General features: G+C 37.9%; 1 protein-coding gene and 2 long non-coding RNA genes across 3 annotated transcripts; 2 read left to right on the top strand and 1 right to left on the bottom strand.

Moving 5' to 3' along the window:
- Nucleotides 1-114221: 114221 nt before the first annotated feature.
- On the bottom strand, nucleotides 114222-175079 carry LOC125126491 (uncharacterized). The gene is made up of 3 exons (XR_007134648.1): nucleotides 174811-175079; nucleotides 172747-172902; nucleotides 114222-114337 (listed from the first exon to the last, which is right to left on the bottom strand). It is a non-coding gene; the product is annotated as an uncharacterized LOC125126491 (long non-coding RNA).
- Nucleotides 175080-175116: 37 nt separating this feature from the next.
- SUCLG2 (succinate-CoA ligase GDP-forming subunit beta) lies at nucleotides 175117-437939 on the top strand. Its single transcript, XM_047778950.1, has 11 exons — nucleotides 175117-175270; nucleotides 230438-230579; nucleotides 303408-303507; nucleotides 304399-304489; nucleotides 311111-311263; nucleotides 313065-313154; nucleotides 319515-319611; nucleotides 330169-330330; nucleotides 332740-332882; nucleotides 417073-417193; nucleotides 436828-437939. The coding sequence occupies exons 1-11, from the start codon at nucleotides 175187-175189 to the stop codon at nucleotides 436941-436943; spliced, it is 1299 nt and encodes a 432-aa protein (XP_047634906.1). The 5' UTR covers nucleotides 175117-175186; the 3' UTR covers nucleotides 436944-437939.
- LOC125126490 (uncharacterized) lies at nucleotides 407658-410186 on the top strand. The gene is made up of 2 exons (XR_007134646.1): nucleotides 407658-407870; nucleotides 409819-410186. It is a non-coding gene; the product is annotated as an uncharacterized LOC125126490 (long non-coding RNA).
- Nucleotides 437940-576716: the final 138777 nt, after the last annotated feature.

Raw genomic sequence — 576716 nt, 5'->3', positions numbered from 1 at the left:
AATGAAATTGAATATGTCATAGAAACACTCCCTACAAATAAAAGCCCAGGACCAGATGGCTTCACAGGTGAATTCTACCAAACATGCAAAAAGGAACTTATACCCATCCTCCTTAAACTTTTCCAAAAGGCTGAAGATGAAGGAACACCCCAAAGACATTCTATGAGGCCACCATCACCCTAATTCCAAAACCAGACAAAGATACCATCAAAAAAGAAAACTATAGGCCAATATCTTTGAGGAATATACACGCAAAAATTCTCCACAAAATTTTAGCCAACTGAACCCAACACCATATAAAAAAGATCGTACACCACAACTAGGTGGGATTCATCCCAGGTGCAAAAGGATGGTTCAACATACACAAATCAATCAACATCATACACCACATTAACAAGAGTCAAAAAACCACACAATCACCTCAATGGATGCAGAGAAAGCATTTGACAAAGTCCAACATCCATTCACTGATAAAAACTCTTACCAAAGTGAGTATAGAGGGAACATACCTTAACATAATCAAAGCCCTTTAGGACAAACCCACAGCAAATATAACACTCAATGGAGAAAAGCTGAAAGCCTTACCTCTGAAATCTGGTACAAGACAAGGATGTCCACCCTCACCACTGTTATTCAACATAGTACTGGAAGTCCTAGCCACAGCAATCATACAAATCAAAGAAATAAAAGGCATCTAAATAGGAAGAGAAGAGGTAAAACTGTCACTGTATGAAGATGACATGATACTATACATAGAAAACCCTAAGGACTCAACCCAAAAACGACTTGAACTGATCAAGAAATTCAGCAAAGTAGCAGGATATGATTAACATTCAGAAATCAGACGCATTTCTGTGTACGAACAATGAAATATTAGAAAAGGAATACAAAAATACAATACCTTTTAAAATTACAACCCAAAAAATCCAATACCTGGGAATACACCTGACCGAGGAGGTAATGGACTTATATGCCAAGAACTATAAAACATTAATCAAGGAAATTAAAGAAGATGGAAAGAAATGGAAAGATATTCCATGTTCCTGGGTTGGAAAAATGAATATTGTCAAAAGGGCCATACTACCCAAAGCGATCTACAGATTCAATGCAATCCCTATCAAATTAACCATAACATTTTCCCCAGAACTAGAACAAACAATCCAAACACTTATATGGAACCACAAAAGACCCAGGATTGCCAAAGCAATTCTGAAGAACAAAAACCAAGCAGGAGGCTTAACTCTCCCAGACTTCAGGCACTATTGCAAAGCCATAGTCATCAAGACAGTGTGGTACTGGTACCAAAATACTCATACACACCAATGGAAGAGAATAGAGAATCCAGAAATAAACCCGGACACCTATGGTCATTTAATCATTGACAAAGGGGGCAAGAGTGTAAAATGGGCAAAAGACAGTCTTTTCAGAAAGCATTGCTGGGAAACCTGGGCAGCAGCATGCAAATCAATGAAACTAGAACATACCCTCCCACCATGCACAAAAATAAACTCAAAATGGCTGAAAGACTTAAACATAAGACAAGACACCATCAAACTCCTGGAAGAGAACATAGGCAAAACATTCTCTGACATCAACCTTATGAATATCTTCTCAGGTCAGTCTCCCAAACCAACAGAAATAAGAGCAAAAATAAACCAATGGGACCTAATCAAACTGACAAGCTTTGGCACAGCAAAGGAAACCAAAAAGAAAACAAAAAGACAACTTACAGAATGGGAGAAAATAGTTTCAAATGATGCAACTGACAAGGGCTTACTCTCTAGAATATACAAGCAACTTAATCAACACAACAGCAAAAAAGCCAACAACCCAATGGAAAAATGGGTAAAAGACCTGAATAGACATTTTTCCAAGGAAGATGTACAGGAAGATTTCATGGCCAATAAGTACATGAAAAAAAGGTCAACATCCCTGATTATTAGAAAAATGCAAATCAAAACTACCACAGGGTACCACTTCACACCAGTCAGAGTGGCCATCATTAATAAGTCCACAAATAACAAAGGCTGGAGGGGGTGTGGAGAAATGGGAACTCTCCTGCACTGTTGGTGGGTATATGAGCTGGTAAACCCACTATGGAGAACATATGGAGTTACCTTAGAAATATATACACAGAACTACCATACAACTCAGCAATCCCACTCTTGTTCATACATCCAGACAAAAGTATCCTTGAAAAAGACAGATGCACCCATATGTTCATTGCAGTGCTATTCACAATAGCCAAGACATGGAAACGACCCCAATGTCCATCAACAGATGATTGGATTAGGAAGATGTGGTATATATACACAATGGAATACTACTCAGCCATAAAAAAGAACAACATAATGCCATTTGCAGCCACATGGATGGAACTAGAGACTCTCATGCTGAGTGAGGTACGTCAGAAAGAGAAAGACAAATACCATATGGTATCACTTATATCTGGAATCTAATATAGGGCACAAATGAACCTTTCCACAGAAAAGAAAACCATGTACTTGCAGAATAGACTTGTGGTTGCCAAGGGGGAGGGAGAGGAAGGGGAGTGGTTTGGGATCTTGGAGTTAATAGATACAAGCTATTGCCTTCAGAATGGATTAGCAATGAGATCCTAGGTGTGTAGCACTGGGAACTAGTCACTTATGATGGAGCATGATAATGTGTGAAAATAGAATGTGTCCATGTATGTGTAACTGGGTCACCATGCTGTACAGTAGAAAAAAAATTGTGTTGGGGAAATAACTATTTAAAAAATAATAATAACAACAACAAAACCAAAAAACACAACACTAAAAAAGCAATCTAGATAGAACATGGACAGAAGATATTTCACCAGAGAAGACATACAGATGGTAAATAAGCAGATGAAAAGGTATGCAACATCATTAGCCATCTGAGAAATGAAAATCAAAACCATAATGCGATTCCAATGTATTCCTATCAGAATGGGTAAAATGAAGCACAGTGATGATACCAAAAGCCAGCAAGAATGAGAAGAAACTCAATTACTCAAGCACGCTAATAGGTATGTAAAATGGCACAGCCACTCAGGAAAATTGTTCATCAGTTTCTTAGCCAACTAAAGATGTAACTAGGGAGTTCCCTCAGTAGCTCAGATGAAACAAATCTGACTAGTATCCATGAGGAGGCAGTTTTGATCTCTGGCCTTGCTCAATGGGTTAAGGATCCGGTCTTGCCACCATGAGCTGTGGTGTAGGTCGCAGACACAACTCAGATCCTGCATTGCTGTGGCTGTGGCGTAGGCCAGCGGCTGCAGTTCCAATTCGACCCCTAGCCTGAGAACCTCCATGTGCCACGGGTGCAGCCCTAAAAAGAAAAAAGAAAAGAAAAAGAGATGTGATTAGCATACCACTCAGCAAATGATCTCCTGGACATTTAGCATAGATGAATGAAGAATTTGTTTTACATCAAAACCTGGACCAAAATGATCATAGCTGCTTTATTTGTAGTAGCCTCAAACTGAATAAACCAGGTGTTGTTGAACAGGTAAATGGTTAAGCAAACTATGGCACATTCATACTATGGAATACAACTCGGCCATAAAAGTAAATATACTATCGTTACATAAAATAAGCTGGATGAATTTCCAGAAAAACATGCTTAATGGAAAAAGCCAATCCTCAAAGGTTATATACTGTTTGATTCCACTTACAAACATTCTTGAAAAGAGAAAATTATAGAAATGGAGAATATTTTATAGGCTTCCTTAGGTTAAGGACAGAAGCAAGATTTGAAGAAAGTAAGTGTGGCTATCCTTGAGCTGATAGAAATGTCCTGTGTCTTGACTACATCAATGTCAATATCCTGGCCATGATATTGTACAAGACATTACAAGATATTACAATTTTACAAGACACTACAATTGGGGAAATAGGATAAAGGTTATACAGAGGTCTCCATATTACTTGTTACAACTTCATGTGAGTCTATAATTATCACAAACCAAAAAGTTTAACTTTAAAAATACTAGAAATAACTCAAATACTCGAGTAAACTGCAGAAATAAATTATGATATATTCATTTAGTTATTGGAATGCAGGCAAAAGCAAAAATAATAAATTCAGCAGTTCCCATCGTGGCTCAGTGGTTAACGAATCCGACTAGGAACCATGAGGTTGTGGGTTCGATCCCTGGCCTTGCTCAGTGGGTTAAGGATCCGGCGTTGCTGTGAGCGGTGGTGTAGGTCGCAGACATGGCTCAGATCCTGAGGTGCTGTGGCTCTGGCGTGGGCCAGCAGCTACAGCTCCGATTTGACCCCTAGCCTGGGAACCTCCATATGCCGTGGGAGTGGCTCAAGAAATGGCAAAAAAAAATAAGATAAATAAATAAATAAATTCAGTAAAGGGAATTATATCTGAAGGGGAGAGAAATAAATGATTTCAGAGGTAGGCACTTAAGAAGGTTTCAAAGCAAAAGTAATATTTTTCCTGATAAACCAAGTAGGTGTACATAGGCATTCATTGTATCATTATTGTTTAAACCTTATGTACATTTTATAATTTTTATGCATATTTTATAAATTTAAAATTACTTTAAATTTTAAAGTTCTTCTCAAAGTAAGGGAAAAAATTCTATTTTAATCTATTTTTAAGAGCATTTTAACTCTACCAATGATCCAGAAATTAAAGAGAAAGTCCACACCTCTCAGTTATATGTGCTAAATAACTTCAATAAATGTGTTGCATTTAGTGATTAAGATAAGAATTTATATTCTGCTTCTGAACAAATTGTGTCAGACACCACAAAATGATTTGATTGTAGTTAGAATCAAAACAGCAGTGAAATGTAGGATGAAAGATGAAAAGGGAACACATAATTTAAGGTTAAAAATGAGGCAATCACCTTCTAAATGTATGTACATATAGGTCTTAGAACAACAATTGGACAAGGGAAAACCTGTTGAAGTTCAAAAGCAGATGGGGCTTTACTATTTCAGATGGGGAGGACCCAGCAGGCCCTGGTCATCAATCAGATGTGTTAGCACTTCGCGTGTGAATGGCTTTAAGGAATAGAAAGAATATTTTAGAATATAGCCCTCAATGAAGGAAGGGCCTAGAGAATTCTGTGGATGAGGCAACACCAATTCATTAGGACAGAGGCTACCAAAAACAGAAATTTAGTGGAAGTGTCTGTCTAATTTTGAACGAAGTTCATATGGAGGAGGGAGAAGAAGTCTACAGGTGTCACGGCTTTTGGAGTTAAATGGAAATTAACAAATAATAGCTGACTCTTATTGAGCGCTTACTGTATTTCAGGCCTGGTGTTAAGTGATGTTCATGCACTGGTTCATTTGATAATCACAAAATTCTGCCAGGGGCTAGTATTTTCCTGATTTTATAGGTGAGGAATCTGAGACTTCATGAGGTTTAGAGTTTACCTAAAATCATGCCACTAAAAGGTAGCAGAAGCAAGTCACAGACCCAAATCTGTCAGACTCTATCCAGAGTCTGTGCTTGAAACCACTGTGCATCCTGCTTCAGCATCAAGAAATGGGAGGAGCAGGAGTCAGTGTTGTGGCCCAGTGGTTAACGAATCCGACTAGGAACCATGAGGTTGCGAGTTCGATCCCTGGCCTTGCTCAGTGGGTGACCAGCGTTGCTGTGAGCTGTGGTGTAGGTTGCAGATGCGGCTCAGATCCTGCATTGCTGTGGCTCTGGCATAGGCCAGCAGCTACAGCTCTGATTAGACCCCTAGCCTGGGCACCTCCATATGCTGTGGGAGTGGCCATAGAAAAGGCAAAAAGACCAAAAAAAAAAAAAAAAAAGAAAGAAAAGAGAAAGAAATGGGAGGAGTAGAGAAAAGCTGCAACTAAGGTTATCACCCTGCTTAGAAGTGAAATGAAGGCATGTACAGCAGACACACAAATAAGTTAGTATTAGTCTTTGTCAACTGCCATGAAGTTCAGCTGACATAATCTTTCAATTTTTTTAGGTGATTTTATGACTAAGACTCCCATCCTTTGTTCTTGATCTTTTTCATTTGCTCTCATCTGTACCATGGCTTAGATGGTGGAAAAAAATTATACTCTTTTACTGCATGCAAGTTGTTTCACATAAGGCAAGTGCAAAGGGAAGAGGGGAAGCTCTAAGGAACCCAGAAAGTATCAAATTGTAACATTCTTGCTGACTGCATGACAGGATTTGAGAGGAAGGAAATCCTGATGTAGTATAGGAAAGAAACTAGGATTTCTGAGGCAAAGAACTTGAGCATCTGTGTGAAAAAGAGCGTATATCACCTTTCCTAAGTATTTGGAAGGAGGTCAAAACCCCAACTTTTTATGATTCTTTGGAAAACTGAAAAGCCATTTTTCCAAGCAACATCAACATCCTGAAAAAGTAAGTTCTGCTCCCCAAAAGGGCAAAATGCTTTCTGACAGCACAAAACTAGGCTGCCCTTGGTGTAATTTAGCAATGCTCCTACCCATTGGCAGAAATAGCAACACAGTTCCTGTAGATCAAATTTGCAATTTCTTTTGGAAAATATCTTGGGTTTTGTATATGCATATTCATAAAATGAAAATAACTTGATTCGTTGGTACTATGGGCCTGGAAGCAGAGGGGTTTGGGGAGGAAATATTCCTAGGGGTTCAAGAAAAAGAGTAGGGCCAAAGAAGGCAAGAGAGTGAAATGAAAATGCAGGTCAGGTCTCTGGAAAGAGCAGGAAAATACAGATGTTAACAGTGCAGATGTACTAAGGAAAGAATACAGCTTTCCTATTCAAGATAATGATGGTATGAACTTGAAAACCCATTTGCCTGACCCAGATGGTGGAGACTCTCGCGCCTGCCAGGGCAGAGCTGAAGGTGTGTCTGCAAGCAAGCTGGCTGGGATTCCAGCCAGGAAGACAGCAGTGAAGCTGGGGATGAGAGGGAGACATTCTGAGCTGTTCTAACAGAGGTGCCCTTCAGAACAGGGTTCCTGTCTACTTTAGGCAGCAGTGGCTTGTAGAAAAGCATGGGGAATATCCCATATTCTTTCTCTGCCCCTCCAGTTCACTCTCTGTATTTCTCTATTATTATTATTTCTATTATTATTATGGATGAAAAGAGGCATCTTCATCGTATTTATTCCCCAGCTCCTTTCCTGCTGGGCTATGAGGCTACAGTGTCTGTATTCTTCTTCCAAGATCACAGCCAGAGTTGGGCAACAATAACTGCTCCCCGCTGTTGCTAGTCCTGGGGCACTTCACCATCTCTCCTGGTTTCTCTTAACACCACCCATACTTTCATAATGATTCTCATAATCTTCAACTCAGTTATCCCATTTGAATGTTTTATCCATTTCCTCCAGGTAGTGGATTTATTCTGGCTAGTAAATAGTTCCAAAAAGGAAATTTGAAGAGGAAGAAAGAGAGTAGTAGGGACAAGGGGAGAGAAACCTCCAGGACAACCTGCTGTTTGTGGTCCTTGGCTGTCCTCTAGGAAAGCAGCACTACTTCCTAAGCCATCTGGCTTAGGTTATGCTGTTGCAGAAATTAAGAAAATGACATTGGGTATTATTGGGAGCTTAGAGATGGGAGGCAGTATGAAGTTATGGGGAAAAAAAAATAAACAGCCTTGAGGGTCATACAGACCTGAATCTGTTATTTAGTACTTTTGTAGCCCAGAGAAAGTTACTTAAAAATCTGAGCCTCAAGGTTTCTTTTTTCTTTTCTTTTTTTTTTTTTTTTGGTCTCTAAAAAAATAATAGTACACACATCTTGAGGATTTTGTGTAATGATTAGTTATTAAGGTAATAAATATAATGCATCTAGGTTGGGGTCCAGGGCATTGCAGGTTCTACATCAATATTAGTCCCTTTCTTCCTTTCTTGTTTCCCAGCAATAGGACAAGGTCTGAGAAAGTAGATGCTTCTAGCAGGAAGAGGTGATGATGGTCCTGGACTATTGCTCTACTGGTAAAAGGCTGTGGCAGCCACTGGAAACTTCACTCCACCAGCATCAGATCTGGATTCAAGGTTTAGATCATCCACACAGTCAGCTTATAATGCAAGATATTTCTCCTCTTTGAGTCTCAGTGTTCCATTAGAAAAGTTAAGCCTTTGGTCCAGATCAGCTCTTCCTAAGTTAAGATAACCATCTAGAATTGCAAGGGAGAGAGGGGGAATAAGGATGGGAGCATGTACACACAAAAGGAAAATATAGATGGCAACAGAAATGAAACCTGTGCATTGAATTCCCTATAGCAGAAATAACGTGCTGGCAGGCCAGAAGCTAGATCGATTTGCAGATGTGTTTTCTTTGTTTTTGTGTGGTAGTGTTTCAAAATTTCATGTTATTTAACCACCTTTGAAAGTCAGGAGACATGATACAATAATTCAGATTATCAGCTTCTTTTGATGATCTGGCTATACTATCCCACCCCCACTACTACCATACAACTTTCTATAGGGTTATGGTGGCCAGAGCTGAGGAACCTCTGCCACCATCAGAGAGGACCTGCACCCCCCTGTTGGTGACAACCTTCACCTGAACCACTTCATTCATAGATGTTACACGCCAGGCTTCTAGAAACATTGGGTGCTTGATACCTAAAAATTGAAAAAGTTAGTCTTGATATTAAAGGCTTTATAGTAGCTTAAAGATTGCCTTTTATTGTCACTAAAACATAAAATAAAAATTAAAACCAAGAGTGCAGTGTTAAAATAAAACTGATAATTGACTCAAGGGACATTTCAATGATACTATTTTGCCAACAAGAGTTTGTTTGTGTCACCTCTTATGATATTGGTCACTTTTGCTAAGGGAACAGCCACATTATTTTAAAAATTAATAAATGGGGGGATAATCAAAGTTTTGAATGAACTCTATGTCCAGGTAACCAATAGTTGATAAGGGGAAGTTCCCCTTGATAGAGAAGTATTTAAGCTAAAAAATTGCAGAAGGAATGATAGAATTAGAATATAATCATTGTGTTATAGTTGATTAAATGATGATTTTTAGGAATAGAGTTATTCATTATTCTTTTATTGTCTTTTTAATGCTCATAGTTTCTGTAGTCATATCCCCTCTTTCATTTATGATATTAGTAATTTATGTCTTCTATGTTTTTTTCCTAGTCAGGTTGGCAAGAAACCCATCAATTTTACTGATCTTTTCCAAGTACCACGACCAGCTTTTGGTTTTATTGATTTTCTCTATTGATTTCTTATTTTCAATTGTATTGATATCTGCTTGAATTTTTATTTCATTAATTTTCATTATGTCTTTCATTCTAATCTATTACTTCTCTTTTTATTTTTCTGTTTTTCTAGTTTTATAATGAAGGAGATTAAATTACTACTTTAGATCTTTCTTCTTTTCTAATTAGGCATTCAATACTAGAAATCTCCCTCTAAACACCACTTTCACAGCATCCCACAAACTTTGATAAATTTCATTTTTCCTTTTCATTTAGTTCAAAATATTTTTTAATTTTTCTTGAGATTACTTTGTTGATCCATATGTTATTTAGAAGTTCATTATTTAATATCCAAGTATTTGGGACTTTGTAGCTATCTTTCTGTTATTAATTTCTAGTTTAATTTCCACTGTGGTCTGAGATGAGCATTATATGCTCTCTATTTTTCAAATTCATTAAAGTACGTTTTATGACCCAGAATATGGTCTATCCTGGTGAATATTCAATGTAAGCTTGAGAGGTATATGTCTTCTGCTATTGTTGGATGAAGCAGTCTGTAGATGTCCATGATATCCGGTTGATTTTTGGTATTGTTGGGTTCAAATGTGCCCTTACTGATTTTCTAACTGATGAAACTGTCCATTTATCATAGAGGGGTGTTACAGTCTCAAATTATGAGAGTAGATTTATCTATTTCTCCTTGTAGTTCTAGAAGTTTTTGTTTCTTATATTTTGATATTCTGTTGTTAGATGCATATACATTAAGAATTGTTGTGTCCTCTTGGCGTATTGATCCTTTTATCATCACATAAAGCCACTCTTTATCCCTTATAAATTTCTTTGCTCTAAAGTTTTCTCTGTCTGAAATTAGTATAGCTACTCCTACTTTCCTGTGACTAGTATCAGCCTGGTGTATTTTTCTCCCTATTTGTGATATCTAGTATTTCTTTCGGATTCTTTCGTGGAAATTTCTCTGATTATATTATCCATCTATTCATTCATGCTGTCTACTTTTCCAATTAAAGCCCTTAGCATATTAATCATAGTTTAAAAATTCCTTCTTTGATAATTCCAACATTTCTGCCATAGTTGACTGATTCTGATACTTGTTCTGTCCCCTCAAACTGATGTTTTTTTACCAAAAAGTGTACATAATGTATTGGATACAACAGGCCAGTGTAAACTGGCCTTTAGTGATGGAAGGAAGTGAGGGAGAAAAATGTTCTATCATTCTATGCTTAGGTCTCAGACTATGAGAATTTTTGCTGCTGGGCTGTGAACTTTACAAGTACTTCTCAGAGTTTCCTCCCCGCTCCCCATGCCCAGCAACTTATTTGGGGCAGGATGGCTACAGAGAGCTAGAGTTAGGTATTTCCCTGTGCCCAGAGGAGTTAGGCTCTGATTAAACTTCTGCAGGTTAGGGTCTGGTAAGATAGCTTCTCCTGAGGGCAGGCCTCATTGAGAGGAACAGAACACTCTGGTGTATATCAAGGTGATTCCTTTACTCTTCTCTCTTCCAGAAGTACATGGGGATTTTTCTCCAGTATTCACTGGGAGAAACTGATAGACCTCCAGGAGGTAAAACTAACAATAATGTGGATCCCCCTGGGTTCTTTGACACTCAGAGCAGTCCACACTGAGCCACTAGCAATTCATCAATTCCTACCTGGCATTGGTTCTTACTTCTGCTCCAGTAAGCTATACTTCTCTGTATATACTAATTTGTCTCTCAAATTTTGAGGCAGTGGCTTGTCTTGTAACCTCACTTCTGTGACAGATATAGAAAGAGTTGTTGACTTTTCAGTTTATTCAACTTTTGACTTATTGTTAGGATGGGGGGCAACTCCTAACTTGCAGACTAGAGACTAGAAGCCTACTTTGTTAGTTTGTTTGTATGTTTCTTTTTCTTTTAATGGCTTCTTGCTTCTATTTTTGTTTTGTTTTTTGTCTTTTTTGTCTTTTCTAGGGCTGCTCCTGCAGCATATGGAGGTTCCCAGGCTAGGGGTCTAATCAGAGCTGTAGCTGCCAGCCCACACCAGAGCTACAGCAACACCGGATCCGAGCCGTGTCTGCAACCCACACCAGAGCTCACGGCAACGCCAGATCCTTAACCTACTGAGCAAGGCCAGGGAACGAACCTGCAACCTCATGGTTCCTAGTTGGATTCATTAACCACGGCACCACAACGGGAACTCCATGGCTTCTTGTTTCTTTTAATGGCTGCTCCTATGGTATATGGAAGTACCCAGGCTAGGGGTCAAATTGGAGCTACAGCTGCAGACCTATAACACAGCCACAACAATGCCAGATCCAAGCTGCATCTGCAACCTATGCTGAAGCTTGAGGCAACAATGGATCCTTAACCCACTGAGCAAGGCCAGGGATCTAACCCACTTCCTCACAGACATTATGTCAGGTACTTAACCTACTGAGATACAATGGGAACTCCTACTTTGTTTTTGAAAAGAGTGGCTATTTTTTAAAAGTGAATGCAGAAATATTTATAGATAAAATGATATAATATCTGGGATGCCTCAAAATAATCTGAGAGAGTAGGGATACAGATGAAACAAGATTGGCCATGAGTTAATCATTATTGAATTGTTATTCAGTATATTATTCTCCATATTTTGTATTTGTTTTCAAGTTTTCAAAATACAGTTTTTAATGTGTCTTATTTTTCCCTCTCTGATGAACTTCTAATAGCTATTCCCCTCCAAAATTTAGGTCTATTTCTCTCCCTCTCCCCTCCCCTCTCTCTGCTCCCACCCTTTTCTCCAAATACTACATAAACACTGAAGACAGCTCAATAATGTCTTAAGAAAAAGAACAACAACTACACCTTAACAGTATTTCCCATACTTCATCCTTCACACTACATGCATATCTTGAACACCCCATGCAATTTTCTTAATATTTTACATTAACTTTTTTTAACTTTGCCTTAAGAATATTATACACGAGATCAAAAGAAAAGAGATTCTAGCAATACTTTAATAGATGTAAAAATTAATCTCTAACCAGTTAGTTAAAATGCACTGGTTAATGTCTCTTTAAATCAATTTGCACTCTACCAGAAAATACGTATGGTATGCTCTGGGAAATACTGCACCAACTTGAGTGTTGGTCACAATCACAGAGAGGTACATAAACACACCCCAGAGCACCCTCAAAAAAATGTCAGTCATGTTATACCTCCCCTTTCCTGTTCTAACATTTGAAAGATGATTAAGCAGCAGAATTAGAATATGTTACTTCTCCAATTTGCCTTAAATCTAAATTTCTAATCTGCATCCACTTTACTATGCAGATTCCCAGTGGTTTCAGAGAATTCAATTGTTCTAGCTGTCCAGCAATGAGAGAGGTATAAATACGTATTTGTATCTTGAGAGATATTTTGGAACTCTAACTAAAAGAGAGAACTGCTGCTTTGGATTCAATCTGTTTTTAATTTATCTGAAAAAGGAACTCAGAATGAATTGATCACAGAGGATGGTATTTTGTTTCTAAATGCAGTCATGTAAAAATCAATGTACATATAAATGTGGCAATCCATATCAACTGTGCCTGCAGTTTTGGTTTCCTTTTCACCTCCCAGATTGAGTTTTTTTTCATTGGATCAGAGCTTTAGAGACATTGAGGGGAAAAATAGAAGAGAGCGAAAGTTTAGACTCAGATTAAATCTTACAGAACTTAACAAATGACAAGTTTTTCTTTCTTTGGTCATTGCAATGCAATAGAACCAGCATCTTAGTGATTATAAGAAAATAAATGCACCAATATATTGGTCAGGTACTACCACCACCATTAAAACCTGAGCATTTACAGCTGGGAGCCCAAAAAAAATCCATGAAATCCATGTAAGAATAAGTTTCTTAAAATTGAATGATTATTGAATACTGAAACTTTATAACAAGCAACCAGGAAAACTCCTGTAAATGCACCAGAGTTTTTGAAATTAGCCTTAAAATAATAAACGTCAATTTTCAACCTTTTAAGACTATATTATATCAAAAAATGTGATGAATGTTGTAAAATCACTTTTTACTCTAGTGCAAAAAAATATCATTCTCTGTAGACATTACAACATAAAACAAAAATGCTTTTATTACCAGTACCAATGATGTGACAAGCCTGATAAATACAAGTTTAAGATTCCTTTGGGTTTTGGCATCCCTTCAAACTTATTTTCAAGTTACTAATAGATTCTGTAGGTTTGACTAGCCATCATTTAAGAGTGTCATTTAGTTTGAAATGACAGGAAAGTAAAATGTTCTTAAATGTTCAATTTTTCTCTATTCCCTGACCAAGTTTCTAATGACTAAGAGTAATATCTTTTATTCATGTTGTCTGAGTGATGAAATGGTCATTGCCAAATGATGAATATCAAGGAGAGATGTTTTCATTTAACACTCTTGAAAAAAACTTTAACAGGAACCTGGCTTCCCTATTTTAGGTGGTTTTTTAAAAGAGACTTGAGCTGACAGATAAATTCTTCCAACTGAATGGGCTTAAATGTCCCTCATGTGGAACTTAGATGTGTTACATGAAGCCTGCTACAAATGGCTTGGCTCATAGGCTAATTAGTGCATTGAAGACCAAAGCATGGTTTTACTATTTTTCTCTTATACAAAACAGGTTTCTAAATGGTGACAGTTGGGGACATACATGTAAATAGTTAATGACAAAACAATCTATTGCTTTCAAGAAGCATTTTAATTGTGAGCATATTTTATGTGATCATATTTGAAAAAATATATAACAGTCACATTGGGTATCTCCAGGGTGGTTATTATTAATTTCGAAATGTAAATAACCAGCTCTAATCCCTCAAGGTGTCCGGGAGGTTGAAATTTAACTCAAAATTTTGACTTATCATTTGGCAAAATATAACTTTTTTTCTTTACAGAGAGTTCAAAGAAGCATTAGGCATCTCATTGATAAAAAAAAAGCAATGCTTATCACTGTTGGAACTTTTCATTTTTTCATTCATTTCTTCATGTATTAATTCATTCCAATTCTTTTTATTTCAATTGCCTGTCAAGCACTGTTTTGCAGACAAGAGGAACAAGGGTGAACAAGGCAGACAGACTTCTTTTCCTACAAAAACTATACCAATGGGAATTTTAATAATGAGCAATAAATAAGGCAAATTCATGTAATGAAAGAGTGGCAGAAATGGATAGAAGGATGGATGATACTTTAGAGAGAAGAGTCAATAATGAAATCAATGACCAGGACCAGTGATGCTCAGAATGTATTCCCTGGACCAGCAGCATCTGCATCACCTGAGATCATGATGAAAATGCAAATTCTTGTGTCCCCACCCTTAACCTACTAAATCACAAGCTCTAGAAGGAGACCCAGCTGCCTTGTTTTAACAAGCACTGCCCCCCACCTCCCAAGTGATTCTGAAGCACAGTTGTGCCTTAAAGTTCAGGTAACTTAAGTAACATTCTAGCCTCTCTTGACCACACATCTTCCTCCCCTACCCCCCACTTTGAGTCATGTCCTATTTCTTTGGTCCTCAAAGAGAATCAGGTTCCTTTTCTGCTAATCTTTCTCAATCTTACTCCAATCAGATTTATGTCTATACTATTATGTCAAAAATGATCATGCCAAAATCTCCACTGACCTCACTTTGCTAAAACCAAAGGATTTTCATTGGATGTCTTACTTGACATGCTTATTCACAGGACTGGCATAAATGACCAACTTTTCTTCTTGAAGCACTTCCTTTTCTTGGTTTTCTCCTACGTTACTAACAGATTCTTTCCACCTGACCCTGTTATCTGCTCCATTTGTAAGTTGCAGTCCCCCAGAACTTAGACCTAGGACTTCTTTTTTACAATGTCTACAGTCACTTCCTTAGTGATATCAGTTAGTTTCACAGGTTTGAATGCCATCTACATGTTTTCAACTCCCAAACTTAGATATCTATCTTTGAAGTTTCCCTAAACTTCAGACTTCCACTTTCATGTAGATATCAAAAGATGCATCTTAAACTTAATAAGACTTTAACAGAACTGATTCTCTCCCTGAAACTTGTTTCTCCATCTTGATAAATGACAATTCCATCTTCTAAACTGCCCAGTCCTAAGTCTTGGAGACATCCTTGACTCTTCCTTTTTGTTCACCCAAGAGGGCTTTGCCCTCCAATTATATCTAGAATCCAGCCACTTATCCCAACCACTACTACTGTTCCGGCTTAAGCCACCATCCTGTCACACTTGGATAATTGCTCTATCATCCTAATGGGTATCACTGCTCTCACACTTGATCCCACAGTCTATTTTCCACAAGCAGGGTCATCCATTTAACTTAAAGAAAAAGGCAACATTTTTACAATAAACTATAAAGCCTCATGTGACCTGGACCCTGCTACCTCTCAGAGCTTCTCTTCTACCAACTTCTCCCTTCACACTGACTTCCAGGCTTTCCTCAAACGAGCAAGCATACTCCTGCCCCAGGACCTTTGCACTTGGTTTTCCAACAATCTGGAGTACTCTTCCCCCAGATAGTCTCATGGCTCATCCATGACTCCCTTCAGGGCCTGTTCCAATATCTTCTCAGCAATGACATGTGCCCTACTTTACTTTTCTCCATAGAATGTATTGCCTTCGGTGATATTATATAATTGTGTATGTAATTTTTATTATCTATTTCTCCTCACTAGGATTGAGGACAGAGACTGACACTTTTGTTCACTGCTTCATCTCCAGTACCTAGAACAGTACCTAGCATATAGCAGATTTTTCAATAAATATATGCAGAAAGAATTAATTTAATGCATCATCTTGGATCAAATGCTCACCTTCTGATGGTGGATTAACCCATCCAAAATACCTTTCCATATCCCCAGTCTCTAGGCCATTACCTGTTTCTCTGTCATGATTATGAAGATCTGCACTATCTTATGTATTTGTAATATCTTATGTCCTTTAATTGTATATAAATGTCTTTCTCCATATATACTAAATTATATATACTAAATTATATGATTGAGACCTCATCCATCCTCACAATGCTTAGCATAGCACCTAACATAGCAGTGCACCTCAAATATTTTTCATACAAGTGTGGAAAGAAATAAATTGCATTCTCTATTTTCTCTTGATATTATCCTGTTTAATCCATATATCAAGCCTCTAGGTGTATAATGCCATTCTATTAATGAGAATACCAGAGCTCAGGGGAAGCTAATAATTCACCCAAGGTCACTTAAAAAGCAAATCATATACAGGTACCCCAATGTTCACTATTTGCAATATTTACAATAGCAAAGACGTGCAAAAAACCTAAATGTCCATTGAGAGAGGAATGGATAAAGAAGATGTGGGAAGTATGTGTATGTGTGTGTGTGTATAGTATATACACATATATACACAATGGAATATTAGCCATAAAAAAGAACTAAATAATGCCATTTGCAGTTACAGGGATGGATCTTGCGATTATTATACTAAGTGAAGTAAGTCAGACAAAGACAAATATCATATGATATCACTTATATGTGGAATCTAATAAAAATGATACAAATGAACTTATTTACAAAACAGAAGCAGACAGATTTTGAAATCAAATTTATGGTTATCAAAGGGGAAGCATGGGGGGAAGGGATAAATTAGGAGGTTGGGATTAACACGTACAGACTACTATATATAAAATAGATAACTAACAAGGACCTACTGTATAGCAAAAGCAACTCAACTCAATATTCTTTAATAATCTATATTCACTTTGCATACACCTGAAACTAACATAGCATTGGAAATCAACTATTAATAAACAAAGCAAATGACAAAACCCAGGGCAAATTCTAAAGCCCACTCTCTCTCTATTACATTGTTCTACAGGGAAACCAGCCAAAGGGTCAATAGGATCTCTGTGACATAACACCCTAATTTGATAAAATAGATATTTTGTCTAAGATGCTAATAATCAATAATGTCTTTATGTCTACTCCTATTTACTGTTTTCAAAAAACTAATTCAATATTTTAACCCAAATGAATTATAAAGATATTTAGGCCTGTATTAGAAAGATATTTGGGGAAATAAAGCTTTTATTCATATTAATGACTGCAAAATGAGAGAAAAAATTTTTTGGACTATGTCTAGAGGATTCCATAGTGCAGGGAATATTGATTTGGAATCCAAGTCTAGCAAAGATTAGACTTTGAGAAGAATCACATCACCTATCTGCATGGCAATATCCTCATTTAAAAAGAGGATAAGATCTATTATGAAGAACTGCAGAAATAAAAGTAATGATAAAGCAGGCAAATTGTCTGTTGTCACCTTGACATCATTGTCACCCCCTTCTGAGCTGTCCTCTGCATTGCACAGAAGGAGCTAAAATAATTCTCACAATCCCCTTCTTGGAGAATCTCCAGGTTGGACTCTGCCAGGATCAATGGTAGGAGATGAGAGGAGCAGAAGGGAAAAACCTGTCATTGCTGCTGTGAAGAGGTGTTGCAAAAGTTGTGAGATTTGTAGCAGCTTCCTGGAGCACCCTGAGTGTCCCCTGCCTCAGTGCTATGGGTGCCTGAGGAAGCGAGCAGTGTCTTCTGGGACTTCCTCCCCTCATCAGGGCAGGCTAAGCTATTCAAGGGGGTTTCCTGGAGCTCTTAAGAGTCACAGCAGTTTTCAGTGAGTGTCCACAGCAGCCTGTTCAGGGCTGCAGGCTGAGGTGATTGGAAATGTCTTTCCTGACCTTTCCCCCCTCACCCTTTCCAAAAACTGCACAAGCCTCTAGTTCCCTAAATTCAGTCACTTTATACTGGAATACATAAAGTGATTTCTATTTACCCAGTGAAACCGTGAATCCCAAACAATAGTAACCAGGTACACATATTGAGTGTTGTCCAGCACCAAGCTATGTGCTATTAGGTGTCCTTAGTCCTTGAATTCCTACAATAGACCTGTGAGGGAGAGGCTGACATTGGGTCCATTTAACCTCTGAGGAAACCAAGGCTTAAGGAGTCACTTGCACTCAACTGAAGCATCAACATGAGGATGAAATAAGTGTCTTCATTCAGGTTGTTATAACAAAATACAATGGATTATGTGGCTTAACAGTTTTATTTCCCATGGTTCTTGAGGCTGACAGTCTGAGATCAAAGTACCTGCAGGTCAGATTCTGGAGAGGGTCTCCTTCTGGACTGCAGACTGCTGACTTCGTCCAGAACCCTCACATGGCACAAAGAGGGCAGGAGACAGAGGTCTCTGGAGTCCCTTTTATAAAAGCACCAATTCCTTTCATGGGAGTTTCACCTCATGACCCAATTACTTCCCCAAAAGCTCACCTCCTAATACCATCACACTGGATGTTGAGATTTCAATGTATGAATTTTGGGGAGGACACAGCATAGTGTACATAAGAAGAAAGTACATTATAAACAGAAAAGCACTGCACAAGAAAAGATGTGTGGCCATACATTCTTTCCCAGCAGAATTTCTCACAAGCATGAAAAGAGACACCCTCATTCTTCAAGGACAGAGTCCTTAAAGTTCTTCTCAATCCTGACATTATTGATGTTTTGGGTGGGATAATTCTTTGCTTTTGTGTGTGGGGAGGTGATTGTGTGTGGAGAGGTAGTTGTCCTGTGCACTATAGGATGTTTCACAGCATCCCTGGCTTCTGCCCAGTAGAAGCCAGAAGCACCCCCTACAGGTGTGACACCAAAAATGCCTCCAGGCATCACCAAAGTTCTCCTCACCCTCCCAGAACCACGGACTTGGACTCGGAGGCATTCTGTTCAGGGACTAGAATGTAAAAGCCATAGACTTAGCCTTTATTGTGACACCCTCACTAGGTTTCTATGCTCTGCAAGAGCAGACAGGCTCTGCAGGGAAGTCCATACTTTTACAAAACCTTCAGGTTTCTTTTCAAAGAAGATGCAATAGTGCACCACTTGGTTTCGAAACACTGAAACCTATCTACAGCAGAAAATATGAAAGATGCTCACATGCATTACATCAGGTATATGGGCTGGTGCAAAAGTAAGAGAGATGATGAGATTTTTCTAAAGCTGTGATTTGACCTATAAGAATGAGCAAAACCTTTCCAACTATTTTTCAAATCATTTTACTGTTGACAATTAAAAGGCAGTAATAATTAGAGCACCCAGTATGTGCAGATGCCAGTTAGACATGTGAAATAAACCAAGACGAAGTATATAATGTCCCTGCCTGAAGCCACCAATCATTTCTAGAGAGATCAGGACGTTTGAAAAGCTAAAAGAATGTTCTTGGAATGGTCTAGGAATGTCCTCAGGTGTTCTGGAAATGGGACCTCAAAGTTAGGAGCCCTAAAGCAAAGCACCAAGTGAGAAACTAATTCTGAATGCATCAATTCCTGGCATCCTAACAGTCTGCAATCACATCTTTTCTTGATTTCCTTATAATCAAGGTAACCACCCTGCAAGCTACTCAAATCAGGCAATAGCACCTTCGTTCTCCATATTCAAAGAACTAACAATTCCCTCTCTCTACTTACACCTTCCTTAAACCATTTTCTCCACTTCTGAAAAGGCAAAGTAAGTTCTACCTGCCCCAATGGAAAGCAGAAAGAACTATTGGTTCAATTAACACCATCCACTAGCTATATAAGAAATTTGAGTCAAGGACCATATTATTCAACTCTGGATGCCTGCAAATATTCAGTATGTTTCTCAAACCAGCTGAATTAAAATCCCTGGGCAAACATACTGAGTCTGAATGTGGGGGCAGGAACAGTGGTGCAGAAATCTGATTTGCAACAACTCCACTGGGAGATACTTTTGCACAGAAAGTATAGCATTTTTTATACAGTATGCATTCAATAAATATTTTTAGTCATTTTAAATTGATTCAGATGAAACCAAGTGAATCCTTCATAGAATTCCAAAGAATAAAGAAATGTGGAGTTGAAAAAGAGATTTTCAAGCTTGGCATTTCCCTTCCCTAAACTTCTGTGATTTGGGTAAAAGCAGGGTACCTTTCAAATTAAAGAGCAGTCTAAAAGGCCTTTAGAAATGGATATGACTTTAACATCATGGCAAATGGTCCCAAATTTCAGTAGACTTTGGAGTTCGAGTCTAACATCTGGGCAAATTATTAGTCAACTCTATTCCTCTGAGAAGTGTTTGAGAGCAAATAATTATTTAAAACATCACCAGAAGGTCATTTCAGCACCTTCCTAATTTCATTTTAGAGGATCTAAATTTCCTTCTACCTGGATGTCTGCCTGGAGCAATCAAATCATCTCCATGCCAGCCAGGTGAAGGGGATTGATATGTGAACATACTTCTAAGAGCATGTGAGCTTTCAAGTTTTAAGTCACTGAAGGTTTTAAGCTATGTACCAACTCAAAAGGGATGTGCTGTAAATTAGGATAGGCAAGGGGAAAACAGGAGTGTCTCTTTAAACCAACTCTAAAAGACGGCTAAAACGAATGAAAAGGAGCTTTTCAGCACCCAACCAACAGAAGGAAATAGGTTTAAAACAGTAAATAAACATTAATTAGTCTTTATAGGAAGGTTGTTAAATGAAATTTAGACTGAAAGGATGAAAATTTTGGAAAATGGCACACTAAAGACTTCATTTTAAATTATAAATTTTCATCTAAAGAGCAAATTGTATTAAAGGCCCCATTTTATTACTCAGCACTGTTTTCACTTTATGGAATATTCTGCATTATATTTTAATTAAAGTTATAATTACAGAACTAAATATAATTAGCTTCTTTCTTCAAAAGAAATTGGAAGTGAACTTACTTTATTAAATTTTCAATTTGTTTCCTTCAATGTTACATAGTTTATTTTAATTAATTGCAGAAGAGCTCATAAATATTTTATCAACATGAGAATATGATTAAAAACTCAAGAATTTTTCCCTTGATTTTTTTTTTTAATTTTATACCTTGAATTTTGGGGCTGCGCTCAGATGTATTCAGATGAAGTAGAAGAATGAAGCCCTCTCGATACAATTACCCTCTTGGCATGACACTTCCCATTCAGTCTGAGTACAGCATTTATTCCTCCATTTTCTTCCCTTTGGGGTTGGCATTTTTCGTTTGTTTGTTTTACAGACACACCTGCAGCCTACGGAAGTTCCTGGGCCAGAGCTTGAATTGGCGATGCAGCTGGGGCCTACACCACAGCCAAAGCAATGCTGGATCCTTCCTAGCCACATCTGTGACCTACATTGGCAGCTTGAGGCAATGCTGGATCCTTAACCAACTGAGTGAGGCCAGGAATCTATCCTGCATCCTCACAGAGACATCTGGTCCTTAACCCGCTAAGCTGAAACGGGAACTCCTGGGTCGGCATTTTGAAGTCTTCCCAAAGGAAAAAAGAGAGTGTATATTCATTTTTCTTGAGTGGCTACAATGGTGGATACCGTATTTCACTACCAGACATGACATCTCTGTCTGCCTCCACTGCCCCTACAAGCCCTCCTAAATCATAAATTCCACCAGATCAGGGACTTCATTTGTTTGGTTGCCTATCCATCCACACAGCAGAGTAAGTGCTCAGTGAATGTTTACTGAGTGCACAGACCCAAACTTACCAAAATTTGTTCTTCTAAAGATTAGTTCTAAAAGATAATGGAAATATTTATTCAGAGATATCTATGTCAAGTAAGTGATCATATTTAGTTTCTTTTAGTATTTCTGTTTTACTGAGGTATAATCAATACAAAAGAATTGTAAGACATTTAAAGTATACCTTAGGATGATTTGACATATGCATACATTCTAAAAGGATTCCTTTCATCTAGTTAATTCACATGTCCACCACCTCACATATTTTTTATTTTTCTGTATTTGGTGGAGGGTGGTAGGAACATTTAAGTTCTACTCTCTCAGTGAATTTTTTTATTTAAAAAAATTTTTTTTAATTTTTTATCAGTGAATTTCAATTATACAAATATGGTGTGATCAACCAGAATCACTATATTATACATGTGACCCTCAGACTTCATTCATCTTATAGCTGAAAATGTGTATGCTTTGTCCAACTTTTCCTGTTTTTCCCACCAACAGGCCTTGGCAACTACTTTTCTACTTTCTGTTTCTGTGAGTTAAAAAAAAAAAATCAAACTCATAGAAACAGACTAAGTTTCTTAAACAGAAAGATTTCTAGGAAGGGACTCAAATGTGTAGTGTTACCCATTCTTATCTAATCAGGAACAATTTTTTCCTCTAATGGCTATCTCATAACACTAGTGTTTTGCAGAACATGCATTAGGAAATGCTACTGTATGTCCGCAGGGCTTTGGGGAAAAAATGTTTAAGTACTTAAGTAGTCAATTATGTCTCTCAGTTTATGTACATTATCTTCACTGCTCAGTCCCCATCTTGATAAACTGATTGATTGATTCACCTTTAACCCCATTTCCTCTTTTCATTACCCAAAAGGCAACCATATTATGTTTAATGTGTACACTTTTGTTCTTTTATATTGTCATTTTGGCCTGGAAAGTGGAGGAGAAAAAAGTGACCACTCTGAGTATTCTCTTTGGGGAGTTCCCTTCGTGGCTCAGCAGTTAATGAATCTGATTAGTATCCATGAATATTCTTTTTGTGTATAGCTTGACTTTCTGAAGCTTTTAATCTTCTACATATTAATGCATACATATATATGTGTGTGTGTGTAATATATATATATAACATATACATGTGTGTAAATATGTATAATGTGTATATATATGTGTATACATATATATGTATGTATATATACACATGCATACATACATATATACATGTGGAAGGAAAAGGGGACTAAAACTGAAAGTAAACTGAACCACATAAATTCAATTGTAGTTCTAACTAACGCCACAACTGCCCTTAAGTGGAATGGAAAGAGAGACAGGAAAGGAGGAAAAGAAGGGAGGGAGGAGAGGAAGAAGGAAAGAAGGCACCATATCAAGCAATTGACTATACACCCTCAGTTTGCAGAATAGAGTGGAGTTGGGTGAGGGCAAGAATTGCAAACAAATCCTGAACTGGTTTTCCTAACACTTGTTTTCTGTAATGGTGGGGAGAAAGCAATTGTGAAACTATTAGCTGTATTATAAGATTGAGCAAGTGAATAAATTTGGGAGCCAGTTTTCTCAATCAGGAAGAAGGCACATAAAAATATGAAATGAGGAAAGACAAGAAAGAATCCTAAAGGCATGGTTTGGAAACTGGGGATATTGATGTGAATTCATAATTTTGAAATATGCATATGTACCTGCATATGCAAGTATATCTGTACATGTTTAAGCATATATTTATGCAAATGTATGTGTATAAATGTGTGCCTGCATGAATACGTTTCCTACCTCTGTGCACTGAAAGGGCTCAAATGCCATACCTCAGGTGCAATGAGTACACCTAGTGCCAAGAGCTACGATTGAATACCATTCCCCCTAAAACGAACCAGGGATCATCAGAGCTTAGGTGAAGAGGTATAAGATGAGTCTGGAACATCTTGTTACACTATGAAATAAGTGTTCAAATAACTGATGGGGTCATGACCCAGACATAGAAGCCAGCTTAAAAATGCTCCCATTAGCCAGATATGGGGCAATTTCAGCACCAAAATAATTTAACTATGTGCAGTAAACCACCAAAAGCCACTTGAAGAAAAAAAGTTCATTATTCCATATTGATAAAAAGTAGATAAATTAAAAAATAGGAGGAGGTTCTTGCTCATAGAATGCCATGTGTTACCTAATAAATGGAAGGAGGAGGTTCTTGCTCGTAGAATGCCATGTGCTACCTAATAAATGTGGGAGGAACACTGGGACAGAAAAACAGTATTTTGCAATAATAAAAATTGGATCAAGCAAGATTTATGAATGGATGCTAAAATCAAGGGGGGAAACGATGAGAAGCAGAATCTGTGTATGCACTTAAAGTGTCCCCTCAGAGGTTGTTTATACGTTGCAAGGGGGGAAATATTGACTACACAGTGGAGAAATCAGACAACACCTTGACTAAGTAGTCAAAATTAACACCCCTTTTAGGGCAGATGGGTGTTCTGTCTCTAAACCTGACATCTGAGAGTAACACACGATAACACCTATACAATGTTCTGGCCAAGAACACAATAATGAGGAAACATTAGACAAAGTCCAAATGAAGAACATTCTTTGAAACAAACTGGTACAGAGGAAGAATGCCATTTTTTAAGTTGTGGACATCATAAGTAACAAACAAGGATGGGGAAATGGTCCATATTACAGGAAGCAAAGAGAAGTGATAACTAAATGCCATACCAGACTCTAGACTGGATGCCATAATGGAGGAAGGAAAATGATATAAGACATCTTTGGGTCAAATGAAATACAACAAGCTGTATCGATATAAATTTATGAGATTGGTAACTATATTATGATTAAATATAACCCTATCTTTATTCTTAGGAAATATAGAGTGAAATATTTGGGGGTTAATGTCCATGGTATGTATAAATTATCCTCATACTGTTCATAAAAGTAAAATGTTGCTTGAAATTTGCCTATTTGTATTACATTATTCTATATAGAATGTTCTTCAGCTGGACTGCCTATTCGATTCTTATTTGAAATTATTTCCAAATTATAATGTTTAAATTAAAAAAAAAAAAAACAATGTTTCTTAAAGGAATAGTCTTTCCAGAATGGTGATAATATTGAAGCTGGGCAATGGGTATAAAAGAGGATCAATATTGTATTGTTTCCTTTTATACATTTAAATTAAATTTTTCATAATAAAGAGTTTTTTTGTCATTATTTAAGTTGTCATTGGTTTTAATTTAAATGCTTGGTTTCATGTGTTAACCATGAGGGCTACATTTTTGAGATATACAAACTCACAGGCACGGGAACAAGTGAATATCCATACCACAGAAAGCAGGGCTCCAAACCTGAAGCTGCACAGTCCTTGGGGTCTCTAGTCCAAGGCTGGGACTCTGGTCTTTGTTTTTTTCATTTGTTTTTTCTTTTTAGGGCCATACCTGTGGCATATGGAAGTTCTTGAGCTAGGGGTTGAATCGGAGCTGAGGCTGCAGTCCTACACCACAGCCATAGCAACCCTGGGTCCAAGCCACATCTGTGACCTATGCTGCAGCTTACAGCAATACCAGATCTTCAACCCGCTAAGTGAGGCCAGGGATCAAAGCTGCATCCTCATGGACACTATGTCAGATTCTTAACCCCCTAAGCCACAACGGACACTTCCCTGGTCTTTGTTTTTTTTATCACTGAGTCCCAAAAAATCTCTCTTGCTCCCTCCCTCTCTGTGAATAAAATTTAGAGTCACTTGTAACACTGGGCAGCCGGTGCTCTAAAACAGAACATATTCTGGCCTCTCCTTCTCCAGCTGTTTTCTCACTTTCATCTAGGTTTTTTTCAGTCTCTCTCTCTCTTTTTTTTTTCTCTTGTGTAAGATCACTTTATACCTCTAGAGCATAACTAGGCTTTTCCAAAACACTTTCACATACAGAATATCATACCCTCTGTAACCAACTGGGAACAGATATACATAAACATGGCAACTTGAACTAATAAGGGACCCAGAGAAGTAGATGGTGAGTCCAGTATCAGCAGCAGCAGGAATTAGAATCCAACCCATTTTCCTCTATGTGATACACTCGCCTGATTAACAGCATGCTACATCATGACGTTAAAGACAAATGGAAAAATTATTCATGGTCCAAGCCTATTAATAGTTTTGGGTAAGATTTTAAACAACAACACTGGGCTTGTTTTTAGCTGATGATCCAGTCCAATACTCATGTCTTTTTCTGCTGTGACTATGCATAGCCCAGCTTTCCCAGTCTTGGAACTGTGTCTTTTGAATGTGTCCATATTGATTTCACTTCCATATGAAATATTTACATATGTTTATCACTTTGTCATCATTTAGCATGGCATCTGTTTGCTGCAAATGAGTCAGGTCTCAGCCACAGCAGCTTGTCAGATTGGCGTGAGTATCTGGAGAGAAGGGGAAATTGCCTTTTGGTAGATTCCCTAAAATGTGGGTGACTTCATTAATTATTACCCGATGTTTCACTATTTTACACTCTCAAATGTGTTTCTGCATGTTTCCCTTCCTTTCAAACTTAGAACAACCCTGTGAGATAAGTAAAGCAGCTTTTATTATTCTATTTGATGGCTGTGAAGTCAAAGCCTTAGAAGGTGAAATGATTTGGAAAAGGCCACAAGGCTGAATCCATGATGACCCAGGTCTTCTGATTTTTTTTTTTTAAGAAATGATACTTTTACTTATTCATTTACTTATTATTTACTTATTGGCCATGCCTACTGCATGTGTAGGTTTCCAGGCCAGGGACTGAACCTATACCACAGCAGTGGCCCAAGCCACTACAGTGATAAGGCTGAATCCTTAACCCACTGAGCCACAAGAGAACTCCAAATTGTCTTCTATATTTTTATGCCTGTACCCCCAGCATATGCTAAGTTCTGCAAGCCAGGTATTGAACCCAATTTGCAGCTAAGGCAATGCTGAATCCTTTAACCCATCATGCTAGGCTGGGGATCAAACACTTGCCTCTGCAGTGAGCCACTGCTGTTATATTCTTAACCCACTGTGCCACAGTGGGAACTCCTCTCCAAGGTCTTCTGCTTCTTAGACCTATGATCTTTTCAACAAACATGCTGAGTCACATCATTAAACAGTAAAATGTGATGGCATTTCAAAGATGCTGGGAACCAATTTTATAATTAAATTAACAGCTACAATTTAATGAATTTTTAAGTATTAATTTAAATACATATATAAAAGAATATTAAACAGAATATTTTCTATGGCTCCTGGAAATCAACTCAGTATCGAAGGAGCAATAGGTAACCCTTTATTCAAAAAAGTGACTAACTTGATCCTAACCCTCACCCCCATTACTGATTCAGCCCATATAAGCAGAAGACTAGAGTTACGAGAGATTGGTTGAATTAGCATGGTTGCTGGCCTGTTAGCCATCCCAGAAGCTAAGTGAGGAGGTTTCCAGGAAGTAATTGGAGGCTGAATATAAGATGAGGAGACTAATGTTTCATTGTGTAAGAGACTGCTTTCAGGTCTACAGAAAATCTTAGCATGCCCCACCACTTCCCTATCCCCTCTTTACAGAGCTCAGTGACAAGACTGTTGAAGTTTGGGGGCATTTGTGAAACAAGAAGCTTGTATTCATTTTCCATTTGAAGCTGGGAGAGAATGCTGGCTGGAAGCAGTCCCAACAACCAAGAGGGGAGAAATCAGTTGTGGATACAGCCTGCACACCCAGGATGGCAAGGTTCCCATGTACCAAGTACCTCGGTTACCTGGCTCAAACCAAACTGAGGCGGTCACACCCAAGATCACTCCACCAGGTAAGCAGAGGAACCCCATAAAATAATCCTATGGTGTGGGCCACAGAAGGCAGTAGCTGGTCACTACTAGCAAAAATTCAACCAATGGAGGAAGAACAATGTTTCATAATTTCCCCCCAGTGACCCTGTCTTAGATCAAGCTCCCTAGAAGCTTGAAATCACTTGAAAAGGGATTCAGATGCATGAGATTCAGCAATGTAGATGCCTCATGAGGGACCTGTAAAGCATGAAATGAATGAATGAAATGAAAAGAATGAAACAGAATGAAATGAAAGAGATATAGGAAGGGGAAAGAATCAAGTTAGGTGTGGTCACAGGTAAGTCTAACCTTGGCCTTATCCATGACGAAGAGGGCTCTGCGACATAAATTACCCAGCAGAATTATTCCCTCAGAGGAATAAGGATGGTTTTTGTATCCCCATATCAGTCAGTCAGTACTGACTGTAATAGAGGGTGAGCTTAACTAAGGACAATTCTCCAGGGAAATGGCAGGGAGGAGCGACTATGAACCATACATCATTCAGAGTAACTAGAGGATATGGGCACTGGACCAGTAAAGTTATAAAGTTCAGGAACCAGATGTACCTACTATACTCCCCTTCCTCTAAAGACAGCATTCCTCTAAGTCCTGTTCCATGGGGTATTTCAGAGACATTGAGCGCTTGTAACTTATCTGTAGTGACATGTTCATACATAGCTTTTATTGACTATCATTTCATTCACTTGTACTACCTGGAACCACCTCCCAGACAGGCTACCTGCACCCAAATTCTTGTCATTTTGTGGAGAAAAGCCAAACTAAGACCATTTCCAGGAAGAAATTGTTCTTATCCATAAATGTTACCTATAGCCATGGGTTCCAACTAGTTAACCTTAAGGAGCAAGGATTGAAGATGGTGGTTGGAGAAAAAAATAAAGGATGCTCTTTCCTGTGTGTACCTCCCTTAAATTTAATTTGGTTAACAAAGTGATACACATGCATTATCTCATTTAATCCTCATAGCAGCTCTCTGAGATTGATGTAATTGTCTCTACTTTACACATAAGGTAACAGAGGTTCAGAGAAAATGAATGTGTTGCCCAAAGTTTCTCAGCTGAGATTCAAATTCAAGTAATCTGATTCCCAAGTCAATATTCTTATCCACTAAACCAAATCACCTTCCTTAAGGTTTCAGAAACATGACACTGATATTTATTTGCTCATTTCTAAAATTAAATGTTGGGCTCCTAAAACAGCTCTTCAGATGATGGTGGTGGGAAGTACAATTTTTTATGTGGTGAAGGGGTGCATTTTTCCTTTTCTAATATAGCCAGGAAGATGAAAAGGGCAGATAGCATGTTCCGTTGTTAAACTGACAGCATTATTGATATTTTTCAAATTATTACAAGAAAGACCCAGCATTCACATGTTTTATTTAAGGCAGTTCCTGCATTGTTTGGATATTACATTATTTATGTCAAAAATGGTATATTGGATGAGCATTTATTCACCCAGTAGCATTTATTAGTTACAACCAAGCAGTTTTAAGACCAGAATAAAAGATTGGAGAATGGAAGGAAATAAACCAGTGTCTCATTTCTCTGGCACTCTCCCTGACACAGAGACATTTTATTCAAGTTATAAAATATATTCCCAATGTTTTCTCTATAGGGTTGACACAACTCCCTAGGCGGCTAGCTTCTAGGAACAACTATTAAATCATTCAGGTGAGTGGAAAGATGTCAACCATGCTTTCCATTCAGGAGACCCTGCTGTATAGTGATTAGGGAACAACCATTGTTATCTGACAGTCTTTTATTTAAACCTGGCCTTGAGGAGTTCCCACTGTGGCTCAGTGGGTTATGAACCTGTCATGGTGTTGGTGAGGATGAGAGTTAAATCCCTGGCCTTTCTCAGTGGGTGAAGGATCCAGCATTGCCACAAGTTGCCACAAGAAATGCTGTGGCTATGGAGCAGCCTGCAGCTATGGCTCTGATTCAGCCTCTAGCCTGGGAATTTCCATATGCCACAGGTAAGGCCATGGAAAGAAAAAAGATAAATCAATTAATTAATTTAATTTAATAAACCAGGCCTTGATACTTAAGTGCTATGCAATCTTAGGCTAATTACTTATGCTCCTTAGGACTCAGTTTTTCCAAATGAAAACTGAAGGCAACAATATTTTCTCCCTGATATGGTTTGGGAAGGATCAAATGTATCAATGCATGTAAAGGGGTTACACCGTATCTGGCAACAGATGATCAAGCAGTTGCTAAATGTTATCCATAATCAATAGAAAAACATTTCTGATTAGAGTAGAGTAGAAGGAGGGTACTTGAATGAAAATAAACACAATTCATTTCCCAAAGATTTGGCCTATGTAAGCATACCATGCTTTCCTTCATCCAGTAGCTAGACGCCACACACAAATTCACTGTGCAATGTACATGGGAATGACTGCATTGCTGACACTCTCTACCTGAGACAATGCCACCTATAACACTACCCTACATGGTGCTTTTTGGAGATTAACCCCCTCCCAAGGGAAAGCAGCAGGAGAGATGAACTGCCAACAGTGGAGAGAGAATGTATGATGATTTGGAGTGCTGTAAACTTACATTACCATGAATCTGGGATGACAGCGTAAGTCATGGGTAGGGAAGTGCCAAATGAATTATACAGGCCTTCCCCAAGAAGTGGCAATAAAACAGTGGAGTACGCTTTGCCATCCCATATTTCATGTATGCCAGAAAAATTCAACTTGAGAATTTTGACTTAATTTTTCCCAATGTTTAGCCTGTTCTTATTCCCCTTGCAATGCGAATCTAAAATTTATTCTTTCATTTGACATATGTTTATTGAGTGCCTTCCCTGTTGTACAGAAGTCCCTACAGGGTGCTACCAAACTATAAGTACAAGCCATAGTGGTTATTTCCATGGATATCTCACAAACTTAAATTGTTTTCCTATTATAAAAGACAGACAATAGAGAGCCAGGTAAAAGTGTGTTTTTTAAACTTCATGTGTAATCATTCTCTAGCCAATACCATTATTTTATGCAAAGTAAGAGTAAATGTCAACTGATTTCATGGTTGCACTTGTAAAAATGTTAACAGTCTAACAAGGAAAGACACTAGAAAATCATCTCTTATTAGTTTGCTGAAAACACAATGTTGATTCCTCATAGGTATCTGGGGGATTCATAATTATTTGAACATGAGGTGATCTAGCTTTCCAAGTCATTCCAGAGGTCCATTATTTTCCAGATTGAGAAATGGCAGAAATGCAACATATGGTTCAGTGTCCCCACTGCACACACAACACATACACACACACACACACACACACACACACACAAACATACCTCCTAATAATGATCACTGTGTTTTTCCCAATGAATGTTGATACTGCTTCAGAATCCTTCTCAAACCAGCATTCCAGGAAACACCTTCCACTATCAATGTGGGCACATAAATTATTTCTACCAAGGATATAACAGTCCTTAGAGCTAATGGGAGAGAGAAGCCTTTTTAAACTTTTTGTCAAACCAAGTCCTTCAACTCCTTAAACATGTGCATCTGGATACACGTTCCACCCACAATTTTTTTTTTTAAAAAATTAGTGCTTTGAATTAAGCAAGTTTGTATTTAATATCATGATTTCAAATAATTTTAAGATGGCTTTATTTATGTATTCCACAAAGATTTTCATCCTGCTTTCATTCATCAGGGAACTAGAAAAAAGCTGGGGCAGCCATTGTTTACAAAAGCAGGCATGTGTAGCAACCACTCCTCACCTTGTCATGCTGTGGAAGTGAAACTCCTAATATATCAAACCCTAGATTCTGATTCTAAGCCCACAGTCTCAAAATCAACATAACATTTTCAATAATTTCCAGAACAAAGTCAAGGAATAAAAATACTTCCTTTTTAAGATAAAATCTCTTGCTTATTTATCTAAAATGAAAACTCTTAGTTATCCTTCAAAACTAGTTCAGATACCATTCCCTGTGGGAAGCCATCCTGGCTCATCTCCTTTGACAATTAATTAATTGTTCTAAGGGGTTTTCTCCATTCCTCACACAGATCTTTATCACCCTGCATGGTGTCCTCCACTAGGTGGGGAACGCATTGTGTGCCAAGTGGTGTCAGCCATTTCCCTTCCCTGAGCACCTAGTGGAGTTTCTGACCAAAAGGCTATACTCACTAAATGTTATGACATTGAAGTAAACAGTATGTTCAATCACAAACACAGGGAGTCACTTTTCTAATCAAATATTCTTGGGAGATAGCAGAGATGGTGAAAACATTAATGAACAATTGATATATAGAGGTCAATACCATGGAAGAAAAAGACCTAGTCATCCATTCATGACTCAGCAAATATTTACTAAGTGTTTATTACAACAAAAAGTAGATAGCATGGAACTTCTACCTGGTAGGAAATTATCTACCACCACTGCATCACAAGTAAACAAGTTTTTGATCATCAGCTACAAAGAAATTTGTGTAATAAGTAAAGGTGAATGGTTGAGACTCAAGAGCTTGAATATCATGAACTAGCTATGTCAATGACTATAATACTATAGTGATCTTATTCTTGGATATCCTATTAATTTTTGAAGACAATTACCAAGCCTTGGTTTCAGTCCTAAGAGTCATAAAAACTTTCACCATCACCTTATGTCTTTTGTTGGAGGAAGATGGTAAAGCGAAATGTTCACCTTAACACCATGAGAAAGTTTTTATACTGCTAAGTACATTTTAAAAATTAAAGCCTAGTGGAGTTCCCGCTGAGGTACAGCGGGTTAAGAATCTGACTGCAGCAGCTTGGGTCATTGCAGAAGCGTGGGTTCAATCCTTGGCTGGTGCAATGGGTTAAATGATTTGGCATTGCTGCAGTTTGTGGTATAGGTTGCAGCTGCTGTCCAGATTCAACCCCTGGCCCCGGGAATTTCCATATGCCGTGGATGTGGCCAAAAAAACGAAAAAAAGATAAAGTTTAGTAATCTAATCTTGTATACCAGCAGATACATTAACTTTCATTGTATTATACTTCTAAGACTTACATAATCATCTCAGTCATTTTTCAAAAAATTAGAGCAACTAAAAACCAAGGGGCCCCAATGTTTCTAATATTTGGAGCACACACACAAATCTGAATGCGTGTGCATGCGTGTGTGTTCACATCAGTATAGATACTCAGAAAAGCAAACAGAGCAAGGGCTTTGTAGTCAGGTAGGTCATTGTTCAATTCTATCATGGTCTTTCTCCAGGTGTATGATCTTATGGAAAATTATTTCACATCCTCAAGCCTGTTTCCTTATCTATTTATACGGCTTTTTTTTTTTTTTGTCTTTTTGCCATTTCTTGGGCTGCTCCTGCAGCATATGGAGGTTCCCAGGCTAGGGGTCTAATCAGAGCTGTAGCTGCCAGCCTACGCCAGAGCCACAGCAACACAAGATCCGAGCCCCGTCTGCGACCCACACCACAGCTCACGGCAATGCTGGATCCTTAACCCACTGAGCAAGGGCAGGGATCAAACCCTTAACCTCATGGTTCCTAGTCGGATTTGTTAATCACTGCGCCACAACAGGAATTCCTATTTATATGGCTATTTTAACAGCCACAATAACATATATCCTATTAGGTTGCTGTTTGGTATCAAAAGCTTACATGTGGAGTTCCCGTCGTGGCGCAGTGGTTAACGAATCCGACTAGGAACCATGAGGTTGCGGGTTCGGTCCCTGCCCTTGCTCAGTGGGTTAACGATCCGGCGTTGCCGTGAGCTGTGGTGTAGGTTGCAGATGCGGCTCGGATCCCGCGTTGCTGTGGCTCTGGCGTAGGCCGGTGGCTACAGCTCCGATTCGACCCCTAGCCTGGGAACCTCCATATGCCGCGGGTGCGGCCCAAGAAATAGCAACAACAACAACAACAAAAAAGACAAAAGACAAAAAAAAAAAAGCTTACATGTTAAACTCTTAGCAGAGAATGTGACATATGAAAGAAACTCAATAAATGATTGAGTAAAAAAAATTATTATTATAATTATGATTATTATATTTATGTACCTAAGCCAGTCTACTTCTATCATCTATGACCCCAAATCTTTCTTCATCCCCCACAGTCAGTAATATGTCACAGTGAATGGAGACGTCATTAAGAATAGGTGAAAATGGGAATTGAGGGTACCTTAGAATAGTGGAAGCATGAATATTAATAATAACTTTTGGATTACTTTCATGGACTAGAGAGATAAAATATTAATTGGAGATAAAATAATGCCATCTTTTCAAGCTTATTTTAAAGATAGCATATAGTGTATATATTTAGCTCCTGAAACATAGCAGACACACAAAAATGGCAGTCATACCATAAATATTATAATTTATACTATATGCTTATTGTTCCTAGGATGAAACGATGATTAAAATCTATCATTTGTTCCAAAGAGTCCTTCCAATGCGCTGTGATGAAGTGGTGATACTTTTTTCTCAAAATCCTCAGCACCTTTTGCAGCCCAACTCACCCTGTCCACATTAGTAGTTGTAGGATATCAAAGCAGGTCTGGAAAAGCTAACGACCTCAAGGAGACATTCCAGCAACTTTAGATGGAATATTCTATAAGCAGCTGTAAGCACATAAGAATCCAGGCATGAAGTGGGCTGTTCAACTCATAGTAAAGACCTTCAATTCTTTGTATTTTCTCCTTAATCCCCATGGCTTTGGTTTTAAGCAGAGGTAGGTCATATAGAATTTTAACAAAAGCTTCTCTGAAAATCCAAAAAAACTATACTCTCTGAGTAATTATGTAGCCTCTTTTATGAACTTATTATAAAGAGGTGTTTAGTTAAACAGGAATTTCTCTTCTACTTTACTTTTTTTTATGTCTCAGGAGTTTCTTAAATGCTTCCCAAATTGTGGTTCATTTAGCCCAGTTATAATTCTATGAACAAGAGAAAAACCACAATATGGAAATAAAAGACTGGGAGTGTAGAATGGTACAGCCACTCTGGAAAACAGTTTGACAACTTCTTAAAGAACTAAATATACAATTACCATAAGACGCAGCAATTGTTCACCTATAGAAATTTCCCAAAGAATGAATTTATGTTCACCCCCAAAAAACTGTACACAAACACCTGTAGAAGCCTTTTTTTAAAGTTGCACCTGCAGTATACGGAAGTTCCCAGGCTAGGGGTCGAATTGGAGCTATAGCTGCAGCCTACATCATAGCCACGGCAACACTGGATCTGAGCCACATTGCCACGCAAGCTGCAGCTTCTAGCAATACCAGATCCTCAACCCACTGAGTGAGGCCAGGAATCAAATCCTCATCCTCACAGAGAAAACATCTGGTCCTTAACCCACTGAGTCACAACAGAAACTCCATAGAAGCTTTATTTATAATAGCTAACAACTAGAATAGTCCAAAAGTTCTTCAATATGTCAATGGTTAAATAAACTGCAGCACATCCATGCCAAGGAATATGAGTCGGTAATAAAAGAAATAAACTACTGGTTGGTACAAGCAACTGTTTCAATGAATATTAAGGAATTATGCTAAGTGAAAGAACCAAATCTCAAAAGGGTACATGCTATTGATTCTACTTTGTAACATATTTGAAATGATAAAAGGTTTCAATGGAAGACAGATTAGCAATTGTTAGGAGTGGAGGGAGGGTAGGGGGAATGGTGGGAGGCAGGGAAGGGACTAGAGAAGGAGGCTAGCAAGAGGGAGTTCAATGCGGTCATAAAAGAGCAGCTTAAGAAACGCTTGTGTTTTTGGAACTGTTCTGTATCTGACTGAGGTAGTAGATACAAGAACATGTACATAAGATAAGACTGTATAAAACATGCAAAGGAGCAAAAACTGGGAAAATGGGAATAAGCTTGCTGATTGCATCACTGTCGATATCTTAGTTATCAAATTATGACACAACTTTGAAAAATGTTAATATTGGTTGAAAACTGAACATAATATACATAGAATCTTTATATATTATTTTTTATAACTGTCTTAGTCTACAGTATCAGAAAACCTCTTTTTTCAATTAAATTTTAAACTAGATGTATATAATAAAGATAATTATAGCCATTATCTTGTAATAAATTTTAATGGCTTATAATCTATAAAAATACTGAATCACTATGCTATGCACCTGAACTTAATATTGTAAATCAACTATATATACTTCAATACAAAAATTAAATTGACTGAAGGCACTAAGAAAAGAAAAAGGAAAAAAAAAAACTTTATACAATGTCAGTGTTGAAAGGAAATTATGCAGTTCAAACCCCTAGAAAATTCTTGAATTATTAGCTAGTGATTGCTTAACCTCTATTTACTTGAACCAAGAGAAAATTTACCTCCTCCTGAGGTAATCAGTAATGGTTTTCCTCAATCTGAAAAGCTCTTCCTGAAATTGAAAATGGAATATCTTTTTAAAGAGGCTGCATCCATTGTTTCTACAGAATAACTTTAAACCTTCATGCACATGGTAGCCCATCAAAATCATAAAAAAGCTCAATTTTTTGCTCTGAGTTTGATTTTCTTTATGACATTCTCGGTTATTTTTCCTCATATATCATGCTTTTATGGTCCTTCCCCATCCTAAATACTTCTTTAAATGCATCCCAAAGTCACCAGTTTTTTAAAGCAAGTGTAGTGTTCTACCTGTGATATAAACAGCAGAAAGTAGAGGAGCTGAGGTTGCCATTAAAGACAGGAAGTGGAAGAAGGGAAATAGGTGTGGTTATAAAAAGATACCTAAAATTAGGGATATTCCTTGTAATGGAATTGTTTTGTTACCAAGGTTAGTATCTTAATTATGGTGTTTTACAGTTCTATAAGATGTTGCTGTTTGGAGAAACTGAGTACAGGGTATATAGGATCACTGTATTATTTCTTACAACTAAACGTACATCTGCAATTATCTAAAAAAAAACTTAATTAAAATAAGAAACAAGGAGTGGGGCAGAGACTGCTTCAACTTATAAGCTATCAGAAAAAGGTGAAGATTTGTTAAATTATCATGCTAAGAGAAGTCAGTCAGACAATGAAACATCAACTTCAAATGCTGTCACTGACATGTGGAATCTGAAAAAAAGGACACAATGAACTTCTTTGCAGAACAGATACTGACTCACAGATTTTGAAAAACTTACGGTTTCCAAAGGAGACATTTTGGGGAGTGGGGGGATTCCCTGGGGGTATGGGATGGAAATCCTATAAAACTGGATTGTGATGATAATTGTACAATTATAAATGTAATAAATTCATTAAAACTTTAAAAAAGAAAAAAAAAAGGCTGAAGACTTGTGAAAAGAAAAAAAAGCAAACCAGAAACATCAAGACTCCAAACAACTCTAAGGGGGTGTGTCATAATCAGATGTTAATATCTGCCAGTCAGTATGGTGAAGTGGTTTATACTTGGCTTGAGATTGCATACCCCCCAAAAAAAGTATATGAACTCCAGCATCTGAGTATTGGCAGAAGTACACAAATTTGTAGTAGGCATTTGGAGAAGTATTGCATTATCTTCATCCTTTAGCTTTCCAAAATCATACCTAAACACACCAAAAGTTTTGAAGTCTGTCTTGATTGTTCTCATTCCTTGATACCTCATACCAATCTATCAGTAAATTCTATTGTCTCTGTCTTCAAAATATAACTGGAACTTTACTGGTCTCTTTGCTATTATTCAAAGATTCCAGTCAAGCCTCTGCCCCACAGCCTTTGCACTGGCTGTTCCCTCTACTTTGTATGCTTTTCCCCGAGATACCCACATGACTAATACCAAATGCCTACTAACTCCCACACCAGCTCTAGGTGTTTGCTTGAATGTCACCTTACTAACATTCTCTATTCCTTTCCCTACTTTTTTCCCATAGGACTTAATATCATCAGCATATTAGTTAATTTTTTATCATTGTTTGTTTATTACTTTTCAATTAAGTGTGTATTTTGCTCACAAGCTCAAGAACAATGCCTAGGACATATAGAAGACACTCTATATTTACTGAAAAAACTAATGAGTAGATAAAATGAAGGAATAAGGCATTTCCAGAATAGGAAATATTTGTTAGAAATTTTGATAAACTTCCCTTCCTTTAAATCTAAGCCAGAATCCCCTCTATCCCACCTATTGCTTTCCACAATGTACAACTCCTTCACTGAATTCATAAACTCCTCCACAACACTAGCAGCTTCATTTCTGTTCTATTTGCTCCACACATGGCTTGTCTTCTCAAGTAAATCAGAAGCTCAAGAGTCATGTTTTACTTTCCTTAAAAAAGACACATGCACTTGCATGTTCATTGCAGCTCTATTCACAATAGTCAAGAAATGGAAACAACCCAAATGTCCATTGAAAGACAACTAGATTAGGAAGAGGTTGTATATATACACAATGGAATACTACTCAGCCTTAAAAAAGAATGAAATAATGCCATTTGCAGCAACATGGATGGAACTAGAGACTCTCATACTGAGTGAAGTAAATCAGAAAGAGAAAGTCAAATACCGTATGACATCGCTTATATCTGGAATCTAATATATGGCACAGAAAAAGACAAATACCATATGATATCATTTATAACTGGAATCTAATATCCAGAACAAATGAACCTTTCCACAGAAAAGAAAATCATGGACTTGAAGAATAGACTTGTGGTTGCCAAGGGGGAGGGGGAGAGAGTGGGGTGGTTGGGGAGCTTGGGGTTAATAGATACAAACTATTGCCTTTGGAATGGATTAGCAATGAGATCCTAGGTGTGTAGCACTGGGAACTATGTCTAGTCACTTATGATGGAGCATGATAATGTGTGAAAATAGAATCTGTCCATGTATGTGTAACTGGGTCACTATGCTGTACAGTAGGAAAAAAAAATTGTATTGGGGAAATAACTATTAAAAATAATAATAATAAAAGCAAAACAAAACAAATTTCAGGACTGATTAAAAATGTTATTAGTACCATTAAAAAAAGAGAGTCATGTTTTAGTTTTTCAATCCTCCCCCATTACTGGCAGAAAGCACGGCATATCATAGGTTTTCAGGAGACAAATGCTTCTTAAGTTAATTCTGTCCCTGGATTTCATGCTCTCTCCTATATTGTTCTCACTTTGATACCTTTTATTTTATAAAATATTTTAATCTTCTGATGATTATGTCTCTTTTTCAAATGTAACTGAGTGCCAACTGCACTCTGGCTGCACAAGGTTTTCCATTGATGTGATTAAATATAACCTTCACCATCCACCCCACCAATGTTCCCCAGCAGTAGAATCTGTCACCATGTTCTTACCATTTTAGAAGGTAAAGGCTGTCATCAAGACTGTGTAAGTGACAAATGAAGGAGATTTCTTGGGAAGTTCATCATCGGGGAAGGGGAAAATGTTTTGTAGCTTGCAGAAACAAGGAAAGGTTTTCGATTAAATCCTTCTGGCTGTGGAAATTTTACATTGCCCTGCATAATGACTGAAGCAACCATTTCCACTAGGCTTTAGAAATGCAGATTCTGAGAATTCATTTTAGAGCAAATCAGAAACTTATCTTTTTATCTGACTCTTTCTATCCTTAAATGTCACTCCAAGTTTAAAGCTCTTGCATATTGTTTTATGTGGAGTCCTTAGAGATAACTTTGTATATTGCAAATTTGGTTTGTATAGCATTGAGTTTGAAGAAAAGGACTAGGGCAGTATGAAAAACGATAGGGAATGAAAATTCATAAAGCAGACTTTACTGATAGAAAAAAGGGAGCAGGCAGAAAAAAAACACACCACATTTTGGGGAAAGATAATAAAATACTGTAAGCACCAGTCTGGGGGTGGGGGCTCCTAAAATCATTTATTTCGGCCTCTTCATGTAACACATGCAAGTACTTCTGTCCAAAATAGTGAAATAAATTGCGGAAAGGTCAGAGTGGTTAAGGACAGAAATATGATTAGAATTTAGCTCTCCTATTTCACTTACAATTTTTTTCTGTGTCATGAAGGTTTCTGAACCTTGGCACCGCTAATATTTGGGGTCAGATAATTCTTTCTCATGGAGGCTGTCCTGTGCATGTCAGGATACTTAGCAGCATCCTTGGTTTCTCTCCATCCATGACCCCTCCCCACCTGTAACAACAAAAATGTCCCCAGACCTTCCCAAAGTTCCCTGGAAGCAAAACCGCTTCCCTGTTAATGAACAGTGGTGCCAAACCACTGTTTAACATGATCAACAAACAGGAATAATTGAGAGGTTTCCATTTTCAGTACAAGGAGTAGGTACATGTGCTAGTCAGAATTCTGGTGGAAGTGGCAGAAATTCATCTGAAACCAATCAGGATAATGCGTTAATTCACTGGCTTGCGTGAACAAAGCACAAAAGGCATGTGCTAGGCTGGCTGGAAGTACGCTGCATCCAGTATCTCTCCACTGATCCTTTGCTTGTTTCACTTTTTTCTTGTGACCTTATTGTCTCAGGCACTTCATTTGGGAGTGGACCCAGCCCCACAGATCTGGAGTCACTTACTTACTCCTCAATACCCATTCATTGTCGAGAAAGAATAATCCTGCCCCTTTAGTCAAGAAAGTTCTAGAAAGACAATGATGGGCCCAGAGTGGGTCATATGTCTGAACCTTGGGTCAGCATATGGTTTCTCTGTTTTCACCAGAATTGGAGTGGGCACCAGGGAGGGGGTGAGGGACTCTGATCAATAGCATACTAATAGCAATGATAATAATAATACCCTCTACTATGCCTTGAGAGTTATTAAAAATAACTATTCTAATTTACATTAGCATTTCCTTTAAATCCATATATATTGCTACTTTGGCTGGATGCTCTTTCAAACCAGATGGAACATTCATTTCGCAACGCCCAATTTCTTAGCATGGGTATTTTTGCTGTTAATAAAACCTGCCCCCAATATTGGCTGGGTCCAGAGTTAGGTGACAAATGAAACAAAATATTTAAATCTCACATAGCACACTAAGTGTTATATAAATGTAGTCTCTCTTTCCTCGTTGATGAATATGTTCTCATAAAGACCTGGAAGGTCAGATTTGAATTTAGAACTTTCAAAGTCCCGGTTGTTCTAAAGTAGATAGTGGTAGCATTGGGAGAGCCAGCCTCCATTCCCATGCCCCCTGCTCATCTTTCTTTCATGCCAGCAACTTTGTCTCACACTGTGATGGGCTACACAGCCAAGCCCTACCAGCACTCCCTGCAGATACCTGCTTCTGGTTCTAGTCTCTGGCAGCATAGTCTCTCTTGGGTGAAAGAGATTCAGAAAGGAAATCACACAGGTTCTGTAAGTAGAATAAGGACCATGAGGGCAGATAATTATAAGTCTAGGTAGATAGAGCATGTTCTAGAAGGTTGCACAAGGACCATGTATACACATACTTCTCAGGGTAAGGAGTTCATGTGATTAGGGGGATGTGTATACATGGTACTTGTGCAACAACAATTGGTACCTTGAAAGAGAACCTGAACAACTAAGAAATCAGCTCCATGAGATTGCCTTAGAAGAACTAGAAGTAAAGAAGAAACAATACAATACAAATGCTGGTTTGTGGGCAGAACCAAACTGATGGAAAAAAAGGTTCTGAATCAGTGTGGCTGCTGCTAAGGTGGGCACAGTGAGAAGTGCATCCTGCTGAAGGATAAGGGCCAGGCATGGTGGGGTTGCTTTTCTCTGGGGAGGATGTTGGATGCAGGCATTTACTTTCAAATTTTCTTTAAAATGGAGTTGAAAAGTCTCCTGCAGATGAACTGAAGGTCCCTCCTTTCCTAATGAAGGTTATCATTGCACTCCCATCCTTCCAGCTTCCCCTGCCCAAGTAAAGCACCTGTAACTCCAACATCACTTTTGGGTTAAATTGACATCATTACTTATTAACAATTGCATGTGAACTAATGAGCATTATGAAAACATGTAGTAACAGAATAGCTCATTTACCTATGTTATTAAACTAATTATTTCATTGATAATTACTGAAAGAATGAAATAGAGTCTGTCACCCAAATGAAAAATGTATTTCTATCACACAAACACATGCCAGACAATTCTGCTCTTTTTCAAGACCACATCCAAATGCTACCTTTTCCCCTATGCTTTCTTGACTCTTAGAGTGTAAAGTGATTTCTCTGCTTCTGCAAACTTGAAACATCCTCTGCCTACATGTTCTTTACCTATAGAGCTATACTCTCTATATTAGCTCACTCAAAACCATCCTAAAGGTAAGTGGCAGTACCACTCTTTCATAAATGAAGAAGCTGATGCTCAGAGACATTAAGATATTTGGCCAAGATGGCACAGTGGAGGTGATGGACCTCACAGGTAAATCCTCTGAATCTCAATTCCTAATTTATAAAATCAAGGAAAATACTTTCCCTGCTGACCTCACAGAACAATTGTGAAGTCGAAGTGAGTTGCAAAAACCCCAAGAAAATATAAATTTCTTACATCTGCAAAAAACGTTAGAGGTTTTTCAAGTGCTTTCACATGCATTAAGCATTTTAAAAGCCCTAGGGTTCTGTGCAAATGTAAAGTATTATTAATTTCTTATGCTGTTTTTAATCTCAAACATGTCTTAGGTACTACAAGATAATAATAGTATCAACAGCTAATATTAAAATATGCTAAGCTCAGTGTTAAGAGCTTTACACTGATTGTCTTAATTTATAGTAAGAAGAAAAAGGTTACTATGCTTAATAACCTAGTTTAGGTAAGAAAATATATGGAAATTAAGCAATTTTAAACTTAATAACACTACTTTAAAAAATAACATTTCATAACAGAATTCATCCAAGGTATCTTATAATTATAATACTGTGTAAAATTCAATCTATGTGTACTTATCATTGATAATGATAATCTACAAGTACAAATGGCTGGTATAGATGCCTAAACTTTGAATAAAATATGTCCTCTAAAGCACTCAAAAAAAAAATCTTAGCTGGATACTTGAAAAATTCTGTACATGTCAATCATTTCCATTAGGGGATGTCTCAATTTGCCCCAAAGTTATAATACTATAAAATTATATATTTGCTAGTAAAATATTTGTAAATAAAATGCATTGTGGATATGCTATGTAGAGCAGTTCTTAAATAATAATTTTATGAAATAACAGCCAAAATGTAAATTATTCTTCTAAACAATACAAGTTAAAATTATCATGAATAAAATGTTCTCAATACATGTTTTTAATACTAAATTTTATTTTTTTTGTAAATCAACTATATTTTAATAAAATGACTTTAGAAAATTTTTAAAATTACATAGAAAAGAATGGACTGCTCTTTCTTTTGATGTATAGAGGTCTGTGAATAAGAATGTATACATATATGTGTAACTGCATCACTTTTCTGTGCAGTAGAAAATTGACAGAACACTGTAAACCAGTTATAATGGAAAAAATAAAAATCTTTATAAATGAAAAAAATTTTTAAAATAAATTTTATCTTTAAAACAGCTTTGAAGTCACAGACACATTGGGCAGATATACAGGCAGTTTTCATATACTCTGCCCACCTAGCCTCTGCACACAGTTACCTTTATTGTTCATTGTTAGAATGGTATATTTGTCACAGTCAGTAAGCCAAAGATACATTATTATTAACTAAATCCCACACTTTATTCAGATTTCCTTAATTTTTCCTTAATTTTTTTTGTCTGTTCCAAGATCCCATCTCTGACATTTAGTAGTCGTATCTCCTTAAGTTCCTCTTGGCTGGGATAGTTTCTCAGACTTTCTTTGTCCTGATGACCTTGACAGTTTGAGAAGTACTTGTCAGACAATTTGTACAACATCCCTCTATTGGGCTTTGTCTGATTATACTGTGGCTTTGAGTTTTCAAGGGAAAGACCACAGAGATAAAAGGCTGTTTCCATTACATAATATCAAATTTACTTATTATCCACTTGATTTATAGTTGTTGATGTTGACCTTGAGTACCTGCCTAAAGTAACATTTGTCAGGTTTCTCTACTGTAGAGTTACTTTTTCCCCCACTCCATACTGTCCTTTTTTGGAAGGAAGTCACTATGCACAGCCCATACTTAAGGAATAGGAAGTTATAGTCCCATTTATTTAGGGTGTAACACCTACATAATTTATTTGGAATTCTTTTGCACAGGAGGTTTATCTATTCTCCCCCATTTAATCATTTACATTTAATCATCATTTACATGTTTGTGTGAATATTTATATTTTGAGTTATAATCCAATACTATTTTATTTATTTTCTGGCTCAAATTTTTCTAGCTCTTGTCATTGAGAGCTCTTTCAATAGGCTCCTGTGCTCCTTTGACAAATACCAGTGCAGTATTTCATGCTTTGTAATAGAGTCAGATTTTCTTGTCAAGTCTTCTCTGTTCCTGGGATCCCCTGACCTCCTAAATCACTTTTTAAAAATTCTTTTATTTTTACTGAAGTATAATTGTTTTACAATACTGTGTTAATTTCAGGTGTACAGTGCAACAATTCAGTTTCTCTCACACACACACATGCACACACACACACACATTCTTTTTCAGTATCTTTTCCCTGATAGGTTATTACAAAATATTGACTAGAGTTCCCTCTGCTATATAGTAGATCCTTGCTGGGTATCTAATAGTTTGCATCTATTAATCTCAACCTCCAAATTTTTTTTCCTCCCCCTGTCCCCTTTGGTAATAATAAATTTTATTTCTTTGTGAGTTTCTTTCTGTTTTGGAAATAAATTCATTTGTATCTCTTTATGTTTTTGTTCCACATATGAGATATAATATGATATTTGTCTCTCTCTGTCTGGCTTACCTCACTTAGTATGAAAATTTCTAGGCCCATTCATGTTGCTGCAAAGGGCATTATTTTATTCTTTTTATGGCTGAGTAATATTCCATTTTATATATTTACCACATCTTCTTCATCCATTCCTCTGTTGATGAGAATTTAGGTTGCTTCCATGTCTTGGCTACTGTAAATAACACTGCAGTCAACACTGGGGTGCATATATCTTTTCAAGTTATTGTTTTCTCTGGATACATGCCCCAGTGTGGGATTGCAGGATCATACAGTAGATTTATTTTTAGTTTTTAAAGGAACTACTATACTCTTCATAGTGGTTGTACATTTATATTTTTTAATTTACATTATGGTCTTTTTGCATTGTAAAGTTCTACAGATTTTGACAAATAGATAATCTCACATACCCACCACTTAAGTACCATAGAGAACAGTTTCGTAATTCCCACAACCTCCTGTGCTTGACCTATTCTTCCCTTTCCCTATAACCTTGGAAACCAATGAAATTTTTGTTGTCTCTGTAGTTTCATTTTATTCTAGTTATATAATTGGAAATCATATAACATATAGCCTTTCAGACTGGATTCGTTCATGTAACAATATGCATTTGTTTCCTTCATATCTTTCCATGTCTTGATATCTCATTTGCTTTCACTGCCAAATAAAGGTCCGTTGTATGGTGTATCACACTTCATTCATCTATTGATGAATATCTTGGTTCACCTTCTGTGAATACTATTTTATTTTCTGGATAGTGTAGGTGCCTTATAACAGTACTCTCACTTTTCCCTCCAGTCCCTTATAACATTTCTGTCATTTACTTTGCTTAGCTATATGGTATATTTTACTTCCATGCATTCTCTCTCCAATGTCCTTCCTTTCTTTACGTAGATCCAAGTTTCTGACCTACATGGTTTTCCTTCTTTCTAAAAACATTTCAACGTTTCAAGCAGGTAGATCCACTGGCAAAAGTTTCACTCAGTGTTTGCATAAGAAAATCTTTAAATATGCTTCGCTTTTGAAGAACAATTTTGATGGATATAGAATAATTGGTAGTGGCATTTTTTCTTCCAACATTTCATATATTTTATTCCATTCTCTACTGCCTTGCATGGTTTTAAGCCTTTTGACAAGAAATCTGATGCAATTCTTAGCATTTTTCTTCTATAGGTAAGGTTGTTAAACCTCTTGCAGTTTCTTTCAAGATTATCTCTTTGTCTTCAGTTTTCTCCACTTTGAGTATGATAAGTGTGCTTTTCGGTTTTTGGTATTTATCCTGCTTGGTATTCTCAGAATTCTGGATCTATGGCTTGGTATCCACCATTAATTATGGAAAATTCTTGGCTATTATCACTTTAACAATTTCTTCAACTCCATTTTCTCTTTTTTTCTCTCTCTTATTCCAGTTATGTATACATTATAATTTTTGTGATTGTCCTACAGCTCTTGGACTCTCTGGAGTGGTTATTTTCCATTTATTTTTAACTTTGTATTTAAGTTTGTAAAGTTTTTTTTTGACATATCTTCAATTTTATTGATTCTTTTCCTGTCTGTACAGGATTCTGATGAATTTGTCAGAGGAATTCTTCATTTCTGTTACAGTGTTTTTTATTTATTTCATTTCTTTTAGATTCTTTCTTAGCATTTTCATCTCTCTACTAATATTATTCATATGTTCTTGCATATCATCTCCCTTTTCCATTAGCACTCTTAGTATAATTAATCATAGTTATTTTATTTTTTTATTTTTGTCTTTTTAGGGCCACAGCCATGGCATAAGGAAGTTCCCAGACTAGGGGTCGAATTGGAGCTGCAGCTGCCAACCTATACCACAGCCACAGCAACACCAGATCCAAGCCACATCTGCAAACTACACCACAACTCACAGCAATGCTGGATACTTAACCCACTGAGCAGGGCCAGGGATCAAACCTGCGTCCTCATGGATACTAGTCGGGTTCAAATGGGAACTCAATCAATTTTATTTTAAATTCCCTATTGGATTTCTCCAAGTTCTGTCATATGTGACTTTAGTTCTCGTGCTTGCTTTGTCTCTGTATACTGTCTTTTTTTTTCCTTTTAATATACCTTACAAGTTTTTGTTTAAAGTCAAATGTAATATAACAGGTGGTGGGAACTGAGGCAAAAAGGCCTTTAGTGTGTGGGTTTATGTTAACCTGCACAGGAACTGGGTTATGCTTAATGTTTTCTGTAGATAGGCACACAAGATGCTTCAGTTTCCTCTGGTGTTTTAGTCGGCTTCTTAAATTGTTGGATTATTGTAAGAACTCCTTCTTAAATAGAGTCTGCATCCTGCAGCAATTTCTGTTGAAATCCGCTGTTATTATTCTGGAGTCTGTTGATGTGATGGTAAGATGTGGGGTGGACGGAGAGACATTCTACAATCTTATTACTAAATCTTGGTCTTGTAATGGGTCTAAGTCTCTGGGTTGTGACTTCATAAATATTTCTTAGCATTTTTTTTTCCTTCCTTTAGGTGATACATGAGGACTAGCAGGGTCTGGCTTTCACTCACAGTGCTTTCCTCAAGTCAAACAAAGCTCTGATAAAGTTGTTTCCCTTGAAGGGTAAGCCTTTGTTGTGGAAAACCCCCTGAAATTATATCAAAAGGGTAGTTTTTCCCCTTCACTTGAACAAAACAGAAAAGTTTTTGGGTTTTTTTGTTTGTTTGTTTGTTTTGTTTTGTTTTGTTTTTTTAGGATCATTGCCATGAAAACCTGGTGGACTTCCTGAAGGTGCCCCTGTAAGTTTCTTACTCTCAAGTTAGTCCACATTCAGTCTTCAGCAATTCATTCCTACCAATCTGTGGCTCTAACATCTTAAGTTGATCTTGACTTCTTGGTATTCCTTTGTCTCTTAAGATTTTCAAATACCAGTTTGACTTGGGATCTCAATTCTCTGATGCAGCTGAGAAAACTCACTGATTTTCAGTTTGTTTAGCTTTTGTTGTTGTTGCTGTTATTGTTGTTGTTGTTGTAAGGATAAGAGTGGTTGGTAGTGACTGTCAAGCATTTTACATGTTAGAGCTGAAGCTGAAACTCCATGCACTATATTTTTAGAGCACTCATTTTCAATTCTTTTTAGAGTTGTTTTTGTGTATTTCTAATTCTAATTTACAAAGCTGTTGGTCTTTTGTAAGGCTTAAAAAGGGTGACCCTGATATTATACTCAGGTCTCTTTTAACTCCATCATTCTAACATTAAATTATGTACCATAAGTCTATGAAAATTTTACTGCAAATGAGAAAGTTGAAGTACAAAAAGTTAATTCTAGAGCAGAAACTTCAATCTCTAGGATCTATGGACTCTTTGTGTAGTGGTCTTCTCTCTGAATACTTCCAAGGTAAAACTGTAGTCTACAATTTCCTTTCAAAACAATAGAAGATGGTAACCCTGCTAAACCTAGTGCACTTTCTATTAATAATTTATTTTGATGAAAAGAATTGTGAGTCTACATGAACAAATATCATTCATGTTCATTTGGTTCCCTTCTTTGAAAAGTCTACTAACTTATAATTAATGAGAAAACCATTTGAATGTATTAAAAATTACTTTTGGCTAGAGTAAAAAGGAGTAAGAACTATAATATAAAATTCCATTTTTCCAATTGACTATATCTCCACTTTAAATACTCTGGGGTCTGGTTTCATTCCTTTGGCTTTTAAGCAGTAAGTACTTCCTAAAACCCAAGTGACTATTTATTTATTTATTTAGTCTGTTACCATGGAAAAATTGCCAAAATGATAAGCATTCATGTTGGTAATGTTTGCAGTTTGTACAGAGAACATTAAAAAATACATGGAAAAGCAAGTGAATTAAATCAGCAGTATGTCTTTGAAAGGAGAATGTTGATTTTGGGGGCCTCTGATCTGTATGATACCTCATTTCTCTACTGACAATAAGCTTTTCGTTTTTAGGCACCTAAAAGTCTGAACTGTTACAAAGCTGTATTCCAGAATCAATGTTGGTTTTGTCTCCCACCCTTTCACAGACAGACTTTCTTTGAGATCAATTCCTCTTTGGGGCTAATTGTTTAAAAGCCATGACTTCATTTCCAGGTTAAATACATGTCTGTACTATTCTCAGAATTAAAAGAAAAAAGCAAAGGAGACAGAAAAAAAAATCAGTCTTTGTGTACTATGTTCAATTTATTGAAAGATATCTGGAATACCAAAGTATCTCCAAAGGCAAATCTGAGGTGTGACAGATGCATAATAACATCCATTGGCTGAAGGGTCTTAGAAAACCATCTTGTAGCTACTTTAACAAGAGTACTGAGTATCATCTATAATTCATGTAAGTATATTGAAACTTTCTGCTGCCATCCAAGAAAGATGGCTTTCAAAGCTACAGAGTGCAATAATCCAATACTCCTTGTAGAGCATTCCATACATCTCATATAGATTTTTACACTGGAGGTAATTTCCATGCTGAAATCCCCAGGAATACAATGCAATATTTTCAGAAAACACAGATTTATGCTATACATTTTGTCTAGAGGGTTGGAGGATGGTAATTAGACCCCCAAACTGAGGTTTGTATTTCTGGTTAGCCTTCCTCAACACTGCAGTGGTCACTACAAAACAGATAGGTGTCTAAATGCTCCAAGAACTTTGTTTTGTGTGTTCAATATATTGTTCAATGGGAAAATGAATTTGGAAGTCAGAGTATACTCCTGGTGAAAGGCAAAATGATCATGAGTGTAATTCAATCATTTCTTTTAAAAAATGGGACTTAGACAGTGAAAGACAAACATCATATGATGTCACCTATCTATTGAATCTTTAAAAAAAAAAAGGATACACATGTACTTATTTGCAGAGCAGAAACATACTCACAGACTTTGAAAAACTAATGTTTACCAAAGGGGACAGGTGGGGGGTGTGGACTGGGAGTTTGGGATTGGCGTATGTACACTGAGGTATAAGGAATGATTGGCCAACCTTCTGTATAGCACAGAGAACTCTACCCAGTACTCTGTGATGATGTATGTGGGAAAAGATAGATAATGGATATGTGTGTGTGTGTGTGTGTGTGTGTGACTGGGTCACTTTGTTGTACAGCAGAAATTATCAAAACTTTGTAAATGAATTATACTTCAAAAAAATTTAAAAATTAAAATTTAAAAATTAAAAATGGGGCTTAGGAAATAAGATCAGGTTCTGTTGAATTCTATTGCAGGCCCAAAGTACTGAGCTTACTAAAGTGGTTTAATTATTTGTCACTCTTAGAAAATGGTGGTGCCATAGTCAACCAGTAACTGGTAGTCTTTTCTCTAACACTATGGTACAGTGGAAGACAATGTGGTCAACAAAAGCAAAATGATCTTCAATGGACCAGTGTATGCAATACACTTTATTATGAGAATCCAATCATAGGAAATTTGCTATTCACAGTAATCTTCAAATAGCCCCCCCCTTTCTTTTATGGATGTGACCAAATGTCATCAATGTATCACACTGCCTAGAATTCTGGCCTACCCAACATAGTATACAACTTCTTCTCAGGAGTGTGCTAGTCACTAGATGGAGAAAATGCCCCCTATGGAGTTGAGGAGTTTTTATAACCTAGGACTATCTTTGTCACAAAGTAGACATGAAGGAACATTTGTGGAACTAAAGGTATCAATGAATAAACAAAGAAATGAACAGATGAATTGAGTAAATAGTTGATAAATACATTTTCTTCTGACTGGTTGCTTTCCCCACTTTTCATTTCAATACTGTAGGTTTAAAAAAAAAATTCATTACAGAATACATTTAAGTTTAAAGAAAGTTACTAAGATAGTACCAAGTTCCCACATGTCACATATCCTTCTCCTATCGTTAATAGTTTACATCAATATGGTACTTTTGTCATAATTAATGAATCAATATTGCAGTGTTATTATTAACTAAATCCCATACTTTATTCAGATTTCCTCCACTTTTACCTAATATCATTTTGTCATTCTAAGATCCCACCTCAAATACTATATTATCTATATTTGATATGTCTACAGATTCTGAAGAGTTAGGCTCCTCTTGGCTGGGACAATTTTATAAAGTTTATAATGATCTTGGATGTTTTAAGGAGTATTATTCAAGTATTTTGTAAAACTTCCCTTTATTGGGTTTGTCTGTTGTATCTCTTATGATCAGACTAGAGTTATAGGTTTTTGGAAGAAATACACAGAAACAGAGTGCTATTCTCATCACATCACACCAAGGGCACAAAGTCATCTCATGACTTACTACTCTTGTGCTTCATGCCAGGCTGAAGCAGTGCTTCTCAGGTTTCTCCGCTGTAGTTTCTCTCCTCCTTACTACTTTACTTTTTGGAAGGAAGTCACTGTACACAGCCCACACTACAGGAGTGGGGAGTAATGCTCCACCTCACTGAAGGAGAGTGTCTACATAAAATATCTATCATTTTCTGTTCAGGAGATGTGTTTATTCTCTCCAATTTATTTATTTGATATTTATTTTTTCATTATATACTCATGGGTATTTATTTTGCACTTTGGATTACAATCCAGTATATTTTCAACATCACTATTTTGTTGCTCAAGTTGTTCTGGTTTTTCCCACTGGGAGTGCTTTCATTTCAGTTCTGTGTCTCTTTAACATACCTCCATCACTGTAGGGTTTGTTTGTTGTTTTTTAATTTTTCAGAACATTTCTTTACTTCTCGACTCTACAAGATGCTCCAGGCTCATCCTGTTTATTTCCTGTCCTAGTCCTAGAATCAGCCATTTTTCCAAGAAACCTTCCCTTTTTTGGAGACTACCATTAGAAACCAAGATCTTGGCACTAGATTCTACAGGGTGTTGTTGCTGTTGTTGTTGTTAGCTTATGTGTGTGATCATAGGATATTGATAATGTCCTTCCAGTGGTTCCTTCCAAAGGTCACCATATGTAACTTTTGACAAATTACTTGGAAATGGGTATAATAATTCCTGTTTCATAGAGTTGTTATGTAACTTAAACTGAGTGACTAGGACAGTGAATATCGTCCAGTGTCTCCTTTTCTATAATAGGTACAATGGGATTTGCTCAATATAATGCCACAGGGTTAGTCCATAGGTAAAACTAACATAAATCAATGTTTATACAAATACATGGGTGGCAGTGTTACTATGATTTCTGGCATTATCATTAACCTCCAATTCTTTTATTGCTATCTTGCAACTTCACTTTTTTCTCATTTTCCCAAAAAAGTATTTACCATATCTTGAATCCTTCTCTTACTTATAAATTTGGATGATTCTAGGTTTTTAAAAACTGGTATCCAAATTTAGATGTGACAATTGCTTTAAAATTCTGTTACAACAAATATATATTGAGCAACTACATTAGATGCTTAAAATTTAGCTAACATTTTCCTAATTTGTCCGTAAACCGCATTTTAAGGTAATGAACCATCTCGGTTTCTCCTTAAGAAACTTTAATTAAACCAAGTGTAACTAAGTCCATTGAGTTACCTGGTCAAAATGAATGTGGAAAGATAAATGTTTGGCACAGCAGGGGATGACAGGAAAGTGTAGGATCTTGAAAATGCCCTCATATCAAATTACTGATGTGAAGCACTTGACTACTGTCCTCAGAGGCAGGGCCATCAACTGTCTAGACATGATCAGATATCAAAGTCGACGGGTTTTATAATCTGATTGCCTTGTTCTCCTTTTACTGAGGTAAAGCAAGAGGCTTCAGGACACCTGATAGACTACAGGCAGTGTCAATATTAACCCCAGGGGTGATGTTGACCTCCTGAGGCTGTATCAATCTTAAGAGACTGATGTCATGGTTTACCAGTCTGTTTGTTGGGGAGGATGGGTAAGGAAGAAAGAATATATGTCTTTCAGTCCTCTGACCTCACTTCCTCCAAGATACCAGTCATATCACATGCGAAAACATTCTAAGTGATCTTAAGACCTAAGGAAAACTGAACTAGGTTTCCATACTTGATGTGTTAAAAGTCACTGACCCCTCAATGATTTACTCTTGTGAATAGCAAATTCAATTTCAACTATTTGTAGGCAGTGACCTGTGATGTTGTTATTTATAGAAAATCTATTTGCAAGGCAGTAAAGTGGTTAATAAAATGTTTCCTGTGCATTATCTGATCTCTTAGCCCTATCTGATTTCTAAGGAGTCAAGTATAGAAAAAATGCTGAGATACATGTGGTCTTATTTATTGATAGATGTTTGCTTTAGGTTTGCCACACTTACATGTGTACATTCTTTTTTCGCACATTATCATGCTCCATCATAAGTGACTAGATATATTTCCCAGTGTTACACAGCAGGATCTCATTGCTTATCCATTCCAAAGGCAATAGTCTGCATCTATTAACCCCAATTTCCCAATCCAGCCTGCTCCCTCCCCCTCCCCTTTGGCAACCACAAGCTTCCTCTCCAAGTCCATAATTTTCTTTTCTGTGGAAAGGTTCATTTGCACCGTATATTAGATTCCAGATATAAGTGATGTCTATGGTATTTGTCTTTCTCTTTCTGACTTACTTCACTCAGCATGAGAGTCTCTAGTTCCATTCATGTGGCTGCAAATGGCATTATTTTGTTCCTCTTTATGGCTGAGTAGTATTCCATTGTGTATATATACCACATCTTCCTAACCCAGTCATCTGTCAATGGATATTTGGGTTGTTTCCATGTTTTGGCTACTGTGATTAGTGCTGCAATGAACATGTGGGTGCATGTGTCTTTTTCAAGGAACGTTTTGTCCAGATATATGCCCAAGAGTAGGATTGCTGGGTCATATGGTAGTTCTATGTATAGTTTTCTAATGTACCTCCATACTGTTTTCCATAGTGGTTGTACCAGCTTACATTCCCACCAATAATGCAGGAGGGTTCCCTTTTCTACACATCCTCTCCAGCATTTGTTATTTGTGGACTTATTAATGATGGCCATTCTGACAGGTATGAGGTGGTATCTCATAATAGTTTTAATTTGCATTTCTCTAATAATCAGTGATGTTTAACATTGTTTCATGTGCTTGTTGGCCATCTGTATATCTCCTTTGGAGAAATGTCTATTCAGGTCTTTTGCCCGTTTTTCCATTGGGTTGTTGGCTTTTTTGCTGTTGAGTTGTATAAGTTGCTTGTATATCCTAGAGATTAAGCCCTTCTCGGTTGCATCATTTGAAACTATTTTCTCCCATTCTGTAAGTTGTCTTTTTGTTTTGTTTTTGGTTTTCTTTGCTATGCAAAAGATTGTCAGTTTGATTAGATCCCATTGGTTTATTTTTGCTTTTATTTCTGTTGCATGAGGAGACTGACCCGAGAAAACATTTGTAAGATTGATGTCAGAGAATGTTTTGTCTATGTTCTCTTCCAGGAGATTGATGGTGTCTTGTCTTACATTTAAGTCTTTAAGCCATTTTGAGTTTATTTTTGTGCATGGTGTGAGGGGGTGTTCTAGTTTCATTGATTTGCATACAGTTGTCCAAGTTTCCCAGCAATACTGCTAACTATTTTTTAATTGATATTTAACTGTCCTACCAGAATGAACTTCAGTGGTGAATTAATGTCAAGGCCATACACAGATAAAAAAGCTAAAAACCCCACATTTACATGTTTCACCTGGAGATGAAGGTAGATTTCAGAGGACAATGGAAAAGACACATCCCCTCACTGATTATGAGTGTTGTGTTTGATTTATTTCTTGCTGCTAATGGCTTGGAAGAAGGGAAGAATGTGAGAGTTTCCGAGGTCAGGCAATTGCTTGAAGGATCTGAAAGCCTAGAAGTCACATTATCTGCTTTTTCACAATTGGAATTCGTGATGCATTGGTTTCTTTGTCTACCTTCTAAAAGATCATTAAAAACCAACCTGAGGATCACCAGAAAGTCTGGTGGACATGGTAGCAACTATGACAATGCAGTACATCCTAGTGCAACCTACTTTAAAGGAAATAGAGCAAATCAAATTGAGGGGTTATAAAATGTATGGAATTCATCCATGTAGCCCATTTTAAATGAAATATCCTTTGCCTCTCTAACTGGCCTACTTTAACAGAGAAAGGGGGCATGACCTGTCACTCTATGTACTTGCCTGAGGATGTTGTAGTTCCTAACAAGAACTTTCTTAGGAGAGTTGGAAGAATTCTTCACTGTTCAACAGCCATAATGTCTGGGCCTTCCTCTTCATGTAAGAGCAAGCATATTTGTATCCAAACTGAGAATCTCATCCAAGCCATGTTCTTTATAAAGTTAAGGTTTTAAATGACAAAGTCCCAATTCAATACAATTAAAAATGTACTGACATAGCTACACTTCCTTAAAACTAACACACATTTGGATATATAAAGAACTCTTTTTTTTTCCTTTATGAATGTATGTATGTATTTATTTATTTATTTATTATTTTAATTGTTATTTCCCCAATACAATTTTTTTCTACTGTACAGCATGGTGATCCAGTTATATACACATGTACACATTTTATTTTTGTACATTATCATACTCCGTCATAAGTGACTAGACATAGTTCCCAGTGCTACACAGCAGGATCTCATTGAATCAATGAGAAAAAGAGAGATAACCCAAGAGAAAAATGGGGAAAACACTTGGACATTTCATCAGAAAGGATGTCAGAATAGTCAATAAACATAAATAAAAGGTGCTCAACTTCATGAGCCATCTGGGAAATACTGCATTAAAACCACAATGCAATATTGCACCATCCCAAGTAGAAAGATTAAAATGAGTAAACTGAAAACTACAGTGCTAATGAGAAAGTGGAGTGATAAGAACTTCTCTACATCACTGGAGGAAGAGCTACTTAGGAAAACTGTTTGGTACTATCTGATAAAATTTAATATATGCATCCTCAGTGAACTAGGATTTTCATTCTGAGGAACATACACAGTAGAAATGGGGGCATATATTTATACAAAGACATGTTCAAGAAGTTCATAGCATCACTGATTGTAATAGACGACAACCAGAAATGTCCATCAACCATAGACTAACTACACTGTGTTAAAATTCACACAATTGAAAATTGTACAGATGTGCAAATGAGTAATCAAAATCCACACACAACAGCATGGAAAAATCTCATAAGCAGAAAGCTGCATTTAAAAAGTCAAATGAAAAAAAGGTACAGAGTATATGATTACAATTCTACAAAGTGCTAAAAGAAAAAGAATTAATAAATGCTGTTAAAATGCAAGATAATATGCATCTTGGAGTTCCCACCATAGCACAGCAGAAATGAATCTGACTAGGAACCATGAGGTTGTGGGTTCGATCCCTGGCCTCGCTCACAGTTGCTGTGAGCTGTGGTGTAGGTCACAGATGTGGCTCGGATCCTGTGTTGCTGTGGCTCTGGCATAGGCCAGCGGCAACTACTCTGATTAGACCCCTAGCCTGGGAACCTCCATATGCTGTGGATGTGGCCCTAAAAAAAAAGACAGAAAAGAAAAAAAATGATAATATGTATCTTTGGGGAATTGAAAGAAGGCAAGAGGCAGAGGCTTGGGAAAGCTATAAACGTTGGTTTTTTGTATCTGTTTTTTTTCTTTTTTGCCACATCTTCAGCATGTGGAAATTCCCAGGCCAGGGATCAAACATGCACTGCAGTTCCAGCCTGCACCACAGCTGTGGCAACACTGGATCCTTAACCCACTGCACCACATAGGAACATCCAAAACTTTGGTTTCTTGACCAGACCATGCTGGTTACATGGTTGTGTCCAATTACTTAAAACCCATCAACCAGGACTTATGATTTATGAGTATATATAATTAACAATTGACTCATAACTGAAATACCCAGGGTTAATCCTCAGAAATAGCTCCATAGATGCCATATGTGATATCTTAAGCATTCTCTCACTCTCTATCTCTCCTCACCTGTCTCTCTCACTCTCTCTCTCTCTGCTTGTCTGCCCTAATTTCTTTACTAGTTATTGTCTTGGACAAGGTCTCTCTGTATGATGTCAAATGTCTACCAGCAGCCCCATGTTTACATGCTATTCAGTTGGAAAAAAACAAGAAGAGAACTCCTCCACTCTTTATTACTATGAAGATCAAGGAACAGAGTCTCATTGGACCAGACTGCAATGTATGTCCATCCCTACATGAAGCAATATAGCCAGGGTGGTAGAACAGGAAAAGACCAGGACATCTTTTGCCCATGTCATATGCCCATCCCATCATCTCCCATATCCAGAGGTTAACTGCACTCAGCTACATGGGGAAAGGGAGGTGGAGTCTCATAATATGGTTACAGTCAGATAGAATTTGGCTGGGCTGGAATCATCTTGAAGACTTCCTCTTCATAAACTTGTGAGAAAAGACATAGACACCTGGGGCTACTTGGGCCTCTCCTTCTATCTCTACGTAGTCTTTCCTCGTGGCCTGCCCAGCATGGTGGCTTCAGGATAGCTGGACATGGTGGTTTAAATGGAGAACTAGATACCAAAAAAGACATACAGAGGGCAAATAAATATATGAAAAGGTGCTCCACATCATATATCATCAGGTAAATGCAAAATCAAACAACTGTAAGATACACTCCACACCTAATAGAATGGCCAAAATCCAAAACACTGATACCACCAAATACTGGCAAGGATGTGGACTTGCTGGAACTCTCATTTATTTCTGGTGGGAATGCAAAATAATGTAATTACTTTGGAAAACAGTTTAGCAGTTTCTTACAAAACTGAACATACTCATAACACTTGACCCAGGAACCATGTTCCTTGATATTTATCCAAATAACTTGCACACAAATATTTATAGAAGCTTTATTCATAATTGCCAACATTTGTTCTTCAGTGGGTGAATGGATAAATAAATAAACGGATACATCTAGCAAATAGACAATTTTCCAGTCCTTAAAAGATATGAGCTGTCAACCATTCAAAAACACATCAAGAAATCGTAAATGCATATGACTAAGTGGAAGTAGCCAATCAGAAAAGACAACATACTGTATTATTCCAACTATATGACATTATGGAAAAGACAAAACTACAGAGACACAAAATATCAGTGAGTGCTAGGGCTGGGAGGGAGGGGAATGAAGAGATAGAGCACATGGGATTTTTAGGGCAGTAAAACTATTCTGTATGACACCACGATAAGAGATGCATGTCATTACACATTTTTCCAAACCCATGGAATGTACAAAAACAAGAGTGAGCCCTCATGTGAACTATGAACTTTGGGGGATATTTTTGTATGTTAAGGTAGTCCCATCATTGTGATATAAAAAATGTACCACTTTGGTGAGGGATGTTGACCATGGGGGAGGCTATGGATGTGTGTGAACAAGGGCTATATGGGAAATATTTATACCTTCTGCTCAGTTTTGCTGTGAACCTAAAACTGTTCTAGAAAAATAAATCTGTATAGAGGAAGAGAAAAAGACAGCATGAGCCACATGGTCTTTTATGACCTAATGCCTACGTTGGCAAACTATGGCCTATGGATCAAATCTGAGCCTCCACTTAATCTTATCAAGTTTCATGAGAATACAGCCAAGCCCTTTTGTACTACATGCTAAAATGGCAGAGCTGCATTACTATGGCAGGGACCAGACGGTTTGGCCAGAAAAGCCAAAAATATTTCAGATCTGGAGCTTTACAAAAAAATGTTTGCTGACCTCTGACTTAGTCTCAAATATTACTCAGTGTCATTTATACTGCATTCTATTCACTACAGGTCAGCCTCTAAAGCCATCCCAGGCTCAAGGGGAGAATTTGTTGACATGGGCTAAACCACCCAGAGTGGGGTTACCTAGTATGTTCATAGTGAGGACAAGGATGGTGCTACTGGCTAAAGAAGGGCTGGATGCTGGTCGGACCCAAACGTGCTCTGAGGTGAAACGGTATGTTTCTAATTCTCTGGGCAGGTGAACTGAGTAGAGAAAGTGCTGATGGTGCATTCATTTTCCAAGTTAGTTAACACCATTGCCCACACTAGGGTGGTAAGAACAGAACTTGTTCCTTTCCAAAATTATACTTATTTCTCAGGGGCACTTACGTGGAATCATTCTGACAACTTTTACAATGCTCTAATTGCACTGCCTGTGCACAGAAGAATTGCTTTTTGCAAAGGGAAAATAGCTGGGAGAATTACAAAAATGGCATATCAGGGAAAAATGCAACATATTCTTGGGCTTTTGAAATGTCAGACTTCTGGGCACCAATTTATCTGACTTAACATTACAGGGCTACAAATAGTCAGCAACTCTTATTCGGTCATTTTTCACAATAAAAATACATTTCTAAGTGCTATTTCGCTCAATAATGATTGTACAGATCTATTTATTTTGCATTTATATGTGTGTATGTTGGAGGGGTGGTTCCCTAAGTAATACTTTGCCTTTGGTGATGTTGGGCAACAGAGGAGAATGTATTATATTAATCAGATTGGACCACTTGCTTAGTGAGAAGAATGTAATCTGGATTTTAAACACAATACAAAGCATTCAAAATCCACATGTGAAATTAAGCAGTCACTGAGTTCCTTCTACAAGAATATGTCACTGACATCATCTCTCCTGCTCCAGCGTAATCGAGAAGGCTCAAGGCCATTACTATAGTCATGAAGAGATTTCTTTTGATTGTATTATGCCCAGAGAGGCAGCTTAAAAGGTGGGCTGGAAATGGAGGGACATCTATCATAGCAGAAGAAGAGGAGGCTCCTCTTGATCAGTCATACTTCTCACATCAGGGGTGCATACAGAGCATCTTAAGAGAGAAATACTGGGCAGCACAACTTTATGAAACACAGGCCAGACATTGGCAGAAAAGGCATTTTTTCACCCATATTTCAAGCATTGGTATGATGAGATTTTTTTAAAAATTACCTTTCCTCAGCAAGCACTATATCTAATGAGAGATTTAGGCATGTGCACCACCCCTTATAATTCAAGTTATGATATGAGGAGGGCCTACCACAGTGCAGGTGGACAGCAAGTACAAGATGGCTGAGAATAAACATTTATTTAGGGCCTATGCATAGCAAGCAATATGGTAAAAAGATTTACACACATTCAAACCTCACAAAGCTTTTATCAACTATCTACTATTATTACATTTATTTTAAATTCAAGGAAAATAGGGATTCATAAAGCCAAGTAACTTGATCAAGGTTACATAAGTTTGATTCTGGTAACTGATTTTGAACTAAAGAAATATGGTTCCAGAGCTTGTGATCTTAACTTCTATGCATTACAGCTAGTGAATAGATGGCTAAATATGGGTAGAAGGATGAATAGGTGGATGAATGGATAGATGGATGAATGGGTGGGCAGATGGATGGATAAATGGATGGATGGATGGATGGACTGAAGGATGGATGGATGGACTGAAGGATGGATGGACTGGAAGATAGATTAACTAAAATACAGTGATCATGTAGAGGAAGGAGTAAGTACATCTGACTACCTGGTAAAGAAGGATAAACAGAAAAGGTGACATTTTTTAACCTAAATCTTGAAGAAGATATTTGTTTCCAGGTGGAGAAGAGAAAGATGGACTTCCCAGCCTGGCAGAGGAGTGTGAGCAAAGACACAGTCATCCAAGTCTCCATCAGTCTAGAAGATAAAAGGCACTCCTGCCTAACTAGGGCACAGGTCATCTGGACCAGCACCCAGAGAGGAGGCTACTGAGTGGGACTACTTGGTAAAGTAGTCTGGAATATCATGATGAGTTTGGATTTTATTCTTCTTCTAAGAAAACCTTCAAATATTTTTTTAAATGATGGATAACATTTATTGAGGACTTAACTTGTGCTGGCCATGAAGTGTTAAAATCCCCATAAGAACTCTATCAAGGTAGCTGCTAGCTATTATTCCTTTATTTTATAGCTAATGAAGTTGAGGTTAAATCACTTGCCTAAAGCCATAGAGTCTGGAACTATATGCATCTGTACTTGGATCCGGGCAGTCCTCCAGAGCTTCAGAGCTAAACAGAGGAAGAGAGTGGCATGATTTTATCTGTATTTAAAGAGAAAACCATAGCAGAAGTATGGATGAGGATGTAACTTAAGATAGAGAAACTAATTAGGAGGCTGTTTATGTTTAGACAAGAGAGCCTGATGAAATGAGCTAAGGCAGGATTTCTCAGTCTAGAACTAATGACATTCTTTGTTGTGGGAGCCTATCCTGAATATTGTACAATGTTTAGCAACATCCCTGGCCTCTACCCAACGTATGCCCTACGGTACCCATCCCTTCAGGGTTCAGCAAAGAAAAATGTCTCACTGGAAGGCAAACTCTCAGTAGTTGCGAACCAGTGAGTTAGTGCATTGATAGGGGATTAGAAAACAGGGAATATGATATTTCAGAAATAGGATCAACAGGACAAAGTGATCAAAAGATGAATAGCTTAAAGATATGTCTGGATGTGGAACAGAGTCCTGGTCATAGTCCCAGTATTTCATCTCACAGTCTGGATTTGGCAGGCCTGGGTTCAAAATTCAGTCCTACTATTTACCACTGGGTGAACTGGGGAAAATTTATTACACTCTCCAGGTCTTAAAAAGATCCTGATAGCATTTATTTCCAAACGTTGTTGTGAAGATTGTAACAGAATACAATTAATCAAGTGCTTAGCGGTGTTTCTGGCACTTAGTAAGGGTTCGATAAATGGTACTACTAGCAGGTAAGGGAAACACAGGGAAACTTCTTCAACTTGAATTTCTTGTGGCGTTCATGGTTTGAGAGTTTTTCAGGGAGCTGGCACTGTGAACTCTCTAAACAATTTTCCACTCAATGAAATAATCTTCCCAATTCATTAAAGTTAATTAAAAAATACATAACTAAATATTTAGTTTTAATTAATTGTGAGTGTCTGGTATATATGTATATATAAATGTGTGTACCTCTGGGTTTCTAGGTATACTGGTGCATGTACACATATACAAATGAGATCACTGGAATCACACTAAAATAATAATACTAATTATTACTGGATGTAAGATTATGGGTGAAATTTTTTTTCTTTTACGGTGCACCTGTGGCATATAGAAGTTCCTGGGCTAGGGGATCAATTGGAGCTGCAGCTGCGGTCTAAGCCATAGTAGCAGCAACACTGGATCTGAGCTGCATCTGCGACTTATACCACTGCTTGCAGCAATGCCAGATCCTAAACCCACTGAGTGAGGCCAGGGATCAAACCCACATCACCACAGGGATGTTAGGTCCTTAACCCACTAAGCTAAAATAGGAAACCTGATTATGGGTGAATTTAATTTTTTCTCTATTATTTCTAAGGTTCTTTATAAATTATTCTATAATGAATAAGTATTACTTTTATAAATAACAGACAAAAGTAAATGTTCTAAAATATCTTCCTCTAAAATATATGGATTGAGGAGTTCCTATCATGGCACAGAGGAAACAAATCCAACGAGGAACCATAAAGTTGTGGTTTCAATCCCCGGCCTTGCTCAGCGGGTTAAAGGATCCAGCTTTGCCATGAGCTGTGGTGCAGGTTGCAGACACATCTCAGATCTGGCATTGCTGTGGCTCTGGTGTAGGCTGGCAGTAATAGCTCTAGACCCCTAGCCTGGGAACCTCCATATGCCATGGGTATGGCCCTAAAAAGACAAAAGATTAAAATAAAATAAAATAAAATAAAATAAAATAAAATAAAATTACATGGATTGAAATTCTCCTATACGTCAGGTATTATGCTAGAAACTAAGGATACAATAATGAGAACCCCTGCCCCCACCCATACCATGTACACACACAGGGGAGCAATAAAAGCAACAAAAACGACCTTAAACATATGTGTGTGTGCCATAAAGCTGGAAGGTGAAAAATCAACTTCAAATGTAACTATGATACTCCAGAAGCAACAAAAATAGTGGGCTTTGGCAACATCATCCTAATCATGTTTTTAAGTCTAAAAGAAAATCTGAAATAATTTTCTAATTCTTTTGCTTTGCACAAATTCAGTGGGAAACCAAATATTCTCTCCTTTTTAAGATTTTACCTACCCTTATTTAGTCATTCCTATCCGGAAGGAATATAATACAATTTTGCAATGTCCAAATCAACCTTGAATCTAATTAGCAGGGATTGCTCCCCCAGAAACTACAATTTTCCACAGGCAGACTTATTTCAGTAACAAAGCCTTTCTCTAGACATATTTAACAGGTTTTCTATCTCAAAGTACAAATCCTTACCTCCCTGCACATTCAGGGAAATTTGGAACTGTATGTATTTTTCTGAGCGTCCACAGACTTACGAAAACAATTTGGGCCTCAGGAAACCGCACCAACATCCTGACTGTGTGTGTCAGTAAGATGGGAAGTACCTGCCTTTGACTCATTTAACAGGGAGATTCTGTCTCAGAGTTGTCACTCTTAGTTTCAGCTGGTGTCTGCATGAAGAGTAATGGAAATGATCAATTAAGGATGCTCACTCTACCCTCTGCATCCTTTTTAATTAAGAACATACCGAAATGATGGACTTTATACAGATGACAGTGTAGGCTTTCTCCATCTGCCCCCTGTCATTCATTCTCACTGCTGTATTTCTGGAATTAGGATTCATGTTCTGTCATCTTGAATATTTTAATACTTTACTGATCTCGAACGTGTTTAGCCATAGGAGGACAGCAGTAAAATAAAATTTTATAGCCAACAAAGTCCTTTATACCTAAAGTTTATGGAATATTTTATATTTTGTTTAACAACACAAGGCTCCTTGAGACTCTGAAATAAACATAGCTTCCTCAAGTTGTATCTGGCTTGTGCTCTTTCATTTCTTATTGAAAGTTTATTCCAACATTAGGATAGAAAGCATTCCTGATAATTGGCCAGAGTGGCTACAATTCTAATAGGCAGGTACGTCTTTCTCTAAAAGTGTTAAGATAAACTTAAAGCTCCTTTAGAGCTCTGTGTTAGAAAAATGCCCCATTTTATCTTTGCTCCCCCAATACAGATATTCTCCATTCAAAGACTTATTTAAGCAATAAGTCAGGGATAAGTCAATTGATAAAATTTGAAGGAGCACACTGACTCCTAAAGTAGTTGATATTTTCCAGCAAAAGTTTTTCTTCTTGTTTGGCTAGAGTCTGTAAAATTTTAGGATAGTGACAAAACTGCTGTTTTATGTAGTGATGATTTTTTTTAAGTAATTAGCACTTTCTTATTTTTGTTCTTTGGTTTGCAAAGTTGGCACTGTGGCACAAGAAATGAATAAAGAATTTTAATGTGGTACAAAACATCAGAGTAGTTTCTATTGTTCCCTAATTGTGCTAAATAACTGATTTTTAGGGTAGTGGGGGTTGGCTGTTGGTTTTTGTGCTTAGGAATAAAAAAGCAAACAAACAAAAAAACCTCTAAGTTTTTCCACAAGACAAGGTGTAGAAAGACTGGCATCCCAGAAGAGTATAATCTAATTAAATATCATTGAACTGGTTTTGATTCCCTGTTCTGACACTATTATTCACAGGGGTTAAAAAAAAAAAAAGCTAATTATCTAGTTGCCCCAAGAGTTAAAAACTGAATTTAAACAAATGGATTAGATTTATTTCTGAAGTTCTTTCCTATTCCAATTTTCCATAGTTCTGACCAAAATACATTAAACTTATTTGATCCCACCTGATTCATTGTCAAAATTTCATCTGTTCATTCATTTATAGCTCCTACCAAGATTTATTAAACAACCAACATCAATTCAGTCCTCAAATATCCTGAATCTGTCTTCACCGCTAACACTTCCCAACAGTAGATACTTCAGGATATCTGGGGGACAATGGGTTAAAGAGAACACTAACTGCCCTACAGAAATAAAACACTGATCTCCTTGGTCTTACTGAGCCCTTGACCTATTTTCTTGCCTGGATGCCCAGGAAGAAATTTCAAAAGACTTTAACCCTCCTCAAACTTAGAAACAGAATCTAAAAATATACGCATCCAATAAAAGTTTCTGACCACCCCTCCTTATCCTCAAAGACGAGATCACTGAGTCTTAGAATGAGCATGGTGTTAGAGGGGTCACTACTTCTGGATGCTGACTTTGGATTTTCAAGACTCTTGGGTCATTGCTGTCAGATACTGAGTTTCTACAAGGCCATCATAAGGATTGAAATATACCAGAAAGAGTGGAGTTCAGTCCTGGGATTTTTTTTAATAACTTAATTTCCCTGACATCCTTGTGGTTAGGAAGTTCATTAGCTTATCTACATTTTTGCCCTTCTAGTCTATCTATTACTGAGATAAAAATAATGCCTCCTGTGTCCCTTTAAGCAGCCCTTCTTACTCTTGAGTATGGTTGTTAAGGTGCCCTTCAACTATCATTACTGTAAGCCATGTATCCTTTGTGGTAAACATAATTAAAAATAGCTCCAGGGTCTTCTTAGAGCAATGTGAGATTTTTATATTTTTATGCCTGGCGTGGGTGATGTTAAAAAGTAAGACTGGAATGGGAAGGTAGGAGTGATGTCAAAAGATACCCTCCATCCTTAATGCTCCCTTGATGGAAATGACAGCTTTATTTGTTTTGTTAACCAGTGCATAATTAAAAGTCAATATTCAAGATCATAATAAAAATCTGTATAACTACTCATGTTGTGAGACTGAGGCTGGGAAGGAAAATCCATTAAAACACAGCCATGTGTAATTTACAAGAAATCAGTAATAAAATGTTTGTTTTCAACATTATCTGCAAAATGGTCTGTATATTACCAGAATAAATCCATATTACTTGGAGGCAGTAGATAAACATCCATAGGCAAAGTTCACGTGGAGGTTATCTGACTCACTCTCTGAACTGGGGAGTGCTATTTAGAGGAGATAAATTGTGGTTTACTTCTCCAAGTTCAAGTACATTGTGCAGAAATGAGTTTAGTTCCTGAGAGGGTATCTGTCATATCCAAAGAAGAAAAGAATACCATTACAGGGTTGCACCCATTGCAAAAAGAACATGGCTTTTGTCCTCAGTGAGAAACAGAAGGAAAATTCTTGATAATTAAAAGTCCTGAATGGAACTATTTGCTCCCATTCTGTATGTTGTCTTTTTGTTTTTTTATGCTTTCCTTTGCTGTGCAAAAGCTTGTCAGTTTGATTAGGTCCCATTGGTTTAACTTTTGCTTTTATTTTTGCTTTTGTATCTAAAATATACAAACAACTTATACAACTCAACAGCAAAAAAACCAACACCACAATTGAAAAATGGGCAAAAGACCTGAACAGATATTCCTTCAAGAATATATACAGATGGCCAACAAGCACATGAAGAAATGCTCAACATCACTGATTATTAGAGAAATGCAAATTAAAACTACCAAGAGATACCACCTCACACCAGGCCATCATTAATAAATCCACAAATAACAAATGCTGGAGAGAGTGTGGAGAAAAGGAAATCCCCCCTACACTATTGGTGGGAAGGTAAATTGGTACGACCAATGGAACTATGGAAAACAGTATGGAGGTACATTAGAAAACTATACATAGAACTACCATATGACCCAGCAATCCCACTCTTTGGCATATATCCAGACAAACATTCCTTGAAAAAGACACATGCACCCTCATGTTCATTGCAGCACTATTCATAACAGCCAAGATATGGAAACATCCTAAATGTCCATTGACAGATGAATGGATTAAGATGTATATATACACAATGGAATACTACTCGGTCATAAAAAAAACAATGCCATTTGCAGCAACATAGATGGAACTAGAGATTCTCATACTAAGTGAAGTAAGCTGGAAATAGAAAGCCAAATACCATATGATATCACTTACATCTGTAATCTAAATTATGGCACAAAACAACCTTTCCACAGAAAATAAACTCATGGACTCAGAGAACAGATTCATGGTTATCAAAGGGGAAGGAGAGGGAGTGGGATGGACTGGGAAGATGGGGTTAATAGATACAAACTATTGCATTTGGAGTGGATAAGCAATGAGATCCTGCTGTATTATAGCACAAAGAACTATATCTAGTCACCTGTTGAGGATAATGTGAGGAAAAAATGTGTGTGTGTGTGTATTTATATGACTGGGTCACTTTGCTGTACAGCAGAAATTGACAGAACGCTATAAATCAACTATAATGGAAAAAATTAAAATCATTAAAAAATAAAGAAAATAAAGAAAAAAAAGTCTTGAATGAACCTTCTGTTCACCAAAAAAGGAGATATTTGATGCTTTTTAAAACACTGATTCAGTGGCCAGTAGAGTGTTTGGATGTCTTATGTTAAGCCATCAGTGAATTCACTGCTCATGTATGTGATATTTTCATGAGGTTTACCTTGGATTCTGAGGTAGAAATATTTTTTTATGCATAAAAAAATCTAGTTGCGATAGGAGGGAATACTGAAAAACCCCTAGCAGAGAAGTTTTCATGGAAGGACTAATACATTTCAAGGCCAAAAAAAATTGGGCACTAGCTTTGGATTTAGCTCATTATCAGATATTTGGATAATATCTTATTCTCCCACATTAACTAAGATTTGTTGGGTTGCTTCCTGCCATTTAAATGAGACTCTAAGGCGGTGTTAGGGAGAGAGCGTAAGAACACTTTCTCTATTGTCATTGTGTCTCCTTCCCCACCCCTTTGTCACCTCTCTCCAGCAGCAGAAGAAATTTTTCATCTTGTCTGGTGATGCCTACTAACATCTATTTATGGTAAAGTCCTACTTTTAGAACTCCAGGCTTGGCTTTTGATATGGAAATAGAAGCTCCGAAATGTTTAAATCCCCTTTCTTTCTCAGTACACTTGACTTTAAGGAACTACTGTCCTCTCAAAACCAGTAGCACTGGCATCACCTGGAAACAGAAAAAAATACAAATTCTTGAGTCCTATCCCAGACCTCCTAAATGAGATAATCTGAGTGGGTTTCCATAATAAGGCCCACTAGTCTATCTCTTACCAAACCCTCCAGGTGATGCTAATGTTCACTGAAGTTGGAGAACCATTGCTGTAGGGAATCCAGAATATTCTCTCTAAGGCGGAGAGGCCAGCAATGATTTCTTTACCTGGGTAACATGTGTCCTTCCCTTAGGCCAACAAATGCTGTAGATTTCACTAATGGGGAATCACAGGGCAACATGATTTCTCAAACAGAAAATAGATATAATTTTATATTTCAGAAACATTAACTTCTTTACATATATCCTATCCTGAAAGAAAATTTTGGAAAGTCTCTTAGGTACATTTTCAGCTGGATTTCTTTTTCTCACAAACCTATGTCTCATTCTTCTTCATAGCTGTCAAAAAATACAGACATTCCAAAGTCATCTACAGCTCTAGACTAATTTTATATTACTTGGATTAGAGTAATTACAGTAATGATAATGAATATAAAACCAGCATTCTGATAACATAAATCTATAAACTGGGCCCCACTGAAATCACTAACCATGTTAGTAAATGGTCCTAATGAGGACCTCAAGACACAAGTGCTTCTGAATTACGAAAAATAAAAATATACCAAGCTACATTCGTTGACTCTAAACATAAGTACTAAGTGTGTCCTCTTATCCTCCCCAGATTGAATAGTCTGTCACCATGGTGTATAATGGATGTTGATTCAGTTTATCGACAACTGTCTGAGTCCACATTTGACCCAGCAAATCCCTGCATTCCCTGTCAGATCCAAGAAAACAGGACTTGGGGACTGAGGCCATGGCTAATGCTAGGAGCAAGCTTCCTGTACCAGAATGAAGAGACAAAAGACAGCTAAGGTCTTTGGATGCCAGACTGTGTACACACACCACAACAAACAGAAGATTGCTACGTGGTATTTTAAATTTGTAAGAGGAAGAATGGTGCTCCAGATCTGTTCACATTGTATGAATTACCAGCTTACAGTAATTCACAGCTTCAGCATTATCTCCAGCTCCTTTTGAGGACACCCTACCTTCACAAAGCTGGGTTTTCAGAGGTTGCTGTGATAAAAAGCTAGTGCCCTGCAAAAATCGATGTGGAACCTGAAATCAGAGTATCAGTGTCCAATCTGATGCCAAGATTTGAGAAGCTGTATAGTTCCCAGCAGGCACACATCCCATCAGTAAATAACTCTAATTTTATAAGAATGAAATAAACATTTTTTCACTCAATGTATGTGTATTTTTTTCAAATGGGGACATAAACACAACATACATTTTAAATTATTTGGATCTAGCTACTTAACAATCAAAACTATTAGGCATTTCTTTTGGCCTAGGAGTATTATGAACCAGGAAAGTTTGTGAACCTCTTAGGGAATTCTTCTTATCCAGAACTACAAAGAATAAGATATTCACCACAGAGGGGAAGGTAGAGGTGGTATGAGACAAAGACTCTCTGGCAAAAGCTCACATCCAGGGTCAACACTGTGGGGCTGCAGCTCTCTTAACTTCTTTCCTGGCCCAAAGCTTGTACTTCCATGATAGCCACTGTTTCTCACTGCCCTGTATTACAATGAAATTTACAAAACCAGCTTCATCCATTAGAATGTAAATTCCTGAGATCTTTCCTTATTTTCCCACTACAATATCTAGCATGAGATTGTCTTAGAATCAAGCAACTTTTAAATACAGGTTAAACAGATATCCCCTCAGCCTCCTCTTCAGCTATATTGGAACACTCAGATTTCAAGGGAATTCAGCATCTGTGATGAGGCCTCATGCTACTACCCCCATGCACACTAATGGATGAGCAGATGTCAAAATTCAAGGTTTCTTTAAGCTTGAGGCATGGGAACCAATGGCCTGGCTGGCTCCACCTTTCAGAGTCCTGGACTTGTGTTTACTCACTGAATGAATGCATGGATGGAAGGCTGGCTGGCTGGATGGATGGATGGAAGACATTCTCAAAAGGTTGAACTGTGTTTTAATATCATTCCCATTAGTCTCAAGGTCAGGAAACCAAAGGTAATAGACAAGCGTGGCCAGAACAAACATTGCTTGTCCATACCCCTGGGGACATCTCTAGTGAGAATTATATTCTTTTAAAGAGCTTCTCCAAAGCTATAAGCTCAAAGATTTTTCCTATCTTAAGAGGCATTAGAATTTTTTAGTCTTTAAGGAAATAAGATTTCCTGATAAATTTACTGAACATGTGGACACTTTCTTAATCTCCTCCTATACTAACCAGGGAGAGCAGTGAGTTCTGTTCTAGGCACAGTCCTCTCTAAGTCATACATACAAATAAATGTGATTGACCCAGCTCTTGTATGTCTTATCATATCTGCCCTGACTTTGCTCCAGGAAGACACCTTGTTACTGAGTAGAGGAGGAAGACTAAGATTATCAAAATGATTCCATGCAATTTAAGTTCACTGATGCATCTGCTAGATTTCTTAGCAGTATATCCATGCAGATGGATTGTATTACAATGGTCCATTTGTAAATAAGTTGCATGGAACATGAAATCCATTTTTCCATTAAAAAGTAGTTGTAAAAGATGGCTATGTTTCCAGCCTAGCCCCCAAACTTATTTAGCCTATAATTTTGCTAGAATAAAATATATTCACAAATGGGTCCATATTGCCTTTGTGTTCATGAGTAAATAAAGGAGAAAAAAAATTGGATAATAAGTTTCTGTTTTTAAATGTGTCTTGGAAGGTCATGTTTTGAAAAAGCTAGTTTTAAATAAAAGGGTTAAGACAGATGAAGACTTAGATTCTGAAACAGGTTTTGGGAAAAATGTGAACCTGTAGGATCCTATTCCCAACTCAGAAGAGATATTTAATCCAGCAATAGCAGCAAGGATAGGCTTGCCGTTCATGGGGATAATTCTCCCCTGCTCTCCTTTATTGCATTACCACTTCTTCCATGCATGGGTAAAAGATATACGTTGATATATCTTCCTTGCATCCCTTCCTCCTTCAGTCGATGATGGCACTCAATTTTCCTTCAGGCAATAAAATCCTACCCTACTTTTAGTTCAAGAAGTTTCTTAACTCCACTTCTGAATTTAGAAGGGTGACAGTTTGTCAGAGCATTTCAGCCTTCCACTAAATGATTTGTCCAGATATGAGCACGTGATCTTAGCAGTTCCAATCAGAACCAATGTGCGTGACTCTTACAGAACTTTTGGGCAAAAGAACTTCATTCCCCTAGAATTTCTAAGCTTGTAAGATGGAAGCCTGGTATTGCTTATAAAACAACAATAATAACAACAGAAAAAACCACAATTGCTCCTACTTGGAAATTAAGCCAGCACATGAAAGTAAAGCCAAGGAACACAGAAAGATAAATTCCTATATACAAATTTTAAACACCTGTGCCTCCAACCTGTCCCTTAAATACATGAGCCAATGATATTTCCTTGATGTTTCAGGCATTTTCGGTTGGCTGTCACTTTCAACCAAAAAGTTGATCTATTTTACAACAAATGTCAACTTAAAATATATGTTTTAGAGAACTTCTGTGAGAATACCAAGGAATTCACATACAGCCTGTCTCTAGACTCATACCAGAGAGACCAATCCAATCCAGAGATTTACAAGGGGATTTGAATTAGAGGTTCCTGGTTATTTTGTTCATATTTCTTGATTTGGGTCTATTCCTACCATTGATCACTCCTTGTTAGCGATGTTTATTCCTTCCTCCTCTGCCCCAGGGAGATTACAGAAATGTAACAAAAAGAGAAAGAGGGAATTATAGAAATATAACAAAGAATGTTCTTTGGTTAGTGAACTGGAGTTTCTGTCCTCTCTTTCCACAATCAATATACATATCTTAACAAAACCATTTTAATCTCTCCAGGTCTTTGTTCTCATATTTGTATAAGAGACCATGATTCTGAGATTTCTAAAAGTAACCGAAGCTGTAAGGGCAAGGAATTGTGGACCCAAGTTAAAACAAAGGCATGGCTAATCCCATTCCTGAGCATATACATGGAAAAGGAAAAAACTCTAACTCAAAAATATATGTGCACCCCTATGTTCACAGCAGCATGATTTACCATAGTCAAGACATGGAAGTAACCTAAGTGTCCATTGACAGATGAATAGGTAAAGATGATATGGTATTTATAAACAAAGGACTATTACTCATCCATAAAAAAGAATGAAGTAATTCCATTTGTAGTAACACAGATGGATCTAGAGATGAACATACCAAGTAAAGTAAGTCAGACAGAGAAAGAAAAATATCACATCACTTACGCGTGAAATCTCACAAATGATACAATTTATTTATTTACAAAAGAGAAATATACTCCTAGACATAGAAAACAAACTTATGGTTACCAAAAGGGAAGGGGGTGGTAAATTAAGTATTTGGGATTAACAGATACATAGTACTACATATAAAACAGATAAACAAAGACCAACTGTATAACATAGGGAGCTATATTCAATATCTTATAATAACACACAATAGAAAAGAATCTGAAAAAGAATATATAACTTAATAACTATGCTGTATACTTAAAACTATCACAAAATTATGAATCAACCGTACTTCAACTAACAAAAAAAAAAAACAGGAGTACCTGCTGTGGTTCAACACATTAAGAACCTGATATAGTGCCCTGAGGATGTGGATTCTACTCCTGGCCTTTCTCAGTGGGTTAAGGATCCAGCATTACCACAAACTGCAGCAAAGGTCACTGATGCAGATCAGATCCCATATTGTTGTGGCTGTGGTGTAGGCTGGCAGCTACAGCTCTGATTCAACTCCTAGCCTGGGAACTTCCATATGCCACAGGCTCAGGCCTAAAAAGAAAAAAATAATAAAATAAATAAATAAATAATAAAAATTTAAAAAACATAATAAATAGGTGAATTTTATGGAAAGCAAATTCTATCTCAATAAAGATGTTTTAAAAAAAAAAAGGCATGGGTACTAGTAAGAAAGCTATTTCCTGAGTATAATGAACTGAGCTGAGAGCAGTGAAAGATGGGAAAACTGGGCCTGCCCTGGAAACAATCCCAGCAAAGGGAAAGACAGTGATTGGGAGGAGACCCTGACCTACATGACTCCCTGTGGGAGCCCAGGGGACAGACATCAGCCCCAGGCATAATGCATTATAGATTCATAAGGAGTAGCCCATTGACTGAAGGCTGTAAGGTTCATTTTTGTGAATGCACCCAAGAAGTTTATGTTTAATATATTTCATCATTTATATCACTCCTATAATAAGCCCCAGATGAGGGAATACTTAAATTTTTATAACAAGGAGAGATATAACAGAATTTTTTTCTCTGAAAATGAATATAAACCTAGTTAAAATGAGGAAGGTTTTTAAACTTACTGAAGTAAGTGGCTAAAATTTAGTTATAAAATGAACCAGTTTTAGAGTGCTGATTTCTACCTTTTCTATAGCAAGTTAATGTCCACAGAAAGGTTTTAATTCCAAATGAAATGGGTTGTTGGTAGTATGTTAGTTAACAAGCTACTTAAGATAAAAAATAATAATAATAAGCAGAAATTTAAATGCATCAGTAAAAGGTCTGCCTTGAATTGCATATGTAATGTATTTGTCAACATTTCCTTTTGGGAGACTATGATGCTAACGTTACTGCAAAAGGCTGCTTGACACCTGTTCTAAGGTGTTCTCTTAACTCAGGTGATGAGCACATGAAAAGAAAATCTGTGTTTGTTTTTGTCTAATCTAGAGAAGCCAAGATGCACACTGTAATAAATTAAAAAGCAGAAGCCATTAAAATGACAGAGTTGGAGGGATTTCCATGCCAGGAAAGATGGAGTACACATACTTTTTCTTATTCCTCCTGCCAACTACGACTAAAAACCTTGTGCATTACACATGAACAAAACACACAGAGACTCAGAAAGGCAGAGAGAAGACAAATGAGTTAGGAACCTTGGGACCCAAGTGTTAAGTTCCCTGCGTTTGTTTAGTTTGGGGATTTTTGAGATTTGCTTTTTAGTTTCATACGTTCCAGGCAGAAGAAAACAGCAATCCAAAAATTCTAACAAGCCAAAAAAAAGGCAAAAAACAAAAACAAAAAAGAAGCCCCAACAAAATTCTGCTCTCTCCAACCGAAGGGCAGTAAAAGGGCAGCCTAATAAAAGAGGAAACTTTTGGAAAAGAACTGCTCTACTCCAGCCACACACCACAAAAATATGTAAATAACCAAATAAACTGTCATCAGCAAAGGCTGATGGGGGAGCCTAATGTCACCCCAATCTGGCTGAACAAAGCACCCCCAAAATTCTGCTGGGGTAGCACGAAAATGCAGAGAAGATAGCTAAGGCTTTTATCCCACAAGGGCAGTATCCCCCTCCTACACTCAAACATTAGTGGGGAGCTGGAACACCAGCATTTTTCCCAATAGTGCTGGGAAAGCCAGTTAAAACAGAAAGCTTAAGTAAGATCCAAAATCTCACAACATAAAATCTAAAATGTCCAGGTTTCGAGCAAAACTTACCCATCAAAATCAGAACTAGAAAGATTCCAAGATGAATTTAAAAATCGGAGTTCCCATCATGGCGCAGTGGTTAACAAATCCGACTAGGAACCATGAGGTTGCAGGTTGGATCCCTGCCCTTGCTCAGTGGGTTAACGATCTGGCATGGCCATGAGCTGTGGTGTAGGTTGCAGACATAGCTCGGATCCAGCGTTGCTGTGGCTCTGGTGTAGGCTGGCAGCTAGAGCTCCGGATTAGACCCCTAGCCTGGGAACCTCCATATGCCACGGGAGCGGCCCAAGAAATAGCAAAAAGACAAAAATAAAATAAATAAATAAATAAAATAAAATAAAATATAAATAGAGAAGCTTCTGTTGTGGCTCAGCTATAACAAAACCAACTAGGATCCATGAGGATGTGGTGCCAACAATGGCCCTTCTCAGTGGGTTAAAGGATCCAGTGTTGCTGTGGCTGTGGTGTAGGCCAGAGGTGACAGCTCAGATTCAGCCCCTAGCCTACGAGTTTCCATTTGTCATGGGTGCAGCCCTAGAAAGACTAAAATAAAATAAAATAAAATAAAATAAAATAAAATAAAATAATAGTAAAGTAAAATAAAATATAAAAATAAAATGAAATAGTTCCAACAATATGCTGACATAGATGTTAGAGTCATATGACAAAAGTTTTAAAGCAGTCACCATAGGAGTTCCCATCGTGGTGCAGTGGTTAACAAATCTGACTAGGAACCATGAGGTTGCGGGTTCGATCCCTGCCCTTGCTCAGTGGGTTAACAATCCAGTGTTGCTGTGAGCTGTGGTGTAGGTTGCGGATGCAGCTCAGATCCAGCATTGCTGTGGCTCTGGTGTAGGCTGGCAGCTACAGCTCCGATTCAACCCCTAGCCTGGGAACCTCCATATGCTGCAGGAGCAGCCCAAGAAATAAAAATAAATAAATAAATAAAGCAGTCATCATAAAAAGTTCTTCAGTGAGCAAGTAAGAACATACTTAAATTTAAAAAAGAGTATAACATCTCAGCAAAGAAATAGAAAGTCTTTCAAAAGAAAGAGAAAATGCATAGAAAGCAAAATGGAAATTTTAAACCTGGAAAATACAATAACCAAAATTAAAAACCTCAATGGATGGTCTGAAAATCAAGATGGAGAAGATATATGAAAGGTCATTGAATTGGAATATTAAGCAATATAAATTACTCCATCTTAATGGAAGGAACACAGCTTTTAAAAAAATGTAAATGGCAGCTTCTGTCATGGCTCACTGGGTTAAGAACCCAACGTAGTGTCTGTGAGGATGCAGGTTCAATCCCTCATGCTATTCAGTGGGTTAAGGACTGAGTGTTGCTGCAAGCTGTGGCATAAGTTTCAGATAAGGCTTGGATCAAGTGTTGTGGCTGTGGCATAGGCCTGCAACTGCAGCTCCATTTCAGCCCCTGGCCCGGGAACTTCCATATGCCACAGATGCAGCCAGAAAAAGAAAAAAAAATAATACAATGAAATAAAAAATAAAAATAAATAAACAGAGTCTCAGGAACCTATGAAACTACAAAAAAAAGAGAGAGAGAGAGAGAGAGATTTAGCAGTTAAGTCATATCATTGGCATCCCAGACAGATAAGAGTAAGACAGCAGAATATAAAAAGTACTTAAAAAAAATAATAGCTGACTCCGGGGGTGCTACACACCTGCAGAACAGCTGCCCAGAACTGCCAGTCCCCTGCAAGAGCCCCCGCAGCCCAGAAAAGCTAGAACAAGCTCGGTCGGGCCATGAGAAATCTGCCTACATTCTCAGGCAGTCCTTCCAAGTTGGGCTGCCCTGGGGAAGAGCCTTTTGGGTTCTCAGTGGCCCATCTAGCTTCTACAGCCCTTGGAAGGTGCTGCACTCCCATGGAACAGCTGCCCAGCCCCGCCAGCCCCCTGCAAGAGCCCTACAGCCCGAAAACACCAGAGCAAGCTCTTCCCAGCTAAACAAAATCTGCTTCCATCGCAGTGCAGACCTCCCAGTACTGTCTACTCTCAGGAAGTCCTCCTTTGCTTCAGAGAGACCCTGTCAGCCCCTCCCACCCTCAGGAAAAGCCATATTGCCTCAAAAAAGATTGACCAACAACGCCAGCCCTCAGGAAACATTCCACAGAAGTGACAAGGTAAACCCTGCCCTGCCACAGGCAGTACAACTCCACCAGGAAAAAGAAAACAATAAGCCAAATGAAGAAGCTGAGAAACCAACTCCAGTTAAACCAACAGGAAAACTCACCTAAAGCAGTCAACAATGAAACAGATCTCTGCAGTCAGACAGACCTGGAGTTCAAAAGAGAAATAGTGAAAATACTGAAGGAATTAAGAGAAGATATGAACAGTAATGCAGACGCCCTCAGAAAGGAACTAGAAAATATAAGGAGGAGCCAAGAAAAACTAGAACATTCATTTGCAGAGATACAAACTGAACTAAGGGCAGTAAAATCAGAATGAATAATGCAGAAGAACGAATCAGTGATGTGGAAGATAGAATAATGGAAATCACCCAATCAGGTCAGCAGACAGAAACCCAAATGAAAAAACATGAAAGCAATATAAGAAACCTATAGGATAATATAAAGCGGGCCAATCTACACATAATAGGAATTCCAGAAGGAGTAGAAAAAGATAAAGGGATGGAAAATATATTTGAAGAAATTATCGCTGGAAACTTCCCAAATCTAAAGGATACTGAGTTTAAGATACAGGACGTACAGAGGGCCCCAAACAAATTGAACCCATTAGACCCACAACAAGACACATTATAATAAAAAGGGCAAAAGTTAGTGATAAAGAGAGGATCCTAAAAGCAGCAAGAGAAAAGCAAAAAGTTACTATAAGGGAACCCCCATAAGATTATCAGCAGATTTCTCTACAGAAACTCTACAGACCAGGAGGGAATGGCAAGAGATATTTAAAGTGCTCAAAGGAAAAAATATGCAACCTAGAATACTCTATCCAGCAAGAATATCATTTAAAATAGAAGGGGAAATAAAAATTTTTTCCAACAAACAAAAGCTAAAAGAATACAGCAATACAAAACCAAGGCTAAAAGAAATATTGAAAGGGCTTCTCTAAATCAAAAAGAAAGGGAGGAAAAAGAAAAAAAGAAAAAAAAAGCAGGAAGAACTAGGATTGAGGAAACCACAATCAGAGAGCAGTCACTCAAATAAGCCAGCATATGATTTAATCATGAACAGTCTTCAAACAACATAAAATTAAAAAGAAAAGAAAGAGTCATCAAAATCATAAAATGTGGTCGAGGGAAGTAAGGAAATAAATAGACTCTTTTTTGTTTGTTTGTTTGTTTCTCTTCTTAAATTTAGTATAGTAATGAAGTGTTTGAACTTACAGGACCATCAGGCTAAAACACACAATTATAGGAAAGGATTAGCATACTTAAAAAACAGGGCAACCACAAGCCAAAACCAAATATTGCATTCGCAAAAAATGAAAAAAAAAAAAACAACAACACTCAAGCAGAAAATAACCAGAGACCATCCAACCAAAAAAAGAAAGGAAGAATAGAGAACCATAGAATCAACTGGAACACGAGGTTTAAAATGTCAATAAATAATCATCTATCAATTATCACCTTAAATGTCAATGGACTGAATGCTCTGATCAAAAAACACAGAGTGGCTGAGTGGATAAAAAGGCAAAAACCTTCAATATGCTACCTACAAGAAACTCACCTTAGGACAAAAGATACATATAGATTGAATGTGAAAGGGTGGGGAAAAATATTTCACACCAACGGACGTGACAGAAAAGCAGGAGTTGCAACATTCATATCAGACAAAATAGACTTTAAAACAAAAGACATAAAGAAAGACAAAGAAGGACACTATTTAATGATTAAGGGATCCATCCAAGGAGAGGATGTTACTATCGTCAACATATATGCCCCAAATACAGGAGCACCCAGGTACATACAACAAATATTAACAGACATAAAGGGAGATATTGATGAGAATACAATCATAGCAGGAGACCTTAATACCCCACTCACACCAATGGACAGATCCTCTAGACAGAAAACCAATAAGGCAACAGAGATTCTAAAGGAAACAATAGAAAAGTTAGACTTCATTGATATCTTCAGGACACTACATCCAAAAAAAGCAGAATACACATTCTTCTCAAGTGCACATGGAACATTCTCAAGAATCGACCACATATTGGGACACAAAGCTAACCTCAACAAATTTAGGAGCATAGAAATAATTTCAAGTACCTTCTCTGACCACAATGGCATGAAACTAGAAATCAACCACGGGAAAAGAAATGAGAAAAAAACCTACTACATGGAGACTAAACAACATGCTACTAAAAAACCAATGGGTCAATGAGAAAATCAAGAAGGAAATTAAAAACTACCTTGAAACAAATGATAATGAAGACACAACCACTCAAAATCTATGGGATGCTGCGAAAGCAGTGCTCAGAGAGAAATTTATAGCACTACAGGCCTTTCTCAAAAAAGAAGATCCCAAATTGACAACTTAACACTCCACCTAAACGAACTAGAAAAAGAAGAACAAAAAAGACCTAAAGTCAGCAGAAGGAAGGAAATTATAAAGATCAAAGAAGAAATCAATAAAATAGAGACTCAAAAAACAATAGAGAAAATTAATAAAACTAAGAGCTGTTTCCTTGAAAAGGTAAACGAAATTGACAAACATCTGACTAGATTCACTAAGAAGAGGAGAGAAAGAACTCAAATAAACAAAATTATAAATGAAAAAGGAGAAATCACAAAGGATACAGCAGAAATACAAAAAACCATAAGAGAATACTATGAACAACTATATGCCAACAAATTTGACAATCTGGAAGAAATGGTTCATTTTCTAGAATCTTAGATCCTGCCAAAACTGAATCAAGTAGAAACAGACCAACCGAACAGACCGATCACTAGAAATGAAATTGAAGAGGTCCTAAAATCACTCCCTACAAATAAAAGTCCAGGACCAGATGGCTTCACAGGTGAATTTTATCAAACATATAAAGAGGATCTGGTACCCACCCTCCTTAAACTTTTTAAAAAGGTTGAAGAAGGAATACTCCCAAAGACATTCTATGATGCCACCATCACCCTCATTCCAAAACCAGACAGAGATACCACCAAAAAAAGAAAACTATTGGCCAATATCTTTGATGAATATAGACGCAAAAATTCTCAAAAAAATTTTAGCCAAACGAATCCAACAACAAAAACATATGAAACAGATCATACACCATGATCAAGTGGGATTCATCCCAGGTTCATAAGGATGGTTCAACATATGCAAATCAATCAACATCATACACCACATTAACAAAAGTCAAAATTCATATGATCATCTCAACAGACACAGAAAAAGCATATGACAAAGTCCAACATCCATTCATGATCAAGACCCTCGCCCAAGTGGGTATAGAGGGAACATTCCTGAACATAATCAAAGCCATTTATGACAAACCCACAGCAAATATAATCCTCAATGGGGAAAAACTGAAAGCCTTCTCACTCAAATTGGGAACAAGACAGGGATGCCCACTCTCACCACTGCTCTTCAACATAGTTTTGGAAGTCCTAGCCACAGCAATTAAACAAACGAAAGAAGTAAAAGGCATCCATATAGGAAGAGAAGGGATCAAACTGTCACTGTATGCAGGTGACATGATATTATACATAGAAAACCCTAAGGACTCAACCCAAAAACTACTTGAACTGATTAATAAATTCAGCAAAGTAGCAGGATATAAGATTAACATTCAGAAGTCAGTTGCATTTCTCTATACCAGCAATGAAATATTAGAAAAGGAATACAAAAATACAATACCTTTTAAAATTGCACCTCACAAAATCAAATACCTCGGAATACACCTGACAAAGGAGGTAAAGGACTTATATGCCAAGAACTATAAAACTTTAATCAAAGAAATCAAAGAAGATGTGAAGAAATGGAAAGATATTCCATGCTCCTGGGTTGGAAAAATCAATATTGTAAAAATGGCCATACTACCCAAAGCAATCTACACATTCAATGCAATCCCTATCAAATGACCCAGGACATTTTTCACAGAACTAGAACAAACCATCCAAACATTTATATGGAACCACAAAAGACCCAGAATTGCCAAAGCAATCCTGAGGAACAAAAACCAAGCAGGAGGATCACTCTCCCAGACTTCAAGAAGTATTACAAAGCCACAGTCATCAAAACAGTGTGGTACTGGTATCAAAACAGACAGACAGACCAATGGAACAGAATAGAGAACCCGGAAAGAAACCCTGACAACTATGGTCAATTAATCTTTGACAAGGGAGGCAAGAGCATCAAATGGGAAAAAGAAAGTCTATTCAGCAAGCATTGCTGGGAAACCTGGACGGCTGCATGCAAAGCAATGAAATTAGAACACACCCTCACACCATGCACAAAAATAAACTCAAAATGGCTGAAAGACTTAAATGTAAGACAAGATGCCATCAAACTCCTAGAAGAGAACATAGACAAAACACTCTCTGACATCAACATCATGAATATTTTCTCGGGTCAGTCTCCCAAAGCAATAGAAATAAGAACAAAAATAATCCAATGGGACCTAATCAAACTGAAAAGCTTTTGCACAGTAAAGGAAACCCAAAAGAAAACAAAAAGACAACTTACAGAATGGGAGAAAATAGTTTTGAACGATGCAATGGACAAGTGCTTAATCTCTAGAATATATAAACAACTTATACAACTCAACAGCAAAAAAGCCAATCAATCAATGGAAAAATGGGCAAAATACATGAATAGACTGTTCTCCAAGGAAGATACTCAGATGGCCAGTAAACACATGAAAAAATGCTCAACATCACTGACTATAAGAGAAATGCAAATCAAAACTACCATGAGATACCACCTCACACCAGTTAGAATGGCCATCATTAATAAATCCACAAATAACAAGTGCTGGAGGGGGTGTGGAGAATAGGGAACCCTCCTGCACTGCTGGTGGTAATGTAAACTGGTACAGCCACTATGGAGAACAGTTTGGAGATGCCTTAGAAATCTATACATAGAACTTCCATATGACCCCGCAATCCCACTCTTGGGCATATATTCAGACAAACGTTTCCTTGAAAAGGACATATGCACCCGCATGTTCATTGCAGCACTATTAACAATAGCCAAGACATGGAAACAACCCAAATGTCCATGGACAGATGATTGGGTTAGGAAGATGTGGTATATATATACAATGGAATGCTACTCAGCCATAAAAGGAATGACATAATGCCATTTGCAGCAACATGAATGGAACCAGAGACTCTCATACTGAGTGAAGTAAGTCAAAAAGAGAAAGACAAATGCCATATGATATCACTTATAACTGGAATCTAACATACAGCATAAATGAACATCTCCACAGAAAAGAAAATCATGGACTTGGAGAACAGACTTGTGGCTGCCTGATGGGAGAGGGAGGTCATGGGAGGGATCAGGAGCTTAGGGTTATCAGATACAATTTAGAATAGATTTACAAGGAAATCCTGCTGAGTAGCATTGGGAACTATGACTAGATACTCATATTGCAACAGAACAAAGGGTGAGGAAAAAAAATGTATTACATGTAAGAGTAACCTGATCCCCATGCTGTACAGCGGGAAAAATAATAATAATAAATGGCTGAAAACTTCCTAATTTGGTAAACATAAACCTTCAGATTCAAGAATGTGAGTAATTCCCAAACAGGATAGATTTTTTGAAAAATCCACAGCAAGTGTATTAGTCTGCTGAGGCTACCATAACAGAATAACACACACTAGGTAGATTAAACAACAAAAATTAACTTTCTCACAGGTTTGGATGCTAGAAATCTGAGAGCAAAGTGCTAGCAGAGTGGTATTCTGGTAAACTCTTCCTTCCTGGCATGCAGGCAGCTATCTTCTCAATGAGCCCTCACAGGGACTTACCTCTGTGCACGCATGGAGAGAGAGAGACCTGGTATTTTTTTTTTTAATAAGGATACCAATTCCATCATTTAGGGCTGTACACTGTAACCTCATTAGACCTTAATTACCTTCTTAAAGGCCCTATCAGAGCTTCAACATAGGAATTTTAGAGACCATAGCACAAAAAACATCAAACTTTTGAAAATTAAAAACAAAAAATAACTTGTTTATGGATTTCTCATAAACAGCAATGGAAGGCAAAAGGAATTCCCACATTTTTCAAGTGCTTAACAAAAAAAAAGAAAAGAAAAGAAAGAAATGCCAAGCCAGAATCCTATATCAAGAGAAAAAAATCCTTTATAAATAAAAGAGAAATTAAGACATTTGTCACTTGGAAGAAAACAGAGAATTTGCCTCCAGTAGTCCTACCATAAAAGAACAGCTAAAGGAAATTCTCTAAACAGAAAGGAAATTATTTTAAAAAGGAACTTAGGAATATCAGGAAGGAAGAAAGAAATGGTAAGCAAAAATATGGATAAATACAATAGATTTTTTTCTTCATTTTTCTAATTTATATTTGATGGTTAAAGCAAAAATTATAATACTGATGTGGTTTTAAATGTATAAACAGGAAATATTTTAGAAATTATATATTAGAAAAGGTAAAGGGACACAAAGGCAAATTTGTCATACATACTTCACTCAAACTGGTAAAATGACATCAGTTGACTGTAGCAAGTCATGTCTATGAAATCTTTTGTGGTGGTTGTTTTTAGAGCAACCACTAAAAAATCTATAACAAAAAAAAACGCTCAAAAACACTATAGATAAGTTAAAATTGAATGCTAAAAAATGTTTCAATAACTTACAGGAAGGCAGAAAAAAAGAAAACCAAGAAACAAAACAAAAACAAAAGACAGAACAAAGAGAAAAGAAAAAAGAAAATAACAGGCTTAGGTGCTAATGTATCAATTTCATTAAATGTAAATGGTCAAAATGCACAAATTAAATGATAGAAATTATGCTGTATATAAGAAACTTACTTTAAATATGACAACAGAGGCAGAATGAGAGTAAAAGTTATGGGAAAAGAAGTATCATGTAAACATTAAGCATGACAAAAATTACTCAAATGGATCAAGATGTAAATGTAAGAGCTAAAATTATAAAAAGTCTTTAGAAGAAACTATAGTTGTAAATCTTTGTGAGTTTAGATTTGATTCTTAGACATACCACTTAAACCAGAAGCAAAGAAAAAAATAATTTGGACTTCACTAAAATTAAAAATTGTGCTTCAAAGGTCACTATTATAAAAGTGAAAATACAACCTATAGAATGGAAGAAGATATCTACAAATCATATAATCTGATTAGAATGATAAAGGAAAAAAGCAAGAGTGTACAAATTACCAACATTAAATGGAAAATTACTACAGACCATGTAGACATCAAAAGGAAAACAAAGGAATTCTCTACACACATAAATTTGACAACTTATACGAAATGGACCAGTTCCTCAGAAAAGCACAACCTACTACAACTCCTTCAATATGAAACAGGTCATTTGAAAAGCCCTATATCTATTAAGGAACCTGAAATTGTAATTTTTTTTTTTTGTCTTTTTTCCTTTACTTGAGCCGCTTCCGCGGCATATGGAGGTTCCTAGACTAGGGGTCCAATCGAAGCTGCAGCGCCAGCCTACACCGGAGCCACAGCAACGCAGGATCCGAGCCGCATTTGCCACCCACACCACAGCTCACGGCAATGCCTGATCGTTAACCCACTGAGCAACCTCAAGTTTCCTAGTCGGATTCGTTAACCACTGCGCCACAACGGGAACTCCTGAAATTGTAATTTTAAGACTCAGAAAAAGAAATTTCCGGGCCCAGATCATTTCATCAGAGAATTCTGTCAAATGTTTAAAGAAAGGATTTACATTGATTCTGTACAATCTCTTCCAAAACACTGAAGATAAAGGAACATTTCCCAACTCATTTTGTGAAGCTACTATTACCCAGATACCAAAATATGAGTGAAAAAAGTCAATCCCAAAAGGTTTCATGCTGGTAGATCCATTTATGTGACATTTTGGAAATGAAAAAATTATAGAAAGGGAAACATTTGGTGTTTGCCAGGCATTAAGAAGGGAGTAGCGGCAGGAAAAAGGTTGGTGTGGCTGTAAAAGGGAAACATGAAGAAACTGTGTCCATGGAAATGTTTTGGTTTTGATTATATCAATAAAAATATTCTAGTTGTAATATTGTACTATAGGTTTGCAATATTTTATCATTAGGGGAAACTGGAGAAAGAGTACATTGAATTTCTTGCAACAGCATATGAATCTACTTTTTGACATAATCATAATTATCTTCAAAATTAAAAGTTTAATTAAAAAAATACACTGTTCTCTATTTAATGGCATATAAGGCTTTCTTCTTTATAAGTTTTAGTGGCATAATACACACAATTTTAATATAATGCTAATTTTTAAAGGAAAATTGAAATGTAGTAGATAATACTAAATAGTAAAGATGAAAGCCATACAAAATGGGATAAAGTATAGAATAAATTTCCTATTTGTCTCAGCATATTTTCCATTCCACTTCTCCAAAGGGAGTCGTTTAATATGTTTCTTAAGATCCATGATATAATAATCTGTGTGAATGTAATTGTGTTTAAATATACGTATTTTATTTTGTAAAAAAAAAAAAAAATTTAAAGAACAGGCATTCTTCCTAACCATGCAAACCAATCACTAGATATTCGAACATGAAAAGAAAATCGTATACAGTGATGAATATATTTGCTTTGGAATTAGTTAACTAGCTAGTTACCTACAATTATAAAAGAGCTATGAAGATACAGCTGAAGGGTAAGATTTAAAATGTTCTTTAATTACTGTATGATAGATAGTTTCTTACCACTATGCACTCAGAATTGTCAATTCAAACTGTTTCCAATTTGAATTCTACCAAGTTTTCTTAATTAGTTTCTAACAAGATTTGCTTCATTAATGGAGTTTTTATTATTGCTGTAATTAAAAATAATTATGGGGAGTTCCCGTCGTGGCGCAGTGGTTAACGAATCCGACTAGGAACCATGAGGTTGCGGGTTCGGCCCCTGCCCTTGCTCAGTGGGTTAACGATCCGGCGTTGCCGTGAGCTGTGGTGTAGGTTGCAGACGAGGCTCGGATCCCGCGTTGCTGTGGCTCTGGCGTAGGCCGGTGGCTACAGCTCCGATTCAACCCCTAGCCTGGGAACCTCCATATGCCGCGGGAGCGGCCCAAGAAATAGCAACAACAACAACAACAAAAAAAAAGACAAAAGACAAAAGACAAAAGACAAAAAAAAATTATGGAATATGTGCACACTCCTCAAATAAAAAAAATAAAAATTTAAAAAAATTTTAAAAAGACACTGTTCTTTAGTATGAATGCAGCCATCTGCTAACAATAGGAGTGTCTACAGAATGTATGCTTAGCTCTAGTTAAAAATGAAATAAAGGACAACGTGATTTTCAAACATATACATCTATCTACAAATTAAATCCTGACAGTCCTGAGTATATTTTCAGCTGTTTTCAGCAGAGATTTGAAATATCTAGATCCATAAATTGTCAGTCCAACAGGCACATAAAATGGTTTAATTAAGCCTTAAATCACCTCACTTTTCTTTTGTCAAATTATTAAAAAAAAAAACAAAGCCTATTTTCTAAATGACCTGCCATAACAATACACGTGTAATATACATTATCTGATTTCCCCATAATTAGAACAACCATGACTAACCTGTTCCCTTGACACAAACCTCAAAATTACACTTAATAGTAATAAGTCAAATAGGTTGATTGATGAGACCCTCTAAGGCAGAACCCTTAGGGAATAACAGACAGCAGTTTCCTCAAATATTCTCCCTACCTGATTCCTGGAAGTAGCCACAGGGAGAAACCAGTGTAGGAAAGAAGACACATTTTTCTCCATACCACACTGGCTACAGTATGCATCTCTTTAACCACCATCAAGCCTCCTTCTAAGACTGAAACTCTGACAGGAGTGTACTGGCTGATACCTTCTGAGCACTTACAATATGCTGAGCACTGTACTAAGCATAGATTTAATGTTAATAGTAACCACATATGCCAGGTATACTATTATCTCCAATTTACAAAAGAAAAAGGAATGCAGAAAGGAAAGAAGGAAAGAAGGGAGGAAGAGAGGGAAGGAGGAAGAATAAAAGGAAAGGAAAGCACAGAATACTCTGTTCACAGGTCAAATAACTAAGCCAAAGTCTTGCAGTCTAGTGGTAAATCTGGAATTTGAACTAGAATCTGTCTGAATTTAAAGCTCAAGCCTTTAACTATTATTCTAGTGGTTCTCAAACTTTGTTGTACATTAGATTGATGTTGAATTTAGAACAGTCTTCATCCCAAGTCACATTCTACACAATGAAATTAGAATGTCTGGAGTAGAAGTTAGCTTCAGTATGTTTTCAAAGATCAAATGTGCATTCCAATGTGCATCCCATCTGGGAATCACTTTTCTATTAACTAGCCAAAAGATGAAAACCCTGACTGCCAAAGTGCATCCCATTACCAACCTTCATCAATAAAGCTCTGCCTATTCTACCCCCAAGGTTCTAGGTACACCTTGCCCAGTGAATCCCCTCATCCTGAATCTGGCCCCTGAGTAACTAACTGGTTAGAATTTATGGATTATACAGGAGACACATCTTCATTAGGGATTAAGCTTAACACCTTTCTGAATCATAGTAATGATTCATACTATGATGCTTCAGCCCCAGAGCAATAGGGAAATATAGATATTTATGGACCCTGAAGCTTTATGTATGGAAGGCAACTTCATAACTGACTTAGCAACAAACACATGTGAAGTAATGTGAGGCCCATTTATGAGACAGGACAAATTGGAAAATATGGACAGTGTCCCCACCATATAAACCACTGACTTTCATAAATAAAACTTCAATGATGATTTGCAAAGACTCACAGTATGAATTGTGTAAGGACAGAAGCGTTAATGCATGGTATTACTTGCATACATGCTCTCTGCATACATACTCTACATATTTATCCATGGACAGTGAACATATGTCATTTGGGCCATTAAGTTTCTTTTTCCTTGTTCAGCATGCTTACAGATACTGAAAAATTGGAGGAACATGCAGGTAATCAATGGGCACAAAAGATGGTAGACAGAGAACAGAAAAATAAAGAGATAATAAATTCCACAAACCCAAAAGCAATCAATAACAGTAAATGTGTATGGCCTCAAGTAAGTTGCATATGTAGAAGAAAAGGAATTTAGCTACTACTCTGTCTGAATCCAGCTGGGAAACAGGAAGAACACAAATTCATTCTTTCCTGTCTCTCACCTGCAGCAAGAGCAGTTGAATTCAGTAGCTTGTTAACAGAGGCTTAGAGAAACTTGGTATCTTGAAAATTTTCAGGACAGTATTAGCAACTGTTCCTTCACCAATTACCCTAGAAGCCATTTCTTAACTGGGTCAGCACTCCAGTTTTCCTTTTCCCTGTTAGTGACCATGTGTCCCTCTTAAAAATCTGTCAGATTAACACTCTTGACACTTTTTCTTTTACATTTAAACAACAATCAAGTCCTGAAAATATGTCTACCTCTCAAGAACTGGACTTGCCTGGACTGGTGATAGGAGGAGAAAATTGTTTCCTTCACTCAGCTGGTATGTAGATGGTGTGGAAAGGGACCACAGACAATGGGAGGATCAAGACTCACTGGCAAACAACCAATGGCAATGCTCCTTTGAGGCCAATGCTGGGAAATCCTGCATCAGAGGCAAGCCTCAGAGTTACCATCATGGCTCAGTGGTTAATGAATCTGACTGGGGACCATGAGGTTGCAGGTTCGATCCATGGCTTTGCTCAGTGGGTTAAGGATCTGGCGTTGCCGTGAGCTGTGGTGTAGGTCGAAGACGTGGCTTGGATCCTGCATTGATGTAGTTCTGGCATAGGCCGGTGGCTATAGCTCTGATTAGACCCCTAGCCTGGGAACCTCCATATGCCACGAGTGCAGCCCTAGAAAAGGCAAAAAAAAAAAAAAAGACAGAGAAGCAAGTCTCAGGCATAACTCTGCTCTTCTCAAGCAACTTGAGGCCCATCAAGTGACAGAGACAAAACTGAAGGAAAATGCTCCCTGGGTAGAGAGTAACTATTTGTAAAGGCACTAATCCAATGGGTTCATGAAGGAATAATTAACCCCACATCTGTCTCTTCAGAGAGCAGGTACAATCTCCTTCAAATATGGCCAGTTTCTATATAGTAGAAGGATGAAATGTTCATAACAAACATAACACATGATGCATTGTTCTCAAGTTTCAATATTATTGTATAGAGTTAATAAACATAACCAATAGTTCAGACAATAAATCCACTTATTCTGAAATAAGCAGATATTTCAGTAGAGAGCATACTTATGCATCCTGAAAAGTGAAACCAACATGCATGAGTTATCTATTGCTGCATAACAAATTATCCCCAAACATAGTAAGTTAAAATAACAAGTGTTTACTATTTTATAGTTTCTGAAGTCACAAATCTGGAAACAGGTCAGCAGGGTGCCTCTCACTCAGGGTCTCTCACATCTTGACTGGGGAAGAATCAGTCGGAGACCAAGCTCACTCAGTGTTGGCCAGTCTCATGGCCTTGATGTCTATTGCCTGGGACACATCATTTCCTTGCCACTTGGATTTCTCATGGGGTTACTCATAATACAGCAGCTTGTTGGCCCCAGAGCAAAGGCTGCAGAAAGGAGTGTAAGAGGGATAGCAATACAGAAGTCATAGTGTTTTATAATCTAATCTGAGGTGACAACCCATCATATTTTTTTTTCCTTTTTCTATTCACAGAAGCCATTAAGACTAGCCTAGACCCAAAGGAAGAGGAATATTTAAAGGTAAGAACACTCACAGGCAGGGATCACTGGGGCCATTTTAGAGTCTGCCTATCACACAACACAATTCCTTCTCCCCATATTAAATAATACTGAGGGAGTTCCCATTTTGGCTTAGCAGGTTAAGAAGCCAACATAGTCTCCATAAGGATGTGGGTTAAATCCTTGGCCTCATTGAGTGGGTTAAGGATCTGGCATTGCTGCAAGCTGTGGCATAAATCACAGATGTGGCTTGGATCAAGTGTTGCTGTGGTTGTGGCTGGGGCCAGCAGCTGCATCTCCAATTAAACCCCTAGCCCAGGAACTTCCATATGCCACATATGCAGCCGTAAAAAAAAATAAATTATAATAATACAAAGATGAGACGTACTTTCCCTACATTAAATAATACCTTAGACAAACAAATATTACTTAGAGGCCAGAAAGCACCTGCTCCTGGAAGTGTAAACTAAGATGGCTCACTCAGCAAGATGAAAATCTTTGTCATCAAGGTGTCTTCAAAACCCTCACTTCACTGCACCTAGCAGTCCAGAGTTGTTATGTCATAGACTCTGCCCAATTTCAAACACTATCCTTCCTGGAAAGACTGACCTAATAATCACCTAGTCTGTACCTTAAAATCACCTAGTCTGTACCTGAAAATGCTATAAATGTCCTCCCCTAATTTCACACTTTCAGACAACACAAAGACTACAAAGATGATCATCTCTCTTACTTCAGTACGTTTAATAATAACTTTGCCTGACCAACAGATTTTTCTGTGGGTCTTTTGAGATGTCAAGAGTAGACAATTTAAAGTATAAGAACAATTATTTCAGTTTCCCATTACCAATGAAATGTTGACCCATTGTCACTGTAGAATGACAAGTTATTTTAGTCAAACTCCTGCCGAAATAAAAAGGAAGTAAAATTGTAATTAATCTCTTCAAGAAAAGTTACTGTGGCTTTCATACATTTAATTGTTAATGCTTTATCATCTTATTTAGAAGTATATACTGAATTAGGAATTCCTGCTGTGGCTCAACTGGAGCACTGGGATGCAGGTTCAATCCCTGTCCCAGCACAGTGGCTTAAAAATCTGGCATAGTTCGCAACTGTGGCTCAGATCTGATTCCTGGCCCAAGAACTCCATGTGCCACAGGGCAGACAAAAAAAAAAAAAAAAAAAGAAGAAGAAGAGGAAGAAGATGAAGAAGACGTACACACTGAATTAGATTTAGATTTATGGAGAACAAAAGATCCAAATTAATGCCCATATTTTCTTCACATCATTATGGTTTTTCTTATTTCTTTATTAGTGTTGGGGATTTTTCTGCCCTTCCCTACATCTCTTGAACAAGGAAGTTGTAGAACTGCTAAACTGTCTTTTCTTCTACGCAGGCAAAAATTTCACTAGATCTATCACAAGATAAACTCTCTCATATCCTAAAATGTCGACTTAGTGTTTCATTGTTTTTAAAATATTTATAATAATATATTTAGAATCTTTCCTAACTTTTTTCAAATGAAAATTAAAGCATCAAGCTCTCTTTCCTATACCCAGTGCCAAAAGCAAACACCTGTGTCTTTCACAGCACTTATCTCTAACATGCTTAATTAAAATGAAAGCATTTTGTGTGGTATGGTGTTTTGTTGTCAATATTAGCCCATGAAAATTAATGGTGTTATTCATGTGAAAAGTATAGTTGATATTTAGAGGTCTAACATGATTGGGAAATACAAAATACAAAAAATTTGATGTCCTTCAGACTGCCTCTTATATTTAGATTTGTTTCGGAATATTCATCTTTACTTAGCAGTGGGCTTTCCTCTACCTAGTATCTGTCCTTACTCTGAGCTGCAGTGTTCAGTGGTAATGATGGATAAAATAATTTTAATGTATAAGTCATCCTTACATGCACTGTTTGTCTTCTAATAATGATTAATGCTGCTAATCTGATGGCCAATTGAATTTATGAATTTTAAAGTTTAGTGTTACTGCTTACATAGCTACATAGACCAACATCGTAAAGTAGCACCCATACATTTAGCCATGGGGAATGGAGAAATATTTTCCTTATCTCTAGATAATCAAGCATTTAATAGGTTAAAAAAACTATATATTCCAAATTTATAGCTTTAAAAATATATGTAGACAGATGGAAACATTATTTATCTCAAAGTAGGAAGTTTTGATTAAATAAGCATATACAAAAGAAAGGATTCATTATATTAGAGTAACTTTAGACCTTCCTAAGATAATTCCCCTTTCATTTTAGATCAAAACCATGCCCTTAAAGCTCAGAATACAAACCCATTGAGACTTTGGGACCTAGCCAACACTTTTAATGAAAATCACTATATTTTTTTCAAGTCCTAGGGTATTTTAGTCCTTGCATTCTAATGAGGAATTAGGACCATTACCAACCCATTAATCACACATATGGCTGCTTTAACAAGTAATTTTTCTGTGAATATAGCTTAAAGATTATGATTGAAATGAAAATGCCCCTGCTTTTTCAGCTTATCGATATTCTTGATGAATTAATTCAAGCCCTGTTTTTATATATTTGGAATTGATTTTATAAAATAAATTGTCATTTTTTCATAAACATTTATATTCTTTTTCATGTTCAATATTAAATCTGATCAAGCATTACAATGTGAACTATGAAGATTCAGTGAAAGGTCTGGATATCAACATGTAACAGGGTATATCATTTTAAAAGCAGAAATCTTTATTTTCACGTGAATCACTGTGGATTTACAAATATACCTCTAGACAGTTCACTACATAGATATTTAACATCCACATATGTATAATTCCTTCAACTGCAGAAATCCTGACCCACCAGCCTGCAGTCCTTCTGGCTTCCAACTGAGGAATTTAATAGTCTGAAAAAAAAAATCAAGTTCTAAACCTATTTTTTTCCCAAAACAGAAGTTTAAAGGACAAAACCCTCTTTCTTTCTCTCCAAGCTAATATTTATCTGCCTCACCACAACTACCAGGAGAAGGAACTGGTGTAGAAATGAACAACTTTCCATTACAATTCCTTTTCAGTGTCAAATCCCAAAATGTATTAAACTGTCCAAATCATAATTCTGAAACCAAGTCACTATTTTTAATCTTAATCTAATGAGTTTAAAATTTATTTTAAAATTCTAAGAAGTAAAACTTTGAGAAAAAATTAGTTAACTGAAACAGTGCATGAAATAAGCAACAAAACCCTCCTTAGCACACCCCTTTTCCCTTTCCTTCTCCATAATGGTAACCATCCTTATTTGCTTTCAAAGTTTTAAAATTAATTTTGAAATTATGTATATATATATATATATATATATATGTGCAGCATTTTTATTACTAGCAAAAGGTTAGGAAAAAACTTAATATTCATTACTAGGAGACTAATAAATGGTTGATTCACATAATAAAATTCTCTGAGGCCATAAGAGATAAGTCAGGAGAACTTTATGTGTAAACATGGCCAATTCTCAAATATACTGTCAAATGAAAAAAAATGCACGGTACAGACCACTGTGTAAAGTATACATCTATTTTTTATTTCTTAAAATGCATGAAAATATCTCTAAAAGTATTAAAAAAGATAAAGCAAACTTGATAATCTTCACAGAAAGGAATCAAGTGGCTGGGGCAGAGGTGAGAAAGAGTCTCAGTGTAGAAAATGTTTTGTATACATTTAAGTTAAATAAGAAAATGTATAATTAAATTTTAAATTAATAGATAAATAAATTTTAATTGGGAGTTCCCTTTGTGGCTCAGTGGTAACAACCCAATTAGCATCCATGAGGATGCAGATTTGATGCCTGGCCCCACTCAGTGGGTTAAGGATCCGGCATTGCTGTGAACTGTGGTGTAGGTCACAGGTGTGCTTCAGATCTTGCATTACTATGGCTGTGGTATAGGCCGGCAGCTACAGACCCAATTTGACCTCTAGCCTGGGAATTTCCAAATGTTGCAGGTGCAGCCCTAAAAAAACAAAAAAAAAAATTCTGTCTTATGGATTTTTTCCCCAACATTAATGGAATTTTCAATAAATGGATTGTTCTGTATTATGCTTTTTGTCACATTATGTCTTATAAACTTTTTTCTTTTCAATATAGAAGCTACTGAATTCTTTTTCAAAGATACATATTATTCCAACGTAGATAAAACCAAAGTTTATTTTAAAATTCCTCTACCAACATACTAAATCACTGAATTGGGGGCCAGTCAACAAATGCTTCAAGGCCCAATTTAAATAAGCTCTCTACTCTTAATTTACTATTAACTCCTCCTTTGGTCTATTAGTAGACAATAAATATGAAAAACAAGTATGTTCAATTTGACTAATACTAAAACAAATGAAAATTAAAATAACAATGGGAAAAAATGCATTATTCAAAAAAATCAATCCACTGCTTGTGAATAACAGGGCATCATCATACATTTCTAGTAAAACAGTACAGAAGAGCAATTTGGTACTTTGATTGAAAGCATTAATATTTAACATGTATACATGCATATATTTTTCTTCCATTAATCCCATGTCCATGAGTTGTTCTTTTTTTTTGCTTCAACTGTGGCATATGGAAATTCCTAGGCTAGGGATTGAATTTGAACTGGAGCTGTGGCCTATACCAGAGCTGTAGCAATGCCAGATCTTTAACCCATTTCACCAGTCTGGGGATTGAACCAGTGTCTCCACAGAAATAAGCTGGATCATTAACCCTCTGTACCGCAGCAGGAACTCCATCCAAATGTTATTATTATTATTACTATTATTATTATTTTGCCATTTCTTGGGCCACTCCCGTGGCACATGGAGGTTGCCAGGCTAGGGGTCAAATCGGAGCTGTAGCTGCCATCCTACACCAGAGCCACAGCAACATGGGATCCGAGCCGCGTCTGCAACCTACACCACAGCTCACGGCAACACCAGATCCCCAACCCACTGAGCAAGGTCAGGGACCAAACCTGCAACCTCATGGTTCCTAGTCGGACTCGTTAACACTGAGCCACGACAGGAACTCCTATATGTTATTTTTAATGAAGCAATTGGAAAAGTTGGCCAAAATAAATGTGCAGCTTTTATTACACCATTTTCATAAAAGTTAAAAAAGAAGACAATGAGAATATTTAATAATAATAGTAGGTGATCAGCTAATTTAGCACAGTAGGTCCATACAACACTGTAAAGCCATTTAAAACAAAGCGGCAGAGAATTACTTATTTAAATTGTTTTTAAAAATCAGATAGCAACAGTACATAAAAATTATCTCATTTTGAGAAAACAACATATTTGCAAAGAAAAATTCCTGAAAGAATATATACCCAAAACATTAAATGGTAACTTTTGCCCAAAAGTAGAAGCACAGTTAATCTTTTATTTCTTTCCTAATAAACATTTTATATTTTTTCTGAAATTAGCAGGCATCATTTATATCACTAGCATGTATCATAAAGAAATAATACAAGGTTTAGTAGTTGTTTAGTAAGCATATTCTATCTAACATAAATTGGACCATATCAAAAGCCAAATCATAAAAAGACTGTGTTTAATGATCTTCTACATTTCCATTTTAACACCTAAAACTTGCAACTATTTGTGTAAGGTACCCTTGTTCAAAAACACTTTAAAAATATAGTCACTAAAAAATACAAACCTTCAGTTCCAAGACTTCTAAGTTCTGGGAATCTAATGTACAGCATGGTGATTATAGTTAATAATACTGTATTACATACTTAAAGCTGCTAAGAGGGTAGATGTTAAATGTTCACACCACAAAAGGAAAATTGTAATTATGTGACATGATGGAGGTGTTAGCTATGGTGGTAATCATTTTGCAGTACATAAATGTACCAAATCAACACTCTGTTCACCTTAAATGTACACAAAGTTATATGTCAATTATATCTTGATAAAGCCAGAATAAAACAAAGTAAAATAAAGCCACAGTAAGGGAGCAGACAAATAAGGAATCCAACTGTAAGGATTAGGCTCAGCAATCTTCACTATTCTCCTTGAAGTAGACAAGTGATAAGACCTATTTTTTGGAAGATCTTTAACTGATGTAAAAGTAGAAAGCAACACAAAATTTCAGAACAGCAGAATTTGGCACAACATTGTAAATCAACTGTACTTTAATAAAAAGGAAAAGAAAATATATTATCCCTGGATCAAAAAGAATTTTTTTTCAGAATACCAGATATGCACAGCTAGTACCACATGAAAAATGTCTGAATTAGTAAGAATGTAGGTGAACTCTATGTGTGAGGCATACCCTAAGTAACCCACATGGTATGACTTTTTTTGGTAAAAATCCTCTGACAGTCTGTGAAGTCTTTATAGGACTCCCTTGCACACCAACATCACCCTAAGAGTGTCCAGAACAGAGCATTTATCACACCATGTTTATTACTGGCATAAACACATTCCTCCCCAAGGACTGCATGTAGAGTTTTGTGAAGAGACCCATAACATGGATTTGTGCTAAATATTTTCTGAAGGCTTTATTTTTGCTGTCTAGTTATTCTGTTTCTATGTGAGGCCTTAGAGAGATTGACAAATCATATTTCCCAGCTGGAATCTTCCCTTCACAATACATTTTTCATGGAAAAAAAAGGGGGGGGGGACTTATAAACAGTATAGATCATAGGATCAGTAGGATGCCAATTTCTTTAAAGAGCACAGTAACCTGTACACAAGGATGCCTTGCTATTCAAATCTCATCTCTGTTAGGGGGAGTTTACACAGCAATTTTCAATAATAAGGCTTTGCAAGTTATCCAAAATCTATTTGGTAGCCCTTTGGATAGTGAAAGAATGATTGGAAAATATATCCAAATCTATTCATTTTGTGAGTTCAAATAGAGAATGTTCAAAATTTAATTTAATATTGGATGTTTGTTACATCTTAATCATAACCAGTCAAGATGAAATTTCAGGAGATGGGGTGATTTTTACTTTCTTCTATATACCCTTTTTATTCTAGAAATTTTCTAAATCAAACTCGGGTGTTTCATTTTGGTTTAAGAAAAGATTTGAAGTAATAACTCGCATTTTAATATTTCTCTAAGGAGAAAGATCAAGTCAGTTTGTTGTGAATTGTCTAATTGATCATTGGATTGTTGCTCATTCAACATAAAAGCATCAAACAGTGAGAGGTATCTTGATCAAAATAAGCTTTACAATCAACTTGAACCAAAAAAAAAGATATGTTCTAAGAAATGTGTTTTCTAACTGCCCCTAAACTATTCTGCACAATTCTAAATAAAATTCATTACCTTCTTTATTTACTATATTAAGCCAATACATTTTTGAAGGAAAAAAGAATGTGTAATGAAATAGGAAGGAAAATTATTTTTCTCGTAACTACTATGATTTTTAATCAGGTCACTGAATTCAATAAAACCAATCTATTTTTGCTTCAACTGCCTTGTTGAGATCAATTCTTCAACCACAAAAGCAATTTAAAAAAAAACTTTTAAATGTCTGAATTAAAATCAATATAATTTATTCCAGAATCTGCTCCCATTTTCTTGAAATGATGTACCTAAGGTCTTTGGAGAATTCGTGCATGTCCAATGATGTGAGTGTAAAAATAAAGCTTATCCTAAACAGAGAAATGTAAATACAACAGTGGCAGAAAAAACAAGGAGACATCTATTATCCATACTATGTGGGTTATTTTAAGAAGCAAGAGAAAAGCAAATGTCTGGGATAAGAATGTTTAAGACTTTGTTGCTTGGCTAAGCTTTCCCTCTGAATTTCTGACCAAAGGAGAGCTTCTCCAATTTCAAAGCTGTCCTCACCATACTTTCTTTCTAAGCTTCAAATCATTGTACCTAAATTCAAATTACATTTCCCTACATTGACAGGGCTATGTCCCCAATGTTTATGCTCATGTGTAGGTCAGATGGACCATAGCACAAAAAGACATCATTCAGGGCTTACAGCAGATCCTGACAATAATGATCCCATGATGAGTCGCAGTGTCTGTGCCCATGCTCCTTTATCATAGCTTCTATCAAGAGACCAAGTCTATTTATCTACTCAGTTGAATTTTGGAAAGTCTTATGACTTTCTTTTACCAATAGAATTCAGAAAATGTGATGTACAGTGCATTCCAAAGCTTGTGTCTTAAAAAGCTCTGCGCCTTCTGCTTTTACCCTTTTAAACCCCAGCATCACAATGCCTGAGTAAATCAAAGAATAAGAGATGAAAGAATATGGAGAGAAAGAGTCTCGGGCACTCCATTTGCCCCAGTGGACCCACCCAGACCACCCACAGAAATCAGAAGAATGGCCTCACTATCCACCACTCTAGACAAAGAATACATGGGTTTTGATATCAGCTTTGTTTTGGGGGTAGTTTGTTAGATAGCATTAAGTAAAGTATTGTTTCAGCTATTTATTCATCCAAAAAACATTCATGGAGTACAAACTACTTGTTAGTCACCAGCACTGGGAAAAAAAGGTGAATATCAACAATAGTCTTTTTTTTTTCCTTTTTTTGGCCATACCTGTAGCAAGTGGAAGTTCCTAGTCCAGGGATCAAATCTGAGCCACAGCTGTGACTCCAGCTGCTGCAGTGACAACACCGGGTTCTTAACCCACTATGCCACAACAGAATTCCAAATTGCCCCCTTTATCCATGGAGTTTATGTTCTACTGCTTAAGGGTAGGGGAAGGGAAATACCAATAGTTAAAAAATGGTGAAACAGGCCTTCCTACTGTGGCACAATGGAATTGGTTTTGTCTCTGCAGTGCCAAAACTCAGGTTGAATTCTCCAACCCAGCACAGTGGATTCCCCATTCCCACAGCTATGGCACAGGTCTCAACTGCTGGTTGCAACTGATCCCTGGCCTGGGAACTCCATATGCCGAGGGGCAGCCAAAAAAAAAGGGAAAAGATTTAAAAAAAAAAGGTGAAATATTTTACATTGAGAAAAATAAAGCAGGATAAAGAGTTGGAGAGTGACCTTGGTGGGCAGGGGGACAAAGAAGACCATCAGAGAAAGCTTCTCTGGTTTGATGATGTTTAATCAGAAACCTCAATGTTGAGAAGAAACAAGCCAGCCCACACCCCTCCAAAAAAAATTAGAAAATAACAGCTTTCTATCAATAAGTGTTATCTATCAACAAATGTGGGATCAGGCATCCATGCTTGGGAGACATCAGGGGCAGGGGCAGGATGGCAATGACCACTGGTGGGTGGCTGAAGCTGAGTTCTAAGAAACAGGTGCTGAAAAGATGTGGACCATAATAAGAAGATCTGCTACATTTCAACTAGTGGGGAATTTCTTCACTTCTTTTTTTTTATTCTAAGCTACAAATATCCATTGCTATATATGATTCAACCAATATAGCAACAGGCTCTCCTCTCTATCACTAATAAAGTCAGCCTACTGTAATGATCATTTTGTCCCTTGATTTAAAATTTTAAGAAATCTGCATCAATACCAACTTTAGAAGATATCTACTGCATGGATTCACTTCTATGAACAAACAATTCATTACTGGATATCATGTCTTCAATATATCTTGTTTTTACCCCAGGAATCCCTAACAATGGAGAGAAATGTAATTCAAATTTGGGTCCAATGATCTGAAGCTTAAAAAGCAAGTACTCGATTTCTCTTTTGGTACAGTGAGTTAAGGATTCAGTATTGTCTCTGCAGCAGGTCATGCTGCTGCTGTGGCAAAGGGTTTGATCCCCAGCCTGGGAATTTCCACATGCCTCAGGGGTGGCCAAAGAAAGAAAGAGGGAGGGAGGGAGGAAGGAAGGAAGAAGGAAAGGAAGGAAGGAAGGAAGGAAGGAAGGAAGGAAGGAAGGAAGGAAGGAAGGAAGGAAGGAGAAAGAAAGAAAGAAAGAAAGAAAGAAAGAAAGAAAGAAAGAAAGAAAGAAAGAAAGAAAGAAAGAAAGAAAGAAAGAAAGAAAAAGAAAGAAAGAAAAAGAATTTTGAGAACAGCTTTGAAATTGAAGAAGCTGTCACTTGGTCAGAAACTCAGAGGGAAATCTTAGCCAAGTAACAAAAGCCTTTTCAGGGCTCCTCACACCATGCAGTTGAAACAGTGGTTGATTTTACAACTAATAAGGCATTAAACTGAATCTCTTAAGCTTTTCATATTGCAAGTAATTGTAAATTGAATTTGCTAAAACAATAACCTAAAGATGCAAGACTTGAATGTTGTCAGAGCAAATCAAATGAAGATGCAGAATTTAAAGAGCCACTGAAACAAGTGTCTTTGAGTACTTTATCGATCAGCCAGAAGCAGCTACAATGGACCCTGAGCTTTGCTTGGCAAGTGGAATTATTGTGCTTTGATTATTCATCGTGGAGTCAGGCTACAAGATTCCAGCTTCACATGGGCTGGTCATTTACATTTCAACACTTTGACTGAATAGAAACAATGTGCCTTAGAAGGAGTGGAAAGATAGAATCTCATCAGGGTTCAGAGGCTTCAATGGCTTGTAGAAACATTACTCCAGTCTCTGCCTTTCTCTTTGCATGGTGTCTACACTGTGGGTGTCTGTCTAAAATATCCACTTTGTATAAAGATACTAGTCATACTGAATTAGAGTTCTACTAATAATCTCATTTTAACTTTGTTACCTCTCTAAGGACCCTATATACAAATGAGCTCACACTCTGAGGCACTAGGGGTTGGGACTGAGGCATATAAATTTGGGGGTGGGGTGGGTGTGGTTGGCAAGAAGGCGCACAGTTCAATCCAAAACAGTGGTGATCCAAAAGAGCGGGGAATGGCTTAGTATTCTCAATTTTGGTTGTGCCTCATAATCTCCTGGCACTTTGAAAATACCTATGACTGGTTCCCACTTTTATTGATTTTGATTTAATTGGCCTGGGTTAGGGCCCTGACATAGGTATAGTAAAGAAACATCTTAGGTGGTTGTACAGTATAGGCAGAGTTTCATTTAGTAGAATATTTAAGGATAGGGTCTTCTATACTCAGTGGTGAAAAGTCAAAAGCATTTCCTCTAAGATCAGGAACAAGAAAAAGATGATCACCCTTGCCCCTTGTATTCAACATGGTTTAAGTCCTAGTCAAGGCAATCAGAGAAAAAGAAATAAAAGGAATCAAAAATGGAAAAGAAGAAGTAAAAGTGTCACTGTTTTATGATGACATGGTACTATACCTAGAAAATCCTAAATAAATTACCAGAAAACTACTAGAGCTCATCAATGAATTCAGCAAAGTTGCTGGATACAAAATTAGTACAGAGAGGAGTTTCCATTGTGGCGCAGTGGAAATGAATCCAACTAGTAACCATGAGATTGCAGGTTCAATCCCTGGCCTCACTCAGTGGGATAAGGATCCAACATTGCCATGAGCTGTGGTGTAGTTTGCAGATACAGCTCGGATTCTGCGTTGCTATGACTGTGGCATAGGCCAGCAGCTATAGCTCCTATTCGACCCCCAGCCTGGGAACCTCCATTTGCCATGGATGTGGTCCTAAAAAGAAAAAAAAAATTAACACACAGAAATCATTTGCATTCTATATACTAACAACAAAAGATCAGAAAGAGAAATTAAGGAAACAATCCCATTTTCCATCACATCAAAAAGAGTGAAATATCTAGGAATAAATCTACCTATGGAGGCAAAAGACATGTATTCTGAAATCTATAATAAGCTGTTGAAAGAAATCAAAGATAACACAAACAGATGAAAAGATAAACTGTGTTCTTGGATTGGAAGAATCAATACTGTTAAAATTACTCTACTACCAAAGGCATGCTACAGATTCAGTGCAATCACCATCAAAATACCCATGGCATTTTTCACAGAAATAGAACAAGGAATTTTAAAATTTGTATGAAAACACAAAAGATCCCAAATAGCCAAAGCAATCTTGAGAAAGAAAAACAGAGCTGGAAGAATCAGGTTTCTTGACTTAAGATTATATTACAAAGCTACAGTCAATAACAGTATTATACTGGCATAAAAACAGATATATATAGATCAATGGAACCAGATAGAAAACCCAGAAGTAAATACACACACTTATGGTGAACTAATCTACAAGATAGGTGGCAAGAATATACAATGGAGAAAAGACAGTCTCTTCACTAAGCATTGCTGGGAAAACTGGATAGCTACATGTAAAAGAATGAATTTACAACACTCTCTAACACCATACCCAAAAATAAATTCAAAATAGATTAAAGACCTAAATATAAGATCAGACACTATAAAACAGTTAGAGGAAAACATAAGCCAAACACTCTCAGACATAAAACCACAGCAGTATCTTCTCAAATCCACTATTAGAGTAATGAAAATGAAAGCAAAAATAAACAAATGGGACCTAATCAAACTTACAAGCTTTTGCACAGCCAAAGAAACCATAAATAAAATGAAAAGACAACCTACAGAATGGGAGAAAATATTTGCAAATGATGTAACTGACAAGGGGTTGACTTCCAAACAATGTAGTTTATACAACTCAATATCAAAAAAAAAAAACAATGTTATCAAAAAATAGGCAGAAGATCTAAATGGACATTTCTTCAAAGAAGACATAAAGCCAACAGGCACATGAGAAATGCAAATCGAAACTACAATGAGGTATTACCTCACTCAGGTCAGAATGGCCATCACCAAAAAGTCTACAGAAATAAATTTCAGAGAGGGTATGGAGAAAAAAGAACCCTCCTCCACTGGTGGGGTCGTAAACTGGTACAGCCACTGTGGAGAAAGGTATAGAAATTCCTTAAAAAACTAAAAATAGAGTTACCATGTGATGATCCTGCAAGCCCACTCCTGGGCATGTATATGGATAAAATTCTAATTTGAAAAGATATTTGCACCCCAATGTTCATAGCAATACAATTTATAATAGCCAAGATATGGAATCAATCTAACTGTCCACTGATAGATAAATGGATAAAAAGGATGTAGTATGTATCCAGAGTGGAATATTACTCAGCCATAAAAAAGAATGAAATAATGTTATTTGCAGCAACATCAATGGACCTAGAGATTATCATCCTAAGTAAAGTAAGTCAAAGATAAATATCATATGATATCACTTATATTTGGATTCTTAAAGACATAAGTTAACTTATTTACAAAACAGAGACTCACAGACATAGAAAACAAACTTATGGTTGCCAAAGGAGTAAAGGGTTGGGGGTAGTGGAGGGGTAAATTAACAGATTGGGATTAACATATTCATGCTATTACATATAAAATAAATAACCAACAAGGACCTACTGTATACACAGGGAACTATACTCAATATTTTATAATAATCTATAAGAGAAATAATCTGAAAAATAATATATATATACACTCCTATGCATATACTCATATATATGACACATAAATTTTTTGAATAACTTAACAAGTTAATGAATGAGATTATAGCCAATATTCCTTTCTTGTCTATTTATAACATGAAATGGGATATTACAATATAAGAATTAGCATTTTCAGTATACTGAAATGAATCTACTCAAAAATAGTTATTTTAAGTCAACTAAACTGCCTTTTGAGTAGAAAATTTTGTTTCTTCTTTCCTTTTTTCTTTGTTTAAGCACTCTTACATAACTAGAATTTGGGGCCATCCTCTTTTATTGAGCATAAAGATGCTTATATAACAGGTGACAGTCTATTGACACATTTCAGTATAACTTCATGATGTTTAAGAGTGGGCACTATTCTGAAGGAAAGAAAGATGGGCAAAATGCCCACACAAAATTATTATAAGAAATCCTTGCATTCAAAATAATACCATTCAGATGCCATTGCCAACAGAATAATACAATCCAAGATATAGATGTCAGGATTTATCTTTCACAGCATTAATTAGAGATGGACTTGAATGAAGAGATAAGAAACTACCTGTGAAATCTGATCCATTTTGATAACAGAACGAGATAGTAATTTTAGCTCAGTGAAAAAGTTTATTTGGCTTTTTAATAGCTCTAGGGATTATGGGAAACTTCATTCACAGACAAACAGTGTTTGTTTATCCACCCATTCAACCAGGTCTGCCTATACTATAGGCCCTATGGAAGTTGCAAAAAGGGCTTCATCTTCCTTGGTAAATAACTTACCAAACAGATACCTTTTCTTAGGACTACTACAGACTTACACCAGGGTACACATTGTGGCAAGCTATATTTTAGTGCACTGCCTCTTAGCTATGCCTCTTATGCCTCTTGTGTATGACGCTAATCATCATGTAAAGAAGCCTTGCATCCAATAAACATCTGTGAAGGACCTACCATGTAAAAAGACTGCTTGGCTCTGGAAATACAAAAATGTATGAGATATGGTCGTGTCCTTCTGAAAGTCTACAGTCCACTGGGGCAGATCCAAACCAAATGAATAACTACAATAATGTAAACAATGAAGGCAAGAGTCACCTGAGGAACATAGCCAAGGCCTAATGGGGGTTGTGAGAATATTAGAAATAGGTCTTCAAAGATGAGTAGAACTTTATCATATGGAAAAACAAACAAAAATAAAAACAGAAAGTGAATAGTAAATGCCAATGTGTGATCACATTTAGATATAATCAGGAGAAAGCAAAGAGTCCTAGAGAGTCAGGGAAAAAAAGACCGAGTATAATGGGAGTAGCTGGAAAATTAATTGAGTTGGGAAATGTACATTGGTGATAGATATCTCAGATTAGCTGGATAATAGACAAAAATGAATCTGTTCATTTAAGGTAGCAGACAAGATTGGCTTACCAGGGTAATGTAAGGAAGCAAGGAGGCTTAAGCAAACCAACACTGGGAGGGGGAGGTGTTTCATCAGTTTATCTCTGAAAGTGGGAAATTTCCATTATTGCATGGCTTCTGTTTTTTAAGCTCCATCTTTGAATTGCTTGGTTTATCAGGTGAATGGATTTTCAAATGTCCCATGTTGTATTTTATTGAAACTATGTTTTCACTAAAAAGAAACTGAGGCATCAACCCAGATTGGTCAAGCCATTTTGGTTTTGATTTTTAAATTCAACATATAGGATAATTTTCTAATAACTTTCTTTTGCAAGTAAAGAAAATAAAACAATATGGTTTCTTCTGTCAGCTTTGCTGATGGGGTAAAGACGTTATTAATCCTGGGGTACACATTGCTTTGCCCTGAAGCCAACAAATATTTTTCAATAAAGCTAGCATACACCCCTCTGAGTCTTTGGCTTATGACCATCTTTTGTTTTCTTTACTGTTTGACCTCTGCACAGCAGTAAGAGGTTGTAATAATTAACAAACCCAGTTTATGGTTAGTATTGATTTGACACTATGTGGTATCATAACAACTTGTGACTGTCCAGTTTCTATAAAATTTCAAATTCGATCACTTTTCAGTAAGGCTGTCAGTCTACACTCTTTTTTTTTTTTTTCAGTTGCTTGTATTTCTAGTGCCTTCAGGCTCTGTAAGTTCCTACTCAGCTAAAATAACATGGAATCTAATTTGAAAAATCCAGTGGAGTTTAACTATAAATTATTCTGTGTTATATTCAAAGGCTAGAGGTTTTGAAATTGATCACATCGGCAATGTTTGTCTCTAATTGCATTAGGTTATTTGATAATGTTCTAACAACAATTTTCAAAGAGTTGCTTGAAAGATATTTCTTTGGAATGAATGGATGCATTAGGCATTGAATGCCAAAGGAAACTGTCAGATTTAAAATCATTTACAGTCATATATAGGACCAAATTAATTGCCTTGTCAGACTATACAATTGACATATATCACTGCAACTCTGTGAACTGGGAGACTTTCAGCATTAATTATTTTTTAACAAAATTCTGCTTTGCTATATAGAAATATTTGTACAATGCTTTGTGAAATCATTGAGGGTAATTTAAACAGGACTCACCTTTATATATTTAGCACTTGACCTATGTCTAGTACATACTAGGTATTCAAAAAACATTTAATAAGCAAATAAACAATATTAATAACCTCTTTCTAGATACTCTGTGTAGAATGATTCCTGTGAATATGTTCATTAGCTCTTCACAATAATACCATGAAGTCATTACCATTGTTAATTTGACATATGATAAACAGGTTTACAAAAGTCACAAGGATAGGAAAGGATAAAGAATGGGTCTTGATAGCTCTAAACTTCCCATTCTTGGATTTCCTCTGTGGCTCAGAGGGTTAAGGACCCAATGCTGTCATTGTTGCAGCTTGGGTTGTTCCTGTGGTATGGATTCAATTCCTGGCCCAGGAATTTCTACATGCCATAGGTGCATCCAAAAAAATAAAATAAATTCTCCATTCTTAACTGCTATGTTCTATGAGGTGAGCATATAGAAGGTCTAAGCGAATAGAGACTGATGTGTGTGAATCTGTTTTTTTTTTTTTTTTAGCCTTTTTAGGGCCACACTCACGGCATATGGAAGTTCCCAGGCTAGGGGTTGAAATGGAGCTGTAGCTGCTAGCCCACACCACAGCCACAGAATTGAAAATTATTGGCTCTCCATCAGACTGCTACCCATCAATGATTTAAATTACACAAACCTAAAATAGTGTTTTAAAAGTGTAAGTAAAAGATGGAAATAAGACCATCTCTAGGACAGAGGTCTGGTGACATAAATAGGAAGTTGTCCCAGGGAAACATAATTTAACACTAAAAAATTATTTTCTGATAAGGTTTTTATATAAGTTTTCTGTTTGTTTGTTGTTTGTTTGTTTTCTTTTTAGGGCTGTACCCACAGCATATGGAAGTTCCCAGGCTAGGAACTGAATCAGAGCTACAGCTGCTGGTCTATGCCACAGCCACAGCAATGCCAGATCCAAGCCATGTCTGTGACGTACACCATAGCTTATGGCAATGCCAGATCCTTAACCCACTGAGCAGGGCCAGTAATCGAACCTGAGTCCCCACGGACATTATTTGGGTTCATTTCCACTGAAGTATGAAGGGAACTCCTGAATTTTCATCTACATAATGTGACCACAGCATCAATGTGTCTAGGAAATAAACTTCTCTCCTATCACACTCACAGCACCCTAACTAAATATGTGTGGGGGTGTGGACAAGGAGGGCTAAACCAAGCAATTCTCTCCAACACCAGCTGAATGCCCTACAATTCCATTCATTCTTACACTAATCAGAATTAGTGCAGATCCCATAGGTAAGGGCTCAGTTCTACAAGTCTGCTCCATCCCCCACCTCAGAGGCCAGTCATAAGTCCCAGGTTTCATACTTGTCAGTAACCAACTATAAATCAGAGGTTTCCATGACTCCCTTTTTAAGTTCAGTCATCTGCTAGAGTAGCTCACAGAACTCAGGGAAATAACATTTACTGGTTTACAGCATAATAAAGAATATGATAAAGGACAAAGATTGACAGCCAGATGAAGAGATACGTAGGGTGGGGTCTATGAGGGTCCCAAGCACAGGACCTTCCATTCCTATGGAAATGGGGTGTGTCACGCTCCCCAACTCCCTGGGAAATGGATGTGTGCACCAACCTGGAAGCCTTTTGAACACTTTATTGTTGGAATTTGAATGAAGGCTTCATCACATAGGCATGATCATCCATTAACACAATCACCAGCCCTTCTCCTCTTCCCAGAGGAAGTTTTCAAGCTTATAAGCTCTCTGGTGACAGCTATCCCAGAGCCCACTAACAGCCACCTAACTAGAATAAGTGACACTTCTACCATCTGGGAAATTTCAAGGGTTTTCAGAGTTGTGTCAGGAACCCAGGGCAGCAATAAGACCCTATATTTTATAGTATTTCATAGAACTATCCAGCCCACAACCCATATGTGATGATGAGATGCTACAGGTAGCAATAATACTGCTATTGAACAAAAAATAGGTATAAGCCTAAATCATGTTAAATGGTTATTCTTATTCATGAAATCATCAAGAAATTCTATAATTCGTAATTATCCCATTCATTTTTCCTATTGAAGGCATGAGGAATTCATCTAACCACATAGGCAAGTAGCAATCATGCGAAATAAGAAATTTTTTCCCAAATATCTTTTTATATATATATATTTTACTTTATTTTATTTTATTTTATTATTTTTTTTTCTATTTTTCCCACTGTACAGCAAGGGGGTCAGGTTATCCTTACATGTATACATTACAATTACATTTTTCCCCCAGCCTTTCTTCTGTTGCAACATGAGTATCTAGACAAAGTTCTCAATGCTATTCAGCAGGATCTCCTTGTAAATCTATTCTAAGTTGTGTCTAATAAGCCCAAGCTCCCGATCCCTCCCACTCCCTCCCCCTTCCCCTCCCATCAGGCAGCCACAAGTCTCTTCTCCAAGTCCATGATTTTCTTTTCTGAGGAGATATTCATTTGTGCTGGATATTAGATTCCAGTTATAAGTGATATCATATGGTATTTGTCTTTGTCTTTCCGGCTCATTTCACTCAGTATGAGATTCTCTAGCTCCATCCATGTTGCTGCAAATGGCATTATGTGATTCTTTTTTATGGCTGAGTAGTATTCCATTGTGTATATATACCACCTCTTCCAAATCCAATCATCTATCGATGGACATTTGGTTGTTTCCATGTCTTGGCTATTGTGAATAGTGCTGCAATGAACATGCGGGTGCATGTGTCTCTTTTAAGTAGAGTTTTGTCCGGATAGATGCCCAAGAGTGGGACTGCAGGGTCATATGGAAGTTCTATGGATAGATTTCTAAGGTATCTCCAAACTGTTCTCCATAGTGGCTGTACCAGTTTACATTCCCACCAACAGTGTAGGCGGGTTCCCTTTTCTCCACAGCCCCTCCAGCACTTGTTATTTGTGGATTTATTAATGATGGCCATTCTGACTGGTGTGAGGTGATATCTCATGGTAGTTTTGATTTGTATTTCTCTTATAACCAGCGATGTTGAGCATTTTTTCATGTGTTTGCTGGCCATCTGTATATCTTCTTTGGAGAAATGTCTATTCAGGTCTTTTGCCCATTTTTCCATTGATTGATTGGCTTTTTTGCTGTTGGGTTGTATAAGTTGGTTATATATTCTAGAGATTAAGCCCTTGTCGGTTGCATCATTTGAAACTGTTTTCTCCCATTCTGTAAGTTGTCTTTTTGTTTTCTTTTTGGTTTCCTTTGCTGTGCAAAAGCTTTTCAGTTTGATGAGGTCCCATGGGTTTATTTGTGCTCTAATTTCTATTGCTTTGGGAGACTGACCTGAGAAACTATTCATGATGTTGATGTCAGAGAGTGTTTTACCTATGTTTTCTTCTAAGAGTTTGATGGTGTCCTGTTGTATATTTAAGTCTTTCAGCCATTTGGAGTTTATTTTTGTGCATGGTGTGAGGGTGTGTTCTCGTTTCATTGCTTTGCATGCAGCTGTCCAGGGTTCCCACCAATGCTTGCTGAATAGACTTTCTTTTTCCCATTTGATGTTCTTGCCTCCCTTGTCAAAGAGTAATTGACCATAGTTGTCAGGGTTTATTTCCGGATTCTCTATTCTATTCCATTGGTCTGTCTGTCTGTTTTGGTACCAGTACCACACTGTTTTGATGACTGTGGCTTTGTAGTATTTCTTGAAGTCTGGGAGAGTGATGCCTCCTGCTTGGTTTTTGTTTCTCAGGATTGCTTTGGCGATTCTGGGTCTTTTGTGGTTCCATATAAATGTTTGGATTGTTTGTTCTAGTTCTGTGAAAAATGTCGTGGGTCATTTGATAGGGATTGCATTGAATGTGTAGATTGCTTTGGGTAGCATGGCCATTTTTACAATATTGATTTTTCCAACCCAGGAGCATGGAATATCTTTCCATTTCTTTACATCTTCTTTGATTTCTTTGATTAAAGTTTTATAGTTCTCGGCATATAGGTCCTTGACCTCCTTGGTCAGGTGTATTCCGAGGTATTTGATTTTGTGAGGTGCGATTTTAAAAGGTATCGTATTTTTGTATTCCTTTTCTAATAGTTCATTGCTGGTATAGAGAAATGCAACTGACTTCTGAATGTTAATCTTATATCCTGCTACTTTGCTGAATTTATGAATAAGTTCAAGTAGTTTTGGGTTTGAGTCCTTAGGGTTTTCTATGTATAGGATCATGTCATCTGCATACAGTGACAGTTTGATCTCTTCTCTTCCTATATGGATGCCTTTTATTTCTTTGGTTTGTCTAATTGCTGTGGCTAGGACTTCCAAAACTATGTTGAAGAGCAGTGGTGAGAGTGGGCATCCCTGTCTTGTTCCCAATTTGAGTGAGAAGGCTTTCAGTTTTTCCCCATTGAGGATTATATTTGCTGTGGGTTTCTCATAAATGGCTTTGAGTATATTCAGGAATGTTCCCTCTATACCCACTTGGGCAAGGGTCTTGATCATGAATGGATGTTGGACTTTGTCAAATGCTTTTTCTGCATCTATTGAGATGATCATATGATTTTGGACTTTCTTTTTGTTAATGTGGTGTAGGATGCTGATTGATTTGTGTATGTTGAACCATCCTTGTGAACCTGGGATGAACCCAACCTGGTCATGGTGTATAATTTTTTTGGTATGTTGTTGGATTCGGTTGGCTAAGATTTGTTGAGAATTTTTGCATCTATATTCATCAATGATATTGGGCGATAGTTTTCTCTTTTGGTGGTATCTCTGTCTGGTTCTGGAATGAGGGTGATGGTGGCATCATAGAATGTCTTTGGGAGTATTCCTTCTTCTTCAACCTTTTGAAAGAGTTCAAGGAGGATGGGCACCAATTCCTCTTTATATGTTTGATAGAATTCACCTGTGAAGCCATCTGGTCCTGGACTTTTATTTGTAGGGAGTGATTTTAGGACCTCTTCAATTTCATTTCTAGTGATCGGTCTGTTCAGTTGGTCTGTTTCTACTTGATTCAGTTTTGGCAGCCTGTAAGATTCTAGAATATTGTCCATTTCTTCCAGATTGTCAAACTTGTTGCCGTATAGTTGTTCATAGTATTCTCTTATGGTTTTTTGTATTTCTGCTGTATCTGTTGTGATTTCTCCTTTTTCATTTATAAGTTTGGTTATTTGGGTTCTTTCTCTCCTCTTTTTAGTGAGTCTGGCCAGGGGTTTGTCCATTTTGTTCACCTTTTCAAAGAACCAGCTCTTGGTTTTATTAATTTTCTCTATTGTTTTTTGAGTCTCTATTTTATTGATTTCTTCTTTGATCTTTATAATTTCCTTCCTTCCGCTGATTTTAGGACTTTTTTGTTCTTCTTTTTCTAATTCCTTTAGGTGGAGGGTTAAGTTGTCCATTTGGGATCTTGCTTCTTTTTTGAGAAAGGCCTGTATTGCTATAAATTTCCCTCTGAGCACTGCTTTCGCAGCATCCCATAGATTTTGAGCGGTTGTGTCTTCATTATCATTTGTTTCAAGGTAGTTTTTAATTTCCTTCTTGATTTCCTCATTGACCCATTGGTTTTTTAGTAGCATGTTGTTTAGTCTCCATGTGGTAGGTTTTTTCTCTTTCCTTTTCCCATGGTTGATTTCTAATTTCATGGCATTGTGGTCCGAGAAGATACTTGAGATAATTTCTATGCTCCTGAATTTATTGAGGTTAGCTTTGTGTCCCAATATGTGGTCGATTCTTGAGAATGTTCCATGAGCATTTGAGAAGAATGTGTATTCTGCTTTTTTGGGATGTAGTGTCCTGAAGATATCAATGAAGTCTAACTTTTCTATTGTTGCCTTTAGGATCTCTGTTGCTTTATTGGTTTTCTGTCTAGAGGATCTGTCCATTGATGTGAGGGGGGTATTAAGGTCTCCTACTCTGATTGTATTCTCATCAATATCTCCCTTTCTGTCTGTTAATATTTGTTGTATGTATCTGGGTGCTCCTGTATTTGGGGCATATATGTTGACGATAGTAACATCCTCTCCTTGGATGGATCCCTTAATCATTAAGTAGTGTCCTTCTTTATGTCTTTTGTTTTAAAGTCTATTTTGTCTGATATGAGCGTTGTGACTCCTGCTTTTCTGTCGTGTCTATTGGCGTGAAATATTTTTCCCCACCCTTTCACTTTCAATCTATATGTATCCTTTGTCCTAAGGTGAGTTTCTTGTAGGCAGCATATTGCAGGTTTTTGCCTTTTTATCCACTCAGCCACTCTGTGTCTTTTGATTGGGGCATTCAGTCCATTGACATTTAAGGTGATAATTGATAGATGATTATTTATTGCAATTTTAAACCTCGTGTTCCAGTTGATTCTATGGTTCTCCATTCTTCCTTTCTTTTTTTTTTTTTTTTGGTTGGATGGTCTCCTGTTATTACCTGCTTGAGTGTTTTTTTTTTCCATTTTTTGCAAATGCAATATTTGGTTTTGGCTTGTGGTTGCCCTGTTTTTTAAGTATGCTAACCCCTTCCCATAATTGTGTGTTTTAGCCTGATGGTCCTGTAAGTTCAAACACTTCATTACTATATTAAAATTAAGAAGATAAACATACAAAGAAACAAAAAGGGTTATTTACTAACTAACATCCCTTGCCCACATTTTATGGTTTTGATGACTCTTTTTTATTTTTTTCTTTTTAATTTTATTTTGTTTGAGGCCTGTTCATGATTAAATCTGTATGCTGGCTTATTTGAGTGACTGCTCTCTGACTGCGGTTTCCTCAGTCCTAGTTCTTCCTCTTCTTCTTTTTTTTTCTTTTCTTTTTTCTTCCCTTTCCTTCCTTTCTTTTTGGTTTAGAGAAGCCCTTTCAATATTTCCTTTAACCTGGGTTTTGTGTTGCAGTATTCTTTAAATTTTTGTTTGTTGGAAAAAATTTTTATTTCCCCTTCTATTTTAAATGATACTCTTGCTGGATAGAGTATTCTAGGTTGCATATTTTTTCCTTTGAGCACTTTCAATATCTCTTGCCATCCCCTCCTGGCCTGTAGTGTTTCTGTAGAGAAGTCAGCTGATATTCTTATGGGGGTTCCCTTGTAGGTAACATTCTGTTTTTCTCTTGCTGCCTTTAGCATCTTCTCTTTATCACTAACTTTTGCCATTTTTATTATGATGTGTCTTGGTGTGGGTCTAATGGGTTCAATTTGTTTGGGGCCCTTGTGCTTCTTGTATCTTGAACCCAGCATCCTTTACATTTGGGAAGTTTCCAGCGATAATTTTTTCAAATATATTTTCCATCCCCTTATCTTTTTCTACTCCTTCTGGAATTCCTATTATGTGTAGATTGGCCTGCTTTATATTATCCCATAGGTCTCTTAGATTGTTTTCCTGTTTTTTGATTTGGTTTTCTGTCTGTTGACTGGATTGAGTGATTTCCATTATTCTATCTTCCATATCACTGATTCGTTCTTCTGCATTATTCATTCTGGTTTTTACTGCCCTTCGTTCAGTTTGCATCTCTGCCAATGAATGTTCTAGTTTTTCTTGGCTCCTCCTTATATTTTCTAGTTCCTTTCTGAGGGCATCTGCATTACTGTTCATATCTTCTCTTAATTCCTTCAGTATTTTCACTATTTCTCTTTTGAACTCCAGGTCTGTCAGACTGCAGAGATCTGTTTCATTGTTGACTGTTTTAGGTGAGTTCTCCTGTTGGTTTGACTGGGGGTGGTTTCTCTGCTTCTTCATCTTGCTTGTTGTTTTCTTTCTCCTGAGGGAGTTGTACTCTCCGTTATCGGGCAGGGTTTGCCTTGTCACTGCCGTGGAATATTTCCTGAGGGCTGGCATTGTTGGTCAATCTTTTTTGAGGCAGTGTGGCTTTTCTGGAGTGTTGATGGGGCTAACAGTGTTTCTTTGAAGCAAAGGAGGACTTCCTGAGGGCAGACAGGACTGGGAGGTCCACACCACGATGGTAGCAGATTTCACTTGGTCATGCAGAGCTTGCTCTGGCGTTTTTAGGCTGTGGGGTTCTTGCAGGGGGTTGGCGGTGTTGGGCAGCTGTTCCTCAGGAGTGCGGCACCCCCTGGGGGCTGGAGCAGCTATCTGGGTCACTGAGAACCTAAGAGGCTCTTCCCTAGGGCAGCCCAACTCAGAAGGATGGCCTGAGAATGTAGGCAGGTCTTTTCACAGTCTGGCCAAGCTTGTTGCAGCTTTTCTGGGCTGCAGGGGCTCTTCTAGGGGGCTGGTGGTGCTGAGCAGCTATTCTGCAGGAGTGGGGCACCCCCTAGGGGCTTGGGCAGGTAGCAGGGCCATTGGAAACCCAAGAGGCTCCTTCCCAGGGCAGCCCGACTCAGAAAGACCGTCTGAGATCTTTTCCCGACTCGGCCAGGCTTGTTGCAGCTCTTCTGGGCTGTAGGGGTTCCTGCCTGGAGCTGGCAGTCCTATGCAGCTGATCCACTAGGGCACCCCCTGGGGGCTTGGGCGGGTAGCAGGGCCGCTGGAAACTGAAGGGGCTCCTCCCCGGGGCAGCCCGACTCAGAAAAACCAGTCCGGGAATTAGGCAGATCTATTCACTGCCTGGCTAGGCTTGTTCTAGCTTTTCTGGCCTGCAGGCCTTTTCTTGGGGGCTGGTTGGTGTTTGGTGCTACTCTGCGGAAGTGTAGCCCCTCCAAAGGGCAAGCAGACCTGTGCAGGGACAGCCCCTGCGGTGGTAGGCTTCAGGCAATTGTTGAGGCCAGCCCTCCTGGATGGCAGGCAGCCCCAGGTTCAGCGAGAGCGTAGGGGGTGGTGAGGGTGGGGGGAGGGGATGCACTGGGAAGCACAGCTTTCAGCTAGCTAGTGGGCCTGTAAGCTTGCTGTGGCATGGGGGGTATTCTATGGGGATCCACCCCTTCTTCTCTCCCCTCCCCAGCATGGGCGCAGACCAGGCTCTTCTCCCAGGTTCCCTCTGATGTGGCTTTCCACTTCCCCGCCCCTAGAGTATTGCTCCCTTCCTCTGCGACAGCTTTGTTTTCTAGTCTCCCGGGCAGTCTTTGCCCCATCAAATGGTTTCTAGACCTCCCAAGCAGTTTCCTCTCCACCCTACCCCTCCAGCCCGGGGACTAACCTCTGGAGCCGAGGTCTCGGTGCCCAGCCCCCACCCAGGCGTCCCCCGGCCCTTTCTCGGGGACTAACCTCTGGAGCCAAGGTCTCGGTGCCCAGCCCCCACCCAGGCGTCTCAATTTTTGGTGACTATGCCCATAGTTCATATGGTCCGTTTGGTTCTTGAACGGCTTTTCCATACTCCAACTTACTGCTACACTCTTCTCTGCATCTGGAGATTCCTCCGGTTCGTTTGATCTTTCCCCCGTGTAGGTGACTTTCCAGGGTGCGGGGATCCCTTTCTCCTCCTCAGTTCCCATTCGGGAGCGCCGGTTCCGCTCGGATTCACCTTCTCTCACTCTCCTCTTTTCTCCCGTTCTGCCCCGTAATGTCACGAACTTCTTGCCGTTATTGGAGTTTAGGTTCTTCTGCCAGCGATTGGTTGCTGTTCTGTGCGAGTCATTTATTCTGTAGATGTGCTTTTTTTTGTTGTGTTTGTGGGAGAGGGCGAGCATGTCCCCCTACTCCTCCGCCATCTTGTCCTCTCTCTCCAAATATCTTTTTCTTAAATAATAAAGGTCTTAGAAAAACGCTATTTTGAGTCAGATTTCCGGAAATAGGCAGGTAGTTACGAATTGTTTAATTACATTCAATTATCAAAATATATCTGACACGCCCACTCTTTCTTAGGAATTAAACTCCTGGAAGGCAAGACTATGACCTATGAAGTAACAAGTTCTGCATACCAGATAATCAGGGATTTCTTTTTAGATAGATAGAGCTAGAGATATGCAGTCATAACAACATGGAATTATCAGGAATTCTGATTCTCCTTCCTAAAAACAAAAAGAATCCTGACCTATTGATAACTGGTCTAAAACAGTAAGTAGTGAAGGAGGTTCTTACCTTAAAAATAATCAGCTCTGAATTTAAATCTAGGTTCTATCACTAACTAGCTGCATGTCTCAGTTTTTCTCAATAGCTCCATCATCAACTCCATGGATGTGGCAATCACATTGGTCATGGTCACTACTGCATCTAAAGAAAGTAACAAATAATAGTGAAAACAATAATAGAAAACAGTTTTGATTACTTTCCATCTGCCAGAGACTGGGCCTAGTACACAAATAAGCACTTACCCTATTGCTAAGGCACACTGTTACCATTCTCATTTTATGAATGGGCAAGTTTAGGCTTAGTGTTCAAGTGACTTATCTAAGGGTCACACAGATATGAAGAGACTGAAATGAGATTTGAATTCAAGCTATCAAATGTGCAAGCTAACCTTCATAAAATATTACTTACAATTAACAAATGTAGGAAGAGGGGTGAAATGAAGGAAAGAAAGAAAAAAGAATGAGAAATGATGAGCTAGAAGGAGAGAAGGAGGAGAAGATGGGAAAAGGGAAGTTTGGGAGATCAGGAGGAAGGATGGGAGAGAGAGAAAATAGAAAGAAAATAAGTAAAAGAAAAAAAAAGGGAGGAAAGGAAGAGAGGACACATCCCAAAGTTGTGTTGAGGTAGATAGAGCTATATAGAGATGGAGGTAGATAGAGATGAGATAAAGTTATCAAACAACATTGAGATACAGAAAGCAAATGTGCAAGGTACAATCGCATAATAGTAATGGTACATATCAGCAAGCCTTGGGAATGAAATGTCAATACCAGTGGAGAAAACAACTATAAATAAGGCACTATAAAGCAAAGCAAATTAAAAAGAATGACTTGACTGATTATTTACTGAAATTATAGCAAAAGGCATTCTCGTAACCCAGTCAGTGACACAGCCATGAAATATTCCCTTGTCTGTAAAGTGTAGAGGATGAATGCGCTTTAACTGGGGAAAAGTCCTCCCTGCAGTTTCATTCACAGCACAAAATGACAGCACAGAGGACCTGGCTGGAATCCTTTGGCATCAGAGAGATCTAAGCATTCTGATGTGGCAAATAGTCTGGAAAGACAGTTATTCCATAAAATTTACAGGCAGCCAATATGGCATTGGACCACCCTAAAACAGCCCTCCTATTTCCCCTCCACCATTCACAAGAAAATAAACAATTAGGTTTCAAAGAGTCATTTACAGGTACAGGTGGTAGCTACAGGTAAATGAATAGATTTCATACAAATGATTTACCACCCATACCAGAGATTCATTCAACAGGAGGAAATGGGACTCTGGAAGTAGTTTAAGTGCTAAAAAGTAAAACAGCCCTGGAAGGACATGGGTGGCAGTCTTTACATCTGTTGTTCTAAGCAAGTTTCCACAAGTGATCTTGAAACTGTAGCAAGATTCACCAAGGTACCTTAAGTGTCATGAGAAAAAGGGTGTGAAAATTCCATTATGTCCTTTAAGCCACTGTTTAAAAGCTACTTTATCAGAAAAGACTTTTGAGACTCAGCCTAAACTAAGTCCTCTGTACAAACAAACAGAACTCTCTGTTCCTCTACCTCACAGCATTTGAAGTAATTTGAACTCCTTGTACTTTTGTTAAAACAAATTTTAAAATACTCAAGCGTATTCCCTTATATACCCAACACAGATTCAACAATATTGGTAATTTTCCACATTGCTTTATCTATCCCTTTCCTTCTCATTATTCTTTTGTGTTGGTGAGATATTTAAAGCAAAACCCAGGTGTCATGTCATTTTATCTCTAAATACTTGAATATGCATGACTTAAAAAATGAGCCATTTACTACAAAGCTACAGTCATCAAAACAGTATGGTACAGGCATAAAAACAGATATAGAGATAAATGGAACAGGATAGAAAGCCAAGAAATAAACCCATGCACATATGGTCAACTAATCTACAACAAAGGAGGCAAGACTATAAATGGAGAAGACAGACTCTTCAATAAGTGGCGCTGGGATAACTGAACAGATACATGTAAAAGAATGAAGTTAGAACACTCTCTGACACCATATACAAAAATAAATTCAAAATGGATTAAAGACCTAAATGTATGACCTGACATTATAAAACTCTTAGAGGAAAACATAGGCAGAATGCTCTCTGACATAAACCACAGCAATATCTTCTCAGATCCTCCTCCTGGAGTAATGAAAATAAAAACAAAAATAAACAAATGGGGCCTAATTAAACTTAAAAGCTTTTGCACAGCAAATGAAACCATAAACAGGACAAAAAGACAACCCACAGAATGGGAGAAATATTGTAAATAAATCAATCCACAAGGGATTAATCTCCAAAACAAACAGCTCCTGCAGATCAATATCAAAAAACAAACAACTCAGTCAAAAAATGGGCAGAAAATCTAAATTTCTCCAAAGTAAACAAGACAAAAAAAAAACATGAAAAGATGCTCAACATCAATAATTACTAGAGAAATGCAAATCAAAACTACCATGACTATCACCTATCTCAGGGTCAGATGCCCATCATCAAAAAGTCTAAAAACAATAAATGCTGGAGAGGGTGCAGAGAAAAGGGAACCCTTCTACACTGTTGGTGGGAATATAAATTGGTACAACCACTATGGAAAATGTCACGGAGGTTCTTCAAAAAACTAAAAGCAGAAATACCATATGATCCAGCAATCCCACTCCTGGGCATCTATCCTGAGAAAGCCATAATTCAAAAAAAAACATGTACCCCAATGTTCACTGCAGCAGTATTCACAATAGCCAAGGCATGGAAGCAACCTAAATGTCCATCAACAGAGGAATAGATAAAGAAATTGTGGTACATGGATATGATGAAATATTACTCAGCCATAAAAAATAATAAAGTAATACCATTTTCAGCAACATGGATGGACCTGGAGATTATCATACTAAGTGAAGTAATTCAGTCAGAGAAAGATAAACAACATATGATATCACTTAAGCATAGACTCTAAAAATGGATTAAAATGCTTATTTGCAGAACAGAAATGGACTTAGAGACTTTAAAACAAAGTTATGGTTACCAAAGGGGACAGGTCAGAGGGAGGAATGGACTGGGAGTTTGGGACTGGCACATGCAGACTGTAGTATATGGGATGGTTGCTCAATAGGTAATTCTACCCAACATTCTGAGATAATGTGTATGGAAAAAGAATCTGAAAAAGAATGGATATGTGTACATATATAACTGAGTCACTATTTTGCAGAGCATAAATTATCACAACATTCTAAATCAACTATACTTCAATAAAGCTTTTTTAACAAATGATCCATTTATTTTATAACTATACTCTCAGCCTGGGTTCCCCTCAAAAGCAGAGCCTCAAACAAAGGCTTGCGGAATTAGGGGCTGGGAAGAGCAGAACGGGGAAGGAGGGAAAGCTATTCTAAGGATGCATTCTCTAAAAGATCAGCCCTGGAGGCAGCCAGGGCTTGATTCTGTGGAGGACTCTCTGAGGAGGTGTTGAATTGTATTCAAATTCAGTGATCAAAATAGAAAATGTTTATCCACTGGTTCCCTCATCACCTGTGGTCAGGGATGCCCTGTGGGGTGGTTGTTAACTCTCTTACATGCCCACATTTGCAATGGAATGCTTCAGAAGGAAACAGAATGGCTGGAAATGATGGTAAAGGTGACCTGCTGAGGGCAACAGTGAAGCTCAGAACAGAAGGTAAGAGGTCTGAGGTGCAGATTAGAGAGGGTGCTATCAGTTTCCCTCCTCACAACTCTGGGTACAATAGCAACAGCTGGATGAACATGGAGCTGAAAGGACAGGATCCAGGACACAAGAAATGCTTGACAACTATAAGGCCATTGCCATAGCCAACTAAAGTCATCCCAAATCCCACGTATCATCTAACATTCAGTCCAAAACCAAATTCCCCCAATTGCCTCAAAGGTATCTTTTAGACCTACAGCGTAGCAAAGGGAGATTTCAATGTTCTGTAATAACTTACTAATAATTTACTCAATGTTCTGTAATAACTTCTGTAATAACTCAGTGGAGGGGAAGAAGGGGTATATGTGAGACAGAATGATAATTCAGGTAGTTAGTGTAGGAAGATGGGCTTCAATATATTCTTTGATATGGTCATTGATTAAGGCCCATGACTTAAAGGTTCCAGGTAGTAATATCCCCACAGGACTAGTTTACTGTAGAGAGTACATCTGTTTTATGTCCAGATGGATGTTAATCTCTGACCCACTCCTCAACTGATAGAAAAGGAATGAGAGGAATGGTGGCTCCCAGTCTAGGGTAAAGCAGAACAAAGAAACCATAAAATGTACGGGACACAGCCACCTTTAAGACCCCTATTGGACAAGGACTGATATAGGTAAACTGGGCAAGGTCAATGGGAAAAAGAACTGATATCTGGACCCCACACTGGTACCCCCATCTTTAAGAGATAAAACATTAGAAAATTAGAGAAGGGGGGACTCTTCCTCCCCTTCCCAGTGTCTGTGCTGGAGCTATTTCCTTTCCCGTTATAAAGAATTTTAGCTTGTTTGCTGCCTGTGTGTGTTCACAAAGTTCATTCTTCGGTTCTGTGAACAAGAACCCAGATTCCAGAAACATATGTATATGTATAACTGATCCACTTTGCTGTAAACATGACATTAAGACAACATTGTAAGTCAACTATACCCCCAAAAAAATGTTATAAAAATAATTTTTTAAAAGGTGTCATTTTTAGCTACTTTAGTCTAATTAGGATCCAAACAAGGACCACAAATAATATCCTTAAAGAGTTAAGGTTATTATGTCTTCAAATGTCTTTTACTACACAAGAGTTCCCCATGATTTAAATGCTATTGATTTATACAAATACACGTTTGTTGTCCAACAGATGAACTGTTCTACATGTTGGTTTTGCCACATTGGAGAGTCATTTCTCTTATTTCTCTACCCCCAATATTTTCTTTATTTTCATTTTTATTTTATTTTATTTTTGTGTTTTAGGGCAATACCTGTGGCATATGGAAGTGCCCAGGCTAGGGGTTGAGTCGGAGCTGCTGCCTATGCCACAGCCACAGCAACACCAGATGCTAGCCACATCTGAGACCTACACCACAGCTTTGTGTAGGTCGCAGATGGCAATGCCAAATTCTTAAACCACTGAGCAAGGCCAGGGATCAAACCCAGGTCCTCATGGACACTAGTCGGATTCGTTTCCACTGAGCCACGACAGAAACTCCAACCTCCCTCCCCCATATTTTCTACACAGGATCTATAGGCTTTATTAAACTGAGGTATTATTTTACGGCAAGAAAACATTGTAAGTGATATGTCATGTGCTTCATGGTGCTTCCCATCAGAAGACACATGTATGGAAAGAATGTGGCCCCCCAAAAGATATATCTGCATTCTAATTCCCAGAACCTGTGACTATTACCTTACATAGCAAAAGATGTAATGAATTTAAGGACTGTTAAGAGTTTATCCTAGACCATCTGAACGGATTGTAAATTCAATCATGTGTATCCTTATGAAAGAAGCAGACGAAGTTCAGGCCAGCCCCACAGAGCCTATGTGAAGATAGAGGCAGAGACAATGATGTGGCCACAAGCCCAGAAACTTCCAGGTTCACTGATGAGTCTGGCCTGCATTAATTATTATTTAAGTAGAACAAAATGATGCTTTGTGAATTCCCTCATCCCTTTCCCCTTTATTAATAAGGTCGCTTTTATTTTACTTTATTTGTTTTTTCTTTTTAGGGCCACATCAGTGGCATATGGTAGTTCCCAGCTAGAGGTCGAATTGGAGCTGCGGCTGCCAGCCTGCACCACAGCCACAGCAACAGCAACTTGGGATATGAGCCATGTCTGCAACCTATATTGCAGCTCATGGCAACACCAGATCCTTTCATCAGTGACAGAGGCCAGGGATTGAACCCACATCTTCATGGATACTAGTTGAGTTTATTGCTCCTGCTTCACAATGGGGAACTCCAGTAAGGGCTCTCATTTAAAGAACTTTCCTTTATCAGGTTGGGCTCTTTGCTTATCCTAAAATGCTGTTTATATAAAAAGCAGAATAAATACTTAATTCTTCCCTTTTAATTGCTCTTTCCCAAGTAAGGAAATAGACATGATAATAATCTTTTTTAATTTTAAAATTCTTCTTAGGAGCAATTTTAGGCCCACAGCAGAACTAAGCAGAAAGCACACAGATTTCACATATACCTTCTGCCCCGCCAACGCACACAACCTCCCCTACCATCAACCAGACAGGGACAGTTGTTGCAATCAATGAAGCTACAGTGACACATCCTTATCTCCCAAAGTCCTCGGTTTATATTAGAATTCAATTTAGGTGCTGTAATTTTATGGATCTGGATAAATATATATAACAACATGAATCCACCATTATAGTATCATATAGAGTAGTTTCACTGTTCTAATACCCTCTGTGCTCCACCTCTTCCTGACAGTAATTTAAATTCTTATTTGTGTCATTGTTTAATATCTTCTTCCCCTGCTGAAATCTAAACTCTGCAAATAGACCATCTGTCAACCTTCTTTGCTGCCTAATAATCCGTCCAGCCTGCCACAGGGAAGGTGCACACCTATGGTATTTTAATAAACAAAAATTTCTACTCTCCCTAAAAAATTCCAGAGCCCCAAGAGCACTGAGAGCCCTCTCCCCTCCTCTTCTGCTTGCCTTTGCCTTTGATCCACAGAGTGGTGAAATTACCTTACGGGATTTTTTTTCCTAAGCCCTAAAACCAGGCAGCAAAATCCTCTCAGGCAACATCAGCAGCTCCCTGTGAAGAGAACCAAATTTTGAAGGGACTGGACCTCAGGGATGCTTAGGTGGAGTTTTGGGCATTATTTTTCTCACCAGAACCATTTTCTAGGATGTCAAGAGTGGGGAGGGATTTTTAACAATCATCTAGTTGAATGCTTTAAAAGATGCAAGAACAGCCACCACTGTAATGTAACAATAACAACAAAAACAATATTAATAATAATAATACATTATAGATTCCCTAGGATAACTGAATCAACTGCTTCAGGAATAAGACTATATATGTGCATTTTAAGGTTTTTCAGGTAATTCTGACTTAGCACATCTTTTCCTTGGGCTTGGAAAGTACTGCTATAGCTGCAAGGTTTTCAAGTTGATAGTTAATAGTAAAACCTTTGGTACAACTTCAATAGATGTCCAGTATGTTTTTAAAAATTAATTCATTCTAAAACATACTGTGAAGCTACTAAGGGCCAGTAACGATTCTAGAAACCAGGGATACAGAAATAAATAAAACCAAAACCAGATCCTTGCCTCCACAGAACTTATATTAGGAGAGAAGAAGTGCACAAAATGAGCTTAAAATAAATAACAAACATATCAACACATAGTGTAATGGTCCCTTGCATCTTTTTTAGAAAACTTAGAAATTTCTGGAGCTCAGTTTGAAAACAGTCTCTACAAAAAGACTTGTGATTGCCAAGGGGGAGGGGAGAGGGAGTGGGATGGACTGGGAGTTTAGAGTTACTATATACAAACTATTACATTTAGAATGGAAAAGCAAAGAGGTCTTACTGAATCCACAGGGAACTATTTTCTATATCTTTGGATAGTCCATGATGGAAGATAATATAAGAAAAGGAATATATATATATAAATATATATATATATATATATATATATATATATATATATATGACTATGTCACTTTGCTGTACAGCAGAAATTGGTACAACATTGTCAATCAACTCTACTTGTATAAAAAAAATTTTTGAAGGAAATAAAATGGTCTCTATAAGCACATGGTGGTGCAGAAAGAAGTGAGATACCCAAGTTCACAGAGCTAGACACTGGCAGATCAGGGCTACTGCATCACATTCCCTTGGGCCTTATCTGTGCAGGCTTCTTCTTAACATAGGAATCTAGACGGTTTGTCTGTTTCTTTGACTCAAGTTTTCACAAGTTAAGGAGGCTGAGGAGAAGAGGATCACAAATGGACAGCAGAATAAGAGTAAATCTGCATCCCAGCTGGACAGCCCCTCTCCAGAGGCACAGTGGTTTAGGAGCAGAGGTCTGTGTGGAGCGCCATTTAGTCAAGGGATGCCAAACTGAATCAGATTACCTAAAGACCCTTTTCTGAGTCCTAGAATTTTTTTCCTGTATATTCTTATTTGGAGACATGGGAGTGAAACCTGAGAATATGCATTTTTATGAATCTCTGTATCATAGGGTTTTGTGTTTGTTTTGGTGCAAGTAACAAAAAAAAAAAAAACCACTCTTGCTTACTCTAGAGAAAAATAAATATTTTGGGAAGATGATGGTATAGCTTACAGAATCAAAGGAAAGGCTAAAATCACATGCCTTTAAAAGGATAAGAACTGGGCCAGTTCCAGGGGACTAGACAGCACTAATTAGAGGCTGGATTCTCCATAGGACCCAGTTAGAAAGAATCGGTCCCTGTTATTACCCATACATTTGTCCCTCTACTCAAGATTAAATTACGGTGGGAAAAAGTGACTAACCTATTTTGGCCCACCTTCCTACTTCCTGGCCATGGAAGAACAGACAGTTCAACTGTCAATCCCATGAAAACTACAAATAATATAGTGGCAACTTATCAAAGGCAAAAAACAAGATGCTATATTACTAGAGAAGGGGGCAAGGTTACTGGCAGGTAAAAAGAGCTGCTGGCCACTTCTGCCTCCTTAAGTGAGGCCGAGACATAGCCAGGTTTAAAGACCAGTGGCTTGGTTCAACTCACAGCCAGATAGCTGAACTCTACCTACAACTGACATCAGTGTATTTGAATGTAAACTTCCCAACGTGACCCAAATATCTCTCTTCTTGGAGTAAATATATCTGTACCTTCTCCAAAGAAGTCTTCCCTCCCCGGTGACCCTGCTGCATAAACAGGTTGTGTCACATTATAGAGAGCATTGGCTGTTGTCCCCAGTCCAGCCAAGCTCATACTGGTATTTTGGCTTCCTAGGCTCTGCTCTAGCTGATCCTGAGTGGAATACTCTTCCCACAGAAGCCTGCATCTTGCTCTTTAACTTTCTTCATTCAGTCACTTGCTTTAATCTCACCTATTTAAAAATCAACCTCATCCCCCATTCCCCTATACTCTCCAACTCTTTCCGCTTTTTGTTTCCTCTATGCCAGTATCTGACATAATGTAAGTTTTCCTAATGTATTTTTTCATTGTCTGCCTTTCCTCTCTAGAAGATGAGCCCTTTGAGGACAGAAAGCTAGCATTTTTTTTTCTTTCTATAGCTACACCTACGGTATATGGAAGTTCCTGGGTCAGGCATGGAACCTGCACTCCAGAGTGACCTGAACTGCTGCAGTTGGTTGGATTCTTAACCCAATGCCCTATGACAGGAACTGTGAAAGCTGATATGTTTTATTCACCACTGTTTCCCCACACTTATCACAGCGCTTAGTAGTTTATAAATGCTCAAAAAGATCTAATAAGCAAATGAATAAATACATACATGAATAAGGTCCCAGAAACACCTGTATAAAAATCAGCTGTGCCATTTGTTTAAAATTCGGCTTTATGTCCATATCCCCCACACTGAATTGGAATCACCAGTGGATGGAGTTTAGGAATCTGCATTTAGAATCTTTCCAAGTGATGCTAATGAACACTAACATTTAAGAATTGCAGTTTAGTGTTTTCCAAAACCACTGTATAGCCTCTTGCATTGCACTCCATTAGACGCTTGAAGATAGTACTTCTAACCTCTTCTTCTCACTCACCACTGGGCTTTCTTGTCTTAGAAGGAATGGTTAAAGTTTCTACACCTGTCCCTCCTGGGAGATTCCCTCACTGCCCCAGGCAGTTCAGACTGTGTATTATCTGAATGCACCTCCCTTCATTTTCTTTCCTTTTAGAGTGATTTTGGCTGGAGAGTGAGTCTAACCAACTGCTCTGCACTCTTAAGACCTTGTGGAGCTTTTTTTTCCCTTCTTTTTCTTGTTAGGGCTACACATGCAGCATACAGAAGTTTCTGGGCTAGAGGTGGAATTGGAGCTACAGCTTCTGGCCTACACCAGATCTCACTGAAATGCAAGATCCTTAACCCACTGAGCAAGACCAGGGATCAAACCCTAAGCCTAATGGATACTAGTGGGATTTATACCACTGAGCCACAACAGGAACTCCTTGTGGAGCTTTTTGAAAGTTAGTTCTTAAACTAACTTTCAAAATTCCTAAAATGCTGCCCTATTCCCTTCCCCTGCCCCCTCCCTTGGGAAGAAGTGCAAAAGGATTGAAATGCTGTGTTGTTCAGGTATGTGATCTTAGAGTGGAAAACATACCGAAGCTGTGTGGTTCTACCCTGTTAGAGACCACATGGAAAGTCTATACATGAGCCTCCAACAAAAAAAATTGGAAAATGATGTGTGACAGCAAGGCAGAGAGTGCAAACAAGCTTGTCAGTTACAAGGAGGAGATGGAAAGGAACTATCATCAGAGTATGTGCTGGGCAAGAGGTGGACAACAATGGAAAGAATGACTTCCATTAGGGCCCTATATAGCATAGAGCCTGCACTCTAACCTAAGTGGGCTGGCTTTAGTTTCATCAAAATGAAAGGGAAAATGGCGCAGTTTCACTACAAGTCTACCTATTACATAGATGATCTGTGTTAGCTGATAGTACTACTGAGTTCTCTTACATAGTTTTTAAAAACAGAAAAGTGAAGTTGGCAAAATTCTGGAGCTCAGCTTTACTACAAACTAAGGTACGTGCTTGCTGACTGGCTCACAGAACCAATGTGAATAGACAAAATAATAGCTCTCCTCACCTCCTAAGACATTCATATCCCCATCCTCAGAACATGGCACAAATATGATACATGGCAAAAGGCATGTAATGTAGTGTATCCAGACTAATCGTGAGTCCTTAAAATCAAATAATCTTTCTTATGATGCAGAGAAAGATGTGACTATGGAAGAATTTTATCAGATATGCAAGGCTGTTGGCTTTGAAAACAGAGCAAAGGACCATGAGCCAAGGAATGTGGCAGCCTCTAGAGGCCTGGAGAGGTGAGGAAACAGATTCTCCCTTGGAGCCTCCAGAAACCAACACGGCCCTACTGACAGCTTGATTTTAGCCCAGCAAGAACTGCATCAGAAACTGTAAGATAACAAATTTGTGTTGTTTAAATGTGTGATAACCTGTTACAGAAGCAATAGAAAACTAATACGACCAGTGTACAAATGTAGTAATGAAATAAAGCAGATCAGGCATCAGGCTCATAAAAGCATTGTTAGTAAAAGCCCCCAACTGGAAACAATTCAAATGTCCATCCAGAGGTGATTATGGCCTAGATGTTGGTCACACAGTTGTAGCCAAGGTTTATGAAAACATCAAGCTAGTATATACAATACACAACCTTTTCTATATGCATGTTACAATAAAATAAAATGTATAAAAAGGCAAAGATGATACAAATATCCATATAATGGAGTATTGTGCAATTATTAAAAATATGGTTTAAAACAGAGGTCAGAAAATAATCTAGCTGATCTAAGCAGAGCCATAACCATTGATTATATAATTCTATGACTGCTTTCACACTACAAGGAGAAAGTTGAGAACTTGTGATAGAATTATTGCCTGGCCCTCAAAGCCTACGATATTTACTACATGACCCTTTTCAGGAAAAAAAGTTTGCTGAACCCTGGTTTAGAAGAATATTCAATGGCATTGTACTAACCCAAAAAATTAGTTTACAACAGTAAATAAATTGAATGATCCTACACTGAGATATAAAATAATACATATTAGGGAAAAGCCCATACCTCAAATGTGTTCTTCAGAAACTAGTTCTGCAGAATATTTTTAAAAAGCACTCTATGTATAAACAAACTTGTTTCTATGGTCAAACAATCTTGAAGACTTCTGGGCTTAAAGTTGATAATGTTTCTTGATCCAAAGCTTTGAAAATATTAATGACTTTTAAATACACAAAATAAAGGTAAATAACACAAATCCTCCAAAGTTAATTGATCAATTCGGTAGGCAGAATGCCCCCCCAAAACTTGTCCCCCACCTAATTCCTGGAATCTGTGAATATATTGCCTTACCTGGCAAAGGGGATGTTCTAGATGTGATAAACATTTCAGTCCTTAAAATAGGGAGAATATTTTGTATTATCTGGGCAGTTCCAATCTAATCATATGACTCATTAAAACTGAATGAATTTCTCCAGCTGGAGGTTAGAGAGGTGAGACAGAAGTAGAACTCAGAGAGATTTAAAGCATGAGAAGGACTTGACCTTTGAAGATGAAGTGGGTCACAAGCCAGGGAAGGAGGTCGCCTTTAAAAGTTAATAATGATCCCTGGCAAACCCTCCTACACTGCTGGTGCGAATGTAAATTGGTACAGCCACTCTGGAGAACACTGTGAATGTTCCTTAAAAAACTAACAATAGAGTTACCATATGATCTGCAATCCCACTCCTAGACATCTATCTAGAGAAAATTCTAACTTGAAAAGATGCATGAACCCCAGTGTTCACAGTAGCACTATTTCCAATAGCCAGGACATGTAAGCAACCAAAATGTCCACTGACAAATGGAAAAGATGTGGGACACATATTCATGTGTGTGAGATATATATATGAATATTACATACGTAATTGGATATTATTCAGTCATAAAAAAATGATGAGATAATTCCATTTGCATCAACATGGACGGACCTAGAAATTATCATCAATAAAGTGAGCCAGGGGAGTTCCCGTCGTGGTGCAGAGGTTAACGAATCCGACTAGGAACCATGAGGTTGCGGGTTCGGTCCCTGCCCTTGCTCAGTGGGTTGATTATCCGGCGTTGCCGTGAGCTGTGGTGTAGGTTGCAGACGCGGCTGGGATCCCGCGTTGCTGTGGCTCTGGCATAGGCCTGTGGCTACAGCTCCGATTGGACCCCTAGCCTGGGAACCTCCATATGCCGCGGGAGCGGCCCAAGAAATAGCAAAAAAATAAATAAATAAAAAAATAAAGTGAGCCAGGGAAATACAAATACGATATCATCTCATTTATGTGTGGAATCTCAAAACAATGATACAAATAAACTTACTTACAAAACAGAAATAGACTCCTAGAAGTATAAAACACATTTACAATTACCAAAGGAAAATGGTGGGGGAGGGATAAATTAGGAGTTTGTGATTAACGGATAAACACTGGGATAGTGGTTTTATAAACAAGGTTTCAGGAAAGTAATTAGCTCTTTACAAAGTTCATGTTAGTAGATAGCTTATCCACCTTACTACCCTATATAACTATTTATTTTTACTAAATTTGTAGGAAATATATAGTAAATGTACATCACAGAATGCATCATAGGTTGCTGAATATGTGCAGAACACTGAGATAAGTACTGCAGTGAATACCCAGGAAAGAAAGGCTGCTTGCTGCCTTGCTGCCTTCCAGTGAAAAAGAAAATGAATCCACAGTATCAGCAAACATTTTCTATGAAGGTACAGAGAGTAAATGTTTTACTGTGGGCATACAGTCCTATCACTGTTCAGTTTTGCCATTGCAGCCCCAAAGCAGCATACCTATAGATCATATATAAATGAATGAACACTGTTATGCTCTAATAAAACTTTATTCATAAAAACAGTCTGCAGACCAATGGTTTGCCAACCCATGTTATACACCCTCATATACCATATACTATCACATATGATGCCATAAACTATCCTTTATAGTTTCATCATATATTTTATCCTGTTCATATTTTTTACACAATGATCCCTATAATTTTGCCATGTCTAATCATTTAACTTTGGCCCTCCTAACTTTGGTTTCCAATACTCTATTAATATTAATATCTTGTTTGTGCAAAAAATTATACAGTGCAGTAAAATTTAAGATATAGCCTTACTAGAGTTTCTGCTGTGGCACAGCAGGTTAAAGATCTGGTGTTGTCTCTGTGGCAGCCCAGGTTTGATCCCTGACCTAGTGCAGTAGGTTAAGGATCTGGCATCGCTGCATCTTTGGCTTAGGTCACAGCTGTAGCTTAGATTGGATCCCTGTCCAGGGAACTTCCATATGCCATGGGTGTGGCCAAAAAAATAAATAAATAAAGCAAAATATAGCCTTTCTCCAGTGAGGGAATACACACACTTATATATTATCACAGTGCTAAAAACTACTGACAAATCCCTTAGGAGTTCCCAGTGTGGCTCAGCTGTAATGAAACTGACCAGTATCCATGAGGATGCAGGTTCAATCCCTGGCCCTGCTCAATGGGTTAAAGACTCGGCACTGCCACTGCTATGAGCTGCAGCATAGGTCACAGACACAGCTCAGATCCCACATTGCTCTGGCTGTGACTTAGGCCGGGAGCTGCAGCTCTGATTCAACCCCTAGCCTGGAAATTTCCATATTCCTCACATTTGGCCCTTAAAAAAGAAAAAAAAAATCTGGCAGCAAAACTTAGAGTTTTTGTTTTTTGTTTTTTGTTTTTTTTCCATTTTATAGTCACACCAGTTGCTTATAGAAATTCTTGGAGCTGCAGCTGCAGCCTACGCCATATAGTATGGCAACACCAGATCCTTAATTCACTGAGCCAGACCAGGGATCAAACCTACATCCTCACAGAGACTATATTAAGTTCTTAACTCACTGAGCCACAAAAGGAACTCCCAAAGCTTAGATCTTTACTGGGAAATACTTCCCTACCCACTGAATAGCCAGTAATGCTTAATGTCTAACCAGTAATTGAGTTTAGTGTGCAAATGCGACATTTATGTTTGGCTATTTCTGTTCTTGACTCTTCTTCTATGACTGTGATCTCAGTTTCAGGGCAATTAATACCCTTAAGTCTCAGGACAATCACACTTACATTATAGTGGGCCATAATCCAAAACCCTAAGTGTAGTACTAATGAAATAATTCTAAAACAATAAACATTCTTTAACAGTTCCATAACTAAACAACATCCCTTGCAACATGCTTTTACAGTTCTTTATACAGGGTCTAACTCCTTATGTGGCTACTGTCAGATCTTTCCCCTTCTAGGATGTTAGTTTTTCCACCCGAACTAAGGGTCTTAGTCTGTGTAGTATCAAGTAGGCTATCTTTGAATTCAAAAATGTAATTCTCTATCCACTTGACATTCTTTCTCCAAGATTTCCACTCTTACAGAGACAATCCCATGTGTTTTTCTGTGGTTTCAGAATGCATACTTCTTCTGTTGATACATATGTTAAACCAAATGCCCAACTTTGCAGGATTTACAGCCATAAAAATTAAGGTAAGAATCATTGCCAAACATAGAGGAGAAATTAATACCTGTGGCTATCTTCATTTCTAAAGAAAATGTAAACAAAGCCATGGATGACAAATTTTCATGGAGTTCACCAGTAGTATTCTGAAAATGGGAAGGGAAAATAAGGTATGCTAAATCTGAAATGTGAGCAGTTCTGTACAGATGGGAACATCAGTGAACAAGCACCCATATGTATGTTTCCAGGTCAGATGGAGAGCCACTGAAAATACATCAGAAAGCAGCAAAGTCTGATAGGGATTCATTTGAAAGAGCAGAATTTAAACTAAATCTCAGTGGGGAAAAAAAAAATACTCAACATCATCCTATGTTCCCTAATAAGATAGGACTCTGACATGTTGAACATTCAGAAAAAAACAGGATCCCAGCCACGGAGAGAAACACAGCTTTGGATAAACCCATCAACAAAAAAAGGGTTCCAGGCTTTCCTGAGAATTCATCAGTCCAATTGGTGATTGCTTTGAATGAATTGCTTTTGCCACACATAGTGAAGTGGAAAAAAGTAAGAACTTCTTTCACAATGCTGTAGTTATCGAATTTAGAGGATAGTGTTTTTTTCTTGGATTATGTGCTTCCTTCTTTGTTGCTATCATTGCAAAAATTCCTTTATTTTAGGTGAAATAATGAGAGTAAGTGGTAGTTGGATTGCTTTCTGTGTTGTCTTCGCTTAACAAAGTGAAGTCTGTAAGCTTTCTATCAATTCCATTACAAAAATTAAAACATTAAAATTATCTTAGCTCACAAAATCTTTAAAACAAGGGAGCCCGACTTGTGTGACACTTGGATGCTGTCACTTTGTGGACCCTCACTACAGCTTCATTGTTAAAGGCCCTGTTTGAATCATACACTTTACCTTTACTATTTATAATTGTTCTCTGAATCTTGTAAGATGCATTGCCATTTGCAGTTTACAAATGAAGATGCTGATGTTTGTAGAAGTCAAGATACAAGTCTAAGGTAAAAGAAAAGTCTAAAGCCATCCCATTTCATATGTTATCATGGAAATGCAAGTTAAAACAACAATGAGAAACTACTATACGCCTACTATAATAGCCAAAATTCAGAACCTTGGCAATATCAAATGCTGGTGAGGATGTGGAGCAGCAGGAACTCTCATTTACTGCCAGTGGGAGAGCAAAAGGATGCAGCTACTTTGGAAAACACTCTTGACTTTTTCTTACAAAACTAAGCATACTCTCACCATATGATCCAGAAATTTTGCTCTCTTCAAAGGATTTGAAAACCTATGTCCACACAAAAACCTACATATAAATGCTTACAGCAGCTTTATTTATAATTGCCACAACCAGAAAGCAAACAAGATGTCCTTCAGTACATAAATGTATAAAGAGATACATCTGGACAATGGACTGTTTCTCAGTGCTAAAAAGAAATGGGAGTTCTCTTGTGGTGCACTGGCTTAAGGATACGGCACTGTCTCTGTAGCAGCTTGAGTTGCTGCTGTGGCAGGGGTTCGATCCCTGGCCCAGGAATTTCCACATGCCTTGAGGACAGCCAAAAGAAAAAAAAAGTGAGCTGCCGTACCATGTGAAAAGACATGAAAGAATCTTAACTGCATATAAGTGAAAGCAGTCAATTTGAAAAGATTATGTACTGTATTATACCAACTCTGTGACATTTTGGAAGAGGAAAAACTATGGAGACAGTAAAAAGATCAGTGAGTGCCAGGGTTGGGGGAAAGGGGAGTGTATAGGTGGAGCACACAGGATTTTTAGGGCAGTGAAACCACTCTGTATGATCCTGTAAAAAGATACATGTAATTATACATTTGCCCAGACTCATAGAATGTACAACACCAACTTTTGGAGATTATGATGTGTCAAGGTAGTCTCATCATTGCGATGTAACAAATCTACCACTTTGGTGAGGGATTTGATCATGGGGGAGGCTATGCCCATGTGGGGGTAGGGGATATATGGGAAATCTCTGTGACTTCCCTTCAGTATTACTATGAATAAAACTGCTCTAAAAAATTGTTTTTCTTTTTTTAGGGGCCACACTTGCAACATATGGAAGTTCTCAGGCTAGGGGTCAAATCAGAGCTGTTGCTGCCAGTCTACACCACAGCAATGCTGGATCCAAGCCACATCTGTGACCTACACTACAACTCATGGCAACGCTGGATCCTTAACCCACTGAGCAAGGCCAGGGATTGAACCCACATCCTCATGGATACTAGTCAGGTTTGTTATCACTGAGCCACAATGGGAACGCCAGGTTTTTTTTTGTTGTTTTTTTTTAACATCTGTCCCCAATGGCTCTGTTCTTTCTCATACTCAAAATGCAGCCACATACAATCACAAGTGACAGAAATTTCAGTGGTGAACTAATGAAAATTGGCAAAAAAAAAAAATTATTTATTTATGTATTTAATTTTGGCCGTGCCCACAGCATGCAGAAGTTCCTGGGTCCAGAGATCAAATGCATGCCACAGCCGTGACAACACTGAGTCCTGAACCACTAAACCACTAGCAAGCTCCACAAAACTCATTGTTAACTTCAAAGGAAAGCCAAGGGCAATCAACAGACAAATATCCTCACCAGTAACTTCCATAAGTCAAATGTTAGGGTTTTCTACAAACAGCAAAGAAGATGTAAGTGATTTTAAATGTTTATGTGTCTTAATGTGGCTCAATCTTTCAGAATGCTCCCTAGCATTTTGGATATACTCCACTTTGAAGAATTAGGGAAACAGTTGGCAGCGTTTTGTGCATTTCATTTTAATTTGGAGGGGGACATTTGAGATCTGCAATTAAAAATAGGTTTGGCTGTGATGAATTGATGTAATTCACAATTTAGACTTGTTTCAGGAAAATAACAACAGTCACATTTGCCACGGGCAAAACGGGGATGAACAAAGGGGAGGGGGGACGTGCCAGCTTGTTGATAGTACTACTACAGATTAGGAATTTAAAGAGCAGGGCAAACATCCAGGGACAACAATTGGACATTTTATGAAATAAAATAGAGACTTTGCTTAGCAATATTTTCAAAGATTCATCCTGGAAGTTTTCATACTGAAAGCTTGTGTGATGCTACAACCTAATAATGGGTTCAGTATTGAAAGAAGGAAGTATTTCACATTGAATTGTTAAATTAAGGGTGTGAGCTGGAGCCGTGAGTGCTATGAAAAACATAGAACCAGTAATCCTAGAAGAAATCCTTCCATTCCATCCTTTCATAGGAGAAAACTCAAGTTCTTATGATTTGAGATGTTAAACCCTGGGAAAATTATAAATGGTTAGGCTGACTCGGTGAGTCATTCTGGGCCTGCAAAAACCAATATTTACCCTTTGAGTGGTTTTTAAGAAAGCCTATGTCCTTATAAGGCTTACTGCCACATTCTCACTCTGAAAAATCCTTTAGTGTTCAAGTGAAAAAAACAACGACAAAATGTGGTTTCCTTTCAAGTTTGGGAGCCGTAAAAAGGAGAATAAAGTTAAGTTGCATTGTTCAGAAGATGAATCCAGCTAGGGCTCAATGTTTTGAATTCTTCATTCAATAAGCAAACAAATACTGAGGGAATGAAAGTTTCAAATAGCAAACTGTATTTTGCTTCTTTGAAGGAAGGTGATTTCCCCCAGACATAGCCTTTCAGCCTTGAAGATTAGGTCAAGAAGAGGAAGATTAGCTCAGGGAAGGAGAAAGGTATGATATAAGACCAGATCTTTCCAAGAGGGACACCTGGGAATCTTTTGCAGAGATGATAGGAGTTTTAGTGGAGAACACAAAAAAAGGCAAAAACTCATATTGTTTTGTTTTCCCAGCCATGCCTAGTAGATTCAACCTAAGGAAGCCAAGGTACTAGATGAAACATGCTGGACATAGATAAAACCAGAATTAAGGACATTCACTTCAGATGCCAGAGTGATAGGTGAATACCCCAAAAGGGATGCTCCAGCAAGAAAAGCCCAGAGACATGGTCGGCAAGAATCCAGAATGGCACTGTTCAGTAAAAACATAATGCAAACCACGCACGCGATTAAAATTTTTCTAATAACCATATTAGAAAAAGTAAAAACAAACAAAATTAATTTTAATAATGGAGGTTATTTAACCCAACACAATAAAAATACTATCATGTTGATAACTAATTAACATGAAACTATTAATCAGATATTTCATATCTCCAAAAGCCACCATATATTTCACAAAATTTCATTAACAACATATATTGTTTCAGTTTAGACACATTTCAAGCAACCCATAGCCTTATGCATTGGACAGTACAAACCTAGAATAAACTGAGTGTGCATCCTGGGACAGTTAAAGTCACAAGAAACCATGTGGCTTTGACTGGAAAATTCTGTTTGCTGATTTTCTGCCACAAATCTAGAACAATTGTTAAAGAGAATGGAAAGACCAGTACTGGGAAATTTTTTTTAATCATGAGATTATATAATGTATAGTGATTGATTATACATTATTGATTATATAATTGATTATTCATTATTGATTGTATAATTGATTATACAATTTATTGAATTCTTCTGAGGTGCTACCTAAAAAATTCGACCCCACTACACACAAAAGTATTTAATGTCTTCCATGTGTAACAGACTGGACTGCACTATGGATTTGACTATGCAGATAAGTAAGGCATTCAATTGCTCATGATGCCCAGGGGTAGGCCCTAATAAAAAAATAAAGACATAATATAAGTGGAGACAAAAAAAACAAACTGGGAACTGGGGTAGGCAGTCATTAATTTTTCTGGATTATTCTAGGCCATAAATTCCATGAGGGCTAGAACCACATCTATCTTTTCAACACTTTCTCAACATTGCTGACAGAGGGCTCCATAAAAGTTTGGTGAGTTGTCAGTTCCCATTGTGGCTCAGTGGTTAACAAACCCAACTAGGATCCATGATGATGCAGGTTTGATCCCTGGCCTTGCTCAGTGGGTTAAGTATCCAGCGTTGCTGTGGTGTAGGTCACAGGCGCGGCTTGGATGCCACATTGCTATGGCTGTGGAGTAGGCTAGCAGTTGTAGCTCCGATTCAGTCCCTAGCCTGGGAACTTTCATATGTGGCCCTAAAAAGCAAAAAACAAAAAACAAAAAACTTTGGTGAGCAAATGAGTAACCCTCACGTTGGACTTGGTGCTTGTAATTGGTTTTGAAGAACAAGGTTGTTTTTTTTTTTTTGTCTTTTGTTGTTGTTGTTATTGTTGTTGCTATTTCTTGGGCCGCTCCCGCGGCATAGGGAGGTTCCCAGGCTAGGGGTCCAATCGGAGCTACAGCAACGCGGGATCCGAGCCGCGTCTGCAACCTATACCACAGCTCAAGGCAACGCCAGATCGTTAACCCACTGAGCAAGGGCAGGGACCGAACCCGCAACCTCTTGCTTCCTAGTTGGATTCGTTAACCACTGCGCCACGACGGGAACTCTGAACAAGGTTGTTCTTTACCTAGGAAAGAAGGATATTCCAGACCAAAGATCTGAAGGTCCTGGAAAGTGAGTATCTAAGGCACACTCAGTCAATGATATATGATGTTTTGAGGCAGGAGTATAGATGGGGATAGAAAATGAGATGAGGAATATAAACTAAGGCCAGGTGGTGAAAAATGTGGGAGGCTTCTTACAAATTATGTGCAGGATTAGTCTATTCTAGCCACATGCTGAGAGCACTACAGTGTGGAAAATATTTCCACAATGCTAAAATAGACTTATTTTGTAGCATATTGATCTCCTGTTTTTAGAGCCTTCAGAAAGCAATCAACCATCACACAGCCTAACAGTGGTGAGTGTGTATGTTCTTGAGCCTACTGTACATGGCTATTGAATTTTCCCCATCTCAGTTAACTGCTATTCTCCTCTTAAATAAAGTTACTGAGAAAACAATAAAAGCAGGGAAGAAGGTGAAAACGTGCTGGTTTACATTTCACCCCAAAGTAATAGAATGAATTTTTTTTTTAATGGGAGAGGAGTGGCAATCTTTGCTCACTGCTATCATCAAGCCTCCTTTCAAGGATTTCTTATCTACTAAAGTAATATCAAACACACAATCCAGCTGGTGATATTAATGCATAAATCCCTGGAATACATCTGTCTTTATGCTATAAAAAATAGAATGTTCCTGTCTTATACAGTACTATATAAATTCAATGTGCATTAGCAATAGCCAGTTTAGAGAGTGGCAATAAAAAAAAAAAAAAAAGGAGGGGAGGATAGTTTATGAAGCTTATATAGTCATTTATTCCAGCATTTGGGTAACTGGAAATCTGATTATAGCCAACACAATTTGGGTCCGTGTTAATACAGAGATGGTCCAGTGTGTGGTAAATAACATAAACATTAGAGTCAGACCAAGCAAGGACTCCAATACTGGCTCATTTCCTTGCTAGAAAGTGACTTAACTACCTGATACTCATATTTTTCATCTGCAAAATGAAATTATAAAAATAGTACCTAACCCTGAGGGTTCTTATGAACACTAAGCAATATTTTAAAGAAATGCCCAACACACTGTAAAAAGCCCAATAAATGATAGCTATTGTTTTTTGTTTTTTGTTGTTTTTTTTTAATTTTGGCTGCCCAGTGGCATATGGAGTTCCCAGCCAGGTATCAGATCCGAGCCAAATTTGCAACCTATGTGGCAGCTATGGCAATGCCAGATCTGAGCCAGGGACCAAATCTGTGTCCTGGAGACACTGAAATGCCACTGATCACATGTGCCACCTTGGAAACTCCAGCTATTGTTTTATTTTTGCCCATTGAGCAATTATTCAACAGCTACTATGCACAAGACTCCAGAAATTCAGAGGTAACAAAAGCCCAACTTGAAAAAGTTAACTTTTAACCTAGTATTTTCTATAAAAGCATCCATCAATACTTAGATATGATCTCTACCATAATGGCCATTTTTTCTCTTGTTGCACATAGCCCAGGGTTTTTCAACCTTGGCCCAAGTGATATTTTGTGCTGGTTAGTGCTTTGTTATATGGCTACCCTGCATGTTGTATCATGTTTAGACACACCACTGGCTTCTACCCACAAGATGCCAGTAGTATCCCCAGCTGTGATAACCATCGATGTCACCAGACATTGCCCAATGTTCCCTGGGGGTGGGGAGAAGGCACACGACCATGTATGGCTGAAAACTAGTCCTGCCTGATGGTAATGTGCTTCCAAGTCATAAATAGGGAGGTATAAAATGGCAGAACTACAAATAGAAAATATTTTATCACCTAAGTTAAGGGTTTTAATTCTTCTTTGTTAAGGAACCCTTGCCTAAATAAGCCAGCACAATTAAAGTTCTATTTAGTATCCAAACCTGACCCCGCATCTACAAATTGGATGGTGTGGTCACTTGCTTCTACAGTGTCATTTGAATCCTGCCCCTGCTCTATATTCTGAGTCTCTTTCCTAATTCAAGCACCTTCTACTCTTATCAGAGCTCCCCACGCAACCAACACATGGTAAGTGGGCTCATCTCTCCCAAACCCAGATCTGACTAAATGGTCTCCTCTCCAAAAACCTACCCTTATTCCAGGCAGTAATTTGTAACTGTTTTGTTGGCAGGAACAGTGTAACCAGTTCATCCCATTTTGTTCAAGGCTTCCCCAGTTTTAGAATTTTAGGATTGAAAGACTGAGGGAAGCAATGTCCCAGGCAAACTAGGGGGAAGGGTGACCCACAGCAATGAGCCCAGTTTATTTCCAGACAATTCTGAGGAACTCCAGAACATTCATAACAAATATGAATGTAGGGCTCCAAGTCAGGGGGATAGAATTTGTCATAACTATTTTCAAAATAATTCAGCCTTAGTTCTGACTGGTCATTTTTTTTTTTTTTCTGACTGTACTTCATTTTTCTAGAAGGAAAGACTACCTCACTAACCCATGACCTTGCCCCCAGGGTGAGCCACAGTGCTGGGGCCCTCAGCAGAGCCAATGGATGAGGGAGAAAGGGACTTCCCTGGCCCCCAGTCAAGTGTGGTGCCCAGGAGGTGGCTGCCAGGTCCTCCACTGGCCCTGTGCTCTCAGCTCCTTCCAGGGCAAAGGCTTCTGCTGCTTCCGTGTCAGGTCTGCCATATGCAGCCGCTGCCCTGAAGTTTGCTTCCTCCAAAGCAGTCTGGATGAGAGGAATTTGGGAGATTCATAAGCTCTCCCTTTGGTTCCTTACCTTCTGAACCTGGAGGAATCCACTCAGACTAGAAGGTAGAAGGAGAAAACTGAAAATGACCCCCTTGCTTCTTTCGTACATTTTAGTATATGTATAGATTTTGTGTTTGTATTTTTTAAATATTCTGCCACCTTCTTCACCCAATTATTCCAAAGTTTAGTCCAAAGGACATAAACTTTGGAGCTTGGGCTGATGATAGCCCAAGCACAAGTTCGTTGGCTTGTCCAGTGTTTCTACTTACTTGTTTGTTTAAATTTGAATTTTTTTTTGTCTTTTGTCTTTTTGTTGTTGTTGTTGTTGTTGCTATTTCTTGGGCCGCTCCCGCGGCATATGGAGGTTCCCAGGCTAGGGGTTGAATCGGAGCTGTAGCCACCGGCCTACGCCAGAGCCACAGCAACGCGGGGATCCGAGCCGCGTCTGCAACCTACACCACAGCTCACGGCAACGCCGGATCGTTAACCCACTGAGCAAGGGCAGGGATGGAACCCGCAACCTCATGGTTCCTAGTCGGATTCGTTAACCACTGCGCCACGACGGGAACTCCTAAATTTGAATTATTTAAAAGAGAAAAGTGGTTCCTAGTTTTCCACCTACTTCATCACTCCTTGGTTCTCCTGCACCCAATCCACTTGACCTGTTTCTATTACCTGTGTGATCTATCTGGAGATTTTAAGTTTCCAACTAGTGCCTGCAACTATGGAGAATGAAAACAGACAATAAGCACAGAGCAAATGTCCATGTGAATGAAGAGAAATATGAAGAGGAGAGATAACAGGTTCATATCTCCAGATACTGTCTTCCCCACAAATGAAAAAACAAAGTAGTTGATGTAGACAGGATGTCCAGGGCCCTGACATTCAGCCTCCCAAGTTAAAAAACCCCACTTCTGCTGAATGATTGCAAATCTTTAGGACATTGTAGCTGGCTCATAATACGACAGCCATTCCCTTTTGTCATCCTGCCTCTCTCTCAACCTCAACAATCAAGCTGTGTAACTTGCTCTTCCCTGTGTCTGCTCACTTTGTCCGGAATGACTTAGCTCATTATGTTTTCTCCATCCCTGAGTGTCATTCCTACTGATTTTTAGTCAGAAGCTTAATTATCCTTCAAGTAGGAACACAAAGTCCTATCTTCCTATGCTTTTACAAAAAGGTTCTTGTCATCCTTTCAGATGTATTCTCCTCCATCATCCCATTAGTTATAGGAATTCTTCAAGAATCCTAGGCCCTCTTCTCTGATCCTCAACTGTCACCCTCCAGATAGTCTCAGCCATAATCATAGTTTCAATTATGACTATTTTGCCAGTGGCCCACATATGTGTATTTCTAGCCCAGTAGTGACCACATATTGAATTGCCTGTTTGACATATCTTTTTTGGGTATTTCTTTTTTTTTTCTTTTTTCTTTTTTTCTTTTTGGCTGCCCCATGGCACACGGAAGTTCCCAGGCCACAGATCAGATCCAAGCTACAGTTGCGACTTACGCTGGCAATGTCAGATCATTAACCCGCTGGGGATCCAAACTGGGTCCCAGCACTCCAGAGACGCCACCAATCCCATTGCACCATAGCAGTAACTCCTCAATTTTGATATTTTAAAGGTATCTCAAGATCAACTTAACTCATAATTTTTCTCTGTAAAGCTGAGCTACTTTTTTACTGAATCACGGCCATCACCAACCAGCCATGCTGTTAGCAACGAGAAACCTAGCCATCCACTATTCAGGATGGGCCTTTCTTTCTTGCTTACATTCCGCATGTAAACCATCACAAAAGCAAGTCTTTTACAAGAAGGGGATGACCTCATCAGGCCAACTCAAAGTGGTCTTTCCCACCACTGCAGTGTACATTGTTGGCATCTGGATTTCCTTCTTCAGTGTTTTTGGAAAATATCACTCATCAACTCTGGGGCATTGATAGTTTGACTTTCAAAACTAGTCAGGCTTGGAAGAAAACCATGCAAGCCAATAGTGTAACTCTGACTCCAAGTCTAAAGGCAGTAAAAGACTGATGTCCAAACTCAAAAACACCCAGACAGAGAGAGACAATTTTTTTTTTCACTTAGCCTTCTGTTGTACTTGGACCTTCAATTAATTGCATGAGGGCCACACATATTGGAGAGGACAATCTTCTTCACTCTGTCTACAGATTCAAATGTTGATTTAATCTAGGAAAAAACCTTACAGACATGCCAAGCGATAATGTTTAACCAAGTTCTTAAGATCCTGCAGCCCAGTCTAGGTAACACATAAAATTCACCATCACACAAGCTAAATGTCACCATGTTCCTTCTTACCTGGCCTGGCCTTTCTAATTCAATGTATGGCTTCTACCCTCACACCATACCAAGTCCAGGTACACCAAACAGGCACACATCCCTTCTCCTAATCCTAATTACAACAAGGTCTGCCTCTTCCTGGAAGCAAATGTTGCCTTTTGGCCATTAACCTTTCTCCAAAGGAGAAAAGAACATCATGAAAATGCAGCATTTCTAAAAGTTAATTTTATGAAATGCCAGTCCCATGAGATATGCTGGGGAAAAAAGCTTTTCTTGGCAACCATGTGCTATATCCCCATATTAGTTTTCTAAGCTACATATCATATTACTACAAACTTAGCAGCTTAAAACAATAGCCCCTTATCATTTCACAGTTTCCATGGGTCATGAATGCAATCTTGTCCTACCTAGCTGGGTTCTCTGTTCAGATTCTCACTAGAGTTTCACCGCAGTATGGGTTGAGCTGTGTTATTCTCTGAAGTTGAGGTTCTCTTCCAAGCTGGTAGAGGTTTTTGCCAGAATTCAGTTCCTTGTAGAGATTGGATGGATGTTTTCCACAACTAGAGACAACACCGCTCCACTGGCAATCACACATAGCTGCTTGTTTTTCAAGGTCATTAGGACACCCTCAGTCCCTATTTTAAGGGATTTCACCTAATTAAGTCAGGTTCATCCAGGATCATCTCATTCTTTTTATTTTTTCCTTTTTAGGGCTGCACCTGGGCATGTAGAAGTTCCTGGGGTTGAATCAGAGATATACGCTGAGATATACGCCAGAGCCACAGCAATACCTGATCTGAGCTGCATCTGCAAGCTACACTGCAACTTGTAGCAATGCCAGATCCTTAACCCATTGAGCAAGGTCAGGGATCAAATCCAAATCCTCATGAAGACTATGTCAGGTCCTTAGCCCACAGAGCCACAGTGGGAACTCTTCATTCTTATTAACTCAAAGTCAACTCTTTGGGGACCCTGGACTTTTGCCACGTACCCTAATCACAGGTGTGATGGTCCATGAGATTACACTGGATTCAGTTTATATTATATTATATTGTCCAGGGGATGAGATTATACTGGATTCAGTCAACCAAAGGTTGGAATCTTGGGGCATATCTTAGAATTCTGCCTGCTATAACCCAGATTTATTTTTGGTTTAGCATGCTACGGCCTCTGAAAAATCCAAGAGGAAAAAAATTTGTTAACTTTTTTCTAACTATTTTTCTCTAAACCCATTCAGCCTCTATGAAAACGTTATTTTCATACAACATCTGTCATCAACATCCTTGAAATCAGTGCTCTGTTTCACCTGTGTCTTGGGATATACCAAAAGGGAAAAAACCTGGACCATGAAGTTAGTCCAAGACTCAAATTCCTGTCCTTGGGAAAAGAGAGAGAGAGAGAGAAGAAAAAGAAAGAAAAAAACAAAAAATAAATTCCCATCCTGTCACTTCCCAGTGGCTCTGGTTTGGGCAAGTTCCCTAGCCTCCCAGAGCCTTGGTAAAATGGCAGAATAACCTCACCTATTTCTTAAGGCTGTTATAATAATGCAATGAAAATAAATAACACTTTGGGACATGCCTATCACAGGCTAGAGATCCAAGAAGGTAAACAAGCCCCTCCCCCTCCATTTTCATATGAAATTTTATTAAAAATTCCAAAAATTATACCTGATAAATGTTAGAGTGTGTAAGTTTTAGACAGCAGATTTGAAGCTTTGTAACATCCTCAAGCTAAAAAAGTCTAAAATTAAAACTTGAGGAAGAGTATTTGCTCTGCTTATGATAATTAATTCATGCTTTAAACAGCCTTTCATCAATATTCTCAAATGACAATAAATCCAGAAATGATAATTAGTGTATTATGTAGTTGCTGTGTTCTTATTAACTACCAAAATATTAAAAACATGAAAAATTTGGAGGTTTTTTTTTTTTCCCCTTCTTTCTATGACAGCCACACCTGCAGCATAAGGAAGTTCCTGGGCCAGGGTCAAACTGGAGCTACAGCTTCAGGCCTTTGTCTCAGCCATGGCCACACCAGATTTGAGCCTCATCTGCAACCTATACCACAGCTTGTGGCAACACCAGATCCTCAACCTTTGAGCAAGACCAGGAATCAAATCCAAATCCTCACAGAGACCATGTCAGGTCCTTAACCCACTGAGCCACAATGGGAACTCTCAAATTTGGTGTTACTGTTGAAGATGAATAGGTCAAAACTGACTGAGATGTCACAAAAATGTTAACTATCAAGCAAAGTAGAATGGAAAGGCTTTCGCCATATAGTGTAAAGCATGAACTACTTGATGCTTGTAGAACAAGTGCCAAGTTTTAGAGACAAAGTATTTGACATTTAGGCTAACTTGAGGAGCAGTGTCTGTATGGCAAGATTAAATAGGACTGAATACAAATATTCAAAATGACAAAATTCGTAGGTAAAATTTAAATACTGTGATAAATGTGTGACCTTTGGTCAAGTATTTACCCTTTCCAAGCCTCAGTTTGCTTATCTAAAAATTGGGTATAATAATAGCATCTGCATCATAGGTACATTGTAAAGATAAAATAGATGAAAACTTAGTATAGTATGTTTTATTTCAGTGCAAATTTAATTATTGTGTAAGTTTAAGCTGTCGTTTGATTTTGGCTCTTGTGGTATTGTGCTTTTAAATCCTTGAATGAAAAGATGATGCTGAATTTTGAAAAACTCAGAAAACTTTAGACCAAAATTCATGTTGGAACTCTTGTTAAGAGGAAAAGAAAAACAGCATGCTTGTATTATTCAATGTCATTAGTCATTAACAGAAGGGAGAATAGTGCAGAGAATATATTACTCATGAACAAAATTCTTTGTAAATGGAATCCTTTGCAATGTATCCCATGAGGCATTGGTAGGTCTTTAGGGACACAAAACAATTTATTGAAACTTCTGTGCAAATTGAAACTCATATTTGGAGCAATACATTAAGAACCTACAAATCATTTATTTATGCTCTTCGCTAAAGGAATTGCAGAGATCACTTTTATTACACAAATGCTCATTCAGTGATTAAAATTCCTTTTCTTTGGTATATGAATGGAAAAGAAACAAAAGCAAGTGAATAACAAATGTGACCTGTTCTGATACTGATAGATAAATTGCACATATTCAAGAACAAGAAAAGTAGTGTGTGTGTGTTTTGTCATATTAAAAATATATGTATATATTGGAAACTCCTGAATTTCCTTCCTCTGTAATGATTGCCACAGAAAGAAAATGTTCACTTATAGCAATTTAATCAGCATACCATAAGTGAGGCCAGGGTGGATGGTTGAAAGAAATGTGAATAGGGTATCATTTTTATATTACTTCTGCAAACACAGCTAGGAGAGCTAACGCTCATTTTAAATTTCATGTCAAGGCTTAAAAAGAGTCACAACAAATAAAGGAAAAAAATTCTTGCACTTAAGTTTTTCCTGGAGCCACAATGCACCCAGTACTTTCCTGGGCACTATCAAACAAATAAGGAAAAAATGTTGGCCTTTCCCAGGGCCAGTAGGCGAGCTTATGTTAACTATGCAAGCCATGACACCAAGGAACCTAGCCTGAGTATTATGACAGGGTATAAAACATAGAATTGGATGGAGGTCCCATTGTGGCTCAGCGGATTGAGAACCTATCATAGCCTCCCTGAGGATGTGGGGTCGATCCGTGACCTCACTCAGTAGGTTGAGGATCCAATTTTGCCACAAACTGAGGCATAGGTTGTATATACGGCTCAGATCCCTTGTTGCTGTGGCTGTGGTGCAGGCCAGCCACTGCAGCTTGGATTCTACCCCTAGCCCAGGAACTGCCATATGCCACAGGAGCATCCACAAAAAGTTTAAAAAAAACCCCACAAAACAAACAAACAAAAACACAGAATTGGGAGTCACTCAGAACTAGAGGCGAACTTGACTCTGCCACTTAATGTGTGAAATTGGAATTTTCCTAACTTCAAGAGCTCAATTTCTTCATTAGTCCAATGGAAATAAAAATACCTACCTCCTTCATTAATTGTGAGGATTGGATAGCTTAATGTATATGAAACACTTAACCCAATATGCTGTAGAATTGCAACAGCGGTTGCTGCTAAGACTCTTCTAATGTCTGTTAATGTCTGTCTTTGGCTTTTCCCAATAGTAAGGTCTTAGACAAGGATTTTGGTGCAAGAAGTGATTCCAGAAGGCACAGGTAGAGGAGTTGTAAAGTGAGACATAGAAGGGAAGGAAAATATTAACAAGTGATATATGAGTAGGTGACTGTTGGGGGTCACTGGTGTTCAGTTCTTCTGGGGAACTCTAAGAGACAAAGTAGAAGAGCTCCAGAAATATCCTAGCCAAGAGGCCATAAAGCTAGGGTATTTATCCACCAACTCTCCATTATTGAGTGAGGACTTTTTCTGGGGACATTAATCCTGTACTTCTGGCTGGTCCTACGCACTGGACCAGTCTGTTCCCAAAGACAGAACAATGACCTCAGAAAGAATCAATGTGGTCTTTCAAAGTATAGAAGTGAGCACTTAGGGAATATTGGCAGAGCTCCAGGAGGATCTGCTGCATTCTCCTTAACCGAATTAGCTCATCTTCTTAACTCCTCAGCTATCACTACTTTATGATGCTGTTATTATTACATAGATAAATCTTTCAAACTGCATTCTTAGGCATCTTCTCATCTGAAGACTGTAGGTGGGCAAGATTAGAATGTATATACCCTCTTTTAGTTTGGATGTCCAGACTCTATACAATGTTGGTTTGGTAGATGCTCTCCCAGAATTTAGAAATGATTTGGAGAGATTGGACATATAGAAGTAATAAATGTAAATTTAGAAATTTAAGGGACCAAAGTAGGTACAGTGGCATTTCCTAAGAAGTGAAATGTGAGTTTTTGTCATTGGGAAATCTGCTGAAATTCCTAATGCTTTCATCTAGTATCATTTTCCATTTTACTCTGAAACTTCAAGGGACTAAACAGGGCACACATCTAGCACAGACTTCTTAAACTATTACCTGTGGAGCACAGGAGCAAAATGGACAAATAATTTGGTGTAGCAGAATAAAATGGCCAGATTGGATACTTGCTAAGAAATACCCTATTGAATTATTCTGTTTTGTGGTTTTTAGAAGGAGAGTAGGAAATGGGTTATTTCCCAATTGTGGCATGAAGAAAGCATCAAAGCTGAAGGCAAGACTTTTAAGTAAGAGTTTAAAATTGGAAAATATGTAAATTTTTCTAATTAGAGTGCATAACAATCAATTACTGAGTGTCTAGCTTGGGTTCTTAGAAAAATAGGGAGAACAGAAAACAGTACAGGGAAAAACCTGCCATCTAAGCTCTATGACTTATGAGCTGAGTGATAGGTAACTTAGTTCATCTTGCTAAGCCTTAATGCCTCTTTTGTAAAAAGGTATACAATAAGGCCTAACCCACAATACATATAAATATAAAACATAAACAGGCTAAAGTTCATCCACAGGCGAACAGATAAACAAATTGGGTTGTATCTTTATAATAAAGTGTTACTCTGCAGTAAAAAGGAATGAACTACCTATGTACAAAACATAGATTAATTTCAAACTAATCATGCCAAACCAACAAGAGTACTGAAGCATTCCATTTATGTAACATTCTAGAAAATACAAAATAATCTATAACAACATAAAGCAAATGAGCAATTGCTTGAGGATGAGGGAACTGGGAAAAGAGGGAGTGATGGGTTAGAATGAGAAACATCTATAGTGATGGAGATGTTCATTATCTTGAATTGCCGTGATGGTTTCATGGGGATATATATATATATATATATATATATATATATATATATATATATATATGTATATATCAGTCAAAATTGATCAAATTACACTTTAAATATGTGCCATTTATCGTGTGCTAATTATATCTCAATGAAACTGTTAACAGAAACGGTGTTGGTGACATAGTAGATATTCAGTAAATGTAATTTTCCTTCTCCAAATGTGTGTTTATCTGACCTTGACTCAACTTGCTTAGGGTCAAATTTGGTGAGTCCAAATGCAATAAAGCCTGCGTCTTCCTCTTTCTTGTTCCTGGAACAGGATCTTTCCTCTTTCAGTAAATATCTCTTCCTGGGCTCAAAAACATGGTTCTGGAGTTCCCGTCATGGCCCAGTGGATACAAATATGACTAGTATCCATGAAGATGCAGGTTCAATCCCTGGCCTTGCTCAGTGGGTTAAGGATCCAGTGTTGTCCTGAGCTGTGGTGCAGGTTGTAGACACGGCTCAGCTGCCTAATTACTGTGGTGTAGGCTGGCAGCTATAGCTCTGATTCAAACCCTAGTCTGGGATTTCCATATGCTGTGGGTATGGCCCTAAAAAGCAAACAAATAAACAAACAAAAAAAGCATGGTTCTGATTGGGGTTGCCAGCCACAGAGAATGAACACTTTGGCTATAGAGGGATGAGCATGTACAGCAAATACAAGTACTGGGTGCCTAGCTACCACTTCTCTGGCCTATGCTGAGAAAGGCTAGTACCTGCAACCTTCTTGAGAAGTTTGCCCTTGGGCTACCAGAGCTGTCTCACCTCCGGAGAGCCAGAGCTGAAAGTGCCTAGGGGATTATAGCTCCTAAAAGGCAATCTGAAGCCAATGACTGGTACAGAGCTGTAAAAACCAGCTCTCTTGCTTCCACTTGGGCACAAACTCTGATGTTCCAGAGCTCCCTGCTGGATCAGACAGAGGCTAGCACTTCATCTGAAACTGCACTTTGATAGACTCTCTATTTTATCCTGTTTCCCCCATTTGCTTACCATCTCTCACTGGGAGAACTTCCCTAATAAAAACCACTTGAACTCAACCTAAAACAGCATGGCAGCCCTTTTTTGGCCACAGAGATGTATCCAAAAATGCAACTGAGACTCTAGCTGGCTTCCTCAGACTCTTCCAGATATTTTTAGAACTTGATTGAGGTTGGGGGAGGGCTTTCCTTCCTCCATTAGGAGGTAAGGAAGTGACCAGGGAGTTCCTGGTACCCAACTTCCTGATCTTGTGGAAAAACTTTTTTTTTTTAATGGCCACACCCATGGTATATGGAAGTTCCCAGCCTAGGTGTCAAATCAGAGCTACAGCTGCCAGGCTATGCTACAGCCACAGCAACGCAGTATCCAAGCCACATCTGCAAACTACACCACAGCTCAGGGCAACACTTGATCCCCCACCCACTGAGCATGGCCAGGGATTAAAACCACATCCTCATGGATATTAGTTGGATTCATTTTTGCTGCGTCATAACAGCCACTCCTGAAAAAAACTTTTTTAAAAGAAGACAGTCAAACTGAGAGAAACTCAGACCAGAAATGAATAAAGAGATGGAGAGAGAAAGGGACATCATGATGGTTGGTTCCATGGTAGCAGTTATATTTTAGAATAGACACAATTTCTTTCTGAAGTGTTTTACATTGGCCAATAAATACCTTGAGTTTGGTTTCAGTTTCTGTCACTTGGAACATAAGAAGTTCTGATCAAAATTCCTGGTAAGCAGTGGAACTAGGACTTTCTGCCCCTGCTATGTTAAATGCATAGGTTAGAACAAATTGGATCAAACAGGTGAATGCTCTTATCAAATTGGGCCACAGGCAATAGCCTATATTCAATGTTCAAAATTTTGCCTGTCCAAATTAGAGTTCAAGTGGATTCCACTTTTTTTTCCTGGCATAGAAATACAACTTGTATTTTGAGGTATAATCAAATGCTTGGGCAATATTTCTCATACGCTCTGTCAGTTGCTTTTAATAATTTGAACTGATTTTCTTTAGAATACCAAACTCTCTCTTTGCACAGACTGGTGATATGAAATCACTTAGGGGAAATTTGGAGGCTAATCTTAGGTTTCTTCCATTAAAATGACACTTTTTCCTGAGACACAGAACAATATCATAAAACCCATTTTATCAGGGAAAAAATGATCCTAGTGGCACAGACTAATGGTGAGAGTATAAAAATGACTTCCTGGGAAAGTTTAGCTTACAAATACTCTGAACCTCTGCTAAATCAGAAGGAGAGCAGGACTATTAATGGCTTGGAGAACTTTCAAACTGAAATCTGCTATATTATGCAGAATATTGAAAGAGTACTTCCCTGGCTTGGCTAAAATCAAACTAATGGCATAAGAATTACTATTTTAATTCATTTAATGTTTGCTTTATGACTTAAAACTTTTTTGCTTCCCTCTTGCTATGACTTTTTAATGAAATTAACCTACTAAAGGATGAGATATATAAAATGTACAACATTTTATGCAATAATCTCTGTTGTTCTCAGTTGGTAATTTGGTGGGGGTGGAGATCTGGCTGGTATTACAGAAGTGCATAAAAAGGGAAATGACCATATTTAGCATTAAATTTCTACTCTAAGGATAAGTATTTATACCAGTGGTATAAATATTTATACTAAGGGAGGTTGTGCTCTGTCTCCCCACCCACCCCTTGCCCATCTCAGGGACCATGGGCAATACAGGGTAACATTTTCGACTGTCATTACTCATGGCTGGGGTGGGGTAGGGCCTTTGCTACTGGAATTTAGTGAGTAGAGGCTAAACATGCTAATAAATATCCTGCAATGCACAGGACAGCTCCTACAATAAAGAATTATGCAGTCCAAAATGTCAATAGGACTGAGGCTGAAAAACCCTAACTTAGATTCTTGCTGCCAAATTATCCCTTTCTTTTACCACTTCTGAGCTGTACATTGAATTAGTTAAGTGGTTACCATGTGGAGAAGATCTGTGTGCGTTGTACAATTTCTGGTTCGGACTCTGGATTCAAAAGTCAGTGCTACCAGCTCTTAGCCATATGACCTGAGGCAAATCACTGCCACTCTGTATGTCTTTTTTTCCAATCTGTAATAGGGGAATAGTATTTATTTCATGGGCTATTTTTTTTTTTAAGGTCTGCACCCAGGGCATGTGGATATTCCCAGGCTAAGGGTCAAATCAGAGCTATAGCTGCTGGCCTATACGCCACAGCCACAGCAACAGCAGATCCAAGCCACATCTGCCACCTGTACTACAGCTTGCTTTGGCCACTTGGGATTCTTACCCCGCTGAGCAGGGCCAGGGGTTGAACTCCCATCCTCATAGATACTAGTCGGGTTCATTATCACTAAGCCAGAAGGGGAACTCCTATCTCATGGGCTATTCTGAGAACTGAGTAGCTAGATACTCTTAGTAAATGTGCTTAACACAGTGACTGCATGTAATACAGATCCAACTCAATTTAGTTATTGCTGTTTTTATTACTATGAGAAGAATCTGGGCACAGGCATGGGAGAAGAAACAAAATATTTCGCTTGGCCTGTTTTTTGGTTTTTTGGCCACACCCACAGCATATGGAAGTTCCCAGGACATGGATGGTTTGGTTCGAACCCATGCCCACACAGCAGCAACCTAAGCTGCTGCAGTGACAATGCCAGATCCATAACCTGCTGCACCACAAAGGAACTCTTACTTTGTCTGTTTTGATGAAGCCACTTTGACACTAGGAATATTCTGATGTAGCCTAAAATATAAGACACTAGAATTTCACATTAAAATTTACTGCATAACTTCTGCTACAGACATTCCTAGTCCAGTCTTAAATCCTTTTCTCTCCCTTCTCTTTAAGCCTGAAAACTTAGCCATCCCTCATTCTCAACCTACCCCCATTCTACTTTTGAACCTCAGTGAACTCTCATCTTCTTCCCCTCTTTCTGCATCTCTGAACAGCACAGCCTTTAGGCAAAAGTTCCAAGCAGTTTATTTAGCCAGCCAGTATAAGCTGTAGGGCAAATTTCATCAGCAGTCTTGCTTTGTTTGGTCTGCCATTAAAAACAAATTCATTTTTTCATTTGTCTGCCTTTAGAAAGAAAACATACTTGTTGCCATAGTCCCCATGACACCTCATTCCCTTGTATGGCTTACTACTTTATTAATTTAGGTTTTCTTGCTCTGCCTTCTAAAGGCAAGCAGATTTACCACCCATGACAGTAGATGCTGCAGGAGGATGATGCTGTGGGAAGAACTTAGGAATGCTACTGGGAAGAGTGGGCACTTCAGTGGCAGGCTCAGGAAGGTGGAGAAAAGGATGGCATTTTCTACGGGACAAAAGCTATGACTAAGTGTGCCAAGGTAGAATTTATAAGGCCTTTTCTGAAGACAAAGAGTGATATCCAAGTCTGGCTGAGCAAACCTTCCATGAAGGAAAGCAATTGAGGAGACAGTCAGAAACAGTATTTAAACCCGAGGCTCAGTAGCCTTAAACACCAGGTGGAAGAATTTAGATCTAACTTATAGTAATGGGAAGTATTAAATGTTATAAAATAGGACATAGAAGTGACAAGATGAAAAGGATCTTTTGATTACTTTAAAAATACATTTAATTGTTCCTTTTACTATCAATATGTGTTCATTGTGATAGGTTTAGAAAATGGTAAAGATAGTAAGAATCACCCTAATTCCACCTCCTAGACTTAAAGATGTTTACGGTTAAACACACACTTTTAATTAAAAAAATTAAAGTAACAAATATTTTAGCTTTTTTTCATATTTGATATATCAGTAGGTTTCCCATTTCATTAAATATTTTTCAAAATACTGCTTCTGACATAACTGCAGAAGTAAGCAAATATCCATGTTCATTGCACCATTATTTGTGGCACTAAAAAATAACCCACTAAATGTGGAAACCAGCTGATTGAACATTAACAGGAGCAACTGATCCCATTACTTCATTCCACAAATACTTACTAAGCACCTACTATATGCCAGGCACTGTTCATTTGGAATATAATAGTAAGCAAAGCAGACAAAAATATTTGTAATCACTGAGCTAACATTCTCATGAGTTTGTATGTTGGCTCAGGGTTGGCAAAATTTTCCTGTAAAAGGCCAGATATTACATATCTTTAATCATAGGATCTCTGTTGCAACTACTCAGCTTTGCCATTGTAACTAGAAAACAGCCATAGACAATAGATAAACAAATTTGTGTGAGTGGGTCTCAATAAGACTCTATTTACAAACACAAGTAGTGGGATAGATAAATAGATAGATAGATCGATAGATAGATAGATAGACAGACAGACAGATAAAGGGCTAAAGGATAGATACATGTGGATATATATATAAGATATGTAGAAAATTTCTTGAAGAAAACTTCTTAAAGAGATAAACAGTTAACTAATACCTTCAGAGAATGAAAATGTCTAACAGTGTGCAAAGAATACTTTGCTTCTTTAAATAAATTTAAATTTAATAATATGTTTTTGGTGTTGTTCAATGTTCTAGAATGATGTTTTAATTAACTTTTCACCAGTATGTGGTTTCCAAATTTTCATTGTTAAATATATTTCTGCCATTAACATTTCTGAACAATTTTTTTCTTTTTTTCTTTTTTTTCCTTTTTTCCACCAACAGCATATGGATATTCCCAGGCTAGGGGCTGAATCGGAGCTGTAGCCGCTGGCCTATTCCACAGCCACAGCAACTTGGAATTCGAGCCACGACCTACACCACAGCTCATGGCAATGCTGGATTCCCAACCCACTGAGTGAGGCCAGGGATAGAACCCACATCATTATGGATACTAGTCAGATTCATCTCCACTGCACCACAGCAGGAACTCTCTCTAAAAGGTATGGAGGTACCTTAGAAATCTATACATAGAACTACCATATGATCCAGCAATCCCACTCTTGGGCATATATCCGGACAAAACTTTCCATAAAAAAGACACATGTACCCACATGTTCATTGCAGCTCTATTCACAATAGCCAAGACATGGAAACAACTCAAATGTTCACCAACAGACGATTGGATTAGGAAGATGTGGTATATGTACACAATGGAATAGTACTCAGCCATAAAAAAGAATGAACAAAAATCTTTGACAGCAAATTTAAGTATTTGATTAGGATAATCCCTAGAAATAAAATTATTTGACTAGAGAATTTAAACTCAGGCTCTGGATATATATTGCCAAATAGTCCTCCAGGAGCATGTAACAAATCACACTTCTACTGACGAGATAGAAAAGTGTTAATTTTCCCCTCGATTTTACCCACATTAGGCATTTTTCTTTGTTTAAGAAAATACACAATTTTAATAGGTAATGTTATCTTTTTTTTTGTTTTGCATTTCTTCAATGTAGGCATAAATTGACTCCTCTTTTTCTTGTTTATTAGCCTCTACCTCTTATTTTCTGAATTCTTTTATTAACATAATTTTCCCATCATGGTTTTTTTTTTTAATCTTCATAAGAGGTTCTTGATGGTTGAAATATTTCCATGTAAAATTTTTACTCTGGTCTCCCTTCATTTTCCCCTTTGTGGCATTATGGGCTTGACTCCTATGGACACTGTTGCCCTCATTTAGGGGTAAGGGTAAGGTTTACATATATATATGTATGTATGTATATAAATTTGTCCAGGTCCACAGCATGCATAAATTCCCGGGCCAGGATTAAACCCAAGCCACAGCAGTGATCTGGGCAAGAGAGTTGATAAGCCAGATCCTTAACCACTAGGCCACCAGAGAACTCCCAATTACTAATTTTTTTCTTTTTAGGGCCACACCTGCAGCATATATAACTTCGATCTTTTTAAAGTAGTATTTTCAAAAGGACATTTACAGAGGTTTGTAGCATGAATAAACCTATTCAGGAAGGTTCTTCTTTGAGGCAGCTAAATTCTTCTTCACATCCATGGTCAGCCATTGTCTCTGACATAAGTTTCACACATTTTTTTTTTTGGTCTACAGTATCAAGAGTGCATGTACTTTCAGTCCAAGGTTGTAGGAAACATCAGCTGATCCAGGTAGAGAGGCTAGGACTCTACCTACTTCCTTTGTAGAAGCCAAAGCATCACCTTCAGGAGTTGATGAGCCTTACTGACTTGGCTTTCAGTTGATTTACTTCCGTCATAATTACGTTTCCTCTTTCCAAGGGAAACAAAACCTTGATATCAGAGGAAGAAAAATCGCTATTGGCACTACTTCTATACTTATTTGTTTTTTGTTTGTTTGTTTGTTTGTTTGTTTTTGTCGTTATGCCTTTTCTAGGGCTGCTTCCTGCGGCATATAGAGGTTCCCAGGCTAGGGGTCAAATCCGAGCTATAGCCGCAGGCCTACGCCAGAGCCACAGAATGCGGGATCCAAGCCGTGTCTGCCACCTACACCACAGCTCACGGCTCACGGCCCACAGCTCACGGCTAACGGCTCACAGAAGCTGCCACCTCATGGTTCCTAGTCGGTTTCATTAACCACTGTGCCACAACAGGAACTCCTATACTTTTTAAAAAAAACTTATAGGTTTTTATTTTTTCTATTATAGATGATTTACATTTTTTCATCAACTTCTGCTGTACAGCAAAGTGACCCAGTCATACATATACATATACATTCTTTTTCTCACATTATCCTCCATCATGTTCCATCACAAGTGACTAGATGGAGTTTCCTGTGCTATACAGAAGATTCTCACTGCTTACCCATTCCAAATGCAATAGTTTGCATCTACTAACCCCAAACTCCCAGTCCATCCCATTCCATCCCATTCCCACCCCCTCCCCCTGGGCAACCACAAGTCTGTTCTCCAAGTCCATAAGTTTTCTTTTTTTCTATAGAAAGATTCATCTGTGCCATATATTAGATTCCAGATATGTAATATCATGTGGTGTTTGTCTTTCTCTTTTTGACTTACTTCACTTAGTATGAGAGTCTCTAATTCCATCCATGTTGCAGCAAATGGCATTATTTTGTTCTTCTTTATGGCCAAGTAGTAATCCATTGTGTATATATACCATATCTCCTTAATCCATTCACCTGTTGATGGACATTTAGGTTTTTTCCATCTCTTAGCTATTGTGAATAGTGCTGCAGTGAACATACGAGTGCATGTATCTTTTTCAAAGAAAGTTTTGTCTAGATATATGCTGAGGAGTAGGATTGCTAGATCATATGGTAGTTCTATATTTAGTTTCTGAGGTACCTCCATACTGTTTTCCATAATGGTTGTACCAATTTACATTCTTACCAACAGTGTAGGAGGATTCACTTTTGTCCATATCCTCTCCAGCATTTGTTATTTGTAGACTTGTTAAATGATGGCCATTCTGACTGGTGTGAGGTGGTACCCCATAGTAGTTTTGATTTTCATTTCTCTAATAATTAGTGATATTCAGAATTTTTTCATTTACCTGTTGGCCATCTGTATATCTTCTTTGGAGAAATGTCTAATCAGATCTTCTGCCCATTTATCAATTAGGTGGTTGCTTCTTTTGTTGTTGAGTTGTATAGGTTATTTGTATATTTTAGAGATTAAGCCCTTCATAGTTGTAATATATGAACTATTTTCTCCCATTCTGCAAATGGCTCTTGTGTGTGTGTGTGTGTGTGTGTGTGTGTGTGTGTGTGTGTGTGTTTTCCTTTGCTGTGCAAAATCCTTTCATTTTGATTAGGTCCCATTGGTTTATTTATTTTTTCTATTTCTGTTACCTTTGGAGACTCACCTTAGAAACATTTGTAAGGTTGATGTCAGAGAATGTTTTGCCTATGTTCTCCTCTAGGAGTTTCATGGTGTCTTGTCTTATGTTTAAGTCTTTAAGCCATTTGGGTTTATTTTGGTGCATGGTGTAAGGGTATGTTCTAGTTTCACTGATTTACATGCAACTGTCCAGTTTCTTAGCACCACTTGCTGAAAAGACTGTCTTATTCCCATTTTATATTCTTGCCTCCTTTGTCAAAGATTAATTGATCATAGGTTCCTGACTTGGTTTATTGGTTCTCTATTCTGTTCCATTGGTCTCTATGTCTGTTTTGGTACCAGGACCACACTTTCTTCATGACTGTAGCTTTGTAGTATTGTCAGAAGTCTGGGAGAGTTATGCCTCCTTCTTGGCTTTTGCTCCTCAGGATTGCTTTGGTAATTCTGGGTCTTTTATGGTTCCATATAAATTTTGGGGTTGTTTGTTCTAGTTCTGTAAAAAATGTTACGGGTAATTTGATAAGGATCACATTTAATCTGTAGATTGCTTTGGGTATTATGGCCATTTTAAAAATACTTATTCTTCCTATCCAGCAGTATGGAATATCTTTCCATTTCTTTGAATCCTCTTTCATTTCCTTCATTAATGTTTTGTAGTTCTTAGCATATAAGTCTTTCACTTCCTCAGTCAGGTTTATTCCTAGGTATTTAATTTTGGGGATTGCATATTAAAAGCTATTGTATTTTTATATTCATTTTCTAATACACTATTATTGGTATACAGAAATGCAACCAATTCTCAATGTTAATCATGTATCCTACTACTTTGCTGAATTCATTGATCAGTTCAAGTAGTTTTTGTGTGGAGTCCTTAGGGTTTTCAGTATATAGGCTCATGTCATCTGCATACAGTGACAATTTTACCTCTTCTCTTCCAATTTGAATACCTTTTATTTCTTACATTTGTCAGACTTCTTTGGCTAGTACTTTCAATACTCTGTTGAATAAAAGTGAGAGTGGGCATCTTTGTCTTATTCCACATTTTACTGTGGAGGCTTTCAGCTTTTGTCCATTGAGTATTATATTTGCTATGGGTTTCTCATAAATGTCATTTGTTATGTTAAAGTATATTCCCTCTATACCCACTTTGGTAAGAGTTTTTATCAATGAATGGATGTTGGACTTTGTTAAATGCTTTTTCTGCAACTATTGAGATGATCCTGTGGATTTTACTTTTCTTTGGTTAATGTGGTGTATGACGTTGATTTATTCGTGTATGTCGAACCATCCTTGTGCACCTGGGGTGAATCCCACTTGGTCGTGGTGTATGATCTCTTTTAGATGTTGTTGGATTCAGAAGGCTAAAATATTGTTGAGAATTTTTTCATCTTTATTCATCAAAGATATTGGCCTATAATTTTCATTTTTGGTAGTATTTTTGTCTGGTCTTGGTATTAGTGTGATAGTGGCTTCATAGCATATCTTTAGGAGTGTTTCTTCTTTTTCAACCTTTTGGAAAAGTTTAAGAAGAATGAGTGTAAGTTCTTTGTATGGTAGAATTTGCCTGAGAAGTCATCTGGTCCTGGACTTTTATTTGTGGGGAGTGTTTTTATGACATATTCAATTTCATTTCAAGTGATCAGTCTGTTCAATTAATATATTTCTTCTTAATTCAGTTTTGGTGGGCTCTATGTCTATAGAAAGTGGTCCATTTCTTCTAGGTTGTTAAATTTGTTAGCATACAATTGCTCATAGTATTCTCTCAAGGTTTTTTTGTATTTCTGTAGTATCCATTGAGATTTCTCCTTTTTCATTTCTTATTTTGTTGATTTGAGTTCTTTCTCTCCTCTTAGTGAGTCTGGTCAGAGGTTTGTCAGTTTTGTTTACCCTTTCAAAGAAACAGCTCTTGGTTTCATTGATTTTTTTCCACTTTTTTTTTTAAATCTCTATCTTATTGATTTCCTCTCTGATCTTTATGATTTCCTTCCTTCTGCTAACTTTAGGTTTTGTTTGTTCTTTTTCTAATTCATTTAGGTCATGGGTTAAGTTGTCAATTTGAGATTTTTCTTCTTTTTTGAGGAAGGCCTGTATTGCTATGAATTTCTCTGTAAGCATTGCTTTTGCAGCATCCCATAGATTTTGAAAGGTTGTGTCTACATTATCATTTGTCTTGAGGTATTTTTTAATTTCCCTTTTTATTTCTTCATTGACTCATTGGTTTTTTAGTAGCAGGTTGTTTATTCTCCATGTAGCCAGTTTTTTCTCATTTCTTTTCCTGGTCATGTTGATTTCATTATGGTCAGAGAAGATACTTGAAATAATTTCTATACTCTTAAATTTGTTGAGATTAGTTTTGTGCACCAGTATGTCATCAATCCTTGAGAATATTCCATGTGCACTTGAAAAAAATGTATATTCTGATTTTTTTGGATGTAATGTCCTGAAAATGTCAATTAAGTCTAACTTTTCCATCATGTCATTTAGGATCTCTGTTGCCTTATTGATTTTCTGTCTAGAGGATCTATCCATTGAAGTGAGTGGGGTATTAAAGTCTCCTACTATTATTATATGCCCATTAATTTCTCCTTTCATATCTGTTAGTATTTATTGTATGTATCTGGATGCTCCTATATTAGGGACATATATATATTGATGATTATAATATCCTCTTCTTGAATGGATCCTTTTATCATTAAATAGTGTCCTTTTTTGTCTTTCTTTATGGCTTTTGTCTTAAAGTCTGTTTTGTCTGATGTGAGTGATGCAACTCCTGATTTTTTTTGTTTTCCATTTGAGTGAAGTATCTTCTTCCATCCACTCACTTTCAGTTTATATGTGTTCTTTGCCCTAAGGTGAGTCTCTTGTAGATAGCACACTGTAGGCTCTTGTTTTTTTTATCCAATCTGCCACTCTATGTCTCTTGATTAGAGCATTCAGTTCATTGACATTTAAATTAATTATTGATAAATATCTATTTGTTGCCATTTTAAACCATATTTTCCAGTTGATTCTGTGTTTCTCCTTTGTTTCTTTTTCTTTTTTCTTTTTTTTGGTTGGATGATTTCCTTTTATTCTATGCTTGTGCACTTTTCTTTTTAATTTTTGTGAATGTACTGTTTGGTTTTAATTTGTGGTTGCCCTGTTTTTCAAGTGTGTTTCCCCCTTCCTATATCTGCTTGCTTTAGCCTGATAGTCATATAGACTCAAATACTCAAACATGTTTTAAAAAAAACAGAAAGAGAAAGTCTAGATTTTCTTACTTTCCTTCCCCACATTTTATGATTTTGAAGTCTCTCTTTTTTTTTTAAACATCTTCATGTTTGTCCTTTTGCTGTTCCTTGTGTTTATCATAACTTTTACGGGTTTTTTTTCCCTTTAGATCTGTATACTGGCTTATTTAAATGGTTGATATCCAACTGTGATTTCCTCCATCCTATTTCCTCTTACTTCTTTTTTATTTAGAGAAGGCCTTTCAGAATTTCTTTTAGAATGGGTTTAGTATTGCTGTACTCTTTTAGCTTTTGTTTGTTGGAGAAATTCTTTACTTCTCCTTCTATTTTAAATGATATTCTTGCTGGGTAGAGTATTCTACGCTGCAAATTTTTCCCTTTTAGAATTTTGTATATATTTTGCCACTCTCTTCTGGCCTGCAGTATTTCTGTAGACAAATCAGCTGATAGCCTTGTGGGGGTTCCCTTACAATTAATGCTTTTTCTCTTGCTGCCTTTAGAATCTTCTCTTTATTTTTAACTTTTGCCAGTTTTACTATAATATGTCTTGGTGTGGGCCTGTTTGGGTTCAACTTGTTTGGGGCCCTCTGTGTTTCCTATATCTTGATATCTGTTTTCTTTAGATTTAGAAATTTTCAGACATTATTTCTTCAAATATATTTTCAGTTCCCTTTTTTTTCTTTCTCCTTCTGGAATTCCTATTATGTGTAGATTGGCCCACTTTATAGTATCCCATAGATCTCTTATGTGGCTTTCTTTTTTTTTTTTTTTTCATTTGGTTTTCTGTCTGCTATCCTGGTTGGGTGATTTCCATTATTCTATTTTGCAAGTCACTTATTCATTCCTCTGTTTTATTCATTCTGCTCTTTAGTGCCTTTAATTCAGCTTGCATCTCTGCAAATGAATTTTCTAATTTTTCTTGGCTCCTCCTTATATTTTCTAGTTTATTTCTAAAGTAAATTCCATTACTATTCATATCCACTCTTAGTTTCTTCATATTTTCTCTTAATTCTTTAGGTTTTTTTTCACTATTTTCTTTTGAACTCGATGCCTGTTAGACTGCAGAGGTCTCTTTCATTACTTGCTCCTTCAGGTGAATTCTCCTGTTCTTTTAACTGGGAATAGTTCCTGAGCCTCTTCATTTTGCTTATATATTTCTTATTCTGTGAATTTAGGGAAAACTACTACTTTAGTTTTGGAGGGATATATATATATATATATCCCTCGTGTGTGTGTATATGAGTTCCCCTGCGTATTTTGTTAGGGCTTACTTTTTATTTTTTAGGGTGCTGCACCTGCTTCAGGGGGCATGGAGGCAATGGGCAGGGCTAGTAGCCAGTGCCTGATTGCTGGGCCCTTGATAGCAGCAAAGACCTGTGGGAAGGTGGCACTGGCTGCTCCTAGATGCAGGTCCCTGGGAAGTGACAATGATAAGCCATGTATAGGAGGTGCCTGTAGCATTTGGTAGTGGCAGAAGCAGGGCGGGTGTGTTCCCAGGGGAACAACAGCAACAAAAGGTGCTTGGTTGCAGTGACATCTTCTTTGCTAATCTTTGAGGTGACTGGGGCCACAGGTGGTACATGTTCACAGACCTCTAGTGGTGGCAGGCCATGCCCCTCTATGGTGTCTGAGATGACTGCTGTGGTTTGTCCTTATCAACTGTAGATCACGAAAGAAGTGCCACATAGCTCTTAGCCACCTGCTGCCCTTAGCCCACACCAGTGCTGCCTGACCACCTAGAGCCCACACAAGAGGTGCCCAGTCACCCATAGCAGGAGAAAGTGGCATCTCACCACCCGTACCCTGTGCCAGAGGTGTCCCGCCCTATGAAACTCCATGTAGGTGCAGGGAAAGATATTCCTATGGTGGTACCCCCCTCCTTTTCTCTGCCTCTCCAACAATGGCACCTTGCTTCTCCTGTGGGCCCAGACCTCTTCTGGAGTTACCTTAGCTGTGGCATTTTGCTCCCCAGCCCATGGAGAACTGCTCTCTAGCCCCACGGGCCGTCTCCACGTAGTCAACCCTAGTCCTCTCCCAGGAACTGACCTCCAGAATCTAAGTCTCAACACCCAGCCCCTGCCCAAGCATCTCAGGCTGTGGTGTTCTGGGGTGGTGGTACAGATGATTTGTGTGGCTCTCACTCTGCTTTGCCCTCCTCAATCCTACTACTGTGCTATTCTTCATGACTTTGACATCCCTTTGTCTCAGCTGATCTCCCCATTGGTTAGGTGGCTTCCCAGGGTGTGGGTTCTTTTCCTCTGTAGCTGCTACCTTCCAGAGGTCCCATCCTCACTCCTTTTCTCACACTCTTTTTTTTTCTTTTTTTCTTTTTTTTTGTTCTACCCAGTTACATGGAGGGTTTTTTGCCCCTTTTGGAGGTTTACGGTCTTTTGCCATCAGTAGATGTTCCGTGCAAATTGCTCTACATGTAAGAGGTTGTTTGTTTTCTTTTGTTTTTGATGTGTTTGTGGGAGAAGGTGAATACCACGTCTTACTCCTCCACCATCTTGATCCTTTCCCATTTACTTTTTCTTTAAAACTATTTTTTAATTTTTTTAAAACCACGTGTAAGTTCTTCCTGATTATCTTTTCTTGTCACCACTAAGCTTTTTATATATAGCAAATAAAACCCAAACAAACAAACACTTCTGGAATATTGCGTTGCTTCATGTCTCCACTGAGGAAGTCCAGGGTCTGCTATTTTATGACTACATTTTGAGGTCTAGACTGCAGGGCTATTTAGAGGCTCCATGCTAAGCTAGAAATGATACAGAATAGGATAAAATTTAGTAATTGAGGTGGTCAAGAAAACAGGCAAGAGTAGAGTTTGGAACTATAGTTTGGAAGCTTTTCTCTCTCTCTTTTTAAATAAATTTTAAGTAGCAGAACCTTTCTTGCCAACACAATCTCAAGTGTCCTTCCTCCCACCCCAGATAAAACACTGATACAAGCGAACCTCATATTAGTTTAAAGGGAGAGGCAGTATAGTTTTACTTGGGTCCACGGCCTACTGACCTCCCTGGAAGTCACCTGCAGTGTTGCAGGACAGTCCCTACCTCAGAGACCTGCATCTCTCTGCCCAAAGGCTTTGTCTAGCCCCAGGGACATGACTGTTCTGATGAGAAAGAGGCTAGAACTTTCTCCAGGACCAGATCTTAACCTATGAGGTTTTGTATTTGGTGGATGAACATGACCACCTCCTCACCCCTTGATGGGATAATTATGAGGTGCATTCCATAACATTCTATAAGAGTGTTCCTGAAAAAATGAAGTCCAATGGCCTTTGGTGTGTTCCACCTTCCCTGTCTCATTTCCCTGGTCCTTCACCTGCTGCCTAGGATCCTCTCTTAAATAAGGTATTTCTACCTCAATTAGGAACCGAATGAATAAAACTTGTACCTAATGGGAACCCAATTGAGAAAATAGTGGGATGGTGCAAAGTTTGTACATATTGTAAATAGTGTAGACCTGTGCGGGCCAATATGGCAGCCTCTAGCTATGAGTAAATATGCAAAATTAAATACAAATTAATTATAATTACATAAAGTGAAAAACTTATTTTCTTAGTTCCACTAGCCAAATTGCAAGTGCTCAATACCCATACATGGCAGATGGCTATGGTACTAGACAGTACAGATATAGAATTTTTCATCATGGCAAAAAAATCAAATGGATAGTGCTGACCTAAATTCAATCCCAGAATGATGAGATTGGCCTCTTCCTAGTCATGATCTCTAGCAACTTATTCTCTGCTGTGAGACTCAGTTTGCATATCTGTAAAAATAAGGCTGTTGAGATGCTTGAGTAAGATAATTTCTGTAAAGCTTTGAGAGAGTACATAGTATTCAATAAATATAGGGGAATAAGAGAAAGAGAGGTCGGGGGGGGGGTCTTGAAATCATCTAAGAACTCCAAGGAACAGTGAACAAAACCACTAGTGCAGTGTGTGACATTGCACAGGTTATTTCTCTTCATGAACCTCAACTTCCATTCTTGTTAGGAGGTACTGGTAGACTCCTAGACATCCATGGATCTTTAATTTTCTTATTAGGGTAAATTTGTACTGTTTTCATCTTCATTTAGTTATTCATTTAATTATCCAATTGTGCTGGAGTCCCTCCTGTCCTCCAGACACTGTACTGGGTACAGTGTCATGATAGCAAAGACAGTCTCTGTCATTGCAGATTTTTAAATCCTAAAGAAAGAAGCAGACAAGAAACCAATGGGGTAACTGCCTGGTGATAACCACTGAGAAAATCCCCAGCCTTGCTTTCTGGAAGGCCTCCTGAAGTGGGGAGAGGTGACTGAAACACAGGGGATGGAAGAGCCCAGGCCTGGTGGATAACAGGGAAGAGTGTTTCAAGCAGAGAGAACAGTTTAGAACATTCCTTTGGAGGCTTGTTCCATATTCCTTGTTCTCATGTAGTAGATTAGATATCAGAGGGGTAGGGAAAGGTTAACGAACATAGTAGAAGTGGGATAAGCAATGGAAAAGAGGAGTTCCAGCCATGGAACAATAAATTAAGAATCCAAATGCAGGGGCTCATTGCTATAGAGGCACAGGTTTGATCCCCAGCTCAGCATGGTGGATCTGGAGTTGTCTCAACTGCAGCCTGGGTTGCGACTGTGTATTGGATTCAATCCTAGGCCCAGGAACTTCCATATGGGTGCAATAAAACTAAAAAGAAAAATGAATAAAAGGAAAAGATAATGAGAGTAAAAGAAGAGAATTTGATGACTGTTGTCTTTTTCCTCTAGCCTTCTCAAAGTTGCACTACTGGGTCAGCGCTTCTTCAGTTATGGACAACAAATCACATACAATAAAAATGGTGGGATGGGAGAGTTACTTATAAAAATGCAGATTGTGGACAAGAGGGCGGAGGAGTAGAGGGACACACTCGCCCTCTCCCACAAACACAACAAAAAAAAGCACATCTACAGAATAAATGACTCGCACAGAACAGCAACCAATCGCTGGCAGAAGAACCTAAACTCCAATAACCGCAAGAAGTTTGTGACATTACGGGGCAGAATGGGAGAAAAGAGGAGAGTGAGAGAAGGTGAATCTGAGAGGGACCGGTGCTCCCGAATGGGAACTGAGGAGGAGAAAGGGATCCCGCACCCTGGAAAGTCACCTACACGGGGGAAAGATCAAACGAACCGGAGGAATCTCCAGATGCAGAGAAGAGTGTAGCAGTAAGTTGGAGTACGGAAAAGCCGATCAAGAACCGAACGGACCATCTGAACTACGGGCACAGTCACCAAAAAATGAGACGCCTGGGTGGGGGCTGGGCACTGAGTCCTCGGCTCCAGAGGTTAGTCCCCGGGAAAGGGCCGGGGGACGCCTGGGTGGGGGCTGGGCACTGAGACCTCACCTCCGAAGGTTAGTCCCCGAGAAAAGGCCTGGGGGACGCCTGGGTGGGGGCTGGGCACCGAGACCTCGCCTCCAAGAGTTGGGAGAGTTGGTCGCCGACAAAGGGCCGGGGGACGCCTGGGTGGGGGCTGGACACCGAGACCTCGGCTCCAGAGGTTAGTCCCCGGGCTGGGGGGGCGGGGCGCAGCGGAAACTGCTTGGGAGGTCTAGAAACCATTTGACTGGGCAGAGACTGCCTGGGAGACTAGAAAACAAAGCCGTTGCAAGGAAGGGAGCAATACTCTAGGGGTGGGGAAGTGGAAAGCCACATCAGAGGGAACCTGGGAAAAGAGCCTGGTCTGCGCCCGTGCTGGGGAGGGGAGAGAAGAAGGGGTGGGTCCCCATAGAATACCCCCCATGCCACAGCAAGCTTACAGGCCTGCTAGCTAGCTGAAAGCTGTGCTTCCCAGTGCATCCCCTCCCCCCACCCCCACCACCCCCTACACTCTCGCCGATCCTGGGGCTGCCTGCCATCCAGGAGGGCTGGCCTCAACAATTGCCTGAAGCCTACCACCGCAGGGGCTGTCCCTGCACAGGCCTGCTTGCCCTTGGGAGGGCTACACTTCCGCAGAGTAGCACCAAACACCACCAGCCCCCAAGAAAAGGCCTGCAGGCCAGAAAAGCTAGAACAAGCCTAGCCAGGCAGTGAATAGATCTGCCTAATTCCCGGATGGTTTTTCTGAGTCGGGCTGCCCCGGGGAGGAGCCTCTTCAGTTTCCAACGGCCCTGCTACCCGCCCAAGCCCCCAGGGGGTGCCTTAGTGGATCAGCTATATAGGACTGCCGGCTCCAGGCAGGAACCCCTGCAGCCCAGAAAAGCTGCAACAAGCCTGGCCGAGTCGGGAAAAGATCTCAGACGGTTTTTCTGAGTCAGGCTGCCCTGGGGAAGAGCCTCTTGGGTTGGCAGCGGCCCAGCTAGCCTCCAAAGCCCTCAGGGGGTGCTGCACTCTTGCAGAACAGCTGAAAAAGACTGCCAGCTCTCTGCAGGATGCCCTGCAGCCCAGAAAAGCTGCAACAAGCTTGGCCAGACTGTGAAAAGATCTGCCTGCATTCTCAGGCCATCCTTCTGAGTTGGGCTGCCCTAGGGAAGAGCCTCTTAGGTTCTCAGTGACCCAGATAGCTGCTCCAGCCCTCAGGGGGTGCTGCACTCCTGGGGAACAGCTGCCCAACACCGCCAACCCCCTGCAAGAACCCCACAGCCTAAAAACACCAGAGCAAGCTCTGCATGACCAAGTGAAATCTGCTACCATCGTGGTGTGGACCTCCCAGTCCTGTCTGCCCTCAGGAAGCCCTCCTTGCTTCAGAGAGATGCTGTTAGCCCCATCAACACTCCAGAAAAGCCACACTGCCTCAAAAAAGATTGACCAACAATGCCAGACCTCAGGAAACATTCCATGGCAGTGACAAGGCAAACACTGCCTGATAACGGAGAGTACAACTCCCTCAGGAGAAAGAAAACAACAAGCGAGATGAAGAAGCTGAGAACCCACCCCCAGTCAAACAAACAGGAGAACTCACCTAAAACAGTCAACAATGAAACAGATCTCTGCAGTCAGACAGACCTGGAGTTCAAAAGAGAAATAGTGAAAATACTGAAGGAATTAAGAGAAGATATGAACAGTAATGCAGACGCCCTCAGAAAGGAACTAGAAAATATAAGGAGGAGCCAAGAAAAACTAGAACATTCATTTGCAGAGATGCAGACTGAAGTAGGGGCAGTAAAAACCAGAATGAATAATGCAGAAGAATGACTCAGTGATATGGAAGATAGAATAATGGAAATCTCCCAATCCGGTCAACAGACAGAAAACCAAATCAAAAAACTGGAAAACAATATAAGAGACCTATGGGATAATATAAAGCAGGCCAATCTACGCATAATAGGAATTCCAGAAGGAGTAGAAAAAGATAAGGGAATGGAAAATATATTTGAAGAAATTATCGCTGGAAACTTCCCAAATCTAAAGGATACTGGGTTCAAGATACAGGATGCACAGAGGGCCCCAAACAAACTGAACCCAAGTAGACCCACAGCAAGACACATCATAATAAAAAGGGCCAAAGTTAGTGATAAAGAGAGGATCCTAAAGGCAGCAAGAGAAAAACAGAATGTTACCTACAAGGGAACCCCCATAAGAATATCAGCTGACTTCTCTACAGAAACACTACAGGCCAGGAGGGAATGGCAAGAGATATTGAAAGTGCTCAAGGAAAAAACATGCAACCTAGAATACTCTATCCAGCAAGAATATCATTTAAAATAGAAGGGGAAATAAAAATTTTTTCCAACAAACAAAAACTTAAAGAATACTGCCACACAAAACCCAGGTTAAAGGAAATATTGAAAGGGCTTCTCTAAACCAAAAAGAAAGGAAGGAAAGGGAAGAAAAAAGAAAAGAAAAAAAAAGAAGAAGAGGAAGAACTAGGACTGAGGAAACCGCAGTCAGAGAGCAGTCACTCAAATAAGCCAGCATACAGATTTAATCATGAATATGCTTCAAACAAAATAAAATTAAAAAGAAAAAAATAAAAAAGAGTCATCAAAACCATAAAATGTGGGCAAGGGATGTTAGGAAGTAAATAATCCTTTTTGTTTGTTTGTATGTTTCTCTTCTTAATTTTAATATAGTAATGAAGGGTTTGAACTTACAGGACCATCAGGCTAAAACACACAATCATGGGAAGGGGTTAGCATACTTAAAAAAACAGGGCAACCACAAGCCAAAACCAAATATTGCATTTGCAAAAAATGAACAACAACAAAAAAAAACACTCAAGCAGGTAATAACAGGAGACCATCCAACCAAAAAAAAAAAAGAAAAGAAAGGAAGAATGGAGAACCATAGAATCAACTGGAACACAAGGTTTAAAATTGCAATAAATAATCATCTATCAATTATCACCTTAAATGTCAATGGACTGAACGCCCCAATCAAAAGACACAGAGTGGCTGAGTGGATAAAAAGGCAAAAACCTGCAATATGCTGCCTACAAGAAACTCACCTTAGGACAAAGGATACATATGGATTGAAAGTGAAAGGGTGGGGAAAAATATTTCACACCAACAGACATGACAGAAAAGCAGGAGTCACAACACTCATATCAGACAAAATAGACTTTAAAACAAAAGACATAAAGAAAGACAAAGAAGGACACTACTTAATGATTAAGGGATCCATCCAAGGAGAGGATGTTACTATCGTCAACATATATGCCCAAATACAGGAGCACCCAGATACATACAACAAATATTAACAGACAGAAAGGGAGATATTGATGAGAATACAATCAGAGTAGGAGACCTTAATACCCCCCTCACATCAATGGACAGATCCTCTAGACAGAAAACCAATAAAGCAACAGAGATCCTAAAGGCAACAATAGAAAAGTTAGACTTCATTGATATCTTCAGGACACTACATCCCAAAAAAGCAGAATACACACTCTTCTCAAATGCTCATGGAACATTCTCAAGAATCGACCACATATTGGGACACAAAGCTAACCTCAATAAATTCAGGAGCATAGAAATTATCTCAAGTATCTTCTCTGACCACAATGCCATGAAATTAGAAATCAACCATGGGAAAAGGAAAGAGAAAAAACCTACTGCATGGAGACTAAACAACATGCTACTAAAAAACCAATGGGTCAATGAGGAAATCAAGAAGGAAATTAAAAACTACCTTGAAACAAATGATAATGAAGACACAACCGCTCAAAATCTATGGGATGCTGCGAAAGCAGTGCGCAGAGGGAAATTTATAGCAATACAGGCCTTTCTCAAAAAAGAAGCAAGATCCCAAATGGACAACTTAACCCTCCACCTAAAGGAATTAGAAAAAGAAGAACAAAAAAGGCCTAAAGTCAGCCGAAGGAAGGAAATTATAAAGATCAAAGAAGAAATCAATAAAATAGAGACTCAAAAAACAATAGAGAAAATTAATAAAACCAAGAGCTGGTTCTTTGAAAAGGTGAACAAAATTGACAAACCCCTGGCCAGACTCACTAAAAAGAGGAGAGAAAGAACCCAAATAACCAAAATTATAAATGAAAAAGGAGAAATCACAACGGATACAGCAGAAATCCAAAAAACCATAAGAGAACACTATGAACAACTATACGGCAACAAGTTTGACAATCTGGAAGAAATGGACAATTTTCTAGAATCTTACAGCCTGCCAAAACTGAATCAAAAAGAAACAGACCAACTGAACAGACTGATCACTAGAAATGAAATTGAAGAGGTCCTAAAATCACTCCCTACAAATGAAAGTCCAGGACCAGATGGCTTCACAGGTGAATTTTATCAAACATATAAAGAGGAATTGGTGCCCATCCTCCTTGAACTCTTTCAAAAGGTGGAAGAAGAAGGAATACTCCCAAAGACATTCTATGATGCCACCATCACCCTCATTCCAAAACCAGACAGAGATACCACCAAAAGAGAAAACTATCGCCCAATATCATTGATGAATATAGATGCAAAAATTCTCAACAAAATCTTAGCCAACCGAATCCAACAACATACCAAAAAAATTATACACCATGACCAGGTTGGGTTCATCCCAGGTTCACAAGGATGGTTCAACATACGCAAATCAATCAGCATCATACACCACATTAACAAAAAGAAAGTCCAAAATCATATGATCATCTCAATAGATGCAGAAAAAGCATTTGACAAAGTCCAACATCCATTCATGATCAAGACCCTCGCCCAAGTGGGCATAGAGGGAACATTCCTGAATATAATCAAAGCCATTTATGAGAAACCCACAGCAAATATAATCCTCAATGGGGAAAAACTGAAAGCCTTCTCACTCAAATTGGGAACAAGACAGGGATGCCCACTCTCACCACTGCTCTTCAACATAGTTTTGGAAGTCCTAGCCACAGCAATTAGACAAACCAAAGAAATAAAAGGCATCCATATAGGAAGAGAAGACATAAAACTGTCACTGTATGCAGATGACATGATACTATACATAGAAAACCCTAAGGACTCAACCCCAAAACTACTTGAACTTATTCATAAATTCAGCAAAGTAGCAGGATATAAGATTAATATTCAGAAGTCAGTTGCATTTCTGTATACCAGCAATGAACTATTAGAAAAGGAATACAAAAACACGATACCTTTTAAAATCGCACCTCACAAAATCAAATACCTCGGAATACACCTGACCAAGGAGGTCAAGGAGCTATATGCCGAGAACTGTAAAACTTTAATCAAAGAAACCAAAGAAGATGTAAAGAAATGGAAGGATATTCCATGTTCCTGGATTGGGAAAATCAATATTGTAAAAATGGCCATGCTACCCAAAGCAATCTACAGATTCAATGCAATCCCTATCCAATTACCCATGACATTTTTCACAGAACTAGAACAAACAATCCAAACATTTATATGGAACCACAAAAGACCCAGAATCGCCAAAGCAATTCTGAGAAACAAAAACCAAGCAGGAGGCATAACTCTCCCAGACTTCAAGAAATACTACAAAGCCACAGTCATCAAAACAGTGTGGTACTGGTACCAAAACAGACAGACAGACCAATGGAACAGAATAGAGAACCCGGAAATAAACCCTGACACCTATGGTCAATTAATCTTTGACAAGGGAGGCAAGAACATCAAATGGGAAAAAGAAAGTCTATTCAGCAAGCATTGCTGGGAAACCTGGATGGCTGCATGCAAAGCAATGAAACGAGAACACACCCTCACACCATGCACAAAAATACACTCCAAATGGCTGAAAGACTTAAATATACGACAGGACACCATCAAACTCCTAGAAGAAAACATAGGCAAAACACTCTCTGACATCAACATCATGAATATTTTCTCAGGTCAGTCTCCCAAAGCAATAGAAATTAGAGCACAAATAAACCCATGGGACCTCATCAAACTGAAAAGCTTTTGCACAGCAAAGGAATCCCAAAAGAAAACAAAAAGACAACTTACAGAATGGGAGAAAACAGTTTCAAATGATGCAACCGACAAGGGCTTAATCTCTAGAATATATAAACAACTTATACAACCCAACAGCAAAAAAGCCAATCAATCAATGGGAAAATGGGCAAAAGACCTGAATAGACATTTCTCCAAAGAAGATAGACAGATGGCCAACAAACACATGAAAAAATGCTCAACATCACTGATTATAAGAGAAATGCAAATCACAACTACCATGAGATATCACCTCACACCAGTCAGAATGGCCATCATTAATAAATCCACAAATAACAAGTGCTGGAGGGGCTGTGGAGAAAAGGGAACCCTCCTCCACTGTTGGTGGGAATGTAAACTGGTACAGCCACTATGGAGAACAGTTTGGAGATACCTTAGAAATCTATCCATAGAACTTCCATATGACCCTGCAGTCCCACTCTTGGGCATCTATCCAGACAAAACTCTACTTAAAACAGACACGTGCACCCGCATGTTCATTGCAGCCCTATTCACAATAGCCAAGACATGGAAACAACCCAAATGTCCATCGATAGATGATTGGATTCGGAAGAGGTGGTATGTATGCACAATGGAATACTACTCAGCCATAAAAAAGAAGGACATAGTGCCATTTGCAGCAACATGGATGGAGCTAGAGAATCTCATACTGAGTGAAATGAGCCAGAAAGACAAAGACAAATACCATATGTTATCACTCATAACTGGAATCTAATATCCAGCACAAATGAACATCTCCTCAGAAAAGAAAATCATGGACTTGGAGAAGAAACTTGTGGCTGCCTGTTGGGAGGGGGAGGGGAAGGGAGTGGGAGGGATCGGGAGCTTGGGCTTATCAGACACAACTTAGAATAGATTTACAAGGAGATCCTGCTGAATAGCATTGAGAACTTTGTCTAGATACTCATGTTGCAACAGAAGAAAGGCTGGGGGAAAAATGTAATTGTAATGTATACATGTAAGGATAACCTGACCCCCTTGCCGTACAGTGGGAAAATAAAAAAATAATAATAATAATAAAAAAAATGCAGATTGTAGGGTCCCAGGAAGGCCCTATGAAATCAGAACCTTTGGAGAATATGGCCCCAAAGACATTAAAAAAGGAAAACAAAAAACCTCTTAAAGAGGTTCTATTAAGAACCACTGCTGTAACTGCTTACTTCCTAGTGAAGCAGGGCATTTGAAATGGAATGCCTTTATTTATTTACTTATTTTGGTCTTTTTTTGTGTGTTTTCCTAGGGCTGCACCCATGGCAAATGGAGGTTCCCAGGCTAGGGGTCTAATCGGAACTGTAGCCTCCAGCCTATGCGAGAGCCACAGCAATGCAACCTCATGGTTCCTAGTCAGATTCGTTAACCACTGAGCCATGAGAGGAACTCCAGAATGCCTTTAATTTTTATTTGAATATTTAAAAGAAGGATGTCTTAATAACACTGAAAGTGCTAACTCCCACAGCTCCGCATTGAAGTGGGAATGTAGATTTTGTTTCCAAAGGGAATTTCTTTCCCACAACCTGGTGCCATTTTTTTTTCAGTCCCTGTTTATCCACTGTCTTTGTGTAAATGTTTTTCACTCTGCTTTTACCATCTTCTTCATCCACTTTCACATTTGCCAACCAATAGGATGAATGGGCTTTGTTTCTAGTGTTACATCTCTTGTTCTGCACCTTTAGTCTGCTGCTGACCTGGACACCGAATGCTCTTTCTCTGGGTTTCTGATGATCCTTACTCTTGCTCTTTTTCATCTTGACTTTGACCTATTACTTTGGCTCTAGCTTGGCTTCCCTGAATTCTCTCCACGATATAGTAAGAATTTCTCTTGAGCTCAGGGAAGTTTTGACAGAGGAACCATTTTAAGTTTTAAATCCCTTTTCGTCTATGCATCTTATAATTTAAATAATTTAAATAATCTTATAATTTAAATTAATCATTTTAATGCATTATTGAAGAGGGGAAAAATAACTTCAGCACAATGGAAGTTCTTTCTATGCCACTGGCAAATAACCCAGTTGAAGCATTGGTTAAAATAGCTGTCACGAACAGCAACAGAGATATTACCTATGTACATAATGAAAGGCCAAAGTGTCTTTGCCTGTAAATTCAAGAAATCTCTTATCCATTAAAAAAGAAATAAGCAAACAAAATCCATAAATGCCCTTTATTTCATCATTCTAATAGTGATTTTCATTCCTGACAAGCAGCAGCATGAACTCAAATATGTTATTCATGAAAACTAGGCTTATTTCTTAAAAAAATTCTATTCAGTTCTACTGATTATAATGAGTTTGCATTTGTCAAATAGTTTTATGCTTAAATGAAAAGGTAACGATAAACAACAATTGGAACTGCAAGATGCAGGATCCCTGTGCTAGGTTTCCTGACATGGCTCCTTGGCAAATCAGGGCCTTGGGAGTAATCAGGGTGGATATGAAAATGAACACATTATTTCACTGTTAACCTGCATGGCTAAGATGAAAGGGAAGGTGTGTGGGCCTATTGATGTTTTTATTTTCCTTCCTGGAACAATTAACTCAACAAGAATCAGTGTAGGCAGGGTGTGCTAAATCCAAAGTTTGGTCAAAGAGTTTCAGAATTTCATATTTCTGTTGTAGGTAATATTTATGAGAAGGGCTACACTGTTCACTCCCAGTTCAAATAAGATACTGTCATACTTGACCTTCATTTTACTAATGGGGAAATGGGCTTGTAAAGATATACAGATATAAATAGCAAAGAAATAAACATGAACAAGGATTTCCTAGTCAAGTAAACAGTCACTGGGATGTCAAGTGCTTGACAATGCACTGGCAAAATATATACTATTTTAATCCCCTTTTCACAGATAAAGGATTGAAGCTGGGAAATAACTGACCCAAGGTCACAGAGCTTTTACATCACAAGAATTAAGACTTGAACTGTCTGTCTGATGTCTGCTTCAATATGATCCCAGACAGTACAGAATGTTGTCAGTAGTGTTATTGCCAATGGCCACAGTTATACTCAAACAGTCCACAATTGCAATTTTTATAAAGAAAAAGCATAGAATAGCTGTAAATTCACCCTCAGCCAATGCTTTTACTTGTTGGGGCTGACCTAGACCCCTGGTAGAAGGCAGGTTTTGTGCTAAAGTGTCAAGACTCTCTGAAAGAGCATTTAGCAATCACCTCCATCTATGATTTACAGAATTTTCATTCTAAATTTAGAAGCCCTGTGGAAGAAGGCAAAGTAATTTGCATCTTAATTCACCAGGAAACCTGAAAGTTTGCCACTAAGGTTTTTTTTTGTTTTGTTTTGTTTTCAGTTCTCAAACTAAAGAACCCCAGAGAAAATTACTTAAAATGCATATCTTGGACTCCATCCAAAGTGATTCTGAATCAATAGGTCTAGAATGTAGCCTAGGAATACGCATTTGTGAAAGCTACAAATATAATGGTTTTCTGACCACTACTCTCCCCCTCATTCTTGGAGGCAACCACTTTAAACTCTCAATACTTTCACCTGGGTGTGTGTATCTCCACTGTTCTCTAGTACTATCAAGATAACTTATAAAGTTTCAGGAATCTTTAAAGTCTAATCTCAGATTGGCTCTGGTGTTGCACATTATATATCAAACAAATATTTATTAAGAACTTATTAGAGGAAGAAACATAACATTTATTAAGACCCGACTATGTGCAAGGTCTTTACATATAACATCTCATTGAATACTTACTGCCATTGTTTGAAGTAGGTAGTTTCCCTGGCTATAGGTTCATTAAGGGCAGAGTTGGGATTTGAATCCAATCAAGTTTCACTGAAAACGCAATGTTTGTCTCAATAAAGCACAGTGCAGAACTCTTTGGTGGAATCCTTGACCTCAAAGAACTTCCTATTTAGGAAAAAAAGAGTAGAAATGGAGACGTCTTAGCAGGAACTCAAAAAATGTGATTCATTCCACATATGTTTATTGCACACTTTCTCGAATCCTGGCTCAGTGCCAAGCACTAGAGATACTTTATGAAGGTCCTTCTGCTCCATCTCTTCTAACTTCATGGCTGCAGAGATGGTAGAGTAAAAGAATGTGGGTCGAGACACTCGGGAATGCCAAGACCAGACTTGGGCCCCACATCTGAGGACTTGGCTGTTTTTCCATTCAAACAGGAAAACTCTTATGCTACCCAGCCCAGAAAGTCTCCAGTTATATACTGGTGGATAATGAACCAATCAAAGATTGCCACATAGTCTTGAATGGCAATCAGAAAGCTTTGCCCACTCACATCTAAAAATCCTGCCCTAATAGAAAAATCCCATACTAATAGAACACTCATCATCCAAAGATGTCTGAAGAGGTTCTCCTTTCTCTATAAAATGTACTCTCCTTTCAGATGAGATCTGGCACATTCAGGGTGGTATGGCCTTAGACTGCATTCTCTTTGCAAACCCTTTCAAATCTCTGCTGAAAGGAAAGTGATAGTAGCCAACTCCCTTGCCATAGTACTGTCTAAATAAACAGCTTTGATTAATTCTACAGATGGTCAGCTTCCTTCTGCCAACATGTTCAAAGCTTTCACCAAGTTTAAACATTCAGGTGTGCAAACATTAATAAGCATCTTTGTTCCACCTTGGCTAGGTGGTTGACCTACTAGAAGTAATGATGGACAGATGGAAACTAAGATTCACTCATGTCAAGAGGAGGGTGTGGTCAGTGCCCAGCTTTGGGGTCTGATCTTAAACTGTGATCCTGGTCAAGTTGCATAATATTTCTGTGGCGCACTTCCCCTTCTGGTAAAAAGGGAATAAGAGCATCACCCCTTGTAAGGTTCCTGTGAGAATTAAATGACCTATATTCAGAGGTACAGAGTACATGTAATAGGAATGAGCATAGGTTTAGCACTGAATACAAAGGAATCCATGAGTCCATACTGATACAAGGGAATACAAGAACAAATAATTGTAGGAGATGGTGAAGCTCTTCTCAGAGTAGAATGTGAACTGAAAAATGTTGAAGGTAATGGAATTAGAAGTTATGATTTTGTAACCATCATAGTAATAACTGATTCAAGAAATAATCATCAACAGATGCTAAATCTAGCCAGTAAAATTATGATGAAGAATGGGCTATGAATCTACGTATCTGTATCTATCAAAAATGGGGAATGAAGCAAAATGTAAAGAAGTGGTAAAGAATGGCATTTTGGGATAATACTCTTGAAATTTTCTGTAGACTTGTCTTGTCAAAATAACAATTAAAAAAAATAGGTGGAAGCTAGCAGAAATTGTCACCTAGTTCTGTTACATTTTACCTTTCCTCATGCTCATAGGCTCAAGAGTAAGGTAAGGTTAAATAAGTTCTGAAATGGCCCTTAATACTGTGGGGAGAAGAAAGTATGACTTTGAACCTCATTTCACTCCTTATCAGATCTATGACCTTCTGTGTAAGTTGGGTAACCTCTCTGTGCCTAAATTTTATCTTCTGCAAAAATGGGGATTTTACATTAGTGGCTACTGGGGACGTTGCTATGAGGACTAAATGAGTTCATATTTACAAAGTGCCTGGCACATATTAAGCGACTGTGCTACAACTTTTTTTTTTTTTAATTATATATACAGTGCTTAGTCACACAAAACCTTGCTTTTATCCTGGTGATTACTGGTTTAAAATCCTTCCAGAGCTTGGCTTTAATCTTCGGTAAAAAATAAAAAATTCTTACTAAGGTGTAGAAGGTCTCCCCTCAAGTTGCAGCTCAACCCTAGAACAGCCTCTGGGACCCATGACTAGACCAGAGGCCTCCCTTACTTGGCATCAGCTCCGTGGGCCGGTCCTTAGAGCACTCACTGCAAAGACCAATACCGAGGCCTGTCGGTCCCTGGCGCAGTTTAAATCACACGACCCTAGGGCTCCGGATCTGTTTTTCCTCACCACGGTGACCTGAGGTAGCACAGTGAGAAGCCTAAGAGATCTCTGAAAGCTGAAACTGAACTTTGGCCGAGGTGGGCGGACCCAAGGCTCCAGAGGGTGCTCCCCCGCGGGGCGTACTGGGAGGACCAGGCCACCCGGGGCGGAGGGGGCGGTGCGCCGACGGCTGGGACCCGCCCCCTCTGGTCCCCTCCCCCTCCCCCTACCGCCCTGCCCGCGACCCGTCCTGCTCCCCACGCTGGGTTTCCTGGTTAAGATGGCGGCCCCCGTGGCAGCTCAGGCCCGGAAACTTCTGAGAGACCTGGCGCTCCGGCCCCCGCTCTTGGCGGCTAGGTCCCAGGTGAGCAGGTTCCTGGGCGGGAGCTTCGAGCACCCCAGCCGGGGCCTTACTGTCCCCCCTCCATCCCCCTCTTCCCGGCTTCGGGTGTGCGGCCACTGGGACGCGGGACCTGTGGAGGGGACCCGCGGGGCTGCGCCCAGGGCGCATGAGGGACCCCAGCACCCCCGCCCGTGTGGGGTCCTAGGCCCAGGGGAATGATAACCCGGGCCACCCTAGTGTCTGAGCCTCTCAGCTTTCGCTGACGTGAGCTTCTGGGGAAGGCGCCTGACCCTGTACCAGGTGCTAAAGGCAAGTTCAGGAAAAGTTTCTGGGACTGGGTTTTGGAGTCCTGAGGTTTTAGGATGTTGATAGAAAAGGAAAAAAAAAAGGCAAACCTAAAAGTTGAGATAAACATTTTCTTTAGGCTCTGGGAGCAGCCTCTCGCCTCTGAGAGACTGTTCCCACGAGGTAAGGGAGAAGCCAGGATATATAGGAGTTTTTGCTGAAAACAAATAATTGAACATCAGAGGATTACTGCAAATCACAAAAAACCAGATATCTCCTGTTAGTGACTTTAGTGGTTTTCTGTGTATGGAGAGGTGTGAGACCCTAGGCTCATTGAAATTATTCCACTGATATGCATCTTAACAGTCTAGGGCCAGTATCCGATTTGTCTCCATCCTGAATTCCCTCAGGGCACAACGTCTGGGGCAGCTGCCTTAGCTGCTGGTTAGATAGCAGGTAGTGAATGTTGTTTTCCTGAGCTGGTGAACCACATTTTTTGGTTTACAGTTACCTGCTTTGCCAGTTCTGCTTTTGAAACATCTCTCTTGAATACATTTGTTAGGCCACATGATGGATATTATGCCTAGCAGCCCACCCAGTGCTCCCTAGTATGAGTAACTTACCTCCCAAAGTGAGCTTTCAGCAGGCTTCCTGCTTTTGCAGACTTCTGGGGTACCTGAGTTGGTAAAATTCAGGGATCAAGGAGAAGGATGGGAATCATCCAATCTCAATTCGGTGAAAAATCAGTATTGGCACTAAAATACATCAGAGCACTGGCCCTGTCCTCTTTCTCTTTGTTTGTAGCGAATAAAAACCCAGACACATGGTGGAGATTCTAAAGTTTCCTGGAAAAAGAGGGTCATGTTCAGTGTAATGTCTGCCATGGGCTAGGGAATAGGGAGGTACAACACAAGAGCAGATGTAGGTGGAGCTATTCAGCAGGTATAGCTATTAACTGGATAGCTATGAGAACTTGGCCCCCAGTAGATTACCTTGTTTAGGTGACAGGAGTCACAGTAGTCAGAACGCCATCAGGGAGTTATGAGTTAGTGATGAGTCTTGGAGAAATCACTCAGCCATTCAACTTATTCTCCTTAAGTAATATCACTTATTAAGAAAGGACTGTGTGGGGCTCAGTCACAGCAGAGCATCGTCCTTGTCTGTTTTCCCATTTTTTTTCCCTTTCTTTAATTTCCTGACTTCTCATTTGTCTGTTTTTGTTATTGTAAATTTAAAAGGTGCTAATGCTTATTACTGTAGTATCTTTAATAGGAATTGACAGTATGGTGGGGTAGCAAAAGAATGGTGGTTTTATCTAATTAGAATCACTAATAACTGTTGTAATAGACTAAGGAGAATATCTGCAGGTGATCAAGTTCTATTCATTATTTAAGTGTTACAAAAACAAGAACTGTGGTGCTAACTATGAGAAGAGACTGAAATTGATGAGAAACATGGGGCCTAGGTAGTGAAAACTCAAGCAAAGGAACTAGTTGTGCAGAGAAATCCAAGTGGGCTTCTTGCCTTACCAAGAAATGGGAGCCTGAACACAAATGGGAGAATCTGGGTAGCAATATCCCAGTTTTGGCAAGAAAACAGTAAAAGGATCTCCTACCTCACTCCATCTGGTAACTTTGATTCACATACTTGTGGATAATGTGTTATCCTGTGAACTCAAGCTTAGGAGGTGAGAATTTTTTTTTTTTTTTTTTTAAAGTCGGGAATAATACACAGTGTTCGAGAACTGAAAGTGGGCATTAGCAAGCATCAGATCCAACAGCTCATTTTACAGGTAGGAAAACTGAGGTCTAAAGAAGTTCAAGGACTTGTTCAAAGTTATAAAGAGAGTTTGTGGCAGAGCTGATTCCAGACTAAAGGTTTCCTTTTCAGTTTACATTATGCAAAGCTGTGGTGTAGGTTTCCTCAAGAAAATACACTATCAGAAGGTGACTTAGTCTGCATAGCAAGAAACTATGCATTACTACTAACGTTTTAATTTTTTTCTTTACAAACATCTTAGAATTGGCAGTAAAAATAGGTGAGTATTGCTTGAGAAGAGGAACTCTTCATATTCTTGGATGTTTCTTTATATCTGCTCCACCTACATCTGCTTTTGTGTTGTACCTCCCTACTCCCTAGCCCATGGCAGACATGACACTTGAACATGACCCTCTTTTTCCAGGAAACTTTAGAATCCCCACCATGTGTCTCAGAAATATGTTGCCACTCTTAGCTCAGATCTTTGTACCAGGCCTTGTGCAAAGCTGTTGTGGGTACATAGTTAAAAGACCCAGTTTCTGCTATGAGAAGTAACTTGAACCACTCTCACAGAGGTATTATAGAATGGCACTTTATCTCCCCCTCCCCACAGTTAAATTTAACATCTGACCCTTATTACTAATGCTTAATATCATTGACATTTTTTTTTGTTGGCCTCACTGTTTTGCCTTTGATTGATGTTGTATCCTAATAGGCTAACCTTTAGCCATTTCTTATTTTATTTTTTGGCCATGCCCACTTGCATGAGGAAGTTCCCAGGCCAGGGATAAACCTGTACCTTAGCAGCGGCCTGAGCCACAGCAGTGACAACACCAGATCCTTAGTCCACTGTGTCACCAGAAAACTCCAGCCATTTTCTCATTTTATATGCACTTTTTTATTCAGCTGATACCCGAACTGTTAGAGGTGCTGATATATGGAAATAGTAAATGAGGCAGGAAGAGATCTTGGCCACATGATACTTTATTTTAATGAGGGTGAGGAAGATCTAGACTGTACATACATAAACAATGATGAAAATGCTTTCAGCCAGTGACGTATGCTATGAAGAAAATAAAACAGGGTCATGGGTTAGAGAATGAATAGCTTAGCCAAGTTGAGTGGGGTGTCTTGGATTGGATGATCAAAACCAATTTGACAAGATAATGTTTTGTTTGTTTTGAATTTTTTATTGCACTGTAACAAACATACTAAAGATATACATATTATAAGCGAATGGTTTGTTGAGTTTTCACAAACTAAACATGTCCACATCAAGAAGTTAGTAATTTGGCAGCAACCCAGAGGGCCAGAGAGACCCCTGGTGCTCCTTCCTGTCACTACCCTTACCCTCAAGAGGTAGCCAGTCCTCTGAATTACAACTGCTTTTGTTCCTTTTGTATTTTATGTAAATGGAATTATGCACTATGCACTCACTACTTAATATTATTTTTATAAGATCCCAGAGGTAACTTTTTGACATTTGGATGGAGACTTGAGTAATGAAAAGTAGCCACCCAGGTAACACTCTGGGGAAGAGAGTATAGCAAGTGCAAAAGCCCGAAGGTGGGACTGGGACTCAACATGCCAGTCAGTCGAAGAGGGGGACGGTGGTAGTGCTGGTTGTGGTCTGAGAGGTAGAGAGGAGCCGGATCAAGTGTGGACTGGTAGGGTCTGGTAAGGAGTTTTTGAAAGCTTAAAGTGCTCAAGTGACTTGCCCAAAGTTATTTAGCTAGTAAAAGAACAGCTAGCTGCCAAAGACCAGCCGTGTAATTACTGTCCTGTGTACTCCCTGTGTCAAATAGGGTAATACAGTAAGGCACAGCCTTGGTGGGCACAGGTGCCATTGCTTATGTCTTAGGGGAAATCTTGGCTGAGGGGCCCAAGTTTAAATGGTAAGTGGTAGTCTAAGCATGGTATTTTTGTCTTTTAATACATGATCCCTTTCATAATCTCATAATAGCTGGGTGAAGTTCACAGAACTGTTCAGTTGTAAGAGAATCATAGATATTTTGGGAAACACTGACACCGCCCCCCCCCCCCCCAGCTTTAGAATCCTTGTATGGTTCTCTACAAAGCCTGGAACGTCTGTCCAGGCATGTGTTTTATTGAAGGAAACTGAAACCATGCCCCTGCTGTTGTATACTTTATTTTTACATTTAATTTTTTTTTTTTTTTTTTTTTTTTGCTTTTTAGGGCCGCACCTGTGGCACATGGAAGTTCCCAGGCTAGGAGTTGAATCAGAGCTATAGCCGCTGGCCTGCGCCACAGCCACAGCTACGAGGGATGCGAACCATGTCTGTGACCTACACCACAGCTCACAGCAACGCCGGATCCCTGACCTATTTATATTTAGCAAGGCCAGGGATCAAACCTGCATCCTTATGGATACTAGTCAGATTCATTTCTACTGCACCACAACAGGAACTCCTGTTGTATACTTTAGGATTTATAGCTCCAGCTTAATATTTTGCTCTTTCCAGAAGTGGGAGGAGAAAGATGAATGCGTGGCTTGTAGAAGTGAAGGACGGAAGCTTATGTGCATGTTGTTATCAGCTAAATGAGGCTATGGAGGCTGCACTGGAAGTTGTGACTTACTTATATCTGCCCTCTTGCCTAGAATAAATACCTTTTTTCTTTTTAAAAATGAAGTATAGCTGCAGTTTCTGCTGTTAGAAACGGAAATCCATCTCAAATAATTTAGATGCTGAACTATTGACTTCTGTATGGGGAAAACCTTTAAGCGATAGCTCTTGTTCCAAAGTGGTTTTGTTAACTGTAAATGAAATATTTCTTCTATGGATGAGTCATGGAGCACACAGATCCATAGTAGTGAGAATTTTGCCACCTTTGTATCCTGGCCCAGTTCTATAGGCACAACGCCCAGAAACTCGCTGACTTAGATGGGGGGGAAGAAAAGAAATTAGATACGCAACTTTAGATCTTTGTCCTTCAACTCTCTTCACTATTCATTCAATCTGGAATTGTCGCTTGATACATCTGTTGTCGTTCTCTCTTACTTGATGGAAATGTATTGTCTGAAGAATTAGATATCTACATGTTTGAGTAAATGTTAAAGTCAGTACACTGATGACATTTTGGGAAATGACACCAGAGTTAGTGTGGTAAAGCCAGGTGGGGTGGACTATGTGCAAAGGTGGAGTGGGAGAGAGAAGATGGAAAGATTATAAGAGTCATTGGAAACACTTGGGTGTGGAAAAGGAGAGGGAGGTGAGTAACAGAAGTGGAGGGCTGGTGGTGATCTTTTAAGCAAATGAGGAAGGAAAGATGGGCTGTAAAAAGCCCAGAATTTGGCATGGTATAGAACTATATAGCTAAACACCAAGCAAATATTGTTCCCTTAGTAAATATTTTCTGAGTGCTTAGTCTTTGCCCAGTGCTATTTATTGTAAGCTCCCTGAAGGCAGAGACTATATTGATTTCGATCTTCACTGTAAGCCTAGTGTTTTAGAAAATACTGAGCATGCGGATGCCCTTAATAGATGGGTATTCTATGAGTAAGTGAATTCAGGAAAAAGATACATAGCTCTGCCCTCAAGAGGCACATAGTCTAGTGGCAAAATTGGCCTATAAACCAGTAATTACAATGCAGCATTCAGTAGAGCCTGTGTTCTTAGTCTTTTAAGACCCTGCGTGGTCCTGCATGGTCCTGCATGGAGCTTGCTGTTCCTGTCTGAAACACTGTTGCTTCTGATCTTGGGCCTTGTTCTTGGTCTTTCATCTTTCTGATTCAATGTGAAGTCTTCCCACAGGGCTTGCCCTAATTATCTGACTCACCCTCTCCCTGGAGATTATTCTCTGCCCCTTGCCTGCTTTATAACAGTTTACCTGGTGGTTTATTATGTGTTTTTAAATTTGTTTTATTATCTGTCTTCCTTCTTTCCCACAAATGTAACAATGTAAGATCTGTGAGGGCAAAGTTTTTTTTCTATGTGCTGCTTTTTTCCCAGCCTTCCTGACCAGGTATTCGGAAAGCTTTTGTGGTCTGAATGAATGTGTGAGGTACACAGAGAGGTGAGAGGCAGGTAAATATAGAGAAGCTGGGGGGGTGATAGAGATCATTTAGGTAAGTGAGGAATGAAGGTGCTGTAGAAAGTCTGGTTGTGAAAGATCTTTCATAATAATAGGACTGTGCATTTCTTATGTGACAGACCCTGCTCAAAGTGATTTCTCACACATTATGTCCTTAACCCTTATAACATTACTGGAGGGGAGATTGTCCTGTGTTCATATTACATAGAAGGAAACAGAGGCATAGAGGGGTCACATAGTAACCTGCTTAAAATCACAGGGCCTCATGCTGATAAGGTGCTTATGCTATTAAAACATTAAGCTACTTACCAGAGGGTCCTGTTGGGCTGAACTATCCGGTTCTACTGATAGTTTACCATTCCTGACTCTTTGTTCCTGAGAGATGGGCACCTAGGTGTTTGAGCTAATCCTGACATAGGTGGACAATCAACACTGTAGATTGTCCTCTTATCTGGCTCTTATCAGGCTCTTAGCTGACTCCCTCACTCCCTGGCTCTAGGAAATGGTAACAGAGGTGAAAAAGGTATGAATTCTGTGTCCAGCTAGGACTAAGTTCAGATTTTGGGTCTGCCAGGTACTTGCTCTGCAAATTATTGAATTTGACTGAACCTCAATTTATTGTTCTCTGAAAGGAAATAATTCTTACAGACGGTTACAAAGAGTGAGTAAAATGATATCCATGATATTTGACAGTATGGTTAAATGGTGGGCTCACAGTGATTATTTCTCTTGCAGTGAATTTGAAGCTAAATTTACTTTTGTTTGTTTTTGTCTTTGTTTTTTTTTAGGCTTTATTAAGCCAGATTAGTTTTCCTCTCCCAGATTTGATAAGCATGCCATGCATGGCAGAGAAGTTAGGTATGAGCTTGGTGTTTCCAGAAGTTTTATTTCACTTAGTCCTGCAACCATGTGAGACAGAGGTTCACATCTGGGGGACTTGAGACTCAAAAGGTTCAAGGCCTGTCTGCTTATCTTCATTATTCCACAGGTGGTTTGAAGATCTGGTGAAGCACGAGGTGGCAGTGGGGAGAGTTGCATGGGGAGCTCAGGTGACCATCCTGGATGTTGCTCATTCCAGAAATGTTTGCACAGTCTGATGTTGACTTAGTAGATATGACTTTTGGACCTTATGTGCATCAAAAATTTGAGGTGAGGGGACACCAAAAGACTAGACTGTAGTCACATCATGTACCAAAAGGCAACTGGCACATACCCTTCACTCTTTGCCTAGGGCACAGCACTGCTTTTAGGGTTTCAGGGATGCTGGAGAAATTGGAATTGCATTTCCTTGGAGGCTGAGTTTTGGGGGATGGTGACAGAGGATCAGGTTTCCTGGTATTCTGAGTTCAGACTTTGGCCATTGTGCTGATGATGTGGCCGCTTTTCCCACTTTCTAGAAAAGATTCCAAAAGAATAGAACATGGATACTTGTCACAAAGGCATAGATTTCTAACATTAGCCTCTAAAATTTAAGTTTATTTTTATTTTAAAATTGGAGGTATTTGATGTTATATATGAATTGATACTGGAGACAAGGCAAAGATTAAGGAATAGGTCTGTGTAAGTTTGGGTCCTGTGAGTGGGAGTGGGATGGGAGTCTGGCATCTCTTTTTCTACCCCTGTCAATTTCTCCATGTGTTAATAATCCTCATTTCTATTTCTAGGGTATCTTAGTCCCAGGGTTGTGACTTGAGGGCCCTGAGGAATTTCAGGAGGGTTGCTTTAGGGAGTTGGAGGTGGGGGAACAGTGAGAGATGAGGCTGGAGACATTAACAGGGGCAAAATTTTACTGATTTTGTGAATCTGGTTATGGAATTAAGTTAGTTCTTGGGGGCCATTGAAGGGTTATAGACAATGGGGTAGCTGGGGCAGTTTTATGCTTTAGAGTACTCTTTCCACATAGCATGGAAAGGGTTGGAGGGATGTAAGAGTGGAAATCTTTCGGGAAACTGTTGTACTGATTCAGTGCCAGTAATATTTGTGCTGGGATAATAGGTAGGAACTACAACTGGAATCATACTGCTTAGGTTTAAATCTTGCCTTCAACACTGTTTATCTTTGTGATGTGTGACAATTGCTTACATATTCTATTACAAGCCTCACTTTTTTCTTTTCCATGTTTCACCATCTCTGAAAACTGAATGTGTTTGTATACTTGTGTCACAGATTGAGTTCTTTTTTTTCCTTCCCTCCATTGGTACATAAAGAGGAAGAGGATGGTGGTGGTGGTGGTGGGGTTGGATCAAAATTAGGGTTACCATATAATTTACTATCAAATCAGGATAATTTTTTTTGTTTGTTTTTGTTTCTTTTTTTTTTGCTTTTTAGGGCCGCACCTGTAGCATATGGAGGTTCCCGGGCTAGGGGTCAAATTGGAGCTGCACCTGCTGGCCTACACCACAGCCATAGCAACTTGGGATCTGAGTCGTGTCTGCCACCTGCACCACAGCTCACGGCAACGCAGGATCCTTAACGTACTGAATGAGGCCCGGGATCAAACCTGCACCCTCATGGATGTTAGTCAGATTTGTTAACTGCTGAGCAGCAGTGGGAGCTCCAAATCAGAATACATTTGAAAGTGAATGTGAGCATCAGGACAGCAGGTGTAACAGAAACCCAGACTGTGCCTGGAAAACTGATATATGGTCCCCTTAACTAAAATGGATTAAATGGTGGCCGTAGGGATAGGAGAGAAAGATTGGCGTTATTAAGGAAATTGGCTGGACAGGACTTACGCTTTCCCTGCTGGGTCCCCATTTTTGGCCTCTTGCATCCACTGCCATATACCAAAAAGGTGATAAAAGGCTGTTTCCCGTCCCTGAGTGGAGAGGGTGTGAGGAGCTGGTATAGTTATAAAAGATCCCTGCTCATTTCTGCCATGGAACCATGTGCTCTGTCCTTAGGCCCAGTGTTCTCTGGATATGTTGTTTTGGCCTCAGAATGACAACAGGCACATAAAAGAAGAGAAATTGAAAGACCCATAAATATGCCATGCTTTCAAAGAGCAGGTTTTTAAACTTGAGCGCATTCAAGAGCTTTCCCAAGCCCCAAGCCTGTCTCATCCAGCGTTTATGGCATTCTGGGCCCTGGTGGGATCCTGCAGTCTGGCTTAGCTATTTCTTTCTGTGTTCTTAGTCCTGTGTGGATGATGCAGTTGCTTAAGGCGTCTTTGGTTGAAGGATCTTCTTGGACTTATCTCAGGGTTGCAGGGGGGTGGTTATTATAAGTGACACATACTAGAACTCAAGACTCATCTTCCTTGGTGTTGGCTCCTTCGTGCCTTTCCTGTTCTGTTAACTCGTTACTTACTCATGGTAACATCTCTTTATCACTTCTACCTGCACACAGCTTTGAGTGTCCATTCCAGGCCCATTCCAGCTTCTTAACCTAAACATATCATCCAGCTTCTGTTTCCCAGAATGTTACAGTTCCAATTATAAGAGCATCTCATTGGTCTAGCTCATCCTTCTGCACTCACATTTGGGTTGCTGGCAAGCTGAAGAGCTGGTTGGTTCTGTGTAAGTATTCACCTCAGCCCTACCACCTGTGAATGAAGTGGGCCATCTTGGAGAGCAGCATACCATGACCCCCCTGAGGAGGAGGACTTTGGGTGCAGTGTTAGTGGGGTGGTCTTATCCACTTAGATATCTTCCTGAACTGCTGCTAACTTGTCCATCTTCTTTTCTCCAAGTTCATGTGTTCATGATTGCTCTGTTTCCTTTTTCATGTTCTCAAATTTCTGAGGATTTTCTTACTATTCACTTTGCTGGTCTTAGCTGCACTGATTTACTAGAGATTAAGGTGATGGTAGTATACCATGTTTTAGACCATTTTCTTATGATCACAATGAAAATTTACTCTCAGAAGAGAATTATTCATTGGGGAAATGGGGTGTCATCGGAAGATAGCTGGTCCATCCAAATAGCCAAGTGAGTGTTTCCAAGACAGATGTGGACAGCAGGCTTCATATGGCTCTGGAATAATTCCTCATCTTGGCTTGGAGCAATATTCCGAGTTAAATAACTTAACCTGTCTTGGTTTTGCCACCACTTAGTAAAAAACTGTCGTATTACTCAGAGCTTCCTTTAAGCCAACTGCAGAGGCAGATGTTTCCCACATTAGTCCCTAGTGCAGTTAGCTAGGACACAGGGTATAGGGTTTATTTCACTCAAACCATGAGTAAGTAGGAAGACCATATATTTTATCCTTAAAACTGGAGCAGTTTTGATAGTTGAAAGGGAGCACTGTTAATACTTTTGCCAGGATCATAGGCATAAACCAGGACTAGACCCAGAGTGCCTAGATTCAAATCTTGCTTTCAACATTTAGTATATTTGGGATCTTGTAAAAATTGCTTATGTATTTCTTTGTAAGACATTTTTTTCTTTTTTGTGTTTCAACATCTCTGAATACAGATGTGTTTTATGCTTATGTCATAGATTGGCGGATTTTTCCCAGTGGTACATAAAAGTGGGACAAAAAAGTTGCTTATTCTTAAACTTGATGAAATTTTTGTGCCTCAGTTTTCTCATCTGTAAAAGGTAGAGTTACAGTATTCACCTCTCAGAGTTATTTTGAGGATTAACTGAGACCATGTATATCATCTTAGCACCATGCCCTAGGTGATCAATAAGTATTAGTTATTGGTTTTGGTATTATTATCACTAACTTTAATAAATTATAAACAGTTATTATATTTATAGTTAAATCATAGTTTAATATTACATAATATGATTAAATTACATTTAACTTAAATGTGTTGATTAAATACAGTATATTATTTAAATAATGTATTAGTTAAATAAAAATATCACTTAAAATATATTAATTGAAAATAGTTAATTAAAATATATAAGCCATGGTTACATAAATTATAGCCAGAAAGCTTTACTTGCGTCCTTCCATGTTTTCCCTGCCTTCCTCCTAAATCCCCTCAACACTGCAACTTGCAAAGGAGATGAGCAATGTAAGTGCAGAGCAGGGAATTAGAAGAGTCAAGGTGGAAAATGACATGGAAGGAGAGAGAGGCTACTGTAGTGCCTTATTGGTGTCAAGAGTTGAGAAATACAATGAAATATCTTGGGAAAAGGACTTTCTTGAACTCAGCCCCAGATTGGAAGTGGAGACCAGCCATTTAGCTTTATCAGAAAATATTACAGTCTTCACCTTATCTGTGAAAATCTCTTCACATTTTTATAAAGAAATGTGTCTCTGTCTTTTGTTTGATGTCAACATCTTCTGCTGATGCTCTCCTAATTGTTGTCAAGATGACCAACTGGACTTTGAAGGCCATATTTGGGTTAACATAACTTTGAAAAGAAGGGGAGGAAAACCGCATTTACTATGCATGACTATACCAGCCTTAGGGCTTACGTAGTCCTTTAATAAGTAATGTAAGGAAAGCTGAGTTATTAATTATTTTTGATTAAGTGAATAAACTATTAATGATGAGTGTTTTTTTTTTTGTTAAGATTCAAGACTCTTTTAAAAGTGATGTATCATTAAAATTGAAAACCAACAATACAGGGAAATAAATGCTTCTTTAGTTTTTAACCTTTTTATAATTAGCATGAAAAAAAATAATGTGCTATTTGGCTAATTAGATAACCTAAATAAATTTCAAGATAGTGAAGTTGTAAACAGACTATCCTCGCTAATTTAAAAATGATGAAGGATTGAATGGCTGAGTGTTGAGGAGGCTAGTTTGAAAGGAAAGCAGAAGGCTTGTGACTGGTTTCTGGGGAGGCTGAGCCTCGAGGTGTAGATTTTAACACCAGTTTTGATGTATGGGTTTTCCAGTACCACCCAGAAATTCTCCACCGGCGGGGTGTCCTATAGTCCAACTCATTTCTGAGGCTGTGGATGTGGAAATAGCATTAGATTCCACAAGTTAAGGACACAGTCTTATAAGACTGCCTTGATCCCGCTTCAGAGGCCAGTATCAATCTAGATTGTCACCTGTACTTCTGACCAATTGACTATAGATTGGAGATTCCTATGACTCCCTCAACAAGTTCCATTAATATACTAATTGAGTGGTTCACAGAATTTAAAGAAACATTTTACTTACTGGATTGCTGTAAAGAAACAATCGGGTGGAAGAGAAGACCCACAGCACAGTGTGTGGCGAAGGTTGTGGAGCTTCCAAGCAGACTCTCTGAGGAGAGCTCCCTAAATCTCCACATGTTCACCACCCCAGAAGCTTTCCACTCTCCTGGTATAGGGATCTTTTTGGAGGCCTCATTACCTGGGCAGGGTTGATTGAATCATTGGCTTTCAGTGATTAGATTTAATCTCTAGCCCCTCCCCCCTCCTCTAAAAGGGAAGGGAGGGACTAAAGGTTACTACTCTCTCTGCTAGGTTGGCTCCCCTAGCAACCAGCCCCTATCCTTAGGTTACCTAATGGCTTTCTAAAAGTTGCCTCACCCCTTTAAGGAAGACACTTTTAACCCTCTCTTAGGAAATTCCAAAGGTTTTAGGAGCTCAGTACCAGAACCGGGGATGAAGACCAAATATATATTTATTATAATTCACAGAATCACAGGGCGCTGTTAGGATTGGAGGACCAATTCCAAACTCTTAGCAGGCATGTTGTGAGTGTAATGGATACTTTCTCTTTTGTTTGATATAGGTTTATGGTGAGGCTTTCATGAGTTGTATCAAATTGATTTCATAACTATATATTATATAAAATGTAATTTTAATGTGTGAAAAACAGACTTAAACTTTAGATAGAGACAAGAGAGAGTTATTGTTTCCTTTTCCACTAAAGTGCACCAAATGGGTATGGCATTTCATTTCTCTTAACATTGACAGTATATCAATAATTTTATGTTTATAGTAATCCATGAATTAAGAGTATTCATTTCTTGAAGATATTTTTTTCTGTGCTGCAGTATGAATCTATTCCCCCCACCCCAGCATACTTCAAAGTCTTTTTTAATAGGTCAGAAAAAAATCCTTTTCCTGAAACTTTGAAGTTTTAAATAAGCCACACTGTCATAATTTAGTTAAAATTAATCATGAATGCAAAGCAGTGTTTTTGTGATTCAGTTTTGGGGTGTTGAGGCAAGTAGCAGAGGAATTGCTTTTTTTATTCAAAGTTTGGACCAGCAAATGCCTTTTATGTCTCTGAAACTTGTTTTTGCTCTCCAGCTTCTAAAGGTGCTAAAATACGAATGTATATAATTTTTAGTTTTAAACTTAAATTTTTTACTTTTTTGTGGTAAAATATACATAGCATAAAATCTACCATTTAACCATTTGTAAGTACTTTTTTGTGACATTAAGTATATTTGTATTGCTGTGCAACCATCACCACCGTTCATCTCCAGAACTTTTTAATCTTCCTCAACTGAAACTTTTGTATTCATTAAACAGTGACTCTCCATTTTCCTCTCCCCACCCAGACCCTGGAAATAGCCATTCTCTTGTCTGTCTCTATGAATTTGACAACTTTAGGAAGCTCACATCAAAGGAACCGTATAATATTTGTCCTTTGTTACTGGCTTATTTCACTTAGCTTGATGTCCACAAGTTTCATCCATGTTGTAGCATGTGTGAAACAAAATCCCTCTAAACTGCAAAGTTTGTGATTATTTCTCTATCTAAAACTTTATTCCCCTTTTGTCCCACACCTGTTCTCCTCAAGATTGACAAGTATCAAAGAAAAGAGGGCACTGAAGGTGAGCAGTTCCCTAAGGGGCCCTTCTTGGTACCACAGCCTGCCTACATCCCCTGTTTCTTGTTTGTAGGAGAAAGACTTCAGCCACCTAAACCTTCCCTGTGTTCCAAGGGGTACATTCAAGCAGTTACTAATTAGGGTAGTAAGGGAATGCAGAAAAAAAGAAAAAGCAGTCTAGAAACAGTAGTGCAGTGACAAGGCAGAGTCCTAGCTCCTTGTCAAGGACTGAACATAACAATCTGATACACATATTTAAGTTATTCTATAGGAACTAAGGCTCCCACCCCGGTAGAGCATGGCAGCTACATGCTCAGACTCCAGACTGGTTGGAACCAGAAGGTTGATGAATGAGATTTCTGGAACCATACCCTCTTACCTCACCACTGACCAATCAAAAGAAAGTCATACACCCTGCAGCCGTTACCCCAAATGTTGCCTTTAAAAATGCTTTGCAAAAAACCATAGGTGAGTTCAGGTCTTTTGAACATGAGCCATCTATCCTCTTTGCTTGGCCCTTGCAGTAAACCTTTCTCTGCTCTGAACTCCGTTGTTGCAGTTTGGTCTCACTGTACATCAGTCACACGAACTTGGGTTCAACAGCATGTGTCAGAATTCCCTTCCTCTTTAAGGCTGTATAACTTGCACTGTGTGTGTATATATACATATACACACACACATATATATATATACGTGTATATATATATATACATATATATATATAACATTTTGTTTATGCATTCATTTATCACTGGACATTGGAAATTTGGGCTGCTACCGCCTTTATGTATCTAGTCAAAATGTCTGTTAAGAAATAGCATTAAATTGATCCTTGGCCCCACACAGTTGCCAAAGCTGAGGCTCAGATCTGATCCCTGGATTGGGAACTCCATATTACATAGGGTGGCCAAAAAAGAAAAAAAGAAATAGCATTACTGTTTTATTAAATATTCACACTCACTTATGCTTCCATTGTGTATTTGTTAAATGCATAATAGGTGCACTCTTAGGCCTCGAAGATAGTGGGTTGGTAAGAAGCCTGGGCATATGAGACAGCTACTGCCTTTAAGGAACATACACACTCACCTGGTGCGGCCAACAGAAATGGGCAATTACAGCAAGAGGTGTTTGGTGTTCAGGAGGGCTTCCCCCGGCTCTCTGGATGTATTGCTTCTCTTGGACTCACCTGCTATTGATTATGTCTGTTGCCCATGTGGACATAGACACCTGACATTTATTAAGCACATTCTTTAGGCTAAGTCTTATACTGTGTACCTGAAAGTGATTGTCTTCTTGAGTCCTCATAGCAAACCTAGGAGGTAGGCATTCTTATTGCCATTGCTAAGCACATTTTAAAGTGAAACCAAATGAGGTTCAGAGACTTTAAACAACATCCCTATTGTCACAGCTCTTGTCCTGCACAGCTCCTGCACATTGGTCTCTTCACTTGTGCTTATTCTGGGTTGATTTGTGTCTCTTCCAAAATTCATACTTCGAGGGCCTAACTACTGGTACCTCAGAATGTGACCTTATTTGAAAATACGGTCTTTGTAGAGATAATCAAGTTAAAGGGATGGCATTAGGGTGGGCCCTAATCCACTAGGACTGGTGTCCTTATTAAAGGGGTAAGTTTAGACTCAGAAATACCAGCAGAGAGAATACCATCTGAATACAAAGAAAGAGTTATTCTTCTACAAGCTGAAGAATGCCAAAGATTGCCAGCAAACTACTAGAAGCTACTTGAGAGGCATGGAAGAGATTCTCCATAGTCTGTGAAGGAACCAACTGTGAGATCAACCCTTGATCTCAGAATCCTGATTTCCAGAACTGTGAGTCAATATATTTTTCTTTAAGCCACCCAGTGTGTGGTGTTACGGCAATTTAGGAAGTTAATACTGTGCCCCTTCGTGTTGTGTGCTATGTGTGCTGCTTGGCTCATCTTGAGGTTTTCCACTTAGACATTTTTGGAGCCTCTGAGCCTATCTTAGAGATGCACATCTTCTTTTATAGCTACTTGGGAAGCTAGCCCATGAACCATGACCACAAGTTGTCTTGCTTTATAGGGCTTCATATACTTGTTTTGTAACCAATACATTGTTTCCCACTGTCCTATTCTCTGGCATTATATTTGAGAAGCTCTGACCATTTTCTTAGAGTAAAATCATTTTAAAGGAAGAAAAGAAGAATATTCTAAGGAATAGGGCACAGGCTTTGATACCATTTCCCAAATAGGAGTTCTAGGAATGCTTTGAATGAGAAATTTTAGCAAAAAATTGGAATAAACACAAAGCCTTACTTATTCAGATGTGTCATTTGTGGCATTTTACATTTTGCTTAAATAAAATAACACTAAACGTCATTATTTTTTTATCTCACCCGGTTTTTAACTATTCTCTTTATGCAGACAGCTCATCCAAGGTTAAACAACAACAAAAAAACCACTACATTTTAAAACTTGTGTTACAGACCTTTTAAAAAACAGTTACATAACTTAATCCAGCTGATTTTGCAATCAGAAGCGTAACACCAAGCACTGTTTTTCTTCAGTAGTATAAAGTTGAAATTTAAGAATAATCAGCATGCAATCAAAAGCTGATTATAAATGAACAATAATGAACATAAAAGTGAAATCAATTCTCAGGGTTATAATGGAAAAAACAGGAGTAATAGCAGTAGTCAAAAAAGGAGTGTAATAAAAAGAAGGTATCGTTATGCTAATAGGGAAATAACAGATGAAAATCAGCTAGCAATGATATTCCATAGAATTCTCAAAGAGTTTTGAAGAGAATGGAGGCAACAAACATTTAAGAGTAAAAATCTATATAGTTGTGTGGGTTTACTACCATTGATGAAGTCATCTGGGAAACATCATAGTGGGTTTTTAGGAGTGAGTCATATTTTGGTTCTAGATGATGGTGGATGACATAGAAAAAAAAAGGTGCGTTTGTTTCTGTTTGAGATCAACACTGTGGCTCTAGGTAAGAATTCAGCTTCTCTCAGTTTCAGTTTACTCATTAAGCTGTTTTAACATTTATTGTACACTAACTATATGCCAGCGATTGTGCTGTGTGCTATGTACTAATGTTTCATGACTGTGTATATACACAGCCTCACAAAATGGCTACTAAAGCAATGCTTCCTGCAATGTGGAGTGCATACTATTGGCACTATATAAGACTAGGTAATATGGGGATGTGGCATCAAATACCAGTGAATCACATACTGAGTAAACTTCTTTCTTTTAAATATCTTTGAAACCTTCAGATTTTGTGAAGGAGAATTATTTGGTTCTGTGCCAGTGTGCTGTTAAGATCTTCAGTGGGGGACTTTTTGCCTGGACTAACCAGATTTGAATATCTTTTAATTCTAAATTGTATTCATATCATCTTCTAGTAATGCAGACAGCATGGGTAGTGATATAAAGTACTCTTTTAAGATTAAGTTCTTTAATTTAAAACTAGCCACAAAAGAAATTGATAATAGTATTAGTGCTCTGTGGATATAGCAAGAATTATGTGTGAGTGATTGTCATTTGGGGAACTTTAAACCAGTGTAACCCTTAAATTTCTCTTAGTTTGTGTTCTCTGGTAGCAGAGCCTGAGAAAAGGATTCATGTGAAAGTGATTTTAGGGGAAGGTATTCCTAGGAAAATCTTGAAGGTGATTGGGGAAGTCGAGCTAGTAGGAGGAGGAGATTGAGAAGGGTGTGTTAGTAAGCTGAGTTTCAAGGTGATAACTTTGCTTTATTTCTGAGCAGCTTTGGAGAAAGTGCAAGTAGATTACACCTCAGAGTTGTCCCCATTAGGAGAAAGAGAGTTGGGGTATTTATACACCCTCATCCATTTGGGATGTGAGTTCCCAGGCACTTACCTGTCTTCATGCTAAAGGGCAAGTTGGTGTCAGTACCCCTTAACAAAGGGGCTGGCTGTAGGGAAGGAGTGAGAGCACACAGTGTTTGTGTGCAAAAATGGTGGAGGGACCTGAGGCCATGTAGGTGGAGCACTGATGGCATCTACTGCAAGCTTCTTCCATATTTAAATGACATGTAAGCCACTTACTAGCCTTGTGCCTTGGACACTTGGTTTAAGCCATTTTGTCTTGATTTCCTCTTTTAGGTTAGAATTAACAGCAGAACTTGTCTGTGGGATTTTTGTGATTTTAAATAACAGTATTAAAGATTTAAGATTTTCTTGTAAATCTACTCTCTGTTTTTTCAAAATTTAAACCCTCAGTTAAGCCTTACCTTAAGCAATAATATCCTTGATATTGATAAATAATTGATATATATTTCTTTCCTAACATATATTAATCAGCACACACAAGAGGGTGCTGAGACAGTAAAAGCACTCAGGTCAGAATTATTATCTGTTAACTGGAGCTGTCTCTCCTTTTCTCCAGACAAGGCCTGCTGCATTTCTCAGCCTGCCTTACAGCTGGACATGGTCATATATCTGAGTTCTAGAGCAAGGAATGGGACTAGAGGTGGTGTGGGCCAGTCTAGCTCATGAAGAACTCCTACATGGTTACTTTATGCTTTTGTGCTTTCTTGTTGGCTGAGATGGTGATGACCGAGGTAATTTGGAAGCCTTATGGTTAAGAGGCTCTGTCACCTGGGTACGTGGGCAGCCTCCATGAAAAAGAACCCCGTATCTACCTATTCATCTTCCCAGAATTGACTTTAGCAAGAAGGACACTTTTGTTGTGTTGAGCTACATTGTGTAGGGGTGTGTTTGTTACCATGAACTCTCATCCTGAACTGATTCAGAGCTTAAAAAAATGTTGGATAAAATTCCACATATGACCTTGAGTGCATCAGTTTGCCTCATATATAAAAGGGGGATAAGTAGTGTGACTTCAAGAGTAGATGTGAGAGTCAAAATAGAGATGAGGAATGCTTGGTGGTCCACGTAGAAAGGGGTTTATTGTGGTCTTTCACTTTGTGCCTGTGAAGAGGAGGGAGTGGGAGATTCTGTGCCTTTCCAGCTGGGGTTGGAGGAGAGTTGTTATTTGGTTGCTATTATCTGTGAGATTTCTCTCAAGCTTAACCGTATTTAAGGGCTCCTCCTTCCATGTGACCCTCATCACTAGGTATGTGAACTGGGGAGACAGGAGAAGGCCAGGATTGGCCTTAATGTGATGCACAGCTAGTGGCACCAGGACTCATGTTTGGGATACCTCTGTGAACATTCTAAATGTTAATAGTTACGCATTTTAAAATAGAAAAAAATATATAACTCACTAAACCTGTAGTTTCATACATATTACTTAAGGTGAGGCTAAAGTGAGTATTCAAGGAAAACATAGGTAGTTGACTTAAAAAGTAAGTATTTTTTTGTACTTTTGGTAAGGAGCTCTAGCAAAAATTAAGGAAATTGGGTTTGGGAAGTACTGTAATAGGCTGAATCATCTTTAGTTCATCTATCTTTAGTTGATTCGTTCAGCAAGTGATATTCAAATGCCTACTATCATTTAGGAACATTTTTAGTTACCAGGGATAATAACAGAGTAAAACAGATAAAAAAATTTCTGCCACCTTCCTGGTGGAGAAAGAGGCAATAAACAAAGAACATGTGGCAGAGGATAATATGTGTTATTGAGAAAAATAAGGCAAGGAGGAAAAAAGAGTGTGGGTAATGGAGTTGCACCTTTAATTAGGGCTGTCAGGGAGGTAGTCATTTATAAGGTGGTCTTTGAGTAAAGATCTAAAGGCGGGAGAGCCACGGGAAAGTTTGGGAGGAGAGTGTTCCAGGTAGGGGAAGGGGCAAGGGCAGAGGCCCTGAGGTGGGGGCATGTGCCTGGTGTGTTTACCAATATTTCTGGAGAGAGAAAGGTGCTTGGCAAGATGGGCAGTGCATTATTTTCCTAGAGCTGCCATAAATTACCACCAATGAAGTCACTTACGACAGCAGAAATTTTTTCTCTTAGAGTTCTGGAGGTCAGAATTTCTTTTTTTTTTTTTGTCTTTTGTTGTTGTTATTGTTGTTGTTGTTGTTGTTGCTATTTCTTGGGCCGCTCCCGCGGCATATGGAGGTTCCCAGGCTAGGGGTTGAATCGGAGCTGTAGCCACCGGCCTACGCCAGAGCCACAGCAACGCAGGATCCGAGCCGCGTCTGCAACCTATACCACAGCTCACGGCAACGCCGGATCGTTAACCCACTGAGCAAGGGCAGGGACCGAACCCGCAACCTCATGGTTCCTAGTCGGATTTGTTAACCACTGTGCTACGACGGGAACTCCTGGAGGTCAGAATTTCTGAATCAAGTTATTAGTAGAATCTGAATTTTGTCATATGTTGTATAAGTGGAATTGTATATGATCTGACCTTTTGAGATGGCTTTTTTTCACTTATCGTAAATCCCTTGAGATGCATCTAAATTGCAAGTACTTGTTCCTTTTTATTGCAGAGTAGTATTCCATGGTATGGATGGATCACAGTTTACTCACATATCGGGTATTTTGGTTGTTTCATTTTTGTCTATTTCAAGTAAAATTTCTGTGAACATTCATGTACAGGTTTTATGTGGAGATAAGTTTTCATTCTGTGGGTAAATGCCTAGGAGTACAATTTCCAGGTCATATTTTGAGTGTATGCTTACTTTTAAGCAACTGCCAAACTATTTTTCATATTGGCTTTGCTTTTTTTATTTCTACCAGCAATCTGTGAGATCTATTTTCTCTGTGTCCTTGCTATCATTTGATACTCTGTTTTAAAATTTTAGCTGTCCTGAAGTTCCTGTCATGGCACAGTGGAAATGAATCCGACTAGGAGCCATGAGGTCGCAGGTTCGATCCCTGGCCTCGCTCAGTGGGATAAGGATCTGGAGTTGCTGTGAGCTGTGGTGTAGGTCGCAGCTTGGATCTGGCATTGATGTGACTTTGGCATAGGCCGGCAGCTGTAGCTCCAATTAGACCCCAAGCCTGAGAACCTCCATATGCCTAGGGTGTGGCCCTAAAAGGACAAAAGATCAAAAAAAATAAAAAAATAAAAAAAATTTTAGCCATCCTAATTGGTATCTACTACAATATCTCATTGTAGTCCTATTTTGCGTTTCTCTAATTGTTAGTGATGTACATCTTTTTATATGTAAATTTCCCATCTGCATATTTATTGAATTGTCTCTTCATGTCTCTTTTGCCTGTTTTCTAATCAGGTTGTTTTGTATAATGTTGTTTTTGGAAGTTCTTCATATATTCTAGATACTAGTCCTTTGTCAGATGTGTGCTTTGTAGATATTTTTCTCCCAGTATATGGCTATTCTTTTTATCTTTTAAACAGAATCTTTCAGAGAGCAACTTTAAATTTTGATGAAGTCCGGTTTAACTATTTTTGGCTTTGATGGACAGTGATTTTGATGTCAAGTCTAAGAAGTCTTCACCAAGCCTTAGATCCATAAGATTTTCTCCTATGTTGTCTTTTTTTTTTAAATGATTTTTATTTTTTCCATTATAGTTGGTTTACCATGTTCTGTCAACTTTCTGCTGTACAGGAAAGAGATCCAGTCACACATACATATATACATTCTTTTTCTCACATTATCCTCCATCATGCTCCATTGTAAGTGACTAGATATAGTTCCCAGTGCTATATAGCAGGATCTCATGGCTTAGCCATTCCAGCTATGTTGTCTTCTAAAAGTTGTTACAATTTTACATTTAAATCTGTGATCCATTTTTAGTTAATTTTTATGTGAAGTGTGATGATTTGATCAAGGTTCATTTTTTGCGAATTGGGTATTCAGTTCCTCCAGTATCGTTTATTGGAAAGTCTGTCTTTCCTCCATTGAATTGATTTTGCTTAGAAGACTTTTAATTCTCCTGATGAAATTGTGGAATTTTAGAACTGTTAGGCATCTTTAACACATTTCTTACATAATAAAGCAACTGAATTGCAAAGAAGTTAAATATGGGGGACCAGTTACAGTGGCTTTGTTAAAGCAAGAACTTGAACCCCTGTCTTCTGACTCCCATTCCAGGACAATTATGGCTTCTAACTCCAGTGAAGTAAATGGATTTGGGTGTTTGGATATTTTTTGTTTTTGATGTAAACTCAGTTGTTTGTGTCTTTACATGATATTATTTAGTTTTTTAGCTTTTCTGAATTAAGGGCCATTTGAGATTCTGGAGAGAGATATTGAACATTTGTGCTTAATATTTCTGTGGGCTCTGTGCTAATAAACCCTGGCTGAGCTCTTCTATCCATCTGTATTAAAAAGATATTACTCTCAAAACTTGGTATTTGGGTGAAATCAGTTTATATATTTTCTGGAGTTTTGTAGTGTAATAGACTGCAGGAACCTGAAGAATGTACCTATCGGTGATAGTCTCGGTAACTATCTCAGTAACTATTTATAGCCTGTTGATCAAATAAAAATTGTTGAAATGGGTTCAGGTGGTGTGATGACAACAGATTTGTTTCTCTCTACTTCTTTTCTGTGGTCCTCTCAGGAAAAAAATTACAGAAGCCTAAGTGTTCCTTGACTCTTTAAAGAATACCATACCTAGATTGTAATTCTACTTCAGTGGTGGTTTATGGAATCTTAGACTGTGAGGAACTTTGGAAATGATTCAGTCCTAACACAGAAGTCAGTGCCATTTTATATGGGCAGTGAAAAGCTGTTTATGGTTACTAGAAACAAAACTCTTGTGTTTTTTACTTTTAAACTAGAATATGGTGGTTATATGGAATCAAATTGGTATTTTAAAGCCTTTGTTTTTATTCAGCTTTAGTAGCAAAACTGTAACCATCCTCTGAAGCAGTATTCATAGTTTGGTGGGTGGGGCTGGAGGAAATAGGGAAATGTTGGGAGAAGGGTACAAACTTTCAGTTTTAAGATGAATAAGGTCTGAAGGTCTATTTATAACACAATGCCTATAATGCTTGTAATTGATAATATCGTTATATATTTGAAATTTGCTGAGAGAATAGAACTTAAATGTTCTCGCCAAAAAAAAGAAAAAAGAAAAAGAAGATAATTAACATGTGAAGAGATGGAAATGGATATGTCAGTTCACTTGATGTTAATCCTTTCACAATGTATAAATATATTAGATCATCACATTGTGTAGTTAAATATCTTGCAGTTTTGTCAATTAGGCCTCAGTAACTGGGAAAAATAAAAATTAAGCAATCGAAAGGCAAACAAAACAAACAAAAACACAGGCTCTAAAGGTAGACTTCTGAGTTCTAATCCTGTTTCTGACCTAACTAGATATGTGTTTTTAAGCAGATAAACTCTCAGAACTTTATTTTCCTCACATTTCCACTGAGGAAATATGAGGAAGTTGTAAAGACTTAAAAGGTTATGACTGGTCAGGATACATGGTAAGCACTCAATATATGGTGGTTATGGTGATGATATTAGTAGTACTAGTTGTTTTGTTAGGAGTGATAAAAATAATACATTTTGTTCTTTAAAGTTTAATAAGTTGAACATTTTCGTAATATATTGTTTTACGTATGGGGATGCTGTGAGGTGTTTTATATAGTATGTTTTCTTAAAATAGCAAGCTACATAACTTATTTTAAATACTGTATAACTGCACATCTTAGAAAGTAGGAGTCTATTCTAATGATACTGTTTCTTTGTCATCAGAAGCCTGTCTTAAGAGAGTCATCTTGGTCCTATGGTATATATGGACCACCTTCATGTTTCCTTTTTCACCTCACTTTGAGCCTCATTCTCTTTTCTCCTTCTGCATGTGAACTCACATGCAAACCTAAACTTCCATGTTCATATCACCTGAACTGTGAGGTCCCTTCAGACATTGGACTTGGATGTCCTTGTGTTTTTTGTTTTTTGCACATTAGGTTTCTTCTGCTGGAAATACCTCTTTCTAAAATCTCTGTTGTCTTCTAGATTTAGCCCAAAGGATACCTATAATGTTTTCTGTGTTTCTCACTGTTATCTTTCTTCCACCCACCTCCAGAGGCTGAATCTCTTTCATCTTTGTATCACTAGCTTCAAGCACACGGAGGTTCTGTAGAATGAACATATCCAATTGCTGGTTAACAGAAGCTTACACTCAACTGAAGGAAGCAGTTTTCTGCTTCTGATAAATAATTAGTAACTAAATTACCCAGGAAAAGTTTGGGTGTGTGGATAGCATCATCAGAACTTGGCAAGTTGAGAGAATATTCTATTTCTTATTTAATAAAAAAGTGCCCATGAATAACTGATAAAAATTTAATTGGGAGAATAATCAGATATTGCTTCTAGCCATCCCCCCCCCCCATGTGAAAAACCAATTACTTCACTCTTTTACCTAAGGAACTTATTTAATCAATGTGATTTGGAATAGACTGTAAAGGAGAAGTTAAGAGTTGGTAGTTTAATATCTGCTCTTAATTTTCAGGGCTGGGGAGCTTTGTGGTATGCCTTTAGTTGGCACTTTTAAAATTCTTTATAGTTATTAGCATGGTTTTCAATACATTAGAGTTTATTATACTAAATGGCAATATTGCAAATAAACAGCGGCATAGTTGGAAAAGCTTTTAGTTCTAATGTGATGTTAGCTACATTTATGGAGGACAATATTTGAACACCCCCCCCCTCCTTTTTTTGGTTGTGGTTCTAATCCTAGTTTTGTATTTAGTTTCCAAAGTTTACCTGTTTCTCATGTTGTCGTTTATTTTATGGTATAAAGTGACAGTAAGATAAGAAACTATTTGAGGGGGATAGCAAAGCCCAAAATCTCATCTTTTCTAAAATAGTTTCATTTGCTTGGATATGAAAACTATTTTGGGGATAACCTTTGATTTTTTAAAAATATTATTTTTGTCGGCTGGATAGTTTGTGCCTATTTGCCCAACAATTCTGTTTTTTTTTTCTGCCTAGTCTGTTTAAGTTTTTATTAACCATCTCAAAATAGGATGTCTTCTAGCTTGACAGGTAGCAATTGGCTTTATATGAAAAAAGTTCTGCTAGGAATTTGAGAGGATTTACAGAAAACTTTTTTTACAGATAAGTAATGTTTTAATGGTTTAAAACATTAATAGTATGTTGCTGATGTGAAATGACTGATAGAAAGCACAGTGTTGGTTTAAAAACTATGAATATCAGATATTTTGAATGTGTGGCCTAAACAGATAGTAATATTTATGTTTTTAAAATTTTTATTTCTGGATAAAAAAAATTTTAGTTGGATTTATTCTAAAAAATCTTGGAACTACAGCAAAATGTTAAAAGGTCATAAAGATCACCTGCAATCACCTATGCTCCAGAGAAAGCTATTGTGAATGATAGTGTGGGCCTTTTCATTATTTTGCATACCTGTGCTTTATGTATATGCATGCATCTTTTTTTAAACAAAATTAGGATCATACTAGTTACATAATTTTATTTGTTTTTTTTCCTCCCACTTGACATAAAATCAGGAGTACTAACCTATGCATTAAAACTTGTTGCAAATATTATTTCTGCTGCCAAAGGTTGTGAAGAAAAAGGAGGCTGCGCTCACATAGATGTTATTTGCTAATTAATGGGCATTTCTGTTATTTTTGATATTACAACTGTTTCAATGTTGTGATGAATATTCTTGTATATAAATTTGTTCACTAATCAAACAAATTCTTAAGCTGTTTTGTCAGACTGACCTCTAGAAAGACTGTAAAAATTTATACTCCACCTCATGATGACTGATAATGATATCAATAATAGTGACTCTTATTCATTGACAGTTTGTTATATATTATATGCTCCATCCTATTCTAAGCCCTTTATATAGATTAACTCACTTATTCTTCACAAAATGCTAGTCTCCTTTCAGTGATAGGGAGATCAACATACGGTATATGAGAATGTATCTTTTTGTACCCTGACCAACATCAAGTAACATACTTTAAAAAAAGTTTCTGTTTATTAGATGGGAAATAACTTCTCATTGTTTCAGATTGCATTTTTCTGATACTACAGAGATTGTGCTTTTTTTTTTTTTTTCAGTCTGCCCAAAGGCAAGCACTATTATCTTCCTCTGTCTTAGGAAGGAATTTATTCCTGAAAATCTCCTAACAAAAATTCTCATGAATCAAAAATATAGTTACTACTTATTTCAGTATAATGTTTTTTAATACATTCTTTTTTTTTGTCTTTTTTGTCTTTTGTTGTTGTTGTTGTTGTTGCTATTTTTTGGGCCGCTCCCGCGGCATATGGAGGTTCCCAGGCTAGGGGTTGAATCGGAGCTGTAGCCACCGGCCTACGCCAGAGCCACAGCAACGCAGGATCCGAGCCGCGTCTGCAACCTACACCACAGCTCAAGGCAACGCCGGATCGTTAACCCACTGAGCAAGGGCAGGGACCGAACCCGCAACCTCATGGTTCCTAGTCGGATTCGTTAACCACTGCGCCACGACGGGAACTCCAATACATTCTTAAACTCCAAAATTAATACCAATTTATGCTGAGCAACACAAAACCCTGTTAAAATGGACACAATTTCTTCAGGAATTAATGTCAGGCATCATAGTGTGACATAACAAGACGGTTTCCTTTCATTATTTACCCTGTAACATGACTGTTCCCTATGTTCCTTAAGCTTTTCTTAGCTTTATGTAGAGTGCACTTAATATTCTACTTATCAAGTATTCATTGATACCAGTGTTTATGTAATTGAAACTTTAAGCTTCATTCAAGAAAAACTGTAAAGTGTACAGAAAAAAAAATCAATGGAAACAATGTGATACCTGAATTAATGCTCATGAACTATCAAACCACAAGCACACCTATATCAAACATGCAAATATAAGGCTTCTTGCATGATGTCCATTGTTTTTTTGGCACACCTGCAGCATATGGAAGTTCCCAGGCTAAGGGTCAAATCGGAGATACAGCTGCTGGCCTATACCACAGCCATAGCAATGTAGGATCTAAGCCACATCTGTGACCTACGCCACTGCTCACAGCAATGCCGGATCCCTGACCCACTGAGCGAGGCCAGGGATGGAACCCGAATCCTCATGGATACTAGTCAGATTCATTTCTGCAGCGCCACAGTGGGAACTCCCAGCATGAAATTTCTGTTTCCCAACTTTTGGCTGCTCACAAAGTATGAGGTACCAGAAATGATTCTTGTAAATGTAGACAAATGCCATGTAAGCAGAACCAGGTTTGGAGTTCCTGTCATGGCACAGTGGAAACGAATCCAACTAGGAACCGTGAGGTTGCGGGTTTGATCCCTGGCCTTGCTCAGAGGATTAAGGATCTGGTGTTGCCGTGAGCTGTGGTGTGGGTTGCAGATGCAGCTCGGATCTAGCATTGCTGTGGCTGTGGCATACGCTGGAAGCTGTAGCTCTGATTTGACCCCTAGCCTGGGAACTCCCATGTGCTGTGGGTGTGGCCCTAAAAAAAAAAAAAAAAAAAAAAAAGCTGAACCAGGTTTATTACGTGAAACTTTTCATCAAGTTGAATTCTTGTAACCTGATGGATGTATTTTAGGGTCTTACTGTATTATAAATAATTGGGGTTGGGGAGAGGGATTGAAGGTTATTTCTTACTTTGTTGCTCAGGTAAGCATTTTAATTGAGTTTCACAAATGGAGGTTTTGGTGCAAAGAGGCTATGTGATTAGATTTCAGTTTTTAAAGAACTGCGTTGACTCTTGGTTGGAGAGGAGACTGTAGCCACAAAAGTAGAAGTAGTGAATCCAGAGTTAGGAGGCTGCTTGGAGAGTAGAAAGATTCAGGTGTGATTCTTAGACCACCTGCTTCAGGATTACCTGGGATACTTGTTAAAAATGCAGATTCCTGGATCCCCTTAAATATAATCTATGGCCAAACCCCAGGAATCTGCATTCTAACAAATATCTTCCACACTGGTGTTTGCAAATCACTGATCTAGTGATCTGTGGAGTCCATTTTAGCCCTGACAAGGGGGGAAAAAAAGACTCTTGGGTCTATTTTATGAGTTTTTGCATAAAGTAGAAGAAATATTTTAATACCTTTTCATGAGAACTCATTTGGAGGTCGTATTTTGAAGAAATAGGGGTTGTTTATTGGATACTTAATAGTCACCAGGCATTGTCCCAATTGCTTTAGATACTTTTTTTTTCTTAAACTTTCCACAACTGGGAAAGCTCAACATTAATGACCTAATTTCTAGGTGAAGAAACTGAAATTCATAGACTCTGAAGTCATTTTCAATAAGAATGCTTTTGTCTATAAGGAAAAAAAATCTTGACTCAAACTGGCTTAAGTAAGAAGATTTCATTATCCCAAATATCAGAGACTCTAGTAGGTTATGCCCTAGGTTGGGTAATTCGTTGGCTCATGTATGTTATTGAGATTCTAGGATCTTTGCTTTTCTCTGCTGTGAGGTTTTGGCACTGGTTTTACCTTCACTTTGGAACTAAGGTGACTTTAGCATTACTAGAAGAAAAAGAACATCCAGAGGAGGAACAGAGATGATCTCTTTTTGTTACTCTTCTAGGAGGGGGAAGTTCTTCCTATAACCCTCCCATCAGGCTTCCTCTTACTTGGCTCAGAGGAAGATTAGGCCATGTGCTCATTGCTGAACCAGCAGAGATGGGATTCCCGTCATGGGCTGGGATTTATGAATGATTTAGAAAAGATACTGGAAGTCATTTATAGTATCTACTTTGGCCACACTGCTGGTGAGAGGCAGAGCTAGGATGTGAACCCTCTGTCTGTCACACTTCAAAGTCCACATGAGTGCTCCTATGCCATATGCCTCCTTGAGTATCTGTCTGCTTGCCATAAAGTCTTCCAGTACAGCTTCCTTATTGGTTTCTTTCTGGGATTAGGCCAATGGCCAGTGGTCCCAAATTATGCTCAAGTGTCCATTTTGCTGGCTTTCCCTGTGGACCAAGCCTGCCCTTCCCTAGGCTGTGAGGGTATCTACTGTTCCCTGGAGCTCATAGCCTAGGTAAAAGTAGTGCATTTATATTCAATGCACTACCCCAAGGCAATTTGAACAGTGGCACACTGTCAGCTAAGAAGTGAAAGGTCAGTGTAACTATAGGATGGAAATGTGATGATGTATGTCAGGCTGGAAATGATGCAGGAGACATCATTTCTGAGGTTTTGTAGGGAAAGCCCAGCCCAAACTGGGCCTCCTGAATGCCAGGTTAAGCACTGTAACTGCTTTTTCTTTTTCCTTTATTTTTTTCTTTTTCCTTTTGGGCTACACCCATGGCACGCAGAAGTTCTTGGGCCAGGGATTTAACCTGCGCCACAGCAGTGAGAATGCCTGCTGGATCCTTAACTGTTAGGCCACCAGAGAAACTCCTGTAAGTGCATTTTCTCCTTCACATTCAACCAATGCTATGATATACAATCATTGTTAATATCGATCATTTTCCTTATTTTACAAAAGAAGAAACTAAAGCTTAGGTGGGTTTAAGTAGTTTGTCTAAATTCACCAAACATATAAATGATAGGGCCCGGATTTGAATTCAGGGCTGTGGGACTTCAAAGCTTACACTTTTACTTTAAGCTCTTAAAAATTGTGAAATACAGCATAAAATACTGAAAACAAATCTATGCAACATATGTCTAGTTGAATTTGTAATTTTAAAGTGAACATCACTCCCAGGACCAAAATAGAAAGTTATCAATATTCCAGAAAATCCCATCCTCACTCTTTCTACTGATTGATTTCCATACTGCTAATTTTTGTCATACTCTTTCAATTGTGAAACTTATACTCTTGTCTCATTATCCTCCTTAGTAAGTCATAATATGGTATGTGGAGGAACCTACATGAACTAGAAATCAGAGGCTTAAATGTTCCCCTTTTGCAATTGTATTTACCTTGACCAAGTCACTTCTCTCCAAAAAAGACAGGCATAAGGCCAGATAGTTTCTAAAAAACCTCATACCACCATTATCCAGAAAAGGAATTGGTTAACTAGAACATGAAAACCAGATTAGAGGTCAGCATTAGCTTGTTTTTTTTCTTGTTAATTTGGTATTATGTTTATAGAAACCTTTAACAATTTCTGTGGCAGAATTCACTCATTTTGAATAGCAAGTATTTTGTTCACTTATGTAAGTCAGTAAATTGCCCTTATACCTTATTGATTAAAATGTCCTAGCTCTTGAAGGACTCACAAGTATAATTTCTCTGAGACAGACTGTACTTGAGTTTTTTAAAAATCCGCCGTTGAAGTCTGTGCATGATAAAGTGGAACCAAGTGGTTATTAATTTTTCATTGAAATCTTCTGAATAAGTGTTTTCTCTTGGTTGGTTTCAAAAGGAGTCATATTCCTGAATCTAATTAGAGGCAGTTCATGTACTGTGGGCTTATTAAGATTCAGGACACTTTTTTATTTTAGCTTGTCTGATATCCCTTTTTAATTTCACTTAAATTTGAATTACTCTAAACATCATCTGGGCATATTGAAGATACTCAGTGTTATTAATAATGATGATGTTGACGAATCTGTCCCATCTTCTTCTCAAGTTCCATAACCTTATTCTTGATCCTGGCTTGCAAGTACGTGGGACTGCATCGTTTCTCTTTTCCTGTGGCAGACATCAGAAATCAATCATGGCACTGTTCTGTTGAGCCCATACAAAAACTCTGGAACTTTCTTCACAGAGCCCACCAAGCAGCTATTCCCACTTGGTCAGAGTTAGCAGGCTTCTTGCCCTCCTGGTCCTAATGTTGAGTATCATTGATTTAGATTTGTGTGTCCTTTTTTTATGACCTATTGAGTAAGTTATGTTGTCAGCTGCTTGTTGCTTTTTCTCAGTTTCTGCCTTGAACTTGCATTTTTTCTACCTATTTAGATAAAAATCTTTCCTTTTATTAGACCTCTTTGTATTCTCTTACTTCCCATGTATACTCAGGTCATTCATGCTGCCTGCATAGTGTGTGTATTTCAGAACAAAGTACTGGATTTATCCCTTTACTGGTCTTTGTTCATTCCTTTGGAGTTGATTACTGAAAGTGATTTCTTGATGGAAGGTAAGAATTCTTTCTCATTTAGTAACAGGAACCCTCAGAGTACCATCTCTGCTAATGAGTTACTGTTTTCTGGCTGTTAGGAATAGAAAAGAACCTCTCTTCTTGAATCCTTCCTGCGCATGTATCAGACGGGCTCCATTTTCAATATGGCCATATAAGTTCTTAACAGACTGAACTTTGCATAGCTAGTGAACAAAATACAAAAACCAAGAACTTGAAGGCTCTGGAGAGTGAAAAAAAAAAAAAAAAAACAGGGAGATTCTGGAGGGGAGTTGAAATTTGAAGGGACAGACATATCTAGTTTCTAGTTTTTAATTTCAGGTTTTTTTCTTGAGAACAGGTCACAGTGGTATCCAAAACATCATAAGAAAACCTATCATCTTTCTGCCCTGAAGAACCAGAGTACAGAGTTTGGGATAACCACAGCAGCTAGAAGTGAGGGGGTATCCTGGAAAGGAGAGAGGTGGGGAAAGGGCACTGGGGCATGAGTCCTGGATTCTCTGCATAAACCCTGCCCAAATCAGAAGGTATCTCCTGAAGGATATATGCAGGAGGCTGATTGCAGGTGGCCCAGCTAAATGAAAGAACTGAACTAACATTTGCGCTGCTGCCCAAGAGACAGAGTTTGCAGTCTGAGCCTGTATATGTGTCACCCATGAATCACTCTTTACTGAGAACTCAGCCTTCACTTGCATCTGATACAAGCAGTGTAAATATGCTCTTTTCTCACTGTTCAGTTGCCTCTCTGAGTTTTATAGGTTTTGTTCACAATTCACAGTTGCTGGGCTTAGAGGGCTGGTAAGAAGTCTAAAATGTTTGTAACTAGTGCAAAGCCTCATCCAAGGCAGGAGTTCACTATGAGATCTTAAGGATGATGGTTCTACTGCTGTTCCTAGTTCTTTTGCACAGTTACTGGCATGTTGTGAATATTGCCCTCATGCATTCTAATGTCTTGGGATGCCTCCTTCGTTGGCCCTTCATTATGGTCTTAGAAGCAGTGTTAACTATTAGGAAAAGCACAGTAATAATAAAAAGCAACAGGTAACATTTCCTGAGCTCTCATTACACTATAGGCACTGCTCTAAGCACTTTGTATATAGTAACTCATTTTATTCCCATGACAATCCTATTTTATCATTCCTGTTTTATTGTTGAGGAAATAAAGGTCTAGAGGTGAAATAAATACATAGCTATAAAGTGGTGAAGCCAGGGGCCAAGTGGAAGAGGAAGATAGGTTGGTAATGTTCATTCTCATGTGCATACTCTCAGAAGTTTGGTTTGAATTGGGAGATAGGTATCCTTTGGGCTGAGTTCCAGTAGACTCTTGAGCAAGGTAGATGTAAAAAATACCATTTCCTTGTTTTTGTGTCCTTTTAAGGTTACTGGCATGAGCTTGATAGGGAAAAAATTAAGAAATACTGTGTTGGCTTAAAGATTGAATCCTAATTTAGTTAAAGGGATAATTAACGAGTATTTAGCTTATCTCAGTTGAGTTAGGTTTCATCTAGGCAATTGTTTATTGACTCTTGTAGCTAAAATACCACTGAAATTGTTGAGTGTCATCATTTGGAATGAAAAGAAACTACTTAACACAAGAATGAATAGTTTACTTTGTTTAGATCAAAATTCTTAAAATCTGCTCAGAGTTCTGTAGGCTTTTGACTAGAACTTTGATGGTGGTAGTGGTTCTTGTCAAGAATTGGCGAAAGAGGAGTTCCTGTCATGGCGCAGTGGTTAACAAATCCGACTAGGAACCATGAGGTTGCAGGTTCGGTCCCTGCCCTTGCTCAGTGGGTTAAGGATCCGGTGTTGCCACGAGCTGTGGTGTAGGTTGCAGACGCGGCTCGGATTCCGCGTTGCTGTGGCTCTGGCGTAGGCCGGGAGCTACAGCTCCGATTCATCCCCTAGCCTGGGAACCTCCATATGCCGCGGGAACGGCCCAAAGAAATAGCAAAAAGACAAAAAAAAAAAAAAAGAATTGGCAAAAGAAAGAGGCACCAAGGAGCTTTTAATAATACACTGAGCACTGCAGGATACAGGTTAGATGACATGGGATCTTTGTGGATACAAAAGGAAACTGTTGCAGTATTAGGTTTAGGTGCTATATAGAGGGTGTCCAGGATGTAGATGTAATGTTTCTGCTGTTCCATATTGTTCAGATCACATTTGGAAATTTATCCTCTTCTGAACACCATGGTTATGGAATGAACACTTTGTTCCAGTAATGGAGTAGCTTGTATTGAACTAACATGTAGAACAGTCATAACTTCTAGAAAAAATATGAAAATATTTCAAAAATATAAAAATATTTGGCTATAGAATAATCACAATAAGCAGAAATTAGAGAGAATTCCTCCTTGAAGGAAGAGAGTTGTACTGAACAAGAGTCAGATTTATACAACTTTTCCTTTGAGGACACTTCCCAGCCCACCCAGTGCATTAAACAACTATCTATTGAAATCTTATTTCTCTTTATTTGCCTAGACAAATTTAGGCTTTACTATTGCCAGGAAAACCTGTTAACACTGATAGGAAGCATGGTTCTTTAACTGATGTTTATTATAACTAGATATTTTCCTTGTGTTTTATTAGGGGATATACACTGAATTCATATAGACTTGGGGACTTACACTATTCTATAGGTTATAAGACATGAGAAAATCAAATATAGAATGAACGAGTGAGTGTATTAGCTATATGAATTTTGGTTTAGAACTTATATTTGAAAATACTCAAAATTCATTTGCATTTTCTGTTTTTAAAGGTTTGACCTCTGTGTAAATGACTTTACTACAGAAACTGATTGCTGTGTATTGCAATGTTTTTGAATATTGATATAATAAATATTTAATGGATACATTTTGCTAGTGAGTACTCTGTCTAAACTGGAATTAGACAAATTTTACCTGAATCAGCCTGTGAAACAGCCAGAAAACATAATCATGTCCTTTTGAATAACCTTAAAAACATTTTACTTTTCATTCCTAATTTGTTCTTGCTTTTTGGTTTTTGGCTTAGGCACATAAATTAAAAAATGCAGTAGCTGTACATTCATCCTTTTATAGTTGTGGATTCTTGCAATGAAGGCAGTGGAAAAGCAAAATTGTACATCTTGGATTTGTATTTATGAAGTATCTTTGTACACATTCATTAAATCTATGAAAAACCAAATAGATTTCTTTTCTTGACTGTGTAGATGTTTATGATGATGTAAGAATTACAGTATTAAAAGCATTTATTGAGTGGTTGTTGAGTGTTAGGTGCCGTGAGACATACTTCAAAGGAAGGATCTCATTGATGACAACGTGACAGTGTGGTGATTAAGGTCTTGGGCTCCACACATTTGGTTTGAATCCTTGAGACCTTGGAAACATGTTTTAGTCTCCCTGTGCTTCAGTTCTCCATCTGCATTTGGGGATAATCCTTTTTCTACCTTCCTATTTCTATAGTTATGCCCTGGGACAGAGTCACCTCCCCTGGTCATGGGCATCATCATGGGGCAAGGGCTCAAAAGCTGGTCTCTCTCTCCAAAGTCCATGATTTTAATCACCTTACTGTGTGTGTAAGCATGCCTGACACATAATAGGTGCTCAGTAAATGTACTCTGAGGTATATCTTCCCTGTAGAATTTGTGTTTCAACTGCCATTTGTAGATTATTTATGGCAGAATGTAGAAAGGAGCTTCTCAACTTTGGAGTCTTAGAGATAAATGATGGGCATATGGAATGAGATTTGTATTGTTCTAGAAACATCACTACTGAAATATTAGCCCAAAAAGTACATGGCCTTGTTTAATATATTTTATTGTCATAAGAACCATTGTTATTTGTCTTCCATGAAGGCAGTTTGGTGGCTCCAGTATTAGGTTGAGATAGTTTTATCTGTGGTCTTTTTATCTAATAAATTAATTGTCATTTAGCAAGTTTTTACAAAGTATCTCATACACGCGAGGACTGTCCAGGCACGAGGGGATGCATTGGTGAACACATTCTTCTGGTTTGTGCTTCTAAGACCATCATAGTGCCTTGGGACGCACTAGACATTGAAGAATCACACAGATACATAATCAGCTGCACTTTGAGAGAGACTGTGAAGGAAAGGGATGATGGACTGTAGTGAGAATGGTTAACCTGAGAATAGAATGCTGATGTAAGTTTTGGTAGGAGTCAGCAAACTTTATCTGTAAAGGACCATATAGTAAATATTTTAGGCTTCCATTCCTATATTCCTAGTTGCAACCACTCAACTCTGTCACTGCAATGTGAAAGCAGCTCTTGATAATATGTAAGGGATAGGTTTGATTGTATTCCAATAAAACTTTGTTTACAAAAATGGCAGGTGGGCACTTATGTCCAATGGGCTATAGTCTGCTGACCCCTGCTTTAGGGAGTCAGGAAGGATTTTCTAGAGAAAATTATTTATTAGAAAAGGTAATCTATGTCCTTGGTAAAGAATTCAAATACATAGGGTATTATAGTAAAGATTAAATCTGTGACACTGCATGTCCTTCCTCAGAGGTGAGTGCCCTTGCTGGTTTGGGATGTAGTGTTCTATGTATATAATTTATTTTGTAAGCCACCTTTATAAATTTGAATACACGTTTTAAAGGCCATTTATCCAATAAGCTGATTTAAGCAATTTTTGGGAAAAACTTGGTGCTGTTTCTGGCTCTGTTGCTATTCAGTGATGAGATGAAACTAGGGAACTGTACTCATATTTAGTCTTCTTTTTCCATCAGTAATGAGACACAGTCTTTCAGTCCTTAATATAGATGAGGTTTTGTGAAAAGTAGTGTCTGCTCCTGAGACATTCTGATAATAAAACTCACATTAGTGTAAGGAGAAGGAGCAACTCTGGAATTGCCATAGAATGAATGGCTTAGAAAAATGAAATTTACGATCTGGTGCTTCTTATGCTTCTTTCACTTTTGTAGTTTTAGAGAAGGAACTATTCTCAAGAAAGCGGACTATGCATGGCAATCTGTGGAAAATGTGCTCAAAACGTGGATTTGATAGCCCCTGGTTAAAAATTTCTGTCTTTATTCCCTGTCTTGGAATCACATGCTGAGTTAATCCATGGCTGTTTTGCATTTTCTCAGTTGGGAAATGAAGTAGCATACCCAGAACTCCCCTCCTTTTTTTCTTTTGCGCTATCGCTCTAAAAGCAGACCTTTTCTCCCATGATCTGGACTGGTGAGAAAAGGACATTGGGGCTAGCAGGGTGTTTCTGATGACAGTCAGAGAGGCTCATCAAAATCCATAGGTTGTTTTTACGTAGTAAAGTGGTATCTTGTATAGCTGCATTGGAGAGCCACTTGAATGTTTTCACTTAGCTAGTGAGGTAAAAACTGTCCTGTGGAACTCTCAGTGCTGGTATGAGAGGACATCAGGGTGCAGTTTCCTCCTCTGGACCCTTAGGTAGTCTATCCTCATCTTTCATATTGAGGAGTTCAGTAGCTATTTTAGGCCTTGCAGCCGTGAAGTCTCTGTTGTGGCTACTTACCTCTTCAACTGTAGTGAGAAAGCAGCCATAGACAGTATATAAACAGGAAATCTTGCTGCTGAAAGCTTGTATATATATTGTATGGTAGTTCAGAAGAGTTGAATAAGACTTAGTACTCCAGGCACTATGAGTTGAATGTATGAGTTGAATGTTTGCCACCCCCCCAATCATCTGTTGAAGCCCTAATTTCCAATGTAATGGTATTTTAAGGTAGAGCCTTTTAGAGGTAATTCATTCATAAAGGTGGAGCCCTCATGAATGGCATTTGTGTCCTTCTAAGAAGAGAGGTGATTCCTTTCTCAGCCATTAAGGGTGCAGCAAGAAGGCAGACACCTACAGGCCAGGAAGAAGGTCCTCAGGAAAATCTGAGCTGACCATGCTGGCACCGTGATCTGGGACTTTCCAGTCTTCAGAATTGTGAAAAATAAATGTTTGCTATTTAAGACACCCTGTCTATGGTGTTTGTTACAACAGCATGAGCTAAGACTCTGGGCAGGTATTCCAACTCTTGTGGGTGGTGTCCATGTGGAGCATTGTTTGATGAGGATTCTGAGACTAAGGCCATCCTTTGGGAAAAAGGATGTGATTGATTAATCATACCTGTCATAAGCTCAGATTCGGGAAAGACTGTTAAATGTGTTCTGAATCTTTCTTCCTTGCCCCTAGGAATGTCTTGAGAACAGACTTTGCCATTTATCTTTATATATCAGGTACTTATAGTGCATTTTGAGTTTATTTTTGTGTGTAGTGTTAGAGAATGTTCTAATTTCATTATTTTATATGGAGCTGTCCAGTTTTCCCAGTACCACTTATTGAAGAGACTGTCTTTTCTTTCTGCATTGTATATTCTTGTTTCCTTTGTCTTAGAGTAATTGACTGTCAGTGTTTGGGTTTATCTCAGGGCTTTCTATCTTTTTCAATTAATCTGTATTTTTCTTTTTTTTTCCCAGTACCATACATTTTTGATGACTGTAGCTTTATAGTATAGTCTGAAACCAGGGAGTCTGATTCCTCCAGCTCCATTTTGCTTTCTTAAGATTGCTTTAGCTATTTTGGGTCTTTTGTGTTTCTCTATACATTTTAACATTTTTTGTTTCAGTTCTGTGAAAAATACCATGGATAATTTGATAGAGTTAGCTTTGAATCTATAGATTGATTGCCTTGGATAGTATGGTCACTTTGACATATTGATTTTTACAATCCAGGAGCATTGTACATCTTTCTATTTGATATTTTCATTTAAATTAAGTAAGTAAAGTAAAAGGTCATGAGCCAATAAGTGGCAGGGCACCAAATATTTATCCCTACTCTTTTCTTACTTTCACCCATTTCTCACTTTCAACTCTTGAATCCATCATCATGTCATGACCAAGCAGTATGTCAGATTTTGCTCTTTTATTTCTCATTTTCTCTGTTAACTTTTGGTTTGGATCAGTTTTTAAGTTGTACTAATATCATATAACACTTCACTATAGCTTCCTGAAAGAAAAATGACTAGGATTAAACTTTCTTAAGATTTCTTTAGTTTTTTGAATTGTACAATTTTAGGAGGATATAGCATGATTAGAATATTATTTTCTGTGCTGCTCAGATATTGTGTCACATTGTCTATTTTGCAAGAAACCTTTGTGTGTGGATTTTTCAAATGAATAACAGTATTTCTTTCAAAAGTTTCCTGGAACAAAGTGAATGTCATATATGCTACACTGTGGTATAAATTCTCTCTTCAGGGATTATTTTGAAGTTTCATTTTCATGTTATCTAGTTTTCTGAAAGCTTGCCTTGAATTTTAACTTCCATGGGTTATTCACTCAGATATATGTAAAATTGTGTGATTCTATGCCTTCCCAAGTCTGGTTAAAGAAACTTAAATTATTGCAGAGAAGAGATGACAAATATGAGTCAAAAGTCTGGTATGTGCTTTTCTTTCATAAGTAGGACATTTTATATGGATTATTGGGTAATTGGATTTAATACTTGAGATTGTAGTTTCTCCTATAAGTGGAAGTTCTGACAATGGAAATGTGAAAAAAAGGGACACCTTCTATAATGTTGACATCTTCCCTAACAGACAATTCTAAGATCTCACTTTCCATAGTACTAATATTTCATTTATCAATAAGAATGAAGTCTCCTTATAAACACAAATAGTGAGCTTAGACCCTTGCAGGCACCAGTTATCATTCTGTATTGCAAACCTTCAAAATTTCAGATGATCTCAGGAATTTCCCCAGCATAGGTCGCTCATTTACTGCACTTGGAGTCATTTTTCAGCATGCCAGGACAGGCGAACCTGTGAGATTGAGTTAGCTAGGTCACTCAAAATTGCCGCTATAAAGAAGTCATGAGAAGTCTATTTCTATCAGGTAAATCCCATTAAATTCAAATGTAGCTAAACTATTAAGTGCTATTAGATTGTGAGAAGGAGCATGAGTAAGTTGATTGAAATAAAGTCTACCCCTTGCAAGCTTTCAACTGAGTTTATTAAAAGGGACTTCAGGGAGTATTTAAGGAGGGCTAACAAACTGGGAACAGAAGAGAATGGAGCAGGGAAGGTGTCAGGTCTTTGTTGGGGAGCTGAATCTGATGCCCTGAGTTGACGCATGTAACTTATTGTAATGTCCATACTGAACTCATGAGAGAGCACCTTCACATACTTTATCCGTTTTTTATCTTTTCAGCAATGCTGGAAAGTTGGGTGTTCTGCTTTACTCCTATCCTTGCTTTACTTCCTCAGTATCACAAGCTCATTCAAAGGGGAGATCTTGAAAAATACCCCATAAGTCTTCTCACAGCAGTCATGTTTTGGGCAAGGTGGCTGAAGAAAAACATCTAGCACTTTTCCTTTCTTGAGCATTATACATAGTCTGTTCTGATGGCATGTGTAAATGTGTAACTTCTTGGATGGGGTTAGCTGAGTAATGGCCCCAGAACAAGGTTGAGCCTTGGCTGTTGTGTTATTATTTTCCAGTGAGCACTTAGCCTGAAGACTGTTCTTGGAACCCCAAAGCCCTTCTTGCTACCTCAGAGACTCACTTGAGTGAGTAGAGGAAATCTCTCTCTCTCGCTCTGAGTTTCTAAATCTTTCTGTCTCTCTCTCTCTCACACACACATTTTTAGAGGTGAAACAAAGACCTAATTTTCAGGACGTTACTTCCAGAGTTACTCAGGCTAAAAATGAGCAGAAACTTGACTTTTATGAACATGAACTTGACTTAAGAGTAAGCCACCTGACATACACCTGAGACTTCAGGGATCAAAACCTGTATGCGCCCCCCCCCCCCCCTTCCCTGAGCTCTCGTGTTCTGTAACGCCTTGCACTGGTGTGCTGGAAGGGCCCAAGCGCACGGATGGACACTTCCTGCTGGCTGGATGAGGCTGTGCCAGTTTTGTAGCACAGGGAGTAAGGCCTCCAGAGTTCAGTTACTCATGTACAATATGAGCTGTTGGCCCCGCATGATCTCAGATTTCTTCTAGATCTAAACTTTTACTTTTTCTGATGAAAATTATTTTTTCTAGCTTGCCCTCATATTTTATTGGCTAATAACTCCATCTTAACTCAGGGAATTAATCATAGTTATTAAATGAATTATATTAGGTGTATAACTTTATATTTAGAAAAAATGGGGAATGGTGAGATTAATGTCAAGTCGTCTGTGTGTCCAATATGAAGAAGTTTCGACTGTTGCTTTCTTCTCTTGTTTGCTAAGATCACATTTAAATAAAAGATTTAAAGTCATTTGGTGCCCCTTCCCAAAACCCTTGTCTCTCTCTGTCTTACCTAGTCACTATTGGAAACTTAGCATGTCATGTTTTAAGCTATTTTGATATGTCAACGTACATGTGTTGGGGACCAGAAAACATTTTTCCTCTACCCACCTTAGGTTCATTGTCTGGGGTACAGAATTAGGCTGACAAAAATAAAAGCAAAACAGAAGTTTATTAAGAGGTGCAGGGTGCGTACACATGGGGGCACTCAGTGATGAGTGACTCAAGGGGGTGGTCACAATGCGGCTTTTGTAGCATCTTAACAGAACAGTAAATTTGTAGGGGAGTGACAGGACAAATGAAGACAACTTTGAGCTTCTAAGGGTAGCAAATTGTGGGAAGATAAATATATGAGGGACATTGATGGGAGGTAAGGACTAATTAGTGAGATTCATTGTGTTGGTCCCTCTTGGTCTATGTCTGTGCTGAGCGTAGATTTGTCTCCCCTGATTAAGAATCATCCTGTTCTTCCTGGTGTATATGAAGGTGGGATGGTAGTTGGAAGCAGATTTTTTCTTGTGTCTGCTTCTTTGTGATTGCCTTTAGCTCAAAATAATCCTTATATCCTGAATGATATACTTTAGGGGTGACATATTCTGAACCCCTTCATTTATCTCCATAAGATTAATTTTTTTTTCCTGTTATATGTCCCTCTTGTCTGTCACTTGCTTGCTTCTCTCTCTCTTTTCCTTTGGAACTATGTCTGCAATCATCTATTTCAAGTGTTAGCTTATTCATTTGAAACATTTTACAGAATTCCATTGGATATGCCACATATCATTAATCCTTAGTTTTTATTTCTTCCTTTTCACTATTCTTGCATGCTGTCTCTTTAATCAAGGGAGGCCTTGTGTTTCCTCCTTGGAGAGAAGCTGCAGATGAGCCACTGTATCAGGATACTACTATAGCAGAGCAGTTTGCCTGTTGCCCGCTGGGATCAGTATTAAATAATGGAAGAAGGTAATAAGATCAAAGACCCAGTAGCTCTGATGTGGTAGAATGATGTACAGGAGTGTCAATTATTAAGTGTAATGCAAGGCTAGTTTGGGCAAAAAAAAAAAAAATCCAAGGTTAAGATTGTTTCCGAAGAAATACTTTTTATGACTAGCAGGTATATAAAACTAACCAGGCTTAATGTACTAACCTTGTAAAGTATGTGTTTATTGTGTGCATGTATATGTGTGTCTAATAATACTAGATTTCTTTTTATTTCATATACCCTACATCTAATCCATGAATAAGATTTACTTCATCACCAAACTTCTACCCAGAATCCCTTCATTTCTTTTTCCGCCTCCACTACCTTCTCTGTGATCTAGTTGAGGAGTCTGTTAGCCACATCCTGTTTTTGTAAATAAAGATTTATTGCAACACAGCCCTGCCCATTCTTTTATGTATTGTCTAAGACTGCTTGTTAAATAGCAGAGTTAGTTTAAACAGACTGTCTAGCCTCAAAGCCTAAAATATTTACTGTTTGGTTATTCACAGAAAAAGGTTGCAGATTCTCCCCTGGTTTAATGCTGTTCTCTTGTAACTATTCTGTAAACAGAAGACAGAGTGACTTTTCTAAATTGTGAATTCGATCCCCCCTCCTGCTTAAAATTCTGAGTGAAAGGAATCTAAACTCCATACTGTAGCTTCCAGGCACCTGCATGATCTGGTCCTTGCTTATCTTTCCACCCTTGTCCCTTCTAGGATTCCCCTTTTTTTCTGGTCATACTAAGCCTTTTCTGCTTCTGAGCCTCAGAACATGCTGCTTGGCTTCTCCTCACAGTTTCTCCACACATCCACCTCCTTTCCATCCTCAGGCCTCGGCACAGATGCTACTCCTCAGAGTTGACCACTTAGTCTACAGTTGGCATCCATTTTTCATTATGTATATTTTATTTCCTTCATAGCACTTCTCACTCTCTGTAATAACACTCTTCATTTATGTGTTCACATTTTTCTTCCTTGCCTCCTGTCTTAGGACACAAACTCTGTGATGACAAAAAAAAAAATCTTGCCTGTGCTGTTGATATTGAACATCAAGCCTAGTTGCCGCCATGTCATAAAGCCCAGTGGAGAACTGGTGAACGAATGAACAAGGTACAGGTTCTGCCTGTTTCCTTGATAGGAATTATGCAAGTGTATGTTTATGTTACCTTAATTTGTTTTCTTTTTCTATATAAATAATTCTTGCCCACTTCTGTTCACAGTGTAAACTTAAGGTAATTTTCTACTACTTCATAATCGAGCTGGCATACTCTTCACCAGGGAACAAGCAGGCATTTTGAAAGGATGCTTCTGAGGATTTCTAGAGCTTTTTATACAGTTGTCTCTGCTTTGTGTTAATATGCTAATGTTTATCATGATTGCATTTTTTCCCATCCTTTCTTCCTTGCTGCTGGTAGAGCAGCAGTATGGAGTTTTGGAGTGAACCCTCCTCTGGGCATTTGTCCTTACTACAAAGAATTTTATATTTCTTTGCTCCTTAAAAAAAAAAAAAAAAAAAAGGTGCTCCTTTTCTGCTGAACCTAGGATAAAAAGAATGTGGCTGTATCTTTGAGAATCTTAATTCTTTTGACTTGGTGAAAACCATCCAAGGAAGCTCTCTCATTTAGAGCTTCTCATTTCCCCCCAAACCTCATTTTCAGTTCAGCTCTGTACTTTGCTGTCTTTAAAGTCCATAAACCAGAGCCTCCTGCCCCAGTTAATTTCACCACTTAGGACCCACTTTTTTAGCTGGGAGGCAGTTCTCCGTTTCTGCTTTACTGAAAAGCATGGACTCTGGGGTCAGGCACACCTGATTTGAATATGGCTCTGCCTCCGACCCCTTTTCTGAGTGTTAACTTGCTTATCTGTAAAATGGGCTTCTTCAAGTTTCTTTCTTTGTACAGTGGTTGTGAGAATTAATGGACATAATAACCTGCCTAGTGTCTACCACAGCTTCTGCAGCTTCCTAGCACTTATACATGTCAGCTGGTATTTAGTGTAGTTTTAAAATATAAGACTTTGTCAAGGTACTTTAAAAAGAATTAATCTAAAATAGCAACTGGCTGTGATCCAGTGTTTGGATAGTCTGAAAGCTCAACTTTAATTCTTTCCTTATAGGACAGATTATTTTATTATTTTAACAGATGCTCCCCCCCTTTACTGTGGGGCTTTAGAGAGGTGGTACTATCGGAGATGCATTAAAAGTGTGGTACAAGTGACCTCAGGCTCCTAGTCTGTTCCTATTCAGTTTGTTGTAAAGAGTTCAGGGATTATTTCTCTTGATCAGTAAAATTTGAAATACTTTTACTCTCTAGCCATCTACTCTAATTAAATTACATGTCCCATCAACGCTTTTTTTGGGGGTACCACACCATCTTTATTAGTGTTTCCTATTTTTGTCAGCTGTTTAATTTCCCCTTCTTTTAAATAGAAAGTATATTTTAAGGTCAGGAGTGGCAGTATAGTTTTTGTCTTTGATGGTTCCAAGGATTGACATAAGATTCATAGAGATAATTTTTTAAAAAGTCCATTGTAATATTGGAAATCTTATAGGTATTTTAAGCAGAGAAACTTGGATTCAGATCTTGACTCTCATTTAACCAGCTGAATGCCTGTAGACACGTTTCTCACCTTCAGACTCTCTCAACTTCAAACTTCCTCATCTGTGAGATGGAGATATTCTGGCTGAAATGAGATGGAAAGTAAATTTCCTTAGCACAAATAGCCCATTTTAAGATGCTTACTGAATTTGGGAATTGTGTGGTCTTTCCTTTTGTAAATTATTGTTTGGTCTCTTTCTGTGATTGTTGAGTAAGTATAACTTCCACTATTAGAGTTTGAAACTACCTCCCCAAATACATTTAAAGTGAGCAGAAGGACTCTTCTTTATCGTTTATATAAGTGCCTACTGTTTTTATTCCAGAGAGTCCTCCTGTCTCCTCCTTATACTTTTCTCCCCCTTGTGTTTCTGGATTAAATAATTTGCTAAGCTTTTTGGGGGGTACCTATGATATGCTGGCCATTGTCTAATTGATTTGGATGTGTGAACTCATGCATCCTCACTTTAGCCTATGAGGATGTGTCTGTTAAGTGTCTGCTCTTTTAAATGAGGAAACTCATTTCAGCTGCCATTTCTCTCATCCATACAGGGTAGTGTCCCTCTGTACCCCTGCTAGAGTTCAGGGACTCAGCCACAGGCAGCTCATTAATTGGTTAATTAATTTCCTGAGTATAACATAAATGGCAAGCAGCCAATTCTGGACAAAAAAGATGCGATATTTTCAAAGGTAACCACATGAAGGCCCCACACTTCAACCTAGTAAAAAATAAATCCACATTCCTGCCCTTTCTTCTAAGTCTGACATTATTTTTTCCTTTCCATAACCTGGGGCTTTTAATCACAGTGCTTCTTTTTCTTTATCTGTTTCTTTAACATGTTTTCTTTGTGGAGGAGTTGATGTGCTGACATTATCACATTACGGGCTAAACAGAAAAGTGCTATTCTTGTTATTATTATTTTCCTCTTCAAACAGGATTCCAGTTAATCTCTTTTCCTAAGGCAATAGTGAAGTGGCTTCTTCATCAGAGCTGTTTTAAGCAAGATTGCCTTTTACTTTATGATAGTCATATTGAGACATATTGAGTTATATCTATCTTTTCATTTGCACCAACACGTTTATTTGAAGCCCAGTATTTCCTAGGTAACGTGACTAAGGTAGATTTATGGGTGCTAATTTGCATACGGAATAACATTGGCAAAAGCTAAAATATAACAAACACATACCAACTCTTGGCCTGCTTCTGCCCACCAAGCATCTGCCTTCCTTGCCTGTAATGAGAGGGAAATATATTTTCCTCTGAGTTTACAGCTAATTCCTTGTTTGTATTCCACTGTTGTCATTGTTATCGAGAGATCCAAATGAGGTTTAAGAGCTTCTTCTTACCTAACAGCAGGAGTTTATATGAAGGTAGTAGTTCTATGTCACAGAGAAGGCAAGCTTTTGCTTTCCCATCTCCATTCACAGTGCATTTGAAGAATTTCCACTACATTTAAGTAAGGGTGCAAGCCTTTCATTTTCCAGGCAAGTTAATTGACTTGATTGAGGCCATGCATTTGGGTTAAAGCCCAGTTTTGATTACTTTCTCTCAGTGTTGTTTTTGAGCAGATTGATTTTCATTACACAAATAATAAATATTTTTTCTGTAAAATTTTTAAACAATCTTATAGATTAGGTTAAATCTTCCTTTGATCACCATATTCTCAGTCTGCCCTCCTCAGGTTTACTGACATTAAGTTTGGTGAACTTCATCTGGCCCTTTTTCCTGTGTTTACTTATACATATGTCTGTCCTTGAAAGCTACAGAATATTGCTTTGTGTGTGGACATATGTGTCTGAAATGTAAATGATATTCTACTTATCATTTATAAATGATAGTGAAAGGAAATTGTTGTTTTCTTCCAGTAACATGCCTTGGAGAACAATCAATATTAGGCTGCTTATAGTTATTAGGGTAGACTAGTCAATGAGGAGGTTATTTCTGAAATTTCTGTGATAAACACATCAAAGGTTTATTTCTCGTTCATGTGAATGTGGGTCAAGTGACTCTGAGGCAAGAGTCTTCCATGTAGTAACTTAATAATGCTGCTTTAACCCTGCCACTCCTCCCTCTCCACATAGGGCTTCCAGGTCCTAGCAGCAACGGCGAAGGACACTGTAGGGTTTGTACATGGTTGCCACAAAGTTTTGTCACGCCAAGTACAAGAGAACTGAGAATGGAGGAGAACAGTGGTTTATGGTTATTCTGTGTTCACACAAGTGTTTTCAGTGCTTCATGTAGTTTGACTGTATTGTGGTTTAATTAGCCACAATAATTAGCCACAGTTTGATGGGCATTTAGATCACTTCCAACTTTATTCTTTATTATGTACAACGCCAAATAGCCTAGTATGTATCCCGAATTCACCATTTGAGCGTTTTACTAGTTTAAACACTTTTTTTTTTTCCCAAAAAGCAGACTTTCCAGTAGAGAAGTTGTTTTCTATACCATCGGTGCTGTCACATTGCTTTTGAAGGTGGTCATCCTGGCATTTGATTTGCATTGGTAGCATGTGAGAAAGCCGGTGACATCAAACCTTCATTTCTCTCCCATCCAATGACATCTTTGTTCCTTTTGACACAGTGGCTTCTCATTTCTGTCTTCCTGCTTACCAGTGAATTTTGGGCTCTTTCTCACACTCCATTATGCTGCCTTCCTGAGTGAAGCAGCACTGTGGAAAGTCAGGCAGAAGAAAGGCAGAGGAAGTGCAGAGAGCGAGTGGCAGATGTGGCTCACAGATTCTCCTTTTGGGGGCACCTAGCTCAATGACATATCTTTCTATATTCCCTTTATTGATTTTTATTCCTCCTCTAGTGTTATCTCAGTAGTCTCTACACCTCTAATTTAAAACCATGGGGTGAAGAATGCCTTCTCCATCATGTCACTTTTTGCTGTGTAGCTATCTAATTTTGTGCTTTGAGTTTTCTTATGAATTTTTGCCTGCCTAGTCATTTTTTTTTTTTTATCTCTTGGTTCTTTTTGTCCTCTTCCTCATTTTTCATTCTTTTTCTTCTGCCTCTGCTCCCTTGTTCCCATAGGCCCTTAAATCTTCATGTGCTGCTTTTCTTTTAAGTTCTATCTTCCCCTTCCCCTCCAAGCTTAAAAATCCTTGCTCTGTCAAAGAAGCATGGAAAGGAAGGGAGCAATGGAAAGGTCAGTGTACAGATCCAGAAGGAACCAAACCCAGGTGCCAACCTTCTCCGGCTGTTTTAAAAACATGATACTGTACCTGATATGGTCACTCTACCAAAATCTCTATGAAAAAAGGAAAGAAAATTGTCATTAGTCCAGTTCTCATTCTAACTCTGACTCGCTGTTGGATCCCTAGCCATGTTACTTCCCATCTTTAGGCCTAGGTTTTCTGAATGTAAAATGAGTAGCCCTTTCATACCTTGGAATCCCACTATATGAAATATGTGGGACACTGCTGCAGAGTTAAGTGCCCAAAGTCATCTTTATAATGGGCCATCACCATTACGCTTCTGTGATGTCTCAGAGGGGCACCTTTAAGCTCTGTTGAGCACCAGGTCATTTTTAGTAGGATTTAACATTACAAAAATGTTAGATCAATTAGAATCCAAACAGAGCTGGGGAGGAAACCAGAGACTGCAACAGCAGGAGTCTTCTACCAGTCTGAGGAGTGGTGGGAGTGAAAGGTGGTCATGTTGGCAGAGTCTAAGCCAGCTTCTGGGTATAGGAGTCATGGTTGGAAGGTAGCAGGAGCTGGAGTTAGGAGGGCCCTGAAACTTAAGAGGAGATGCACTCACTGCTGGCTGGAGTGGTAACCTGACTCAGAAAGAGGGAGCCAGACCTGGTTTCCTCCTCTCGCTGCCCAGTCTCCAAACAGTCTCAGATTTAGGCAGGAGCCAGTTGACGAAGAGCACAGAGAGTGATCTTAGGACAAGAAGGCAAATAACTTGCAGAAACAGTTGAAAGACACTGGGTCAGATGGTCTTTACACTCTCTTCCATTATTCACATTCCAGAGTTCATAGATTCCCTGCAGTGAAGATGTTATAAGGCTTTAATAGATAGCTCTAACTAGAAGTTGAAATGGACTACTTTTTGTACCATTCTAGAGTCTTAGTACAGCATCCACTCACATCTCTTCCCTTCCTCCGCAAGCCTGGAGCAGTTACATTTTTCCTTGAATGTGCAGTGCCAGTGTTTCATGAGAAGCCTATTTCTTGTATATTTTTGGCAATTTTTTTTTTTTTGGTCTTTTTAGGGCCTCACCCATGGCATATGGAGGTTCCTGGGCTAGGGGTCGAATCAGAACTGTAGCCACCGGCCTACACCACAGCCACAACAATACCAGATCCGAGTTGTGTCTGTGACTTACACCACAGCTCATGGCAATGCTGGATCCTTAACCCGCTGAGTGAGGCCAGGGATTGAACCTGCATTATCATGGATACTAGTCAGATTGGTTTCCACTGAGCCATGATGGGAACTCCCAATTTTTGGCCTTTTGAAGACAGGAATATTATTTTGCACATGCCAGTCTCAGTCTTTATCCCCAGGAGGCTCTGGGATTGTGAGTCTAGAATACAAACAAAGGGAATCAACAGTATTACAGTCAATCAATATTGCTGATTAGAACAGCTTTGCTGTTTTATAGTTGTCTATGATCTTGGGCCAGTGACTGATATTTAGCCTGGGTTTCCTAATTGGCAAGATGGTTTTATTAGGACAGACTGGGTGCTATTTAGATGGGCTAGGTTCTGCAACAGTAACAGATAATTCCCAAAATTTTAATGGCTAAGAGTCCACAAAGTTTTGTTTTTCACTGCACATTCATTATATTCACTTGGAGATGTTCAGTCCTCACTCTAACCATTAGCTGATAGATCAGCTGCCATCTTGAATATTGCCAGTCCCCAGGTCAGGAGAGAGAAGGCTTAAATGGGTGGGAAGTGTGTTAATCAAAGGTTGGGCCCACTCCTAAAAAAAAAAAAAAAACCCAATGGGTCAACAAGGAAATCAAAAGGGAAATTAAAAAATACCCTGAGAGAAATGATAATTGAAGACCAACCATTCAAAATCTATGGGATGCCACAAAAACAATGCTTAGAGGGAAGTTCACAGCAATACAGGCCTTCCTCAAAAAAGAAGAAAAATCTCAAATTGACAACCTACCACCTAAAAGAATAAAAAGCAGAAACAAAAACCTATAAGTCAGCAGAAGGAAGGGAATCATAATGATCAGAGAGGAAAGCAATAAAATAGAGATTCAAAAAACAATAGAAATAATAAAATCAAGAGGTGGTTCTTTGAAAGAGTAAACAAAATTGACAAACGTCTGCCCACACTCACCAAGAAGAGGGGAGGAAGAACTCAAATCAACAAGATAAGAAATGAGAAAGGAGAAATCTCAATGGATACAGCAGAAATAAAAATACAGAATACTATGAACAATTACATACCAACAAATTTGACAAACTAGAAGAAACCAACAACTTTCTAGAGACCAAAGAATAAATAGGTCAATTCAATTAAACAGACTGAGCTCTAGAAATGAAATTGAATATGTAGTAAAAACGCTCCCTACAAACAAAAGTCCAGGACCAGATGGCTTCACAGGTGAATTCTACCAAACATACAATGAACTTATACCTGTCCTTCTTAAACTTTTCCAAAAGGTTGAAGAAGAAGGAACACTCTTAAAAACATTCTGTGAAGGTACCATCACCCTAGTACCCAAATGAGTCAAAGATACTACCAAGAAAAGAAAATTATAGGCCAATATTTTTGATGAATATAGACACAAAAATTCTCAACAAAGTATTAGCTATCTGAATCCAACAACATATAAAAAAGATCATACACCATGACCAGATGGGATTCATCCCAAGATCACAAGGATGGTTCAACACATGCAAATTAAAGTCATACACTACATAAAAGAAAAGTCAAAAACCACATGATCATCTCAACAGATGCAGAAAAAGCATTTGACAAAATCCAACATCCATTCGTGATAAAATCTCTTACCAAAGTGTGTATAGAGGGAACATACCTTAACATAATAAAAGAGATTTATGACAAACCCACAGTCAATGTAATACTCAGCAGAGAAAAGCTGAGAGCCTTTCTAGTAAAATGTGGAACAAGACAAGGGTACCCACTCTCACCACTTTTACTCAACATAGTATTGGAAGTCTTAACCACAGCAATCCAACAAACAAAAAAAGCAAAAAGTATCTAAATTGGAAGGGAAGAGGTAAAATTGTCATTGTGCAGATGACATGATACTATATGTAGAAAACCCGAAGGATTCCACACAAAAACTCCTTAAACTGATGTATTAATTCAGCAAAGTAGCAAGATACAAGATTAACATTCAGAAATTGGTTGAATTTCTGTATACTAACAATGAAATATTAAAAAAGGAATATAAAATACAATAACTTTTAAAATCGCACCCAAACAGATTAAATACCTAGGAATAAACCTGACCAAGGAGGTGAAAGACTTATATGTTGAGGACTACAAAAGATTAATCAAGGAAATTAAAGAGGATTCAAAAAAATGGAAAGATATTCCATGCTTCTGAATTGGAAGAATTAATATTGTTAAAATGGCCATGCTACCCAAAGAAATCTACAGATTCAATGTGATTCCTATCAGATTACCCATGACATCCTTCACAGAACTAGAATAAGCAACCCCCAAATTTATATGGAACCAAACATCAAGCAGGAGGCCTAACTCTCCTAGACTTCTGACAATATTACAAAGCTACATTAATCAAGACAGTGTGGTACTGGTATAAAAACAGACACACAGCTCAATAGAACAGAATAGAGAACCCAGAAATAAACCCGTGTACCTATGGTCTATTAATCTTTGACAAAGGAGGCAAGAATGTAAAAAGTGAAAAAGAGTCTTTTCAGCAAGTGGTGCTGGGAAAACTGGACAGCTGCCTGTAAATCAGTGAAACTGGAACACACCATCACACCATGCACAAAAATAAACTCAAAATGACTTAAAGACTTAAATAATACAAGACACCATGAAACTTCTAGAGGAGAACATGGGCAAAACATTTTCTGATATCAACCATACAAATATTTTCGTAGGTCCATCTCCAAAAGCAGTAGAAATAAAACCAAAAGTAAACCAATGGTATATAATCAAACTTACAAGCTTTTACACAGCAAAGTAAACCATATAAAGAAAAACAAAAAAACTACCTACAGAATGGGAGAAAATAGTTTCAAATTATGAAACTGACAAGGGCTTAATCTTCAAAATATAGAAACACTCATACAATTCAGCAGCAAAAACCAAACAGTCCAACTGAAAAATTGGCAGAAAACCTAAATAGACAAGACATGCACATGGCCAACCGGCCATCAGAAACCTAAATAGACAAAGAAGACATACACATGGCCAACAGGCACATCAAAAAGTGCTCAACATCACTAGTTACTAGAAAAATGCAAATCAAAACTATAAGGAGGTACCACCTCACACCAGTCAGAATGGCCATCATTGGTAAGTGTACAAATAACAAATGCTGAAGAGGGTGTGGAGAAAAGGGAACACTCCTACACTGTGGGAAGGTAAATTGGTATGACCACCATGGAAAACAGTATGGTGGTACCTCAGAAAAACTAAATACAGAACTACAATATGATTTAGCAGTCTCACACCTGGGCATATATCCAGACAAAACTTTCATTGAAAAGGTACATGCACCCCTATGTTCCTTGCAGCACTGTTCACAATAGCCAAGACATAGAAACAAACTAAATGTCTAACAACTGATGAATGGTTTATGAAGATGTGGTACATATACACACAATGGAATACTACTCAGCTGTAAAAAAAAAAATGCCTTTTGCAGCAAAATTGATGGAACTAGAAACTCACATATTAAGTGAAGTAAGAGAAAGACAACATATGATATCACTTATATCTGGAATCTGATATACAGCACAAATGAACCTATCTGGAGAAAAGAAACACACTCATGGAAATGGAGAATAGGCTTGTGGTTGCTGAGGTGGAGGGAATGGGATGGACAGGGAGTTTGGGGTTAGTAAATGCAAACGTTAGCATTTAGAGAGGATAAACAATGAGATACTGCTGTATAGTACAAGGAACTATTTCTAATCACTTGTGATGGATTATGATGGAGGATAATGTGAAAAAAATAATGTTTGTAAATGTATATAACTGTGTTATCTTGCTGTATGACAGATGCCGACAGAACATTCTAAGTCAACTATAATGAAAAAAAAAATGTTGTGCCCAGTGTGTCACACACCATATGTACTTACACCTTATTTGCTGGAATTAATTACATGGCCTCACTTACCTTCAGCCAAGGCCAGGAAATGCCTGTATGGAGGAAGGTTAGGAGTATTTGTTAGTTTGCATTAATGATAGTTGCGAAGAAAGATAGTAATACTTGACTTTTCATGATTTTGACCATTAGATAATATGAATGCTTATTATGCCTAACCCATGGGAAGTGCTCCATCAATAATAGAACAGTTATTGTTGTTGTTTTTATTATTTATCAGTTGAATACATTTCCAGCATATTTTACACTGTAAGTCTTTCTCTTTTTTTTTCTCCTGAAAATCCAAAAGTCAACCTGTTCCTCTATGTATATCTCAGTTCTTAATTAATAAAGTTGAGTTACTGAAATTTTAGACCTGGTCAGGGACTGTATTCTTCCAAATTTAGAATTGACAAATATAGGTAATTATTCTGTAAGATGATCACTTTGTAGAGTGATAGCTTAAGTATCAGCAGTGGCTTCAGAACTATATTCACTGTGTTGGTTTTCAATTTAAGAGCCACAGACTTAAAGCAGCTTTTCATTTTGAGTCAATGCAGAAACAGTCAATAAGTATTACATGTCTATGAAGCTAGGCTCTGGATCAATTGCAATTAGTTTGTAGCAGATTGCATTAACATACCTAAAATTAATACAGTGAGTGTTCTGATGAAAAGAAATTGACCAAGACCACACTGTGGCTCTTTTTAGTCTTTTTCAGATGTTCTTTTCAAAGAATATTTCTTTTATTCTTCTGTTAATGGCATTAAATTGATACCTTAACATACACTTAATCTATTGATCCTTCCCCATTTGCCTTTTAAAAGTGATCCCAGAATATGGTATATATATAATGTTCAATCTTTCCTTTCTTTAGGGGACTTTTACTCAATTTCTTGAACCTGAATTTTTCTTGGCATGTTACATGAAGTGCTATTAAGACTACTAAGTCAGTGAATATGTTCATTTTTGAAATGTGTTTTTCAAATTACTAGTGTTTCATTAAGACCTAAAATTTCATAAGTATGATTAACAAATCATATATGGTTAAAAATTATATATAGTAATTGTAAGCTTTGCTTGTCTGGCTGTTTATTTTTATCTTAGCATTATTTGTTTCTAAAGAAGTGAAGGCAACTTCAATTTTAAAAATATCATTGCCAATATTTATAAGGATAGAACAAAGAGAGAGGTTGGGGCTTGCACATGTTGAAATTTGAATTTTTTACATGTGTATGTAAATTATGCTATGTTTATTTTAGGTCTGAAGGACTTTTCTATTTTTAGAGAAGGTCAGTTTCTGCAAATGAAAACATCTGTATCAGGGGACAAAAAGACAAAAGGCAGGGTTTATGTATTTGGCTACTTACCCGGTAACTTTTGAGTATCTTCTCTGTATGCCAAGCACCCATGGCATTCTTCATTAAGACACAAAAAAGTTGGAGACACACTCTGCCCTTGAGTAGAATTCAATCTAGCTGTGAGGTTCTGGAGTCTCTTTGGAATGCCTTTTGTCCAAAATGCTTCATGAGTGCATTGTAGCTTGGAGATGCCAGAAGAAAAATGCCAGTTTTAAGGATGTATTAGAAGCCCTGAAAGCTAATGGTTCCATGTGGTAGAGCCCTGTGGACCTCAGCTTATGGTTTGTGTGTTACTGCCTTGGACATCCACCCAGGCCCTTGTCCAAAGCCTCTAGGCGGTGTGTCAGGTGATCTTTTGCCAACAGTCTTGTGATCCAGTTGTTGCCTGATATTTTGGTTGGTTATTGCATTAATGGCATCGTCGTACCTCCTGTGAGTAGTGGTTCCTTTGCATCTTGGATTGAAATGAAATTAAGTATATCCATTTCTTTCTTTCTTTCTTTCTTTTTCTTTTAAAAACAAGCCTTATGGATTTGATAGGGAATATGTTGATCTTACTGGATAAAATGCGACGAATATATTTGTTAATATTATTCTGTCCTATGAATATTTTCTTTCAGCACAAATGTGAATTAATTGTTTAGTGCATGTTGGAAAACCTCTTCTGTATGATACTTAAGAAGCAGCGTTACCTTAATACACATGTTGCAGTTTTTTAGAAACAAGTAGTTTAATTAATGGTGAGTCTGTCAGGTTATTTCACTCAATATTGGTATATGAAAGAGATAATCTCATTAAAAACATAATAACTGTACCTAGAGTCCATTAAAAACCACAGCAAAGAAATGGATTACTCTGTGGCCCATTGACCTCAAAGAGTTAAAACAAATTTCCTGAGATATCTTAAAATGATTAATGATGTGTATACAGTTATTAAAATAATACAATGAGGAGTTCCTTTCATGGCTCAGCAGTAATGAACCCAACTAGTATCCATGAGGATGTGGGTTCGATCCCTGACCTTGATCCAGTGTTGTCGTCGGCTTTGGTGTAGGTTGCAGACATGGCTTGGATCCAGAGTTGCTGCGGCTGTGGTGTAGCCTGGCAGTTGTGGCTCCGATTTGACCCCTAGCCCAGGAACTTCCAGCTGCATCAGGTACAGCCCTAAGAAGACCAAAAAAAAAAAAAAAGCAAAAATGAGGTTTATGTACTAGGGGTTGAAATGGGGTAAGATATATAATGTTATATGATAGGGTCCTTAACATCTTTTTGTTGAAGTACCTGTAGATTCATAGGGAGCTGCAAACATAGGGCAGCAGGAGTTCCAGTTGTAGCTCAGGGATGTTGTCTCTGAGGATGTGGGTTTGATCCCTGGCCCTGTTCACTGGGATAAGGATTCGGTGTTGCCACAAGCTGTAGTGTAGGTCACAGATGTGGCTTGGATCCATTGTTGCTGTGGCTGTGGCTGTGGCGTAACCTGCAGCTCCAGTCAATGTGTTTATGCCATAATTCAGAATATGAAGGTAAAGTTAATTTTACTTTAAAATTAAAATTGAAAGCTTTAAATTGTGTCTTCTACCTATTTGTTTAGCTTTTTTGCTTGTTTTTTTCGTTTTCATGGCTGGATCTACAGCATATGGAAGTTCTTGGGCATTGGGTTGAATCAGAGCTTCTGCCTCTGGCCTATACCACAGCCACAGCAACAATGGATCTGAGCCTCATTTGCAACCTATGAGGCAGCATATGGCAATGCCAGATTCTTCACCCATTGAGCGAGTCCAGGGATGGAACCCACATCCTCATGGATACTAGTTGGGTTTGTAACCCACTGAGCCACAATGGGAACTCCTGCTTTTTTTTTTTTTTTTCTTTTGCCTCTAAAATCTGTCTTGCTCTTGCCATTTGAAGGTACCTGTAAGACTGGCCCTATAGTTTGGCTGCTACTTTTCTTGCTGTTAATAAGTTTTCTTATCTCTCTCCCCCATTTCCTCAAGGTGGTTCAATTAACCCCCAGAAGATGGCTGAACCTGCAGGAATACCAGAGCAAGAAACTGATGTCTGACAATGGAGTGAAAGTTCAAAGATTTTTTGTAGCAGACACTGCCAATGAAGCTCTCGAGGCTGCTAAGAGACTAAGTAAGCTAATTCATAACAAGTGAAGTAAGCGTGCCCAAATGCGTGAATTCACAGGTCGTGGTGTCCCCTTCTTTGTGACAGATTATACTAACAGTGACAGGTACAGTGGAGAACTTTGAGTTGCAAGGGCAAAATCCCTAATTAAGAAAACTTTATTCTTTTACAGGAGATAGCTGCATGTGGGGTGTCACTCCATGGTAATTTTTCCAGGTTTCTCCATCACCATTTCACCTAGTTGTCTTTGGTTAAGTGGCTGGGAAAATATGGCTGAAGGGTGGAAGGTGTCATAGAGAAACCCATCACAGGATAAGTCAGATCAGATGGTTGGCATACTTTATTAAGCCTCTTAGAAACTGGGAAAGGTTCCCTCAGAGTGAATGGAGGAGAGAAAGGGAAGAATGTGCATTTTGAAGTCCTACTGACATTGATTCAGTGTTTTGCCCTTTCATTTATCAGCTCTGTAACTTAGCCTTTTCTGTGCCTCAGTTTCCTTGTCTCTAAATCAAGGCTAATGCGTTTACCTCCTAATGCTATTAAGAGGTACTAAGGGAACACTGTTGCATGGTAGATAATCTAACCCATTTCCCTAGTTAAAGATTGGGAAATTAGGACCCAGATCTTGCTATTTTTGAATGAACACTCCTTCTGGTGCCATATAGACTCTCTCATTGTCAGTCTGGACTTGTACCAACCATTAGAAATATAATGTGGGCCACAAAAATATGTTTAAATTTGAGTCACCTTGGAGTTCCTGTCGTGGCACAGCGGAAAAGAATCTGACTAGGAACCATGAGGTTGCGGGTTTGATCTCTGGTCTCACTCAGTAGGTTAAGGATCCCATATGAGCTGTGGTGTAGGTCAAAGATGTGGCTCCGATCTGGCATTGCCGTCGCTGTGGCGTAGGCTGGTATCTGTAGCTCTGATTAGACCTCTGGCCTGGGAACCTCCATATGCCGTAAGGTGCAGCCCTAAAAAGCAAAATAAATGAATGACTAAATAAATAAATAAATAAATGAATAAATTTAAGGCACCTTAATAAAGTAAAAAAGAAACATGTGAATTAAATTTAATACTCTATTTTGTTTGTCCCAGTGTGTCTAAAATATTACCATTTCAAAATGTAATTAATATAAAACAAATGTGATTTATATTTTACATCTCTGAAATATCTCATTTAACACCAGCCACATTTCAGGTGCTCAAAAGACACGTGTCTCATGGATGGCTGCCCTCTTGGATAGTGCAGATGTGGACAGTAGAAGAATGTGCATGTGCATTCTTTGCTTGGAACCTTGGAGAGCAGTTGTTTCCCATTAAAAAATAAACAGTAGAGCATCTGCTCACTGACCTTGCCCAGGCAGCTGTAGCACAGTTTGAGAGCGCAAAATAGAGGCAGGCTCCATATTTCTTTTTTAAATTAATTTTTTTTTTTTTATCTTTTGTCTTTTTAGGTCCACACCCATGGCATATGGAGGTTCCCAAGCTAGGGGTCAAATCGGAGCTACAGCTGCCGGCCTACACCACAGCCACAGCAACACCAGATCTGAGCTGCATCTGCAACCTACCACAGCTCATGGTAGGATCCTCACCCCGCTGAGCAAGGCCAGGGATTGAACCCGAACCCCCATGGATGCCAATCGGGTTCGTGAACCGCTGAGCCACGACGGGAACTCCATGAGACAGGCTCCATATTTGAATATTCAAAATTTTTTTTTTTTTAACGAATAATGAGGTACTTCACCTAGTAATTATTCTTTTATCTCCCTTTCCCAGTTCCCCCAGGTGCTTATATGCCAGATCCTTTCTCTGTCATGTCAGTTGAAATATGTACTTGTTCTTTATTGCAACAAATATTTATTGGCAACTACTTATTTTAGGCACAGTGGATGCAGTTGTGGAAAATGAGTGAGCCCCCTTTCTTCTTTGAACGTACATTTTAGAAAAGAATGAATTTTCAGATGCTAAATGTAGAAACAGAACAATTTGTATGTTAAGAAATGAAAATTTGTTTTATTTTCAAAAACTATCAAAATTGGTTTTTATGCTTAAAAAAATAAAACAGTAAAATTAGACCTACATCTACATGAGAGCTCCTCAGTGAACTGTGGTAATAGACTCAGTAAAGGTTAGTATTCCAACCTCTTCATGTGAAAGGATAATTTTTTTTTTATACTCCTGTGGTTTGAGGATTGGGTAATGAGAGCAAGAAATATAAAGTTCACGTAGGTCTTTGGTCTTTATTTTCCTGATTATTTTCTTAAATGAGCTGACACACTAGTAGTTCAGGTCTAAGGATCCTTCTTAAGGGAATTCTGAAAGCCAGGTGATTACCTCCCATCCCCCTTAAGGTGGAGCACAGGTAAGAGGACTTACTGTTTAGATTTTCATAGAGATTTGGACTTAACTGAACTAATTGGCTTCCTAGTTATGGGTTTATTTTATTAGCATTTATTTAGCTACCACTTTGTGGCTGGGGATTGTATTCTCTGTCAGAAAGGAATTTTGCTCTGGAGGAATTAGCAAGGTGGTGTTTACATACTAAGGCAGAGTGAATGGAGGAGAAGAGATGGACAGTGAAGCAAGCTTAAATAAAAGAAAGTTAAAATTAAAAAATAAAAAATCTGGAGTTCCTTGGTGGCTCAGTGGGTTAAGGATCCAGCGTTGTCACTGATGTGGCACAGGTTCAATCCCTGGCCTGGAAACTTCCTTCCACATGCCGCAGGTGTGGCCAAATTAAAAAAAAAAAAAAGCAAAAACTGAAAATCAACTTAAAGCCATTTTATTTCTTGAGAAGTGGTTTTTAAGGAAAATTAAACTGGATAAAAAAATTGAGAATGATGTGGCTGCATGTGTTTCGTGACCTGGGCATACCTGTGATAATCCTTTAGGTGGGGTGCCCATGGGAAGACCTCCTTCTGACCCTGCTTGGGAGATAACCTTCCTCTCACTCAGAAAGTAGTTTTGATAGAAGGAAGATCTCTGATTTTGGTTGTTGAATAGACAGTTTTGATCAGAGAGAAAATTTATACTATTGGAGGAGGAGATGGTACTAAGTTTAGTTGGTTAAAAATGAAACAAGTTGATAGTAAATATGAAGGGAGTATACACATCACTGAGGTTATTTGGAGAGAACAAAATAGGAAGAATCTGGCAAAACTTGTCACTATAAGATTGACAAAAGCCAAATACACAATTGGAGTTTTACTAGATAGTTTTGAGTTGAAGGTTAAAGCTGATTGCATGTATCTTTCTAACTGTTCCTAAAAATGGGACCTCTGCCTTACAATATTTTGATTGGGAAATATTGCATGAAAGAATAATATGTGTAATGTGCTATATAAGATTTTATTGCTGAGAGCGGCAGCCTATAATTCCATAGGGTTCACTGCTGTCATGATTCAAACACAAACAAATCAGAGACTTGTTAATCAGTATTCTGTACATTATATGTTAGGAGATTTCATAGTCTAATTTACAAAGTTTGTAAATTATTGAAATTATTTGTTTACCTTACTATACTTTATTGGTATTGGGATGTTTGAAATAAAATGACATTTTTATAAATGTTTTGAAAATAAATGTTGATATTAGCCAGGTCTGTGATTCCCATTGTAATTTCTGTGTGATCATCACAGATCCCTTTGTGTTTAAACTCACAATCCTGGTTTTCTCTTTGTCATCCACTTATGGGTGTCTCTGACTTTCCTGGCCCAGCTGGAATTTGTCATCTCTCGGTGGTTGCTCCAAAATTTTATCCCTCTTAGCTCTTACTACTTACCCAGCTGATATACCTCTGTATCATTTTTAATACTTCTTGCGTCTGTCATATTCAGTCATTTGCCTGACATTTTTAGTGCACCATTGTTATTTTGCTAAAGCAAGAAAATAGGCAAGATAAGATTTAAAAATTGCCAAAGTTGTACAGCTAATAATTGACAAAGATGGAATTTCTACTCAGCTAGATTCGATTTAATCTCTTCCCCAAGCATTTTTCCTTTTTGCTAACTTGATGATGATGTTCTTGGGAGATTTTAGTATGTTAGTCAGCATTTTTTAAGATAGGAAATACATATTAATAAAATTAGAAGATTGAATTAAAACTAGATGGGGCAGGTTCTCAGGTTCAATTTATAGAAATTGTGTAATCTGTAGATATTTTCTTAATGATTCATTTTGTTATATCTATTTGGGCAATGCCATGTCTTGCTGTATAGCTATGTAAAGCTTATTAATTTGAACATTTGTTTCAAATGGGTAATTCAAACCTTTTGTTTTTGAAATACTTAATAATGATAAGATATTAAGCAAGATCCTCATTTTGTTGCATAGAAAATGGACTTATGTCTAATTGAGAGAGTAAATTTGTTTTGGCAAATTAAGTTTTTAATGGATAATATTCATTTCTGAAGCAGTTTTTATGCACTACCTTTTGTAATCATGATTTCAGGAAGGAATTATTTCCCTTGCCTATAATTTTCTTAGGAGATTTAATTAATTTTATGAATTTCTCCTATATGGATTGCATTTAATGTATACAGTTAACAGATAATTACAGAATACCTACTGTGTGCATGACTAATTTTTATGTTATCTTTCAGTTAACTTTAAGAAGGAGGGTGTGGAGAAAAGGGAACCCTCTTACACTGTTGATGGAAATGTAAATCGGTGCATTCACTCTGGAAAGCAGTATGGAGGTTCCTCAGAAAACTAAACATAGAGCTGCCGTATGATCATGTGACTTCCACTGCTGGGCATATTCTGGACTAAATTATAATTCAAAAAGATACATGCACCCCTATGTTCATAGCAGCACTATTTACAGTAGCCAAGACATGGAGACAACCTAAATGTCCACTGACAGAGGAGTGGATAAAGTGTGGTACATATATACAGCGGAATATTACTCAGCCATAAAAAGAATGAAATAGTGGCATTTGCAGCAATATGGATGGACCTAGAAATTATCACACTAAGTGAAGTTAGACAGTGAGAGACAAACATCATATCACTTATATGTGGAATCTAAAAGAAAAAGATACGAATGAATTTATTTGCAAAAGAGAAATAGACTTTGAAAAACTTATGGTTTCCAAAAGGGACAGGTAGAGTGGGAGGGTGGGCTGGACTAGGGAATTGGGATGGAAATGTTATAAAAGTAGTTTGTGATGATGGTTACACACTATAAATATAATAAAATTCATTGAATTAAAAAAGTGAATGAAGGCATGTGTGCCTCACATAACTCAAAACGCCTGTTTTAAAGGAGTATGTACATAAAGGCATAGATGAAGCTTATCTAAGACTACCACTTTTTAGTTTTTGTAGCCTCCACAATTTATTGATTATTCCATTCATGTTTATATGAGACTCTCAACATTTGATTAAGCAAGAAGATTGTATTTCAAAACCTCACAGTTTCATTTTTTTTGCCAGTAAAGGAATTGAAAAATGAATGGAGAAATTAATCTTTTTTGAGCTAATGACATGCATCCTAAAATGGAGATAAGGAGCTTTTATTGAACTCAGCTAGCTTTGGATTGCTTTCAGCTACAACATGTTTCCATTTGTCAATATGATAACTTATTCTTTTCGTTTTATATAATCATATCCTAAGGCCTGGTGAATTACTTACACCATTAAAGAATTGTATTTTATATAAAAAGGGAACTGCTGCCCATTGACTACTGATTGGCATTACTATTAATCCTATAGCCAATTAAATACCTCACAAGGCTCCTTGATTGTTGTGGCTTTGTCATATCGCATTATGTGGTTAGGATCTTGCAAAAAGATCTTGTAACCTTTTGTGGAGATGGTAATCATTAGTGTGTTATAATGACAGGCAAGGATATAAATCTTCATTTTTCTACCACATTAGCTGTCTGTTATTTTGAATCGGCAGTCAGGAATGCAAAGAAGCAAGGGTAATGGCAAATGTGGGCCATCAGAGGTTGAAGCAGTGCCTGCTTTCCAGGAATCATGGTGGTGACTCATTCAGAAGGTGTTTATCATTGCTCCTGAGACTTAGTAAACGCTTAATAAATATCATTGTTACTCAGGAAATTTTCATTTGGTCACCTTTATTACTTATGCTCCTTAAAAGAACACCTGAATTGACATTAAAGGCTTTCCATAGCTATGTCTGTAAAGAGTGTCCAATTCTACATATTATATACCCTTTAATAATATTTCCTATTGTATATATATATTGCAAAGAGACCCCCTCCCCTTTATAAAAGGATAAAAGGTTCTTTTCTTCCTGAGTCTCATGTATAATTAGGCTTGTTTGGTCATCTCAGAATTCCTCTGTGCTAGAATTTTTTTTTTTTTTCTGGTCTTTTTGCCATTTCTTGGGCCGCTCCCACGGCATATGGAGGTTCCCAGGCTTGGGGTTGAATTGGAGCTGTGGCCACTGGCCTATGCCAGAGCCACAGCAATGCGGGATCCGAGCCGCGTCTGCAACCTACACCACAGCTCACGGCAATGCTGGATAGTTAACCCACTGAGCAAGGCCAGGGATTGAACCCGCAACCTCATGGTTCCTAGCCAGATTCATTAACCACTGAGCCACTAAGGGAACTCCATAGAATATCTTTTCCTAATTGTGCTGTTCACTGAATAGAAGGGACAGGTGACCCATCAAGTGAAGGGCGAGATCAGGAAGGTTGTGAGATTATGGGCAGGCAACCTTTATGGAAGTGTACTTGGAGCTTCCTGTCAGTTTCCTTAGAAACAAATGAGAACAGGACTTTGAAAGTAGATGCCTCAACTTAATTTCAGCTGTATAATAAGATAAGGATTAATTCTTTTTATATTTTAGCCAATAAAATAATAGCAGTGGAGTTTTACCTTTGGCCTCTTCCCAATGTTCCTGGTGTCATGCTGAGCATTTTGGAAGTATGATTTCATGTAATCCTCATTTAAACCAAAAGGAAAGCTTTCCTTTAGGGGCTGGTTCCAAATATCATCAGATCCTGTGTGTCCATGATTATGTATCCACGGTTACTAATATGATTTCCTTTTGTTTTTTCAGTGTGTAATTAATGGAGTTACTAATTTGTTTTCTAAACCTACCTCATTATGAATGAACAAAGAAATTTTGTGCATGGTATCACTTTCCAGGTCTTTCCTATAAATTATTTGTTCCTGGGATCTTTAACTCACCTAATGTATATTTTGCCAGAGAGTACCTTACGGAGTTGTAAATGTAGGAAAGCTTTGCCTGGGATAACTGTGCAAAAGAGCTAGCTTCTATCCATCTGTCAGGACATACCAGCCTTTTTAAAGAAATCTTAAATATAAAGAGATAAATCTTTTCTGATTATCAAAGGAATATGCTCTTTATTTTGATTTTGGAAAATATAGAAAAGCACAAAGAAGGAAAACTTCCTGTATCCCATTACCCAGAGAGAACCTGCCTTAAGATTAACATCTTTCCATCCATTTTTCTTATGTATTCATTCAGTCAGCAACATTAATTTCTGTGCACATATTTACATAAATGTAATTGAGAGAGTATATGTATTTTTAACATTGGAAAAATACTATGCCAGAGTCTTGTAAGCTACTTTTAAAATTCAACATTATAGCGTGAGCATTACCTAAATATTAAATATGTTTTTCAGAACTATTGTTGTAATAGTTGTATATAGTCCCTGGATTGTCGGTGTTATTTCCTATTGTGACTTATTTAGATTGTCTTTTCCATTTTTGTATGTTAGGGAATGCTAGCTTATGTAGCCCATAAACTGCCTGATTCTCAGTAGATTAATACAATAAAGGCGTTCTTAGTGATGTAAAAGTCCAGTGTGGTGGTCTTGGTCTGCCTCTAACTGGCGACTCACAGATCTGGGCTCCTTCACCATTTCCTTTTGGTCTTTTCAAACATGGCTCTGAAAGATGGACCTGGGGATTGTGTTTGTTCTAGCTATTTAAGAGAGAGAAAGAGCCTGGAGGATTGAGTGTGGAGATTTTATTTACATGGAATGCAGCACTTTGGCCCACATTCTGTTGGCTAAAGTTCATCAGAAGGTCACAGTGAACTGCAAGAAAGACTGGGAAATGTAAGCTCAATGCATGGGTAGGAAAAAGAGGAAATGGGTTTGGTGGTCAAGGTAGCTATTCTGTAGCTCTTAGAATTTGGGGGGAATTTTTCTCTTTGCTTCTTGGCCTGGAATGGACATGGACTATATAGTCAGAACATCATCCCACAGAACATCTACTTGGGTTACCTAAGCCACAATTTACTTGACTATAAAATCAAGCCCAGTAATACATACTTCAAGGAATGATTCACATTTAAAAAAAGACAAATGTGGCACATGCTTTATATAAATGAGGCACTCACCCATTTACCTTAATTCTTTCCTTCCTTCTTTTTTAGTCTTAACAGAGTGAATATTTCAAGCCATTATAAAAGAGATATAACACTATTAAAAACATCAACAACAGATTAAAAAAAAAACAATGCTCAGTGCTTTTGAAGTAAACCCAACTGTATTTAGTGTACAGCTTGTCACATGATGTGATAATGAATATATTACTTGTGTACTCTTGGTTGATGTTTTCTAGGGAGATGGAGGTATATGAAGTCAAAAGTTGCATAATTTTGAAAGAAAATGAAAATCATTCTTTTACTGTAACTGAATAAATATTACCTGAAGAATTATGCTTTTAAGATGCTATGCTAATCCCCGAGGTGGTTATTACAGGAGTTGGTAGTGTTTAACATATGTTCATAAATAGTACTAAGTTCCAATTGAGTTTTTTAGGTTACTTTCAAAAAGTCAGGAAATGAACTGAAAAAATTTAAAAAAAATAGTGCTTGATCTACCTAAGGATGAAAACCAGATGAGTAAACAAGCTACCTTCAATTATGTATCTTTTTCTCCTTTCATTCAACAAGGAACAAGCTAAGGGATTTGTGAATGTAATTTCTCTCAAATTAAATGTGGGCCAAGTATTAGAATTTTTTTTCTTCAGGCTTTTATTTGAGCGAATATACCAGCCACTTCAGTATGGGGGAAAATAAGTAGATGGGATGTGGATAATGGGAAAAATAACCATTATGATAATGGGAAAGTGCTAAAATTTGCTGTGCAAAAATCAAACCATTCCCAGAGTCTTCAGGTGCAACATGTGGTACTGAAAAACAACTCTACATAAATATATGTTTTCTTTATGAATAACCTACATGAGCATCATAAACATGAGAAAATCTCATCCCTTCATCACTTTCCTCTTGCCCAGAATCCCTTACTGGTTTTCCCTGTTTGAAGATTCACAGTGATCAGATTAAGGAAGTTCCCTTTAATTCCTTGTTTACTGAGAGTTTTTAATCATTAATTGGTCTTGAATAGTGCCATGGATTTTCTGCACATGTTTAAAAAATCACCTGGTTTTTCTTTATAGTTTATTAATGTAATGAATTTTGTTGATTAATTTTTAAATGTTAAACCAGGCTTGCATTCTTGGAATGAACCTTCTTGGTCAAGATACCTTATCTTTTATTTATTGTTATTTTGTTTAGAATTTTTGCGTCTATGTTTCTGAAGGCTATTGTTCTCTAGTTTACTTATTTTTGTGATCTATTTCTCTGATTTGCTATTAGGACAGTACTAGCTGCATGAAATGAAAAAATGCTACTACCCCCCACCCCACCCTTTGCTTCCTCCTCTGGCAACCTCCAATGTCTTCTCTGTATCTTCGAGTATGGGTATTTTTTTTAGATTCCATGTATAAGTGAAATCATGCAATATTTATTTCTTTGTCTGAGTTACTTCACTTAGCATAATGACATCAAGGCCCATGCATGTTGTCATAAATGGCAGAATTTCCTTCCTTTTTATGGCTGAATAATACTCTTTTATATTTGTGTGTATGTTTAAATATTCTTTTTTCATCCATCTATGGACAGTTAGGTGTCCGTCTTGGCTGTTGTAAATAATGCAGTAAATGTGGATGTGCATATGCCTTTTCAAGTTAGTATTATCATTTCCTATGGATAAATATCCAAAATTAGAGTTGCTGAATCATATAATTGTTCTATTTTTATACTATTTGATGGACCTCCAAACTGTTTTTCATAGTGACTGCTCCAATTTCCATTCCCACCAGCAGTGCAGATGTTGTCATTATATTGCTATGGTTTTTGCTGTTATGATAACTGGTGTGCTCAACATCTCAGTGTGCATGGGGTGCAGGTAGAGGCTATCATTTAATTTTCAGTGCCTGTTTCTCAGAAAGAGGAAGCACATTACTTATGACATAGTTGTGGGCTGACCTATCCACACAATACTCTTTATATAAGTAAGACATTGTATGTGTTCCCATAAACCAGGACAGGTTTCAAGGTTCATCTGGCACTTAACATTTTCTTAAATGTCTCAAGTATAGATGACCATCCCTATTGTTTTGTCTGGGAAGACTTAGGTACATTTTTTTGTTCCAGAACTATTACTATTATTTTTTTTTGATTTTTATTTTTTTTCCATTATAGCTGGTTTACAGTATTCTGCCAATTTTCCACTGTACATCATGGTGACCCACTTACACATACATGTATATATTCTTTTTTTCTCATATTATCATGCTCCATCATAAGTGACCAGACATAATTTCCAGTGCTACATAGAAGGATCTCATTGTTAATCCATTCCAAAGGCAGTAGTCTGCATCTATTAACCCCAAACACCCCATCCATCCCACTCCCTCCCCCTTGGCAACCACAAGTCTGTTCTCTAAGTCCATGATTTTCTTTTCTGTGGAAAGGTTCATTTGTGCCATATATTAGAGTTCAGATGTAAGTGATATCATATGATATTTGTCTTTCTCTTTCAGACTTAGTTCACTCAGTGTGAGTGTCTCCAGTTCTATCCATGTTGCTGCAAATGGCATTATTCTATTATTAACGGCAATCACTTTTACTCTCACACTGTCTTCATTTAAACAGTGAAGTACATGATCACCTTACTTGAAGAGTAATTTTAAGAATAACTCCTAGATAGCACCAGTCCTGGATATAAAGCCTGTTTTGTTTTAACTTCTGTAGCTAAAAGGCCAAACAACTTTTTATTTGTTCAGCTTCCTTTGATTTATGCAAAGTAGCTTTAGTGGTGGTGGGGAGTGTTACAGGAATTTGATCATGAAGTACTCTTTCATTTGGAAAGAGTGAGATCACTAAAAGTCTCGTATAATTTTCTCTCTGTTTTTTATAAGTTTATATCTGGCTAACATCCCCCCATTAAATCTTTTTTGAACTTTTAATTTAAAAACTGTATAAATGATGGATAAACATAATCTATAGCATTACTACCTTATTGATTTTCACTTTCTGTTTTCAATAATAAAAATCTTTTACAAAGAGCAGGAAGCTATCAGGTTAACAGATTTTCTGGATCACTGGGTGCCATTCAGTTGATATTCAGTAACTTATTTAGAAAATATTGAATATTTGTGCTTGGTGGGAATACAGAGGATAAAGAAATTAACAAGTCATATGCAGAATGCAAAAAATGCTGTGACAGAAATAAGCAAGTGGGTAAAATCATGGAGGACTTAGGATGGTTAGGAAAGTCTTCTCAGAGGAGGTGATTTTAAGCTGATATGTAAGGATGAAAAGGAGCCAATCTTGAGAAGAACTGGGAGCAAGATGCTCTAGGCAGAGGCAGCAGGTGAAGCTGAGATCTGAGATAATGTGTTGGAAATAACTTTGTCAATTTGAGAAACTGGAAGGAGACCAGTGAGGTTGAAAGGCAATGGGATGAGAGGGAGGTGAGAGCTCAGATCATGCAGGGTTTTGTGGCTCAGGTAAGGACTTTATTCTAGGTAAAATGGGAAGCTGCTGAAAGAGTTCTGTAAACCCCATGTCAGGAAGGTATCACCTCAGAAATTCTGGATACCAAACCATCCCCAAACTTTAACGAGTCATTTGTTTGTGCTCAAACATCTGTATATTGGCTGATCCAGGGAGGCCTCACTGGGCTTGGCTCCAAGTTGCTGTCTTTAATCCAGGTCTACTGCATGTGTCTTTCATCCTCCTTGGACCATCAGGCTAGCTGGGGCATTTTCACAGGAAAATGGCCAATAGGCAAGAGACTGAGCCCATCCTCCAGCAGTTATCAAGCCTCTGCTTGCCACACCATCTGCTAAAATCCTACTGACTGAGCCTGAAGACACACAACCGGGGCTTCTGGTGGAAGAAACTGCAGGAGCACATAGCAAAGGGTGTGGATCCAGGGAAGGGTGAAAATGGGGACAGTGATTCATTTGACCACAAGCAGTGACCTGATTTTATTTATTTTATAAAAAGTTCACCAATTGAACTAGAGTGACTATCTTGATTGCCCAGGAACAAGTGATTTCCTAGGCTGTCCATCTTTCAGTGCTAAAGCAAGAAGGTCCCAGATAAAGTGGGATGAGTTCGTTGCTCTATGACTATGGATTGTCCTACAGTGAGTTGATTGACTGGGCTCTAGGAGAAGTAGGAAAGAGGTAAGCTGTTAAGATTATCTAAGTGACAGAAGATTGTGGTTAGATAATGAGGGTGATGGAGGAGCTGAGGAGAAATGAGTGTCTTAGGGATATATTTTAGAGGCAGAGCTCATGAGTTTGATGATATATGGGATGTGATGGATAAAGAAAGTAGGTGGGGATGTGTTAGATCTATTGAATATTCTGTTTGCTGGAGTATGATGGTCTGAGTTACCTAAAGAGTACGATAACAAATTTTAATAATTATTGCAAGATTATGGCAACAAACTAGTACTTGAAAATACATTCTGTATTATAGGCACCCAGTATTGTATTTCTCCTGGAAACCACACCAGCAGAATCAGTGGAGCGAGCAAATGTGGAGATTGCTATGTATAGATCCAGTCCCATAATAATATAAACAAACTATCAGGAAAATGATTGGCACTGGCCAATGGAATCTTCCTAAGTAGTCTGCATTTGCTACCCCAACTCACCATAGCACTTTGCTTCTATAGTGAGCAAGCAAACCATGGCCATTGGAGGATGAATGTGTTCTCTTCATTTTGATTTGTTGAGGCCTCAACCTGTCTTGATTTATGGTCTATATTTACATCATAACACTGTCTTGGTTGACATTGTGCTTGGTGTGGTAGAAAGAATGTTTGAACAGGAATCAAAAGGTGTGAATTTTAGTTGTGGCTTTCATATTCACCATTTTCTCTTATTTTGTAGGGAGGGGAACATTAAATATGATTGTGATTAGACACTGCCACTTCCTTTTCCCCACCTGTCTAGTTTGACATGCTGACTGAGGAGGCATACCTATTCCCCAGAACATTCAGAGACGCTGGATGAATTAACATAGAATTAATACCAGTTTACATGTGGGCATTGCCACTGAATGCCTTCGTGATCCTGAAATAACTTTCTTAGCATATTTGGACTTAGTTTGTCCTGTATGAGCTGGGAATTCCAATTTAAAGATGTTGTGAGGATGACATGAGAGATGGTATATGAAGATACTCTGTGAGGTCCTATTGACAATACTGCTTCCTTTTCCATCAAGACAATCACGTTCTAGGCCTGAATTCATATTGGCCTCACTTTTTTTTTTTTTTGTCGCTGTGCTTATACCCTTACATGTGGTGGTAATGAACACATATTTTTGGAAGGCATGGCAGATAAAGTTATAATAGTTCCTGATTCTTCTGCTTACCTCTCTGGACTGTTAGCTGCCTCTATGAAGCCAGACCTCCTGAATTTTTCTTACAATTTTCTGAGATGAGATCTTACACAAGTTACTTACTTCTCTGTGCCTTAGTTTCCCCATCTAAAGACTAATAATATTTCTTATATCAGAGACTTGCTGAGTCTCCTCCTTAAGGTAGTTGTAATAACTCATGTTAACATTGCATGGAAATTATAATTGTTCAGTGAGTGTTAGCTCCTATATTATTATTGCTACTGCTATTTTTAGGTAAGTTTCTTGCTGAATTTACTTGATTTGTAGACCTATGAGTGAGATAGAACTATCTGGTTATGTAGAAAAGTGAAAAGTCTGTGTCATCATGAACTCTAAGGGGGTACTTTGATATAGATTTCCATTATTTATTTTTTGGTGATTTTCCATTGGTGAGTATACCCCATTTGATGAGTTTAATGGGTTGTATAAAAGGGTTTTGGTCATCTAAAATGCAGTCTTTTTGAATCTTAGTCCATGCAAATCTAATTTTGTTTTCCATTGTCCTGTATTGTCCAGAATCTATTTCAGCTTTTGCTGCACTCTAGCCAGCACACCCCTCTGCTCTTTTTAAGTTTCTCTTTATTTGTCTTAGCTTTTTTATAGGTTCTGTTTGTGCTCTTGATTTATTAAATCTCTAAGATCATCCTTTCTCTGGGATGGGAGGAAAGGCTTCTCAACAGACATCCTGGGAGATCTAAAACAGCCCCAGGGGTATACTTCATGTTCAGTTCATTCTAGCAGCTGATGAGAGATCAATAAATGCACAGCACTCATGTGTATTATGTGCTTTTCCTGGAAAACAGATTTGTATTCAATGAGCTAAATAGAAGAAGAGGCATTTTTCAGTTGGCATGCCTCTATAACTATAAATAACTGTAAATGATTCTAGAATTTTTTTTCTTTAAAAAAGAGAAAATTCTTTTTTAATATGTAAACTCTTGGGCAGTTTGGTTTCTTTTTCCTTTTGGAAAGATGTGAAACTTTGAAGGACAGAGTAATTTTATGAATACTTAACACTGAAAAAAATGAAATGAATAACAAAACTCTGTCTAGTTTCTCAAAGGCCACAGCAGCTTTGAGATGGCAATGGAACTTGTCATTGTCCTCATGTGCTAGAATATGTAGTGGGGCATGAGGAAAAGAACACAATACAAATGTTTTAAAATTATGCTTTTCATAGATTTTTCAGTATGTTATAGTTTATTCTTCACATAACATGGGGTATGGACAAGACAGGAATTATTTCTCTTTCTCCAGTGAGGAAACAGTCTCAGAGAACTCAAGGAACTTGATCAAGGACTCACAGTAGCCCACCTCCAGCATTTGTAGGACCTGATAGAAACCCACATCCCATATGTTCAAAATACAGAGTTAAAATCAAGTTAAAAGTCTATCCAGGAGTTCCCGTCGTGGCGCAGTGGATAACGAATCCGACTAGGAACCATGAGGTTGCGGGTTCGGTCCCTGCCCTTGCTCAGTGGGTTAACGATCCGGTGTTGCCGTGAGCTGTGGTGTAGGTTGCAGACGCGGCTCGGATCCCGCGTTGCTGTGGCTCTGGCGTAGGCCGGTGGCTACAGCTCCGATTCAACCCCTAGCCTGGGAACCTCCATATGCCGCGGGAGCGGCCCAAGAAATAGCAACAACAACAACAACAACAAAGACAAAAGACAAAAAAAAGAAAAAAAGTCTATCCAATAAACTAACATATGTCCACAGTGGAAGTAAAAAAATTCTTACCTAGACAAACGTACTTTCATAATAACCTGAACGCTTGGCTTTAATTTCATATTCCTGAACTTTCTGGAGTTCTGTGAAACCATGTGTAGCATGGAGATTACCACCCCTTGATCTCTGGTTCCTCTTTTCACCCCAGCTCCATCCAGTATTGTAAAGTGCCTCATGTGCATTCATACCCAGATCCATCCACCTTTCCTGCAAATAGCCACCCCTTCAGCCTGAGAGTGTACGTGGGGTTACCATGTTCTTCTTTTGAAAGGCCAAATCTTGCAAAGAAGCCCATATTGGGCTGTTTGGGCACACACGTCAAGGGGGTAGATTCCTTATCCCATCCTATTATTGAGTCTGAATGGAGACTAATAGTGGGGTGTCCAGTATACACATTGAATTCAAATGAATTGGCCACTTCAAACACATTATTAGTTAATTTAGAGGAAAACAAAGTTTCATCCTTTATTCAGTATGCATGTATTATGTGCAGGTACTTAGGACTGGAAATGTAGCTGTGAATAAGACATCTTTTGGGAAGAGCTTTAAATTCTAGTGAGAGGAGACAAAAAAATAACATGTAAATTACAAAATAATGTCTGAAAGTTATCGATGACATGAAGAAAATAAAGGAAGATAATGAGCTAGTGATCCAAGGAGAGGGGAGGGAAAGAATTGATGGTCAAGGAAGGCTTCTCTGTGGATGTGACATTTGCCGTGTGAATGCTGCCAGAAAATCTAAGGGAAGAGTGTTCCAACCAGGTGGAACACGTGGGTCCTGGCCCTGAGCTAAGAGGCTTCAGGGGACAGAAAGATCACCATGGTGGCTTGGGTGTGGTTGCTTGGGGAGTGGAAAGAGATGAGGTTGGAGAGACCAAAGGGTCTAGGAGGTCACTGCGGCGTTGTCAGCCCTGTAAGGGATTTGGATTTTTTTCCAGTAAGATCTTTGGATGATATTAAACAGGGGAATGATAGTAAAACTTCCCAATGCAGTCCACTACCTAAGTCCACTACCAGGTGACCTGTCAAATTTAATTATTTTCCTAGTATTAAAGGAAGCTCCCTTCCATACAACCCCCCCCCCGCCACCAATGGTAGTTGAATGTCATAGATATATTTTATGGACATTTTGAAGACTTAAACATTGGTGCTCCTGGCAAGTAATGTGAAAAAAAATGACTGTATATTTAGCTATCAAGTTTCATGTCTTTTGCTAAAAATATAGAACCAAGAGAGCTCTGAGCATAAATATAGACATGCTCTTGGTGTTGGTTATTTCATAACTATGCGTAGGTGCCAAATGTCTTCATCTTCATGCGATTTATAGTAATGTAAGTAATGTGTTGGAGACTAACAAATCAAAATCTCATTTCAGATGTGTGACACAAATGTTGTGTGTTGACTTATTATTTCATGTGTTAGATTTCTGATACAGTTCCTAAAATACCTTCTCATAACAGGAAGAAACAATTGTGGTGCCAGATATTCTGCTCTGTGTACTTTCCTATTGGTAATAGATTGCTAATAAATTCTGACTTGTGTTAAATAGCATATTAGTGTATCTGAATGTAGGGACACTCAGTAATTTAAAATCTTCTGATAGTAAAGAATTAAGAAGTAGTTTGATGCTTGTTAAGAAAGAACAGAGACCAATTTTAGTTTTTATTTATTGTAATTCTTTTTTTCACTATTAAAGCTGTTTCCTGAGCAATAACCAGATGTGTAACATAGAAGCAGCTGCATGAAATTTTCATTTTTATGCATAATATTGGAAATCTTAGACAAGGTTTATTGTATGTTTGGAAAATGAAATTATCTTTTCCTAGTCTGAACAGCTGTGTAAAACAGAATGATAACATCTTCTCCTGTCTCCAAGTGACCATCTGTTTTTATGGGATTTGACAGGTAATTTATTAATTTTAAGAGGTTTGTTTTAGTGAAATGTTGGCAAATGTGCTTGTAGCAGACTTTTAGGGAATACTATAAAGCTCTGGAGTTTTTTAGGGCTGTCCTAAAGGTCTGATAGAATCTTGAAGAATTTTTTTTTTCTTGCCCATTTTGAATAGATAAAAATATTTTTCATTGAATGATAAAATAGGGACGGCAGGCATCAGTGACACATTTGATAGTCCTTCATTTTGGTTTTGGCTTGATTTGGGATATTAACTGTTCCATTAAGAAAGAGTTTACTGATTTTTTTTTCTTTCATGTTTCTTTTGTCTTTTTAATATAAAAATTAAAACTTGAAATAAGTGGTAAGTTGCTTTTAAAACTGACATCCTCCATTCTAGCTGTCACTGCACTTTGCTAGGGTCCTTGTGGCATATTCTCAAATCTTGCAAGAGATGTCAGCTCTTTTTCATGTTCATCTGTCACTTTTAAGGTGTCACAGAATTACCCAGGCTGAATGCAAAACGATACGAAATACCACAGTTATTATGCTGACTGCAGACGCATGTGGGAATTCTTTATGATAGGCCCTTACTCATGTCTTAATGCTTTATTTATTCCAGTGTGCTTTGCAAGCCAGCCTGGCCTTGTTTTTCTCCCAGGTAGAACAGGAGGCTGGAAACTGTCCTCCCTGTTTTTATTTGGGAAGCTGAATTATTTTTGAGATGAGTGATCATGCTGGGCAAATAGAGTCGAACTTCATCAGTTCTATCTCTGCCTCTCAGTTACTGAGTGATGCTAGAAGATTTAATAATTTTTAGCTCAGTTCCACAATCTGCAAAATGAGGTTTATGACATTTTCTTCTCTACTTCACTGGACTAGCATTGGAAAAATGAATGAATGTGGTGACTCTTTATTTTATTGGATGGCATTTGCTGAATGTGGCTTTCAGAGTTTGAGACATGATCATTTAAACAAAACAGTTAAAATTAGTATCTATAATACAGTTCTCTGAGTATGGCGATGGGATCATGATGATGGTGGTATTGGCACTGGTGGAAGAACAGGAGTAATTGTGGTAAATGGGAGACATCTTAGAGCAGTGACTAAGCCCATGGACCCTGGGGCCAGACTGTCTTAGTTTAAATCCCTCTCTTGTCAGTTACTAGTTGTATGACCTTGAGCAGGTTACTTAAATCCCTGAAACTAGTAAAAGTCAAATTTGGGAGCCTGTCCTGTCATGAATTCTTAACCATGCACTATGTTGCCTTCAAAACAAAAAGCATGTTCTAGAGCATTTGAAAAAGTCATTTGACAGCATTTAAAAGTAGCAGAAGCCAGGGAGTTCCCTTTGTGGCTCAATGGTTAATGAACCTGAAGAGGATCCCTGGCCTCGCTCATTGGGTTAAGGATCCAGCACTGCCATGAGCTGTGGTGTAGGTTGCAGATGTGGCTCAGATCTGGCATTGCTGTGGCTGTGGAGTAAGCCAGCTGCTATAGCTCTGATTTGACCCTAGCCTGGGAACTTCCATGTACCGCACATGCAGCCCTAAAAAGCAGAAAAAAGAAAAAAAAAGTAGGAGAAGCCAGAGATATCCTTATAGTCTTTAAAATATTCATTCAGAATTTTTGTTTGTTTACTTTCTTTTTGGCCACATCTGTGGCATGTGGAGTTTCCCGGACCTGAAGCTGTGCCATGGTAGTGACCCAAGTCACTGCAGTGACAATTCTGGATATTTCTAAATTTCTAAAGATACTCCACAGAGGTATGGATATTAAGTCAATTGAGGAAGGTAGATTAATTGACTCCCTTAGGACTGAAGTTGGCATATTGGACTCTGGCATTGCTGTGGCTGTGGCGTAGGCCAGCAGCCACAGCTCTGATTCAACCCCTAGTCTGGGAACCTCCACATGCCTCGGGTGTAGCCCTAAAAAAACAAAGAACAAACAAAAAAAAATCACCACGGGGGAAAGTCTATAAATAGATAAATAAATAAATAAAGCAATACTCACTTATTATCTCACATTGTTTACTGGTCTGAGGTCTTTGCACAGATTTGCAATGCACAGAGTGAGGCCAGGGATCAAACCTGCATCCTCACGAGACTAGTCAGGTTCATTTCTACCGAGCCACAATGGGAACTCAACGTGTAGCTTTAAACCCCTAAGTTTGTTGTAATTTGTTACAATAATAAAAGGAAACTAAGAGAGTAGATCCCTAGCATGGGCTTGCTGGGTCATATGGTAAATTTCTACTTTGAGAAACTTTGCATTGGTTTTGAACATAGGATTGACATGACGATTTGAAAGGATCCTCTGGCCGTGCTTAAACAGACCTGTAGAGGGGCCACTTGAGGGAAGAAGCAGGGAAAACAGTCAAGACAAGCAGTGATGGTGGCTCAGACCAGAATTGCTCCACCTGAGTTGTAATCAGGACAGAGCCATGGATGACAGAGGCATCTGGCATGGTGGGCCTTCTTTCGGAGGTGGTGTGGTGGGATGTGACGGTAGGGACTAAGAGCCCTCGGGGACTGAACATTCTACAGTCACTGAGTCCTCAGGGGAGATGAGCTCAGTGGTGAAAGAAAGGCACTGTATATTTTCTCTTTTATCACTGCATGTCAATAAATATCCCTTACTCTCCAGTCTGAGATGAGTCATTGGTAAAAGTTATGGAAGTTTGACAGAGGAAGATTAACCTCAAAATGAGTAGACTAGGGGAGTGCCTTAAGGGAGAAACATATGTGTCATGTAAGAAAAAGTGGTTTTGAGGGTGGAGAATATATTATGTGGTTTATTAATATGTCATATATATATTGCAAAATATTCCTAGTACTTACTATCAAGAGTTAAGTACAAAACTTTCAAAGGACATATTTAGCTTGAGTTGACCTGAGACAAGCAGACTGCCTAATTTGGCTTCCTAATTTCAGTGTTGTAAGTTCATATTTAGTTCTCCAGAATTTTTGAAGTGTATTGATGACTCACTCACTATTTCGATGCATGTCTGACAGTTAACCATTCTGGTAGTTGTCAGCCTACATGACTGAATTCCCTAAGTTTCTTAAATACCTTTGGGCCTTTGCATTTCCGTTCTCCTTCTCTCTTTGGTACTTTAGTGTTTACTTCACTTCTTAGGCTAACAATCCAAGAAACTTCTCTGACCTTCCATGTTCAAGTTAGGTCTCTTCTTGAGAAGCTGCTGCTCTAGACACCTTCCTCAGCATAAGCTGTTTTTTCTCTGTCTTCTCATCTTTCTCCCTAACTTGATGTCTGGCTCTGTAAATTGAGAGCTCTACATTCACCATTGCACCTGTGGTGCAAAGAACTTGACACAGGGAAGCGCTCAGTAAATATTTGTTGAATAAAGCACGAATCACAGCTGTAACTTTATTGCATGTCCTTCGCTTAAAAAAATTAACATTTAGTCTTCTAGAGAAAGAACAAGTATTCAGCAACAGTCACTTGTGATTGACAGATCTTCCAATCCTTTTTGACAAACAACTGTGAAAGAAGAGAGTATGTTATGTTGATCACACACATGTATGCCACATCTGGTCACTAAGATACTTTTCAGTGTAAAGGAAACAAGCCATGTGCTAAGAGCTTTTGGTCTTGTGCCTTATTAATTTGGCTGGATCTTTGGAGTTTGCTGTTGAGAAAAAACTGCCATGGGAAAGTCTAAAAGTTGTGTTAACCGGCATTGGTTACATGCTTTACTAACTCCCCTTGCATCACTGAACAGTGAGTGATGTGTATATGAAATGTGTTTATAAGAAAGTGACTGGACAGCCAAGTATTTAAAGGATAAAGTAGTCTTCAGAGGAAGTTAGAATCATTTACTGTGCAAGGATTATGGAGTGGGGGAAAGCCTTCATTTTAGGAACACAAATTCAACCAAATACATGGGCTCGCATTTTCAGAAGGTCTTGCCCAGGCTTCCCATTCATGCACCTGTAAGTTCCCACATACAATTCAATTTTATTTGACATTTATTGGGTTACACTTGACATTTCCAAATGCAGCAGATGTTTTTTTTTTTTTTTTCCTGACAACTCAGTTGTGAAACTATGATTGGCACTCTCTAATATTCAGCTCAATTGTATTCAGAACTAACCAATGGTAAGTTTAGAAGATGAGCCACTGTCAAATTTTGTGACCTATGAATAACATTCTCACCCTGAAAGGTGAGATAATATTAATGGTTAACAAGGGACTGTCTCTGCTGGTGGTCCAGGGCCTCAAGCTTCACTTCTGGACTCCATGCTTTGGCCAGCCTATGTATGTCTCTTGCCATCCTCTGAGGAGGCACTCAGCAAATAACTGGGTTAAAGAACAAATACAGCCATTTTGAGGATGTGTTTTTCATTATCTTTTATTCTTTTTTCTCTGTCTTTTTTTTTTTTTAGGGCATATGGAGGTTCCCAGGCTAGGGGTCCAGTCAGAGCTGTTGCTGCTGGCCTATGCCAGAGCCACAGCAACGCCAGATCCAAACCTCATCTGCGACCTACCCCACAGCTCATGGCAACACCAGATCCTTAACCCACTGAGCAAGGCCAGGGATCGAACCCTCAACCTCATGGTTCCTAGTCAGATTCATTTCTGCTTCACCATTATGGGAACTCCCTTTCATTATCTTTTAATTTACTTATTTAGCACTTTTTTTCCCCTCAATTCAAAAAAAAAAAAAGTCAATTGGAATCATCCCACCTAGAGATATTCACTGTTGTTAGTTTTATTTTTATTTATCAGATCTTCCAGACTGATGTATGAATATGGAAATGTGTATACACACACAGCCACAAAAAATGGCTTATAATGTACCTAACTGTTCATTAGGTTAAGGAATAAGGTTAAATTTCAAATAAGAAATCATGACTCTCCTTATTTGGGAAATAGAGCTCTATACCATAAATAGGCAGAAAATCATTATCTACATTTTTACCTTATTTTATTTAACCAATCCTGTTTTCTTAGACATTTAGAATGCATTTTTTTCTCTTCTAAACAACACTGCTGTGAACATCCTTAGTCCATAGATCCTTGTTCACTTTGGTGATTAGTGCTGTTGGAGTGGAATTGCTAGTTTCTAAGTATATGATCTTTACTTCCCATGAAAGGTTGTACCAGTGTTCACTCTTAATCAGAGTGAATGATTGAGTTATTCCTACAGTGAATGTGGCTATGCCTGTTTTCCCACATATCTCTGAAGTTATGTATAGTCATTAATTTTGAGTTTTTACCAGCATGTCTTATTTGTTGGAGACCACTACTGATTCTGATGGAGAAATAATATACCTAGCAAGATCATGTTATAGAGATTATGTGTTATATATTTGAGACCTAGCCGTATGCTATGTTTTTTAATTCTTTGTACTGGAGAGTTTAGATTGTTAGCTCTTTGAGAACATGTATATATTGAACCCGGCACACAAAACAGTATGTGTAAAGATGTACACAAATACATCTTTGATGGTCTCTTCCTTCCAGGGAAATAAACTTCACAATTTGTTCTTGTAAATGCCCCTGACCTTCACCTATAGGCATTCTCCCAATGTTGTCTTTAAAAATCAGGAGTTATCATTCCCCTGCATGTTTCTACTTGCTTCCTTCTGCTACTCTGATGGACTTTTTACACAAATTCTTTTTTTTTTTTCTTTTATGACCACACCTGCAGCATATGGAATTTCCTGGGCTAGGGGTCAAATCAGAGCTTCAGCTGCCGGCCTATGGCATAGCCACAGCAAAGCTGATCTGAGCTGCATCTGTGACCTATGCCACAGCTTGCAGCAACTCTGGATCCTTAACCCACTGAGCCAACCTGCATCCTCACAGAGACTCCATCAGGTCCTTAACCCACTGAGCCACAACAGGAACTCTCCAATTTCTTTTTTTGTACTGGAGTCTGGTCTATCTTCCTGCCATAATCCAACATATTTTATGCTATTCTGGATAACTGATTCTTTCTAGTATTTTCTAATATCTAAGGCTCCACATATAATTCATTTTGCATGGGACATTTATTTCATATTATTTATGCAAATGTTGCATCTCTGTAACATAGCTGAACACAGAATAAAACATGGATTTAGTAATGCTCTCAATTTTTTTCTTTCTGCTTCTTTTTGGTACCATTGTGACTTGAGAAAGTTAGAGTACCTCTCAAAACTCTTTACTAATACATAATTTTAGTAAAATAATATTTCTATTTCATAGGATATGGTGAAAATGAAATGAATATAATTTCATGAATATGAAACTCTAAAAATACTATAAAATAATAGAAAAATTACAGATTGTATTGTTTTACAAGGGAAAAAGAGAGAATCCAGTAAAACTGTGGACCAAATCCAGGAATGCAGCCAATTAAGAGGCGGAAAATATAGAAAATGGTTCAAGCTGAGAGGCCAAAAGTTCAGACAGTGGTTAATGGAGAAGCTCTGTAGGAAGTAGAAGACTGAGAATGGGTAGGAAAAAATTCAAAGTGGTCTTATGGTTAGGGAAAGGGCTTGATCTATATTGCCCTGGCAAGGAATATTTTATATATATTCACTCTTGGAAAATAGTTTATCTTCTCTGTGGTAAGTTGTTTGGGAACGCTCTCTTGAAATACCCAGCTGGATTGAGAGCAGGTGGAAGTAGAAAGAAAACTCACTTTTATTGAGGGTCTTTGGTATGCCAGATATCATTTTAAATACCCTCTCCATTTTCACTTTTTTTGAGTTCATGCAATCTATTGAGAACACTTTTTGGAGATAAGAACACATTTGGACATATTGTTATTATCCTTAAGGCTATAGTAGCAAATCATCACAGGTGTACACCAAATTATCATAGGTGTACAACAGCTATTCTCTCACATTTCTGGATACCAGAAGTCTGAAGTGGAAAAGCAGATATTTGATGAACATATTTGTGGGTTCATGCAGAGACAGTGGGACACAAGGAGGAATTTTAACAAATATACTCTGCTAGGTTCCTCCTTGTCTACCACACCGAGTTCATACTATAGTTACCTAGGTAGGATGTTAACTTTCTTCTTAGAACATGTCCTATAAATTCTTTTAGGCATTTGGAGGAAGATCAAAGGTTCTTCCTGAATCTTTTGAGCCTTTATTGTTTTCAGCTCAAATACTCTGCATACCAGAGAGACACATTTAGGTTGACCATTTTTGCTCCCCTCTTGTCCCTTCTGGAGACTCTGAGGTGAATTTCTATTTCATACCTCTTTGGTAGCCTCTTGTGATTGCCAGAAATCCATGGATTTCCTTGATTTGTAGATTCTTTATTTCAGTCCTTTCCTCTGTCTTCACATTGCTTTCACCTCTGTTTCCTTGTGTCTTTCTTTTATAAGGACACATGTCACTAGATTTAAGGCCCACTTGCATAATCCTGGATGATTGGAGATTCTTAACTTAGTGTAAAAACCCTTTTTCCAAATAAGGTCACATTCACAGATTCTGGGTGGCATACCTTTTGGGGAACCACCATTCAGCCCACTCCAGAAAATGACCACAGGCAAATTGGATAGTTATGGGGCAATATTTCATTGTTTTCTATAGCTGCATAATATTCCTTTGTGTCTGTCTCTCTGTCTGTCTATCTATCTCTATCTATCACATTTTCTTTATCCATTCATCTGTCAATGGACATTTAGGTCGCTTCCACATCTTAGCTATTGTAAATAGTGCTGCAATGCATGTTGGTGTACAAGTATCTTTTCAAATTATTGTTTTTGTTTTTTTTTTCCGGATAATAGCCAGGAAAGGAGTTGCTGAGCCATATGGTAGTTCTGTTTTTAGTTTTGTGGGAAGCTCTACAGTGTTGTCCTTAGTAGCTACACTGATTTACCTTCCCACCAACATTGTATAAGGATTCACTTTTCTCCAAATCCTTGCCAACATTTATTATTTATAGACTTTTTGATGGTAGCCATCAAAAAGTATATAAAGTCATGGGCATTTTTTTTTTTTTTTGTCTTTTTAGCTATTTCTTGGGCTGCTCCCGTGGCATATGGAGGTTCCCAGGCTAGGGGTCGAATCAGAGCTGTAGCCGCCGGCCTATGCCAGAGCCACAGCAATGCTGGATCCGAGCCACGTCTGCAACCTACACCACAGCTCACGGCAACGCCGGATCGTTAACCCACTGAGCAAGGGCAGGGACCGAACCCGCAACCTCATGGTTCCTAGTCGGATTCGTTAACCACTGCACCACGATGGGAACTCCCGTCATGGGCATTTTGATAGGGATTGCATAAAGTTTGTAGATCGCTTTGCATGGTATAGCCATTTCAACAGTATTGATTCTTCCAATCCAAGAGAATGGGGTCTCTATTCTTACATCATCTTCAATTTCTTTTATCAGTATTTTATAGTTTTAGAGTATAGGTCTTTTACCTACTTAGTTAAATTTATTACTACATGTTTTATTTTTTTGTTTTCTAGGGCCACAACTGCAGCATATGGAGGTTCCCAGGCTAGGTTAAATTGGAGCTGTAGCTGCCAGCTTATGCCACAGCAGCGTGGGATCCAAGGCATGTCTGTGACCTACACCACAGCTCACAGCAACTCTGTATCCTTAACCCACTGAGTGAGACCAGTGATCAAACCTGCAACCTCATGGTTCTTAGTTGGATTCATTTCCGCTGTTCCATGATGGGAACTCCTGTTTTATTCTTTTTGATGTGATTTAAATGGGACTTTTAAAGAAAGTACTTTCTCTTTGTGATAGTTCATTGTTAGTATCTAGATAAGCAACAGATTTCTGCATATTAATCTTGTATCCTTAAGCTGTACTGAATTTATTTATTAGTTCTTAAAGTTTTTTTTTTTTCTATATAAAGTATCATGTCATTTGCAAAGAGTGACAGTTTTATTTTTTCCTTTCCAATTTGGATAGCTTTTGTTTCTTTTCCTTGTCTGATCACTGTGGCTAGCACTTCTGATGCTATGTTACATAGAAGTATCAAGCGTGGACATCCTTGTCTTGTTACTGAATTTAGAAGAAAGACTTTTAACTCTTTACCATTGGTATGATGTTAGCTGTAAGTTTGTCATAAATGGTTTTTATTATGTTCAGATATGTTCCCTCCTTACCTACTTTGACGAGTGTTTTTATCATGAATGGATGTTAAATTTTGTCACATGCATTTTTTTTTTGCGTCTATTGAGATGATAATGTGATCTTTATCCATTTGTTTGGTAGTGTGGTGTATCCCATTGATTGGTTGGTGAATGCTGAACCATCCTTGTTGAACCTGCAATAAATCCAGATAAATTATAGTGTATGAACCTTTTTATATATTGTTGAATTTTGTTTGCTAATATTTTGTTGAGCATTTTTTCATCTATATTCATCAAATATTTTGGTCTGTAGTTTCCTGTTTAGTGATAGTGGAATTAAGTAAAGATTAAATAAAATAAGGTTGAACAAAATTATAAAACATCCCATAAATTGAGATTTGCCAGAGTATTTTCTAGTTTGATGGTTTCTCATTTCTTTCATTTTCCTTTTTTTCTGAATCTTTCATCATCCTGATTTTTAAATCTTGTGTTACACTGATTGACACCTATAGCTAAAATATTTGTAATATGTCTATTTATCTCAGAATAATGGACACTTTTTCACTTATAAGTCCTGCTCTGTGTTTCCCCTATTGAGTTTAGTTTTTTCCCTCTAACATACCAACATTATTTTAGAAGATGGCAATGTAACCTGGTTGATGTTTGACACGAACTCTGTTTTCCATAAATGAGTTCAAATTGTATTCTTCTGAAATCACCCTTATTTGTTTGAAAGTCTACATTGCTATGTCAAGGGGCATTAGTAACCAGCTTGGAATATCATTGTGCTCCCAGAAGCACAGAAGAGTCTCCTATCAGATAGGAAGAAAAGCCCTCTTTGGAGGTTTCTATATTTGGGACTTAGCTGCAGGAAGTTTATTGGAATCTGTTTGGATTTTTTTCCCCTTGATTTTTATATTACACAGAGTGTGAGTGATTTTTTTTTTTAAGTGATGAGAAATAAAACCTGTTGTTCTAAGCCACAAGGTATTAGACTGTGATAACTGTGTTAATCTCATCCAATTTCAAGTTTCATCTCAGAAAAACAAAGTTTTATGAGCACTTGGCATTAAAATTATATGTAGGTAATTTATTTCTCACTTAAATTAATGCCACTTGACATTCTAAATTCTCCTCTTCATCTTATAATTGCCTCATTTTGCCCCAATTTATAAATTGTGAACTTTGACCCTTTATCCTCTTGAAAACTCAATTGTAAAAGTATTAATCAGGAAGGAAAATTTTCATTTTGAAAAGAAATTATTTTATTTTATTTTCAGCTTTAATATAAATTTTGATAGTGCATGTACTGAAATTTCTAATTACTCTTTTAAAGGACACTTTACGATTTCATGATATAAATTTTAGCCTTTGGAAAATATAAAATCCTAAAAAATGCCATGGATGAACCCTAGTTTTATGCCAGACCAGGCACTCCTGGACCTTTTCACAGAGCTGCACCCTCCCCTGTGCCTCCCCCTTGTTGTGGACCTGGGTGGGTGCTCTTTGTTGCTTCTTAGGCTCAAGCTGAACTACTCCAGACCCTCTGAGGCTCAGGCTTTTCCCACCAACATTTGGCAAACTTTACCCAGTGAGAGAAAGGAGACAGAAGATAGAAAAAACCTATAGGTAAATCCCTTGCTCTGCCCTTCTGCCCTCCTCCTCCCTCAGGGCTTATTCCCAGACATAGTGGTTCCTGTGGCCTCCTGCAGACATCCCATCCTCGTTAACCAACCATCCAGCTGAAGCACTGCCACATTGCAGCATGCCAGTTTGGATTCCCTTCCTTCTTCTTTTTTTTTTTATAATTTTTTTTTATTTTCCCACTGTACAGCAAGGGGGTCAGGTTATCCTTACATGTATACATTACAATTACATTTTTTTCCCCCAGCCTTTCTTCTGTTGCAACATGAGTATCTAGACAAAGTTCTCAATGCTATTCAGCAGGATCTCCTTGTAAATCTATTCTAAGTTGTGTCTGATAAGCCCAAGCTCCCAATCCCTCCCACTCCCTCCCCCTCCCATCAGGCAGCCACAAGTCTCTTCTCCAAGTCCATGATTTTCTTTTCTGAGGAGATGTTCATTTGTGCTGGATATTAGATTCCCGTTATAAGTGATATCATATGGTATTTGTCTTTGTCTTTCTGGCTCACTTCACTCAGTATGTGATTCTCTAGTTCCATCCATGTTGCTGCAAATGGCATTATGTCATTCTTTTTTTATGGCTGAGTAGTATTCCATTGTGTATATATACCACCTCTTCCGAATCCACTCATCTGTCGATGGACATTTGGGTTGTTTCCATGTCCTGGCTATTGTGAATAGTGCTGCAATGAACATGCGGGTGCACGTGTCTCTTTTAAGTAGAGTTTTGTCCGGATAGATGTCCAAGAGTGGGATTGTGGGGTCATATGGAAGTTCTATGGATAGATTTCTAAGGTATCTCCAGACTGTTCTCCATAGTGGCTGTACCAGTTTACATTCCCACCAACAGTACAGGAGGGTTCCCTTTTCTCCACAGCCCCTCCAGCACTTTTTATTTGTGGATTTATTAATGATGGCCATTCTGACTGGTGAATGGTAGTTTTGATTTGCATTTCTCTAATAATCAGGGATGTTGAGCATTTTTTTCATGTGTTTGTTGGCCATCTGTATATCTTCTTTGGAGAAATGTCTATTCAGGTCTTTTGCCCATTTTTCCATTGATTGATTGGCTTTTTTGCTGTTGGGTTGTGTAAGTTGTTTATATATTCTAGAGATTAAGCCCTTGTCAGTTGCATCATTTGAAACTGTTTTCTCCCATTCTGTAAGTTGTCTTTTTGTTTTCTTTTGGGATTCCTTTGCTGTGCAAAAGCTTTTCAGTTTGATGAGGTCCCATGGGTTTATTTGTGCTCTAATTTCGATTGCTTTGGGAGACTGACCTGAGAAAATATTGATGATGTTGATGTCAGAGAGTGTTTTGCCTGTGTTTTCTTCTAGGAGTTTGATGGTGTCCTGTCGTATATTTAAGTCTTTCAGCCATTTGGAGTGTATTTTTGTGCATGGTGTGAGGGTGTGTTCTCATTTCATTGCTTTGCATGCAGCCATCCAGGTTTCCCAGCAATGCTTGCTGAATCGCCTTTCTTTTTCCCATTTGATGTTCTTGCCTCCCTTGTCAAAGAGTAATTGACCATAGTTGTCAGGGTTTATTTCCGGGTTCTCTATTCTGTTCCATTGGTCTGTCTGTCTGTTTTGGTACCAGTACCACACTGTTTTGATGACTGTGGCTTTGTAGTATTTCTTGAAGTCTGGGAGAGTTATGCCTCCTGCTTGGTTTTTGTTTCTCAGGATTTGAATATAATCAAAGCCATTTATGATAAACCCACAGCAAATATAATCCTCAATGGGGAAAAACTGAAAGCCTTCTCACTCAAATCTGGAACAAGACAGGGATGCCCACTCTCACCACTGCTCTTCAACATAGTTTTGGAAGTCCTAGCCACAGCAATTAGACAAACCAAAGAAATAAAAGGCATCAATATAGGAAGAGAAGAGATCAAACTGTCACTGTATGCAGATGACATGATCCTATTCATAGAAAACCTTAAGGACTCAAACCCAAAACTACTTGAACTGATTCATAAATTCAGCAAAGTAGCAGGATATAAGATTAACATTCAGAAGTCAGTTGAATTTCTGTATACCAGCAATGAAATATTAGAAAAGGAATACAAAAATACGATACCTTTTAAAATTGCACCTCACAAAATCAAATACCTCGGAATACACCTGACCAAGGAGGTCAAGGAGCTATATGCCGAGAACTATAAAACTTTAATCAAAGAAATCAAAGAAGATGTAAAGAAATGGAAGGATATTCCATGTTCCTGGATTGGAATAATCAATATTGTAAAAATGGCCATGTTACCCAAAGCAATCTACAGATTCAATGCAATCCCTATCAAATTACCCATGACATTTTTCACAGAACTAGAATAAACGATCCAAACATTTATATGGAACAACAAAAGACCCAGAATAGCCAAAGCAATCCTGAGGAACAAAAACCAAGCAGGAGGCATAACTCTCCCTTCCTTCTTGCCTCTCACCCTGGCTTCCCCAAGATTCCACCCTCAAATGTAGAATACACTTGGTATGCTTTTTAAAAAGTATGCTCTTGTTTTTTTAAATAAGCCAATCTAAGACATTTTGAAAACATAACATTTCATCATGTTTTTTGCCTGAGTATGTATTAGGTGACTAGGTAATTTCAGCAAACACAAACCCTTATTCTTGATTAGGAACCACAATTTCTTTCCCTCTTGGATACAAAAATAGCCTTTAAAATTGTATTTGTATGAAATATATATTACTGTGTGTTGATTATGTTATTGAATATATATTCTTTATTCATTATGCAGTATATAATTAATCATCTTAATGAAATGTAGGCATGTGATTTCTGAACTGACCAAATCAGAAAGAAAAGTACATGTAGAAAAGAAGATTAAAAATAATAATAACCCCCATGGCCTTCCGCCACCCCATCTAATCTCACCAAGCTCTCTCAGTGGATGTTTTTTGAAATGCACATTTGACAGGTCATTCCAGTTTCCCTTCCTCCAGTCGCTCTTAAGATAGAGAACTAAAGAAAAGTATCTTTTACTTTTGGCCACTGGTTCTTTGGGAAAATGGAGGTTTGATTCCATTACTCATTAAGATAAAATTAAATGGGGAAGTCCATGTAAGATATCTAGCATAATGGCAGACTGGACAAGAGAAGAGGTGTATCTGGCTGCCCTGGTTGAATAATCCTTTGTGATACTTTGGAGAGCTCTTGTCCCCTTTCTTTCTATTTCTGCCGTAATTAGCAGAGAAAGATTTCATCAAGACGGAAGCACTGGTACAAATTCTTTGACAATCTTTGATTTTTGCCCTGAGCATCAAAAAGAATTATTTTAAGTATTCACTGGTTAAAATGCCACAGGTTTTGAGTTTCTTCTTTATAATAATCAGAAGTCTTTTATTTAGCATTTATAGCTCTGAAAAGTAATGTTAAAATCAGATTTTCTTCTCACATGTCAGTTATTTTCTTTGTTCTTTTACTTAGTCTCTTTCACTTAATTTTTTTTTCTAGCTTTTGATTCTACTTCAACTTATTAACCAAACTGTTTTCTGAGTCCTAATTCTTTTGCAATGGAGAGTATACCTTGTTTTCCTAAAAAGCCTTTTATTTATCACTTCAGTATGACTGTGGACATCTCAGAGAAGTACTGTTTGTTTTATTTATTGTTTATTTCATGCTCAGGGTGGGGTCTTTCTTCACTCTTCTCTAAGTTTCTCCAGTATGAACTCTCTTCTTAATAGTTTATTTTTAGCACATAATAAACTTTACTTTTTTTTTTTTTTTTTTGGTCTTTTTAGGGCTGCACCCATGGCACATGGAAGTTCCCATGGAGCTGTAGCTGCTGGCCTATGCCACAGCCACTGCAACAGCAGATCTGAGCCACATTTGCAACCTACACCATAGCTCGTGGCATTGCCAGATACTTAACCCACTGAGCACGGCCAGGGATCAAACCCGTGTCCTCATGGATACTGGTGAGGTTCAGTACCACTGAGCCATGACAAGAACTCCCAATAAACTTTACTCTTAACTGCTACTAGTTAATTCTTTACTTTCTTAATTCTTTACTGTACAAATGGTTCAGGTCAACCTGTAAAGTTATTTACACTCAGGTGACTTATCCATTTTTATTTTTTTTGTCATTTTTTGGGGGGTGCTGTTTTGGTATTGATAGTAAAAGTTCATTTGAACAGTTTGCTTATTAATTCTAAGTAAGAATGAATCTAATGTATTTTCTGTCTTCTCAGCCTGTATGCTTTTTTCCCTCTTAACACAAGCGATATGGGATAATTTATATTTAACTGGCAGAGAGAAGTAACTCTCAACTGAAATTCTTTAAATCAACAGTTGGAAAAATCAGGCACCCAATAAGGTTCTTTGAGAAGGTTTCTATTTTCCTTGAGATAATCTCCATCTTACATAGCACAGCAGTTTTCTCAAGTAGAGAATGTTCTTGACATTTTCCCATACTGTCGCAGCTCCTCAAGATTGCTCTGGGAATTTAAATATGTTTATCTAAATTCATCTATTTGCTATTTAAAGAGGAGAATGTTTCAACACATTCATGAATGGGAAATACTTCTTAAAACTCCATTTGATTCTGAATCAGGAAAATTTCCTAAGTCTACCTTTTTTCTGTTAAAAATTGTGCAGAGTATTTGCTAGTGTATGTGAAGTATTTTTGTGTTTTGTGGTATACAAACCATATCATAGCATAATTTGTCTCTCCCTTCAAGTAAATCTTGGGGTTATGAATAAACAATATTCCTACAAATGCAGTGAATCTGTTATGAAGATAAGAATTGATTTGTGATTATGAGGACTTCTTCCACTGTTAACCATTCAGTTGACTGGTGAATAATTAGGTTCGTAGTTATAGTCATGTCCACATACAACTTTGGTGTCAAAATAGCAGGAACACATTTTTTCCAGTACATCCAGTCAGCTGTACTTATGCTAAAGCCAGGGTAAAAAGGACTCAGATGTCCATGGAGACAGAATGCCAGTCAAGCCTATTTTGTGGAGGTTCCTGTATTTCACGGGAGAATGGTCTGATGGGAAATGACTGCTTACCCTAGTCCAGTTCAACATGGATCCAGAGAACAATTGTTCAGAATTAACTAGACAATTGACTTCATGTCATTTATTTTCTTCAGACCTATCTGGAGGAAATTAAGCTTGTTTTAATCCAATGTTTTTTGTTTTTTGTTTTTTTCTTCAGTGTTAGTAGCATTAATTTTGATAATTTTCTAAGAGCACATGCTTCCTACTTTGATGTTTTTCATGAATTTCCTGGCTGTTTTTCTTTCTTTCTCCCTTTTATAGATCACTTTTTAAGCAACTTTGTAGAGAAAGCTTTTATATATCATAAACTTATCTATTTTAAATGTATACTTTGAAATATAATTTGAATTTAAGTTGTACAGACATCATCATAAATTACTTTTAGACATTTTCACCTGCCTCCCAGTAAGATCCCTGATGCCCATTTATAGTTAACCCCATTCTCACTCCTAGTCCAGGTAGCCTATGATTTACTTTCTATCTCTAGAAGTTTGCCTTTTCTCGACATTCCCATAAATAGAATCAAGATCTGTGGCCTTTGGGGGTCTGACTTCTTTCAGTTAGCATAATGTTTTAAAAGTTCATCCTGGTAGCACAGGCCAGTAGTCATTTCCTCTGTGTTGCTGAATACAGCTTCATTGTATGGGTAACACTATATTTTGCCTATCCATTCACCAGTTGTTGGACATTTAGATTGTTTCCAGTTTGTGCCTGTTGTTAATAATGCTGCTGTGAATATTCACCTTCAAGTCTTACCTAGGATTGGAAATACTGATTCATATGGTAACACTATGTTTAACTTTGTGGGAAATTGCCATACTCTTTTCTGAAGTAGTTCACTGTTTCACCTTCCTATTGGCAGTGCAGGAGGTTTCTAATTTCTTTATATCCACACCAGCATTTATTATTATTATAGCTATTCTAGTTGGTATGGTATGGAGTGATATTTCATTGCAGTTTAAATTTGCATCTTTCTTTCTTTCTTTCTCTCTCTCTCTCTTTCTTTCTTTCTTTTTGTCTTTTTAGGACCGCACCCACAGCATATGGAGGTTCCCAGGATAGGGGTCGAACTGGAGCTACAGCTGCTGGCCTACACCACAGCCACAGCAACTTGGGATCCGAGCCATATCTGCAACCTACAACACAGCTTATGGCGATTCGAGGCCAGGGATCGAACCTCATGGATACTAGTTGGGTGTATTTCTGCTGAGCCATGACAGGAACTCCTAAATTTACATTTTCATACTGACATCATGTTTGGCATCTTTTCATATACTTAGCCATTTGTCTAAATCTTTGTAAATGGTTTGGTTATATCTCTGCCTGTTTTTTTGAGGAGTTTTGTCTTATTGAGTTGAAAATGTTATTCATAAATTCTGAAGACAGATCCTTTGTTGTATAGGTGTTTTGCAAATATTTTCTCTCAGACCGTTGCTGGTTATTTAATTGTTCTAATAGTGCTGTTTGAAGTCCAAAGGTCTAGAATATTACTGAGCTCCAACTCATTATCTTTTTCCTTTCTGGACTGTGTTTTGGGTATTGTTTCTAAGAATTCTGTACCTATCTCAAGTCTCAAAGATTTTCTCTTGTATTTTTTCTAAAGATTTCATTATTTTTAGGTCTAATGTTTAAGTCCATGATCCATTTTGATTCCATTTTTGTGTATGATATGAGGTGAGAGTCTAAGTTTATCTTTTTACAATTTTCCCAGCACCTTTCTTTGAACAGACTCTACTTTTACCAATAAACTGACTTGACACCGATTTCAAAAATCAGTTGACTATAAGTAAAATGATTTATTTCTGGACTCTCAGTTCTGTTGCCTTGATTTATGTATCCATCCTTAAACCATATAGTAGACAGAGAAGAGGCCCCCAGAGATGTCCATGCACTAAATCACCAGAACCTGTGACTATGTTGTTTTATGTGGCACAAGGAACTTTGCAGATATGTCTAATACACCAAAAGAAACTTTGCAGGTATGAATGCTGAGACAGGAGATTTTTCTGGATCACTGGATAATCATATCAATGCTTCAAAGTAGAGAACTTTTCCATGAGATGAAAGTAGGAGGAAATACTTGAGCTTGATAGGGACTTGACCCACAGTTACAGGCTTTGAAGATGGGGAAATTAGCCATCAGCCAAGGGATGTTGTTGATCTCTAGAACCTGGAGACAACTCCCAGCTGTCAGTCAGCAAACAAACAGGGATCTCAGTACTACATCCCCAAGAACTGAATTCTGTTAGCCCAAATGATGAAAGGCATGGCTTCTGCCCTAGAGCTTCAAAAAAGGAATATAGCCCTGCTAACACCTTAACTTTAGCTCAGTGAGACCAGTTAAGTAGAATATTTCCATTAAGTGGTATTTGCTGTATTCCTGGCTGCTTTAACCTGGAGTATATGTTATAATACTGCAAAATGGAGAGCAGCTTACTTCCACCAAGGATCAAACCTGTTTTTACCGCTTTGGGATGTAGCATTTGTTAGAAATGGGAGAATACACTTACTCCTTGTGTGGCTGTAAACAAGTTTCCATTGTTGAACAGTTATGTCCTATGTGTATATTGTAAGAACACATATTTTAATTTTGTGCAAGTTCAAGCAGAAATTTGTAGTGGTGCTGCTTATAAACTAAAGAAAGTACATTTTAATTATTCATTTATTTGTTCTTCGGTTTGTTCCTCCATTTGCTCTTATACTTCATCTATTTGACCATCAATCTATTTGTTCTCTCATCCATCCAAGAGATAGGAGTTAACATATATAGCATGCCAGGTGTAATGATAGGTTTGGGGGCCTGAAAGGGAAAAGCTATGCCTTTTTTTTTTTTTTTTTTTTTGAGGAATTTGCTTTAGCAGAGAGGGTGGTAGAAGACATAGAGACAGAAAGAAACAAATCTTTTTAGTTCTCAGGTTTAACATGCACAAGTCTGTGGTGTGCCCTTAATGATCTCAAGTATTGGGTAATTTGTAATTTTCTGGGAGATGGTTATGTAGGAGGAGGTTGCTTACCTGGTGGTTGGATTTAACAGGTGCTTTTGTTCAGATGTCTGCCTAGCACTGGATTGGATTGCTTGGTTTATTTTCTTTGTCATTATCTCTAAAGTAACTCTGATGTATGATATAAACTTTGTTTCTTGGTAGAGAGGGAGCACACAAAAAAGCTATCACTTGTGCTGATGATGAAAGGAAAGAGAAAAAAAATCATGGGCAGAGAGGCAGTTTTTTGTTTTTGTTTTTTAATTTTATGGCTGCAACCGTGGCATATGAAAGTCCCCGGGCCAGGAATTGAAGCTGAAGATCCATTAACCCACTGTGTCATGCTGCAGGATCGAACCCACACCTCTGCAGCAACCCATGCTGGGGCAACCAGATTCTTAACCCACTGTGCCATGGTGGGAACTCCAAGAAGACAAATTTTGCATAGAAAGAAATATTTAGAAATATTTGTTAGAAATACAGAAATATTTGTTGGCAGTTGATATTTATGACACCAAGGAGTCATCATCTATTTATTTTGCATCAAATCAAGTAAAACCAATTATCAACCTGCTATTATCAGTGTTCCAGTCAGTGCAAGAAAAAAAATATTTTAAATGGCTTTCATTTATAAGGAAAATGAAGTGACATAAGAGTTTCAGCAAGTACTTACTTTGGTCCAAATACTTTGCTCACTCATTTTAAGACTTCTTCCATAAAAAATTCTGTGGGGTAAATCTTAATTATTAGTTTCATTTTACAAATTAGGAAATTGAGGGGCCAGAGGTTTAAAAGTTTGCCAGTTGTCAAAGCATGGTGGTTTAAGTGGAGCGAACATTTGAACATTGGCCTTTGGGATTCAGTTGCTGTCTCCTTACTACTTTCAGAATTGTCATCTCAGATTTGGGATTTCACGTCATGATTCAAGGACATAATGCAGGGGGTTCTCAAACTTGATGCCATTGACACTTTGGATCAGATAATCCTTTGTTGTGGGGGCAGTGCTGTGCATTGTAGGATGTTTAGAAACATCCCTGGTCTCTGTTCCCTAGACTCCAGTAGCATCCCCTAGTTGAGACCACCAAAAATGTGTCCAGATACTGTCATATATCTTGTGAGAGACAGAATCACCCTGAATTTAGAACTGCAGGCCAATTAGGATTATGTACTATGGTTCACTGAAGGTAATCATGATTAACGTTTTTGGGCATTTAGATGAAATGTTGCTATGGTAGTGTCTGAGGGCACCATCTCCAAGACTGTATTTAATTCTGACATCAACTTCAAATTTGAGGGTTTCCAGAAACTACTCTCAGGTTTGATGGTTTGTTGAGAGGGCTCATAGATCTCACTAAAATCTGTTACGCACCCAGCAAAAGATACAGATTAAAATTAGCCAAAGGAAGACATACATAAGGTAGAGTTTGGGAGGGATCCATACTTGAAGTTCCTTTGTCCTTTCCCCGTGGAGTCAGCACACGTTACCATCTTAGCATTAATGTGTGACATGACACATAGTATTGCTAACCAGGGAAATCACCTGAGTTTGGTGGTCAGAGTTTGTATTGGGGCTCCGTTATGTAGGCATAATTATTTGGTTGTTTGAATGCCCATCTGGTTGATCTCAGCCTCTGTGTAACCCAAATCCTAAGACATGAGTGGGGCTGGGCCCATGCTATCAACCCTCCTTCTGAACAAAAACATGATCAGGGAGTGCCTGTTGTGGCTTAGCAGGTTAAGAACCTGACACAGTGTCTGGGAGGATGTGGGTTCAATCCCTAGCCTCACTTAGTTGGTCAAGGATTTGGCCTTGCTACGAGTGATGGTGCAGGTCACAGATGCTGCTTAGATCCACTGCTGCCTTGGCTGTGACGTAGGCCTGCAGCTGCAGCTCTGATTCAATCCCTAGCCCAGAAACTTCCAAATGCTGCAGGTGTGGCTCTAAAAAGAAAAAAAACAAACAAAAACCACTGTCAGGTGTGACACAGATTACCTCCCAGAAGTCGAAGAAAAAACCCAGATAGCTCTTTGGACAAGACCAAATTCTTTACAACACAATCCCTGAGAAAAGGAGCCATTGCACGTTTGTCCCTAAAGGAGTATGGCATGTATACTCAGCCAGTAGTAGTTCCAGGATAGTGTAAATGGCAGGCATATCAGTTACTTAGGTAGCTGTAATAAAATGCTATGCACAAAGTGGCTTAAACAAAATAAATTTTTCTTACAGTTCTAGAGTCTAGAAGTATAAGTGAGATAAAAGTGTTGACAGCGTTGATTTCATTCTGGGGCCTCTGTTCTTGGCTTACCAATGGTCATCTTCTTGCTGTGTCTTTACACAGTCTTGTCTCTGTGCCCACCCATCCTTCTTGTCTTTTATAAGGACACTACAGAAAGGATTAGAGCTCTACTCTAATGTCCTCATTTTAACTTAATCAGCTCTTGAAAGACTTTATTTCTAAAAATGGTTATATTCTGTGGGACTGGAGGTTGGGATTTCAACAGTTGAATTTTGGCAGGCGCACAGTTCAGCCTATGACATTCTTCCCTCCATCCCAAAATTGATGTCCTTCTTTCATGTAAAATATACCTACCCCATCCCACCAGCCCCCAATGTATCAATCCATTCCACCATGAACTCTAAGTCCAAGAGTTCATCTAAATGTCTAAAAATCAACCATGAATGAGATTCAGTATGATTTGTCTTGAGGCAGAATTCCTCTCTAGCCACGAACCTTTGAAACCAGCCAAGTTATCTGCTTCCAAAAAGCTATGGTGGTACAGGCATAGGATAGAAATTTCCATTGCAAACGGGAGAAGGTTGGGATGAAAAAAGGAATTATGTATTCGAAGCAAATTCAAAACCTAACAGGGCAAATTCTGGTAGATTTTAAGTTTCAAAATTAATCCTCCTTATATCGATAATGCTCTGTCCTCTGAGCCTACTAGGATGATAGCCCTACCTTCTGTATTTCCTGGGGCACTGAGGAAATATTTCCTGTATTTCTTGAGAACACTGTTGCCCTCTCAGCTGTGGGCAAGCCTTACCCCCCCCCAACTCATAGCCAAAGTAAATATGTATGGATCTGTATATATGGAAGAGAAATATTGTCTTACTTGATTCTTACATGCTTAGAGGTTGTAGTCAAGATGGGTGGACGGGCATCTTCACACATAGTTGAAACAGACTCATAAATAGTAAGTTCTATGAGTGCTAGAGAGATTATCTTCTAAGAATTTAAAAATTCTGATGTAGAATATCCTTAGGAATATTTTGAGATTTTTATTAACCTCATTTTTAAAATAAGAAATGATTGAATTAATGAATCATGAAAGAAGAGAATTAATGCATTTGCTTTAATAAGTTTGATAATTTCAGGATTCCATATGGGATTAGGGATCATAATTGAAAAGCTAAACAGTCTGGTCATCGTTTCTAAATACGTTTCTAATATAATTTTAACCATAAATAATCTTCACTCAGATTTGGGAATGTTTTCCCTAAATAGCTCTAAATTTGTTCTGAGAGCTTTTGATGTTTATTTTTAGAAGTTTACTGCTCTTGGAAGAAAGAGGCAAGATTAAAGATCAGAGTTTGTATTCAGAAAATATTTATGATATTTCCTTAAAAACTTAAAGAGGAAACTTAAATGCATACCACTAAATAAAAGAAGACAAACTGAAAAGGCTCTATTTTCTGATTCCAACTGTATGACATTATGGAAAAGGCAGAATTTAAAAGATTAGTCATTGCCAGTGTTTAGCAGGAAGGGAGGAGTGAGTAGGTAAAGCAACTTTTAGGTTAGTGAAACTACTTTGTATGATACCATGATGATGAATACATGTTCTTATGCATTTGTCCAAACCTACAGAATATACAACACCAAGACTGAATCCTAATGTGAACTATGGCCTGTAAGTGATTATGATTTGTCAATGTAAGTTTATCAGTTTTAATAAAGATATCACTCTGGTTGGGGATATTGTTAACATGGAGGTTGTACATGTATATGGGAAATCTCTGTTCCTTCTGCTCTGTTTTGCTGAGCCTAAAACTGCTCAAAAAAAAAAAAAAATAAGATGTATTAAAAGAAGTCACTTAAGCTTTCCATGAGACCAAAATGGAAAGCATTTGCTTTCTCACATTTTCTCTCTAATTTGCCTCTTTATGTGTTGCTATGGAATCTCAGGCTGCATAGGAGCAAATAATCATGTTAGTTTTTTGACTTTTATTTATTTTTCATCCTTCCCTTACTTTGCTACTTTAAAATTTGTTTTAAATTTATGCCTTTCCTTCAGAGTTGTAGCTGACTGGGTTCTACCATTTGATAGAAAACCATGCCCCACGCTTTTCTCCTTTGAGGGATCATTTGGAATTCTTCTTATTCTGTTGCCTTTTATGTAACATGACTACCATTTTCTTTAGCATATTTAAGCCCAACAGTGAATGTTTCTTGAGTTGAAAATATTCAATGACTCTAATGCAGGTTCTTTTGCTGTTGTGATCTCCCTCTCATGCACAACAAAAGTCATGCAAGACCAGTAGTCTCCAAGGTATCTGTGTTTTAGATTTCAGTGGAGTGTCACTTTTGCCCCCTATTCTTGAGAGAGCTAATCAACACACATTCTTTGCTGAAGTGGCTAATAGTGTTGCCATCATCATCTTTTCTTTTTTCCCTTTATCTTTTTGGTGTTACATACAATTGAATTAACTTTCCAAAGCAATAGTTTCTGAAAACATTTTCTCAAGAACAAAAAGACAGATTTTCTTTGTGTATAAATAAAGAAGGTGGTTTATTCTAGGAGAATGAAGAATCTTTTAATAAAATATTGCTCCTCCTCTACTTAGGTTCAACTGGGAAAAAAATCAATTTTAGGTTCTTCAAGTGCAGAAAAAAATCAAAAGGAAAAGCTGACAGTGTCAACAGAGGGCATGGCAGGATTCTTGATTTGGGTCCTATCTCTCTGGTGGACTTTTAGCAACCTCTTTACAAATGGAATAAATTTAAAAGAGACTAGAATTTTCTTTTATGGGAGTGGTAATAAAGAGTGATATGAATGAAAATATTGTCAAAATGTTTTCAGATCACTTTTCTTTTAGTCTTGAAATTCTTGACATAAGAACTATAGTTCAGTCATAATAAAATGCAGCATTACCTTATATTTAAAAGTATTTTGTTAATTTCATTTATTTCCTTCTTCCTCTCCAAAGGAGATTAAACGCATTATAGTTATTAGGCCTTAAAAATGAAGAATAGAGGAAATCCACAATTATAAAGGTAACCATTAATCTTTAAAATCCTAGATAATTATATCTTTCGAATACTTAAAAATTCATTGTATTTGCTATGGAGAGAAGCGTAGTGGCTTATCTTTACTTCTGGCATATGTGTTTTTAATGAATACAATTCAGTTAAAAAATAGGAAAAGTGTATTTGTGGAAGATAGTGGAGAAATTGTTCTTTTGCAAAATTCACTGTAATTATCTGTTAAGAACATATGCTTTTTACTTTGTTTTATTTCCAGAATTTCTGTAAGTAATGCATGCTCATAGTAGAAAAACTTGAAACCTAAGAGAATTTTAAAGAAGGAAGTAAAACCCACCCATTTAACTTGTCCACAGAGACATAATAATTTAGTTTTTCCTTTTATTTTACATATTCAAGTATATACATATGTTAACTATTTTCATGTAGCCTTACTTCAAAAAAATTAGATCATGGCTCATATATAGTTATAGTCTGCTTTTTTTATATTAACACAGTATAAGAGTATTTTCTCTTATTTAGTTACCCAAATGTGTTTGCAATGATTGTATTAAAGTCCATCAGTTGAGGAATTAGAATTTATTTAACCATTTTCCTTCTATAGGATTTTCAAGTCAATTTCTCTAAATTGAATCTAAATTTACGGTCTGAAAAGACACAACTTTATAAGGTCAGAGACATGCTAAATGTTTACCATCTTCAGAGAACCGAAGAAGTCATAAAAAAGGCTCATCAGCTGCCTGGTGCTTGAGTGTCTCCCTGAAGATGCTTGTTTTGAGTTCAGAATCTTGTCTTGAGTGGACAGATGTGTGATTCCTTTCAGTAGTCTGTACTCTCTCTGACTGACGGAGCCAAGGTTATCACCACAGTAACTGGAATAGAATGCACCTCAGTAAGGCAAAGATAGAAGAAAGGAATGATTTTCAGATATGGTAGACAACTGAGGTGGATAAGAATTTTAGGCCATTCCTAGTTTAAGCCATCATTATGCTTTGTAGAACCCTGAAGAACAACTTTGAGTGACAGCTGCCTTGTAAGGTTCCGATCACCGTCTGTCACTGATGCATTCAGCAGACCTGTATTGAGTGATTGCAGTGTGCCAGGTACTGGGGATGGTTCTGGTGACGCATCAGGAATGAGACAGTTCCTGTGCCCAAGAAGCTCACAGGTTATAGAAGTGACAGATAACTCTAGTACAATGCAATAAATATGGTAGTAGAAGTATGACTAAGTTATTGTGGGAAGGTGGAGGATTACAAACTTTAGCTGGCAGGCAGAAAGACTTCTCACGGGTTAGTGGGATTTCTCCTGCTGATGGGTTGTGGAGGGTGTTTGTATGCCAGTGTTAAGTGGTTTGAACATGAGCCAGTGACCAGTAATATGTGTTACATTTTTAGAAACATGGCACATTTGTATTTTAATAGCCAAGATTGGATTATAGAGTTTGGGGTAAGACTGGATACTCGGAAGGCATCCTGTAATGCTACTGTACACCTGTTAAAAATAGTATACTGTATTTAGTAGAATTTTTATTACTATTTATAAATCAGGAACTAGTAAAAAGTATAATGTTTTCATCAAATAGTTTATGAAATTATTTATGGAGTGAACACCTCTTTCCTACTAGACTAGGACATAAGTCCAGTGAAAGCAAGGACCCTCTTTACTGCATTTGCTTCTCTGTTCCCAGCACCTAGTACAGTGCCTGGCATATGGCATATATTTAATAATGCATTCGCGTCAATTCTATTTAAGATAAGGTTTGATTGACTCTGTTAGGTTACCATTACTTTGATTTTTAAATGCTACAGTTTGAAAATCCATGTTCATTATTTTTTAAAAAAAATCTTGGGGGAAGAATAGAAATACTGTTATACAAGGTACATTTCATTTTCACTGGAAAGGAAAAATGTTGCTCTAGGATTACAAATAGCAATATATGCTTATTATGCCAGTTACTATTTTTTTTTAAAATTATGATATTTTTCTACTGGAATACCAGGATTTCAAGCTCTGGCTGTTCTGTGCACATTCTTTTTTTTAATTTTTAATTTTTTTTAATTTTTATTTTTTTAATTGTTATTTCCCCAATACAATTTTTTTTTCTACTGTACAGCATGGTGTCCCAGTTACACATACATGTACACATTCTATTTTCTCATATTATCATGCTCCATCATAAGTGACTAGACATAGTTTCCAGTGCTACACAGCAGGCTCTCACTGCTAATCCATTTCAAAGGCAATAGTTTGCATCTATTAACCCCAAGCTCCCAATCCATCCCACTCCCTCCCCTCCCCCTTGGCAACCACAAGTCTATTCTCCAAGTCCATGATTTTCTTTTCTGTGGAAAGGTTCATTTGTGCTGTATATTAGATTCCAGATATAAGTGATATCATATTGTATTTGTCTTTCTCTTTCTGACTTCTGTGCAAATTCTGAAACAGATAGTTAAGATAGGGTTGCAGAACACCCACAAGAGCGGCTCTCATTTAGGAACTCTTGTTTATTACAGTGAATGCAGAAATTATAATTGTGGTGTTTGGTTTCTCTCAGTTTTACTAGTGTAGGCTGCCACATCAACTTATTTCCTTCCTTATTTTGGAAGACTGCTTTGTAGGTTGCTGAAACTCTAAATCAAGTTCCATTATGAAATATATATTGCAGTGAATACTAGCAGGAAAAAAAAAAAAAACAAACCAACCCAGTGAGCCCTGTAAATCAGCTCAACAAATTGTCTATGCTGGGATCTAGCACTTCAGATATAATGTTCCAAGGGGAAGAAGGCTGTCCAAAAAAAAGTGTGATGCCTGCACTGTGCTCTGTTTACAAAAAGAAAAAAAGAAAAGATAAAAAAAAAGAGCATATGAGGTTGGTCAAAGTACATTGCTGTTGCAGATATGCTTGTTTTTTTTTTTTTTTCTAGAAGGAAATATTATTACACTCTTGAAGTTTTCATCTTTTTATTCTTTCCCTGTTATTCCTTCACACATATTACTTAATTGGCAAAAGAAAACTTCAGGGACAACTGGTACTTTTCTTTTCTAACATCTGCTAATAATTGAAATGCAGGTCCCCTAAGTACTTCTGCAAAAGCCTGGTCAGCCTGAAATGTGGAGTATTATAATTCTGTTCTGTACTTTGCCGTTTTTCACTGAACTAGAGATCATTATATAAGAAACTTCTTCAATTTTTTTCTAACAGTTCATAATATCCCAGTTTGTGGAAGTACCGTATTTACTTAAGGATTTCCACTTGCCCTGTCTTCTCCACTGTTCTTGTTGAAGGCCTGAAAGTATTACTCCAAGGTGGCTGAAGACTTGAAACTCAGGGAAATAGGGATAGAACATTTTACTGATGCCAGGCTTGCTCAGAGTCAGAAAAGGGTAAGAAGCATGGTTCTCCTATGGCACTATGCTCTTCTTTACTGTTCACAGCAAATTTCCAAAGAATTCCCTGAGATTATGATTTTTGACTCTGGCTTTGGAAGTACCCAAGGCCTTCAGAGTCATCTTTTTAATGAGATTTTCAGATAATATATATGACAAAATTAATTTACTATATTTTAAATAATAAACTATAATAAAATGAATTAAAGTGTAAATTATATACATTATTATTTGCCATAAATTTTATTGAATATGTAGTTGGTTTCATAATTCAAATAATTATGTAGCTTAGAAATTACAGTATTAAAATATATAAATAATATTTTTTATATGTGTATAAACACCTACAGCCCACTAATGTGCAGAAACCAAACTTTTTAGTCTTAATAAGAATAATATTTATAGCAGTAATGGGACCTACCGCCTCCTGACCACTTACTTTGTGCCAGGTGTTATCTTAGGACAGTTTGTAAAAATCAGGTCATTGTAATTCATCAGAAGACTTATGAGGTGAAAGATGTTGTCTCCATCTTATAGACCAGGGAATTGATGTTGAAAAAGTTTATGTAATTTGCCATGCTCTTGACCTATCATTCTGCTTCCTTACTACATAAAACTTGGGGACTTGGGTTCCTAGGCTGCATTTAAAGGGCAAGCATGAAGGAATTCCTTCAGGACCGAAGATTATGCAAGGAAGGTTTACAGTGAAAATGTATGTGCTCTGTTCTTCTGCCCTGGGGGAGGGTGCTGAAGGGGCAGGGTGGCTTTAATGAGCAATGACTTTTTATCTTCTCCCTGACTTATTCTCCTTACCCCATAAAAATGAAAAAGGAAATGGGGGCAGTGATGTGTAGGAAGAGGACTAAAACCATAGTGGAAATCAAATGCTAGTCTAGCCCAATCTTTGGGTTTAACTGTGATCTGAAGGCCTCCTGGATGACTGACTGATAAATTGACCTTCAAAAAATGGAAGTATTGACTTTCAAAAAATGGAAGATTGGGTTTTGGGAACTCCTATAATACACTGGGATAGCAGACTAGTAACCACTAGATTTATTTACCTAAGTTTATATTGTATGTGTATTTTTCTGCATTTTAAGCTAATAAAAACAAGAGTACAGAAATCTAGGTGTGCACCATTGAAAAATGATTGTCTAAGAATTCCCTAAGTTATTTTCACGGAGCTGGTGGGATAGAGTGGAGAAAAGGGAGAAACTGATTAGAGGGAATGATTGGTCAAGTGAGTATTGAGCGGGGAGGTGTTTGCTCAAACTTTTGTTTTTCCAAATATTTATTTTTGCTGGAATATGAAGATATACATAATCTTTCAGCTCATTTTGGTTTATACAGTTAGTTAGCAAAACAGGTAGGATGCTGCAGTAGCTAAGTTTTGTGCTGTTCTTTTGTCAGGCAAGAGGATTTTTTTTTGATAGTTGTCAAGCACTTTAACATTTGCTTGGTGTGAAATGCCACATAAAATGTTGTCTTAATGTTGGCAATGTTTAATCTAAAATTAATGTAAGAAAGCAAATGATATCATTTTCTTGGTGTTCATCAATGTCCACAAGCAGGGGAGTGAATGACTGCTGTGTTTAGTGGTTATTAACTCTTTAAGACAGAAAGATAAGAGACACAGTTCTTATGAATTTTGTTAGTACTTTTTTTAAGGGAACATTAAAACGATGCAAGTAGCCTCTGAGGATAAGACAGACCAAATATAATACTAAATGTCTGAGAAGGTTGTGTCACTTCTTATAGAAAAGTAAAGTTAGCTATCAAAAATTTTATATTCTGTAAGCCTCTGGCAGGGTCAGAAGTCTACCATTCTAGATGAACAAAGTACACAACTGTGTTAGTATTAATTTGCTGATTTCATGTTTTGCTGTTTTTATATTCAGTTTGTGAGTGTGGGTGAGGGTAGAAGGGAAAAAAATGGGGCTGTGTGGGGGGAGAACTTGTCCATTTAATAATGTTAATAGTAATAACTGCCACCTCGGGCATCTCAAGGTTGGGCAGAAAGGGATGGAGATTTTGCTATTTAGTAACTTGAAGGAAGAGGGGAGGTTGTTATTCTGGGGATGTGAAAAGGGAGATGAATGTGACAACCCAAGGATGTTGGAGTTACACTAGAAACTTTCTAGGCACTAGAAAGTTATCTGAGGTTATTACACAGTGACAGAGATTAGCTTACTCTTGAGAGTAGGAGTGATGATGAGATGTGTGGGGGTGCAGGCCCTTACCTGTATTGTTCTCACACATTGCTGTGAGGAGGGTATTGTTATGGCAGGGTTTTGGGAGAGAGGAAATCTAGTTCAGAGAATTTTCTTGCCCAAGATCACAGAGCTAATGGGTGGTAGAGTTAGGGCTCCAACCCAGGACTCATGTCTTTTACATACATGGCATGGACTGTATTAGTTTGCTAGAGTTGCTTTAGCAAAGCAATAGACTGGGTGGCTTAAAACCAGAAAAGTATTGTCTTACAGCCCTGGATCGAGGTGTGGGCAAGTTATCGCCTTTTGAGGCTATAAAGTAGAGTCTGTTCCCTTCCTCTCTTGTAGCTTCTGGCAGTTTCCTGGCCCTCTGGCAATATCTGGCTTGTAACAGCAGCACCTAATCTCTGCCTTTCTATTCACCGTGATGTTTCCTATGTGCATCTGTCTACAAATTCTCCCTTTTTTATAAGGATACCAGTCATATTGGATTAGGACTCCTAATCGCCCCATCTCTCCAAGAAAGGTCACCTTCTGAGTTACAGGAAATTAGGATGGAATGTATGAAACTGGTGTGGGGATGCGCACAATCCAACCTGTGACATAGAGTTTTTTTTTTAAATAGTCATTATAATTTTTATTAATAAAGTTTTTGATCTCAATTTCACAAAGCTTTACCTTTGAAAAATTTTTTTCTAACATGGACATGTGGATGATTTTCTCACTCACTCCCAGTCAGAATCTGAAGAGATGTCTGACTTTTTGCTTCTTCCTTATAGTTCCTTCTGCCATTCATGCCTGCAAATATTAGGAATAGAGGGGATTCATCATAAAGCAGGAAGTAATGAGATTTAGTCTCATTTTTCAGCGAACATTTAAGGATTCTTTTTTTGTTTTTTGTCTTTTTTAGGGCCATACTCACAGCATATAGAAGTTCCCAGGCTAGGAGTTGAATCAGAGTTGTAGCCACCGGCCTGTACCATAGCCTCAGAAATGCCAGATCCAAGCTGTGTCTGTGACCTACCCCACAGCTCACAGCAATGCCAGATACTTAACCCACTGAACAAGGCCAGGGATGGAACCTGCGTCCTCATGGATATTAGTAGGTTTCGTTACCAGGGGGCCACAACAGAATTCCTAAGGTATTCTTTAGAGTAAATCTACACTGTGGTATTACTTACTCTCACATAAAAACTGGACAGGTTTAGAGTTGATAGAAATACTAGTAAGTAAAATCAAGGATTTTTATTTTCTTTCAAACTCTTTATCTTGAATAGAGCCTTGATATGTTTTGCCTTTTTTTTTAACCTCTCAGCTGATGATTCTGCCAAAATCAGACCCTTAGGAATTGACAAAATTATACTCTATGCTAAGTATAAAAGGACCATCCATCCAATTAACATGCCAGCCTTAGTTTCCAGAGGGAGCACCTCTTTCCCCAGCCCTCCTCAGCCTAGGACAATTATAATTCACAGTTTGAAAAACATCCCCTGCTTTCACTTGGGACTGTGTATTTTACCTGCTGGGTTGGGTAGATGGCAACGTTGTTTCAGACATCACCTTTTGGAAATGGGTCAGTAGAAAAGTTCTATTACCAGAAATCACCTGTTTCAAAAGGAGACTATTCTTTCAGCCCAGCTCACTGATATGAAATGGACAGTCCAGCATTTTCTCACAGCTGCCCTGAGGCCAGGGGAAAGGTAGTGAGGAAGCAAACATGCAAAAAGCCAGGGGAGACCTCAGTCCTTACCCAGTCCCTGCCAAGCTGGAAGCTGAAGGATCAGGACATAAATGTGGAAAGTGGGGCATCTTCTTTCTAGAGAGCTGCAGATGCTGTTGAAGTTTCAATTTTCTCTGTGGCATTTTAAACCGTATGATTTTTTTTTTTTTGGTGTCAAAGAATAGAAAATTAGTTTTAATTGTTACTTATGAAGCACCATATGGCTACTCTATAATTCTGGCTTCCCATGGAGCTGCATGTGCATATGGAAAATGAAATTAATTGGAAATCACACCCTGAAATCTATTATTAAGTTAATATAGCTAACAGCTTGTGGGGTGTCCTCATACTCAGCATGATGTAATTGCACATAACAACAAGTAACTATAAACTCATCTAGAAGACCAGGAGGAATAAACAGAGGTCAAAGGGACAGGCTTTAGAATGGACTGACATTAATAATGGATATCACAGCACACATCTCATCGTCCACAAACCCAGAGTAGAAAGACGCAATTTAATTGTATTCAAATGAATTAATTAGCAGTCTTGTGAATTTCACAGTCAGGAGACTGATTTTTATTTTGCCAGCTAGGGTTATAGTGAGCTAAGGTCACTCTTGGTAGAAGTAGTGACAGTTATTTAAATCAGAAGTTTCCAAACTTAGCTGTGCATCGAAATCCACTGAAGAACTCTTAAAAACCATGAACTCTGAGTCTGATTCCTAGGATTTTGATTCGTTAGTTCTGGATTTCTGAATTATTAAGAGATGTTACAGGTATTCTGATATAGCTCAGACGTGAACCATGGAAACCATTTATGTAAGTGATATATCACAATGGCCTGATACATGTAAGTGATGAAGCCTACAGCTAGTGTGTGTGCAGTTTCCTTAATTTGGATTCCAACTTTAAAAATAGAATAAAGTAAGTTAAAATAGAAACATAACCTAAGGTTCAGTACCTCATTTGACAAACCTAGAAATGGTGAACAATTTGATGTCATATATGCTTTTTATTAAATTTGTTAGTTTACTTGTCTGTCTCCGTATCAAAATGGTTGATTCATCTTGGAGTTCAATGCTCAGAGTGGTAGGAATTCAGTAAATGTATAATGGAGTATGAATTTGTTTTCATTTTATTTTATGGCCACACCGGTGGCATGTGGAAGTTTCCTGGCCCAGAGATTGCCTCACAGCTACGGCAATGCCAAACCCCTTAATCCACTGCACTGGGCCAGGGATCGAACCTGCATCTCTGCAACAACTTGAGTCTCTGCAGTCGGATTCTCAAACCACTGCACCACAGCGGGAACTCCTGGACTATGAGTTTGAATGTGAAAAGAGGCATAGTGTTCATTTTTAGAATTAATAACTGTACATTCTCTTCATTATAGGCATCAGACACAATCTCTAGTCCTTGTAATTGACATTAATAATAGTGTTATAAATTGGTACACAACTTGTGTTACTAGTATCTCTTAACGTGTCCAATCTTCTTTTAGGTCACTGAGGACAGAATCTGTGGAATTGAAACTAGGAGGGAGATTTTTCGTAGTCTTTACCCTTTTATCCCATGAGTTGGGTCTGCATACATAAGTTACATCAGTAAGAGCAATGTCTAGAATTCTAGTTTAGAGACTCATTGATTAGACTTTTTGGGTAAATACCAGTCTAGGTGGGTCCCTATGCCAGTGGTAATTGTCTATGTACTTGGTGTAAAGATGGTTCATGGCTGTATCACTGAAACCGGCTCTCATTTCTGTTCTATCTTCTAGACTTTGTGCTGTCTCATGCTCCTCACATTGCCTGGGTATTACATTTGTTCTCTAATTTTTTTAGTATGTTCCTTCCATTCTTCTATTCCTGCTCAATTTATGCCTCAGGGCAGAATTGTGTCAAGAAGTTCTTAAATGCTATGCAGATTCTGTGATGTTAAAAACACCTTTTTATCTGTCTCAGAATGTATTGCCTATGGTAACTGTGACTGGTTTGGACATAAGGTAGGTTGGACTCTCGTTGATGGTCCAGGGGAAAGGAAATGATGTTAAGGCAAACAAAGTGAGACACTGGGAATAAGGATTATGTCTGTAGAGCTGCACAAAGACAGGAAAGATATGCATTAACGGCAGCATGATGTGTGGCCTGACCAGCAGGGGCCACCAGCTGTGTCTAATATCAGGGCTCTCCTTCCTGAATGATGGACCCAGGGAGTTTTCTTTTTTTTTATTTAGTACTTTATTTTGAAATAATTTCACATTTATAGAGAATTCTAAGTACCATACAAACACCGCCCCATCACTTTCAACCTGATTTCCCAACTATTAACATTTGAGAACAAGTTTCAGACATGATGCCTCTTTACCCTAAACATTGTGGTGTGTATTTCCCTCCAAACAAGGGAACTCTCCCACTTTGAAAACTGCTGGGCATATGGTTTTGCTCCTTATTGTTGAAGTATCGTGGCTTTTAGGCCATTTTAGGAAAGAGTTGGGTATGTATATGCATATAAACATACAAACACATACACATATATGTATAAATGTATACATATATATATGAAATACATTCATTCTGCTCTGCATACACACATTTACAGACAAACTCATATAACAACAACCATTTCTTTGTCTACATGTATTAAAAAAAAAATTATGTTTATGTCAGTACCTCCAATTCTAATCCTAAATCTCAGCTTTCTTTCTAGTGTCCCACCTTTCCTTATTTGGAAATACTGGCCCTCTTTTTCTTCTATATAAACTTATTTGCTCAACTGATGTATTGTAACCTGTGAATATGACATTTTCCAACTATACTCTCTGCCTACCACCTCCACACCTTCCAAGATCTTTAGTTTAGGGATGCTGTCAGATATGTCAATGCCACGTCTCTGTGAGGTACCCCTGCTTCCCTTGATACCTGCTTTCCCCAGGATGCATGTGCCATTCCCCTTCTCTCCTCAGCCCCCCTTGTTCTCAGGAACCAGGGATTACTCAGTTTTTCACTAAGTACATGGCTTCCTGGAGCAAAAACCGTGTTTCTCAATCTCTTCCACAGCTAACTGTGGGCTTATGATTTAGGTATAGCCAATGGCAGCCAATTTAACCATGAAGTCAAAGTGATATGTTGAGGGGCTGTGGTGGTTGTGGGATTATGATACCAGTTTTTAACAGGTCTTCTTGGGACTTTATGTGAGTGGAAAATAAACTTCTATCTTATTTAAAGTTTTAAAATTGTTTAGGGAGTTCCCATTGTGGCACAGTGGAAACGAATCTGACTAGGAACCATGAGGTTGCAGGTTCGATCCCTGGCCTCGCTTAGTGGATTAAGGATCTGGTGTTGCCGTGAGCTGGTGGTGTGGGTTGCAGATGCGGCTCGCATCTGACATTGCTGTGGTATAGGCTGGCAGCTACAGCTCCGATTAGACCCCTAGCCTGGGAACCTCCATATGCCTTGGGTGTGGTCCTAAAAAGACGAAAGACCAAAAGAAAAAAAAAGAAAGAAAATTATTATTTAAACATTTTTTGATCCCTCAACAGCTAAACCTAATGCTAACTTATACTGCCTTTCCTAGGCAAGAGGAAACAAAAATAGTTCTGAATTGCTTCAGGCCGTAGAGAGTTGTGTAAAGGAGACCAGAACCAAAGTGATAGAGGTCCAGTGAGTGCTGAGTTTATCTCCTTAAGTCAAGTGTCAAAATTTATAGACATTTAGAAGTATTATAGTAGAATATGAAGGATCTTATGGAATGGCATGAAAGTTCTCAAGCAATTAAAAAGGCACCAGAAATTCCTAAAAAGCTAAATACTACCCCCAAAACAAAACAAAAAAAGTCTAAAACATAACACCATGCATGCAGAAAGTGAAGGTAATAGCTGAAGCCTTACAGAAGGTAGCTGATTTCTGTCCCTGGAATCAGATGCAATTTGGCCGAATTTGGTAGTGGTATATAGCAAGAGTGATTCTGGGTTATAAATAGGCCATGAGACCACCTTGCTTGAGGATCTCCATTTGTCTTGGCACCTATCAGAAAAAGTTTCAACCTCTCTATCAGGAGGCACATAAGAATCATTCCTACCCTGCCTGAGAGGTGACCTTAATTCCTTGGCGTTGTGATCCCATCTATGACGTGGGATTTAAAAAGTATTTCCTTAGCTATTACATTTCTTTTAACTCTAGGGAGATTGATAACTTAGTAAACAGATGATGAAATTTCTAAAACCCATATTATTAATCCTAATCAGTTGTTAGTTATCTGTATATAGTGTTTTAGTTGATGTGCTCATAATATTTAAGAGATTTGACCAGTTAAAGTAACAGAGTAGGTTGCAGACATGGCTCGGATCCTGCGTTGCTGTGGCTCTGGTGTAGGCCAGCAGCTACAGCTCCGATTAGACCCCTAGCCTAGGAACCTCCATATGCTGCGGGAGCGGCCCTAGAAATGGCAAAAAGACAAAAAAAAAAAACAAAAACCAAAAAACAAAGTAACAGAGTAGACATTGATTCCACTTTATATGTTTAATTGAATAACTGAAATTACTCATAATTTTTATGTTGAAAGATAAGCCTTTTCAAAAAGATTCTAAATAGTATGGTAATAGCTTTTATTTATTTATTTATTTTTCTTACACACCAGCTGGGTTTTTACTCGTTCCCTACCCGGAGCGCATTCTGGGCGCGCGCGAGAAAAGGAAAAAACACGTACCTGGTGGTGCTCCGAGGGCAGCCTCGGGGGCCCGCTGCTGGTGAGGGAGCCCCCAGAAGCCACTTCCCGCCCGGCTGATCGCCCCTCCCTCCCTGGTGACGCACCCCGCCGGTAATAGCTTTTAAAATTTAGTGAATCTTTTCACTTATTAGGGAATTACTGGTGCATTTTAGTACTTGAGACTGTTTTGCTTCTCTGGTCAGACAAAGTGCTTGAGGAAAGAAAATGAATACAGTTTATAAATTCAGACATTTAAAATGTCTGAGAAAAATTAAATGTGTACATGATACTGATTGTTGATAGGGAGTTTAGTATGTCCAGCTTGAGTTATTTGAACCTTAATCTTAAAAGCACCCTGAAAAGTGAATGTTGAAATTTTAAACTTAGTAGAATGGTAAGTATTGCAAGTTGAACTCAAAGGCTTATGAAAAAAATGGGTTTTTAAAAATATGTCTCTTTAGTAAAGCAAATAATTAATTTAAAATCACAAGTGAGCTCTTCTTTGCAGCAGAGCCACCCTAGGTCTCCTAAACTCATTGATACAGGGAGTATTCCTCAGCCATAAGGCCATAACCAAAGATCTGTGGTGGACAAAACTATAATACTGGCAGGGCCTGAATGCCGGCCTGAATGCCAGACTGATTGAGAGAGCAGATTTATGTCAGTGCCCTTCAGGCCATGGTGAGGTTGGGGGACTGTCAGCTCTCAGCGGAGCTGCTGTCCTGGACAGCAAGATGACATTCACATTTCCCTCAGTTGGAATGGAAGGTATAACAGAAAATGCATGGGCTGGAGGTCATATTCCTTAACATGTCACTTATAAACTTTTGAACTCCAGTATTTTCTCTGTAAACTGGGGACAGTAATTTCTTAATGGTGGAATTATTGGAAGGATTGAAGATAATAGATGCAACAGGATATTATCTGCCACCTAACAGAGGCTCAAACAACAGTGACATTTGTTAGAGGAAGATATGAAGCCTAATAAATTTATTTAGAGACTGTATGATGCTAGATCAGATGATATTAAGTCATAGGGTTTTGTTTGTTTGTTTGTTTGAAGTGAAAGCAAGTTTTCTTTTTTCTTTTTTTTTTTTTTTTTGAGAGATACACACTCCATAGGCAGAGTGCAGATTATCTCAGAAAGTGAGAGCTGGTAGTTCACATTCTTTAGTCACCTGTTGTGTTTCCAGGCATTGTTCAAAGTTCTCACATGGATTACATTCTTGAATTTACCCAGTGACTCCTTAGAGATTTAACTGTCATCCTCTCCATTTTACAGAGGATAAAACCAAGATTTAGGAGGTTAGGTGACTTTCAAGATTTTACACAGCTAAGTAAAAGAGTTGAACCAGAATTTGAATCCAGGAACCCCAGTGCTAGAATAGACTGTAGTCCACACTCATGCATTCCTGTGTCGTGGACACCCTTGTCTGTGGCAACAATGCCGCATGAGGAGGGGCCAGTGTCAGATGCCTTTGACTTTATAGAATTCCTCTCTGCCTTTTGCAGTCTGTCAGCTTAGAATGCTGAGGTTTTTTTTGTTTGTTTTGTTTTGTTTTTTTTAACATGCATAATAATAAAAAGAATTACTGAGAGGTACACTCATGGTGTAGGCTTTGTTTTATTACAAAATTATCAGGTACAGTACATCACAAAAACATTTGGTTGTGTAGACAGTGAAAGGGATCGTCCTTGAAGCTGTTAATCATTGAGAGCTACCTGTTGGGCATAGCCTTTCATTTGGCTCAAAATAGAGGTTTTTGTTTTTGCAGTTATTGGGTCGTTACTTTTTCTTCATTTTATTTGACAGACCCTAGAATCCATGGTTAAGAATTTTGATCAGATTTGAAAGTGGGTGGTTCACCTTCTCTCTGACCCCTGTCACCTCACTCCACTTCCAACGTCATTCACTCCTCCAGACATGAATGGGTGAGAGTAATAGAAGGTCATACTCAGATGGTGCTGTTGGAGCTTCAGCTCGGCTGGAGAATGTGCTCTGGAATTTACAAATGTGATCTTGGACAGGGGACCTTATTTCTTTGTGTTTCAGTGATATCTAGGAATAATGGCTTATACACAGGCCTGATATGAAGATTAAATGAGATGAGGTGAATAAAGTCCTTTGAAAAGTTCTTGGTAGACAGTCAGTGCCGAAAACATGGTGTCTTTGCAATGCATGACAGCAACCTCAACCATCATAGTAACAATAGTAGCAATGGCAGTAATGACACTAGACAACAGAGAGCTATGTTTCCTAAGACTGATATACGAAATGCCAGCCAAGCTTGCTTCCCAGCTCATTTTCCCTCCCCTGTAGGCTGCCACAGAGCTGGAAGGGACGCAGCATCAGGGCTGGGGGAGGGTTGTGCTGTGCTGGTTCAAGCCTCAGCGTGCTAATGAGGTCTGAAGTTGAGCAACTCCAGATGGAGTCAAGTGATGTGCTTTCTGCCAGGAAGTGTGGAAGATGGGCCAGGGCCATTCATTCCAGGCAACAGCCCTGGATATCAAAGGGAGATGGGCAAAAAGTAAGGAAACATTCAGGCCTTGGACCTAAACTAACTATCCAAACATAAATAAAACATGGCATGTATTTGTGGCAGAAAAATCCTATCTGGGATCCAGAGATAATCAGTTTACTTACAAAAGCAATAGTCCATTTGGGAGGTGGCAAGGCAGTGCTAAATGTCTATAGATTTGGTCTTCTATTGAAGGTATCTATCTGGCCTTTTTAAACTTGATGTGAACTAGCACTTTCTTATCAACCATGACTGTATTTTATTGATCATTTTTGAATGATTAGAAAAAAAATAAGATTTAGATATCTTATTTATTCTTAATACTTGTAAAAGTCAGTAAGCCTAGATTTGAATTTACTATAAAATGTTTTTTGCCCAGTGGATAGCATATTCATCTTTATCATCATCTACTATCTATTTTAAAATTACAATGTAAATATAAGTAAGAATGTAAGCCAAACATTGTGTTAAATACTTTAATACATACTTTGTATATGACTCCTGCCCCCATCAACTCCTAGCATTTAATACTTACAGCAACTCTCAAAGGTAAGCGCTACTTTGATCAGCTTCATTTCATAGATGAGATAACTGAAGTTCTGTTATCCTTTGACCAGGGTCACTCATCTGGCTAGTAATGAGCAAAGCCTGAGTTCTGATCCACAACTGTCTGACCAGTGGCTTATGAACTTATCCATATACTTTGATCATCTCCAGTATGTTTTGTTTTTTGGGAGGGACTTATGAAGGATGGTAGATGTTATGTACTTAGGAGACATTTTAATTTTTTTTGTACATACATATGAAGGGCTGAATGGCACCCCAAGAGGGCACGTTACCCTTGGATGCCCCCTTTAAGGAACTGGTTACTTGAGGTACACAGACTTGTTCTGAATCTCACAGGGATAAATGTTCATGTTTCTTGCCAGGATCAGATGCAGCTAAGTCTGCCAAGTACAGTGTGTGCCCCCAGGCCCAAGGAATGCCACAGGCTAGCTTTGAACTGGAAGATTACCTGCTACATTGAGAAGTGGCAGTGTTTTGCCTGTCCTCCATTCTGAGTCACAGCTCCCATGAAATGAGGAAGTGGTGCTAAGGCCAGTAGAGCAGAATGGCAATGTTCTGTGTATATCTCAGATATCACTATAATCTGATGTGTAATAAACTTATTAAAAAAAAAAACCTCTTCTTCCCCCCATTTACAGAAATAATATAGTTTTGTTCTTTGTAGCAACTTTGCAGTCAAAAAAGAGGAAAAAATTACCAGCTATCTCCAGCCACCCTCCAAATAATCATAGTTAATTCTTTGGTATATTTTATTCCAGATTTATTCTCAGTATACTTATTATATATGCATATATGCATACATATTTAATTAGCAGTAATACTATTATTGTTCTTACTGACTCAAACATCTATTTTATTTAAAATTGAAAATAATTTTTCTCTGATTTTTAATGACATAAGCAGTCATTGTAAAAAGTGCAGGTAATATCAAAACTGTAAAGAAGGAAGTAAAAATCATTTAAAACTTCATCCTTAATAGATAACTGCTTAGCTGGACTTCGTATCACTTTAAACTTATTTTTCAAGCATTTCTATCTGTATTTTCTAAAGTTTGCCTAAGAGTAATGTACCCTAGGTTATAACACAGGTATGTTTCGGCTTTTATCTTCTAAATGTTTTCTTTTTTTTTTTTTCCTCCCCAAACCCTGGAAGCTTATGGAAAGTCTCAAGTTGCAACTGCTAAGCTTCAGGCCATTGACAGTGACTTGACAGCCTAGAAAAGCTTTAGGTTTAAAGATCATTCCATCACTTAAAGATCGTTTTTATCGCTCCGTTACTTAATCATCAGACCAAGGCTCCAAACATCATCCTGGCTTTTCTGGGGCCTTTGAGAATCCCCAGGAGAATTACTTTCTCTTTCAAAATGGAATAGCCACACCAAAATGCCAAAATACCAAGACATACATGTTGCAAGGAAATGCCTTTGGCACAGCTATTGTTGATAGTTTCCCTACAAAATATCAGTGGTGAAGAAGTTCATGTTATAAAATAACGAGTTGTTTTCATAAAGATATATATATGCTCCTGGTTAAAAAAATCCCTTTCGATGTCAGTACTTTGCATAACTCTGACTCTGACCTAGGAATGTTTCAAACAGGATTCTGATTTGGAGGTGGGTGGGTGGGGACTGATTGCTTTTTACACTCGTTTGAATGGTTGCCTATCTGTTGGTGGCATATGGTAGGCCAGACATTGAACTTTGTGCTAAGGTGTAAGAATTTAATATTTGGTTATGTTTAGTTTCAGTGAAGATTCAGTAAGAGACTCAAAAGACTCCATTGTCGGAACTCCTTTATTTAAATATTTTGTCCTAACGACACTCTTGTAATATGCTCTAGCAAACAATATTTTCCTTGATTGAGATTTGACTTGTACTTGTACAGGTATGTGCATTGTCAAAACCTGTTGAATGGTACATCAGATTTGCGCATTTCACTGTATATAAATTTTCTCTCTCCCAAAAAAGAAACTGTAAACAGGTATCAATTTTAGTTATTGATATGAGTCCTGAAGAGTTTAAAGGCAACTGCACTGATATTTGCAATTTACGTCAAAATGCGTAAAAAATAAGATGTGCTGTGATGGATGGAGGGCTATAGGATAAAGTAAATGTAGTGAAATGTTCGCAGCTGTAGAATCCGAGTTATGAGTGTGTGGATGTTTACTTATTATTCAACTTTTTTATAATATGATTGGAAATTTTAATAACAAAATGTTGAGGTAAAGACCCAATAATGAGCTCCATGTTAAGGGGTTAAAACAGTCTCTAGAATTGTTTTTCTTGCTCAAGTATTCTGACTCTGCTTCCTGCTAGCTGTGTGACTCTGGATAACTCAACTTCAGTGGAGTTATTTGGATAATTAATACACTTAGCACAAATCTTATTCCACAGCAAACACCATGATTATGATTTCACAATGTGAAGGAAGTGATGATTATAAATGAATGACTGTGAGCTGAGGGCCTACTATGTGCCTGGCACTCTCAGTTGGTAATTTTCAGGGGATTGAGGCAATCTCATTCTGCATCACGCTGCCTGTACCCTTAGTAGTAACAAACGCTAGAGATGGCATAAGGGGCATTAAGTATGACAGAGCCCCTCACCAGCACTGTGGCTCCCCCTTGGCATGGCATCTCCTTTGAACTAGAAGGCCCTTCAGAGGAGAGATGGCATCTGCTTTGTTAGACTCTGTAGCATTCCTGAGTCGATGTTAATTTAATTCATCATAAAAATTGCTTCCTTTGCGGCTAAGCCATCCTGTTTTGAGGTTATCATGTTTTTAGCTTTATGGACAAGTGTCCTGGGAAATTCTTCTAGGCTAGTAACGTCTCCCTCCCTCCCCACAGTGGAGTCATGTTTATGCATTACGACAGCCTGTTTCAAACACTTGCTGAGAGGCAAAGAGAAAGGGTCAGGAACCTGGAAAAAGTTGCAGCTGTATTTAAGGGCACCATCAGTGAGGGATGAAAGGAATTTTGCAGGTAATTCTTTGGGTATGCTATTTACTTCCAGATGTCTGATAAACTGGTGGAAACTAAGGTGAAAAGAGTCAAAAACTATGATGGTGAGGAAGAGTGTGGGATATAGAACAAATGTTGGCCACATTTCAAAAGGAGAGTCAGTGTGTAGGAGGAATAGACTTATCTGCTAGCTTTCCAGCTGCCATAATGATATGCGAATCTTGAGAGTAAATGTCTCCTAATGATAGGGATTTCAGAGGCTGAAATCATACAGGCTGGCTTGGTTGGTCAAGTGTGAAACAGGTTTTGATTTTTCTGCCGCACTAATACCGTTGGAGAACTGCTTAAAACCTGCCAGTTATTTTTACCAGGTATGCATGCCAGCTCCTAAGTATTTTACTGTGTTTTGGGATATTAATGATTCTAGACTCAACTCAAAAATTTTTTACTGATTTTTTCCCAAGAAGTAAAATGCATACTAGCTTGTTAAGTCTTTAATTTCCTGTGTAAAACAGTTGGCCTGCCTCATTCCAGTATGGATTTTTGTTCAAATCAGGCATCATTTTAGAAAGATGCGGGAAGTCCCAGAAGAGACCATCCTATTTTGAATATTTCAAAGATAATCAGAAAGGTTGTTCTGAGTATAGTCCAAGAAAGTAGGTCCAGGTTTTGTGGTTTCTGAGGTCAGGTATAGATCAGGTTGATGATGAGTGCTATAATTCTCAGGGATTTAAATGTATTATTCCTTACTTGGGAGTGATTCTTAAGAAGGTGTGATGGGAGGTGAAATTTGAAGTCATCCCTGAGCTTTTTTGGCTGTTTAAACTCATCTGTTGGAGCTGAAGTTAGTTATCATAAATATAATTGAACATGCTCTTAAATAAGTTGAAAGCAATACTAGGAAGATTAGGAGAAAAGGAGGAAGGAAAGTGTGAAGGAAGAAGAGGGGGGAATAAAGGAAGGAAGAAAACCAAACAAGCTGTCATAATGGGAAAGGGAAAAAGTAACTCTTTCTCAGGCCTTTACAACCCTTGAAAGTCAGCCAAGTATAAACTCTTCCCAGTTAACTGAAATTGTATGATTTTATTCCCCAGGATGCAATCTAAATTCCTCCCTGTGTTTAACATTCAAGCAATAGACTGAGATTTCAGACACAATGAATGGATCAGGACAGGCAATAAAAGAGCAAGACATTGTAATTTAAAACTCAATGCAGTTTGAAAGCTACATTACAAATTATGCCAGACCATAGTAGATGTGTGTATCACGAGAAGGTGGTTCTGAGATCTTTCATCTCTTGGGCTGGGTCATTCTTGGCTTCTACTTAACTCCAGAGTGTCATCCACCCATTAGCGCTTTAAAATGGAAAATAAAAGCCTCCTGAGTTTCTTTTATAGCATTGTCACCAAGCTGGCATTTAGAATTCTGTATCACTGGCATTTAGAATGGTTGCACATTTTAAGTCTGGAATATGTGTTTATTTGCAGCGTAGAAGGGATGGATATATACTTTACTCTGATTAAACTACTGCTTCATTTGAATCTCACTGACCCCTTGGGAGCTTTCATAGCCCTGTTTGAGAGCATACCTGACTAGAGGCTTTTTAAAAACCACGGTGATAAAATTATTGGAGATCTTAAAAGCACTTAGGGCAGAATAACTAAATTAAAAAAGACCATAAATGTGTTTTTTTTTTCCCACTTACATGCTATTCTTAAATGTAGAGAAATAAACTTTAATATGTAGAGGTTTTCTGAAGATCTGAAATAACAAATTCGAGAGCTAAATCCTTGGCATGCTCAACTAGTTTATTTCAAGTGATGCTATACTGATTTCTGATTTAAATAGGTAACTAAGCCGAACAAGTATAGACAGAAAAGCAAAGTAGCCTTTCTTAGCTGTTCACCCCCTTTCATCTTTGTTTCCCAGCTTTATCTACCTAGAGAACTCACAGCTAGCTGTTCTCTTCCCAGCTCTTCTGATTCTCCCCCGACTCCTGCCCTGCTTAACTTGACTCTATTTCCCCTTCTCACTGTTCCCCTTCTCACTTTTCTTGCCACTTGTGAAAGCATTCATATTTTAAAGTAATTTTTTTGTCTCTTTCCTTCAGTAGATTTTAAGTTTCTGAAAGGCAATGACTATGTTTTTTTTTTTTTAATCTTTGAATTCCCAAAGGTGTTCACTAGATGTTTTAAAAGGTCAAAACATTTTTCTACAAATCTGAATTTTCTTACCTGACCCTTTAGGAGATCATGTTGTAAGATGTTGAGCTATGTTTCTTGAAGATGTTTTCTGGAGGCCTCCTCAAGTGTAGGCATCCCTGACCTCATAGAGTAAAGGCTGATACAGAAAGGAACATTCCAGTATTCAAGAGAAACCACTATATATAGTGCCTAAATTTATCTCATATCTCACATTTTTAAATTCTCATTTTTATTTTTTATGATAGCACATGATAATTGCAAAAAATTTAAATAAGTAATGAAAAAATCTAATGTTCTACCTAAAATATCCCTTCCTACCCCATTAGGATAACCTCAGTTAATAATTTGGCTGTTGTCCATTTATATTTCATTATGACTGTATAACTGTCCACGAATGTGAATTTTTTTTTTTTTCTTTATGGCCGCACCTGCAGCATATAGAAGTTACCAGGCTAGGGGTCGAATCAGATCTTCAGCTGCTGGCCTACACCACAGCAGAGTGGGATCTGAGCCACTTCTGTAACCTGTATACAGCTTAACCCCTGAGTGAGGCCAGGGATCGAACCTGCATCCTCACTATGGATACTATGTCGGGTTCTTAATCCAATGAGCCACAACAGGAATTCCAATATTTTTCAGTATTAATTTAAAGGTCAGTTTAAAACTTAGAGTGTATTTGGGCATTTTCTCATGTTTATACATAAAGATATACTTAATCATATTTAGTAGATATATAGTATTGTATTATTTCATCATGTGGATATGTAAAATTTGTTTTATCTAAGCTCAGATGTCCAAATGCTGATGGACATTCCAATTGTTTTTCTGTGTTTCCTTTTATCATTGCAGTGCACTGAGAATCCTTGTTTGTCTAGTTGATTTTTACAGAAGTATGATTGCTCTACTAAAGTATGTTCTGTGAGCATTGGACAGATGGACTTCCTAATTGTCTTAGAACGTTCCAGGTTTCTTAACCATCATGAATTTTTTAGAAGCATGAAACAGATGCCCAGTACTATTCCTTGATTTGCATTGGGCTCCAGAGTCCCTGAGAAGGATTTCAAATGCATTCTATAACTGGGAAATCAGAACCTGTCTGGAGAAAGGGTCTCTAAAAAGCAGAGCTGGTTAGAAAGGTGGGGGGTTCTTGCAAAATCTCCGTGAGAGAGGAAAGGGGAAGGCTGGGTGGCGGGGGCTGCAGCTCTGAGGGCTCTGAGGGCACAGAAGTATCAGGTTTGATTGATCCTGAGACTCCCCTGGAGACTATATCCTCTGGGATAGAGACTTGGCTGAAATGAAAAAAGCTCTCTCCCTAGGGCCTGAAGAAGCTCCCCTGAAAGGAGCCACTTGTGAGAAGCTGAAGGGTCTTCTCTGCCCAGAGGAAACAGGTGGTGGTGTGGCCAGTACACCGTGGGTGTCAGAATGAGGACAGCAAACAGACCTCGGAGCTGATTCCAGATGGTAGTGTATGTGAACATCTCTCACTAGATGAGGGCCACATATAGGAATTGACTTATATGAGAGAAAATAGGAATGGACAAGATTTCTAGTCATGAAGGTGGAAGATATCAGAGCACTAGTAGTATTGCTGTGGAAAGTGAAAGAAACATTGTTAAACAGTGGTGTAGACAGGCAGTGTGTATTTTACGTTCATTTAAAATTTCATGGTCTTTCCAGTTGGCTCTGAAAATAAAAGCGTTGTGAGTCTATTTTCTCATATTAGTTCTGGGCATTGCCACCTCCCCCTCCCCCTTCTTCATCACCACTTGTTCAGATCAACAAGAGATCCCCTTTATTTCTCTATTATCAAGTAGTTTCCAGTTGTCAGCAACTGCAGGAGGAATATGCCCTGGGCCAGGATAGGTTTCCAAGCCACTCAAGAAAACGTCAAAGCTGTTAATTCTGAGCCTGCAATAGTTCTGGGCTTTGACTTCAGACACTTTTTTTTTTTTTTTAATCATCTGTTGTACTTCATACTGTGTGAGGTTGGTTAAGGTGGAACTCTTGTAACTCAGAATCCCCTTCTCTGTATAATTCGAGTTGACCAGATTTGGAATTTATACATAACTTGGAATGCAGCCATTACTCTCTGATGTGGTGATAGGCAGATGTAGACATGCTAGCAAGAGGGTCCAAATTGCCCTTGATCTTTTGTGTTTCATGTCTAGCTATTTTCCTGACTGCTAAATTTGATGCTGATCAACATGGACCCAAACCCACTGTGCGATGCTGGGCAGTAAGTCTCATATCCTCTGCAGCTCCTGGATATGCTGGTTTCTCTGATGGGCTAGTTGGTGACTCCTATGATCCTCAGACACCCCTTTCACATCTTCCCTTTCTCAACATCTCCGGCAAGTTTAGCAGTAATTCCTATAATAAACCCCTTTTCCATAACTCACAGTGGTTCTGTTCTGCTTCCCTTATTGAATCCTGACTGGACACACCTTTGCCTTAAAAATCAGGGAAAAAAATATGACTTTTTAATAGCTAGCTTTCCTTTATCATTCTTTTCTTTCAAATATACCACAAAATACTGTAGAAATGCTATTGTTGTTCAAAAATGCTTTTTCATCATCTGTGACTGTTCCCAGGTTATTGTAAAGTTACAAATGTTACAGATATATTTTTATTATTCATATATATCATTAATCCCTACTTTAATCTACATAAAACAGAGTAGAGATTTCTGGAGATTTCTTCTAAAGAAACTTGTTTGTTCTGAAAAATTGTATTTTTCAAGTGACTTCAGGAGATTTGTCTAATGTCCTGTGGTTATAATCTTACAGTTTTAGACATTTTTTGATTAGCTGCAGGTGCTTGAGTAAGGTCACTTTATTTTTGCCATCACCCTTAGGAGATTCTATCCTTAACCTTTCCTATAGAAATATATCTTTTAATTTAATAGGCAAAATGTAGGATTGATTTATATATATTAACTTATGGAAAGAATAAGATATTATAACTGAATTGAGCCTTTCTGGAGGTAATTATTATCTAGCTTTAGAATTTTTATCACCAACCAAGTGTGTATTAATGATTATGGAAGCAGTTAATAACACCATTGACAAGTTGAAGAGTAAACTAATTTATCATTATAGATTTTAATGAGGCCTATAATGTAGCATTAAATATACATTATTTTTAAGAATAGGGCACTTTGGAAAAACAATGATTTATCCTCACCTTGCCTGCGCCCGCCCAAAGCCAGTGGTCCTCTGCAGCCCACATCCAGTGAGATGTGCTATGCACCAACAGAGCGGAAACGGGCAGAGCCATGGTGGCCAGGCTCGGACTGGGACTGCTACTACTGGCACTGCTCTTACCTACGCAGATTTATTCAAATCAAACACCTCTTGTTACACTTTCAAGTAACTCAACCGAGAATACCTCAGCCACCCCTAGTCCAGCGAATGCCACTACCAAGGCAAGTGATGGTGCTCTGCCGTCAACAGCCAGTCCCTTTGTGCTCTCGGTCTCCCTTCTACATCTCTACTGTTAAGAGACTCAGGCCAAGAAATATCCTTACTTCCCCATATTCTAAACCTAATTCACATGTCTTCTAAACATCCAGTGTGACAAGGAAAGAAAATAAAAAAACAGGTCTTCATTCAATGAATCTGCTAATTCCACACCTAATTTTACTGACAGAAAATGCTGAGGATCCCAAATTTGATTGGTTTGAAGAGTGTGTGAAGGATTTGACTAGCTGATGAATGCCAATATTAAATCTGCTGCTGGAGTTTCCTGTGCAAGATGAAGAGCGACAACCTCCAAAATTAGTTAAGAGATGATGTCCTTAAATGTGGCTTAAGAAGTATGGACACAAAAACTCTACCTTGAAAATGAGAATAGATTTTTATCTTAGAAAGAACGGAATGGGGAACAGAGATTCAGTTTTCATTTGGATCATTAAATTTATAAGATCATGACATAATTAGGTAATATAGAAAGTTTCCATGATTCTATTTATATGTACATTAGAGGGAACTTCCAAGTGTTACTGTACATCCTGAGTGTACTGTTTCAGCAGTACTAATTTAATGCCAATGTACTCAAGATAAAATTTTATGATAAGCTCTCACTGTTCTCTTGGGAACTGAACTCTTTCCTCTGGGGCTTTGGGTTTGACATGTTTGACTGTTTATGTAGTAAATGACATGTGCCAGGGCAATGATGGATTGGAATCTCCCCCAAATCTAAGCATAATGAGTACATTTGGCTTGTATTCTTATCAATTACTCTTATTCAATAAGAGGGCTAGATTCATTTAGCTAAATGGATAACCAAGTATAGTACATTGATCTCAACTAATTTCAAAATGCTTTTTATTCCTGCACGTCTAGAGTACTTTTTAAAGTTTAAAAAAAAGATCTGAAAAGAAAAGATCTGTTTTGAAGGTAAATTTGACAAATCTTGAAATTAGAAAGGCTCATGTGAATGAGCCAAACTGTAAATCAAATATTTGTAAAGTGAAGACTGGAAGCTTGCTTATATTAAATTCAGAAAAACTTTTATACTCTTTTCTGTAAATACTTTTTTTAAAAAAAATTGAATCAGAATAGCCACATTTGGAACACTTTCTGATAACAGTCAGTATTTTTAGATAGTTAGAAACTGGAAGTAAGCCTAAAGTGGGCTCGAATTTAGAAAGTAAATCTTTTCACAACTGCCTCGATGCACAGAAACCTTTTTAAAATTAGACACTCCCTAAAGTCTTTTGTTGTCATGGTCACACACTGATGCTTAGATGTTCCAGAATCGAACATGGCCACAATAGTCTTGATAACCAAAGTCATTCCCCCTCACCCTGATCTTTAGAGACCTGCACTGAACAATCACATCCAACAGATCTGAAGCTACTGTGTATGTGAATGAACATTCCCTTTTGTTTCATACCTGAATGCTGTACATCTATTTTGGATTGTATATTGCGTTTGTGTATTTATGCTTTGATTCGTAGTAACTTCTCATGTTACGGAATTGATTTGCATTAAACACACTGTAAATAAGAAATGGCTGAAAGAGCAAAAAACCCCAATGATTTATCAAACTTTAGGAATTTTTATAGGAAATGAAATTAAAATGATTCCCTTGAAAATGAAAGTGTGGTTTGTTATAAGAAAATATTGCTATCTTCTTTATAATCAATAAACTATTCAAATGGGTGTTATCATGCCCCCACAGTATTCAAATGAAGGAATTATTTAGAAAATGTGGAATTAATTGGCTACCATATTTGATAGGAAATTAAGATTTAAAACTTAGGAGTTCCTGTTGTGGCTCCACAGTAAAGAACCTAACAAGTACCCATGAGGATGCGGGTTCAATCCCTGGCCTTCCTCTGTGGGTTAAGTATCTGGCATTGCTGTGAGCTGTGGTGTAGGTCGCATCATTGCTCAGATCCTGCATTGCTGTGGCTGTGGTGTAGATTCCTAGCCTGGGAACTTCCATATGCCACAGGTGCAGCTCTAAAAAACCAAAAAAAAAAAAAGAAAAAAGAAAAAAAAAGAACCCCTCCCCCCATTCCCCCCAAATTTACATAAAAGCTTTTATCAGAAAATAATTTTTTACTGTGAAATCATGTTTCCCTAGGATGACTTCCTATTCATATCACCAAACCTCTGTCCTAGAGATTGTCTTACTTCCATCTTATACTTCTAAATCACTATTTTAGGCTTGTGTAATTTAAATCTTTGATGGGTAGCAGTCTGATGGACAGCCAAGTATCTCCAATTCTATTCAATCCAGAGATGTGACTGCTGGTGAAATGGCTTAGTCTGAGGTCTCATATGTTTGAAATTCTCTATCCTTTGTGAGCCCATGTCAGACTTATTGAAAGTTGAAATAGTTGTTTTAGTCTCAGAGATGCCGTCAGACATGTGGAAAGAGTCATTGCAGTATTACATTACTCACATCGATCGACTTAGTCACAATTTGAGGAAATAGGACTCAGTCTACAGGAGATATTACAGCAATGGATGAAGATGGGTAATTCTCCACTTTTAAGTTTGGGTTCTGGGGTCATAATGAAAACAGGAATGTTAGCTCATTTCTTTTGGGAAATTGCTATTTAGGCCTCCATTATCACCTTGTAATTGTATGTTCTTTATTAAGATTCATCTTTTCATAGTATCTTTCAATTCTTCTCTTGCCTCCCTCTCCCCTTTCTCCTTGCCTTCCAGTAATAGGTAAATCTGAAATGATTTTAACTTTCTCGATTAAGAGTTCTATCAATTCTCATGAAAGGTGATCACTATGCTAGAAATCACACCAGTGCATTACACTGAAAACCGAATATTCCAGTTTTGTTTGTCAGTGAATCCTAGAAATCATAGATTCCCCCCCGAAGCTCCTGTTTTACTCAGAGTATCTGATCATGGTAGTAGTCATCTCACTGTAGTATTGGTATATAGAGTAATATATTTTGTGTTTAGAAAGTATTATACTTTGGAAGAGAGAATGCTGAATAAAAATCAGCTCAGTAATATAAATATTTGGTTCATCACCAAACTGTTTAAAAAGTAGAGTTGAGGGGAAGGGATAAATTTGGAGTTTGCTATTAACATATGCACTACTGTATATAAAATAGATAACCAACGGGATCTTATTGTATAGCACAAGGAACTCTCGTATAACTGAATCACTTTGCTGTACATCTGAAACTAACACAGCATTGTAAATTATATTGCAATTAAAAAGGGATAGTTGATTACTCTTTGATATTCCCTTTTTTTTTTTTGGCCACACCTGTGGCACATGAAAGTTCCCTGGCCAGGGATTTGAACCTGCACCACAGCAGAAAGCCAAGCCGATACAGTGACAACACTGGATCCTTAAGCCATGGCACGATAGGGGAACTCCTCTTGTTGATATTCTTCATTAGCATTTTCAGACATTTGCTGTAGTCCACTTGTGTTCTAGTTCTGAAGTATGTCTTGTGAACATTATTTTGCAGAAATATATTTTCAGAATTCCATCTCTGAAAAACAGAGTGAACTAGTTTTACAAAGGTTGTCTAGTTAAAAATGTTTATTTATTCTGTTTAGGTTATGCTTTCCTTAATAATTTATTTATTCTTTTGGATTTGATAATACGTCCAACAGTGTGTATTATCTGGCTTGGGACTTTTGGGGAAATACAGAAATTGGTATAAAACTGTATTATTGTAATTAACATTTGTGTTGGAGAATGAGAGGAAAACAGTGAGAAAGCATTATTTTAATGCAGCTAATAGAGTGAAACAAGACCATGGTGTAAAGGTTTTGTTAGGCTTCCTTAATGGCTGTAAATATCGTTCTCTTAAGTGATATGTTATTTAAAATTTTACATGTCTTAAGTTTATCAAATATGTCTCTTACAGTGCTTTTTCTCTTAAAATATGTATGAATTATACTAAACTGGTTTCTAGCAAACCCAGTAGAAACCTTACTGTGATCACTGCTCGTTATCAAAAATTCACCAGGAAAGGAACAGAATAAAGTGAATGTATTGCATATTTAGGTTATTGCATGTACGGGTAGCAGATAAGAGCAAAGAATTTGGAATTGCAACCACTGGGATTATACCAGTAATATGGTTATCAATGTTTAGGTATAATCCATGTCCATATTAAATCTATTGAAGGAGGCTTCTCCCCCCACCCCCATTTCTTTTTTGCTTTATATGCTAAAATACCATTCAATTATCTTGTATATTCACACAAAAATTGAATTTCCTGTATGGGATATACTTTTGCAATTCTGTTTGAGAACAGGAAGATAAGGTTAAAGTAATAAACAGAAATTTGTGTAAATTTTTGGAGAAATAAGATCTTTAAATAAAATGGCAACAGTGACATTGTGTTAAATCAACTTCATAAATACTGAATGAAAAGACTAGTTGCTGTTCAGTAGGACTTGGCCACCCAATTTTAAACACTTTGAGTAAATAATCACATGGAATTAAATTTCTTTATGTGAATTTTTCTCAAGATGGGAAAAACTTGTTTTAGTTTGGGCTGCTGACCTGCTATACTAATTTAGCATTTGAGATCTAACCAGAAGAGATGATTGTAATAGTTATTTTTGACCTGGGGTATAAGTTGCAGAAGATGTGCCTAGATTTGATAGTCTTTTTCATGCTCTTTTTCTCTTTGCTTTTTCCTCTCCTTCCTTCCTTCTTTCCGTTCTTTCTTTCTTCTTCTTCTTCTTCTTTTTTTTTTTCCTGTCTTTTGGGGCCACACTCACGGCATCTGGAGGTTCCCAGGCTAGGAGTCGAATAAGTGCTGCAGCCGCTGGCCTATGCCACAGCCACAGGTGCCAGATAGAAGCCACATCTGCAACCTACACGACAGCTCACAGCAATGCCGGATCCTTAACCCACACAGCAAGGCCAGGGGTCGAATCTGCACCCTAATGGTTACTAGTCATATTTGTTTCCGCTGAGCCAAGGTGAGAACTCCACCCTTCTATTTCTATGTGACTCACAGGCTTCAAAGTGATTGCTTGGTCTATCAGCTGGGTGGCATGGAATCAGTTCTTTAATACATGATCAATGTTGATATGAATAATTGACAATACTTTATTGAGCTATAGTTGTTTCTGCATCTTGATAGTTAGTGTCTAAAGCTTATCTAATCAAGCCTTTGTAATACTAATTAACAAGCCCATTTAGCTAGTCTGCATGGCTCTCAAGTTTTGCTGCTAGAAAGAGAAGAGAGCATCTCTTTTTTCTGGATGAGGAGGATATGAAAAATATAATGGCAATGGAATGCTGGTTTTCCTTTTTAAAGAATTCAAAGTGATCACAATTAAAAACTTAAGCAGATAGCAAAAAAATGTTTTTTCCACTTGATGTCTTCAAAAGAGAAACTGGAAATGTCTTTCTGTAGTCAACTTTCTTGCATAATTACTGAAAATGATTATAGTGATGATAGCTATCATATTTTGACTTTTAAAAAAATGTGCCATGGAAGTTCCTCTGTGGTACAGCCAGTTAAGGATCTGGGGTTGTAGCACCTGTGGCATAGGTTGCAGCTGTGGCAAGGATTTGATCCCTGGTCTGGGAACTTCCACACTGTGGTAGGTGCAGACAAAAAAGTTTTTTTTTAAAAATGTGCCGGACTTTGAGATAGGTAGTTTATGTACTATTTTCATTTATTCATCACATTATCTGAAAACTATTCATGATTTTGTTATGACTATTTTACAGATGGCCATGTTACCTTTACCTTTCTGAATCTCTTTCTTCTCTATAAATAAAGTAACGGCAGAATTGGAGATTTTAACTCAAATCTGTGATACTGCACAGTCCTTGCTCTTACTACCACTCTTACATACAGTAGCCTAAATATGCAAAAAATTCATTTTACTTGGTTCCATTCCTGGTGAGTTTGTGATAATGAGCAGCCACTGTAGCTTGTCTTCTACTCAATTTGATGGGAACCTGTTTATTATAAGAAATGGTTTGACTGATGTTGTGATGGTTCATATCCAGAGGTTATAGAGAGTAGCAAAGAAAGAGCTCTGTTTGCTTCTGAGAGAAGATGAACCTTGATTTTCCAAATGTGAGTAAATATATAAGAAAAACCAACAAATAAAGATCCATTAATAATCTAATAATAACCACCGGCGAGAGTGACTGTCTTACCTAGTGCCTTCATAGTGTCAAATCTTTCCATAGTTCTTCATGGCCTTCGTGAGAAAACCTATGACTCCTTCTCTTTGAACGTTTGCCTGCTTGCCTATGACTAACAATGGCAATAACAGTAATAGCTGAAATACCCAACCAACCATGTCTGGGCCTTACTCATATGAATGGTGACAGATTCCAACAGTTTTTATCATCTCTACACCAGTGGAAATAACCCTTTTGATTCTTCACAGTATACAAACGTAATAAATGGACTAACTGATCCTGGCATGATCTTGGCAATAATCTTTCATTAGTTATATAAGTTTGTAGGCTCTTGGCATAGTCACATATATTTTCCCATTTAATTCTTAAAACAACTCTCAACAGTATTTCATAATTGAGTAAACTGAGACTTAGAGACATTCAGTAACTTGCTCAGTATCATACCGCTGGTCAAGGGATGAAGTCTCCATTAAATCCTGGATCTGTGATTCTGAACCTGGTGTGCTGAGCCAAAAAACTGTTGTGGCCTTATAGGAAATAGGGTTCTCTGATTTTAGACAAAACTGAATCACAAACAGAGAATTTCAGTAGTGGCCTGAAGATGTGTACTATTTGGTTTATTAAACATATTTGATTTGGGTGCTGACTTTTTTACTTTTTGTTGGTAGGGTAGGGAGCATTCCTGATGATTGAGGGCCCCGTCTCTATCACTGGGCTGCTCCATGCCAGGCCCATAAATATATTTGAGTTTATGACTCTGGTCTCCAAGGTTAAGAGCAGACTGTTCACTCTTTCCTTGAGTATGCTGAAAAACAAAGATTCCACAACCACTTTCCTCTGCATGTTCTGTTACCCTGCTAACATTTAAAAAATTCTGTTTACTTTTAATTTCAATACATTTCCCCTCCCTTACCCAGCCCATATATGTAACAGCTGCTCAGAAAACTTTTGATTTCTAAGAACATAGTTATTAAATACTCCCTTTGCATCTTGTCTTTAAAGCTTTTCCCCATGTAAACCAGTGTTCCCTTTGGCATCTCAGGTGACTAGCAGGTATTTAGCTCCTCTTACTGGCAGATTGGTGCCCCTGCCACATGGGAGTGTTGTTATGCAATAAGATTAATACCTCCAGCCTGGATTTATTTAGCATCTTCTGACACTCAAAAGAGTAAGGGAATACATGCCTTCACTTCCTTGAGATGGTTGACTATTAGATTAAACTGGAAAGAAATACTTGAATGTCCTCAACAAACAGACTCTGTATTTAGGTGCATTGATGTTTTTTGAAGTTCTTTATTGCCTTCATTTTCAAAGTTGCTTTGAAAGAGCTTTTACCACTCACTTTTGGAAGTTATGTCATTACCACTTCCCTTGCTGTTAAAAAAAAAGAATTTTAAATCAACTACTAACTCTAGATTCTTTCTTTCTTTCTTTCTGTCTTTCTTTCTTTCTTTCTTTCTTTCTTTCTTTCTTTCGGGAGGGAGGAGCTTTCGGAGGGAGTTCTTTCTGGATGTTCTTTATTTTTCTCCTCTCACCCTCCCCCCTCTCTCTCCCTCTCCCTCTCTCTCTCCCTCTTTCTCTCTCTCTCTCTCTCTCTTCCTCCCTCTCTCTTTCTTTCTTTTTTTGCAGATGCAAAAGAAATTGTTTTAAAAGCCCAGATCTTAGCTGGAGGAAGAGGAAAAGGTGTCTTCAGTAGCGGTTTGAAAGGAGGTGTTCATTTAACAAAAGAGTAAGCCTGGAGGTTTTAATTCTTTGTCTTTGGGCCAAGCAGTTATGGAAGATCCTGCTTGTGACTGAAAGGAGCACTGAGAAAGAGGATTGGGGTGGAAGTAGGAGCAGGAGGTAGCAAATAAAGGAAATAATTTATAGGTAGAGGGCTCTGGCAGTGCCCTTGTTTTCCTTCACCTCTCATAAAACTATTTTCTTTTCACTCATTAATGAAGACTTGCCACTCCTTCTGTCCTAGACAATCAGTGATTCATTGTAAATGTTGGGAATGGTACCACTTACAAATTAAATGCTGCCTCTATAATGTCACTGTCCTACTGAAGAACCTTCCATAATGTCACTTTCCTATTGAAGAACCTGCCATTATCTGTGGCATCAGTGGTCCTTCCTGTCTGATGTCTAAGTCTTCCTTTATCTCAGTCTGTCTGATCAGCTTTATCTCCCAGGTCTCCCCACAATGAACACTTAACTCTTGTCACATACCTTTCATTAATTACATTGATCCTATCCCTTCCCTCTACCCCCCTCTTTGGTCATTACTTCCCAAATTGCCCACTCTCCAGTATTTGTTATTCTGCTCTTATCTAGGTCTGTTATGCATTTGAGCATTGTCTTTCTACTGTAACTATCATTTATTTGGAGGGGGTAGCAAAGGTAATATGTAAGCTTCTTTGCTTTTCTGTTTTCTGTTCATTCATTCATATATATTTTGTGCTCAGTGAGCCTCTGGTACAGTGCTAGTATATAAGCAGAAAGCCTCATGGGTTCTATAAAGGTGGGGGTGGATGCTGTGCAGTGTAGACACGAGGATGTAATATGGACTCTGCTTTAAACTGATTTTCAACATAGACATTGACTTTATTTTCTCTCTCTCTTGTTCATTTTTTCTTAGCCCTGAAGTTGTGGGTCAGTTGGCTAAACAGATGATTGGGTATAATCTAGCAACAAAACAAACTCCAAAAGAAGGTGTGAAAGTTAACAAGGTAATGTGGTTGTTTTTGGTCATATTCTGTGTATGTTTTTAAAAAAGAAAAGAAAATCATATTTCAGTTTTGACAGAATCTAATGAAGTAATGCACTTTGGCAGTGTAACATTTTATTTTTCAAACCTCATAAAATCTGTTTAGTGTGTGGTATGACTTCAAGGAGCAATAAAAAGAGTTCTAAAGTAGTAATTGTGTTTGTTACCAGCATTTAGTAACGGTGGCTAGGGTTGAGTGATTGAAATAATACTTTTCTCTGTCAGAACGCAGACACATTCCATTTAGTGCTGAAAAGAGTTTGATGTGACTGCTTTTATACTTGGTGAGGGACATTCTCTTTCCATTGCTGCCCCACCCACATCCTATATATATATATATATATATATACCTTATATTATACCTGTTACATTTGTTTTCTAAGTGCCACTACAACTTACTTTGAGATTATTACCATTTTGAGCCACTGTTATCACTGGATATATTTTGTATTAATAAGGTGTTTTGAGACACCTAAATGTGTATGGTGTGTGCACATGTACACACCTACACCACACACACACACACACACACACACACACACAGAATAAAGCCCAAAGTAAAGTGGCCTGTCTCAGCCATGAAATTGCTGAGTGGCAGGGCAGAGGCCACAAGCTAACTTGCCCTCCTCTCACTCAGTCTGTTCATCTTTGGTGGAACCTGTTGTGTATTGAGGCACCTGAACTGGCTGCCTGATTTTCAAATTAAACACTTGTTCAAATTTCAAATCAGGTACAGAAGAACATTAAGCCAGAAACCAAGAGTGGGAACCTTGTGAGCTTGAGACCCTGTACAGCTTACACAGGTCACACGCCCCAGACCCTGGATACACAGATGGTTAGAAGGCCCCATCATAACATTGTGACAGTGAATTATGGCCCAGCATTTTGGGGAGGCAGCTGTCTGCTCTGTGGACACTGAATCGCAGATGATAATCTCCACCAGTGTGCCATGCTTGGGAAAACAGAGGCAGTACATTCTGCTTTTAATTTTTAGAGAGTTGTGTAGAAAATTTTTGATATGATCAGGGGGAAAAAAAATAACCAGTTGAGTCTCAGCGCAACCATGAGAGCATCTTTTTTGGCCTCAAAATGGTCTCTGAGTTGGAAGGAGGTGTGGATACTAGTGGGTCATTCACTCTCACTTTAAGAAGGCAAAGCTTTTCTTCATGTTAAGGAGGTCTACAAACAAAACTTGTTCTGGCTATTTATTTCCCTTTCCCACTGCCACTCCAGTAGATTTAAGAACTGCTTAAATCTCAAAGGGACTTTTTTAATTTTAATTTTATTTTATTTTGGCCTAGCACCATACTTTTACTTCCTTTTTAAGCTGGTTATTGCTGGAGTCCAGCTCCAGCCTGCCAGGGTATCCCTATGGGGATGGACAATGTCGGCGATGCACACGGAGACAGCCTCTTTGTCCCTTCTTTCAGGGCACTGGACTGCTCAAATTTTATTACCATAAATAGCAGTTTATATGGGCAGCTTAATTGTAACTTACCTCACAGTGCTTAGATCATATTTTTAAAAGTTAAACTTTTAGATTACATGGTACAATAGATATACATTGTATTCTAAGGATTTTAGTTAAAACCAATGGATACAATACATCATGTAAAACTATAATGGGCACAAAACATCATGTGGGGAAAAAATTTAGATAAAAATAGGAAGTTTGGGTACAAAGCATCTTGTGTTTGCTACCTGTTATTATGTTAAGCTAATCATTAACAGCCAGAAAGGTCACAGGTATAAGAATCTGACATTAACAAAGTTCATTTTTAGATTAACACCTAGGGTAAAAAACTTCAAAGCGTTATGATCAGGGGTCAGTATGAGAAAATATTTTTTACATCAAAGCAACTTAATTTCCTAAAACTTAAAAGCTTTTTACAAAATTCATTAAAAGCAAAATTATTATTATGTTTTTTCATGTATGTCTAACCTATTCTTAACCTATTGTATATAACACAATTACCTAACTCTAAAACCTATTCTTACTTGTAACAAACTAATGAATACTTTGTTTTTACCTACATTAGATCTGAATAGGGGGAATTCAACCAAAGTGAAGCTTTTATTATTTGATTACTGTTCCAGTTTTTTGTTGTTCCAATTTTATTGTCACAAAACAATATAGGAAAATAACAAAGAATAAAAAACAAATAACAGGAAAGATTGAATAATAAGTAAATAACAAGAAAGACTGATTTTTCCAAGAAGCGATTTTATTCTTGCACTGTCGTGCAAAGCCTTCATTTTGTTATTGTTGCCGTTGTTGGGTTAGCGGGTGAGCTTCATTGTTTTTATTTTTTTATTTTTTTTTTTAATTAAGCTTCTTTTGTTATTACACAAATGAATTTATCACATCTGTAATTGTATAATGATCATAACAATCTGATTTCACAGGATTTCCATCCCACAGCCCAAGCACATCCCCCCACCCCCCAAACTGTCTCCTCTGGAGACCGTAAGTTTTTCAATGTCTGTGAGTCAGCATCTGTTCTGCAAAGAAGTTCCGTCTGTCCTTTTTTCAGATTTCATGTGTCAGTGAAAGCATTTTATGTTGGTGTCTCGTTGTATGGCTGACTTCACTTAGCATGATAGTTTCTAGGTCCATCCATGTTGCAAAAAATGCTGGTATTTCGGTCTTTTTAATGTCTGAGTAATATTCCATTGTGTATGAACCTCATTGTTTTTAGAACTTGCCCTCGGAACTATGCCACAGGGTAAGCCCTTTTCCCTGTTTCTAAACCTGCCCTCGGAACTATGCTGGCGGGTAGGCTTTTTTTCCTCGGGTAGGCCTTTTTTCCTCTGTTAGGAACCCTGCCTTTGGAACTGTGCAGTCAGGCTAGTTCCCTTCCTCGGCCTCCTGCATCTCCTCACCTCCCCGCAGGTTATGAGCCTTTATCTGCATAGTTTTTTCAAAAATTTTCAGAGGACATGTTTAGTAGCTTTTAGGAATTTGTCATTGTATGTAGACATATAGGTTTTTTAATTTAATTTAATTTAATTTTAGTCTTTTGAGGGCCACACCCATGGCATATGGAGGTTTCCAGGCTAGGGGTCTAATTGGAGCTGTAGCCACCAGCCTACACCAGAGCCACAGCAACACCAGATCCGAGCTGCATCTGCAACCTACACCACAGCTCACGGCAACACAGGATCCTTAACCCACCGAGCAAGGCCAGGGATCGAACCCACAACCTCATGGTTCCTAGTCAGATTCATTTCCACTGCGCCATGATGGGAACTCCGATTTTTAGATTATAGAGTTTGTGGTAACGTTAAAAAGTATATAAAAATACACAAAGAAGATTCACACCAAAGATATGCATGAAATTAGTTTTAGATAGATTCCTGAAATACTGGAGAGAAATACATTCTTGTGAATTGAGTAATTGCCAGGAAACTACTAGTGATTTATTTTATTTTTATTTTTATTTTTTTGTCATTTAATTTTTTTTAGTTTCCCCAGTACATTATTTTTTTTTTCTACTGTACAACATGGTGACCCAGTTACACAAGAGTGATTTATTTTTTTTTAAGTTTTTTTCTAATTGCAGAAGTGATAAACATATGTAAAAAATCCCAATAGTACAGAAATAGGAAAATTAGAAAGTAAAATTTCCTTCTGTCCTTACCACCTAGATAATTGTTTCTGTCCTTTTTCTCTGTAAAATGTGTATTAGCACATTTCTGTAACAACAGCATTACACACGACTTTATGGAACATGCATTTTTTTTTTTACTTGTGGAATCTTGGACATGCATCAGACATCCCTAGATTACAAGAGCCTTAGATGTCTAAGTTTGTTTGAGAAGCTATTTAAGCACATTACATACACCAATACATATCAGATTTTTTTTTCTAAATCTGTGTCGATGTGTTTGCGGTGAGTTCCTTGGAATAGTAATCAGGGAGATGAGACAGTCCCACCCATCGAGTGCTCTTTGATTCAGCGCCAGTAATGGTTACTTACTGTTCTGCAATGAGGCTAGCTCAAAAGCTGAGTATACTTTCAATCTTATCTGAGCATGGTCCTGTTACAAATAGTTCTGCTCTAGGTAGACGTCCACAGACTAAAGTTTGAATAGCATGATGTAAAAAACAAAAACAAACCCACCAAACCAGGTAGTCAAATAGGGAAAGTGCATTAAAAAACTTTCCATACTGGAAGACTCCACAAAAAGGCTGTGTTGATGGTATTGTTTGTCTGTCATGGATGAAGATTTTTGAAATGTATCTGAATTGTTCAAAGCATGAGTCTTCATGGAGCACATTTAGATTCTCTCTGTAACAATCCCTAAAGTATTTTGACACCCTGGGTAATATGGAGGGCATTATAATGTCAAAACACTGGTCTCTGTGTAAAATATTTTGAATTACCCTATTGATAATCATCATTTTCCTAGGAATGTTTTCTTCAGGAGTGATAGGCTATTTCCACCAAGCAGGAGCTATTTGAGGCAGCAGCTGGTCTTTACAAATAGAAATTTGACGGGATGCAGCACATATCTGTCAACACTTGTAGAAGATTAAGAATAGGACTCTTGAATGACACTTATCCTAAAAAGTTATAATGTTGCTTCTCAGAATAACTACCGAAAGTTATTAAATCTTGTTCACTAGAAAAGCTCTGTATTAGAAAGTGAACTTAAAATCAGAAACACTTCTATGAAAAGCCTAAGGCCATTTGCCAAGAACTATTTCTTATTTATTTATTTACTTATTTAGTCTTTTTTAGGGCCGCCCCCAGGGCATATGGAGGTTCCTAGGCTAGGGGTCTAATCAGAGCTGTAGCCGCTGGCTTACACCAGAGCCACAGCAACCTGGGATCTGAGCCGCATCTGTGACCTACACCACAGCTCATAGCACTGCCAGATCCTTAACCCACTGAGCGAGGCCGGGGATTGAACCCACAACCTCATGGCTCCTAGTCAGGTTCATTAACCACTGAGCCTCAGCAGGAACTCCACAAGAACCATTTCTTACCTACTCTTGAGCTACCAGTAAAAGAATCACCACAAAGCCCCTTTTAAGATATTTTATTCTTATAAGGTATTGATAAATTCCTTAAAGGTTTGAAAAGAGGAATTCTATATTCATTACATTAGGGCTTTCTAGGTCATCATATATTTATCCCATTTCATGTGATTTAAAAATTAATGGTTTTGTGGCTTCTGGGTAGCTAAAATCTTATGCTACTTAATCTACAACAGTTGTGTGAAATGTATTACTGAACTACTTTTAGGAAAAGCAATGTATGTGCTTTTATTATTTTCACTTCCAGTACGGATTCTTTATAAATGTTCTTATTTTCTTTCAAAAAGCATCCAAGATATATTGTACTATTTTTATTGGGAGTATAAGTTGGTATGCCTCTCTCTCCAAGGTAGTTTGATAGTACTTATCAAAATTTTAAATATGAAGGATCTAAAGCCTAGCCTTTTACCTTTAGATAACTTGTCCACAGAGATACTAAAACAACTGAGCAAAAATATATGTACAGAAATAATTGCTGAAGTAGGATTTTAAAAACATGGAAATCCACATAAATATCTGTTAGAAGGGGCATGGTCAAATAGAAATTGACAAACATGTACTATGTAGTCACAGTGAAAAGAGAAGATGCTCTACAATCCAAGTTGTCATGTTAAGATTAAAAACAAAAACTGAAAGACGTTCAAGTGTATGTACTACGCCTCCATGTGCAGGATATTTCCATGACTCTAATGCTTGCAGATACAGGAAAAAATGTAAACAGTCAGTAGTGCTTTTTCCTGGCAGGGCTGCTTTATGCCCTCGCTGAGGTTGTGCAGAGCAAAATGACGCCTGACTGGGGCAGTGTGTTGAGAAAGAAATCCTTCATCCACTTTGCTTCCTGCCCAGTCATGGTCAGGCATGTGACCATGTGCTTATAGAGAAAGGGGTGACTTTTTCTGATTATCACAAAGATTCCATATGGACTCATAATCACCCTGACTGCTCAGGCCCAAAGGGGTGTGTATGTGCAGCAGGGGCTGCTTTCACTGTCTCCTTTATATACTTTTAGTATCATTTGCATTATTTTTAACAAGCAAGGTTTATGTTTGTAATTTAAAAGAAGGTATAAATTGAAATAAAAATACAGTGATCCAAGAGACAGAAGTATTCAAACATATGAAGCATCAGACATACCATAAAAAGAATCCTTCTTTGGCAACCAAACTTGGTTTTCTACCAGTGCAATCTGAGAAAAAATCAGTGTAGTAATATATATGTACTGTTAATGTCTCAAATTAAAATAACAGCTGCTTCCCTGAAGTTTTTCTTAAGTGTCAGGGTTTCTCAAGAAGAAAAGAAGATTATAAAGTGGGAAGGTTCCCTGAGGCAGACAGAATGCCTGTCACTTGAACAAGTTAACGGGATCAATTAAGGATGTGGAAGTGGGTACTAAGTACCATGAAAGCAGAGCTCTCTAATCTCACCAGGTTTAAAGAGCCTGAAAATGAAGCTGTTTGATTTGTGTAACAAGTTTGTTTAGATTTCTAAGTGGGACTCAGTTTTATGCTGACTGACTTTTGCCTTTCCCTAATGTGGTAGGTGATGGTAGCTGAAGCATTGGACATTTCCAGGGAAACCTACCTGGCCATTCTTATGGACCGGTCTTGCAATGGTCCCGTACTGGTGGGCAGCCCTCAGGGAGGTGTCGACATTGAAGAAGTGGCAGCTTCAAACCCAGAACTTATTTTTAAGGTATGTTTAGATTCCTGACTGTGCTGAGTTCATTGATTGTTGGTGTACAAGTTGTTAAAGATTTCATGTTAAATCTGAGGCTAGTACTGGTATATTTGTTTCTGGATTTAAGGCACGAAGATGTTGAGTTCTTTTTCTTACTGAGTGTCTACTTGATGTTGGGTAGAATGAAAGTATGCACTTTCTTTGCTTTTTCCCTCCCTTTGTTCTTTCTTCTTTCTTGCCTTTTTGTCTCCCCTCGTTTCTTTCCATCCAACCTGCTCCAGTAATTAACCAATGGAGAGGACTGTGATATTTCCATTTCCTCTTGGTTAACTCTATCCCATTTAACAGCATATAGTATCCAGAAATTTTCTCCTAGGAAACCAGATATGAACTAGAGAGAGCATTGATGTCTTTCAGTATTATTGGTGTAAAGGAGGATCCTTCTAAGGCCCAGCACCTGTCATTTTGTGACAATCCTTTAAATCTTATTTTATTTTTTTAATTTATTTTTTTGCTTTTTAGGGCCACGCTCTTGGCATAGGAAAGTTCCCAGACCAAGGGTTGAATTGGAGCTGCAGCTGCCGACCTAAGCCACAACCACAGCAGTACTTGATCAGAGCCTCATCTGTGACCTAGCCCACAGCTCATGGCAGCTCTGGATCCTTTAACCACCAAGTGAGGCCAGGGATCGAACCCACATCCTCATGAATACTAGTTGGATTCGTTTCCTCTGTGACACAACAAGATCTCCCAATCTTTTAAATCTTGTGCTTTGCTTTTTTAAAATATTAAGTACTAGTCAAAGAGATCTTAGGTCAAATCCTAATTCGCCAGTAAGTTTCACTAAGTGTCACTAAGCCTCATTTTTTGAATTAAAATGGAAATGGGAGTGATTTGTACATTGTAGAATTGTGAGGATTAAATAAGGTGTTATATTTAAAGTGCTTCTTAACCTACCTCAGCTATAAGAAGAAAAATCTAAGGTCTTTAGAACTATAATTTCAGTTTTTAATTCTGAGTTAAGTATCAAAAAAACCATGTAAAAATGTTTCTAGCAGAAATACTCTTCATTTCTTTTAGAAAGTAATTTTTTTCCCCTCCCAAAAAAAGAATTTTATTTCTTAAATCTCTTCATTTAGATAAGAAACTAACACTTTGGAGGCTGGTTGTAAAATATTTTCACCATGTTTCATTTAAAGTTACCTACCTTGGAAATTAAATTGAGACTCTACATGCTGACTAGCCAGTAATACCTACCCATTTAAAAAAAAAATTAACATGATTTAAAACTAGCCATTCCATTTGTTATGAGAATACATGAAATGATGGATATGAAGAGCACTCAGTATCTTGGAGAGATTGGCCCTTTGTAGAATTAGAGTATAATTAATAATTATCATCATCAATAAAATGTAAGTCATAAGGGAATATTTAACCTATATATGACAAGCTCTAAACTTAATATTAAGGCAAGAAAAACTTACTTGGAGGCCTTCCAAAAAATGTCATAAAAATTAACTGACTAAATATTCGTCAGTGCCATCTGTGTAGTAATTAAAAGTGAAAACTGGCATCCGATTGTCTTGTCAGCATGCCACCCTGAAGAATTACATAGTTTTTGGAACGACTGTTTTATAGATGGTCTGCTAATTAAAATATACCCTATAGGCAGCTGCCGTAGCCCTGCTCAGAGATCTCTGGAAAGATATACTCTTTAATTATTCATTTGCAAATAAATACTAAGCATTTTGTTTTGAGGTTGTAAATCTTCTCATTTGACTGTATGAATTTTGCTCATTTAATTCATTTTTACTAGGAGCAAATTGACATTATTGAAGGAATAAAGGACAGCCAGGCTCAGCGGATGGCAGAAAATCTAGGCTTCCTCGGGCCTTTGCAAAACCAGGTACCTGAGCAATTGGAGGCCAGTGGGTCTGTTTCAGAAAACATTTGGGAACTTGCTTAATTGCCTTTAATGTTTGTGACTACCAGGAAATAGGATAATTTATTATCTTTTTTTTCCTGCAGTTGTTTATGATGAAAAAGCATTTCCCTAGTGTTCCAAAGAGGATGTTCATGACATGTATATTTCTATATATCTTAGTTTGTAGGTGTATGAGTATGTGTGGCACATGCAGACACATATACTTTGTTATGTATGTTAGTCTCTTTATTTTTTCTGTTTTGTTCCTTCGGTTGTTTATGATGAAAAAATATTTCCCTGGTGTTCTAAAGAGGATGTTTATGGCGTGTTTATATATATATCAGTGTGTATGTGTATGTGTCACATGCAGACACATACACTTTGTTATGTATATTCTTTATTACATATGTCAGTCTCTTTATTTTTTCTGTGGCATTGTAGCTCCAGTGTATGAGTTATAAGAGGCAATATAGTGGTTAGAAGCACAAGCTGTAGAGTCAGGTAGACATGAATTTGAAATCCTGTACTGCTCCCCAGTATATGTGTGATTCAGACCATCTGAACATCACTTTCATCATCTGTAAAATGGAGGTGATGAAATCCTAGCTAAGAGGGTTATTATGAGTAGTGAGTACACTGTTTTGTGAAAGTACATATTCCATACTTCATAAAAGTCAGTTATTATTGTTATTAATACTATTAATTCCTTTACTAATTGTTATTCTTTCAAAACTAGTGGGCATTTGAGATTCATATTAATGGCACAGAGTTGATATTTCACTGGAAACAGCTTAAATTATGCCAATTTAGTTATTATATATTTTGGTTTTAAAGACAGAAAAGTTGTCCTCTGAGTTATTAAGGGAGAGAGTCTGTCTTGAGCATCACAGTCTTGCACAGTCTGTGGTCCTGCTCATGGAGCCTGATTTTATGTCTGCCTAGGCAAGCTTCCTTGTCTCACAGTAAAGTCAGAAGAACTTAGTGGCTATTTTTTTTCCTCTTCTATTATTAAGAAAAGCCATCTTAATAATCCTAAGGTGGCTGTGCGTGTGTATGTGTGTGTGTTTGTGTGTATTGTCTTAGGATCTGGGATGGTTATAGAGAGTTTATTTTAATTTAGTTGGGCAAGATTCCTCCAGTAAAACAGTAGATTGTGCACTCTGTTCTTTCTGGCTTTACTTTTTCTTTTGATTGATTCTATCTCTAGAAGTTTAAGAGTAACACTACGGCAAGTCATAAAAAAGTGAAGCAGAATAAGACTTTAAAATATGTTTGTTTAAATTAAGAGAGGACAGCACTTATTTGAAGATGGTGGAAAAGACTCACTTGGAAAGCAAAAGGTTCAAGATGGTAGTAAGAAACCAGATCATCTGGGACTAAACCTGAGTAAGAGATAGAAAGAGCCAGAGTTCCATGGACAGTTAGAGGAACTAATTATTATTACTGAGACTGGCAAAGAGATGGCAAGTTAGTGACCTGCTGAAAGGAAGACACTGGCAGATTCATGGGTAAGGGCTACAGTGATTGGTTTCACCTGAGAATGAAGCCACCGACTATATTTGCTGGTCATTGGAATTTATGAAGAAGCTTCTTGTGTAGGGGTGGTGGTCACGGAGAGCCACTCTCCATGTAGTCCCTGTGTTCTAGCTACAGTCAGCTCCAGAATGTGCCCAGTCACAATTTACACAATGTCCCTTTGCACATCTGTATTTCTCTTGGACATTTGCAGTCACCTTTGCTGGGCCCTTACATGAACCACAGCAGGGTCTTGGTCCGTCTTGCTCACTGCTGTGTTGCCAAAAAAGTGCTCGGCAGATATATGAGGTGTCCAAGAAATAGCTATTAGGTGTGTGTATAAGTGCAATAACACATCTAGGACATCCACTGGCAAGAGATTACCATTGTGTCAGTGACCAAAATATTGTGTCACGTGGAAAATATAATAAATCTGCTGACCACGTGGTTTGAAAGCTCAGGAGGTAAACAGAACAGGAGGTAACAATAGTATTACATATATCATAAACTACCCCATCCCCATCCCGCAACATAATGTATGACAATTAAGGTTTATTATTGCTCTGAAATGGCTGGGTCATGTTTTCCTAGTACCCCAGACCCTCTAGATTATGAATTATCTATGGAATGAAGGTGAACCTGTAGGTTCTCAGGGGTCATTAGTAGCAGTATTGTCATTATATTTTTAACTTAATATATCGAGGAAAGTAAAGAAGTGTTTTAGTTCTTTTTTTTTCCTTTTTTCATTGTCAACTATGTGAAATGCTTTCAATCTTCATTTGCTCAGCAAAGTTGACCAAGCTAATCTGCTGAATCCTGGGGAACAGAGATGATGAGAACTAGCCATTTTTCCCCAGGGACTCAGAGGGTAGTGGGCAGCCTGCCAGCAGCAAACATAGGAAGAGGGGGTGTGACAGAAAGAGAGGGTGATCTCAGCTGTAGTTGTGTTGTAATTTGTTCATCAGGGCACACCCATTTATATTTGCACAGTAGAACATGGAATGCCTGGCCCAGGAGCACTGGGGAAAGTGCTAGAGCTATAGCTTTCGGAACCTCTGCTTTATAGTGGTTCCTCCAGTCATGGGGGTTGGTGAAATGTTACAGGTCATCTGTGTAGTGTGAGCAGAGGAGGCACTTGAGAGGGGAAAATGTTTATTTAAAGAATCAGCTATTAGTGATCCTTTGATAGAGAAATGATATCTTAGAGGCCCCTAGATTCATTGTGACTTTGAAAGTTACTTCATTTTCATCTAGGATGTGGTTTAGGCCTTTGGAGGTGCCTCACTTGTGGATGAACAACATATAAAATGACTCTCTTATAAAATTATTAATATCTTTCCTGTGACTCATGCCTGTTGTCTCTATAATGTGGTGTAATAATACTAGATTTAACCAACAATAAATACCACCTTGTATAAAAACCTACCAAGTATATGTTTTATACCAAGTATAAAATACATTTCAGCAAGAATTGGCTGAAAAGACTCAAGCCCTGGGACAACTGAATATGATTAAAATCCATAGGTTCCTCAAGTATGTCTTAATTATCATCCATACTATTTTTTTCTAAAAAAATAGGCACCATGAATTGTCAGCATGTGCCTCTAGGATTTAAGCCTATGAAAATATCCAATAAGCCAAGTTTATACAGACTCATTAACTCTTCTGGGTGTGGTTTATACTTCTGGTTAGCTTTAAGAACATTACTGGGAGTTTGGAAATTACTAGATGCAAACTATTGCATTTGGAGTGGATAAGCAATGAGATCCTGCTATATAGCATGAGGAACTACAGTCACTTGTGATGGGACATGATGGAGGATAATGTGAGAAAAAGAATATATATATGTACGTGTGTGTGTGTATGTAAATAACTGGGTCACTTTGCTATACAGCAGCAATTGACAGAACAACATAAATCAACTACAATAGAAAAAATAAAACCTAAAAAAAAAAGAACGCATATGAATGTGGATAACATTAGTTTCTGGAGTGCATGAGAAATTTTTCAAAAATTTTTAAACTGTTGAAACATTTTTGAAGACATTGGTAAATTTGTCATAACTGCATGTGGCTCCAAGGATATTTGAATTTAGGCATTCAGTTTTTTTAACTGCTTAGTGAACAATGTTAACACAAAATTAATTCTGGCAAAAAAAGAAAACAAATATTCTGTATAGCATGGCTACTAATTGAGGAAATAGGTGGTAATAGCAAACTGGTGACTGCACATTAACGAGCAGAATGTTTTCTCTGGCTTGTATTTAATCTGTTTTTCAAATTTGAATGCATTTAGAAATCAGGGGAGCCAAACTCAGCTTGCCACAGACCCTGCCATTTGCTGTTTTTATACCTGGGCAGCCTGACATGTTTGCCTGGATTACCTTTACTATCATTTGGTGTATAGCCTCTGGAGTAAGGCATGTTCTGTCTCCAAGGCAGGCTGGTTCTCCCTTGTAGATCTCATGACACAGATTTTATAACATATATTCCTTGTAGATCTTATAGCACAGACCTAGTCATGCTTTAAAAAATGTTTATAGTCTGCCTTTGCACAATAATAAATAGTCATAATAATGAATGCCTCCACCCACCTGGTGCTGTGTTAATATATAATTACAATGACAGTAACATGAGAAAATTCAGATTCATGACAAGTTAGGTTAATATAGGTTTAAAGAAGATTTGAGGCAACCCAGGTGTTGATAGACAACTGAATGGGTAAAAAAAACAATGTGGTAATATAATGGAAGGTTGTTCAGCCTTGAGAAAGTGGGTAATCCTGACCCATGCTGCAACATGGATAAGCCTTAAGGACATTATACTAAGTGAAAATAGCCAGTCACAAAAAGGCAAATATGTACCGTATCATTTATATGAAGTATCCAGAGTCATCAAATTCAATGATGGGAGGTAGACTGGGAGGGGTTGGGGGAGGGAAGAATGGGGAGTTGTTTAATGGGTATGGAGTTTCAGTTTTCATGATGAAAGGTTCTGGAGCTTGGTTGTATAACAACATGAATATTCTTTGTGTGTGTGTGTGTCTTTTTAGGTCCCATGGCATATGGAAGTTCCCAGGCAAGGGGTCGAATCAGAGCCATAGCTGTTAGCCTACACCACAGCCAAAGCAATGCAGGACCTGAGCCACGTCTGTGACCTTACACCACAGTTCACAGCAATGCCAGACCCTTAACCCACTGAGCGAGGCCAGGAATCGAACATGTGACTGTGTGGCTAGGGAGTCTAGTGAAGGTTCTGAGAGAGATCATTGTGTGCCTTGGGGATTTTGTATCATGTGCATGTATTATCTAGCCAGAAAAAAACTAGTATTAAAAATATTCATTCATAGTCATTATTTCTGTTTGTTTATGCCCACTGGCTTTCAAATTAGGATTTAAGGAAATTTACACATATACATAAAATAGAGATTACATGAATAACTACATCTCCAGGAATTCCTCAGTCTATACCTAAACAAAGAAGTCACTCTCAGTACTTCCCACAGTGAGACTTTATTCAAGGTAATTCGTTTTGTAGGTACTGTGAGAGCTGAGAAATTTCAGAGTAGATAGAAACAATGCAGAGATAAACAACAGGAAATTGTTGCTGTCTGTGTGCTCCAGGAACAAAGTAAGGTGGTGGTGTTACAGGATCTTGAAATAAGAGAAGTTGGGACCCTGGTCAGGAAGTCCAGAAGGAGATTCTGCCACAGGCAAAAAGAGAGGGTTAGAAATACTGCTTTTTTCGCCTTCCTCTCACCTCCTCTCCCAGTATTGCTTCCCATTGGCTGAACTGAGTTGGAAGCCAGCTGGCCCAGGAGCCTTGGAAGCATAGCCTACAAGTGTCAGTTCCCAGATAAACCAGAGTAGAGATGGGGAAAAGCCAGAAACAAATCTGAGGGCAGATAATGCAGGACAGGAACAACGAACAAAACTGAGGCGATGAGAAAACCATGGCTGGGAAATAAGATGGAGACAAGAATGAGACTTAAACCCAACATTCAGCCTTGATTGCACTCTGCAGTCTCACTGTGCTGCATCACAGGCTGTGTTCACTGCAGGTGCAAGCTTTCCAGGGTGGTATCACGCCTCATTCGTGATGTCTTTCCCTAGCTCCAGCTTACACAAAGCCAGCCTGCTGTGACATGAGCAATTAATAAATGTTGGTTGAAATGAATGAATGAGTGAGTGAATTTCAAGCAGAGTGAGAAAAATGAAGCCAAGGGTACAACGCCAGGGAAGCAATTGGGTATTCTTGCTCTTTGTGGTTTATGCCTTTGGGACAAACTTTTCAGTTTAAACTGTGTTGTTCAATAAGTGTACTGTTCAGAACTTACATCTTCCTGTTTTTAACAATTTCCATTAGACACTCAGTAATTGTTTCACAGATTATAGGTTTGGATTGATAAATACAATAACAGCTTTATTCTAGCATAATAAGAAAAACCTAGTCATTATAAACTCTCAAAATCATGTTTACCTTTTACTTAAATGGAGCTTGTTTGTATTAATGGTTGTATCTTGTACTGCAGTATAGCTCAGCTAATAGGGACATGATAATTTTCAGAAAGATTAACACTGTTTTTAGGCTGTACTGAAAATATTTTGTTTTCTTGTTAATAGTCTTTTTGGTGTCTGGAGGAAACTTGAGCAATTCCTTCTAATGAATAGCAGTAGAAATTAAAATAATTCTACTTTTCTGTTTTTCCTGTCAGAAAACTCTAAAAATAAAGACATAACTTGCTATTTTTAAGGTTTCATTAATGTAGCAAAATAAGTTTTTTTTTTTACTGCTTTCTTGTAATTTTATTTCATTTGATCACATTTAGGCTGCAGATCAAATTAAGAAGCTCTATAATCTCTTCCTGAAAATCGATGCTACTCAGGTGGAAGTGAATCCCTTTGGTGAAACTCCAGAAGGACAAGGTAAAAAAAAAAAGAGAAAAGAAAACAAATGAATGTAATTATTTATGCAAGCTATAAATTGTACAAAAAACTGTAGCAGCAGCTTTGCATTAATTTCTTTCAGTGATTTAATTTCTGCCATAGTTTCAAATGCTCCCATGATGCAGTTGAACATTTCAGCACTTGAATTTGTTTATAGCCAAATGCCAGGCCTCCCAGGAAGTTACTTCTTATTTTATTTTGAAACATCCATCCACCATCGCCCCCTAGTTTTCAGGCCCCTCACTGCTGCTACAGTGGCAGGGATTTAGGTGGAAACAGGAACCACAGTGCTTGGGTGAAATGAATGCACCTGTTTCTATGGAACTGGAACTGTTTGAAGCTTTTTGCCTAAATCTGCATACAATTTCACCTCATGTCTCCTGCTGAAGTTACATCATCATGATGAAGCCCCTAGTGCCCACCATCTAACTCTTTCCTGTTGCTTGGTTTAGCAGCTTTTGCTAGGTTTTTTGTTTATTTAAATCCAAAACAGTGGTAAAAGTAATACCTATTTTACAGAGCACTTGTCAAAATGAAGTGACTGGTGTTTTGTGTAAGCATCCAGTGTCAAATACAGAATAGGCTAGTCCCCAACATTTATAAAATATAATTGTTCTTCTCACATAGTATAAAAGTAGTCCAGGAAAGGTATAGATTTTATATTTTTGTCTATTTTTTGTTTCATTTGTTTGTTTTTAAAGATTTCAGATTAGGATAAGCAAAGAGCTCATGTTTAGAAAGCCATTGAAATTAATAGATTTGATGACGTACACTAGTGGGCACCAGATAAATTCTGTGAGTGATCTTTTAAATGAACTACCTTTATTCTTAAATGTTTAAAGAGCTGCATTTGGCTGTAAAATAATCAGTATTTTATAGAGAGGGGAAGAAAACTGTTTCTTCAACTCATATATCGGGCATTGTGATACACTTTTGTGTGTTTTCTTTGTTTATCATTTATCATAACCCTGCAGAGTTAGGAATTCTTTCTCCCATTTTATAGAAGACTGAAAAAGGAATGTTACTCCCTGATGGACAGCTAGTTATTGGAGCTGGTTTTCAAACCCTTGTATCTCAGAGTATGGTGTGCATGTTGATTCTAGTGTGCAAGACTAACTTATGGTGACCAGCCTTCTTTTCTCCTTTTTCTATACTTAAGTTCTCAATTTGCTTTCATCAGAGTGATCTACAATTAGTCTCCAGTTTGAGAATATCAATCAAAATTCATGCTTCATTGAGTGGCTGATAATTAAATCTGGAAGAGAAGATTCAATATAAGTTCTTAAATGTCATATATTGCTTTTCAAACCAATATGCACAAGCAACCTGGTTATTTCATATTAACCAAAGAAACATAGCAGGAAACAGGGGTACGAGAACATTTCCTTAGGGAGTGTTTGTAAAGCCTCAATAAATATGAAGTTTTCTTTTTAATTATTAAGAGAAAGGAAAATAAGTGAGGTTTTAAAAGGAATCATCATAAAATACAGTCATCATAAAACACAATTAATTGAAACGTCTTATGTGATATTTTTAAGAGCAAAATTATCTTTAGCTATTAATTTGTTAATTGTGCCATAACAGTTCAAATATAGAATTATAATCACAATTAAATGAGTGTGTTGGTTTATAACTCTAATGATCAGTAGTCAAATTAAACCCAGTTAGGAAACATTTATTAATGACCAAATGTACAAATTGATCTTCATCATTGTCACAGTCCCCTGAAGCAGTTTTTATTTAGGAGCTATAAAAGCAGTCATTTCTATCTTAGCAGTATTGATAATATTAATATTTATAATCAGAATATTGAAATTTTTCTATTTAGATCAGTAATAGAAAAACATATTACCTTTCTCATTAAAACTTCATTTTAACAATTACTCTTTTAATTCAGAAGTTTAAAAAGTTTGGCATTACACAAAACTTTTTACTTTAAAAGTTTTTACTTTAAACTTATTCATTGCACAGCTTCTTTATAAAAGAATTTCTTCAGCCTTCTCTTACTTGATGAGGAACATTTTTAAAAAATCCAAGTCACTGGGCATATATTTACAAAATAGATGACACTTGGTTGAATGAATAGCATCGGCCTTGGTAACATCTATGCTGCTAGGACACCCATGGGGAATTTTTGGTGCAGAGCAGGAAATGCACCCCAAGAACTATTTTTTTTCAATCTAATTAATAGTCTGATTCAAACAATATAAGTTGGCACTGCTGACTAATATGGTTTAGTTAGGATTATAATGGTTGTTAGTGATAGGAAACTACTTCAACATAGTTTTTGTTAAAAAGCTCCCTATAGAGAGGAGTACTTATTTTGTTTGTATTACAGGGAAGTTTAAGGAATGGGCTTCCTTAAGGTCTGAAGGGAATCCAAGATTCTCTGGTTGTTCAGCCCTGCTTGCCTCTAACTCATCATCTTTGTCAGCCAACACCTATGGATCTATGAGCAAAAATGGCTCCCAGTTCTGACCATACTTCTCCAGTAACCATAATAGTCCTTTCAAATAGTGGTTATTGTCCTTGCTTGGGTCACATGTCCATATATAGACCATTCACTGAGCTGAAATCATATGGTGTGAGAAAAGGCAGTTCCTCAATGGAAAAGGGACAATGAGTCAAAATATGTCAACAAGAATGACCTAAGTTTTTTTTTCTTTTTATTTATTTATTTTTTTAAATTATAGTTGATTTATAGTGTTGTATCAATTTCTGCAAAGTGACCCAGTCATATATTTATACATTTTTTTTCTCATATTATCTTCCATCATGTTCTGTTACAAAAGATTGGATATATTTCCCTGTTATACAGTAGGATTTCATTGTTTATCCGTTGTAATTGTAATAGTTTACATCTACTAACCACAAATTCCCTGTCCATCCCACTTCCTCCCCACTCCCACCTTGCAACCATAACTCTGTTCTCATTGTCTGTAAGCCTGTTTATGTTTTGTAGATAGGTTCATTTGTGCCATATTTTAGATTCTACATAGAAGTAATATCATAAGGTATTTGTCTTTCTCTTTCTGACTTACTTCATTTAGTATGAAATCTTTAGTTGCATCCATGTTGCTGCAGATGTCATTATTTTGTTCTTTTTTATGGCTGAGTAGTATTCCATTGTATATATGTACCACATCTTCTTAATCCATTAATTTGTCGATGGACATTGATATTGTTTCCATGACTTGACTATTGTGAATAGAACATAGGGGGTTCATATGTCTTTTTGAATTATAGTTTTGTCTAAATATGTACCCAGGAGTAGGATTGCTGAGTCACATTGTAGTTCTATTTTTATTTTTCTGAGGAACCTCCATACTGTTATCCATAGTGATTTTTCTGGTTTACATTCCCACCAACATTGTAGGAGGGTTCCTTTTTCTCCACATCCTCTTCAGCATTTGTTATTTGTTGACTTATTAACAATAGTCATTTTGCCTGGCGAGAGGTGGTACCTCATTTTAGTTTTGATTTGCATTTCTCAAATAATTAGCAATAGTGAGCATCTTTTCATATGTCTTTTGGCCACCTATATGTCTTTGGAGAAATATCTGTTTACATCATCTGTCCATTTTTTAAATTGCATTGTTTGATTTTTGTTATTGAGTTGTACAAGTTGCTTACATATTATGAAGAAAAGCTGAAAGCTTTCTCACTAAAGTCTGGAACAAACAAAGATGCCCACTCTCATCACTTTTATTCAGCATAGTATTGAAATTCCTATACACAGCAGTCGGACAAACAAAAGAAATAAAATGTATCCAAAATTAGAAGAGAAGAGGTAACGTTGTCACTATATACAGTTCTATATATAGAAAACTGGAAGGACTCCAAGTGAAAACTACTTGATCTGAAAAATAAATTCAACAAAGTAGCAGGTACAAGATTAACATTCAGAAATTGGTTGCATTTCTGCATTCTAGCAATAAAAAGGGATATAAAAAATACCTTTTAAAATCACACCCCCAAAAATAAGATCCCTGGGATTCAACCTGACCACAGAGGTGAAAGGTTTATATGCTGAGAACTATACAACATTAATAAAGGAAACTTAAGAGGGTTCAAAGACATGGAAAGATAACCTATGCTCCTGTGTTGGAAGAAATAATATTGTTAAAATGGCCATACAACCCAAAGCAATCTACAGTTCTAATGCAATCCCTATCAAATTTCCCATGACATTTTTCACAAAATTAGAACAAATAATCCAAAAATATATATTGAACCATAAAAGACCCTGAATTCTCAAGGCAATCCTGAGGAAAAAAACAAAACAGGAGGCATAACTCTCCCAGATTTCAAACAATATTATAAAACTACAGTAATTAAAACTGTGGCATTGTTACAGAAACAAACATAAGGATTAATGAAACAGAATAGAGAGCCTAAAAATAAACCCAGAGCCTAGAAATAAACCCAGACACCTGTAGTCAATTAATCTTTAGCAAAGGAAGCAAGAATATAAAATGGGAGAAAGTCTCCTCAGCACGTGGTATTGGGAAAACTGGACAGCTGCATGTAAATCAGTCAAACACATCCTCACATTACACACAAAAATAAGCTCAAAATGGCTTCAAGACTTAAGACACCATTAAAGTCTTAGAAGAGAACGAAGGCAAGACATTCTCTGACATCAGCCATACAAATGTTTTCTTAGGTCAGTCTCCTAAGGCAATAGAAATAAAGACAAAAAGAAACAAATGGGACCTAATCAAACTTACAAGTTTTGCATAGCAAAGGAAACCATGAAAAAACAAGCAAACAAACAAAAAACCAAACCAAAACAAAAAATACAAGCTGGGGAATGGGAGAAAATAATTTCAAACCATGCTACTGACAAGAGAATGACTTAACATTTATTAAAATGACAATAAGCTATTAATTAAATAGAAATGAACTGGTTTCCTTGCTTTTCCAATTGCAGTGCAAGATTTGCTTTTTAAAAATCATTTCCCTGTGTTTTTATTCATTTATTTATTTGTAAGCCACTATGAGATTTTATGTCCAATTTTATTTCATTCTGCTTTCAACCAGATCTGCCTGCACACAGAATCCTTTCTTCAGTGTCTTTAAAACAGTGTTTCCTAGTGGAGAGGATGGGCATTTTGTCTCCTAGGAACTGTTTGGCAATGCCCCTCCCCCCCTTTTTTTTGTACCAGCCCCTAACATATGGAGTTCTTGGTCTAGGGATCAGATCTGAACCACAGTTTCTATTTAAGTCACAGCTATATCAACCCCAGATATGGATCTCTAATCCACTGTTCCGGGCTGGAGATCAAATATTGTTCCCGGATTCCCAGGACACCACACATCCCATTGTACCACAGCAGAATCTCTACTACACATTTTTTTTTTTAACTAAGATGTAATTAACATATAACATTAAGCCATTAGTTTCAGGTATATAACACAGTAATTTGAGCTATATCTAGGTCTATGTCTAAGTAGCAAATGATCACCACAGTGAATCTAGTTAACATCTGCTTTTGCTTGTCACAACTTTTGGTGCAGGATTTTACTTGCACTCTAGTGGGTAGAGTCTGGGGATGGTGCTAAACATCATACAGTGCACAGCATTGACCCCATCAGAAAGTGATTTCACCCAATATGTCAGTACCCCGGAAATTAAGAATTCCTGCTGTATCGTGTTTTTGCCATTTGGAAGCCAAATCCATTCACCGAGCTAAGGGAATTAAACCCAATTTAAAACAGTGACTATCTGACCAAGATTTCATGAAAATTAAGGCTGGGTGATCCAAAGTTAACTGGCACATCAAATTCCTTTCTTTCTTCAGATTAATTTCCCTAAATAACCACCCTGTTGCTTTGTGTTAGCAAGCGCCCATGTTGTTGGTGGGTGTTTCTCTCTGTTTCTCTCTTTATACATAAGACTATTTTCAAGAACATTCTCAGTTCTCTACCTCCCCCCCCCCCGAAGTTCCCTCACGCCTAGTATCTATTTTCTCTTTCACAGCAACTACAGAAAAGTTTTCAAAAGAATACAACTCTTGGAACATCAACATTTAACAGAAAGCAGGACTAATTTGAAAGAATCAGCATTTTAAGGCCATCTTGGCAAAGTACATTTCAGTAGCATGTTATGGTTATTTATCGAAAATCAAATTCAGTACATTGCTTGAAGACAGATTATTTTTCAAACTAATTATGACAGTCTTATTTCCTGCTGTTTTTATGTTTCTTTTATGTGTGGCTCTCCCTTCTGAAATGCATTTTTCTTTTGTTTAATTCTGTGGCATATTCTTCTGTTAAAACTTTAAGGTCAGAGGCCTCTAACTGCCAGTTACATTCTTCAGTGAGGTTGTTGAATTAGCAGCTCACAGGATCTCACACCATTAAGCAAAAGAACAAAAACACCCTATGAATATAAGTACTGCAGCATTCTTTGATATTTGTTCAGAAGGAAAATTCATTTGTATAATCTATCAAGCATGTAACAATGTGCTTTTGATGGTGAAAATTGTTTTATAAATATTAATAGGTGTGTTTTTTTCACCCACTTTATACACAGAATGGCCTTTGTTCAAGTTGAATTTTCTGTAGAATTGAGGTTTCATCAATGTGACATTGAAAACCTTTATGTTTGAACCTAGCTCAGCACATCCAAGAATACATTTTTGCCATAGGTTATTGTTTTATTAAATGAAAAAGCCAAGGTCTAAGCAAGCAAGTTTATTTTATTGCCCTGCTGTTGACATAGGCAATCCATTTATAACCCACCAGTTCTGAAAGTGTACTTGGGGGTGTCTAATGGGGCAAATTAACATATGAGTCAATCAGCATGTAAGGATTAATCTACTACTTCCTTGCAAGCTACAAGTTTTGGTTATTTTGTTATACTTTATTGTTTTCATGCTAGTAGAATGTACTTGTCTAAGTTTAAACACAAGTGTGATACCTGTGACTATGATCAGTTGTAAAAACAGGAAGCAAGTGTGATGAGAACTGTGGCTTAGCAGAGATTGGCAACCTTTTTCTGTAAAAGGCCAGGTAGTAAATATTTGGGGGCCATGTAGTCTCTGTTGCGGGCATTGATCTCTGCTGTTGTTTTGGGCCAGCAACTTAGAGATAGGTAAAAAAATGGTTGTGGCTGAATTCCAGTAAAACCTTATTTACAAAAATAGGCCATGAGCTGGTCTGAGGGCTATACTCTGCCACCCCCTGACTTAGAGTCTCACTTGGAGCTGAAGTATACCCATCTGTAGCTACCCTGGCCTATGCAAAGGTGTGGTATGATTCAGGGATCATCAAAGGCATCTCTTTCATTATCCTTTAGGCAAAATCTACTTCATTGTTATCTATAAAGCCTGAAACACCAACCATTAAAATCTTTCCTATGGGAAAACTCTGATATATTTAGAATGTGACACACACACACACATATATATATATACATTTTATATTTATACACATATTTATATGTGTGTGTGTGTGTGTGTGTATACATATATGGCTGTGCCCGAGGCAAAAGTCCTGGACCAGGTACTGAACCCAAGCCACAGCAGTGACAACACTAAGTTCTTAACTACTAGGCCACCAGAGAACTCCAAAAGAGAGAATTTTTTATTGAAAACCATTTTTATCCTGTATATACATAAACTCCATTAGTTTACTTTACTTCAAATAGAGGACTAGGATTATAAGGGAGTGGGACAAAGTACAGGTCCTTTTCAGTGATAGGATGAGATGAGAGTCCTGTATTCTGTGCTGCAACACTGTGAAGTCCTAAGAAATCACTGTATGTATAGAGGATGGCAGGGGTAGTAGTAATAACCAGTGAGTGCCAGCTGTCAGTGAGGCTGAGTGCCTTGCATGCATTTCTCCTTCCAACAACACAATACAGTAGAAAGTAATCTGGTTCCTATTTGTTCCACAAGGCCAATGAGCTTAAGAGAGACGATGGCTCCCCATTCAGGAAGTGTGACAGTTGTATTTCATACCCAGGTGTTTTTGATGCCAGAATTTTACATTAAATGGTCAAGTTCAAGGGGAAACTTTCAAATGATATAATAACATTATAAACTGAGATTATAAGGCAGTAAAGCACTTTGTGTATTTGGAACCATTTAAAAATATTGACCAGTTATAACAGTTATGTGTCTAACAGAGTCCATGTACCTCCTTAAAATGCTATGTCCCCCTCCACCATCACCCTCTCCAGAAAATGTTTAGGAGTGGAAGGTGGCAATTCAGATTTGGATATCTTTCTTCACTCCTAAAGTTACCTTTCTTACTTCCGATTTATCTAGGGTTTTTAATTTCTCAGAGCACTTGGACATATATATACATTGACTTAATTATATTGTTTAATTTTCTCTAAGAGAGAACAGTTGGCAAGGAGCCATTGTAGATACACCTTATACCTTTTTTCCCTACCTATAGATAACGCTGTTTTCCCATAGTTACCATCTTTAAATCCTGGGTTAGCTTGAAAATTCTCTCAAGGTGGTCCGCAAATGGTGAACTCATTTCTGTACTTGGCATGTGTATCATACTACAGCCTTTGAAAATCTGACTTTGCAGGCATTTAGCTGGGACTGCCTTCGGAGCTTTGCATACATATTCATTAATTATGCTCTCTCTCAAGTAGCTTGTAACTGTAGTCTTTGTAAGGGGCAAAGATCAGCTTGGACCTATTTTGATTTACTGGCTTATTGATCTTGACGAAGAATTTTTTATTTGAAACTCTTCATTTAGGAAGTCAATTTGATAGCATTTTCCCATTCATTCTGAATATGTTGGTTACAAGTACTCTTGCCAGTGAGTAATGGAGGAGCTAAAATGACTAATAAATTAATTAAAATATATTTATAAACCCAGGAGAAAGCTAAGAATGAAGTTGCTTTACTATTGATTATTACGCCAGTCATTAATTGCTGAGAAAAATGCTAGTGTAGCAAGCAGAGAACATTGGCCAATTCCTTCTGTAATATAGGGTACCATCATTAAGATTTCAGTATTCTGGAAAGTAATTACTCATTTGCTCCATGTATTCACAATATGTGGGTAAAGTGGTTGGACATTTTGTGGCAAGACAAAGGACTCAAGCAGACATTAAATTCCATATGAGATTTTCTCTTGTCATTCAGCGCTATTTTAAGTAATTTGTGGTTTGGACTTTTATTTATGCTGAGCATTCTTAGATGTTAATATGCCAATTCTGCACAGATTTATACCAAAATGCTAGAATATTGTGGCAGAGAGACCCTTGGGGAAAAAAAATCCTCTACCTGAGGTCTTCTCTAGGATGCTGCAATGTAACAATATTTTCTTCTCATAGGAAGCAAGTGGGACTAACAGACCTTGGTCATTCCTCTGACTGAAATACGCAAAATTGGTTGTTTCCCTTTCAAGACTTAGGTGCCTGTCAGCAGTATTGTGGAGGAATGCATAATATCTAAATTCATGGTCAGAGATCCCTGCCTATCTATACCCCAAGTAATGTAAAAGAAGGTTTTAATGGATTGTGACTATAGACTACTAATTTCTATTCTAAGGAACAAATAGAAGGGATCAGATCCCAGACACCAAGCACACCACCCCTCCCTGCTGCAATTGCTCTCTGATTTACATGTAGAATATCTGTGTATATTCAAGGAAAACTCTGTGGTCCATCCCTGTCACTGAATGAGTTTTACTGTGTCCAGGGCTCTTAGCCAGTAAGAGAATTAGAGATTTCTGCCAACACTAGAGGGTGGACACCATGGTGCTAATAATGTCTGGCAACTTTCCATTGTAACTGACCAGTCTTGGTCTCTTAATGTTTTGTAACTTGGACCATAAGCATCATAAGATGGCCTTGCTTATAGCAAGATGATGGTCTAGTTTTACTAGACCCCAGAGTAAGTGTATAGGCAATCTAGGGACTGTAGTTTCCATTTTCCACACAAGCAAACTGAGGTCCAGAAAGGAGGTAGGTTATTTTTGTCAAGGTTGCAGAGTTAGTTAAGGATCAAATAACAAAACAAAAATCTATTGATTCTGGCCTGGTGTTCATTCCACTAAATTTTCTAGACATATTAGTGGGGATATGATTAAATAAAAACTTCACCTTGCAATAAAAGAAAGACATAGGAGGACACAGGATTAAGCTTTATTGTCTAGTCTTTCATTGCATTGAAGAGAAAGGTGATGATTAGCAGTTAAATACTAAAAATAAGAAATCTAATAAAAATTACAAATCATAGCTATATGAAGCTATGCCATCTATAGCTTTTAATGGATAATGTAAACTCACATTTTTATTTTATAGAAACCAACTGATGTAAACTACTATACTTTTTTTTTCTTTTTTAGAATGTGAAATCCCTTGAGAAGAGGTACCATGTTATATTTGTCTTTGTAGCCTAAAAGTTTAAAGGTCAAGAAAGCCTTAAAAGCTCCTCATGCCTGTAGTATGAGAAAAAAATGATAGTATTTGACTTTTTTCTCCTGCATTTGTCAGCCTGGGGAACTTAATTTATAGATTCTTAAGAGATATTTAGGTATTATTCCTTTTTTCTTTTTTAGTTGTCTGTTTTGATGCCAAGATAAACTTCGATGACAATGCAGAATTCCGACAGAAGGATATATTTGCTATGGATGACAAATCAGAGAATGAGCCCATTGAAAATGAAGCTGCGAAGTATGATCTAAAATACATAGGACTGGATGGGAACATCGCCTGCTTTGGTAATATCAAAAAAATAATTTGTGGATTTTTTGCATAATTGAGGGATCCCTGATTTCTACAATACTATTTCCCAATAGCAAATTAACACATGAGATTTTTATAGCCTAAAAGGCTTAAGAAACAATCCAGAATTTCTTCCCAAAGTTCATTTTTGCTAATGGTCACTTGTTTGAGCAGAGTCCCTCAGTTCCATAACTCTGAACATTTTGGATGGGATGATTCTTTGCTGTGGAATGTTGTCCTGTGCTGCACTGTCACCAGTTGTGACAGCCAACAATGTCTCCACACATCATGGAGTGTCTCTTGGTAGCACAGTCTCCCCAGCTGAGAACCACTGTTTTAAAGCATCTCAGTTAAACTTTGATTAATAAAAGTTAGAACCTTTGCTACTCTAGTCAAATGTTTTTTTCTTTTCTTTTTCTTTTTTCGCCTTTTAGGGTCACACTTGTGGCATATGGAGGTTCCCAGGCTAGGGGTCAACTTGGAACTATAGCTGTTGGCCAACCCCACAGCCACAGCAATGCCAGATCCGAGTCATGTCTTCGACCTACACCACAGCTAATGGCAGCGCTGGATCCTTAACCTACTGAGTGAGGCCAGGGATGGAATCTGCGTCCTTATGAATGCTAGTCAGATTCATTCTTCAGCTGAGCCACAATGAGAACTCCTACTCTATTCAAACATTAATGTGCTAAGACCTGTTCTGAAATTTGGGCTTAAGATAAATTGCTTTCTTAGAGGAAATGGAAGAGAGCACATGCTTACATCATTATACTGAAGTTTCAGATTCTATGAAAACCAACTAGTAAAATATTTATTCCATTATGTCAGTTTATTAATAAGACAATTGATTTTTATTATAGTCATCTAAATTTGTGAAATTGGTGTATTAGCAGAGATAAGAAGAGGTCTCTAGAGGCAATAGAATTTCTGTTATTGTCCACAGCTTATAGTACCGAGATTTATGTGCTTCTCTGTTTCTGGTGAAACCAATTTATTGCACTGGAAACTGAGGTCTTAATAGAATTAAAATAAAAAAGATTTGTAGTTCATTAAACCAACAGTATCATTATATTCAGAACTGAACATACCTCATCCAGTAGTTTGGTGTTAATACAATAGAAAATAATATCCAATTACAAGTGATACCAAAAGCTCTTGCTTTGTATTAGAATGAAAACTGTAATGTACCAGATCACTCACATCATTTTGATCTTGACAAGCTAATATGCTCTCAATATTTCTAGGCATTTAGAAAGGGGAAAGATATAATTGTGTGTTTAAAATAAATTAAATACATATTTTGGTAGCCTCTGTTGGAGTGTGCACGGTTTGGCCAAGTTAGCAGTCTCATAAGCTATGATTAACACATTTCAAATTGTTTTAAGATCCTGTGTAAATGGTTTTTATTTTAGTTGCCCCAGGCTTATATGAATTAGTCACAGTTCATTATCTGGGGAATTCAAGGGTCAGAAAAAGTGAAAGGTCTTAACTTGGAGAGTTTCTGATATGTTCAGGACTTTTTTTTTTTTGGCACTTTCTAACCAAAGGAAAGTAATTTCCTATAATTAAGCATAAAAAGCAAAAGAAGTGCAATTGATCAATAAAACTTAGCTCTGGAAAATAAGAATTTTGCTATTAAAACTCTTCTCTTGGTTTCTTAAGAAAGCTCCTAGGATGTTAGCACATTTTTGTTTCTAGTTTTAATGATCTTGTTGCTAGTCAGCATTTCTTATATTAATTTGAAAGAGGAACAGGGGGCTGGGAATATAGTTTTGATGCTGTCATTTGTTCATTTGTTTTCTAAGTTTCTCCAGAGAGCACATAAACATGCATGGTTGAACTAAGTGTAAAAAAGTGAGAGTCCTATTGAAGCTGGGACCCCTGTGGTTCAACCCCAGAGGGATGCGACATTCAAAGGAGCATATTCTCAGCAAGCCAAAAATTACAAGAATCACATTCTTTACTCAAATCTCTTAAAGAATATTAAAAAAAAAATGTAGTACGTAGGCTCCAGCAACTTTTCATATGCGTTTTCCTCTTTCCCAGTTCTCTTAAATTAAGTACTTTCCAGAATCTAAAATTCCTTTATTTACTAATAATACAAATGTATTACTTACTTAAGCTCTTCCCTTCTTTGTATTTTCCAGCTTGATTTAATTTCTCAATAAATTCTTCTCTCCATTCCCAGGTCTTTTTTTTGTTGTTGTTGTTTATTCCTTGTATGCACATTTCCTGATTCTTTATCCTTCAAGTCTATAAACTTATCCAGTTGAATAGAATTCCAAGCAGGGCAGAAATTGACCTAGTATTTTGGGGGTTCTCTTTTGAGCACTATTGGGGAGAGTCCAGTTTATGCACCCTTTCATATTGCTAAATTTATCTTGTGTGCTGTTTGCATTTCACAGTAAATGGGGCTGGACTTGCCATGGCTACCTGTGACATCATTTTCTTGAATGGTGGGAAGCCAGCCAACTTCTTGGATCTTGGAGGTGGTGTAAAGGAATCTCAGGTTTATCAAGCATTCAAACTGCTCACAGCTGATCCTAAGGTAACGTCTCTCTTTGTAGAGATTTTATAGTGTTCTGACTTCTCACCATTGAGTTACCTTGTTCCTACTGATAATGGTTAATAAGCCAACATATGTACTTTGGAGCCCCAGATGCAAATTTTGTGTTATATCCCATTGGAATGCCTGATGATTTAAATTATCTGGGTGAAAGGCTTATAAGTGCCCCTTGGGTCTTATTTCAGGGTCTACACTTACAGAATTCTGGGAAGTGGAGGGAAATTTTTTTGGAAAGTATAGTACAAACAGTGAAATGTTGGTTAGAATGAAATATTTGGGTACTTCACATGGAAGCGATTAATTCTTTGCTTATGTGACTCAGAGAGGAAGGAGTCTCAAATTCCTTCCATAAAGATGCTGAAGGCATTATAAGATTAAGACAGAAGGATATTACAAGGTTATAACATATATTACTGGAAAATAATAACCTTCTTCCTTCTATATGCTTTTTAATTTTCATATCTGACAATTACTCGCATTACAGTTTGTAACATACATTCTAAGTAGCGTATAATATTGCTTTATAAGCATCTTTCTTTATATACTAGAATGCAGCTGTCATACCCATGCTAGATGCATAGTAGGCATTCAGTAAATATTTAATCAATGTAAATACCCACATGGATTGTTTCCATTGTAGTTATTCAGTTGGGCTATAATAACAAGGTTTAGGTGGATATTATTACATGGAAAATACTAGTGCTTTTTGAATATCTGATATATGTCATTTAATTCTTTTTTTTTTTTTTGTCTTTTTGCCTTTTCTAGGGCCGCACCTGCAGCATATGGAGGTTCCCAGGCTAGGAGTCTAATCAGAGCTGTAGCCGCCAGCCTATGCCAGAGCCACAGCAACTATGTCATTTAATTCTCTTTGCAGTTCTGTGGGGTAGTGTTTATGGCACAACCATGAGATTCTAAACCTTGAGAATCACTATCTTAATATTGTTACAGTATGTAATAAGTTCTGTTGTTTCCTGACATAATCTGAAGACATAGGAAATCCAAATGATCACTAAAAAAAGTCATGAATGAAAACAATATCAGATTTTTTTTTAATGAAATGTTGTCTGGACTGAATATGGAAGCTTCCCCTTCATAAGTATACTGGCATTTTGAGCCTCATGTGTGTGAAATTTTGTCTTAGGTTAGTGGTATGCCTCTCTGTTTCATTATAACTTAGTTGGTGAGCTTATGTTTTTGCTAAATCTTTTCCTTCTGACTGACACATACACACACATTTAAAATGGTTAAACATTATCAGCAGCTTATCTTCATTTTTCCAGTACTATTCAGGAATAGCAAAGTCACTGAACTACAGAGTCACCTAGCCATGAAGTGTTACAGTTGACTTTTCTGTTTACAGAACTACCCTGTTTTCATTGTTAAAGTGGAAACATTATCAGAGGCTACCTAATCATTTATTAATTCATTTATCTCTTCTTCCCACTCCTTTCTAAGAGAAGAGTCATTTTCATCCCAGAGATTTTCAAACCCATTGAAATCTGTAAACACCTTGGACATAACACAAAGCTCTTTAAACTGTTTGAACCACAAAGTACCCAGAGGACAGGTGACTATAATAAAACACTGAATGTTTAGTATCTCCTGAAATTCAGTGCTGAAAATTAAAGAGCCATAGAAGGATTAAATCTACTGGGACAGTCATTGCATTTTCTTTGGAGTATCTTTTCTTAGTGGCTGATACTGAATTTTAATTTTATGGAAGTACAGGAAGGGAATGAAAAATCACTTGGAGAGCTTTTTTTTTTTAATTTTTAAAAATCTTTTTAAAAATGTTGACTTTACCCTATGGAATATTTTCAAATGCTTGAGATTGGCTGTCATCTTGAGTAGATAAAGGTATGTGGGAGTTATTTTATTTCTCTCATGCTATATCAGGAAAATGAATGCTTGGCTCATCTCACAGTACATTTTCCAAATCCTGAAATTTCAAAGCAAGTTAAAAAGCATAGAAATGTAATGGGTATTTTCAATCTTGGCATTGTTTCACAGATTTCAGAGAACAGAGGCTAAAAAATAGTATAGATGAATTGATTTGATCTTGCAAGGAAACTGGTTGTAGTTCTGGCAGTAATTATTTCAAGTAAGACCCCATCCAGTTGCCCAGAAGTAGAGATTCCCCAGAGCCCAAAGCTAATTATTTCAAAGGTATTGATTTTCTTGTTAGATATAAGGATTAGTCAGTTGAATACACTGAAACTCGAAATTACAACAGACACATTGTTGTTAAACTTAAGTCAACTGATACTAACAACTGCTTGTTTGTCATATGTACAAACTAATTCTATTGATCAGGAAATAAACATAATCAGTCAAGAAAAATATTATGGATTGACATATATTTCCATTCATAATGTCAACTGTGGAGCTGAAACTTGTATTTATTTCACTTGACTATTTGTCCAAAAGCTGATTTTCACTGAGACCTAGTATAAGTACCTTTGTAACTAACGTGTCCCTTATTTGTGTGTATTATATGTGAAATGGAGTTCCTCTACCAAACTGTCTAAAACAGGAGTGTTTACAAGACAACTCACTTTCTAAATGGATTCCCATGAAGTGTATCATTAAATATTTTATAATTCTCTTATTTTCCAGCTGGGCCTGAGATGAGAAAAAGGTAATAGAGTTTGTTCTGCTGGTAGTAGAATAGATCTGAGCTCATTTTCATCATTGTAACTTACACAGTTCTAACCACTAGTATTACAGGAAGTAAGAGTGACATAAAAAGATTGAAAAGTAGAAGTAGGATTTTTGTAGTAATCCATAAAGAATTTGAACACATTTAAATGAAGAACACTATCATGAATATTAGCCTTAGGTTTCTGTTTTCCTGAATCATGCTTTGGCTTTTATTTCTAATTCTAAACTTAGAATTCCAAAGGTGTAGAAAATGAGTACAACAACATCTGGAGTATGTAAAACATCTTGCATAAATGAATAAAAGGAAAAGACAGTTGCTGTGAATCTCAATAGTAACCTCGACTCTTTTGTCCAAAGTCAAGCAAAATCTGTTGCTCTCTGGAGGCCTGATTTTGAAAAGCAGTGGCATATGATTGACATGAGTGAAGTCACCTCGCTTGATTTGACTGTGCTTCCTGGCTAGATCCAAATTAGAGTCTGATTTTCAAGGTTCTTTAAATATCTAGGAAGAAAGGTGCTTGATAAAGCCAAGGACTAGTTTAACTTAAGGAAAGGATTCTTAGTACAGCTCTGGTGCCAGGCAGCCTGGTTTCCAGTTCCATCTTTACCATGTATTGAGTGTGTTATTTAACTTTTGTCTTTGTTTTTCCTTTTATACAATGGAAATAATAACAGTACTTATTACCTCAGAGGGTTATTTTATTGCATGAATTGAGATACACCCATTTCCTATTTAAAATGACAGTATCTTTCTTAAAATTTAATAAACTGATATTAAGGTGTAATTACATTGAGAACATTATATAAATCATTAAGTATATAGTTCAATGAATTACAACAAAGTGAACATATCTGTGGAACCGCTGACCACATAAAGAAATAGGACATGACCAGTGTTATGAATTGAATGTCTGTGGCCTCTCCTAATCTATATGTTAAAATCCTACCCCCACAATGTGATGGCATGAGGAGGTAGGGCCTTTGAGAAGTAATTAGATCATGAGGGTAGAGCCCTTATGAATGGGATTCGTGCCCTTATAAGAGAGGCCCTAGAGAGCTCTCTCACCCTTTTCACAGTGTGAGAACATAGCTGGAAAACAGTCACCTGTGTACCAGCAAGTGGCCACTGAATCTGCTGGTGCTTGAACTTGGACTTGCCAGCCTCCAGAGTTATGAGAAATGAATGCCTGTTGTTTAACCTGCTCAGGTTATGGTAGTTTGTTATAGCAGCCTGAATGGACTAAGATAGTCACCATCCCAGAAATATTTATTGACATGAGTGAAGTCACCTCCCCACTATCCTCCCCCTACCCTGCCTTCTTCCCAAAGTAAACACTGTCCCAATTTGTAATGTCAAAGTTTGTTTTGCCTGGTTTTGAGCATAATGTAGATATAATCATACAATGTATACAAATTTGTATTTGCCATCTTTCACTTGACTTTTATTTCTCAGATTCACCCACATTTTATGTAGCAGTGGTTCACTTATCCTTATTGCTATATAGTATTCTATTTATGACCCTCTACAAGAACTTTTCTGTCATTTTCTGTTGATAAACATTGTGGGATTCTCATTTTTGACTATTAGGAATAATGTTGCTATGAACATTCTCATACCTGTCGTTTGGAGCATATTTTGTGGTGTATACACTTGGAACTAGAATTTCTGTGTCGTGGGGTATGCATATACCCAGCTTGAATTGATACTACCAAACAGTTCTCTAGATGTGCCAATTCATACCCTCATAGACATGAATGGGAAGTCCAATTTCTCCACACCCTCACCAACATTTAGTCATTCTGGTAGGTGTGTTCTAGTATCTTATAGTAGTTTAATGACTTCCCTTCACAACTTATGAGAGTGAACACTTTTCATGTGTTTTTTAGCTCTTTGGATATACTCATTCAACTTCTGTCTCCATATATATATATATATATAATATGAAAATCATGCCCTAAAGCATTGTTTTATTATCATCTAAGATATATGCGGAAGTATTTGGCAAACCTTTCTGAAGCACTAAGAAAACTTTAGTTTGTGTTGGTGTTTTTAAAGTGTTCATTTCGATTAGCATTTTCAAGGCTTAGATGTCGAATTATTGAAACAGTGGGGAATAAGTGGTCATCTACAGAAATGGGAGCTGTCTGAAACAGTTCATTGACATCAGTGTTACTGCCCAGTTGTTTTTAAATTGAAATATATAAGCAACTCAGTAGCTTGCAGTGATCCTCTTTTCAGACGACCAAGAAGACACAGTTTAATAAATGGGAGGATTAAATTCATGTTCGGAAGAACCACAAAATATAATTTGGTATAAATTTGAGGAGAGGCCAGCTGTTTTAGCTCTGTGGTAAGTGCTTCAAAAGTCTTTAGAGTTTGAGGCCAGAGAAGTAAAACTGTACACTTTATTTTCAGTATGGGGTTTATATAAATGTGTTCAGTTTTAATAAATATGCTGCGGAATTAATACGTGCTAAGTACCTCATATATTTTTAATTATCATACGTTTAGGGTATGTTTAAATACAAAACACAATATCCTCTTTTTCTCTTATATACATGCTTATATCAGAGACATGAAGCAAAGCTCATTTTGTTATATACCACTTGTGGAAATGCCCTGTCTATAAGGGAGTATTTTTAGGGGGTGTAATAGAACTCTTATAGGGATTTATTTTCATGTATAATGTCCAGTATTTTTAATTTTTATTAATTTGTTTTAAAATTTTTATTAAAGTATAGTTGATTTACAGTGTTCCTCAATTTCTGCTACATAGCAAAGTGATCCAGTCATGTATGTATTCTTTTTTTTTATTTTTTTACTTTAAAAATGAAATATATTCTTTTTTATATTTTTCATACTATCTTCCATCATGTTTTAATCTAAGAGATTGGACATAGTTCCTTGTGCTGTACACTATGACCCCATTGCTTATCTGTTCCAATGTAATAGTTTGCATCTGCCAACCCTAAACTCCTCATCCATCCCACTCTCTCCCCCCTTCCCATGGCAACTACAAGTCTGTTTCTATGTCTTTGAACCTGTTTCTGTTTTGTAGATAGGTTCATTTGTGCCATATTTTGGATTCCACATATAAGTGACATCATACGGTACTTGTCTTTTCTCTTTCTGACTTCAATTAGTATGAGAATCTCTGGTTGCATCCATGTCGCTGCAAATGGCTTTATTTTTTAAATGTGAGCATTACTTTTGAAATGACTACCCTGCATCTCTATTCTTACAGGCCTGTTTGCTTTCATGTAGAGTTGAAAAGGAGCAAACTTTTTTTTTTTTTTTTTTGCTTTTTAGGGCCACACCCACGGCATATGGAAGTTCCCAGGCTAAGCTAAGGGTTGAATTGGAGCTGTAGCTGCTGGCCTGCACCAGAGCCACAGCAATGCCAGATCTGAGCCACATCTGCAACCTACACCACAACTCACAGCAACAACGGATCCTTAACCCACTGAACAAGGCCAGGGATCAAACCCGCAACCTCATGGTTCCCAGACGGATTTGTTTCCAGTGAACCACGACGGGAACTCCAAAAAGGAGCAGTTCTTAATGGTGATCATCTACATGATCGCCTAGTCTGAGGAGAATAAAAATGATTTTGTGCTTATGAATTTGCACCCTGTCATTTGATTTCTCCTTCCCCTTGAATAGCCCTCTTTGTAGGGTAACTGCACATAACTGGAGAATGGAAAACTGTACTCCCTAGGGTCATTTCTCCTCCCAGTAGTTTTCCTACTGTCACGAATTCATAGATGTTGATTTTGCATTTCTTTTCTTCATGTCTCTTTGACTCAAACGTCCAAGAATACCTGGCTCTGCATGCCCAACTTACCTGCCAGTACTCCTCAATAAGAATTGGGTCTTGGTGAAAGCAGCTTTTTCCATATCTCACACATGGAACACTCAAAATCTAGCTTCATGCTCCTTGCTAACATACACTAAGAAATAAATTAAAAATAAGGTTTGTACTCTTTGCTGTGCTTCTCAAAATTCAGATTTTAATGTGCCCTGTTTCATGGTAAGTGATTTAAAGAATTTAACAGACTTTGTGATATTTCAGTAAATTCTGTGATTTGTCCCAGCATGCTCAGTGATTACAAACCCTGTACAGAGAGGCCCTTGTAGATTGTGAAAGAGAAATGGACCACTAATCAATTATAATATCATATAGGTTGAAAATAATATATACTTATTAGAAGAGCCAGGAGTTTTTTTCATCTTAATGTTATTGCATTGAGTAAAGTAGTTGAACTCAACAATTAGAAAATAATATATTTTCCAACAAGGAGATCAAGTAATGGCCAAGATTAAAGTTAAGCATTTCTGAATCTTAAGAATTGTCTTATGATGGTAGAGTGATGAAGGCCTCTGAAAGTTTTACTGTTATTATTTTTTAGGTATTGTTTTAGAATCCAGGTAGTGCCTGGTAGAGAAATTACTGGGTGTGGAGCGTAAATTTAGTACAATTACTTAGGAGAACCAGGTTAAAAATCTTTGAACTGTGAAGGCCTCTGATTGCTCTGGCAGAGATGAAATGTAGTGAGGTAGAATGAGCCCCAGTGGATTCAAGAGATTGAAGACACTGAATCCTCTTCCTTATTCTATTTCTGCATCTCCCACCCCTACCCCCACGCCCACTACCACTCACTGTCAGAGAATTAGAAATTGGGAATGATTACCTTATTCTTAAGAGAAATATGTCCATATGAATTTGTTGGAGAAATTGGCTTGATTAACAGTGAATTTCTACATGGTATTCTGTCTTTGTTTTACAGGATTTTGTTAAGCAGCATCCCTTTTCCCCTATTATTATATTAGGGAATATAAAACATGGAAAAGTACAAAATACATTAAATTATGTATATATAGACTTTTAAATGAATCATATAGTATAGTACTTTTGATAAAAATATTATCAGTGTAATTGACACTCTGCTTTTTTTAGGTACCTCTTTCCTGTCTTTTTACAGTTCTCTACATCTTCTAAATAGTATTCACATGTATGGATATATAAGCTTACTTAACCAGTCCTCTGTTATTTGGTGTTTCCATAATGCTGCTGTGAACCTTGTATTCATACTTTACAAACAGATCAGCTTATTTACATTAGATTCACTCTTAGAAGTGTGAGGGTGCAAAATGTATGCAGATGTTAAGGTTTTCACACTTATTTTCAATTATATCAAATGATATCAATACTAGTTGAAGAAGCCTAGAAGGTTTTTCATCATATAAGTTTTCCTGCATACTGTGACCATTTGCTGTCATGGGAGGTTACACTGTAAATTCTCTTTCTTTTATTGAACATTTTTGATTACTTCTGTTATAACCTGCCTATTCATGTATTTTGCCCATTTTCCATTGTTATGTCACTCTTTTTCACAGAGTATATATTAATGCAAGGGTGTGTATGTGTGTATGTGCTGAAAATCAAAGGAATGGGTTTATTTATTTATTTATTTATATTTATTTATATTTTTTATGGCTGCACCCATGGCATATGGAAATTCTTGGACCAAAGACTGAATCTGAGCGACAGCTTTGGCATTGCTGGATCCTTTAATCCACTACACAGGGCCAGGGATTGAACCTACACTTCCACAGCAAACTGGGTCCCTGCAGTTGTATTCTTAAACCACTGCACCATGGTGGGAACTCCACATAAGCTCTTTTATATATGTCATCACTCTACTTTTTTTCCATTCTGTCTCTTCTCTTTGAATTGGTCTAGATAAATTCTTGTTGTTCCATTATTTGTATGTATACCTAAAGTACTGTTATGTAAAGTGTACTGAGAACACCTAATGCCTCTTAGCATTTTTTGCTATTATTTACTTTGTTTCCAATGAATGAAACTTTTAGTAAGACTTAAATTTGTAGCCTCATGAATCACTATACTGAGATAGTTTCAGGTTGAAGCATAATATTCCCCACCTCTCTGACAAAGGAAGCAAGTCCCCAAATTTAAAGAAAGGTGAATGTTATGTGTTGAAGTGAGATGTTCCTCCTGTTATTAATACAATTCTTAGTTTTTTCCAAGGAATGTTTTTGGAAGTACTAAAGGAACATCATTATAACCTAGTGTGCATTTTTTCAACAAAGATTCTTAGTATAGTTGATCTCTATTATTTGTAGGTTCTGCATTTTCAAATTTGCCTATGTGCTAAAATTCATTTATGATCTCAAAATCAGTACTTACAGTGCTTTCACAGACATTTGCAAAAGTACATAGAGCAGTGAAAAATTTTAGTTTTCTGACATGCAGTTTTCTTTTCTTACAATGATTTTTCTTTTTTCCATTTTGGTTGGTTTACGGTGTTCTGTCAATTTTCTACTGTATAGCAAAGTGACCCAGTCTCTCTCTCTCTCTCTCTCTCTCTCTCTCTCTCACACACACACACACACATACATATTCTTTTTCTCACATTATCCTCCATCATGTTGCATCTCAAGTGACTAGATAGAGTTTCCTGTGCTATACAGAAGTATCTCATTGCTTATCCACTCCAGATGCAATAGTTTTCATCTTTTAACCTCAGACTCCCAGTCTATCCCACCTCCTCCCTTTCCTGCTTGGCAACCACAAATCTGTTCTCCAAGTCCATGTGTTTCTTTCCTGTGGAAAGGTTCATTTGTGCCATATATTAGATTCCAAATATAATCGATATCATGTGGTATTTGTCTTTCTCTTTCTGACTTACTTCACTTAGCATGAGAATCTCTAGTTCCATGTATGTTGCAGCAAATGGCATTATTTTGTTCCTTATTATGGCTGAGTAGTATTCCATTGTGTATATATACCACATCTTCTTAATTCATTTGTCAATGGACATTTAGGTTGTTTCCATGTCTTGGCTGTTGTGAATAGTGCTGCAATGAAGATAGGGGTGCCTGTATTTTTTTCAAGGGAAGTTTTGTCCGGATATATGCCCAGGAGTGGGATTGCTAGATCCTATGGTAGTTCTATATTTGGTTTTCTGAGGTACCTCAATACTGTTTTCCATAATGGTTGCATCAGTTTACCTTCCCATGCACAGTGTGGGAGGGTTCCCTTTTCTCCATACCCTCTTCAGCATTTGTTATTTGTTGACTTGTTAATAATGGCCCTTCTGATAGGTGTGAGGTGATACCTAATGTTAGTTTTGATTTGAATTTCTCTAATAATTAGTGATGTTGAATATTTATTCATATGCGTGTTGGACATCTGTATATCTTCTTTGGAGAAATTCCTACTCAGGTCCTTTGCCCATTTTTCACTTGGGTTGTTGGGTTTTTTTGCTATTGAGTTGTATAAGTTGTTTATGTATTTTAGAGATTAAGTCTCTGTCAGTTGCCTCACCAACTATTTTCTCCCATTCCGTAGGTGGTCTATTTGGTTATGTGTGTGTGTGTGTGGTTTCCTATGCTGTGCAAAAGCTTGTCAGTTTGATTAGGTCCCATTGGTTTGTTTTTGTTTTTATTTTTGTTGCCTTGGGAGATGGACCTAAGAAAACATTTGTATGCTTGATGTCAGAGAATGTTTTGCCTATGTTCTCTTCTAGGAGTTTGATGATGTCTTGTCTTAGGTTTAAGTCTTTAAGCCATTTTGAGTTTTTTTTTTTATGTATAATGATTTTTATGGTGTGAGGGTATTTTCCAGTTACATTGGTTTACATGCAGCTGTCCAGTTTTCCCAGCACCACTTGCTGAAAAGACTGTCTTTTTTTCCATTTTATATTCTTGCCTCCTTTGTTGAAGATTAGTTGACTGTAGGTGTCTGGCTCTGTTTCTGGGTTCTCTGTTTTTTTCCATTGGTCTGTATATCTGTTTTGATACCAGTACCACACCATCTTGATTACTGTAGCTTTGTAATATTGCCTGAAGTCTGGGAGAGTTATGCCTCCTGCTTGGTTTTTTCCCTCAGGATTGCTCTGGTAATTCTGGGTCTTTTGTGGTTACATATAAATTTTTGGATTGTTTATTCTAGTTCTTTGAAAAATGTCTTGGGCAATTTGATAGGGATTGCATTGAATCTGTAGATTGCTTTGGATAGTATCGCCATTTTTACAATATTTTTCCAACCCAGGAGAATGGAGTATCTTTCCATTTCTTTAAATACTCTTTAATTTCCTTGATTAATGTTTTCTAGTTCTCAGAATATAAGTCTTTCACCTCCTTGGTCAGGTTTATTCCTAAGTATTTAATTTTGGGGGGTGCAATTTTAAAAGGTATTATATTTTTGTATTCCTTTTCTAATATTTTATTGTTAGTATATAGAAATGCAACCAATTTCTGAATGTCAACCTTATATCCTACTACTTTGCTGAATTTGTTGATCAGTTCAAGTAGTTTTGTGTGGAGTCCTTAGGGTTTTCTATATATAGTATCATGTCATCTGCATAGAGTGACAGTTTTACCTCTTCTCTTCCAATTTGGATACCTTTTGTTTCTTTTGTTTGTCTGTTGTGGCTAGTACTTCCAATACTATGTTGAATAAAAGTGGTGAGAGTGGACATCCTTGTCTTGTTACAGATTTTAGTGGGAAAGCTTTCAGCTTTTCTCCATTGAGCGTTATATTTACTGTGGGTTTGTCATAAATGCCTCTTGTTATGACATCCAGTTTTCAATGAAGGTCAAATGAGGCAACATTCTTCTTTCTTGTTTCAGCTCCCCTACAGTAAACGTGTCATTTGCATGATCTATTCAGTGCCCCATTTTTCATGTTTTTGTCCTTTTTGGTGTGTGATTTTGCTGGTTAAAATGGACTCACGTGTAATGCTAAAGTAATGTTTGATGAAAAAATAAGATTAAAAAATTGTCTCTATCTTTATTCCCATAACATAGCTGTTAATGCAGTTTGTTAACTTTGCATATCTTCTTTATAAGGTTATAATTAGGATGTCCTTCCTTTTGATGGCCTTTTTTTTTTTTTTGTTAGTTCAGTTTTACATGATAAATATCTTCTCATGTTTTTAGCTAGAATCCCTGAGCATGAATTTTACTAGCAATATTAATAATGGGCAGTGTTTTAAAGGCTTCTTGTTACTTAGAAGACTATGTAAAGAAAGGGGGGGGGGAATGTAATTGTAATGTATACATGTATTCTTCTAGGCGCTAATGATCAAGCACTGATTGAAATTGAGTCTTGCTCTCTTGGAGCTGCCATTTTCAAGGGGGTAGATAGACAGTGAAGCCATTGATTAAAGAAATACATAATATAAAATAAATACCTGATATATTAGGTGTGATACTTGCTAGTTGCAAAATAAAGTTGAAAAGGGGTCCTAAAAATGCCAGGAGTTTGTTACTGTTGAGAGAGTTTGTCCAAGAAACCCTCTGGCTAAGTTTACCTTGCAGAACAAAATGCTATAGCTATTACATGATCTGGAGTCCAGGTTTGTGACAACATACTTGCTACCAATGAGGGAGTCTGTGCAACATCTACATCCACTGGAGCTGCCCTCCAGTCCTTTGTCTTTACTCATTACTTCTTTGCCAAAATGTTCTAAGCAATATTGCTTGCTTAATTATGGTCACTTGAATAGTTTACACTGCAACTTTAATTTGGGTGTAACTCTGTTGCATTGTGAACATGGGTGGATATTTTATCTACATGTCCAAGACCCTCTCCTAGAGATGGTGTCTATCACCTTTGAGGTCTTAGGAAATGGAGCTTTTTGAGCATACATATTAGTTAGCATTCCCAATGGGCAGCTGGCACAAATCCTAGTTAATTATTTTTCTTCCAGTTTATCTGTGTTCTTTCATTAGTCGTTATCTGTAAGCATTCTGGACACGTCCCTTTTTCTCAATTAGAACTCCAGTAGAGTATTTTTGAGCAGACATTTAGGTGTCTATTCAAAGGGCTTAGGATCTTAAACAGTGGACAGAAAATACATTTGGAGCTTTAACCCATGACCTTTCTAGTTTTACTTGCTTGTTAATCCCAAGCAGAAAATTTCTCCGAGAAGGAATTATAAGCAACTTAGAATCTTCACTGTGTCACTGTGATTGAAGAATCTTGGCATTTGGGTAGCAAGCAGGCAGGGAAGTGTCCAACTGATACTGTATTTTCATAACTTATGATATTTTTCTGTGATTAGCTGTTCTTCTTTTTAAGTGGAGCTTCTTCTCTATTAAGCTGAACTTCCAAATAGCTAATCCAAATGCTGACAGTGTTGAGCAAATTCCAAACAAGTCATTGATATTCAAATGAGCAGAGTGAAGAAAAAAAAAAAAAAACCAAGAAACATGAAAAGTTTTACAAAAGAATAAAATCTAAAATCTATCTTTCCATTTTTCTCTCTAGTTACAACCTTAAAACAGTACCTATTGAAAAGTGCATCAGTTTACCAAACAATGCAAAATGTCTTAGGTAAGATAACAGGACAGAAATTAGAGCCCCACCATCATCCTAGATTCCTCTTCCTAGTGGACACAGCTTGTCACTCCCATGTCCAGTCAGCAATCAACAAAACTTCTTGATCACCTATGTCACATTTTACGCTGATTATGAGAATGGGAAACTGATATTTGGTGTCTTTGGTTCCAATAAGGCTGTCCTTATCTCTTTCTTCTGAGTATAATCATTTCTTTAAAGCAGAGGAAGCCATTTACCTGACTGACAGATGTAATCTTTTCTAAGGTCAATAAAGACTCAAGATAAAGTACCTAGTATACTAGAGATCACATCTAAGTCTCTGGGTTCACAGAGAAGAGTCTGTGGAGCCTGACTGCTCAAAATGTAAACCATGGACTGTCAGTATTGACATCCACTTGAAGGCTATTAGAAATGCAGAATCTCAGCCCTACTCCATATCCATCAGGTCAGAATTTGTGTTTTTACAGCAGATGATTGCTATGCACACTAGAGTGTGAAGAACACTGTTCTAGAGCAGGGGTAGGCACACTATAATTCATGGCCAAAGCCTGCCCTATGCCTGTTTTTATAAATACAGTTTTCCTAGAACAGAGCTTCACTCATTTGTTTTCTTACCGGATTGAGTAGTTGTGACAGAGAACTCCTGGCCCACCAGTAGTACGCTCAGAGTGTGGCATTGGACTAGTGCCAGTGTCTGTAAAAGTGCCAGTCTGTGAACTGTTTTAGGTTTGTGTTAAGTACAGAAACAGAAGAAGCGTCGAGAAACTTTGATTGCAGATTGCCATAGCCATGACATGCAAATGGGAGAGCAATTTTCTAACAATTCGTAATATTGTATTTTATGAAAATATCAGTCCATAACTGTCAGGGAATTTTAAAATATTAATCCTTCACCACAGTTTATGTGAGAAACACTACTCTACAAGTGTAGATAGACCATATGTACATAAAAACCAGTATCATAAGTGAATTTGATTTTACTTGGTACATCGTGATACCAAAGTGAACTTTATGTGGACTGCGATAATCATATTGTCATACTGTATTTTCCTCATGTTTTCTCATTCTTTCTCATGTTTCTTGAAGTATTCTTCCCCCATTCCCTGGGATTTTGGTAATACCATCAAGTTCAGTGCCTCCTTTAACTCTCTTTATCCCCACTTGGATCCTCTCTTCCTCCATCCTGTCCACAGGGTATCCTTAATCCTTGAGTAGGGCAGTTAATTTACCACATCCTGATAGCAGGCTGCTTTCAGGGGTAACCTCTTGGCATAGTCCCTCAGGCCAATCAGCACCTTCCTCTGGACTTGTGCTCCTGAAGCTCCTAGAAGAGGCTATTTGCGTTTGGGATTATGAGCTATATTCCCTCTTTCCAGGTGAGAGCCTCAGTAAGATCCAGCAGCAAACCTGCATGATGGAGGCTCCCTCAGTCATGGGGCTTTGTTCCCATAGCCTGGTGTCTATAACTCAGTGGTTCTCACAGTGGTTGGCCCAGCAGGAGGAGCATCACCTACAACCTTTTAAAAAATGCAAATTCTTGGGCCACCTCAAACCTGTTGAATCAAAAACTCTGGAGTAGTGCTCAACAAGCTGTGTTTTAACAAGCCTTTTAGGTGATTCTCATGTTTGCTTAAAATTATAGTCAGCAGCTTCTCTCTCCCACAAGCTGCTCCAGCATCCTTCCCAGCTATGAACTGATTTGTTCTTTTTCACCCCTTAAATTAGAATTTATTGCCTGTTGCTGACACCCTAGCAATTCTGCTCAATATACCATACCTTTGCTATTCTCATCAAACTGAGAGTTTGTCCCAGCATTCTCTTGTACCCTGTAGTGGCCCTGGGCCCAGCTCTGTTAATACTTCTTTTTATTTCTTGCACTATGCATTCTAAATGTATTTTAAATTTTTTATTCTCTTATTTTTATGTCAGAATCTCTTCCTGAAACCCAGAAGAACTTAATCAGTTCTAGAGTGACTTTTCTGTCCAGGTAAGAATTAAGGATGATCTCCTAGTTAACAGTTAAAATTCATGCACTCGCTTGGTAAATGCATTTTTCTAAAGATCAGCTCCCTTGTGGGAACTTTTATTTCCCTCTAAAAGTTGAGTACCACAACAAGTTGTGTAATTTTCAAGTGACTTTCTATAAACTTTATGAAATTACCTCATCTTGAGCTTGGTCATTCAAGTAGAGATTTAATTCATTTTTGTCCTGAATAAGTTACCATCAGATGCTTCTTTTCACAAGAGATTTCCTTCATATTATTGTTCTCCTTGCCTTTAATCTCTCTTGGTACTTTTCTTCCTCTCTCTTGATTTCTAAGTGTTTTGCTGTGATTCTGTCTCCTTGTCTATTCTTGTTACAAAGTATAACCTTCATTTGTTATCTGGGTTTCTTGTGCTGTTTGGGGAAAAGAGAAGTGGTCAGATCTTTCAGTGTTCCACAAATGTTGTCATAATAGAGTGTTTCCAGATAGAGATGTTCAGTCAAGTTTATGTTTGGTTAAGAAAATTGATTCATTATGATATGTGACATGAGGAAGGCCTTTGCTGAATTTTCTTTTGGTATAAGTAGGGAATGAAAAATCACTATTTTTTGAAAAATACAAGTTAATGTTTCTTTATCTTGATGGCTCTTTGTGTAAACTCCTTTTAAAGAAATCCTGTGGTCAAAGAATCAGCATATAATTTTCTCTCACTATTAGACAAATCATCTTTATGTCACCCACCACTGGGGAATTGAGATGTGTCTGCTTTTCTTTTAATTCAGAAGTTTAGTATCTAGTTGAGCCCTTGTTACTATTTCTTCCACCTCTGAGCTGGTTATCATGTTACTGAGTGTTCACCTCTCCCTTAGCAAGTAGACCAGATGTATGTTTCAGGACATGAGCTAGTCTTCATTCCTCTTTGTAGTTCCAGTATGTCTCTAGCACACTGCAGCCATTGTACAGTGGAGTCTAGTCCACATGAAGGAGAGACTCTAAAGATGTTTCATTAGGCAAAAAAATCTTTATAATCAAAATTAGCTTTAAAAGTCTTTGAAATTAGCCATATAACTTAATATCTTTAAGCATTAGAGTTCCAGTCATGTGATGAGATGCCCATCTAGTGAGCATTTGGGGATGAGCATTGGGATTTCAGTTCCTCCCATCTCCCTCGGGGACTTGTGTCCTTTAAATAACATGGCAGTGGGGTTACCCACTAGATTTTACCCATTAACTTCAACTCTCTCACTGACTTATTCCATCCCTATGCTTGCATAGGTGGTTTCATACTACTTAAATCTGTGTATGATGTGACTTTGTTGTAAGAGGTGAGACTAAATAGCATTCTAGGGCAGTATGAAGAGAGCAGTGAAAACCAGGGTCCAAGAAATTGTTTCAGAGTATTCTTGCCATACATGTTAGACAAGTTTTAAAAAGTATACAACTTTCCAAGTAGAAGGAATCATTATGTGGTAATTAAGAGCTTATACTTCATTGGAAGATAGAGCTCAACTGAGATCCAGCTCTGCCAGTTCTTCGCTGTGTGACCTTGGGCAAGTTGACTCACCTTTCTGTGCCTGATATTTAATCTGTGGGGTAAATAATTTGTTGTACTAGATGAAATAGCATGTAACGTGCTTATTAGGACAGTGCCTGGCTCTTGGTAGTCATTCCAGAAAAGCAGTGGCAGTGGTTGCTCTCCTCCGAGGGATGGTTGCTGGGATGGTCATTTATGAAATAAGGACAATTGGCCAACCTCTGCCACTGGCCAGGCACTGTATAATATAGTTGGTAAGGAAAGAGACTCTAGAATATAGGCTGCCTGGGTTTGAATCCTGGCTGTATCACCAAAGTGTGGCCCTAAGCAACCGAATCCCACTGTGCCTCACTTTCCTCAACTGTAAAGTGGATATAATTTTGTACCTTAGGTTCATGGGGATAAATAAATGAGTTAACATTTGTAAGGCCTTAGAACCAGTTCCTGACACATAGTTAACATCTGTACAGTCTTCCCTCACTGACTGTAGGGTATTGTTTCTAGGAGCCCCCACAGATACCAAAATTCATGGATGCTCAAGTCTCTAATATAAAATCACATAGCACAATGAATACCACTGAGTTGTGTCCACAAGTTTTGCAGCCACTGATTCAGCCAACCAAGGACCCAAATTTCTCTCTGGAGAATAAGACTGTATAATTGTTAGCTGCTGTTATTAATATTTATTTTATTCTTTCACTTTGGTATAGTTCATATTTTTTATTCAACCAAATAATTACTCATTGTGCACCCTATTTGTGCCACCTTGTGAGGAGTGAGAATGTGCATCCTGTGTGCATGGAGATGACAGAGTTGTGGGCTAAACGGACTTTAAAAAAGTGTCTTAAAAAAAAAAAAAAAAAAAGGAGTTCCCGTCGTGGCGCAGTGGTTAACGAATCCGACTAGGAACCATGAGGTTGCAGGTTCGGTCCCTGCCCTTGCTCAGTGGGTTAATGATCCGGCGTTGCCGTGAGCTGTGGTGTAGGTTGCAGACGCGGCACGGATCCTGCATTGCTGTGGCTCTGGCATAGGCCGGCGGCTATAGCTCCGATTCGACCCCTAGCCTGGGAACCTCCATATGCCGCAGGAGCGGCCCAAGAAATAGCTAAAAAGACAAAAAAAAAAAAGTGTCTTACTACTTCTCTAATTACAGATTTGGGATTGTGCGAAATCTTGGGAAGAGGCACCAGAGAGGACACGCTGAATAAAGAGATGAACACAGTCTAGACTCTCTTTCAGAAAAAAGAAAAAAAAAAAAAACAGCCAAAGAGGGAGTTTAGAAGGACCTAGATTCTCATACTTTGCTGCACGTTAGAAGATTTTAACACTCAGCCTGTGTGGGCTGTTCTCTAGACCAGTTCAATCAGAATCACTTGGGATGGGAGAGGTACTGAGGCTTCAGGAATTTGTCAGTTTTCCTGGTAAGTCCACGGTGCAGCTGGTTTGAGAAAGAATGATGCAGAAGACAGTAGTCTGGGAATGTGAGCCTATTAGTAGATGCAAGGGGGGTTGAGTGCATTTGCCTATTCAGGAATCATGACAGTTGTTCAGGAAATACCAAAAGGAGTTATTCTGCTTTTAGAGACCTCTTTGAGTTGATCACAAGCAAATGCTCTGGGCCTTTCTATAAGACCAGAATCCAGAGCTGGAACCCACTACCCTGGTTTTTCTGCGTATGGAATTATTTGTGTCCCTCTGATAAAAATATCCATGAGTTTCAGTTTTCTCTCTCTTAGCTTTCATTGCTAAGGTTTCCACCTGAAATCTTCAGGCTTAGTGAGTAGTCTAGCTTGATGGCTACATTGGCTAGGAGAATGTTGTGAGGCAAACCTGGTTCTTCTCTTACATGAATGTGGACATGACTCTTGATCTCTCAAAATCAACATATGAAACATTAAGGGCTAAAATCGTGTTTGTAAGTTAGTTGCACATATATTGAGTCCCACTGAAAACTGAGTAGATGGGCAAACTGGGCTTTACACCGCGAGAAGCAAACACACAATTCTGTGTTTCTGAAGGAAATTTTCGATGCCATAACCAATGAAGTTACCTTTCCAGAGGGCGCTTCAGGTTCAAAACTATGTGGACTTTCAAAAGGAAAAAAAGTTAATTTTGAAGGAGTAGATGCAGGCAGTGAATGTGGATCGTATGTCATGGTTGGTGATGGACCTTGAATGTTTCATACTCAGCAAATCATTTAATGTAAAGTTTTGACTACAGACCTGTCTTTTCACTGCAGACTCACAATAGGACAAATTACAGTGAACTGGCAAGTCCCAGGACCTCCTCTGAATTGTTGGTTCCTGCTGCTCCCTTGTGGCCTTCCTCTTGTACTCTTCTGTGGAGGGGGTTGCTTTCTGAACTGTGGCAGATTCACCTTTAATCAGAACTTCCAAGCCCACAGAGTCTGTTGCATAGAGGAAAAACTCGAAGAAAGTTTCTCTTGCCATTGTTAAAATGATGAGAATTAACTCACTTTGGAACATATGAAAGAACATTTTCATTGGTGAGCACTTAATGTCTTAAGTTAGCTAGGGTTTATATCATTTTTATTCTTTCTTTTTTGCTAATGTCAAGTAGACTTAACTAAATTCTTATACTCTGTCAGGGGTGGTTGCGAGCCCATGACTTGAGAACTTAAGGTAGTATTCTTGATGATGTTTGTTTGTTGCCTATGCATGGCATTTATTTACATAGCACTAGTGCAAATGGCATGGCTGTTAAGACTTCAGCACTTGTGTAAAAAGTACTGCTTGATGGCGCACTTTCTCCTTTTCCTGGTCTCATCTTTTCAGACCAGGAAGGGAAATGGCATTTCGAACAAGGCATGTTGTTGTTACTGTCATGAGTGAGCAATTCTTAGTCTGAGGACAGGGAGGGCGGAGGCTTTTTCCATGTAGGTTATTAAATAGCTCAAAACAGCTGACGTCCCAATCCACATGCCTGTGTTTCCTCCCCTTCCTCTGCCTGGGATGGCGATCTCCTGAGGGAGAAATCTCTGGTGGGGTTGGGGGGGAAGAACCAGATATAAACCTGTGAGAATTGCACATGACCTGGATGCTTGTATGGGGATGTCAGAACAAACAAATGCATAGTAAAGATAAATTAAAAGACGCCTACATTAAGCCAGTAAAGCATGTGTTTAAATTTGATTTTAAGAGAAGCTTCTCAAAAAACCTATTTTAAAATATTATATGCAGCAGTACTTTAGAATTGGGCGAGACCTGCTAAATATGAAAGAAAGCAATATCATAGGCAAGTTAAATTTGAGCAAATATAGGAAGATTTGGCATGTTTTTCTGAAAGGGGGCCAAACCCTTTATAGTTGCCCAGCAAATCAAGGCTTATCTCATCTTTGTCAGCTACTTGGTGTATCTATGGAAATTAATAGAATGAGACCAGCAGGAACATAGCAGATAAGCTACCTTTGGGGCCATTATTTTGAAGCATTTCAACATACCTCATTGGTCTCTTCAATGCACAGAAAATATAAATTCTAGGAAATTTTCATATGTCAACACTTATCAGATCTCTCATAAGTTCTATGGGCCATGTAGTCTTAAAACCTAAGGACCACAAAAAGAGGCCAATGACTTTCTGCCATTTTCTATCATTAAGGACACCAGTGGTAGCCCCTGTTAGTGAAGGGCAGCATGGGTCTGGGGGATCAAGAGAGGATTGTCAGTATAAACTCTTGTTCTTTTTACTTAAAGTGAAGGGCTTTAAACACTCTTTACAACTCAGTGTTGTGTTAGCAAGCCTTGAGGAGTTCAGAACTGGTCGTGCTGATATCTGTAAAAAACAGCCTTATATTCTTGCCAAACAAAATCTTTTAAAAATAAAGTTGGGGAGTTCCTGTTGTGGCTCAGCACTAATGAATCCAATTAATATCCATAAGGATGCTGGTTTGATCGCTGGCCTCACTCAGTAGGTTAAGGATCCAGTGTTGCCATGAGCTGTGGCTTAGGTTATAGAATGCTGCTCAGAACCCCTGTTACTATGGCTATAGCATAGGCCAGCAGCTGTAACTCCAATTCAACCACTAGCCTGGGAACGTCCATATGCCACAGGTGCGACCTTAAAAAACAAAAAAAAATAAGAATAAAAAAATAAAGTTGGGTTAAACATCAAAACTCACCCCACAACAAAGTATGCAGTGTCTGTTCTTTTATGTTTTAGACTTTATAGATAAGATTTTTAATAAACACCTGGGAACTTAGTGCAGAAGTTTTGTTTTGTTTTTTTTTAAGCAATGTCTAAAACACCTTTTAACAGTCATTCTTTTTGGAGTTATAACTTAATTTCCACCTCATTAATTATTTTTTCTTTAAACTTGAGAATTAAGTGTCTGAGAGATTTATTTCATTTCCTAAATAATTATTCTGTAATTTAATCAGTTGCCATTATGGAGTATTTGGAATACAGAAAAGCACACAGGTAGAATAAAAGCATTCATGATTCCTTAGCACAGAGATAACTATTATTTAAATTTGGCTTATCTGCTTCTATTGTTTTCTTTTTCTTTCTGCATAAATACACATATATTTTAAATTAAATTGGGATCATACTGTTTTTTCCACTTAACAATAGAATTAAATCATTTTATCATATCATTAAATATTTTTTGCAACAGAATTTTTAATGCTTATGTTGTATTCCATTATGTGAACACACCTTTATACTTTTACTTTTTTTCGTATGGTTAATACATTTCGCTGGCTTCCTATTTTTTGCTGCCACCATAACCTGATCATCTTTGATATTTTTGTGGCATTTGTTTGTGTATGGAATTGGGATTACAGTTTTCTTTTAAATCCCAATGGGGACATGAGACTTTATTAAATGTTTCTTTTTTTCAACTCTACACATAAATATGAAATAATTCTATTTTTTGTTGTCTCTCCTTAAAATGGTACTCTGGTAACCAGTTAGTTAATTGAGCTTGGTTGGCTTTCATTGTTCCCTGAACAAAATGTTTTGCTAAATGATCCCAAATCTTAAATAAAAACTGATTAACAAATAGACGCTTAAATATTAACAGATGTCTTCAGAAGGTCCGTATATAATTAGAGGAAATAAATCTTACACTGTTAGTGACAGTGGGATAAAAACAAATTATGATCATCAAGGGCATTTCATTGTAAGACAACTCAATAAACAGAATCTGTGATAAAATATAAAAATCACTCAAAAATCTAGCATATCTTATAAAATAGCAGTTGTAAGATTTTGGAACTGGTAATAAATATGTGATACTTGTGGTTGCTACAAACTTTGCATCCATTAAGGAATGAAGCATCCTTTTTTAAAAAAATTCTTTTGTTAATCTATAATATTGGAATATGAACATCTGAGTTTTATAGATTTTACCTTTCCTTTATATTCAAGAGATGAATATGTCTGTGTTGAAATTTCTTCAAATTAGAGTCCAGTGAACAGCTTTATTTGCTGTGTTCTTATTGGACTCATTTCATGGATTTTCATGGATGGACAAAAGTAAGTGAAATGAAACTAGGCTTGATTTTTTTCATTGATATTATTAATTTATAATATAACATTGAATTATTTTCACTTATTTTGTATATTTTAAACCAAGGCCATCAGCTACTCTAAATACATGGAAGATTTTTTGGTGAATGTTTTAATTGGTTGCATTATGATGATTTTTGTAAGTATCCGTGTTTGTGATTATTTTCTTTAATCACACTGTGGCCTCTGGGAAACAAGTCTCTTGCATGTACTTTTTTCTATAAGCGGGAGGAAAGCCAAGGTTCTGGTTTGTTTCATTACAGTACATTTTGTTGGCCAGGGTCTTGATGGATGGAATCACAGTATCGAGTTAAAAGATCCAGAGCTGTCAGAGGTCCCATGAGAGTTACCGTAGCCTAGGTCCTCCCTTAAAACTAGCCAAATCAGTTTCTTTTTCCTCCTCATCCTCATTATTATTTCTCTCCAATCCCCTTCTTTTTTATCCAGCCCCAGAGAAGGCAGGACCAATTTCTATCAAACCAAATATTAGCCACTTACAGAGTAAATAGCATATGTTCTATGTCTTTGTCTCTGTCTGCCTTTCCTCTAACTGTAGAAGAGGTGAAGTTTTCTGGTTTCAGTGGAGTGGTAAGCTAAGAACATTGGATTTAGTGGGTTGGTTGGAGTGGAGCAAGAAGAGGAGAGAAAAATTATGATGTTCTAATGTCATTAACTTAACTTGGATAAGGAAGCCCTCAACACAGTCTTACTGTCATAATAAGATTTGACTCTCACACTGCCTTGCCTTACCTTGTTGGCACATTGTTTCTGTTATTGGCTTTGTGTGGCCACCTCAGGCTCAACACTGAGAGACCAGACTTCCCTGGGTTCTCTGGCCAAATATCCTTTTTATACCATCCCAATAATACACTGTTACTATGATTTTAATAACTATTGCTGAAACAGTTCTTATTTATCTTAGAAAATACATAAAACCAAATACACAAAACAGATGAAGACCACTCAGATTCCAACACCGTTAGCATCTTATTGTATGTTCTCCAAGTTTTTATCACAGTATTTTAAGTTCCAGTGATTTCTTTCTTCAGAGAGCAAAACTCTGGCCTCCTTTTTGTATAACCCATGTCCCTCCCAGCCTGCAGGCCTCTTTATGACAAAAGAGTGGAGTATTTCAGATCTGCAACAGCTGTGCTTGGAAAGCAGCTCTCCTTCCTTATATGTTCTGTGTGTAGGACAAGGGTGGCAGTGGGCATCTGTGCATCTAAGTGATAGTCATTGAAAACACTTGGGCATTTTAGAGAAAAGCATATAAATGAAATACCAAAATGCAGTTACAGAAGCTGAAAGCTGAAGCTCATTATGTCCACATCTTTGGTTAACTTGGGCCCGAGAAAACCACATGAAATGTGAAAAATTCATTTAAGTTTCCTTTTCAAACCATGCCATTCTTTTTGTTTTATTTTCTTTAGTATATTCAATTTAGCCATGTTCTGCTCCCTAAATTAAGTCAGATGTATGTGTGGACTCTATACTTAAACTTATTTTTTATGAGTCACAAAGTTTGAATTGAGAAGGTTAATTCCCTGGACACAGTACTCCATTTTTTTCTTTTAAACCAAGATGCCTCTAGGCATGTGAGGCCTAAGTAGTGGCCAAATTTCACTTGGGGCATCTTGCACTTGAGTCTCTGAGACCTTGTGTTCAGTCAGATTCCCCACTGGCTCTGCTTGAGCCCCTGCTGACAACCATAGTGACCACCAATCTGTCCCTATTCCTACTTGGCTCCTCTTGCCTGCAGGATACAATTCCTAGTGCCCACCATGGCTTATAAGGCTGTGTGAGCCAGACTTGCCAACTCTCCTGCCCAACTTGTGCCCATGTACCTATCTGGTTTAATTTGGTCAGTGTCCTCCCTCCTCTCCTCCTGGAATGTAGGAGCACATCTCCATTCTCAGAACTTTGCCTGACCTGTTCTTTCTGCTTTAATGTTGTTTTTTTTTTTTTTTCCCCTACTCACTCTTCATTTCTCAACCTAAATGTAATTATGCAGAGAGATTTCCACAAACCCCTAAGACCTGATCGAAGGTTATGACTTCTGAAATCATATTCCTTGTTTAATTACATAGTTGTAAAAGGTATTCAGTTCTGTTACGGTTATCCACTATTCCCTAAAAACCATCCCCCAAGGGTAGTGGTTTTAAATAGCAGTTTATTCTTATTTCTCCTGGTTCTCTGGGGTCCCTGGGCTCAGCTGCATCATCATGCTTGGAATATGCCATGAAACTGCACATATTGGGCACTGGAGCCATCTGAAGGTTTAGTTGGGTTGGACATCCCAGAGGGCTTCCTCACATGTCTGGCTCCTCATTGCCCCTTGACCTCTCTTTTTCTTTCTCTCCACATTCCATCTCATCTCTCCATGTGGTTTGGCCTTTCATGTTGATCTCAGAATGATCATGTGTAGTGACTGGCTTCCAAGAGGTGAGAAGGGGAGGCTGCCAGGGCAGGACTGGTACTGTGTCACTTCTGCTATATTCTGCTAGAGAGGTCACAGGTCCAGTTCTGATTTAAAGAGGATGGAGAATCAGACCCTGTTTTTTAATGTGAGAGAAGCAGAATCACATGGTATACATGGTGGAAGATACTACATCACCCTCTTTAGAAACTGCTCCGTCTCCACTGCTTGACTATCATTCATGAAGTCAAGCTCCATGTCTTATATTATATTGGCACATAGTAGATGCAGAAAAGATCTTTTTAATTAAATAAATGGATAATAACTCCAAAGAGAAGTCTTGGACAAATAAAAGATCAGATCAGGAAACACATGTAAGTGATTTGGATCTTTTGCCTCTTTCCAGGGTTAAACTCCATCCTCTACTTTCCCCACCCTTATTATCTTTTAGAAGTTGTCCACATCCAGCAGTCTTTTATGTCACACATTTGCTCCTCATGCAGCACTTGTCTGAGCAACTGTGTGGTAGTTATTTCCTCCCATCTGTCCCCCTAGCGAGGTTTCATAAGGCCATGCATTATGTTCTTCAGGGTGCTTAGCTCAGTGTTAGACAAGTTGAGGTGACAGGTAAAAACTTGGGCCATTTACAAGTCTACCCAGGTTGGAATTCTAGCTCTCTTCCTCTTGGCTCTATGACCTTGGCAAGTGAATTAACTCCTCCAAGACTCTTTTTTTTTTTTTCTTGCCAGTAAAATGGACATATTAATAGAAACAATAACACAATGCGGTTGTGAGTATTAAATGGCATAATTAGACATAGAAAGCTCTTAGCAGATACTGTTTGTTGTTGTGTGTGCCCAGTAACTCTTGGTTATCATTCCTCAGTAGGAATTTTTAAGTAAATAAACATTTTAGAATTTTTGAATACTCCTTTTCACAACATTCTACCCTTTGCCTGTTCAAGGTAAAATTATAGTTTAAGTTTTGAAGACATCATACTTTTACTAAAACTTGATTTGAAAAATCTGTCATCCCAGACCTCTCCATTTGTTTTTTGTTTTGTGGGGGGGGTTTCCTTGTTATCAGAAGGCAGTCATGCCACTTTTTCTTCACATCACTTGTCAGAGTTGTTCCATTGAGAGCTTAAGCAGGTATGATATACAGTTAGATCCAGCCTTTGCACTTGGGAAGAAAATTGTGAGGAACTGAAAAACTTCATATTCCTCATTGCTCGAGAGTAGAAAAATATATCAGAGCTATTATTTTGATTCACCAAGTTTGAGATTCTGGCTAGTATAGAAACACTTAGATTTTAGAGAGTAATTATGTAGTTAAGTGTATTCACACCATTGCCCTCAAGATATAAGAGAAAAAGAATGTTTTGGAGAACATTTTGAAATTCTCCAGATGGCTTTGTAGGCCAGAGGTCATTAATTAGTAAGAAGAAAGGTCCTCATCTCTGAATTCGGATCATTGTGGATGTTCCCTTTCTCAATTCTTAGAAACAAATTAAGAATTCCTACTTCTCAGAATCCTGACTTGTATCTAAAGTTATAACGGACTAGGTTTAATATACTTTTCCCTTGGGGAAAGATAGTTAAGAATTTATGTTAGAAAGGAAACTTTCTGCTGCTTCCCTTTTGTAAGCGGTAAAGCATGTTTTGTTCCTTTATCTTGGATGTTCCACTGGGAAATATTTCATACCTGACCGTCTATAAGTTTCCTGATTGTAATCAGTCCATTCTGTCGTTATCATACTTGGCTTGCACTGTGGCTGAGCCATTACCGTTTCACCAAAACTTGAGCATTTCTTCCTGGAGATCAGAGTGTCTAATCTTAAAGGGAAAACAGAAGAGCAAGGCACAGGTTTTTCCACATAGAAATCAATAGCGACAAACTTCAGTGCCATTTCATCTTGCCAGATGCCGTCTTGATAGTGCTACTGCTTCTCCATGTTAGTAATAGCACAACATTAGATTAAGGGTCTCTCACAAGAGAGCAGTATAAATAGAGAAGTTTATTTTTACTGCCTAAAAGCTACAAAGTTAGATACATGGAGGCAGTCAGCCATGTTCAGATCAATTCCTTTGGCTTACTTGGTAAATTAATGTCCATTTATTAAATCCATATTTTAAAAAAATAGATGTAAAACACTGACTAGTGTTTAAATTCATTTGTTACGTCAGTATACTTAAGGAGGGATACAGTCTTAGGATCATGTGTGTTATCAGGAGTACTAGTCACTGAGAAAATGCACTGGGGATTTCTAAGGCTGTGTCCTGATTCTTACTCTAACTGTAATTACCTGTGTACTATTAGGTCCTTGTTTTTCAAACTTGAGTAGGTCCTCCAAACACCTGGAGGGTTTGGTAAAATGCAGTTTCCTGGGTGTCCTTTCAGATCATGTTCCTTAGCAGTCAGTGTTAAGAAGACAATAAAACAGAATGAGGTGGATGTGAGTATATTGGTCAGCAAAGGATTTTATGCAAGGATTTTATTTGGGGAAGTGCCTTTGATAGAAAATTGGGAAGAAGCTAAGAGGCCCTGAGATTATGATGCAGGTCTAACCCTGAGTGAGGAAGAGAGGGAAGGAGGACTGGGTGGGGAAGTGTCTATGCTGACGGGCAGAGTGAGATTGGTAGGCAAGGCTGTAGGGGTTCCTGGAGCCAAAGTCATGCGATGGAGAGAGGTCCCCTGTCTCCTGGGAATGGGCCTCTCTCCAGGCCTACTTGTTGGCTGGGAGCAGACATGGGGAAGTGGGGTCTCGGACCCAGTAGTCCTTATAGTTGCAGATCCAAGGTGCATTCTCATGGCCTCACCAGCCAGTAATAAGTTGCTTCAGTTGGAGTGACCAAGGAGGGCCTCTCTCTGGGAGGCTCTTTGAGCTGAGACTTGAGGGACACCAGGGAATGAACCTATGCTGACCTGGGGCTAAGCGGAAAGAGGGGATGCAGTGCTGAGGCTGGAAGGCAAGAAACAACTCATAGTGTTTCAGAGGCAGAGAGAGGGGAACTGAGTAGAAAGAGACTGTGGCCAGTTCGGGGAGGACTTGTGGGCCAAATTGAGAACTTTAAATTTTATTCTAAATAAAATGGGAAGTCTCTCAAAGTCCTTAAGCACCAGAATGGTGAGGTCTGTGTCAGAGATGGAGATAAGCATTGTGGAAAGGAAAGAGAGGACAGGGGGAGACTAGTTAGGCCTCTAGTTAGCATTGTTCTGGGCAACCCAAAATGATCTTTTGAATAGTTTTTGCTTTTTGAAAAATTACGCCTTTCAATTACTTCCTTTTTCTCCATGCCTTTAGGATCTTGAAAACATGGTGGGTAATCTACTTGTATTTAGGGAAAAAGCTGCAGGCTCCCTGCTTTCCCCCTGCCCCCGATCATGTATTGCAGGCCATCTTTCTGTCAAGCTTAGCTTCCAATTCATCCTGGTGGATCTCACTCATCACTTAACCTGTTGCTCTACTCTGTCCCCCTTTGGTTTTTCACACCAGCTGGTGCAGGCAGCTTCATGTTTTCTTCTACAAACTTTTACTATCACATTGAAACCAGCTGAGATACTGGTCCACCCGTCTCATTTCTTTTTCAATATATTGCCTCAGAATTTACAGGCAGTACCACCCCTAGGGCAAACTGAAGCAGAACACTGGTTCATATACAGAGGCAACTTTTAGAGCAGAACAAGGAGTAGGATTTGACTAAATTTGATTAAGAAGAATAATTTCTCCTGTTGTTCTTATGCTGTGCCCCACCCACAGTTCCTTTTTCCCCTTAGAAACTCACTGTGTGCTAAAGGTGGAAATACGTGTTTTGATTTAGGGGGCAGAGGTGGCTAAACCTCTGCTCTATCTCTGAGCAGTCTGGTATTCCTGGACCTAGTGAAATCTTTGACATTTGACACTGGCTTTTATTCTGTGCCTTTTGATTGTGTTTTCAGCAGCCACAGTGAGTGCAGAGTAAATCCTAGCCATGGTGCTTGAGATTTGGAACTATACCTCTTGGAATGAGGGATGTCCCCATTTCAGAGGGATGCCAACCGCAAAAGTGCTGTTCCCTGGAAGATTGTATGCACACACTGTAAAATTTCACTCCTGCAAGGACTTCTTACCTTCTTTCAGCTGTGAATTTTTCTTTTCTTTCAGCACATGGGGAGCTCTCACCAGCCAGGAGAAGTTGGTGCTTAGGCTTTAAGTAAAGTGCTGATTGCCCTGTCAAAGCTCTGAGGAACTGGGAACTTCCAAGATTGATTTGTGACAGAATAATTTAAAAAGTGTCACTTTCAGTAACCATTTGAGCACTCTCTCTAAAGGAATGGGCCCAGGCTAGGCCTCTGCTGTCCAGATCTGGAGGTTAAATGTTCAGGAAGACAAAACATAGTGTGTCACAAGAGAAAACTGCCTCAGATATGCAGGAAGGGATGGCCCTCTACCTCCTCAGCAATGACACCCGGTTGTCTGGGTGTTGGCAGATGTGTTTGCCTGGCCTACTGACATTGCTGCTATTTTCATACCTGCTTGATATTATTTCTCTGAGTTGTTGGCCTTGGAGTGATGTGTGCAATCAGCTGGTGAGACAGCATTCTCTTTGACCTTTTCGTACTAATGACGCTTTCTTTCTCCTCATTTCAAGATGGCTTCTGGCCCTTCAGTCACCTCAGAGTCCCAAAGCCGGGGTCTCCTCCAGACAATCTCAGTCACTTGATCAGGACAATATTTTCCAGTCTTATGCTATCTCAAGTGTAGTGGGACACCAACATGTACTCAGGAAGGAGACAGGAAAAGCTAAGTTAATTGCTTCAAGAAAAGATAAAAAATTGATGTTTGTAACCTCATTTTATAGAGAAATGTAAGTTAGGGAAATTAAGCATTTATAACAAAATAGATAAAGGTAAAGGAAAACATCTCTTACATCCTTTCTCAGAAACATTTTCCTTTTTAAAAAATAAATTTTGCAAGTAAAATAATTCTATGTGTACATCTGTATGTGTGTACAGATATTTCTAACACTTCCTGGATACCAGAATTTCTTGGGCAGATCTGAGAAATGCTGACATCGGCCATCATTACTCTGTCTCCCTTTAATAAGCATAGCAGCAGCAATGATAACAATGAGGAATTTACATTGCTAGGAGTGTTCTGTGTGTGAGGCAGTGCACAAAATACTTGCTATGTGTTAAACTATTTCTATTTTAAAAATCAGGAAGTTTTCACTGGTGTGCTTTGGTATAAATAGGTTTAGAAAGAAGATTGTAATTACCTCACCCCTCAGTTGTCTTTAATGAAAGCCGTAAAAGAGCAGAAGCCACAAGAGCATGCCCTCAAGCTTACCTCTTAGGACTTACTTTTTGTCATTGTTCACAACCCGGAGTTGATCCCCATTTTCTTCAGACTAAACTCTAAACTGTTGGGTCAGAGATTCAGAAACTTGTATTGTCAGGCAGACAACCTTACCTTCCACTGCTGGCCTGTCATAGACTGCATCATCTGGTCCAAGTACCTTTGTGCCAGAATACACTCCCTCTCCTTCCCAACTTTGCCTGCCTCAGTTATCACCACTGCCCTGCAAATCTCCCCCCATTGTGTGAACTGGAGGGCATCTGCCAAATTACCGGACCTCAACTAGGAGTCATGTTGTTCCTGCCACCCATCAGGCATTTGGCAACTTCTGGGGACATTGTACCAATAATTGGGGTAGGTGTGCTACTGACATCTAGTGGGAAGAGGCCCGGGGTGTTAGTAAATATCCTGCAGTACATGGGATGGTCCCCACAACAAAGGACTGGCCCAAAATGTCAGTAGTAATGAAATTGAGAAACCTTGTACTAGATGAAAGATCCTTTTGTCTGACTTATCGTTGTCTTCTCAGAGCCTGATACATAGTATGTGATTAAAAACATCTTGAAATGAATACACAAACCCCTTCCTTCTCAGAATGCCATCTTCCTTTGTGCTTCTACCATTATAGTTATATGGAAATCTAATTACATTTTATGTTTTTACTTCCCAGACTACCAGAGTCACTTAAATATATACTCCTCACTTAGATTTTAAGCAGATTTATGGAGTTGGCAAAAGAAAATGAGAAACGAATTGGTTTCAATGCATTGTTCATGTTCAAAACTCTGAGACTTGTTTGGGGTGTTAAGCTCATGTATAGCTTGGGTAATTTGTTAATGGTCACATTTCTGTTTTCTTCATCTCTCTCCTTGAAAGAGAAACATAAAAATGCATTTTCTTAAAAGCCTATTAAAAGAAAGGGCAGTCTCTCTGTTACAGAATTTTCAGTCATGCCCATGTGGAATGTCTTTCAGCAGCAAAGGTGACACTCATGAATGTGCTGGGTTGCTGAATGCACAGGGGCCTTGGACAGAGTGGACTTGAGTACTGGCCCCAGAGCTTGGAGTCTGTAGGCAAATTATTTGTCTCTCTCCATGTCCCCTTCCCCATCTATAAATCTCATCAGTCAGAAAAACCACCACAATGCTCACCAGAATGTTCACATTGGTTATATTAGCCTTAATTGGTGCTATTTGGGGGTTATTTTCCTTTCTTCTTTTCTGTATTGTTTTAATTTTTCCTTTTCAGTGGACATGTATTATTTTTACTCAAGTGGGAATCACTGATAATGTAGAGTCAGGATGAAAAGCCAGATTTACTCTCTCCCTCTCTGGACTCATTAAGAGCCAGTGGATTAAAAATAAAAATCATTTTTTTTGTAATGGTTATTCATCTGCTTTTTTATTTCTTAGATATGTTTTTTTATGATTTTTATTTTTTCCATTATAGCTGCTTTAGTGTTCTGTAAATTTTCTACTAAAGAGCAAGGTTACCCAGTCACACATACATGTATACATTCTTTTTTCTCTCATTATCATGCTTTACTATAAGTAACTATATATAATTCTGAGTGCTCTACAGCAGGATCTCATTGCTTAACCGTTCCAAAGGCAGTAGTTTGCATCTATTAACTCCAGATTACCACTCCCAACCCCCCCCCCCACCGGCAACCACAAGTCTATTCTCTATGTCCATGATTTTCTTTTCTGTGGAAAGGTTCATTTGTGCCATATATCAGATTCCAGATATGAGTGATGTAATGTGGTATTTGTCTTTCTCTTTGTGACTTAACGTCACTTAGTAAGAGAGTCTCTAGTTCCATCCATATTTCTGCAAATGGCATTATTTTGTTCCTCTTTATGGCTGAGTAGTATTCCATTGTATATATATACCACATCTTCTTAATCCAGTCATCTGTCAATGGACATTTAGGTTGTTTCCATGTCTTGGCTATTGGGAATAGCGCTGCAATGAACATGCGGGTGCATGTGTCTTTTTCAAGGAATGTTTTGTCCAGATATATGCCCAAGAGTGGGATTGCTGGGTCATATGGTAGATCTATGTATAGTTTTCTAAGGTACCTCCATACTGTTCTCCATAGTGGTTGTATCAGCTTACATTCCCACCAACAGTGCAGGAGGGTTTCCCTTTCCTCCACACCCTCTCTAGCATTTATTACTTGTGGACTTATTAATGATGGCCATTCTGACTGGTGTGAGGTGGTATCTCATGGTAGTTTTGATTTGCATTTCTCTAATAATCAGTGATGCTGAGCATTTTTTCATGTGTTTGTTGGCCATCTGTATATCTTCCTTTAAGAAATGTCTCCTCAGGTCTTTTGTCCATTTTTCCATTGGGTTATTGGCTTTTTTGCTGTTGTGTTGTATAAGTTACTTGTATATTCTAGAGATTAGGCCCTTATCAGTTGCACTGTTTGAAACAATTTTCTCCCATTCTGTAAGTTGTCTTTTTGTTCTCTTTTTGGTTTCCTTTGCTGGGCAAAAGCTTGTCAGTTTGCTTAGATCCCATTGGTTTGTTTTTGCTTTTATTTCTGCTGCTTTGGGAGACTGACCTGAGAAAACATTTATAAGGTTGCTATCAGAGAATGTTTTGCCTATGTTCTCTCCTAAGAGTTTGATGTTGTCTTGTCTTACATTTAAGTCTTTCAGCCATTTTGAGTTTATTTTCATGCATGGTGTGAGAGTGTGTTCCAGTTTCATTGATTTATATGTGCCTGTCCAGTTTTCCCAGCACCACTTCCTGAAAAGACTGTCTTTTTCCCATTTTATATTCTTGCTTCCTTTGTTGAAAATTAATTGACCATAGGTGTCTGGGTTTATATCTGGTTTCTCTACTCTTTTCCATTGGTCTGTATGTTTGTTTTTGTACCAGTACCACACTGTCTTGATGACTGTGGCTTTGTAATATTGCATGAAGTCTGGGAAAGTTATGCCTCCTACTTGGTTTTTGTTCCTCAGAATTGCTTTGGCAATTCTGGGTCTTCTGTGGTTCCCTATAAATTTTTGGAAAATGTGAAAATTTTCTGTGAAAAATGTCATTGGCAATTTGATAGGGATTGCACCAAATCTGTAGATTGCTTTGGATAGTATGGTCATTTTTACACTCTTAATTTCTCCAACCCAGGAGTGTGGAATATCTTTCCATTTCTTTGAATCCTCTTTAATTTCCTTGATTACTGTTTTTTAGTTCTCAGAATATAAGTCTTTCACCTCCTTGGTCAGGTTTATTCCTAGGTATTTGATTTTGGGGGTGCAATTTTAAAAGGTATTATTTTTTTGTATTCCTTTTCTAATATTTCATTGTTAGTATACAGAAATGTGACTGATTTCTAAATGTTAATCTTATATCCTGCTACTTTGCTGAATAGTAGTTTGCTGATTAGTTTGAGTAGTTTTGGGGTTGAGTTCTTATGGTTTTCTATATATAGTATTATGTCATCTACATAGAGTGACAATTTTACCTCTTCTCTTTCAATTTGAATGCCTTTTATTTCTTTCGTTTGTCTGATTTCTGTGGCTAGGACTTCCAATACTATGTTGAATAAAAGTGGTGAGAGTGGGCATCCTTGTCATGTTCCAGATTTTAGTGGGGAGGCTTTCAGCTTTTCTCCATTGAGTATTATATTTGCTGTGGGTTTCTCCTAAATGGCTTTTATTATGTTAAGGTATGTTCCATCTATACACACTTTGGTAAAAGTTTTTATCGTGAATGCATGCTGGATTTTGAGAGAAATGCTTTCTCCTCATCTATTGAGATGATCATGCTGTTTTTTACTTTTCTTTTGTTAATGTGGTGTATGACATTGATTCTTTTTTTTTAATTACTCAAATGAATTTGTCGTATCTGTAGTTATGTGATGATCATCACCAATTTCACAGGATTTCCATCCCATAACCCAAGCACATCCCCCCACTTGCCGAATTGTCTCCTCCAGAGACCATAAGTTTTTCAATGTCTGTGAGTCAGCATCTGTTCTGCAAAGAAGTTCAGTCTCTCCTTTTTCCAAATTCCATATATCAGTGAAAGCATTTGATGTTGGTGTCTCGTATTGCTGACTTCACATAGTATGGTAATTTCTATGTCCATCCTTGTTGCTAAAAATGTGGATATTTCATTCATTTTAATGGCTGAGTAATATTCCATTGTGTATATGTACCACATCTTCTTGATCCACTCCTCTGTCGATGGACATTTAGGTTGTTTCCATGTCTTGGCTATTGCAAATAGTGCTGCAATGAACATCAGAGTACATGTATCTTTGCAAGTCGTGGTTTTCTCTGGATAGATGCCCAGGAGTGGGATTGCTGGATCAAATGGTAGTTCTATGTTTAGTTTTCTGAGGCATCTCCATACTGCTTTCCACAGTGGTTGCACCAATTTACAATCCCACCAACAGTGTAATAGGGTTCCTTTTTCTCCACACCCTCCCCCAGCAGTTACTGTTTGTAGACTTTTTGATGATGGCCATTCTGGCTGGTGTAAGGTGGTACCTCATAGTGGTTTTGATTTTCATTTCTCTAATAATGAGTGATGTTGAGCATCTTTTCATGTGTTTTTTGGCCATCTGTGTGTCTTCTTTGGAGAGCTGACTGTTTAGATCTTCTGCCCATTTTTGGATGAGGTTGTTTGTTTTTTTTGGTATGGAGCTGCAGAAGGTGTTTATAAATTTTGGAGATGAATCCCTTGTCAGTTGAATCACTTGCAAAGATTTTCTCCCATTCTGTGGGTTGTCTTTTCTTTTTTTTTTTTTTTTTTTTTTAGGGTTTCCTTTGCTGTGCAGAAACTTTGAAGTTTGATTAGATCCCATTTGTTTATTTTTGATTTTATTGTCAGTACCACAAGAGGTGGATCTGAGAAGATACTGCTGTTGTTTATGTCGGAGAGTGTTTGGCCTATGTTTTCCTCTAAGAGTTTGATAGTGTCTGGTCTTATATCTAGGTCTTTAATCCATTTTGAGTTTATTTTTGTGTATGGTGTTAGGGAGTATTCTAATTTCATTCTTTTCCATGTGACTGTCCAGTTTTCCCAGCACCACTTATTGAACAAGCTGCCCTTTCTCCATTGTATATTCTTGCCTCCTTTGTCATAGATGAGTTGGCTGTGGGTGTATGGATTGAATTCTGGTCTTTCTATCCTGTTCTGCTGATCTGTATTTCTGTCTTTATGCCAGCATCATATGGTTTTGATGACTGTTGCTTTATGGTATAGTGTGAAGTCCAGGAGCCTGATTCCTCCAGCTCCGTTCTTCTTTTTCAGGATGTCTTTGGCTATTCTGGGTCTTTTGTGCTTCCAAACAAACTTTAAGATATTTTGCTTAAGTTCTGTGAAAAATGTCCTTGTTAATTTGATAAGGATTGCATTGAATGTATAGATTGCCTTGGGTAGTATAGTCATTTTGATAATATTAACTCTTCCAATCCATGAGCGTGGTATATCTTTCCATCTATTTGTGTCATCTTAGATTTTTTTCATCAGTGTCTTATAGAGAAATTAGGGAAACAATCCCATTGACGATCGCATCCAAAAGAATAAAATACCTAGGAGTAAACCTACCTAAAGAGACAAAAGACCTGTACTCTGAAAACTATAAGACATTGATTCTTTTGTGTATGTTGAACCATCCTGGTGAACCTGGGATGAATCCCACTTGGTCGTGGAATATGATCTTTTTTAGATGTTGTTGGATTCAGTTGGCTAAATTTTTGTTGAGAATTTTTGTGTCTATATTCATCAAAGATTGGCGTATAGTTTTCTTTTTTGGTGGTATCTTTGTCTGGTTTTTATTAGGGTGATTGTTGCATTATAGAATGTCTTTGTGTTCCTTCTTCTTCAACGTTTTGGAAAAGTTTAAAGAGGATGAGTGTAAGTTCCTCTTCATATGTTTGGTAGAATTCACCTGTGAAGACATCTGGTCCTGGACTTTTATTTGTAGGGAGTGTTTTTATGACATATTCAATTTCATTTCTTGTAATCAGTCTGTTCGGTTGATCTATTTCTTCTTGATTCAGTTTTGGCAGGCTGTAAGTCTAGAAAGTTGTCCATTTCTTCTAAGTTGTCAAATTTGTTGGCAAACAGTTGTTCATAGTATTCTCTTATGATTTTTTGTATTTCTGTATTATCCATTGTGATTTCTCCATTTCATTTCTTATTTTTTTTATTTGGGTTTTTTCTCTCCTCTTCTTGGTAAGTGTGGCCAGAAGTCTGTCAGTTTTGTTTACCTTTTCAAAGAACCAGCTCTTGGTTTTATTGCTTTTTTTCTATTGTTTTTTGATTCCCTATTTTATTGCTTTCCTCTCTGATCATTATGATTTCCTTCTTTTGGTGGATGTTAGGTTTCGTGTGTTCTTCTTTTTCTAATTCACTTAGGTGAATTAAGTTGTCGATTTGAGATTTTTCTTCTTTTTTGAGGAAGGCCTGTATTGCTATGAATTTCCCTCTGAGCACTGCTTTTGTGGCATCCCATAGATTTTGAGTGGGTGTGTCTTCATTATCATTTGTCAAGGTATTTTTTAAATTTCCTTTTTGATTTCCTTATTGGCCCATTGGTTTTTTAGTAGCATGTTATTTAGTCTCCATGTAGTTAGTTTTTTCTCATTACTCTTCCTGTAGTTGATTTCTAGTTTCACACCATTGTGGTCAGATAAGATACTTGAAATAATTTCTATAGTCTTAAATTTGTTGAGGTTAGCTTTGTGCCCCAGTATGTGATCGATCCTTGAGAATGTTCCATGTGCACTTGAGAAGAATGTATATTCTCATTTTTTTGGATGTAATGTCCTAAAAATGTCAATTAAGTCTAACTTTTCTATTGTGTCATTTGGGATCTCTGTTGCCTTATCGATTTTCTCTCCAGAGGATCTGTCCATTGATGTGAGTGGGGTGTTAATTCCTCCTACTATTATTGTATTCCCATCTTTTTCTCCTTTTATGTCTTTTAGTATTTGTTGTATGTATCTGGATCCTCCTACATGAGGGTCGTATATATTGACGATTGTAATATCTTCTTCTTGAATGGATCCTTTTAGCATTAAATAATGTCCTTCTTTGTCTTTCTTTTGGCCTTCATTTTAAAGTCTGTTTTGTCTGATGTGAGTATTGCAACTCCTACTTTCCTATCTTGTCCATTGGCATGAAATATCTTTTCCCATCCTCTCACTTTCAATCTATGTATGTCCTTTGCCCTAAAGTGAGTCTCTTGTACACAGTAGATTGTAGGTTTTTGCTTTTTTATCCAGTCTGCCACTCTGTGTCTTTTGATTGGAGCATTCAGTCCATTGTCATTTAAGGTAAAAAAAAATAATGATTTTTTACAAGCAAAATACTTCCATTGGTTTGAAATTATAGGAAATCATAATTATAGTAAACCAAAGCACCCCAATTATTTGAACTTCAGTTCCTCAACTTTACAATGGGAGTATTAATGACCTGATCGGGGTGATAAATAATACCGTAATACCATTGTAATCAGGATGTTACTGGTGGTATTGTAGTCCCAATTATGTATAACCTTAGAAAAGTCACTTCCAAACTCGAAGTCAGTGTCTTCCCAGTAAAATGGAGTTATAGTAATGCCCTTGCAAAGTTATTTTGAAGATTGGTTTAAATAAGGTATTGCATCACTTGACAAAAAAACGTGTTCAACAACTTGTATATACTGCCACTACTTTCTTACATTAGTCTTTATTATTTTGCTTTCATTGGTACTATCATGTGATCATTGTGTAAACAAAGTTATAACTTTTATCTTGAAGTTCTTCAGATTTAATTTATTACCATTCATTATTTGTAGCTATGCTGCTATCACTGGAAATTCTAAGACCTCGATCAGGGGTAATATACTTGAAAGACATTAAATGGTATAAGGCAGAGACTATTGGGATATCAAATAGGAATTTGTTATTTCTTCTTTAGTAGCAGCATCACAACAGAATGTCAAACAATTCTGTGTTATTTTTCAGCCTCCCTTTCAGTTAGGTAGAATTAGGTGACTTTTTTTGGCCACTGATATATATAAACCAAAGTATAGTTGTTGGCTTTCTGGTAAGGCTGTCTTTAATAAGCTGAAACAATTGGGAAAGAAGCCCTTTTGCTTTTTCCCTGTTCTTTCCTGACACTTAGAATGTCTTTGTAATGGCAGGAGCTCCAGCAGCACTCTTGGATTAAGAGATAACCTTAGTATGAATGCTTTGCATGATAAAAGAGGAAGATAAAGGAGGTCTGAGTCCCTGATTGACTTTAAGTAGTGTAAGACCATCCTAGCCTACCCACTGTAAGTCTTCTTTTATATGAGAGAATACATGCTTGTATGTTTTAAGTCCCTACATTTCTTTGTTTTTGACTAATCCAGTCTCGCTACTGACAGCTTTGGCATACTTCCTCTCATTTACCATGGAATACTTCCAATATTTTTGTTCTTCCCTGGTAAATTTCTCTTTCAGTATAATGCAGATAAATAAGTTTACTCAAATTTAAACTGAACCTTTGAACAAATCAACAGAAAAAACTTGCATAGGAAGTACAGTGATAAACCTATGTTGTTCATTGACATTCATTTTAGGCTTATTTTGAAGATGAAATAGTTTTAGAGATAGGAGTGGTTGGCCTGTGAAAGAGGTATGCTGCCTGCGTTCCATCAGCATATAGTTCCCCCAACCGTTTGCTCATCTGATGGGTGATGCTACTTTAGTGCCAGTAGAAGTGTGTGGTGTGTGGTTTTGCTGTTCAGTGTGGGGTTTTTCTAAAGGTGGTACCGCTATTTCTATAAAGCTGTTGTGTTTTCCTTCAGATAGATGGTTGTAGTGTGAGTCTGGTGGGTTCTTCATATACATTGACTAGAGATAGGCCATGGAGAATGTTTTTGTTACAGAAAACAAGGAACATTTAGTGTTTTTTCCTCTACTTTAATGTACTTCGTTGAGCTGGCCATGTTAGCTTGAATAGTAGAAAAAGAGGAAACTGTAAAAATGTGGTAACTAATTCATATTAAAACATACATACAACACAGCTGCCCTGTGAATGGTTCACTGGCCACCAAGATCAGGTGCCCTCAGAATTAAGAGCATTTGGATAATTGACCTTACATGTGAATAAATTAGAATAGATTAGATTTGATTGTCCACATAGCAATTTAAATCATAAAAAAGTCCCTTTTTCCTTCTCAGCTACTTTGTTGTGTTGTCTCATGTATTTTTTATCTTGGAAGACTTCCCTAATCACAAACTAGAGAGGAATGGTAATACATGGATGTGCCATTTCTTTTTTAATTGAAGGACTCAAAGGACTATATGCCAGACTTACTTGTTTAAAGACATTCTAGAAGGGCAGCATGCTTAGGATGTTTTAATAGGCATTGACCTTCCCTTCTAGCCTGGTAGGATTGTTACTGTGATTCTGATTGCTGGGGTAATCAGGATATGATGTTCTTTTTTTTTTTTTTGTCTTTTGCTATTTATTGGGCGGCTCCCGCGGCATATGGAGGTTCCCAGGCTAGGGGTCAAATCGGAGCTGTAGCTGCCGGCCCACGCCAGAGCCACAGCAACGCTGGATCCAAGCCGCGTCTGCAACCTACACCACAGCTCACGGCAACACTGGATCGTTAACCCACTGAACAAGGGCAGGGACCAAACCCGCAACCTCATGGTTCCTAGTCAGATTCGTTAACCACTGCGCCACGACGGGAACTCCAGGATATGATGTTCTTGGGGTATTTTTACCTGACTTTTGCTCAGTCAAGGATGCATGCTTATGCATGAGATGAGATGTGATGAAGACCATGCTGTATAAGCAACAAACACAAGATAACTTCTTTAAACAGAATCATGACATTGTAGAATTGAAAAGGATCTTAGACAGCTAGTGGGTTCACTTGCTTATCTTTATAGATGAGGAAGCTAGAGGAAGGCCAGTAAGAGGAAACGCTCTGTCTTCAGATCAGGAATAAGCTACTGGATGTTGCATAATGTATAGAATTCTTCTCATACATGAAGCCCTAATCCTAACTCCTGCACTTACTAACATGTGATCTTATTCAAATTAGATAAACCCTTCTATAGAAAGAGGATTGATGGTACCTAATTGTTAGGGTTGTTGTGAGAATGAAATGAGACAGATGTCTCTAAAGCACTGTTTTGGTTATTATTTCTGGCTAGCAAACCATGCCAAAACTTAGTGGCTTAAAACAATAAGCATTTTACTTTCTAATAATTCAGCAGTCTGCTTTGGGACCAGATGGGCTTTTCTCTTACTCCTCTGGGTGTTTACTCTTCATGGAGGCATTCAGCTGGCAGGTTGCCTGGTGGCTGGGCTCAGCTGGGACTCTCTCGCCCTTGGACTCTTTGCTCATCCCCACATTGTGTGAGAGCCTCTGCTTCTCTACATGATCTCTCCACATTGTCCCTTCTTATGCACTTTCAACAAAGGAATCAGACTTACTACACAGCACCTCAAGGCTTCCAAGAGAGCAAGAGCAGAGACTGGCAGGTCTTCTCAAGACATAGGACTAGAACTGGTGCAGCCTCTTTTCTGTCACATTCTAGTACTAAAGCAGATCACAGGCTCATCCAGGATTCAAGAGGAAGGGACTATAGTAGATCATTCATAAGTGTTGACATGGTTCATTTGGGACAACAATATAGCAGACCATGACAAGCATCCACCTTTGTGCCTGGTGCATGCCAAAGACCCAGTAAATGTTAGCTACTCTCTTTTGATGTAGTAGTAGTACTAAGAGTTGTCTTTGCTGTTTGGTGGTGTTACTGTTACAAGTAGGCATAGATGGAAAACAGTTCATGTGGCAGTTTTAAAAGATTAAATACTTTTATTTCTGTTATCTCTTAGTTTATATCTATTGCATCATTACCCATAGTTTTCTTGGATAGCTACTGTAAAACTACAGATGGAATGATATTGTTTTCAATAGTGCATAGAATAAATTCTCTAATTTAGTAATTCTCTAATAAGTTTCCCAATTCTCCAATTCAGGTAGGTTTGGGTTGTGGCTACGGAATCTGCATTTCTAATCAATATGACAATGAGAATTAAAAAATTAAAATTGTCCAAGTTAGAAAGTTAATTCCTGCATATTTCCCCATCAAAAAAAAAAATGTGTTTTACAGTTCTAATATATCACTTTAGAGCATTACATTTTTAGGAGCAGCAAGAAATGAAGAATCTCCTCTTTTCCCCCAGTGTGATTCTTTGCCAGGTTTGGGGTGATTTTTCCTGCTGCCAATGTAGAGAATCATACTTGGAAAAGCAAACCTCCAGTCTAAAACTCAGAGGCCCTGGCCTCTACCTCTAGCATCATGTAAAAATGAATATCTTAGGAGGCCCCATTCTCTCATTAAGAGCAAATTACTGTATTGTTTTGTAGAGGATATTTGGGAAATGTTTGGACTTAATGAGGCTTCTATGTCTAAAGTTCATACAACGTTATTGTGTGACTGCTTGAATGCTTTCTTTCTTGTGAAAGGTCTTTTTATTTCTAACTATAAAAATTATTTGTTCACGGTTTAAAATTTTCATTGAATACATAAGCTTGTAAAGAAGAAAGGAAAATAAACTGATAAACTGAAGTTATTCATGTCAGCATTAATATTTTGATGTATATTATCCCAAACTTTTCATTTTAATATTTTTCTAAAAACTCTTTTTCCTCTCTAGCAAATATGTGTTTGCTTTTAAATAGTCACAACTGAAAGTCTTCAAGAAACTTTCAAGTTTGGCTGTTTTGCTTGAAAGAAAGAGAACATGATCTATTTTTACTAATATATTTTACGTTTTGCATTATTTATAGTCTCTCTTTAGAAGGTTGAAATCGAAATTTCTTTTCTTACTGTTTTCTATTCTTTCTTGTCTGACTTACATTGATTTCACTTCCCTATGTTTCTGGTGAAGGCTGCTGAGTTTGTTTTTTCCTGAGCCCTCACCTTCTGTGGACAACAAAACAGCTCTGTTCCTCTTATCAGCTACACCTCCTGTGTTCCAGGAAACGTTTAAATGAGGGTTATATTGGGATTGAGTAGACCACCATCTCGTTCAGTAACATTTGAGGAACATTGATTTCCTCCACAGAAAAACCTGTTTTCCTGTGGATTCTCTCTTATTCACTCTGTAAGACCTGCTTATATTATGACTGTTGCATGTAGTGGGCCATATATTTCCACTCAAATAATTATTATTTTGTTGCTAATAAGGGCAGTGCATCCTTTGTAATTTCACTTAAGATAGTCATATATCAATAGGAGGAGGACTGACACAATTGCCAGACCAGATACCAGAAGTCCTACACTATACTTTGGTTTACATTTCTTGTCCCAGAAGGTAGTCATCTGATTCTGAGTTGAAAAGGTGGCTGAAGAATATCATAGAGTTGACATTGTCTTGAGATTCTGCAGCTGGGGAAGGAGTAAAGAATTAATGCTTGGTATCTCTGTTCTGCCTTACACCAGTTGAGGTCTTGGCAGTGAATGATCATTGATGGAATTCTTACTACTTTCAGTGGTTTAATGGTGTACCTAAAAATGATAACAGTGGTAATAATGACCTTAAATTTAAGGAGTGCTGGATAAAACAGTGTCCCATATCCCACATATCCCTAGGGCAGGGTTACAGGGCGTGGTAAGGACTTGGAACATTGTGATGGTCTCACTGGGATTGGAACACTAGGCAGGAGGATAGAAATGGAAAGCCTCACCCTTTTTGGTGCACATACTTAAACATCTTCAGTCCTTATTTTTTCACTTTCTTGGCCACATTCCCTAATAAGATTTCTATATCATCAGTGTTTTTCTTCACTCTATACCTTCAGCACATTATAGTGTATTTTGATTAAAGTGATTATTGCTAACACTGAGAATTATAAAATAGAAGTCGTTTAAGTTAGAAAATTAATTTCTCCATGCTATCTCCATCAAAAGTAGTCTATATTGCCAGTATATATCAGCTTAAAGTGTTGCATTTTTAGGAGCAGAAAGAAATTAAGAATCTCCTGTTTTCCTCCAATTTTGATTCTGAAAAATAGGCTCCCTTTTTAGTGAGGAATTTTAAAATGAGTTGGTTAGGCACTTATGAAAGATGCTTATAGTGGCTTATGCTCCAGATCCCAAGTATATGTCATGTGCAAAATAATGGCTAGCCTGAAGAAGGATGAAACACAAGCCCTCTGATTAATGAAAGCAGGGGGCAATGAGCTAGAGATCTCCACTGTGTCCTTTTTACCTTAACCCACAGTTGTAAGTTATAGTTAAAAATATTTAAGTCAGAGACAAGTGGAATAAGATATATAAAGGAATAGAAAATGTGGAATAAGTAAATCTTAAAGATTGAACATAGACCCTAAGAACCACATACAATGTGTGAATTTAAGTGGATACTGATTTGGGTATGTGTGGCTATAAGACATTCCTGGGTTAATCGGGAAATTTTTACTTATGGACTGCATGTTAGATAACAGTAGGCAACTATTGTTCATTTTCCTAGGAAGTTATAATAATATTGTGATTGTGTAGTAGAATATCCTTATCTCAGGAAATGCAACCCAAAGTATTTGGGCAAATTGTCATTATATAAGTAAATTACTTTGAAGTGGTTCAACATAACCAGTATATATATGTATATATGGAAGAGACAGATAAAAAGCAAGTATGGCAAAATATTAAAAACTATTAAATGTAGGTAGAGGTATTCTGTACAATTATTTAAACCTTTCTGTATTTATCTATATATTTAAGGGGTTTTGTTCTTCAAAAGATGAAAAAGCATTGTTTAGTAAACAGCAATACAACCACAGCCTGTTGCTCACGGTGCTCTCCACTTCCAAAGTTTGCATTTGATTATCACTTATTAAACATCTGCTCTATTTTCCAGGTACTGTTCCAAGTGTAAGAGTTATGTAAGTGAGATTTTATCCCTATACTTTAAGAGTATATAATATAGTATGTTTCTTTTGCTACTTTTATTTAGTTCTAAGCCAAATTCTTATAAAATCTTGGGAATTAAAATTAAAATTTGCATCTACTTATGCCTAAAAATTTTTTAAGCAATGTATGTTAATATAAGGCTGTTGGCAGTCAGCCTTATAACATCACATTTTCTTGATAAGTTTTGTGTCAGAACAATAGGCAGTAATGGATTTGCCTTTTTGGCATTTTTAAGGTGCTTAAACATAATAATATGACATTGACAACTTTGGGGGTTCACATAAGTACATGGTGGCATCCTGGATATATTTAGATATATCTCCAATATTTGTGGTTAGAGTTGTGTTTGAACTGGAATTCCCATTTGTGGCCAAAGTGCATGTGACCAGTGAACACGTTTTTAAGAGTCAGACCTTCTTAAAAGCCATGTAGCTGATGATGTAGATGATAATGGATCCTCCATCAAGGAATATTAAGAGGTTTCCCACTACGTGAAAAGGACTGTGTTGAAAGAATTTTTTTCTACTTTATAATTTTTAGCCAGGTAACTAGAAAAGCCAACAAACAAAAACCCGAAAGAAAAAAATCCCTTGTCACTCTAAACATGTTCTTGGCATTATCCCTTTGAGTGAGAAAATATTCATGTAATGCAAATATTACAGCATTTGAAATCCGGTATAGCAGTCCTTGCTGATCATCTCCCAGGAAAAGAAAGAGAAATATGCTGAGGACGAAAGGCTATGCAGAAGAAATAAATGAAGGATTTTAGGATTATAGACCTAAATGAGAAGGTCTACTCTAGACTTTCTTCTTTGATTCCCTTTGAGAGGGAAATAATACTAGAGGCTTCCTTTCAAACACATTAGATCATGCAGTTACAAATATAACTGATTTGGCTAGAAGATGCTTACGCATATCCACCAGATCTGCAAAATTAAAACAGTATTCATAACTTATAAACAAGGCTACTATTTGAACTATAATTTTAAAATGTAAAATGAGTAGAATTTCAGCTGCTGAATGACGGGTAGGTGAATTTTTTAGATATTATCTCTGACACACAGAAGGATCTTGGGTTGGATTTAGTAGCCTTTATGTGATAGACAGTATATATTTGAATGGAGGGAGGGATGAGAAGAAGAGGAGGAGTGGGGAACAGAGGGAGGACAGCTACGGTAAAGTAGAAGTGGAACTATTTAGTTAACTTGATAAGGAACTTGTGATCATTAATTTAGAGACTTACTGAAAGTTACCTCTTTTCTCCATGCAAGAAAGAATTGGATATACCAGTAGATTAAAAAAGCATTTTTAATTTGTTAAGAGAACTGTTAATAGAAGCCTGTTGAGCAACACAGAAGCTCTCATTTTGATACAATCAATGCACTAACTACAGGTCAGTCTCATCTTTGTAAAAGCAGAGCCAAAAGTTTAGAAAATATTCTGGTATGTATAATTCATGGCCACATATGCAATATATGAACCTCATGAACTTTTAAAATATTGTAATTTGTGCTGTTGATTAGTGTGTATTTTGTTCATTCCGCAAGTTCATAAAAAGCGATGGGGATTCCCTGTAGGTAACATATGAAGGGGTGAAAAATAATTATAGAGGTTTTTAAACTCAGTTGTATTAGAAGCACCTCAGCAGGTTCTTTTGGTTTGGTTTTGAGTTTGTTTTCTTTATGGAGGAGGGGAATTTCCAGAACTTCTTTTCTGATTGCTGTAGAGTGAGGCTAGGCAAAGTATATTTCCAAGTTCCCCATTGATTCCAAAGGATAGAGAATAAAGAATTAATTGACCTGGCTTTGAGACCAGACACTGATATTTCTTTTCTTCTCTGACCTTGAGCAACTCAATTAATTAACCTCATCCCCATTTCAGAATCCTCATCCTTTCAGTAACAGAGTTGGGGTATACCAATAGTGTTAAATAAGTCTATAGGAATTTTGTGAGCAAATTGTTAACCTATTGGTAGCTTGAAATTGTCCATGGTGGGATTATTTGTATCATGGAAACTGGAGGTTATGCCTCCAACCCACAGCCTATTTACCATCCCATCAAAGATTATATTATTAAAGTCTTTTCAAAATTTAAGGCTCTGTGATTCTATTATTTTTTTTACTTAGAAAGCAATCTTAAGAGACATTCTGAGAGATTTAACCATTATTTTAAAATAACTCCATGATGTTGGAGGAGCAGGAATATTTTTCCACCTTTCCTTCTGGATTCTTTGGCTGTTCTATTAAATATATTTATATATAAGTCATATTAACAGGAAAAAAACCAATTTCATACATGTAGCATCCCCATAAAATATGAAAACCATGTATAATTCAGGCAGTTGAAACTTATATGCCATCTTGAGCTAAAGAATAGGATAGAGACCCAGGCATTCAAAGGGAAGAAGGGTAATAATTCACAAAATCCTACGAGGAGATGTTTGGTAATTAGATGTTTGTCTTGCCATAGGGATAGGTTATCTGTATAAATTATTATCTGTGATAATAGCTCTCTTTCCAACTGTATAAATTCTTTTATGTAGTTAGGGGAGAAGTAAAAGTTTTTCTTGAATCTGCTTGATTGCCTTCAGTTCAGAACAATCCACGTGCCAAAGTGGCACATTTTGGGATGGTCTGCTCTGCTCCCTTTCGTTAAAATTGTCCCCAGAAATAAAAGTCTAAGGAAGAGGATGAAAATTTTTATCTATTAAAGCAGTTCTTTTAATATAGTACCCTTCTGTTGATAAATGTGTCAAGAGCTGAAGATTTCAAGGATACCAGGAAGGTGATACCTGCTAGGGAAATGTAAGACAAAGTCACTAATACCTATCTCACTGATGTTGGAAGAACTCCCCTGTTAGATTATTTAGAATCTACTGAATTTTTGTCTTGTCATTCTTTTCTAATAGCTAGATGTTAGAAAGAGTTTCATAGTGATTGTCTAAATAATAGTTCACAAAAGTAAAGACTTAGTATTTCATGTAGTTTATCCAAAGGAAATCTTCACTTTATTCATTCATTTATTAAACTCTTATTAAAACATTTGAGCACTTGTCACTGAAAAAGTGACGTTCGAATTATGTCTAAATGAATGAGTATGGTTGGATACAGGAAGTGTAGGGAATGGCATTCAACCAGCTGAAACCACAATTTGAAAAGCATGGAATAATGAACCATGTTAGAAGAAACATACTTGGGATAAAAGAAGACGGCTGTAAAAAGGAGGCAGTGAGTAAAATGGCTCCATTATTGAACCTGGAGTCAGGCAAATATAGGTCAGATTTTAAAATTTTCCCTGCTGCCATTTGCATACTATAAATTGAGAGTAATGGAAGACTTTCCTCTTAGAGTTGTTTTGTGGGAGCATGAAATAAACAACATAGCATATAGTTATCATTCAGTAAACACTAGCTGCTGGAGTTACCATGTCAGGAGGTGAATTAGTGTCAGGCCAGGAATGGTCTTGTTTTGTTTTGTTTTGTTGGCTGTGCCCATGGCATACTTAAGTTCCCAGGCCAGGGATCAAACCTGTGCCACAGCAGAGCTCAAGCCACTGCAGTGACAACACCAGATCGTTAACCTGCTGAGCCACCAGGGAACTCCAGGAATGGTCTTTTACACTTAAAGTTCAGTCTATAAGTAATGGAGATGGTAAATAGTTTATTCGGACAAGTTATGTGCTTGTGTGCTGAGACTAGTAAGAATTAAGGAAGACACATGAGGATGGGTCAGATACTTTAAGAACCCATCCCCATGAGCAAAGGAGTTATGACGTGATAATGTTATCTTTTAGAACCATGTTTTCAAAATTGTAGGTTGAAACTTCTGGTTCTTGTGGTGGTTAAAAAATATTAAATAGCTGTGGCTCCTGGATGGAAGGATGGAAAGTAGTTTAGATATGGGATAAAGGAAATATAGCAAATACTGAAATGGTGGTCTCTAGATGACGGGTTCATGGGTGTTCTCTGTTCAGCTATTTCACCTTTTCTGTGTGCTTGAAATTTTTCACAATACAGTATTGGAAAAAATGAGAACATTTATTCACTCTTTCTCATTCTTTTTTTTTTGGTCTTTTTGCATTTTCTAGGGCTGCACCTGCGGCATGTGGAGGTTCCCAGGCTAGGGGTCTAATTGGAGCTGTAGCCACCGGCCTACACCACAGCCACAGCAATGTCAGATCCTTAACCCACTGAGCAAGGCCAGGGATCAAACCCACAACCTCATGGTTCCTAGTCGGATTTGTTAACCACTGTGCCACGATGGGAACTCCAACACTCTTTCTCTTTCAGTTATCAAAAATGGCAAAAAAGTTCTTGGTGAAGTAAGGCTTTAACACTTTAATACAGAGTCACTGGAAAAATGTTACTACCAGAATTTAATAAAAATGTTATATTTTTACATGTCTTTTTACCTTCAATTTATGGTAATTAATACAACTTCTTTATTGTTGATATTGCTACTATTCCCTCTTCAAATAATGTATTTAAGTTTAAAATATTCAGTAAATAACAGACAGATGGTTCATTGGTGTGGCAAAAAGAAATCTTTGTAGAGGTGGTATGTGCATGACCGCCCTAGAAAAAGGTTGGTTATTGAAGCATTTTAGGTATCCTGACTAATTTCCCAGAAATTAAATTATTCACCTCCTGCTCTTTGTATGAGTGGAAAATTAATATAGTTTTTTGTTTTTTAAACTTCCTCTGCCCTTGTTAAACTTCTGCATGTGATAATGACTGCCTGTCTCTATTTTCATGTTTTCTTCAAAAGCTTATGAAAGCTAAGCTCCAAGATAAAGCTTATAGATTTTCTAGTGCTTAAGATGTGGCACCATTTACTTATTTTTGGAAATGTTGGCATATTTCTAGGGGGAAAAGTATGTGTATATGTTGTAGTTTTTTTTTCCTGAAATAAGAAAAGGCCACTTAGTTAGAGTGATTTGGCCAAGCAAGGCCTGACTCTGGTTTGGATGTAATCTGCCTATCGCATTCACTTGTTCTCAATAGAATTTAGAAAAATAATTGTAAAATACATCACTTCTATAAAATAAATATACAATAATATCTTTCTGTAAAAGCAATAAAGGAAAAGGTATTTCTTCAGTGACCATCATTAGTAAGTGTCTTTATGAACATTTGTGTGTATTTTTGATAAATTGTTAGAAATAAATTGCTAAAACAATGTATGAATACTTTAACTTTAGCAGCATACTGTCTTAAGTTTTTACGGACTTTCTTTTCTATTGGCAAATAGGTTGATTTGGAATATAGTTTATTGCTGATCTCAAAAACCAATGGTGGGAGTCAGTTTCTTCTTAGAGTATCTTGCTCTGTCTGCACACCATTACAGTCTGTTTCCCTTCCTTCCCAACACCACATTCCCCTTCCCTCCCCTCCCCACCTATAGATTGTGAGTGCATTCAAACCAGAGATACTGGGTTTTGTAGCTAGTTCCATCTGTCCCAGAGTCTTCCATGTAATAATTATTCAGTGACTATTTAAAAAAATATAAAGTCATATTGTATATTTTTTATATTTAGTCAGTTGCTTTTCTATAATGGCTTGATAATACTTCCTCTCATTGTTGCAGTTCAACTTATAGTGAATTTTGATTTTAATTGCAGTATTTTGTGGTATTTCTAGTATTATTACATTTGGAATATGAGGTAAAAATCCTAGAAGGAAATAAGTAAAATGCTTTTTAAGAAATTAACTCAGTTTTATAGACCTTGAAAGCATGTTACCTAGTTGAGAATGATTCCTGTTAACATAAACATCTTGAGAATACACATTAAATAAAACTAGTGAACCAAAGTGTACTTTCATGAGCTAATTGCTAGTGACAATTTTTAAAAACTTGTTCAAAAAACTAATGTTGATCTTTAGATTTTAACTGTTTTCTTCCTCAAACTCAGATGATCATTGGAAAATTTGCATCTTATTAAAAAGTATTACTGGAAGTCTATAATTAATAGATACTTGGTTTTAATAGCTCACAGTTGCAAATAGTTAAAATGAATAGTGACTTCATATATATATAAAGTGAAATGCCTTTTTAATGACCAACATGCTTTGAATATCTGGCATTGTTTTACCTAAAGAGACCTGCACGTATGTACATACCAGATAGATCTCATTATTATTTATGATGTGACTCTTTTATAATGAAAAGGAATACATATTCTGTAGTTGTATTTTTATTTTATCTGAATTAGGACTGGGAAATGATTAATTACAGGGCAATATTTCTTGTCAAGTTGTGAATAAATATGTTTAGCATTAGTATAACTGTTTCCAAACAAGAAAACCTGTACTGCTTGCCAAGCAGTTGATTAAAAAATGCATTCAATTCATCACATAGTCTCTGTAGGCAAGATCTTTACATTTGTGTGGCTTGGCATTTAGTAATTAAATCTCTTTAAACATTTTAATTAGGCTGAAGGCCACCCAAAGCCTTTGCTCTTATCTTGAAAACACTTTCAGCTATAATAGACATAAAGCTGTAGGGCAGCTGTGGTCACTTTCATAAGAGTCTTACATCTAGAACAGCGCTTCTCAAACTCCCTTGTGCAGAAAAAATTGCCTGAAAAGCTCATTAGAACACAGATCCTTGAGCCCCACCTTTAGAAATTCTATTTCAATATTCTGGGTGGGGTCTTCCTCAAGAGCTCTAGGGCTATCTCTATACTCAGGCTGCTGGCTTAGGGACAATACTTTCGGAACCACTCTACTGTGATTTGAAAGTGGATAACTTGATTGATCTTCTATAATGATTTTTTTTATAGCAAACTTTTTAAAAAAGTATTCCATTCAGCAGATATTTCAGATATGTCAGAATTAGATACTCTTGAGTAATAAAATGGGAAAATTGTTTTATAGAAGATTTGTGAGGAAGAGCAGAAGCAAACAGTATGGCTGCCCCTACATTTCTCTTTTTATTGAGAACAGGGGGAAACATTCTGAAAATTAGTCTTAGTTTCTTTCATGCCTTTTCCAACTTCCCTAAAAGCAAGTATATTGAAGTGATCGAGAGCTTGAACTCTACCACTTATAGCTGTGTCACCTTGGGTAAATTACTTTATGTGTTAGTTATCTATTGCTTTGTAGCAAAATATCCTCAAAGTTAGCAGTTTAAAACAGTATTTATTATCACTTACATTTCCTAGAGTTGGGAATACGGAAGCACATTAGTTGGGTTGTTCTGCTTCAGGATTTCTCTTGAGATTGCAGTAAAGTTGTTGATCAAGGTTGTAGTCTCTGAAATATTGTATAGTGTGTGCTTTGAATCTCACACCTATGGATATTTGTAGGAAGCTTCATTTCCTTGCCTTATGGGCCCCTCCATAGGCTGCTTATGACTTGACAAGAGAACACATACAAGACAAACTCCACAGTCTTTTTCATAACCTATTTAAATTTAGAAATCAAATTAGCTTTATTTACTAATGCATAAATCAGACAGCATCCCATCTAGCTATAGAAAGAAACTCCAAGGAACTTTACAAAATGGAAAGCTTATATTTTGAATATGTGGCTCAGGACTGGAGAGATGACAGCCATGGACATCAGATAAATTTTAGGGGTCTGTTGACCACATCAGCAGTTTTATTCTGGTTACCCTTGCCTTGTTCCAAACTTGAAGTTATTAACTAGAGACTGGGAAATGGGGTCTCCAGCATTGTGAACAGATCAGACTATTTTTTGATGGTGAATCCAGCAGTCTGAAAGGTTGCCCCTCTAACAATGGCCTAGGAGATATAGGCAATTGTACTATCTTCCCAGGCCAATACCAGAGTATAGGAAAGAAAGAGAAAAAGAAGTTTTTATGTTTGGTTGAAGTATGAAGCCTTGATCCAGAATACATGGAGAAAGCAATCTACCTTGATGTCAGCCACTTCTCTTTGTTAATTTGATTTGGAGGGCATTTGTACAGGACCAGATGTCAGGTGGTATCTTCAGTTTTGAGATGTTTATACAAAGTTCAGGTCCTTGAAGTTTGCCTTCTGGATAGTGAGAGGGGCTTGGTATCATCCTTTCCAAGGAGGTCCAAGGGCAGCCTCTGTTTTTAGTGGTTCCAAATCAGAAAGATGGGAGAAAATTGGATATGCTAGTTTGGAGAGTTGTAGCTAGACATTTGATGAAACTAGAAGAATTCAGAATCCAGTCAAGTTTACAGATACATAGCAAAACCTCAAAGAAAATTAAAAAAAAAAAAAAAACTATAATCTACCATTACAGAGATGCAGTCATTTTTCTTTTTATAATCTCTCCATTTTACCAAAGATAATCACTGTAAAACTAATTTGTTTGCATTAAATTTGGCCTGATTATTTCCATAAGGCCAGCAAGAATAGTGATTGACTGCATCATCTCTAAGATTGCTTGGCTGGTACTTCCTGCTGGGGTGAAACAGGATCAGTGGTGTCTTGGAAGCAGTGGGACATGGGTTCAGTCCCTGGCCCAGCACAGTGGGTTAGGGATCCAGCCTTGCCACAGCTGCAGCTTAGATCACAACTGCAGCTCAGATCTGATTCCTGGCCCAGGAACTCCATATGTCACAGGGCAACCAAAAAAAAAAAAAGAGAGAGAGATTCTTGGCTAGAATGTTGTAAGCAAGGTAACAGGTAGATTTTTTTCCTAGGGACTTTATTGGCTCTGTAATGTCAACCTTACAGAAACTCATCAGTTTTTGTTTTTGTTTTTGTTTTTTTTACTTAAATAAATTCTTTCCAGTCTTAAACAGCTTGAACATGTGTTAAGATCCTTTCTGAAGATTCCTGTCACAAATCTTGTATACAATTTTGTTTTATGGTTTTGCTTTTTGCTATTTTGAGATAACCAGTCTCACTTTTTGACAAAACTACGTTTTTTCCTGAAAAAAAGCATCTTAATGTCATATCTTATTTTTCAGAAAACATACATCCCTCTTTTCCTGAGCATTGGAGATGTTTCCCTTATTATTTCTACACACAGTTTCTTTACACATACATATACAAGCACAATACACATGCACATATATACAATCACACATATATATGTATGCATACATATATACACACATGCATGCATGTACATATATGTCATATATGTATATAAATATATTTATTTAACCCTAAAAATCTTGTTTTCCCTTAAATTAGGAATTTTTTACTCTCAGCATTCTATACCTTAACAAATTCATTAATCTACTTTATAATTTCTAGAAACAGATAATTCTTCACAGTAAAATTTTCAATTTGACATAGGACTTATCTACCAATAAACCCAAACATCTTTGTTCTGTAAAATGAAGCCAAAAATGGATTAAACCTATGTTCAGTAATTAATGTTTCAGTATTTTATTATCTATGGAAATAATCTGGATATTCAGTGAATTTAACTTATTGTTTAACTTAGTTTTGCAAAACTTGAAGGTTTCAGGTTACCAAAAAGGTTTGAAGAAATTTTAAAAGTTCACCAAAAAACTTTTTATCCTGCTTACATCTATTTACTCTACTTGTTCTTAGCAAAGACTACCCACAAAAAACTTCATTACACATTATACAGTGTCTTTACAATTTATTTTTTTTGGTTGACAAATTTTATAACAGAGATAACATGAACTTATTTGATTAATAATCCCAGGTTGAATAAAATTTTTACATTTAATGCTGATAACTATAAATATATTAATTAAACCAACAACCTTAAACTGCCTTTTATACCAAATTTTTTTCAAATCACATAGACCTGAAATTCATTTGTGTTATATTTCTGAGAATTTAATTTATATAAGTGCCTAGTTTATTGAAGCCAAACATATATAGACACACGTAAATAAACAGACCCAGAAACCTTACAATTTTGTTCTAAAATTTTAGTCATGAGATGGATATGATAATGCAAAACTCTCTTATAAACTCTGTTTATAAAAGAACAGTTGGGATAAGTTAAATTTATCTATTCAGATGGCTAAAACTTTTTAGAAAATACTTAAGATTTGTATTTGTCCTTGACAAGTAATCTTAATGCACTTTTTCCAAGAAGAGGCTTGGAATTCCTATGACCAGAAATTTTATGATTCTTGCTAGCCTTTTGAGATAAATAGTCAAAAAAAATGAATAGGTGGAATTTGAAGTACTTCTTAAGCTGTATTTCTAGTTTTGTGAAGATTTGCAAAGTAAGGACAGTTGCCTCAATTCTTCAAAGAACTGGGTTGTAGCCTGGATGATAAAGCACTGACATACCCTTCTACCTTTGTTGTAATGTTTTTCTTTCCCTCTGGATACATTTAGCTTAGAGCAAAAGACCTTTAAAAATTTCCTCTTAGGCTCTAGATATCAATTTCTAATTTGGCCAAATTTCTGATCATAGAGTTATTAGATTCTTTCAGATATCTTATGTCATTGTCAGGCTTTAGCTAAGACAGACAGTAAATATTTCTGGCAGTATTAAACAGCCCCATGGACCTCAGAGGTGTGCAAAAGTTATTACTTCCCCAAGATCTAGAGTCACTCTCAGCAATAGCCAAAGAAAAACTGACAGCCTGCATCTCCCAGGTAGGCAGAAAGCCAAGCGAAGTTCTTACTGGACACAAAATGACATAAGCCTGAAGGCAATAGCTATTCCTGGGAGGCAAAGGATCAGTGATCTATGGGTCGGGATTTGGAAAAGAAGCAACAACACGAAATTTTATTTTCCTTTCTTGACCAGGCACTATAAACAGAAACCTAAGGAGCAAACTCTGGCAAGAATTTTTACCCTTGGCTGTCTTCTGCCGATTTTCCTAGAATACCCTCTGTGGGCTCCAGTATCTACCAGAATTTGACAAGATTTTTCATTAATTTTAGTTATTCTTGGCTGTTTAAAGGAATAATGTAGTAGTTTACCAGAATTAACACTCAGAGTTTTTGTCAGCCCTGGGAGGGACCTGTACAGACACCTCCTTTAAAGGTAGAATGGGGTTGTCTATCAGGCCATTAACTTGGTGGATTTTCATTTATGGTTGTGTAGTCTTTTCAGAGTGGAAAAACAATTCAGACAGATTATTACTTGAATGAGTACACAAGTAAAGGAGGATAGAGGATAGCAGTAGAAGTTATTTCAGACTTAGAGTCCTTTGTTTTAGGTACCTCTTAATATCTAATTTTTCATTAGCCTTTTGCAATAAATCTTTTCAATGAAGCCATTTTGGGATTATGAAGCCTTTTGGAGTCTTCTGCATGCCAATTAAAATAGATATCCCATACTGTTTGTTTCTTTGACAGCCCTTGCTTTCAAGTGCACTTCTTAAATGATCTTATCTAGTTGGGATGTTCCTCATAATGTAATTCTAGGTTGTTTTTAGGAATATTTTGCCATTTTTGTAGATGTCTATAGCATGAAATAAGTAGATGTGCCAGAAATTGTCCCACTTACCTCAAAGATTTTAAATATATTATTATAATTGTTGTTGTTATTGCTAAGTCTTTGGGTCTCTGAGAGCCCAATTAATACCTAGAAAGGATGCACTGATAGGTTGGAAACTATGTGATATTTTACAGTGTACCTTGTTGCACACAAATTTTCTTGAGATTGATAGGTGACTTACTGTTAATCTAACTCATTCTGTGATCTACTGTTAATCTAACCCATTCTGTGACTGACTTAGCCTAAAACAGAGGTCCTTGGGTTAAGATTCCAATTAGCAGTAACCTTTACTTAAAACAAAATTTTATTCACCCAAGGCCTTGCACTGGACTCAGTCCAGCTTAAATTGTACCCAGTTTGATCAGATCCCATTCAGCTTCAGCCAGTAGTCACCAGCAATTTCCAGTGTGTAGTCTGGAGATTGTGAAAATGATTGAACCAGCAGACCTCAACACATGAGGACTGCAGACTGGGGGTTCCACATAAATGGGAAATTGAAAACTACCACTAAGAGTTCTCACATGGATCTTAGAATGGAATTAAAGATATGGGGTTTCCAATCAAATGGGGCCCTGTGAAAAGCCAGTTAGAGTGGGAGCTCAAAGCAGAGGGAGCAGAGCTCAGAACTGAGAGGAACTTACTCATGGTCCTCAGTAACAGTGAGAAAAACAGTGAACTCAGTGCATTCACAGGTGCCACACCTGTGTTTCTCATCCTCTATTGCCATTGAAAGTTTGGTTAAAAGCCCAGAACTGCCACCAGATTTGTTAAACAACAAAATTCTGCTGAGTAAATTTAAAGACCAACTTGGCTTTATTCAACAATTTTTGAATTGGGTAGCATCCCATCTCACACACAGAAAGAAGCTCCAAGGGAGTATACAAAATGGAAGATTTTATAGACAGAAGGGCACAGGCACAAGGGAAAAAAAAAAAAAAGCAGGTTATCTTCTCTGTCTTTGGAGGGTAGAGGGGCATCTATCAGGTGGATGACCTTACTATTACTGATCAGGAAATTCTAGACTGATTGATTAAGACTACATTCTGGGGAGAGGCTGAAACTGCTGTTAGGTTAGATATGAAGTCTTGGTTTGCTGATATGGGACTTAACATAAGTGACTCTATTCTGGGCCTTTTGTTTCCTATTACACACCTCATCTCAAAAGCGACACTTACGTTCGCTAGAAGCTAGTCACTAAGTCCTGCCCATACTCAAGTGAAGAAGTGAGTTCCATACCTTTTGAAGAGAATATTAAATAAGTTTTGAATATATTCTTAAAACCATCACACTACATGTTTTCTCATCCATAAAATGGGAAAGTGAGATTTGATAGGAGCTCAATAATGGTAAGTATTTCGCTGTGACAATGATGGTAATCATTATCATCCTCCTCCTCAGTATTTCTAAGGAACTTTACACCCAACCAAAGTATCTTGATGTGTGAAATTCTCCCCCCCCAAATCTATATTTTATTAACTGTCAAATATCATAAAAACCTACGTTTTAAATGAAAATATACTCTGAAACTAAAGCTAGACTATATATAACCAAAGAAGTTTTAGACTGGTATCATTATGATCATGGATAAGAACATCTGTAAGAATTTATTATTGAAAGATTAGAAGAGTAAGCTGTATCACCATATAGAGTTTATTCCTCTAACACACAATAGTGATTCTCTCAGGTAACTTAAAAATTATTCTACACTTTGGCCCATAATTCATCTTTGTGATTTTTGTCTTAAGGAAATTATTCCAAAATTTTTTATACAAAAGTATGTTTAGCACCAGATGGCATTTTTCATTGGCAGCCTCTAAGATGGCCCTTAATAATTGATCCCCATCGTCTTATGCTCACATTCTTGTATGATCCCCTCCTGCTGAATGACTAGACTTGGTGACTCACTCATAACAAATAGATTGTTATAAAACACTGTGGCTTCTGTCTTGGGGGCTGCTACTCTCTTTTTACACATGCTAAGTGTGATTTTAACTACACTTGGGATCAATCTTTTTTTTTTTCCCTCACCCCAGAAGCTTATAAGAAGGAAACATATGAAGTAATGATACTCTATGTGGAAACATATGAAGTAATGATACTCTATGTCTTTAAGTGTTAGGACTGTGTGATTTGTTCTGCTTTTCTTTATTTTTCTCTTCCCTTTCAATATCATATATTATTTTATAGTGGAGAAATGCTTAAGAAGAAAAAGGGAAGATTGGGAAAACCAGAGGAAAAGAACAAAGAACATGTAGGTTTAAACACATGCAACATTTGAGAAATATTTGGGGAGAAAAAGTTGTGAATTTATGCATTTATATTTAAGTATATACAAGAAAAATATATATTTCAAGATTATGTAATATTTAAAATTTGTCTAGTGATCATATATCACTTATAATAAGAAAAATAATGCAACATGAGATGTTTACAAAAAATACTGGTAAATTTGTACCTGATACTCTCAGATGAAAAGTACTATGTAAATCCACAATATTATTTATTGATGATAATTTAGTCACAATTTATTTTGAGTTCAATAGTAATTTAGGCAACAGAATTTACTAGCACATCTTTGCTAGTTTGTTTGTGCACAGATCCCAATCCTTCAACCAATGAAGACTTTTGGATTGTTGATCTTGTTTGGCATCAGTATTTTTGTAAACAACATTCAGCAATGCTTTGCTATCCAACCTTCTCATTGTCAGTTTACCTCCCATCTTCCAGTTCATTCTCTCATGTTGGTGCCTTCCATGATGGCTGATTCCACCTCCTCTGGAGTCTGTTGCAGATCACTACAGTGTAGCTGTCTAGCCAAGATCTCCTGAACAGAAACATTAAATTGCTTCAGATTATTTGGACCAGTTACATTTTCTGCAGCAAGAACTGAAATAAAGCAAGGTTTTGTTTCTTTTCTTATTCATTTGTCATTAGCAGTAGCATTGTGTTTGGGAAAAATAGGTTGTATTTTTCCACTTTTGAGCTGTTTGTTCTTAAAATTACCTGGAACACTTTGCGAAGATTGGAGTTCATTACATGTATTCACAACTAATGTTCATTCTTTGTGTTTTATTTTCTGAAGTCGTCAAACCAAATGAAAGTCTCCAAAGTACCAAATTTACTAGAATTTAGAGTTTTTAAAAAACACATCTACACTGGAACATATGCATCTCTCTGACAGCAAATATAATTTCAGAAGCCACTTTTGGGGATACCATTTTTCATACACTCATGTTTCAGACAGTATTAGAGCTTCACCTCCAAAATGCAAGAGGAAGAGAATATTAAAATATTTTAATGGCCAGTGTAAATATCATTTGGCTGCAAGTGTATTTGTTCCTAAGTTAACTTACTTAAAGGGAAAAAAGTCATAATTGAGAAGAGCAAATAATGTTCTCCAGTCTGTTTTTAGTTTTTTTTTTTAATTGAATGCTTTTAAAATGTATTTTCCTTAAAAAAGTACACCATAAGAGACTTTTTTCTTTATTTTGACTGTCTTTTCTATCCTGCAATCTTAGAGCCACATATGTGTGGACATAATAATGTGTATTCTTTTTAATCTATAAGATGATGCATGTAAATTCTCCCTACTGAGCCTTAAGAGCTACTTCAATTTGAACTGTGTAGTAATTTGGCATTTTCATTTTCTCTGATTTAACTGATGTCTATAAATAAAGGCTGCAACTTATTTTAATAATAAAAAACCCATTATCGCTGTGTAGCAGAGATAACGTATTATCATTACTACCATTAACAACTGCTGGTGTTAATAGTACATATTTTTTGCTTCATCCCAGAGCAACCTGCATTTGAAGCAAAGGATTGAGGTATATAGTCTTTTAAGTTTATTCTCTTAATGTTTTGTTCAAAAGGAAAATAATTATTAAAAGATGCTAGAAGCACATTGTTTGGGTCTCAGTCACTATTACAGGGGAGCAAACTGCACTCATGCAAGTGTACATGTGATTTGCTGAGAATTATGGAATAGTGGTCCTCAAACTGTCATCAGCTATAACCATACCACCCAGTGGAGGAGAGAGATTACTGTAGTGTCCTACTCAAGCAAATGTTTAGAGATATTAGAGAAAAACCATTATAAGGTTGACCTTAAATCTTTTCTACTTCATTTAAAAACCCAAGTAGATCATTCATAGATTTATATATTTGGCTGTGATCAATTACTTGTAATGGACTCACATAAGAACCGATGGGCCACATGAAGAAAGCACACTTGAAAACAGTAACATGAGATTAGACTTGTCCCAACCCTTCCTGGATATAGTTCTCTTGCTCATTTGTTTGGAATGGATAGGGAAATAAATGAAGCCTTTGCAGCCAACCCTGCCATATAGCATGCATATGCACATGTATACAAAAATTAGTGAATAAAGACGGGAATGCATTTTTTTTAAACGAATTGTTTGCTTTGTATTCAGATTTGGCCTCCATGAATTCTGTCCTCAGCCAGTATAAAATTTCACTGCTGTCCTTCCCCATCTACTATCCCAAGTGTTGAAAAATAACTTTGATATGTCTTTCTGTTTGATAATCTACATGCAATTTTAAATTGAACTTATTTTAGCTATGTCCTGTGTCATGATTCTATAAGAAAATAGTAGTGATTATCGTTCTTTGCCTCTGTGTGTATGTGCTTTTTTGCTTTTCAAAGGGATTTTGAACTGATTATTTCATTTGATCAATTTGCCTGTGTAGCAGTTATTCTCACTTTAATGATTTGGGGATGCAGGATCAACACTTCTGAGACCCGCGTCTTCCCATGTGTTTTATCAACCTCAAGATCTATGGTGGTGTCTTGGATTTACTCTCATTGATCAATTAGACAGACTTCTCATCAGTATAGAAAGGTTTTTCTTTATACTTTTTTTAAAACAGAAATTAAACCAATTATTAAACCAGCAAGTAGACAGTTTTTTTAAAAAAAGACATTTTGTAAATGCTTTTGTAGAGCTAGACTTAACTAAGCATCTCACTGCAAACTACTTCCCTTTCCAATAAATACTGCTAATACTGGCTAATATGACCCTGGTTTAGTCTTCATACCTTAAATTTAATTTACCAGTCTCTGAACTTATTATTAATTCCCTAAGGAACTACCATCCCTCTCTTGCAGCAATTTGCTTAATCAGCTAAAGTGTGAGGCTCACTCTACCTTGCTACTCAGTCTCTATCTCACTTCTCAGTTTTCTTTAGGAAGAAAGAGCCTTTCTTCCCCACAGCAATTAAAAAAGACAAAGGTCATTCAATAACTCAATCCCAGACCATGTTCTTCTCTATTCTACAACTAGAAAAGATTTTTCTCCCCTTACTACCTATCCTCTACCCATCAACTTTGTTATTATTGAAAGGGTATCATACCTCCTATCCGAAATGTCTTTTAGTTGAATAAAATTCATCATTTTCAGCTAATTTCAACTGCAAATTAGGTTACAACTGGTAAATGGAATGAGAAAATAAACTTCAAGTAACAGTCAAACTAAATACTTTTAAACTTCTCAAACAAGTATCTGGGGCAGCAATATGAAGTGATTTCTCTTTGAAGTGCACTTTAGGGTTTTTAATATGGTCACAAAGTAAGGTTTTCTGTGGGCAGCTTTTGTAGAAACGCTGTTTTGAACTGTTACTAGAGGTCATGGCTAGCAGTAATTCCCCCACCCCCAAATTACAATGAAAAGGACAGTAGACAGACTGTTCCCTAATTTAGAGGACTGTCCAGCCTGACAAGGCTGTCCAGGCTCAATTTTATTTCCTATCTACTCAAAGGATTTTAAGAAGATAAAACTTAGGAGATATCAGTCATTCCTTGCAAATTAAGCAAACTTGATAAATGTGTACTGAGCTACTGTTCCTTTTAATACTCTGACTTTGGTGTTGTGGGAAGGGGCTTCATGGTGGAAGGGTTTCAAAAACAAGGTTCCATATCTTTTCTCAGATAAATTTGGAATAGGTAAGTCATGTTGTATAGCTGGAACATTCACAGCTGACTACAGAGTTTCTGTCATAGTTCTTTGCCCAGAGTTTTGGTACTGTGTGTGAATTCATCTCTCAAGTTTGGCATTGGTGATCATAAAATTAGCACTGTCTTAGACACCCGAGATATGTCCATAAGAAACTCTCAGCCAGTTATTGCTGCTTGTTTATTGAAGCAGGTTTAATAAATCAGCAAAATAATGATTAACAATCCAGAGTTGCCAGATTTAACAGTAAGGATGCTGTTGTCATCTGCGAAGGGTATAGCCGATTAGGTAGTCAGACCCCCAGGTGGTCTTCAATTGTTAAATCTGGCCCCTGCTAGTGCACCTTTTGACAGCTGAAAAATGCAGCTGGGACAAAGGGAGTCTAAGCAGACCATCCATCATTCCTTCCTGCTATTCTTAAGGTCAGGTGCCCTCAGCATACCACTCAGGGAGAGCAAACTTGGTCTCCAGTGCCCAACCAAGCCACCAGTTGCTGGCCTCTAAGTGATTATTATTTGCCTGTGTTTAATTTCAGTTTGAAGGTTGAATTGACTTGTCCTACCTACTTGGAAACTAGTCGGTTGACCACATTAGTTTCAGGGGTGTAATACAACCAAAGAAATAGTGATGGTCAGTTGCTTCCTTGATAACAATTTACTTCTGAAATGATGCATTTGTGTCCATGAGCAATAAAATCTGGGTCTTCAGTTGGTGACCTGTTTTCTATTGTTAACTCTCCTTTCAAGGGCCTCTCCTCCTTGAAGTTATTTTAAAACCTGATCTTATAGCAATAGCTTCACTTTCACACATGAATTTGTGGACTATTTCAAAAGAAAAAATATTTTTGTTAAAAAGAAAAGAGCAACCCTTAGCCAGGGAACTTCCATATGCTGCAGGTGCAGCCCTAAAAAGACAAAAAAGAAGAAAAGAAAAGAAAGAGAGAGAGAGAGCATTAGGAAGAACATGAAACACTTATGATCAGAGTATTATTTAGAGAAAAACTATCCTTTCTCTCTGATAATATACAAAATCTTTTTGTTCAGTCTTATTATAAGACTTAGCAGAAGGAGATTCTATTGTGAATTATATTCCTGATGTAATTTATTATTTTGATGTGTTTAAAGTAGGCAAAGGATTCTTGGTCAGGTAGATGTCTTCTGCATCCAATTTTTATTAACAGAAAGGAGTGTCTTGTTATTAAGCAATCAAGTATTTATAAATGAGATATTTTGATGCTGGAGAAAAGTTTGTTTCTTTGAATACATTGTGTATTCATCACAATATTTTTTTAATCGGCAAATCCTTTCTCATAGGTAATACAAAAGAAACTTCAAGTGGAGTTTGAATGAGTTAACAACTGTTCGTGCAAAGAGACAGTAGCATTTTGAGAAATAATCAGAGTGATCAATCAGTCATCAAATCCTTCCTTGTATCTTTACTTTCTTTCTATTTTTTTGTAATTGTATAAACCAATTTTTATGATCCCAGGTACTAATATGACATTGTTTTTTTGGGGTTTTTTTAATTTTCTTTTTGACATTGGGTTTTATAAGTAGCAAAATAATATTGATGATGGGATTTTGCTGTTATGTGTTTCCTTGCTTGTTTTGTTTATTTGCTTTTTAGCTTAGGGGAAAGGTACTATGAAATACTAAAATGCAACAGTCCTTCATTCTTACTTCCTGGAGTAGAACTCCTTAGCCTTCTCCATTACTCTTTCATAAGAATCTTTCACACAGGAGTTGTGTCCTAACTTATTTTAAGTGAGCCAGTGGATAAATGTGTTGTATTCTGGATTACAGGAAGTCAGAGTCTGCCTGAGCTCAAATTCCTTTCCATTATAGTACATTTTACAAGTCTCAGTTTGAGACCAAATTTATTTTAGATTGCTGGAATCACCTCTAGCACTTATGTTAAGTAATACTGTGTTGTCCAATGAAGATTGACTTCACTTTTCAAGGTTCCTGATATTAATTCTAGAGATGATTAACACACTTAAAACATAAATGTGAATCAGTCCACTGATGCTATCTAGATCTTATTCCTTGTTTCCAGGGTGACCTTAAGTTCAAGAAAATAAGAATAGGAAACTCCTTACCCTGTAGTTATTTCAAGATAAGTTAAATTCATGAGACATTAGGAGGCCATATATCATAGTTATCTTCCACGGAATTGAATTAAAAACTAGGAGAACACTCAATCAGATATGAAATGATTATCTGAATAAAAGTGAGGATGAAGAGAAAATGATTACAGGTTGTAGATTTTGGGTAGGCACAACGAACAGATATTTGGAGGCAAAAGTTTTAGAAGAGTGGAGGAGAAATAATAAGGCCTTTTAGACTGGTCGATCAAGCAAGAAAGGCCAGTGAAGAGATTGTTCACTTTGGAAAAAAAAGTCGAGTGATAGGTATGATACTCAGGTAAGAAGGGGCCAAGTCACGGAGGGCCAGGAAAGCTGCTGTTACTTCCCTAATCATTGTTGCACTGAAGCATTTTTCATTTGGAATCATCCACCAAGTAACAAGAGTAGTGATAGTAGTGGTGGTACTCGTATTGAGCTCTTTTTATATACCAAGCCTTGTACTTTTTGTGGATTGTAATACTTGAAGGCATTATTATCATCTATTTTATCACCAAAGAAAGGAGGCTTAGAAGAGGTTCATAATCCACCCAAGACCACAGAGCTAGTACGCTATACAGCCAAAATTTGAAGCCAGGTAATTTTATGCCTTAGTCCACATTCTTAAACACTTCCCAGTATTGCTCTATGTAATAACATATTTCTAGAGATCAGCAGTGCAGAGGCACAATCCTACATTTTTAGAAGGGGCAGTGGATAACTGGAGTCCATTTGAAGGAGGCTTAGTAGGATGATAAAGAGTCCTTGAATTATTATGAACAGAAAAGAGACATCAAGAAGATAATCTGACTTATGAGACAAAGTGATAGAGTTGGCCTTATATCCTCCTTAGTTCTTCTATTCTACAGTCTTGGCAGGCTCCCTCACTCTTAGATATTTTAGAGATTGAGGAATTGTGTAGAAATGTTTTAAGTGAATTGCAAGATTATTTCAGATGGATGGGACTAGTTTTACCAGTGATAAAAGAGGTCTTCAGAAATGTCATTCAGTGGTCTTTTTTGAATGAGACATCGTTTGCATTTATGTTCTACTACAGCAGTCCTTGGAGACTGAGTACACTGAAAACAAAAACATGGTACCTGTAAATTTCTGCAGTTGATTTTGATCCAAACTCATGGTGTTTTTTGGAGACTTCATGAAGCAGAGGAAGGTGTCTGGTTAGTATTGGGCTTAGTCCTGTTATTGATCAGGACCTAAACAACAGAAATGCAGTGTTCCTTCTTCTTTAGAATACTAAGTATTCTAAGATATGCCACTATTTTAATAGTGTTATTTTAGGGGGCAAAACCCCCTTCAGTAAAGAAAAAAACATCTGTTCTAAGTTGGATTATGATGTCAGAAGTGTTAAAATGTGGAGTTCCCACTGTGGCTCAGTGGTAATAAACCTGACTATTATCCACAAGGACACAGGTTTGATCCCTTGCCTCGATCAGTGGGTTAAGGATCTGGCATTGCCATGAGCTGTGGTGTAGGTTTCAGATTCCCACGTTGGATCCCATGTTGCTGTTGCTGTGGCGTAGGTCAACAGCTGCAGCTCTGATTTGACCCCTAGCCTGGGAACTTCCATATGCCGTGGGTGTGGCCCTAAAAAGGCAAAAAAAGAAAAAGAAAAGAAATGTTAAAATGTGTAAAGGCTTTTATTTTAGAATAGGGGACACAGAATGAATTTCTGCTGCATCTTTACAGAGTATTGTAGAGCAAGGGGGTGGGGGAGAAAATCAGGTAAATTTTAGCAAAGGCGGCATAATTTGTGGATGTTTTGGCTCTAAGAGGTGAAGGAGGGATGAGAAAACAGACTCAAAGGCCAGACATAGAAGGAGTCAATATGAAGTTAATGGTATCAGAAGGAGGGAATTTAGAGTCCAAACTTGGGTACTCTGATCAATTTATCATCACGTCTGATGGAGGCTACGTGAAATCATTTTTTTAAGGCCTACCTATTAATCACCAAATGAGACCAAATCAAACTCGGCAGCCAAGGAGATCCACCTCCATCAGCCTAGTAGATCTGTCTTCCAGGGCACTGGCCACATTGTCCTACCTCCCATTCTCAGATGTAGAGACTTCAGCCTGATGTGATAAGTGAACATCCCTCTGGGTGTAGACAAAGGAGCTTATTCAATGTAAACTTTTAATAAGATGCACAGGTGATAAAAAGTGCCTGATAATCATCTCCTTGTAGATATTATCCTGGGTAGGTGTGACGAAGCCATTAAATGGGAGCTTTAACATGTATAAGGAGATATTCTTAATTGAGCTCTGCCTTTGAAATCTCTTCCTTGCTCTCCAAAGATCCAGTTCACCACTGGATTATAAAATTGGCAAAGGCACACTGTGGCTTTCAGGTCACCAACTTGTTGTATTCACGCATCTCAGCATTGTAGAATGTTAGGAAATTTTGGTTGAATGTTCTTTCTTTTAATATCCCTGTCATACTTTATTTCTCTCCAAGGGTATTTAGGGGGTAAAATGAGTTTGGAAGCTTAGTCTCTAAGAGTAGGGCTGAGAGACACTTCTGTTTTGCATTTACATGCCTCATTTTAGTAAACTTCTCCTTACCTTGAAGAAATGTACATATATTTAGACTGATTAATATGCAAATCTTTAGAGCTTTAATTCTAAGAATTGGAAATGATTCTCATCGAAATAGTCAGCTCCTCAACATAAACCATTTTAATTGTTTTCCAGTGTATTTTATGCCAAAAGTTGCAGTTCCGTTCTGACAGTGTCTCTATACTCTAATTAAACTCTTTCAGTGTGCAGTTCTTTCTATCAATCTTTGTTTATCCATAAAAGCCAAATTTAACCTAGATAATGTAGTGATGGATGACAAATGTAGTGATGGATTGCGTTTCTAATCTTTGTTTTCCCAGTGGATATTACTTTATCATCTCTCCTTTTGTGGTATTAAAAGTTTATTCCTATCACAGTGGAGTAAAAAGGAGTAAAAAAAACAATCTAGTCTGGTGGTGTTCACTGTGATTGGCACATATTACTTGATTATACATGTAGTACATTTCTGCAGAGATATTTCTCCAGGATTTCCTAAAAGGATGATGCAGTTGAAGACATGAGACATGAAAAGTTGTTTCCAAGTTCCCATACTTAATTCAGGGCAGAATAAAGCCTCTTACCTGACTAGTAGTGAAATGTTTTATATGCTTGCTTCTCTGCTTGTTTATTTTTTATTGAAGGAGGATTCTTGGGGGAAATATAAAAAGGCTTTCTTTTAGCATGTGTCTGGAATCATATTATACTACAGTAGAGAAGTTGGGGTACCCTTGAAGTGGCAGAACAGTGGGTCTCAATGTAGTAGGTTATGTGCCATTTTGGATAAGAGTTTGGGCTTTATGGTCAGATAGACCTGGACTGAAATTCCAGGTGGGATATCAAGCTATAGGATCATGGGAAAATTACTAACCTCCATGCTTTTCAACATCAACACCTGAACTTGTTATAAGATTAAAAGGAGCTAAGTATAAACCTGACACAGTCATGCTCTTAGCATAAAGTTTTCTATTCTTGTGGAAGTTCCCAGGCTAGGGATTGAACCCATGCCATAGCAGTGACCTGAGCCACTGTAGTGAAAACACTGGATCCTTAAGCTACTGCACCACAAGGGAACTCCATAGTTAACTATTCTTAATATTATGTGTTTACCCGACTTGTGGTTATTGAAAAAACTATGTGCCTAAAAGTGAAACCAAGGTTTCAGTGGAACAGGACAAAATGATAACCATGTTTCTTATTAATCTCTAGTTGGAACATATAACAACCCCTTGTGTGTGTGTGTTTAGTTTTTACCATATTATTCTTCCTAGAGGAGGATTTTTTTTTTTAATATAAAAAGAACTCTTTAGCAGGTTTGTAGGTCATGTCGTAGCGCAGTAGTAGACTGGGCAGTATCCTTGAGGTTCCCCTTATTGAAGAAATTACCAAAGATCAATAATTTTGCTTTATGGCTCCTGGATTTTGTTTGGTCAATAGCAAGAAAATATCTCCTACCTCATCCTACACTCATACTTAATAATATCCTTCCCACTTTCTTTTTTATTCTTCTGTTACCTCTCCTAAAGCCAGAGATGAAAACTTTGGATAATTTGCCTATAGACAAGTCTTAATTTTACTTTGGAAATCTAGACTCTTATCTTCCTCACTTACTGCTGTTTATGGTACAATGCACTGTTATAAAAGAAAATACCAAAAAATTTGTAAGTCAGTACATTTCAGTAAGGTCAGCCCATTGTCCTGCATGCTTTCTAGGTAAGGTGCCCCAGTTATAACAAAAGCCTGGCCTCACACCAGGCTGTAAATCTCTTTAGACTAAATCAAATTCCATTTTCCTTTTCCTACCTCATTGTATTTCCCCCTATTTTCTTCTACTTTTGTGATGGGAAGCAAGTATTTCATGCCTTGCAAGCTAATAGGTTTCCGGGCGATGATGTTAATAAATCACACTAATTGGGGTTGTTGCCTGTATCTGTGCCTGCAGATTCTCCATGAACATTAACATGTGTTCATGTGAAGCACTCAAACCATCCCTCCCTTCTACATGGCTTCGATCTCTCCCTCCACCTCTTCTTAAACAACTTAAAGAAGTATATGCCTCTGTGAAATGCTTACGTTTCAGCAGCTTTTGAATTCTGATTTTTCCACTTCATCAGTTATCCTGTTTTTTCCTATTGTTGATTATCCACTCTGTGAATCTAATCAGTAACAATTTTTAAATTGTCATGAATTAGTTTGACACTTACTTGGTGAGGCCTTGTTTTTGATAAGGAACAAGAAGTTGTAAATCATACTATCATCTATCAGAGATCAGCTCAACATACTTTTCTCATTAACTTTTGGGGAAAAATACTCCCTATATCAGACATGAAGAAAACAGTCACTGAAATTTTAGTTTATATCATTCGTTTCCTCTGGCCTTATGAGCTATATTAAGGCATATCTGGTTTACAGGAGCAAAATTTGTATTAAAATTATAATTTTTGATACAGCTACATTTCTCAGAAACAGTAGTAGTTAGATGGTCTTATTCACATGCAGTTTGGAGGCCAAGTTCTTTTGCTTATTCCTAATGAATAAGAAGTATATCCTCTCCAAGGTAAATTGAAAGGAGTAGAAAATCTTTATCAGCAGAGAAAATAACTACTGGCCTGGTATTCTAAGTTAGGGTGTGGTGGAATATTTCTTTAAGAAATTAAAGACATGTGATTTAGAGCTTTTTAAATTTGTTTTCCTAAACAGGCTATCATAAAGAGAAAATCAATAGCTGGTTTGAATAGAATGCCAGTTTACTTTCATGATCTGTGCAGAGGTTAACAGCCTCTTGGGGCCAGCACAATGTATGACACACAGCGAATACATAGTTCTGAAGGATAACTGACTGAATTATGCTTTTGCAATATCAGGGAGCAAGCATCCACCCTGGTAAGTTGAGTGGCATGCCACAGTACCCTGTATCTGGCTTTGATGTGCAGAATTTTTTTTAATGTGTCAGATTGCACACGGTTATTTAAAAAGATGCAAAACCAGGAGGGTTATCATTGCTTGAATGCATTTCTACTAGCATTCATCTGTGTGCCATTATTCCCAACTAGATAGTTCCCTTTGGGGCAAGAACTCTGTCTCACTGTTCTTTGTTATCTTTGAGCATCAGCATAGGTCCGGGCCATTTGTGCCTATGCTATGAGGAACAATTGAAGGTACTGGATGTCCTGCCTCTACAGAGGTAGCAATTTCCCAGGAGGGTGCAGACTCCAAGAGGAAAAAAACTGAACAGCAGATAAGATAGCCCCCTGAGACTAGGCTTCGGGGCTTCAAATTTCAAAGTCTGTCTCCCCCTCCACCTCTGGGATTCTTGCTCTACTATGGATAGGAAGGGTGAGTCTTTCGGTTAGCTTTTGACACTAATCATATTTAGATCTGAGAAAGGGAAGGTTGGAGACACACAGAAAGGTCTTATCAGTGTATGTCAGCACTGTCACATGGAATAAGGAAGTTGTCTTAGTATTCATGAAAGCACCTCTCTAGGTAGCAGTTTTAAAGCTTTTGTAGCCAGATCCATGTTGAAACCCTAGTCTGACCACTAACTAGCTGCTGCGCATTGCAAGCTCTTTCTCCAATCTGAGCTTCAGTTCTCCTCTCCTTAAAATAGTGATAATAAAGCATACCTCACAGCAGTTTCATAAAGATTGAATGACTTATTTGTCAAGTAAACATTGCTTAGCAATAATGGCAATTATCGAGTACTTATCATTTGTCAGATACTGGGCTTTGTGTTATTTAATCCTGGCACCTGAAAGGTAGAGATTATTATAATCCTTATTTTACAGACAAAGAAACCGAGGTCCAGAGAAGTTAACTACCTCACATGGCTTGTAACTGATAAAGACAGTACTTTTGAGTCAAAGGTTGGAGTCAGAACCACATGGGTAGAATTTTATAGCTGCTCAAAATCAAGACCATATTTTACTTACCTCTGTTATCTTGTCTCCTTTTTTTTTGATCTCAGGAAACAAAATAGCATTTTGTTTTGTGTTGGATGATTTCTCTCAATATGAGGATTAAAGAATAATTTTTAAACATTTACAGCCGAGACATTGGAATGGGCCACCTTACAAAAGAAAAGATTCAAGCTGCAGCTGGTTGACTTCTTAGGTCCTGCCTGCTTCTAAGATTTTTTGGTTCATTAATCTTGGCATGTCCACATTACATAAGGTGACTTTCTGTGCTGGAGGGGAGAGGAAGGGGTACTTCTCTGGGGCTTATGTGTTAAATTGTTTTACCTTCACTCTTAAAAAGTAGAATCTCCTACCCGGGATCCTACCAACTATTCTTATCTGAGCTTTATTAAAAAATCAGCTTCTCATTTCTACTCCTATTTTTAGTTTTGAGAAGCTAGTTCAGTTCCTTTTTAAAAAGTAGAGTAAGCATCATGTAGCACTATTATTAAGAAATGTATTATAGAATATGAATGGGGTGCTAGATGAATTTATGTGAATTATTACATGTTTGAGAAGGAGCTATTAGTTACTTGTTCCGAATAAAATTGTTTAAGGGAAGGAAATTGCAAGTGTACAGTTTCTCTACCTTGTCTCAAAATCCTTGGCATCGTCTGTGCAGCCAGCAATGATGATTGTCCTGAAAATGAGATTACTGTGGCACTTTTTTAGGTATCCCAGATCTTTAATTATTTATGTCAGTCCCCAAAGAAACATTTATGGAAAATCTTACAATTAAACCACATAGGTTGAAAATTTATGCTTACATTGGTGAAACATCAAATGTAATATGGTAGTATTATCTTTTTTTTTTCTCTTTGCCCCAATTTTTCATGACTCATCTTTCCTTAACTCGTCTTTCTTATCCTTTGAAACTTCCTCTTCAGAGAATCAAAAAAGCTTTCTTCATTTTTTTTTTTCTCCAATTCACAAGAGCTCTACTTTTAAAAGGAAGAAATAATGTTAGTTTTTCCACAGGGATTGATTATAAATTCCTTCTCGGTGCTGAATTACACTGGCCTCTAGTGGTTACCTGTCACAATTATGTTTCATATTACTCTTGCCATAACTCAGTTATTTTAACACTATAGCATATATTTTGATCATCTTTGAGAATATGTATTAAGCAGCACAATCAGAATTGTCAGGGGTGTGAAGTATATAGATTTCATCATGAAACTGATTATACTTTATGTACCTTGTGCATCTGTAAAGACAGCCATTTGGAACTACAGCATAAAACTGGGCTGAAATTCCTGTTCTCACACCTGCCTGGGCAGAAATTACAGCTACCTGTTAAGAGTGAAGCTAGATGACATGGTGTGAAAGGAAACTTTATGGATCACACTGTGTGGCAGGAAGTGTCCGCTTACTGGGGACACACAAGAAATGAGAGATGACCTTAGGTAGTCTTGAGTAACTCAGGGCTTCTGGATTGGAAACTTGGACATGATTCTTTTCAGAATAATCTTAAAAAAATTTTTATAAGAGGTACTTCAAGGCATTTATAAAAATGTATGTCAATCCAAAGAGCTTCCACTTTACAACATGAATAGTCATTAAATAGGTTCAAGACTATCATTTGGATCCAGCACATAGGAAAATAGACATTCAAGAAATAAGCCCATGCTGAGGGACTGTGAATGGGTGAGATGGGCTTCTGCGAACAAAGGAATTTTTGTCCAGGTGTTTCAGAGAACAAAGAATAGCTATGGGTGTAAGGTAGAAAAAATGAAGCTCTAACCTACCAGGGAAACAAATGCTTACCTAAAGTGTTTGGGTTCGGGTAGTATGTGTGCATGTCTGGCCTTACCAGGCACTGTTCACATCCTGAAAAGCTACGTGGATCTTTTGTGATTTGAGAGCTTCTGTTTCCTTCTGTACATTTTTTTCTTGTTTGTAAAGCTATCCTACATATAATCCCTTGGGGTGTATTTTATTGTTGACTATTAATGTCTCAATGACACAGTTTATTTACTTGATAAAACAGAATAATGTGACTTTTGAGATAAATGGGAGGCCACTACTTACAGCTGGGTCATTGGAGTTTCATGGAAATTAAACATCATCTTTTGTCCAAAGCTATAGACCAACATTATTACTTATTAACCATCTTTTCAGGTTTGTCTGCCTGTTACTTACGTTCCTTTAGACAGACTGGGAGGCCACATGGGAATTTGGACTTATTAAGCCTATCTTTCATTACACTGCAAATAAGAATTGCATGTCAGCTTCTAAACAGGCCTTCCTTAGATTTCGTTTGCAGCTTATAAACCAAATGAAGCCATTTCAGTGCTGAGCAGCTTGTTTCACCTGACAGGTTATCATTTGTTGTTTATAATGGACAGAACCCAAGATAATAAAGCGTTTTGGCTTGTTTTCCTTTTCCTGCCTTTACCTTGGGTGTAGATCCAGATAGTTAATGAGCAGTAATTTCAGATTTTTAGGTGTTAGCCATCTCCCAGAAAGAACACGAAAAATAAGTGTTTGAAAATATTCATTAAGTAGCTTAAATTGAGAGTGTTCAGGGTTTTTTTTCTCTTATTTCATTGTTTAATTTGTATCTGTGGATGTGTTGTAGAGTGAGGAAAACTAAACAAAAATTAAGCTTTCAGTTCTAGAGGTTTCAGCTTCCTAAGAATGGATTTTCTCAAATTCAAGCTGAGGTTCAAAGTAGGATGTTGTTATAAGTCTTGCTAGGAAAGTATGGCTCACTCAACTCAGTATGTGGAGAACAGTTTATTTACAAAGAGACTGATCATGAGAGTGTGGATGGGGGGTATGCAGACCAGAGGAGAAAGTACAAGAATCTTGGGCAAGTCTGAAATGAAGACTTTCTTGAGATGGTCAGAGACATTTTGTAGAGGGACACAGCCACTCAGGATGCCCTCGCTGGGGGGGACCTGGAGGAATAAACCCCTGACCTCTTCCTCCTGCCAAGGCTCTCCGGATGCCAGCTGGAAAAGGGCCCATTACTGTGGGCTCTGGAGTCCACCTTCCAGGACTCAGAGGAGCAGGGTGGGAGTGCAGATCCACAGCACAGATAGGTGCCAAAAGACATCCTTTTTATTGTTGAGTATGTGCCTCAGGGGTAGGATATTCTGAATCCTTTTGTAAAGGGAGTCTAACAACTTGAGAACTCTTCTGAGATCTACAAAAGGCCAACCACAGTGGGAGAGGGTGTGGCCAGTCAATGATTTAGACACTGAGGTGCAAAGAGTTTGGTTAAATTGTATTCCTATCAAGCTGTGGAGAGTGCTTTGCCAGTGTAGTTTTTAATTTGCTCCAGACATCATATCCTGACATTTGCTGAACAGATAAATAAATAGATCAGACTTCCACCCAATAGATTACAGCGAGGTCAGTGATATCAGTAATTGAAAAATTGATTAATAATAATCAATAATTTAAAAATATTGTCTACAGCAGAGGATTTTTTTGGTGACAGGGACATGTGATGCTTTTAGTAGATGTAGAATGAATTTGATAGATCCCTGTCCTCCTGTGTTTAAATATTACCAGTCCTGCCCAGACATTTTACAAAAGTCCTAGTTCAAATGGGATGTTGATTTTTAATAATTACAGATGTTTTAATGGGTAACATTTTTGGAGTTTTGTCTCTTTACTTGTTTTACCTGAATTTAAAATTGTGATGCTAAAGAATATTATCTTCAATTACAGTTTTGGAGTTTAAGATTCTGGGTGTAAGGTTTGGGGTTGGAGATCATTTTATTGGAATGAATAAAGGGTGGGATTTTAGGATGTAAATTGGAAGCTTGTTCTTACAAAAAAAATGGTAATAAACTGATTTTTACAAATAAACTGTTAAGATCTATTATGAGAGGAGGCATATATATGTATTTGATTTTAAAATTATTTTACTTAAAACAATTTTAACATAAATATTAGTGTGTAATAAATATCTTGTAACTTATTGAGATCCTAGCTGGAAACTTGTATTTTGCTTTTCCCGGTCATGTGTTTTTCCATTAAGGGTATTGATGTGAATCTTTGTCAACCCTTTGTTTTTCCAGAAAACTAAATGATCAGATAGGTTTGAACAGATGTATGAGGCATCACAGAATCATTATATGCCACTTTCATCTTACTTAGACTTGTTATTTACAGAAACAGTGGGTTTTGCTATTAACTAAATTTATCTTCATTTCTCTGTGGTGTGAAGTGTGAATCTGTGTGGTCCTAAATTTTGGCTCTGTCTGCTTAGCTAATTTTTTCTTTAATTGATGTCAGTCATGAATAAAGGCAAAGAAAATCACCTAGAGAAGCATTCTTTTTCTCTTTTCTGTAGGAACAGTTACCCTGTGGAGATGATTATGTTGTAACAATAGACGGATAGACATCCTGTTTATAGATTAATAAATGGGTCCTTTTTATGGGTGTTCTCTCTATTAACTCTCCAACTAATGATGATGGAGTACACATATTCACATTTATCAAGATGACATAAGTTTGAAGTGATGGAAGGAAATACTTCTCAGAAGGAATGTGCCAATAAATATTCTTAATCTGCACCAATGTAGCTTCCATTACAAATAAAATATAGATACTGTATACAAGCAAGGAGTATACTGCCTTGAAAGCAATTATCTGTTAAGCTGGGGAGGCAGTTTTGTAACCAAAATATTTCTTAACAGTCAATTTTAATAGCTTGTTTCTTATTATTCTTATGTGAGAATGATGTCTGTCTCTCTCCCTCCCTGTTTCTCTCTCTCTCTCGTCTTGTGAAGCTTCATGGTGAAAGGGTTGGGCCAAAATCTCCACATCATAGTAGTTTTTGCAAGAGTTTTTAAACACAGGGTACTCAAAAAGAACCTTGCATTTGCCATTCTAAATGTTCAAATAGTTTTTGTAATCCTGGCAATGGTTCTGATTCTCAGTTCAAAGGATATGGGAAATGTCTCCGTAAAAGATTTAAAAAAAAAAAAAAAAAAATGTCTGTGCTGTTCGCTGGAATCTCTGTGTTCTTCAGTCCTTTTAACTTCTTGTCTTCTATGCCTGCTTATAACACCAACATTTCCATCTTTATATTTTTTCCTTTCCTGAAAATCCTGTTAATAGCTGACTTCACCACCACCACGATGTTTGCTGTCAACTGGGGAAGCATTTGTGTCCCATTTTGGATGAGCAGTGGCATTCACGGTCGCAGATCTCCCACTGAACCAGGTCATGGCTCCATTATCAGTCTCAACACAACTTTTCAAATAGCCACCCACACAGTGTTCATTCCTTTCACTGGCCATTCCATTGCCTAATATTTAAAATCTGTATCAATAATGACATCTCTAATGGCATAATTCACCATTAGAATTTCCTTGGTCATAATTAGAAATAATTGCATTGGCAAAGAGATAAATTTCACTGCATCAGAAAGGGGAAAGGGGGAGCTTATCAGTCTGCGGAGAGGGATCTATAGAGACATCTGTCAACTTCAGGACAGTCTCTGAGTTTTGAAGTCCAGGATCCACTCTTAAAACATCATCACCACTCTGTAGTCCCATCTAAGTAGAGATTGCAAACCACAGCTCTGGGTGATTCTTTTATCAGTGTAAATAGGGAACATCTTGGATGAAGAACCAAAACCACTGTTCCACAAAACTATAAATGACATCTTACCTCTGATCCACTTTGAGCAATGGAATTTGAAAGCAAAAAATTGTTGGGCACAAGAATGTAGAACTCAGAAATGTGCCCTTGAAGCTTGGAAATTAGACCAAAGTAGAAGTGGGGTTCTTGATTAATCACGGAAGTGACTGCTTATAGAGAGGCAGTCAGGGGGAGCAGAAAGACCATGGACTTTGAAGCAGGACTGACTTGGTTCAAATCCTTACTCCCTTGCTTAATAGCTATGTGCTCTTGATCAACTTAATTAATCTCCTTGCGTCTCAGTTTACTTGCCAGGGAAGGTTGTAGTACATCAGTCCTAGCACCTATAAAAATTAACATGGAATAAATGCTAATCCTCTGTACCCTTTACTTGAGGAAAAGAGTGAAAGAAGTACATATGGTGAAAATTCAGGAAGAAGCAAATAGAACAAGGATGAATTAGACGCATTAACATTATTTCATCCTGGCTGGTCTTAGAGGTCAAGATTAATGGCAACTTGGCTCTCCAAGCAAATATTCTTCACCCATCTGTTTTGGAATACCTGATAGATATTCCAAATTTGAATTAAATGATTGGGTTTATCTTGATTAATTACAAATAGCAAAATGATTATGATTAAGAGTGATGTTTAAAATATTTCCTTTAAAAGCTGAGCTCTTCTGTGTAGAGCGTTTACTTACTAAAAGTTTTTTTTCCTTCGTGGAAATTAAAAGGGCAGAGCAGGAGCAGTAGGGTGTTTTTCAAGAAATTCTGCTGTTCTCATGTCATTTGTAGATTTGTACATCATTTGCTTTAATCTAAGGATCTTAGGGCTTGAATTTGTACAAAAGAAAATAATTTCAAACTTCAAGAACAAACCCAAGGTAGAAAAGCAAGCTGTAGAAACTCGCTCAGACTTTAGCAGAAGGCAAATCTGGTCCCAGTTGAACTGATCTGTCTGCTTATTTCTAAGATTACAGCAAATCCCAAGATTGAATTCCTCACCTGAATCACTTCCTTATTGACTGAATCCATTTAGACTCCCCTCTAATTTAGCAGAGTGTTTTTATTAAAGCCAGGCATACAAACATCAATTATCCAAGCTGCATCTAATTTCCTTCACCATTTATTTTCCTTCGTTGGCTGCCAATGGATTAGAAGACATGATTAGAATTCAGCAGGAAAATAAAAACAACAACAAAAAAAGAGAAAAACAGTTCCACAAAAACAGATGCTTAAACAAGAGCATCAACATTCAGAATTAAAATAACTTGTGATTAAAAGAAAGTCCTTATCTTGCCTAATGTAAACATGCTTGCTTGATTTTTATCAGCAATGTCTACTGCAGTGAGACTGAATTAGCATGCTAAATTGGAATAAGCAGAGGCAAAACCCAATAGGTTGCACTTACTATGTGTAATGTATACACTATAGCATACTTTAAATGCAATATAGTACTTAACTATGCAATAATCATTGCAAAATGGCTGGCTTATTGCTGAAATCTTTCTTTTTATTCACTTTCAGCCAATGTCAGGGAGAGAAGAATAAAAGCAAAGACATTCAAGTCATTTTGTGAACTTGTTAAAGGTACAGATTTGTTTCAAAAGAATCATATTAAAATTGGAATGGACACATTTATTAGTCAGCCCCTGCTACACCCTAGGTACATTAATGCTGTCAGTGACAGCAAGAAAATTGTCCAATAAAGGGAGAGAACTTAAAATCTGAAAAGCCACTATCAATGAAACACCAAATGATGCAAAGGAGGAGTGGTGCACTGAATTTGAGGATAGCCCTCAGTCAATTGTGTCTTTGTCTGGAAGTGGCAAACTATGGCCCATGGGACAAATCTAGCCTCCCACCTATTTCTGTGAATAAAATTTTATTGGAAAGCAGCCTGCGTATTCATTTACATACTGTCTATTACCATTTTAATGCTGCCAACAGCAGAGTTGAATAGCTAGAACATAGACTGGTCCACAAAGCTTAAAATATTTACTGACTAGTCTTTCACAGAACAAGTCTGCCAACCCCTGGTGTATATCAGTGGCTCCCCCAAAGTGGCCCAGCTGTTTCTGATGGTCCTGCATGTGGCATGTATGAAACAGACCCTAGTTGAAACTATGTCTCAGTAGCTAAGAAACCCTACTCTCAGAGCCTCGGTCTATCCATAAAATAGAGGTTCTAAAACCTATCTCATAAATTTAATGTGAGTACATTGTGGATGCTGAATAATTGATAGTTCCCTTCCTGGCCTCCCTGAAACTTGTGTAGGTGTCTGGAAATCAAAGGCTTTTCAAACCCCTCCTCATAGTGTTCATCCTGTAAGACTCTGATTTGGTTCCTGCTGGTCTGGTCCATCTCATTTCCTAGTGCTCCACGTTACAAGCCCCAGCCTCCTGATACTCCTCAAGGTTCTATTCAGTTGCTCAAAGGCACCAGCTTCTCTTCTGTCCCTTGACCTTTGCCTATGGTATTCTCTTGTCTTGAAGTACCTCCTTCTCATTCCTCTCATAATCTACCTGGCCTCTTCCCAGCTGTCCTTGAGATCATAGGCTAAATGTCTCTGCCTCTGAGAGGCTCTCCCTGACCACCAGGTATAACATGGGTCCTGTCCTATGATCTCAGAGTGCCCAATGTCCCCCTCCCCTTCATAACCAATATCATGGTTTACAACTTCAGAAGTAGATATAGAATATTTTTTTTGTCTATTTTAAATCTTTCTTGCCAGCCGACCTACTGACCGCACCGAGTGGTTAAGAGTGTCTAGCACAAAGTAGGCCGTCCAGAATATATTTTGATTAAATAACTTACTTTTCATTCAGCAATCTGGCAATATTTGCATTTCATTAAATCACTTCCTTTAAAGAAAAGGAAGTGAAGTTTTGATCCTGATGACAGATTGGCTGCATGACTTGGTGCAGTTGTTTTTACCTTTCTGAGCCTCACTGTTTTGATCTGTAAAATAGGAGAGTTAATATCTACCTCAAGTGTTTGTGACGGAATCAGCTGCAGTAATGAATGAGAAAATATTAAGCACAGTGCATATTGTAGGACCTCAGTAGGTTTGCTAGCTCTGAAAGACATTCAACAGTAGGTAAAGCTGTAGTCCCAATGGTTCTCTAGCTCTTCAGAATGCTCAGTTTTCCTGTCTATAAAATGGGGATAATAATTATATCTACGTCATATAGTATATATGTGTTAAATATGTTAATACCTGTAAAATAATTAGAATACTGCCTACCACCTGCTAAATACATAGTAAACATTAGTTATTATTGTATTGGTGATTATTATTAACATCTTGATTCTTAAAGATTATAGATACTTCGTTGGGGAAAATGCACATTCAAGCAAAACTTTCTAAATATTTGCAAAGTGTTCACAGTTCACCTCTTAGGCATATCCTATGCTGTCTGTATGTGCTATATGTTAGCCTTGGCCATCATCTGCCTCTAAGGCCAAATCCTAAAGGGGCAGCTTAGTCATAGGCCTTGCCTAAAATTATCCCCCAAAATCACTGTGTATGTGAACATACCTAAGATTCTGTAGTGTTCATCAAATACTCAAAAGGGTTACACTCCCCCACAATAGGGGGATTTTAGTTGTGATTTTTGTTGGTTGGTTGGTTTTTTTAGGGTTGAGAGGCAAACCCTATATACCACAGCGTATAAGTTTTCTTTTTTTTGAGATTCAGTCTTTACTTTTAATTACAGGCTGAACTCTGCGCCCAGAGTGTACTTTGCAGGGCCAACCAAACACACACAGACATTTGAAAAACCCTGCGTTTGCACTACCGGCCACCTGCAAAGCCATGTGGGTAGCTGTCTGGGGCCCAGGGGCCTGTGCCAGTGGACCTGGAACCGTAACTGTCTCACTAGATAATCTTTACTTTTGTGAAACAGTAAATAGCAACCCTTGTAATCCTCACCCAAGAATTTGGAAAGCCTGCTCCTGAAAGCACTTAGGAATCTTCTGGTAGAGACTTTGGTTCTGAAATAGACCTAGCACTGACTTTTTAAAACCATTCCCTTTGCCCGAGTGGCGGAAGGAAAGACTATTAAAAGTTTCTGTTGGTTTTCGGAGTTCCCACTGTGGCGCAATGGAAATGAATCTGACTAGTATCCATGAGGATGCAGGTTCGATTCCTTCCCTCGCCCAGTGGGTTGGGGATCTGGCATTGCTGTGAGCTGTGGTGTAGGTTAGAGAAGTGGCTTGGATCCTGTGTTGCTATGGCTGTGGTCTAGGCCCACAGCTGTAGTTCCAGTCTGACCCCTCTGCCCCTGGTGCAATCTAAAAAGCAAAAAAAAAAAGGGAGTTCCCGTGGTGGCGCAGTGGTTAACAAATCCGACTAGGAACCACTGAGTCCCTGCCCTTGCTCAGTGGGTTGACAATCCGGCGTTGCCGTGAGCTGTGGTGTAGGTTGCAGACATGGCTCGGATCCCGCATTGCTGTGGCTCTGGCGTAGGCTGGCGGCTACAGCTCCAATTAGACCCCTAGCCTGGGAACCTCCCATATGCCGCAAGAGCGGCCCGAGAAATGGCAAAAAGACCAAAAAAAAAAAAAAATTCTCTTGGTTTTGTCGTGGAATGCAATTAGGAGTTGTAATAATAAATGAACACATGAGGCACACATAGAAAGTTTGATGTGCTTTATAAATGCTAAATAATAATAATAATGTTACAAGGCTTTCATTTTCAAACTGTCTTAATTTCATTTTCACTTTGAAGATTGCATATTACAGTAGTTAATTATAGAAATTGGCCCAGAGTGAAACCTAAAATCAGAATTCCATTGAAGTGCATTACTGCAGCAAATTACTTTACAGGAGGAGAGAATGGCATCATCTCTGGTGATGTGGGCTCTTCCCACCACCCCTGGTGGTGATTTCCTCTCGTGCTCCAAGCCGCATATCTTAAATGATCCCCTTTCCTGGAGCTAAGCAGCCTGTGTACTGCTGTGTCTGCTGCTCCTCTTGTAAAAATCCTGACTACTTTGTTAGTATCACTCAGACTCTTTTTCTCCTTCTCTCTTTCTCACATTCTCTCATGCTCCCTCTCTCACTGCTTATATTTCTTGATTTCACTGTCTCCCATGCTCTCACATGGTTTCTCTGTATTCCTCATCTCATGTTCTCTCATGAGCATTCACTCTACTCTGTCTCTCTCTCTCTTTCTTTCACCCATCAGTATCCCACCACCACCCCTGAGGGAGACTTTCAAGACTTTCCTTCACCCAGTTCTGGAAAAAGAAAGAATAAACCAAAAGAGCCAAGTTCCCATCCATCCCTGGCCTCTGGTACCTGCCACTCTACTTCACCTGCATTTTCTCAGGTTACCTCTCCATTCAGGCTGTAGGTCCTGAAAGAACCAACAGCTCTGCCTTCATCCTACCTGTCCTCTTTTACCTAAATTCTTGGTCTTTCTTTATCACCTAGAACATCACCTCTTCTAAAAGACCTTTCTCACCTCAGCTTAGCCCCAAGAAACTGAGAAGCCAGGATTGTAATTGCCAGTTTACTGGTCTTGCTCTCAAACTAGTGTTTGAACTCCTTGAGGACAGTCATGACATTTTATTCATCTCCATATCCCAAGCACTTAATTCTGTGCCTGGTGCCAGAGAGATGGCCATTAAGTGTCTATTGAAATCAGTTTAATTCACTCTTGAAACCATCATTTATTAAATGATTACACTATGTCATGGGTTGTGCTAGCTACTGATAGAAAAACTGTGTAATCCTGTTGTAGAGGACCACAGAGGTGACCCACCCAGGGTGTTACATCTTTGGATGGAGATGCAGGGTAAGAGGTAAATATGCTATGTTGGAGAACAATAGTACCTTTCTCAGCGCATCTGACAAAGTCACCTATCCCTCCACTGGTGGAAATCAGGGCTTTTTCTTGGGTTCATTACCAGGTGAAGTGGTTGGTTTACTTTTGTGTACAATTTGTCAGATGCTAATTAAAAACAATGAGCTAATGCTATGAAAGACTCAAGGGAACTGATAGCATATGAGGCAACCCCAGACTCGCAGCTCACGTCTGACACTCACTCCAGGGTGTGCATCCACTGAGTAGCACTACTTCACAGGGCTGTGGGCATCTTCCCTTCTCTTTGCGCCCCCTCCTACCTGTGTGGATACTTTCACCTACGTTTGTTGTGTGTGTTATAACTACTCTAAAGAACAATCATACCGTTTTGAGATGGATTAAATAGAGTAGTTCACCCTAACCTGATGACCAGAAACTTCACTGAGAAGTCATTGACCTCTGAATTTATCCTTAAAGAATGTGCTGGTTGGACTATGGCAGAGGTGTTCAGGGGCCAGAGTGTACTTGACTAGAGAACTTTGTTCTGCAAAAAACAGGTGAGCCTCAGCTGTTCTGAGTTTCTCTTTTGGACCCTGTGGAGTCATTATTGCTCTTGAGTGTTTGTTTTTTTTTTTTTTTCTTCCATTGTTCTGGCAAGCTCCTCTCCATCCCACAGCTATTTGGAAACTACTGCTGTACCAAGCGTCAATGCTAACAGCATTTAATAGCTGTCATTAGAAAGCAAGCTTCTGCTTACCAGTTGGCCTGCTGTGAATGGTAATGGGAGATTCTTTTTTGGGAGTAGCCCCAGTCTCTAATTGGTTTGAAGCATTGCTCATTTATTTTATTCTTAAAATATTACCTTTGTATTGAACTTCAGTAAGTTTGCATTTCTGTTATACTCAAATTCAACACAGTGGCAGTCTACTGAAAGGTTTTCTTACTTCTTATGCTTTCTGTCTAGGTAATCTGTCCACTTTCATCATTGCTTGTTGAAATAAATGCATGTATAAATACCCATTAGGTACCTTCAGGCATATATTAAGCATTTCACATGTATTAGCTCATTTAGGCCTCTCAACAACTTTATGAGCTAAGTACTATCATTCCCATTTTATAGGTGAGGAAACCATGTTCAAGTCAGGGTATGTCCCTTGCCCAAGATTCCAGCTCCAGCAGCTGGCATGAATGAAGAATAAGTAGGCAGTATAGAGGCCGACTTTGAGCTTCACCACTGCTACCTGTTAGCTTTGTAACACTAGCATACATCCTGTGAGTTCTCTGAATGGCTTTATCAGCAATAGGGGGCCAACCCTCACTGGACTTACTCTGCTGCACTGCAAGGATCAAAATTAAAAATGAGGGAGTTCCCGTTGTTGCTCAGTGATTAACAAATCCGACTAGGAACGATGAGGTTGTGGGTTCAATCCCTGGCCTCACTCAGTGGGTTAAAGATCCAGCATTGCCATGAGCTGTGGTGTAGGTCACAGATGTGGCTCCGATCCCACATTGCTGTGACTGGCGAAAGCCGGCAGCTACAGCTCTGATTAGATCCCTAGCCTGGGAACCTCCATACGCCATGGATGCGGCCCTAGAAAAGACCAAAAAAAAAAAAAAATGAGGTTCATGTAATGGCATTTTTTAAAATAATTAAGTGCTGAACAAAAATAAGGTATTCTTTTCTCATATGTTCTGTGTTATTAATTTAGCATATTGAAACAATGGCATTTTAAAATGGAATGTAGCATATTCGTATGCTTTGCAATTAGTGTAACATAATTTAATTGTGACTCCATTGTTGGAATTTTGATGCCTTTAGCTTGATGAATAGCCATTATCTGTGGGTGTTATCAATTAATCTAGGTAATGAATTCTCTTCATTATCTCATTCTTCATGTTAATTATACAGGATTTTCTTATACCTATTTATCAAGTCAGGACAAGTACAATTTTTTTCAGCCCACACACCTTTGAATATGGAATATGTACAAACAGGCTAACATGATGGGTTTAAATTTACATATCTGAAAAATTCCAGTCAATGGTTTGACTTTTCTTACACCCTTACTTATGGTATGAGCTTGTATCTCTTTATTTTGGGGGTATTTTTTTTAATCAAAAAGATTAGATTGTTAAGATAATAAAGCTATCTCTGACTTAAAATATACCACTAGCATATCAAAGAGGTATTAAGGAAGCATAAAAAAAATTGAATTTTTACCTATTAATAAAAAATGAAAAATAATGTTTCTAGTTTTGAAATATTTCATGAGATACCGTGACAGGTAAAATTCAAGTATAAACCATGGAGGAAAAAGACATGTTTTAAATGACACTATTCTTAACAATTTTAGACAATAATATATAAGACAAAGCAGAGACAATATGTAATAAATGACTGAATTCATTTTGAATTCAGAGACATGATTGATGGGATAATCCAGGTTACTATAATAATGTTGTATATTGATATTTACTAATTCAGTACTAAATTTTAGCTTTCTTAACAGTTTTGGGGTCTTTTATAGTGTATGTTCTGTGGTTTTGTTTTTTTTGTTTGTTTTTTTTTTGTCTTTTGTCTTGTTGTTGTTGTTGTTGCTATTTCTTGGGCCGCTCCCACGGCATATGGAGGTTCCCAGGCTAGGGGTTGAATCGGAGCTGTAGCCACCGGCCTACACCAGAGCCATAGCAACGCGGGATCCGAGCCGCGTCTGCAACCTACACCACAGCTCACGGCAACGCCGGATCGTTAACCCACTGAGCAAGGGCAGGGACCGAACCCACAACCTGATGGTTCCTAGTCAGATTCGTTAACCACTGCGCCATGACGGGAACTCCTCTGTTTTTTTTTTTTTTTTTTTTTTTTTTTAAAGAGTCTTATTTTAATTGTCTCTATTGTTTAACCAGTTATTTGGGAGAATGTTGATTATCAGCATTTTGATGGGCACCTTTCTGTTTTTAATTTCAGGTTGAAGCCATCCTAGTGAATATTTTTGGTGGAATCGTCAACTGTGCCATCATTGCCAATGGGATCACCAAAGCATGCCGGGAGCTGGAACTCAAGGTGCCTCTGGTGGTCCGGCTTGAAGGTGAGTTTCAACAGATTGCTACAGTACCAATACTCCTTCAAAATCAGGTAACCAGCATGTTCTTCCTTCACAAACTTTCTGAGACAACATAAGGAAACTGGGTTACATAGGATGAAATAAATGCAGTACAGCAGTACCTCTCTGAGCTTCTAATATGGGTTACAGCTCTCTAAGAATGGCATATGTTATGAGTCTCCAAATTTTCCAAACATATTCCAGAGTAGAGCCCTTTTATTATGAATCATTTCATGAGATTAGTGTTCTGGGAAATATACTCTGAGAAATGCTGCTCCAAGAATTATTCATTATGGAAGAGCTGTGGTTCTCAAATTTTTGGTCTGAGGAATCATTTACTTGCTAAAATTGAGCTCTTGTTCATTTTGTTCTTGTTCTTCTTGTTTAAAGAGCTCTTGTTTATTTTGGACTATATCTGCCAATATTTATTAATTTATTTAACTGATTAATACATTAATTTGTTTTTTAGGAGTAACTACTTAGAACTTTTTAAATACTCATCTTTTAAATAATAAGATTTGGAGTTCCCATCATAACTCAGTGGTTGGTGAATCCAACTAGCATCCATGAGGACGCGGTTCAATCCCTGGCCTCACTCAGTGGGTTAAGGATCTGACATTGCTGTGAGCTGTGCATAGGTCACAGACACTGCTCAGATTCTGCATTGCTGTGACTGGTGGCACAGGCCAGCAGCTGCAGCTCCAATTCAACCCCTAGCCTGGGAACATCCATGTGCTGCTGGTATGGCCCTAAAAGACAAAAAGACAAAAAAAATAATAATAAGATTTTAATTTTTATATTATGTATTTCATATGTAAATATACTACATATTTTATAAAGAATCACTTATCTTTTTAAATTTTAGTGAGAATAGCAGCTTTTTTTTATGGTTTTGCACATCCCTTTAATATCTAGCTTAATATTTGCTTCTGCATCACATCTGCTGCAGTATGCTGTTTTGGTTGAAATATATGAAGAAAATATGGAAAAAAAAAAGTAAAAAAGAAAGTCTTGTTGTGGCTCAATAGTTTAAGAACCCAACTAGTATCCATGAAGGTGTGGGTTCAATCCCCAACCTTGCTAACTGGGTTAAGAATCCAGCATTGCTGCAAGCTGCCCTGTAGGTCACAGATGCGGCTCAAATCTGATGTTGCTGTAACTGTGGTGTAGGCCAGCAGCTGTAGTTCTGATTTGACAGTAGCCTGGGAACTTCCATATGCCGCAGGTATGGCCCTAAAAAGAAAAAGTAAAGAAAAGAAAATCTGGCCTCATAGGGTTGTATATCTGGAAAAGGGAAGTTTTTGATAATGATTTCATGTAATTTTGAATATTATTCTTTGATACTACACTAAAACCCATAAGTACTAGTTTTTTTTATCAAAGGTTAGTTTTAATGTAGAATCTGGAACTATTTCAATGAACTTTTTATACTCATTAAAATCCATTGGTCTGTTTTTCACAATAAGTGGATTTTACACATGCATGATTTGTAATATCACACACTGATCATATGGAAAATTTTGGATTATGCAGATCTTCCAAAGGTTAACACATTTCAACATACAATACAAAAAATTCGCACCTGTTAATATCATACCATTATCAAAGAAGCATCTAGGTATTGGTAAGTTGTCAATGTGGTAGATGCAAGTTTTTAGAATTCTTATTTTCACCTGAAAGAACAAATTTTCTCATCCACAAAATGGTCAGTTGTTTTCCTTGGAGTGACACACTTACTTCACTCATTTTTGAAAATATCTGCCAGATAACTAAGTCTGAACAACCACAGTGTGTTCTACATTCTTCCAAGAAAAAAGTGTGTTCCATATAAAAGTGGGTTGTTTAGTTTGCTACTCAAACAATTATACAAATGCCTTTCCTCAGAACAACAATCATAGTTCAGTATGCAGAAGAGTGTTTTTTGTTTACTTCCTATTTGATCAAAGATGTGTACTCAAAAATTGAGATTTAATAATTTTTTTTTTTACTTTTCATTAAAGAAACTCGTACTCGAAAGTGGCAACTTTTCCTTGTGAGTGTGAAGTGGTGAAAAATAAAATGAATACTAGTATAGTTTGGTGCTGCTTGATTCCATGGCAATATGCCAGCAGTTTTACTCATCATTACTTTTGCTTCTTCAGGGCAGATGCCAACAGAATATTATTATCATAATTACATTAAAAATAGTTCTTACATCAGGGATCTGCCCCAGGATTCTCTAAACCACACTTTGAGAACCACTGTAGTAGAGCAGTGAAAACAGACACTTATTAGTGAAAACCATACAAAAGTCCTGTCCACATCATTACAGATTTCAGCCCATTTTTTGTTGTTGTTGTTGTTTCTTTTTAGGGCATTTTTCTCTTTCTGTTACTTTTCTTCTTTCACTCTCCTTTTCCCTCCACCTCGCTGAGACTCTCTACCTCACAGACTTAGTTATGCACCAGATGGACTTGAAAGAAATGGTGATGACAAAAGAAAAATATTAATAGCAAGGGCTCCAGTTGGCAAAGTTTAATATGGACATTAAAACATGATTTAATTAAAAGTTCTTAAAAATGTTAATGCAGTATAACTGATCCCAATAAAATAATGTCAGCAAAGGAAGATGATTGACAAGGCTGCAATGAAAAGAAAATTAATCAAGGAGTTAATGGGTCCATCAGTGTTAGTATAATTCTGATTAAAATGTTGATCTCAGACTGTCCTCAGGGTCAAAGTGACCAACGACCCTCAGATTCAGAAAGTCAGCTCTTACTGCATCTTAAAGGTGAGCAAGTCTACATAAGTAAAGCATACTATTGTCTTTCATTTGGAAATGACTAGAAGTTAGTGCATGCTTTGGTGGACTCTGTCTAGTGATCCTCCTTGTGCCTACATTGTCAGCAGAGGCCTCTAAGTTATTAGCTTGTAGTATATTCCTAGAAAAGAAAGCTACTGCACTTTCAATTTTCCCCAAAAGATTAAAAGGAGCACATCTCTTATTTTCACACTAAGCTTAATATTCCAGAAGTAAATAAATGATCCCTGTCATTCAGCAGATCCTTCCCATGTATATCAGGATGGTATACATGTTAACATATGCAAAATACCACATCTAAAATTATCTCCCTTAAGAATCAGTATTGGCTGTATCAAAGGCCTCTTTTAGCTACTAGGAAGAAGCATTGAAATGTCTAAGTCTGTTAGAGAATCAGATTTGCATCTTTTAAGTGAAAGCACTTCCAAGGTATATGCATGTGTTTTTTTAATTAATTAATTAATATAATGAATACTATGTATAAGCCATTGGCTTTAGATATCAAGAAGGATGCATAGAAATACAAAAAATGATTTTAGCTACTAGATAACTGGGGAAATAAAAAGAAAAAAATTAACAATACAAGCTAATATATATAAAGTGTAAATCAGTGTTTGCCCTAAAAGAATCTGCTTCTGTCTTAGTAGCAGTAGCCATTGGGGCATTCCCAATAACCACCAGCCTGGCCATGGAGCTGTTTATACCTTACAACATCCACCCTATCATGGGGAATTGAAGATGATCTCAAAGAGGATACTGGGCCCCAAATTTATGTAGGCTAAAAATGTCCCTGGTGGCCTTTTCTGTCACTAACCCCCTCTTATGATAATAGCCCCTATCCTATAATAAGCACCTAGGACCTTTATCAAGAGGGAAGAAGCAGCAGAGCTTTTGACATTTCTGGAATCCTAGCTGGTTTCTTTTCTTCCTCTTATAGGCGTTGGCATCTGAAGTGATAAATGACTTAGCTACATATAAGCTCAACATAGTAATACCAAAGACACTCACTGATATCCATATGTATGTTTTCTGGGAACACAGCTTCCCCACACCAAGATAAGACCTATTCCAAAATTCTGTCAGTCCTGCGTAATAAGCAAGGGAAAGTTGGAGAATTCTGCCCTAACTCTACCCTTGGCTCTGGTCATAGATAATGAAATACAGAAATTTGGAGACTTTTTATCTGTAAAAATCCTGTAAATGGAGCTAAATACAAACCAAGCCTGTGCTCTTTGTGCTAAGGGAATGCAGGCTCCTATAAAGTATGTGTCTCTTAAGCTGTGCTCGTTATAGCTCAGCCCACTGTCATTGGCATACCCTTTTTTTACGCTTACTCGATATTGACCGCTATAATCATAGTACTATTTTAGAGATGTGAGTTAGCAGAGAAATATTATAAAAGGAGAATTTCCAAGTTGAGCATGGAAATGAGATTTGAATCATTGGGAAGAAGGGAGAAGAAGGGAATTTAACAAAGGATCAGAAGTGAGTCGTCAGATTATTCCATATTTGGGAGTTGATAGTGACATCGTAACAATGGCCAACAAGGAAAGCCAGGACCTGGATAGACCAGGTGGCTGTCCGGGAGAAAGTAATGGCTTTGAGGAACAGGTTATGAGTGAAAAGAACTGATTGGGAAAATCAAGTTAGGACCCAGAATCTACACTATTATTAGGTAGAATCTAAAACCAAGGCAGGGAGTTTCTCTTGTGGCTCAGCAGTAAGAAACCCAACTAGTATCCATGAGGACGCAGGTTTGATACCTGGCCTCACTCAGTGGGTTACGGATTCAATGTTGCCATGAGCTGTGAGGTATGTCTCAGATTTGGCTCCGGATCCTGCATTGTTGTGGCTGTGGCATAGGCCTGAACCTACAGCTCTGATTCAAACCCTACCTTGGGAACTTCAATATGCCATGGGTGCAGGCCCTAAAAAAAAAAAAAAAAAAAAAAAAAAATCCAGGCAGGCAGATTTCCCTCACAGAGAGGTAAGACTGAGTAGAAACAAGAGCAGAGATAGAAAAAAGAGATGAGACAAAGAGGGGAGCTAGGGTTTTAAATCTATGACCAGGAGAATGAATGGCATAGTTGATGGACCTTGGAGAGCCAGAGATGGAAACTTGATAGAATGGGAGAGGATTACATTAGGGTCTAGTCATCCCCAGTTAGAGATGAAGCTGAAATATCAGGTGGAATCTGTGTGGAGGTAGAGATGTGGAAATATAGGGGATAATCCAAAGAGAGGTATGGTAGACAAATGAATACATCTCCCCCAGTAAACCACACTCAGGACTCACTGCACTGGAAATTGTTTCCACAGTACAGTTCAATTAAAATGGGAAATCAATCAAAAGACATCTCTTGTCACAGCAAGTCTTGTCCTCAGGGTTTCCAGTGGGGAAAAAGCTGCTAACTGGAGGGCCTTCTGAGGAATTTTTCTTAGACTGAGTGTAAATTTTTCGTTTGCTTTCCTCTGGGTCAGAACATAAATTCTGCTCCTCTCACAAATCTCTCTGTATTCAGTTATATTTTACCCAACCTTAGAGTATGGTTTTGTTCCTATTTTCTTTCTAAATAGAGCAAACTCTTCACTGTCTATGGTGACAGAGAAAGAGAAAATGGTACAGAGGTGGGAACATTTTAGACAACTCTAGGGATAATTTCTGTTTAACTTGACATAACACTTTGTTTTAGCTAATAAACTTTAAAATTATCATTATGCTTATTAGTATTAAAATTGGTTCACATTCTCAGAACACACACCATTGACTGGCTAGTAAAAGTGAGATGAGAAAGGAGTATCCACCATCCCAGCACTATGAAAACCCGAGTGACACCTAACAGCTGAGTGTGGTAGAAAAACCTTACGTGAGTCTGAACTACAGCAATGAATAATTATTATTGCAATATTCATTAACTGCTTTCTAAGTTTTGGATACTCTGACACATGGCTGTATAGTCTGAACAAATGTGATTGTTTTTTCTTTTGTAGAGCCACACCTGTGGCATATGGAAGTTCCCAGGCTAGGTGTCAATTCAGAGCTGCATCTGCCGGCCTACACCACAGCCGCAGCAGTGTGCGATTGAGTCGTGTCTGTGACCTACACCACAGCAACACCAGATCCTTGACTCACTGAGTGAGGCCAGGGATTGAACCCACATCCTCATGGATACTAGTCGGGTTCTCAACATGCTGAGCCACCACAGGAACTCCCCAAATGTGAAATTTTTAATGACCAAGATAACTGACAGTTCAAAAACTTGATAATGTGATTTTGTTTCTAGTTAACTATTTCTTTTAATTAAGAATGTAGCCTCTCTTGGTCATTATGTGGCCATTTAGAAGAGCCAAGTTCTTTGCCATAAGTTTCAACAATTGGTGGCCCACATTTTAAAGACTTGCTGTATATGGTGTATTAGAAATGTCCTGATGTGGAAAGTTTTAATCAATCAAATCAGGCTTGATTTAGTGGGATTTTGTGGACAAATCTTTGTCCTCAGCTGTATAATAATTACAAGCTGTTTTACCAGTGGATAAGGAAAGGATTACTCTCCTCTTTGAGAATGGTAACTTTATAATTACATGTATTTACTTGCCTTATCAGAATAGAGTTTACCAGCTGAGACACAGGATTATTTTTATTTAAAAGACTCCTGGCTAAATTGAACAAGCACACATTTGAGGAGAGTTTAGCTTTTGTAGACAATTGTTCCTGGCATGAGTAAAGAATAAATAATCTGAAATGGATTTTGTTTTTTCCTTCCTTTCTGAAATGTATATATACTTGGCACAAAAGTTACCTAGATGGTTAATTCAGCCCAACCCATGATACTATTTAGAAATGTACAGATATTTATCAACAACTTGGTGTATTCAGTGTGCCAACGTGCTTTAGCCAAAGCTTTGGATTTCATGTGGGAAGTTTAATGGTTGTGAATCAGAATCTGCCAAAACTTTAAGACAACTTTTCTGTTTAGAATTCACTTTTCCTTCTTGCTGGTCCCACTAAAATCTGCAACTCACTTCTGTGTCATATATGCCTGAAGAGGACTATGCTTTTCTCTCAAGTGTTTGTTGCAATTCCAAATTAAGTTCATAAGGAAATAATAATAAATCTAGATAATCTGGATTCCATTTCTATTAGTCAGATCTTCTTGAATTGATTTTTCCACCCAATATCAAAATTTTGTTTCAGCTACATAAACATTTTGCTTCTCTTTAGCCAGATGTCTTTATAAACAAGAGTTCCTTCCTTATCCTTCCCAATCTCTCTAATGTTCCCTAAACTCTTTCTAAAATTGTTGAGAACATAAACATCTCTGAGTCAGAAACTTTGTCTTCTGTTTCTTTTAATTTCCTAATAAGGCACCAGCACCACTTCTTCGTGAACACTTCCTCATCCTTGCTTCCTAAAATACTAACAGATTGGAGCCAGAGAAAGGCAAATCAAGTGTCCTTCTTACCATGAACACAGGGAAATTGCTGTATGATGCTTGGTCTGCTTATTGAGGAAAGAAACCCCGAGCATTCAGGCATTAAGGGACAGCCACAGAGCTTTCAGCTGTATCCATCCACTTGGCAGCCATCCATTCTGCAAGTCTTCAGTCATGCTAGGGTGTGAGGCCCAGAGACAGAGCCTTGATTATTCCTTTGACTCGCATCAAAAAGAACCTTGGCAGGTTGACTGTGGCTGACTAGCCTGGGAAAGTTCTCATTCAGAATATTTGAGCCCTAGGCTTGCTGCTCATACTCTTGAGTCCACAGGGACTAAAGGATGGCAGGTTCCTGGATGGAGTGAGCGCAGATGCCCAGTGGGGCCGATGGCTAGCTCTGTGTCTGATGACTCCCCTGGCCTCTGTGCCTCTGCACATTTCCCGACCATTCTCCGTACCAAGTTTTCATCTTCTTTCCCTTCCTGAGTCCCTGCTCCCTTGCAAGTTGAGAGGGACCTGGCCCCCACCTCTACCCCAGCCTGTCCAAGCACATCCTCCCCTCTCTCCACCCTTCAGTTCTGATGTTACTGTCATTGGGAGTGTGGCTTCTGGAGCAGGGCTCTGATGTTCTCTGTAAGGGCATGTCCATTTTCCTCTCTCTCTCATCTTCACTTGTCTTCTGTTCCCACTCTCATGGTGCCCATTTTCTGCACACCTGGCTCCTCATCTCACTTTCTGCCTCACCATTGTCCACTCCCCTGTCATCACCTCCTCTCCTACACTGTCCCACATGGGTGCTTCTTTACTGGGACTGATTCCAATTCACACTGGCATCTATTGCCTCACCTCCCTTTAGTCACTAGCATCTTCTCCCTAGTGTTTAATTCATCATCTCCAGGTTAAACCAAATGAGACATTGGAGACAATCCTGTTCTGTCATCAAGGCTTAAACCCTCTCATTGTCTCAATGGATAAATATTTCTGAATGCTGAAGCTTCACCACACTTAAACATCAGACCAAGTCTCACAGGACCTCCCAAAAGTATTAGGCTAGCTAGAGCTTTTATACCTAGTATTTAAGTTTCCAGGAAAGGAATCTATTATATTTGGCAATTTGTGTTCTCATTTTACCCCTAGATAGTTCATGTGACTAACTGAAATTTTTATGTGGGACATCTGCTGCCTTGCACAAGAAAAAGACTAATGCACCTTAAATAAAGTAGTCACTGTACTTGCAGGACAAGGACTCCTTTAAGAAGGTGGTCTCTGTATTATGCACTGTTATGTTTTGTTCTTATCGATGCAATGACTTGAGACTGTCCAACTACCTTAATAAAAAAGTTTAGTGTAAGGTGTTAATAGAATTGCACCTACTCTGACTTTCTCCCTTTGTTCTTCCTTGGCCCCTCCACCCTCTCAGCCTCTCACTAAAGCCGGACTGCTTCCTCTGTGTTCCCTGGACGTCCAGACCCCACAGGCTGCCAATCTTTTAAGCGTAGGCAATAACCATCACTACTGTTTCTACAATCCATCTAATGAGGCCATGCCATTGGGGTCTTTGAGGGGACCCAGCAGATGCTTTCCCATCTGGGTTCTGATCCTGATAAAAAATAAGAAAAAAGTCTAAGGAAACCAAAATATTACCATTACTGATAGAGAAGTTGAAGGAGGCATCTCATTGTGTACCATCAATGAGCTTTCTTACTCTGAACCCCAGAATTAGACAGCTCTTCACATCCAGTCATGGGCACTGCTGAACTTAGGCAGGCCTCCCATCGCCCTGTGCAGAAACCCTGAGGGATAGGGGTGACCTAAGATTACTGTGAGCAGCAGATCAAGGGAAGCACCACGGAAGGGGCTGGACTACACAGCCAGATAAGCCTCTCCACTGCCCCTGGGGAGCCAGCGATAGTCAAAGAAGAGACAAGGAATGTTATGCCAATTACTGCCTCTCTGCATGGAAGGAAAGGCCCCTCTCAAGTACATCAGAGATCTTTAGTCTGCCTTAGGAGTGAGCTGCCTACTGGTCAGGTGCCTGCCCCAGTCTAGGCAGTGGACATCTCTTCCAAAACAGGAGTCTGCAGTTGTTCTCCTGAGCAGAAGCTGGGGGTGGGGCTCTTCAGTAAGGAGCATGGCAGGTCTGAGGACCGCTTATGACCTCACAGTACCACCATCTTTTCCCTGAGTGTCTTCTGAGTGACCAGTCAGATAATTTCCTCATGCCTCTGTTTCCTTATGGAAAACTTGAAAATCATATTTGATCAGCCGTCAAGGTGAGGGAAGAAACACACTGCTATCAAGGAAAAGATTCAGGCAGATTCTGTCTGTGCTGTTGTACAGACAATAGTTGTGTCCTTTAAGAAGCCCCTCCCAGAGAGCACCACCTTGAGGCTGTTTGGGAGCTGAAAGACTGATTTCCTCATGGAATGTTTTAGAACCTGGATGACAGATAGCTGTCATCTCGTGCCACTTATTATATTGGCAGTGGCTGCCTTCAGTGCTGTGCCAAGAAAAATTCTGAGACTGTATCCAGCTAGTGGAAAATAATTCTGTGATTGTTATTGCCCACCACAGATGTGGGTAAAGAGACTGAGGGCCCTTAAGCCTAGTTTTGACTATTGTTGGTCCACAGCACAGGTGGAATTTTCTTCCCTAGACATACAGCCATCCCTGGCATCAGAAGTAGGAAATGGGGACTTCAAGCTGGAGAAGCACCAAGTGAGACTGGCTTCTTGTCCTCTGCAGCCACAGGACCAAAACCTTGATTGTATAGCACACAGGTCTGCAGACTTTTTCTGTAAATGGCCAGATTCTAGTCTTTGTGAGCCATGTAGTCCCTGTTGTGATAACTCAGCTCTGCCATCATGGTGCCAAAAGGAATTGGGAATAGTTGTGCCATAGTAAATGTTCTTTTACAGAAGCAGACAGTGGGGTGTGGTTTGTAGCCCAATGTAGAGAAGAGGCCAACATTAAGTCCTAGGATTCTGGAAAACTCCCCCAGTACCTATGGCTAAATCCCCCTCCATCCTCAGCTCTGAAAGATTTCATTAAGCACCAACAAAGCATTTGACAGGCAATATTAAGCTCTCAGAATCAAACTTCCTCTTCAGGAAGGTATTCGCAATGATGTCTACTCCGTCATTCTCACAGGTACATTCAAAGCATGCACAGGTACATTCAAAGCATGGCAGGTCACTTCTCATGCAGCAGTGGAGTTCCAAAGTCAGCCTGGCAGACAGAAGCCTCACACCACCACAATGACCTTTGAAAATTCCTGCAGTCACCCAAAAATTAAAACGTACATGGATTAAATGTCATAAAGTTGACTCAGGGAAGGCATAAAAGGGAAGTCCACATGCAAATGTTTGGGCATATGAACATTCCTTCTTTAAAAGAACACTCCTATTCCCTCAAGTATGGACTGTAACATGCTCCTGCTTGCCTGAGGGTTCCTTCTCTTCTAGTTCAACCTACCTTTGGTTTACATGAGCATCTTTGTTGCTTTTTTGAGAGAGTTCATATAGTTGAAAACAAGAGCGTAAGTACCTATCCTAAACCATCAACAGTTACATGTTAAACTTGATCCTAAACCTGTTTGCATAATCATCAGTACATGTACACCATTCATTGAAATGTTGTAAAGAATCTAGCCATCAGCTTCTTGCCACTGCTGGCTGGCATCGTAGGAATGGCTGTCATGCTCACAACCCTCAGCATTCAGTGTTTTCTAACCCTGGGAGATGAAATCATTGAAGCAAGTGGGTGCGCATGATACAGCCCCACTGGCTATCTTTAATTGTTACAAAAATGTGAAGGATACAAGGTATTTCAGTAAGATACTCATCCAGCTGCAGTAATTTTCCTAGGTTGCTCAGCTAGTTGGTAAGGGAGCCATGTTTAAATCTCAGCTTCCTCATCTGTGAAAGGGGGAGTAAAAAGGTGGCAGCCTCACAGGGTTATGGTAAGGAGCAGATGAGTTTTAAAATAACCTAGAATGATCACTGGCTCAATAAATGTTAGCTATCATTTTTATCTGAGCTCCTGTCCACAACTTGGCTGTCTGCAAGGTATGGGATGTAAGATGCCCATCATCTCGAAGGAATGAGGGGCGCGGCTGCACACGAGCTTTACCTCTGATGTCCAAGTATTCCTTTTCTCACCTTACCATAACAAGACACAAGAGATGTGATAAGCCTTCTAAATTTACATGTCACCAAGAAAATGGACTTTCTACATCTGATTGTCACTTGAAAGAATAATGAAGGAGGAGCAGGGGCCCAGGGATAGTGGATGTTTGAGAAGAAATCTTCTGCTTTATTGAATTTGCTTTGTTTCCACTGACCTCTCCTGTCCCTGGGGAGGAAAAGAAAAACCCAGTCACTCAAATCAGGGGTCGAAATATTTTAGGATTTATGAGCCATGCTGTCTGTGTCACAGCTCCTCAGCTCTGCCACTATAGCACAAAAGCAGCCATCGACAATCTGTAAATGAATCACTTTGGCTGTGTTCCACTGAAACTTTATTTATGGACACTGAAATTTGAATTGCATATAATTTTCATGTATCACAAAATATTATTCTGATTTTTCCCCAACTGTTTAAAAATGTAAAAACTATTCTTAGCTCACAGGTTGTACAAAGGAGGCAGTAGGCTGGATTTGTCCCACGGGCTGTGGTTTGCCTGTCCTGACTTAGAGCACCAGACTGAGAGTCAGACCTGTCACTGTTCACTGGTTATTTGACCAAGTTATCTCCCATCCCTGGACTTCAACTTTTTCTAGGGAAAACAAGTGACTTATCCTAAAGGATCCCTGATTCCTTCTAGCACTAAAAGGCCAAGGCTGCATGGTTTTTATGTAGCTATGCACTCAGACAAACCAGGTTCTAGTCCTGGCTCAGCCTCTGATTTGCTGGGGAATGTTGGACAAATTTTCTATGCCTCCCAGTGCCTCAGTGGTCTCATCTGTACTGTGGGAATTAAAAAGCAATGTTGCTATGAAGATTAAAGGGTTGCTATGAAGATTAAAGTCATAGGATATTTGTGGACACCTTAACTCATGTATCCAACAAATACTTATTGTACCTAGTATACACTGAATAGAATAAGTACTAACTATTGTATTCTTTTAAAAAAAAATGAATCCTTTTTTTTTTTTTTGCTGCTTTTTAGAGCTGCATCCTCAGCATATGGAAGTTCCCAGGGTAGGGGTCAAATTAGAGCCACAGCTGCTGACCTACATCACAACCACAGCACCTTGGGATCCAAGCCGCATCTGAAACCTACACCACAGCTCACAGCAACGCCGGATCCCAAACCCATGGGGCAAGGCCGGGGATCAAACCCGCATCCTCATGGGTACTAGTCAGACTTGTTTCCACTGTGCTGTAACAGGAACTCCTGAATTCCTATTAAAATAATCCTTTAAGGTTTTCTCTGGTGGCTTGGCTGGTTAAGGATCTGACATTGTCACTGCTGTGGTGTGGGCTTGATCCCTGGCCCTGGAATCTCCGCATGCTGTGGGAGCAGCCAAAATAAATAATAATAATAATAATAATAATAATAATAATACTTTTAAAGACAGCTTCTATACACTTTTAGACTAGGAGGTGTTTTCTTTAAGCCCTATGACAAAAGGCTGGCCTGCATGTTGGGGAGGGGGTACACCTTTTGAGCAAAAACCCTGTAATTTATGTCCACTACAGCTGTCATCTCTTCCATGTAATGAAGACAAAGAACATTTTGATAAATGAGCCTTACATCTCTGTATACAGCTCTCTCACTCCACCCAGTGGCAGGAAGTCAGTGGTAAATCATGTAGAAGTAGAGAACTTTTAAAGATTTTAGTAGTTATTATTACTCTTTTTATAATATCCTCTGTCAATAGAGCAAGATTTCATTTTAAAATCAGTCCCTCTTGATTCTCCATGCATGCATGGTTCCCTTTAAGGCATGCAGTAGGTAGATAACCATTTAGCTGGGTGGCTTTCAGACAGCAGATATTAGAAGTGCCTCAAGTTCGACCAGCATGAATTGGTCAGTTATCTGTATAGGTGGTTATTAAAAGTGTTGTCCTGCAGACTCATTGAATAGCAATGCAGTGCTTAATAAATATTATAATATGTCAGCAGCACATTTTAAATGTGGGGAAGACATTGGTTTCCTTTGTAATTGGGTGCACAGGCATAAACACTCTGGAACTTGTGTGTCACAGTTTAAAGCAGCTATTTAGAAGTAGAGATGAGAGAGGATGGAGAGTAAACGTCAGCCACTTTGTGAATCAAGAAGAAACTACCCTGAAATAATCACACAATATCATTAACAAAATGAAGCATCTGTCAAAGGCTCCCTCTATCCACCTTTTCTTTTTCAGGGACCTCATTTCAGTGACTGCTGTTCTTCTTTCTAGCCCTCTTCTCTGTGTGTCCCCACTTCCCCTTCCAGCTGCTCTCTCAACAGGAAGGAAGAAGCAGCTTGTAATCTCTCTCCCAGGCAGGGTCCTTGGCCAGGGTACCATGAGAGAGCAGTTGGCAGCGTCAAGGTAGGGCTGCCACGGCAGGGACTTGACAAGCTCACTTTTCCCCTCACTATTGGACTCTTCCGTTTCTCTCTTTTCATGCGTCTCCCCCTCCTCCTCTCCTCTTCTTCTTCTCCCCCTCCCTGTGCCTCTCCCCTCTCTTATTCTCTTCTCCACCTTAACTCTCGCCCCCCCTCTTTCATTCCTTCTAAAGTCTCTTTTCTCTCTTCCCTCTCTTTCTCTCTTGTCTCTCTTTTTCTGTGTCTCTCTCCTGCTTCTCTCTGTCTCTTTCTGACTCTCCTGCCTCTGGCTCTGCCATGCCTTCTGTATCATCTTGTTCTCTCTGTGTGTTTCTCTCTTCATTGCCTATGTTTCTGACCCCACCCCCCGAACCTTGTGTGACAGATTTTCTTCTAACTCCCCTCTTTATGCACCCCTTTCTCCTCATAGTCCTATGCCTGAGCATTATATTTCAGCGCAAGGTTCTCTTCCAGAACTGCTTGGTTCTGAGCATGCCTAGTATATGTTTAATAATTAAGCCTGTAATTAAAGTTTACTGTAAGTATAATTAAAGTTCACTTTAGTGGATCCTGGAATTATAAAGCAGTTAGGCATTTTGATATGGCCCTGCAGGAGCAGCTGGCAAGAGAGAAGGCTGTGTGGAGCTGACCCATCCCCTCTCCTATCCCAGCCCCGCCCACTAGTGTTAATCAATCGTGAGCAAGTCCTCAGGGCCTGGGTGAGAGGGGTGGCAGCTTGGAGTCCTCCCTCAAAGACACTCAACACAGACAGCTGCCACTGGCCCTTCTTAGAAAAGAGGCCACTATAGAAGCCCCTGAGCAGTCAGACTAAGATCTGGAATCAGTCCTCCTTATTTTCCCTCAGGCCATTTGGGGTTTCAGTTTCAACCTTATGAAAGAGTTACTTGGGGATGCTGAGCCAGCAGGGTGATCTGAAGAGGACTTGCCTGCACTTGCTATCTCAGGCACACTTAGTGTGTATGAGCCCATCCATATTATCCAGTCCATCCTCAGGCACGTCCTGTGTGGGGGACACCGTGCTGAGCCTGGAGGTTCACAGGGGCAGCCCTCCTGAAGTATACGTTTGTTTAGTGGGAACAAGAGCTATGTCCATAAGCAGTTCAGCAGTGCTGTCATTTCATTCAGATGGATGGGGTACTCTGGAAGTTCATTTTATAACCCCCTACTCAACATTGGGGCTTAGCAAGTGTGACAAGAAGGCATTCCCAAAGAAATGTCATTTAAATAGATAGCTTGTGGATGTATGGGGTCTGCCAAGCAGAGAGGGCAGCAGAGCTCTGAGTGGAGGATACAGCAGCCATAGGCTCAACTTGTCTGCAGGTTCACAGATTTCTTTGTCAGTCATTTTCCCCCTTGGGAATCCTGAGTGCTAAATCTGAAGAGAATATTAACTAAGGAATCCACTTTGGCTAGTTATAAGGAAAAGCAGTCTATTTATCTAAAAAAAAAAAAAAAAAGTGCCGAAGAGTTTATTTTGTCCATACACATACATGGAAAGGAACTCAGCTAAAAGTGAGCAAACAGTTCTCTTGGTGTGCGGGAACTGTGATAAAGCTGCCCCCCACCCCCAGGAGGAGGATCTGAGTTGGAGGTAGACCTCCAGAGCGTCACTCCAGCCCTTCTCTTCACTTGACCTCATCACCTCTGTGTATTCGCACTGCCTTTCTCTTCCCACCTTATTTACCTTATTAATAGTCCCTTTAGAGCTGGGGCCTGTAGAGAGCTTTGGCCGCAAAGGGAGATTAGAAGGAGCAGATATCCTAGTTGTACCTGATCCTTGCTTTTGAATAGTTAATAGCCTCATTGAGGTTCAAATGATCTCATGAATGGGAAACTGCTGCATGTTTTAAATGTCAAACCTGAGTCACAGGAAATCAGAATAGAGCCAGAAAGTCAAAGGGTTCTGACAGTCAGATCCTGCCAGTCACTAAGCCTTGGTGCTCTTGGCTTTAAAACAAAACAAAACAAAACAGAACAAAACAAAAAACTGGCTTGTAAACACTGAACTCACAAGGTCATTTTAAGAGTCAAATAAAGTAATGTGCGGAGTTCCTGTTGTGGCTCATCGGAAATTAATCCGACTAGTATCCAGGAGGACACAGGTTCGATCCCTGGCCTGGCTCAGTGGGTTAAGGATCCGGTGTTGCCATGCACTGTGGTGCAGGTCGCAGACACAGCTCAGATCCCAAGTTGCTGTGGCTGTAGTAGAGACCCGTGGCTACAGCTCAGATTCGACCCCTAGCCTGGAAACCTTGATATGCTGGAGATATGGCCCTAAAAAAAGACAAAAAATAAATAAATAAGTAATTAAATAATATGGAAGGGCTTTAATGATGACATATATTTACAAAATCATAAGAAGAAGTTATTCAAGGTTCAGAATGAATGTTTCAAGCATTGGTTTTGGAAATTATTCAAACCAGTGAAAGATCAAGTTGAATGCTCATTCCCCTACTTCCTAGCTATTACTGACCACATTCACTAGATGTTAGCCTCTAACTTCTCTGTGCCTCAGTCCTCTCATCTGTAAAAGGAAAATAATAATAGTAGCTTTCTCAGGGCTGCTACTGAGGAACAAAGGAGAGAATATATTTAGAACATGTGCTAAGTGATAGCTGCTATTGTTGCTTTTATTATTACTACTATTCCTGTTACTAGCACAGCTAATCCCTCTATCACTCCAGTTAGAGAGTACTTGACAGGCATGGGTGAGATCTGTACCCACAGGAGGAATCTTATCAAGGAAAAGTAGATTAAGATAGAAGGTGAGGAATGTCCAGGCAGATGTGTCTGCCTCTTGAGGTGATGCGTGGGGGCCTTGGGAGCTGTGTGTTGAGAAGGGAAGAAAGAGGAGAGTCTCGTGTATGTTAGTATAGATTTCTTCCCTGACAGTCTGGCAGACAGGTGGGGAGAGAGCTCCAGTCCATGTCTCTGTTGAAGGAAATAAAAATTTCCGTATTTAACTTTGATTGACCTTCTAGTCCAAAGACCTATCTGCGTCTGTATCTGTCAGAACTTCGATTCACTCCACGTCCTCATTCTGTGAAAGTGCTGCCTACAGATCAATGTGGGAATTCCTTAACCCAGTACTCAACACCTGCCACATTCTGATCCTCTGTCCTACTTTTCAGCCTCTGGGACCTTAGCTGAAATTTTACGAAATGAATGCACACTTGGGTTGTTCTTAATGAAATAATAAATCTTCAGGTCTGCATTAGTTAAATACCACTGTGATACAAATTGCCACAGAATTTAGCCACTTAACACAAGGAACACAGGTCATCTCACAGTTTCTGTTGTGGGGAATCCAGGGTTGGTCTAGCTGGGTCCTCTGCGTCAAGATCTGTTGCAAATGCAGTCACAGCGTGGGCCAGGGCTGGGGTCCTGTCACACAGTCTGCCTGGGGCAGGGTTGCCTCCAGGCACACTCATCTGCTTGTTGGCAGGATGCAGTTCCTCATGCATGGTTGGACTAAAGGCCTCTTTGGCTTTTGGCTGGAGGCTGCCCAGAGTTCTTTCCCTCATGAGCTTCTGCCTAGGGAAGCCCGTAAACCACATCATGGCAGTTGGCTTCATCAGAGTAAACAAACAAAATCAAAGGGAACAAGACAGAAGTCACAGGCTTAGTTTCAGAAGTGAGATTCCATCACTTTGTAATACTCTTATTCAGTAGAGACAGGTCACTGGCTCCAGCCCACACTTAAGGGGCATGAACACCAGAAAGTGGGGATCGATCATTTGAGAGCCATTTCAGAAGCTGCCTACTACACTTACAAAGTAGAATGTTATAGCAATGCTTGCTCCTGTAACAACAGACGTATGCTGAAATGTCAGAAGCAACATAATACATTGTTATGTAATACCTCATTTGTATAAGGTCTAAGAGGATAAGTGAGCTGAGTGGGGTGCTCTGCTCCATGGTTTCTAAAGCATCCATGCTGAAGGAGTCATTGCCATGTGAATAAAGGTGCCTTCCACAGTTGTCCTGGCTGGCAACATTCTGGAAGGCAGACGGAGAAAACGGAGGAAGAGAATATGGGGAATCACAGTGGAGATTTTTGTTTTGTTTTGTTTTGTTTTGTTTTGTTTTGTTTTGTCTTTTTACCATTTCTTGGGCTGCTTCCACGGCATATGGAGGTTCCCAGGCTAGGGGTCAAATTGGAGCTGTAGCCACCGGCCTACATCAGAGCCACAGCAACGCAGGATCCAAGCCACACCTGCAACCTACCCCACAGCTCACAGCAACGCCAGATCCTTAACCCACTGAGCAAGGCCAGGGATCAAACCTGCAACCTCATGGTTCCTAGTCAGATTCTTTAACCACTGAGCCACGACGGGAACTCCACAGTGGAGATTTTTATGGGTATGTGTTTCATCTCTGCTCATACTTTATTGGCCAGAAGTCCCGTGACCCACCCTGCCGCCCCAACCCCAGCTGCAGGGTTCCTGCTTGCCCTAGAGGCCACACTTCCTATTCCTGTGTAAAGCAGCCGTGAGTAAGCCTGGAGCCAAGGACACAGTGCCCGGGCTTCCCTTCCCACTGCTTTGGTGCACTCAGGCTCCCTGAGAATCAGTGCTGGATCACCTTCTCACTCACCTATTCCTCCTGAACTCGGCCTTCACCTTTTTGTATGAAACATGCTGACCAAGCGCCTCCTTTTTATTTATACTTTGAGGTCTTCTGAGGCCTATATTTCAAGGTCTTTGTTTATAAACAGGCTCTGTCTTGCTAACTAGATAAAAGCACAGGAGATGATATAGGATGAGATATTTCATTAGACACTTAAATTTTATCACATTTCTCCTGGGGGCTTGTTCACACTGAAAGAAAAAAACAGAAAAGTGTTTTGCATGTTAAATAGTCACCAAAGCATGCATTTCTGGGGTAACTTGGCTGGCAAATGCTACAGACCCACGTAAAAGGGCCAAGGGTTGTCATCGGAGGCTACAATGCCCATGTTCAGAGCATCTGCCCCTTTTGTTATATCTACCATTGTCTCCAGAGCAGTGGCTTCCTTAGGTGGACAAATCCTCTGAACTTTAGATTTCGGAGTAGGTCATGACTGGGACCTTTGTTTCGAGAACTTTTTTAAGACAAATGACTTCTAGCATGAGCCAAAACTACATTAAATCCACTTAAGTTTGGATTATCAGCAGAAACTTCAGGTTTTATCAGTAAAAAAATGTCCATTAGTTTCTTGCAAGCCCTATCCTTTCATCTTTTTTTTTCTAGCTGGATCATCACTTGATAGAGATCTTGCCATGTAATCTTTCTTGTCAGTAACGCTGACTATAACCTATATTTAAGTTACTTCCCGGTGGAAAGCCCCAGATGGATTAGTCCTGAGCACCCTCATGTGTTCCTGCCCGTGTTCCACACCATCCCCTTGCCCTGATTTACCATTCTCTTCCTCTTTTTGCACAAGGCTTTTTCTTTAGATTCCATATTCAGACTATTCAATCAAGGGATAAGTCCATTTCAGAAGATTTTCCTTATCTTTGAAACTAGTTGAACAAGTGGTTAGTAACCTTTCTTTGTTCACAGTCTCCTAAGAACCTCATTATTTCCATTTTTTTCTTTAAGCCAGAGAAAATGTAGGCAGTATCTTTATAATACCAAGGACTTGAGGTAAAAAGAGGAAGAAAATAAATTCATCATCTGGATATATCTAAATAGTCAGATCTGGTTCATAAAAAGCTCAACTGAGTTGTAACTAAATTGTGTCCATGTGACCCAGACATCCTCTGACTTCAGGTTGTACCAAACTTCCCAGGGCACCAGCTCCAATTCCATTTCAGTGACTGTACATCATCCCCCCACCCCCTTCCAGGAACCAATGTCCACGAAGCCCAGAACATTCTCACTAACAGCGGACTCCCCATTACTTCGGCTGTCGACCTGGAGGATGCAGCCAAGAAGGCTGTGGCCAGCGTGACTAAGAAGTGATGCCTTTGTCCTGATCCCTCGGAGGAAGAAGTTTTCCCATAAGAAGGGATTGTTCTCTCATCACTGTGAAAGAAATGGTTATCCCAATGAGGGGGAAAAAAAAAAAGAAAAAAAAAAACAGGAGAAGGGAAGAGCAAGAAGCACTGTATTAAAAAAATCTTAAATCGGTTTTTTCTTGAATAAGATATCTAGACAGCCTAAATAATCTGATTTCCCTTATAATATAATGCCCTGGGTTCTCATACTTTTCTGTCCTGGTGAGCCAGCTCAGTAGGCATTGTTTTGCCAACTTTGGAGAACTGTCCATATGGCCAGACATTGTGGGTATATACAGCATTTGAGATCAGGCTCTGGTTCATTTACAGTAAATTTGGTGAATGTTTCATCCTGTGTTAATTAAAAAAAAAAAAGTCACAGGCTATTAAAAAAACTCAGACAAGATTACATTTAGCAGATTAACCGTGAAAAAGGTACAACTAAGACATTCAAACAAACAGCTGTTATAAACTGCAACAGTTTTTACAATTTCTAATTCTAACATGTTTGGAAAATCTGTGAATATTACAAAATGTATTTTACAATGGAAAATCTGCATTAATATCCTATATATGTGTCCTCCCATTTGCCTTAATATTAAATATACTGTTTAACTCACACTAAAAATAAAGCCAGAAGCCTTTTTTGTGATTTTGGAGTAGAAGGTTCTCTTTTTACATCAAAACTGAAGACTGTGAATTCTTATGGAAATCACTGATTCAGTCATTTCAAGATGAGACAGCATCGAAGATCAGATTATGCTGTGTCACTGTCTTCCCTCCCCTCCTCGTACCCACTATAATCTACCACCTGAGAAAATGTTATTGAGAGAATGTGGCTTTTTTGCATAATGTCCATTCTTGTGGTGAGAAAGAATGTGAATTAGATTTTTGTCTAAATTTTGATAAATTTTGATCTGTACACAAATTCAAATAAAGTCCTCTGTTTTGTAAACTCTAAGATCTATTTCTCAGTTTAGTCAATTTTATTCCTCAAGCAGTGTTTCCTTTACTAAAAGTCTAGCCTTTATGAATTATGCATATCTCTAAGATTAGAAAATCTGGGTTGTCCCAGGATTATTCCAGTTCTACTCAACTTCATCAGCAACCACACCTATTAGGAGATTATTTAATGAAAGAATAAAAATCATATACTACCAGAAGCCCAGGTAAGTCTAATATGTTAAAATGTGACCCCAGTTTACATAATGTAAATGACATATACAGGCATAAACTCTCCCCATATAATGAGGCCCAAGTGCCAACATTAACAGTTTTCCTCTCAATGTACAAATACGTTATAAACCAAACTTTTTTGTTGTTTTTTTTCTCACCAGTTTTTACATTGTTCATAAATTTTACAGTTGTTCATTGTTTCATAAATTTCATATCTAGACAAAAGTTTAAAAAGTCATTATTTTATATTTGCCAAAGAGAAGGAACTCATTTGATACATCATTCTTATGTCCTTTCTTAATTGTCATACAATGAACAAAAAATATTTAGGTGTGTTTTAGGTTTTGATAGCTTAATAACTAGCTAATATTATAAAAGAAGTAACATGTAGTTTGTCAGACAAAAGCTACATGTTTGAATTTTTTACCCTATGTAAAGGCTTATGTTCACACAGCTTAAAGAATAGTACACACTTTTTACCCAAACTGCTTTATACACAAGATTTTAATAGACTTGCTTATCTTCTGTGTCAATCTCTAAAACAAGCACTAGACTTAGAGGATTCCTAACCATCCCACAACATTCACTTCTTTAAGCTGAATAACCTCTTAAATTTGTGTAGACTCCTTTGTAGTGGCAGGAACCCAGCTCAAGCTTAAGAAAAAAGAGGGGTATTATTTTGTTATTGTAATTATAAAAGACAGAAGACTATTTTGGGTTATAGTTAAGGCTAAATCCAGAGCCTCAGAACTTGGATGCTGCATCTCAGGCCAGCTTGTCTCTGTGTTGATTTTATTCTCTTGCAGGCCATTTCCTCATGGTAGCAGAATGGCTGCTGTCCTTCCCAGGTACATATTCTCAAGCTTAGCATCCCTAAAAGAGAAAGAGTAGGGCAAGGGGTGAGAAAGAGAAAAGGAAGGGAGAAAGGGAGTAAGGTTGCTTTTCTCCCTGTAGCTCAAGAAACATCCCAGAATAGAGATGACCAGTTTTAGATCAGGAACCTATTCCTTCTGGCCAGGAGTTTATAGGGCTCTGATGAGTGCAATCTGAGTTAAATACCCACTTATTGGCCTGAGGACAAGACCACCCTCACCCAGACCTCAGAACTGAGATTAGGGAAGGGTGGGATAATTCCATAAGAAAATTGGAGATCTGGCAAGAAGAATCAGTGTTTTGTAGAAAGGAAAAATAAGAGGTAACGATCACATTCTTCAGCCATAAAGCAATAAGGTTGAACAAATTACTGCATAAGGATTCTTACAACCCTGAAACTTAATGATTTTATTCTATTAACTTTTCACCAATCCTATGGAGTCTGTTCTTACCCATGCATATAAGTTACCAGGTTTTTTGTATAGATGCTGCTTGAGTCGTCTAAATTTTTGACCTTATGTTATTTGTCTTAAACAGTAATGTCCACATAAGAACTAATAGCATTGAAACACTTAGCTTAATTTTGGTTTTCTATTTAAGTTGTAATTCAACTCATGAATTAGTAAAATAGCCAGGAAGCATTTAATGACCTGAATAGATCTGTGAATCACTTTTAATTTGTTCTTTTACAATTTATATGCTATGTCCCCCATCCCTCTCAATTTTCTGTCTGCAGTGCGGGGGGCGGGGGGGAACTGTCATCATCATAAAGAATTATATTGTCTTTTATTCATGGTCTTAATGAAAATGGGGCAAAAAGTTATGATTTGACATTTCTAAATTAAACATTTAAAGTCTGATCATTTGCAGGATATAGTATATGTTCAAATAATTAAAATAAATGAAAATCATATAATAGTGATTAAAAAGAAAACAATCTGAATTTGAGCATGGAAGAACATGTTCTTACAGATCCTTCTAGATTTGGAGTTGGCAAGTTAAGGCCTGAGATACCATTAGTAAATAAAATTTTACTGGTACACAACCATGCTATTTATTTACATGCTGTGTATGGTTGCTTTCTTGCTACAACAGCAGAGTTAAGTAGTTGTGATAGAAATTTTATATTCAAAGAATATTTGCTCTTTGGCCCTTCACAGAAAATTAGCTAAACCCTTCTCTATATAAATAAAAAAAATGCAGTATTATCCCCAGAATGACAACAACAGATCATTGTTTCCAAACCTAAGAAAAGCAGATTTAGGCATTAAAGTGAAACAAATGTATAAGAAGGAAATAGGATCTTTGACCTTTGTATTTTAAATCCTATGAGAATTTACTAGCCTACAAAAGGCCATTTTCCAATGAAAAACTATTCAATTAAGTTAATTTGTGTCTTTACATCACCACAAGAACTGCCTGCAGATAGCTTGGTGCGCTTTTGACATATGCTGTTCTTAACTACTTACAGGTGTGTTGGAATAATATCAAGTTATGGCTATGAATATGGAACTCCCAAAGACCTGTACCTATTGAGTCATCAGAGTGGTCCTTGCTAGAGACTGTGTTGTGCATAATTTAATCTTGGAGCCCTGAGAAGAGGATAAGAAAACAAAGAAAAAAGTTATTTCAGTATACCACATCTCTACCACCTTGCTGTAAAAGCATTGTTCCACTTTATATTTGGGGAAATAGTAACACAGTGAGATAAAGTTTCTCTGCTAAATTTATATAGTGGCAAAAATTCTGGACTTCTGGATCTTGTGAAATTCTATCACTTCTAGTGCATCATTGCCCAGTAAATGAAGGCAATAAATATGGTGCTGTCATGCATATATATATGCTGCTATATATTTATGTATGTATGTGTATATATGTGTGTACATGTATATAGATAGATGCTATTGAAAACTGAATTTTAAAGTCCAGTTAATTTCAAATAACTATTGGTCACTTATTTCTGGTAGCTACTATATTGGACTACATAGCTCTTTAGTCTAAATCTAGTGGGGTTTATGTATTACTTTCAATTCAGAGGAGCTCACATTGATTCGGAGCTTATCGTGTTCCAGGAAATCTACCTCTGTTGCCTAAATTAGTTCTCTTAGCAACTCTGTGAATCTATCATTCCTGTTTTACAGATGAGATGTTTTATAGGTAATATGGATCCCAGAAAAGGTAAGAACATGACCAAGAACACAAAACTGATATGTAGCTGGTCAGGATTGAGACTCTGCTCTTGTGAGTCCAAAGCTAGTGCTCTTTTAAACATGTCAGGACCCAAATTCAGTATAGTTGTGCTGGTGATAGCGATGGATAATTTAAAAGAATGTTAGAAGCAAAGATATTTAGCTGAGTTCTTAAATGTTTTGCCTTTTTTAGTACTTTGAGAAGCAAAATATAAAAGCCAAGATTGCCTTGTGCACAGTAGGGCATGAAGAAGGGACCATTTTCTTGGGACCTAATTCCAAATGTCTTTTTATTAATTCACTGCCTTTCCTAATATACAAAACCACAGCCACTTACAAGAAAAAAAGCAGAGGGGCTGAAAAGGTAGAGGCTGGAGACCATATTGTCATAGCAGTAGGACAAATTTTAGTTACTACTATCATTCTTCTGGAAAATTTAGGTCTAGAAATCTTGTCTCATATTTTGATATTCAAAATAGGCCAGTTGCAATTCTTAAGTAGTTTAATGCCAAACTTTACAAATCCAAAATTAACTAGATCTTATACACAAACTATGGGAAATATATTTTTTTTCTTATCCCTCCCTGTGTGTGCAGAAACAGTGCATGGAGGTGTGTTTTTTAACTGGGGGCTCTTCTAACCCTTTTCCTAGCTAAAAGAGAAAGAAATGAAGTACAATTATGTATCAGTCATTTAGAAATCTGTTCTGAGATCAGACACACACTGGGATAGACAGGAATGTTTGGAGATCTTATTTGAAGTTTATTTTCAAATGTCTTTTAATGTTGAATATTCATACACTCTAAAGCCCTATAGTTATTTTACCTGAGGAGGGGGTGAAAGGGAAAAATAAGGTTTAATGGACCTTATACTAAAAGCACAAGCTTCAAACAAGGACTAGATAACTGGGTCTCTATTAAAATAAAAAAATTATCCGCAAAAAATTTTTCCAGGAAGTATAAACAATCCAGGTGTCCATCAACTGATGACTAGATAAACAAAATGGGGTATATTCATATTCATCAATAAAAAGGAATGCTACAGTATGACTGAAACTTGAAAGCATTATACTGAAATGAGGAAATCCAGCCACAAAGGCTGCATATGGTGTTATTCCATTTTTTGAAAGTGTCCATGATCCATAAATCTGTAGAGATAACATGAATATTAGTAGTTGCCAGGACTGGAGAAGAGGGGAGAATGGGGAGTAACTGAGAATGGGCTTTCTTTTGGGGTGACAAAAAATGTTCTGAAGTTAGATAGTGGTGATGTTTGCAGAAGTCTTTGAATACACTAAAAACCACTGAATTGTATACTTTTCAAGAGTGAATTTTGTAGTATATGAATTACTTCTCAAAAAAAACTTTTCTAGATATAAGATGAATAGACAGGTAGGTCAGAGACCTTGTATTAGGAGTTGCATTTATTAATAAAGGCATAGGTTGGGTTTTATTTCCAGTTCTTCATTTATATTACCTCATGATACAGTCAGGTGACCTTAACAGTTGATCATTTTGTGTGTGTTCATGGGAAGAATAGTTAGTAATCTTGCTTTCTGCATTCCAAAGAAAAATCTATCACCTTTTGATAAACACTTGGACCTTTATATTAAAAGTCACTTTTTCCAACGTCAGCACTCTCTTGGTAAATTTAAGTTTATTGTTCTTTTTCAAATAACCCCTAGATTTATATAGTTGCTTTAAAAATTGGCTTTGATAGATGCCTTTTTAAACATTGGTTAAATAAGAATTCTGAAGAAGGATCAAGATGGCAGAGGAGTAAGACCTTCTCCCACAAACACATCAAAGAAAAAAAAAAACTTTTACATGTAGAACGATTTGCACAGCACATCTACTGAACCAGGCAGAAGACCATAAACCCCCAAAAGGGGCAAGAGACCCTCCAAATAACTGGATAGAGCAAAAGGGGGAAAAAAATAGAGTGAGAGCAAAAAGGAATCAAGACAAGACTAGCACTCCTGAGAGGGAGCAGTTAAAGAGAACAGGAAGCCACACCCTGGGAAGCCACCTAACCAACAGGAAGATCAGCAAAGATGGAGGGACCTCAAAGTCACTGAGAAAAGCACAGCAGCTGGACTGTGGAGGGCAAAGCACAGTGAGCTGCACAGAAAATCTGCACCACCGGCCTGGACACCACTGCCTGAGACACTCGGGTGGGGGCTGAGTGCTGAGACTCAGGCTCCAGAGGTCATTTCCAGGGAGAGGTCTAGAGTTTGCTGTGTAGAGAGCCTGAAGGGCTAGGGAGCCGTATGTCATGGGCTGGGGAGAGGAACACCATAACCTAGGGAACCTGGGAGGAGGTCTGGGCCCACAAGAGAAGCAAGGCACCATTGTTGGGGAGGGCAAGAGGAAGAGGGGCAGACCACCATGGAAATCTCTTTCCCTGTGCACACGCAGAGTCTCAGAGGGTGAGGTGCCTCTGGTGCAGGCTACAGTGGCAAGAGGCCACTTGGTCAGGCTACAGGAGACTGGGTACCTCTTGTTCAGGCTGTAGGTGGCTGGGCACCTCTTGTGTGGGTAAGGGCAATGGGGGTTAAGTGCAATGTGGCACCTCTTGCTTGATCTACAGGTGGCCGGGACAAACCACATCACTCATCTCAGAAACCAGAGGGAGGCATGGCCCACCACCACTAGTAGTCTGCCAGGCTCCACCTGTGTCCCCAGTCACCTCAGAGGTCAGCAAAAAAAGAGGGCACTGCAATCAAGCAACACCTGTTTTTGCTCTCGCTCCCTGGAAACACATCTGCCCTGCTGCCCCTGCCAAAGCTCAGGCAGCACCCACTCATTCCTGATCACTATCACTTCCCAGGACCCTGCAACTAGGAGCAGCCTGTGCAGCACCTCCTGCATGGGCTAAGCATGACATGGTGGGTCATGCATGGTCTACAGTTTGCAGGGGCAAACCACTGTAGTTATCTCTGACTCCAGAGGTGGTCGTGGCCTGCTGCCATAGGGGTCTGTGAACGGGCACCACTTGTGGCCCCAATCACCTCAGAAGGAACCACAGAGGAGGGCATTATGGCCAAACACCACCTATTGTTGCTCTCAATCCCTTGGGAACTCACACATCCTGCCACTGTAACTGCCAAATGCTCTGGGCACCGTCTAAATCTGCCTGAGGCTCATTACCACTTCCCAAGGCCCTGCAGCTAGGAATAGGCTGCACCACCTTCCTGCAGTTCCTTGCTACTGTTAAGAGCTCAGCAACCAAGCACTGACTACTAGCCCTGCCCATTGCCTCCTTCTCCCTAAAAACATACTTGGGGGATAACAGCCTGCTCACATCGAAGAAAGAGACAGCAAATAACCAAATTCCCATGCCGAAAATAAATAGTAACCACACACAAAGTACAAAGGGGTGCTCTTGCATAGAAATAGCCCTCTAAGACCATAGTAGTTGGTTTCCCTAAACTCACAGAAAAAGAAAAAAATAATTGAAATTAAGAAGCTCAGGAACCATTCCCAGTTAAAAGAACAGGAGAATTCACTTGGAGCAGCAAACAATGAAGCAGAACTCTACAGTCTAATAGACACTGAGTTCAAAAGGGAGATAGTGAAAATACTGAAGGAATTAAGGGTGCATAGGAAGGAATTAAGAGGAGATATAAATAGTAATGCAGATTACTTTAGAAAGGAACTAAAAAATATAAGGAGGAGCAAAAAGAAATACAAAATTCATTTGCAGAGATGCAAACTGAGCTAAAGGTGCTAAAGAGCAGAATGAATAATGCAGAGGAATGAATTAGTGACTTGGAAGATAGAATAATGGAAATCACCGGACAGCAGATAGAAAACCAAATGAAAAAACATGAAAGCAACGTAAGAGTTCTATGGGATAATATAAAGTGGACCAATCTATGCATAATAGGAATTCCATAATGAGAAGAAAAAGAAAAGGGGATTGAAAATATATTTGAAAAAATTATGGCTGAAAACCTTCAAAATCTAAAGGAAACTCATATCAAAATACAGGAGGCACAGAAAGCCCCTAACAAGCTGAATCCAAACAGGCCCAAACAAAGACATATTATAGTAAAAAATGGCAAATTTAAAGATAAAAGACACTAAAGGCAGCAAGAGAAAAAAAAAAAAAAGCAAGAGCCTACAGTGTGCTATCTACAAGAGACTCACCTTAGGGCAAAGGACACACATAGATTGAAAGTGAGGAGACGGGAAAAATCATTTCATGCCAATGGAAAAAACAGGAAAGCAGGCATTGCAATACACTTATCAGACAAAATAAACTTTAAAATGGAGGCTATAAAGAAAGACAAAGAAGGACACTATTTAATGGTAAAAGGATCCATTCAGGAAGAGGCTATTAAAATCATCAATATATATGTCCCTAATATAGGAGCACCCAGATATATACAACAAATACTAACAGACATAAAAGGAGAAATGGATAGGAATACAATCATAGTGGGAGACTTTAAGACCCCACACACATCAATGGACAAATCCTCTAGACAGAAAATCAGTAAAGCAACAAGAGATCCTAAATGACAAGATGGAAAAGTTAGATTTAACTGACATTTTCAGGACATCCCATCCAGAAAGAATATACATTCTTTCCAAGTTCACATGGAACATTCTCAAGGATTGACCACATACTGGGGCACAAAACTAACCTCAACAAATTTAAGAGTATAGAAATTATTTCAATTATCTTCTCTGACATGAAGTGGCATGAAACTAGAAATCACCCATAGGAAAAGAAATGAGGAAAGAAAAAAAAAACTGACTACATGGAGACTAAATAACATGCTACTAAAAAACCAATGGGTCAATGAGGAAATCAAAAAGGAAATTAAAAAATTACCTCAAGACAAATGATAATGAAGACACAACCATTCAAAATCTTTGGGATGCTGAAAAAACAGTGCTTAGAGGTAAATTTCTGTTAATTGTTTTAGGATGTTAAACAGTTTGTGTGGACAAATTGACATGTGTGAGCTTTCAGATGTTGCCTGCAGATTTCAAAAAATATTTGTAAGATTTTCGATGTATTGAAATACATTCAAATATTTTTATAGTTTTATTTTTAATTTTTACAAAACTCTAGCTACATTAACAATAAGAATGTTAATAAGCAAGGATGACAAGAATATAAAGAAATACATACTCCCTTTCATTTGGCAATTGCTGTGTAATCAGTAAAACGTGTTTGAAGAGCAGTTTTGGTATAGATCAGTAGCCATAAAAATGTTCATAATTGAAGGGGGCATGGCCAAGATGGTAGAGTAGGAAGAACTTAAGCTCACCTCCTCCAATGGGCACAACAAAATTACAGCTATTTAAAGAGCAGCTATTGATGAGGATGACCTGAACTCTAGCAGAAAACTATTTTACAACTCAAGATAAAAAGAAGGATCCACAGCAAGGTGAGTAGAAGAGGAAGAGACACAGTGTAGTCAAAATCCATACCCCAGGTAGTCAATTCACAAACAGGAATATAATCACAATTAAAGAGTTTCTCCCTAGGTAGCAAGAAGTCCAAACCCCACATTGGACTCCCCAGGCCTGCAGTCCTATATCAGAAGGAAGAGTCACAGAACCCATGGTTTTGAGGTCCAGCATGGCTTACTTTCAGGAGAGCTAGGGGGGGCTGTAGGAAATAGATTCTATTCATAAAGGGTGCACACAAAAATATCACAATCCTCAAGACCTAATGCAGAAGCAATAATTTGAAAAGAGCACAGGTCAGATCCACTTTTTGCTAATGGAGATTCTCCCAGAGAGGCAGGACGTAACTGGGGACTCACCCTGAGGACATACATGCTGGTGGCAGCTATTTTGGGGAGCTCATTCTACCCTGATGACATTGTGCTGGTGATTGTCATTTTGGAATGCTTCCTTTAGCTTATTAGCATTGATATCTGACACACACACACCCAGCAGCCAGTTAGCACCAGTCCTGTGACCTCCCTTCCCCAGCCCAGGACAAACAACTAGCTGCACAGGGCCACAGCCCCACCCATGAGCAGAACAACTGCTGTAGGACCCTTGAGCTCCCTAGGCAACTCCAGACACAGCCCCAACCACTACTGGGATACCACCAACTACAGGACCCCTGCAGCTCTGCAACAAGTTGCATCAGAACCCAGACCACATGCAAGTAGGCTAGCAGAAGACTTGGACTTTCCAGGCCCCAGCCCTGCTCAACGGTAGGCCAGCATCAACTCCAGGACCCCTGAGTCTCCAGATAGCAACTCCATGATGTCTGCCCACTAGTGTGACAGCACCAGAACTGGAACTATCCAAGCCATGCAGTCAACCTTGCCATGTTCTGGCTTCATCCACCAGGGGTCAGCAGCATCTGCACTAGGCAGAACTTGGCAACCAACTGGACTTGGGGCCAGCCATGCTTATTATACTGGTGACCAGTAAAGAGTGTAGTTCTGGGCCCCATGAGGCTTCTCCTACATAAGCCCAGTTTCTAAGATAGGGAAGTGTAACTGACCTACCTATCTAAAAGAAAATCTATCAAAATTAGGTGACAAAGGGATGTATTCCAAATGAAGAAACAAGATAAAATCCCAGAAGAACTAATTAAAAGTGGAGATAAGCATACCACCTGATAAAAAAATTCAGGGTAATGATTATAAAGAACTCAAAGAACTAGAGAGAAGAATTTATGAACATTATGAGAAGTTTAGCAAAGAGCTAGAAACTAAAAAAACCAAACGGAACCTAAGAAAACAATAACTGAAATTTTAAAATACACTAGGAAAATCAATAGTAGGTTAGAAGATACAGAGGAACAGATCAACAAATGGGAAGACAGAGTAGTGAAAATCACTCAAGCTAAAAAGAAAAAACGAATAAAAAAGTAAGAGGACAGTTTAACAGACATCTGGGACAACATCAAGCATACTGATATTCCCATTATATAGTTCCCAGAAGGAGAAAGGTAGGGGAGGGGAGAAAAGGTATGTGAAGACATAATAACTGAAATTTTTGTTAGGCTGAGAAAGGAAACAGGCATCTGGTCCCAGAAAACACACAGAGTTCCAAACAAGATCAATCCAAACAGGTACACAATAAGGCACATTGTAATTAAAATGACAAAAAAAATGAAAGATAAACAGTGTTAAAAGCACAGGGAAGGAGTTCCCCTCATGGTGCAGAGGAAGCAAATCTGACTAGGAACCAGAAGGTTGCAGGTTTGATCCCTGGGCTTGCTCAGTGGGTTAAGGATCTGGCATTTCTATGAGCTGTGGTGTAGGTCGCAGACATGGCTCAGATCTTGTGTTGCTGTGGCTGTGGCATAGGCTGGCAGCTGTAGCTCTGATTATACCCCTAACCTGGGAACCTCCACATGCCATGGGTATGGCCCTAAAAAAAGACAAAAAGACAAAAAAAAAAAAAAAAACAGGGAAAATCAATAAGTTACATTCAAGGGAACTCCTATGAGGATATCAACTGGCTTTTTGGCAGAAACATTGCAGGCCAGAAGGCAGTGTCATGATATGTTTAAAATGATAAAAGGAAAAAGCCTAAAGCCAAGAACAATCTACTCAGCAAGGTTATCATTCAGCTTTGAGTAGAAGTAAAGAGTTTTACTGACAAGCAAAATCTTAATTTAGTACCATGGAACTAGCTTTACAAGAAATGTTACAGGGGCTTTTCTAAGCAGAAAAGAAAAGACAGCAACTAGAAATATAAAAATTATTAATGGAATATCTCCTTAGTGAAGACAAGTATACAATAAAGTTAGTAGATCAACCACTTATAAAGCAAGTAGGAAGGTTAAAAGACAAAAGTAGAAAAATCATTTATATCCAAAATAAGTAGTTACAAGATACACAAAATAATAGACTGTAAAATATGTCAAATACAATAAATGTGGTGTCAGGGGGAGGATACATATATAAATATAAAACTATATAAAACTTAAATATAAAACTATACTTAAGCTTCATGGTAATCCCAAATAGATCTATAGTAGATACACAAAAAAAAAGAATTAAGAAAGCCCAACATAACACTACAGATAGTCACCAAATCACAAGGGAAAAACAGCAAAAAAAAAAAAAAAAAGGAACAAAAAGAACTACAAAACAAACCATAAACACTAACAAATAGCAGTAAGTACATATTTATCAATAATAGCTTTAAATGTTCATGGACCTAATACTCCAATAACAAGACATAGAATGGCTGAATGGATATAAAAGCAAGACACATATCTGCTGCCTATAAGAGACTAAGTTCAGATCTTAAGACACAAACAGACTGAAAGTAAGAAATGGAAAAAAGGTATTTTATGCAAATAGAAAAAAAAAAGCTGAGATATCAATACTTGTAACAATAGAGACTTTAAAACAAAGACTATAACAAGAGACAAAGAAAGATGTTACATAAGTTTAAAGGGATCTATCCAATAGGAAGATAAAACATTTATAAATATACATGCAGTAAATATAGGAGCACCTAAATACATAAAACAAATATTAACAACTATAAAGGGAAAAATTGAGAGTAATAGAATGATATTACAGGACTTTACCACACTTACCTCAATGAATAGATCATTCAGACAGAAAATTAATAAGAAAACACTGGTTTTAAATTACACACTAGACTAGATGAACTTAATATATGTATGAATATTCCATACAGAGGCAGCTGAATACACATTCTTTTCAATGCTCATGGAACATTTTCCAGGAGAGATCACATCCTAAGCCACAAAACAAGTTTCAGTTACTTTAAGAATATTGAAATCATATCAAGCATCTTTTCTCATCTCAAAACTTTGAGGCTAGCAATCAACTACAAGTAAACAAACAAACAAACAAAACCAGCAAAAAACACAGCCACAGGGTGCCTGAGTAGTATTCTGCTAAATAATCATTGGGTCACTGGAGAAATCAAAGAGGAAATAAAAAAATAATTGGAGACAAATGTAAATTATAATAATTCAAAATCTGTTAGATACAGCAAAAGCAGTTCTAAGAGGGAAGCTTATAGTGAAACAAGCCTACCTCAAAAAGCAAGAGAAATTTCAAATAAACAACCTAACCTTACACCTAAAGGAACTTGAAAAAGAAGACCAAACAAAACCCAAAGTTAGTAGAAAGGGGGAAAAAAAAGATCAGAGCAGAAATAAATGAAATAGATACTAAAGAACAATAGAAAAGATCAGTGAAACTAAGAACAGGTCCTTTGAAAAAATAAAATTGATAGACCTTTAGCCAGAATCATCAAGAAAAAAAGAGAGGGCCCACATAAATAAAGTCAGAAATGTAAAACCAAACATATATGGTTAACTAATCTATGACATAGGAGACAAGAATGTACAATGGGAAAAAGACAGACTCTTCAGTAAATGATGTTGAAAAAACTGGACAGGAAGTTCCTGTTCTGGCTCAGTGGTAGTGAGCCTGACTAGTATCCACAAGGATGCAGGTTCAATCCCTGGCCTTGCTTAGTGAGCTGAGGATCCAGTGTTGCTGTTAGCTGTGATGTAGGTCTCAGACATGGCTTGGATTCCACATTTCTGTGGCTGTGGCATAGACTCAGCCCTTAGGCAGGGAACTTCCATTTGCTGCAGATGTGGCCCCCCTAAAAAAAACAAGAAAAAAAACTGAAAGCTACATACAAAAGGATTAAATTGGATGACTTCCTCACACCATATACAAAAATAAATTCAAATGGATTAAAGACTTAAATGTAAGACCCAAAGCCATAAAATTTCTAGAAGAAAACGTAGGCAGTACATACTACTAGCAGTATTCTTTTGGATATGTCTCCACAGGCAAGGGTAAAAATAAACCAGTGGGACCACAAATGATCATCTCAGTAGATGCAGAAAAAAAATTTGAAAAAATTCAACATACATTCATGATAAAAACTCTCATCAAAATGAGTGTAGAAGATATATATATCAAGATAATAAACACCATTTATGAGAAACACTTGGCTGACATTGTACTCAGTGGTGAAAACCTGATATTTTTTTCCTCCAAAATTTGGGAACAAAAGACAAAGAATGCCCACCCTCACCACGTCTAGTTAATATAGTATTGTAAATCTTAACTACAGCAATCAGTCAAGAAAAGGAAATAAAGTCATCCAGATTGGACTTGAAGAAAAACTGTCACTATCTGCAGATGGCGTAATACTTTATATAGAAAACCCTAAAGGCTCCACCAAGAAAATTATTAGAACTAATAAATGAATTCAGTAAAGTTGCAGAAAATAAGATTAATATACAGACATCTTTTGTGTTTCTATACAATGAACTATCAGAAATAAAAACCAAGAAAAATATCTCATTTAAAATCTCATCAAAAATAATAAAGTAGCTAGAAAAAATTTTAACCAAGAGGGGTAAAAGACCTCTACTCTAAAAAAGATAAATCATTGATGAAGGAAATTGAAAGTGATACAAAGAAATGGAATGGTACCTTGTACCCTTGGATTTGAAGAATTAATATTGTTAAAACAGCCATACTACTCAAAGCCATCTACAGATTTAATGTGATCCCTACAAAAAATTACATTTTTCACAGAACTAGAACAAAATCCTAAAATTTATATGGAACAACTAAAAACCCCAAATAGAAAAATACTTGGAAAAAAATAGATAAACCTGGGGCATCACCTTCCCTGACTTCAGACTACACTACACAGCTATAGTAGTCAAAACAGCATGGTACTGGCACAAAAACAGACAATTAGATTAATGGAACAGAATAGAAAGCCCAGAGATAACCCCACACAGATTTGATCAGTTAACATATGACAAAGCAGGCAAGATTATACAATGGAGGAAAAAAAACAAGTCTCTTCAATAAAGTGTTCTGGGCAAATTGGACAGCAATATGTAAAAGAATAAAATTGAACAATTTCTCACACCATGCACATGAATAAACTTAAAAATGGATTAAAAACCTAAATTTAGGACCATAAACCATAAAATATCTTGAAGAAAACATAGACAGTACACTATTTAACATTAGTTTTAGCAATATTTTTTGTTTATGTCTCCTCAGGCAAAATAAAGAAAAAAAATAAATAAATGAGACCTAATTAATCTTAAAAGCTTTTGCACAACAAAAGTCAGAACAAACAAACAAACAAAAACAAAATACACTGGCAAGAGAAGACATTTGCAAATTATGTCTGATAAGGGGTTAATATCCAAAATATATAAATAAATGACTATGTATGAAATAAGATACAAGGATGTAATGTACAGCACAGAGTATATAGCTAATACCTTGTAATAAGTTTAAGTGGAGTGTAATCTATAAAAATATTGAATCCCTATGTTGTACCCTTAAGCTTATATAATAATGTAAATCAGCTAAGTTTAACTTAGAAAGTATTCTTAATATATGCTGCAGAAGAGCAGTAACAAAACAATATATTATTTTTAAAATTTGTCCATGTGTTTATATATTTATAGAAAATTGATCATAAGGATATAAACTAATTTGATATTCTTTTAATTTAATGTATTGGTTCTCAACTTAGGGACAGTTTTACTCCCCTGGAGACTTCTGACAATATCTGAGATATTTCTGTTTGTTACAACTGAGAGAGAGCCACTCACTTCTAATAGCACTGAAAATGCAGATAAATAGTCTCACCTATAGAACAGCCTTCCAAAAGAAAAAAATTATTCAGTACAAAATTAATAGTGTGAGATTGAGAAACCCAGATTTAATTTTATTTACTTATTTACTGTGGTAAATACTGGTTACTGGTCTAATAAAAATAAAGTTACCAAAAATACTGTATCAAGTGCAACTAGAAAAGTGTTTGCTTAATAGATGAATGTGTTCAAGTTAAAAGGATTTAAATTCATTTATACCATTCTTTGTTAGGGATCTTGAATTAATTTGCAATGCAACTCTTTTCTAAGTGAAAACTTAGTAAATCATATGGGTATTTTACATAATATTATATGTTCAAAGAATCAGTATCAAATTGTAAAAGAAAAGATGGTTAACACAGACCCAAGTAAAAGTTTGTTTTTAAACTGATCTGTTTAAACAATGTTTTAAAATTTCTTCATTTGCTTTACATTGTAGTAATTCATAATAAATGCTAATTTTAGTCTTAGGCCTAGGATTGAAATAATTAGTCAGTAATTCTCAACTAATGTGTATTTCATGGATATACTCCCCCCCATATTTTTCAATACATAGGAATTATTTTTTTCTATAGTATGTGTAGTGAGATATTAGTGGTCTTTCAATGTCATTTGGAGTCCCTTAAACTTTGAAGTTATGATGTCTATAATTCTAATACTTGAAATTATGCCACATTGGGTTCCAGTGATATGTCAAATAGTATGTTGATCTATGTTGCAGCCTTTAGTTGAGGTCATACTTGCTGTTTATAAACAGGCGTAGTATAAGGATAAGCCAACACTGCAGAAACATGACTGGTTAGAGGAATATGGCAGAGTTTGCCTCCTGCATATTAAAAAAAATTGTTTAAGCCATGCAACATTTCTTTGCAAACTGCATCGGAGTGCTGGTGAGGACAAAATACTACTCAAACTTGTCATCACTTTGGTGCTCAAGGTGCAAATGTGGTTGGTGAGTTGCACATTCTTCTGAGTTTGTTCATCCTTGGAATATAATATCTAAAATTGTAGTATTCAAAGTGTACCATGAACACTTTTTCAGGATCATGGTCCCAATACAAATGTCATTTTAAAAATTAGAGCTTGAAAAATATAGCTCATTAAGTTTAATTCAAACAAATGTTTATCTAACATCTGTTCTTCCTTGGCAACATGGCAGCTGCTAGGCAAAAACAATACATAATGACAAACCCTCTACTCAAGGAGTGGATAATCCAGATGTATTTAGAACTCAATAGAACTTAGAGAAACACTAGAAAAACCTGAGAAGTATTTTCTATAATGATAATCATGCCATGTGTTCATGTAATGTTTATAGCCATTTGAGGGATTTTATGTCTTTGGGAGCATTTTATGTATTAAAAAGATTTTTCAGAGACTTAAATTGGCTTAAAAGTCAATAAGTTATGATTTTAAAGCCTACTTCCTAAACTTATAGATCTCCTCACTCTATTTATAAATCTATCCAATTTTAACAAATCTTAAAAGTTTCATGTTTTGATTCATAAAATCATGAATCATGATTTGATTCATGTTTTGGTCTGTTTTTAAGCTTAGTGAAATTTCTTTAAACTCTCAAACAGTCATACAATTTTAATACATTCTATTTTCTTTATTTGTAATAAACTATCCTAAGCACTTAAGGAATTCTTGCATATCTAATAAATTAAAGTTAAAATAGTCATTGTTAAATTATCTTAAATGTGCTGATATTGTTTATATAGTTCGTAAGATTTCAATTTAAAATCCCAACTCTTTTTCAGGTGCTCCCACACACATTAGATCAGAAACATGATGCTGACTTGTAAATCTAAACATTTCTTATGCAGACAAGTGCACAAAATACCATATTTTGCACAAAATAGTGAACATTTGCATGTCTTAAACATTTCTTTGCTTGACTCGAAATGTCTCTGGATTAGCTGAAGTTATAACAGCTAGTCACTTTGGTCTGGACATAGGAGAGTGAGACTCTTCCTTACAGCCTGATCAGGATGGAAGTCTGGGCTCCCTACTTGACTTTTTCTGGCTTGGGTGGAACGGGTCACAGGTTATTTCTCTGGTTTCTCCCTAAAGCAGTGAAATGATGGTGTAAATGGTTTCTATCTTGCTAGATGGCTCCTTTTCTTGTCCTTTAGCTAAAGAGAACAAATTCTATTAGAACAATTCTTTTCTGTACCTGTTGGCATTTCCAGGTTCTGTAATTCCAAGACTGGAATATATGGGATAAAAAGAAAATCCAGGAAACTCATCACTTCATTCCTCGTTTCCTGAGGTGCCTAGGAAATCTTCTTTTATTCACCTTTCAGAGTCATCTTATGTTTGTTTAATACATGATGTGCAAGATTTTTAGCTATGCTTTTGGAAGAAAAAGAGGAATATGTATGTGCTCCATCTTCCTTGAAATGGATGACCCCTTCAAATACTGTGACCTAACTTCATTTAGGAGGGAAAAAATGCTATTGTTTTCTATAATCCTTTTGCTAAGTTGCTCATTCTAGTTGTTTTATTATTTTTTTACTATTAAAAATTATAGTCATGATTTTTGTTAAAATTTTTGAAATTAAGGAAATGCAAAAAAAGGAAATTAAAATTTCTCATAATTCCACTGCTGCTGTTCACATCTAGGTGTGCTTCCTTTCATTCATTTTCAGTGCCTCAACAGAAAGACAGATGGATAGATTTGTTTTGCTGTTTAGGATAACACTTCATATATATTTTATCATTTTCATCTTTATGGGCATTTTTTCAACTGCCATCACCTCTTCTTTGATTATCTTCTGAAAGCAGCAACCATATATAGAGGTGAGATGAAAATCCTGGTAGTCAGTTGTCAAACATGTTCTTGGACAGTGCTGTCAAGAAATATATTGTTGTATACTGTTACAATTATAGGAACCCACATTTCCAGGAAGGAATAAAAACTTTCTATATACTCCTACTTTTATTTATCCACTTAAAAACCTCATATTTGAGGGAGTTAATATTAATAATCATGGACGTGCAAACCAAACCTGAAATTATTCGACATCTGTGAATTTCTGCACCCTTCAAGAAAAGAGCTCTTATTTCAGTCTATCCAAAGACTATCCCAGTGGATAATATACCAGGGTTCATAGTTTTCTTTCTTAGATGAGCAAGAAATGCTCAACTTGAATTCATGACTTTGGTTTCATTTGGTTGAAAGCAGAACTTGAAACAGATTCTTATGCAAATGATGTACTGAGATCATGTTCTCTGGAGAAGCACAAGAGGGGTGAGGGGAAGGGCAGAGTGCAAGGGAAGGGACTAAACAAAGCTGAGAGAAGTTTAGCCCATGCCAGATCTGTGGGAGCTCTAGAGCATGAATTGCACCCAGAGTTTGTCTCATCCAGAGAGGAGCGTGCTGGACTATTCAATACCCTCATCATCAGTGGTTATGGCTTCCCTTGGAGGAGAGGGTTGGTTTGGGCAACCCCTCAGGTATCTCTGAATTCGGCAGCTCCTGTCACTCAAGGGCATTTCTCTGGAGAAGGATACACTATAAGCTGTCAACTGTCATCACCCATAGAAGGTGGAGAACAGATACATCTACTACAACTTCTTTATTCAATAAAAACTAGTGCTAGTGCCAGTATTAGGTATTGTCTACTGCCTTAGGGCACAATGGGAAACCAGGTACCATCTGTGTCCTCTAAACTCTTCGGCTTTGCAATAAAGTGTAGGAGATAGACTTAAAATCAACGTCACGAAAATTAGAGTATGATTATTAGCAGAGACATCAGGAAAAAGTGTTCTAAAATAAAGTAACATGAATCTCTGATAAAGAAATTTGTCTTTTCCCCAGGATGGAAACGATGGCTTGTCTAAGGAGGCTGCTTTCGAGCTAAGAACTGATGAATAAATGTACTGAACTAAAGTACTAGCTAATAGGGGATGAGAGAAGCATAAGAGACCATCCCAGGTAGAAGGGGAATAGCATGTGTAAGGATCCTGTGCAGGTACATGGCACATTCTTTTAAATACGTATGTGTAATATTCAAGTACAGAAAGCAAGGGGGAAGGTATTGGAGAGAATATACAAATGATTGCCACATGAATGCTGCATAAAAAACTATCTCAAAACTCATTGGCTTAAAATAATAAACATTAATTTTGCTTTTGAGTCTGAATCAGTGATTTAGGCTGGGCTCTTTTTGAGTTGCTTCATTCACATGTCTGTGAACCAGCTAACCACCCATTGATTTAGCTTGCCTTTAGCTGGGACACTTGGGTGACTTGTTCTGTTCTTTTTTAAAACATTTTTATTATAGTTGATTTATAATATTCTGTCAATTTCTAATGTACTTGTTCTGTTCTATGTGTCTCATTCTTCAGCATCCTAGTCAGGGTGTATTCTCAAAATCACATAAGAGCAAGAGCAAAACCAAAAACGTGCAAGGACTTTTTTAGGCATCTGAATCATGACTATTAACATTCCATTGGCCAAAAAAAATAACATGGCCAAATTTAAAACCAAGATACAATAAATTTACTCTGCTTCTTTATGGGAGTTGCTAAAAAACCCATTTCAAAAGGCATGGACACATGAAAGGATGAAGAATTGGGCCATTGATGTAATCAATCTTGTAACAGAGAACTGGGCAGGGGCCACACAGTTCTGGATCTTAGGCTGTACCAAAATTGCCATGACCCACACAGTGGCCATTTGCAAGTCTGTAGCAGAAATCGGCCTCATCTATCTCCTCAGCCCTGCCTTGGAAATTAACCCGTTTCATCAGTTGCATCATTTTCCCTTTTCACCTACAGGCTGCATTTGTATTCCACATAACCCCTATCCTGTTCCTACTGTGTTCCCTCCCTGTATCACTGAACTTCGTATTTAATGCACATTGTGCATTCCGTGAGAAGTTCTAAGTGATTTATACTCCATGCATTAACTAAGCTGTCAGCTACTCCTCTGAGATAGTTATGTATCACAATAGATGGTAAAGAACTCTGTAATAGAAAAGTATAATTACCATTTATAGGTGCAGCCCAGAGAGGTGCCAAGAGATTCTTGAATGAATTTTCCCCCAGTATCTCAGAAGTACAAGACTGAACAACTGGCCCCATGAGTCCTGATTTCTAGACTAGATTATAATATAGTCACTCTAGTCCCTGTTTTATAAGAAAATCCAATGTTTAGTTTTGATTTCTATAGGGAGATAAGAAAACTCACCAGTTTTATGCTCCCTCATCCAAATGTTAGCAATGTGAGGGAACCACAGGGTTTTCCTAACAAATGAGGGAAAGACAAGAAGAAAAAATGTGTGGTCCTTATAGCACATTCCTCCAGTGAGAGAAGAATCAGTAATACATTATGTTTCATCAATGAATGGGAGTAACAGGGCATTATAGATCTTATAATTTTGCATGTCTAAATATATTGCAAGGAAAGAGTCATTATAAGAATCTATGACATCAATTTCAATTATTCTTATGAAAAAAGGGAAATTGTATGTACTAAAAGCAAAAAATGAAAAAACTCAAGTGGTAATATAACTGGTCTCCACAAGTATGTCACCCACTAAAATTTGAATAAGTGTCCCATTGGCATCTTTTTCTGTGAAAAGTGTTGAGTTTTTTTTCTTTGTTTGTTTGTTTTTATTTAATTTTTTTTTATTTTCCCACTGTACAGCAAGGGGGTCAGGTTATCCTTACATGTATACATTACAATTACATTTTTTCCCCCACCCTTTCTTCTATTGCAACATGAGTATCTAGACAAAGTTCTCAATGCTATTCAGCAGGATCTCCTTGTAAATCTATTCTAAGTTGTGTCTGATAAGCCCAAGCTCCCAATCCCTCCCACTCCCTCCCCCTCCCATCAGGCAACCACAAGTCTTTTCTCCAAGTCCATGATTTTCTTTTCTGAGGAGATGTTCATTTGTGCTGGATACTAGATTCCAGTTATAAGTGATATCATATGGTATTTGTCTTTGTCTCTCTGGCTCATTTCACTCAGTATGAGAGTCTCTAGCTCCATCCATGTTGCTGCAAATGGCATTATGTCATTCTTTTCTATGGCTGAGTAGTATTCCATTGTGTATATATACCACCTCTTCCGAATCCACTCATCTGTCGATGGACATTTGGGTTGTTTCCATATCCTGGCTATTGTGAATAGTGCTGCAATGAACATGCGGGTGCACGTGTCTGTTTTAAGTAGAGTTTTGTCCGGATAGATGCCCAAGAGTGGGATTGCGGGGTCATATGGAAGTTCTATGGATAGATTTCTAAGGTATCTCCAAACTGTTCTCCATAGTGGCTGTACCAGTTTACATTCCCACCAACAGTGTAGGCGGGTTCCCTTTTCTCCACAGCCCCTCCAGCACTTGTTATTTGTGGATTTATTAATGATGGCCATTCTGACTGGTGTGAGGTGATATCTCATGGTAGTTTTGATTTGCATTTCTCTTATAACCAGCGATGTTGAGCATTTTTTCATGTGTTTGTTGGCCATCTGTATATCTTCTTTGGAGAAATGTCTATTTAGGTCTTTTGCCCATTTTTCCATTGATTGATTGCTTGGCTTTTTTGCTGTTGGGTTGTATAAGTTGTTTATATATTCTAGAGATTAAGCCCTTGTCGGTTGCATCATTTGAAACTGTTTTCTCCCATTCTGTAAGTTGTCTTTTTGTTTTCTTTTTGGTTTCCTTTGCTGTGCAAAAGCTTTTCAGTTTGATGAGGTCCCATAGGTTTATTTGTGCTCTAATTTCGATTGCTTTGGGAGACTGACCTGAGGAAATATTCATGATGTTGATGTCAGAGAGTGTTTTGCCTATGTTTTCTTCTAGGAGTTTGATGGTGTCCTGTCGTATATTTAAGTCTTTCAGCCATTTGGAGTGTATTTTGGTGCATGGTGTGAGGGTGTGTTCTCGTTTCATTGCTTTGCATGCAGCTGTCCAGGTTTCCCAGCAATGCTTGCTGAATAGACTTTCTTGTTCCCATTTGATGTTCTTGCCTCCCTTGTCAAAGAGTAATTGACCATAGTTGTCAGGGTTTATTTCCGGATTCTCTATTCTGTTCCATTGGTCTGTCTGTCTGTTTTAGTACCAGTACCACACTGTTTTGATGACTGTGGCTTTGTAGTATTTCTTGAAGTCTGGGAGAGTTATGCCTCCTGCTTGGTTTTTGTTTCTCAGGATTGCTTTGGTGATTCTAGGTCTTTTGTGGTTCCATATAAATGTTTGGATTGTTTGTTCTAGTTCTGTGAAAAATGTCATGGGCAATTTGATAGGGATTGCATTGAATCTGTAGCTTGCTTTGGGCAGTATGGCCATTTTTACAATATTGATTTTTCCAACCCAGGAGCATGGAATATCTTTCCATTTCTTTACATCTTCTTTGATTTCTTTGATTAAAGTTTTATAGTTCTCGGCATATAGGTCCTTTACCTCCTTGGTCAGGTGTATTCTGAGGTATTTGATTTTGTGAGGTGCAATTTTAAAAGGTATCGTATTTTTGTATTCCTTTTCTAATGTTTCATTGCTGGTATACAGAAATGCAACTGACTTCTGAATGTTAATCTTATATCCTGCTACTTTGCTGAATTTATTAATCAGTTCAAGTAGTTTTGGGGTTGAGTCCTTAGGGTTTTCTATGTATACTATCATGTCATCTGCATACAGTGACAGTTTGATCTCTTCTCTTCCTATATGGATGCCTTTTATTTCTTTGGTTTGTTTAATTGCTGTGGCTAGGACTTCCAAAACTATGTTGAAGAGCAGTGGTGAGAGTGGGCATCCCTGTCTTGTTCCAGATTGGAGTGAGAAGGCTTTCAGTTTTTCCCCATTGAGGATTATATTTGCTGTGGGTTTGTCATAAATGGCTTTGATTATATTCAGGAATGTTCCCTCTATGCCCACTTGGGCGAGGGTCTTGATCATGAATGGATGTTGGACTTTGTCAAATGCTTTTTCTGCGTCTATTGAGATGATCATATGATTTTTGACTTTCTTTTTGTTAATGTGGTGTATGATGCTGATTGATTTGCGTATGTTGAACCATCCTTGTGAACCTGGGATGAACCCAACCTGGTCATGGTGTATAATTTTTTTGGTATGTTGTTGGATTCGGTTGGCTAAGATTTGTTGAGAATTTTTGCATCTATATTCATCAATGATATTGGGCGATAGTTTTCTCTTTTGGTGGTATCTCTGTCTGGTTTTGGAATGAGGCTGATGGTGGCATCATAGAATGTCTTTGGGAGTATTCCTTCTTCTTCAACCTTTTGAAAGAGTTCAAGGAGGATGGGCACCAATTCCTCTTTATATGTTTGATAGAATTCACCTGTGAAGCCATCTGGTCCTGGACTTTCATTTGTAGGGAGTGATTTTAGGACCTCTTCAATTTCATTTCTAGTGATCAGTTTGTTCAGTTGGTCTGTTTCTTTTTGATTCAGTTTTGGCAGGCTGTAAGATTCTAGAAAATTGTCCATTTCTTCCAGATTGTCAAACTTGTTGCCGTATAGTTGTTCATAGTGTTCTCTTGTGGTTTTTTGGATTTCTGCTGTATCCGTTGTGATTTCTCCTTTTTCATTTATAATTTTGGTTATTTGGGTTCTTTCTCTCCTCTTTTTAGTGAGTCTGGCCAGGGGTTTGTCCATTTTGTTCACCTTTTCAAAGAACCAGCTCTTGGTTTTATTAATTTTCTCTATTGTTTTTTGAGTCTCTATTTTATTGATTTCTTCTTTGATCTTTATAATTTCCTTCCTTCGGCTGACTTTAGGCCTTTTTTGTTCTTCTTTTTCTAATTCACTTAGGTGGAGGGTTAAGTTGTCCATTTGGGATCTTGCTTCTTTTTTGAGAAAGGCCTGTATTGCTATAAATTTCCCTCTGCGCACTGCTTTCGCAGCATCCCATAGATTTTGAGCGGTTGTGTCTTCATTATCATTTGTTTCAAGGTAGTTTTTAATTTCCTTCTTGATTTCCTCATTGACCCATTGGTTTTTTAGTAGCATGTTGTTTAGTCTCCATGCAGTAGGTTTTTTCTCTTTCCTTTTCCCATGGTTGATTTCTAATTTCATGGCATTGTGGTCCGAGAAGATACTTGAGATAATTTCTATGCTCCTGAATTTATTGAGGTTAGCTTTGTGTCCCAATATGTGGTCGATTCTTGAGAATGTTCCATGAGCATTTGAGAAGAATGTGTATTCTGCTTTTTTGGGATGTAGTGTCCTGAAGATATCAATGAAGTCTAACTTTTCTATTGTTGCCTTTAGGATCTCTGTTGCTTTATTGGTTTTCTGTCTAGAGGATCTGTCCATTGATGTGAGGGGGGTATTAAGGTCTCCTACTCTGATTGTATTCTCATCAATATCTCCCTTTATGTCTGTTAATATTTGTTGTATGTATCTGGGTGCTCCTGTATTTGGGGCATATATGTTGACGATAGTAACATCCTCTCCTTGGATGGATCCCTTAATCATTAAGTAGTGTCCTTCTTTATGTCTTTTGTTTTAAAGTCTATTTTGTCTGATATGAGTGTTGTGACTCCTGCTTTTCTGTCATGTCTGTTGGTGTGAAATATTTTTCCCCACCCTTTCACTTTCAATCTATATGTATCCTTTGTCCTAAGGTGAGTTTCTTGTAGGCAGCATATTGCAGGTTTTTGCCTTTTTATCCACTCAGCCACTCTGTGTCTTTTGATTGGGGCGTTCAGTCCATTGTCATTTAAGGTGATAATTGATAGATGATTATTTATTACAATTTTAAACCTTGTGTTCCAGTTGATTCTATGGTTCTCCATTCTTCCTTTCTTCTTTTTTTTTTTTTTGGTTGGATGGTCTCCTGTTATTATCTGCTTGAGTGTTTTTTTTTTTTTTGTTCATTTTTTGCAAATGCAATATTTGGTTTTGGCTTGTGGTTGCCCTGTTTTTTTAAGTATGCTAACCCCTTCCCATGATTGTGTGTTTTAGCCTGATGGTCCTGTAAGTTCAAACCCTTCATTACTATATTAAAATTAAGAAGAGAAACATACAAACAAACAAAAAGGATTATTTACTTCCTAACATCCCTTGCCCACATTTTATGGTTTTGATGACTCTTTTTTATTTTTTTCTTTTTAATTTTATTTTGTTTGAAGCATATTCATGATTAAATCTGTATGCTGGCTTATTTGAGTGACTGCTCTCTGACTGCGGTTTCCTCAGTCCTAGTTCTTCCTCTTCTTCTTTTTTTTTCTTTTCTTTTTTCTTCCCTTTCCTTCCTTTCTTTTTGGTTTAGAGAAGCCCTTTCAATATTTCCTTTAACCTGGGTTTTGTGTGGCAGTATTCTTTAAGTTTTTGTTTGTTGGAAAAAATTTTTATTTCCCCTTCTATTTTAAATGATATTCTTGCTGGATAGAGTATTCTAGGTTGCATGTTTTTTCCTTTGAGCACTTTCAATATCTCTTGCCATTCCCTCCTGGCCTGTAGTGTTTCTGTAGAGAAGTCAGCTGATATTCTTATGGGGGTTCCCTTGTAGGTAACATTCTGTTTTTCTCTTGCTGCCTTTAGGATCCTCTCTTTATCACTAACTTTTGCCATTTTTATTATGATGTGTCTTGCTGTGGGTCTGTTTGCAGTTTGTTTGGGGCCCTCTGTGCTTCCTGTATCTTGAACCCAGTATCCTTTAGATTTGGGAAGTTTCCAGCGATAATTTCTTCAAATATATTTTCCATTCCCTTATCTTTTTCTACTCCTTCTGGAATTCCTATTATGCGTAGATTGGCCTGCTTTATATTATCCCATAGGTCTCTTATATTGTTTTCCAGTTTTTTGATTTGGTTTTCTGTCTGTTGACTGGATTGGGAGATTTCCATTATTCTATCTTCCATATCACTGAGTCATTCTTCTGCATTATTCATTCTGGTTTTTACTGCCCCTACTTCAGTCTGCATCTCTGCAAATGAATGTTCTAGTTTTTCTTGGCTCCTCCTTATATTTTCTTGTTCCTTTCTGAGGGCGTCTGCATTACTGTTCATATCTTCTCTTAATTCCTTCAGTATTTTCACTATTTCTCTTTTGAACTCCAGGTCTGTCTGACTGCAGAGATCTGTTTCATTGTTGACTGTTTTAGGTGAGTTCTCCTGTTGGTTTGACTGGGGGTGGGTTCTCAGCTTCTTCATCTCGCTTGTTGTTTTCTTTCTCCTGAGGGAGTTGTACTCTCCGTTATCAGGCAGTGTTTGCCTTGTCACTGCCATGGAATATTTCCTGAGGGCTGGCATTGTTGGTCAATCTTTTTTGAGGCAGTGTGGCTTTTCTGGTGTGTTGATGGGGCTAACAGTGTTTCTCTGAAGCAAGGAGGGCTTCCTGAGGGCAGACAGGACTGGGAGGTCCACACCACGATGATAGCAGATTTCACTCAGTCATGCAGAGCTTGCTCTGGTGTTTTTAGGCTGTGGGGTTCTTGCAGGGGGTTGGCGGTGTTGGGCAGCTGTTCCCCAGGAGTGCAGCACCCCCTGAGGGCTGGAGCAGCTATCTGGGTCACTGAGAACCTAAGAGGCTCTTCCCTAGGGCAGCCCAACTCAGAAGGATGGCCTGAGAATGTAGGCGGAACTTTTCACAGTCTGGCCAAGCTTGTTGCAACTTTTCTGGGCTGCAGGGCATCCTGCAGAGAGCTGGCAGTCTTTTTCAGCTGTTCTGCAAGAGTGCAGCACCCCCTGAGGGCTTTGGAGGCTAGCTGGGCCGCTGCCAACCCAAGAGGCTCCTCCCCAGGGCAGCCTGACTCAGAAAAACCGTCTGAGATCTTTTCCCGACTTGGCCAGGCTTGTTGCAGCTTTTCTGGGCTGCAGGGGTTCCTGCCTGGAGCTGGCAGTCCTATGCAGCTGATCCGCTAGAGCTCGGCACCCCCTGAGTGCTTGGGCGGCTAGCAGGGCCACTGAAAACCCAAGAGGCTCCTCCCCAGTGCAGCCCAACTCAGAAAGACTGTCCAAGAATTAGGCAGATCTTTCCACGGCCTGGCTAGGCTTGTTTTAGCTTTTCTGGGCTGCAGGCCTTTTCTCGGGGGCTGGTAGTGTTTGGTGCTACTCTGCGGAAGTGTAGCCCCTCCAGATGGCAAGCAGGCCTGTGCAGGGACAGCCCCTGTGGTGTAGGCTTCAGGCAATTTTTGAGGCCAGCCCTCCCAGATGGCAGGCAGCCCCAGGTCCGTCGAGTGCATAGGGGGTGGCGGTGGGGGGGGGAGGGGATGCACTGGGAAGCACAGCCTTCTGCTAGCTAGTAGGCCTGTAAGCTTGCTGTGGCATGGGGGGTATTCTATGGGGACCCACCCCTTCTTCTCTCCCCTCCCCAGCACAGGCGCAGACCAGGCTCTTCTCCCAGGTTCCCTCTGATGTGGCTTTCCACTTCCCAGCCCCTAGAGTATTGCTCCCTTCCTCTGCGACAGCTTTGTTTTCTAGTCTCCCAGGCAGTCTCTGCCCCATCAAACTTGACAGACCAGATTCTAGACCTCCCAAGCAGTCTCTGCTCTGCCCCGACCCCCCAGCCCTTTCCTGGGGACTAACCTCTGGAGCTGAGGACTTGGTGCCCAGCCCCCACCCAGGCGTCTCAATTTTTGGTGACTGTGCCCGTAGTTCAGATGGTCCATTCGGTTCTCCATCTGCTTTTCCATACTCCAACTTACTGCTACATTCTTCTCTGCATCTGGAGATTCCTCCAGTTCGGTTGATCTTTTCCCCAAGTAGGTGACTTTCCAGGGTGTGGGATCTCTTTCTCCTCCTCCGTTCCCTTTTGGGAGCACTCATCCAGCTCAGATTCACCTTCTCTCACTCTCCTCTTTTCTCTTGTTTCACCTAGTAATGTCACGAACTTCTTGCCATTATTGGAGTTTAAATTCTTCTGCCAGTGATTGGTTGCTGTTCTATGTGAGTCATTTATCCTGTAGATGTGCTTTTTTTGTTGTGTTTGTGGAGAGGGCGAGCATGTCCCCCTACTCTTCCACCATCTTGTCTCCTCTCCTGGACAGGTTTTTTTAAGTATATTCCATAATATGTCAATTGTTTCCTTCATAGAAACGTGGGGAGGGGTGGCTACAATCATTTGAAAATAACTAAATTTGCAAAGACTGAGATTTTTCATCACATTTGTTGTTAAGGAATTTTGATGTCTTATCTTCAATGTTAAAAAATAATGACACTATTTCCTTAAATAAATAGGTGCATACTTTCCAGATTCTGAACAAATCACTAAAATCTGCCACTTCAGAGACTATCTGAAGTCACAGAAATAATCTTTACTGGTAATGAAAAAATGAGTTTTTAAATCTCACCTCTCATTTTAAAGTTCATCTAAGCATATTTTTTCCTCAACAGCAGTGTGGAAAAGTAGAATATTGAAACTGCTACATATGCAAAATACCCTGTAAAGAGGTAAATTCAATTGCCATGAAATGGTATTTAATATAAATATTAATATTATATTAATATATTACATTATATATTAATTAATAGTATTTGTTTTAAATATAAATACAATATATAGAGAATATATACAAAACTATGTTATATAGTTTATTTAAAATATATCATATTTATATAAAATATTATACATTCATATATGAATATAAAATATAAACATTATACATCTTTACTATTTCTTCAATACCAGATCAAGATTCAGAGACATATTAGTGACTACCAGTTATTCTCTGCAAATAGAGTGTTGGATTGATAATCAGGCACAACCCTTTTAATTCAAAGTCCTTCACTGCTTCATAGGTGGTTGGTGCTCTTTCGGTATTGGCTACAGTATACATTTTCTATTCTACCTTGAATCTTTCCAATGGCAATCAATGAAATAAAATACCTCTTCTGTACAATGGATGCTCATTGTTAAAGAGAACAGAAAATCATTAAGCACTTCTCTCTCACAGTATGTACTACGCATATACTAAGAAACCTTAGCCTGGTATCCAGCTGTAATGCAAAGTGCCTACCAACCTGCACTCTCATACTCTATATTCTTCAGGGTATGCTACTTGCATGATGTAATGGCCATCCATGTCCCTTGAGGAAGGAATTGTGCTGAATGTTCACTCAATGCTCTCTCCCAAGAGTGTATGTCATTAACTCTGCTGATTTTTGCCATGATATGTACATCTGTATGATGCCCTACTCTGACTTCATCAACAAAATTCATCAATTTTTTTGCTGAAACCTTATTTCACATTTCTTTTTCTTAGAAAACACAGTTTTACCAGTACACTCTTTGAAGAAGATAACAAGCATAAAAAACATCATGGCATCATTAGAAAAAACTGATAATGCGGTGGTCCAAAAAAATTCAACTTTCAGATGTTCATCACTGTGACTTTGCTGGTTTGTTTGTCTAAGTAATCTCCTAATATGTATAAGTTTGCTTGTCCCAGCAAACACAGATTCAGAGTCTATATTCAGTCCTTAGGCTTACAACTTCATCTTAAGCTATAATAAATATTGAAAAGTAAATCATTTTACTTTTCCTATCAATACTTTTAAGTTTGAATTCTTTCTAGCCGTTCATTTGTTTTAGTAAATTGGAGGAATAATGCAAGAAAATAACAGTAAAAATGCACACTCAATAATTATAAATATCACTAAAGTCATAAAATTACTTTAGCTTAGAAGAAACAAACTCTGTTATCTACTTGGAAAGCATTTTTTAAAATGCTTTTAGGAGGCATTGGTTGGTGTACCAATGGTTGCTCTACCACTGGTTAGTCTCTAAATAGTGGGGCTCTCAACTAGTATGCTCATTTTTTGCAAGTTTCCATTTTTCTATTTCAGAACTCCCTTTGAAAGTCACCCGAGGGCCCTCTATATAGCCCAATATTAACACCCCCCATATTATCATTCTTCTGATTCAAAAAATCAATGGATACTAAGAGATTGACCTATCAAAAGGGTCAGGTTTTTCTTTTCTTTATGATGTTCTTTGTGTTCGGTTTCTTACAGTCAATATTTTAAAGATATTCATGAGATATTCTGAATGCTGTAATTTTTATCATTTGTAAAGTGGTAATTATGTAAAATGAAAGAGCCATAAAGAGCTATTTCTGCATGTTATATGCTATAGAAAATTGGATGTACTTGTTTTTACAGGAAAAATTTAAAAAACAATGTTGATGAAAATCTTATACAAAGATTACTAGTGCCTGTGGCAGGCAGTCATCATGCCAGCTACAATCCTTTTTACAAGAAACCTTTTAGTTTAATCCTTATTAACTTTTAATAGAATGATGACTAGACCAAATAGCAAAGTAGGCTCAAATTAAAACCCTGCATCAAAAATTTTCACCATAAAATACTGTTGTGAGATGTTTTAATCTGCTACCCAAATTTTACACCTGTTGATATTTTTGGTATTTATGTAGCTACCTGACCCATTCAATAGTATATAATTTTAAACACTTATCATTACTAAAAACATAATGGGTAGAGATTAAAACTTAGGCTTTGATGTCAGACTGAACTGGGTTAAAATCCTAGGTTTTGCAAATAGTGTGATTTTGATCAAGCAGCTCAATTTTTCTAAATCTCAATTCAAGCTGCAAAAGAGTAAGGATATTATCTATTGGCTTCAAAATTTTTTTGCCCGAGGTATATGGAAGCTCCCAGACTAGGGATTGAACCTGAACCACAACAGTAACCCAAGCTACAACAGTGACAGTGCTGGATCTTTAACCTGCTGTGAAATGAGGGAATTCCAGTGATGTCATAATTTTATCTCCCACATTTAATACATTAGCTATACATGGTGGCATGTAACAAATATTCAATGACTAGAGTTCCCAATGTGGTGCAGTGGAAATGAATCCAACTAGTATCCATGAGGATGCGAGTTCAATCCCTGGCCTTGCTCAATGGGTTAAAGATCTGGCATTGCCGTGAGCTGTGGTGTAGGTCACAGACTCCGCTCAGATCTGGCATTGCTGTGGCTGTGGCTGTGGCCAGCGGCAGGTAGCTCTGATTTGACCCCTAGCCTGAGAATTTCTATATGATGCAGGTGTGGTCCTAAAAAGCAAAAAAAAAAAAAAATTTAAATAGCTAAACCAATACTTTAATACTGAGGATAGTCATGTACTTTATGTCCTGGGGTAAATATGACAATGAAATATGATTAAGCACACAAATGTTGGGCACAGATCTGAAACATAAACATGAATAATAGTTATTATTAGGGTAGAAATGTAATTCATTATATAAATACAGATGCTTTTGAGAATGATAGGGGGTACTATTAATAACTACATAGGGACAAATGAAATAAAGTAAGGATGTCTGAATCAAACCAGGGATGTAGTCACCCTGGCTCTTGTTATTATGAAACATCACAGAAAAACAGAGTAGAGAAAAATATGTAATTATAAGTCTTTTTTGAAAATACATACAATGAATATATACAGGGCCATAGAAACAATGTCTAGCCTGACAAAAAAAAGTGCCTTGATCAATAATTGCCAAGGCATTAAAGAGAAGAAACGGTTGGGAAGAAATCTTTTTCCCTGGATACAAATATTTACATTTGTTGTTCTGCTTTCTGTTATTTACCAAATCTAATTAGATTCAGAATTCTCTTTCAAGACTTTTTTTATCAAATCTCTTGCAGTGATTGTTTTCTATCTTCGCCTTACATATGCCCAACCCTGGCCCCACCTTCTCTGAGTAGAAAATGTCACTTCCTAATTTAATAACAACTTACATATCAACCTAGGTTACTTAGCCAACATTTTCTCTCTTTGGGATTTCTCTGTAACACCACCTTCTCTTTTCCCAACATCTGCTGTCTCCACAGAAGACACGTACTTCCTTTAGGCTATGATCCAGCCTTCCCATGAGCTACTCATCTCCTGGGCTCTATGGTGTTCCTACGTCCAGTATTCACTTCCATATTATTTGCATCTTCAATAGCTCCATCTTGTCAAGATTCAGAAGTTCAGATCTTATGCCCCAGAAACAAAAATTTAGATTCATATTTTAGCTTTTCAGTGTACTATTTCTGTGATCTTGATAAAACTACTTAAGGTCATTGAGCCTTACTTTCTTCATAGATAAAATGATAATAGAAACATCTAGTTTAAAGCATAGTAGTGAGGACTAAAGGTCCAAGGGACTTCTAGGAAAGAAGGCACATAAAACTTAAGCATGGGCATATTCCTTCTGCTCTAAGCAAATAAAAACGTCAGGCAGAATGTAAAAGAATAGAAAAAACAAAACAAAAGAAATAATCAAAAAGCTCCAGCTCAAAAACAGCATAAGTGTATCTTGAACTGAAAATAGAACAGAAATACAAAGTAACAAAAGGAGCTGAAACTGTAGGCCTATTGGACTCTGTTTCTGACCATGGGCAGTGGCTGCCAAGAACTGGGCTGCTGTATGTTAACAGTGACCAAAAGAATAGCAGAGAAGATAGGCATCTGGAGTAAGTTTCACTGCTAGAAGTGAGGGATAGGATAGCTGGGGAAAAAAGTTGCACATCACTACATTAAACTAAAGCTTTCAGCAAGCTGTAAGCCTCAGGAGACAAGAGGACAAAAAGAGCTCTATGAGTAGAAACTGAGCCAATAACCCTGATACCACAGGAGCCTTAAAGTGACATTAATTCTAAAGACTAAGAGTCTAGCTGAAGTATGAGCTATTTTGGGTTTGTATTAAACAACACTGGGTAGATGAAAACAAGATAAGGGAAGACAACAGTTTTGTTAATTAAACTGTGAATTAAAATAAGAAAAAGGAAAGTTCGTATTGTGGCTCAGTGGTAAAGAAACCCGACTAGTATCCATGAGGATGCGGGTTCAATCCCTGGCCTCGCTCAGGGGGTTAAAGTATCTGGCATTGCTGTGAGCTGTGGCGTAGGTCACAGATGCATCTTGGATCTGGCATTACTGTGGCTGTGGCATAGGCTGGCAGCTGCAGCTCCTATTCAACTCCTAGCCAGGGAACTGCCATATCCCACAGGTGAGGCCCTAAAAAAAAACAAAAAAAAGGATAGATATAATATAAACAAACAAACAAACTTCCTTTGTTTTAAACAGTTAGTATGCAGGAAAGAAAACAAAGGTTGCCACTAAAATTAAAGAGTACATTGTATGCCCTCTGTATATGTTCTCTACAGCTGTATAATAAATGATCACAAGTTTAGCAGCTTGAAACAAATACATTCAGTGCATCAGAGTTTTAATTGGTCAGGACTCTGGGTACAAGTTAGCTGAGTCCTCTCTGCTTGGGGTCATTAGTCTGAAGAATGTTGGGTGAGCTGCATCTTCATCTGGAACTCAATAGGGAAAAATCACTTCCAGTCTCTCTCAAGTTGTTTGCAAAATTCACATTCTCTCAACTGCCTAACTGAAATCCTACTGTTCTTGCTAGCTACTGGCTGAGGACCTGTCTCAGCTTCTAGAGGGTGTTCTCAAGTCCTTACCATGTAGTCACTTCCACAGTCACTTCACACTATGACTATATGCTCTCTCAAGGTCAGGAGGAGAATCCCTCTGACTTGTTTTTGACTTTTAGTCCTTCATTTGTGGGGCTCACCTGATTAGATAAGTTCCTAACCAGGATAAGCTTCCTCTTGATTAGAGTCAATTGATTAGACACCATAATAACATAAGTCCCTTAACCTTTGCCATATAATGTAACTTAATTCCTGGAATGCTCTCCAATGATATTTGCCAGTCCTACCCATACTTAATGGGGGAAGATTATAGAGGGTGGGAATTTCCAGAAGATTGAAATCTTAGGAACCATCTTAGAATTCTGCCTACCACATTTTGTCCTCTGATTCCCAACAATTCACATCCTTCCAAATGAAATCTCATTTACCCTCTCAAAGTTCTCATAAGTCTCACTCTACTACAGCATCAGCTCACCATTCAGCAATAAGGTATCATAAAAACAAACAAACAAACAAAAAAATGGAATATAGCAAACTCTACTTACTGAAAAAGAGAAATAAAAAAACAGAGTTTTTTTTTAAAAAACACAAGACAAAAAATAAGGCTATAGAAAGAAATACAAATGAACTGGTTATCACAATAAATAAAAACAAATTCATTTTAAAATATATAGAGATTTTTAAATGGGTAAAAAGCACAAAATCTAGCTGTTTTTTTTTTTTTACAATGGACAAACTAAAGTAAAATATGGAAAGATTAAAAATAAGAAAATGAAAAAAATATGCCAGTAAAATGGAAATCCCTCCAAAACCTGGGGTCATAGTGTAATAACAAATTAAATAGAACCTAAGTCCAAAATATTATTGGGGATAAGTAAGAATACTAACAATAACAACACAAGGAATAACTCTCCCAAAGATACAATAATCATAAATTTATACCTCTGACAATATTACCTAATATTCATATATATAAACAAATTGAAACTGGGAACTTTTAACACAACTCTATTAAAAATTGAGAAACCAAGCTAACGAAAATTTAATAAGGATAGAGATGATTTGAAAATAGAATTACTGCTTGATTTAATAGCAATATGTATAGCTCCATACCAATAAATTCTTCTCAAATACAAATCCACCACCTATAGTAATTAATTATGTCATAAAGAAATGTTAACAGGGAGCTCCCATGTGGCTCAGCAGTAACGAAACTGACTAGGATATATGAGGACATGGGTTTGATCCCTAGCCTCAGTGGGTTAAGGATTGCTGTGAGCTGTGGTGTAGGTCACAGATGTGGCTCAGATCTGGTGATGCTGTAGCTATGTGGAGGCTGGCAGCTACAGCTCCAATTCAAATCCTAGCCTGGCAACCTTCCAAAGGCTGCAGGCTCACACCCCTTCCAAAAAAAAAGACAAAAAAAGAAATGTTAAAAAACTTTAAAGTTTCACTGTCATACAGACTGTGTTCTCAACAAACAAAATTTCCCACTATCATAACAGACATGAGTAGTAAAATTAAAACAGAAACCAAGAAATCAAGAATCAAAAAATGGCTAAAAAGACTACATGAAATTCACTCAAGAAATTCACTGTTACATAATCCATGAGCCAAAAGGAAAACTACAGGAGATTATTATAAAATATTTAGGAAAGAACACCAATGAAAAGATAACAAACTCATGAGATATAGAGTTTTAAAAATAGAGATAAGTTTAAATGTAGAAAGGAGAATATGAAAATCTAGACTTTTTTTTAGAATGTGTTAGACCCTATATGACTATCAGTTTAAAGCAGGCAGATATAGGAAGGGGTTAACAGACCTGAAAAACAGAGCAATCACAAATCAAAAATAAACATTATATTGACACACACACACACACACACACACAAACAAAAAACAAAAAGAAGAGGACACAAGCATAAAATAAAAGGAAACCATCCAGCCAAAAAAAAAAAAAAGGAGAAACAGAATCAACTGGAAAATAAGGTTTAAAATGTCAATAAATACATATTTATCAATAATTACCTTAAATGTCAATGGACAGAATACTCCATTCAAAAGACATAGATGGGAAGACTGGATTAAAAAAAAATCTACAATATGCTGCCTAAAAGAGACCAACCTTAGTGCAAAGGACACATATAAATTGAAAATGAGGGTATAGAAAAAGATACTTCATGACAGTGGAAACGATAAGAAAGCTAGGTGTTGAAATACTCACTTCATACAAAATAGACTTAAAAACAAACGCCATAAAGAAAGATAAAAAAGGATCAATTTGAGAAGAGGATATTACACTCATCTATGGATATGTGAGATAATACAATTCCTGTTGTTCAATCAGCTCTCATAAAAATAATCTTGGAGTTGGAACTAAAACTATCTGAATGGCCATAGCACTCTGTAAGAATTTTCTCAATTTTACCATTTTCTATATGAATAAAAGCTGTGGATTCAATGCAAAACCCACAGATTTTATTCTTAACAAAATGAAACAATCTGAGTAGCCTGCTTTCTCTGATAACAAATGAGCTCTAAGAGCTAGGAATGGAGGGAAGCCCTTACAGGCTGACAGCTGTAGAACCTTCTAATTTCTCTGCCTTCTTCTCATCAAAGTACTGAACAACATGCAGAATTCAAAGTCATGTTATACAAGAGGAGCTGTGGCCCATTCTCAATCTAGTTAAGAAGCCAAGGAGTTCCCACCATGGCTCAGGGGAAATGAATCTAACAAGCATCCATGAGGATGCAAGTTTGATACCTGGTCTTTTTCAGTGGTTTAAGGATCTGGCATTGCTGTGAGCTGTGCGTAGGTCACAATGTGGATCAGATCCAGCACTGCTGTGACTGTGGTGTAGGCCAGTGGCTTCAGATCTGATTTGAGCACCACCCTCCAGCCTGGGAACCTCCATATGCCAAGGAGCTGCCCTAAAATGACCAAAAACAAACAAACAAAAAAGCCAAGATGCTTGATGCTTTGCAAATATGACCAAGGTCCTTGGCTATGCATTTCTTTCTCTTCCACAGTTCTTGGGGATTGAACAAATATAATCTATCCTCTTAAATTTTCTAATTACTTTACCAGGGAGCTGAAGTTAAGTGTTAAAAAAATATATATTTTGAAAATATTCATTAATTTTTAAAAGCGATTTTAGCAAAAGTAAAAAACAAACAAACAGGCTGCCATGGGGAGGAGCCTCTTGGGTTTACAACGGCCCTGCTACCCACCCAAGCACTCAGGGGGTGCCCTAGTGGATCAGCTGCATGGGACTGCCAGCTCCAGGCAGGACCCCCTGCAGCCCAGAAAAGCTGCAACAAGCCTGGCCGAGTCAGGGAAAAGATCTCAGACGGTTTTTCTGAGTCAGGCTGCCCTGGGGAGGAGCCTCTTGGGTTGGCAGCGGCCCAGCTAGCCTCCAAAGCCCCCAGGGGGTGCCCCACTCCCGGGGAATAGCTGCTCAGCACCACCAGCCCCCTGGAAGAGTCCCTGCAGCCCAGAAAAGTTGCAACAAGCTTGGCCAGACTGTGAAAAGTTCCGCCTACATTCTCAGGCCATCCTTCTGAGTTGGGCTGCCCTAGGGAAGAGCCTCTTAGGTTCTCAGTGACCCAGATAGCTGCTCCAGCCCTCAGGGGGTGCTGCACTCCTGGGGAACAGCTGCCCAACACCGCCAACCCCCTGCAAGAACCCCACAGCCTAAAAACACCAGAGCAAGCTCTGCATGACTGAGTGAAATCTGCTATCATCGTGGTGTGGACCTCCCAGTCCTGTCTGCCCTCAGGAAGCCCTCCTTTGCTTCAAAGAAACACTGTTAGCCCCATCAACACTCCAGAAAAGCCACACTGCCTCAAAAAAGATTGACCAACAACGCCAGCCCTCAGGAAATATTCCACGGCAGTGACAAGGCAAACACTGCCTGATAACGGAGAGTACAACTCCCTCAGGAGAAAGAAAACAACAAGCGAGATGAAGAAGCTGAGAACCCACCCCCAGTCAAACCAACAGGAGAACTCACCTAAAACAGTCAACAATGAAACAGATCTCTGCAGTCAGACAGACCTGGAGTTCAAAAGAGAAATAGTGAAAATACTGAAGGAATTAAGAGAAGATATGAACAGTAATGCAGACGCCCTCAGAAAGGAACAAGAAAATATAAGGAGGAGCCAAGAAAAACTAGAACATTCATTTGCAGAGATGCAGACTGAAGTAGGGGCAGTAAAAACCAGAATGAATAATGCAGAAGAATGACTCAGTGATATGGAAGATAGAATAATGGAAATCTCCCAATCCAGTCAACAGACAGAAAACCAAATCAAAAAACTGGAAAACAATATAAGAGACCTATGGGATAATATAAAGCAGGCCAATCTACGCATAATAGGAATTCCAGAAGGAGTAGAAAAAGATAAGGGAATGGAAAATATATTTGAAGAAATTATCGCTGGAAACTTCCCAAATCTAAAGGATACTGGGTTCAAGATACAGGAAGCACAGAGGGCCCCAAACAAACTGAACCCAAACAGACCCACAGCAAGACACATCATAATAAAAATGGCAAAAGTTAGTGATAAAGAGAGGATCCTAAAGGCAGCAAGAGAAAAACAGAATGTTACCTACAAGGGAACCCCCATAAGAATATCAGCTGACTTCTCTACAGAAACACTACAGGCCAGGAGGGAATGGCAAGAGATATTGAAAGTGCTCAAAGGAAAAAACATGCAACCTAGAATACTCTATCCAGCAAGAATATCATTTAAAATAGAAGGGGAAATAAAAATTTTTTCCAACAAACAAAAACTTAAAGAATACTGCCACACAAAACCCAGGTTAAAGGAAATATTGAAAGGGCTTCTCTAAACCAAAAAGAAAGGAAGGAAAGGGAAGAAAAAAGAAAAGAAAAAAAAAGAAGAAGAGGAAGAACTAGGACTGAGGAAACCGCAGTCAGAGAGCAGTCACTCAAATAAGCCAGCATACAGATTTAATCATGAATATGCTTCAAACAAAATAAAATTAAAAAGAAAAAAATAAAAAAGAGTCATCAAAACCATAAAATGTGGGCAAGGGATGTTAGGAAGTAAATAATCCTTTTTGTTTGTTTGTATGTTTCTCTTCTTAATTTTAATATAGTAATGAAGGGTTTGAACTTACAGGACCATCAGGCTAAAACACACAATCATGGGAAGGGGTTAGCATACTTAAAAAACAGGGCAACCACAAGCCAAAACCAAATATTGCATTTGCAAAAAATGAACAAAAAAAAAAAAAAACACTCAAGCAGATAATAACAGGAGACCATCCAACCAAAAAAAAAAAAAAAAAAAGAAAGGAAGAATGGAGAACCATAGAATCAACTGGAACACAAGGTTTAAAATTGCAATAAATAATCATCTATCAATTATCACCTTAAATGACAATGGACTGAACGCCCCAATCAAAAGACACAGAGTGGCTGAGTGGATAAAAAGGCAAAAACCTGCAATATGCTGCCTACAAGAAACTCACCTTAGGACAAAGGATACATATAGATTGAAAGTGAAAGGGTGGGGAAAAATATTTCACACCAACAGACATGACAGAAAAGCAGGAGTCACAACACTCATATCAGACAAAATAGACTTTAAAACAAAAGACATAAAGAAAGACAAAGAAGGACACTACTTAATGATTAAGGGATCCATCCAAGGAGAGGATGTTACTATCGTCAACATATGTGCCCCAAATACAGGAGCACCCAGATACATACAACAAATATTAACAGACATAAAGGGAGATATTGATGAGAATACAATCAGAGTAGGAGACCTTAATACCCCCCTCACATCAATGGACAGATCCTCTAGACAGAAAACCAATAAAGCAACAGAGATCCTAAAGGCAACAATAGAAAAGTTAGACTTCATTGATATCTTCAGGACACTACATCCCAAAAAAGCAGAATACACATTCTTCTCAAATGCTCATGGAACATTCTCAAGAATCGACCACATATTGGGACACAAAGCTAACCTCAATAAATTCAGGAGCATAGAAATTATCTCAAGTATCTTCTCGGACCACAATGCCATGAAATTAGAAATCAACCATGGGAAAAGGAAAGAGAAAAAACCTACTGCATGGAGACTAAACAACATGCTCCTAAAAAACCAATGGGTCAATGAGGAAATCAAGAAGGAAATTAAAAACTACCTTGAAACAAATGATAATGAAGACACAACCGCTCAAAATCTATGGGATGCTGCGAAAGCAGTGCTCAGAGGGAAATTTATAGCAATACAGGCCTTTCTCAAAAAAGAAGCAAGATCCCAAATGGACAACTTAACCCTCCACCTAAATGAATTAGAAAAAGAAGAACAAAAAAGGCCTAAAGTCAGCCGAAGGAAGGAAATTATAAAGATCAAAGAAGAAATCAATCAAATAGAGACTCAAAAAACAATAGAGAAAATTAATAAAACCAAGAGCTGGTTCTTTGAAAAGGTGAACAAAATGGACAAACCCCTGGCCAGACTCACTAAAAAGAGGAGAGAAAGAACCCAAATAACCAAAATTATAAATGAAAAAGGAGAAATCACAACGGATACAGCAGAAATCCAAAAAACCATAAGAGAACACTATGAACAACTATACAGCAACAAGTTTGACAATCTGGAAGAAATGGACAATTTTCTAGAATCTTACAGCCTGCCAAAACTGAATCAAGTAGAAACAGACCAACTGAACAGACCGATCACTAGAAATGAAATTGAAGAGGTCCTAAAATCACTCCCTACAAATAAAAGTCCAGGACCAGATGGCTTCACAGGTGAATTCTATCAAACATATAAAGAGGAGCTGGTGCCCATCCTCCTTGAACTCTTTCAAAAGGTTGAAGAAGAAGGAATACTCCCAAAGACATTCTATGATGCCACCATCAGCCTCATTCCAAAACCAGACAGAGATACCACCAAAAGAGAAAACTATCGCCCAATATCATTGATGAATATAGATGCAAAAATTCTCAACAAATCTTAGCCAACCGAATCCAACAACATACCAAAAAAATTATACACCATGACCAGGTTGGGTTCATCCCAGGTTCACAAGGATGGTTCAACATACACAAATCAATCAGCATCATACACCACATTAACAAAAAGAAAGTCAAAAATCATATGATCATCTCAATAGACGCAGAAAAAGCATTTGACAAAGTCCAACATCCATTCATGATCAAGACCCTCGCCCAAGTGGGTATAGAGGGAACATTCCTGAATATACTCAAAGCCATTTATGAGAAACCCACAGCAAATATAATCCTCAATGGGGAAAAACTGAAAGCCTTCTCACTCCAATCTGGAACAAGACAGGGATGCCCACTCTCACCACTGCTGTTCAACATAGTTTTGGAAGTCCTAGCCACAGCAATTAGACAAACCAAAGAAATAAAAGGCATCCATATAGGAAGAGAAGAGATCAAACTGTCACTGTATGCAGATGACATGATCCTATACATAGAAAACCCTAAGGACTCAACCCCAAAACTACTTGAACTGATTAATAAATTCAGCAAAGTAGCAGGATATAAGATTAACATTCAGAAGTCAGTTGCATTTCTCTATACCAGCAATGAAACATTAGAAAAGGAATACAAAAATACGATACCTTTTAAAATCGCACCTCAGAAAATCAAATACCTCAGAATACACCTGACCAAGGAGGTAAAGGACCTATATGCCGAGAACTATAAAACTTTAATCAAAGAAATCAAAGAAGATGTAAAGAAATGGAAAGATATTCCATGCTCCTGGGTTGGAAAAATCAATATTGTAAAAATGGCCATACTACCCAAAGCAATCTACAGATTCAATGCAATCCCTATCAAATTACCCATGACATTTTTCACAGAACTAGAACAAACAATCCAAACATTTATATGGAACCACAAAAGACCCAGAATCGCCAAAGCAATCCTGAGGAACAAAAACCAAGCAGGAGGCATAACTCTCCCAGACTTCAAGAAATACTACAAAGCCACAGTCATCAAAACAGTGTGGTACTGGTACTAAAACAGACAGACAGACCAATGGAACAGAATAGAGAATCCGGAAATAAACCCTGACAACTATGGTCAATTACTCTTTGACAAGGGAGGCAAGAACATAAAATGGGAACAAGAATGTCTATTCAGCAAGCATTGGTGGGAACCCTGGACGGCTGCATGCAAAGCAATGAAACGAGAACACACCCTCACACCATGCACCAAAATACACTCCAAATGGCTGAAAGACTTAAATATACGACAGGACACCATCAATCTCCTAGAAGAAAACATAGGCAAAACACTCTCTGACATCAACATCATGAATATTTTCTCAGGTCAGTCTCCCAAAGCAATAGAAATTAGAGCACAAATAAACCCATGGGACCTCATCAAACTGAAAAGCTTTTGCACAGCAAAGGAATCCCAAAAGAAAACAAAAAGACAACTTACAGAATGGGAGAAAACAGTTTCAAATGATGCAACCGACAAGGGCTTAATCTCTAGAATATATAAACAACTTATACAACCCAACAGCAAAAAAGCCAATCAATCAATGGAAAAATGGGCAAAAGACCTGAATAGACTGTTCTCCAAAGAAGATATACAGATGGCCAACAAACACATGAAAAAATGCTCAACATCGCTGGTTATAAGAGAAATGCAAATCAAAACTACCATGAGATATCACCTCACACCAGTCAGAATGGCCATCATTAATAAATCCACAAATAACAAGTGCTGGAGGGGCTGTGGAGAAAAGGGAACCCGCCTACACTGTTGGTGGGAATGTAAACTGGTACAGCCACTATGGAGAACAGTTTGGAGATACCTTAGAAATCTATCCATAGAACTTCCATATGACCCCGCAATCCCACTCTTGGGCATCTATCCGGACAAAACTCTACTTAAAACAGACACGTGCACCCGCATGTTCATTGCAGCACTATTCACAATAGCCAAGACATGGAAACAACCAAATGTCCATCGATAGATGATTGGATTTGGAAGAGGTGGTATATATACACAATGGAATACTACTCAGCCATAAAAAAGAATGACATAATGCCATTTGCAGCAACATGGATGGAGCTAGAGAATCTCATACTGAGTGAAATGAGCCAGAGAGACAAAGACAAATACCATATGATATCACTTATAACTGGAATCTAGTATCCAGCACAAATGAACATCTCCTCAGAAAAGAAAATCATGGACTTGGAGAAAAGACTTGTGGTTGCCTGATGGGAGGGGGAGGGAGTGGGAGGGATCTGGAGCTTGGGCTTATCAGACACAACTTAGAATAGATTTACAAGGAGATCCTGCTGAATAGCATTGAGAACTTTGTCTAGATACTCATGTTGCAACAGAAGAAAGGGTGGGGGAAAAAATGTAATTGTAATGTATACATGTAAGGATAACCTGACCCCCTTGCTGTGCAGTCGGAAAATAAAAAAAAAAAAGAATAAATAAATAAATAAATAAATTAGCTTAACAAAACAAAACAAAACAAAGCAAAAAAAAAAAAAAAACCTGTCCAAAAGCTGCAACGGGTAAAAGGAAAATAGTTGCTCAGAATGAAGACAACCCTAGTACACTGAGTTCCCATTTGCTGTGATCCTTCTAGTTAAACATTCTGTCTTCCAGCCTTCAAGTGTGGTATGTTATATTGCTATCATGTTCGGTATCAGATTGTGAGCTGGCCTGGTCTTCACTGAGAAATTTTCCCATTATCTGGGTCTGTATTGGCCTGGATGTTATTTTATAGAAATAAAGGATATAAAAATAAACTGAGTGAAGAGGATATATAATAATGTTACTTATTATATAGGTGGCTATATATACCTTAACTTCCCCTATGATATTAGCTTAGAGTATTACAAAAATATTTGTCACTAATGTTTAACTTTATTATCATTAAATAGTAAATGCTGTTGCTTTCTTACATATTTTAATTTACTAAATGTGGTGATATAAATGCCTGAAAAATCTATTAGTTATTTTATGAATACCATAATTTGATGAAAAAATGGTCTATGTCTTAAGGGATAAAATGAGCCTAAGTCTGTTGGGTGAAAAGCAGATATAAATAAAAGGGAAGCATTGGAGTTCCTGTTGTAGCTCAGCAGGTTAAGAACACAACACAGTGTCTGTGAGGATGTGGGTTTAATTCCTGGCCTCACTAAGTAGGTTAAGGATCTGGTGTTGCTGCAAGCTGCAGCTTAGGTCACAAATGTGGCTCCAATCTGGTGTTGCTGTGGCATAGGCTGACAGCTGCAGCTCTGATTTGACCCCTAGCAGAGGCTTCCATATCCCACAGGTGCAGCTGTAAAAAGAAAAAAAAAAAAAAAAAGTGAAGCACAAATTAAAGAGAAATCCAAGGAAAAACCTAATATATCAAGGGTGCTAAACTATTATTTCAAAGAATCAAGTTCCCAAATGGTTATTCCATGAAAATGATTTTGGAGTTCCCGACATGGCGCAGTGGTTAATGAATCCGACTAAGAACCATGAGGTTGCAGGTTCAATCCCTGGCCTCGCTCATTGGGGTAACGATCCGGCGTTGCCATGAGCTGTGGCGTAGGTCGCAGACGAGGGTCGGATCCTGCATTGCTGTGGCTCTGATGTAGGCTGGCAGCTACAGCTCCACTTCGACCCCTAGCCTGGGAACCTCCACATGCCGTGGGAGCAGCCCAAGAAATGGCAAAAAGACAAAAAAAAAAAGACAAAAAAAGAAAATGATTTTACTTTTTCTTTTTTCCATTTATTTATTTATTTATTTATTTATTTATTTATTTATTTATTTATTTTTCCTACTGTACAGCATGGTGAACCAGTTACACATGCATGTGTACATTCTTTTTTCTCACATTATCATGCTCCATCATAAGTGACTAGACATAGTTCCCAGTGCTACACAGCAGGATCTCATTTCTAAATTTTCACCATCACCTTCAGTAAGAAAAATGTTATATCTCATCCATCCAATACACATATATCTCTTTCTTAGTCATCTTTGGCCAGGTTATGCTATGGTAACTAAAAACTCAATCTCTGTGGTTTTAAAACATAGATTTCTTCCTCATTGTGTTACTTATCAGCTGTGGGTTCCCAGTTGTTCTATTCTACACTGTAGCTCTCTCTCCCAGGCCTTGGAAGACTGCAACTCTGCTCCAAGTAACTCGCCATTCCAGGACTCCAGGTAAAGGAACAGCCCCAACCCGAGATGTGTTCATAGCAGAGGGAAAGAGTAAAGCCCTGAGCCCAATTTCATAATTGATCTGAAGCCTACTGCTGAGACTCAGCAGTATCTCACATGCTTATGTAGATTTCTTCAGCTTACAATAGGGTCAAGTCCTGGCAAACCCTCATAAGTGGTGAGTATATTTAACACACCTAACCTAGCACACATAGTAGCCTAGCCTAGCCTACCTTAAATGTGCTCAGAACACTTACATTAGCCTACAGTTGGGCAAGATTACCTAATGCAAACTATATTTTCATAACAAAATGTTATATATCTCATGTAATTTATTGAATGCTGCACCCAGAAGGGAAAACAGAATGGTTGGGTACAGAATGGTTGTATATGTATTTGCTGTCCCCATTGATTGTGTGGCTGACCAGGAGCTGTGGTGCCTTCTGCCATCCAACGTCACTGAGGAGTACACATTGCATATCACTAGCCTGGCAGAAGATCAAGTCAGAATTCGAAGTACAGTTTCTATTGAATGATAGTGCTCTCACATCTCCCCAGAGTCAAAAAATTTTAAGTCAGAACACTGTAAGTCAGGGATGCTCTATTCCATTGACTCTGCTAAGTCCCATGGCCACTCCCAAATAACAAAGCAGTAGAGAGTCCTGCAAGTCAACTGGTAACCGGAAAGGATGAATGAGGCTTCAAAAAGGAAACAGACAGAGGGGAGGAGGGAAATATTGTAGAAAATAATATAGTCCACTTTATTTGTATTGTATATGAGTAGCTATGTAACTGAACCAAAATTTCACAAAATAATAACCCTCACTATACTTAATATAATCTAATTATGTTTCTCTTTTTTTAAATGCTGGTTGCAACTCACTAAACTGAATATTTGACTCACTAATGGGTTACTGCTGGCATTTTCAAGATACTATTCTAATAGCTTAAGCAAGTTCTTGCAGTTTTTAGAGTGCCACAACTGGAAAGTGAACAGGTCCTTGATTATGAGACAAGCCCATCTTTCTTTATTCTGAATTTAAGGATATGTATTAGAAAGGCAGGACTCTAGGGCAAGGTGTTGGAGAGCTTAGTCCTGGCTCAGCCACTGACTGGCTGTATGGCTCATTCACTATTTCTAATCCTCAGTTTCTCCATCTGTACAGTGTGGATAATGGCAGTTGCTTAGCCTATCTCAGGTAATAAAGGACATTTACTTGCTTCCTGGCACTGTTCTAAGCACCTTACACATACTAACTCATTTAACTCCCACAACAGCTCTCTAGATAGCTACTACTGATTTCCTCATTTTACAGAAAAATAAACTGAGACACAGAGAGGTCGTTAATTATTTTTAAGTGGTGGATCCAAGATGCAGAGCTCTGCAGACTGGCTTTGTGACCATTGTGCTAGTTAGCTTCTATTGTGGAAAATAACTCTTTCAGTGTGTGAAACCACCACCTTTAAAACTCCTGTGTTCTTATTGTTCATTCTCTGGGAAATTAATGGTCTAGTTTTGACTTTTCAAAGTGTTCCTGGTGAACATCGCACATCCACTAAGACTGAAATTGGCAACAATTCTGATAACAGATGTCTTGGTCCCAAGTCAGAGATGCAAAGCCAGATGTAGCTTCCTATTTACTTCTGGCATACCCGCTGGTCTGTTGAGTCTCTCTCCTGAGGCAAAGTGAGAACCAGTTAAGTCAGGCTCAGTGAGCATGACTGTCCATTTACCTAATAACAATAAAAACTACAATCGCTATACATGGACCCCAAATGTTAGATTATTAAAATTCAACCTCATTCAGCCTTGGAATATTAATTTTGCTAGACATACAAGTAAATGAGGGTCATCATCTGTCCTGTAGGTTTATATTCCTGATCTCCAAAATGTAATCACTTTCTGGATTGCTTTTTAAAAGGCTTGTTTACAGTGACATCCAGTCTTGCTACAGTGAGGCCAGTCTTCCAGGAAAAACTGAAAAACACCAGATTTGTGTTAAATTTCTTTTTCTTCTTTTTTTTAAAGAATCAATTTTGTCAGATTGAAGACAAAGCATTTGAGAAAATACCTTGTAATGAGAGAACATACAAAGACTCGACTATAAGGAAACTTCCTGTTTCTGAGAAACAATTCTAAGGAAGAAAACTTCTTGTATCCATATATAATTTTCACCTTATATTTATTTTGGGGCCCATTTATGGCTAAATGTGTCAGTGTCTATAAGCCCGTCTAACAGAGGAATACTTGGCAATCGTATGTAAAATTTGCTTTTTAAAAGAAACTGATAAAATATTCAGTATTTACCAAAGCTATCAAAATATTTGTGCCATCACTTGGCATTGATATCATTTTTTTTAATGGCTGTACTCAAGGAATATAGAATTTCCCAGGCCTATGGAACTCCAGCATTGATATTCTAATCTAGAAGAATTAGGGCCTATCAAAATCTTAAATAACTTGGTATTTTTTTAATATTATGTTTTAAAATCAGCTTTGCAGTATGATTTACATACATTAAAAGTACAAATGATGAGTTTTGACAAATGTATACAGTAATGTAACCACCACCACATTCAAGACATAGAACATTTCCATTGCCTCAAAAATCCCCCTTGGGCCCCATTATAGACAATCCCCTCTCCATAGTCCTGGCCCTCGAGGATGACTGATCTGCTTATTGTTATTATAATTTTGTCTTTTCTAGAATTTTGTATAAATGGAATGATACTCTTTAAAAATTGTTAACTTTAGTGAACTATAGTTCATATACCATATTACTCACCCATTTAAAATGTACAATTCAATGTTTGTTTGTTTGTTTCAGTATGTCCAGAGACATGTACCACAATTATCACAGTCAACTTAAATTTTCATCACCTTTATTTATTTATTTTTTTTGTCTTTTTTTTTAGGGCTGTACCCGGCATATGGATGTTCCCAGGCTAGGGGTCAAATCAGAGCTGCAGCCACCAGCCCATGCCAGAGCCACAGCAACACCAAATCCGAGCCGCGTCTGTGACCTACACCATAGCTCATGACAACTCGGGATCCTTAACCCACTGAGCGAGGCCAGGGAGAGAACCTGCAACCTCATGGTTCCTAGTCAGATTAGTTTCCACTGTACCATAATGGGAACTCAAAATTTTCATCACCTTTAAAAAAAACTGCTCCGTTCTATTTCTCCATTCCTCCAGTCTGAAGCAACTGCTTATCTACATTCTGTCTATAGAAAGAACAGATTTCCCTCTTCTGTACACTTCATAGTAATGGAATCATGTACCATAGTCTTTTGTGCTGCCTTCTTCCACTTAGCACAATACTATAGCATGCATCAATATTTTCTTTCTTTCTGTGGCTGAATAAGTTTCCATCCTATAGATAAATCACATTTTGTTTATCCATTCACCAGTTGATGGATGCTTGGGTTGTTTTCCTTTAGCTACTATGAATTTACAACTATGAACATTCATGTGCAAGTTTTCATGTGGATATTTGTTTTCAATTGCCCCAGTAGAGTGGAATTGCTGAGTCATATGATAACTCTGTGTTTAATTATTTGAGAAAACACCAGTCAGTTTTACAAAGCATCTGCACCATTTTACATTCTGGCCTTCAGTATATTTTCTCCATATACATTCAACACCTGGTATTATCTGACTTTTTCATTCTAACCAGCTTAGTGTACAGTCTTTGGTAACTAATTCAGTCTTCTCAATTGTTAAGAGGTGTATTACACTGATGTTTCACCTTGAGTGTGTTTTGGTAGTTTGTATCTTTCTAAGAATTTATGCATTTCATCTAAATTATTTAATTTGTTAGCACACAGTTGTTTGTGGCATTTCTTTATAATCATTTTTATTTCTATAATATATCCTTATTTTCTTATTTTTTATTTCATTTTATTTTTGTCTTTTAAGGCAGCATCCACAGCATATGGAAGTTCCCAGGCTAGGGGTCTAATCGGAGTTGTAGCTGCTGGCCTGTGCCAGAGCCATAGCGATGCCAGACCTGAGCCACATCTTCGACCTACACCACAGCTCACGGCAACGCTGGATCCTTAACCCACTGAGAGAGGCCAGGGATCGAACCCGCAACCTCATGGTTCCTAGTCGGATTGTTTCTACTGTGCCGCAATGGGAACTCCATATAATGTCTCCTTATTTCTTACTCCAGTTATTTGCCTCTTTTTTTTATTTGTGGTCAATCTAGCTAAAGGATTGTAAATTTTGTTCATCTTTTCAAAGAACCATGTTTTTTGTTTTTTTTTTCTATTATTTTCATATTCTCTATTTTACCAATTCATGGTTTAATCTTTATTATTTCCTTCCTTCTTTTTTCTTTAGATGAGATCAGCCCTGTCCAGCGTGGTAGTCTTACTTTAGATTAGTTTGCGCTTCTTTTTCAAGTGTTTTAAGGTGATTGATTTGAAATTGTTCTTTTTTTAATTTTTTTTGCATTTTAGGGCCGCACCCTTGGCATATGGAGGTTCCCAGGCTAGGGTCTAATCAGACTACAGCTGCTGGCCTACACCACAGCCATATCAGCAACGTACACCATGGCTCAAGGCAACACTGGATCCTTAACCCACTGAGTGAGGCCAGGGATCAAACCCAGAATCTTGTGGTTCCTAGTTGGATTTGTTTCCGCTGAGCCATGATGGGAACTCCCATTCTTCTTTCTTTTTTTTTTTTTTGTCTTTTTGCTTTTTCTAGGGTCGCTCCCGTGGCATATGGAGATTCCCAGGCTAGGAGTCTAATTGGAGTTGTAGCCACCGACCTGTGCCAGAGCCACAGCAATTGGGGATCTGAGCCGCATCTGCAACCTACACCACAGCTCATGGCAACACTGGATCCTTAACTTACTGAACAAGGCCAGGGATTGAACCCACAACCTCATGGTTTCTAGTCAGATTTGTTAACCACTGTGCCACAGCAGGAACTCCCGGTTCTTCTTTCTTAATAAAGGAATTTACACCTATAAGTTTTACTCTATGCACTGCTTTAGCAGCATCACATACGTTTTGGTAGGTTGTGTATTTATCATTTATCTTAAAGTATTTTCTGTTTTCTCTTTTGATTTATTCTTTGATTCACTGGTTACTTTTGAGTGTTTTAATTTCCACATATTTAATTCTTTTTCCTGCTATCGATTTCTAATTTTATTTCATTATGGTCAGAGAACATATTTTGTATTATTTCTATTCTTTAAAATATATTGAGTTTTTTTTTTTTTAAATATGGCTAGCCAACTGAACATAATGAAAATAGGCAGGTTTTTTTTGTTTGTTTCTGGCTTCTTTTATTTTGCATAATGCTTTGGGATTCATCCATGGTGTTGCATTCATAGTAGTTCTGTTCATATTGCTGAATAATACTCTACTGTGTAGGTATGTCACAATTTGTTTATTCATTATTTAGTTGATTTATATTTGCTTTGTATCCAGGTATTGAATATGATGAACAAATCTAATGTGAGCACTTGCACACAAAACTTTGTATGAAAATATATTTTTATTTCTCTTGGGAAAATACTCAAAAGAGAGATTCCTAGATTGTAGGAAGTATGTATATTTAATTTTATGAGATACTGCCAAACTCTTTTTCTAACTGCTTATATCATTTGTATTCCTTCTATTAAACATATGAGATTCCAGCTCAACATCCTTTCCAAAACTTGGTATTGTTAGTTTTTTTTTTTTTTCAACATATGGAAGTTCCCATGCTAGGGGTCTAATCAAAGCTGCAGCTGCCAGTCTACACCACAGCCACAGCAATGCCAAATCTGAGCTGCATCTGCAGTCTCCACCATAGCTCATGGCAACGCCGAATACTTAACCCACTGAGTAAGGCCAGGGATCAAATCCTCATCCTCACAGATACTAGTCAGATTCCTTACCACTAAGCTATAATGGGAAGTCCTGTTAGTCATTTTAATTTAACCATTCTAGTTGATATAATGGTATTGAATCTAATGGCATCTAATTGTGTATTTAATTTGAATTTCCTGAATTAATGATGATGTTGATTATCATTTCATGTGCTTATATACCTTAGTGTATCTTCTTAGGTTAAGTGTTAAAATCTTTCCCCATTGTTTTAAATTTTATTTTTCATAATTTTATTAACACATTGTGAGATTTTGGTTTCTTTGTTTTGATTTGGGGTTGTTTGTTTTTTTTCTTTTTAGGGTTGTACCTGTAGCATATGGAATTTCCCAGGCTGGGGTCAAATCAGAGCTACAGCTGCCAGCCTATGCCACAGCCACAGCAATGTAAGATCTGAGCTGCATCTGTGACCTATACCACAACTCACAGCAATACCAGCAATACTAGATCCTTAGCCCACTGAGCAAGGCCAGGATCAAACCCACATCCTCATGGATTCTAGTCAGGTTCATGACTGGTGAGCCACGATGGGAATTCCATTGTGTGAGCTTTTATGTATCCTAGATAAAATTATTTTTGTCAGATAATGTTTTGCAAGTATTTCCCCCATCTTTGACTTTCTCTTCATATTCATAAACACTATCAAAATTCTCATTCTTGGTTTATGCTTTTTGTGTCCTAGGAAATCTTGGCCTAACTTAAAGCTACTAACATTTTTCTCTTGTTTCTTTCTAGAAGTTTCTCATTTATTTGTTCTTGTAGCATTTTTATGGATTTCTTAGGATTTTCTACAAGGACAGTCATGTCATCTGGAAATTAAAAGTTTACTTTTTCCTTTTCAATCTGTACAATTTTATTATCTTTTTTTGCCTTATCACGTTAGCTACAATGAAATATAATTTAATGTTAGATAAAAATATTGAGAGAGGACATCTCTGAATTGTTCCAGTTTTAGGGGAAATAAAATATATGTGAATATGAGGTGAAGGCTATTTTTTAGATTACCTTTATTAAATTAAGGAAGATCCTTTCTTTACTGTCCCCAATTAAGTGAGAGTTTTTTATGGGATATAGAATTTTGTCAAATGCCGTTTCTACATCTATTGAGATGGCCATATCCTATTTCTTTTTTCAGTCTATTAATGTGATGAATTATTGAATTTTTAAAGTTAAACCAACCTCGCCTGCATTTATGATGAATCTTATTTGTCCACAACATAGTATCCTTTCTATAAAGTGCTAGGCTCTGTTCACTAATATTTTGTTAAGGATTTTTGCAGCTAAGCTTATAGGGATGTTTGTCTGGAATTATCTCTTCTTGTAATGTCTTTGTTTTATCAAGAGTATAATGGCCTTATAAAATGAATTGAAATGTGTTTCCTTCTTTTCCATGAGCTTATGTAGATTATTTTTTTTTCAAATGTTTGATAGAATTCATTGGGGAAGACTATAGCTTTCTTTATAGAAAGAAGTTTAATTTTTAAAATGAAAGTATAGTTGATTTACCATGTTATGCCAATTTATGCTGTACAGCAAAGTGACCCAGTCATACATATGCATACCTTCCATTTTCCAGTACAGTCTATCACATGAGATTGGATATAATTCCCTGTGTTATACAGTGTAGGAAGGTTTTTAACTACAAATTTAAGTTTTCTATTTCTTTATTTTGAAATTGAAAATAAAGTTACTGCTTTTATGATACTGAAGAAAAAAGATGGATATCTTTCTTAAATCAAACAAAGCAGCACTTTCTGTGTTTTTTAAAGTGAGTTTAAAAACTGTGCTTGAATAGCACTAGATATAGACATTACTTTCTTCTCTGTATTTTTCATTCAAGTATTAAGACACTTTTTCTTCAAAGAATGCTATTTTAAATCACTCTTTGTAGTGAGTGATTATTCATGCAACTCTGTGGATTACCTGTTACTGAAATGTGAATACCAGTTTCCATTTAGTTATATTACAGTTTAATTTTCTATTCAGCTAATTTAGGAAATGTGTTCAGTTTAATTGGAACAGAGTACAGCTATATGGTTGACAGCTTCTTTCAATTTATATATTGAATCCTATTAAATACTTTTGTGTTATCTTAAGGATTGTTAGATAAATCACATTCATTCCCTTCTCTCTGAATAAGATTTGGGCTTATCAACATCCCCTTTCTACTCCACAAAGAGGATTTTAGTACTGCTGTTTCTAAAAAGCAAACTGATAACAGAATGGTGTTTTCAATGTATGTAAACAGACAAACATTTATATTCATATTTATCTACTTGAAGCAAATACTTGCTTCCTGGAAACTACTATCCTGGCCACTGTGGCTTAGAGACCTTGCAAAAGCAGCCTGTCTGAGAGCTGTGAAGCTAAAGTTGCAGCTATAGCCAAAGGTTGAAATTGTTGCTTGTATATCCATAGAATGCTTACTCTTAAGCATATCCCTGTTAAGAATAATCTGGATTCTTCCTAGGCTTTATTTTTTTCCAGCTTTATCAAGGTACAGTTGACACATAACTGTGTATAGTTAAGGTGTGCAGTGTGTTGGTTTGATACACTTAGATATTGTAGTATGTCACCTCACACCTGTTCCAATGGCTGTCGTCAAAAAGACAAGTGATAAGTGTTGTCAAGGATGTAGAGAAAGGGAAACTTTGAGCGCTGTTGGTAGGAATATAAATTGGTACATCCACTATGGAAGACAGTATAGAGGTTCTTCTTTGGCTTTAGAAGCTCCAGCTAGAAAGGGAGAAGATACATAGCATACAAATATTTTGTCTAACCAGATAATCAGAGGTACTGGAATTAAAAAGAATGTTTCTGGCTTTTATGTATGTGTTTTTTGACTATAGCTATTTTAATTTTCTACATTTTTCATCCTAGACTTTCATTTCCTAACAAATTCCATTTCCCCCTTTCCTCTTCAGTTGTTCTGTATATTTTTCCCACATTTTAATTCACTCCTTCAGTAAGAAAATCAAGGCAATTAACTTTCTCAATGTGGTAACTTCATGTAGTTTACCTTCACATTCAATCTGCTTCAAGATTTAGCTTCACTGAAGCAGCTATGACAACACTGCCTTTGATTTTCTTCTATCTATTCTTCACCTCCTCCATCTTTTCTAAATTCCTTTCCATTATCACATTGTAATTGTCATGAGAAACACACAATCAAGAGTGAAGAAAAATCTATTGTCCAGAAAAGAGAAAAAGGATATATACTTCTCTTAAAAAAATAATTCTTTTTTTTCTTTTTCTTTTTCTTTCTTTCTTTTTTTTTTTTTTTGTCTTTTTAGGGCCACACCCACAATATATGGATATTCCTGGGCTAGGGGTCCAATTGGAGCTATAGCTGCTGGCATACATCAGAGTCATAGCCCTGCAGGATCTGAGTCACATCTGCGACCTACACCATAGCTCACCACAAGGCCAGACCCTTAACCCACTGAGTGAGGCCAGGGATTGAACCTGAGTCCTCTTGAATGCTAGTCAGGTTCATTAACCACTGAGCCACGACAGGAACTCCATTAACATAATAATTCTTAAATTCGTGAACACTTTGATAAAAAAATTATGCCTATTCCTTTTGTTCATTGTTCAGCCCAGGTACAGAACCTGGAGTGTAGTAGATGCTCAGAAATCGTATTTTGAATGAATCAATGAATGAATGAGGTTTTAGGCCATTCTCAGATCAGTAGACCCTTCTGCCCCATCAACCATCTTTTTTGGGTCTAAATATAGACAAAACTATAGAGCTAACTAAGCTATGATTTTTAAATGCTCCCATGAGATTCTCTGTCTTGCTATTTATTATATAAAGTGCAAGCTACAAAATAGGTCACCATTTCAGGCATGGCCTTCTCCAAGGCTCTCAAAAAACATCTTTTTATATCAGAACAAAATCCATGGAAATTTCTGTTTTGCATTTGCTTTGGAAGCCCGTCTTAGCAACCCGTGTTCCTCTCCCTAGAGTTCAGGCTCTAAGACACTAGTTCTTCTCACCCTGGCCTGTGAACAATGATCCATCCACCCAAGTTAGTAATATTAAGTTAAATTTATGCAGGTAGCTTTTCAGCATATTTCCCATCTGAAGCTGCATTCTTCTTCCATAGCCTGCATGTGAATAACAGCTTTAGTTATAAATGTTTCCCAGTGAACCAGCACTCCAGATGATAGAAATGAAATTTATTGTATTTCTTGCAGAACTCTGATATGAATCCTACCAATCACCAGGCCACGTGGCTGAGAAAGCTGCATTTGCTTTTGCAACTGGTGTTCTATCACTCTAAAGTGGACTGGCAAAACTTAGCAGTCCTATGATCAGCTGCCTTTTTTAAGAGGGTGGATGGAGTATATTGACAATATTGGAGTATTGTCAAGTGAACATATTCTTGATTGGTAAGAATCAGAGGGACCAGTTCACTCAGTAGAATATAGGGGTGATCACATTCTACCTTGGGTAATAATATTAATAAATTATCAACATTTTTAGAAAGGAAAAAGGGGCAGCAGAAAGCTTGTCCTGTATTTTAAAACGCCTTTCAAATCTATCTTCTTTCTGATACCTCACCTTTTTCTTCCTAATTGCATATGGTCATCTTGTTCATGTCAAATGAATTGTCTGAAATAGAAAATTTAATTCATATGTATATCATTGTTGCTCATGGACAAAATATAGGTACAAGTTTGCTTGTCTGTTGGAAATCAATTCTCTCCCTTTGTCTCTCTCTCCTTCTCTGACACATGCACACATACACACCATAACTCATTCTCACTCACATAAACTACTTTTTTTCTTTTGTTTTTAGGGCCACACCCATGGTATATGGAGGTTCCCAGGCTAGGGGTCAAAGTGGAGCTGCAGCTGCCGGCCTACACCACAGCAACAGCAACGCAGGATCCTAGCTGCATCTGTGACCTACACCGCAGCTCACGGTGATGCCAGATCCCCAACCCACTGAGCAAGGTGAGGGATTGAACCTGCATCCTCATGGATACTAGTCAGATTCATTTCTGCTGTGCCACAATGGGAACTCCAAACCACGTTGTTTATCATTTGTAATATTTGCATGACAACCTACCTCAGAAAGCATTTTCATCAGCCCATTACATCTCATTTAGTCTCCACCACTGATCTGTAGGTAATTCACATACTCATTTTCAACTGAGGAAACAGACGGCCAGGGAGATTCAGTGTCTTGAACCCACATTACTTACTTTAGGCTTGGTGCTCTTCTGTTAAGCTTGTGGTCATAATAAAATCACCTACTGCAAATGGTTATTTTGAAGATTACTTAAGATGAAGCACATGGGTCACATGGAGCTAAGAAAACAGTAGCTCAACTTAACAAATGTCTCAGAGGAAATACCTATCATATCAGATCCGTTTGCCCCTTTCCCCAGTCTAGTAAGGTAGACATATCTCTCTGACACATTACTCAGGAGGTCATTTATCTTAATCAGACTTAAATTAGTACTGCTTTCTAAAATGATATGCATGTTGTACATTACCAGAGGATTTTTGGCTACCTCATTACCTACCATAGAAATCCATATTAAAGGTATCAACATTGTGTGGACTTTTATAAAACTATTTTTTGATTGTCCTACCTCAGCTTAAAATTCTGACATTTGAAGTTTTTACATTTGTATTAGAAAATGGTCCATGATACCTGTCTTAAGTCAGATTGCTCAGAGGCAGATTCTGAAAAAGAGTTGAGTATATAAAAAGTTTATTGGAGAGAGTCTGGTGGGAAGCAGGATTAGGCAGAAGAGAGATGCTGCAGCTCTAGCAGAACCTCAGCCTGAAGCTTTGATGCCCATTCTTTTTGTTTGTTTGTTTGTTTGTTTTTTGTCTTTTTGCCATTTCTTGGGCTGCTCCCGCAGCATATGGAGGTTCCCGGGCTAGGGGTTGAATCGGAGCTGTAGCCACCAGCCTATGCCAGAGCCACCGCAACGTGGGATCTGAGCCGTGTCTGCAACCCACACCACAGCTCACGGCAACGCCGGATCCTTAACCCACTGAGCAAGGCTAGGGATCGAACCCGCAACCTCATGGTTCCTAGTCAGATTTGTTAACCACTGAGCCACGATGGGAACTCCTTGATGCCCATCCTTAACTGAGAAACCTAGGCCTTTCCATGACCTCATCAACCAGCCATTGGAGGCAGGCCTTTCCCAAAGGGCAAGGCCTAGAGTGCAACTCAGCTGAGACCCATTGGCCACCAACCCTCCCAGAAACTGAGAGTGAGGGATGAGGCAGACGTGAAGAGGAGTCTGCACCACACACTGCACCATCCTCTGCGCAGCAGCATCTGTGTGCAAACTTGCTTTCTCCATCTCTCCCATGTGCTTATGTATTCTGGATGCTTTCTTGACATCATTTTAAAAGAGATGGCAGGTGGAATGACTCCTTTTGAATGCTTTTCTTTTGGATTTGTCATTTTAACTCTATTATCATTTCTTTCGTCACTTTACCTTTAAAGACACTAGCATTAGTGGTTTTAAAAAGCACCTAGCTGGACTGGTTTTCAACTAATGGTAATTTGGGTAAGGCCAAAAATCCTGACAAGAAACAAATGGCACACTCAAGTGGAGGCAATGAAGAAGAGTTTAATAAAGGAGCTATTTAGAAATGTATGAGCAAAGTTGAAGGAAACTAACAGTGAGTGATGAAACTCTCTTTTGGGAAATCTATCACAGCCCCTAAGCTTGAAGGGCAAGGAGAGGGAGAGAGTAAGGAAACTGGAGAGAGTATATGGTCTGACAAGATCCATGCCCTTTGGAAGAGTAGCACAATCACTAACAATCCAGCAGAGAGAGTGGTGGGTAAATAGATGCCCTGACCTTGCTCTTCCACCACCCTCTGATCTCCTGCAGGTATCACCCATCAGCTGAACACAGCCAGAAAGCAGTGGGTGAGGAGCCGTGGATGAAGTCCCTGTGGGTCAGCTTCCTGGATACATAGCAGGATAGAGGAGATTTGAAGCAGCAGGTCAAAGGCCTTGTGCTGCTTCCAGTGTCTTTCAGGTTTAGAGGCTTTTTTTATAGGGTCTGCTCTAGTGCATTCATTCTCAGTTGCTTCCACACTTGCCTTCCACAAACCTTTTTCCACCTAATAAGCAGAATGTTATTCTAAAAACATACTTCTTCTCCTGCCATGTACTTGCTGAAAAAGTGCTCAGTATCTACCTACTGTTCTTGAACCAAAGGCCGGTCATTTAACATTACCCACAAGATTCCTGGTCTGCTCCCATGTACACCTGCACCAACCTCATTATATGCCAGCCATCCCCTTGTGCACATCATTCAGGTCCTTGAACAATCTGTCATCACTTCACCTCCCCTTCTCCCATTCCCTCTCCCTAGAACACACCGGCCAAATTAACCTCTTCTGGTCCTTTATATCTCAGCTCAAATATCTGCTTCACCAGGGAAACTTCTCTGACCCTTCCTCCTCTACTCCACAATACTGCAGGATTCCCTGGCAAATGCTTTCATAGCACTCTCCGCATTTTCCCTCCTAGCACTTTTATAAATTTGCAATTTTTTTCAAATGCCATTAAATTTTGTGTTCAACACACAAATATATATGACAGCAGGCACTTGGAATAAATTTGCAATATTATAGAACTGTTTACTGTTCATTTTCCTTCAACTGTACATTCTAGGATGGCTGAAACTAGCACAGTGTCTTCTGGCACATAGTAGGCCCTCAGAGAATATTTGTTGAATTGATGTATGAATGAATATCTGAATGAATGAGTGTATTGGATAGTGTGGAGAATTTAACAAACTAAAAACTCATACCATTTTAAAGGGGCAGCTAAAATTCCCAGCAGATCACAGACTTGGTGTTGCCAAGAAGCAACATGAATCTAATGTTCCTGAAACTTTCCATTTGAACTGAAATCAACAATGACCTTTACCTATTGTAAAAATCTCTAAATTTTCAAATGCTGGTCACTAATTCCAATCTGTTTGAAAATACTGTGCAATCCAAGGAAAACTTTGTATGGACAGAATTCAACCCATGGGCTACCTGTTTTAATTCTTGGTGTGCTCAGCTTCAAAGAAGGTAAAAATCTCATATCAGAGTTTCTCTGTTTAGCTTGTAAACCCACGATATTTTTTTTCTAATGTTGTTATAAATGCCTGAGTTTAACTTACATTTATTTATAATCAATTAATGGTCTACACTAGCATTCACTTAATCATAATACATCAAGATATTTTAAAGGAACAATTAGGCAGAAGACAAGATCTATTGAGTAGTCAAACATTCCTACTAAAAATATGGATTTGTAAACAGTGGCTCATCTCGCCTTTTTAATGATTGCAGAAAATGCATTAATTAAAATGAGTAGTGTTGTTTTCTTAATGGCAAATGATTCCTCCATGAACATAAAACTTTGCTTTAAGACAAATTGTGCCGGGAGAAAAAGTGTTTCTGTGGAATTCATCATTTATTTCAGTCACTGTTTCTTTTTTCTTTTCTTTTTTTTTTCTCGATCTTTTTAGCCTGCGGCATTTGGAAGTTCCCAGCTAGGGGTTGAATTGGAGCTTTAGCTGCCAGCCTACACCTCAGCCACAGCAATGCAGGATACGAGCTGCATCTGTGACCTACACTATACTCACGGCAATGCCAGATCCTTAACCTACTGAGTGAGGCCAGTGTTGGGACTCACAACCCCGTGGATACTAGTTGGGTTCATTACCTCTGAGTCACAATGGGAACTCCCCCTGTTTCTATTTTGATCACTCATTATGCAATTACTAAAGAGTGCTACATAGCACAAGTGCATAAGACAAGAAATGGAAGGGAAATTGGGTGACAAATACATGGTGGAACAAATAAGGCTACCATGAAAACTCTGAATGGTATAGAGCATATTGTCAGAAACGCTGCATAGATTTTTTAATACCTTCATAAAAAGGATTTGAGCTCTTTACTCAATTCAGAGAGTGTTCTGTTGGAAATGAGAATATTCCCACTACACCACACCACAATTTTCTGAAGAGAGGTGCAGGATTTAGGCCTTTTGTGGTCTTGTATTTTCAAAAACTGTAAGTTTTTTCTCCCCCACCACACACACACATACACACACACACACACATTCTGCCATTTTTCCAAGGGGAGAGGTATGTGGTGGAACAAGGTCATAGATCTGGAGGCATATGTTTCTAGCCATCTTTCTGTTACCAGCTCTAAACATGAAGCTGCATAGTAATGAGGTCACCACTGAACTAAAGACATCTGCCTGTACTACAAGTCCTACTGAGGAGTCATTTACAAACCCTCATTCCATTCTGCCAAACAGGTTTCACCATGAAGCTGAAAGTGAACTCTTTTTTTTTGCAAATTTGGGAGCAAATTTTGAGGGGAAATATTTTTTCTTTGTCAAATGGAATATGTCATTGCAAAGAAGGCTTTTATAAACAGACTTGATTTCATACTGTCCTGGTCAAGCTACACATACATAACAGTGCATGTATCTTTTTGAAGTAATAGTCTCTGTCTATATAGTTTCCTATTGAGAGATACATAGACTATATGTACAAGATTCTAGAGGCTACTTGTGGTCTAGGGCCTCCCAACCAAAAGACCTGAAATGTGTTGGGATTAATGACCCTGCACACTTTTAACGTACTCAGGGCACACTAGTCTCACTAGGACCTACCTATCTCTACTAAGATTGTGTTTATAGATCAGTTTCACATAGCAAAGAGCAATGATAAAAATATTTTTACTAATTTATTTCCAATAAGTATCTTTTCCATTAGCTTACAAACATAGCAGGCTATGTTAAAAGATTATTCTAATTATCAGCCCAAACACTGATATTTTCTATATGAGTAGAAATCTTTTTAAGTGTAAATATTTATATTTCATGTCAAGTATAGCAGTTTCAGGGACCCCTTTGCGATTCAGATTACAATAACAAGTCATTTGGTGTTTGTTACTTCATGTGCATTCCCACTTGGTTAGTGGACAGGTTTTCTCTCATTAAATAAATAGTCTATTACATTTTGAGTAAGGTGCATAATAGGCGCTTGTGAGTCAGTATTTTTAAATTTTATTGTAATAATCCATAGCATATTCACTGAAGATGGATGAGGAAGGTAAAAAGGGAAAAGAATCCCTAGCATAAAACTTTCTTATTGACTCTAACATTCATGTTTCAGTGTTAGGGGAAGCCCCAAATTGGTTTGCTTGACACTTCAACTGACTCTTCTTCCAATAGTTGTTAGAGGAAGCCCCAAATTGGTTTGCTTGACACTTCAACTGACTCTTCTTCCACTAGTTGTTAGAGGAATCACAAACTCATGGGAAACCGTAAAAACTTCAGGAACTTCCACTGCTGTGCCTCATTAAAAATATGTTTATTTCCACATAAAAACATATAGTAGTGTATTTCATCCATCAGTAAAGAGACAAATTAAGTAATACCCTTAGCTAGAATAAGTGAATATTAGAGTGAAGTACCATCTGTCTTTTCCTACTTAAAACAATTACTCTGATGAGAAAAATCTAACACTAGCAATAAAAAAATTTAACTAGAGTTAGTAACTGGCAAAGTTGATGTGTTAGGCTGCAGTATAGTCTCATATCTACTAAAAGATGTTAACAGTTTCTATGTCCTCATCAGTAAATTACAAAATTGTCTCAAAATCGCTACTTTTTAGTAGGTAATTGCATTTTCTTAATAGCTTGTTCAATACTTTTCCAAAAGATAGCTCCCTTTCTCTGCTCCCTCTCATTGTATTCGTGGCGACAGATGGGATCCAATGACATTCCCCTGACTCTCCATCTCTGGAAGTTTCATTGCCTTTAACATAAGTGCCCCAGGCTGTCGTTTCTCCCAATTGCCCTTCCCCCTTTCCACTCTGGAACACATTATCTCATGAAGGATGGTGGCTTTGTTGTATCCTCCAAAGATAGTTTCTATGGTCTCTTGCCCTTTTCTGTAATCACCAATCTATCTTCTTTTCGCATTTCCTATTTGCTTCATGTCTTCCTCTTCCATGGGAAGATATATCTTCAATATCAGTCAGGATCACAGGGGTTTAGATGCTTCCTGTAATTCAAAGCTTTGGAAATTGCAAATACAATACCATTTGAGTAGTAAAGATGTAGCCATGCTGCTTTCAAAGGTGTTTCCATATTTCTGCAAGTGCAAGGAAGCTGAAAATGAAAAAAAAAAAAATCTCCCAACTGTGCACTATATTAGGGGATTAAAATAATATTATAGTGTTAATGCTGGAGAATGCATACCCTCAATTATTCAGCTGATATTTGTGAGAAAATATGAATACGAAAGCAGCAATATGCCACTTACTTTTTCAGCCTTTCCTGTACCAAGAGGTGAATATGGAATAGATATTAGATGTCATATACTATAGGTTCTAGAAGCTAGAAAAAAGAAACCGGAAGATCAGAAAAGTTATGCAGTAGTTTCTGCCTGACAATCATGATTAACTTGCAAAGTAAATTCATCAAGGAGTAATCTAAAACCCCGATACCTTATTTTACAGTTATATATAGAGAGGACCAGTATTTCATATGCATTAATTTTTGTGCAAATTTTGACTTTCTGCTCATTCAAATTCTAAGTATTTTATAGGAATCAAGAATTGATTCTCAAGCATTTTCTCAGCATCCTACCTAACGCATCTGCTCTTATTTCTGCCCACATACTAAAATACAAACCATATTAGCTGAATTCACCCCTTCAGATTCAGATCTCTTACGTACCTTTTTTTTTTTTAACATGGCTTTCTTTCCCAAGAGGTTACCACATGCTTTCTTGTCCTTTGGCTTCCTTTTGATGTCAACTATTTTCCAATGGTTGGGAGAGCCCTAAGAGAAGATTGGAGGGGAAAAAGAAAGAAAGGCCTAGATATTTATTCTTCCTTCCTCTGAGGTTGCCTTGACCTGCATTGTCTCTAAACTGCTCTCAGAGTACTCTTCTCTGCATGACTTTCACCTTCCAGATGGTGATAACTGCTCTCTATGTCATTGTAGGCCTGGGTATGGTGAGATCTGTGCTACCATAAAAAATTTACCCTTGCAATATCATTTATGTAAATAGTTTTCTGTAGTTTGTTTTTTAGTTTCTGTAAAGTAAATCCTCCTCTAGTTATCTTAATTTGAGCATACTCTCTGTTTTCTGTCAGAACTTACTGATACACCAACCTACCAATTCTAGAATTGTGCTTATTACTGTGTGTTCTATATGGTTTATATTTAATATTATTAAATATGGTCATCTTAGCAATGTAAATTTTATAAAAGATTAACATAGTTTTTCCACTATGAGTATCATTAAATAATAGACCAGTCATAAAATTTTCAAAATTAAACTGAGAGGTAGCAAAAGCTTGAAGGAATTTAAGAACAAGAAATAAGACTTGCAAAAAAATTATAATTGGCTCCTAATATTGGCAAAAATTACCAGGAAAAGGCTGGGTTTAGATCTCCACAAAGAAGACTAGCATTTCTTGCTATCAGGTATCATAGTGCAACTACTTTAGATATGGCAGGAGAAAATTTTACAGCCAAAAGAGGAAATGGGCCCTCTAATATGATCATAGAAAAATCATAAATCTCACTGATTTGAATAATAGGATTTTTAATTTTTTTCCTAATGATAAATTCTGCTTTCAAAAAATGAAGTAGATGTTTTTCCCCCTAGTCTTCCCAAAAAATAAAGCTAAAATTTCTGGACATTATAGGTTAAACAAATATAGGAAAACTATGAAGGATGTAGGAAAATAAGGAAAACAAGCTAGGGACCTTGGAACCCAGGAATGACAGGGTAATGCATTCCCAGAGTTTTCTTTTTGGCCTCATGGAAGAATGGTGTAGATAAACCATAACAGAATTTAAAAAAATGTTCAAGTAATCCATAGGAATACAGGAAAAAGAAAATGGAGAGATAAAGAGAGGAAAGATATAGGAAACAAAATGTGAAATGGCAGATTTAAGTCATAATAGTTTAAGTATACCAATTTAAAGACAGAAATTGGAAAGATGGATTAAAAGCATGACCTAACTATATTCTGTATGTAAGAGACTCATACTTCTATTATTATGACATAGATAAGTTGAAAATAGGATACATGGAGATTTACCATCAAACATTAATAATACCATAAACAAATTATCTCAAAATGGAGCTTAGCCAATGCTGCATCTCTGCATTACCAGCCTGAGACCCCATGTTCCCAGCCCTGGTGCAGGTCAGATTCCAGACTAGATGGTGGAGTAGAAGGACTTGAGCTCAATTCCTCTCATGAAAACACCAAAATCACAACTTACTGCTGAAAAACCATCAAGAAAATAGACTGAAAGCTACCAAAAAAGACAAGAAGAAGCTGCAACCAGATGGAAGGAGGGGCACTTTCATAATATAAGCAATCCTACACCTACCAGGTCGGTGACTCACAGACCAGAAAATAACTATATTAGAGGCTCCCCAACAGAAGTCAGAGTTCCAAACCCCAAGGCAGATTCCCCAGCTAGGGTGTCTGGCATTTGGAAGAGGAGTCCCTGGAGCATTTTGCTTTGAAGACTAGCAGGGACTTTGTGTAGGAATTCCATAGGTCTGGGAGAAACCAAGACTCTATTCTTGCAGGGTGCACACAAGGTTTCAGGTACACTGGCTCTCAGGGCAAACAGGGACCCCATAAGTATCTGGGCCAATTCTACCTGTGGGTCTTGGAGGGTTGCATGAGAAGACGGTTCAGCTGTGGCTCACTGTAAGGGCAGGACACTGCAGGCAAAGGTCCCAGGGGATAATCATCAGAGTGAACTCCCCTGGAGGCCACCATTTTGGAAAAATCTGAGAAGCTGAGAATCCCCAGGCGAAACAGCAAACAAGTTGGGAAAGCATCTCTACCCATCAGCAAAAGGTCTGCCTAACATCCTCCCAGGCACAGAGCTGTCTCTAATCACAACCAGAATCAAAGCCCCATTCAGCAAAGGGACAAGATTCAGCTCCACCCACTAGTGGGTAGACCAGTCCCTCCCATTAGGAAGCCTTCCACAAGCCCCTGTATCAAATTTACCCACCAGGGGACAGACATCAGAAGTAAGAGAGGTGGAGTTCCCATCATGGCTCAGTGGAAACAAATCTGACTAGTATCCATGAGGATGCAGGTTTGATCTCTGGCCTTGCTCAGTGGGTTAAGGATCTGGTGTTGCCATGAGCTGTGGTGTAGGTCACAGACACAGCTCAGATCCCGAGTTGCTATGGCTGTGGCTTAGGCTAGCAGTTACAGCTCAGATTCAACCCCTAGCCTGGGAACCTCCATATGCTGTGGATGCAGCCCTAAAAAAACAACAAAAACAACAACAAAAAAAAGTGAGAGAGGCTGCAACCCCTGCAGTTTGCAGAGAGGAGACCACAAATGCAGAAATCTAGATGAAATGAAGTCAGAAAAACATGCTCCAGATGATGGAAGAAGACAAAACCCAGGAAAAACAGCTAAGTGAAATGGAGATAAGCAAACTACAAGAAGAAGAGATGAGTAATGATGGTAAGGATGATCCAAGATCTCAGGAAAAAACTGGAGGCAAAGATCAAGAAATTGCAAGAAATGTTGAACAAATAAACAGATTTAAAGAACAGAGACGAACGACAATAATAATCAAAATGAAAAATTTGCTAAAAGGAATCGAAAGCAGAATATAGGAGGCAGAAGAATGAGTGGTGAAAATCACTGATGTGGTATAGAATAAAGAAAAAAAGAATAAAAAGAAATGAGGATAGTCTAAGAGAATTCTGGGAAAACATTAAATACGTCAAAATGGATCTTAGGCCAAAATGAAACAAATAAAATTATAAAATTCTTAGAATACAACTTAGGAAAGTTTTGAGATGTAGGCAATATTTTCTTAAGTATGAGACCCAAACCAAAAGCAATAAAAGAAAAAGTAGATAAATTGAATTTCATCAAAATTTAAAATGTTTTTGCTACCAAGAACACCATCAAGAAAGTGAAAAGGCAGTCAATCTACAGAGAAATAGAAAATCATGTATGTGATAAGGGACTTTGTCTGGAATATATAAAAAACTTACAACTCAGAAAATCCCAATTAAAAAATGAGCAAAGGAAGTGAATAAACATTTCTTTAAATAAGATATGCCAATAAACACATGGAAAGATAATCAGCATGATTAGTCATCAGAAAAATGCAAATCAAATCCACATTGAGATGCCGTTTCACACTCACTAGAATAGCTATTTCAAAAAGATAGCTAATAACAGGTGTTAGTGAAAATGTGGAAAATGGAAATTCCCATGCATGACTGATAAGACTATAAAATGGAAAAGCCAATTTGGAAAAAAGTTTGGCAGTTTGACACTTGCTCAAAATGATATACATAGGGTTACCCTATGACCCAGCAGTGCCAAAATTAAGCATATACCCAAGAGAACTGAAAACATATGTCTACATGAAAACGTATACATGAATGTTTGTAGTAGTATTATTCATAATAGCCCAAATGGGCAACCAACCAAAATGTACAACTGATGAATAGATAGATAAAATTTCTCTATATCCATATAGTAAAATTTTATTTAGCCACAAAAAGGAATAAAGTAGTGATACATGTTACAACATGGAAGAACTTTGAAAACATTAGCTTAGTGAAGGAGGTCAGTCAAAAAGACCACATATTTAAGATTATATTTATATGAAATTTCTGGAATAGGCAAATCCATAAAGACAGAAAGTAGACTACAGTTGCCAGAAGATGGATGGAGGAAGGAATGCTTAGGAGGCTTCTTTTTGGTGATAAAAATGTACTAAAATTATATAGTGATGATAGTTATACAACTCTGTAATCATGCTAAAAACCACTGAATTATACACTTTAAATGAGTGAATTTTACAGTATCTGAATTATATACCAGTAAACCTATTATTTATAAAGTAAAAAGAAGAAAAAAAACAAAGCAGGAATGGTTATATTAATGCAATGTCAGATAAAGTAGACTGCACCAAAGAAAATTACCAGGGATGAAGAAGGACAATACATATGATAAAATTGTCAATCCACCAAATAGCATAGCTTTCCTAAATGTGTATACTTCATTATACACAGTCCTAAAATATGTGAAGCAAAAGCTGACAGAACTGAAAGGGGAAATAGGCAAAATCACGATTATAATTGAAGACTTCAATATTCCTTTCTCAACAGTTGGTAGAACAACTGTACAGAAAATCAGCACGGATATCTTATCAACACCATCAATCAATAGGATCTAATAAAAACATATAGAACATTCCCCCAAACTGTAGCAGAATATACATTCTGTTCAAGCATTCACATAACATATACCAACATAGATCATCATTGGGACATAAATCAAACCTCAATAAATTTTACAGAGTGTATCCTCAAACTTGAAATGAAAAACAGAAAGATCACAAGAAACTCTCCAAACACTTGGAAACTAAACAAAGCACTTCTAAATAACCCATGGGATGGGAAGTAACTGTATCACAGAGACTCACCTACAGGAGTGAGAGTTCTGAGCCCCACATCAAACCCCCACATGTGGGGATCTGGCAATGAGGAGAAAAAGCCCCTGTAGCATCTGGCATTGAAGGCCAGTGGGGCTTGTGCAAGGAGCTCCACAGGACTAGGGGAACTAGAGACCCCATTCTTGGAAGGTGCACATAGACTTTCATGTGCACTGAGACCCAGGGCAAAGCAGGGTCTCCATGGGAATCTGGGTCTCAGACCTGGCTGTGGTTCTTGGAGGACCTCCTGGGAAAGCAGGAGTGAATGTGGCTTGTTGTGGGGGAAGGACTTCGGAAGCAAAGCTCTTGTGAATCTTCATTAGTGTGCCTTTCTCTGGAGGTGGCCATTTTGGCAAAATCTGGCCCCATGCATCAGCACTGAGCAGCCCCAGGCCAAACAACAATCCAGGTGGGATCACAGCCCCACCCATCAGTAAATAGGTTGCCTAAAGAGCCCCCAGGCACACAGCTGCCTCTAATCTCACCCAGACACAAAGCCCCACCCACCAGAGGGATAGGAATCAGCTCCACCTACCAGTGGGCAGGCATCAGTCCCTCCATCAGGAAGCCTATAGCCAGCCCCCTTACCAACTTCAGCCACAAGGGGAGCAGACATCAGAAGTAAGAGAGGCTAAAACTCTCTGTAGCCTTATCTGTAAAAAGGTCACCAAACCAAAAACCTATAAAAATGAGAAGACAGAGAACTATAACTCAGATAAGGGAGAAAGAAAAAGATATGAAATCATCCATGCAGAATTATACCACCAAAATCAGAAATCGTGAGAAGAGGAGGGTACAAATGCAGGACACTGGAGATGCACTTGCAATTAAGAGACCAACAACATAAAACATTCTCGTATAGACTCTTATATCAAAACTTCAGAATAACTGCAAACCAAAACTCTACAATTGATACACAAACAAATAAGAAAAATCAACTCAAATACAACACTAAAGATAGTCATCAAACCACAGGAGGAGAGAACAAGAGAAGAAGGGAAGAAAAAAGAGAAACAAAAACAAATCCAAAGCAGTTAATAAAATGGCAATAAGGACATACATATCAATAATTACCTTTAATGTTAATGGACTAAATGCCCCAACCAAAAGACATGGACTGGCTGAATGGATACAAAAACAAGACCTGTATATATCCTGTCTTCAAAGACCCACTTCACTTCTAAGGACACATACAAATTGAAAGTGAGAGGATGGAAGAAAATATTCCATGCAGATGGGAATCAAAAGAAAGCTGGAGTAGCAATACTCATATCAGGCAAAATAGATTTTAAAATGAAGAATATTTTAAAGGACAAGGAAGGTTACTACATAACAATCAAAGATCAAACCAAGAAGGAGCTATAACAATTTTTTTATTTTTTTATTTTTTGACAATTTTCTAGGGCCACACCCACAGCATATAGAGGCTCACAGGCGAGGGGTCTAACAGAGCTATAGCTGCTGGCATGCACCAAAGCCATAGCAACGCCAGATCTGAGCCATGTCTGTGACCTACACCACAGCTCATGGCAATGCCAGATAATTAACCCGCTAAGCAAGGCCAGGTATCGAACCCACAACCTCATGGTTCCTAGTCAGATTTGTTAACCACTGATCCACAACAGGAACTCCTCCAGATATAACAATTTCAAATATCTATGCTCCCAACATAACTTCATCACAATATAAAAGGCAACTACTAACAACCTTAAAAGGACAAATCGACAGTAACACAATCATAGTGGGGGAATTTAACACCCTGCTTACAGCAATGGACAGATCATCCAGACAGAAAATCAGTAAGGAAACACATGCCCTGAATGAAGCATTAGACAAGATGGACTTAATAGATATTTATAGGACATTACATCCAAAAGCAATAGAATACACATTTTTTCTCAAGTGCATATGAAATATTCTCTAAGACTGATCACATCCTGGGCTAAAAATCAAACCTCAGTAACTTTAAAAAAATTGAAACTATATCAAAAATCTTTTCTGACCACAACGCTATACAATTGGAAATCACAACAAGAAAACTGCAAAAAACTAAAACACATGGAGATTAAACAACATGCTACTAAACAAACAATGGATCACTGAAGAAATCAAAGAGGACCTTAAAAAATACCTAGAAGCAACTGACAACAAAGATATGACACTCCAAAACCTATGGGATGCAGCAAAAGCCATTCTAAGAGGAAAGTTTATAGCAATTCAAGCCCACCTCAGGAAGCAAGAAAAAGCTCAAATAAACAAGTTAACTTTACATCTAAAGCAGCTTGAGAGAAGAAGAGACAAGATCTAAAGTTAGTAGATGGAGAGAAATCATAAAGATCAGAACAGAAATCAATGAAATAGAAATGAAGAAAACCATAGAAAAGATCAATAAAACGAAAAGCTGGTTCTTTGAAAAAATCAAAGAAATTGATAAACCCTTAGTCAGACTTATCAAGAAAAAAAGAGAGAGGACTCAAATCAATAAAATTAGAAATGAAAAAGGAGAAGTAACAACCAACATCACAGAAATACAAAGGATCATAAGAGACTACTATATGCAACTATACATCAATAAAATGGAAAATCTAGAAGAAATGGACAAATTCTTAGAAAAGTACAATCTCCCATGACTAAAACAAGATAAAATAGAAAAGATGAATGGACCAATAACAAGAACTGAAATTAAAACTGAGATTAAAAATCTTCCAACAAACAAAAGTCCAGACCAGATGGCTTCACAGGCAAATTCTATTAAACATTTAGAGAAGAGCTAACACCTATCCTTCTGAAACTATTCCAAAAAATTGCAGAGGAAGGGACACTCCCAATCATTCTATGAGGCCACCATCACCCTGATACCAAAACCAGACAAAGATACCACAAAAAAAGAAAACTACAAGCCAGTTTCATGGATGAACATAGATGCAAAAATCCTAAACAAAATACTAGAAAACTGCATCCAACAATACATTCAAAGGATTGTACATCAGGATCAAGTGGGATTTATCCCAGGGATGCAAGGGTTCTTCAATATCCACAAATCCATCAGTGTGATACACCACATTAACAAACTGAAGAATAAAGACCATATGATCCTCTCAATAGACACAGAAAAAGCCTTTGACAAAATCCAACACCCATTTCTGATAAAAAAAACCCTTCAGAAAGTGGGCATAATGGGAACCTACCTCAACATAATAAAGGCCATATACAGCAAACCCACAGTGAACATCATTCTCAATGGTGAAAATGTGAAAGAATTCCCGCTGAGATCAGGAACAAGAAAAGGATGTCCACTCTCACCACTACTCTTCAACATAATTTTGGAAGTCCTAGCCACAGCAATCAGAGAAGTAAAAGAGAATCCAAATTGGAAAGGAAGATGTAAAACTATCACTATTTGCAGATGACATGATACTATACCTAGAAAAACCTAAAGCTTCTACCAGAAAACTGTTAAGAGCTCATCCATGAATTTGGCCAAGTCACAGGATACAAAATTAATACACAGAAATCGACTGCATTTCTATATACTAACAATGAAAGATCAGAAAGAGAAATTAGGGAAGCAATCCCATTTACCATCACATCTAAAAGAATAAAATACCTGGGAGTAAACCTACCTAAAGAGACAAAAGACCTGTACTCTGAAAACTATAAGACACTGACGAAAGAAATCAAAGATGACACAAATAGATGGAAAGATATACCATGCTCATGGATTGGGAGAGTCAATATTATCAAAATGACTATACTACCCAAAGTAATCTACAGATTCAATGCAATCCCTATCAAATTACCAAGGACATTTTTCACAGAACACGAACAAAATATTTTAAAATTTGTTTGGAAGCACAAAAGACCCAGAATAGCCAAAGACATTCTGAAAAAGAAAAACGGAGCTGGAGGAAGCAGGTTCCCTGGCTTCAGACTATACTACAAGGCAACAGTCATCAAAACTATATGGTACTGGCACAAAGACAGAAATATAGTTCAGTGGAACAGGATAGAAAGCCCAGAATTCAACCTATGCACCTACAGCCAACTAATCTATGAGAAAGGTGGCAAGAATATACAATGAAGAAAGGGCAGCTTGTTCAATAAGTGGTGCTGGGAAAACCTGACAGCCACATGGAAAAGAATGAAATTAGAACACTCCTAACACCATACACAAAAATAAACTCAAAATGGATTAAAGACCTAGATATAAGACCAGATAGTATAAAACTCTTAGAGGAAAACATAGGCCAAACACTCTCCGACATAAATGACAGCAACATCTCAGATCCACCTCTTAGAGTAATGTCAGTAAAACCAAAAATTAACAAATGGGACCTAATCAAACTTCAGAGTTTCTGCACAGCAAAGGAAATCCTAAACAAAATGAAAAGACAACCCACAGAATGGGAGAAAATCTTTGTAAATGAAGCAACTGACAAGGGATTAATCTCCACAATATATAAACACCTCCTACCACTCAATACCGAGACAGCAAACAACCCCATCAAAAAATGGGCAGAAGATCTAAACAGACAGTTCCCCAAAGAAGACATATAGATGGCCAAAAAACACATGAAAAGATGTTCAGCATCACTCATTATGAGAGAAATGCAGATCAAATCCACTATAAGGTACCACCTTATACCAGCCCGAATGGCCATCATCAAAAAGTCTCCAAACAATAAGTGCTGGAGAGGGTGTGGATAAAAAGCAAACCTATTACACTGTTGTTGGGAATGTAAATTGGTGCAACTACTGTGGAAAACAGTATGGAGATTCCTCAGAAAACTAAACATAGAACTACCATTTGATCCAGCAATCCCACTCCTGGGCATCTATCCAGAGAAAACCATGACTTGCAAAGACACATGTACTCCGATGTTCATTGCAGCACTATTTGCAATAGCCAAGACATGGAAACAACCTAAATGTCCATCGACAGAGGAGTGGATCAAGAAGATATGGTACATATACAACAATGGAATATTACTCAGCCATTAAAAGGAATGAAATATCAGCATTTTTAGCAACATGGATGGACTTAGAAATCATCATGCTAAGTGAAGTCTGTCATGCAATGAGACACCAACATCAAATGCTATCACTGACATGTGGAATCTGTAAAAAGGACACAATGAACTTCTCTGCAGAACAGATACTGACTCACAGACTTTGAAAAACTTATGGTTTCCAAAGGAGACAGGTTGAGGGGTGGGGGACGCGCTCGGGGTATGGGATGGTAATCCTATAAAATTGGATTGTGATGATCATTTTACAACTATATATGTAATAAATTCATTGAGAAATAAATAAATAAATAATAATCAATCCATGGGATTAGAAAAGAGGAAAAGCCTCATATCCTCTTAGGAAACTAGAAAAATCAGATCAAATTAAATCCTAAGCAAGCACAAGGAAGGAGTTAATAAATATAAGCACATAAATTAATAAAATTGAAAACAAAAGAATAAAGGCAATGAAGCCATTTAAATGACTTTTAGTAAGTGAATGATGGCAATACTTAGAAATAAAAAGGAATGACTTCTTGACAAATGTAATACACTGAGTGATAACGGCACATCTCAATATGTCACATATTCTGTAATATCATTTAGGTAAGACTCTCAAAATGACAAAATTGTAGACATGAAAAACCGTATTTGTCAGGTGTTAGAAATGGTAGCAGGTATGGCTAAGTGTGATTATAAAGGGGTGATGGAATATTTCTGTTTCTTGATTGTAGCAGTGGCTATACAAATCTACCCTTGTGAGAAAATGACAAAGCTGTACATACTAATTTCTTTGTTTTAATATTATATTGTAATTATGTAAGATATAACCATTGATGTAAGAGGTTGTGAAATTACCGCTCTACTATCAATGCAACTTCCTGTGAATCTTTTGTTATTTAAAATTTGTAGGGTATTTGTTCATTTGTTTTTGGTTGTTTTATGGCCAAATCTGCAGCATATGGAAATTCTCAGGCTAGGAATCCAATTGGAGCTATAGTTGCCAGCCTACTCCACAGCCACAGCAAGGTGGGATCTGAGCTGCGTCTGCAAGCTGTGCCACAGTTCATGGCAACACCAGATCCCTGACCCACTAAGCGAGGCCACATCCTCATGGATACTAGTGAGATTCATTTCTACTGTGCTGCAATGGGAACTTCCTCAAAATTTACAGTTTTAAGGAACATTCAATGGGTGAATTTCTTTTTACCCTTCTAGGGCCATGCATGCTTATTATTTATAAATGTCCACTTATGAATACACTGGTTTCAATAAGTACTAAAAATTAAATGAAAGATCGGAAAACTTGTTTTTAAGTTTTGACTTAACCACATTTTACATTTATGACTTTGGGAAAGTAAATTAACCTCTGTGAGGGCTCTCAACAATACATAAAGCCGATGTATCTGGTAGACCGTGTTCTCTAATGTATTATGTGTGAGGCCAATGAGACTTACGTGCTTAAAGTACTTAAGATAAAATTATTACCATGATTTGCACATACTAAGTGCTCAGTAACCACTTGCTAGGTTTAATTGAATTGAATAATTGATAAAAGTCACCTGTATATTTTAAAGAGAGGTACAATATTAGGCATTACAATTGCTGTGTTTGTGGTGTATACTACATTCAAACAGAATTTGAAGGCAGACTTCCATTATCAATGCTGCTTTTGTGGAACATCAAAATCATGAGTGAAATTTGCATATGGCAGGATGATCTATGTACCAAGAGTTTGCCTGTAACTAGGGCATCTATAGTAGATGTTGATGTCAGGATCCTCTTTACCAGGAAGGTATACTTATCTCCCACCCGATTTGAGTGTTTTTGCTAATGGCTGACATTTAAACTTCTTCACCAGAGAACTCTCAGCAAAGAAGGTTAATCTCACCTGGGAGGTTATTCCTAGGCCTGTGAGCTTCCCTCAGTCAATGCCTAACACAGGGTAAAAAAGGATGGCCCCTTTGCTTCAGAGAGGTACCAACTTGTGTTTCAGATCCCTTGTTCAGATCAGGATAAAGCTAGGCTCTAGCAGAGACCATGGCCTTGCTTATCTCTTCCCCCTTCCCTACTCTACCCCTCAACCTGGCTCCCTTTCTCCTACGAGTCCTTTCATTCAGTCATGTGCTTTTGAATCCCTATCTTAGAATATGCTCAATTAAGATTCCTATATGGATCAGCAGAGTGAACTGTAATTTGAAAACAGATTAGGTACAGAGATAGAGATTTTTCTCTAGAAAATATAGCCCAGTTAAACTTAAATTTCAGAGAAACAAAGTTTTTCATAGAATTGTGTCCCAAATACTGCATGGGACATAATTAAACTTTAAAAATGATTTAGTAAGTATGGTCTTTAGAGAAGCAGCAGTAATTTTTGAAAGTTGGTTAGAAATGCAGAATCTCGAGCCTCACCTCAGACCTACTGAACCAGGATCCTCATTTTAACAGGTGATGCTCATGTACATGAACATTTGAGAAAGAATAGACCAAAAGAGGTGGACGCTCTGGGGATCCTGAGAGCACAGTTACATTCTGCAGGGCAGCTCTTTCTGGCTCTGGCCACTTGTCACATCTGCAGGATAATGGGTCCAATGCTGCCAGATCTCTTAGTTTTTTTAAAAAAAGTATGAAAGTCTGGATTATTATGTAAAAGCTCTTGATGTATAAATGTTGGCAACCAACTTAGTGATTCCTGATACTTTTTGAGCCAAATAAAAACAAGTCTTTGGAGTGAACTCCATTTGTGGACCTTTGCGTGACCATTACATGACCATTCGTCTGAAACACTTCCTACATAGGTACCTGAATATGAAATTTTATAAAGGTAACAAAACAGTTGATTGAAAAACGACTGAATCCTCACCCCAGTCACAAGACCTACATCCAGTTTAGCAAAGAGTAAATGTAAGCATGAATGAGCACATGCTACATGTGTGTTTGTGTGCATACATACAGGTATGTGTGCAAATGTGTGTTGTGAATGTGTTCAAAGATCTCTGTGTTTGTATATATATGCACAGATGTGTTTGTGTGTGTGTGTACACGCACACACACATGTGTTTGCATATGTGTGCATATATGTGGGTATGTGCAGTGGGGCAGACGTGTATTTGTACATTTGTGGGGGAGCGTGCACACATCTTTGTGTGAATATGTAGTTACAATGAGGATCTAATATTCCACTTTTCCTCTTTTCTTAGCAGCTGCTGAAAATCTTTGGCCATGAGTTCCAATCTTCATTCAGTGTCCCTCATTCTTGCCCTACCCTGGGGCATGCAGGGGTAACCAGTTCCTTATAACAGGAATCTTGTTAAATTACCAGAAAAACTCTAACTTCAGATGCAGATTAACTTTTAAGTAGGATGGTTTTCTTCTTAACATTAAAGGGAAGTGCCTTCGTGACTCCTCTATGGAAGGACTTCTGATTGCATGATCCTAATATCTTTCTGTCTCTCTCCCATAGACTTTTTTTTTATTTGTTCTGCTTGTTCCTCCAAGGGAACAGGATGACTTTCAAACCCTGTTCTCTTGGAGGGACAAGCTGACAAAGTCCAAGCTGTAAAAATCTTTCTGATCTAGGAACATAGACTTGGTCATACCCTCCTCCCACTTGCTATAAAAGCCTAGAGTTCTGCATTATTACTCTGTTATTCCCCCCTGCACTTTGGTTATGGCAAAATGTGTGCACATGCACATAAAGACCCACAAATTCATGAGCTCATGTGCCTGCATAACCGTGTCACAGCTGGGGAAGTGTCAGCAGATGAACCATAGAAGCCATATCAATACTTCTGTGCCCTCCTGAGCTGCACTGCATCAGGGTGGTTGGAATCTCTTCAAGGGAGGTGAGCAGTGTTTTCTGAGAGGATGAGCCCTTATGCCTGATGAGGTCAGAATTTTCCAGTGCCTTACTCTTGACTGGATAGACTGATGTATTCGCATGGATGAATTATATTTGACACTTCCTGTCCCTGGTCCATAGAAAAGAGCATTCCATTCACTTACATTTTAGCCATTCTTGTAAAAATTGTCACTAAATTATCCCTAATTGCAGTAAAGACTATACTTTTAACCATTGGTATGACATATTTATTCAAAATAAAACATTTTATATTTAAATTTTACATGAAATTTCTATTCTATCCCTTAATATGTTCATGTTTGTTAAGTTTTAAAGTTTCAAATTTCATGGAAGAAAATTTACATCTTAAGCAACTATGCCAGTTTAGTAAGGATAATAGTAGTTTGTTCATTAACTATTTTTTACTTGCTTTACCATTCTTATTTTGAGCAATGAATAATAATAAAACAGTACTTCGTTTAAAATAGAAAAACATTAGAAAATATTTTGTCCACTTAAAACATGTTTGTCCACAAAATATTTTTTTCTTATATATGTTAAAAATCGTTTCTTCAGCTCTCTAGTGGTAGCCTGATTTGTAAGAGATTTCAACAGTGTCAGCCAAGAACTTTTTCACTTTTTACAAACCGTTGTACTTGTTTTGTACACAGAATACACACAAGTGGATATAATGTGTAATCAGCCTACATATTCTTTGGCAATAAATGTGACACTTGGGGACATGTTAACAACTCTAGCATCTTCCTGTTATTTAAGTGGCCCAAAAGAGACAGCAAATCTTCCAAAAGAGTTTGGATTACCTACTCACAAATAAAAAATATATGGACACTTTGAGTAAGCTTTATGATTGCAATATGTGAGGGTATCTGTTCCTTTTATGTTCCTCTTGTGAAAATCAGATATAATTGAACATTTATTTTAGGGTTGGGAAAAAGAAAACTTGTATTCCTGGAACATGAAGACAAATCAAGGACAGTTTTTTCCCCCCTGAAATTTATCTGCATCTCTACCTTCTGGTGTCTCTCTCTATGAAAGTGTGATTGTAATAAGTTCATATTTTCATTCAACAAACATGAATGGAAGACTTAATCTATGGGTATGACAAGTGACCAAGACAGACATTGTCCTTGCCTTCATGACACTGACATTTTTGATGGGAAGATAGACAAAAAAAATTTCCAGTGATTTTGGTAAGTACAACAAAAGAAATTGCTTAATAGGACACGATCTACTCCAGATATAGCAATGAAGAAATGTATCTTCAAGGAGAGGCTGCTTTAGCTGAGACAGGAGGAAACAAGATAAAGAGTGATCCAGGCAGAAAAAAAAAAAAAAAAACAGAAAGTCTTGAAGCAGGAAAGTAGTTGAGGATGGCCATAGGGTTTGAGTATAGTGTTCTTTGGTACCATGGGAAACGGAGTTAGAGAAGCAGAGGCTGGATTCCAGAAGCTATGAGTTTAATGGAATTAGAGTTAATCTAATTAGGATGGGAAGCCATTGAGCATTTTAAACTAGATCAACCCATTCTTATTATTCTGACTACTTTGTGGAAGATGCACTAGGAAAAGCCGAGGATAGAGAAATAACTTTAAAAACAAAAATTTTTACGAGACTAGGAAACCAAATGTCATGGTCTGAGCCAGAATGGAGCTAGAAGACAGTTGACAACTTTGTGATATTCGTTGGGAGAGTTGACAGATGTTGATGCCTTAGAAGTGTAAGGAGAGGTAAAGAAGGGAGCAAGATGACTCCTTTGTTTCTGACTTGAGTGTTTGAGTGGATCTTGGTGACTTTTACTAAATCTGCACAGAGAATACAACAATTTTTCTTACCTGTTTGTGTTTCAAGTGATGTTAACCATATGAAGTGAGGCATTTGCCTTTTATCTCATGCTTAGCAATTTTTTTATTGCATTGTTAAGTATAGATTTCTGCAGTTGCATAATTCATTACATGGATAATATTGATATTAGTTATTGTTTTTAAAAATGAGGGAAGGACTTCTGCTCTTAAAAGAAATTTGTTGTGTATATCCATTTATTGTGGAAAAATAAGCATAGGAGTTGATGTCAAGCTTTCTTTCAAATACCCATTGTGTGTTCCATAATTCACCCTGAAGAGCTGGGACTCTGATAACAAGAGGCCTCTTAAATATATTCATAACAATGTACAACCCTAGATTTCTCTTTTATACAGGTCAGTGGAGAAGTGTCACTGCTGAATCAATGAATCTGACTTTTTGAATGTCTAAATTTAAAAAGAATACATTCCTGCTAGGATTCCTATCAACTCTTGCTGATTATGTTTCATAAAAGCAAGTTCTCATATGGTGGGCTTTTAAAAGGACCAATTTTCTGCTTCTTTTGGCTATATGAGACATTCAGGGATTAATGAAAAAAAGCAATACCTGTCTGGTTGGTAAGCATCAAAGTCTTATTACTGCATAAATTCTCACAGGTCAACTCAAAAAATAGTTCAGGGTCAAGATCTCATCTAGTCACCTAGATTAAAATCTAATTTCTCTAAAGTACATCCTATATTGAAGCTTTTTCATGCAAATAAATAGCAAGGGCCTTATCCTCTCTTCCTTTATTAGTTGGGCATGCCATGAATTTGAACAGAATATTTCGTTCTGTACTCTAATTACATGCATTATCAGGAAAAATCTATTCCTTGCATACATATCATTAGAAGCAGCTTTGAGAGTACGGTTCTATCACAGGCTCGTCACGGCAGTTCATCGTAATATTGACAGTTTAATCTTTTTGTTTCATACAAGATTAAAAGGCACTTGATATCCATTTCTTTATAGCCTGGACAGTGAATCCAATTGGACTCAATGCGTATCTAACTGCCATCTCTATCGTGAAGATGGACTCCATTTTCCCAAATATACTAGGTAATTATCTACTGTTGTGGAGAAAATAGTTCACTGATGAGAAAAAAGCAAGAAAACTGATTTTCTAAAAAAAATAATGTCTACTCACAAATAAGGGACTGAACAAGAGGAATCCACGATATCGTTTCCCTTCAGATGAGCAGACAAACCAGAATCCTCACCACCTTTTTGGCAGCTTGAAGACATGGTGGTTCAACTTGGTTTTCTGGTTTATTGGCTGAAATGCAATGGCTACCTTTGAAATGAAATGACTTTTCAAAGCCCTTTATTGGATCTCAGGATGTGTCAGTAAAAAGGAAAGAAAAAATAAACAGATGGAATTTGGACACAAAGAAAAATGACCTTCACTCAAAAACTATTTATTAAAATGATAGTACAATGCACTTTATCTGTGAAGTGGTGAATCACAAATAAGAAATATGAGAACCTATAGAGCTGCTGAAATTTAAATTATGTGGCAGCTTTCCATCAGAAGTGCAACAGTATTTTAGAGTTCAGCTCTTCTGGCAGATTTATGTTTCAGTAAACAAACAAAAGGACTTCCTTGACTGCAATGCCAGCAGCAGGAAAAAATCCACATGGTTTGGAGAGAGTGTTGGAAAATTGATGTGGTTTATTCCTCTCATTCAACAGACTCACATATTTCATCCATAGTTATATTGAGGACCAAATTAATATGAATGAAAGTCTGCACATCCCATCAGAATATTCTGAAACACCACCTGATAGAAGAACTGAAAAATGAAATCTTGGAAAGAGGAAGCACTTTCAACTCTTTGTAGTCCTGCAAAATTTCTAGTTTATTTTCTGGATCACATCAGGGGGACTATTTCACAACTGAGGTGATTTTCCAACCAGTGCCTAGTGCTGTGCAAATGAGGGCATACTTTGTTACTCAATAAAAATGAATAGAGTGGGTTTGAATAAAAAAGAGGGTTTTGGAGAGTGGTCTTGAATCTTTGGAAGAGTCTCTCTTGTGCCTTAAAAGAGGCAGCAGAGAGCTTCCTTGTTGTCTATTAGGGCATCCCTCTCACCTTGTCTCCCCTGAGATGAGAGTGGGCATTGTCACTTCCTCATTCTCGTCAGTGTCACAGCAGTCACTATGGAAAACATGAGATGCTGGGATGTGTTTCTTGGCCTTTTTACCCAAAGACTTTGAGGCAGAAAATGAGGTTAAAGGGTCAGGCTATGGAAACCTTGGTCATCCAGTTCTCCTTGGTCATCCAGTTCTCTCTGAAGAATTGATGGTTGTAGGCAGTCTCACCAGCCCTTGTCAGGACAGAGAATCAAATTCAGCTGCTGGCTTCCTTGCCGGCCCTGGGGTGATTTTTTAGGGTTTTATTTTGTTTTCTATTCTGTTACCCATGTTTCTAGGATATATGGCTAAACAATCAAACCTAGAGGGTTTCTAAAAGTTCTTAAGTGTGTTCACTTTTTGTCTCCTCAGCTTTGCTCTGCTCTAACCAGGGTGAGGCCAGGTATTGAATTCATTCTGATAGAGGCACTTTGGGAAAGGGTCTGTGAGTTGTTAAGCTTTTATTGTTATATGCACTGTTCTTAAAACCCAACTTGTTGGAGGACTTGTTTTTGAATTCCAAAGAATTGCACTGGGAAGTAATATGTTAATCAATACCCACTTTCATCTCTTCTCTCCTACTCTGATATTAGTCAGCAATTGCAACAAGGCAATTATGAAAATTAAACTGCTTTCTCATATCTACTCTCAAATTGAAGGCATAAATGAGTAGTGATGGAATAATTATCAGACAGTAAGAGTACCTTGCAGTAAAGACAATTTCTTGACCTTTCTAAATAGAAAGTATCTCCTCAACCTTAGAGGAGAGGTATAATTCATTTTTTTAAAATGTGAAAATATCTGAGGATGTCGAGACGTCAACACACAAGTAGAGGAAATATGAGGACAGATTAATACTCTGATTTAAATTGTACCTTAAATGTTTCAGACTGCATTTCCTTGTAATTTATAAAAATTCCACTCATTTTATAACAAAGAGGTATATTTATATTTGTAATGCAGTGGCGGTGCAGTGATTGCTAAATGATATCTAGATATACATGAACATTTACGCTTGGGGTTTTTTGCACTTAATGAATCAGGTAAATTGTTCTTTATATATATTATGTTAAATATAAATAAATTTTGGATAAACATGCATTGGTATATAAATATAAATAAATATGCACTTATATTTATATATGCACATACTTAATGAAAGCATATTGTTGGGTTTTTCATCTCCTTTTCATCTCCAGTTTATTCTAAACTGTGAATAATATATGTGACCAGTTGTCTCTCTCCATAAACATAATTAAACAGGAGATTGAGCCAAAGTTATACTCCCAGCCATCTAATTCATTTTTATAGACATTTGGTAATGATGAAAAGAGCAATTAAGTATCTATATAAACTGATGTAACTTTTCATACCAAGAGCCTAATTATAGCTCTGGCTAAACGCAACCTAAATAGATAGCTAATATTCTCTTAATCTGAAAGATAGCTTCAAAAGTGCTTATAATTACAAGATGCTTGAAGGGACAGGGAAGGGTGGGTCTTAGTCATGTGAATTATTACAAATATTCTTCTGTTCAATAACATCATAGAAAGAAATATTAGCTTTGTAATTCATCCCACTTGAGCCCAGGGAAGCCTGTTTTCATCACTCAATTACTATGGGGGCCTGTGAATGTTTCCACAGCCCAAACCCAAGAAAAGAACGTATTTTGTAAATTCATTGCAAGCTGAATAATCAAGACCCCTACTTGTCATGGAACTTATTTTCTATTGGTAGAAGTCATGGCATACTATATGAATTTACATATGAAATTACGTGAAATTGTATAACATATAAATGTTCTTAGTAGTTTCTTATGATCTCTATATTGCTGTTACCAGCTATAATGTATCCTTTTTCATTTGATTTTATATATTTGGGTCCTCTCCTTTTTCTTAGTCTAGCTAAAGTTTTGTCAATTTTTTTTATTATTTCAAAAAATCAACTCTTAGTCTGATTGATATTTTAAATTGTGTTTTCAGTCTTTATTTCATTTATCTCTGCTCTGATTATGGTTATTACCTTCCTTCTACTGACTCTGAGTGTAGTATCTTCTTTCGTTTCTAGTTCTCTGAGGGGTAAAGTTTAGGCTGCTTACTTGAAATCTTTCTTTTTTTCTTAACACAGGCATTTATTACTATAAACAGTTCTCTTAGAACTACTTTTGCTTCATCCCATATATTTTGGTGTGATGTGTTTCCATTTTCATCTGTCTTGATACACTTTTTTTACTTTTTTTTTAACATTTCTGTTGTTCAGAAGCATTTTTTTTTTACTCTCTGAATAATTTGGAATTATTTTCCAACTTTCTTCTTGCAGTTGATTTCTAGTTTCATACTACTGTGGAGTGAAAAGATGGTTGATATGATTTCAGTCTTCTTAAACTTATTAAGATGTGTTCTAATATATGATCTATCCTGGAGAATGTGTATTCTGCTATTATATGCAGTGTTCTCTACATGCCTTTTAGGTTCATCTGGTCTAACACGTAGTTTAAGGCTGGTGTTTCCTTGTTGATTTTCTGCATGGTGATCTATCCATTATTGAAAGCAGAGTACTAAGTTATTTTGCTATTATCATATTACTGTCTGTTTCTCCCTTCTGGTCTGTTAATACTTTATATATTTAGGTGATCCATGTTAGGTCAAATGTATTTATAATTGCTATATTCTCTTGATGCATTGACCCCTTTAGATAATGATGTAATGACTTATCTTCATCTATTTTTATGGTTTTTGGCTTAAGGTCTATTCTGTGTAATGTAAGTATAGCTACCTCTGCTCTATTTTGGTTGTCATTTACATGGAATATATATTTCCATCTCTTCCCTTTGAGTCTATGTGAGTACTTAAAGCTGAAGTGAATCTCTTGCAGGCAGCTTATAGTCAGATCTTTTTTTTTCTTTTTTTTTTCAGCCATATGGCTACTGTATTTTTGATTAGAGAATTTAATCCATTTACAATTTAAAGTAATTATTATGAAGTATGGACTTACTATTACCATTTTAAAAATAGTTTTCTGGCTGTTTTTAGTTCCTTTGTTTCTTTCTTCCTGTATTGCTCTCTTCCTTTGTGAATTGATGATTTTTCTCTAGGAGTATGCTTTTGAATCCTTTCTGCTTATCTTTTGCATATTTACTATATTTTTGCTTTGTGGTTCCCATGAGGCTTACATAAAACATCCCATATTTATAGCATTCTATATTTAGCTAATAAAACAACTTTGACTATATAGAAATGCTCTACACTTTTATACTCCTACCCTTTCATCTTTTATGTTTTTGATGTCACAATTCGTATCTTTTTACCTTGTCCATCCATTAGTAGCTTACTGTGATTATAGTTTTTTCTTAAACTCCTCCGTTTCCAGCCTTTAATACCATTTATTAGGGCTATAAGTGATCTACCCACACCCATTACAATATAGTATTCTGAATTTCTATATATTTGCCTTTACCAGTGAGCCAGTGAGCCATCCAGTAACAACTGCATACATCTTATTTGCCTGGGTCACTTGCCCATCTCTAGCTGTCTTGGAGTCTGAGGAAGTGAGTTAACTTTAGCTCAGAACATAATATTGTTGCCTGCACAAAATCAGGGTGTTGTTAGTAAGAACAAAGGGGAGAATGGATTTTGAAAAGGCAAAGTAAAATGTCTGCCATACTATGAAAATGCACTTCTTAATCACTCAAATCATTCAATCTGGAAATAAATCAAGTGACTGGTCATGGATACATCTTTGTGGTTCTTTACTTTTTCTTCTTTATTTTAATCACAACCAAAGAGAATGCGGGTACTTGGTATAGATTTTACATGGTTGCCTTCATCTGTTCCCTGGCTGGTTTCCCTTATGAACCTGATGCAGTTGTTATGCAAGAAAGGCTTTCCCAGCACATCATATAGATGATGGCATTGTCAGCCTTCTTCCTGGTAGGGTTGTATTGAGATGGAAGTGAATCATCAGTAAGCCATCCATACTCTGGGATTTTTCAGTCATTTCTATACATCTATTATCTGGGAAAAAATGCATAAACTAAAAGTTGAGAATTATGTTTTATTCAGAAGACATTCTGAGGATTCCAAAACCCTGAAACAGCATCTCCAATAACTCTGAGAATACTCTCAAGAGGCAAGGGGATGGGGACAACACCCAGGACATAGAGGAGTTTTTGCAATAAAGACCAATAGTCTGAATATCAAAGGATTACTGTTAATTAAAGAAGACCATATACCTCAAGTTTAGGAATTTAGCACTTTTTTGTGTATGGGAAGATGCAGGCATCTGGACTTACTGAAATCATTCCTTAGATTTGCACCTCAACTATCTGGGGCCAGTATCCTGCTTTTCTCCATTCTGAATCCCCTCAGGGTGCACAGTTGGGGGTGACTGCAGTAGCAGATGGCCCAGCAACAGGCAGCCCATTTGTCTCTATCCTGAGTTCTCTCAGGGTCACCATCCCTGCAGGCAGCTGTGATGTGATGGCTTGATATCTGTAACATCCTTTTTTTTCTGATATGGAAGGCAATGTTTTTCATTCATTCATCTTAGAGGACATAAACCATGATGTTTTTCATTCACTCATCTTAGAGGACATAACCCATGCCCAAAATAGAAAAAGACAAAGTTAACTGAACCAGACTTATCCTCATCAGATATACCATCCACAAAGAAACCAGAGTGACAATGAAAAAATTTACCTCTGCTTCTGTCATTACCTGATGTCATGATAGTTTTTTCCATCCTTTCCTCTCTGAGGGGAAGTAATACTCTTAATTCTTTAGCATGCTATTTAATGACCTCTGGTTCTGAGTTCAGTTTTACCACTCTTTGTGCACTGGCAAATTACTGAGCCTCAGTTTCCATATCTGCAAAATTTGGTGTCTAATTCATGAGGAAGTAGTGAGACTGAATGAGATAATGCATGTAAAGTACTTAGTACAATGCTCACAACTCAGTATAGAGTAGCTGTTACTTCTGCTGTTACTGTTGTTATTAGGCTTATCATTATTTCTTACTCCACTTCTAGGATCAGAGGTAGATTTTCCAAAAAAACAGTGAGGCTTAAATTTCAGGGCCCCTCATTTTGCTTGAGGCCTTTCCAATGCCCTGTAGTTTATTCTACACTCAAGAATTTACATTATTATCTTAGAGACTCCCACCCATAACCCTGCCTCCTCTTCCTATTGTATAAGCTCCAGGCCCTTCAGAATTTAGACCTCTCTCTGGTCAGGGCCTAGTATAAAACCTTGACATTGGAACACAGTAAATATTCACCCCAGCAGTAATTGTCAGCAAGTTGCCAACCAGTGTGGAGAGAAATGTGCTTATCCATTGTTGTCTGTTTTGTTTTTTCCTTCAGGCTTAAATTCCCATTGCTGACCCTTTTTCTTATTGTTGGGGTCCTCTAGAAGGCATTTCACTCTATTATTAAGGAATCAGTGGTATCCCTCTCCTTTTGTTCTTTCTCTTTCCGGTTGAGGAATCACCATTGTCACAGGAACAACAAGGAAAGAAAGTATGTACTCTCACTGATTATTTACTGAAGGGAATTCTGATGTAACTGAAAGAGCAAAGCCCTGTTTCCATGGGGATGGTATGGGTCTCAGAAATGTTTGTTAGCACAAACTTCAGTTATTACAGTATTTGCTATACATTTATATGACTTGCATAGCTTCTCAACTGCAGCTGGCTCCGATATCACCCTATGTTTTTAGTAATAATACTTGTCTATGTGTCTGTGACTAGCTTCCCACATTCTGGTGTCAAGGTTGACATGACAGGAAGAAAAGAGCTGGACAGGTCAATAAGGAAAAAACCCATAATGGTTGAGTAATTACAAAGTCTGAGCTGGCACTAAAAACTACTTTAGGCATTGGAATTCTGGCCACAGAGAAGTCCAGTGACAGACACCTAATAAAAATGGAAAGATAATAATAGAAAAAGGATTGCAAGAAAATTAAACTCTCAGGATAGCAAGATGCAAATAAGAATAAGAAATAATAATGCAAATATCAAACTTTTCTCACTATATGGCTGATTGTTCAAGAGGACACCTTATAGTTTTTCTTCCCTTGAATTTGATATCTCATCATTTCTTATAGCATCCATCCTTCAGAGTAGAAATCACACAGGGTCTTCACTGAGAAACCATAGACAAAATCTTCTTGACTGATTTCCATCAGCAACTGCTATTTTCATCAGTCCTTATTCTGATTAGGATGGAGGCTAGGGAGGGAACAGCCACATTTAATCATTTTGACCTAAGAAAAAGAAAATGAAGGAAAAATGAAAATTTCACCATGGGAGAAACTCTCATCCACTTGCCTGTGAGCCTCAACTTCCTTATCTATAAAATGAGATTAATAATATCCCCTATGAGATAGATTGTTGCGGAGAATAAATAAGGTGAAACATGAGAAAAATCTGTGTCATGGTACTTTCTCCTCAGGAACTGTTGTCCATGGACCATTGCTTTTTTTTTTTTTTTTTTGTCTTTTCTAGGGCCGCTCCTGTGGCATATGGAGGTTCCCAGGCTAGGGGTTGAATTGGAGCTGTAGCCACCAGCCTACGCCAGAGCCACAGCAACTCGGGATCCGAGCCACGTCTGTAACCTACACCACAGCTCATGGCAACGCCGGATCCTTAACCCACTGAGCAAGGCCAGGGATTGAACCCGCAACCTCAAGGTTCCTAGTCAGATTCGTTAACCAGTAAGCCCCGATGGGAACTCCAGATGGACCATTGCTTAATTAAGCATAAGGACATGCCAGTGGCTTCCACATAGATGGTTCCAGCCCAGACCCCTTTACTGATCTCTAGGCTCCTAAATTCTGTGCTCCTACAACCTCTCCATTTGACCTACTCCACAGGACCCTAAATGCACACAAAGATACTGAAATCATCATCTTTGCTCAAACATCATCTTTCCTAATATTCTCCAGCTCATGAATGGCATCATCATTTATGTGAACTAACCAGAAACCTAAATGTCAATTTTCCATTTTTTAGTGACTTCTTTCTTCTTATTATAGAGTGAAAACATTCTGAGTGTAGTCTGTGGTTTCCTTGTATCTATGAGAACAGGAATATGAAAGAAAAGTAGAAGTTATTTTTTTATGGGATGCAGCTCCCTTAATAAAATACTCTGTGTCTGAACCAGTTTAGCACCTGGTGTTAAATACTATTCTCTGATCTACTGAAGGGATGGAACCAGTACATAGGCAAAGTGTTATGAAAAGGAGATTCTGTATATGAACTCCACATGATTTTGTTTATTTTAGATCCCCTAAAAAGGCAAAAGAAAATCAACAAACTTTAGAAGAAAAAAGAGGAAGGAAAAAGGAAAGTTTTAATGCTATTTTCTTACTTCTAAACATATATTACATTTATCAAAGGAAATAATACAACTCTAAGAAATGTTATTATAGCTTTTTAATTTCTATTCAATAATATCACTCAAGTAGTACTATGCAGTCTGTTAAAGGATATGAAACTAGCTTGAGTGAATGTTCAGTTAGGTTTACAATTTGGTTTTACTTATCGTGTGAATACATTTCAGAATTCACAATTGTTACTGATCCCTGATTTAGGATTTCTGTTGGAATTATAATGCATTAACTTTTTTTTAAGGGCTGTATAAATTCACACTATTTAAGGTTCAGTGGGATACTTGGTATTATCTAGTTCATGACTTTCATTTCCAAAAGAAACTAGGATACAGTGAGGTTAAGACTTGTCCAAAGTTATCTGTAGAAAGTAAGAACTGAATCTGGAACCTATATCTTTTGAATCTTTACCTAGTTCCTTTCCTCTGGTATTGCTATTCTCTACCTGTTCTGTTTTAATATTCTGCTTTAAAAAAAAAATTTCTGTCACTAAAAGTTCACTGAGAATTTTTGTTGTTGTTGTTAAATTCTTTTTGTATGCTTCAGATAAAAATAGAATGAAATGGGTAAAAAACCTAGGGAAATAAATGTTGAATTTTGGCCATTTCATTTCCATATTATTCTCTTCATTTTCCCTGAATGTCCTCTGCATTGGCCATTCTGAATCTTCTTTTGACCTTGATTATTTCACCCATTGCTAGAAACTTATCATTAACATCCTTTTGAATTCATTACCAAAATAATCCAAACTTATTATTAAAACATTTATATCCTCACTTGTCTACATCTAAATATTAAACTTTCATTTAAAGTTGAATCCAATAAAATAACTATATTTTAAACCCCTTGGTAACCGGCCTCTTAACCATCTTTTTTTAAGGAGTTGAATTAATTATTAAAATAACAGATTATTTGCCTTGAGATAAACTGCTTGGTTTTTAAAGCCAATTTGTATGGGTAGACAGCCTGCTGTCCCCTGCATATTAAATTTTAGAGTACACAAAGTAGATCTCAGCTTTGTAGTGTCTAGGCAGATCTTACAGTACCCTTGGATCCAGGGTACACATGTGAAATCCACATGTAAAATCCATATGTATGGCACAGCAACACAAGATCTCGCAAATTACTAATGCTGTCTCCATCAGGAAGTACCATTTATCAGTGACAGATGTAATGAGGGCAGATGCAGACTCTTTCAGATAAAACAGCCATTTTAGTCAGACCCACACCCCCATGTAAGCAAACCAGGCAAGTATTGGGAATACTAGTACAAAGTCATACCGCTGTTTTTGACTTGACTGAAGTTTCTCTAAGTGGCTTGGAAGTTAGAGATCTCCATTTGCAAAGGAGCACTTGGCCCCTGGCCACTATGGTTGGTTCAGAAGTAAGCATTTATCTCAATCAGAGCTTCTGAGGATTAATACCTTTATCAGAACTATTAGAAAGGGAAATTCTTGGTTTTATAAAAATGCAGGGTTTTTTTTTTCATGTGCAAGCATATGGTTTGGGTTTCTCTTAATTTATAATTATACAAGTTTCACAAAGAACTTTAAATGAAATATCCCATTCTGTGATTGATCAGACATGGAAATGATAAAATATTATGCTGATTTTCATATATCTTTCAATGCTAACGATCATAAATTCTAGGTCTCTCTCCTTATATTTGTTTCTTTAGGGAGATTGTTGATGATGGCTTTGGCCTTTAAATTGCAAAATACAGAGTAAATAATCTTAAATATGGACCATATTAGGCTACTCATTGGCCAACTCAATTGTTTCCTAAAACTGCCCTCCGCCATTTGTGGTATGAAAGAACAAAGAGGCTGGCATTTGCCTCTGCGGTTTATTTCTTTACTCCATTGTACCCGAATTTCTTTTGTTTGAAGTCACTCAACACATACAATCAAAACCCAGAGCAAAAAAAAAAAATTATTTCTGGTAGAAGTTTAAATAAAATTAGGACCCTCGCTATTGAGACTCAGACCGTCATCTGTTCCAAATGACTCCACACTAATGACTGAATGGCAATGAGAAACTGTACTTATATTTCAATATTTATAACATCATTGAGGAAAGTAAGCCCCACTGGCCTTCAAAGCCAAATATTCTAGGGACTCATTTTCCCGATGCAGGACCTCCAAGCTGGGGGGCTTAATGTGAGATTCAGATCTCTCACACTTTGGGGAGAACCTCTGCAATGTAATTATTCTTTAATTGTGGGTCACCCCCTGGGGGGTAGGGGACTTGACTATACAGTGAGTTTACCTCTCTTACCCATCTCACTATGGTTTCTTTCTTATGTCTTTAATTGTATATCTTTTCTGGAAAGTTCCATTCTTTTTTTCATCAATGGTTATTCTGCAAATGGTTGTGATTTTCGTGTGCAGGTGACAGGAGGTGAGCTCAGGGTCTTTCTACTCTGCCATCTTGACTGATTTCTTATTTCTTCTTATTTTTTCACTGCTTTCACATGACCCAGGATGGAAGAACCACAGCATTGCACTCGATCAAGCTTTCCAGAGGCTCTAAAATTTGTATTCCAGAACCTTCACCAGAATAATTAGAATTATTTAAGAGAGAGTCTTCTTTCATCCATTGGACATGAAGCTTGGCAGTTGTCAGCCTAGAGTAGTTGGTTCCTAAAACAAACAACGTTGGCTTGCTCATAGCCTCTACGCTCTTACTGTTTCCATGCTTGTGACCAAGTGGCTTCCAGCTAGAAGCCATTAAGTCTCTTTCCCTAAGGGCTTTTTTCTGGCGATGGCAGTCAGTCCACTCAGCTGTCATATTTATAGGATAGGTTTCAAGTACAAGAGAATTTGCACTCCCAGAGCAGCTTTCCACCAATGACTGATGGGAGTTGATGGATCAAAACTCCAACCCCATGTCCCCTTTGGTTGACAAATCTCTGAAATATAGACTTGAATTATCAATGTCAGGCTATTACTTATTTTTCTTCACGTGGGTATATATATATGTGTGTGTGTGTGTGTGTGTGTGTGTGTGTGTTATGTGTATATACATATGTATATATATGTGTATATGTGCTTGTGTGAATGCATATAGGAATGGATACACATAAAATTTTCATAAAAACCCATGTACAATTCATAGTTTTTGAATATTATTCATAATATGTTTATATTGCCTTATATTGATATATCTCTGACTTACGTGGGGGAGTATTTTTTAATACCTCTCCTGGCTCAGTCATAGAATGTTCTAATTAGTTCAATAAAATCATCCAGTATTTATATAATTCTAGAGCTGATATTCAGCCAAGATTTACCAGTAGAGTCGTATCACTTCCATAACTACCATTAATTTTATTGGTGCACATTCAGATTGACTAATGTATGTGGCATAGTCTCTTACTAACAATCATGGCTGTCTGCTCACCACCCCCCCATCAAAACTCCCTCTGGCTCTGGACCTAACCCCACATTCTCAGAGAACATTCCTGCTGCCCTTAGCCAAAATTGAGAGGAGGATGCTTTTTCCCTGGAAAGGAAAGGTGAAGGATGGGACTCTCTCCTCCTTACACCTGCAACATACTGAAGGCAGTATACCTTTTTTTAGAGATATGAATATGTTTGAGATCTCTTAACCTCTCCTTCATTCCAAACAGAGAACCAAACCCTTAATCCCTCTTTGCCCTTAGATTTTCGCAGGACTAATAATATAATCTTCTTGGACTCTCTGCCCCTATTACCTTGTGTAAATACCTGAATTATTAAATTCATTTATGAGGGTCAGGGAACAAGGAGGTGGACCTTGAAAAGAATGGGTGCATAGTAGTGTGTCTTGTGGCAAAAAGGTAGAAGGGTGTTCAACCTCAAGGATCCACAATTGGAATGAGGTGGGTCCATGTCAGCAGATTCTGCCCCTGTGTTCTATCCACTTGCCCCAGAATTCAAGTCAGCATTAGTTTCCATCAGCTGGAAGAATAAAGGTTTGAGTAACTTAGTCTGATTTAGGAAAATATAGTTTTAATTTTATTTAAAACAATTTAATTTAAAATGTAGGTTTTTCAAATAGTTAGGATATAAATAAGTGGGGAAAGTTAGGTAATGGGTATTTCTTCCCCACATGAAATTTGGAATCAAAGAACCATACCTTCAATAGCAATATAGAGCTGGCTCATGAAAAGCAGAAGTGAGAACATCTGCATTGACATCCCTGAACCAAAGACTTGTTCATGAGGAATCCCAAGGGGACCGTGTGTGGAAAGGGTTACCTTGTATTTCCCCTATCAACCAGCTGAGTGAGCTGTTTCAGAGCTCTGTAGGATGCTGAGGTCAAAGACTGCTGGTTCAAGGTACAGCTTTCAAGGGCATGCACAGCTTTCCACATCCTGGGATTGAGTGCTTTTTGTTGTGTTTGCAGATGCCTCAACAAGGATTCTAACTTATTTGAGAAATTTTTGCATCATATGAATAATGCCCCAAGGCTTTAAAAGAGAAAAACATGTACATTTCAATGCAAAGATTTATGAGTTTCAGTGCAAAACCTTCCAGTGGGGAGATTTTAAAAATTAATTTGTATTCGAGGCAGCACAACATGGAGTATTTGAGGCATTTAAGAATTTTAAATATGAGGGAGTATGCTGAATGAGGAAGCTGTTCATTTAAAATAGTGTATCAGAGTTCGGAACAGGTGGGGAAACAAAACTTTTTTTTTTAATGAAGAAAATGTTGCAAATTGCCTTTTGCTTTGCCCACACAGGAGCACTAAGAAACCAAAGCAGCAGCCTTCAATTCTGCTAAAGAATTCCAAATATTCCAAATACTGCAGTTACTTCCGCCCATTCAGTGCAAGCCACCATGTGTGTTTGTAAACAACTGAAACACCCAGCTAGTCTTGAGCAATACGCAAATGAGCCATCTTTGAGAATGCCAGTCGCCTGTTAATAACTTTCTAAAATTGCTCTCCAGCACTAATTGAAATCATAAATCCTCATCACATTCAAAGCCCAACCACTATATACCGTTAGCTCACTAGAGTTCTTAATCTTCTTCTTCTGGGGGCACTTTCTGGCTGTATCCTTTCTCTTAGAGCAGCTACAGTTCTTACTACAGTTCAGACACCTTGCAATATCCCTTTTGGAGAGCCATGTAACATCTACATAAGCATGTCACTACCAGGGCATGTCAAATAGGAGCACCTATGCCATTCCTATTGGACCAAGGTCCAAAAATGTCAGGGAAAAGTATTTTCACTCATTTCATCTGTAGATAACACAGATAGAAAGAATATTTAAATTCTGTTTTGTTAACGCAGGCTACTTCTATTATACAGCAAAACAGGTAGGAGGTTATGGTTGCCCCTAGACAGTTTGCCAGACAAGAAAAATGGCTTTGCACACCATCTGACAGCTTTATTCTTGTGGCTCTGGCAGAAAAATAGGCAAAAAAGATTGCAGAGGCGGCTGAGTGGAATACAACACAACAGTTCAGAAAAATATTAACTGGTTGTAAAATGAGTGGGATGATGTAGTAAAGGAACTGGCATTTCAGTTATATAAAATCACTTATTACAACATTTTTATAGCCAAATTATGCTCCTTTTCTGTGCTGTATCTTTGGGTCTGTTGCTCAGAATAGATGGTAAAGAATCCTTCCACAAGGCACGGAATGTTTATATGGAAACAGAGAGGAGCAGCGCTGAATCATTTTATGGCTGAATTATGCTCCTGATCCCAGTGAAGACCCCCTGGCAGTTTAGGTCTTGTTTTTGAGTAGGCCCTGTGCTTTTACAGATCTGTTCTGGCCCCATTTATTTGCCTGCACAACAACTCCTGGGCCTTCTAATGGACACTTGTAATTAATGTGGAGTGCTCTGATATTTGTATGGGGACAAGTCCATTTGGGGCCTTAAAAAGCTGAGACAACAGTGAATACTGCCAAGTTTTCTGTTTCTTGAAGCAGAAAAGACAGACTCAATAAACCATTTTCTGAAATGACGACCCACCTGGTAAGAGTCATCCTCAGTTCATCCCTTTTAGCCAGCCTGACTCATTAAACATTGAAGAGAAATTGTCCTCTCAACTCTCTTGAAAGGAGCAATAAGGACTTGGGGGTTCCCTTAAGAAAGCTCTTCTTTGGCATAAAAACGGAAAAAAACAGACTGTGCACCCTCTGCAACAATACATCCTGGAGTTGCAAAAGTATTAAATGTGTTTGTTCAAGAGAAAAATAAGTAGTGAAATACTCAGGAAAACACTGGGCGATACAGAGTTAAATAGGTTTTCATTCCACAGGACTTCCCAGGACCTCTGGTACCCTAACATGCATTTCAGATCTTCAGGAAAGGAATACATGCATTTTCTGACATTTATTTTTCCACAATACTGTTTTATGAAAAAGTTCTGTAGAATACTCTAAGAAATAATGCCTTTCTTTATCCAGGACTCTTTTATACAAGGAGAAATGACCTTTCTTTAAATATCAGTCAGAATTAAATATTTGCCTCTTCTAATTTTTTAGAATTCCCATTCTTCACATTCATCATAGAATAATGACTAATGCCTTTATTTATGTATGTTTATTTATTTATTTACTTTCAAAAATCACGGATGATCTTCTCTCATATTTTCTTCCTTTATGACCCTTTATTGAGCTTTCCTTGCCCCTCACACTCCAGTCAAATTAGTTTATTGCTATTCTATATATACATTTTGTACCTCTCACCTCTATATCCTTGAACACAGTATTTTCTCTTTATGGAACAAGTCGTCTTCTTATTTCTCCCTATTTGGGACCTAGCCATTTTTCCAGATTCATGCCAAATGACACCTTCCATGAATCCTTCTTCAGTTTTGCTCTGAGGAATCAGTATTTCCTGCTTCAGTGTTCCTATTGCATTTGGTGTGGACCTCTGCTCTAGTTTGCATCAGCCTTCTTGAGTTCTGATTGTTTGCTGATTTATATGAGTTCTGCTTTCATATGAGCCCCTTGAGGAATGTGACTGTGCCTTATTCATCTTTGGGCACACAGCCTATTACACTGTCATAAGAGAATCTAGGTCAAACCAAATTCAGATATGCAGTCCCTGGACCCCATTTTCTTTCTCTCTTCAGCTTTCTTGTAGTGTTTTTGAAATGGCCAGGCCATAGGATAATGGCAGGTTCCACCTTAGGCCTTGCCTAAGGCCACCCTGGCAAGTCTGAATATGTTATGCTTTGTTTTGCTTCAGTGTTACACTGTCAAATTCATAGTTGACAAGGTGCTATTGGCTGGGATATGAGTTTCTCGGGGCCTTTCTAGTTGCAGAATTTCTCTAGACTTAAACCCATAAGGCTAAGCAGTTGAACTTCTAAGATGTCTAAAGTACCCTCTATCTCAAATCTATCAACCATAAATGTGCACAGATGTGTCCCCAGTGAAATGCTATCTTCAAGTTCTTCCCTCACTCAGTCTTTGAAACCCCTTCCCAGAGCACTCTTGATGACACTCTTCTCAGATTTTTTTGTTCCCTGAAGCTTCTTCATTGAGTACTAGCTTAGCTCTATGCTCTGCCATTTGAGAGACAGTGTGCAGCCTTGTGTTTAGTTTCTTTGCCCAGCTTCAGCTGTGAGAACCACAGCCTAGGTCAGAGGCCTGTGCCTTCCTACTTTATCAGGACACACCTGCAGTTATGTCACATCATTTCAGGAAGAAATATAGTACAGATTTCAGAGTCGATGTGTTACTAAGTCCGAAATCATTCTACTCTCTGCATGACAGGCCAGTAAATAAGGAGATAAGGTGTTGGAGCAAGAAATAACAACTTTATTTGGAAAGCCATCACACCAAGATGATGGAAGACTAACATCCTAGAGAACCATCTTACTCGAGTTAGAGTAAGGCTTCTTTTACACTGAAAGGGGAAGGGGGTTGGTTGGCTGTTGCAGAATTCTTGACTTCGGAATCCTTTGTTCTTACAAATGACTGTGTAGGTTAGGTCACGATGTTCCTGTAAGCTTTCAATGAGATATATGCTATTCTCTGTTCTGCAACTTTTTATCTCTATATGAATGGAAAAGTGTTATACCTTTTAAGGTCATAGCTTTTAGAATGGGCTATCCCATATATTTCAAGCTATAGGCAACATTTTTTAACATGAAGCAAAAGTAGAAGAATACAAAGGTTAAAGTAAAAGAAACAGATCTAATATGGAGTCAGATTTGTTGTTCCCTATTACAAATGTGAGTTCTAGATTCAAGGTGGCTGATTTCCTTTCCTGGTTCCAACACTAAGTAGCTGTGAATTTGGGCAAATTAACCTTTGTGACCTAAGTTTACTTAGCTATAAAATAATATGTTAGTTGTACCAATTGCACAGAGGTCTTGTGAGAATTAAAGGAAATGACACGTGTGAAGCACCTGGCACAATACCTGGCATTAAGTGCCTGAAAATGGTAGGTTTTTTTATTGTTGTAGAACACAATAGAAGGACTAACTTCATGCCTGGGGAGCCCCTGGGAAACATGTTTAATAGCCCCACTGTCTTCACCTATAAAGTGGATGTGTCCATCATCTACTGATATATAAAAGACAACAACAAACTTAGTGGCTTCAAACAACACACATTTATTACCTCACAGTTTCTGAGTCGAGTCCATGCACAGCTTAGCTGGATCCTATGCCAGGCTGGAATCAAGATGTTGGCCCCAGCTGGGTTCTTGCCTGGAGGTTCTGTGGGGAGCATTTGCTCCCAGCCTCCCTCGGGCTGTTGGCAGAACTCATTTCCTGTGGCCACAGGACTTGTGACAGTTCACTTCTTCTTCAAAGCCAACAATAGAGAGAAAGGCTCCAGCAAGATTGCACTATAGTGTATCAACCATCACATCCCCTGTGCAGTCTAACATTGGTTAGAAGCTAGTTAAAAGTTCTTCCCACCCTTGAGGGGAAGGGACCACAAAAACATGTGAAAATGGTGGCCGTCTTACTGCCTGTCCTCCACAAAGGGATGATAGCAGTAGAAACGCTCTTATCAGTTGTTTTGAGAATTAAAACAGTTAACACATACAAAGTATCTGGCACTTAGTAAGTGTTCAGTAAGTGTTTTCTGTTCCTAATCTGGCCTGTGATTGGAAGAGAAACCTGATGAATGAATGAATGAATGAATGAATGAGGCTACATGCTGGTTTTGTAACTGAGTAGATTGATTGCAAGTAAGCTCTCGGCAGGACTGATTTCCCCAGTGGTTTCAAATCAACGGCTGTGAGCTCTGCCGTGGGTGGTGTTGAATGTCAACTGTAGGTGGGTATTACTTGCCTTAGTCATGTGTAACTAATTTAAGGCACAGTGTGTTTTCAGGCAAGTGTCTATAATTGCCATTTTTGCTAATTGTGAGAATGACTTGTTTGCCATCTTCCCTCACAACTCTAAGAAGGTGAGTCAGGAATCAAGGAGTGGGCTTGAATGAATTGGCTTCCTCCTGTGTGAGGTACTGAGGTATCAGTTTGGTGCCACAGAGTGTCTTGTAGATAAAGTTCAGACAATCACAGAGGTAGGAATCAGCTCAAAAATACTGTGGTCGAGCACAGGCTCCCTGGTCCACAGACAAAGAATAAAAAGAATGGATTTCCTCATTTCAACCCAGTGCCTGTGCTATGCCTCATTTTACACTAGATGCTCAGGGAACAAAGGGAAAGAAACTTAGACAAAAATCATGCTTGTGTAGTTTTTAATATGTCCCCAAGTTCTTTGACATGTCTTCCATTGAGGGGAGGGTAGAGAATTTATGTCTCCTCTCCTTGAATCTTAGCTCTGTGACTGTGACAAGTAGACTGGCAGAAACTATGCCAGTTTTTAAGTCTGAGAGCTTAAGAAGTCTGCATCACCTACTCTCTGTCTCTTGGGTTGCTTGTTCTTGAAACCCAGTCACCATGCCACCATGGAGAGTCCCTGTGCTGATGAAATGATAGCCAACCTCCCCTTCCAACCATGTGAGTGAGTGAGCCAACCCAGAAGTGTATTCTCCAGCATCAATAGAGCTGATGCTATGTGGAACAGGGGTGAGCTGTCCTTATCAACTCCTCCCCAAATTGCAGATTCACAAGAAAAATTTTGATATTATTTTGAGCCACTAAATTTGGGGGTGGCTTTTTATACAGCAATAAATCACTGGAACAATGCCTTTACAACAGCAACCTTCTCTGGAATAGAAGACAGTCACTTATCAAATACTAAAGCTGGCAACATTTCTGTATGATGAGATCATCACTCTGCAGGATCAGAGGACCTATTGAGACCATCAAGCATAGATCCTCTGACTTTGGTTATGCAGCCATGATGGGCTTTCCTGAAGTGATGCTTGAGCTGAGATGGAAAAAATTTAACTAGGGGAAATGGGGCAAGAAAGAGCTGTGCAAAGTCCTCTTGGTATACAAGAGCATGACATAGTTTAATAAGGGAAAGAAGGTCAGTGTGGACTGAGGAGAGATGCAGGAGATGCAGACAAGGTAGACAGCATCCAAATGTTAGAGCGGACCTGTCCCCTTGCTAGGCAGTGATCTGAGTTCTCATGGAGAATAGCATGAGATTGGGTGGCTCACAGGCATGTGTCAGATGAGTGGGAAAACTTGAAAAGGAATTTGATATAATCTGCCCATCTTACCTATAAAAGCAACCCACAGTGAGTGACCACACTACTAGCAAGGGGGGGGGGGTCCTGATTAAATAAGGAATTAATTGTCTCCTGGCAGAAGAAAGGCTGAAAGACTTTTTCTTAAGAGTTCTAACTCCTTTTTCAAACTGCATTTCTCAGCTGACCTAATTCAGTAGCACTGTCTACAGTTTTTAATAAATTCACAGGGGCAATGTTTCACAGGCTGCTCTCTATTTTTACATCTTTACAGTAAAGAGATTATTCCTTACTGCTAAGTATTACTTGCTGGACTTTTTGCCTGATTTCTCTCCTCTTGCCTCTGTGTAGATGAGAAAACATAGAGCAGAGGCCTTGACATATATTTCATTCGTGTGTGAGAGTAGATGCTTCCACTCTGTTCTGTCCTCCAACTTTTCTGATTGTCCCTTATTTTTCAGGCAGCATCTCCTGCCTTAACCCTCAGATTTATGCCTGCCTTCCTTCCTATACCCACAGCATGTTTATATCCCTTCCAACCTTAGTCTTATGCATATATATATGCGCATATATATATTTCTCCTTGCTTTGTCATCAAAGAAGAACTAGAAGCATTGATACCCTAGTAGCAAGGAGCACACCTAGACCCAGATCTTGGTGTCTAATATCATTCTCCAGTAAAAGGAGGCAGAAATCCTTAGAGAAAAGGCTGATTTTTAGGCAGGGGCAGGAAATACACAAGTTGCTCCTAGAGTACCTTGTAGTGCTAGAAGGTAAGGAAGTGCACAAAACACCCCCAAAACTCTACAATGATGAGGATATGTCAGAGTAGTACTGAAAGCACTCCCAGGGGCCAGAGCTAAGATAGTATGAGCAAGAAAAGAAATAAAGGTGTAATGGGGTATAACCCAAAGTATAAAATAAATGTTTGTGAGTCCATACTGGCATACATAAATGATTGAATGAACAGATAAATGGGCAGGAGAGAAACAAGAGAACTCTCCCATGGAAAAGAATTACAGATAATTCGTGTATGTACTCTTCCCTCAAGGAGGTAAAGCATAACTTCCCATTCCTTATGTGTGGAATGTGTATAGTGACTTCTTTCCAAAGAGTATTTACACTGTAGATGGGGGTGAGGGGAAGAGTAAGTTTACAGTGAAGAAACCTGACAAATAATACCTGAGCCAGCCAAGTGATCAAAGTTAATGTCAACAATGATGTCTTATTGAGTATATACCATTGACATGATGCAAATTGCACTTTACCTCTGTGATCTTCCTCCTAAAAAGCCATAACTTCAGGCTAAGTATGAGAATAAATCAGACAAATCCCAGCTGAGGGACATTCTGCAAAAGACCTCACCAGTCCTCCTTGAAACTGCCCAGGTCATCAAAAACAAGGGAAGTCTGAGAAACCGTCACAACCAAGAAGAACCCTACAGAGATATGGTATGCCATGTAAAGTGTTATCCTTTTTGAAGTAACACACTTCTTTAATAAAATTGAGAAGAACTTAAAGCAAAAAAGAAGAATATGGAAATCAATTATGATGAAATGATCTCTAAGAAGATCACTGTTAATATTTTGGTATAAAACAAAAACAAACAAATGGGATCTAATTATACTTGAAATCTTTTGCACAGCAAGGGATACCATAAACAAAACAAAAAGACAATGCACAGAAAGGGAGAAAATAATTGCAAATGAAGTAATTGACAGGGGATTAATTTCCAAAATATACTAACAACTCATACAGCTCAATATCAAACAAATGAACAACCCAATCAGAAAATGGGAAGAAGATCTAAATAGACATTTTTCCAAAGAAGAAATACAGATGGCTAACACACACACACACACACACACACACACACACACACACACACACGAAAAGATACTCAACATTGCTAATTATTAGAGAAATGAAAATCACAACTACAGTGAGGTACTACCTTACATGAGCCGGAATCGGAATGGCTATCATCAAAAAGTCTACAAACAATAAATGCTGGAGAAGGTGTGGAGAAAAGGGAACCCCCCCATACTTTTAAATATTCCTTATTTTCCACTGTAAAATTTGAGATCATCTATCACCTACAATTTTGAAACCTATTTTCACTAATTGTCTGTTATGAACTTTTTCCCTTTCTACAAATAATCTTCTTAGAGCATAAAATGAGAACTTTAATAATTGGATAATGTTTAGTTTCTAACTTTGCTCCAGAATAGAGGAAAGGAAGGAAGAAGATAGGGAAGATAGGAGCAGTTGTGATAACTGGCTGTAGCTTTGGCTGTCACGAGTGGTTGACTTGCTGGTGTGGTGGGAGTTTGGCAGGCAGAGGGAAAACTTGTTCTTCTTGCTTCTCTAAATTCATCTTTCTGCAGACAAAAGGACCTAGAGGGGTCATTGGTATGTTTGTCCTTTTCTACTGCAAATTAGAAGGAAGGATATTCACCAGCCAGTTAAATATCTTCAGTGCCATATTATTGTTTATGTCTCATTAGATGGATATTCCCAGACTCAGAAATTAGTTGACAGGTATTGAATAGCTCTTGTCTTTGTAGAGCTCCAGCTATTTGAGTTTGAATCTACCATTTGTAAAATCATAGAGTGTTTCCAGGAAAGACCTAATTGAGAGAATACTGGTTTACCTTACTGTCCTCAGCATATATTAAAGCACAGAGTGACCAGTAGATTATTGTAGCTGACCCCATATTACAAATCTTTCCATCGGTTTCTGCCCATCCTCCCCCCTCCGCCCCCCGCAAAAAAAAAAAAAAAAAAAAAAAAACAAGTTTCACTTTGCCCAGGAATATTTTTCTCTACAGAACAAATCATACTTGAGATATAATAAGAAATCTTGCCTCAGTTTGTAGTTAGGACAATGCTTACATTTCTTCTTTAACCAATTATCTAGAAGCAAAAAAAGAAAGGCTTTATAAAAACCAGTTACGGGGGCCCACATTCTGTGATGTCCTTTTTGGACATTTGGAAGGAAAATGGAAGGGAAAACTTTATCTGAGTGGGTTGCTGTGAGCGGAGACTTATTTTTGGCTGGCATAACAAGGACATTTAGAAAACAATGAGTGTTTAGTGTGGAGTGAGGGAGGCAGTCACGAAAGTGTAGGACCAGTGTGGATTTGAGGTTCTGAATAGCATGTGGGTGACTGCTGACATTTGAGCACTTTTATCTGAGGTGGATTACAGATGTGGGAATTAAAAATGTAAGGATTTTAACTGGCATTTAGTTATGCCAAATCAACAACTTATTCAATTTGGTGAAAAAAATAATCTATGAGCTGACCAATATTTTTGAGAAAGATACCACAGGATCATGTTGAGAAGTATTTCTGAGTGTTAGGGAATGGAGATGGCCACTGAAAACCAACCTTTTTAAAATGCCAGAACTTCAAAACTATAAGTCTTTTTGCTGTAGAGAAAACTTCAGAATCCTCTGAGTCCATTTTAAATTCCCATCCAGGAAGGTTAGTTAGAGAAATGATTTAAGATCCTTCTTAAAAGTTATTTTGACTCTTGAGAAATTGAATGTCACTAGGTTACATAGTGGGAAAGAGGAATCTGAAGGTTTAAGTTCAAATCCTTTCTTCACTACCTTGCTATGCCACAGCAGCAAAATACAGAATCGTAGGCCACCACGACTCACTGTAGCAAGTGCTTGTGATGTGGGAACAGAAAGTTGGGGTACGAATCCTTATTCCCCCACTTCTTAGCTATGTGACTGTGAGCAAGTCAGAGAACTTTTCTGAACTTCAGTCTCCTCTTCTATAAAACGAGGACACTGATAATAAATACAAGCCTTACAACCTCTACCATGCTGGTCATAAGAATGAAACAAGAAAGATGTAAAAGCCTGGTGTTGAAAATGAAATTATGATATGAAATCCTGGAACAGACCCAAAATTGGGGTTGCTATGTGGTTCTAGTTCTGATTGAGAAACTTTTAAGAACTTGGAAATGTATCCTTTTATGAATTGCTTGTTGTTATTCACAGGAAGCTAGGCTAACTCCATCCCTAGAGCAAAAGCAAAAGCATTTTCCTGTAGGCATTATCCCATGTTGGAGGAGGTCATCCCGAGGATTTGATTTCCAGTTGACCCATGAACTGGACCCTGCAGCCAGAGGCTCCTCACACCCTTTTCTGTCCTTGGAATGTATCTTCTCCTTGTTTTTCCGTCAATGGTAAATGTTTGAAGGACAGACCCTTGAAAGAATAAGGAGTTGTTGAAACCATCTGGACTGAATATGTGAAATGAATCCAGTTAAGGTCTTAATATAAACTTTGAAGATTCGGTAGGTTGGTGGAGAGATGTATTTGTCTTGTAGCCACGCAAGACAAGCCTCATAAATAAGTCCCCTTGCTCGTTAAAACCTGATACCTACAAGTCTGGAGTGGTCTGCTTCTTTCTTTGGTCTCTCCTTGCTCTCTGTCTGGGGGGACCAGTTTGCCAACCAACACTCACCAGAGCATGGAGACAATGTTCAGAAAGGTAAATGGTTTCCAATGAATGCTTAACTGGGCCAGGCACTCTGTTTAAGTAGGAGAGTTTGTCTGTAGTCACATCAAGCTGGCCTTGAATTCTAAGGCAGTGCAATGAATAATGCCTAGGCCAGGATCCTGCTTTGACCTAAGGGCTAGGGAGCAGAAATTTTCCGCATAACACTGTCTCCACAAATAGTCACGAGCTTCTACCAAGGAGGCAGCACCGACAGGGCCAGACTCCACAGCCCTGATATGAAGCGGAGATCAAGGTTTCCCACAGAGGCTCCCAGGTGACAGATTCTTGGAATCCCTGCATTTTGGATTGCCACTTAATTCTTTTAAATTTATACACCCTTGCCCTATATTTCCCAGTACTAAAGTGTAAGCTCCTTATAGAGATGCACGTGACTTGTTCACCAGCAAGAAACCATTTGGCAAATGAAGATAAAATATTTGATTTGGAGTTGGAAAAACCAGGTTCAAATCTTGTCTGCAAACAATGGGGTTCTCAAAACTCATTAGCTGTAGGAGTTTAGGCAGGAAGTTTTGAAACCCCTCAGAGCCTTATTTCTGCTTTTGGAAAGGGGAATTATTGTAGTCTCTAATGGATAATTTTTTTAACATTTGAATTGCATTAAATTTATTTTTGCCGTGTAAAATACCATACCCACATTATAGAAAAATAAGAAAAGAGAAAGAATTAGAGGAATCACATACAATACACCCACCTAACATATTCCCCGGCTTGCATTTTTATGTACTTCTTCCTCATTATCTTGTAATTGCCATCATCACATTGTGCATATAATTTTGTACCTACGTAAAAGTATTCATTGTATCATGAGCACTTTCCATGTTGTCCTACAATGTTTACAGCCATGATTTTCATACTTTTGTGATATTTCTTTATTTTTTTTAGAATCCAATTTGATCAATTGGATTTTTTAAATACATTTTATTTGAGTGTAGTTGACTTAGAAAGTTGTGTTAGTTTCAGGTGTACAGCAAAGTAAATCAGTTATACATATATATCCATTCTTTTTCAGATTACTTTCCCATATAGGTTATTATATAGTATTGAGTAGATTACCCTGTACTCTACAGTAGGTCCCTGTTACCTATCTATTGTATATATAGGTAGTGTGTAAATGTCAATCCCAACACCCTAATTTATCCCTCCTGCCCCACATTTCTGATTTGGTAACCATGGATTCAGTTTCAAAATCTTTGAGTTTGTTTTGTAAGCTCTTTTGTATTATTTTTGTTAGACTCCACATATTAGTGATCGAATGTGATATTTGTCTTTCTCTGTCTGTCTTACTTTACTTATTGTGATAATGTTTAGGTCCATCCATGTTGCTGCAAATGGTATTATCTTGATCTTTTTTTAATGGCTGACATATATACATATCCTTTGTATATATGTACCACATCTTCTTTATTCAGTCCTCTGTTGGTGGACATTTAGGTTGCTTCCACATCTTGGCTATTGTAAATAGTGCTGTGATGAACACTGGGCTGCATGTATCTTTTTAAATTACTGTTTTCTCTAGAAAGTGGGATATTCTCTCAGGAGTGGGATTGCTGCATCATAAGGTAGTTCGATGTTTAGTTTTTTTAGGAACCTCTGTACTGTTCTCCACAGTGGTTGCACCAACTTAAATTCCTACCAACCATGTAGGAGGGTTTCCTTTTCTGTGTTCCCTCTCCAGCATTTATTGTTTGTAGATTTTTTTGATATGGCCATTCTGACTGGTGTGAAGTGATACCTCATTGTAGTTTTGATTTGCATTTCTGTAATAATTAGTGATGTTGGACATCTTGCCAAAAGGATAATTTGTTTTTGTTTAAATTTAGTTGGTACTTACACTATGTGGTGGAACATGTATGCTTGGTGCTTTATATATATTGACTTCTGAAGGCTCAGTCAGGTGCAATATTGTTCCATTTTGCAGAAACAATGATTTGTCATTTTATAGAAGCATTAGAGTACACTAGGGTACACTAGTATTTAGTCCTTGGTTATTCTCAGCCCTTTTCTATTTAAACTTACTTCATGGATATTGTCATCTCCCCTTATAGCTTTAAAAACCATCTAGGTGTCAAGGACTTCCAACTTACTCTATCAAGCCCAAACCACTCCCCTTAAAGTGGGCCCCATATATCCAACTGCCCACTCAATATCTGATAGGCATCTGAACATGACCTAAGGTGAGCCCCTGACAGTTCCCCTAAATGTATTCTTTTCCAGTTACACCCTCTCAGTAATTAACTCTGTTCTTTCAATTGCTCAGGCCAAAAACTTTAGAGTCATCCTTGAATCCTTAGTCTGACCTCCTACATCCATCAAAAAAACTCCTGTCAGCCCTACCTCTGGACCTCTCTTGTCTGGGCTTCTACTACTACAACCACCTGGTCTAAGCCACCATCATCTCTTACCTGGATTTATTGCAAGAGCCTACTGTCTGTTCTCCCAACTTCTGACCTTGACCCATGACAGTTTGTTCTCAACACAGCAGCCAGGAAGATGCTGCTAGCAGGTGATTAGAAGATGTGTTCCCTCTGTTCTGCACCCTCTGATGGCTGCCCATTTCATCAGAGTAAACTCCAAGTCCTCACATGCCCATGAGTACTGGCCTGACTGCTGCCTCCTCATGGCCACTATGGCTGCATCTTCTACCAGTCTTATCAGCCTTTAACCTTCTCCAGGCTTCCTGCAGCCTGGCTGTTTCTCCAAAACACTGGGCACACCTCCTCCTCAGAGCCTTTGTGTCTGTGGGTCCTCTTTCCGGGAGCTCTCTGCTCCCAGATACCCACATGACCCCTTCCCTCACTTCCTTCAGGTTCATCTCACCCATTCTCCGTGAGGCCTGTCCTGGTGCCCTGTTTCTAGAACACCAATCCTAAAACACACACTCCACTTCCAATCCCCTTCCCTGACTTACTGTTCTCCTAACACACATCATTGCCTAAAATACTACATATTTCCTTGGTTTATAGTCTGTCTTTCCCTCTAGGATAAGAAATCCACAGGAGCAAATGAGTCCCCAGTGTCTAGACTGCGCATGACACTGAGTAGGTGCTCAATACATATTTTTGGAATCAATGCATGAGGAAATAAAACCTCAGAGAAATTAAGAAATTTCCCACACTAAAATAAAATACAACAAAAACAAAAACCAAAACAACAAAAGAAGCAGTCTGAGGTTCAAGTTCTTTTAGAGAAAGGGAAAGGCAGGATTCAAGCCCCTCTGACTTTGGTCCACTGATTTCTGAAAGCCCCTGAAGTGCTATTCTTGCCAAAAAAAAAAAAAAAAGTGTTTTTTAGAACTCTTTGCAAGAGAGCTTCAGTGAGTAAGACCCGCCGAGGTGTCTGGTGCACAGCAAGCTGACAGCGCTAACTCCTGGAGTTCCAAATTCATAGCCCTTGACATGGCCTGTCAGCTTCTACTGCCTTCGGTTCTAAATTTGTATGATCTTAGCATAATTAGCCCAGTTTTTGTCATTCCACAACTGCTAAGTATGCAGTGGCTGTGGTGTGTTATGTCTCTTCTTGGAAGCAGATGACATATCATGAAATATTTATTATAAAAACAAGTGCAGGCTTTCTTAATTATTATCACTGACTGCTTTCCCCGCCAAGTCTGAGAGAGGTGAGTCTGTGTTCGGTAGAACTGAGTGAATATGATAATTTCCTTTTGATCTTTCATTTTCTTCCTCTGCATTGGGATGCTTTTTCTGGCTTCTTTGAAGAGCTCCACTCAGCCTCACTGGCTGCTTGTTTATTTTCCCCAATCTGCAATGCCTTTTGTTTTATCATTTACATTTCTTAGGCTGTTTCAGATGGGTAAATATTGCCCCAACTGCTTTAGCTTAATAAAACTATTGTTGCTTATTAACTCTCTGTGCTAGAATTAGCTGGAAAATATGCACCAGGGTTGTTTCCTGGTTTTGCGTATTAATATTTAAAAAAATCATTTCTTTCTCTGGGATTCCTGAAGTTTACTTAGGAGTGGAGAGAGGAGAGGAGAGACAGATCTTTGACACTAGTCAGTGATTTCAGGTCATTGCTTCAGAGAACCCCTTTGTCATTTTAAGGAATCACTAATTCTTGGGTAGGCAAGTCAAATTAGAAAGTGGAATGTGGGGAGTTCCTGTTGTGGCTCAGAGTAACGAACCTGACTAGTATCCACGTGGTTTTGTTTTTTGTTTTTGTTGTGTTTTGTTTTAGTGTGGGAAATTTCTTAATCTCTCTGAGGTTTTATTTGCAGGTTCAATCCCTTGCCTCGCTCAGTGGGTTGAGGATCCAGCGTTGCTGTGAGCTGTGGTGTAGTTTGCAGATGCAGTTTGGCTCCTGTGTTGTGTGGCTGTGGTGTAGTCTGGCAGCTGCAGATCTGATTTGACCCCTAGCTTGGGAACTTCCACACGTGCAGATGTGGCCTTAAAAACAAACAAAACAAAACAAAACAAAACAAAAAAATAGAATGCGTGAATGCTTCAGTTTTCCACAGAGCCGCTGGAGCTCAAAGGAGGAAGAGTCCTTGAATCCACTTGGTCTCACTCTTCTTGTCTTGATCTCCAAAAAATTCTCTTAGCTCCTCCCTGTATCTCTCCTTCTTCTCTTGTCCCACAGCTTCCTTCTCATGTGAATACAAGAAACTTATTTAATGAATGTTAACATGCGACAAAGCCCAGGGTATCCTACCTCCACAAAATGGAACCAGAGGAAGGAAAGCCTGTTGTGCTGAGAATCATAAGATCATTAACTAGGCAATTTCATAAAGACATCTCTCAAGTTTCCATGGCTCTTTCTCCCCTGTCCTAAGCCTCCCTCCTTTTTGGAGAAACCAAGGATAGAAACATTTGCACTAAGTTCTCAAGATACTCAGGAGTCCCCATCGTGGCTCAGTGGTTAATGAATCTGACTAGGAACATGAGGTTGCAGGTTCCATCCCTGGCCTTGCTCAGTGGGTTAAGGATCCGCCGTTGCCGTGAGCTGTGGTGTAGGTTGCAGATGTGGCTCGGATCCCGCATTGCTATGGCTGTGGTATAGGCCAGTGGCTGTAGCTCCAATTCAACTCCTAGCCTGGGAACCTCCATATGCCTCAGGAGTGGCCCAAGAAATGGTAAAAAGACAAAAAAATAGATATTTATTTATTCTCTTCTAATGGGAGAAGCTAGATCATTTCATAGATGGAAAGCTGAAGACCTGAAAAGCTAAAATCTAAAAATTCAAATGGAAACTGAGGGTACTTAGAGAGTATAAGTATATTTACTTTTTTTTTTTTTTTTGCTTTTTTAGGGCCATACCCGAGGCATATGGAGGTTCCCAGGCTAGGAGTTGAATTGGAGCTACACCACAGCCATAGCAATGCGGGACCCAAGCGGCATCTGCAACCTACACCACAGCTCACGGCAATGGCGGATCCTTAACCCACTGAGCAAGGCCAGGGATCGAACCAACAACCTCATGGTTCCTAGTCAGATTCATTAACCATTGAGCCACGACAGGAACTGCAGGGGGTGTATTTAATACTTACAAAAGAATATATATAATGCAGTGAGACATAAAGTTACAATAACAAAATGAATAGAACAGTACTAACAGCATTGCATTCACCTGTAGATAGCCCCAGATCTAACAACTATCCAAAATTTTGTGTTTATTATTCCTCTGATTTTTACCAAATAGTATTGGTACATTTGTATGTATTTCTATGCAATATATTATTTTGCTTTTGTTATTTTCAAATCCTATAAACTGATAAAATATTGTAAGTAGTTCTGTGACTTAACTTTTTTCACAAACACAGTACAACCTCATCACAACCAATAGATGTGGTCTAAAAAATTCAAACACATAAAATACAGGGTCACATTACTTCTAGATTAATGAAATGATGGAACCTGAAAAGCTCATTGGCTAGAATTCTGGAAATCCAAATGCAGAGTTCAAATCCATTCTAGTCCTGATGGTTCCTGTGGCAGTTGCCTGCTCCTTGTCAATATCAGTGGGGACAATTCTGCAATACTTGTCACCACTGGGTAGAGAGCCAGTTGACCTGCACTGGACTGTAACAGGAATGTTTTTAGATCACTGAGATTTGTTTTTTTTTTTTTTTTTGGCATCTGATTTTAGATATCCTGACAGTAAAGCTTTTTCCATCCAAAATGACTTCTTTCAGATTTATGCCTTCTCTGTCTCCTGACCAGTCTCACTAAAAACTTGCTGACTTTATTATTCTTTTCAAAGAACTGACTTTGGTATAATGATCATCTCTATTTTTAAACATTCTGTTTTTATTTTGTTAAAAAAAAGTCCTCCCACTTTCTTTAAGTCTATGTGGTTATTGTTTTTCTAATTCCTTTAATTAGTTGCTTTACTTCATTAATATTCAGCCTCTCTTCTTTTATTATCTAAGCATCTAGAGCTACACGTTTTCTTGAAGTACTAGTTTGGTCAATTTCGCAAGTCTTGATTTGTACTTGTATTGGTCAGGATGGTCTAGATATGTTGCAGTAATAAATGACTCATAATTTTCATTTAGTTAAAACCACAAAGGTTATTCTAACAAGTTCCCAGTCAATGCTGATAATGACGGTTCATGGACCACATTTTAAGTAGCACTGATTTTAATTCATTCTTTCCTCTTTACTAAATGGAATCTTAAGCTGGTAGTAGCTATGAAATAAGCTATGTACCTTAGTCTGTGAAATAGATAAGTATCCTCTATTCTTAAATTCACTTATTTCTTTTTAATTACCTCTTCAGACATCCTCTTGGGGCTTCTCGTGACACTGTCATTCTTTCTTTTCAGGTAGAGATATTAAGAGACAGAAAGTGGTTTCTCCCCAAGGCAGTAGCAGGTATGTGGGCCTGGAAACTGGTGTCACACGACCTTATGAAGCTGTCTGGACCACACATGAGGGCAATTCAGAGAGTTCCTGGGCATGCCATTCTAGCATGGCTTCATCACTCTTCCTGCTATTTCCCACTTCCCACCTCGAAAGACACACAACGAATTGAAATGCTATAATATAGTCTAAATCTCACAATAGCTACCATGCTTCCATCCCACTTAAATGAATTTTCTTCCATATAAATCAACATTGGGATATTTTATAATCCTACCCCAACCACTAATTAGATCCAAGATAGGCATCTGACTCAAAGCCAGCCCAGCTGAAAGCACCATGTAACAAGAATAATGAAAATTAAATGGACTACTAAAATTCTCATCCCCATAAGGTCAGATGTATTGTAATTCTTGTTTTTCCCAGCACAACAGGTTATAAGGATTTTTGATGTTCAAAATGTTGAAATTTCTATTGTATTGGGGGCGTTAAGACAGCTTGTTTTCCAGACTTATGCTCAAAGGCATATAGTGCTTGATTGTTCAAAAGGCAAAGGCATCCAAGGATGAGACATAAGAGGGGTCTTCCCTTGGGCACAGAGAGGTATTCTTAAATGACATGCAGGGTGATCATAAAAAACTGTGGATTAAGTTATTGTTTCACAGTTTTTTATGGATAGGGCACCCTCTTGTTACCAGTCCTGGGACTGTACTCGTACCAGCCACCATTGGGGTGCCATTATCAAAAGGACAGGCTTCCAGGGGTTGAGGCTGGAGTTGGTGAACAAGACCTGGGCTCCTCTTTCTTGGGCTGAAAGAGGAAGGAATACCTTCTCCCACATAGCACTTAGGAGAGGCAGACCTATAATAATGTCTCATGTGTGTGTCTGGAGAGTGACCACTGAATGCTGTGGCCTTGCAAGCTAAAATCCTAATGAGGGTGGATGCATGAGCATCTCTGAATGAATTATAGGAGTTTATCCAAGGAACATCCTAACTACTACCTACAATGTATATGAACATCAGAGGCTCTTCCCCAAGCTCACTGGACTTCTATTCATTCCAGGTCACTTAATCATCATTTCTTCCGAAATGATTAAGATTTTTTTCTCAAATGTGGTAGTGGGGCATGGGGAAAAGTGATACTCGATTTGATTTGATATGATTAAAAAATAAGGACTGTGATGCTTCTTATATCGGTTTGTCAAAAGGCAAAGTCATATCTATTAAGCTGTCTTGCTTATTTCCATATTTATTTTAATAATAACCCCAACGGCTTGATAAAAGTGATCCTTTCTTCCTTGAAGCTAAAAGGGCCAAACTGTCTCTGAAATATATTTCAAAACAAGTCTCCCTCAAATTGTTGCTTGCTGTTTCAAGTCAAAGGGGAGAATTACCCAGTTTCAAATGGAAGCTACTGCCTAAGAAAATGAATTGCCAGCCTGAATTCTTTCTTTCAAATGATATCTGGTAGGCTCCTTCTCTTGTGAGACATTCTGGGCAATACAGAGTGTGAACATAAGCCAAAGGAAGGACAGGGGTGTTCTCAGGAGAAGGGAGGAAAATAGGGAAAGCAAAAATTTTACTTCTACAATTGTAGGGTATTTTTTTTCTTTTCTTATAAATAAGCAGGTAGCTTATTTGAAAAATCATATATTTCCCCATAACCTGCCTGAACTATCTGGACAGCAAGCCAAATCCCTCCTACAGTGAGTTTTTCACCTCCTGATGGTTTCCTGGCCTCTGTCCCCCAAAGAAGCATCAGTGCCTCCCTGAACTTGAAGTCATCATCAGATTACTATGGGGCTCCCAAAATTATTTAATAGTAGCCTTCCAGAAGCTCCTGTTTGCCTATACCTGGTGGACAGATTTTTCTTCCAACCAAGGAGGAAAGTCACAGAGCATGAATGTTATGATCCTCAATTAAGAGTCCATTTAGTGTTCTAATGAGAAAGGTTTCAGTTCTCACTTCCATAATCAAATGCTCTTCCTTATCCAGAGATTTATGATTTGGCCACAGCAATTATATCAATTCAGGCAGTCTCTTAGGTAAGGCTAAAAAGTAGTCTGTTTTCTGAGTTCATTCATCTTAGGGCATCTTTCTCTGGCCCCAGTGCCCCCTATTTCCTTGGAACAATAAGAGAGCAAACTCACCCCCTGACTCTGGCCTTAAACTTTTTGAAACTCTTCCTTTTCTGAAATCTACATTAAGATTAGCCTAGATTGGACAAATTTAAGATTAGGTATTAGTGGCTGCCTTATTTATTCATTGCTACATAAAATCAAACCAAAACTTAGTGACTTAAATAGCAATGTTGATTTGTTACCTCTGACAGTTACTGTTGGTCAGGTTTTTGGAAATGTATCAGATGGATAGCTCTCACTTGAGCCTCTCATGCCATTTCAATCCTATATTGGCTGGGGCTGTACTCATCTGAAGTCATGACTAGTCGCTAAGATGTTCACTTCCAAGATAACTCATTCACATGTCTGGCAATTTGGTGCTGGTTCTTGGTTGGTGGGTCCAGTTCCTCTCTACAGTGTTGCTTCGGTATCCTCAATGATGGCAGCTGGCTTCCCCAACGTAAGCAATCCAAGAGAAAGGTAAAAGTTGTAATGCTTTTTATGTTCTGGCCTTGGAAGCTACTGCTACTTCCACTGTATTCCATTGGTTGAGGCACCTATGAGGTTTGCCCAGGTTCTAGGAAAGAGAATAAAAACCCTACATTATTATGGAGAAGTGTCAAAGTCACATTGTAAGAAGGGCATGCGAGATGAGATATATATGGAGCCATTTTGGGAAAAAATAATCTGACACAAGAGTTGATAAAAATTTAATGTGTAGCCTAAGGGTAATTGTTGAAAATGAGATTTTCCTAAATTTCTGAGAGTACAAAACCCTATTGAAAAAGCTTAAATGTATAATGTTAGAAAGTAGGACTGTCCCTTGCAATGTAATTAGGACAGCAACCAAAAACTGTATATGAGAGTTTCAGAAATGAGTGAGATTTAGGGTCTGGTTTAGGAGATCTCATCAGTGTGAAAAAAGACAAAATATTATCACGTATAATTTGAGAATGTTCCACTCTTCTCTCGTCCCCACAATTCCTTACACAAGAGTTGCAATACTCATATCAGACAAAATAGACTTTAAAACGAAGGCCATAAAGAAAGACAAAGAGGAGTTCCTGTCATGGCACAGTGGTTAATGAATCCAACTAGGAACCATGAGGTTGCGGGTTTGGTCCCTGGCCTTGCTCAGTGGGTTAAGGATCTGGCATTGCTGTGAGCTGTGGTGTAGGTTGCAGGTGCGGCTTGGATCCTGTGTTGCTGTGACTCTGGTGTAGGCCAGTGGCTATAGCTCCGATTAGACCCCTAGCCTGGGAACCTCCATATGCCACAGGAGTGGCCCAAGAAATAGCAAAAAGACAAAAAAAAAAGAAAGAAAGAAAGACAAAGAAGGACACTATTTAATGGTTAAAGGATCCATTCAAGAAGAGGCTGTTACAATCATCAATATATATGCACCTAATATGGGAGCACCAAGATACCTACAACAAATGCTAACAGACATAAAAGGAGAAATTGATGGGAATACAACCATAGTAGGACACTTTAACACCTCACTCATACCAATGGACAGATCCTCTAGACAAAAAATCAATAAGGCAACAGAGATCCTAAAGGAAACACCAGAAAAGCTAGACTTAAATGACATTTTCAGGACATTACATTAAAAAAAAATCAGAATATACATTCTTCTCCAGTGCACATGGAACATTCTCAAGAATTGATCATATATTGGGGCACAAAGCTAACCTCAACAAATTTAAGAATATAGAAATTATTTCAAGTATCTTCTCTGACCACAATGGCATGAAACTAGAAATCAACCACAGGAATAGAAATAATAAAAAACTTACTACATGGAGACTAAATAACATGCTACTGAAAAACCGATGGGTCAATGAAGATATCAAGAAGGAAATTAAAAAATACCTCGAGAATAATGAAGAAACAGCCACTCAAAATCTATGGGATGCTGCAAAAGCAGTGCTCAGAGGGAAATTCATAGCAATATAGGCCTTCCTCAAAAAAGAAGAAAAATCTCAAATTGACAACTTAACCCACCACCTAAATGAATTAGAAAAAGAAGAACACACAAAACCTAAAGTCAGCAAAAGGAAGGAAATCATAAAGATCAAAGAGGAAATAAATAAAATACAGATTAAAAAACAATAGACAAGATCAATAAAAGCAAGAACTGGTTCTTTGAAAAGGTAAACAAAATTGACAAACCTCTGGCTAGACTTACCAAGAAGAGGAGAGAAAAAAATCCAAATAAACATAATAAGAAATGAAAAAGGAGAAGTCACAATAGATACTACAGAAATACAAAAAACCATGGGAAAATACCATGGGCAATTGTATGCTAACAAATTTGATAACCTAGAAGAAATGGAAAGCTTTCTAGAGACAGCCTGCCAAAACTGAATCAAGAAGAAGTAGATCAACTGAACAGACTGATCACTAGAAATGAAATTGAATATGTCATAAAAACACTCTCTACAAATGAAAGTCCAGGACCAGATGGCTTCACAGTTGAATTCTACCAAACATACAAAGAGGAACTTATACCCATCCTCCTGAAACTTTTCCAAAAGGCTAAAGATGAAGGAATACCCCAAAGACTTACTATGAAGCCACCATCACCCTAATTCCAAAACCAGACAAAGATACCAACAAAAAAGAAAACTATAGGCCAATAGCTTTGATGAATACAGATACAAAAATTCTCAATAAAATTTTAGCCAACCGAAGCTAACAACATATAAAAAAGATCATACAACACGACCAGGTGGGATTCATCCCAGGTTCACAAGGATGGTTCAACATTCACAAATCAATCAATGTCACACACCACATTAACAAAAGAAAGGTCAAAAACCACATGATCATCTCAATAGATGCAGAACAAAGCACTTGACAAAGTTCAACGTCCATTCCTGATCAAAAGTTTTACCAAAGTGGGTATAGAGGGAACATACCTTAACATAATCAAAGCCATTTAGGACAAACCCACAGCAAATATAATATTCAATGGAGAAAAGCTTAAAGCCTTCCCACTAAAATCTGGAACATGACAAGGATGCCCACTCTTACCAATTTTATTCATCATAGTATTTTAAGTCCTAGCCAAGGCAATGAGACAAACAAAAGAAATAAAAGGCATACAAATAGGAAAAGAAGATGTAAACTGTACGCAGATGACATGATACTGTATATAGAAAACCCTAAGGACTCACCCCAAAAACTACTTGAACTGATCAACATATTCAGCAAGGTAGCAGGATATAAGATTAACATTCAGAAATCAGTCACATTTCTGTATACTAACAATGAAATATTAGAAAAGGAATACAAAAATACAATATATTTTAAAATTGCACCCCAAAAAATCAAATACTTGGGTATATGCCTGACCAAGGAGGTGAAAGACTTATATGCTGAGAACTATAAAACATTAATCAATGAAATTAAAGAAGATGTAAAGAAATGGAAAGATATTCCATGCTCCTGGACTGGAATAATTAATATTGTAAAAATGGCCATACTACCCAAAGCAATATACAGAAATAGTGCAATCCTTATCAAATTACCCAGAACATTTTTCACAGAACTAGAACAAACAATCCAAAATTTTATGTGGAACCACAAAAGATCCAGAATTGCCAAAGCAATTCTGAGTAACAAAAACCAAGCAGGAGGCATCACTCTCTCAGACTTCAGGCAATATTACAAAGCCACAGTCATCAAAACAGTGTGGTACTGGTATCAAAACAGACAGACAGACCAATGGAACAGAATAGAGAACCCAGAAATAAACCCAGACATCTATGGTAAATTAATCTTTGACAAAGGAGGCAAGAATATAAAATGGGAAAAAGACAGTCTTCTCATCAAGTATTGCTGGAAAACCTGGACAGCTGCATGCAAATCAATGAAACTAGATCACACCCTCACACCATGCACAAAAATAAACTCAAAATGGCTGAAAGACCTAAATATAAGACAAGACACCATCAAACTCCTGGAAGAGAACATAGGCAAAACACTCTCTGACATCAACCACATGAATATTTTCTCAGGTCAGTCTCCCAAAGCAACAGAAATAAAAGCAAAAATAAATCAATTGGACCTAAGCAAATGGACAAACTTTTGCACAGCAAAGGAATACAAAAAGAAAACTTACAGAATGGGAAAAAATAGTTTCAAATGAGGCAACTGACAAGGGTTTAATCTCTATACAAACAACTTATACAACATGACAGCAAAAAGCCAACAACCCAATGGAGAAATGGGCAAAAGACCGAAGAGACATTTCTTCAAGGGAGATATACAGATGGCCAACAAGCACATGAAACAATGATCAACATCAATGATTATTAGAGAAATACAAATCAAAACTACCACGAGATACCACCTCACACCAGTTAGAATGGCCATCATTAAGAAGTCCACAGATAGCAAATGCTAGAGAGGGTGTAGAGGAAAGGGAACCCTCCTGCACTGTTGGTGGGAATGTAAGCTGGTACAACCACTATGGAGAGAGTATGGAGGTACCTTAGAAAACTATACATAGAACTACCATATGACCCAGCATTCCCACTCTTGGGCATATATCCAGACAAAACTCCTTTAAAAAGACACATGCACCTGCATGTTCATTGCAGCACTATTCACAATAGCCAAGACTTGGAATCAACCCAAATGTTCATCGACAGATGATTGCATTAGGAAGAAGTGGTATATATACACAATGGAATACTACTCAGCCATAAAAACAGAACAAAATAATGCCATTTGCAGGAATATGGATGGAACTAGAGACACTCATCCTGAGTGAAGTAAGTCAGAAAGAGAAAGACAAACACCTTATGATATCACTTATATCTGGAATGTAATATATGGCACAAATGAAACTTTCCACAGAAGAGAAATTCTTGGACATAGAGAACAGACTTGTGGTTGCCAAGGGGACAGTAGAGGGAGTGGGATGGGCTGGGAGCTTGGGGTTAATAGATGCAGACTATTGCCTTCAGAATGGATTAGCAATGAGATCCTGCTGTGTAGCCCTGGGAACTATGTCTAGTCACTTATGATGGAACATGATAATGTGAGAGAAAAGAATGTATACACATATGTGTAGCTGGATCAGCATGCTGTACAGTAGAAAAGAAATAAAAGTTAAAAAAAAAAGTTCTGAGATAGCTTTTTGCCTAGGGAATCTCTGACTTCATAAGACAGGCTCTTTGGGCTTTTGGGAATGCAAACCTCGGAGAAAGGGGCTGGCACACTGGGGTTGGGGTAGAGAGTAAAATGGAAAAAAGGAAGGAGAAGATAGAGGATTTAAGCCTCTCGTCATGAGCCGATCTGCTCAACTAAAGTAAGTGAGAATAAAAGGGCACTTAAGCCTGGGATAAAGGAGCAGTTGGGAGGGTACCTTGAAGGTTATTATAGGGCAGCTCTTAGCTATGGGGGTGGAAGAGGAATGAGAATTTCCCATGTTTGGACTGTGCATTTGTTCTTCTTTAATAATCTTGATGGATTTGAGCAAAGAACGGGATTCCTTTCTAATTAGTTTTGCCCAATTTTGGAATGGGATTCATCCTAAAGACTGAACCACTTTGTTGTTGGGGTTCAAGTACTCAGAAATTAAATATGTGGTTAAAAGTATGGTCTCTGAAGTCACTCAGACCTGGGTGTATATCCTGGCTTATCATTTCCTAGCTGTGGAGCTTGGGAAAACCTTTCCACCTTCTTTGGGTCTCAGTTTTATCCCCAGTCAAATGAGGTTAAGCATTTATAAGTTTTCTCTATTAAAATGCAAAGTCTCCTGTAGCATTTTAAATACTAAACTTGATGCAGCCCCAAATCATATGACTTCCTGTGATTTGGCATCCAGGCAAAATCAGGGCTTTGAAAAGTAGAGTCCCTGAAATGGAATAATAAGAGAAGTTGCTTAAAATAGAGGTTCTCCAGCAAATCCAGGGCACAGGACTCCTCATTCAAGACAATTAAAGCTTTTCAGTCTTGCTGTGGAAACTGGGACATTCCACCTGGCTCCTTGGCTTTTATTTGGCATATCTTTTGCATCAGGAAGAAAAATAAATTGTAGAAGAATCAAGTAGAATTCTGTAAAAAATATCTGATGTGTTCTGATTAGATTTTAAGTAGATATGTAAAGTGAAAATAAAGGAGGAAACAGATAAAGTATCAACTTTCCCCAAAAACTTAATAGTTTTATTTGGGAAAATATCCGTGGTTTTTTTTTTTTTTCTTCTTACTTAAGGCTTAGTTAAATGAAATTTATGCCCTCTGCTGTAAAAAGGAGGATTTCCAGTGTGATTCATACACAATTTGAAGTTATTTTTAAAGAGACTACTTTTTTTCCCTATCATTTTTCCTAACCTGTAGGGTTATGCTTGAATCTAGAGTCTTATGTTGCTGACAGTAGTAATTGAATATGAGGAACCTGCAATGTTCTGAAGTATTCTTAAATCCTCAGATTACTTATTACTTCCCTCTCATCTTTACCTTTCTTCTCTCTATCTAGGCATCATTTTTATCACCATTATCTCTGCCATTTATTAGCCAGTCATAAGGCTTATAACATTTTATATATTCTCTAGTTTAATTTTTATGACAATCTCTGAGTCTCATATTATTAGCTCTAACTGAATATTAGGAAAATATAAACCCAGCATATTTAATTAACCTGTCTAAGGCCCTATAGCCTGCAAAATGGCACAACTAGGATTTTTCTGATTCCAAAATTATGATTTCTCTCATAATATGCAAATACTGCATTTATTTTCAGCTCAATCACTAGAACTGTTGACATTTTTGTCACCAAATACAGCAAGTAATGCTTTTCAAGAATTACTTATTTAAAAAAATAACTAATTGATTATAATCACCTAGTGACTTTTTAAAGTGAAATGGACTTTATTTTTTAGAGAAGTAACTGGGTTAACTTTCTGTACAGTAGAAAATTGACAGAACACTGTAAACCAGCTGTAAAGGAAAAAATAAAAATCATTATGAATGAAAAAAAGAAAATTGAGCAGAATATATAGAGAATTCCATATATCTCCCCTGCCCAGTAACATTTTGTATTTGTGTGCTGCATTTGTTACAACTGATGAATTAGTATTGACACATTAGTATTAACTAGAAGCTGCAGTTTGCATTAAGGTTCTGTGTTGTACCATTCCATACATTTTGACAAATGCATTGTCATGTATCCACCATTACACTCTCATACAGAATAATTTCACTGAGGTAAGAATAACCTATTCCACCTATTTATCCCAGCCCCTCCACACCTGAGCTCCTGGCAACTGCTATTTTTATTGCCTCTATAGTTATTTCTTTTACTTAGAACACACATTTAAATTTTCTGCATGTCTCTTCTTGACTTAACAACTCATTTCTTTTTACTGCTGTATAATATTCCAAATGTATGGATATACCACAATTTGTTTATTTATTCACCTGCTGAAGAACATATTGGTTGATTCTGGTTTTGGTTTTGACAATGATAAATAAAGCTGGTATAAACATTCATATGCAGATTTTTGTGTGGACATATAATTTCAATTCATTTGGATGAATACCTTAGAGTGTGATTGCTAGATCATATCATAAAAATGTGTGTAGTTTTGTAAGATACTGCCAAATTTTCTTCCAGAGTATCTGTACTATTTTGCATTTGTACCAGCAATGAATGAGACTTCCTATTGCTCCACAGCCTCACCAGCGTTTGGTGTCGTCAGTAGTTTGCTTTTTAAATTTTAGCCATTCTAATAGTTACATAGAGGTATTTAAATATAGCTTTAATTTACAGTTCCCTAATGATGTATGATGTTAAAAATGTTTTCACTTACTTACCTGCCATTGGTATAACTCTTCAGTGAGATGTATATTCAGACCTTTTATTCATTTTTAAATTGGATTATTTGTTTTCTTACTGTTGAATTTATGAGTTATTTGCATATGTAGATACAAGGCCTTTATCAGATATATGTTTTGCAAATACTTTCTCCATATATGGCTTTTTTCTTTATTCTTTTAAGCCTTATTCCTTTTTAAGAGGGTCCTTCCAAAGGACTAAAAGTTTGAAAGGTTCAGGTTCTTCAGTTTACCAAATGCTGCCAGTTGAAGCAAATAAATCAAATACCAAACCCTTCATTAAAGTAAATGGTTTCCAGTATTCTATAATTTAAAACTGACGCCTAGTTTCTAAATATGTGTGTAGTTTCACCACAGCACTCACTTCATTGTAACCAGAGTACTTTTCATGTGGGACTGTATAATGGTCTTGCAAATAAATGAGAAATTTGAGTCATTGAGACTGTTCCTTGATCTGTGTTCCCTGGTCTCAGTTATTCTCAGGTCTTTTAAGATGAGGCATATCTGGGACATCATACTTGTTCATTGTGCATTCAATTTACAAAGAGCACTTTGATTATACTTCACAAAATTTATCTCACTAATCGTCACAACTATACAAAGGGGAGGTGCTGTTATACCCACTTTACCGTTAAGAAAACTAAGGCACAGATGTTTAAGTGACTCGCCCAAATTTGCCAGTAGGCAGAGAGCTAGGGTACAAACCCAGGCCTGTTGGACTCATGAGCCACTGCTGCTATGTTGCTCTCTCCTGTCTGAAAAAAAATCAAACATATTTAGAGTCAGGCAGTTTAACTGAAGTTAGAGAAGCTCCTTTCTCAGTCCTACAAAAGTCATCAAGAGATTGCTTTTAAAGGATGCTGTTTACACACTGATATAGTTCTCAATAATTTATTAATCTATTAATGCATCTTTTTTTCCCTATTTTATTATCAGAGGGGGCATCCAAATAATAGAGAATAGGATGTTAATGGGTTTTCCACTCTTATTTGAGACTTTGTACCCTCAGAATAAAGAGGGGCACAAAGAGGAAAAATAGCCCACCCTAGGCCTTTCTTCATTTTTCTTCTAAAATATCGACTTAGCAAAAGATCCTCTCAAGTGCAAACTTTCATTCCCACCACATCCTGGCTTCAGAATCTTGTCCCTTTATGCCTGTAACTGACTCACTTCGTAACTCTAGCTGTCTCCTGGAAGCTGTCTTTCACACTATGGCCTGTCTTCATGGGCCGTATAGAGAACCCTTGCCAGGTAACAAATAGACAGAGATGAGTATTGGCATCTGGTGTTAGTAAATTCTATTGTGAGGATATTTTCACATCATAAGACTGCAAATATATTATAGTTTTATTTCTCAAATATATCTTAATAATGAAACAGAAAAATGTATAGAGATCTATTTGCAGAAGTGTTGGAAGAGGTGAGAGTAAACAGAGAGATGAGCCAACCCAGAGTTTAACAAGTACAAGAAAGTGCTACTCCAGCCAGAACTGGAGGGCCCAGTGGGGAAGATGGTGTTGTCAGAGTCCAGGAGTCACAGATGCCTGGAAGGAGTTGGAACCTTGGAGGAGGAGCTGGCCTAGCAGACTCTGTGCTTGGGATGGTGAGATGAAAGCTGGAATTCTAGAGAATTCAATGAGAACTGAGGCTAAAGCAGGGGTCTCCCAGAGAGAATGAGGAATACTGAAGGAATATGTACTTAGCAGAAACTGGAGAGACAAGATGCTGCCTGAAGCCAAGCAGGGGGGAGAAATATCCTGGCTGCTCCTTTCTTCCTGCCCTCCAGTCTTTTAACATTGCCTCCCATTGGATGAACCTAGCCAGACACTGGTGAGCAAAGGAGCCTGGGAATTGTAGTTTCAGTGTTCCACTTCCTGGGATGCAGAGTGGAACAAAATACAGGAATGGATCTGAGCACAACCAGGCTAATGATCAGTACAGACACTAAAGGGAAGTGACATCTGAGAGACATCAAGATTATTATAGCTTATAAACAGAGGGGCCACAAAGTTTGGAAGCAAAAGAATATATACAGCACATGGTTTATTGATATTACCTTATAGTACATACATTCAATGTTAAATATATTCAATATTTATATATTGTGTATAACATATACAATATATAATAATATATAATATATATTCAGTATTAAATGTTATGTTCAGAATTTTGACCTTCATTGGTAGTTCATAGTTCAATGCAGTATGAAAATTGCCACAGTAATGGTATGTCATTGTGTTGCCATCAGTCTCTACACAGGAATCTGAGCTCTGTTGTCTCTCATGACTTGTTCCTCTGATTTTCATTGCATAAATCTGCATTTTTAGCTTATCCCAAATGAACTTCATTCAATCTGTTTTTAAAACAATCATCTATATTTCCATCTGCCTCATACACATTACCTTATTTAATTAGCTTCTGCTGAGCATTGAACTCCATCTCCAGTTTATTCTAGTGCAAAAATTTGAGCTTAGCTGCAGCAAAGTAAACTTTTTCCATTGTCACATGCCCAATTTCATGACAAGCAACTGAGGGCCTAGTGGTCAATATAAGTTGAGGAAATAAACTCTGCTGTGTGCCCTGATTCATTTCAAAATGGTAACTTGCAGTGCAGAAATCTAGAAATACATCTGGTACTTAAACAATCAAGAAACAGGATAAGCGGTCCCAGAGAATCACAATCTGAACAGAAGTTTTGAAGTTTGTTCCTTACTTATCTAGAAGGAAAAGCTCAAGGAAAGAGGAATGCAGTCAGTTGTCAGCTCAAAATTAATCTCAGAATCTTCAGAGACCATGCATGGAGTTTAGGACCCTTGAACTATTTTCTCCTCCACCTTTATATCTAAATTTTTAGTTTTAATACTCATTTTGTTGTCCAAGCTATAAGGCTCAGGCTTCCTTACTCCTTATTGCCTCACACTTTCCTTGGCAACAAATGCTATAAATCCTACTTTCTTATGCGTTTCCCCCCTCCCAGTCTTGCTGTTTTGCTCACACTTCTGCACACAGCTGATCCACATCTCCTCATGCCTCGTCCATTAAAATAGCTTCCTGAATGTCCTCCATTCAATATATCTTCCAGTCTACATTCCCATGTGGTAAGTAGAATGATATTTCTAATATCCTGATCTAATCAGACAACTCCTTGGTTAGAACCTACAATGGTCCCTTGTCTTAGTAATTGAAGTCCATTAAGACTTGCCACTGAACACACACAAAAAAACCCTTACAAACTCTTCAGCCTGACATTCAAGACCTTTCCTAATCTAACTCCTGCCTTATTTTATATAGCTCCTCTCTAGCAACTTCCCTCTATTCAAGTCTTTTTGTCATTCTAAGGAACCAAACCTAATTCAAAGGTGGTTCTTGTGTGGTTACAACTATTTTCAGGCACCTCTCTTTGTCTTCAGTGCTTTTGCTTAAGTATTTCTGGTGCTCTCCTTTTGTGGTACATGGTAGGATTGAACTTCCCCTTGTATCGGGTGTGTGTGTGTAACTAGTTCTGGCCAATGTGCTTTGTGAGGCTGTGATGTGGGTCTCTTCCAGATTAAAGCATCTAATCCCTGGTGCAAGACTCTGTGGAATTCTTTCCCCCTGTCACAGTGTTTGCCAATGTTTAGTGCAGTGCCTGCTGTCAGTCTCCTTTCCTAGCAACAGGGCTCAAAGTTAAGTTCCAAGGTGATGGGCAGCATGAGTGAGGAATGAACTTTTCTTGTTGAAAGCTTCTAAGACTTGATGCAGGGATTGGCAAAGGTTTTCTATAAAAGCTTTACAGATCATTTGGGTAGTTGATCTCTCTACTCCTTCTCCCTTGTGATCCTTAAAATTGTAAAAAGAACGTTTAGTTAAGGTTGTCCAAAAAAAGACCCTAGACCAGACTGTCCCAAGGACTATTGTTGGCCAACCCTTGCTAGTATAACTGGGTATATTTTGACTAAAAAATATAAAAAGACAGGAAAAAATGCATATAGTTCTTTCATCTTTCCCTTTTTCTCTGAATCTGCCCATTCTTATTTATGTGTGGACTAGCTGTCTCTGCTTTCTTGCCTACAGATGGTCTCTTATAATCACCACAGGTGGCACAATATGGCTGTCCATGTCCCAACTTTCCATCTGAACTATCTCTGGTCTGTTAGACAGTCTGACTGGTTACTTAACGACTGTATGTTGGGTAAGGTATTCCTCTTTGATCTAATTAGCATTCACAGTGATTAGCAGGTACATAGGGGCTTCCAGGGGCTGAGCATATGATATCCTTTCCAGAAGGGACCATGAACAAGTAACGTTTACAGATCTTTCTAGCACTTACTCCAACTTTTTGTATATGCCTTTTTCTAAAGTCCCCTTGTTTGATACATGTGGTACATGTTTCTTTTTCCTAATCTTTACTTGGCATTCTTCAATCCATATCTTAAGACTCAGCCTCAATTTCACCTCCTCTCTGAAGTCTTTCATGAATCATTAATACCATTTCATGCCTATCATTCAACTAACAAGGCAAAATTAGCAACTTCTCCTCTGTATTCCCATAATACTTTATAGAAATGTAAAATTTAATATAGCATAATGCTTTCACATATATATCCCTTAGAGGGGGCCCAACTCTATGGGAGGGTCTATAGCTTACTCACTATCATGGTAGCTTTTCTGGCTGCAGGGATGCTACCTCCTAATCCTTGAGGAACACCATCTCATCATAATTTCTATTGTTCCATATTTAAATTTGGCATCCATATCTTAGGTCCTTAGTAACAACAATTACTATACAATGAATTTACAATATTTTTTAGCAAAACATAACCTTATAGAAATCAGTTTTCAGAAATGCAGAAATTACAAAATCTATATAGTCAGCCATGTATCAAACTTAGTCCCTCCAAATAAAATTCTAGCCTGAAGGGCAACAAGAATTAGATAATGACTGCCTGTAGCCTCAAATCACATGACGCTATTTTGCCTTGAGTGCAGTGCAATCTTACGGATTTTTAGTGAGTTGGGATAGAGCTCCAGTTTACCAAACCACCACCAGCTGGTTTAACTTTTAAAACATTCAAGATGCTAAATATGTCATTCCTTTTTGGTTCCAGAATTTAATATGTGCACTGATTACTTGCAGTTTCTGGAATGTAGGCAAACAGTAAATAGATCAATATGGGTAAAATACTTATTTATTTGAAATTATTGTTTGGCAACACTGGAATCCTGCAATGTCATTTTTCATACATTTAGGAACTTTTTTTTAGCACGTAATGTCATTTAAGAGTAGGATTTATACTCTTAGAATATCATTTAAAATTTGAAAATGCTCCTTTAGACATTTCAGTTGGAAAACAGTGTCAGAATAATCAATTGTTGGTTGACGATGAACCCATTTTGTTTACATATTAGCACATCCTTTTTCTTTGCTCTCAGATGGGCAGTAAAATGTTCAGTTTGAGTATTCCCTGATATTATTTGGGAGGAGAGAAGCTTGTAGGATGATTAGCAGCTGTGTAGAGGCTGAAAGTTAAAGGTGATAAAGAGTAGCCATGATGGGGAAAAAGTAGTGTTTGAGTTCTGGGGGAATAAGTGGAGAAAAGAAAAAGACCGAGATTGAAAAGCAAAGAAAGAGAAAAATGTGCCTAGAGAGAGAATACAGATTGAGAAAAATAAGGCACACCTTCCTAGGAATTGATCATTTACCAATGAGCGGCTGTTGGACTTTGGGATAAGTCTAGTTTGTTGAATGTTGTTCCCATGGGCAAGGACCCCAGGAGCATACATATCCTGTGTTGTGTCAGCCACACACTTCCCCCATGAGGTCCTCATGAGAGGTATATTCTCAGGAACAGTTATTAGTGACAGGGTGCCTAGTGTCATTATGGTTGAACCTAAACCCCAAGGCAAAGTCCAGTAAGATACTTAACCAAATTGAAGTTTCACTTTTCCAAAGTAGCTAAGACCAATCAGCCACAGAGAAAGCAGGATAACTCTGCTTTGGCACCCCATGTGCCAAAGGCTCAAACACAGGACTCTGGTCCAGTCCCCGTAAGGTACGAAATGCTTGCTGTCTACCAGCAATGGGCAACAGTGCTGGACCAAGCTAGCCTATGTTCCCTCCCAAAACTACCCAACAGGAAAGAAAGACAGCACCTAAGAAGAGACAGAGATTCCACCCCTGCAGGAATTGCCCTAGACTCTCACCATCTCTTTGGGATATAGGGAAGAAAGAGAAGTGAGGCCATATTTACACATAATATGAGAGTTTATCCCCTCTGAAAGTCAGTCTATCAGTGTCCTAAAGTTTCAGCAAATCTTCCTTTCTTTGGAGGTCAAGTCTCTTGCTACTGATCCTAGAGAGGTAGGGATCAGGTTGGGGTGAAAAAAGGACACAGTCTTGACTTCCTCTAGAGACAAACTCACTTAATTCTCTTAGGCTATATAAATATACTATGGGCAAAATAGAATAGTGTCTACCAAGTGCAATATTCATGCTATCCCAGACCTTTGTAAAGTCTGTAAATTGAATGAAATTTATGAATTGTTTGTATTCAAGCTTCTGACCTTGGATCCTAAATATTGCCAATATTTCCGAATTGACCACATTCCTGGCCCTGATATGATTGTTCTTCTTATAGCTGACTCCTTTACTTTAATTATCTTATTTAAAGATTCCTCACTCCTTTTTAAGTGACCTCATATTTTTAACTCAAGTTTTGGATTCTTGACTTTTAATACATTAGGCATTTGAGCAGCTTACATTTTCAGGTAGGAAAGATTTTTATTTTTTTATTTTTTTCAGCAACAACAAAAGAGCTACTTACAAGGGACCAATTTAGCAACATTCATTTCCGAAGTCATTTTCTTTTTATAGGATGTAAATAAATTTGCAAAATCATGTAACTTCATGGTAATAACATGACTGGGAAATTACAAGGTAATTAAACTCAAAGCATCTAAGTATAGTACTCCAAGAATAATTTACTTCTCTATGCCAGGAGTCAAGATTTCTTGCTGCTAAGCACTAATGCAAAATGAATTAGTAGGGAAAGTTCCAAGCTGCCACACTCCAGGAATTATGGGAGCCTGCCTGTGTGGTTGCTGGATGTAATTGATGACTGCATAGAGTGGAAGCAGTGGTGTCGTAAGAATGCTTGGTGATGACTTGTTACAAAAGTTTATTGTAATTTTAAAGAAAGTTCTGTATTATGGGTGAAAGGCTACTATAAGGCATCATCATGCAACCTGGATGCATCCAAAGGTTTGAAAAATGGAGGTGAGAGTTTGATAATGTAGCTTGAGTTAGTGAAACCACTGGAAAGGCCTGGAAGGAGTTTTTTTTTTCAGGTGAAGATGGGGAGTTTTCAGATCACGGTTTGGCCAGACCAATCTCAGTGAAAAAGAATCCAAAGCCAAGCATTTCCCCTAAACCCTAAGGCCATCTTCCTGTCCGTAAGGCAGCTGGCCAGTAGACTGTGGCAGCCATCTTAATATGGGCACTGTTCTCTTGGACTGTCCTTATCTGACATGCCAGATGGCTGGCAGAAGGGGCCTCTCTCCCTTCTGAAAAGAGGAAAATACATAAGATCACCTCTGTATTGTCTGGCTGGGTCTCCTGAGAAGGCAATAAAGAGGATTATTACTTTCTAGCCTACTAAAGAGTCAGCATTGTCTATGGTGTGTTGTGGTTCAGTAGAGGTGACTGCAAATGTTCTAGGAATTAGAGTCAGTATTCCTACCTCAGGATGGCAATACCCCTAAGCTAAGGTCATGTCTCTTTGGAAGGTGCCTCTTTCATAGGACTTCTTTCTCAAAGCTCAGATTGCCTTACCTGCATCTTACCTCATCAGACCTGGGGATGGTAATCATTCCACTCTTATTAACCCTAGGGTACTGCACTATTCCTTGTGGTTTCTCTCCTTCTGCTCACATCTTTTAAATATCTCCTTCATTAAACCCTCCTTGGCTTATCCTTATTTGAATCAACTATATGTTTCCTGTTGGGATGCTGACTAATACTCTTATTAATGGTTTTTTGGGGGTACTTTTTGTTAAATAAGTGTTACTTAAGAGCATGTGTTCTATGGAATACTAATTCTAATATTTGTGGGTTTTTTAATTTTTGTTTTTGTGACGTGAGTTAGAATGTGGTCCATTTTTAACAAATGGTCCATGAATATTTAAAAAGAAGTTATATTCTTCATGTGAGAGGCAAAGTTCAATATAGTCATCACATTAAACTTTTTTTAAAAAAAATCAGATTCATCAACATTTCTAAGAGAAATTTTTGAAAATACCCCAATTTGAAGTACTCTTAGAACATAAATTTTCTCCCATAAAATGCAGTAACTTAGACTCTTTCTTTAGAAGCTTGAGGGAGTTGAAAATGTAAGTCAACCCCCTCAGGCTCCTAAAGAAAGAGACATTACAAACTCTGGTAAGTAGAAAAGAAGACTAGTGGGCAGGTGGCTGCTGTGCTGTGTGCTGAATTCACCTACAAGCTCAGCGTACCTGAGTCAGACCCTGAGAATTTCAGGTTTCAGGAAAATCACATTTACCTACATTCTTGAGAGCTTTGCAACACTCACATGTAATCAGACCTGCAAATGTTGAATCCACGAATGTCAAGTGGTTTATGCCCTGCGAATCTAGTTGCCTGAGCCACTGGGCAAGGCACGCAATGTCCATGATGTGTGGATACAGTCACCACTGCCCAAGGACAGAGAGTGCTGGAGTCAGTGTCATGAGTAGGGCATGGAGATTATTAGCATATCTGGTGTGTGGACCTCAAGGCACATGTGTGCTATGGCTGCAGCAAGCCTCTGAGGACAGGACAGGTGTGTTAATAGAAACCATAGAGGGAGGAGAAAGGTAGACAATCTGAAGATTTCTACATTTAGTTTTCTCTGGTCTTTGTTTTTGAAGCTGTTTCTGTAAGTTTAGTGTCTAATATACATCAATGTAAATTAAAACTTGAAATTGTGCTCAAATCTTTTATATGTTTTTAATCATTTTGTCTGCTTGATTTACTAGTGACTAAAAGAGATGTGATAACATTTTTTATTATGATGGTGCTTCCCACTTTCTTCCTAGAACCTCTTTTCTCGCCAATACAACTTATGTGCTGTGCATCCCATTTCCTGATCTTGGTTCTCCAGGGTGGCAGTTATCTCTCAGTAACTTTCCCCTAAATCATTAATTATTGGTAATGATTTAATATGTTGTTGGAATCCATAGGCTATATCTAGAAAGCCTCTTGACTTACAAATAGGCTCAGTTCTAAAAGATTCTATTCGTAATGCCTTTTGCCACTAATGCTTTTTGTGGCCAAATTTAATGTGCTTTTGATTGGTTGTGTGTCTTTGCTCTTTTTTTTAGCAGCTTGCCTCAATGAGCGTTCTAATGTAGAGAGTTCACAGTCAGAGTCTCTGCTGTATTTACTCAAATCATATATCTGCTCCACAATGAGGAAGAGATGGTATGCACGTTGGAGTCAGAACAGACATGTGTAATTCAGATCCCCTTCCGGAAAGGACTTCTTGCTTAGCTGTAAGATATGTGGTTAGTTGATAGCCACTAGCTGTTACCTCCTTCAGTGGACTCTAGCTTTTGAGCCAAGATCAAGCTCTTTCCAGGTTAGCCCCAACCCATGACTGAGCAGCACAGCAGTACCAGAGCTTAACATTTACTGCCCAGTGGAAGACTCCTCTAAAGGGCAATTTATGCTCTGCACAGTCTTGTAGGGCTGCCAGATCTATATCGAGTCTGAAGATCTGCCCTGCCTTATTCTGCCTCCTCCCTTTTCCTTTCACAAATGTTACTTTCCAATCAACCTTCTGCCCTCCTAACACATTCTTTACATCTCCTTTCCAGAGGACCCAATTAACCCCAGGGTTAACCAAAAAGATCCATTCCAATCCACCTATTTTACTATTTCTACATGCCACTTCTATAATCCTTCTGAAAAGACTAAAGATTTTATTTCCACCATGGAATCAGTCTTTATTTCAACCTGTGAAGTAATGTGCCCCACAGATTCCTCAGTAGATTCAGAAAACCATTGGTTCATAGTATTCTTCCAGCTCTTGTTCAATCTCAAGGCATTTTGCCTGGGGGAAACTCAATAGCATGAGGGCACAGATGTTATATTACAGATGCCATTGATCTCCTATAAGGTACTGCAAGGAAAGGATTCATGGATTCCATCCATGGATTCCATTCCTCACATGGATCCAATTTGTGTCCATGTGAGGAAGCACCATGCAGGGAGAAGCAGTTTTTTCAGCCATGTTAATGCTAAATGCAAAGTGTTTGTTTTGAGAGTTAGAGCTCCAGCTATTAGATCTCTTTTCTTGTTCTTAAAAAGCTTAAAATATGAGGGGAAAGCAGTAAACTGTGTTGGGTAAGGAGGGGTTCAAAGAGTGAAGTGAGGTGAACTGAATTCCAGGAAAGAGATACTTGGATTGTTAAGAAAATAGAAGGAAGAAATAAGGATAAGAACAATAAAATCTCTCTTTTAATTGTCCAAATCACTCAGAGGAATGGCATTATGTAGTCAAAATGCAGATAAAGATGGTCTCACCATCCATGTCATATGGACTTCCAGACTTTTGATATTCTAGTCTCATTCCAGTTGTAATATCCTAACATATTTGTGGATTTACCATGAACATACATGTTGGGCACATATTGTGGAATGCTGTTGAGTGATGGTTTAGGGCTAGTGCTGAGAGCCTGGTGGACCAATCCGGTGTGGTCTGTAAAGGCTTATGGGGTTCTACAAAGTGAGTCAATTATTATTCACCGTAACTTTCTCCTTTGATCCACAACTCAGTGAAGCTGACCAGATCCCATTTTTAAGCGATTTCATTTTAGTTTCTATATTAAGCTAGTAGCAGCTGGACTGTGATTTCTCCCTTGTTGGGAGTACAGTTTGGGAGTATGTGTACTAGGGGCAAGGGGAGTTGGGAGTGATGGTGAGTTGATATTATAACAGAAAGTAATGAATTCACTAAGCAAAGATTTATTTATGTGTCAGGGGAGGGGTGGTGCATGAGTGGTAGGCAGGGGTCTCTATTAAGTTATCATAGACTCTGAGTGACTTGGAACCAGTCTCATTCCCTCTCCATATGCTCTAGAGGTAATTCCAGATGCTCTGGTAGAGAAGTACCTGGAAAGGGTGAATGGGTCATCTTGTTGTCATTAATCATTTGCAGACAACTGGTTCCTGGAGCTCCCTCAGTCCTGCCCTGGCGTGATCTCTAGTATCTCCCACCAAGAAGATGTGTGAAAGCTCAGTTCATTCTTGTGCATCTTTCTTTTCCAAACGTCAGCCTCAGAGAACCATCCTCAGGAGGAAAAAAAATATCTATCCCTTATAGCTCCTTGAAATCAAAAGCATCCTTTATACAAGCATTTTTAGAAGAGGGTAGCAACATGTTTTTTTACTTTGGGCAATCCACTTAATGTGTCAGGTGGTATATAAACTGGGGGTCATTGTAAATGGAGTTTGTGTATATTTATCTCCCCTGTTTCAGAGAATTATTTTGCAAGCCCTTAAATGGTATGGCATTACTACTTATTTCTTACCTTATATGTCAGCATTTGTCAAAATGTGTTCCATTGAATACTGGTCCTTTGAGATGCTCATTAAGAAAGACCTTTTGATTCAATTTTGTCTTGGGAAGTGCTGCCCACCGTAGTTCATTCTTAGAGATTCACAGTGCAGATTTAAGGCTCCAAGTCATACAGTCAAGAACCACATATAATTTTGTTTTACCTAGTGTTCCCTAAACTCTCCTTTCTATGTGTGTATAACATTTATTAATATCCTGATATAGAGTTCTTACCACAGCTGTATGCTCAGGACATATAGTAAAATGCTTAAGAACCAATGTATTTAATATTTGGATTAAGTCCCAGCTATGTCATTTACTGATGATGGGACCTTGGACAAGTTTATTATTCTCTTAAACCTCAGGTATACCTTATTTGAAAAATGAAAATCATAGTAATACCACCTTGGAGTTGCTGCGAGATTCAGATGAGTTCATATATTTAAAGTGCTTAGTAGAAAGCCTAACACATAGTAAGCATTCCATAATGTTTCCTATCATCATTTTGACTTTCTGTGTTTATCTTCAGAAAACAACTTTGGCCTAATAATAACAGTGAACAAGAAGTGAATATAAATTTATGGTTGACAAACTTGGTCACATATGCATACTTAATCTTCAAATCCATCTTAATGGATAGGCATTATTGCTGTTACATTCACTTTGTACATTTGGAAAGAAAGGCTAAGAAATTTGAGTATATTTTATAAGTAAAGGAAAGTGCCAGGAATCAAATATGGGTCTTGTGCCTTTTCTCCTGGATATAGTTGGTTTTCCAGTGGTTTCAAATTAAAATATAAAAACTGTCCATTTATAGTAGCTGAGAAGGTCTGCCTTCCCAAAGACAGACTTTGAAACCCAGAGATTAAAGATTACAAGATAGGAGTTCCCGTCGTGGCGCAGTGGTTAACAAATCTGACTAGGAACCATGAGGTTGCGGGTTTGGTCCCTGCCCTTGCTCAGTGGGTTGACGATCTGGCGTTGCCATGAGCTGTGGTGTAGGTTGCAGATGCGGCTCGGATCCCGCGTTGCTGTGGCTCTGGCATAGGCCAGGGGCTACAGCTCCGATTCGACCCCTAGCCCGGGAACCTCCATGTGCCGCGGCAGCGGCCCAAAGAAATAGCAAAAAGACAAAAAAAAAAAAGATTACAAGATAGAAACCCCAAAGGTTAATGATAGAAATCAGAAATTAAAGGCATGACAGTGGATGTAATTTAAGCTAAGCAAGTGATACAGGAATCTTTTGAGTTATAATATTCCTGGGCTAGTATTGCAGAAGAATTAAGAATACTTACATGGAACATGAATACATTCCCCAGGTTACAAACTAAAAATCAGTGTAAATAATCTGACCAAGATTATTATGCCTTTTTGAATGCAAGAGAAAAGTCTAGATGTTGAAATACTGAATCTCTATGACAGTTTGGTAGTTATGTGGAAAATGAAGTTAAATATTTGAGAGCTGGATTTGACTTGAAAAGAATTGATTGGTCTTTAGTGTAGCATAAATTTATGATCTCCTTCAGCCTTGCATAATCTGAAATTTAGAAAAATTATGTTATCGCACTTACAATTTCCTAGAAAATGTAGTTTGCTACATTAGTCCTGTACTTCCTCTGATTAGTATGGTACTGTCATTCATGACCCATCTTTGGATCTCTAATGCTAGAATAACTAGGTGATCTTTGAGGCAATTTTTAGGAAGCAGTATCAAGGTTTCTATACTAAATGAGGCAAGATATTTGTGTAAAAGGGAGGTGGCATGGTTAAGAGCGTGGAGGTAGGACCATAATCTCACTAATTTGCAATTGACCTCCAAGACAATCTCATCAGAGATTCAGTTTCTAGTCAAAAGGGTTAACAAAACCAAGTAAAAAGCCTGTATAGACAGGGGGGGTGGGAAGATAGGGGAAAAGATTTCATTTTGTCAGAATCACAGTGGTTCAATGGAATGACATCAGATTTGTTTAACTTCACAAATGGAGAAGTCACATAAGCCTTTCCTTTGGGTCATTATTACTAGATCTTAGTGCCCCATGTTCTTTCCTTATGAACTACTTTGATTCTTTTAATTAGAAAATGGTATCTATTTCTTATTTTGCTTTGCCTGCCAGGGAGCTCAGAGCTAAAACTAGTCCCCAGTCACAGTCATCATCTGAAACATGATGCGGTCCTACCTTCTTTGTAGCCATGATTGCTGTTAGTAATTTCTTTATAAATGTGGATATTTGTGTGCTGATGCTTATGTTTTTTTCATCTAGAAATGAGAGTGAAATGAAGAGGGCAGGAAGAAAAACATCTAAGAGAAAGATTTTCAATGAGTACTAAAAAATTTAAAAAATTTTCTTTATTGACACTCAGTTAACCAGAATTCCCCCCACTCGGGCATTTTACTTAATGAGACTGTTACTACCGCAAGATAGTTAAAAATAAACATTGTTAGGAAACTGAAAAATACATTCAGGTGGGGTCAAAGGGAGTGATCTAAAAGGGGAGATGAAAAGACTCAACACAATCAATGCCTGTGACTTTATTAATGGTTCAAAGGAAACAGTTGTCAAAATTAAGATCAGAGTTTTGCCAAGTAGAGAAAGCCTTTTACTTCCATCTATCTGCCAGCAGCCAAAAAAGACAAAGTGAACTAAAAAGTGAATTTGAGGGGAAGGGACCTACATTACACAGGTTCACACAGAGGGCACTATCCTAGTTATAATTTTCTGAGATATTTTATCTGACTCGAAGATCTTTGCATTTCCAGGTCCTTTTAAAATGTTTCTGCTTTCTCCAGGGCATCAGAAAACAAATCCCTAGGACACTTCACATTTCACAGATGAAAGAGAATCCATTTCCACTGCAATTAGGAATGGAAGTGAGTCCGACATCATTACTTATGTGGGGGCCTTCCAAAATTCTTCCTTCTAACCATTCCAGGGTTTGATGGCTAGGAGACTGTTAGCAGCAGAAAGGTAAAAAGAGTAAATGAGCAACAAGGCTGGTGCTTCCCCTCTTCCCTAGGGAGCATGGAAACATTCACTCCTGGTACTTTTGAGCGTGTCTCCTAATGGCTATGCTGTTGTGATAGTGCTATTTTGTAGTCGTTGTTTAATCTTGGAACTCAGTTTGCAGACTTGCATCTTTCTGAAGACCAGAAACGATTCATAAGCCTCAAGCAGCTATTAAGTGTGTATGTGGATGCAAGTGGAATTACTGCTGAATACATAAAGTAAATTGATTTGTACCTGTAATTTACATTTATTCTCCGGGTATATTTGACACTAATGTTGTGACTGCACTGCCATGATGAAGATTAATTATATAAACATTTTTTGCTGACTTTGTGAGTGGCCACGTTGATTGTTTTACTTGATTTTCTAAGCTAGGTGCTTAGTAGCAATATGGGAAGCATTTCTTGGTTTTCTTTGGCATCTTCATAGATTAAGTGCCCCAGACCAGTCTTACCTAATAAGCACCTGGGGAGAGGTTTTTTGCTAGCTACAGAGTTCCAGCTTAGTTGATTGTGAAGGAAGAAATAGAAGATGCCTCAATTCTTGGAATTTTGCAAACATTTGGATTTGGACAGTATTCCCTAGAATAAAATAAGAAATAAATTTTAAAGTGAATAAAAAAGAATATAAATGTGCTTCACATACACACAAAGGGCAATTTATGTAGCTTTTTTTTCTTTGCTTAACCAGCATTGGCCTAGACACCATACAAGAAGCCTAGGCTCTCAGTGGCTCCATTTTTCTCCTTTGTTAAAAAAAAAAAAAAAATTAGAGTTTCCATTGTGGCTCAGTGGGTTAAGAACCCAGCTAGTATCCATGAAGATAAGGGTTTGATCCCTGGCCTCACTCAGTGGCTTAAGTATCCAGTGTTTCTGTGAGCTTAGGTGTAGATTGCAGATCTGGCTCAGATCTGGCGTTACTGTGACTGCGGCTTACGCTGGCAGCTGTAGCTCCAATTTGACCCCTAGCCTGGGAGCTTCCATGTGCCACAGATGCAGCCTGAAAAAATAAATATAAAAAAAGAAAATGGGTTGGGTATAGTAGAACATTGTGCTCAACGGGCTACTCACACAGGCATCCCTGAGGTACATGTTAAAGATGCCATGTAGGACCCACATCAAGCCCTACAAAATCAGAATCTTTGAGGTAGAGCCTGTGTAATCCTGTTAGGGTTTAGAAGGCACTTTGCTCTCCCTTGACATTATAAAGCAATCCTGAGGGGCTTGCACAGACCCAACAATTTCACTAGAAAGGCCTCTAATTGTCATCACAGTCACTGCTATAGGACTCATTGTCCAGCCCATGTGTGCATTTTAAAAGGGCATCTCAGGTACCTCAGGCAGGCCTGGGGTGGAAGCTCTTTGCTAAGGTTCCAAGAACTCAGGGCCTGAAGTTCCAGATCTTTGGCATCCAGAGATATTCCACCACAAGTCTAGTTCTTGAGAATGGAGGTGAGCCCCTGGGCCCTCTCAAAATCCCACCGTCACTACTGTGTGCAAGCCAGGCCCATCCCCAGCCTACCTCCCTGAGCATCCTCACCCAAACAGATCGTGTGTCTAGGTTGGCTGGTAACTGCTCTCTTCATTTTCAAAAAACAAGCTCAGTTTTAATGAGCTCCGGAAGCAAGAAAGCCCAGATTCGACAAACAAAGCCTTATAATCTTTGTGTGCTGGGCCTAAAGAAAAATAGCCCTTGTTTTTCTAAGTCCCATAGGAGCACCAAAAGAAAGGACAATTTACTATTTTTGGAACTTTTCCTCCCTCACTCATATTTGAATTCACTTTCATAATATATGGTTGATGCATCTGGAAATGAAGGACAAAGGTGTGGGCACAGTGCAGGGGAAACCACTTCAGTGCCCCTGGAGTTCTCAGCAGCAGGGAGCAGTTAGCACCATTGGCCTGGAAGCAAGTGGAGGAGCATTTCTGGGAATGTGAAGACAAAGCATCTGTGAGGAAAGGCATGCTTCACACACATTTTGTGAAGGGGTGCTTCTTGGAGGAACTGGGGGAGACAAATTCCCTGACCAGGCTCTCTCTCACACCTCTGCTCTCACCCTGGAAGCCAGCAAAGGCAAGGGGGCCTATGGACATGACCCAGGCTGGGTGACTTCAGGGGGCCTATGGACATGACCCAGGCTGGGTGACTTCAGGATGGGGGCAGAGAATGGATGAGAGGGGAAATGAAAGAGACCTAGCACACCTTTCCACTATGGTCTATTTTTCATATTAGCTGATATTCACTGGATACTAACCTTGGGCATTGACTAATACCAGGCATTTCATATACGTTATCTAGTTTAGCCCTCACAACCAAGCCGTGGGATAGACAGGATGATGATCATGATCGTGATCATGATCATGATGATGTATGGCTGCACCTGAGCATATGGAAGCTCCCAATCTAGAGGTCAAATGGAGCTGCAACTGCCAGCCTACACCACAGCCACAGCATCGCCAGGTCTGTGAACTATGCTGCAGCTTGTGGCAATGCCGGATCCTTAACCCACTGAGTGAGGCCAGGGACGAAGCCTGCATCCCCACGGAGGCAATGTCGAGTTCTTAGCTCACTGAGCCACAATGGGAACTTTCAGGATAATTTTAGGGATGAAAACCTGGAGGCTCAGAGAAATTAAAGCATCCAGGTCTCTTTGGTTTCAAAGGCCATTTTACAATCAGGATACTCACTTTACCTGTGGAATTGACAGACCAAACAGCCACACTTCAGTTTCAGCTGTCATTATGAGAGCTCAAAGCTAGCAAGCAGGGATGCTTTGCTTTCTCTCTTTAGCCATTATTTATTTTATTTATATATTTACTTCTTATACATTTTTTTTCAGAGTATAAAATGCATACAGAAAAGTCCTCAAATTTAAGTGCATGGCCTGATGAAATGCCACAAAGTAATTAACTGTGTGACCAGCAACCAGACCAAGAAACAGAATATCTCCAATGCTCGGTGTGCCCTGTACCCTCTTCTGGTACCTAGCTCCCTCCTTATTATTCTCATTTCTAGTCACAATACATTACTATTGTTTTTAGTTCTTATGGGGATATAATGAGGAAATGAATACACCTCTGTTATACTTAATGCACGTGTATCAGTAATTTACTGCACTAGATCAGGGGATACAAACTATGGCCCGTAGGTCAAGTACAGCCTACCACCTGTTTATGTAAGTAAAGTCGTATTGGAACACAGCCACTATCCCTACCTCTGTATAACACAGGGTTTGTTTTACCCAGACAGGGGCAATATGGAGCCTCTGGAGTTTTAACGGATGTGTAACCTGGCAAGAATCATTCTCAAGCACCCCGCATCCCTGGTGCTGGGGGACCCGATCCAGAAGACCACATCTAGCTTCTGTGCAGAGTCACCCCCAACATTATTGTCCATGCCTACTTAATAACTGGGTATCGTCTTGCCTCTTCACCCTTCACCTGGAAGCCCAAACATGCTCCTTCTCTTTATTACTCAGTGACCTCTCCTATCCGAAGCCTGTGGCTGTGAATTCTTTATCCCAGTGAACCTGTCCACTGTGTAATTCTGACGGAAGATGAAACGTATCCCCTGGGCAGGGACACTGAGGGTGAGCGTCAAAAGAGTATGATAGGTTCACGTTTAATATTGTTGGAAAAGGTTTTATTTCCCTTTTTTGCCCCTAAGGAGTTTGCAAAGAGTGAACGTTTGTGTTTATCTGGGAAGGAGGACATCCGTGATGACTTTTCACCATTTCCTGGTCTGAGTTTGCAGGAGAATAGATGTGTAGGGGAATCACGCCAGAGCTGTCACTGAGGGCAGAGGCACTGCCACAAAGGAGTTCAGCCTCCAGGCCTCCCAGGGGCTAATACTTAGGCTTTGTGGTGTGATTAGGTGGTATGTTCTTTTCCTTCTTTCTCTCCCTTTAAGTATTTTATTGAAGAGAAATGTATCTACCCTGAGCTGGTGTTTCAGTTCCCTTGAGCTGTATCTGTAGCTCTGAGAGGTTCAGCTTTAGAGCTGATTATGGGAACAGACATCTTCAAACCCTTCCTAATTGCAGGCTAGTAGCCCTTCAAGCTTTGTATGTTCTCAGCACATCTGCAATGGCAGAACACGGCCTTGCCCTTCTGAGCTGCCTGCTGAAAAGAGACAATTTGGAAAAAGTTTCTTGGATTTTGTCTCTCCCTGAACAAGAAGTCTCAGAAGGTCTGTCAACACTGACAAGAGAGGCAGAAATTTACAGATATTTACACTGATAGAAATTTGGGAGTTCCTGTTGTGGTGCAGCGAAAATGAATCCAACTAATATCCATGAGGATGCGGGTTCGATCTCTGGCCTTGCTCAGTGGCTTAAGGATCCAGCAATGCTGTGAGCTGTAGTGTAGGTTGTGGATGCAGCTCAGATCCCAGATTGCTGTGGCTGTGGTGCAGGCCGGCAGCTACAGCTCCAATTCAGCCCCTAGCCTGGGATCTTCCATATGCCATGGGTGCATCCCTAAAAAGCAAAAAGCAAAAAGCAAAAAAAAAATTTAATTTACAGAAGTTAAGGATTCTTTAAACCAGGGTGGCAAAACCGGCAGGCAAATTTCCATACACATCGCTCCAGCTCATGTCAGACATCACTAGTCAATCACCAAACTCCTTTCTGCTGAGCTTGGACAAGGCCTCAGACTCATTCTTAACACTGCGTTTTTGGTAAATACTATGAGGAAATAAAATACAAGCATAAACATGTTTACCACTCCAGATTTAGGTAATCACTTTGAGTAGACAATATACTGTGAATAATAACAATAATAATAGCTAAGATATACTGAATATTTGTTATTACTGTAACAGACCTTGTTCTACATGGTTAACATGGATTCACTCCTTTAATGTAAGCCACAGGAGTACAGGCTTTGGATTATTATTATATCACCAGTGCTCACACAAGTCTCTGGGACATATGGGTGCATAGTAAATCTTTGTATTTAATTCCAGATAAGGAAACTGAAGCCCAGAGGCTTAAATAATTATGCTAAGTTAATAAGGGCAGGAGCCATAATTTGACATTCAGTATTTTATTCAGACTTTTTTATTTTAGGGCCACATCTGCAGCATATGGAGGTTCCCAGGCTAGGGGTTGAATCAGAGGGGCAACTGCTAG

Source organism: Phacochoerus africanus, chromosome 1 (genome assembly GCF_016906955.1).
Source record: "Phacochoerus africanus isolate WHEZ1 chromosome 1, ROS_Pafr_v1, whole genome shotgun sequence".
Classification (NCBI taxonomy): Eukaryota; Metazoa; Chordata; class Mammalia; order Artiodactyla; family Suidae; genus Phacochoerus; species Phacochoerus africanus.
Note: the sequence above shows the minus strand (reverse complement) of the source record. Positions and strands in the feature narration are given on the sequence as shown.

Bases quoted from the DNA above. Each gene is read 5' to 3' on its own strand.
- SUCLG2 (XM_047778950.1), top strand. From the start codon at position 175,187: ATGGCGGCCCCCGTGGCAGCTCAGGCCCGGAAACTTCTGAGAGACCTG. The intron at 175,271-230,437 runs GTGAGCAGGTTC...CATTTCCTCAAG, and splicing joins TCTTGGCGGCTAGGTCCCAG to GTGGTTCAATTAACCCCCAG. The intron at 313,155-319,514 runs GTACCTGAGCAA...GATCACATTTAG, and splicing joins TCGGGCCTTTGCAAAACCAG to GCTGCAGATCAAATTAAGAA.